At 46.9% G+C, this 534,996-nt stretch overlaps 3 protein-coding genes across 17 annotated transcripts; 1 reads left to right on the top strand and 2 right to left on the bottom strand.

Annotated features, from left to right (window-relative positions):
• Positions 1-21,325: 21,325 nt before the first annotated feature.
• Positions 21,326-46,518, bottom strand: LOC119976054 (lysosome-associated membrane glycoprotein 3-like). Of its 2 annotated transcripts, none has more exons than XM_038816173.1 (6): positions 46,350-46,518; positions 41,862-42,268; positions 39,433-39,549; positions 34,782-34,842; positions 33,343-33,516; positions 21,326-23,293 (listed from the first exon to the last, which is right to left on the bottom strand). In XM_038816173.1, the coding sequence occupies exons 1-6, from the start codon at positions 46,390-46,392 to the stop codon at positions 23,157-23,159; spliced, it is 939 nt and encodes a 312-aa protein (XP_038672101.1). In that variant the 5' UTR covers positions 46,393-46,518; the 3' UTR covers positions 21,326-23,156. The 2 variants fall into 2 exon arrangements, with proteins under 2 accessions (XP_038672101.1, XP_038672100.1); XM_038816172.1 differs by lacking the exon at positions 21,326-23,293 and adding an exon at positions 30,831-31,252.
• A 16,302-nt stretch (positions 46,519-62,820) lies between these two features.
• mcf2l2 (MCF.2 cell line derived transforming sequence-like 2) lies at positions 62,821-528,072 on the bottom strand. 11 transcript variants are annotated; one of them, XM_038816483.1, is made up of 35 exons: positions 435,405-435,541; positions 424,890-424,993; positions 376,779-376,862; positions 340,060-340,174; positions 310,053-310,143; positions 306,168-306,287; positions 297,938-298,054; positions 291,370-291,519; positions 286,801-286,925; positions 284,725-284,839; positions 275,392-275,511; positions 273,572-273,763; positions 273,290-273,481; positions 266,304-266,481; positions 251,308-251,411; positions 250,280-250,368; positions 212,310-212,376; positions 200,695-200,810; positions 186,342-186,411; positions 184,366-184,458; positions 170,146-170,238; positions 163,642-163,767; positions 162,697-162,918; positions 161,173-161,265; positions 158,164-158,242; positions 154,134-154,200; positions 146,010-146,122; positions 113,042-113,137; positions 103,384-103,452; positions 99,331-99,405; positions 96,905-96,985; positions 78,173-78,288; positions 74,779-74,891; positions 66,848-66,951; positions 62,821-65,245 (listed from the first exon to the last, which is right to left on the bottom strand). In XM_038816483.1, exons 2-35 carry the CDS (start codon positions 424,930-424,932, stop codon positions 65,145-65,147), a joined length of 3,729 nt encoding a protein of 1,242 aa, XP_038672411.1. In that variant the 5' UTR covers positions 424,933-424,993; positions 435,405-435,541; the 3' UTR covers positions 62,821-65,144. The 11 variants fall into 11 exon arrangements, with proteins under 11 accessions (XP_038672411.1, XP_038672408.1, XP_038672405.1 ...); XM_038816480.1 differs by lacking the exons at positions 424,890-424,993; positions 435,405-435,541 and adding an exon at positions 527,711-528,072; XM_038816477.1 differs by lacking the exon at positions 424,890-424,993 and having other exon boundaries at positions 435,405-435,651.
• LOC119976186 (lactosylceramide 1,3-N-acetyl-beta-D-glucosaminyltransferase-like) lies at positions 223,608-245,356 on the top strand. 4 transcript variants are annotated; one of them, XM_038816491.1, is made up of 3 exons: positions 223,851-223,903; positions 224,985-225,039; positions 240,891-245,356. In XM_038816491.1, exon 3 carries the CDS (start codon positions 241,236-241,238, stop codon positions 242,370-242,372), a length of 1,137 nt encoding a protein of 378 aa, XP_038672419.1. In that variant the 5' UTR covers positions 223,851-223,903; positions 224,985-225,039; positions 240,891-241,235; the 3' UTR covers positions 242,373-245,356. The 4 variants fall into 4 exon arrangements, with proteins under 4 accessions (XP_038672420.1, XP_038672417.1, XP_038672419.1 ...); XM_038816492.1 differs by lacking the exons at positions 223,851-223,903; positions 224,985-225,039 and adding an exon at positions 223,608-223,691; XM_038816489.1 differs by lacking the exon at positions 224,985-225,039 and having other exon boundaries at positions 223,793-223,903.
• Positions 528,073-534,996: the final 6,924 nt, after the last annotated feature.

Raw genomic sequence — 534,996 nt, 5'->3', positions numbered from 1 at the left:
AGCTTTTGTCCAAGCTGAGTGATCCAGATTCAAAACGTTAGCTCCCTTCTCTCTCCACAGATGCTATCAGACCTGCTGAGATTCTCCAGTATTTTCTGTTTTTGTTCAGATTCCAGCATCCGCAGCAATTTGCTTTTATCTTCGTGCATTTCTTTTTTTTCAATAAATTTAGAGTGCCCAATTCATTTTTTCCAATCCTCACCCGGGGGCCCTCATTGTATGACATTGCTCAAGCCACAAGACATTTGATTAATGCAATTATAAGATACAAAATAAAAACAAAGAACAAAATCAATCTTTGTGCAAGAGACCTTTCCAAGGAGCTGAGCCAACTAGTTGCTCATCCACACAGTTTGGACGCGGGGGGGTTGTTTTAGCTTCCCATCTCTTTTTTAATGTGGTCAGCCAGGTCGGTAATGTCCTCGAAACTGTCTGGGATATACGTGCAGCACTCGGTCCCAGTTAGGGAACGTGTCCCTCCTTTCTCGGCCAAGATGTAATCGAAGGCTACCCTATTCGGCAGGACTATTGTTCTTACCCGATACAAAATGCCTGGATAGCTACCATTTTGGCATTTACTTCTGAAAGGGCCTCAGTTGTATCATTGGCCATCTGTTCCAAAGCTGCGACTGTTTATAGATTCTCGAGCTGGATTCCCTGCTCCATACCAGGGAAAGGCAATGGCGAAGAACCTTTCAGAGCCATAATGGCTTGTCTGGTTATAAGGTGATGATGTGTCAGAGATTTCATATGGCATACGTAGGGGATTACATATGCTTGTTAGCATGATCCCATCCAATTGCGGGGCACCCATCGGTAGGCCTTGGGCCCACAAACAAAGTATGTGCAGTTGTAGGCCATGTATCGAGTTATTACCTCCCGATGCCAATCTCGGGTGAAGTTCTTTCCACCCGTAAGTTTCCAAAATTGCAAATAGCTCGGGTCGTGATTGTCAGTTGTAGTCACATTGAAGTTCTGGGTACACTTACTATGTCCCACCTTTTATCCTATTCTTTGGTTCCTGACGAAAGGGACCAACTCTTGCGGTCTCCCCAACCCCAAGGTGTTGGCGAGGGCTAAAAAGGGCGGTTGTTCTGGTGGTTGTGGGTGGTTCTGGGTCTGGTTCCAATCGCGCTGATACCACCCCAAAATGTTGTTTATCTCATAACCTGCTGATTTCCATTCATCCATCTCTCCCTCCGCATTAATGCGGTATCTCCCGTGGTCCTTCAGGGGAGACTCCCTATCCCTGTTTCCTGTTATTATGTCGTTCTGACTGAACACCCACTCAGATGTCTCTGACTCATGAAAGGGGAATACCTCCTGTCAAGTGCACTGGCACATGCGCACATACCCAGCAGCTGGAGACATTAGCCTCATTAGCACAGGTATAGGACATATACAAAAAGGTGTTGACGTATTCCTCCTATTTGACCCTAACGGCGCGGGCTTCGCTCTCTCATGCCAAGCATATACATAAAAAACACATGGATAAAATAATGATTTTCATTTTGCAATGTGTGGTGATCTAACCGCTGTATATATGTGTGCTTGCAGTAGGGGGATTTATGGCCGTACCTATATTACAGGTTTCTCCAGTAAGCCCCTGCCAGCTAGCTCCACCCACAGGGAGCAGTATAAATATTCGTAAGTTTCACTGAGATGCCATTCTACAGCTGCCGCCGGAGGAATAGCATCTCACTGTAATAAAGCCTCTCTTGTACTGCACTCGAGTCTTTGTGTACAATTGTTAGCGCCACAATTTATTACAGTGAGATTTTCATTACACCATGGACATCAGGATTAAACCTGACCGCCTGCAGCTGGATCCGCAGTCGCCCCACGCCAGGAAAGACGTCATTCACTGGCTTGCAGTTTTCGAGGCCTACATCTCTTCAGCAGACCCTCCACCTTCAGAGGCTCAGAAACGACAGCTTCTTTACTCAAGATTCAGCTCCAGCGTCTTTCCGCTCATTCAAGACGCGCCTAACTATGCCCGCCCATGGAACTGCTCAAAGAGAACTACGCACAGTGGGCGAACACCCTGTTTGCGAGACATCTACTCTCTACTCGCGTCCAACAACTGGGTGAGTCGAATGAGGACTTTTGGAGGGCCCTTATACCTCTAGTACGAGACTGCGACTGCTGGGCCGTTACGGCCACAGAACATTACGATTTACTCATGTGGGATGCATTTGTTACGGGTATTGCATCGGAACCCATCCGGCAACAACTGCTGGAAGGGGCCGCTCTCGATCTCGCGGCTACAACGACTCTGGCGCTATCAATGATGGCCGCCTCCCGTAATGCCGATCCTACCCCGCTAGCCACTCAGCCCACCCATCCTACCCCTCGTGGACCCCGCAACCGCCCCCCCCCCCCCCCGACAGCCACCCCCGCGCACTATGTCTGCGCTGCTCGCACCACGCACCCTGGGGGTCCCCGCTGCTACTTCTGCGGTCAGCAGAAGCACCTCCGCCAGCGCTACCCGGCCCGCACCGCGACCTGCAAAGCTTGTGGCAAGAAAGGCCACTTTGCAGCGGTGTGCCAGTCCCGAACGGTTGCCGCTATCGCGCCCAAAATCCCCCCTCGCCTCAGCCGATCGCACAATGGGCCCTGTGTCCGCTGCCCCCGCCCCACGTGCGATCAGTGGGTGCCGCCACCTTTCGTCGCCCCCGCCATGTGCGCACCATGGGCGCCGCCATCTTGCCCGCTGCCATCTTGTCCCGCCCCCACAACGTGCGCTCCATGGGCGCCGCCATCTTGTCCGCCGCCATCTTCTTCCTCACAGGTATTCCAGACGCCGCCATTTTGTCCTCCCTCGGGAAGGGACCACGGGACCCGGGTCGCTGCCGCTACTCGTCGGACTCGTCAGACTTGTTGGCCGATCGCCCGCTACTCGCCCCCGTGATCCGGATGGTCACCTGGAATGCGAGAAGTTTGAATGGGCCGGTGAAGCAGTCGAGGGTACTTGCTCATCTGAAGGCACTAAAGGCAGATGTGGCAATGCTTCAGGAGACCCACCTGAAGGTGGCGGACCAGGTCCACCTGAGGAAGGGATGGGTGGGGCAGGTTTTCCACTCTGGGTTGGATGTGAAGAACCGGGGAGTGGCGATTCTGGTGGGGAAAAATGTGTTGTTTGAGGCATCGGAGGTGGTGGCGGATAAGGGGGGTAGGTATGTTATGGTTAGGGGCAGGCTACAAGGAGAGAAGGTGGTACTTGCTAGTGTGTATGCCCCAAATTGGGACGATGCGGGCTTTATGAGGCGTATGTTGGGACGGGTCCCGGATCTGGAGGCGGGAGGTCTGATCATTTGGGGGGAGGGGGGGGGGGGGGGAGACTTCAATACGGTGTTGGATCCGTCACTGGATCGGTCCAGCTCTAGGACGGGTAGGAGGCCGGCGGCGGCCAAGGTACTGAGAGGGTTTATGGACCAGATGGGTGGGGTGAATCCATGGACGTTTGTGAGGCCGAGGGCACGCAAGTACTCTTTCTTCTCCCACGTACATAGGGTCTACTCTCGGATAGACTTCTTCGTGGTGAGTAGGGGACTGATTCCGAGACTGGAGGAGGCCGAGTATTCGGCCATTGCAATCTACGACCACGCTCCGCATTGGATAGAGTTGGAGATGGGGGAGGTGCGGGACCACCGCCCGTTGTGGCGGTTGGATGTGGGGTTGTTGGCGGAGGAGGAGGTGTGTAGGAGGGTCCGGGCAAGTATTGAGAGGTACCTCGAGGTGAATGATACGGGGGAGGTTCAGGTGGGGATGGTCTGGGAAGCCCTGAAGGCAGTGATTCGTGGGGAGCTGATATCCATCCAGGCACACAGGGAGAGGAGCGAGAGGAGTGAGAGGGATAGACTGGTGGGAAAGATGCTGGAGGTAGACAGGAGGTATGCACTTAGGAACTTGTACTGGGCTCCACCCTTGGTTCCGCCCACGACTCCTCCCCCTAGTGCAGCTGTATTAGTATCCGTGTCCAGAGTCAGCCTGGGTCACTTCGAGTTCATCAACAGGTAACAGGCTGGCTCTGAAGTAAGTCGATTAAAGCCTAGATTCACATCGGAAACACGTGTCTGGTGAATTGATGGTTCCATCAATTTAATCGACTTAAGAACAGTAAGATCGATTATGGAATCGGCCCTCAAGCCTGGACGCCTGGAACTCAACCCGCAGGATGCAGAGGCTAAAGAAATCTTCTCCCATTGGATCCAGTGTTTCAAGGCCTACCTGGCCGAAGCAAGCACAGCCGAAACTACAGAAGATCAGAAGCTGAGTCTACTGCATGCGAGGGTGAGCCATAGAATCTCAACGCAACTAAACTCGGTCAGTTCATATACTGCGGCGCTAGCAGTTCTCTAAAAAATGTATGTACGGCCAATTAATGAAGTTTACGCTCGCCATGTGTTTACAACTCACCGTCAGCGGCCTACGGAATCACTCGCCGAATTCCTAAGAGAACTTAACAATTTGTCCAATGACTGTAATTACCAAGCGGTTACTGCGGCTGAACACAGGGAATTGGCGGTACATGATGTTTTTGTAGCGGGCCTCAGGTCCAACTACGTGCGCCAACGACTGCTGGAAAAGGGGGCCCAGGACTTAGAAACGACTGTGGAATCTGCAACCACGATGGAGGTCTCCTTCCACACCCTTAACACGTTCCCCGCGGACCCCGCGACCCCATCATGGGCCCCGGTCCAGCGACTCCCCCAGGCCTGTGCTACGCGGCCGCCCAGCCACCATGCTGCTCCAGCCAGCCACTATGCTGCTCCAGCCAGCCACTATGCTGCTCAAGCCTCCCATTTCTGCAGCCAGAACCAGCACCCGCGGTAGCACTGCCCGGCCCGCAACGCGACCTGCAGCAGCTGCGGGCGAAAAGGGCATTACGCTAGAGTGTGCCTCGCAAAAAGGGCCCCAGCTTCCAACTCCCCAGCGACTCGCAGTAACTGCTCCCCGCACTCTCAGCCCCGTGGAGCCCGAAACGCTGCAGCCTATGCCCTGACTCCGCCCCCTCCAGCCACGTGCGATTCATGGGGGCCGCCATCTTGGAAAACCTCCACCACGCGGCCGGCCACGTGCGACTCATGGGGGCCGCCATCTTGGACGCCATCTTCCTTGCCACCCGCCACATGCGATCCACGGGCCCGATCAGCATCTCCGCGCTCAGACAACTCAGCGGAGGAATTCGAACAAGACTACGAACTCAGAGGGCAGTCATCACAGGGCCACTCCAGCACAGCTGATCGAGCCGCTGACTACCCGCAACTCAGCGCGGTCACCTTAGACCAATCCCGACCGAAGAACCTATGAAACTCGATGGCAGAGGTCCATATCAACGGGTACAAAATGCCATGCCTCTTCGACTCTAGGAGCACAGAAAGCTTCATACACCCAGATCTGGTAAAACGCTGTTCGCTCTCCGTTTTCCCCGCGCAGCAATCTATCGCGCTCGCTTCAGGCTCCCACTCGGTCCAGATCCAGGGGCGCACCGCCGCGACACTCACAATCTGAGGCACTAATTACTCGAAGTTTAAACTCTACGTTTTGCCCGAACTCTGCATGCCACTCTTATTAGGACTAGATTTCCAGTGTAACCTCAAGAGCCTCACCCTCAGCTTCGGAGGGCCCCTGCCCCCACTCACTATCTGCAGCCTCGCTACGCTGCGAATCCCCCCCGCCCTCCTCTCTTTGCCAATCTCACTAAGGACTGTAAACCCGTAGCCACTCGTAGCAGGCGGTATAGCCTGCAGGATAGGGTATTTATCAGAACAGGGATCCGAAGGCTACTCAGTGAGGGGGTTATAGAGGCCAGCAATAACCCCTGGAGAGCTCAAGTGGTGGTCGTTAAGACCGGGGACAAATTCCGTATGGTGGTCGACTACAGTCAGACTGTAAATAGATTTACGATCCTCGACGCGTATCCCCTCCCCAGGATTGCAGACATGGTAAATCAGATCGCTCAGGATCGGCTCTTCTCCACGGTGGATCTGAAGTCTGCATACCACCAGCTCCCAATCCGCCCGGAGGACCGCCACTACACGGCATTCGAGGCAGACGGCCGCCTCTTCCATTTCCTCCGAGTCCCCTTCGGCGTCACTAATGGGGTCTCGGTGTTCCAACGAGCAATGGACCGAATGGTGGACCAGTACGGGCTGCGGGCCACGTTTCCGTACTTGGAGAATGTCACCATCTGCGGCTATGACCAGCAGGACCATGACGCCAGCCTCCACCGTTTTCTCCAGACGGCACAGAAACTCAACCTGACGTACAACAAGGAGAAATGCATTTTCCGCACATCCAGACTAGTCATCCTCGGCTATGTCGTGGAAAACGGAGTCCTGGGGCCCGACCCGGACCGTATGCGCCCCCTCTTAGAACTCCCTCCCCCTCATTGTCCCAAGATCCTCAAACGGTGCTTGGGATTTTTTTCTTACTACGCCCAGTGGGTCCCTCAATATGCGGACAAAGCCCGCCCACTCTTTAGGATCACACGATTTCCCCTGTCAGCCGAGGCACGCCAGGCCTTCGACGGCATCAAGGAGGACTTCGCCAAAGCGGCCATGCGGGCGGTGGATGAATCCACCCCATTCCAGGTAGAGAGCGACGCCTCAGAGGTAGCTCTTGCAGCCACGTTAAACCAGGCAGGGAGACCCGTTGCATTTTTCTCCCGTACCCTCTCCGCTTCAGAACTCCGACACTCCTCAGTCGAGAAAGAAGCACAAGCCATTGTGGAGGCTATCCGTCACTGGAGGCACTACCTCGCAGGTAGGATGTTCACCCTCATCACCGACCAAAGATCGGTTGCCTTCATGTTCGACAACTCGCAAAGGGGCAAAATAAAAAACGATAAAATTCTGAGCTGGAGGATCGAACTCTCCACCTACAATTACGATATCAAATATCGACCCGGGTAGCTCAACGAGCCTCCGGATGCCCTATCCCACGGGACATGCGCCAGCGCGCAGATCGACCGATTAAAAAGTATCCACAATGGCCTCTGCCACCCGGGGGTCACCCCCGGCTCACCCACTACATCAGGGCCCGAAACCTGCCTTTCTCCAACGAGGAGGTAAAAGCGGTCACCAGGGACTGCCCGATCTGTGCGGAGTGCAAACCGCACTTCTATACACCAGACAGGGCCCACCTGGTCAAGGCTTCTAGGCCCTTTGAACGCCTCGCGATTGATTTCAAAGGGCCACTCCCCTCAACTAACAAGAACACCTACTTCTTAAACGTAGTAGACGAGTTCTCCTGCTTTCCATTCGCTATCCCGTGCCCCGAGATGACCTCCCACATTGTCATTAGGGCCCTGCATAGCATCTTCACCCTGTTTGGTTTCCCCAGCTACGTGCACAGCGACCGGGGTTCGTCCTTCATGAGCGACGAGCTGCGTCAGTACCTGCTCGAAAAGGGCATTGCCTCGAGCAGGACTACCAGCTACAACCCCAGGGGGAACGGGCAGATGGAAAGGGAGAACGCAACGGTCTGGAAGACCGTCCTACTGACCCTCCGGTCTAGAAAGCTCCAAGTCTCCCAGTGGCAGCAAGTCCTGCCAGACGCGCTCCACGCTATTAGGTCCCTCTTGTGTACGGCAACCAACCAGACCCCTCACGAGAGGCTCTTCATTTTTTCCAGGGGCACTACCACGGGGGTCTCACTTCCGGCATGGCTGAGGACGCCGGGCCCCGTACTCCTGAGGAAACACATCAGGGGGCACAAAACTGACCCCTTGTTGAGAAGGTGCGCCTGCTCCACTCCAACCCCCAGTACGCATTCGTCGAGTTCCCTGACAGCCGTCAGGACACTGTATCCCTCCGGGATCTGGCACCCGCCAGATCCAGCGCCCCCTCTACCCCCACAGAAGGACCTCTCACTCTACACCCCATGCTGCTGCCCCCTTGCGCTCCCGAGCCCACGAGCTCGCTCCACCAGTCCCGCGCACCCGCACCGACCTGCCCCCAGCGCCCCCAGTCCCCGGTCGAACCAGGAGAGTATGAAGTTCGAATACAACCCTCCCTGGAGTCCGCCATCGTACCCCAACACACTACACCCGTCCAGCCACCGCAAGAGGCTGCAACCCCGGTGCTCCGCAGGTCTCAGCGGACAATCCGACCGCCGGACAGACTGATGTTATAGACTGGACCACCATCCCTGCCGGACTTGATTTTTGCAGGGGGTGAATGTGGTGAATGTAATATATGAATGTATATATACTAATTCACACTGTTATTGTAAGCGCAGTAGCGCCATCCTACCACTATGGGGAGTAGTGCTGGGAGCACTTAGGAACTTGTACTGGGCTCCACCCTTGGTTCCGCCCACGACTCCTCCCCCTAGCGCAGCTGTATAAGTATCCGTGTCCAGAGTCAGCCTGGGTCACTTCGAGTTCATCAACAGGTAACAGGCTGGCTCTGAAGTAAGTCGATTACAGCCTAGATTCACATCGGAAACACGTGTCTGGTGAATTGATGGTTCCATCACAAGTGCACCAGCTCCACGCCTTGCATGAGAGCCTTTGCCATTCGGGGGTCACTCGGTTGTATCACCCAGTCAAAGCCCGCAATCTGCCCTACTCCATTGAGGAAGTACGGACAGTCACCAGAGACTGTCATGTCTGTGCGTAGTGCAAGCCGCACTTCTACAGGCCAGATCGCGCGCGCCTGGTGAAAGCGTCCCGCCCCTTTGAACGCCTCAGCGTGGATTTCAAACGGCCTCTCCCCTCCACCAACCGCAACATCTACATTCTTTTTTTTAATTTAATTTTTTTTTTTTAATTTTTAAATTTTTTTTTAATAAATGTTTTTTATTCAGTTTTCATGTTTTACATTGAACAAATTACAAATTGTTAGGGAGAGAAAAAAAAGAACACAGAAAAATATTAACATATATATTTACAGGTAAGCTTCTTCGTAATAATAACTGTGGCCGCCCCCCTTTAGCCGGCATACATATTTTACATTCCCCAATATGGCCGAGGCACATGTTTATAGGCATTTATTTACAGTTTGGTTTTGGGCCTTAGCTAGCCATCAAGCCCCCATAACGAACATATAGCCCGCCCCCGGCAACCTTCCCCCGAATCCCATCCATTTTCCCCCTGATTCTTGGCCACCCGACTATTCTTCAACATCTACATTCTTAGTGTGGTTGGTGAATTCTCTCGGTTCCCCTTCGCCATCCCATGCCCGGATATGACGTCTGCCACCGTCATCAAGACCCTTGATTCCATTATCGCTCTGTTCGGTTTCCCCGACTATATCCACAGTGACAGGGGTTCCTCATTCATGAGCGATGAGCTGCGTCAGTTCCTGCTCAGCAGGGGTATCGCCTCCAGCAGGATGACCAGCTACAACCCCCGGGGAAACGGGCAGGTAGAGAGGGAGAACGGGACGGTATGGAGGGCCGTCCAGGTGGCCCTACAGTCCAGGAACCTCCCAGCCGCTCGCTGGCAGCAGGTCCTCCCTGATGCGCTCCATTCCATTCGGTCACTGCTGTGCACCGCAACTAACCACACACCCCATAAACATGTTTTTGCCTTCTCTAGGAAGTCTACATCCGGGGTGTCGCTCCCGACCTGGCTCACGGCTCAAGGCCCAGTCTTTCTTCGTAGGCATGTCAGGCACCACAAGGCGGAATCCCTGGTGGACAAGGTACGCCTACTCCACGCAAACCCCCAGTATTCCTACGTGGAGTTCCCCGACGGCCGCCAGGACACAGTCTCGCTCTGGGACCTGGCTCCCTCGGGTGCCGATCCCATGCCCACGCCCCCACCCCCCCCCCACGCCACCCTCCTTTTCCCCGGCGCCCCCGTATTCGTCCCCACCAGGTCCATCCCTCGTTCCCCTGCCCACGTTGGAGGACATGGAGGATTTTGGCTCACTCCCAGAGTCATCCCGCCACTGGCCAGCACCAACACCGCCAGCACCTGCACCGTCGTCACCAACGCCGCCTGTGCAGACATCGCCACCACAGCTACGTCGCTCGCAACGGAACGTTCGACCGCTGATCCGACTCAACCTGTGACCGGATTGCCTAATGGACTCTTGGCTTTCTTTTGTTTTGCCCTTTTGTAAATAAATCACTTCATGTATTATAGTTCCACGTCACCCCCGCTGGACTCATTTTTTACAGGGGGTGAATGTGGTGATTTATGGCCGTACCTGTATTACAGGTTTCTCCGGTAAGCCCCTGCCGGCTAGCTCCGCCCACAGGGAGCAATATAAATATTCGTAAGTTTCACTGAGATGCCATTCTACAGCTGCCGCCGGAGGAATAGCATCTCACTGTAATAAAGCCTCTCTTGTACTGCACTCGAGTCTTTGTGTACAATTGTTAGCGCCACCCAATATTCTATTTTTCTGCTGATTCAGAGTTCTGTTTTCTGCCGAAGGCAGGAGTATGGTAGCAGGGTTAACTGGGCTAGCACGGACATTGTGGAGGTTGGGTGCCTCCAGGATTGCTGTCCACCGGGTCCACCTGGCTGCTGTTACCCGAGACACCCTGTTCATGGACAACAGTGTGTGCATCGCATGAGGGCACTTGGTAATCAATTTTTGATCAAGGACCAGGTCTGCGGTGGCCATTACAGCGCAGCGTGTGACCTCCATGGCTCTGAGATAACTACCCCAAATGAAGATCACTGCATCTAGCCTTGCCAAGTAGTACCTGATACGCCTCTGTCTGCCCCCATGTTCCTGTGTTAATACGGCCGTCATATACCCGCCTCTTTCGTGGACAAACAGGGTAAATGGCTTTCCATTGTCCGGGATTGCAAACATTGGGCTCTTTTAAGTTCTTTAGATGCTCGCTTCTCCTTTAAGAGATTGTTCAATGGCAGAGCCAGTTGCTTGAAGGAGTCTACCCAGTTTCGATTAAAATTACACAGGCCCAAGAAGGATCTGAGTCCCTGAATAGAGGTGGGCTGTTTGGCAACCCGGATGGCTGCAGTCCTGTCCTGGGTAAGTTCTCTTTTTCTCTTTGAAATTCTCTGTCCAAGGTATACCACCTCTACCTGCGCTAGCTGTGCTTTGTCAATGCTAGCCTTATAACCCTTCAGGTTAAGATGATCCAGGAAGGTGTGTAAGTCCTGTTCATGCTGTTCCTCTGTGTGGTAGGCCAGCAGAATGACATCAAAATGCTGGACGTCAGCAGAGACCATGGTGGGTAACTCACATAAGTGGTTTTGAAGGACCATATAAAAGATCGTGGGGCTATTGTGGAAGCCCTGCGGCAACCAAATCCAGGTATATTGTTGTTGTCGGACTGTAAAGGTGATCCAGAACTTTAGGTGCGAGGGGTACGGACCAGAATCTGTAAGCTATGTCAATAACAGAGAAGTACCGGTGTTCCGGAGTCAGCGAACTAAAGATGGTTGAAGGGTCGGCCACTAACAGGGACTTTTGATCGACACACTGGTTAGCTTTTCGGTAGTCAGCCATTAGTCGCCATGTCTTGTTAGGTTTCTGCACCGGTCAGACTGGGATATTCGATGAACTATGTGTTTTACCAATTCCCATCTTTCCTCCAGTTTCTGGATGATGGGAATGCCCATGATAGAGGCGGGACTATAGGGTACGGTTTGGTGCACGTTGGCAGGGTCCCGGTGAAGGATGTGGGTTTCATTCGCAGAAGGCCACAATCATTCTAGTTGCGTGCCCATTATGGGGTGGTCTCGCAGGTCTTCCTTTTATAGCGATCTGATAGATCAGGTGGTCTGGCCATTGTTAAAGTGTAACGATGAGTCCAGTTACACTAGGACTTCCATTCCTAATAGGGCTTGGTCGACTGGCCATACCCAGACTACCATCATCAGCTCACGGAGACCGGGTCCTATGAGTATGGGTTGGGTTTGTTTAATTACCATTCCGTATCCTCCGGCTCCATGGGCAGTCTGTATCTTGCCATCCAGAGGCAATAGGTTCTCATAACATAAAGGTAAACAGGTTAATTCTGTTCCAGTATCCAATAGACAGTCTATATTTTGATTGCCCACCCTCATGGTGATGTATAATCTATCATCTTTTTGCTGGATTAATGCCAGTGGGGGCGCTGTGGGGGCGAGGACGAGCTCCCCTAGCTTTTTGCAGATTTAAGGAATCCCTCTTGCTGTTTGGTTGACAGCATTTTAAATTGGTCTATCAAACTGTCTCCCCCTGAGCCATCGCTGTAGTTGGGGCTTTGCCATCCCTATCTCCTGCAGTGGCCACCTGCCTATTTGGCTCTGCATGTCTTCACCCAGTGTCCCTCTTTTCCACAGTGGTGGCACAGCTTCAGGTCTCCTATCTAATGCCCTGTCTGAATTTTGTGACTTTCACCCTCCATGTAGGGCTCGGATCTTCGCCCCCTGTCTTAGTCCCAGTCTACTTGACTTAATTTCCGGACCAGAGCTGAAAACGGGACCGACTCCTTCTCCTACTCCGGCATTATTAATTTAACCGATTTACTGAGTTCAGGTTTTAATCCATCCATAAAGGCAGGATTGAGACGCCTCTTACTTCCTCATCGAGATCATCAGAGTCCCGGGGATTGAGACCTGTGTTCCAGCCGAACTGTTTGGAATCTGTCCTCATATTCTGGGACCACCTCTGTCGCCCTCTGCTGGCAGGCTGCGACCTTTGACCAATATGTCTTGGCTGGTACCATTTGCACTGGGCAGAGCCGAGTTCCCTCACTGGCTTCGGTCAGGAGAAATTGAGTTACCGTCCCTGTGCCGTGCAAAAATATCGTGTTCACGACCCACAGCAGTTTACGGGATGCACTGCACGGTTACCATCATAGTCAGAATTTGGGCGTCGTCTTGGGAGTGCAGCAGGTAGCACAGTGGCTAGCACAGTTGCCTCACAGCTCCAGGGTCCCAGGTTCGTCTTGGGTCACTGTGCGGAGTTTGCACGTTCTCTCCGTGTCTGCGTGGGTTTCCTCCGGGTGCTCTGGTTTCCTCCCACAGTCCAAAGGTAGGTGGATTGGCCGTGATAAATTGCCCATAGTGTCCAAAAAAGGTTACTGGGTTATGGGTACAGAGTGGAGGCATGGGCTTAATTAAGTAGTGTGCTCTTTCCAAGGGCTGGTGCAGACTTCATAGGCTGAATGGCCTCCTTCTGCACTGTAAATTCTATGATTCTATCGATATGTTGGAGTCGACTCAACACTTCCCGGGCTCTGAGATCCTCCTTGGGATGTGGTAGGAGTTTGGCCCATTTATCGATTTTATGGGGGATCTGCGGGGACGTGCACTCTGTGATCGGCGTGCACAAGTCTCCTAGTTGTTACCCCACTGGCTGTGTCTATTCTTTGTTCCATTTTGACCGTAACACTTTTCCTTTGTAATGGGGCCAACAGGGGACCACAGTCATCGTCCTTGCTCAACGTTTCACTGGAATTCTCATCCTCCTCACCTGTTCTTCCCGTTGTATGTTGCGATGTCGTAATCGTACATACACCCGGGTATGGGGGAAGCAGATATGTTGGGCGTGGCGGATTGAGATAATCGGACGGTGCGGTTAGTCTCAGTAGGGTTGAGGCGGTAATTGAGACTGCTTCTTCTCATTTGTCGATCCTTTTCTTAAATTTAGCGATTACTGCATCTTTTCTGTCTATCTCACTCTTTTTCTTATTCAATTGTTCAGCCATCACTGATGCACCATCAATTACAAGACGAGAGTAGAGGGTAATTGAGACTTTATTAAGCAGAGATGGGTGGCGTCCTGCAGCTGCTACCAGAATGGAAGCAGCTCGGTGTGTATACACATTTATACTCCGCCTACTGGGCGGAGCCAGCAGGCAGGGATCTACCCCCGTACTATAGTACAGGAGCCTTACCGTATTACCTCTATTATACAATCAGTGGTGACTACCATGTTCACCCCCTGTTAAAAAAAGAGTCCAGCTGGGGTGGTGGAAAAAAATTTACAGGTTTGTGAAAATTTAAAGTTTACAGTCTGGTGAAAATTTACAAACTCAGCCGGTCGGGTGCCTTGATCTTCCGCTGTGAGCGCCTCGGTCCTGGTGGTGATGCAGGATCCGACTTGGCCACCTGTGATTCCAGGAGTGTGCTGTCCTCATCTTCATCCCTGGGTGGAACCAGTGGGAGGACGGATCGTCCTGGGGCGGGTGCTACAGTGAGGTGCGCTAGGGGGGAGGGTGGGTGGCGCCGGGGCAACCAGGTTGGGGGAGGTGTCGGGTGGTGGGCCAGCTGGGATGGGATGGGCTGGGGTGCCAGGTCCCTGAGGAGGACTGTGTCCTGGCGCTCGTCAGGGTACGCAACATAGGCGTACCGTGGGTTTGCGTGCAGTAGTTGTACCCTTTCGACCAACGGGTCCGTCTTGTGGGTCCACACGTGTTTGCGGAGGACAGGTCCAGGAGCTGCCAGCCACGTTGGGAGCGAAACCCAAGAGGTGGACTTCCTAGGGAAGGGAAGGAGACGTTCATGGGGGTTTTCATTAGTCGCAGTTCAGAGTAGCGATCCGATGGAGTGGAGCGCGTTGGGGAGGATCTCCTGCCAGCGGGAGACCAGGAGAATTTTTGGACCGCAGGGCCAGCAGGGCAGCCTTCCAGACCGTCCCATTCTCCCTCTCCACCTGCCCGTTTCCCTGGGGGTTGTACTTGTCGTCCTGCTCGAGGCAACGCCCTTGCTGAGCAGGAACTGACGCAGCTCATCACTCATAAAGGAGGATCCCCGGTCGCTGTGAACGTAAGCGGGGAAACCGAACAGGACGAAGATGCTGTTGAGTGCTTTAATATCCGTGGCAGACGTCATAGCGGGGCATGGGATGGCGAAGGGGAATCGGGAGTATTCATCGACCACGTTCAGGAAGTACGTGTTTTGGTTGGTGGAGGGAAGGGGCCCTTTGAAGTCCATACTGAGGCGTTCAAAGGCGTGGGAGGCCTTCACCAAGTGCGCTCAGTCTGGCCGGTAGAAGTGCCGCATACGGTGAGGGGTGGTAGGGGTCCGCCGAATTTTAGAGTTAGACTTTGGAGGTTGCACTGGAAGTCCAGGCCGAGTAACAGGGTAGCGCAGAGGTTGGGGAGGACGTAGAGGCAGAAGTTGCTGAACTTTACGCCCTGGACGGTGAGGGTGATGATGCAGTACCCCCGGATTTCCATGGAATGGGATCCGGAGGCCAGTGAGATTCTCTGGGTAACGGGGTGTACCGCGAGGGAGCAGTGCCTTACCATATCGGGGTGGATGAAGCTTTCTGTGCTCCTGGAGTCAAGCAGGCAGGATGTCTTGTGCCCATCGACTTTCACCGTCGTCGTCGCGGTTGCGAGATTGTGTGGCCGGGACTGGTCGAGGATGATGGAGGCGAGCTGCGGCTGGTGTTGATAGGCCCCGGGCTGGTCAGCGGCGGTGACAGGCGATGAACGGCCAGATGATGTCCCCGACGAGCAGGGGACCTGAGGCGCCGTCCAAAATGGCGCCGAAGATGGCAGCACCCATGCGGCGCACATGGTGGGTGACGTTAAAGATGGCGGCACCCACGGGCCGCATCTGGTCTGTTGGGAGGAAGATGGTGGCATGTTCAACGGCCGAAACTGCCTGGCAATCGCAGTTCCTCGCCAGGATGTGCAGGGCCTCGTGGACAGGAGGTGCCTGGCATAGAGTTTGTTGATCGGCCGGATATAGTGTCCTTTCAGAAGCTCCATAGCTTCAGGGTAAGTGGGCGCATCCCGGATAAGGGGAAAAACCTTGGAGCTCACCCGTGAGTACAGAATATGGAGCTTCTGTATGTCCAGTGTCGCTGATCCGAGGTAGCTTTCGAAGCAAGCTAGCCAGTGGGCATAGGCCGATGTGGCGTTGGCTGTTTGAGGGTGCAGCTGCAGGCGATCTGGCTTGATGCATAGTTCTATCGCTGTAATAACTCTGCTTAATAAACTGATGCACTATCAATTATGACAAGATGAGAGTAGAGAGTAATCAAGGCTTTATTACACAGAGATGTATGGCCTCCTGCAGCTGCTACCAGAATGGGAGCAGCTCGGTGTGCACACACATTTATACTCCGCCTACTGGGCGGAGCCAGCAGGCAGGGATCGACCTCCATACCTGTACTACAGGGGCCTTACCATATTACTTCTATTATAGGTGGTGACTAGATTGTGGTGACTACCACAATCACACTTAATTATTCCTTGGTTTTCGTATTTTCATTATCATCATGCGTTTGCTTATGGGTCTGTTGTCTGTCGGATTTGTCCCGTCACAATCAACGACCATTTTAATCTGTCCAGGGGCCTTTAAGCGTGTTGATTTTCCTCCGACTCTCTTAATATCGTCCAGCGTCCATGGACCACTGGAGGTCCCCTATTTCTGTCTTCTTACTGAACCCATTTTAGCCAATTCTTGATTTTGATCATGCGCCGGAGGGCCGGGGGGGGGGGGGGGGGGCCAGTGGCCATTCCCCGGGTGATGCTGACTTCCAAGGATCAGGTGCTGGCAGAGGCCAACCACAAGGAAATGCTCCCTGACTTCCCGACTGAGGATCGTGTGCCAGCGGAAAAGGTCAGGCTCACCATTGCCCTAACAAAGATGGCTGTCGCTAACCGCGCATGCAGGCACAGGCAGAGGAGGTCAGAGGAGACCAGTGTCTCCAACAAAGGTGGCTAACTGCGCATACTCCATCAGAAGTCCTGCTGCAACTGTACAGGGCATTGCTGAGAGTGCCACCTGGAATACAGTTCCGGCCTCCTTACTTCAGGAGGTATATGCTTGCATTAGCAGTTCAGAGAAGACTGATTCCTGTGATGAAGAGGTTGTCTTATGAAAGGTTGAATTGTATGGGCCTATACTCACTGAAGTTTAGAACAATGAGAGGTGACCTTTTTGAAAAAGTTTCTGAGGGAACTAGACAGGGTAGATACCGAGAGGATGTTTCCTTTTGTGGTAGGAATCTAGAACTGGGATACACTGTTTACACATAAGGAATCTCAAGACACCCCTCTTCACAGGGTCAACTGGATGTCCTTTTGTGCTCGGCTTAGTCTGATCTAGTTCAGAGTGGTGCACAGGGCTCATCTGACCAAGGTGAGGGTGAGCGTTATTTTTCTCGGGCGTGGAGGACAGGTGTGGGCGTTGTTCTCTGGGGTCTCCTGCTTCAGGACCATGTCAGAGATACTTAATGTCAATCTGGAGCAATGTTTGCTGGTGGCCATTTTCAGGGTATCAGATTCGTCGGTGCTGCGGACGGGGATCGAGGCGGATGTCCTCACCTTTGCCTCATTAATAGCCTGGAGACAAGTTCTGCTTGGGTGAAGATCTCCTACTCCGCCCAGAATCTTGGCCTGGTTGGGTGACCCCATGTCGCTTTTTCACTTGGAGAAGCTCAAGAACACCATTAGGGGGTCGGTAGGAAGGTTCTACCTAAGATGGCAGCCATTCATTTCCTTTCTTAAAGAGCTGGTCACCGTCAGTTGTTAAGGGGTTTAATGTAGATGGGGGGGGGGGGGTAAGTTAACTTGTGCTTTTGATGGTTGGTCGTGTTCTTTGTCCTGGTAATTTAAAGTAATTATTTTATATTTTTTTAATAATGAAATATTTTCAGTAAACATATTTTAAAATAAGATGTTCCACCGCAACTCAGAAAGGCTGCTTCAAAATCACCTCCCAAACCCGAGACTTCTAACATCTAGAAGGACAAGGGCAGTGCACTGGAACATCACCTCCAAGTTCCTCTCAAAGTCACGTAACATTCTTAGCTGGACATCACCACTTGGAACTCCCTTAATGGTTCGGTGGCAGTATCCCCGCCACGTAGGTTTCAGCCATTATAGAAGGCAGCTCACTATCATACACTCAGCGGCAACTAGGAATTGGCAATAAATGCTGGTCTCGCCAGGAATGCCCCCATCCCAAGAAAGAATACAAGTCATGGGACTAAATAAGAGCAAGATGAGCGATTTACCTTTGTCTACAGTGAAAGGCCACCAGATCCCTAAATCACAACTGATTAGCAAGTGAGTTCAGCAACCAGGGTTCTCAACATGGTGGGTCCTTGTCAGGATTGCTGTTAAGAAAGCGGCTAAATGGATCATCCCAAATTGTTATTGCATTTCTCCAAGTGTTCAATTTCTGCCATTATGGACATATATTGAGCAAAACAAAAGAATAATTGTTAATGTTAGACATGACATGTGCATCTTGAGTGAGGGACAATAATCTATTTTAATTAGTTTGAAAATGTAATTTTACTGGGGTATTAAAACTGATTCAATATTGTTTTGCTAAGTAGCCACTCGATACTGCAAAGGCTATGGGCCCTGACAATATCTCAGCAATAGATATGCTCCAGAACTTGCCATACCCCTAGCCAAGCTGTTCCTGTACAGCTACAACACTGGCATCCACCCGGCAATGTTGGAAGTTGCCCAGGTGTGCCCTGTGCACAAGAAGCAGGACAAATCCAACCCAGCCAATTACCACCCTATCAGTCTACTCTCCATCATCAGCAAAGTGATGGAAGGAGTCATCAACAGTGCTATCAAGCAGCACTTACTCAGCAATAATCTGCTCATGGACGTTCAGTTTGGGTTCCGCCAGGGTCACTCAGCTCCTCACCTCATTGCAGTCTTAGTTCAAACATGAACAAAGGAGCTGAATGCCAGAAGTGAAGGGCGAATGACTGCCCTTGACATCAAGGTAGCATTTGACAGAGTCTGGCATCACAGAGCCCAAGCTAAACTGGAGTCAATGGGAATCAAGGGGAAAACTCTCCGCTGGTTGGAGTCATACCTGCACTAAGGAAGATGGTTTATAGTGGTTGATATCAATCATCTCGGCTTCAGGACATCACTGCAGGTGTTCCTCAGGGTAGTGTCCTATGCCCAACCATCTTCCATCATAAGGTCAGAAGTGGTGATCTTTGTGGATGACTGCACAAATGTTGAGCACCATACACGACTCCTCAGATAATGAAGCAGTCCAAGTCCAAATGCAGCAAGACCTTGATATTGTCCAGGCTTGGGCTGACAAGTGGCAAGTTATATTCGTGCCACACAAGTGCCAGGCAATGACGATCTCCTACAAGAGAGAATCTAACCACCACCCCTTGACATTCAATGGCATTACCATCGCTGAATCCCCCACAACAATATCTTGGGCGTTACCATTGATCAGAAGCTGAACTGGACTAGCCACATTAATACTGTGGCTACCAGGGCAGGTAAAAGGCTAGGAATCTTAAGGCGAGTAACTCACTCCTGATCCCTCCCAAAGTCTGTCCACCATCCACAAGGCATAAGTCAGGAGTGTAATGGAATACTCTCCACTTGCCTGGATGAGTGCGGCTCCAACAACACTCAAGAGGCTCAACAGCATCCAGGTAAAGCAACCCGGTTGATTGCTCCCCCTTCCACAAACATTCAATTCCTCCACCACTGACAAACAGTGGCAGCCATGTGTATCATTTACAAGATGCACTGCAGTAACTCACCAAGGTTCCTTTGATAACACCTTCCAAACCCACCACCTCTACCATCTAGAAGGACAAGCGCAGCAGATACCTGGGAACCCCACCACCTGGAGGTTCCCCTCCAAGTCACTCACCATCTTGACTTGGAAATATATCGCCGTTCCTTCACTGTCGCTGGGTCAACATCCTGGAACTTCCTCCCCAACAGCACAGTGGGTGTACCTACACCTCCAGGACTGCAGCGGTTCAAGAAGGCAACTCACCACCACCTTCTGAAGGGCAATGAGGGATGGGCAATAATGCTGGTCTAACCAGCAATGCCCACGTCCCATAAATGAATTAAAAAACTAATGACCTGAATCTCTGCAAACATGCATCCGCTCAAATAAAACAAGTCATCTTGTATCGCTAGTGCATATTTCTTTTGTTCTTCAAGTGACATTTTTGGTAGCTCTGGTTCGATGGACATGATAATAGCATGAATATTTAATTCTGCACACCTGAACTACAGGACATCAAACTCTGATGGGTAGGTTAAATACAGGGTGTCAACCAAATTTAACAACTCGAGGAATCATCTCAGCATTTATTTCTTGTGACATAGTTTGAATATTGCCAATTATATTTTAATGATCACTGATGCCAGAATAATGAAGAAATCAAACACACTTGGAGCCACCAAACGTTTACTTGAGGCACTGCAGTTTAACATCAGAAATACCTGTAACTGTGATGATTGAGGCATTCCCATTTACGCAACACTACAATGTACACAGAATCATGCTGTGTTCACATATTTATGCATTCGCAGTTTGAATCGGCAAGTAGGCTTTTGATATCTGGGAACTAGGCCACAGGAGAGGAATTCTTTTATTTTTAATAATCCTGGAAATTCTTTCTTTTTTAAATATAAATTTTGAGTACCCAATTCATTTTTTCATTAAGGGGCAATTTAGTGTGGCCAATCCACCTAGCCTGCACATTTTTGGGTTGTGGGGGCGAAACCCACTACACGGATAAAATGTGCAAACTCCGCACAGACAGTGACCCAGAGCCGGAATCGAACCTGGGACCTCGGCGCTGTGAGGCAACAAGGCTAACCCATAATTCTTTAGTGTTAATTTAAACCTATCAGTTGTACTGTTTTGCATTTATAACTTTTGCAAGCCTGTTCTGAAAAATAAAACCTACTTTGCACTGCTCCTCAAGAAGCTCAACTACTTAAATTACATCTACTGAGAGTAAAACAAAGCAGAGAAAGGTGGGGTCGAGAACATATGTGATAGGCATGGAGTTGAAAGATAACGGGGTAAATTTTCCGATTCTGCCTGCTGAGGGAATTATTGTAGGTGGGACGGACAGACAATTTGACAGGTCGTTTAAAGAGCACCATTGACCTCGGGCGGAAATCTCCAGTCTCAGGCCAGGGTCAACTGGAAAATCCTGCCCAAAGATACAAGCATAAATGAGGTGTCAAAGAGAGAATTTTATTTTCATAAATGTCAATCAAACCTATTCACAAGACAACACAGGTGGCTACTATTAGCAAATGAATTGTGGCATTCTAATTATTTAATTAAACCAGTCAAACCGATGATATGAGGTGATTATAGTTTGAAGTTTACGTAATAAAAATACAAATCTGTAAGACTCACAGACACTGCAACTAAATGTCAATAATTCAATATTATTGCAGAATGCAAAATTTGGACCGACCTTTTTTCCCCCTTTTATTTATAGGTGGAGTGGAGTGATCAGACTGTCTACATTTTTCAGAAAATGGCAGGTTTACAGTCTACAGAAAGCTGGCATGGACTTGAGGCCAAATGGCCTCCTTCTGCACCATAGCGACAAGCAAAATAAATGAACGTGAAGTTAAAAGAGCAACATAGTGTAACCATGAATAATAACTGCACCCAGTATAATGTTGCCAGTGTGACGGCAGGCCTTTATTTTTTTTTTAAATCTGAAAGAATACAATATGTTTAAAGGATATCAAATCTTTGTAATATACATCAATTACAATTATTTACAACTTACAGATATGAAAATGTATTGCTCCTTACAGCCCCATAATTATTCAAGCAAAGTAGTAGTTTGATGCAACTATGAAGTAATCACAGACAAAATCAGAGCAGCAAAAATCAATTCGAACCTACTTTTGTCAAAAGCATTTCTAAACCTAGAATAAATTGAGTTTAAATCAATGTTGCTTGTAGAGCTGGGAAGCAAACTTGTCTTTGCAGTTATAACAATTTTCTCTACACAGTAGATGCACTTGCCCACACAGCCTGATCAACTTTCTACAATCGCTGGTAACCACCACATAAAAAGTAGTCAATGACATAATGTCTCAGTGACAAGGAGTCCTGAAATGTGACACCTACAGGGTAGGCTGTACATAGAACATAGAACACAGAACAGTACAGCACAGAACAGGCCCTTCGGCCCTCGATGTTGTGCCGAACAATGATCAGGCCCAGTACAAGTCACATTTGAGGGGTGATGGCAGAAAGGAAACGGCTTTGATTCACTTTCACCAGGCTGGTTAAAACACAGGTTGGAGTGCACTTGCGCAGAAAATAAGGGTTCAAGAAAGATAAAGCACAATTCTTTTCTCGTCGCGAACAGAAAACCTTTCTTGGTCGATTGCAACTCTTCGACCAACAATGAATAAGTGGCATTCTATCATTTTGCCCTAATTATCCAATCAGTTTGTTTCCTTGAGCAGCAACCCACATTTCAGCTGACAGAAGCAAACCAGAAGCTATACAAATTTCTTAATTATTTTTTTCATTCTTCAGTAGTCACCAAGTATCTTTACATTTTGAAAATGTGTCTTCACAATAATCCTGTGATATTTTAAAAGGCATACTTGTTTGAAATTGCAACCCATACATGCGGTATTGTAATACATTTACATTCAGAAATTGCAGCTCAGCTAATAATGATAATAATCACTTATTGTCACAAGTCGGCTTCAATTAAGTTACTGTGAAAAGCCCCTCGTCGCCACATTCCGGCGCCTGTTCGGGGAGGCCGGTATGGGACTTGAACCCGCGCTGCTAGCCTTGTTCTGCATTATAAGCCAGATGTTTAGCCCACTGTGCTAAACCAGCCCCTATTCAATTTCTAAAAATTCTGGGCAATTAAAAATGACCAAATTTACGATTTTATTGGTTTCTGATGCCACTTCTAATTACTGAAAGTAATGATGGTGCATGATATTCCTTTATTTCTAATGTAAAAGAAAGAATTTCACGAAACAAGCTGAAACTAATCATTTTAAAAGACTTCAAAAATACAGTAAGCTGAGCTATCTCAAGATAGTGAAATAATCATTGGTGTTTTCCACAATGTTGACAAATTGTTATTCAATGTTCATACAATATTTTAGAAACCAAATTTAATCTGATGTACAGAACCGAATCCGTGCACATTTATTCAGTCCGGACCAGAAAAATGCTATACTGCTCCAAAATGCATTAAAAAAATATGGTTTTAGTTCTCAATAATTCTTGAAGGAATAAACGAACACACACAAAAAAAAATCACATACTGAAGTATGATGACTGAACATCTCAGCTTGAAATAAGAATCTAATCCTCCATCAATACCTCAGATACGCACATTTAAACCAAAGCCAATTTCTGTGGGAGTCGAATGAAGGGAAAATCAGTTTAGTTCAGCCCCAGATGCACATTTTCAACAACAACCAGAAGTTTCTTCCGCCGACAACCTGGTCCTCTTTCCTCAGATTCGCTGATAGCCCACAAATCTTCGCCGCCGGCAAATTAAGTACACAACGATTACAGCGACGATCAATATAAAAACAGATATTCCGAATAGGATGGGCACAATAAATTTAGAATCCAAGGCACATTTCTGCACTGTAAAAAGAAATAATACGAGTAAAGCTCAATTCATATACTTTTTTTTAAAAAATTACCATCAAATATGGCAGACAATATGATCTGGCACAAGTTCAATACTAGATAGAATGCCTGGAAAATGGAATAAATTAAAATCAACTACCGAAATGCCCCTTAATGTTACTATTTTTTCCCAATTGATCAAACTTCATAACATTACCAACAGGCTAAATTAGTAATTTGTAGTTTGTTAAAAAGTGAATAGATGGGGCGGCATGTGGCGCAGTGATCAGCACTGGGACTGCAGCACTGAGGACCCGGGTTCAAATACCGGCCCTGGGTCACTGTCAGTGTGGAATTTGCACATTCTCCCCGTGTCTGCGTGGGTTTCATCCCCACAACCCAAAGATGTGCAGGTTAGGTGGATTGGCCACGCTAAATTGCCCCTTAATTGAAGAAAAAAATAATTGGCTACTCTAAATTTATTTTAAAAAAGAATGGATTTTCACAATGTCAAAGCACAATCTCACAGAAAGCATAACTTCACGTGATGGTGTTAGGTGAATGTTTCAAAACAGGAGTAAACCACCTGGAAATATCAACCTGCTTTTTTTTTCTCTAAAATACCAACGCAAGTTCTACCTTTTTCATTCTAATTGCTTATATTTTCCATACATACACCTTGATACACAGAAACATACTTGAAAACAGAAGGAGAAGGCCATTCAGCCCTTCGAGCCTGCTCTTCCATTCATTCTGATCATAGCTGATCATCAAGTTCAATTCCCCGATCCTGCCTTCCACCATATTCCTTGATCCCTTTAGCCCCCCCAGCTATATTCATTCTCTTTGAAATTACATAACAATACTTCTATATTACATTCAAACCCGTTACTTGATCTAACATCTATAGTCAATTACGGTAATATGCTCCAGATTCACTTGGTCAGTTTAACATAAGATTATGGCCACGATTTAATAGGGGAAAAAAGAAGTATTTTGGACGCTTTTCGCAGGGTAATTCTTGGTGCCTGCAGCACCGAGAAGAATCCAGAGATCAAATGGGGCTCTTTTTTTCTGGCTTTGGCGAGGAATGCTCCGGCGAGGCCGCACGCCTTCATTTCCTGCACTGACGAGCTCAGCTCTTACAGGAAGAGATCAGGGCACCATTTTAAAATGCAGTCCCAATCTCTCAATCACTCACCGTAATGTCTAGAACCAATGCCCCAAAGTACTTGGTAGGGGGTCCTTTTTTAAAAATAAATTTAGTGTACCCAATTAATATTTTCAATTAAGGGACAATTTAGCGTGGCCAATCCACCTACCCTGCACATCTTTGGGTTGTGTGGGTGAAGCCCACGCAAACATGGGGAGAACGTGCAAACTCCACACAGTGACCCAGAGCCGGGATCGAACCTGGGACCTCGGTGCCGTGAGGCTGCAGGGCTAACCCACTGCGCCACCGTGCTGCCCTTGGTAGGGGGTCCTTGAGCCCCCCCCCACCTCAAAAGGGCAAGGCACCCCCAGGACCAATCCCCAACATGGGAAACCTGGCACTTACACTGCCAGCCTGGTACCATGACAGTGCTCTTGGCACCCTGGCAATACCCCAGGGCAACCCTGGCTGTGCCAAAGAGCCAGTCTGACAGTACCAAGATGCCTGGGTGGCAGGAGTGCCAGCCCACAGCTCTGCCCAGAACATGGCAAGCCAGGATCCTCCAATGGCCTGGCAGACCCCACTAGGTGCCATTACACCTGATCCATGTTTGTGTGGACCAATGCTAAACAGCGCCATGGTAAAGTTGCCCAGGCAAAGGTGTCCGATCCCAGGCCTTGCAAGACTCCGACGCAAAAATATTTAAAAGTGAGGCTAACTGCTCACTGAAATATGCAGATCTGCATCCCGCTAAATGAAGGGCAAATCCAGATTGTGATGTCTCAGACAATCTCGTTAGATCTCATGAGGCGTCCCGAGTGTTGCAAATCTCATCCCATCCTGAGTCAGGGGTGGCGGGGTCTTACAATCACGCCCTATGTCTACTTGATTTGGATGTTCCAAGAAGAAACATTCAATTTCTTTCACTATTTCAATCAGATTACCTTTGACCCTCTCGGCAACATATGCCTTTAAAAAAAATTATATTATAACTGGTAAGGGGAGGGGAGCACGGTGGCGCAGTGGTTAGCATTGCTGCCTCACGGCACCGAGGTCCCAGGTTCGATCCCTGCGCTGGGTCACTGTCCGTGTGGAGTTTGCACATTCTCCCTGTGTTTGCGTGGGTTTCACCCCCACAACCCAAAGATGTGCAGGGTAGGTGAATTGGCCACGCTAAATTGCCTCTTAATTGGAAAAAATGAATTGGGTATTCTAAATTTATAAAAATAAAAAATTAAAATAACTGGTAAGGGATAGATATATCAATGGGTCTGATTATGGACTGATAGAATTCTGATATCAGCTTGAAAAAAAATCCCATAAAATAACAAGTATATTTTACTTTGTGTTAAAGAGTGGCCTCACTGCCAGGGGATTCATACATGTGTACATGTGACCGTTTTGCTCATAATCAGGTATGGTAGTATAATTGTTTGGTTATTGGTCTAATAATTACAGGTCTGGACTAATAATCCCTAAAGTTTCGGGTCGCAACCTGCGGGTGGATCCTGGGCAGGTTTTAGGAGGGTCGCGGTTGATCCTGATTGTGGGAGAAGCGTTCAACAGCCGCTGCTAAATGTAACACCGAGAATGGCAGCCGTCGCCACTTTTTAAATGAAAATAAATAAGGCTGTGTGGAACCTTCCAGAAGAAGCGGCAGCAAAGAGGTCATGCGCCCTGTATACACTTGACGTCAAGCACCTTCCATATACCTGCTTTTGGCATCAAATCATGGAGCAGTGTTAGAACATAGAACAGTGCAGAAGGTGGCCATTTGGCCCATCAAGTCTACAACGACCCACTTAAGCCCTCACTTCCACCCTATCCCCGTAATCCAATAACCCCTCCTAACCTTTTCGGTCACTAAGGGCAATTTATCATCGCCAAACCACCTAACGTGCTTGTTTTCAGACTGTGGGAGGAAAGCAGAGCACCTGGAGGACACCCACACAGACACGGGGGAACATGCAGACTCCGCACAGACTGACCCAGTGGGGAAATCGAACCTGGGATCCTGCCGCTGTTAAGTCACAGTGCTATCCACTTGTGCTACCGTGCTGCCCACATTTTCAACAGTGTTGCTTCCATTTTCCAGCTGCTGGCAAGAAGACTGTGAAAATGGACAATTTTCAAGTAAGGGCTGGCCGGATACTCAAATAGGCGGTATAACAACTGGACAGGATCTCAACAGAATCTGCTGGAGAGAGCTGCTCAAGACAGTCGAAGGCAGGACCGAGCAGTGCTAGCTCTGTACAGAACTCGTGGGCCTCTGGTTAACAACCGACAAAGAAGAAACTTAGCTCAGGACAAAGCAGCATAAAGATGATTTAAGGTACGGTTTTGTAACCTGTGCCAATGTAAATAAGGATGTAAAGCCAGTGTGTGTTATATGCAGGAACGTACTGGAAAATGAGAAAAGTTTCAGATTTTGAAAGCGAATTGGGAGGTGAAAGTTTTCTTGCGGTCAAGACCCCAGAGTAAGTTGTTAACTTACAGCGGATGCCAAACTAAAAGACTGCGGCTGTAACTGATCTGTGACACCACATTAAAAACACACCAAATGTCCATGAAGCTGTCAGCATTCTGGAATACCATCTCCTAGGAGTAACTAGTAAAAGCTGAGTAAAACAAGCATTTTGTTGCTACTGCCCTTCACACTGACCAACATATGCTATGTTGCATTTTATATTTTCATAAAGCTGACTGCACTAAGGAATTAGCCGCAATCTGCACTGGATATGCACATTGCCCTCTTCCTCTGAGCCTGCGTCCTCTGAACTTAATTCAAGTGAAATCGCAAGGACCAAGTAGGCCTGCCTTTTGAATGAAGGTAAGCGAACATGGCATGGGTCACAACGTGGGTCTCACAGGTCAGCCGGGTGGCAAAAGTGGGTCCCGGAAAAAAAGTTTGAAAAACACTTGTATTTATAGAACTGTTGCAGTAATGTTTTTATAAATCCTGGGTTAACATACAAGCAGGTGGTGTGACTGCAAAAGATGCAATGAAGATGTTGCAAAAGCAATGGTGTATCATAAATAATTAAATGGTTACCTATTATAGGGCGAACGGACTTTTGTTCACACAAGTAGGTACCCTGGGGCTGTGTTTCACCTTAGAAAGATAGTCATAAAGACAGCTAATGGGATAGAGATTATGTAGTTAAAAGGAAGGAGCCAGGTTTGTAGCAAGTAGTTTAGCTTGCAGTCGGCTAAGGTAGCTTTTGACTTGTTAATAGGCTTGGCGTAATTGGAGATATTTCCTTTGAATGTTAAAAATTGTTTAACTTATTTGAAATTGTAAGCTATTTTCTGTGATGTTAATGTAGTTGGTCCTGTGTTAAGAATAAAGTTTGTTTTAAACTAAAAGATAGCGGGCAGGCGGGAGGGCTCCCGTTCGGGAACGGCATTGTTGGGGATTAACGCATGGTTTTAGGGGCAGCAAAGGCAGTAGAAAAAAAGTCAGGAGAAAACACAGGGAAGGGAAATGTCGAGGATCAGTAAAAAAAAACGAGCGTGAAAAAAGCAGCTGAAAGTCCGTCGGGGAATGGAAAGGTCACTGCGGGGTTGGTAAGGAAAACGAAGGCTGGAGCACCAGGGGAGGCCACATTACTTACAGCTGAAGATGGCCATGGAATTCGAAAGGCAGTTCACAAAACACATGGAGGCAATGAGGAAGGAGATGGGGGTGGTTTTGAAAGTGCTGGTGGAGGAGGCGATTACCCCAGTGAGGGCAGTGGTGGCGAGCACAGTGGCGGAGGTGCAGGAGCAAGGGGAGGCGCTGAAGGAAGTGGAAGAGACATTATGCAGCACAGTGATCAACTTAACCTTGACGGGGAAGGAGATGCAGAAGGTGATAGAGATCAACAAGAATCTGCGAGGCAAAATGGAAGGCCTGGAAAACAGATTCAGGCGACAGAATTTGAGGATTGTGGGGCTGCCCGAAGGAGTGGAAGGACAGAGGCCAACTGGGCATTTTGCCACGATGTTGGCAAAACTATTGGGGGGGGGATCCCTCCACATATGAACTGGATCGGGCTCATCGGTCGTGGAGGCCTGTACCAAAGGCGAGTGAGCCGCCAAGAATAGTGACTCTGTGCTTCCGTAGGTACAGTGTAAAGGAGAAGGTCCTGTACTGGGCTAAGCAGAAGCAGGTGGTGCAGTGGGCTGGAGCTGCTATATGCGTATACCAGGACTTTACACTGGAGCTGGCAAGCAGGCGGGCTGCCTTCAACTGGGTGAAGAGGGCACTGTACATTAGCAAGGTGCAGTGAGACATTGTATATCCAATGAAGGCGAGGGTGACCTACAAGTTCAAGGACTTTTATTTTGGGACAGTGGAAGCAGCAGAGGAGTTTGCAAAGGCAGAAGGACTGTGGCAGAATTGAGAAATGGTCATGTACCGATGTAGCCTCATTACTGTATTTCTTTGTTTCATTGTGTAGTGTATGGGCTACAGGAGCCAACGTTGTGTATATTTGTACAAGGGAAGAAATGGGACTTTCAGTCGTAATGAGGGTTCTTTGGGGTGTGGGTATGCGGTGTTTTTGTGCTAAAGGGGATTTCTGGGTTTTCCTGGGGCCGGGCAAGGGAGAAAATAGACCCGGGCAGAAGCCTCCATGCTGGCAGGTTTAAGCCGGCAAGTGAACGGGGGTGATGGGGCTGCGACCATCAGAGCCTGGCAGAACAAGGTCCGATGAGTCTAGCCAGGATGGAAGGAACCAAGGTTTTGGGGGGGGGGGGGGGGGGGAATTTTACAAGAGGAAGTGGAGGAGGAGTTTTGGGGGGGGGGGGGGGGGGGGTTGTTTACAACTCTTGGGTGTCATTTGCAGTACTCTTTCGGAGGCTGGATGGCATGGAGTGTCGGGGGGACGGACGACACAAACACACACCTATAGGTTAATAGTGACCATGGGCGATTCCAGACTCCTTCCTCTCCTTTTTTATTCCACCGTGGGAGGGTTTGTTTTATTTGATGCAGATATCATCAGGTGGGCCGTTGATTAGGGTGGTGGGAGGACAGGATCATTGTTGATGTTAAGGGTATTGACTTTGTATTTGTTACTGTTTACTGCTTGTTTTGGGGGGGGGGGTGTAAATTTTTGAAAGTGTGAAAATGGAGAATAAAATTTTTTAAAAATAAAAGATACCCATTACTCAGTGGAATTACATCTGGGGGTTACCACTGTGCCACCACAAATTTTACACATTCCTACCATGTTGTCTGATATTTGCAACTTTTGATCAGACTCGGAACATCATGGCCTGCCAAGTGCTGGTGCAAGAATAGAGATCATGGTTCACAATCTGCTGATCAAGATCAGCCCAGCAATAGCTAAATTGGGAAATTTGCAGATGACACAAATAGTTGTGAATCAGTGGTTTGGTTGAGTGGGCAGAGAAGTGGCAAATGGAATTCAAGCCAGAAGTGAGAGGTAATTTGATGGCAAACAAAACAAAGGGACTGGGGGAAATATTGAAAGGGGTTGAGGAAGAGAGAGCGCACGAGTGCATTTTCACAGGTCCTTAATACCAAGAAGTAATAAGGATAATAAATTGCCCCTTAAATTGAAGAGAATTGTGTACTCGTAAATTAAAAAAAATTTGTGACATTAGTTTAAAATAAAGAATCTAGTTTTTATGGTATGGATTATATTGGTCAATTATAATAACTGAAATCAAAGTGCATTACTTAAATCTGTTTCATGACTGGTCCCAAATGCAAGGTTATATTAGCCCATGCCTAATCAATTTTATTGAGTTCCATGATCCTTGCTTCTGTATTCAATACCTTGACCAGGAAAACATTCCATGTGCTTTCTTGACAACCTTGTCCCTATCCTGCCACCTCAACTTCACTGCCTCGCCCATCTCTCGCTACTAAAATCTAAGAACCTATTTGGAACAATTGGGTGTAATATTGGTCTAATTTTATTGCTGCCGTGAAGCACTTGGTGCCCTATCCATGTAAAGCTATTGCTGTATTTGGAAAAGGAGTTTACAGCTCTAGATGCACTGGTGAAAGAGGGCTGAAATGCCCCCCCCTCCCCCCCCGCCATACAGGGGGTCAATGGCAATGCTCCCTTCTACTACCATCACCAGAATAAAATAGTGAAATTGTGTAGTTGCAACTTTTAACTTGCAACTGCAAACTGGAGTAAAGTCACACCCAGGTTGAACGATCAGTACCTAAATCCTGCTTTCCTATTGGCAAATGTTGCTTGACCTTTTCAGCATTTTTTTGCTTTTGTTTAAAATTTCCATAGTCGAGATATAAAAGATCACAGGCACAAATCATGCTTCAAAAAGTGACCACATGGATGAATGTCACTTCCTGTGGTTTAATAATGATACATGCAATGACCATAAACCGATCCTACTTGCAAGAAAATTCTACAAATAGACAGTTATAAAAAATGCTTTATTTTAAGTGAATTTGCAGGGGGTATGCAGAACAATTTAACATAGCAGCACAGAAGTTCGGTTCTACAACTAGTTTCAACCAATGTTTCTAGCTCTTGGTCACTATTAAATTTTCAGACAGCTTCTCTTCCCTAAAAATACTTTGTAAAAAAGGTTCTGTACTGTTTTTAAACCAATCCTGGTGAAACTATAGGAATGAAGCACAATTAGCGAATTGTGACTGTTCAACAGTCTCTGATCTTGGCTGATAATTCAGTAGTCTTTAACAGCTTCATAGCCTTCCGATGTCCGTCTTCTATCAATTGTATACATAGTGACCACGGTGAGGACCAATCCCGTCAAAGCAATTCCCACTAACACTGGAATTACTTTACTCTCAGCATCCGCTTCACATTTTTCCTCTACAATTAGGAGTCAGAAGTCATTTTTTAGGAAATTTAACCATTTTGGTCAGGTATGCAAAATAGGAAAGAACTGATGCAAAATTAAATTAGAAATACATGAAACAAACTGACATGGAACAGAATAAAATTCAGTTGCTTCTGGGTTGGCATTTTCTGCCTCTCCAGCTCCCCCAGAAACAAAAGAGTGGTCATGCACAGTCGAAACACAATGGTCAATTGGAAAAAAAAAGATCAACTTTCAAAACATGTCAAGTTTAGTCTAATCACGTGCAAGTAACAGCTTTTGCTGATTGACAAGAGAATGTAAACGTTTTAAAACACAAATAATGTAGTCTAGAGTCAAATGATTCTAAATTGACCATATCATGTTGAACCTGAACAGATGGTCTGTTAGCCATGTGGGACTTGCATAGCAAATTACAATCAACCAACCAATGTGTTTATTTTTTTTTAAAAGATCAGAACCGTTCATAGTTATCCAAGACCTGCATGAACAGAGCAAACAAGTATCACAAATATTGCAACTGAACCAGGATGTCAGAGCAGAGAATTCAATGTCATTGGTAACAATCTATAGAATCCACAGTGCAAGAGGCTATTTGGCCCATCTAGTCTGCACTAACTGTTGACCACTCTACCTAGGCCCACTCTCCCATGACCCCATGCATTGGTCATAGCCAACCCAATTCAACGTGCGCATCTTTGGATAGTCAACACCCAGGAGGAAACCCATGCAGACACTCCACACAGGGACAGTCACCCAAGGCTGGAATCAAACTTGGGTCCCTGGCACGGAGGCAGCAGTGTTAACCACTGTGCCATCCAACAGAACATGCAAGAAAACAATTCATCAATCTTAAGGAATTGAATATCACTTTGGCCTAGCTCTCAAGTTGTACAACACCATTTACCCAATTCTGGCCTTTTCAGCACCTTTATTTTGTTCCATCATTGATGGGTGTGCCTGCAGCTGCCTCAGCCTAAAACTTTTCCCCACTTTTTCCTTCTAATTGTTAAGAAAGCTTTTGGTCATCTGCTGAAGCTTGACTCATTTCCCAACATCACAAAAACACCAAGAGGTGCTTTATAAACAAAAATGTAACACAAATTCAGTGCTGGACAGAGATTATTTGACTTGCTGTATTAAAAAAAAGGCTCACCCATATCCAATATTTGAAAGGGGAGGGGCAGTCAGTGATTTTTCACAGCTTGGGAGGAGTAGGGCATCGTGAACAGCAATGGAGATGTTTAACTGCTCACTTGTTTGCTATGATTGGACAGCAAAGAATTCAAATACCCAAAAGCACCATTGATTATTTAGGTGAGAAGTGTGTGGTAACAATTTTAAATGTACATCTCAAGTGACTAAACCCATAGACTACCTTTAGCACCACTGCAATTTCCCACTCCCAGGGCCTTCAGGAAGGTATTTCAACAGGCATTTATAAAGCTTTGGGAAACAGATCAGACCCCCCCCCCCCCCCCTTTGAGAGCGAGAGCGGCTAACCACTGTGCTGTCATGTACAACATTACAGTACTAGATAGAGTTTCGCCCTTTTTAATTTGATTTAAATTTGTTACTAGCAAGGACTAGACTAAAAACTTCACCAAGTTAACCACTCAAATACAGGAAAGCTTAAGCCAAAGAAAAATTGCCTTATGTACTAATTGGAAAGTGGAGAAAGTTGTCAGTCAATCCAGGCACACATTGCATTCGGAATCTTGACCAAATACTTCAATTTCTTTCAGGCAAGGCAGTTGACAGCAAAGTTATCCAGTGCAAATTCTAGGTATTATTTGAACTTGAGAACTCTGTTCATTTGGTGAAGTAACTCAGTAAATCTTTATACCAGGCAGGCCAGCACACTATCGCTGTCCAGCTTAGGCTTGGGCACAGGTGGAGTGTTCTCTCCCCATAGCCTCGGCTTTCCTTTGGGCACTACAAATGAACTCAGTTTCAAACTTTATTCACAACTTCGCACTCTAATTGGCCTAAATGAGGCAAGGCTAATCATCAATAAAAACATCAATGTCCCTACACAAAAGTGAACAAAGAAAAGAAAAAAAAACTTTGGAGATAATCTTACCTGGACCAAACTTTCCACCTGGAACACCAAAAGCCTGAAGTTGAGTATTAACAATCAGAATATGCAATGAATCAGTCGAAAAAGACACAATCTGCTCGCTATTGCACTTGTAGGAATACCCAAGTGTCGTCCTGAACAGCTTCATATGATTTACAGTGCCACGATAGGAGGTTCCTGAAGAAAAAAGACACAAGAACTATGAACTGACCTAACATAGCTGCCCATTATGTAGGTCTACCATCAGTGGACCAACCAGGCCAGGTTTTATTTTCCTCCATTATAATGTTTGGACAGAAAAATATTTAGCTGCACAAATCAGATTTTCTCCCTAGAAAATTGGTTGTATAATAACGAAACTGATCAGACTAGAAAATAAAAAGAGCGCCATCATTGGAATGAGCACGGTTGAAAGTATTGCTAATTGAGGACAATGCTTCAGAAGCTACAATTACAAGTATATGGCATTGATGCAAAGCAGATATTAACAAAAAAAGAGGGAGAGGGAGACAGATAATGCGAGTAAGAGATCATATACATCATATCAGCATAAAGATTAGTTGTAGATGATTGATTTAAATATTAATAAGCAACTGTGTATTCTTTAGGATTGTGTAGTAGCACGGTAGCATTGTTGATAGCCCAATCGCTTCACAGCTCCAGGGTCCCAGGTTCGATTCCAGCTTGGGTCACTGGAGTCTGCACATCCTCCCCGTGTGTGCATGGGTTTCCTCCGGGTGCTCCGGTTTCCTCCCACAGTCCAAAGATGTGCAGGTTAGGTGGATTGGCCGTGATAAATTGCCCTTAGTGTTGGGTGGGGTTACTGGGTTATGGGGATAGGGTGGAGGTGTTAACCTTGGGTAGGGTGCTCTTTCCGGGAGCCAGTGCAGACTTGATGGGCCGAATGGCCTCCTTCTGCACTGTAAAATCTATGTGTCAAATCCAAATTAGTATTAATAAGTTTATAGCTTTGTTCATGCTCAAGCTCTTTTGTGGTCTTTGTGAACCCACCAACCATCCTGAATTTAGCAACCAAAGACACCATAAACAGTTGCCAATATTTTACAATTGTCCAAGGTGGAGATTTTTTTACATCACCATCCTACCAAAGTGGTGTTCACCAGGGATCTGTAATTGGGCCTTTAAATAGACAATTCTCTATTCAAGTTGGCAGACAAATTAGAGGGAATACCCACATTATGTAGATGAATTAGTAATGTAGTAATGTAGATAAATTAATAAGAAAATGCAAGTAAACAAGGTCTCAATATAGTCACATTACACTGCACCATTTAGATGCCTGCACTCCTGCTGGAGGAATTGACACAGGATGTCACACACGCAAACATTGAATGAGGGAAAGCTCATTTATCCCCAAACTAAAAGCAAGCAAAATGCTAAAGCTATGTTTCACATTTCCACAAGTTGATTATAAAACTCACCCAAGTTATTCATGGCATTCAGAGCAACACTCATCTCACTGACATAATATTGTTTTCCATCCTGCAAGTAAAAAAGGTATTGTGTCACAATAATTACTTAAAGTTAAAAAAAACAGAACTGGAGTTAGAGATAGTTATTCAGGAATGTGGAGGGGGAAAAGTTACAATCACTGGATGATTCTGAAGCATGTCCTACTGTGTCAAAATCAAATGAAATTCAGAGGTGTTATTTCTGTTTTCAATACCAACATTTTTCACTGAAAAGTTAATAAAATAAAAAAATGCTGGATAAACGCAGGTCTGGCAACATCTATCGAGTGAGAAATAGGGAGTTAACAAAGTCTAAATAACCCTTCTACAAACCTCTCTCCACAGATGTTGCCAGACTTGCATATCCAGTGTTCTTTTATTTCAGTTTTCTTTCACAAGAAACAAATGGTACAAAATTAAAGCTAACAAAAACTGGTGTCAGACAGGCTGTGAATTATGGGGCGGGATTTACCAGCTGTTCACACTGTTGGGAAATTCCAATCCCACACCGGCACATGGATTTCCCGATGGCGAGGGGTTCTGTCAATGGGAAATCCCATTGACAGCAGCAGGGCGGGCCGCCTCCGCCACTGAAAAACATAAGCAGCAGGTGCAATTTATCTTTCATGCCTGTTGTGTAGAATAGTTCAAGGGCTCCCTGCAGTCATGGGTTTAGTGGATTAGTGTATTAAACCTGGGAAGTTAGAGATTAACAGTGAATTGGAGATGAAAATAAAAGAGACAAGTGTGCAGGCATCTAGAGGAATGAGATGAGATTCTTCCAGTAGCCATAAGCAGAATTCGGTCACATCAGCCCATTGTGTCTGCTCTGCCATTCAATCATGGGTGATGCTTCTTATCCCCATTCTCTTGCCTTCTTCCCATAACACCCCTGAACAAACAAAAACTATTTCTGTCTTAAAGACAGGGATTTGGCTGCCACAGCCTTCTGCAGCAAAGAGTTCCACAGATTCAACACCCACATACTGAAGAAATTCCTTCACATCTCAAATTTTAAAGGATCGTCCCTTCAGTCGGAGGCTGTGGCCTCAGGTTCTAGTTTTTCATACTAGTGGAAAATCCTCTCCACGTCCACTATCTGGGCCTATCCATATCCTGACAAGTGTCAATAAGATCCCCTCCTCCTACATCACAATGAAACCCATAGTCCTCAACCACTCCTACTACAACATGCTCTTCATTCCAAAAAGAATTCTTATAAACCTCCTCTGGACCCTTCCTATGGCCAACATATCCTTCTTTAGATACAGGGCCCAAAATTGCTCACAATACTCCAAATGGGGCTTGATCAGAGCCTTAGATAGCCTCAGAAGTACATCCCTTGTATTCGAGCCCCCCTGCTCTTATTTGTGCTTCTGATTTACTAAGCTTTGTCAACCCATCCCCATTTAGAAAATAGTCAATGTCTCCATTCTTCCTACCAAAGTCCATAACCTCACACGTTTTCCACATTGTGTTCCATCTGCCACTTCTTTGCCTGCTCACTCTCCTTCAGCAACCAGCCCCTCTCCTGTCCAAGTCCTTCAGCAGCCAGCCCCTCTCCTTCCTCAATACTACCCAGCCCTCTGCATATCTTTGCATCATCTGCTTAGCAACTGTGCCCTCAGTTCCTTCTTCTAAATCATTAAATGTATATTGTGAAAAGTTGAGGTCCCAACACAGAACCCTGAGGCACACCACTAGCCACTGCTGCCATTCTGAAAGAAAACCCTTTATCCCCACTCAGCCTTCTGCCAGTCAGCCAATCCTCTCTCCACGCTAGGATCTTACCCATCATCATGGGCTCTTACTTATTCAAATTATAGCCTCCTTCCTACATGACACCTTAAAGGCTTTCTGGAAATCTAAATAGATTATATCCACTGGTTCACCTTTGTCCAACTTCCTGGTCACCTCCTCAAAAGAATTCTAACAGATTTGTCAGACATGACCTCCCCTTGACAAAGTAACAAGATGAGTAGGTGTCTAGAGACAGGTGTAAATGGCTCTCAGAAAAATGTTTACCGGAGATCGGTGGGGCTATACAAAGCAAGGAATTGGAGGCGCAATGGGTAGACAGCAGAACCCAGAGGTGAATATCGAAGAGACTGATGTACAACTGCTAGCACTCCCATTGGGGAAGGAGTCTAGTTCTTCATCCACAGCAAGACAGGCCAGTTCCATCTATAATCAGAGCTAGAGAGGCTGTTTGATCTAACATTTAGAAGCACAACAGATTGCAGATAAATCTCCTCAGTACAGTTTTGCACCTTTTCACTGAAACCAGAAAGATGAAAGTTTTCCCAGACTTGGTCACCTAAGCAATTTGTGATAACGATTAAATGGATTTGACTTAAGTGTTACTAAAATTGGATGTTGCTTGGGAAAAGGAGTACCTACGAGTTCAGGGAATCATAGAATTTACAGTGTAGAAGGAGGCCATTCAGCCCATCAAGTTTGCACTGGCCCTTGGACATAGCACCTCACTTGAGCCCACATCCGTAACCCAGTACCCCCGCCTAATCCTTTTGGACACCAGAGGGGCAATTTATCATGGCCAATCCATCTAAGATGCACATCTTTGGACTGTGGGAAGAAACCGGAGCACCTGGAGGAAACCCATGCACACACGGGGAGAACGTGCAGACACCGCACAGACAGTGACCCAAGCCGGGAATTGAACATCGGACCCTGGAGCTACGAAGCAACTGTGCTCCAGTGCTCCATACTGTGGATACATTTTGGCAAGGAGGTAATTGGTGTGTTTAGTTAATATACTTTCCTTTGGCATGTGCTTTTCTTCTTTTTACTTTAGTATGCATGTTTACACACTGGGTTGCATATTGCTCCTCATTAATTCCAAACAAATATACACCAAGAACTGGTGTTTCAAGTTATCCTTCAGGGTTTGAGGCTCGCAGGCAACATCAGTAGGGCTCCTAACAGTGTTATCTGAAGAAATGTATTAATTTGTAGGTTCTCACCGATTTGAAGTATTGTGGTACTATTGCTGTTGGGACTGGAGGCAAGAAAAAGTGATTTAAAATAATTATTTCTGCAAGAATCTCAAATGTAAAAGCAGGTTATTGTTTAAAATGATCTATTATACTCCATTGGTCTGAATCTCTACACTGCAGAAGGCTACCATTTGGTCCATTGAAATCTGCCCCAAAAAAGAGCACTCCTCTCCCCCGCCCTATCCCCATTACCCCAGCCCACCTTTGGATGCATTGTTGATCCACCCAGCCTGCACATCTTTGAACTGTGGGAGGAAGCACACACAGATATAGGGAGAACAGACACAGTTACCCAAGTCCCTGGTGTGGTGACATACCTATAGGCAATATCAGATGGATGGTGCATAACCTCCAGCCAGTAGGTGGTGGTGCAGACACGATGCGGTCTCAAGACTGGACATGTGACCAAGGACTCCCATTTCAGTGAGACATCTGGCCATCAGGAGATGGTGGTAGGAACGGTAGCAAGACATACAGATGAAGAGTCGTGCGAGGTGGAATTCCAAAGAGTACAAAGTGTGGCCAAACGGCTACCCAAGATGGCATCCTGTATAGGATGCTGGGAGAATTGGCCAAGTTTAAGGACAAACAGGCCCATATGAACACCGATGAATAAACTGTAGCCCAGACTCATAGGAAAAAAGACCATCTCCAAGAACAATAGAACTATCCTGTCAATCACACTTTACCAGACACAGCGGCACCTAAACTCTTCTGGAAGGGCCTACCTGCCCCCAATACTTGCAGGATGGCCACTGGATGCCCACCCAGAAATCGATGTGGCAGCCCCCAATTGGACTTGATCAAGCCCTGATCAATTGATTGACAATGACCAGAGACCGCCCAAAAGGGCACAAAATCCAAGAAGGTTAAGAGGTGCTGCACCGCCTTAAATCTCTCTGCAGCGGCAACGGAACCCTTCACCAGCCAACACGAGGAAGGCCATCACCCTACCAACTGAAGGAAGACCAGAGCCAGGAACATACCAGACAGAGGACTACAGGATTCAGCACACAAAGGCCAATATGTGTCTGGAACTTGCTAGTCACTCTGGTTAAGTCAAAGTCTCGTATGAATTTGTCATGTAACCACATGTTTATGGTGTGATGTAATTGTGTAACTAGAACATTGAATGAACGTGAATAAATATTGTTTTATTTAAACAAGTAGACTTGCAGTCATTTGTCTCCTGTATATGGGTTAAGACACACTGTGGTAGCAACAAAATAAACTGCATGATATAACAGATTGCTATCTTACCACATGTGATTCACTAAAGATCCAGTTTGGACAAGTCAAGGTGTTTGGTAGATTCCTTTGTAAGGCATAGAAGACCAAACAACACCCATTGCTTTGATGAACCAGAGCTAACCACTGTGCCACAATTAATCATTGATTAATCAATTCCATACAATCCAAATGTTCACCATAATGTACACTTTCAAACGAATCTTGCTACTTTAAAAACACCACAAGGGGCAATATTGCACAGATCCAAATTTGGGAGGGATCCCTTTTCACCATAAATTCATCATGGTCCAGATATTTCCATTAAGTCAACTGCAGCTGTGTTTTATCTGTACTTCATGATTTATGTAACTCACCTTCACAAAAGTGAAGTTTACAAATCCAGAGTTGAATTTGAAGATAATCCAGGATGCACCATCCCCACATTTCCCTGAAACTCTAGTCTCATCTGGTGGAATATTGAAGTACAGATCCTGTGAAGAGAGTACATGTTAATGCATTGAAGAGATATAAAAGTAACTTAAAACCAAACAGATCAAAAAGAATGCAACGGAGCACCATTCAGGAAATCCAAAAAAAATACTTTGAATTGGAGGTTGGAGGGGATAGTCGAGGTGGACAGTAGATATGCGGAGGCCCCTACTAAAGGGTGCAGGAGGAGGAAGAGATTGCAGAAGCAGTTTGATAAGTTAACAGGTTGACGACAAGAAGGGCGGTGGAACAGTTAAGAGGGCAGGGGAGGTGCTGTATGAATATGAAGAGAAGGCGAGCCTTCTGCTGGCCGACCAGCTAAAGAGACGATCAAGGTGCGCTTACCTGTATAGGATGGAGCAGAAGGCGTATGGGACAGTTCCTGGATGGATTGGAGTTTCCAAGGTTGGAAGAGAGGAGGCAGGCATTGGAGGAGCTGCTGGGGCTGAGGGTGATTGACAGCATTAAGAGGATGAAGTCAGGGAAGGCTCCAGGGCTGGATGGCTTGCTGGCAGAGTTTTAGAAGGCATTTACAAGGCACTGCATTTGTTGTGGGTTTGAGAGACGTTGGAGAAAGAGGAGTTGCCAGGGACACTGATGCAGCCGACGATCACACTAATCCTGAAGAAAGATCCGTTGGGATAATGGGTCGTATAAGCCCATATTGTTGACGAACACAAGATATAAAGTGCTGGCTAAGTTGGTGGCAGGAAGGATGGTGTGCCAGGGGTGGTCACTGTGGAGCAAACAGGTTTTGTAAAGAGTAGGCAGCTGTCCAGTATAAGGACACTGTTGAATGCAGCCAAGACTCAGGCTGTGGGGCAGATGCCAGAGGTCATTATCTGTATATGGATGCAGAGAAGGCTTTTGATTATATGCAGATGACCTGTTCTTGTTGTTCACGTTGGACCCATTAAAGAGCATGGGTAGAATCATGGGAATATTGGAGATTGAGGGCCTTCTCTCGGTACAAGTTAAATGTCGGGAAGAGCAAGGGTTTCTGGTGAAGGCAGCAGGGTTGTGGACAACTTGGCGATTGTCATTTAAGGTAGCGAGGGAAAGGTTTAGGTACTTGAGGATTCAGGTGACAAGGGGGGTAGAATTTGACAATGTTGGTGAAGTAGATCAGGAGAGCTTAAGAGATTGGATACATTACACTCGTGGGCAAGTTTAAAGGGAGCTGGTTGGTACAGTCAACGATCAGGATGCGGCTGCAGAGACACAAGTTGAAGGAGATGTTGGTGTTGACACCACTGTGCAGGAAGCACATGTTTAAGTCGGGGGGGGGGGGGGGGGGGGGGGGGTGGAGACTGAAAGCGATGTTGTTTGCAGGAGAGACTGGATATTTCCCAGGTTGCCAGGATATACCCTATTGAACAATTGCTGATCCCAGATGGGTCAGGAGAACAGGAAGTGGGTTCTTTCAAGGGCGGCCGATAAGTGCAAGACGTGTGGGCGAGGGCTGCGAATCATGCATACATGTACTGGGGTTGCAAGAAGCTGGAGAGTTACTGGAAAGCAGTGTATGGAGACATTATCTAAAATAGTGGGGGTGCCGATGTTGTGGCCTCTAATTGCCCTGTGAAAGCTTGCTGAATTGGAGGTTGGATATGCCGCCGGGGGTGGCGGCCTGGCTGGGGGACTTGTATGACTTTCTTCAGTTGGAAAATATCAAATTTGATGGGGGGTGGGGGGCGGAAAGAGAGTCGGCAGAGGGCTTTGAGACACAGTTGGGATGTTAATGACAATGGGGGGAGGGGGGTGGGGACCAAAGAGGGTTGGGGTTTAAAAAAAGGGGGGAAAAATTGGCCTACATTATTGGTGTTATTCTGAACCACACAAGACCATAAGACAAAGGAGCAGAATTAGGCCACTCGGCCCATCGAGTCTGCTCCGCCATTCAGTCATGGCTTATATTTTCTCATCCCCGTTCTCCTGCCTTCTCCCCATAACCCCTGATCCCCTTGCCACATGCTGTCCATCTAGCTAATTAGCAGGGTTCCAGCAGGAAGATAATGCTGCATTATTGATCTTTGATATTAAAAAAGTTAATTTTACTTTTGCAGAGTCTTGGATATGCAAAAATGTTTATAATTTCCCCCGGATTGGCTAACAGATCCAAGTAAAGGGCATTGCATAGGTTTGGATGTGCTCTGGACTGGTGGTAAAGCATATGGCAAGTTCATAAGGGCAAATTTAAGTGCAATAAACATCTAATGCTGTTCAGTCAGTGCAAAAATCAGATTAGTTGCACTACAATTGCTTCATACTTTGATGACAAAATGGAAGTATAGATGGAATTAAAAAACTTTACCTTTGCCTTTTGCTTGACAGAAAGCTGTACTCCAATTGTTACCTTGATGCAAGTAACATTTTTGAGAGAAACGTTGTACTGTCCAGTATTTGGCAGTGAAAAATGTGGCGTCAAAGTAGGAAGCACAGTTGTTGTTGCATGTGCAGTCGTGGTGTTCTGTGCAGTTGTGGTGTTGGTCACATGCACAGTTGTCGCATTGGTCACATGTGCAGTTGTCACGTGCTTTGTTGTGTTGGTCACATGTGCAGTCGTGGTAGGATGAGGGGTAGTGGTCGTGGTAGGATGAGGGGTAGTGGTCGTGGTAGGATGAGGGGTAGTGGTCGTGGGCTTAGCAGACACGGCCACTAGATTTGGCACATCTGACGATGCAGCACCTTCTGTTAAAACAGCAGAACTTAAATGGAAGCCTGTAAAACAAGAACAATTAACGATAGATCACTGAGCAAATTGAAGACCCACTCTTTCCTCCTCCTCACCTTGGGTCAGGAAAACAGTTAAGGGATTTGTGTTTATATTGTTGAAGATTAGAAATAAGGAAGATTAGAAAGGAAGGAAGGAATAGATTTAAATGGGTTTAGTGGCTCTGTCGTTGGACTCTGCTAGACAAAAGGCATTGTATGTGTGTGGGGATTTTATTCAGCTCAAACTTATTTCTATTGTGCTCGGAGAGATTTATGGCCTGAAAATCAGACATGAGGTTGGAGAAATAAGGAATTGTTGCTTAGCATCCAGGATCACCACAAGGCTAGAGTGTTTTTAAAAATCGGATTTTATTCTAGTTGGTATAGGCAGCAGCTGGAGGGACCATTTTGTCAGCTTGCTAGAAGAAACGCCATAAAATAGAGTAATGTTAAGAAAACAAAAAAAAAGTGAGTTAAATGAAGAAGTTTCCAAGATGTCTGAAGTTAAGAACAGAGGGAACTAGAACAGGATACTGTTCAGTAAAGCCAAAGATAAAGCTGAAAAAAGTTGGCACACGAGGCCAGAAAAAAAAAAATATCTGAAGTAATTCTAAAGTTTGAGATTTTAGCGGATTGAGACATTAGCCTGGAAGGAGGTGGAAAATCTGGAGCTGGATTCCTTGTTAAAACAGTGGAACAGACAGGTGGTTAAAATTGTTACCACAATTACTGTTTATGTTTCAATGCCTGCCGATTTTCCTGCCAAAGGCGTTGTTCACGGAGATTGAAGGAAAGATTACCTTGTTCATACGGGGAGGGAAGTGGCCAGAGTTAGAACAGTGCTGCTACAGAGGGGAAGGCAGGCAGGGGGTTTGGGTCTTCCAAATCTGATGTATTATTATTGGGTGACAAATGGGGAGAAGGTGTGGAGCTGGGTCAGAGGGGTTGATTGCCAGTGGGTCAGAATGGAGGAGAGAGGGAGGGGGTAGGGATTGAAGGTGCTAGCAACAGCACTGCTCCCAGTGCAATACTGGAGTCTGGTAATAATAGCCTCATTGAGAATTTGGAGGCAAGCTTCGCCAACACTTCCAGGTTGGGGGCAGGGTCAAGGAAATTGCCGATTCAGGGGAACCACAGATTCGAGCCAGGGAAGTGGGATGGAAATTCAGAAATGGGAGGAGATGGGGATTAAGACACAAAAGATTGGTTTCTTGGGGGCCAGTTTGCAGATTGAAGGAGCTGGGAGCAAAGTATGGGCTAGAGTGGGGGAAATGTTCAGATACATGCAGGTTCGAGACTTTGCCAGAAAGGAGATAGAGCTTCCCAGTGGAGCCGCCACATTGCTGGAGGAGATGCTGATGACAGGGGGACTGGAGAAGGGGGTAGTGTTGGCAGTTTACAGGGCTATTTTGGAGGGAGAGGGGGCACCACTGGAAGGGATCAAAACAAAGTGGGAGGAAGAGCTGGGAGAGGATATGGAGGAGGGGTTCTGGTGTGAGGTGCTTCAGAGTGTGAACGCCTCCACCTCATGCGTGAGGTTGGGGCTGATAAAGCTGAAGGTGGTATATAGAGCACACCTTACAGGGGCGAGTATGAGAAGGTTAAGTTTGAACTGAGGGGAAGGATGGAGGGGTTCTACAATTCATGGGAGTTATTCATTATGCACTTTCAAGTAGTGGACAGCATTGACCATTATAATAATATCGCTTATTGTCACAAGTAGGCTTCAATGAAGATTTATTGTGAAAAGCCCCTAGTCACATTCTGGAACCTGTTCGGGGAGACCGGTATGGAAATTGAACCCGCACTGCTGGTGTTGTTCTGCATTACAAGCCAGCTGTTTATCCCTCTGTGCTAAACCAGTGGGGGGGGGGGGGGGAGAATCTGTATGTGTTAATGGTGACTATGGGAGAGCCCTGATTCCTTATTGTTATTTCGTTATGTTAACATGCGGGCAGTTGGGACTGACATTATATTAGTTATTGTTTATTGTTGGTGGGTGCAAATTTGGGAGAAACTGAAAAAGGAGAATAAAAATATATATTTTTTTAAAAAGTGGAGCAGAAGCTTGTTCGACAGGATAGTTGGAAAACCTGGAGTGGATTATTAATGCAAATAGCTGATGCAAAAGCATGTTTGAAAGAGATTTAAAGCATGTATTTGAGAGAGTGGTGCTTGGAAACTTGGTGACAATCATCATAAGATTGGTTCATTATATCGGCTATTTGGTTTCAGTGGAATGTTATCTTTGAAAACTAGAAGAGAAATGTTTGTTGTTAAAAGCTAACGTGTAGCCCTGTGACTGTTCCTCCACATTTGGTTACAATCTTTTAAGTCAGGGCTCTATTCTGGAATGTTCCCATCCAGTACCAACACCAGCTGATATCATAATACTTCCCACCCTCCCAATATCCTCACCACTTGTAGGCTTGGTTATATTTAAAACAAATTAACATTGTACAGCAGAGAAATATTTGGAAAGCAAGATGTTAGTTTGCTAATTCAGTCACTCAGACTAAAAGTTGGCCCACTGTTTCAGTGAATCAATGATTTATTAAAAAAAAAGGTCAAAAGAAAACGTTTTTCATACACACATCAGCTAAACATCCATTTAAATAGTTATTTATCCTTATCGTCCCAAATGAAGACAAAAATAATTATAATCCTAGCCAAAATTTAGTTTTACTGTTGTTTTGCCATTTTCTTACTATGAAGGTCTCCAGAAAAGGGCTACATCAAGAGATACATGCTGAGCCAGCAACTGAAGCTATTACTAAGAATGGGTTTTATTGAAGCTTACAAGTCTGACCTTCAGGAAGTCATGAGCTGTAGACAAGAAGCTGACTGACAAAGAATTGAAGCATGTAGAAAAGCAGGATTTTTTTGTAGGCAAGAAGCATCAACTTTAGCAGCAGTGGAAGCTGTACTTAATATGTACAGAGATAAAGCGGAGAAGTCAAATTGTAAACAAAGGCCAAAGTGAAAGATTTTAGTTGATTTGCATTTATATTTATAAGACCATTTGTATAGCAGATGTGCATTATGAAGGTTGCTTGCAAAGGCCCTGCAACATGAAGAATTGAATTAAAGTGTAAACATGGGAGGATGAATGGAAGGGACTTCGCCAGTAATACAAGGAAGAGCAATCATTAAGCTTTTGGCTGTCTCTTCCACTCTGGCATCTCTCAGTACAAGGAACATTTGCCAAAAAGCTGCACAGTATTCAGAGAAATTCTGGCTCTTTAAACAACAATATTTCAAGACAGAACAAGATATTTTAAAGCAAATACACTTTGCTTGATAAATAAAAACTGATCCAAAATGGCAACACAATAGTCACAGATACATAGATATGCAGAAACTGAATTACCAGGCAGCTACCTACATTCATGCAGGGGTCATTAAAATGCCACTGAGTTAGCCAAATAAAACAGACATGACTTTGGGATTCTCATTTTACTCCGTGCAGTCAGTCTTTAAAAAGGCATCTGAAGAACAAGCAGAGCGTCCCCAGCTGCCTTGAAAACAAGTATCCCTCAACTGAGACCGGGATCTTGTTGTACAGGTGGGAGGATAGTTTGGTAGAAGAGTTCAAGAGTCAATACTCCCCTCCCCCCACCCACATGATGATGATTTCTGTGACAACCCGAGAACGTTCCAAGGCCATCTTGAAATTAAAGTTCACTCTGACACTTTCCGAAATAAAAGTTTTAATAAGTAAAAAAAATGAATGCTGCAATCCAGGACAATGTTCTTCTGTAGGTCAGAGCGATTTGCTGCCCACCTCATGCATTTTCCACATTTTGCTCGGATCAAAATATTACTCAAAACCAAAGGTCGAACTTACTACAGTGCTACTGTGTAGGATCCTCTGAGTAAGAACCAGTAGCTTTCACTTACTATTTAGTAATTTAAAAAAAAGTCACTTAGCAACTCCAAAAAAATATACAACTTCTTCAAGTTATTACTGACGGAAGTATTTGTCATCACGAAGATGTTCCCAGCTTCTCAGGAACCAACCAGCGAAAGGTACACCTTTTAAAGAAAGGATAACTAAAAACTTTTTTTAAAGCCAAAATCGACTTACCGCAAAACACAAAAGCAGAAGCAAGCAACACCAAAATACTCATTTTTTTTTCTCTCCCTTCACCTGCAAAGCAGCTTCTTTTTGAACTGGTTCAGTTCCAACCTACTCCCGGTCAACAACTTGCGCAGTAATAATAAAAGCTTAAGTCACGGGACGGTGGCGGGGTGGGGACAGGTAGGAAGTGAGATCAAAAATTGGGCAGCCAATTCTCACGAGTTAAAGCTGCGAAAATGTAGCAAAACTGGATGGGATTGAATGGTAGAGACAATTTACCCCAGCTCGTGCAATCTTTCTTTAACTGCCTTTAAAATAACCCTCACCTTGCCAGTTCGCTCTCCTTTAAAAAGTTTGTTTTCTTTCAATATCAATCTTTTTAGGCAGCTGCATTTTATAGTACTGAGGGGAAAAATCAATTCGAATGAGAATGGTATGATTGTTCAGTTGAAAACATTAAGGACACTGACCTTGACGCTTTTGAAACCTGATTTCCAATCTCAGTGTGAATTGATAGCATGCAGGTCTTTCGATAGAACCATACACCAACAGTTTGATGCAGCGCGGATCCAAAATCTAAAGATACACCTAATTTGACATTAATCTGACCACCTGATTTCGGGTGGAATAGAAATATTGCTGCGTAAGATTTTTTTTTTAAATCTGAGATTATAATAATCTTCACTGTCACAAGTAGGCTTACATTAACACTGCAATGAAGTTACTGTGTAAAACCCCGAGTCACCACACTCCAGCGCCTGTTCGGGTACGCAGAAGGAGAATTCAGAATGTCCAATTCACATAACAGCACCCCTTTCGGCACTTGTGGGAGGAAACCAGAGCACCCGGAGGAAATCCACAGAGAAACAGGGAGAACATGCAGACTCCACACAGACAGTGACGCAAGCCAGGAATCAAACCTGGGACGCTAGAGTGGTGAAGCAACAATGCTACCCACTATGCTACCGTGCGATTAGGGTTGAAGTACATGGTTCAGATAGTGAGCCAACATTATAAGCGAAAAAGGACACTAAATCAGGTTAGGTGGAAAATGAAAATCACTTATTGTCACGAGTAGGCTTCAATGAAGTTACTGTGAAAAGCCCCTAGTCGCCACATTCCAGCACCTGTTCAGGGAGGCTGGTACAGGAATTGAACCGTGCTGCTGGCCTGCCTTGGTCTGCTTTAAAAGCCAGTGATTTAGCCCAGTGTGCTAAACCAGGCCCTGGCAATGGATAGGCCATTGCCACTTCGTGTCCAAAGATGTGCAGGTTAGATGGGGTTACAAGGATGGGGCGTGGGAGTGGGCCTAGGTAGGGTGCTCTTTCGGAGGGTTGGTACAGACTCGATGGACCAAATGGCCTCCTTTTGCGCTGTATGGGATTCTATGGAAAGTGTGACCAATCCATGGTACATGCAAATTGGTTTGAATGCACTGTCTATCAAAAGATGTGATGTATTAGCCCAACAAAGGTTGTATGAAATTAATACTGTAACCTATGTAAGATAAACCTTGACCTTTGATTGGATTGAGTTTACAGCACCGTCTCCCCACCAAGTTCCCAATCTATTTCCATCCATTTTCTCTTTCCATAAACACTGCCTGACCTGGGCAGCAAGGTGGCCTCATGGTTAGCACAACCGCCTCACGGCGCTGAGGTCCCAGGTTCGATCCCGGCCCTGGGTCACTGTCCGTGTGGAGTTTGCACATTCTCCCCGTGTCTGCGTGGGTTTCACCCCCACAACCCAAAAATGTGCAGAGTAGGTGGATTGGCCACGCTAAATTGCCCCTTAATTGGAAAAAATAATTGGGTAATCTAAATTTATAAAAAAAACACTGCCTGACCTGATGAGCAATTCAGCATTTTCTGTTGCACTTTTCCAGCCCATATTAATGAGTCCCAAAAGCTTACACTTTAACATAAAAACAAACTTTAAAAAATTCAAGGCAAAATACTCCAAGAGCCTTATCACTGTTCTTCTGAACAAATTTCACATTCAGGGAGAGTGACCCTTCACTTGCGACGCTGGTGGATGGAATGATTCATCTGATGTGAAACATGCAGTCCCTCCACAGATGGGTAAGGGTTCTGGTGGGCAACCTGGACAGCAGCTGGGGGATAGTCTTTATCCCCCTTGGCCAGAGCACCTGAGATGATGATTGGCATCATTGGTTTAGGATTGTTGCTTTCCCAGTCTTTGTTCTCTTTATCTTCCTCCACAGCAGAAGCCTGGTCACGGGGTTTATTAATGCGCAGGAAATGAGGTGTTAGAGCTAACTATGTTATTTGCATGCTATTTGTCATGCTGAGAAATCCTTGAGGGCAGACACTTATCATTGACATGCAGCAACATCATAAAGGGGACTGAAAGATTGACGGGCAAACCAAAATGAAGCAGTTTACATCAGCATAAGAAAAATTTAAAGAGCCTACTCAGCAATGAGTTTTCAGGCTCGACACCCTCAAGGAACAAAGAACAAAGAACAAAGAAAAGTACAGCACAGGAACAGGCTCTTCGGCCCTCCAAACCCGTGCCGACCATGCTGCCTGTCTAAAATCTTCTACACTTCCTTGGTCCGTATCCCTCTATTCCCATCCTATTCATGTATTTGTCAAGATGCCCCTTAAATGTCACTATCGTCCCTGCTTTCACCACCTCCACCGGCAGCGAGTTCCAGGCACCCACTACCCTGTGTAAAAAACTTGCCCTTCGCACCTTAAACCTATGCCCTCTAGTAATTGAACCCTCTACCCTGGGGAAAAGCCTCTGACTATCCACTCTGTCTATGCCCCTCATAATTTTGTAGATCTCTATCCCTCTATCACGTCGCCCCTCAACCTCCGTCGTTCCAGTGAGAACAAACCGAGTTTATTCTGCTCCTCATAGCTAATGTCCTTCATACCAGGCAACATCCTGGTAAATCTCTTCTGCACCCTTTCTAAAGTCTCCACATCCTTCTGGTAGTGTGGCGACCAGAATTGAACGTGATACTCCAAGTGTGGCCTAACTAAGGTTCTATACAGCTGCAACATGACTTGCCAATTTTTATACTCAATGCCCGGCCAATGAGGGCAAGCATGCCGTATGCCTTCTTGACTACCTTCTCCACCTGTGTTGCCCCTTTCAGTGACCTGTGGACCTGTACACCTAGATCTCTCTGACTTTCAATACTCTTGAGGGTTCTACCATTCACTGTATATTCCCTACCTGCATTAGACCTTCCAAAATGCTTTACCTCACAATTGTCTGGATTAAACTCCATCTGCCATCTCTCCGCCCAAGTCTCCAAAACACCTAAATCCTGCTGTATCATCTGACAATCCTCATCGCTATCTGCAATTCCACCAACCTTTGTGTTGTCTGCAAACTTACTAATCAGACCAGTTACATTTTCCTCCAAATCATTTATATATACTACGAACAGTGAAGGTCCCAGCACTGATCCCTGCTGAACACCACTAGTCACAGCCCTCCAATTAGAAAAGCACCCTTCCATTGCTACTCTCTGCCTTCTATGACCTAGCCAGTTCTGTATCCACCTTGCTAGCTCACCCCTGATCCCGTGTGACTTCACCTTTTGTACCAGTCTACCATGAGGGACCTTGTCAAAGGCCTTACTGAAGTCCATATAGACAACATCCACTGCCCTACCTGCATCAATCATCTTTCTGACCTCTTCGAAGAACTCTACCAAGTTAGTGAGATACGACCTCCCCTTCACAAAACCATGCTGCCTCTCACTAATACGTCCATTTGCTTCCAAATGGGAGTAGATCCTGTCTCGAAGAATTCTCTCCAGTAATTTCCCTACCACTGATGTAAGGCTCACCGGCCTGTAGTTCCCTGGATTATCCTTGCTACCCTTCTTAAACAAAGGAACAACACTGGCAATTCTCCAGTCCTCCGGGACATCACCTGAAGACAGTGAGGATCCAAAGATTTCTGTCAAGGCCTCAGCAATTTCCTCTCTAGCCTCCTTCAGTATTCTGGGGTAGATCCCATCAGGCCCTGGGGACTTATCTACCGTAATATTTTTCAAGACGCCCAACACCTCGTCTTTTTGGATCTCAATTTGGCCCAGGCTATCTACTGTTCTGTATCCACCTTCTGTATCTTTAGACTCAACATCCACCAATTCCTTCTCTTTGGTGAATACTGATGCAAAGTATTCATTTAGTACAAGTCCCAATTCCACTGGCTCCACATATAGATTCCCTTGCCTATCCTTCAGTGGGCCAACCCTTTCCCTGGCTACCCTCTTGCTTTTTATGTACGTGTAAAAAGCCTTGGTATTTTCCTTAACCCTATTTGCCAATGACTTTTTGTGACCCCTTTTAGCCCTCCTGACTCCTTGCTTAAGTTCCTTCCTACTTTCCTTATATTCCACACAGGCTTCTTCTGTTCCCAGTCTTCTAGCCCTGATAAATACCTCCTTTTTCTTTTTGAAGAGGCCTACAATATCTCTCGTTATCCAAGATTCCTGAAATTTGCTGTATTTATCCTTCTTCCGCACAGGAACATGCCAGTCCCGAATTCCTTTCAACTGACATTTGAAAGCCTCCTACATGTCAGATGTTGATTTACCCTCAAACATCCGCCCCCAATCTAGGTTCTTCAATTCCCGCCTAATATTGTTATAATTAGCCTTCCCCCAATTTATCACATTCACCCTAGGACCACTCTTATCCTTGTCCGCCAGCATTTTAAAACTTACTGAATTGTGGTCACTGTTCCCGAAATGCTCCCCTACTCAAACTTCTACCAACTCGCTGGGCTCATTCCCCAATACCAGGTCTAGTACAGCCCCTTCCCTAGTTGGACTGTCTGCATATTGTTTTAAGAAACCCTCCTGGATGCTCCCTACAAACTCTACCCTGTCTAAACCCCTAGCACTAAGGAGTACCAGTCAATATTGGGGAAGTTGAAGTCTCCCATCACAACAACCCTGTTGTTTTTACTCGTTTCCAAAATCTGTCTACTTATCTGCTCCTCTATCTCCCGCTGGCTGTTGGGAGGCCTGTAGTAAACCTCCAACATTGTGACTGCACCCTTCTTATTCCTGATCTCTACCCATATAGCCTCTCTGCCCTCTCAGGTGTCCTCCCCTAGTACAGCTGTGATACTCTCCCTAACCAGTAGCACAACTCCACCACCCCTTTTACATCCCCCTCTATCCTGCCTGAAACATCTAAATCCTGGAACGTTCAGCTGCTAATCCTGTCCTTCCCTCAACCGGGTCTCTGTAATGGCAACAACATCATAGTTCCAAGTACTAATCCAAGCTCTAAGTCCATCTGCCTTACCCGTAATACTTCTTGCATTAAAACATATGCACTTCAGGCCACCAGACCCTCTGTTTTCAGCAACATCTCCCTGTCTGCTCTTCCTCAGAGCCATACTGGACCTATTCCCTAGTTCCCCCTCAATGCTTTCACCTTCTGACCTATTGCTCGGGGACCCACCCCCCGCCATACTAGTTTAAACCCTCCCGTGTGACACTAGCAAACCTCGCGGCCAGGATATTTATGCCTCTCCAGTTTAGATACAACCCATCCTTCTTATACAGGTCACACCTGCCCTGAAAGAGCTCCCAGTGGTCCAGATAACAGAAACCCTCCCTCCTATACCAGCTGTTTAGCCATGTGTTTAGCTGCTCTATCTTCCTATTTGACTGTCAGACATGCTTTCAAGTTTTCCTTATTTGAACGGACAATCCATTTGCGAGACACTGACATGGAACTGTACTACCCAATCTGCATTGACTTGAATTTTGCCAAGGGTCCTTGGTGTTGCATCAGGTCAAATGTAGCCTTGATGTCAAGGGTAGTCACTTTCATTTCCTTGAGTTTACGGACCAAGGTTGCAATAAGGCCAGGATCCCTGAGCATCCCTGAGCAGGTTATATCTACACAAGTGCTACTTCTTAGAAAATGCCTCTTGATAGAAAGCTGTCAATGACATCATTGCTGACGATTGAAAAGTGGCTGACGGGGTGGTCATTGGTCAGATTGCTTTCTATGAACAGGACATGCCCAGGCAATTTTCTACATTGGTAGATTCCAATGTTGTAGCTCTATTGGAACAGTTTGGCTAGGAGTATTGATTTTTCTGAAGCAAGTGCCTTCAGTACTAGTGCCAGGAGTTGTTAAGGCCGCTAATCCTTTCAATATCTAATGCCTTTAGCTATTTCTTGATATCTTGTGGAGTCTCCAGCCATCAATTGAGTGGAGATGGGCATGTTTGATGCTGGGGACATCAGGAGGTGGCCAAGATGAATCATCCACTCACCACTTACAGCTGAAGAAGGATGAAAATGTTTCAGTCTTGTCTTTTGCATTGATTTGTTGGGCTCCCCCATCCTTGGGAATGGGGATATCTGTTGGGCCTCCTCCTCCGGGTAGGTTTTTAGTTGGCCATCATCATTCACGACTGCATGTGGCTGGTTGGCAGAGCTTAGATCTGATCCAGTGGTTAGGGATCACTTACCTCAGTCTACCTCATGATGCTTCTGCTGTAAACATGCAAGTTGTCCTGTGTTGCAGCCTTACCTGGTTGCCACCTCATTTTTATGTTCGCCTGTGCTGATGCTGGTCCTGCTCCGAGCCCTCCTACAGTCTTCATTGAACCAGGATTTATCAATCCCCTGACAGGATGGTAATGGTAGAGTTAGTGATTTGCTTGACCAACTGCTGCAGGTCCAGACTGGCAAATATGGTCTTCAGGATTTGGTTAGCTTGGTGAGCAGACCATCTTACCGTGCTGACTTTGTCTGCATTGGAGTGCTGCATTGGGCTGCAGTAGAGTGCTTATGTTGGAGTATGGTGACTGACTGAGATCGGTGAGGAGGGACTGAGGTGCTCCTTTCTTTTTCTACCCTTTCCCAGAAAGGCGAGCGGTGGCCTTGGTAAGTTAGACCTGGAAGTTGTGGAGTTGATTGGGATAAAAGAGGGTAAGGAGAGCAGCTGAGACATAGGATAAAAGAGCAGGAGTAGAATTAAAACAGCGGGAAAGAGAGAGCAGCTTCAAATTGATTTTCTGTCTCCCTTCCTTTTTGAATAACATTTGCTATTTTCCAATCTAATGGCTCCTCCCTGATTCTAGGGAGTTTTGTAAAATTATAACCGGCGCATCAACTATCTCACCAGGCACTCCTTTCAATACACTAGAATGAATTTCATTTGATCTGAGGATTTGACAGCCTGCAGCTCCAACAATTTGTGAAGTATCACTTCCCGGCGATTGGAAATTTTCCTGAGTTCCTCTTTCCCTTCAAATTCCTGATTTACAGCCATAATGGGAACATTAGTACATTAGGGCACTGCAATAGACGTGAGGTGGAATCTAACTAGCACTCCAAGCCCGAAGCGGGGAGCAACGCAGCCGGTAAATCTCACGATGCACCTCTTGGTAATATCCTGTCATGGGATGTTGGTGGGGAGTGGGGTCTGGGTGTTGCGTTGGGGGGTCTCAAATGGCACCCCAATCTCTTCCTGCACTGGCGAACAGAACTCCTCTGTGCAGGAAATGGGATTAAGTGTGGTGTCGGCAGGCTGTTCCCCGCTGAGGCCCCAAAATGAAACCCATTAGATAACAGGGTCTTCCTCGGTGCTGTGAGTGCAGGGAAACACCCCGCTAAGCATGCTTAACACGGGACCCTGTTTCATTTCTGTTAAATCGTGCCCAGAGTCTCTGTACCTTCTGAAAGTCTTTGCTAAAGCACCGCAGAAGAGGTTACTCCACAATATAGAATCTTATGTTATTAATGTAATATCCTGTCGTGGATTAAGAATTGGCTGAATGCCCAGAGAGTATGGCGGAGATAGTAACCGAGCATCAGTCTTTACTCTTGAATGTGATGATTAGCTAACAGTAATACATTTACTGCAACAAATATTAAAATACTTGAAGTTACTGTCTTAGATAGAGGAAGGAATAGACCAAGCTGCCAGCTTAGATGACATTAATCGGTGTCTGTAAAGAAATGGAATAGTGCTCCTAACCTTCTCTCCCATACATTTATAGTTTATTAGAGTTGGAACTATTCCCTTAATCTGGAATAATGCGAATATAGCTTCATCTTTGAACAAAGCTGAGAAAGCAGAACTAGAAAGTAACTACCGGCCCATTAATTTTATTTCAGTAATAGGTGATATTCAAAGTTATCATATCATAGGAGCCTTATACGAACACTGAGATAGAGAAAGCAACCTCAGGGATACTCATTGCAGCTCTGAAAAAGGAGGTCATGTTTTACTCATTTGATCAGATTATTTGAGAAGCTTGCTGATTCATTACTGTTGGGTAATGCAGTAGACATCTCGACCTCTGAAAGTCTTTGATAAGGCAAGTGATGGATTAAGAATTGTCTGAATGCCCTTCGGCAGAAAGTTGTTGCCAGAGTGGCACAGTAGCACAGTGGTTAGCACTGTTGCTTCACAGCGCCAGGGTCCCAGGTTCGATTCCCAGCTTGGGTCGCTGTCTGTGCGGAGTCTGCACATTCTCCCCGTGTCTGCGTGGGTTTCCTCCGGGTGCTCCGGTTTCCTCCCACAAGTACCGACAAACGTGCTTGTTAGGTGAATTGGACATTCTGAATTCTCAAAACAAAAGAAAGCTGTTGTCAATACATTTAGATACGGTCGGAGGCTAGTTATCAGTGGTGTCTCCACAAGGATCGATGTTAAAATCTTTGCTGTTTGCTATCTCTCTTCCTGCATGACATGCTCTGCATGTTTTCAGGCAATAAGAAGCGATATGCAGAGTTAGGACTGTAGAAGATGTTAAACTATTGTAGGACAATCTTGATATATTCACAGCATAGTCTGTGTTTGGGAAATTGTCTTTACCTTAGGATCACTGAGGGCATCAGGGGAGGGGGGTAGTGGGGGGGGGGTAGGTAGAGGGTGGTGGGGGGGGCGGTTGGAGGTAGGGGGCAGCACCATCGGGTGTGCGGTATTGTATAGCACATTAAAATCCTTTTTGAGCAACCTTTATGACGCCTGTCACTTCCGCCCTGGGAGGGCTGACCTCTGGATCTTTTGTCCATCTCTCCAGGCATCCCCCCCTCCCCTGTGGCACTCACCCACCCTCCGGCCATGGACATGTCCCCGGAGCTGTGTGCCATCCACTGGGTGTTCAGATGTTGTGTGAGTGGTGTTGCCTCCGGAGTGCTCAAGCACAGTGCCCAGCCATCAGGGTGTGATTGGGATGCTAGGCAATGACTCCCACTTGTTACATGGCCCGCCCACATATGAGACTCCACTTGACATCTGTGAAGTGCTCACTTAACCACGATTGCCAATTTCCCATCAGCAATAGCCTTCAGCCGTGCAGCCAGAGGCCTCGGCAGTCGATGGGGGTTATGGGTGGTCGGCGGGACAGGCGGGAAGGGACAAGTGTTGCCCCAGGAATGGGTACAAACGATCCAGGGTTTGGCGTGGTGGTGCTGTCAAACCCAGCGCTCCCAATCTCTTTGCCTGTGAGCAAAGATGGCTACTCACGTCCTCGGCTCCCCACAGATGCCCTTCTGCCAGGTTCATGTACTAATCAATGCCAGCATGACCACTTGCTGGGGAAGCTGCTGAATGATGAGAGGTTGTTGGCTAGGGGATCGTTCTCTTTAATTGAATGGAAATAGAGCCTAAGTGGTGATAATTGGTCACTCGCCACGCTACAGCGAGATCCCCATTTGGCTTATGCGAATGGACCTTTTGCATCACAAACTAGTTGCGGCCCGGCATGGATTTTGATTTTTACCTCCCCTGCTATTCACTGGCCTTTTTTAAAAATTTAGTGTACCGAATTCATTTTTTCCAATTAAGGGGCAATTGAACATGGCCAATCCACCTAGCCTGCACATCTTTGGGTTGTGGGGGCAAAACAGACACAGACATGGGGAGAATGTGCAAACTCCGCACGGACAGTGACCCAGAGCTGGCATCGAACCTGGGACCTCGGCACCGTGAGGCAGCAGAGCTAACCACTGCGCCACCGCACTGCCGGCCTTGTTACTCTTGAGTGAGAGTACAGCGAGGCCGGAGAATCATGGCCTAAACCAATGAATGCTTGTAACAAAGAAGTAAGTTATTCAGCTCAATGGGGGACAAGGTGGAGCAATCATGTTCCTCCCAACTTCACATAAGGGTGTCTTGTTATGCTCTTGGCGTAGCATAAGCTGCTTCCTTGATGTTCACTCTGACAAAGGAAGGTTCAGACGTGGAGATAACTTCAACATGTTTATTAAACTATTTACAATTCTCCTACTCGGATTTGCCTCTACTGTTAATCCTTCTATAGCTACTCAGACTGACGAACCAGCCTGCTACAATCCACGTGGTGGGTGTGATGTTGAATCAACCTTGTGTCTGTACTCACTGAGTATCTCCACTGGAAAGAGGAAAATCATGTGTGCTGTGTCTTTTATATATGGGTTGGTGTAATGCCCCCCTGTGGTAGTGTCATCTCTGTGTGTATCGTGAATGCCCATTGGTCGTGTCCTATCTTACTGACCTATTGGTTGAGTGTCTGTGCATCATGTCTCTGGTGCTCCCTCTAGTGTCTAGCTAGTCTACGTGTACTTACATTAACCCCTTGTGGTATCTACAGTGATGCATATCACCACAAAGGGAGCCTGCAGATTGTTGCTCCTGGCTCTCTGATTTAGCTAAATAGCAGAATGTTTCTGTCACGAACATCCATGATCCTCAGATCCCCAATTTCCCTCCCCAGGCCCAAACTCTGACCTTGTGGCGTGCTGCATAATGACTTCCTCTCCCCACCGAATCTAATGATTCACACACCTCCACCCCCACCTTGAGGACTGCATTACATACTTAGGCGAGTAGTCACACCTGTTTCCCCAGCCCTGAAGTTAGCAATCCACCCCCGAAGCCATCACTGTGGTATTAGCAGCAGCCAATCTGCATGCAGACCTCATTAAGTTCCTCCCTCATTCATCTTGAAGAGTTCTGAGGCCCAGTTTCCAGGCATCACACAAATCTTCAATCAAATGCAGAATATATAAAAATGCCCACCACTTAATTCCATAGCGTATTGTCGATTCAAGGCTTCTTCAAAGATTGCCTTTTGAATTGAAAGCAAATATGGTGGAGTGGATGGCACCATCTTTATGCTAGTTTGTTGTGTAGTAACGACATAGCAGCAAAAGAGTCCTCTCATGCTGAAATGTTATAAATGTGGTTGGACATTGGGCAGCATGGGCAGAACCTGTCTACCAGTTACTGGTAGGGAAAATTTAGCTTCTCTCAAGAAATTTACAATACTCTTATGGTAAATAGATCTGAAACTCTCCTTTGATCTAAATTGGGGAAAGGGAATATTTGAAATGCTCCCGCAAGATTTAGACCTTTTCCTGGGTTTTGCCTGTCATTATTATTGATTGCTTCTGGAGACATTTTCTGGGGATCTATAAAGGCCAGGCTAGGTAGGGTTCATCAGATAGGCTCTCCTACAGTTTGAGATTTGGGATTGATCAGATCCCAGCCTGTTATTCTCTGGAGTTAGATTGTTCAACTGCGTGTAAAACTCAAAAGGCTGAAATTCGTTCGTTCATGTTTGGGTGTCTGAGATGAATTCATGCCTAACCACACAAAACCCGCACATGTCATGAATATTTGCACTGGAATGATGATTGTTAACTCCTGAACAAGTACAAAAGTGATCGGTGTACATTCATTTTTTCTTGTGTTTCCCAGCCTAGAGTGAGATGGATAGGCTGTTCCATTTGTCTAGGTTAGACTTAAAGCCTGACTAATATTTCCAAGAAGCAGTCAGTAAAAAATACATTCTAAAACATGGCTTTAATGCCAATAGATCGATTCCAGTCTTATTATGTTTAAGTATTGTGCAGTATTCTTCTGTGCTCTTCTGTTTATGTCAACCATGTTACTTGGAAGTAAATCTGATCAACTCACTTCAGGATGTAGTGGATATGATCTCCAGTCACTGTATACTGCAACCAGGGAGTAAATGTTAATCTTGGACGTGTTAGAATGTACCCGTTATACGAGGAAAGTTTGAGGACTCTGGGTCTGTACTCGTTGGGAGTTTAGAAGGATGAGGGGGGATCTTATTGAAACTTACAGGATACTGCGAGGCCTGGATCGAGTGGACGCGGAGAGGATGTTTCCACTTGTAGGAAAAACAGGACGCAGAGGACACAATCTCAGACTAAAGGGACGATCCTTTAAAACTGAGATGAGGAGGAATTTCTTCAGCCAGAGGGCGGTGAATCTGTGGAACTTTTTGCCGCAGAAGGTTGTGGAGGCCAAATCACTGAGTGTCTTTAAGACAGAGATAGGTAGGTTCTTGATTAATAAGGGGATCAGGGTTATGGGGAGAAGGCAGGTGAACGGGGATGAGAAAAATATTAGCTATGATTGAATGGCGGAGCAGACTCGATGGGCTACTTCTGCTCCTATGTCTTATGGTCTTACATAACACATAAGGATTCAGATTTTAGACCTTAAGTGTTGCTCAGCCTACTTATTGAAACATCCTTTCATCACAGACCCAAGGCAGAAGTGCGACGCAAAAATATGAACTGTAACACCTTATATTGAAAGTTAGAAATCTGCATACCAGCGCTGCCTTTTATAATGAATTGCAGGAATTACTAGAAGTATGCTTAAAAACAGAAAGAAAAACGAGATCAAAGATGACTGTACAATATGCATGAATCGTATGAATCAGTGTTAGTGTTATACACTTGTGCTCTTTGTATTTAATATTTACCAAGACATTAGGCCAGGGAGAAAGTCAAGAGAAGAACCATTGCAGCAATACCTAGTTCTGGGGCTCTTAGCTATCAGTGCAGCTCAGTGAACTATCTGCTATTTTCATTGAAGAAGTATAGACTTCAATGTAATCTAATTGAGGTTTTAAAATGAGGAGCGAGTTGATTCTGTTTGGGTGTGTTGGAGGCCATTTTGTGATACTGGACTATGATATAAATTATAGGTGGCTCTATAACTACATTTGTGCTCCTATATTACTTTTGAATAGTTCTGATGAAACAAAAGGTACTCATTGGCTTAGATACTTGTTTAGAAGAGGCAATTTGTAGAAATAGATAGTGTATACACAATGCTGTTAATATCAGAAAAGACACAAAATGGCTGTTAGCTATTTTGTGATATTAAAGACACAAAATGGCTGAACAAGCCGCATTCCCTGTAAACTATCTCTTGAAAACCAACCGTGGGTATATATAGGGAGTATTCCAACAGCCGCTGATAACAGCTTCACAGAACAAAACATGCAATGTATCCTTGATAAAGCTCAAGGTCTACAGCTGTAGACAGGACACATCATTATGTTAGTTTTGAATGACTTCTGTATGAAGTTAGGGGCGGGTAAGACAACACCCACTTTAACCATATATGTGATAACTGGGATGCTAGGAAAATTGATTGACTGCATGTAATAAGTGTGACGCAAATATAGTTGATTGATTGCATGTAAATGAGAATACAACTAATTCCGCCCCTTGAATCTTTATATTAACACGTGTGAGCCTTAGCTCAAGTGAGAAAAGGTGCTGTCAAAGGCTGCGGAGTCTCAGGCCTTTTCTCCAAGAATTCTGATATAATAAACTGCTTTTTTTTAACTTATACTCAGGCCTTCGTGTGAATATTTTCACCTCTGCAGGGTGGATAGTTTAGTTTTGGTTGAATTTTGTTATGTATTCAAGTAATATTATTGGCTGACGAAATATCAGCAGTGACATCAGTGGAGCGTTTCGCAGGCTTTTGGGGAGTTCACCATCTCACCCTGTAGAAGCAACATCTCTCAGGGACTTAAAGTGTGGCACCGCTACTTCTTTTTCTCTTTGTGGTAATAAATATATGTGTATGACTAGGGGTATTAGGGTACCTGGGAGTGTGAGCTGCCATTGGTGCAGAAGGCTCGCTGCCCATTGGCCCAAGTGTTGTCTTCTCATTGGTCGAGAGGAAGGTAGCTCCACCTACGAGGTGGGTTATAAGAACCCGTGTCTCCCAGCAGCCAGGTCATTTCTGTACTCCTGCTGTTGGGCACACTTCTTGTAGATTAAAGCCTTCGATTCGGACTACTCCTTCGTTTCCGTGTCCATTGATTGCGCATCAATATATTTAAAGAATATAAATGGGAAAATTAATTATCCCAGCCCTGCGTCACTGTCCATGTGGAGTTTACACATTCTCCCCAAAGATGTGCAGGTTAGGTGGATTGGCCATTCTAAATTGCTCCTTAATTGGAAAGAAAAAATAATTGGGTACTCTAAATGTAAAAAAGGAAGAAAAAGGAAAGGTAGATGTACTTATTGAGTTGCTGCAGCCACGTGAGGCCTGCTTGATTGCCGTTGAGGGGTGGAAAGGGATGTAATAGGCCTGAAATTTACATTTGGGCCTGCCCAAAGTCAGCACAAGGAGGAGCCGATTTGAAATCCGCTCTCAACTCAGATCACATTGTTCACAAGATATCATGCCGGATGGCCAATTAACAACCATCCGGTGTGAAAACGTGGTGTGTGAAAAGTTGAGCATCGCTGGGGAAGGCAGGCAGGCACTGAGAAAAGGGAATGTGTGAGGTGGCGTTTCCAATGTGCAGGGGTACAGCCACTGCAGAGCTGTCTGTGGGAGCTGCTAAACCTTAAAACATAAATTACAGTGGAAAAACTATGGTCACGATCTACCGTCCAGATTGCACTCGAACGAGAGTGTGGTGCAGCCAGGAGACCCCGGGAAAAGCCTCCCGTGGGCTTCCCGGCAGCCTTCACGCCTGGTGGGAAATCCCATGTCCCGCGAGGCGTCGCGATCAGAATCCCACCCAAAAGAGGCGTGACTAAACAATGCGCGCCAAAGTAGGGTTTAAACCTACTTCAGCGAGCATACTGGGGATCTACCAGCTTCCCGGGATCCACCAGCCTCCCCAGCGAGGCTGCACCGGGCTTATGTGCTGGTCCACACAAACATGGACGAGGCAGAATGGCACCCAGGGCGAGTGTCTCATGGGCCATCAGTGGCCCCTGAGTGGCCAGGGATAGGGCAGGGTAGCTCCCTGGCCTTCCCCCTGAACGCGGGCACCTGCAACACGGTAGCACAATGGCTAGCACTTAGTTTCTCAGCTCCAGGGTCCCATGTTTGATTCCCGGCTTGGGTTACTCTCTGTGTGGAGTCTGCACATTCTCCCCCTATCTTCTTGGGTTGTAATGATATGCAGACATGTAACCAATGGGTAATCAGAACAAGACACAACCAATGGGTAATCAGAACACCCAGCGGTGGCATCACCAGAAGAGGGCATCATTGACCATGAAAAAGACAAGACACACAGGCCCTCTACCCCTTCCACTGGCAGAAACCTAGAGAGCAAGATGTGTGCAGTAAGCACCACTACATGTACTCTAGAGCACGCTCATATGGTTAGAAGAGTGTACTGTGTTACTAGAGTCAGAACAGTAGATTGTAGAACTCATTTAGGAGCTTTATTAATTGCTCAATAAATATGTTCAACTTACCTCGAGGTCTGGAATATTCTTCAACAGCGCCTACACCAAGCAACGGTAATATAACAACACATGGGTTTCCTCCGGGCGCTCTGGTTTCCTCCTACAAGTCCCGAAAGACATGGGGCGTGATTCTCCGCTCCCCACGCCAGGTGGGACAATCGAAAGAGGGCTGGGTGACTCACGACTCGCCCCCCTTCCCCCCCATTCCCGCGATTCTCCCAGCCCCCCCTCGGAAGAATCGGCGCTCGTCATTTTTCACGGCGGGGCGCCAAAGGCCATTCGCACCGGCCGGCGGAGCGGGAGCCACTCTAGCGCGGGCCTAGCCCCTAAAGGTGAGGAGAATTCCACACCTTTGGGGAGGCCCAACGCCGGAGTGGTTCACGCCACTCCGTCCCACTGGGACCCCCTGCCCCGCCAGGTAGGGGAGAATCCCGGCCCTGGTCTTAGATTTTTTTCTGAAGTTTGCTGAAGTGTTTTTTTTCTGCCTTCTGCAGGAAATCATATGGCTGGGAAAGAATTTTACAAATTTATATAATGCCTTTCATGACCCCAGGACATTGCAAAACACTTTACAGGTAATGATGCTCCTTTGAAATGCAGATATTATTGCAATGTAGGAAGGGAGGTTCGACAGGGCGTGCAGATTGCACTGTGTCAACATGTGACGGACTTGATGGACCAGTTCGCCAATTTACATTATTTTTTTGTATATCCCGATTATATAACTGTGTTTGATTTTGTATTTGATTATTTAAACAGGTACTTAGCAACAACCTTTATTTAAACTTGTGCCTTATAATTAATTTTGGAAAAATCTACAGATGAAAACAGCGCGTCACTAAAGTACTGGAACTCTCATTACATTTTAAACAGTGTCTTTTCTCATTATGTAGTTAGATTTCTCAAATGTTTGTTTTCATAGTTGCTGTCAATTGGCCTTGCCTTAAACAAATTCACAAGCAAATTAAATAATCAGAATTCGTTTTACTGCTAATGTTACAATATTCAACTTAAAAATGTACACTGATAGGGTATTTAACAATGGTTTTGTTTTTTGGTGCCAAAAGGGATTAGATGTACAAAATACAGCTTGTTCCACTTGAAGATTCCAAAGTCAGCCTTGAGCTTTTTCAACGATGAATCAAAGCAACTCTTTCCACAGCAGGATTCCAGGCTTCTGAATTATTACATAAATACCAGCACATAACAACATGTGTAACAACATATACAGATACTCCAACTTACGTGTAGAACTGATAGGTAAAATGTCCGCCTTACACTTGCATCAAGTCAATGCTGAAGCTGGATTGCACGTACATTGAATGCGCAACTATACATAAAAAATAAACATAAATCTTTTTGAAAAATGATTGATCTCTAATATATATAATAAATTTGTTTTGACACAATATAATCTTTGTTCACATTATACATTAATATCTGACAGACAACACAAAAACTGTTGCATTACAACAGAAAGGTTAAGATAACAGAGGGGTCTGAGTCTGGCAGACAATTTGCGCCAAAGAAATCAAAAATGACACAGTGCAATAACAAAATCTTGTATGAATCACAGTAAATGATTTCATTTGAATTGTTTTACAATACAATTACTGTACAATTAAAATAGACAATGGTAAGTATTTTCAATGACATTCATCTCCTGCCAGATAGTGCCACAAGCCTGTAGTAGCAAGCAAAATGCCAGAGAAACATCTTGCACTTCAACACCGTTGTGCAAATGAGAGTACTTTGGTCAATGCCTGCTGGTTTTCGTTGATTTGTTTGGGGGCGATGGGTGACAATAGGATAGAATGTAACTGCCAGGTATCTAAAATTTCTCGGTTAGGTTTAGGCTTGTAATTTAATTGTAGTCTAATGATTGCAGGTTGGCACACGTGCATTCTTAGTGTACATGACATGATTGTCACATTATGAAATGTGTTTTCTTGGAACTTTTCGCCAAAATCTATATTAAATTAAAATATTTATATTTCATGGAGGTTAAGAAAACAACTTGCCTTTGTGAAAAATCAATTTGAGGCTCTGAATTTTCATTAAACACTGACATTAAAGCTGACATTCTGATCACCAGAGAGAAGTATTCTCTCCACATCTACTTCACCTTAAAAAGATCATGTAACACATTTTTTGCACGGTTTGTTTAAACTTTACGCAGAAAACATTGATGTTTTGCCTTTTAGTCACTGGTCATCATGAGTTAACTGATAAATTCCCCCTCTTTTTAACTCAACCATTATTGTATAAATAAAACACACTTCTGACACAAATTGATACCTGCCTCTCTTCAAGAGACATAAAACATTTCACATCAATCAGTTTTATACTTCAGAAGGTCCACTATGCTTTTGAAGATTATTAAAACATTCTTTTGAAAGTATAACTATCTTGTAGTCCAAATAGCAATAAAATACAATATAGCATGCAACCTGTTCTGCCTACAGCTTTCATACAGCACTTCAAACTGACGTATAAGCAACAGTCTGCTACTCCTTTTAATAGCCATATTTGTATGCCTATGATCCATGCCAATTGTCATACGTTTTGTCCCACAGTAGTTGTCTCAAGGATGCAGCTAAAGGCCACTGCTAATAGAGCAGAGGTTGATAAAATGAAAACGCAATCATTTTACTGGAGTAAAAGATGGCGGTTTTTCCCTGCAGATCAGAAACCATTTCCTGAGAAAATTATCTTTTCAAATGGCATTAGCAATCTCTCTTCTCAGTGCACCAATCAGTGAATGTGTACAGGCATCTTTATGCATGCTCGCGTCTTGTTTGTGGGCAATTTCCACAGGCAGCTAGGGTTTAGATGTCATATAATGAATCAGGCTGCTTGTGTGCTTGGAAGCATAGGAATAGAGCTTATAGCATGAAATACTGGTTTGGCTAGTCAAAACATGCCAGGAGTTTGAACTCAGTTTTTATTAATGCCGCCTGAACTGTATTTAATGTGTTTTGTTCCAACAAACAATGTTGGTAACCGGAGAGTCAAAATGTTACAATCTGCAGAAAATGAAATTGGATAGGGTTCAAAAACTTGGCCCTTGCTAATGCTCATTCTATTAAACCATTAAAGAGCATTTGTTATGAACAAATCAACTCATTACAAACAAGAAAACTCAATTCTTTACACACAGCTACATGATTCTTCAGCAGTGGAGTCTTTATTCCCACTTCGTGTGGCCAGCTACTGAAGTGTCCTCAGAATGCTGACTGTTGTAGGCCTGATTGAAGCCTAAGGTTTAAGGGATGATAGAGGAACTAACAAGATCAGCTTTCAGTTCTGGTTCCTGAAGTATAGCTTCCCATGTCTGAACTCTCCTTGTCTTCACTATCAGCAAATGCTGCTGTGCACATATCACTGTAAAAATCTGTAAAAGCAGATACGAGATTAAAAATTTCATTTGAAAGCGTATTTGTCACATAGCATAAACTGTAGAGAATTAGTAATATGGACACAGATTTGGATGCGAGGTTCCTACAGTTTCAGTTTCCTCCCTCTTACACCAAAGGCACTGACTCTTATTGAAGTGCAATTCTTCAGTGGAATGAAACTGAGCCCAATTCTAATCACACCCAATGTTTACAACAAGAGTTACTTGAGAACAGACAGATGCAAGAATCCTGACAGATGTACTCCTCTGTTGAATCAGGCTACAAAACTAGCTCAAGCTCCCACTTCTCCAGAAAGGATTAGGAAATTTAGCCCAGACCAGGCCCAGGGATTTAACCTAGGACTTCTTAATTGCATAACTCACTAGGTGGTGCCCATTGGGATGGTTTTGGTCATAGAACATGTCTGTTAAAGAAGTCTTTGTAGTCTTCTGTGTGTTGACAGCAAGTCTTTATTAACTACTTGAAACGATACACATATATTCAGTAAAATGTGCAGGCAAGGAGCTACCTTCTTGCCTAGGTCGTAACATGTCTCGCTCTACTCAATACCACATTCACCCTCAGTCTGGGTCATGTGCCTTCTTACATCATTATGTGGGCGGTACTGTAATCAGTCCACATTAACCCTGTATATGCCAGATCCTTATACGCCAAGTGCCTTTATTCAGCAGCCATTGGAAGAACTCATGCTAAATCCTTTGGCATTGATATTCCATTTCATTGTAATGCTGGAGGAAGTGCAATGGATGGAGCTGCCATACCCCAAACTCAGAAAATTTCCAAGGTTACTTAACTAATGCCAGCAGGCTCACCATCTTTCAGGTGCAAGCTTGTATCAAAGTTTGCAGAGAATGTCATGTAGTTTGGCCTTGGGGTTGTGCTTTTCGTGCTTATGTAATTGATTATGTTGCAATCAATTAAATAGGCTTCCCAAGCCCTGTCATTTTTTAATTCTTCCCCACGCAACAATCATAGGACCTTTGAAAGACAAGGACACGCCAAAATTCCTTCACCTTGCTGCTAAGGTGTAAATAACAAGAAAAAAAATCCTGGTATGTATTTGTGTCTAATTATACATCCGATTCCACATCTGGGGTGAGTTGGCAGCTGAAGGTGTGGCTCCCAAGGATTGGCTGACCCATTCCATTCAAGCTACACCCAAAAGTCCATAAAACGTAAGCGGAAAAATCTAGTTCCAAGAATGTCCTTGGAGCTGCCCCTGTACATGACCAGATTGTGGTGAAGGACTAATGTTGGTTTCATAGCATCTCTGTGGAAACTTCTAGCCTAAAGCATTATCCAGGTATAAATAATTCAGTGCGCAGGGGCAACCCATTTTATACTGGAAAATTGTTCCTTACAAGAATATTGGAAGTAATTGTTATGTAACTAACTATTTAAGGAATACAGTTTCCACACAGCTTTTCCTGCCAGTGGAACCTTCTGATGGAAAATCCTGGCTATATTTGCTTGTGAAAATATAATTACTTATTACTCTAAATTCTTTTAACTGCATTCTGAAAGGATATCTGTCAGATTTAGTGCACCAATTTTTAAGTTAAACAAAGAGCTCTGACCTGAATTATTATCAGTCTGATCAGGCTTAAGTTCTGAACCAACTGGTTGGAGAAGAGTGGAAGGAATCCATCCTGTTTTATAAGTTACCAAACTTCTCACTTTCCTGAAACACAGACAATGCAGGAATAATTACACACATATGGTAAATATGTGGAGGCTGACATTCAATGCAGGACGGGTGGTCACACATTGGGCGCGATTCAATGGAAAAAAACGGATCAATGTAAAAGTACAATTTTGTGCGCGTTTGGTCGGGGGTTTTGCAACGGCCATGTTGGTGAGGTCGCAGTCTGTATTCAACGGCAGTTAGTGCCACAAATGAGCTCCCACGAGATTCTCGACATTACTGGCAACCTCGCCATCTGATTCGCCTGACTCATGCCTAAGCAGCTCGCCGCTAACAAGGGGGAGCTGCTTTGAAAGGTTCCCTCATCACTCACTCCCAGTTAACACACAAGCCTGGCAGCGCGCAGACCTGCTCCTCGCTTTGGGAATACCAACATCACAAGGCTTCTCAACATTGTGGATGGGAGGAGGTCCACCATGTTCCCCCGAGGGGGTCAGAGGACCAGCAGCAGGGTCACCACTTCTGCCTGGGTGGCAGCGGCAGCGGCTGTCAGTGCGGGTAACATGGCAAGAAGGACTGCTGTCCAATGCAGGAAGAAGACAAACGACCTCCACTGAGCTGAAAGGGTAAGTTACCACTTCTCTCCTGGCATCAGTTCCACCTAACATTGTCAAACTCCCAACCCTCCCAATCACTGACTGACACCTTGCACCTTCACCACATCTGACCTGTAGGCTTGTTCCTCAGAATCCGCTGGCAGCCACCAGCACAACCCCATCATGTCCGGGTGAAGTGCCCACACATGCCACCTGCTATAGACCCGTCTGACTCACAAAGCATGTAGCTCACAATACCCTCTCTTTGTTCCTGCAGGAGAAGATGGAATTCCTACAGAGCAGGAGGAGGCCATTCGACCCATCGTGTCTGTACTGATCCTCTTGATACAGCACCCTACCCACCCCACCCTGTCTTGCCCTATCCCTGTAACCCATAACACTACCTAACCTGTGCATCTTTAGAGACTAAGGGGCAATTTATCATGGCCAATCCATCTAAACTGCACTTCTATGGACCGTGGGAGGAAACCGGAGCATCCGGAGGAAACCCACGCAGACACAGGGAGAAAGTACAAACTCCAAGCAGACAGTCAGCCAAGGCAGGAATTGAACCCAGGTCCCTTGTGCTGAGAGGCAACAGTGCTAACCGCCGTGCCACCCTAGCACATAAACGGAATGGACCAAGACAGGGGGCGGAGTCCCAGAGATTTGAATCCTCACCCCCTGTGACGAACGGGCCATGGAAATCGTGAGGTTGCCCGAGGAGAGAGCAGTCACCAACAGTGAGGTTGCCCGAGGAGAGAGCTGTCACCAACAGTGAGGTTGCCCGAGGAGAGAGCTGTCACCAACAGTGAGGTTGCCCGAGGAGAGAGCTGTCACCAACAGTGAGGTTGACCTGCACCAGAGAATTGAGGATCCACTGCCCCATCACCCAGAAGACCTCTCTCGAGGGCGTAGTTCATGTCAGACAAAATGATCCTCCCCTCTCACTGACCATATGCCCATTGACTCGCAGGATCTCCATCCGATGAGGCCGGGCGATCCGGAGTGGACCCCCCCCCCCCTACCACACAAGAGAACACCTTGGAGGAGAGCTCCAAGGAGGCTACCATCGAGCTATCAACACCACCTTCCACCAGCACAGAGACACACATTTCCTCCTCAGACGAGGCCGCATGTCCCTCTTCCTTCTCCTCCAGCCTGTTGCCACACTGCTATGCCAGATTGTGATGGGCACAGCAGACCACCACAAAGTAGGAGACCCTCTGGGGGGTGTACAGCAGGTACCACCAGAGCGGTCAAGGCATCGGAACTGCATTTTCAGCAGGCCAATGTACTGCTTGATAACAGCACGGAAGGCAGCATGGGACTCATTATAATGGGTCTCCAACTCGGTCTTAGGCCTCCGGACCAGCGTTGTCAGCCATGACCTGAGCCGGTATCCCTTGCCCCCCAAAGAGCCAACCTGTCATCCTGGAGTGATCGTCGAAGACACCAGGGATATCCAAGTCCCCAGGACGTAGCAGTCATGTACGCTTCCTGGGTAGTGCGCGCACACGTGCATGACTCTGAGGTGGTGGATGCACACGATCTGAATATTCAGGGAGTGGAACAACTTGCTGTTAATATAGGGCGCTCCCTGATGCCCCAGTTGTCGCAGGCAGACATACGTGCCATCGGTCGCCCCCTGAACCTGGGCAATGGCAGAAAATGCTGCAGCCCGGGCACCTTGGTGGGCCTGGTCCAGCTGGAATATATGCCCTGGCGTACAGAACTTCCCGGATGCATCTGTGGGCGGAAGATTGCGTCATGCCTCACCGGTCCTTGCTCGAGCCCTGGGATGACCTTGCGACATAAGGGTTGAGGGCTGCAGTGACCCTCATGGCTACCGGAAGTGGGTGTCCTCCTCCATGGGGTGCCAAGTCCATGATGATGTGGCACATGTTCTGCACTCTCTCCATGCTGAGGTGGAGTCTTCTGAGGCACATGGTGTCCGTTAGCTCATTGAATGACCAATGACGCCTGTACACCTTGGGCCGTCGCTGGCCTTCCCTTAGGAGTCTCTCCTCAGTCTGATGGGTGGCAGGGTTGTCAGGGTATGCAGTGGTCCCCTGCACATAGGGTGCTGCCTCCAACCTGTTTTGGCTTTGCTGCCATCTCCGGCATTGCCCACCTCGGCTGCCACAACTAACACGAGGGCAGCCACGGCGGGATTGATTACAGCAGACATCATTATATCTGTAAGGGATTGGAGAAGGAGAGAGACCCACAATCATTTAGGGCTTCCATGCTGGGACCCTCAAATCCTCTAAGTCCCCCGACCTTTACCTGTACCAGTGAGTGTACAGGGAAGCATGTGTGTGAACGTCAGTGCGTGCATATCGGTGACTGAGCACGTGCATAAAGAGTATAGGTGTGAATGACTGCACGTGTATGCCAGTCAGAGTGCACGTGCATGACAGCGAGCAGTACAGACCACCAGAAAAGGTCACACCAACACAGGGCACAGCGGAAGGAGAGAAAACACCCCACCTTTTCTCTCGTACATGTAATTTGCCCACAGCCCCTACATCAGTGGACCTGCATCAGTGAAAAGCCATTTGGTGAACCAACCACCAAAAGGTCTCACTTACCTGGAGCATAGCGGAGGAGGGAGAGAAAGCAAAAACCATCTCCCCCTCTCCAGCACTGGCAGCGTCTTTCAGCAACTCCCAGGCCACAGAGGCTGGAGAGGCTGCAACTGGCAAAAAGATATTCCAGTGACATGGTATCCATGATACAATTCCGACCCCCCCATCGACAAATACACAACAAACACAGTGTAAAAGGAAACCAAGGAACACCAGTGACCCACACGGCTCCCATAACGGGAGCAGCAAATGGCTACTGATCATAAAAATCGCTGGTAGTCCAAGAAAGTATCCCGGTGCAATCTCCAGGCTGTGCAGTTGAGCCGGGCCACCGCCCCTCCTCTCCTGCAGTATTGGTGTCTGATCTTCCATCGCTACCCTGTCTGAGGACTGGGCCACAGGAACACAGGGGGCATTAATGGGTGACCCACAGGTTCAGAACAGAACACACGGTCAACAAACCAAACAGGCCTTTAAAAACATCCAGATTGCTCGAGCAAGCCTTGCTGCATCCTCAGCCCGGTAGTAGGCCCACCAAAATCCTCCCCTCGTCGCACTCCAGATAAAAGAGACAGAAAAGCAACTATCTTCTTTCCTCCTTCCCTTCATCTAGAAAGCAGCAGGTAAGCCCAAGGGGAAGAGGCAGCAGGCAAGCAGAGAAGGCAGCAGCAAGCAGCAAACTCTCAGCTACAGCAGCCTCCAGGAATTTGCAACCACCAGCAGGAGCAAACAACAAAGACAACCTGCTGCTATGAAGTCCTATCACAGCTATCCAAGCTAATTCCCCATTTGAAATAGCCTTCAGCTGTGCAGTTAGAAGCTGCTCACATTTAAAGGGGTGAAATTGAATTTCAGGATCGAAGCCGGATCAGGGGTCTGTACTGGAAGAGTCTTGTAGGGCAAACATGCTGCAGCTGTGGTCGTCCCTGTTATGGGTCTCCACAATATTTTTAAAAATGATTTGAAGGCCACACAGATGCAAAGCCCTTCACTCCCTTGGCCCAGGGGCAAAACCCGACCTGAATGCTCCATCTCCTTAACCAAGCCCAAACCGTCCCCCCAGACCACCACCGCCCCCCAGCCCCGCCCCAGCACTGGGGCAGCAGCTGCGTGCCGGAAAATGGAAATGGCTACTCATCTCCTCACTTCCCCTCAGAAGCCATTGTGCCAGCTTCCCGGTTTTGAAAAAGAGCACTAAAGGACGCCCAGGTGACGTTGCGCTGGTGAGTTGAGCAATTTCACGGAGGCCGCTGCATTCTACTTCAACCTCGTTAATGAGATTTGAAATGAATGCAAATGAGGGTTAATGATATTCTCACCATTTTTGGGCATGATCTGGAACTCACCATCAGCAGGGGGTTGGGTGAATCGCAAAATGGGTTGCGCTCACCATAAATCTTGATTTTGGTCTTTCCCGCTATTCAACCAATTCTTCCAGATCCACTCTGGGCGCAATGCAGTGGTTAAATCGTGACCATTGCAAGAATCATGGAAAATTCATTTTTTTTGGATAAACCATTTATTTTCATCAAGGGCTAGGCAAGTTAGCATTTTGTAATTGAACACTTCTACTTGGGTGCTCAGTGTTAAAGTACTCGCAGAGGTAAGCACAGAATGGTCACATGCCTAATGAAACTTGCTGGGACCGAGAATCAATCCTTGGTCTACGTGGTGTATTTCAGACGTAACAATGGCGGAAGTGCAATAGAAAGGCTTCAAATTAGTCTGGAACTTGGTCAGGTTGTAAATATTACTTCAGTTCTTTTTCAAACTCTGAATATAGAATGGGATGTAGAAAAGGAGCTAAATGAAAAATAATAAGGTAACCTCTTTGCTTTTTAAATCAATGGAAAGTATATTTAATTTTTATTCTTGGCTCTAACTTTATCTGCTTATCCATTCAGTTATCATCTTGAAAACAATTTCCGGTTTGCATTAACTGACATGCAGTTTTTAATTTAACCATTGTAATTTGACAATGATTACAGTTACTCATAGAATGCTTTACAGTTAACTCATAGCATGAATACAATATGGGTAGCAGAAATATTCATTAACGTTGTAACCATCCATGTTTATAATACCATAACCTTTATTAAGGAGTCTTTATGCCTCTTATTTCTGTTAATCATTCTTGTCTTCCCTTGGATTTCTTTAATGCTTCAATTTTGTTTATTCCACCTCCTATTTCATATTGTCTAAATCAATTTAACTTTGAAGTATCTTATAATAACAAGAATAATATAATAATAATCTTTATTATTGTCACAAGTAGGCTTGCATTAATACTGCAATGAAGTTACTGTCAAAATCCCCTAGTCGCCACATTCCAGTGCCTGTTCGGGTACAATGTCCAATTCACCTAACAAGCATGTCTTTCAGGACTTGTGGGAGGAAACCGGAGCATCCGGAGGAAACCCACGTAGACACGGGGAGAACGTGCAGACTCCGTACAGTCACCCAAGCTGGAATCGATCCGGGGACCCTGGTGCTGTGAAGCAACAGTGCTAACTACTGTGCTACGATGCTGCTTGGAAGCTAAACTGACAGGTACTGTTGCCATTGACTATTTTCTTTCCCTTCAATTACTCATCTGTTAGGATACCGGATGAAAACCCCCAAATATTTCTTCAGTTTGTAAAACTGTGAGGAAACGAAACTTCCGCTCAGGAGTGATGACTCTGACCAATAGATATCCTTTACAAACTTTAATTTAAACACAGAATTAACCACATTAAATCAAATAAATGTCAATTGTAAGTTAAACAGTTCTTAAATGAAAGGGAAATATTTAACTTACTATCTACACCTGCGACTATATTGCAATTAACCAACCCAATAAAATTCAAAGTTAACAATCGGTATTGCTTGCAATTAAGTCTATGCAGACCTTTGGAGAGAAAGACCCTTTCATGAACAACCTGACAATCCTTCTGTCTTGTCAGTTTCAAATCCAATTCAAAACTGTTGTTCAACTTAAAATCTTCGAGCAGGTTGCAAAACTGCAGACCGACCTGGCTCCTCCCTTAAAATTACATCATCTGTATCCCACTAAGTTGTCTATGATCTGCGTAGGAAGGACTATACACCACTCCCTTATAAATTCTCTACACCCCAGGGAATCTCCAGCAATCAAAACAATATCCCATTAGCCATCTATATGTAAACAAGTAAATGGTTAGTGTTGGATTCAACAATTATAGAGGGGTTCCTTTAAGAGAATTAGTTAAAATACACTGTAAAATAAAATTATTCTTAAATTATTGAATTTGTAGAAATATGATCATGTTATACAAATTGGGGTAGTACGGTGGTGCAGTGGGTTAGCCCTGCAGCTTCATGGCGCCGAGGTCCCAGGTTCGATTCCGGCTCTGGGTCACTGTCCATGTGGCGTTTGCATATTCTCCCCGTGTTTGCATGGGTTTTGCCCCCACAATCCAAAGATGTGCAGGCTAAATGGATTGGCCACGCAAAATTGCCCCTTAATTGGAACAAAATTAATTGGGTACACTAAATTTTAAAAAGAAAGTCATAAAAATCGGCTAAACTCTTGAATCCTGACCATGACTGTCAATAGATACTGACAAATGTTGCAAAAGATGTACTGTATAGAATCGATATGAGAGTACATTCAATGAATTTGCAACAATCTCATAACTGAGACCTAGGAATTTGACCATGGGACAGGAAGCATGAGAAGGATAATTAATTTAGAGTAATTGATTAATGTCCAATTAGCCAATTACCTATTAAGTCATTTTCACTTTCCTGAACGAATCAAGGGGGGGGGGGTGGGTCTCAGCTGAGAATTAGAAGCAATGAAAGTAAATAAGGGGCTAAACCATCGATAAGGATTCCCATAAGAATTTGTTCCGTATGACTGATCGGTAGAAGAATTTTAGCCTTCCGAGATTCTTCAACCATTCATGATTACTTTTTTAAAAAGCCTTTTGTTGAAATGATTTTTATTTTGTAATTCTGGAGTTACTTTTATCTTGAACCTTTTTGCTTCACTCTTCAGTATCTCAAGGATTTTTCAACGTACTCTCAAAAGTGTTTTGATTTAATTTTGTGCAAATGTACCAAATGAATTATTGAAAATAAAGAGTGCTTGGACACTTCAAACCGTACTGGGTGCCTTATCCTGAGTACGAGATAAAAGGTGATAATGGTTACCTCACTTCTACGACTTCTTACTTACAGCTTTAGCAGACACACTGCCTGTATATATTTTAATAATATTGCAGCAACAATTATAAAATATAATTAGGGGCAGCAGGGTAGCATGGTGGTTAGCATACATGCTTCACAGCTCCAGGGTCCCAGGTTCGATTCCCGGCTGGGTCACTGTCTGTGTGGAGTCTGCACGTCCTCCCCCTGTGTGCGTGGGTTTCCTCCGGGTGCTCCGGTTTCCTCCCTCAGTCCAAAGATGTGCGGGTTAGGTGGATTGGCCATGCTAAATTGCCCGTAGTGTCCTAATAAAAATGTAAGGTTAAGGGAGGGGGGGGGGGGGGGTTGTTGGGTTACGGGTATAGGGTGGATATGTGGGTTTGAGTAGGGTGATCATGGCTCGGCACAACATCGAGGGCCGAAGGGCCTGTTCTGTGCTGTACTGTTCTATGTTCTATGTTCTATAACATATAACAATTTTGGCATTAATCACAGATTGAACTCACCACTGTCCTTCTTCTCCCTCTTGCAGTACCTCAACCACTTCACCATTCTGCACTGCAAGCTCCTCACTTGACTTAGTTTCATAATTGCCCTCTACTCGGAACAGACTTTGAGCCTGAAATGAAGAAATGTACGAAATGTAGACACATGATAAGAATCAAAATGCAGTACGTAGCTTATCGAAAGTAATGTACAATATTAATATTGACTGCAGTTCTGAAACAATTGTGGTGCTATGTCAGGAAAAATGGTCATTTACCAACCAATTAATTGAAAAGTGACAAAGAGATTGCCTTAAGAATGGAAATGAGGCAGCACGGTGGCCTAGTGGTTAGCACAACCGTCTCACGGCGCTGAGGTCCCAGGTTCGATCCTGGCTCTGGGTCACTGTCAGTGTGGAGTTTGCACATTCTCCCCGTGTCTGCGTGGGTTTCGCCCCCACAACCCAAAAATGTGCAGAGTAGGTGAATTGGCCACGCTAAATTGGCCCTTAATTGGAAAAAATAATTGGGTAATCTAAATTTATTAAAAAAAAGAATGGAAATGAAACTAATTATTTGATGGGGTCACATTTATCAATTATATAGTGCGCGATCGAACAGTCTTTTTGTGCCCGAATCGGCGACGCAACAAGGCCTATAAATCTTGTGAGAAGGGCAGCACGGTGGCACAGATATTAGCACTGCTGCCTCACGGCACCGAGGTCCCAGGTTCAATCCTGGGTCACTGTCCGTGTGGAGTTTGCACATTCTCCCTGTGTTTGCGTAGGTTTTGTCCCCACAATCCAAAGATGTGCAGGCTAGGTGGACTGGCCACGCTAAATTGCCTCTTATTTGGAAAAAAGTATTTGGGCACTCTAAAATTTAAAAAAAATCTCGTGAGAGACCTCTCGTGAGATTTGCGACACTTGGAACGCTGGGTGTGATTCAGATTTACATATTTAAGTGAGCAGTTAGGCTCATTTAAATATGTCGGCACCCGATGCTTCTGAGGCCGGGGAACGAACGCCCCCCCCCAACCTGGGAAACCTCGCCATGGTGCCATTTAGCACTAGTCCACGCAAACGTAGACCAGATGCAATTGCACCTGGAGGGTATCCTAGGTCTTTGGAGGCTCCCCCCGGTGGTCGGGCTCTGGGCAGGGTCGTACCCTGGCCCTTCCGTTGCCAGCCGGGAACCTTGGCACTGCCAGCCTGGCACTTGGGGGTAGTGATTCAGGCACCCTGGCAGTACAGCTCTGGCGCTGCCAGGCTGGCAGGGGCATTGCCAGGGTGCCAAGCTGGCCATGCCAAGGTGCCCAGATGCCAGATTGGCCATGCCAAGGATCGGGCCTCGGGGTGCCCTGTTCTTATGAGGTGGTGAGGGGGAGATCAAGGATCCTCTAACAGGTAGCCGAGCCAGTGACTCCATGTCCCAAAAATAATCCTATGAAGTATGTGTGGTAGTATGACTAGGGGTATTACGGTACCTGGGTGTTTGAGCTGCCATTGGCCCAGGTATCGTGTGCCTCTTAGCCCGATTGGCTAAGAGGAAGGTAGCTCCGCCTATGAGGCAGGGTATAAGAACCCGTGTGCCCCGGCAGCCAGCCATTCTCCTGTACGTCTGCTGCTGGGTTCACTTCTTGCTAATTAAAGCCTTTCGTTCGGACTTCATCTATGTTTCGTGTCCATTGATTGTGCATCAGTGTGGGTAAAATAATTGAGTTGTTTCATGCAATGTCACATGCTCAATGGACATGGAATAAAGTTCATAAAGGATGTTTCAACTGAAGAAAATTGCAATAAATATTAATGTGATTGGCAAGCATTTGCACAAAGAATTTTTGCAATTGAAATATTTGAGGAGAGATGAATAAATTGCATTCATTTAAGAATGCAGCACAATTGCATGTTGCAAACTATTGTGAATTGAGACTGTATCCTACATAAGGTCTATTCAAAAACACGCAGCTCACCAAAGTCATTCAAAATAGTGAAGTAAAACAGGAAGGAGCTGGCAATGTTGTTTTTAAGTGTTAATGCCTTAAAAAAGTAGTTTGCATGTTAACGCCATGTATATGCTGTCAGAAGCATTTTGCACACATGTTCTAATAAAGTATACAGTGTTTTCCGTAAAAGCAAAATGACACGCATTTGATGAGAATACATGTGGACAGGTGAAGGCTCTAACCAAACTAGGGAGCTTACCGCCTTTGACGTGGCCACAGTGAAAATCATCGAGAGCCACACAGAAGGCAAGGGATTGATAAAGCAGAAAGAGGAATCAGAAGTTAAAGTTATAACTATAAAGCCAATATATATACTGTCTGTGAGGAGTCTGCACATTCTCCCCGTGTCTGCGTGGGTTTCCTCCGGGTGTTCCGGTTTCCTCCCACAATCCAAAAATGTGCAGATTAGGTGGATTGGCTATGCTACATTGTCCTTAGGGTCCAAAAAGGTTGGGTTAGGTGGGTTTACAGGGAGAGGGTGAACGTGAGGGGACAGGGTGAGGATGTGGGCTTAGGTAGGGTGTTCTTTGGGCAGCATGGTGGCACAGTGGGTTAGCCCTGCTGCCTCACGGCGCTGAGGTCCCAGGTTCGATCCCGGCTCTGGATCACTATCTGTGTGGAGTTTGCACATTCCCCCCCGTGTTTGCGTGGGTTTTGCCCCCACAACCCAAAAGATGTGCAGGCTAGATGGATTGGCCATGCTAAATTGTCTCTTAATTAGAAAAAATGAATTGGGTACTCTAAATTTATTTTTTAAAAAGGTGGGGTGCTCTTTCCGAGGGCCGGTGCAGACTCGATGGGCAGAATGGCCTCCTTCTGCACTGTAAATTCCATGTGCAGTTAGGCAAACAAGTTTAAAGGGGCCAGGCACTCAAATAAATCGCTTTCACACTCCAAACAAAAGTAGAAAGTACTTTGTTGTAGAAGGTACTTTGGTGGAAGTAGGCTGTCTTGGCGATAGGGAGAATACAGGATTAGAAGCTCAGCTCAGCATCGAATAGGATGTTGAGGTTGTAAATAATCTTGTTCAGTCTCAGAGATCCCACCGTTTTATTCAGCTTCTTGCCAAAGTTACTGTAAAACCCAGGAGAATCCCTGTGGCATTTCAAGGCCCATACATTAAATAAAGGCTAAGTATTAATTGTACTCAAAATACACACAAACACATGGCATGGCATCCAATCAGATTTCAGCTTGAACATTGTCCTTATGCAGCACTCTTGCCAAATAACTGAACAACTTTACCAACAATGAGTGTCAATCAAGAACATCCATAGAATTCCTACAGTGCAGAAGGAGACCAACATCTTAACTGAGGTCACAATAATATGACATTTATTTAACATCTATTTTAAAAGTGAGGTTGGTTGATCAATCTTCTGTTTTCCTTTGTAATAAAAATGCACTTACAGATTTAATAGATACTTCTTCATCCATATCGGAATTGGAAAGTTCATCCATACTTGAAGGAATAGTTTCAAAATCTTCTGAAGTGTCTAATGACGGGATTGGTTTGCATGACCAACCTGCAATTACAAATTAATACATTTTGTTAATTTATATCTGCTAAGAACAATTGCTATTTACAACTTAAATGTAGAAAAACTTCCCTCTGAGAGTTCTGATATCCTCCATTCCTGGTCCATTATGATTCCTCAATTTTCTTTGCTTTACTAATAATGGTTACGTCTCTAACTTTTTAGGGCTTAAGGACTGGAATCCCCACCCCAAACTTCTCTCTCCTTTTGGATGTTCCTTTTGCCCCTATGGCCAAACATCTGGGGCTGGATTCTCCGTTTGGAAGACTGAGGCGTGAAAACGGTGGTGTTTTACGCCAGGAAAACGGGCGCAAAACGGCCACCGATTCGCTGTTTTGCTGAGGGCTAGCAGGGAGGCAGCGTGGAGCTCCCAGTTCTAGCTGCCGATACGGCCCTGAGCATTTCGGGTCTGTGGCCGTGCATGCGCATGGCAGCGGCCAGTAGCGGCTGCACTGTGCTCCATGGCAGACTCAGGCTGCGGACCCGACCACAAAAATAGTACCCCCTTCGGCCGCTCGCACGCCCCGGACAGCCTGCCCACAGTGCTCCAGCCCCGAGTAGAGCCCTCCTCCGATGTGGCAGCGGCGGACTGAGTCCGCAGCCACCATGCTAAATTCACGACGGGTGAGACCATGAAAATCCCACGCCATTGGGAATCCGGCCGGTTTGGGACGGAGCATCACAAGGCGGGTCTCAGGCAATGGCTTGTGGCTATGCATATGTGGCGCGGCATACTCCTAGAGTACGCTGCTTTTCAGGGTGCGGAGAGTCATGAAAGTGGCGCCGCCCACGATATTGGCGTCATCGGGGATTCTCCGCCCCTCGCCGAATGCGATTTCGGCATCGGGGAACAGAGAATCAAGCCCAAGATATTAGTGGATTAGCAGAATGAGAGGATTTCTGCAGTCATGAAGCCATTCCGCTTGAGGAAAGACAAGTTAAGCTGTGATGATGGCATCATCCCATGGGGAGCGAGAGTAAATGTCCAAGTGCAGGGGTGGGAATTGGTCCTTGCTGGGCAATGCCAGTATTGAGAGATTAGTGAAGCACTACAGTCAGTACCAGTTACAGCAGACGTTACTTGCTGCATTCGTTTTTTTTAATAAATTTAGAGTACCCAATTCATTTTTTCCAATTAAGGGGTAATTTCATGTGGCCAATCCACCTAACTGTTTAGGTTATTAAAGGGAAGCTTCAGGTATCTAGGCATCCAAGTGGCGTGGGAATGGGACCGGCCACATAAGTTAAATTTGGCCCGGCTGGTGGACCAAATGAAGGACGATTTTCAGAGATGGGACTCGCTGCCGTTGTCTCTGGCTGGGAGGGTGCAAACGGTGAAGGTGACGGTCCTCCCGAGATTCCTATTTGTATTTCAGTATCTCCCCATCTTTATTCCGTGGTCCTTTTTTAAGCGGGTCAACAGAGTGATCACGGGCTTCGCCTCAGCGGGCAAGACCCCGCAAGTAAGGATGGTAATGCTCGAGCTGAGTCGGGAAGAGGGCGGGCTGGCGCTGCCAAATTTGAGCAACTATTACTTAGCGGCTAATATAGCCATGATCAGGAAGTGGGTGGTGGGGGAGGGGTCGGCATATGGAAGTGGCTCCATGTAAGGGCATCAGTTTGAGGGCGTTGGTAACTGCACCTCTGCCGTTCCCGCCGGCACGGTACTCCACCAGTCCAGTGGTGGTGGTGACCCTGAGAGTTTGGGGCCAGTGGAGGCGGTATGTGGGAGCATCGGCCTGAGCCCCAATCTGTGATAATCACCGGTTCGCCCCGGGGAGTTTAGACGGGGGTTCCGGTTATGGCGGAGAGTGGGGATTGAGGGGATGAGGAATATGTTCATAGAGGGGAGCTTTCCGAGTATGAGGGCATTGGTGGAAAAGTTTGGGTTGGTGACTTCCTTCGTAAACAGGTGTCAACCTTCCCGCTCCTACCACTAAGGGAGATTCAGGATAGGGTAGTTTCCAGAGGGTGGGTAGGAGAAGAGAGCGACTCGGACATTTATAAGGAGCTTATGGGGTCGGAGGAGATGCAGACCGAGGAGCTGAAGCGCAATTGGGAGCTGGGAGGTGAGATAGAGGATGGTCTATGGGCGGACGCGTTGAGTAGAGTCAACCCGTCCGCAACATGTGCCAGGCTCAGCCTGATACAATATAAGGTCGTTCATCGGGCTCACATGACAGTGGCCCAGATGAGCAGATTCTTTGGGGTGGAGGACAGGTGCGCAAAAAGTGCAGGAGGACCAGCGAACCATTTCCACATGTTCTGGGCATGTCCGAAGCTTTGGGGAGTTTGCAGATGTCATGTCCACGGTGTTAAAAACAAGGGTGGCGCTGAGTCCAGAGGTGACGATTTTCAGGGTGTCGGAAGACCTGGGAATCCAGGAGGAGAAAGAGGGAGACGTTCTGGCCTTTGCTAACCTGGTAGCCTGGAGACGGATACTATTAGCTTGGAGGGACCCAAAGCCACCGAAGTCGGAAACCTGGCTATCGGACAAGGCTAGCTTTCTCTGTTTGGAGAAAATCAAGTTCGCCTTCAGAGGGTCACTGTTAGGGTTCACCCAGTTCAACCGTTCGTCGACTATTTTGTAGGAAATTAATCATCAGCAGACAGTGAGGGGGGGGGGGGGGGGGGGGGGGGGGAGTAGTTTAGATTAGAGTAGGGGGGTCAATAAGGGAGGGATCTGTACGAGAGGCTTTTGCACTATGTTTATGATTTCAGATTTCATGTATATTGTATATTTTGTTGTTGTTACTATACCAAAAATACCTCAATTAAATGTTTATTAAAAAAAAAATGTTTTTTGCTCCACGGATGCTGCCATTTTCTGTTTATATTTCAGGTCCTGCACTTGTTTTGCTGTGATGTGATTTTGGAAACAAAGGTTAATTGACATCCAATTAAGGGAGGCAGTGGAGGGGAGAAGATGTGATCTTTACACAGCAGGCCATATGTAACAGACAGCTTGTTATTATTGTGGTGACTATTTCAACCAACGGAGAACAGCAGGGCAGCCCCATGGTTCTTCAGTGCCTCCCTTGAGTTTATCCTGGAGAAAGCTGGAGCGAGGAGAAGTCTTCTGTGCCAGGACGACGCCAGCCAGCAAAAGAGGCAGGGATGGCTGGAGGTGACTCATGCTGTGAGTAGTTGCAGCATTGTGAGGAAGATGTGCAGTCAATGCAGCAAGCGTTTACTAGTTTAACCAGGGGCTGTATTTCATGTTCCCCTGTGGGATGTTTTTGGTGGGGAGGGCACATGAAATAGAGTGAGTGCCCACCCAATCACCTTCCCGCCCAACTCTGAGCTCACCCCCGAAACTGCCAGCCCATCCACCTTATTAATATAAATAATCAAGGTTCAAATGAGCTTGTTGACAAGCCAAGTGACCCCAGTGATACACTGCTCATGCCATAGAATGATTTGTTGAATTAAACGTCTAACAATATGATGCACGATCAATTGTACAAAGACTAAGGTTGGATACAACAGTGGCTTTCTTGCAGTAAGATGTGTGGCCTCCCACAGCAGGTGGCGAAATGGCTGCTGAATAGAGGACACGCTCCTCCTACTGGGCGGAGCCAGCAGGCAGGGGCTACCGGCGAACCTGTAGTACAGGTCCTACCTTACATCACCTAATACAGGTGTAGCAGTGGTTTATCACATTCACCCCCCTGTTAAAAATGAGTCGGGCGGGGGTGGTGGAGAACTATATAAAGTAGTGAATTTATGTACAGCGTACAAAGAAAAACAATGTCCTTTGAAAGTCCGGTGCCAGTTAGAGATTCAACAGGTCTGGTGCCTTGACGTTCCGCTGGGAGCGACGTAGCAGTGGCGGCGATGTCGGTGCTGGCGATGTCGATGCTGGCCTGATGTTGGATGACTCCAGGAGTGTGTCGTAATCCTCTTCATCCTCTGGCGTGGGCAGGGGAAGGAGGGATGGTCCTGGTGGGGTAATGTTGGGAGCGCCGGGGGAGGTGAGGATGCCGCCGGGCCGGAGAAGTGTGTATGGGTGGAACCTGCTGGTGCCAGGTCCCTGAGGGAGACAGTATCTTGGCGGCCATTGGGGTACGCCACATAGGCATACTGGGGGTTGGCATGGAGCAAGTGCACCCTATCCACCAACAGGTCCGCCTTGTGGAGTCGGACGTGCCTACGGAGCAGGACTGGTCCTGGAGCTACGAGCCAAGACGGGAGCGACACCCCGGATGTGGACTTCCTGGGGAAGGCAAAAAGACGTTCATGGTGTATGTTATTCGTAGCAGTGCACAGTAGTGACCGGATGGCCAGCGAGAGGCGGAGAGGTTCCTAGACCGTAGGGCCAGCTGGACGGCCCTCCAAACTGTCCCACTCTCCCTCTCTACCTGCCCGTTTCCCCGGGCATTATAGCTGGTCGCCCTGCTGGAGGCGATACCCCTGCTGAGCAGGAACTGACGCAGCTCATCACTCATGAATGAGGATCCCCTGTCACTGTGGATGTAGGCGGGGAAACCGAACAGAGCGAAGATTGTGTTTAGGGCTTTGATGACGGTGGCAGACGTCATATCGGGGCATGGGATGGCGATGGGGAATCTGGAAGACTCATCGACCACACTGAGAATATAGGTGTTTCGGTCGGTGGAGGGGAGGGGCCCTTTGAAATCCACGCTGAGGCGCTCACAGGGTCGGGAGGCCTTCACCAGGTGCACACGGTCCGGCCGGTAGAAGTGCGGCTTGCACTCCGCACAGACCTGGCAGTCCCTGGTGATTGTCCGTACTTCCTCGACGGAGTAGGGCAGATTGCGAGCCTTGACAAGATGGTACAACCATGTGGCCCCTGGGCGACAAAGGCTGTCGTGTAGGGCCCGGAGTCGGTCTACTTGTGCGCTGGCACCTGTACCTCGGGATAGGGCATCTGGGGGCTCGTTGAGTTTGCCGGGGCGATACAAAATCTCGTAATTATAGGTGGAGAGCTTGATCCTCCACTGCAAGATTTTACCGTTTTTGATCTTTTTGATCTTGCCCCGCTGCGTGTTGTTAAACATGAAGGCTACCGACCATTGGTCAGTGAGGAGAGTGAATCTCCTGCCGTCCAGGTAATGCCTACAATGCCGCTCAGCTTCAACGATAGCTTGGGCCTCTTTTTCGACGGCTGAGTGCAGAATTTCTGAGGCATAAAGGGTGCGGGAAAAGAATGCCACGGGTCTGCCTGCCTGATTGAGGGTGGCGGCTAGTGCGATATCTGATGCGTCGCTTTCTACTTGGAAGGGCAGTGTCCCGTCTACTGCGTGCATCCCAGCCTTGGCTATATCAGCTCTGATACAGGCGAAGGCCTGTTGTGCCTCGGCCGTAAGGGGAAAGTGGATGGACTGAATGAGTGGGCGGGCCTTGTCCGCAAAGTTTGGGACTCACTGGGCATAGTAGGAGAAGAACCCCAGGCAGCGTTTGAGGGTCTTGGGGAAGTGGGGGTGGGGAAGCTCCACGAGGGGGCGCATGCAGTCGGGATCGGGATCGGGCCCCAGAACTCCGTTCTGGACCACATAGCAGAGGATGGCTAAGCGGGTTGTGCTGAACACGCACTTCTCCTTGTTGTAGGTGAGGTTGAGGAGAGTGGCGGTGTGGAGGAATTTGGCAAGATTGGTGTCGTTGTCCTCCTGATCGTGGCCGCAGATGGTGACATTGTCAAGGTATGGGAAGGTGGCCCGCAAACCGTACTGGTTGACCATTCGGTTCATCTCCATTTGGAAGACCGAGACCCCGTTAGTGAGGCCAAAGGGAACCCTGAGGAAGTGATAGAGACGACCGTCCGCCTCGAAGGCAGTGTATGGATGGTCCGATTTCCGAATGGGGAGCTGGTGGTAGGCGGATTTGAGGTCTATCGTTGAGAAGATCCGGTACTGCGCAATCTGATTGACCATATCAGATATGCGTGGGAGGGGGTACGCGTCGAGCTGCGTGTACCGATTGATGGTCTGCCTGTAGTCCACGACCATTCTGTGTTTCTCCCCAGTTTTAACGACTACCACTTGGGCTCTCCAGGGGCTGTTGCTGGGCTCGATGATGCCTTCCCGAAACAATCGCTGGACCTTGGACCTGATGAAGGTCTTGTCCTGGGTGCTGTACCGTCTGTTCCTGGTGGCAACGGGTTTAAAATCCGGAGTTAGATTGGCAAAGAGGGAGGGTGGGTCGACCTATAGGGTCGCGAGGCCGTACACAGTGAGGGTGGTAGGGGCCCGCCGAATTTGAGGGTAAGGCTCTGGAGATTGCACTGGAAGTCCAGGCCTAGTAGTAGTGCAGCGCAGAGATTAGGAAGGACGTAGAGGCGGAAGCCGCTGAATTCTACGCCCTGGACCGTGAGAGTGACTGTGCAGAACTCCCGGATCACGACGGAATGGGATCCGGAGGCCAGGGAGATTCTTTGATTGGCGGGGTGGACCACGGGGGAGCAGCGCATTACCGTATCTGGGTGGACGAAGCTTTCGGTGCTCCCGGAGTCCAGCAGGCAAGAGGTCACGTGACCGTTGATTCTCACACTGGTCGGAGCGGTGGCCAGGTTGTGCGGATGTGACTGGTCGATTGTCACTGAGGCGAGCTGCAGTCGGTCGTTGCTGGCGTCAGAAGATGGAGAGCGTGGGGGGCCCAGGTCGTGGAATGCTGTCGGCGTCCATGCCCCGTGGGGAAGACAGGATGGCGGCGCCCATGGGCCGCAAGTTGCGGGGGCTGGACAGGATGGCGCCACCCATGGGCCGCACGTGGACTGAGGGGGTGGAAGATGGTGGCGCACACTGGCTGCTCGCGGCCCCACGAGGTGAAGATGGCGGCACCCACTGGCTGCGCGTGGTCCGGGGAGGTGAAGATGGTGGCGCCCACTGGCTGCGTGTGGTCCGGGACGAAGATGGCCCATTGTGTGTAGGTCAGGGGGGAGGGGGCGATAATGGCGACTGCATGGGCATGGCACGCTGCGGCGAAGTGCCCCTTTTTGCCGCAAGCCTTGCAAATGGCAGTGGGGGCCGGGCAGCTTTGGCGGGTGTGCTTCTGCTGGCTGCAGAAGTAACATCGGGGACCCCCGGGGTGCGCGGGTTGGCGTGTGGCGCAGGAGTATTGGCTGGGTTAAGCCCCGGCTGGGGCGGCCGTCTGTTGGATCCATGAGGGATAGCAGGGTTGGGCCGCGCGGCCGGAGGGGTAGGCTTGAGCATTACGTGAGGCGACGGTCATGGAGAGTGCTAGCTTTTTAGTCTCAGCTAGGTCGAGCGTGACCCCTTCTAGTAGTCTTTGGCGTATGAGCTCCGACCCAATCTGCGTTACAAACGCATCGCGCATAAGAAGGATGGAATGTTCGGTGGCCGTAATGCCCTGATAGTCACAGTCCCGGACGAGTGGGATTAGGGCCCGCCAGAAGTCTTCTATGGACTCACCAGGGAGTTGAGAGCGAGTGGCGAGTACGTGCCTGGCGCAGAGTGTGTTCGTTTTCTGTGCATAGTTTTCTTTGAGGAGCGCCATGGCGTCTGCGTAATTCGGGGCATCCTGGATAAATGGAAACACGTTGGAGCTCAACCTTGAGTACAGGATCTGTATCTTCTGAGCCTCCGTCGGAGGGGTGGTCGCTGAGTTGATATATGCCTCGAAGCAAGCTAGCCAGTGATTAAAGTCCTTTTTGGCGTCGCTTGATTGCGGATCCTGCTGCAGGCGATGTGGTTTGATTCGGAGGTCCATCTTTTAGAAAATCTTACTGCAATAAATTGATGCACTATCAATTGTACAAAGACTAAGGTTGGATACAACTGTGGCTTTCTTGCAGTATGATGTGTGGCCTCCCACAGCAGCTGGCGAAATGGCTGCTGAATAGAGGACACGCTCCTCCTACTGGGCGGAGCCAGCAGGCAGGGGCTACCGGCGAACCTGTAGTACAGGTCCTACCTTACATCACCTAATACAGATTGTAATTGAAAATACAGAAAAATGTGTCATTTGAAACATGGAAGTCTGGCAATATCTGGTCTGAGAGAAATCTGAGAGGATACAGGGAAAGATCCCACAAAAGGTTAATAGCAGCTGCAAAGAGCAGGATTATAAAATGCAGATTCTTTCTCACAAGCAGTGAATCACTGTTCACCATTTAGATTGTCAGCCCTTTTTGGTATAGGGGGAATTCTAAGAATAGTGGTGAGTTTTCAAAAACAAGGTGTAATAGTGGTTTACCACACAATAACCATGAAACCATTGTCAATATTCATAAAGATCCATCTGGTTCACTGATGCCCTGTAGGGAAGGAAATCTGCCATCCTTACCCGGTCTGGCTTACATGTGACTCCAGATCCAAAGCAATGTGGTTGACTTTTAAATGCCCTCCAAAGGTTTAAGGGCAAATATTAACCCACATCCCATGAATGAAGAAAAAAAAAATCAACTGCATTTGCTTTTGGAGGCAAGTTCCCATGACCACATTCTTATTTCAATCCTTATCTTGGGCATAATTTTACGAACAAACAGCAAAGTGTCGTTATTGGTGGAAACATTGGGTGAATCACGTTGGCACAGGCAGCGCGATCCGGATCGCAATCTTCAGGCACTTTGTGAATTTCTTTTTTCCCACATGATAAACATTGCCTGTGGCACGGGGCATCTGATTCACCCACCTGGGTGCCATCTGTGGCACTTCAATCATTTAAATGGCTCCACAGCACTCACTTTCATTCAAGGCAGGGTGATGGCTGCTTGAAGATCAGCTCCCATATTCTCAGAGGGAGCACTCGCTCGATTGCTGGACGCCGTGGAGGAGAGGCGGGCCACAATTTACCCATGAGTTGGCAAGCAGCCTCCAGGAAGTTAATCAATCCATCTGGGCGATGGTGACAGCACTGGTCAGTGTCCGCAGCCTCACCACGAGGACGGGGATCTAATGTAGAAAACTAATGAATGACCAACTGAGATCTGCAAGGGTAAGTGCCCTGTCTTCTCCACTTGGCACTCCAACCTTTCGTCAACCCCCAGAATGTCACGTGAACCCACATGCCATCACCTTGCAGGTCCTCAGCACTCAACCTCCCAGAATTCTCCTCAAAGCCCCCTGTTCAGGACTCCTCCCTGCTTAAGCACAGTTCCCACACATGCAGTTTGACTTGACCTCTGACCCACCAGGCAGCTGGCTCACATTATCCTCTTTTGTGTCCCTGCAAGGGAAAATTGCTCATAACCGGAGAGAGAGAAAGGAGGGGTGGAGGTATGTCCGAACTATAGGTCATGACTCCTTTTGGAGAGAGAGTCATTGAACCAAGAGGGAGGACCAGAAGCGGACCGACACAGAGAGCGAGGTTGGCCTGCACCAGAAAAGTGAAGAGCCACTGCACCTTCATCTAGATAACTAGTGTCATGTGAGGTGTTTGTTGTCCAAACACTTTTTATTTTAAATTTAGAGTACCCAATTAATTTTTCCAATTAAGGGGCAATTTAGCGTGGCCAATCCACCTAGCCAGCACATTTTTGGGTTGTGAGGGCGAAACCCACGCAAACACAGGGAGAATGTGCAAACTCCACACGGACAGTGACCCAGAGCCGGGATCGAACCTGGACTCGGCGCCGTGAGGCAACACGGCTAAGTTGTTCAAACACTTGACCAGGCCATGTATTAGAACCATGTCCCTTGCCTTGCAAGAAATGGAGGCTAGTTGGGTGTCTATTCATCACGTGAGTTCCACCATGCCTCAGGCTATTGAGTGCATGAGCTTCTCCATTGAGAGAATGGCCAACCTTGTGGAGAGTGATAAGTTGCATCACTGAGTGGGTGCAGCAATAGTGTGCTGAAATGCACAGAACATATGACACTTTCTGGAGCATTAAGTGGTCAGTGGCACTGTTGGCATAACGATGCATGGAGAGGATGCCAATTGCGTCCCAGTTAGCGGTTCCCTCCAATGACCCTGTGAGTGCTATCAAAGGACTATTGCTGTCACAGATGATGATGAGGGTGGGCACACTTCATGGGGTGCCATCATCATCTGTATCCTTGCCCTTCTGAGTGAGGGACTATCTATGCAGCAAAACCCAGTGATGGAGATTACTCCCCGTGCATTAACACTGATGCAGCAACCAATGGAGGGATCTGCATTGGCACCTCTACAATGAGGAGGATTGGCACTGGCATCTCAATCTGCATGGAGAAGATTGCCCCCATGGGCACTACCCTGTATGAGCAGCGTTGTTAATTGCACTTTCTGGGTCACTAGAATGTCATTTTCTGTGATTGCTTTCAGTAGTTTATTCAATAAACACGTCGTTGCTTATACCCAAACTTGTTTGTTTCAATTATGTGATGGCAGTAAACCCAATAAGGGATGATCCCTTGAAACAGAGATGAAGATGAATTTCTTCAGCCAGAGGGTGGTGAATCTGTGGAACTCATTGCCGCAGAAGACTGTGGAGGCCAAGTCATTGAGCATCTTTAAGACAGAGATAGATAGGCTCTTGATTATTAAGGGGATCAAGGGCTATGGGGAGCAGGCAGGAGAATGGGGATGAGAAACATATCAGTCATGATTGAATGGTGCAGCAGACGCAATGGGCCGAATGGCCTAATCCTGCTCCTATGTCTTATGGTCTTCTGAACTGTCACGGCTTCCTGGAGTGCCCTGTTTTGCCCTGATGATCTCTTCAGGCTTACAATCCCTCGCCAAGAGTCCCAGCATTCGCAGCCCAGGAATCTCTGCTCATGCAAAGACAACTGTGTGCCAATGCAGGAGTGCCTCTCTTTGCTTCATTCTGCAGCTATAACTGGCTCCCCGCTACCTTGATGCCATCTTCTCCTCATTCAGACCTATCATGGTTCCTGTATATCCTTTCAAAAGAATTGGCCCCTAACAAGATGAGACATGATTTGCTTACATCAATAATGCTGGTCCTGGTGTCACAACCTCACCATGGTTAATGGTAGCATTCATCAATCAATTATGATGGTCAGGAGACAGAATTTCTAGAATTATAGGCAAACGCCGAAAACAACATTCAAGTTGGATAGGAACAGAGATATATAAATTGGCAGCTTAATTGGCTGCACCCTAATTCATAAATGTAGTTACATTTTTCTCCGTTGATATCCAAATGAGCAAAGTACTGGTATCAGCCAATATATGAGCACTTTCATATGTCGGCTGATTCCATTAATCACTCTTAGCTGCTAAATAAGACAGCTATGTACAGATAATTTTGGACAATACTTAGGTCGGCAAACAACCTCAATGTTATAGTGCGGCACTGTTAGCACTGTTGCTTCACATTGCCAGGCACCCGGGTTCAATTCCCGGCTGAGTCACTGTCTGTGTGGAGTCTGCGCGTTCTCCCCGTCTGCATTCCGAATTCTCCCTCAGTGTACCCGGCGGCTAATAAAGATTATTATTATTAACGTGACAGGATGCTTTTTCCCCTTTCCTAACCTACAAATTCTGCGGTCTGTTTTGGTGCCTCAAATACTATGCTCAGCTCAGTATAGATGGCAGAGGCAGCCATCTGTCATATTCAGCCAGGTAGCTGGGTCCCGCTTCCTGATCTCGCCACCAAAATATTTGCACATTGACAATGCATTATTATGCAGCGGTGCTGATCGGTGGTGTGAAATTGTGAGCCTGCCTGGCTCCACTCAATGTCCTACTATCCTTTTAAAATTCTGCCCCTACTGTCCATCGGGTTACCTGATTCCTCAGTGAATGGGAACAGAATCCAGAATTCAGGGAAATAGCAAAATACTGCAGATGCTGGAATCTGAAACAAAATCAGAAAATCCTGGGACAATTCAGCAGGTCTAGCAGCATCAGTAAGGACTCCATCCTCTTTCTAAAAATCTCAGCCAGGATTTTCCGTTTGGGAGAGTAAGTGTTCCCGCTGGGACTGAATAGCTTGCGATTCGCATTTGAATGAAATGAAAATGAAATGAAATGAAACTGAAAATCGCTTATTGTCACGAGTAGGCTTCAATGAAGTTACTGTGAAAAGCCCCTAGTCGCCACATTCCGGCGCCTGTCCGGGGAGGCTGGTACGGGAAACGAACCGTGCTGCTGGCCTGCTTGGTCTGCTTTAAAAGCCAGCGATTTAGCCCAGTGAGCTAAACCAGCCCCTGGTTCCGTGATTCAGGACTTGCTGGCGAGAATTGGAAGCAATCCATGCCCCAGCAGGCAGTATAGGGCAGCACGGTAGCACAGTGGCTTCACAGCGCCAGAGCCCCAGGTTCGATTCCTGCTTGGGTCACTGTCTGTGCGGAGTCTGCACATTCTCCCCATGTCTGCGTGGGTTTCCTCCGGGTGCTCCGGCTTCCTCGCACAAATCCCGAAAGGTAATTTGGACATTCTGAATTCTCCCTCTGTGTACCCGGACAGGTGCCGGAATGTGTCAACTAGGGGCTTTTCACGGTAACTTCATTGCAATGTAAGCCTACTTGTGACAAAAAGATGATTCATTAAAAATTAATGCCTGGAGCTGCAATTACCGCTAAAGTGCTAGAGAACGGGAGCTGTTTTTAAGCACTCCACTCACCACACACTCACTGCAGCCATGACGATGACTCAGAGAAGTCCTGCTCCCAGATTTTGGGGGTCCAATGCCAATGCCTATGAGGAGGGACACTCCCTTTTACCCAGGGATTCAAGCCTGCCCTCTTGAACAGCACCTGGGAGGTGGTGGCAGAGGCAGTCAGTACTGCTGGTCTCACCAGGAGGTCACTTACAGGACAGTGTGCAGTCAGCAGTTTGAACAGCCAGGAGCCTGTAAGCAGCAGCAAAGGGGTGGGTTTAACTCCACATACTGCAGCAATGGAGCTGAGCCAAGCCACCCTGATCCTGAGCCCACGGACATGGCGCCAAGTTGTTGTCCGTTACTGCCCATCCCCAGCAACCCTGACAATTTAAAATGTTTTTTTTTTAGCCTCCCGCTCACCCTCAACAGTCATGGCGCCCTAACCGCACTTGTAAATACTTGCACCAATTCGTGCCCGTGTGAGACTTCTGCCTTAGAGGGGCGGAGCATTGTGGAGGGGCGGAGCATTGTGGAGGGGCGGAGCATTGTGGAGGGGCGGAGCATGAAGTGTCCGACCCCTAATGACATTTAAAGCCATACAAATGATGGCTTTGCATGAACCCGCCACTGAGAGACCAGAGCATGGTGATGGAATGGGTACCAGGCACAAATTATGTTTTTCTCATTGCGCCCAATCGCAATTCTCGCTGCCGATGGCGGGAAGTGGGGAATTCACGCCCTCAACTTTATCCTGTCTCTAAAAAACAGCTGGGGGTACTAGAACTCAGGGATTATGTGTTTTGAAGGAGCAATGTAAGGTTTTGGCAGCCAAATACGCTGTTAAACAGACGAGTGCTGCAGTGTTTCACTGTTTATTGTTGTACACTAGTAAGAAGCACAGTCCACTTTGGAGAATGTTTAGTAATTTCAGAACAAACTGCAGCGGTTTTCCTAATGACGTTGGACTGGATTCTCCGATATTGAGGCTATGTCCGGAGCATGTGTCCAGTCTTACGACTAAAAAGTCCACCCAGTAGGGGGCTAGCAGCCGCGCCACATAAACCCTTACCTGCAGATACGGACGGAGAATTACCGGGTCCGTGGGCGCGCATGCGCACGGTGGTGACCTGCAGCAGTCGTCCTGTACAACATGCCTCCAGCTGCGTGTGGACCCGGCCTGCCGGATGGTGCACCCCTTTAGACTCCTTCGCCACCCCCGGACTACCCCCCACCAGTGCCCCCATCCCCCACTGAAGCCCACCCCGGCCAGCGGAATGGCTCCCCCCTCCCCTCCACCCGACTGTGGTGGCGCTGGACACAGTCCACAGCTGCCATGCGAGGTCCCCCAAAACTGTGAGCACGCGCACCCCTCTCTGTCGGGATGTCTGCCCATTAGGGACGGAGCATCGGGAGAGGGTTTCAGGTGACGTCCTGGGGCCATCTGAACGGCGTGCTGCCTACTCAGCGCTTACGCTGTCTTTAAGGGGGCGGAGCATTTAAAAAGAGCACCGCTCCTGATTTCGCCGTCAAAACGGATTCTCCGGCCAATCGCCAACTGCGATTGCGGCGCCGGCAATCGGAGAATGCAACCCGTTGTCTTTAATCCAGCAGCAGCAACATCCCCAAAATGACATGCTCCCAATGATTGGCACTCAATAAACTAGGCTGACTTTAGAAACCGAAGTCAAGTAGGTTGAAAACCAGGAATTCTTTGTTTATCATATGCCAGTTGGTTACCAGTAGATGGCGCAGGCACACTTCCGAAAGTATTTTCTTTAGCCAGTAGTGTATAGTGTTTGGAAACTGGTCTGTCTCAGTACTTAAAGCAGAGTGAATTACTTTTTCTATTTCCCCCCAGTGGGATACAATAAACTGTATTTGTGATGCATATGAGCTGCATTATAAACCTTATCAACTTTGCTGCTGTTGCCAAAATATTGCTCATGTATAAGAAGGATGGATTTCCAAACTGTATTATATTTGGGCAATTAAAATGTCCTTATGCATTGCCAACTAACTGTGCTGTAATTTGGTGCACTAAGGTAATGCCTGAGAACTAAGACTATTTAATTGGCCGTTTATCTCATTGCTGTGAGAGCTTGCTGTGCAGAAATTGGCTCCCACATTTCTTGCATTGCAACAGTGGTCACACTTCTAATATACGTAATTAGCTGAAAAATGCTTTGGGATGGTCTGGGCCGTCATAATGTTCTAAATGTAAGTTTCTTTCCCCTTTCTCTGTTTGTTGTCAATGCAAAGTGGAGTTTCTTTTCAGCATTTCTGTGCCGGACACATTCATCATTTGCCAAAGGTATCAAACAGATTAGTGCCAGTCACAAAAGGAAATCCTTGACCCCTCTAAGCGGTCGATCTTTTTGTCAATACACATTTGCTGAGTGAAGATTTTGTACTCAGGCTGGATTAATTGATCAGAAAGGCAAATTGCGCAGCGATGGATTTCACGGTGTCAGAGGTACTATAGGTTAGGAGGGCAGCAATATTTACATGAACTCGGTTTATCTCTTCACACTTGCTGCCGGAACTACTGAATGTCTGCCGTATTTTCTGTTTCATATTTCCAGCATTTTGCTTTTGTTGTAAGAACATTTAAAGGGCTGTGATAAGCATTGACACCAATGTCACAAAGCCTGCTGTTACAAACCATTCTTTTTATTTTTAAATTTATATTCCTCTATCCAATGATTGAATATTGAGCTCTGTGGCTTTGCCATTTTAGCCACCTTATCCATTCAAGGCAAATATCCATGGAATTTCCTTTGGGGATTGTGCTCATTCCATATTACTTTTTGCAGGAAGAGGGCGAAGGAGAGAGAAACAAAGTAATGCAGGAGGTGAACAGTACCCACCTCACTTCAGAATATACACGCACCTCAATTCAGAATATACCTTCCATAATAGGATCATATATGATCCTGAGGGGATTTGACAGGGTGGGTGTGGAGGGGATGTTTCCTCTTGGAGAATCCTGAACTAGGGATCACTGTTCAGATATAAAGGATAGCCCATTTGAAACGGAAATGAGGTGAAACTCTTTCACTCAGAGGGTTGTGAGTCTTTGGAACTCTTCCTGAAAAGGCGATGGAAGCAGTTATTGGCATACTTTTAAGGTAGAGGTGGATAGATTGTTGGTAAGCAAGGCAGTGATTGGACCATTTGTGACCAATAGCTCCATATTATGCAAATTCTTCTGAGGAATAGTCTAGGACTTGAAGTGTTAATTCTGTATCTCTCCGAATAGATGCTGGCAGATCAGCTCAGTTTTATCAACGTTCTCCGTTCTTGTTCAATATTACACATTTCATTTCCTTTATGCTGCCACAATCCCTTCAATATTAGATAAGAAGATAGACAAGTGTCTTGATCAGGGGTGGGCAAACTACGGCCCGCGGGCCGCATGCGGCCCGCCCAAGGTCTTTATGCGGCCCACCAAGTCATTTAAAAAAAAAATTTAAAAATTTTTATTTTTTTATTTTTTATTTTTTATTTTTTTTTAAGGTTAATGGCGGGGGGGGTGGCTGTTGGGTTACTTACTGGTATAGGGTGGATACGTTGACTTGAGTAGGGTGATCATAGCTCGGCACAACGTCGAGGGCCGAAGGGCCTGTTCTGTGCTGTACAGTTCTATGTTCTATATGAGGCGCCCAGAATCATAACCGGGTGAAGTAATTATTTTACTTAATATACTATGCGGCCCTTTAAAATTGTGAATTTCTGAATGTGGCCCTTGCACGGAAAAGTTTGCCCACCCCTGGTCTTGATGGACCAAAAGAAATCAAAAATACAGTGCACTTTCACAAAACACTAATTTTTATTTTTTTTAAAATAAATTTAGAGTACCCAATTCATTTTTCCAATTAAGGGGCAATGTAGCGTGGCCAATTCACCTAGACTAGCCTGCACATCTTTTGGGTTGTGGGGGCGAAACCCATTCAAACACGGGGAGAATGTGCAAACTCCACACGGACAGTGACCCAGAGCCGGGATCGAACCTGGGACCTCAGCGCCATGAGGCTGCAGTGCTACTACTGTGCCACCGTGCTGCCCTCGCAAAACACTAATTAACCACCATGGTCCCAAAGTCCACACTGTCATCAGTCTTCACAGAGTGGACTATTGGAATTTGAAAGACATGGGGCGGGATTCTCCAGTAATGGGGTTATGCCCCCACTCCAGCATGGAAACGTGGGCGAATCACTCTGGACTTTCCTGAAGAAAGTCCAGAGTGATTCTCCTACCTGAAGGGGGCTAGCAGAGCCCCGGAGTAGGCCTCACAGCTGCGGCTGCCGATATGGGGCCCTGCCCTTCTGATCGGGGGTTCGCGCATGTGCATGGCAGTGGCCTGGGTCAGGCACCCCGTGCGACATGGTGGACCCACACCGTGGACAGGCACCAAAACTATAGCCCCCTCCCCTCCCCGAGATCGTGTGCGCCTGCAGATTGGTGGCGCCTGATCGATAGCCTGGCCGTCTGTAAGGCCCCCCCCCCGGTGAAGGATCTCCCCACCCCCCACCAGGGCGGCCGCAGACTGGGTACATGAGTGTGGGACCATGAGAGACACATGCCGTCAGGAACTCGGCCTGTTGTCGTCAGAGAATCGCCGCGGGGGGCCTCTGCCAACGGCCCTCTATCCACGCCGCGTAGATCGTGCGAGCGCGATTCGCGCCGATTCTCCGGGGAGAACAGGCAATGGAATGTGGCGTCTAGGGGCTTTTCACAGTAACTTCATTGAAGCCTACTTGTGACAATAAGCGATTATTATTATTATTACATGGGCAAACGAGCTGAACTCCAGTGGTGAGGTGAGAGTGACTGCCCTTGACATCAAGGCAACATTCGATCAAATGTGACATCAGGGAGCCCTAGCTAAACTGAGGTCAATGAGAATTAGAGGAAAACGTTCTACTGGTTGGAGTCATAACTCGCATAAAAGAAGACGATTATGGTTGGTGGAGGTCAAAAGTCTCAGTTACAGGGCGGCATGTGGCGCAGTGGATAGCACTGGGACTGCGGCGCTGAGGACCCGGGTTCGAATCCCGACATTGGGTCACTGTCCATGTGGCGTTTGCACATTCTCCCCATGTCTACATGGGTTTCACCCCCACAACCCAAAGATGTGCAAGTTAGGTGGATTGGCCACGCTAAATTCCCCCAAATTGGAAAAAAAACAATTGGGTACTCAAAATGTTAAAAAAAAGTCTCAGTTACACTAAATCAGTGCAGGTGTTCCTCAGGGTAGTGTCCTAGGCCCAACGATCTTCAGCTGCTGAAGCAATGACCCTTCCAAAATAAGGACAGATGTGGCGATTTTCACTGATGATTGCACAATATTCAGTGCCATTCATCAGAAACTGAAGCAGCCTATGTACAAATAAAGCAAACTCTGGATAATATCCAGGCTTGGGCTGAGAAGTGGAAAGTAACATTCGTGCCACACAAATACCAGGCAATGAACACCTCTGACAAGAGAGAATCTAACCAGTGTGTCTTGACATTCAATGGCATTACCATCACTGAATCTCCCACAATCAACATCGGGGGATTACCACTGACCAAATCTGAACAAAAGGCAATTAAGTTAATGGAAACAATGAATGAAGCACTGGAGTTCTGCAGAAGCCAGCACTGCAGGGGACCATTTAGAGCTGCCCATGTCAACCAGATTGTGAGGTATACAGGGCAGCACCTTCAAAGGTCTAGAGTCTAGACTCTAGACGGAGGAAATTCAGTTAACTCTCTCCTGGGGGTTTAAGAATCTTTCCACCAGTATCAATGAAGAGGCTGCTTTACTTCACAACAACATTACTGAGAGGCAATCTGTACCTCCATGCAGAAGCCTTCAAATTTTAAAAAGTTGCCTTGTTTCGTGCCATCCTGGAGCTTAGCACCTTGTGAAGATTGCCACCTTCATTCCAAGGGGATAACACAAGCTTGGCACAACAATACAAAATCTCACGCTATAGGTGCTCAGGAGGAGAGACGTGTTCAAATAGGCAAAGAATGCCTATTAATAACCTCTGGATATTTTGAATATGCAAAATGCAACATTCCTTTCAAATCAACAGTTTCACTATTAAGCAAAGTAAATAAATGCTCCTCATCCTGCTTTACCTGTCTGGGAAATTGATCGTTTTACATAACTGGTGGTGCTGTTACGCTTGCTTGCAATCATGAAAGGATCTGGAAGCGAATCTGCAAGAAATTATTATTTTCATTAGTATACAGGTAACGTTTATCAAGGACTGCTGGAAAGAAAATGAAAATAATGAACTTCAAGTCTGGCACAAACAAGCACATCCTTGCGAAATATGGACTCTGTGGTACAAATCCTTCATGTTATACATGCTAATTTATGTCACCTTGTTACTGATAAATAAAACATTTAAAATAAAATGGCCATATGTGTTGATTTATTTAAATATTTTACATTTCACATAGTCCATGCTTTAACTTTTACATATGAAAAAAGTGCTCCTTAAGTTTCAAAAGCTGGTTTCCAATTTTACTATGTAAAAGAGAAATGACAGCTTCTTTCGCAAACACTGACTGTATTGGTAATCAGTAATAGCTTATTACTTAATACAGTCCTGCAATTCAGGAGACCATTGCTATTCAGAAATTAATAATCCCACTTTGTAATATTTGGTAAGTGAAATACGTTTAAAATTGCAATCAGATATCATAAAGGATTAGTGACTATGGTGACTTTTAAAGCTTGTTTATATTTTTTTGTTTTGTTTTTATAAATTTAGAGTATCCCATTTATTTTTTCCAATTAAGGGGCAACTTACCTTGGCCAATCCACCTACACTGAACATCTTTTGGGTTGTGGGGGCAAAACCTACGCAAACACGGGGAGAATGTGGAAACTCCACACGGATAGTGACCCAGAGCCGGGATCGAACCTGGGACCTTGGCACCGTGAGGCAACTGTGCTAACCACTTGTGCCACTGTGCTGCCCTGCTTCTTTATATTTCTGATTGATTTACTAATCCCTCAACCACTACAATACAATAATAATTAGTAGAATTTATGAACTGGTTCTGGATGTATTTTGTCTCATGTAAAAGGACTGGCTCAAAGAAGCTCATGAAGAACGATTAATTGACATAATAAAGCTGCCAAAATACATAATTTATGTAGAAAATATTGAATAAAGGGATGGCAAAGCGATGGGCTCTTGCACATATTAGGAAAATGTCCTTTTAAAATTTCTGATATTGACAGAAAATGCAGGTTGCGTAGTAAGTAACATTGACACTATACAGTATTAACATAGTTAATGTGCTAGTAAATAAAACATAGGTACAAAATACATGTCTTTCTGCAAACATTTCTGTTATTATAAAGACTAAAAGTACATACAAAGGTTGGACCTCCGGTCACATGACTTACAATTCCATTGCATTATTCCAGTAGACCATCACTTAAAGAAGTAAATAAAGTGAAATAATATCAGTGATTACTAATCACTGATCTCTCCACTTGATCACAGTTAGCATTTTTCACTAATGTTCTTACTTATTCATATTTAATTAGTTTTCTGTGCATATTTTGATAAATAGTTCTGGCTTCGCTTTTCCATTTTATTTATCAACCCCTTTCCCGCACCAGTCCCTCCACCTCAGGTTGAAAAACAAACAAGAAAGAAACATGTTCCCGGATATTTGATGAGGCAGTCTCTAGTAAGTGAGCAAGAGCCACCCAAGGTAATTAACCCACCAGATTTTATTTCTGGCAGATTGCAAATGAAAATGTACAGTGACAGCCAAGGGGCTAAAAATTAACGCGAACATTTAAAGCCTACATTTGGGGCTGATTTTGTGTCTCGGTGTGGAAAACGCGTTTTGGTGCGCCGCCAGACTGTTATTGTTTACAGGGAAATCGATTTTCACAGGTGGGTCAGGCGTGCAGTTTATGAGCTGTGAAAGCGTGCAGGTCAGGTCTTCCTGAGCCCCAGTTATTAAAGAACATGCAAAAAATGTAATGATTCTATCAACTTTGGGAAAGGTTCTTCCTCCAGTTTAACTGCTGGCTTTCACTGCTGTTGTGGCGCTTACTCCTTCAGCTCTTGAGGCGGAACTGTGAAGTTCAAACTGGCTACAGTCATCAGCAATGCAGCTCCAAGGTTATTCAACAGGACATGCACAGAAACTTTCACTTGAGCTTGGTCTGTAAATACAGTATGGGGGAGGGGCGGGAAGTGGATTGGGCTCCAATATTCTCCTGCAATTCTGAATTCAGTTTAACGGCCCGACTGCATGTTGCATTGTGAATGAGGGACTATAAACAGCCTAACTATTTCAAAAATGTAGGCTGAAACAGTAACACAAACATCAAATGCACAGTCACAAATACCCGACACACAGTCACAAACACCTGAAGCACAATCACAGCCATGCTACAGTCAACTCCTATGACATAGTTACGGCACACAATGAAATGACGAGCTTCTCCTGAAATAAGAATAGACACACTCTTCGGTTTTGCAAACCACATTGCAGCATGCACTTCCCCACATCAAATGCAGCTGTACCTTCAAACCCCAGTGGAGTTGGGTCACTCTTTATTTCATATCTCTTAGCTTTAACATCTGGCCCAGACAGTGATCCTGTTGCAGAGGCAGGAAAACATATTAAGAACAGCCAAAGATAATATCTCCAGGTTCAGTTCATATAAATAGCAGCATTGTCAGATATACAACCTGGAATTCAGAAAGTATTTAAACAAAATACAGTGCATTGATATTAATGTTTACTCCTTAGAGAAGTTTTAGCTAAGGTATTGATTAGTGGTAGAATGCTTATTGGTAAAAAAAAAGCTGAAAAAGCAAATACTTCAATGCAAGCCACATCAGCAGAAGCATATGAATTGTTGTGAACAAGAATTCTCTTTTGAATTCATGCACTGCAATGGCCCATATTATCATTGAACTGTTACTGCTTAAAAGGGACACCTTAGTGAAGAAAAGATTCGAAGTACCCCATCAGAAAATATATTTTATCCTCAAATTCTGAAAACCCTCACCGATGAAAGTCATAATTTTTTCTTCCTATTTTTCATTTGGAATTTTAGTTTATTTATGGTTTTATCGATCACTACTTTTCTTAATTAATGACAAACGGACCAAACCAAATGAATTGCGGACTTCTGGCACAACTTCTGATGCCGCATAGATCGGGAAATTTGTTTTTGCAGAAAACCTGGCATAAAGAGGATGGCACTTGCAAGGTACAGCTAGAGGTGAAGGCCAGAGGCTCATTGGTAAATGGACTTTGGGCATCATCTACATAATACTAGGGAGTTGCAATGTTAGTCCACAGGTAACTCCTTGGAGGAGTTTGGGCGATGAGTGAGAAATGGATGCTCGGAAGACAGGGTATTGCTGTAGAGGCAGGAGGAGCATTCCTGCTCAAATTAGCTGGCAGTAAGGGAAGTTTAAAAACAATGAAATTACCTATTCTTCAGTTTCTTCCAGTGGTCTTTTTAGGACTGCTGGCTAGGCTGCTGTAAACCCACAAAAACTGATACAAATTTAGCATCAGGATCCTAAAGCAGACAATGAATCTCTGCTGACAATATTCAAGATGCCCAATGCATGTTTTGGGTTGGGTGCTCTTGGATATTAGAGAAAGGGATCAGGTGCGAGGAATCATGCTTGGAAATTAGTCCACCCAACTCCTATTTTTTAGCCAGAAATAGGGAATAACGAGGTTCAGTTTTTTCCTCATAGATTGACTGGAAGGAAGTGGAAAATTGTGTGGGGGTGATTTTATTTTGCCCTCTGCTTTGCTATCATTCTTGCGATGCTTATTGTGTCTTCTACTGTAAAGGCAGATATAAAATACTTGTTCAAGATCTTGGCTATTTCCTTGTTTACCATGATTAATTCCCTAGTCTCATTAAGAGACCAACTTTCACTTTAGCTGTATTTTTCCATTTAAATAAATGTAGAGGCTTTTCCTGTCTCTTTTTATACTTCGTGCTAGTTTTCTCTCATTGTTTGAATTCTCCCCCTTTTTTTGTCATCCATTGTGGGTTTACAAAAAACATTTTCTCAATTTTCTGGTCTACCACTAATCTTTGCAGCATTGCACATCTTTTCATTCAATATGATACCATCCTTAACTTCCTTATAGTTAGCCACAAGTGGTGCATCCTTCTCATAGACTTTCTTTCTCAAGTAAGTTTCTTGGAGTTATGAATTACCTCCTTAACTGTTTGTCATGTCTTCATCTTATCTTTTAAACTATTTCCCATTTCACTTCAGCCGTCTTTGTCTCCAGACCCCGGTTATTGCCTTTATTTAAATTCAACATATTCGTTTCAGACGCAAATTTCTCACCCTCAAACTGAATGTGAAATTTTATCATGTTATGATCACTCTTATCTAGAGGATCTTTTACTACAAAATCATGAATTAATACTCTCATTATATGTCACCAGGTTGAAAATTGTCTGTTCCCTGGTTGCAGACATTGTTCTAAGAAACTCTCCCAGATACAATCTATGAATCCATTTGCCATGCTTCCTTTACCAATTCAATTTGTACGATCTATATGAAAATTAAAATCTCCCATGATTATTGCAGGCTGTTTCTTAAAAGCCCTCATTATTTCTTGATTTACATTCCATCCTTTTTTTTCTTTTTTTTTAAAATTTAAAGTTCCCAATTCTTTTTTTTTCCAATTAAGGGGCAATTTAGTGTGGCCAATCCACCTAGACTGCACATCTTTGGGTTGTGGGGGCAAAGCCCATGCACACATGGGGAGAATGTGCAAACTCCGCATAGACAGTGACCCAGAGCCAGGATCGAGCCTGGGACCTCGGCGCCGTGAGGCAGCAGCGCTAACCCTCTGCGCCACCGTGCTGCCCTTCCATCCTAATGTGTACCTACTATCACTCTGATCATTGATTTTTTTTTCCTTTTTCTATTTCTTGTCTTTTATTTCTTGTGTTTTACCTGTGAGACATGACCAGAGTTGTGCGCTGTAGTTTGTGTAGAGATCTGTGTGGCTATGTTGACTATCTAGCAACTCAGTTTAGATGAAATAAAATGTCTAACCACATACCAGCAGATTGCGTGTCAAACTTTGTATACCACGTAATCATATAGTTGGGGGATATATCTATATTCTAACAGCACTGTGGATAAACCTCACCACAAGGACTGCAGCAGTTCAAGAAGGCAGTTCACCACTACCTTATCAGGGGCAATTAGGGATGATCAATAAATGCTGGCTTAGCCAGCGATTCGCACATTCTTGTGAAAGAATTTTTAATAAGTGCCCCAAATTTCTGGTAAATGTGTCACTGAAATAGTAACCACCACATTTAGTTATGATGTAAATTCACTTTACACATACCTTTCAGTATGCAGTCATTGCACTAATGTCACAATATAGAATGAAATAAGCTGATTATAAGTGAATTATATAAGTGAACAAATGAGGAATCAGTTAGTTACAAAGAGAATCACTGATAATACAACATTTAAGCACAGTTTATACTGAGAATACTAACATGAATTCAAGTTAATAGGTGATTCAGATTTGAAGATCCAAATGTAAAGATTGTACCAAGGTAGCTTATCTAAGCCAAGTGAAAAGTTGGAGTGCTACAATTAGTTTCAGGGGAGAGTGGAATGTGGCTGACAGTGTTTGTTCAGGCTCACACAGAAGAATGGCCTACTTGGGTTGCATACCAGAAGGCTTCTAGTATCTATGGAACTGTACCTGCGCATTTTTAGGATAGCAGGCAAGAGGGGGGGGGGGGACAGGAAAGCACAAGTAAATTTTAAAGACTGTAGGCTGCAATTTAATTAATAACGCAACCTGAGTCATGCTGGATTCATTCCAAATGACCTCTAGAGTAATCTGATTAATGCCATGATAATTCTTCCTTTTCTCCCCAAAATACCCCTATATTGTGATACATATACCTAATTTCAATTCGTGAAACAGAAATTACAGCAATTTTTGTGAAATATTCAGAAAATATATAATTGTATTTTCATATCTATTTTCATTCTTTTCTCTTCTAAGTATATCACTGTACACTTGGCTCCAATTTAAAAGAAGGCCCATTCATAGAATTCTCACAACACAAAAGGAGGCTATTTGGCCTGTCTAACGTGTGGTGGCTAATGTTCTAGACCCTGGACGAGGAATAGCATATCTGACAGCATTTTTATGTCACCAACAAATGAGAAGTCAAACTGGGTTGGAAGGAAATGTATGATAGTGATTTTCTTCACAATACAGATGTCTTATGGTTATCTACTGCTCATCCACCATCCCAGTTGACAATCAGTGACATTGCTAATTGTGTCAGACTGGACTGGAACAGCAGAGACAAGAATACGATCCTCAAACCTCTGAGCTGCTCAAGGTGATGGCTTACGATAGGGATTTATTATGGCAGCTTTCTCCCATGTAAATATGATTGCAAATCAAGATCGAGGAGTTCTGACGTTTTCTTCTGTGAAATATGCAGGGTTTTGGAAGGATAACATCGAATTTGCTATCATCGAATTTAGTCAAAGCTGGGAATAGAGTAGAATGGAATGGTAGTTATAATGTGCGTTTACCTCGCGAAGCACTGATAGAGGAAGCTAAGGAAATGCGACGAATTACAGTTGGCTCCTTAGACTGTGATTCTGGGAATACAGAAAATCAATGCATGTAAAGGTTAGAAAAGAGACCACAAAGAGCAGCAGGAAAGTAATGGTCAAACACTGCTCAGATACAGTACATAAAAGAAGAATGCTCTGCTTGTACTTCTTTCTACAATTGATTTACAAAATACAATCTTTCCTTCAAAACATTTTTATTTTCTCAAGCATATGCCCTTATTCTTAAACGCCATATGTTACGGCTTTTTCTTTCTGCCACTTGAAACCTACTTCACGCAGGTACAGACAGGTGTTGTGCTCTACATTATTTTTCTTTCACGGAGGTGAATTCAGTTGAACTGTATTTACATAGCAAAATAATGAATAATGTTGGAACTGAGTTTTGCAAGCTTTAGACTCTCCACATCAGCTGCACTGAATTGTCAGAATTGTTCTCCATTTAATAAAGAAAACAAAAGATGGAGCGATTAAATATGATGGCAAACATTAAGTAGAAAACACACAACAAAGAGCAATAGACTAAATTGGGCTTTCACATCTCTCTAATCTGTATTCTGTTTACATGGCATGAATGAAGATAATTAAATCAATATGCTTGCATATAAGCCTATTTGCATATATCTATTTACTTTGTATTGTGTGTCAATAAAGTGTAATTTAATTATCAGCAAGCCTTTTCTCATTTTGTTCCAGAGATTAGAGAAAGCTGTCTTTAAAACACTGTTCTTGATTTCACTTCCAAATATTACTAGGACATTGTGGATATGACAGAAACACATGAGAAACTCTTATTTCGTCTTTGCTGTGTTGAGAGGCTACAGTTGCGGATATAGCAGGTTTCAGTGATGAGCTCCTCAGTGAAGTAGAGATGTGAAGTTGAGAGTGTTTCAGAGGGCAATGGATCGTGATTAAATTGCCCTGGATGAACAGGGGTATCCTGTTTATTCCCATTCACGGGTTTGGGTCTGGATGGGACAATAGAACTCAGGCCAGGTGTGGGTGTATACCTATGACTCAATACTAGTACACCGATACAAAGGAAGGAACATTGGAACAGATCTTCAGTGATAACCTGGGAGTCCCGAAGGCACAACCATCGCAAGATGAAGGGACTCTAGGTTTCAAAGTCCAGTGAAGATATCCATATCGAGTGATCGTAGCCTGCCCAGCCTCCTTCACTAAGTGCGGGTAAAATCTAAAGCACAGCTATGAGTCGGAGTCATATTTTGTGTGAATGAGAGAACTGTGAATAAAATTGTGTTAAACCATGAACCTGTTTTGTCCTTTGTTCATCTCTCAAAAAAGAGCACCTGGGTAAAATGTTTGAATAATAAACTGGTCAATGTGTCTGAGATGTTACTGACACAACAAACCTTTCCTGAGCTTTAGGCCCCTTTAACTAATTTACGGTTCTCATCATTAACCTGCACTCCTACCTTCTCCTTTCGCTTTGATTTCTAATTTTCCATACAACTGAACCTCTCCCCCTCCCCTCCCCACTCTTTAGTTTAAAGCCCTATCTACAGCCCGAGCTATGCGATTCGCCAGGACTCTGGTCCCAGCATGATTTAGATGAAGACCGTCCCATCGGAACAGGTCCCCACTTCTCCAGTACTCATGCCAATGTCCCATGAATTCAAACCCATTTCTCCCACACCAATCTTTGAGCCACACATTTACCTCTTTAACCTTATTGATCGTGTGCCAATCAGCTCGTGGCTCAGTAGTAATCCGGAAATTATTGCCTTTATAGTTCTGCTTTTTAATTGAGCATTTTAATTTAAACCTTAAAAAAAAATGGTTAAATTGAAATTGTTCTTCTGCCAGTTTAAGAAAGAGAGTTCACAAATGGTCTAAAACATAAACTTGTCTAACCGCTAATGGGTTTGTCCATCTTTGCAGTCACCTGCAAAGCACTTCCTGATCCTTGCCTGCAGATTACATTCAATTCTGGAAAATCACTTTCCTGTGTAAATACATGAGTACTTTTCACATACTTATCGGGAAAAGACCAAAGGACTGTTATTACCTGCAAAACAGAAAGCTCATAAGAGCCACACATCATGATAATGGTTCTGAAAAATGGGTAATGTATGACTTTTCCTCAGAGCAGTGCTTTGAGGGACGTACTCTCATGCCTACACTGGCCCTGAAGTACTTCCCTAGCTTAAAGCTGCTGAAGGGATTCCTGCCGTTAGGACAGAAGCTAGAAGGTCAATGAGAAAATGCTGGGGCTGCTGCTCCAGAAAATCTGCCATGATCCAAAGATTGGAATGAGGCCAAGACCAAGGTTTTCAGCTGCTGTCTCTTGGATTTTGGGCAGCTATGAGGCCATCTTTTTCCATTGGGTATTTACTGTCACTCCTTGGCGTTCATTCCCAATTTCTATATTGCCTCAGGGAATGGTAGTAAGTGCGGAAGAAAGCATGCAATCTGCCGTGGCTCCAGACCTCCCTAATCCTGCCTCCGCTACCATACAGCATGCCAGGAGAGGAATGAGCAGTGGCAGTCCCGGTGGGGTAGTTGGTGGGAGGAATACACTTGTCTGCCGAGTGCCGCAACAAACTATATTTTCCATTGTTTTTACTGTGATGCCAACTGATGTTGAAAAATCCCTCTATAAAGAAGAAAATTAAGCCCAGAAGGAGGTCGTTCAGCCCATATCACTGCTGCCAAAAATGAGCTATTCAGCCTAATTCCACTTTCAAGCCCTTGGCCTATTATCCTGTAGGTTAGGTGGCGCCGATGCTACGTCCGAGCAAGACTCACCTCTGGGACATCCATAAGAGAAAGTGCTGGTAACCGGGCAAGTGAAGAGAGTTCCTTTTGCACAAGGGTCCATACCTGCAAATACCCAAAAACATTCACTCCCAGGAGTTGTAACTTCTCCACCAGCTCCTCCAGCCCAGAAAACCTACCATCCATTAACAATCCCTGAACCTTTTGACCCCCTCTCTTTCCCAGATCCTATACGACAAACCCATCCCAGCCAGTATAAACCTATGGTTCCTACAGATTTGCGCCAGTAGTGACATCAAGTGCTGGATGAATTGGTTCCATATTCTCAGAGAAGCTGTTACCATGGCTCGCAGGGTACCTGGCTGGGGTGAATGAAATAGGAGCAGTAACACACGCCCTCAAATGCAAACCCATACAAGGAGCCTCCTCCATTTGCCCCCAAACCATCCCCAAATCCTCAATCCAGCTCCGCACTTTCTCAGTGTTTGCTGCTCAGTAATAATACATCAAATTAGGTAATGCCAACCCCCCTGACTGTCTGTCCCTCTGCAGGATCGTCCTCCGAACTCGAGGGATCTTACCCGCCCAAACAAAAGTCAAAATTAACTGTTGACCCCACTAAAAAAAGATTTAGGACGAAAAACTGGGCGAAATTGAAACACGAATAAGAACCTTGGAAGGATGTTCATCTTGACCATCTGAGTCCTCCCCACCAAGGATAACGTGAGGTCATCCGATCTCTTCAAGTCCACCTTTACCCCCTCTACCAGATTGGCCAGGTTCAACTTATGTAGCGAGGCCCAGTCATGAGCCACCTGTATTCCCAGGTACCTAAAACTAGCTCTGGCTAGCCAAAACGGTAGCCTCTCCAGATCAACTCCCTTCCCCAGAGGGTTCACTGGAAAAATCTCACTCTTGCCCACATTCAACCTATATCATGAGAAGGAGCCAAACTTTCTTAGCTTTAGCATTATCTTTCTCACACTAGAGAGAGGATCTGTGACATACAACAATAAGTCATCCGCGTACAGGGACACCCTATCCTCCCTACCTCCCCTCTCTATACTCTCCACCCAGCCAATGACCTAAGTGCAGTGGCCAGCAGCTCAATGACCAAAGCAAAAGTAGCAGGGAAAGTGGACATCCCTGCGTTGTACCTCTATACAACTGAAAGTACCCCGAACCTAACCCATTGGTACAGACGCAGTGGGGGCCGGTACAAAAGGCTAACCCATTAAATGAATTTAGGCCCAAAGCAAAACTGCCCCAGTACCTCAAAAAGGTACCTCCAATCCACCCGGTCAAACTTTTTTTCCGGGTCCATGGAGATGAGTACCTCCGGATCGACCCTTGATGAGGGCGACAGCACCACATTCAGAAATCTCCTAATGTTGGATGACAATTGCTGACCCTTAGCAAAACCGGTCTGATCCTCAAAAATTACCCCCGGCAGGCACCCCTCCAAACGACTTGCCAACACCTTTGTCAACATCTTTGCATCAACATTCGACAGAGAAATGGGCTAATCTGACCCACACTCCATGGGACCTTTATCCTTTTTCAAGATGAAAGAGATTGATGCCTGTGCTAGTATGGCCGGTAACACACACCCGGGACAGAGAATCATGAAACATGTCCAACAGGTGTGATCCCAGCACAATTGCGAACTGTTTATAAAATTCCACAGGGAATCCGTCCCTGCTTCCCAGAACGTGGAAGGTGGGAACGCCTCATTCTTACTGAACTGCACATAGATTCCAATAGCAGAAGCTATCCTCTCACAAAACCCCTTGCCTGCGAGCAACGGCATAACCAACCTCCATGGGAGTTGCTGAGCGCAGTCCGTCTCCAAACATAGTGTGGAACGTGGTCAGATATCACAATCACCGGTGAGTACCCGTCCCCACAGCCTTGGGGAATAGCAACTTAACAACTATAAAGAAATCAATACGGGGGTAGACTGGATGCCCACGTGAAAAGAAGGAAAGCCCCTTCTCCCTCCCCTATCTAAATCTCCCCGGGTCCACCCCACACCGAGAGCATTTGTGCCAATGGATTAAGTTTGGGGTACTTTTGGTTGTATAGGGGTTCAAGACAGGGTATCCACTTTCCTCGCTAGTATTCGCTTTGGTGATTGAGCTGCTGGCTCCATAAACACCAGCAGCTCATTTGTCACCCCCGATGTCATAAAGGACTTGGAGCACGATCTATCTAGTCTGGAATCAAGCGCACAATTAAAGTCCCTCCCATGATTAACTAATGTGAGTCATGGTCAGGGTTGGATGCCAGCACCCTTTTGATAATGTCTGTATCGTCCCTGTTCTGCGTGTATGCACTCACCAAGATCAACAGAGCGCCTGCCAACACCCCACTCGCTATCACATATCTCTCCCCTGAATCGGCCAAACTATTAGCCACTGAAAGGACCACCCTCCTATTGATCAGCACCATGATCCCCCTCGTCCTCGCATCAAAGCTCGAATGGAACACTTGCCCCACCCACCCATTCCTCAGCATTGTCTGATCTCGAACCCTCAGATGTGTCTCTGACAAGAAAACCACATTGACCTTCAAACTCTTTCGATGGGCAAACATCCAGGATCATAACTGGCACATTTAACCCCCTCACATTCCATGTAACCAGCCTGATTGGGGGCTTCTGGGTCTCCCTGTACTATGATCAGCCATATCCTCCCCGTAAGGAAGTCCGACAGGGCCCCACCTCTCACCGACTCCAGGCCCACCCAAGATGGACGCTACCACCCTCCTCAAACCAGCACATCAAAAATAAATCTTCAACACCAGAAATCTGTCCCTCCCCCTCTTCCTGACTCCTCCCCCAACCCCCTTATTCACCAAATAAACACCTCACCCCACTCCCACCAAACCCACCCATTCCTCCAAATCCCAAACAAAGAAAATCTAACCACCCCGAGCTCATTACGTTAACAAAAAAAGAAACAACCCCTCCACGTGCCCCCCCCACCAAGTTAACCAGCTCTCTCCTTCACTTCGTTCCCAATAACTAGCATATCTGCTAGCAGGGTGACTCCCACCTGGGGGAAAAACACAAGTCACACACACAATAAATCAACAAACAGTCCCCCTACCTGAGCTCATGTTTAATGTGGAAAATTCTACAAATCCATCCCCATATCGACTCCTTCACCCCCCAATATATCCAACAGTTTCCAACAAACTGGACAAAAGACAAAGAAATAACAGACATGTGAAAAACAGAGAAAGCGAATATAGCCCCCCAACACTAAAGTGTAACCAACAATTTCATTCAGTCTTTCCCCTAATCTATGGTTCTTTAAAAGTCATTTGCCTTTTCCGGTGAAGTAGTGGTCCCAGTCTCTGAATGTGACCCGCATGTGAGCCGGGAACACCACTCTACACCGCACGTTGCTCTTGTACAGAGCTGCCTTGGCCTTATTGAACCCCACACGCCTTTTTGCCAGTTCTGCCCCAATGTCCTGATAAATTCTGACGGGATTGCCCTCCCAGCTGCATTCTTGAGTGTTCTTCGCCCACCTCAGGATCATTTCTTTATCCAAATACCTTGGAGTCAGACTATGATGGCTTGTGGAGGCTGCCCAGATCTGGACTTCTGTCGCAATGACCGGTAGACCCGGTCCACTTCGGAAGGGTTTGTGAAAATCCCCTCCCCCACCAACTTCCTGTACATCTTTGCCACATAGTCCATGGTATTTGCACTTTTTATGCCCTCCGGCAGCCCAACGATCCTCAAATTGTGACCTCAAGGTCCTGACCTCAGCCTTCAATGCCTTCTGCCCCTCCGCCAACATCGCCACCTCTGCCTCCCAGGAGGCAAACCGGTCACCACGGTCTATGACTCCACCTCCACCTTTCGAAACGTCGAGCCTTGAAACTCCAGCCGTTGTTCCACCATGTCCAGAGCTGCACAATTGGGCTCAATCACCTTTGCTGAATTGTCTGTGACCACCTGCCTCTGTATCCTTAATCTATCCACCAAGAATTTCACCAGCCTCTCAGTAGCCCACTGAGAGGGCAACGACGACACAGAGGCCTCCACCATTTTCTCCATTCCTGCTATACGGGGGCCTTCTAAGTCAGATGAGGACCCCTTACTTGGCTTGTTCCCTGTGTTATAACCTCCAGACATCCCAGGCCAGAGGAGGAACCCAAACTTTCCAACTGCACTACGTTTCCGCCTGAACAGCACGCGTTAAATGGGAAAAAGGGCCAAAAACCGATTCCCCAAGCAGGAGCCACCTTATGTGCGACCGTTCAACTCATGGCCACCACCAGAAGTCCGACTTTTACTTTCCTGACCAGTTTACCATATGGGATCTTGTCAAAAGCCTTGCTAAAGTCCACGTAGACTACATCAAACACACTACCCTCATCAATCCACCTTGATACTTCCCCCCCAAAAATCAATCAATTTAGACAACTCTGACCTTCCCATTTAACAAATCCATGCTTTCTGAGCTTGAATAATCAGTGACTTGCTAAATAATGATTAATACTACCCTTCAGAATTTTTTCCAATAATTTGCACCTCACAGTGGTACTGGGAAAGATATTACATTTCCCAGACCAGACCCCAACAGTGGCTATGACATTGGATTAAAACCCAAATGTTTTTGTTTACTTGTGCAGAAAGAATGATTCACTCCAGGATAGATTACATGAAGAAATAGGGATTATGTTTTTAAAACAAAACTTTATTATAACTACAATATTAAACTTTTTAACTTCACACCTGAAAAGAACATCTTTCAATTACACCTTAAACACGGCGACTCAATTTCCCGTTAAACAAAAAGAAAAGAACCATACAACTCTCAATCTATCTTACTACCGGGGAATTGTGGGCTCAGCATCAGACAGATCAGAATTCAACTCCTCTCTCTAAAACTTTCTCCAAAAACACACCTCCCTCCGCAGCTTTCTCCAAAAACTCTGCTTCTTTAAAGCTTTTCAAAATGTCTCTCTGCATTCCCTGGCTCCACCCAGAAATGACCTGGCTCCACCCATCTTCCCAAGCTGAAAAACAAATTATTTCTGCAAAGCAATTTAACTCCCCATGTGCTTCCCCAGTCAAACCATAATCCATTAGCCTAGGATGAAAAACACATTCTTTTATCAATTTCACCTTCTGGCTGCTAAAAACATGAGGTCCTGCAAAACAGAAATATTTTTTAAAACAATGTCCATTGCAGTCAAACACACTCTAACCCCAGGCTTTTAACCTTTGAATTACCCAATAATTAGAATCCAATATTCCTAAAGTCTTCCAGTCATCACAGATAGGCTGACAGAAGGAAAAAGACCTAGGTCAAAAATTGAATTACCAAATAGGGCTCTGGCCAGAATCGATATTAACTGTCTGCTAGACCACTCGGGTCAGAACAGAAACTGATTATCGTGAAACAAAACTTTATGATTAGCCAGTTACATTATTTATCATGCTAACTCAAAAGGACAAAAGACCATGCTATGAATATGTAACTACCTTTGAGGCAGTAAAGATCAATTTGCAACAGAAGGATGATAAACAAAGAGGTAATCGGACGCCATAATTGGCTAGTAGCTGGTCAGACAAGAGTGTTTCAGAGGACAATCGATCTTGATTAAGTCACCCTGGCCAAACATGAGAACATGAGTTTATTTATATGAATGCGTTTAAGTCTTGATGAGTCAATAGAACTTCGGCCAGGTCTGTGTGTGTATCATGACTCAGCGCTAGCAGAACTTGGATAAAAGATGAGACATTGGAGCACATCGTCAGCAACACCCCGGGAAACCCAGGGAGCAACCATCATAGAATAGGAGCCCTGAGCTTGGAGCTCAGAGAAGAAGATATTCGCACCGAGTGATTACAGCCAGTCTCCTTCACTAGTGTGGGCAATAACTAGAGTTCAACTGTGAGTCTGAATCATATAATGTATGATTGATTTTGAAGATTGTACTACCCAAATAAAAATAGAGTTACAGTGGACAGTGTGTGTTTTTTTGTGTCTGTCTAAGCCGATTGAGCAGGGTCTCAGTCAACACCACCCATGTTTGACTGACTAGCCCGTACTCACTTGGTCTATTCCTTCCTCCATTTGGTTAAAAAAAAAATTTAGAGTACCCAATTCATTTTTTCCAATTAAGGGGCAATTTAGCATGGCCAATCCACCTACTCTGCACATTTTTGGGTTGTGGGGGCGAAACCCACGCAAACACAGGGAGAATGTGCAAACTCCACACGAACAGTGACCCAGAGCCGGGATCAAATCTGGGACCTCGGTGCCGTGAAGCAACAGCACTAACCACTGCGCCATCGTGCTGCCTCCTTCCTCCATTTGTAATCAATGGAACAATGTTAGCAATCTTCCTGTCCACTGGTACCATACCCGTAGCCAGAGAGGATTGGAAAATAATTGTTAGAGCCTCTGCTATTTCCTCCTTTGCAACTCTTTCTTGGAATATGTTTTATCAAGGCCATTTATCAACATAAAAAGTTTATTATGACGTTGCTCCTGCAAACTTTTGTTTTACCTGCTTTGATATGAAAAAGTATGAAATACTATGAGTTGTATACTACACAAATTAACTGGCAATTATTTAACTTTCAGGATTTGTGATCCAATAACATCAGGATTCACATTTGTCAACATTATGGGATTTTACAAAATAACTGACAGAAGAAGTACAATGAAAATCAGATAACAAAATTAGACAACACAAGTTATACATAAAACATGAGTAAATATACCTTACAGATTATGCATGGATAAAGAATGTAATAGTGACAAGGTAGTTGTTTGGAAAGGTGACCAGCCATGCGGTATAGGACGGACACTGAAGTTACACCAGTTGCACTTAGTTGTTTTACCTTTCTGCTGTGGTCTGCGATTGGAAAGACCCTGCAATGTAAATCGCTTTTTAGCAAGGGATGAACGATCAAGGTTATGACTGGAAGGGACATCAGCTAGGAAAGAGGAAGAGGAAGAGGTAAGAAGGAAAACTGAAATATCCTTAAGTGCACATAGATTTTCTTTGCACCAAAACACTTTTTTTTTCAGTTGGGCATCTCTTAGACATATTTAGCCATATTTTCTGACTAAATATTGCAGCAGTGGCAGAAAAGCAAGGAAACTGTCCTTTGGTCAGTTTGGAAAGTTTAATCCAGCATAATTCTCATTGTCTATTTTTGGATTATTTTACCTCATTAATTGACTGAAAAACAGGGGCAATACATACCTCTTTCAGGTATGAATGAATGAGATATGAGCCAGATAAAGAAGCAGAATGCATCAGCACAGTAAAGGAGGATTCCCTGGCAAAATAGATGTCAAGGCTGCTTGACAGAGATGGTTACCAGAACAATTGTAGTGATACACCCTGAGGATGTGGAACAGATGAGAAGATAATGGCTGGGATTGTCCATTGCAAGTCCGCCTGCTACCGCCGCTAGCAAAGATTGTGGGCGCGATTCTCTGCTCTCACGCCGGTTCGGAGAATAGCGGGCCGTGCAGATTTTCACGGCGACGCTGGTCCGACGCCCTCCCGCTATTCTCCAAACCCCGCACAAACTACACGTCGGCATTCCCGGCAAAGGCCTCGAAAGACCGACACGACTAGAATCCCGACTTTTTGGCCCCCCGCTATTCTCCGGCCCGCATGGGCCGAAGTCCCGACGTCATCACGCCATGTTTTCACGCCGGCCAACACACCTGCTTTTGAAGTTTGTCAACAGTCGTGCTGGCTGACGAGAGCTTCGAGGAGGTGAGCGCACCGCTCAGCGCACAGCTCAGCGCACTGCTGGAGCCTGGCCACAACGGGGAAGGCATCCCCGAGAACGGGAGGGGGGTCCAGAGCGGAGGGGAGTGGGGGAGACGGAGGGGGGAGTGGGGGAGACTGAGGAGGGAGTGGGGGAGACTGAGGGGGGAGTGGGGGAGACGGAAGGGGGAGTGGGGGAGACGGAGGGGGGAGTGGGGGAGACGGAGGGGGGAGTGGGGGACGGAGGGGGGAGTGGGGGAGACGGAGGGGGGAGTGGGGGAGACGGAGGGGGGAGTGGAGGAGACTGAGGGGGGAGTGGGGGAGACTGAGGGGGGAGTGGGGGAGACTGAGGGGGGAATGGGGGAGACTGAGGGGGGAGTGGGGGAGACTGAGGCGGGAGTGGGGGAGACTGAGGGGGAGTGGGGGAGATTGAGGGGGAGTGGGGGAGACTGAGGGGGGAGTGGGGAGACTGAGGGGGGAGTGGGGAGTGGGGGAGACTGAGGGGGGAGTGGGGAGATGGAGGGGGAGTGGGGGAGACGGAGGGGGGAGTGGGGGAGATGGAGGGGGGAGTGGGGGAGACGGAGGGGGAGTGGGGAGTGGGGGAGATGGAGGGGGGAGTGGGGGAGACGGAGGGGGAGTGGGGAGTGGGGGAGACGGAGGGGGGTGTGGGGGAGACGAGGGGGGAGTGGGAGTGGGGGGGGGTAGAGAGAGAGTGAGCGAGTGACTCGTCCAACCCCGGTTACAAAATGTCTGCCACTATGCCATGGCGTGCCGGTCACAAGGACACGGCCACTGGTTGTCCTGTGGCTTACAGCCACAGGCCACTGACGCACCGGTGAAGAGGACGTAGTTAACTGCCCGTTGGATGCAGAAAGTGACCAGGGGTTAGGCTGCCCGCGTGTCAGCAGCGCGACCAGGCCACAGGGACACACAGGTATCCCGTGGCAGGCAGCTGCCGAGGTGTCGACTAACCTCCGTCTAACATGTCCCGTTTCTCTGCCCCCACCACCCTTCTGTAGGTTAGCACAATGTCTGTGAACAGAACGGCTATGTTCTGCGCAGTGGTTGGGGCCGCTGCACTGCATTTGGAGATGGAGCAGCATCCACACCCACGACCCGCAGTGGATGCAGGGCCAGCTGCAGCAGCAGAGGGAAGGGCCGAGGAGTTGCCAGTCGTTGAGCAGCATTTTGGGGAGGATGAGGAGGGGGAGGAGGAGAGAGTGAGGGTGCAGCCACGGCACCAGAGGCGACGACCAAGGCCGAGGGTGTACCGTGTCCGGATCTCTTTCCTAACAATGACGGACATCACCTGCAGGAGGAGACTCCGGCTGAGTAGGCGGACGGTGATACATATCTGTCACCTCGTGGCGCACCTCGCCCCACGTGGAACGGGGGGAGGACACGCGATCCCGGTTGCCATCAAGGTGACGGTCTCTCTTAATTTCTATGTGACCGGCTCCTTCCAGTCTCCGAGCGGGGACCTCTCCGGGATCTCCCAGTCATCGGTCCACAGGTGCATCCGGGATGTGACCGACGCCCTCTATGCCATCGCGGACCGCTACATCACCTTTCCCGAGGACTGAGCAACTCAAGACTCACGAGCTTGTGGATTTGCCAGCGTGGCCGGGATACCGATGGTGCAGGGGGCAATCGATTGTGTTCACGTCCCCATGCGCCTACCTGCAGGGGACAGGGAGGTGTTCACAAAAAAGAGGGGGACATACTCCATGAATATCCAGGTGGTATGCGACCCCCACATGATGTTCATGAACGTCTGTGCAAGGTTCCCAGGGAGTGTGCATGACTCCTACTTATTGGCGCAGTCGTACATCCCTGCGATGTTTGAGGGATGTCCCCCCCGGCTGAGGGGCTGGTTGCTAGGCGACAGGGGTTATCCGCTGAGGTCTTGGCTGATGACGCCTATACGGAGGCCTCAGACCAATGCGGAAACACGATACAACGAGGCCCATGCAGCAACCAGGGGTGTGGTGGAGCGCTGCCTTGGCCTCCTGAAGATGAGATTCAGGTGCCTGGACCGCTCCGGAGGGGCCCTGAAGTACCAGCCCGACAGGGTCGCTCGCATTGTTGTGGTCTGCTGTGCGCTGCACAATATCGCGATGCAGAGGGGAGATGACCTGCTGCAGGAGGCGGAGGGAGAAGCCAGTGGCAGTGGTGCCAGCACAGAGGAGGAGGAGGAGGAGGAGGAGGAGAGGGAGGAAGAGGAGGAGGAGGAGGCTGGCGGAGTGGCGGGGGCAGCACGCAGACACGACCCAGGTGCTGGTGATGTCCAGGAGGTGGCACGACGGACCCGGCGAGGATGGCGGGCACGCGACGCCTTGGTGGCAGCACGGTTCACGCATCGCATGCGACGTCCCCGCTGAACACCAAACCACCACCTGCATCGCTAGTCGTGCAGAGGGTCAACACACAACTGCCACCACCACAGACCCCCCCCCCACCCCCTCTCAGTGTACACTGCTCCACTTCGACATCACCCTTACCACTGGGTCCAGACAGTATGGCACAACATTGATGGCTGTGTCAGCGGGTGTGATCAGTGCCATGTGGAATGATGACTCGTAAGAGAGAGTCTGACCCATGGCAATAGCTGAAACATCCACCTTGGTGGCCGCTGAGTTCGTCACGGACACTCCATCACGTGCCCGCGTGGGGTAGCTGTGGGAGGGGGTGGGAGGAGGGGCAGAGACTGCACACCCGGCACCGAAGTTTCACCGCTCGTCAACCCCAGCGACACTCTGTTACCATCACGATTCCTGTGGCTGTGGAACAATCACACGGTATTACAAGTAACGTGGAACAGTGCGTTTAATGTTAATGATAATTTACAGGTGCCCTAGCCCCTACAACTAAAGTGTGCCCTTCACCCGTGCCAATTTACTCAGTGTCTCTCTTTGTTGCCTTACGGGCCCTACCACTACGTCTAAGTGATTCCCCAGATGATACAGCAGGAGTGGAGGAGGACTGCTGCGAATCGCCCCCTTCGACTAGTTTCTCCTTCGGCAAGCGTTTCCTGGGGCGACCCGGCCTTGATGGGCCAGGCTGCTCTGCGGGCGTCTCGGGTGACGTTGTTCCACCCTGCTCTGCCTGCTGCCCACCCGATGCACCAGGGATGGGACGGGGGGACGTCCCGTGATGGAGTTAATGGGACGGGCCCCGAAACCTCCTCCTCCCTCGGGGAGCCCGGTGGCCCCCGGGCCTCACTTTGAGATAGAGGTGCGAGCGGGGAGGTGCCCCGTCGCGCCACCGACACCTGGCGCTGCCAGTCCTGGAGGCCTGCAATGGTATCCACCAGGATCCGAAGGTTTGCAGACATGGAGTCCAGGGAGTTAGACATTCCCGCCAGGGAATGTGCGATCTCAACCTGTGAGTGCACAACGCCATCCAACGACACCGCCATGTCAGGCGGTTGATGCTCTCCGCGACTGACTGCTGGGACTGTGCCATCGACTGCTGTGACTGTGCCATGGCGTGCTGCGACTGGGCCATGACCTGCTGGGACTTGGCCAAGGCCCGCAGCGCGTCGGCAATGTCGTGTTGGCTCTGGCGCATTGCTGCCTTTGAGAGGGCAACCCTGTCCAGGGCCGAGGATGACGCGTGCACATTAAGCCCAACGCCTTGCATAACCTGACTCATTGCCTTCACCGCGGATGCCACCCGTGCGGTGTCGGCCTGGGTTGCTGCCATGAGCGGCACCACTCCCTGCTCGTGGACGCGGTTCGACTCCTCTAACAGCGTCTGCAGAGTCTGGAAGACGGCCCTCATCCCGTCATTGTGTCCCTGGGTTTCTTGATGCATCGGCTGTGCGGGTGGGTTGAGAAACTCCAGGAACTTGGAAAACGTCTGGGAGCCAACTGCATGCTGGGCCTGGCCTGGCACTCGGCTGCTCCGACCTCCACCTGCTGTACCTGCTCAGCTGTGATGTGCGACCCAGACTGTGACCCAGGAGCCTCATCACTAAATAGGCCAGCCGGGGTGTGTGTCTCTGGGATGGTGGATGGTGTGGGAGATAGCTGTGCCGCAAGCTCGAGGTCGTCTTGGGTGCACGCCTCCTCTATGTCATCGGCCCGCTGAGAGGCCGCAGGGCGTTCGCGGGCCATTTCTCTCTCTTCCTCTCTTGCCGCCCTCTGGGTGTCCTGCTCCACAGATTCTGTTGGGGAGGATGGGACTCCCCGCTGATCAGGCACCCTCTGTCGTGCGGCCCTGGGTGAGGTGGGGGCAGATGCCTGTGTCTGCCTGGAGGCAGACGGCACTGGTCGTTCAGCATCACGTCCTAGGGAAGAGAATGAAACGGGTTATTTAGAGACGCTCGGCCGGGCACTGGACGGTCCCAGTGGGCAGGGTGTGAAGGGACAGAGGATGGGGGAGGTGTCCAAGTGGGCAGGGTGTGTGAAGGGACAGAGGATGGGGGAGGTGTCCAAGTGGGCAGGGTGTGTGAAGGGACAGAGGATGGGGGAGGTGTCCCAGTGGGCAGGGTGTGAAGGGACAGAGGATGGGGGAGGTGTCCCAGTGGGCAGGGTGTGAAGGGACAGAGGATGGAGGAGGGGGGGTGTTTGTCATGCAGGGTTATCTCACTTGTTGCAGCTCCGCCAACCTCGCATTGCTCGCATTGCGCGATCTCCCGGGTGGCAGATCCCCCAACAAGGTCCAGTGCCCTGCTCAAACGTGGTGAGGGGGTGCAGGATGGGCGAACCCCCTCCAGCCTTGTTCTGCTCACGAGTGTTGTGAGCGGTCTTGTCCTGTTGGGGGAGGGGCATAGGTAGATCATTACAATACGGCAGGTATCAGCAGTCCGTTCAGATACTGGCACAGTTGGGGGTCAAGTTGTACTAAGACCATTGCATCTCTCCACGGGGGTCAGAGCGCTGGGTCTGTGACTACTTTGTGAACCACCCTCAACTCACTCTGCCACAATCCCCCTCCACCCCCCGTGCCGGGGGGGCGGGGGGGGGGGGTGATTAAGTAAAGGGGGGAGGGATGGTTGTGACCCGGGGGCACCCTCTTGGCACTTACCCTGGCAGCCCTGGTGAGGTCGTGCATCTTCTTCCGACATTGCTCTGCAGAGCGAGGGGTCTGCCCCACAGCACTGACGGCAGCAGCCACCTCACGCCAGGCCTGGCGCACCGCGCTGGCAGGGTGGCGATGCCCTCTACGCGGGCAGATGATGCCCCTCCTCTGCTCAATGTAATCGAGCAGCGTCTCAACGTCAGCCTCCAAGAATCGCGGGGCTGCTCTCCTTTGCTCCGACATCCTGGCCTACAGTTTCTGTGCTCGCCCGCGCCTTTTTACGGTGTCGGGCGGCCTCACATGGGCGTATTCGTGTTGCCGTCGCGTTCCGGCGTCATCACGCACGTGAATACGTCGGGAACGGGGCCGTGTCGGGCCATCGCAAAAGTCGCCCGTTTTCACGGCCGACTTCGCGATTTTCCGCGGGTGCGGAGAATCGCGCCCTGTGAATTTGGCACGCCTGTTGCGAGCGGCAGGATTCTCTACTCCTGCCGCTTGTCAATGGGATTTTCCATTAAAACCACTCCACGCCGCTGGGAAACCTGTGGGCAGTGGTGTACTGTCGGCAGGACCAGAGAATCCCCCAGTCAGTGAATGGCCAGAGAATCCTGCCCAATATGTGCAGCCTCTGGATGTCTTTCACGTCAGGGGTAACCACAATTAATTTGGTGGGCAACTGTTATTTGAAGTTAATAGTTTCTTCTCACACTATTGTTTCTGGTTTAGGACTTTAAGCTATGTTTTCAAAGGCAGCAGTAAAGAGATGCATGCCTTTACCAATGTGGCGTTAGAGAACCAGGTCCCAAAGGAGTGTTTTTATTTCCATGACCATTTGTGAGTGACTCTGTAGCAAGCTCCAGTTTGAGTCCTGTAGATGTTGCAAACTGCCTTGCTTGCAAAACCTCGTCATGCAAAGGCCTGGGTTTGGACTTATCGTGGGGGATGTTCCTATTTGTTTTGACGTACAGTAGGACTGCAAAGGGCACCAGAGTACAAGTGACCGGTGATACTTTCCCATCTATTTAGCAGAGTCTGAAACAAATTTGCAGTGAATTGCCTATTTCGAGTCGACTGCCACCTGTAGTCGAACCCTTCAATCCAGTACCTGTCCAAAAACAGGACAGAACTTCATACCTCTTTGTCCAACATGATCGTCTTCTTCCTAGGCTGTCCCTGGCATTGAGAATGACATGTTTCCATTTCGGTTTGATGGGTTCTGAGATGGTTGATCAATCCAATGGGTTTTCTACATACTCTGCCACACGCTGGCGGTGGAGGTTCAGGTGGATGAGTTGTTTGAAATTTCATGCCACGCTTTCCGACACCTTGACTTTGCCTCTGTAGGTTCCTAACAAAGTCTTTCAATTTATCCGGTGCTTACTGAATGCACCTTCTCCGTTTTCATTTGTCACAAGCCGGAACTCCCAACTCCCATGAGCCAGTGGGGATTTTTGTTCTCTTCAGAGAAGCTTTGAGAGCATCCCTAAAGCGTACCACTGGCCTCTAGGAGTCTCCTGCCTTGACCAAGTTTACAGTAGAATAGTTGCTTCAGGAGTCTGGTGTTAGGCATAGGAATGACACGTCCTACCCAGCGGAGCCAGTTTATGCACCCCACGAAAGCCTTTAATCTGTTTACTGTGAAAGTTGTCTTCAGAAATGTGTTACCGTCCTCCACCTACTTCACTATGACATCCAAACAGTGATCCTCACCAATGGAACTACCACAGACCCTAATTCAGTGAAGACTGGGGTCAAACATGTCTGTATCGTTGGACTAACTCTCTTCTTCAATTTCCTCTCTACACTTCATCTCCACATAATTACCCATTGACGTGAAGATAATTTACAGAACAGATGGAAAACGCTTCAATCCAAAACCAAAATCACTCCAACTTCAGTCATTGAGCTCCAGTATGTAGATGATGCTTGTGTATGCGCTCATTCAGAAAGTAAGCTCCAGGTCATTGTCAATTCCTTATTCAAAGTGTGTGAGAAAATGGGCTTTACTAAACACCTGGAAACCAAGATCCTCTTCTAATCAGCTGCCACAGCACTGTCGACTAAGATCAATTATGAGATTGTGTAAAATGTGAACCCTTTCCATGTCCTGGGAGCCTCCTCCAGACAAAAGCAGACATAGATAACAAAATTCATCATCACCTCCAAAATGTTAGCTCAGCCTTCATCTCATTGAGGAATAGAGTATTTGAGGACCAATATCTCAAACCAGAGACTGAGGTCATCGTTAACTGTACAGCAGTGATCCCCGCACTCTAGATGCATACGGGACCTGGACAACCTACAGAAGGAACTTCAAAGCACTGAACAAGAACCACCAAGATCCTCCAAATCCAGTGGCAACGAAGTTGGTTCAATAGCAGTATCCTCTCCCAAGCCAACATTGAGGTACTAATCACTCCAAACCAGCACCTACATACCAATAACATTGTCAGTGTTTCCCCTGGATACAAGATGGGGACTGGTATTGTAACAGCTGGTTGGCTGCTTTTCTGCTACAAAAGAGCTATGGGATTGTGGCAGACTTCATTTTTCAGTTTTCACTTCCCCAAGAGATATCTAAATGCACCCCTGGAGCTTGTTCACTGGCAGTCAGGTGTCACCTCTTATGCACCACTGGTACCATGCACAGGAGGCAGTCCAGGGGCCTGGTGCCACTGACCTAACAGGTGTCAGCATCAATCAAGCCATCCACTATTCCACTGAGGTTTGGATCTCCGTCTCCACTGATCAGCAGGCCAGCTGGTCTGATGTCAGCTATTAAGATTTGGAAAGACCTGACACACCAAAATGCAGCCTGGTTACCAGAGCAAGGAAGCCAAGATGCAGGGTACTGTTCGTTGTATCTTCTATTGCCAACAGAGCTGCATTTCAATGGGGCTGGAAACACCTATTGGTCCTCGGGTGCTTTTAGGTGTAGGTCTCTTGCAGATTCCAAGTACATAAAGTGTATATTCCACTGATATCGGCAACAAAGAGAGAGCTCTAACATCGACTATGAATACTGTAGATAAAAAAGCCACACAGCTGTCAGCTGCTACACAAGCTGAGAGTCTGACTTTGAAGGATGCATATAATTCTAATGCTCCTTGAATATCCTCCTGTTCAATAGGCACCATGAATTCTGGGACCCACCACTTTGAAACCATCCTCAGCCTCCACTGGGAAACTGACACATTTGTAAGTCCTCCAGCTCCAGCATGCTCTCTGAATCACCAACTGCAGCATTCACATGAACAGGTAAAATTATCTCAGCAGGTGTCTGGGGGTATAGATGAGATGCTACAGTCAAATCAAGGATCGTGTGACACAGCACCTGGGAACAGGATGCAAGTGCAGGAACAGGGATTTCACTTTGACTTTCTTTCCTCCTTCACCATCCTTCTCAATTTTGTAATCCTTATAATCCACTAGGAAAATTTCTGTCTCTACAACTCCTCCTCCTCCTACTCAACATCCTCTATATCCTCCAGAGCTTCCCACTCTCCACCCTCCCTTGCTCGGTGATCTTGTTGAGGACCTCACAGGTCAAAGGAATAAGCTAAGAATTTAAAAAAAAATAATTTTTACAGGATGTGCGTTTCGCTAGCTAGGCCAGCATTTGTTGCCCATCCCTAATTGCCCTTGGGAAGTTGGCGGTGAGCTGCCTTCTTGGACCACTGCAGTCCATGTAGGTACACTCACTGCGCTATTAGGAAGGGAGTTCCAGGATTTTGACCCAGCGACAGTGAAGAAACAGTGAGATATTTCCAAGCAGGATGGTGAGTGACTTGGAGGGAACTTCCAGGTGGTGGTGTTCTGATGTATCTACTGCCCTCGTCTTTCTTGATGGTCATCGTTGGAAGGTCCTGCCTAAGAAATCTTGGTGAGTTCCTGCAGTGTATCTTGTACATGGGATTACACTGTCGCTACTGTGCATTGGTGGTGGAGGGAATGAATTTTTGTGGAAGGGGTGCCAATCAAGTGGGCTGCTTTGTCCTGGATAGTGTCGAGCTTCTTGAGTGTTGTTGGAGCTACACTAATCCAGGTAAGTGGAGAGTATTCCATTACACTCCAGGCTTGGGCCCTGTAGATGGTGGACAGGCTTTGGGGAGTCAGGAGTTGAATTACTCACCGCAGGAAGCTTAGCTTCTGACCTGCTCTTAGAGCCACAGTATTAATATGGTTATTCCGGTTCAGTTTCTGGTCAATGTTAACCCCCAGGAAGTTGATTGCGGGGTATTCAGTAATGGTAATGCCATTGAATGCCAAGGGGCGATGGCTTGATTCTCTCTTATTGGAGATGGCCATTGCCTGGCAGCTGTGTGGCACAAATGTTACTTGCCATTTGTCAGCTCAACCTTGGACATTGTCCAGGTCTTGCTGCATTTGCACGTGGACACAATGGGTAGGAATTGCTGCCTTAAAGATCCTGGGAATGGAGTGATTATGAATTGCTTTACAAGGATACTACAGTGAGTGTGTAGATGTGCATTCATTAATCTGTCACCAAACACCATGACCTCAGACCCACTTTACAACAAGCAGAGTGCTTCCCCATTGGCACTAAGGCCTCTTTAATGTCAGGAATGTTAGGTGGGATGTTCCGTCTCTCAATGGCATTTGGTAGCATGACTAGGGGTATTACGGTACCTGGAAGTGTGCTGCTATTGGTGCAGAGGACTCGCTGCCCATTGGCCTGGGCAAGTCATGTGCCTCTCAGCTGATTGGCTGAGAGTTGGTAGCTCCGCCTACAAAGCGGGTTATAAGAACCCGTGCTTCCCGGCAGTCGGCCTTTCTTCTGTATGTCTGCTGCCAGGCACACTTTTTGTGCATTAAAGCCTATCGTTCGGACTTCATCTATGTTACGTGTCCATTGATGGTGCATCAATTTAATGCACAAGATTTTAAAGGATGGAGCTTTGTATCAAGCAGGAGTGTCTTCGACTCAGCCCGCACGCAGCAAATGCAACAGCAGCATTTAAATACTGGCTGGCGTGTTTCAATAGTTACTTGAGCACAGCCGAAAACATCCCGACGAGGGAACAGAAATTGCACATCCTCCACTCGTGCGTCGGCACCGCCGTGTACACGCTCATAGAGGACACGACAGACTACAACGCGGCCATGAACTTGCTTAAAGGACATTTCATCCGGCCGGTGAACCAGGTCTACGCTCGGCACTTACTGGCCACGAGGCAGCAATTCCCTGGTGAGTCTTTAGACAAATTTTACCAGGCCCTCCTTGTTCTGGGGAGGAACTGCGGCTGCCCACAAGTTTCTGCGGCCGAACACACCTAACCTTTAATCAGAGACGCTTTCGTTGCGGGTATGCAATCTTCGCAGATCCGCCAAAGACTTTTAGAGAAAGAGACTTTAAGCCTCACCGAGGCACGGGCCTTCGCCTCCTCCCTAGACGTTGCCAATCATAACGCCGGGCGTACGCTCCCGACTGGGCGGCGGCCCCCTGGGCGGCATGGAATGCGACCCCCCTCACCTTTGCAGACTCAGACCCCCTCAGGCCTGTGCCGCAGGGTGCCACGATAAACCCACGGGGCCCCGCTGTTACTTTTGCGGCCAGGCAAAGCACCCCCGCCAGCGCTGCCCGGCCTGCACCGCAACCTGTAAAGGCTGCGGCAAGAAGGGCCACTTTGCGGCCGTCTGTCAGTCTAAAGCGGTCGCTGCGGTCCCGAGCAGCGACTGCGGGTCCCCCCCCCCGCTCTCCTCAGGGGCCTGTGGTTCTCGCTGCCCCCACCCTCCACCGCCGTCAGTGATCCCCGGGCGCTGCCATTTTGGGCCCCCGACGTCACATGCGACCACCAAGTGCCGCCATTTTGGGCCCTCAACTCCACGTGCGGCCGACGGGCGCCGCTATCTTGGATCGGTACTGAGGACCCCGCAGGCGACTGCCCTCTGCCAGATGACTACTCGGAGTTCCTGTCACGACTCACCTCAGTCACATTGGACCAGTCGTGGCCCCGCACGCTGTCCACGGCAACCACGAAGATCCTCCTCAACGGCCACGAGACAAGCTGCCTGCTGGACTCCGGGAGCACAGAGAGTTTCATCCACCCCGCCACGGTAAGACGCTGCGCACTTCCCGCTTACCCGGTAAAACAAAACTTCACTCTGGCCTCCGGTTCGCACTCGGTCCAGATCACGGGGTGCTGCATAGTGGACCTCACGGTCCAGGGGAGGGAGTTAAAAAACTACAAGCTCTTCCTCCTTCCCCACCTCTGCGCGGCAGCACTTTCGGGGTTAGATTTCCAGTGCAACCTCCAGAGCTTAACGTTCAAATCCGGCGGCCCTATGCACCCCCTTACTGTCTGCAGCCTCGCGTCCCTCAAGGTCGATCCCCCATCCTTAGGGCACCCTTAGGGCACCCTTAGGGCAGCAGGGTAGCATGGTGGTTAGCATAAATGCTTCACAGCTCCAGGGTCCCAGGTTCGATTCCCGGCTGGGTCACTGTCTGTGTGGAGTCTGCACGTCCTCCCCCTGTGTGCGTGGGTTTCCTCCGGGTGCTCCGGTTTCCTCCCACAGTCCAAAGATGTGCGGGTTAGGTGAATTGGCCATGCTAAATTGCCCGTAGTGTCCTAATAAAAGTAAGGTTAAGGGGGGGTTGTTGGGTTACGGGTATAGGGTGGATACGTGGGTTTGAGTAGGGTGATCATGGTTCGGCACAACATTGAGGGCCGAAGGGCCTGTTCTGTGCTGTACTGTTCTATGTTCTATGTTCTATCCTTGTTTGCAAACCTCACCCCGGATTGCAAACCCGTCGCCACCAGGAGCAGACGGTACAGTGCCCAGGACTGGACCTTCATCAGATCCGAAGTCCAATGGCTTCTGAAGGAAGGGGTTATCGAGGCTAGCAACAGCCCCTAGCGAGCACAAGTGCTGGTGATTAAGACCGGGGAGAAAAATAGGATGGACATAGACTACAGTCAGACCATCAACAGGTTTACGGAGCTGGACGCGTATCCTCTCCCACGCATCTCCGACCTGGTCAACTGGATCGCGCAGTACAAGGTCTTCTCCACGGTGGACCTCAAGTCCGCCTGCCACCAGCTCCCCATCCGTGGGAGTGACCGAAAGTACACTGCGTTCAAAGCGGATGGGCGACTCTACCACTTTCTAAGGGTTCCTTTCGGTGTCACAAACGGGGTCTCGGTCTTCCAAAGGGAGATGGACCGAATTGTCGACCAGTACGGTTTATGGGCAACCTTCCCGTATCTCGATAATGTCACCATCTGCGGCCACGACCAGCAGGGCCACGACACCAACCTCCGAAAATTCCTCCGTACCACAAAACTCCTTAACCTGACTTATAACAAGGATAAATGTGTGTTTAGCACCGACCGTCTCGCCATCCTCTGCTACGTAGTGCGTAACGGAGTGATAGGCCCCGACCCTGAACGCGTGCGCCCCCTGATGGAGCTCCCTCTCCCCCACTCCCTCAAAGCCCTCAAGCGCTGTTTGGGCTTCTTTTCATATTACGCCCAGTGGGTCCCCAATTACGCCGACAAAGCCCGTCCACTCATCCAGTCCACCACCTTTCCCCTGTCGATGGAGGCCCGCCAGGCCTTTAGCCGCATCAAAGCAGACATTGCAAAGGCCACGATGCGCGCTATTGACGAGTCCCTCCCCATCCAAGTCGAGAGCGACGCGTTTGAGGTAGCTCTGACGGCCACCCTCAACCAAGCGGGCAGACCCGTGGCCTTCTTCTCCCGTATCCTCCACTCTTCCGAAATCCGCCACTCCTCGGTCGAGAAGGAAGCACAGGCCATAGTAGAAGCTGTGCGACATTGGAGGCATTACCTGGCCGGCAGGAGATTCACCCTCCTCACAGACCAACGGTCATTTTCAATAATGCACAGAAGGGCAAGATAAAGAACGACAAGCTCTTGCGGTGGAGGATTGAATTGTCCACCTACAACTACGACATCTTGTATCATCCTGGGAAGCTAAACGAGCCCCCTGATGCCCTGTCCCGCGGCACCTGTGCCAACGCACAAGTGGACCACATCCGAACCCTCCACGCGGACCTCTGCCACCCAGGGGTCACCCGCTTTTTCCACTTCATAAAGACCCGCAACCTGCCCTACTCCATCGAGGCGGTCAGGACAGTGACCAGGGACTGCCACATCTGCGCGGAGTGCAAACTGCACTTCTACTGCCCTGAACAAGCGCATCTGATAAAGGCTTCCCGCCCCTTTGAACGCCTCAGCATGGACTTCAAAGGTCCCCTCCAACAACCGCAACACGTACTTCCTCAACGTGATTGACGAGTACTCCCGCTTCCCCTTCGCCATCCCCTGCCCCAACATGACCATGACCACCATTATTAAAGCCCTACACACCATCTTCTCCCTGTTCGGTTACCCCGCTTACATCCATAGCGATCGGGGGTCCTCATTTATGAGTGACGAGCTGTATCAATTCCTGCTTAGCAGGGGCATGATCTCCAGCAGGACGACCAGTTACAACCCCCGGGGTAATGGACAGGTCGAGAGGGAGAACGGTACGGTCTGGAAGACCGTCCTGTTGGCCCTACGGTCCAGAAATCTCCCAGTCTCCCACTGGCAGGAGGTCCTCCCAGACGCCCTCCATTCTATCTGGTCACTCCTCTGTACCTCCACTAACCAAACGCCTCACGAACGCCTTCTTGTTTTTTTCCAGGAAGTCTTCCTCAGGGACCCCGCTCCCAACCTGGCTGGCTACCCCCGGGCCCAACCTGCTCCGGAAGCACGTGCAGGTGCACAAGTCGGACCCGTTGGTTGAAAGAGTCCAGCTACTCCACGCAAACCCGCAATACGAGTTTTGTATACGACTGATTGAATCAATGTGACCTACTGGTGGACTCTTGCCTGCGGATGGACTCTTGTTTTCCTTGTCTGTTCTCCATTTTCTTCCCCCCCCAAAATTTTATACACTGTACATAGTTGTTGTATTTTGCACATAATTGCAGGCCAGTGGGCAGCCATCAATGCAATGGTATGACCTAAACATCTCTAGTCATACTACCAGTCTCTCATGTACTCACGGGACACGCCCCCCCCCATGTCCGCGTTTCCCGTACCATCCCCCACAACACCCCCCCCCCCCCCCCCCCCGGTTCTTTTCAACAATGGGTGAATGTGGTAGTATGACTAGGGGTATTACGGTACCTGGAAGTGAGCTGCTATCGGTGCAGAGGACTCACTGCCTAAGTCACGTGCCTCACAGCCGATTGGCTGAGAGTTGGTAGCTCCGTCTACGATGCGGGATATAAGAACCCGTGCCTCGCGGCAGTCGGCCTTTCTTCTGTACGTCTGCTGCCGGGCACACGTCTTGTGCATTAAAGCCTATCGTTCGGACTTCATCTACGTTTCGTGTCCATTGATTGTGCATCAATTTAGGGCAAATTTATTCCTTCAACAAAACTGAGTGAATTAACTAAAAACTAACAATTGAGATCCATCTTCAAGGTGAACAGCTGATGTATGTGATTGACTGGTATCACATTCAAATGGAGAACTTAGTTTTAGTTCCACCCGGACGTAATTCCTGTTTGAAGAGAAGGTGACACATACTGGAAGGACCTTTTTAACCAAAGTGCAGAGTGGCGGGTTAGCTACGGAGCTATTCACATTAGAAAGTGAAGACTGTGTTGGTGTTCAGGCCAATAGTCATCATTCTACATTGCCTTTCCTTATCAGATTAATGAATCTTTTATTCACTGATTTGCCATTCTGATGGTGGGAGAGTTGTTGCACAAATCAGTGTCACTTCCCTCCACATGACACACGGCACATTTGTCTGCGGTTTCCTCTGACGAACGCTCAGCATTCTGTCTCACCTTTGCCTAATCTTACCCTGGAAGGTGCTATGTTCTGTCCCACTCCATTCTCCAGGTCCTCCATTGGCCGATTGTGCCAAATCCTACGATGGGAAACAGTTTGGAAAACTGGGATAAAAAGGCACCTGAACCTTCCAGTGTGGCTAACTAATAATGAGCTGGGTGATACAAATATTTTGCTACTTTCTGTTTCAGTCCCAGCCTGCTACCGCAATCTTTTGGCAGATCTGTCTTTTTAAAGGCTTTATTACAATTTCTAAACTACGCATGCAACTTAATCTAATTTTAAACGGAAATCTGTGCTAATGGATCGTCCATCTGATATGTGAATGAACTAATGTATGAAACTTTGGTGGATTTTATTTGGTGGAGTTTTAGCAGGTGCATTTCATGATTCATCGGCACAGACCTGGCGCAACTCCCTATGTGGAATTATGGGCCAATAAGTTTCCCATTGAATGTTGACCTTATGTCAGCCAGGAATCTGCGTGGCTCGCTGCTGATGTTATACAGCTGATACCAGCACATATCCTAAACCGCCAAGAATCACAGATAACTGCATTTATGCTAATACGCATCGCTTTGTAATAGATACATTAAAATGGAACTCTCAGCTACATTCAGCAAGAGCTTCTGAGGGTAGCATTTACACTTGCGAAATGCACTATAAATTATCGCCAGTCTCAGAATAATTGATGAAATTTGGAGCGAGGTATATTTTTGTGTTACTGATTATTTTGCTGCTTAGATTGAGATATTTTGAGAACCCAGTTTTCTTTTGTAGTTAGGTTCGTCGTTGGAGAGAATATTGCCAAAGATGACTGTGTCCTCCCAAAAGGTACAACTCGATACCTCAGAAATTAAAAAGGAATTTAGAACATTAAATCAAAAATAAAAAGTCCAAAGCAAAGGATGCTGATGTATGCGTAATGACTGACTGGCAGTAAATCCAGTGTTGTATGCAAACAAAGCTTCCCTAATACTGTCGGCACTAAATATATTGCCATCAGCATTCTCTCTATGCAATTGCACTGGAGCATATTTAATGAATATTACAGACTGTAAATAGAAGGAAGTTGATCTGATCGCAGCAAAATCAGCATTTGGATAAGGCACATATTCCAATTTAAAATAAATTTTATCTGAAACCACAGTATACAGCTGAACTCTATAGTGTTTGGAATCTCATTCGTCGTGCTAGATTTTGCAATCCCCCAGCAGCATGTTTGAAGGCGGGGGGCTCATAAAATAATAATAATAGTCATAATTGCTTATTATCACCAGTAGGCTTCAATTAAGTTACTGTGAAAAGCCCCTAGTCGCCAGATTCTGGCGCCTGTTCGGGGAGACCGGTATGGGAATTGAACCCGTGCTACTGGCATTGTTCTGCATTACAAGCCAGCTGTTTAGCCCACTGTGCTAAACCAGCCAAATGCAGCACATGGTCTGCCCACTGCTTATCCTCCTGCCCCTGATCTATCTATCATTTTACGGGGGGGAGGGTGGGGGTGGAAGTCCCAATTAATGACCACCTAAGTCCTTCAACCCACCCACCACTATTTTAGCTCTCCCACAGTACAGGGAGGCCCCATCAGGTGTGGGGCCCAGCAGCTTTACTAACTGCTGTTGAGCATGGCTGGAGACCACAATTGGGGGGCCCTTGTGCCCATCGGAGACATTCCTCCACAAGGTGCACTTTACCCTCTCCTCCGGCCTCTGAAACCCAGACACCCCGCTCTAAACCCCATCCCCTCCCTGGGGCCTGCCAGCCCGGCCCTGGCAACACCTCAGACCACCCTTCATTGGCTCCCCTGCTTCCGGATTGCCTGCAGTCCCAGCAATGGCACCACTCGAACTTGGCGCTGCTGGAGCTACAGATCTGGGGACAACCCAATTGGTTAGCAGCTCTCTAAGGCCCAGATGGGGTGGAATTCCTGCCCTGATCCAATTAATAACCCCACAGAATTTGAAATGGCTGCAGGGCAGCCCACCTTTTCATGGGTGGCCGCCTGACTGACTTTTCAGCTGGGAGGATGGTGGTGGAGGTGGGGAGGAGGGAAGAGCATGGTGAACCATGCCCTATAAAATCCAGGCTATTATAGGGTTACTGCATAACTGTCATATCCACATTGGCTCTCTGGAAAAGCAACTCAGTTAGTTCCATCTACCCTGTCCTTTTCCTGTAGACCTGCAATTTCTTCTTCTTCAGATAATTATCTAATTCTCTGCCTCCACCACAATTTCCAGGCAGCACACTCCACTTGCTGCATAAAAAGGTGATTCCTCATTATACCTTTCACTTTAAATAAATGCCCATTGATTCTCAACTCTTCCACCAATGGGATCAGATTCTCTCTGTCAACTCTGGCCAGACCTCTCATCATTTTGAACACATCTATCAAATCTCTTTACAACCTATTCTTCTCCAGGGAGAACAGACCCAGCTTGTCCAAATTATCTGTGCAACTGAAATCTATTTCTGTAAATTATTTTGCCACCCTCTCCAGTGCTTTCTTGTCCTTCTCAAGTGGACACTTGAGTGGACAAATGAGGTTGAATCAGTGTTTCATAAAGTTTCACAATAACTTCCTTGCTTTTGTACTCGACACCGTTATTTATATAGGCTGTATTTATAAAGCCTAGGATCCTGTAGGCCTTATTAACCACTTACCTTAGGTATGGAAAAAATGGCAATGTGATTTTGGTGGTTGGCAAAGAATTATGTATACTGCAACAGAGATTAATTCTATACATTGCATAGAAATGTAGATTATAGACCTGCTTCTCACAATCGACTGAGGTGATTAAGTGGCATGGCATAGACATAGACATAGAACAGTACAGCACAGAACAGGCCCTTCGGCCCTCGATGTTGTGCCGAGCAATGATCACCCTACTCAAACCCACGTATCCACCCTATACCCGTAACCCAACAACCCCCCCCTTAACCTCACTTTTTTAGGACACTACGGGCAATTTAGCATGGCCAATCCACCTAACCCGCACATCTTTGGACTGTGGGAGGAAACCGGAGCACCCGGAGGAAACCCACGCACACACGGGGAGGACGTGCAGACTCCGCACAGACAGTGACCCAGCCGGGAATCGAACCTGGGACCCTGGAGCTGTGAAGCATTTATGCTAACCACCATGCTACCGTGCTGCCCACTTTTTCTAGAAAACAAAGCACATTGTCACATATTCTCTGTCTTTTCCTGTTGTGTTAACAGTCTTGAATGTCTCTTGTCAAACATTGAAGAAGTTACTCAATATTGCTTGAGCATTGCAACCATGATCATACATCACATGCCCCTTTGCCAAACTATGTCTCCCCACCCACACCACATAGCCCTTCATACCCTCCATGCTAACATATGTTACTTACATGCCAATTCACCCAGTATACGCTCTATACAGAACATCTGAATCTGATAGTAACAATAGCATGTGCGATAAAACTTTAGTTTAGAAAGTAATTCATTTATAAACATTTATTTGACTACAGCCCTCTGAGGTGTCAATCATCATGTATCAGTCGCATAAACTGCAAACACTTGAAATCTCTTTATCTTGTGTAAATGAACGTTGGGAAATTAACAGAATATATCAGAGAGAACCTGGGGAAAGGATGTTGAGGACGACAGACAGCTTGTGCAACCATTTTTGTGAGGACAGGAAGCAGCTGAATATATGCAATAACCTGAACTAAAATGAAATGTTTTGTGAAGTCTACATTGTAAGCTGCTCTCATGCATAATTAATTATTTCTAATTCTCTTCAGAACTCTCTATGGTTCTTAGGTACATAATATCTTGAAGTTCCATGTCTGCATTGATATTTGATATACATGACTGCAAATTACACACCATTTATGATAGTCACCAATGATGGGGTTGTACAAGATAGAAAATATTGGTGTGATATACAGTTATTAAGGTTTTTCCTACCCTCAAAATATTATCATTCATGGGCTGGATTCTTCCACCCCGCCCACTGCAGGAACGCCACGGATGAGGCCGACAATGGAAAAACCCATTGACCTCGGGCGGGATTCTCCAGTCGCTGGGTGTACACGGCCGGAGAATCCCGCGCCATGTCTTTTAGCAAGCATGAATATATCCTTGTTAAAACTGTGCATTGCATCTCTCAAACTTAGATTGATTTGCGCAAGCTTTAGATGTTGAAATGATAGAAGAGGTGGTAATTTTGTTACACTGATCTTAATACCCAAGTTATGAGTCTGTGTTGGTTAATCACCTGAGGGAGTTGATGAAAAAGCAAACACTTACCTTTCCACAGGCTTTTCTTTGCAGCCGCAGTGAGGTGAGAGAGATTGTTCTTGATGTCAAGGAAACATTTGTATACTTCAAGGAGCCCTGGCAAAACTGGAGTCAATGCGAATCAGGGGAAATCTCTCCACTGTTTGGAATCATACTTAGCACAAAGGAAGATGCTTCTTGTTGTAGGTGGGGTTCTTAGTCCCAGGACATCGGTATGGAGCTCTTCTGGATAGTTTCCTAGGCCCAAACCATCTTCAACTGATTCATCAGTGGTTATCTCTCCATCATAGGGTCAGAAGGGGAATATTCGTTGATGATTGCACAACATTCAGCACCATTTTTGACTACTCGGGTACTACAGCGGTCTATGTTCATGTTCATCACGACCAGGATAACATTCAGGCTTGGACTGACAAGTGGCAAGTTACATTCATGCCACCTAATGAACATCTCCAACAAGAGAGGATCCAACCATCTCCCCTTGACATTCAATGGCATTACCCTGTTGACTTCCCTAAATCAACATCCTGGAGGTTACCATTGACAAGAAACTGAACTGGGCCAACTATATAAACACTGTACGTTGTTACAAGAACAGGTGAGCCGCTGGGAATTATGCAGCCTGCCTACCATCTACAAGGCACAAGTCATGGATGTGATGGAATTCTCTCCATTGGCCTGGATGAATGCAGCTCAAACAACACTCAAGATGTTTGACACCATCCAGGACAATGTAGACTGTTTGACTGGCACCCCATCCACCATCACAAACAAATACCCCCTCCACCACTGTGGCAGCAGTGTGTACCATATACAACATGCCCTGCAATAACTCACCAAGGAACCTTCAACAGCACCTTCCAAGCCTGCGACCTCTACCACCCAGAAAGACAGGGGCAGTGGATGCATGCAAACACCACCACTTGGAACTACATCTTTTTTCCTTCATTGTTGCTGGGTCTAAATCCTGGAACTCCCTCCCTAACAGCACCGTGGCTGTATCTGCACCAAATGAGCTGCAGCGTTTCAAGAAGGTAGCTCAACAGTACAGTACCTTCTCAAGGGCAATTAGGGATGGGCAATATCCAGACCCCACAAATAAATACAAAATAAGCAATTGGACCTGATAGAACAGAACATTAGGCCACGAACTTCAATAGGAAAAAAAAGAGGCCTCACAGTTCTCAGAAATCAGTCCAAGCTCCATAGCAGCTATTGCTACCTCAGAGCCCGCAACCACAACATCTCATCTTGTGACCCCACTGGAGGTTGAGACACACATTTTGGATAACCATGCTTTAGAGCCTCATCGAAGCAATCATCCCTCCTGTGTGAGACCAAATAATATACAGAGGAGATTTGTAAAAATACATTGAGATAATGATATTAGAACATTCCAGGTAAGCAACAAATCAGCAGAAGCTTATGGTTAGTCATATCAAATCATAAACTACTTTTGTATTTTACAGATTTATTTGTTAAGGATAAATAGATGATGCTGTCTGAAACCATCAGGTAGGTAGAATCATAGAATTTACAGTGCAGAAGGAGGCCAATTGGCCCATCGAGTCTGCACCGGCCCTTGGAAAGAGCACCCTACCTAAGCCCACCCCTCCACCCTGTCCCCACAACCCAGTAACCCCACCTAATCTTTTTGGACATTAAGGGCAATTTAGCATGGCCAATCCACCTAACCTGCACATCTTTGGACTGTGGGAGGAAACCGGAGCACCCGGAGGAAACCCACGCACACACGGGGAGGATGTGCAGACTCCACACAGACAGTGACCCAAGCCGGAATCGAACCTGGGGCCCTGGAGCTGTGAAGCAACAGTGCTAACCACTGTGCTACCCTAAATGTTTCAGAATTTATGTTATCTAATGTTTTGATAAATTTCATAAATGCTTTCAGTGTATAATACTTCATAATTTGTTAAAATTGAAATATGCCTGAAAACAACCAGGCAGGTTGTTGGTCGTAGTAAAAATGAACAGTGGAGGCTTCGCCAAGCTGAAGAAGGACAGGCTGGACCCGATTAAGGCTCTGATTGATCAAGTGGTCCAGAATCAGGAAACCCATGGGAGAGCGATCCAGGAGATCGAACAAAAGTTGTCCGAGCACGAGGAATATATAACCGTGCTGGAAAGCAAGGTGGGGATGATGAACAACCGCCAGAAAATAATGCAGGAGAAGCTGGAGGACGTGGAGAATAGGTCCAGGAGGCAAAATCTCAGAATTGTTGGGCTCCCTGACGGCAGTGAGGGATCGGATGCGAGGGCCTATGTGACGGACATGTTGGATAAGTTGATGGGGGCTGGTGCGTTCCCTCGGCCCCTGGAATTGGACAGAGTGCGCAGAGCTCTCGCGAGGAAGCCCAGAGCGAACGAGCCGCCGAGGGCTATGGTGGTACGTTTTCACCGTTTCATGGGCAAGGAACACGTTTTGCGGTGGGCCAAGAAAAAACGGAGCAGCAAGTGGGAGAACTGTGAGTTGCGAATCTATCAGGACCTGGGAGCGGATTTGACCAAGTGGCGAGTTGGGTTCAATCGTGCAAATATGACCCTCTTTAAGAAGGGGGTGAAGTTCGGGATGCCGTACCCAGCCCGCCTGTGGGTCACACATGAGGAACGGGACTTCTACTTTGAAACGCCAGACGAAGTATGGACCTTTATTAAAAAAATGAAGCTGGAGGCAAATTAAAAGACACTTAAGGCTTGGAGAAGTACTGTGACAGCGATTTGTGGTGCTGGATTGTGTAAATTTGAGTAGCTCTATGTGAAATAATGGGCTGCGTGAATGGTTAACGGTTGATTTGTCTTGCAGGGACCTTGTTAGAAGGGGGGATGGGATTTAAATTTAGTTCTGCTTTTTGGGTGACCATTTTTCTAAAGTGACTGTCTCTTCACTGTTTTTTTCTGTTGTCTAATTCCTGGGGAATGTGATGCTTTTAAAATGTTTATTCATGTGTGGGGGGGGGGGGGGGGGGTGAGAGGAGAGTGCAATAGGGAGACAGACTGCTTGGTGCCGGGGCGGGAGCTATTGAGTGAGTGAGCATGGGTCAGCTGACTCTCGGAAGCACAATGGGGGATGAGCAGGTGTTTAGCTGGAGCTTGACTTGGGGGATTGGGTTTCTAGTGTTGTTGCTGGGGGGGGGGGGGGGGCGAGCTGCTTTGCTGACAGGGGACGAACTATTACTAGGGGACAAATGGGAGGTTGGGAATGGAGACAGCCCGGGTGGGGACTCGAGGAAGCGGAGGGCGCGAGCTCGAGGCTGGCCTAAAAAAGGGTGATGGTTAGTCGGGGGAGGGGGGGGGGGGGGGGAGGTTGGTTGGAAGCCCCCCGTCCAGGCTGATCACTTAGAACATGAGAGGACTGAATGGGCCGGTCAAGAGGGCTCACGTGTTCATGCATTTGAGGGAACTGAAGGCAGACGTGGCAATGCTATAAGATACACACCTAAAGGTTACAGACCAGATGAGATTGAGGAAGGGGTGGGTTAGCCAAGTGTTCCACTCAGGACTGGGCTCAAAGACCAGGAGGGTAGCAATCTTGATCAACAAACGAATGGCATTTGAGGCAGGGAAAATCATGTCAGACAAGGGAGGTAGGTACATAATGGTGAGTGGGAAGCTGGAGGGGCTGCGAGTGGTACTTGTGAACGTATATGCTCCAAATTAGGACGACATGGAATGTATGAGACGGGTGTTAGGTAAGGTCCCAGACTTAGAGTCACATATCCTGATCATGGGAGGGGATTTCAACACAGTCATTGATCCGGAATTGGACTAGTCAAAATCCAGGACAAGGAGGAGGCCGGCTGTGGCAATGGAATTGAAGGGTTTTATGGAACAGATGGGGGAAGTAGACTCATGGAGGTTTGCAGGGCCGAGGACGAAGGCGTTTTCCTTTTTTTCACATGTCCACAAGGTATACTCTCGCATCGACGTTTTTGTTCTGGGCAGGGCGCTAATATCAAAGGTGGTGGATACTGAGTATTCGGCAATTGCAATTCCGGAGCATTCCCCGCACTGGGTGGGTCTACGGGTTAGTGTGGAGAGAGGGCAACGCCCGCTGTGGAGACTGGATGTGGGGTTGCTCGCGGACTAAGTGATCTGTGGGCGGGTTAACAAGTCCATCCACAACTACTTGGAAACAAATGATATGGGGGAGGTCTCTGCAGCAGTGGTTTGGGAAGCTTTGAAGGCAGTAGTCAGAGGGGAATTAATCTCAATACGGGCCCACAGAGAAAAGGTGAAACGGGCTAAGAGGGATAGATTAGTGGAGGAGATACTCCAGGTGGACAGGAGATACTCGGAGGCCCCGGACGCGGGGCTACTGAGGTAGCGGCGGAGGTTACAGGTGGAGTTTGGGCTGTTGCCCACAGAGAAAGCAGTGGAACAGTTGAGGAAGGCAAGGGGGGGGGGGGGGGATTGAGATTGAGATTGAGATTGAGGAAATAATCAAGGGGCTGGAGGGCATGCAGTCGGGCAAAGCCCTGGGGCCTGACGGCTACCCGGTGGAATTTTACATACATAGAATTTTACATCGAATTTACAGTGCAGAAGGAGGTCATCCGGCCCATCGAGTCTGCACCGGCTCTTGGAAAGAGCACCCTACCCAAGGTCAATACCTCCACCCTATCCCCATAACCCAGCAACCCCACCCAACACTAAGGGCAATTTTGGACACTAAGGGCAATTTATCATGGCCAATCCACCTAACCTGCACATCTTTGGACTGTGGGAGGAAACCGGAGCACCCGGAGGAATCCCATGCACACACGGGGAGGATGGGCAGACTCCGCACAGACAGTGACCCAAGCCGGAATCGAACCTGGGAGCCTGTGAAGCGATTGTGCTATACGCAATGCTACCGTGAATTCTATAAGAAGTTTTCAGAGATATTGAGCCCACTGCTGGTGAGGACATTTAACAAAGCAAGAGAGAAGGGAGTCCTGCCCCCAACAATGTCGCAGGCCTCAATTTCATTGATCCTGAAACGGGAGAAGGATCCGGAGCAATGCGGGTCATACAGGCCGATTTCTCTACTGAATATGGATGCCAAACTACTGGCTATGATACTGGCCACAAGCATAGAGGACTGTGTCCTGGGGATGACAGGGGAAGACCAGACGGGATTTGTTAAAGGCAGGCAACTTAAGGCCAATGTTCAAAGGCTTCTAAATGTTATTATGATGCCCTCAGAAGGAGAGGAGGCAGAGGTGGTGGTAGCGATGGATGCGGAGAAGGCTTTTGATCAGGTGGAGTGGAATTACCTGTGGGAGGCGCTGAGGTTTGGGTTTGGTAAGGGCTTTATTGACTGGGTGCGGTTGCTCTATCAGGCACCATTAGCGAGTGTGCGTATGAACCGGCTGTGGTAGGGGTATTTTGAACTACACCGAGGGACAATCAAGGATGCCCCCTCTCCCGTTACTGTTTGCTCTGGCCATAAAGCCATTGGCCATGACTTTAAGAGCCCAACTAGAAAGGGCTGGTTCATTGTGTGTGTGTGTGTGTGTGTGTGTGTGTGTGGGGGGGGGGGGGGGGGGGGGGGGGTTGTTGGAGCACCGGATCTCGCTCCAAGCAGATAACATCCTCTTGTACATTTTGGACCCGTTGGAGGGGGTGGGGGAAGTAATGAGAATCTTGGGGAAATTTGCAATTTTTCAGGGTATAAATTGAACATGAGGAAAAGTGAGATGTTTGCGATCCAGGCAAGAGGACAGGAGAAGAGACTGGGAGAGCTGCTGCTTAGAAAGGTAGGGAAGAGCTGGGAATCCTGGTGGCCCGGAAATGAGGGGAAAGCTTTGGAGAAATAAATGTAAATTGACAACAGGGAATGGTTTTAGGTATTTGCAGGTGCAAAACTTCCTGAGAAAACAGGTGCTGGCCTTTCCGCTGCTGCCTCCATGAGGGATACAGGATAGAGTAGTCTCCAGTACCTGGTGGGAGAGGAGAAGGTATTGGATATTTACCAGGAGCTTTCGGAGGCGGAGGAAACTCCGGTGGAGGAGCTTAAGGGCAAGTGGGAGGACGAGCTAGGAGGAGAGATAGAGGCGGGTCTATGGGTGGACGCCCTCAGCAGGGTTAATACCTCCTCATCATGTGCCAGGCTTAGCCTGATACAATTTAAGGTAGTCCACCGGGCGCACTTGACAGCGGCTAGGATGAGTACGTTTTTCGGGGTTGAGGATAGGTGTGCGAGGTGCGTGGGAAGCCCAGCAAATCATGTCCACATGTTTTGGGCCTGCCCGAAGCTTAGAGGGTTTCGGCAGGATTTTGCGAAGGCAATGTCCACGGTACTAAAAACATGGGTGGTGCCGAGTCCGGAGGTAGCGATCTTTGAAGTGTTGGAAGATCCGGGAGTTCAGGGGGCGAAAGAGGCCGACATCTTGGCCTTTGCCTCCCTGGTAGCCCGGAGATGGATCGTGTTAATATGGAGGGACTCAAAGCCCCTGAGTGTAGAGACCTGGGTTAGTGACATGGCTGGGTTTCTCAGTCTCGAGAAGATAAAGTTTGCCTTAAGAGGGTCAATGTTGGGATTCTCCCGGAGGTGGCAGCCGTTCGTCGACTTTCTCGGGGAAAATTAAAATGTCAGCAGATGCAGTATTTCAAAGGTGGGGGTGATGCAGGCAGATTGTTGTTGTATGGTTGAGGTGCGTGAAGATTGGACTGGGGGGGGGGGGGGAATGTTTATTTTACCATGTTGATGTCATTGTTTATCTTACTGTTTTAAAAATTTTCAAATACCTTAATAAAATATTATTTTTTAAAAACTTGAACTGTGGAAATATTGTTTGATGTTCTGGATCCTGTTTTTAACATTAGAAAGAATGAAAGTTATATCTCAGATAAGAGTTCTTTATACCACTGAGGTAGAGACTTCAGTCTCTGTATGAGCAGATGATGCCTCACCCATAAATTATGGTGCAAGTTAAGTGAGTTTAGAATTGCCATCTATTTGTTATTTTTATAACTATAAGAAGTGCAGGTTGAGCACTTTACTCTCAGTGAATCTTGCTAAATTGGTTTTTCAACACTACCTGGTTGCTAATAAACCTGACTTAAAGAGACTTGTGTCTATTAATTCTGGTCACACCATTTGACAGACTAAGGGCGATTATCTTCAGTGTCTGGGCTAAAATGTGTCAGGGCAGGCTGCCTATTTACCCTTTAGAGAATGGATCTGATGTTTGTTCCATTGCAATTAGTGGAAGAAAAATTAGGTTCTATAAAGGGCATGTGATCCATCTTGTCTGATTATTGTTCAGGAGATGAAAACAACAATGTTGCCAATTGTTTTTACTTGCACTCTCCAAAGACTAAGCGAATCCTGAGACATGTACTCCCGCATAAAGCTATTATAGTGACAAAGGTGTTCTTTTCAATCCCTGGCAGTAAACATGTGTATAAAGTGACATTCAGGGTTGGTAGGAGGTACAGATTGCTTCCAGGAATCATCAAATACTTGAGTAAAAATTTAACATGGGGACTTTAAAACTCTGATTCAATTAAGTCGCTATCAGAAATGTTTTGAAATACTTCCGGTGGCGGCGATGCGGAGCTAAGCCGCACGTTCGGCAGCTCCCGCTTTTATTGGACGAGGCAGGGGTGCCCCTTGTCTCCCCTGCTCTTCGCATTAGCGATTGAGCCCCTGACTATGGCACTGAGGGACTCGAAGAGTTGGAGGGGGATTGTGCTGGGGGGGGGGGGGGGGGGGGGGTAGGAGCACAGGTTGTCGCTGTACGCAGATGATCTGCTGTTGTATGTCGCGGATCCGGCTGAGGGGATGCCAGAGGTGCTGAAGATACTTGAGGAGTTTGGGGACTTTTCGGGCTATAAGATCAATGTGGGGAAAAGTGAGCTGTTTGTCCTGCACCCGGGGGATCAGGAGAGGGAGATAGGTGAACTCCCGTTAAAGAGGGCTGAAGGTGCTTTAGGTATCTTGGGGTCCAGGTGGCTAGGACCTGGGAGGCCATGCATAGGCTTAACTTTTCGAGGCTGGTGGGGCAGATGGAGGAGGAGTTTAGGAGGTGGGATGCGCTACAGCTTTCGTTGGCGGGCAGGGTCCAGTCGATTAAGATGACGGTGCTCCCGAGGTTTTTGTTTCTTTTCCAGTGCCTCCCCATATTGATCCCAAAGGCTTTTTTCAGAAGGGTGAATAAGTCGATTCTGGGGTTCGTGTGGGCGTGGAAGGCCCCGAGAGTAAGGAGGGTATTTGTGGAGCGAAGAAGGGAGGTAGGGGGCCTGGTGCTGCCCAACCTGTGTGGATATTATTGGGCGGCGAACGTGGCGATGATTCGCAGGTGGGTGATGGAAGGGGAGGGTGACGCATGGAAGAGATTGGAGGTGGCGTCCTGTGCGAGTACGAGTCTGGAGGCTTTGGTGACGGCCCCACTTCCACTCCCCCCGGCAAAGTACTCTACGAGTCCAGTGGTGGTTGTGTCCCTTAAAATCTGGGGGCAGTGGAGGCGGCACAGGGGGGAAGTGAAGGCCTCAGTTTGGGCCCCGATATGGGGCCATCACCGTTTTGCGCCGGGGAGAACGGATGGGGGATTTGGGAGTTGGCACAGGGCAGGCATCAGACAGTTTGGGGACCTCTTCCTGGATGGGAAGTTCGCGACTCTGGAGGAGCTGGTGGAACCTACCCCCTGGGATATATGCAGGTCAGGGCATTTGTTAAGCGGCAGGTGGCGGAGTTTCCGCGGCTGCCGCCAAGGGGGGGGTGCAGGATAGGGTGCTTTCGGGGACGTGGGTCGGTGAAGGAAAGATCTCGGCTATTTACCAGCTGATGCAGGAGGAGGAGGAGGCCTCAGTAGAAGAGCTCAAAGCAAAGTGGGAGGAAGAGCTAGGGGAAGAGATTGAAGATGGAACGTGGTTGGACGCCCTGGAGAGGGTGAATTCCTCCTCCATTTGCGCACGGCTCAGCCTAATTCACCTCAAGGTGCTGCATAGGGCTCACATGACAGGGGCAAGGATGAGCCGGTTCTTCGGAGGGGAAGACAGGTGCGGGAGGTGTTCGGGAGGCCCGGCGACCCACACCCATATGTTCTGGGCTTGTCCGGCCTTGGAGACGTTTTAGAAGGGGGTGGCGGGGACTTTGTCGGAAGTGGTCGGGTCTAGGGTCAAGCCGGGCTGGGGGCTCGCGATCTTTGGGGCAGCTTCGCAGCCGGGAGTGCAGGAGGAGAGAGAGGCCGGCATTCTGGCCTTTGCGTCTCTAGTAGCCCGGCGCAGGATTCTGTTACAGTGGAGGGATACGCGGCCCCCGAGTTCGGAGGCCTGGATCAACGACATGGCTGGGTTCATCAAGTTGGAGAGGATGAAGTTTACCCTGAGGGGGTCGGTACAGGGGTTCTTTCAGCGGTGGCAGCCCTTTCTCGACTTCCTGGCGAAGGGGTAGAGAGTGGTCGGTCTCAGCAGCAACTTGGGGGGGGGGTGGGTTTGAGGATGGGTAGGGGGTTTGTTTGTGCGGCGGTTGGTTTGCTATGTTGTTATTTTCTTCTTTCTTGTATTGCTGTTGGTTTTTTGTTATTATTTATTTTGGGGGGGTGAGTTCTTTTCTTGTGTTGGTGTGGAAACACGCCTTGTTTGTTTTAAATTGTGGGGAGAAAATTTATTATTGAAAAACTTGAATAAAAATTATTTAAAAAAAAAGAAACGTTTTGAAATTGCTGCTTAAGGAAGGAAATAATTCAGGGGCAGCACGGTGGCACAGTGCTTAGCACTGCTGCCTCACAGCGCCGAAGTCCCAGGTTCGATCCCGGCTCTGGGTCACTATCCGTGTAGAATTTGCACATTCTTCCCATGTTTGCGTGGGTTTGCCCCCAAAAGGTGTGCAAGGTAGGTGGAGTGGCCACGCTAAATTGCCCTTAATTGGAAAAAATGAAATGGGTACTCTAACTTTCTAAACAAAAAGGAAAGAATTCACAATAATTAAACGAGGAAGAAAATGTAGGGAAATTCTTCCAGGTAAAAATACAGCCCAATGCCTATAGATGAATTACTTACAAATGATGATGGAGGTAAGAATGTAGGTGTACCAGAGGAAGATAAGGAATACTTATTGGAGATACTTGTAGAAATAAAATTGGTTATGAAACCCTGCCCACAGAACTCAAATTGGCTAAATCACTGGCCCCTAATAGCATACATCCGAGGCTGTTAAAGGAAATCAGAGAGAGGTTAGTAAGTGATCAAGCCACGTGTTTCAATGCTCCTTAGAAATGAAAGTTGTGTCAACTGGAGTGTCGTTGTTGTAACACATCTGTTTAAGAAAGGAAAGAAGCATAAAATAGAAGTAACTAAAGCCCAGTTAGTCAAACGTCAGTTATGAGCAAACACTTATTAGTTTGGGGTTAAATTAGTGAACATGTATGGAATAATCAAGAACAGCCAGCATGCTGAGTTTGATAGTTTTAAAGAACTGGGAATTTCCTAAGAGTAGCTCATGCTCTTACATCCAGCGTTTCTTTGTAAGAAATGCAGTGGAAATTCTGTTTGTGTAAAATAAACGCCGGCGGGATGGCATTAGTTCTAAGGAATTTTCTGGACATGAGGTTTTATTAAAATAACACAATCTCTATTGATATTCAGAATGTGTTTGACAGGGTGTCTCATTGAAGGCTTGTTACAGATATTCAAGTATGATATAAACACAACTCCAGCAGCATGCTAAATGTATTAGCATGGATAGAGGATCGATTAACTAACAGAAAACAGAGTGGGGATAAATGGATGTTTTTCTAGTTGGTGATCAGTAGCTAGTGGTGTGCCTCAGGGATCAGTTTTGGGACCGCAATTGTTTACAATTTACATAGAAGATTTGGAGTGGGGTCCAAGTGTAATGTGTCAAAGTTCGCAGATTAAACTAAGATGATTGGTCGAGTAAAGTGTGCAGAGGACACTGAAAGTCTGCAGAGGGATATAGATAGTTTAAGTGAGTGGGCAAGGATCTGGAAGATGGAGTTCAATGTTGATAAACATGAGGTCATCAATTTTGGTAGGAATAACAGCTAAATGGACTATTATTTAAATGGTAAAAAATTGCAACATGCTGCTGTGCAGAGGGACCTGGGTGTCCTTGTGTATGAATCACAAAAAGTTAGTTTGCAGGTGCAGCAGGTAATTAAGAAGGCAAATGGAATTTTGTCTTTCATTGCTAGAGGGAAGGAATTTACAAACAGGGAGGTTATGTTGCAGCTGTATCGGATGCTGGTGAGGCCACACCTGGAATACTGTGTACAGTTCTGGTCTCCTTACTTGAGAAAGGATGTACTGGCATTGGAGGAGGTGCAGAGAAGATTCAGTAGGTTGATTCCAAAGTTGAGAAGATTGGCTTATGAGGAGAAACTGAGTAGACGGGGGCTATACTCATTGGAATTTAGAAGAATGGGGGGGGGGGGGGGGATCTGTTAGAAACATAAAATTATGAAGGGAATAATTAAGATAGAAGCAGGGAGGTTGTTTCCACTGCTGGGTGAAACTAGAACTAGGGGCATAGCCTCAAACTAAGGGGGAGCAGATTTAGGACTGGGTTGAGGAGGAACTTCTTCACCCAAAGGGTTGTGAATATGTGGAATTCCCTGCCCTGTGAAGCAGTTGAGGCTACCTCGTTGGATGTTTTTTTTTGTTTTTTTTTAAATAAATTTAGATTATCCAATTATTTTTTTCCAATTAAGGGGGCAATTTAGCATGGCCAATCCACCTACTCTGCATATTTTTGGGTTGTGGGGGCGAAACCCACGCAGACACGGGGAGAATGTGCAAACTCCACACGGACAGTGACCCAGAGCCGGGATCGAACCTGGGACCTCAGCGCCGTGAGGCAGCTGTGCTAACCACTAGGCCACCGTACTGCCCTTCGTTGGATGTTTTTAAGGCAAAGATAGATAGATTCTTGAACAGTAAAGGAATTAAGGTGTATGGTGAGCAGATGGGCAAATGGAACTGAGTCCATAAAAAGATCAGCCATGATCACATTGAATGGCGGAGCAGTCTAGATGGGCCAGATGGCACACTCCTGCTCCTAGTTCTTACGTTCATTAAAAGTTGGTTGAGGGACCAGAAACAGAGAGCTGTTATCCCTACCAAAATGGATGACCTCATGTTTATCAACATTGAACTCCATCTTCCAGATCCTTGCCCACTCACTTAAAGTATCTATAATCCCGCTGCAGAGAACATTAATGTGTTTCGCTTGGATTGAGAAAGGTTAAAAATTCTGCACCCCAGAATTGCGTCCAGGCCAACAAGGATAATTGTTCACTACTTGACTGTTGCAAATAGCAAAATTAAGGCGAGTTAAGCAGTCTAAGCTTGTATTATTCATCAGAGCACAAAATTCTTCATTGGTTAGCACACCATTTCACTGAGAAAAGATGAATACTGAGATGATTGGAAATGTTATACTTATGATGTGAAGGCACATTGTTGGAGAAGAGTAAATGGAACTTGATTCTGCACCTGGCCTTGATAACAGTTAACATTTTAATGCTGATTTCACCGGTGGTGCATAATGAACTGTATTTCACGCAAACTGAAGCAGAAAGATTCAAAAATGGACACAGCAGTCAATGTTCTGATTGTAGCTATTATGGATAACACACTTTTACATTGGTTTACACTTACCCGTACAAATTTGTGATAACAGATGTCAACAGCAAAGGGATGAAAATAATATCTGGAACAGAATAGACGGTGGGCACTCGGAATTTACAGTTATGTGTTTAACCGGAGTATTCGTCCGCATGCAACGCAGGAATCACACTCAATGGAAGATTTACAATCTGCAAAATGTGGGCACCCTTACAACAAATCATTTGAACTTTCAAGTTTTCCATTGAAAGCTGGTTCAATATTTATGTGCATCACTAAATTTCTAAGTTAATCACTGTTATCTGTGAATATTTTTTATACATGTTAGCACAATAGAACAATATTGTTACCTCTCCTTTGCCTGTTATTGAAGCTGGAGTTCTCATGTTGCCTTTCGACTGTGTCAGAACTTAATGAATCACACTTGTTGTCTTGTTTCTGCAAAGATGATTTCCTAATGTATCTGTGCAAGAGAAGTTGTACTTTATTGGAAATATGCTATATGAAGTGAATAATATACTTTAATAATTACAGATAATAGTTCAGTTTGCGTGCTTGACTGGTGCTCAGTCATCCCAACATTTTTCATGTCATCCTGGTATTTAAGTCGCTGATCCTGCTGAACTGATGCAGCTGCTCACTGACAGGGTGCTGTTCACCCTGCTCTTGCTATGGGGGGTTTATCGTTTTATGTGAATTCCTCAAGTAAAATGCAGTCTTAGCAATCAATCCGTCCACAGTTCTATCTGTGAAGGTTGATGGCTGCCAATTAATTTTGTTGGTAACAATCTTTCTCTGAGTTTCAATGGTATTCAAGTTAATACTGTTGGGTATCATAATGTTCGTGAAATATGCAGAAGCCTCACATGACATTTGACTGGGTGGGCAACTGAAAAACAAGAAAGATTTGTAGTCATGTATATTAGACTATTTTCATTTGTCCTCTCAGGGATGGATAGTAACAGGAACCACGAACATTCGCCTCAGAAATACATGAATACAGTTCTCCTCATAAGGCTACTGAAGTCTTATCTTCCTACTCCATGCTTTCCTTGGCAAACTAGATGCTGCACGCACCTATTGGTCTCCAGTGATGCTATGTTGTACCAAAGGATTTTGACATACTTGGGTCTTATTTTGGATTCCAATAAAAGATGGGAATCTGATAGATAGGAAAATCCATCATTTTTCAAATATATGAAGTTTTTGTATTTTGAATACCTACCTTACAAGATGTGGCTGGTCACTTTAAATGTTGTTTACTGCAACAAGGAGTTGAGCTAAAATCTATCTGTTGCCACCAGATGATGCCTCCCCCCAACTACGCAATGACAAGCAGGAGCATCCACCCCCCCCCCCCCCCCCCCAACCATGGAAATTGCTGCATCACCCCCACTATGGATATTGTTGGATGAACCCCCCTTGCCCATAACCCACCACCGGACCCCCACCAGAGACCCCAACAAACCCCCACCAGAGATCCCCACCAAAGACCACCATTAAAGGGGCCCACCAGACACCTCCATCAGCCCCCCCCACCAGTAACCTCCATCAGAAACTCTCCCACCAGAGACCATCAGAGATTCCCCACCAGTGACCCCATCAGGCCCCCCCCACCAGAGCCCCCCCCCCAATCAGAGGCACCCAGCAGAGGCAGCCATCAGAAGCACCCATCAGAGACCCGCATATCAAAGACGCGTGTACCAAGCTATGATTGACAACTCTTGACCACATTAAAAACAGTTAAATGCTTTCTGCTGAGGAAATGAGGAAGTGAAAGCACTTAACTCCTAGATGTTTATAAACATTATGGCTAGGTTCAAAGCACGGTGCTTGAGAGGCATTCAAGCATGAAGGGAAATAAAAATAAACAATCCAGACACATTGCTGTTTGGAAGCAATTACCCTGTCAATTAAAGCCTAATAAAAGCTAGTACTCTTTGAAAGTGAATTGAAGCCTTGCAGATCAAAGGATTGGAGGCATTTAAAGCGCTGTGATGTGTTTTGGCTTTCTATGAAGTAACAGCTTTTGAGACATCTGACTGAGGCAGCAGGTGTAAGGGACAGGTAAGTGAAAAAAGGGATTTTTCATGGTTTCTGCCTATCTTTAGCTTCCAGATAGGAGTGATTTATGGGGGTAGGGTGCTATGTGATGAGGTATCTCCGATATATGGGGGGGAGGAGTTCTCTGATATGGATCATCTCTGATATTAGGGGTCTTTGATATGGAGGTCTGGGGAGGGGGGGGTCGGCTGGTGTCTCTGGAAGGGGGGTGTCTGATGAATGTCTCCAATGGGGAGCCTGCTGTGGTGGATCTGATGGGGGGGGGGGGTCTCTGAGGTGGGTCTCTGAGGGGGTCTCTGATGGGCAGGTCTGATGAGTGGGACATAGGCATTCGAGGTGGGGAAAATAGAAGCGGACCCGGGGGGTAGATCAGTGTTCTTCAAAGTCGGAGGCGCAACCCTGTTGGGAGGGTCGCGGAGCCATTGTCCATGGTGCTCCCGATCGCGCAAATCCCTGTGCAGCAGCCAGCTTTTAATAACGCCGGCTGCAAGGGGCCGCCAACATGGTAAACAAAAGTCGGCCGCATTGCGCTTGCGCGCATGATCATCGTGCGTGCATGCGCATCCTGCGAACATGTTAAAAAAATTCATCTGCATTGCGCATGCACGCACCATGATCGACGCGAATGCGCATTCTGCGAACATGTTAAAAAAGATTCGGCCTCATTGCGCATGCGCGTCGATAATCGGGCACGCATAGGCAGTGCGGCCGCTATTTTTTTAAACGGTTGCAACTTTTTGGTTTACAAGTTCTGTAGTGGTTTTTATTCATTTATTTTATTCATTTTTTTTTTTTTTACAAGTTCGGGGGGGGGTTTATTCATTTTCATTTATTTTATTCATTTTATTTCTTTGTTTTTTTTTACAAGTTCGGAGGTTTGTTTGATAAAAATTTATAGGAAAAAAATGCAGAATTTTGGACAGATGGAGACTCCATAATTTCCGTCACAGGAAGGCTTCACCTTCATCCAACAGGTTCCATTGGAGGAGCGTGTACCAGGGCCAAAGGGACCCAAAACCATTTCCGCCATTTTGTCAGCAGCAAACAACGTAAGAGAAAATGGTAGGTCGCAAATTTCGGCCGGCGTGGGTCGCGAAGGTCGGCCAGGTTGGGTCCCGAAGGTTGGCTGGCTGGTAAAAATGGGTCCCCGGAAAAAAAGTTTGAAGAACACCGGGGTAGATTCATCATGGTTAGTGGGAAGCTGGAGGGAATGGCCATGGTATTGGTGAACATATATGGCCCAAACTGGGATGATGTCGAGGACTTTAGGAGGGTGCTAGGGAAGACCCCGGACCTGGATTCACCGACCGATTATGGGTGGAGACTTTAACACGGTCCTGGATCCGAGACTGGACCAGTCGAGTCCCATGTCCGGAAAGGTGGCAGCTATGGCAAAAGAGATACTGGGGTTTATGGAACGCATGGGAGGGGTGGAACCATGGAGATATGGGAGGCCCAGGAGTAAGGAGTTTTCATTATACTCCCATGTGCATCAGGTGTACTCCCGGATAGATTTCTTTGCGCTGGACAAAACGCTGCTGGCTGAGGTGGTGGATACTGAATATTGCGCAATTGTGGTGTCAGATCACACCCCACACTGGGTAGACCTGCAAGTGAGCAAAGGAAAGGTCCAGCGGCTGCAATGGAGGTTAGATGTAGGGTTGCTAGCGGAGGACGAGTGTGTGAGCGGGTGAGGGAGGCCATTTGGGGATACATAAGGGTCAATGATATGGGTGGGATCTCGGCAGGGGTGGTGTGGGAGGTACTGAAGGCGGTTATTAGGGGGGAACTCATTTTGATTCGGGCCCATAAGGAGAAGGCTGAACGGGTGGAGTTGGACAGGCTGGTAGGCTAACCTTTACAGGTGGACAGGAGGGGCTTCTGAAGGAGCGTCAGAAACTGCAAGGAATTTGAGCTCCTGTCCACAGGGGGCGGCCCATGAACATGGGGGAAATGCCAGCAGGATGTTGGTGCATCAGCTGAGGAAGCAGGAGGCGGCGAGAGAAATTGGGAAAGTAAAGGATACAGGGGGAAGGTAGTGGTGGATCCGGCGGGGGGGGGGGGGGGGGGGGGGGGGGTGGTGAATGATGTGTTTCGGGAATTTGATGGTAGACTATACAAATCGTAACCCCCAGCCAGGGAGGAGGGTGTGAAGCGATTCATGGCGGGGCTGGAGTTCACAAGGATAGATGAGGAGTTGGTGGAAGGCTTGGGAGGCCCAATCGGGCTTGGGGAGATTATAGACTGTTTAAAGGCGATGAAATCGGGTAAGGCTCCGGGAGCTGATGGATACCCGGTCGAGTTCTACAAACCGTTTTCCGAGCTGCTGGGGCCACTCCTGGTAAAGGCTTTTAATGAGTCCAAGGAGCTGGGAGTGCTCCCCCCAACATTATCACAGGCATCGATTTCCCTTATTATGAAGCAGGATAAGGATCCAGAGAACTGTGGATCATACAGGCCGATCTCTCTTTTAAATGTGGATGCAAAATTGTTGGCAAAGATCTTGGCCATGTGCATAGACGATTGTGTCCCAGAGGTGATAGGGGAGGACCAGACGGGTTTGTGAAGGGATGACACCATACGTCTAATAATATTGCATGGCTCTTATATGTGATAATGATGCCAGCGGAGGCGCACAAGGTCGAGGTGGTGGTAGCCATGAATGGAGAAAAGGCCTTTGATCGGGTAGAGTGGAAGAACCTATGCGATATCCTGGGAAGGTTTGGGTTCGGGCAAGGATTCGTTGACTGGGTCCGGCTGTTATATCAGGCACCAGTGGCGAATGTAAGGACCAACCGGGTCCGGTCAGAATATTTTAGTTTGTGTTGGGGGACAGGACAGGGATGTCCACTCTCCCCACTACTGTTTGCCCTGGCCATAGAACACTTGGCAATGGCGCTTAGGTCATCGAACATCTGGCAGGGATAGTGAGAGGGGGGGGCGGAGCATAGGGTTTCACTCTACACGGACAACTTGCTCCTCTACATAATAGACCTGTTGAGGGTATGGCTGGGATCATGGAGATATTGGAGGAATTTGGTCGGTTCTCGGGCTACAAATCAAACATGTGTAAGAGTGAGGTGTTCGCGATCCAGACTCGGGGGCAGGAGAGGAGACTGAGGGAGTTACTGTTTAAAATGGTGTGAAGGAGTTTTAGGTACCTGAGGATTCAGGTGGCAAGGGACTGGGGTCAGCTCCATAAGTTAAATTTGGACAGGGAGGTTGAGCAAATGAAAGGGGACTTCCGCAGGTGGGACATGTTCCCGCTGTCATTGGCGGGGAGGGTACAGACTGGGAAGGTGACAGTCCTCCCGAGATTGCTATTTGTGTTTCAATGTCTTCCAATTTTTATCTCTAAGGCATTTTTCAGGAAGATGAAAGCGGTGATCTCGGGTTTTGTATGGGCTGGTAAGACCCTGAGGGTGAGGAAGATCCTTTTGGAACGGGGCTCGGGATGGGGGGCTTGGGCCTTCCAAATTTCATTAATTATTACTGGACGCGAATATATTGATGGTTAGGAAGTGAGTAGTGGGGGAGGGGTCGGTGTGGGAGTGAGTCAAGGCGGCATCCTGTAAGCATACGAGTTTGGAGGCTTTGTTAACGGCACCTCTGCAGTTCTCGCCAGCTTGGCACTCCACAAGTTCAGTGGTAGTGATGGCATATGAGACTGGAGGGGGCGTCGGTGTGGTCACCGATCTGTGACAACAACCATTTTGTTCCGGGAGGACTGGACGGGGGGCTTAAGGAGGAGGCAGCGGGCTGGGATTGAGAGATTTGGGCATCTCTTCATTGAAGAGGGTTTTCGAGCCTGAAGAGATTAGAGAAGGAGTTTGAATGGATGGGTGGGAATGGATTTTGGTACCTACAGGTAAGGGACTTGGTCCGGAGGCAGGTTCCAAGCTTCCCTTGCCTCCCTCTAAGGGAATTGCAGGATAAGGTGATGTCAAAAACATGGGTTGGTGAAGGGAGGGTCTCGGAAATGTATAAGGAATTGATGGAGTGGGAAGGGGTCCCAATAGAGGAGGTGAAGAGGAAGTGGGAGGAAGAGTTGGGAGGAGAGTTGGAAGTCGGACTATGGGAAAAGGCCTTGAGGAGAGTCAGTTCATCCTCGCCGTGTGCCAGGCTCAGCTTGATCCAGTTCAAGGTGGTCCACAGGGCTCATATTACTATGGCCCGGATGAGTAGGTTTTTTGAGGAGGTGGAGGGCAGGTGTGGGCAGTATGGGGAAGCCTGGCGAATCACGTACACGTGTTTTGGGCGTGTCCGAAGCTGAGGGGATTCTGGCAAGGATTTGCGGATGTCATATCAGAAGTCCTGGAAGGGAGGGTGACTCTGAGTCCAGAGATGGCAATATTTGGGGTGTTGGAGGATCCGGGGGCCCAAGAGGGGAGAGAGGCTGATGTTTTGGCCTTTGCCTCCCTGGTACCCCAGAGATGGATTTTGCTGGGATGGAGGTACTTGGAGCCTCCAAAGTCAGGGGTGTGGGTCAGTGACATGGCAGGGTTTCTCAGGCTGGAGAAGATTATGTTCTCCTTAAGAGGTTCAATTCAGGGTTGCGCTCGGAGGTGACAGCCGTTCATCGACTTCTTTAGGGAAATCTGACCATCAGCAGAAAGGGGGGGGGGCATGGCATTGTAGAATAAGGATAGGGAATCCAATATATGGGCAGTCAGGAGGTAGGGCGGGGGTAAGTTGGGTATGTTATTGTGATGTTGTTGCGTGTGTCAGTACGTACTGCTGTTTAGAATGTTTAAATGTTAAAATTATAAATGCTTCAATAAAATGTTTTCTAAAATAAAAGAATGCAGAGAGCAAAATTTTCCCATATTTGTTTCAGTGTCAGTCCTGGCGTAAAAACCGGGAGAATCCCATCGGTGCCGATGGTGGGAAAACTCACCGCATATTCAGCCTATCTTCATAGTATTTTGTTCCACATGTTTCACACCTTACTTGTGGTGGCTTGCCCCTGCTTCACTCGCCCTGGAAAACTTAGGGCAGGAATCTCCGCTCCCCACGCCGGGTGGGAGAATTGCGGGAGGGCCGCTCTGGCACCCCCCGTGATTCTCCCACCCCTGCTTGGAGAATCGCCACTCGCCGCTTTTCCCGGCGACCGACAATTCTCCGGCCCGGATGGGCCGAGCGGCCTGACGACCCCGACAGGTTCACGCCGGCGGCAACCACACCTGGTCGCTGCCGGCGTGAACATAGCGCAAAAGGTGAGTTTGGGGCCTGTGGGGGATGGAGAGATGATTGAGCACCACGGCCGTGCCATGGAGGGGACTGGCCCGCGATCGGTGCCCACTGATCGTCGGGCCGGCATCTCCAGGAGACGCACTCTTTCCCCTCCGCCGCCCCGCAAGATCAAGCCGCCACATCTTGCGGGGCAGCGGAGGGGAAGATGGCAACCGCGCATGCGCGGCTGACGTCATTAGGCGCCGCCGGCCGCGTCATTCTCGGCACGTCGCCTTGACGCCAGCGTCTTGGCCCGGCGGCCGAGTTGCACGAAACGCCACTCCTAGCCCCCCGGGAGGGAGAATAGGGGGCGAGGAGCGGCCTCCGACGCCGTCGTGAAACACTCTGGGTTTCACAATGGCGTCGGCCGTTGCGGAGAATTCCACCCCCAATCTCTGTAATCAATGGGCACCCTTTTCAACCAACTCCCCAGCAGTTGTCCCAAATCCAGTCTGTGGATGGCTATGATCCAGGAAGAGAGCGCCATGTTTCACGGAGCGAACCCTCACCAAACTTCTGGATGTGTCGAGTAGCATTCGTACCCGCGACCGGCCAAGTGTCCAACAAGCAAGGTCACCAAGCCTGCCTGGGAGGCTGTGGCCGCGATAGTGAGTGCCAACTTGCTCCATAAGAGGATGGGTCTACAATGTCGGAAGTAGATGAACGGCCTTCTTTGTGCAACCAGGAATCTACTCCATGATTCAGCTTATGACCTTCATTCCCCAATCAGGAATTTTATATACATTATCAGTAAATACTTTTTGTGTTATTGTGGATAATATTAACCAAGTTTTGTATTGTTCCTTCCTCATGTCTCATGAGTGCCCTCCTTAACACACCCGTCACACCTCCATGGTGATCTCTCTCCCAGTCACCTCAGAGGTTCCCAATACTTGTCATGGTGACCTCTTTGCCGCCGCCCCCCCCCCCCCCCCCCACCCCGCCTCCACCGCTCTCACTCCCCATAGTTCCCCCAGTAGATAATCTGCTCCTCACATCCTGCGCTGTTCAATCCAGGTTTAGGTTCTTTTGAAAGAAAATTGGTGAAGGATTTCTGAGGAACGCCTCTTTGAATAATTAATGAATGGCATTGTTTGGATTATTGGGAATATCTCAAGATTGAGTTAAGAAAGATGCTGCAATGGTTAGTGACCAGAAATGAACAGATATTACACTACCTGTTGGGTGTATTCAGTGGAGCTTGGAAAACATGTTCCTGTATCCTTTGGTTTAGTTGACTTGCTTCTGTCATACAAAGGAAAAATAAAGCAATTATTATTCAGAGTTTGTATTCTTGGGTAATTCTTCTCGGAATCTGTAAATTATCCATTTTTGGATTTGCGGGTAGATTTTCCTGTTCCTGCACTTGGCACTCTTGGGTGCAATAAATCAGGCAGGAACTCGCTTCTGTCAGGGAGCACATCTGATTTTCTGTGCATTTAAATTAATGGTTATCAGAACTGGGTGGATTTGTCAGGGATGTGTACGTCACCCTGTATTGCTGAAAAATAAAGGAACCATTATCAAAGTTTTTTTTGTCTTCCTGTAATCAGGGCAGAATCACAAATACCAAATTTCAAACAATGACAACAATTTATACTGCATGAAAAGGCTTCTGATTTATTGGCAGTCTGATTGGTAGAGAAGTTGTCATGGAGAATGCACCAGGGAAGTTATCCCCACAAGTGGAACGGGCCCCTAATTAAAGCAGTTAATGCCAGTATCAATTCACACATTTAAAATTAAATGAATGAATACAAGGAATTTGGTGAATGGTGTGTGGGGGGGGGGGGGGGGGGGGGCTGCAACTTGTTGGACCAGTTTGGTAAGGTTCATTGAGTCTAGAGAAATTGTTTGGGAGGGGGAGGGGTTAGTTAAGGCAGCAGGCAGTCTGCCAGCTTGGGAGGGCTGTGGGGACAGTGGATTTTCTTTGTCTAACCTGTTGGGTGGTGCAAGCGGCTATCTAAGGTGAGCCTGGGGCCTAGGAACTTGTGGTGAAGGTATGGTGCTTCACAGTGATAATGGCTGTCTCAAGGGTGAGGCCCCCAACAAGATCAGTCACCTGGAACGTACAAGGCCTGGGGAGACTACTAAAGAGGGCAAAAGTGTTTTCTCGCTTATAGGATTTGGGAGCCAATGTAGTGTTTTTACAAGAAACTCACGTGCGGGAAAGGGGACAGACTAGGCTCTGGAAAGCCTGGGTGTTTCACTTGGGCTTTGATAGTAGGGCTCGGGGGGGGGGGGGGGGGGGGGGGGGGGGGTGATCCTTATTAATAAAAGGGTTCAGTTCTGGGTGGGGAATATTATAGCAGATTAGGGTGGATGATATGTGATGGTAGTGGGGACATTAGAGGGAACGCAGGTAGCTCTAGTGAATGTGTATGTCCCGCCTTGGGTTGATGTATCATTTGTGGAATGGTTGCTGACTATGGTGCTGGGTCTCGACACCCACCAATTGATTTTGGGGGTGATATGAACTGTGTGTTGGACCCAAAGGTGGATCACTCTAGGTCATAATTGTTGGTCCTAGCTGGGATGGCGAAGGTATTGTCTGCATTTATGGAGGAGATGGGAGCGGCAGATCCATGGCAGTTTGTGCACCCCGGGGGCTGGGAAGTTCTCGTCCTTTTCTGCATTACACAACGTGTATTCGAGGATTGATTATTTTGATGAGTCGGACTCTTCTCGCTGGGGTGAGGAAGGTTGAGTACTCGGCGGTGGTTATTTCCGACCATGCCCCGTTTGGGTGTACTTGGTGTTGGAGGTCAGTTGGGAGCGGCGTTGGGGCTGGCGGTTAGACGCAGGGCTGCTATTGGACTTGGCGTTTTGTGTGAGGAGTTTCAGGGCCCTACGGGAGTATGCGGGAAATAATGATAATGGGGACGTTTCACCCTCGATTTTGTGGGAGGCATTGAAGGTAGTAATCAGGGGAGAGATCGTAGCATTTAAAGTACACGTGGATCTGAAGGATGAGCAACAGAAATTGATGGATGAGATTTTAGGGGTAGATCGTAGATATGCGAGGGACCTGACCCCGGAGCTTTGGCATGCAGGAAAAAACTGCAAACACAGTTTGACTTACTGTCCACGGTAGGGCGGTGCAGCAATTGAGGGGGTGGGGCGAGAGGGGCGGTGTATGAGTATGGGAGAAGGCCAGTTGTTTCTTGGCTCACCAATTAAGGTGGCAGGAGGCAGCCAGGGAGATTGTTCAGGTTAGGTGTTTGGAGAGTAGGATGTCTCATCCCCGGAGAAGGTAAATGGAGTGTTCAGGGCCTTCTATGAGAGTTTGTATAGGTCATAGTAGGCAGAGGACGTACAAGCGATGGCAGAGTTTCTGGGGGGTTTGGAGTTTCCCAAGGTGGGGGAGGATTTGCAGGAGGAGTTGGAGGTGCTATTGAGTCTGGAGGAGATTCAGATAGCGTTGAAGCATATGCGGGCAGGGACAGCATTGGGACCGGATGGGCTCTTTGGGGATTTTATAAGAAGTTTTCGGATCAGTTGGGTTCATTGTTGTTGGACATGTTTAGACTAGTTTGCGCTTGATGCCCTTCCACTGAGGCAAGAGGTTGAATTATACAAGCCTGGTGGGTAGAGTTAAGGTGAACTTGCAAAGGTGGGATAGTCTCCCGTTATTGTTGGCGGGCCGAGTCCAATCGGTTAAGATGAACATCTTGCCAAGATTTCAATTTGTATTACAGTGTCTCCCGGTGTTCCTGCCCAAGTTGTTTTTCTGAAAGGTCAAGCGGCTTATTTCCGTTTTTTTTTGGGCGGTCAGGCCCCGAGAATTCAGAGAGGGGTGCTTCAGAGGGAGAGACAGGCAGGGAGTTTAGCGTTGCTAATAATAGCTGTACTATTATTAGGTGGATACGTGGAGAAGGTATTGGGGTGGTGCGAGGACCCGGGGGCTCTCTGGGTTCAGATGGAGTCGGGGTCATGTCGGGGGCCAGGTTTGGTGCCAGCAAAGTAATGAACCCAATGTGGTGGCCATGCTAAACATATGTAGGCAACTCCACCAGCATTTTAAATTGGGTGCAGCTTCAAGGCTGCCTCCCATTTGTGCTGGCCATCTGTTTGAACCTAGATTTTGTGCACAGGGAGAGAGGGCTGGAGAGAGTGGGGGATTCATTTTTGGAGGGGCAGTTTGCCAGCTGGAGGAGACGAAGGAGAAATTTTGGGTGTCAGTCTCGGACATGTTCAGTTACCTCCAGATGTCGAGCTTTGTTACGAGGTTTTTATCGGCTTTCCCAATGGTGCCGCCATCATCCTTATTGGAGCGGATTCTCTCCTGATCGGGGTCAGAGGAGGGCAGTACATCCGGCATATATGTACGGATTGCAGAGGAAGAGTTGGGTTTGGTGGAAGGGGTGAAAGTGAAATGGGTGGAAGGGTTGGGGCCAATACTGGAGGAGGGGGTGTGGAGTGAGGCTCTGCGGAGGGTGAAGGCCACGCTGTCGTGTGTGTGACCATGCGTTATCCAGCTGAAGGTAATGTTTCAAGCGCACCTCACTAAGGTGAGGATGAGTCGTTTTTTTGCGTGGTGGAGCACTGCTGGAGGGGCCCGCACACCACACACACACACACATGTTTTGGTCCTGTTCTAAGCTGGTGGGTTTCAGGAGGTCCTTTTTTCAACATGGTGATCCTAAATATTGAGTTAGAGCTCTGCTCCCTGGTGGCTAGTTTTGGGTGTTTGGACGTGCTTGCACTCTGGACGGGCGCGGGGGGCGGATGTCCTTGCATTCACCTCATTGGTGGCGCAGAAGCGCATCGTGCTGGGTTGGAGATTGGCGATACTGCTGAGTATCTCAGTGTGACTAAGGGATTTGATGGAGTTTATGCACCTCAAGAAGGTCAAATACACCTTGCGGGGGTCAATTGAAGGGTTCTATCAGAGATGGCGGCCGTGTATATTGTATTTCAGAAAATTGCTAACTGTTAGCGGTTAAAGTGGGGGAGGGGTTATTTTCTTTTCTTTTCAGTTTTCGTTGCTTTACAAGGTTGTGGCGGGGGGGGGGGGATTTATATGGGGTTGGTGTTTTGTGAAAGGTATTTGGTTTGTATGTTTTGTAATTTTGTATAAAGTGTTAAAAATGTAATTAAAACATTTCTAAAGAAAAAAGAATTGGAGTTTGGTGTTGTAAAGAAAAGTACAGATGGAAAAGTATCGAATAGTTATACATTCAAACCTGAATTTGCACTTTTATTTACCTCGGTAAGCTTGCAGCTGTCCTGTCAGAACTTTCCGGATTTCAGACACCCAAAGGTTCTTCAGTTCTACTGATGATGCCTGTAATTAGGTGTTCATTTTCAAATTAAATTAAAAGGGACAACGTTGCCGGAGAACAAATGATTTAAAAATGGTAGGCAAGGCTTTCCACCTGTGTTCAGCCAGTTTTGGGTCGGAACTCCAGTAGACAGGGCAGATAGGGAGCCACTCTCCTGCCTATTGCTTGCACCCTCCCCCAGCCACTTCCATCAAAGGTAATGAGGACATGCTGCCTAATATAGGCAGACATTTTCACATTAGATAATACATTTCCCAGCTTTTGGATCCGAGCAATATTGAGTATTATTAGACTCCAGTGTGTTCCTAACATCCAGATAGGGTGGTAATAACTAACAATGCCACTTCTGTATGTTATTTATGAACGTCTAGCATGGAAGTGCACTGGAGCCCCTCTGTGATTAGGACAATAAATGGAAAATTCAGGAAATATTGAAGAGATCAGGAAGCATCTGCTGTGAGAGAAACAAACTTCTCAGGCAGGATTTTTCAGATGGCAGTGTTTCCCCATCCTCACCACTAGTATTTCCAAATGTGATTAAATGCATTCCTGGAGTTTTCACCGCATGCCTTGCACCTACATTCCAGTCAACACATCCATGCATGTAATCCGTTGCCTTTCTACGCCAACTGGAAAGCAAAAAGGCTCATTGCCCAATTTGACGACGCTTGACTGTCAATTAAATAGCCTGCTTTAAATTTTTTTAAAACAGTTTTATACCTGAGAAATGTTCAAAGAAAATTAGAAAGAAAATAGTCTTTTTTAATGTCCCAATGATATTTCTCCAGGATCGTACATTGCATCAGCATCCTGGAGATTGGTCTTCAATTCCTGGAGACTCCAGACCAATTCTGGAGGGTTGGCAAGCCTACCCGCCCTTGATAAAAACATATATAAAAATGGTATTGTTGAGGGGGAAATTCCCCTGAAATAATTACTTAGGCTGCACATGAGGCTGTTTTTCTTGCCTTCTCTTTGAATGAAAATTACTTTCCCTCCCCAGCAACCCGTCGTCTGCTTCTGGGAGTATACCTATGGCCTCCCCACCTGATTGGGGCTCAATCCACCGATGACAAAATGCTGGTAAAATGGCCCTTAATAAGGCATTTAGATATTTGAAGTTGAATCCTACCCCCTTATGGCAGGATTCAACTTCAGGAAACATGGTGGGACATGGCTGAGCAGCCGATCTGGTAAGCTTAATTTTACCGGCCGTCTCCCCAAGTCCCCTGCCATGGTTCTGTCTTGTGTGTGCCTGCAAAATTCTCCCCAACATTTGAGACCTATGAGTATTTTGACTTTCGCCCTGATTAGGATACTTGTTCAAACTTTTATGGCACTAAAAACTCAACTGACTACCAGCAAAATGAAATGAAACTGATTCATTAACAGATCATGTGCGGTTACCATGGTGTACCCAATGCATTTTCATTCACTATTAGGCAGTTATCCCTACCCTTGTGATGTTTCCAAACAGTTGCATCAAGAGTAAGAGACAGCAGTGATGCTGAATTGCAAAGGTCAGAAACAAAGTGGATATCTTCAATAATCTTTATTGTCACAAGTAGGCTTACATTAACACTGCAATGAAGTTACTGTGAAAAGCCCCGAGTCGCCACATTCCGGTGTCTGTTCGGGTACGCAGAGGGAGAATTCAGAATGTCCAATTCACCTAACAGCACGTCTTTTGGGACTTGTGGGAGGAAACCGGAGCACCCGGAGGAAACCCACGCAGACACAGGGAGACCGTGCAGACTCCACACAGACAGTGACCCAAGCCGGGAATCGAACCTGGGACCCTGGAGCTGTGAAGCAACAGTGCTACCCACTGTGCTACCGTGCTGCCCTGCTGTGTTACCATGCTGCCTCTGATATGTTACAGTAAGAAGTCTTATAACACCAGTTTAAAGTCCAACTGGTTTGTTGTTGATATGTTACATAGACAATGGGTAGGTGGGAAATGAGCTGAGGGTCATGGCAATTGCTATTTTAAAAACAGAGAGGCAGATAGATATGCCCCAAGTAGTGAACTAAAAGGTCTTTAGCTCATGTTCAGAGGGCAGGCAAGCTATCTAGTCCTCACTCACTGTCTCTCTCATTGCCTCTGAGTATATGGTACATATGTCTAAGATCTAAAACTTGCTTCTCGCTTGCAACACTGCATTCTCCCACGCTAATTGCCTGGCTAATAGCTCTAATCTCCAACCAGAAACAGGAGGACCCATTATAGCCCTACCTATCCAGCACTAGGCGGAGTAGTTGAAATGCTTGCCGTAATTTACCCCCACTAATTGTGCTCCCATTGATTGCAATGTTAATCTTCATGCGAGAGGGACACCCACTGGAAGGCAGTATGGTCCCTTAAATATGCAGATCAGCATTTGATGATATAATTGAGGGTTGACTGCAATTTTAATCTGCACAGGGAAGCAATCATGCCTTCAACACCATGTTAAACTCTAGCAAGAGGAACCGGAGTCTGAAAAGTGACCAGTCTTTAAACAATTCCTGCTGCAGGTAGAATATGAGTGCTTCTCTGAACCCACAATTTTATCTGGGGCTCAGGTAGAGTATGAATGCTTCTCTGAACCTATAATTATATCTTGGACCCTCCCTCACCCTTAGCCCCAATGCCCTCATCCACCACTTCCACGTCGCCAGCCATTAGAGTTAGAGTCCATTCCACCCGGTCCCTAACAGTGCTCTCTTGACACCTGAGATCCCGCTGTCGCCTGTCTGTCAGCTAACACTTCCCACCAGATTTGGTAAGCAGACCAATAAGTACATTCAAAAAAATGCCTTGGATCATATGTTGGACTTCAGTTGTGGAGGCCCCCAGTCCCACCTATACAACTCTCACCGGGAGTTAAAATCAGCTGTAAAGTTTAGACTTTCAGTAATAAAACTATGAGCAGTTTTCAGGATCATTTACCTGAATAATGTACACTTCCTCTCTGCCATTGTACCAGATTTCAAACTTCTTAATGTCTCCCTTTACATTTTCTGTGATACCAACAGCACTCATCTGAAAGCACAACATGTACATTGTTAGTTACAGAGCTGGTCAATGCAGCCAAGTCCATGCTTGTGGTACAAGAAATCTGCTGTGGAATTCTCCATCGGAGGGATCCTCCGTTCCACCAGCAGCGCACCCACACCCGCGGGTTTCCCGGTGGTGTGGGGTGGCCATAATGGGAAATCCCATTGGCTGCTGGAATGGAGGATGCTGGCGAGGGTGCACCCGCGCAGGAACACGCGGCTGGTAGACCGGAGAATCCCACCCTTGTTTTTTTTGTAATAACTTGCACATAAAACTTTTAGTAATGGACAAGATGTTGAACTGAGGTTCCATCTGCTCTTTCACATAGAGAGAAAAAAATCGGGGTAATGGTATTTCAATGAAGAGCAGGGGATTTATCCTGTACAATATTTACTCCTGATTCAACTCTTTTTACAAATATATTTGTTCATGGGATTTGTTGCTGGCCAAATGAACATTCATTACCCTTTCCTAATTGCTTTTGAGAGGTGGCGGGAGCCACCGTCTTGAACCGCTGCAGTCCATGTGCTAGGTAACCTACAGTGCTGTTCGGGAAGGTATTTCAGATTTTGACCCAACGGCAGTGAAGGAACAATGAGATAGTTCCAAGTCAGGATGATGTGTGGAGGGGAAATGGCATGTGGTGGCGCTCCTATGCATCTGTTGCCCTTTTCCTTCTGGTTGGTAGAGATCGTGGGTTTGGAGCTGCTGTCGAAGGAGACTTATTGAGTTGCTGCAGTGCATTTTGGAAATGGTGTACACTGCTGCTGCTGTTTGTTGGTGGTGGAAGGAGTCAATGTTTAAGGTCGTGGATGGGGTGCCAATCAAGCAGCTGTTGTGTCCTGGATAGCGTTGAGCTTCTTCAGTGTTGTTGGAGCTGCACTCATCCAGGTAAGTGGAGGATATTCCATCACACTCCTTGTAGATGGTGGACCGGCTTGTGGGAGTCAAAAGGTGAATTCCCAGACCTGCTGACCTACCCTTGTAGCCACAGTATTTCTATGGCTGGTCCAGTTCAGTTTCTTGTCAATGGTAATCCCCAAGATGTTGATGTTGGGGGTTTTAGCCTTGGTAATGTAATTGAATGTCAAGGGGAGATAGTTGGATTCTCTCTTGTTGGAGATGGTCATTGCCTGCCGCTTATTGCGGACGTTACCACTGATCAGCACAAGCCTGAATATTGTCCAGGTCTTGCTGCATGTGGACACTGACTGCTTCATCGTTAAACAGATTATCTAAGCATTATCTCATTGGTGGGATCTTGCCGTACACAAATTGATTGCTGCATTTCCTTCATTACAACAGCAGCTTCTCCTCAAAAAGTACTTTACTGGTTGTGACACACTTTGAGATGAGCTGCTGTTTTGAAAGCAGCTGAACATGCAAGACTTCCATTTTGCTGATGGTGTTCAGTACCTTCAATGAATGTTTAAAGCTGTACGAGGGAGATTTCTCATGTCCATCTGCGTTTTCCTCTCGTTTCTTACAGAATAGCAGCAATTTTGTGTAAAGGAAAAGGTGCCTTTGCATTGGCTTGAATCGTGCCAAGTCTTTCACCTTGCTGTGAACCTTCTTGTGGTCTGTCCACACATTGAATGATCCTTGCATCAAGAGCTTCCCAAGGTCATTTAGGTTTCCCTGTAAAAGCAATACATTTCCAAACTTGAAGCAAAATTAATTTTGCAAAATAATCCTACATATCCTCTTTTATTAGGGTCAAGGTAAAATCAGAATTGTAACAGTTTCTGGTAAGGCTGCTGATCTGGCTCCTTGTCTGATTGGTAGCACAAACAGATAGGACCTTTACTAATGAATTTAAAAACAGAAAATGCTGGAAATACTTAGGGTGCCTGACCACATCTGTAGACCTGCTGAATATTTCCAGTATAATCAGTTTCTTTTTCATATTCTCAGCATCTGTAGTGGTTTGGTCATTTACCAATCAAGCTGTACAATGTTAACTTCTCAGCTTCATATGAACCGAAACAATATAACTACTGTAGTGCAATAAGTCATCACTAGCCGCAGAAACAGAGTAGGTTATACATCACGGCATAGTGATTGACACTGCTGCCTTGCAGCATCAGGGACCCGAGTTTAATTCCTTGCTTGATTAATTGTGTGAAGATTGCATGTTTTCCCCGTGTCTGCGTGGGTTTCTACCGGGTCCTCCGGTTTCCTCCACAGTCCACAGGTATGCAAGTTAGGTGGACTGGCTATGATCAATGCGAGGACTTACGGGGATAGTACAGGGGAGAGGGCATAGCTAGAGTGCTCTTTCGGAGGGCCAGTGCAGACTCGATGGGCTGAATGGCCTCCTTCTGCACTATGGGGATTCTACGGATCACATTGTGCTCTTACCTCAAACCCAGTGATGGCAATTTGATGCATGGAGTCGTTCACTGATTTAATTATACTAATCATTGTCTCCAGTGCTTCCTCCAGCTCTGCAGTGCCTTCTGAGTTTTTACTGCATTTTAGCATCTCCTAGTAGAAATAATTATTTAATGTCAATGGGCAGTCATAACATATGGTTTACGTAAAAATTAATTTGCTTTATTAATATTTTATGGGCACAATTTCCGTTTTCATGCGATAAGTGGATGAGCAGTGAGCAGGATGTGTGTGGTAGCAACCTTAAACATTTCATGCGTAATCCAGATCATTATGCAGTTGGTGAGGTGCCAACACAAAATACATTCTGAATATAGAACTTGTCAAAGCAACGGTGGAAAATCGGGTGTTTTGGCCATTGGTCAAAGACTTGCCAATTTCAATGCTTGTGCATGTTTTGTTGCAACAGAAGGAAGTAAAACCACAGAACCACATGGAATGTGAATGCAGAATCTACAGCAGAAACGATAAGTGTTCATGTGTTAAAGTTAAAAACCCACAAGCAACTGACGGAAAAACGGCTTCAAAATTTCTTTCTTGTTTTACCTGACAATAGCTGAGGATTAGTTTAGTTATCGGTGCAAATAACCGCTTCCCAACTTGCACTAGCCATGGTTGGTGGAATGGTTCAGGAACTAACAGTAGGCAGAGATGAATATGACATCAGAAATACAAAGTGCCTTGATCCTTATTTGCACAGATGAATGACACTCACACCTTTCTTTGATAGCAACACTACTGCTGTATGAAATCTCAAAGCTCTACGGCTGTTCCATTTTCATTGAACTACCACCTAACAGGGTTGGAGAGTGATAAAAGAATTCCATTGTGCCTTTTCAAATGAATTTGTTCAGTGATTTTTTCTCTCTCATGTGTTCACCTATAATTCAATCCATTCAGAAAGTAATCTCTTACCCACTCTTCCAATCACCAGCATTAACTTTTGTCCAGGGGATCAAATAACATAATAGGTTTGAAACAGCGTTACGTAAAACAGACAGTTGCTGCTGCTTGGGTGGGTGAATGATTGCAGCAACATTGTGGGCTTGAAGGAAACCTGGCTGAGGGATGTTGATATCTTCCCTTCTAACGGAACCCTTCCTGCTTAGCTATATCTGTCATCATTTGTCTTCACCAAACAGTCACAGTGGTGGTGTGACTCTTATAACCAGATCACACCTTTGTCTGTCTCCTTAGTGCTCTGGTATTTTCTCCTACTTTAGACATCTCACCTCATTCCACCCTCCTACCTCTCATTTAATACCTTTGTTCTCTACTGTCCACCCTAGTGAGATGTCAGCCTGTCATTGGAGTCCATTATAAAAGGTTTAATAACACTTGGAAATCAGTGGCAGAATCGGACAGAGTCAGCACAGATTTACGAAAACGAAATCAAGCTCGACAAATCTACTGGAATTCTTCGAGGAGGTAATTAGTGAAGTTGATGAGGGGGAACCAGTTGATGTATTTTTTTTTAACTTCCCCAAAGGATTTTGATCAAGTCCCACAAAAGAGTTTGTCGTGTAAATTTAAAGTTCATGGGATTGAGGGTAGTTTATTGAGATGGATAGAAAACTGATTGGCAGACAGGAAACAAAGAATAAAGGAATAAACGGGTCTTTTTCTAAATGGCAGGAAGTGACTTGTGGGGTACTGCAGAGATCTGCAGAGTTCTCCAACCACTGACCCTATCCTATTGCCTGACAATTTTCATTCTGGTTTTCAAATTCCTCCTGTGCCTTGCCCCTCTCTATCTATGCGATGCCCTCCTCCACCCTCACGGCAGCACGGTAGCATTGTGGATAACATAATTGCTTCACAGCTCCAGGGTCCCAGGTTCGATTCCGGCTTGGGTCACTGTCTGTGCGGAGTCTGCACATCCTCCCCGTGTGTGCGTGGGTTTCCTCCGGGTGCTCCGGTTTCCTCCCACAGTCCAAAGATGTGCAGGTTAGGTGGATTGGCCATGATAAATTGCCCTTAGTGTCCAAAATTTCCCTTAGTGTTGGGTGCGGTTACTGGGTTATGGGGATAGGGTGGAGGTGTTGACCTTGGGTAGGGTGCTCTTTCCAAGAGCCGGTGCAGACTCGATGGGCCGAATGGCCTCCTTCTGCCCTGTAAATTCTATGATAATCTCACATCAGATGAGGTTTTCAGGAGCAAATGATCCAAGGCAAGAATTGAACAGTATGATGTGACAGAGGTAGAAATAGGCAACTTTAGCATTGGAAATATTTGTGGTCAGAAGCTCATTTCATGGTTAAAATAACAAACATCTGATGTGATTGTTCGAACAGAATTCCTGGTTAGCCTCCCATGTTTTACTCTCTATAAACTTCATATGATCCAAAACTCTGCTGCCTGTGTACCTACTTGCAACAAATCCTGATCTTTCTTCACCTCTGTGCTTGCTGGTCCACTTTGGTGCCTGATTCGGTAACACCTCAATTTTATTTTCAAATTTCTGATTGGCCTTGCCCCTCTCTATCTATGCGATGTCCTCCAACCTCACAATCGTTTGAATTATATCTGCTCCTCTAATTCTGGCCTGTTAATCATTCCAATTATAATTGCACCATCTAAGACCTAAATTCTGGAATTTCCACCCCAAACTTCTCTGCCATTCTAATTCGCTTTCTTCCTTTATAAGCCCATTAAACCTACCTTTTTGACCAAGTTTTTGGTCACCTGGCCTGGTATTTCCTTATGTGGCCTGGTGTAATATTTAGTTTTATAAATTCCCTATGAAATACCTTGAGCTGTTTATTATGTAATTATTGTACCAGAGGAGCTCCGCTCATCAGTGCAGAACGGATCGTGGCACCAAACGCCCCAACTTATCGATTAGGGGGTCCTCGAGCCTCACCTTACCCCCCTCATAAGGGCAGTGCATCCCCGGGCCCAATCCCCAGCATGGGCAAGGTGCCAGCAGGGCACCTTGGCACTGCCTGCCTGGTACCCTGGCAGTGCCCCTACCAGCCTGGAGTTGTCACTCTGCCACCCTGTCAGTTCCAGGGTGGCACTTGGGTGGCAGTGTCAGGGTTCCACGCTGGCAGTGCCAAGGTACCTGGGTGGCATCAGCAGTGCCGGGGTGCCACCCTGCCCAGAGAAATAGCCTGGGTGACCCCACCCCCCAAGTGCCATTCTGATTGGTCCACATTTGTGGAGACCAGTACTGAACGACACCCTGCTGGTGTCTCGGAGGTGAGGAGGTTCGATCCCGGGCGCGGGGTAGATCCGGCGTAAACATATTCAAGTGCAGCTAATTACTCACTTGAATATGCAAATCTGGGTCCTGTCCATTGTGGGCGTGACCTGGTTTGCAACATCTGGCGAGGTCCCATTAGACCTCACGAGGCGTAATGAGTCGGGTTTACCTGTCCTGTCGTGTGCCGAGCAGGGCACAGCCAGATGAAACCGCGCCACCTGGTGTACCCAAGCGGCAGCCAGGCCCATCCAGGTGCGGTCCCTCAGAAGACGCCCGCCAAAGGGGACCCAGGCCGCAAGGCGGGAATCACAGCAGGCCAGCTCCACTCCTGATGTACAGTCTGGGGATCCACCTAGTCGTAGCATTAGGGCCCATGAGGCCAGAAAAGTAGACATCAATTAAATTGGCACGGGTGCAGGGCACAGTTTAGTGATAGTAGATAGGGCACGTAGCTGTATATATGCGTTCACATTAAACACCTGTGCGCAATGTTACCATCTGCCTCGGTGTTCTGTCAGAAAGGTGTGAGGGGTGGGCTGTCTGGGTTGGCCGCTGGAGTGGGCGGGATGGGGGTAGGGGGGGGGGGTTAATAGTTGGACGTTGGGTGTGGTTCATCCAGCGCACACGGCTCTGGTACACCACCCTCCCACACAACGTTCCCACCTCCACCATCCCAGGGACTCGATGGCACCATGTGATGGGGTCTGGGGGTGGGATGCGGTGTCCGTGCCCCCCCCACCGAGTCGGTGAACCTGGGGGTGATCCGGGAGTCCCATGCACATTGGCCTGGGCCCCATGTCCTGTCCATCCTCGCCCTGCCCCATATTCTCCTCGTTGGACAGTGCCTGCCGTTCATCCTCCTCCTCTAGCACCCCGAATGGCAACGTCACAATAGACCCTACAGGGGGGTGCGGAGTACTGCTGGTATGGGTAGCACCAGCTGACAGTATCTGTGGCAGCAGGGATGAGCGCCAGGGCCAGTGGCGCCACCGTGCCGAGCACCGACATGGCCAGGGTGCAGGGATAGGGGGCAGAGTCCGCAGTGCCGCAGGGGTATGCACCATACTAACATTCACTCCCTGGAGACAATAGATATTGGAATTCAACCAGCAATGGCAGCCTTCCTCCTAGTTGTTGCAGCCCTGGGAGATGGCCCCTCTGCTGTGCGACGGAGGATGCAGCAGGCCGCCATGCTGAGGGAGACCCTGAAACCGCATCTTCAGGATGCCGAAGCACCACTCGAACACACTCCTGGTCATTATGTAGGGGTCATTGTAGCTGGTCGCCCGGTCAGTCTGTGGTCTCCAGATAGATGTCTTCAGCCACAATTGCAGTGGATAACCCCTGTCTCCCGAAAGCCAACCCCTCACCTGGGGGTGCGCCACGAAGCGGCAAGGATTCGAAGAGTGTACCAGGATGAAGGTGTCGTGCACTCCGCCTGGGTGTTGGGCATAGACGTCTATGACGCGCAGCTGATGGTTACATACCAACTGCACATTCATCGAGTTGAACACCTTTCGGTTTGTGTAGAGCGGCCTGTCACCTGCATCCCATCGGTCACTCCCTAGACCTGGGGCATCCCGGCAATGGAGGCAAATCCCACTGTCTGGGCATCCTGGTGGGTTAGGTCCACATTGAGATGAATATATTGTGCCAACTGGGCGATAGGGCCTTCGTGACGATGTGGATGCACCTGTGCACCAAGGTCTGTGAGATCCCAGACAAGTCCCCACTCCTGTGCCTGTAAGCACCCGCTGCATAAACATTCAGGGCGACCATCATCTTGGTGTCCTCCCCATTCCCCCACCATGCCAGGTGCACTATGATCTGGCAGCTATGTCGCACTCCCCCTGCTCAGCTGGAGTCTTCGATGGCATGCCTGGTCCAGCGGAGCCTCCTTTGTACCTCCTCCTCCTCCTCATCGACCTGTTGTGCGGCTCGCTCTCCATCCTCAGCAGCTACCTCCTGTTCCTTTGGGGCATGCTCTGTTGCTGCAGCTTCCTCTTCCTCGAGCAGTTCCAACTTCTACAGTGCAGTGCAGCCCCACGGCAGCAACTAGGAGGAAAGCCACCATTGCTGGCTGAATTCCAATATCCATTGTCTGCAGGGGGTGAAAGGTCGTCATGTTAATATGGTGCATACCCCCGTGCCCAACAAAGTTCAAAGGGCTACTTGGTGGCCAAAGTTGGCACTGTGAACCCTGTCCTCAGATGTCTTCCCTCTCTCATCCCTGCATTTCTGGCCCCTTCGGTGCCAAGCACCATGGGAGCCTCTAGCCTTGGCGCTGTTCCCTGCTGCCAGGGGTACCGTTGATTGGCACTGCCCATGCCAGCAGTACACTCTACAGCCCCTGTCCGGCACCCCCTGCGGGAACTATTGTGGCACTGACCTTGGGTGCACCCTGTGATGCCCTGCCGGCAGGTGGCGGCCGGTTTGGGGGGGGGGGGTGGTATGGCGGAGGGTGGGGTACAGGGGTTGTAGGGTGTGGGCTGGGGTGTGGGTGTGGGAGCACCCATGCAGCATGTGTCACTCTGCAGAACCAAGACCAAGGTGGTTGATTAGTGGGGTGCGCAGCAAAATGGATGCCTTGGAAACCACGGCAATGGCGGTCTGAGCCTGGACACCGCATCTCCCTATCCTACCTCCTCTCTGTCTCTCATCAGCCACAACGCCTTTTTCTCAATTTTTAAAAGCATAAGTGAACCTCGCAGTCGGGAATTCCCTCAATTGGGGCCAGAGAATCGCGGAGGCCCCGGAGAATACTGGGTCAGGCCTGTTAATGATATGCAAATGGCGTTTACTGTACGTGCGGAGTGGAACGCATTGACGCCACGGTTTGGCGAGAACCCGGCACCCACCATAGTCGCAAAGTCAGAACCGATTATCCGCCCAATCACGTTTCCCAAAGCTGGTGTCAGCCAAGGGAGAACCCCGTCCCTATTTTAAACTGTGTCCAATATTCTAGCCTCCCTAACAAGAGGAAACATTCTCTCTGGTAGTAATCCTCTGTGAAGTCCCTTCACGATAATATATAAGATCAATTCATATTTATTCTTCTAAAATCCTGTGGATATAGGCCCAACCTGTTTGAGGTTTTGTCATAAATTAAACCCATCATCCCAGGAATGAATCAGGTGAAATACCATTGTTATCACATTTCTATCAAAATTATAGGCTTGTAATATTAAACACTCCTAAAACGTAGAGCAACGTCTTTGTCGCTGTTAATCTTCGAATGACAGACCTTTGTCAAGAGTCTTTATTACCTTTAGGAGGAGTTGATACTTTGTAATCCTTTGGACAGGTTTCAACAGGTAGGCATCCAATGAAAGCTTATGATCCAGTTTTCGTTGGCACTCCTGAAAAATCAAACACAAAATAAATAAATGTTTGGAACTTAGCAACCATTAAGGATGTCCTGTTGTATTAAGTACTGTTCCAATTCTTTCACATGCACAGAGGTGGCAAGTAACAAATGATATGGAGTGAGAGCCAGATGACAATATTAACATCATTTAAAGAACAGAAGGAATGGAAAGGGGTATAAAAGCAAGTTACCGAGGGATCAGCAATAATCAGATGTTGGTGTGAGACTTAGGACACGATCTAACCAAAAAAACAGAGTCTGTTCTGGCACGACTCGAGGGGACATTGCCACCGCCCGTAGCACCGAGAACGACCCCGCTATCTATTGGCACTCTGTTTTTCTTTCTGTCCTCGCCAAGTCCCCACTCAGTCGCATTTCCTGCACTGAGGAACTCCACTCGCCTAAATGCCTCAGTGCAGGAGGAGATCGGGACATCATTTTGAAATGGCGCCCTGATCTCTCGAATACCTGATGTGACCCCCGGACTACCCCAACTCACCTGTAACGGGGAGCTCGGACCACCCCGCACCCCACTTCACACAGGCACGTCATCCCCAGACCTGATCCCTGGAATGGGCAAAATGCCAGCCTGGCAGTGTCACCTGGGCACCCTGGCAGTCAGGTTGGCAACCACATGGCACTGCCAAGGTGCTAGGCTGGTAGTGCCAAGTGCTCACATGGCAGTGCCAGGGTGCCACCCTGCCCAGAGGCCAACAACCGGAGGGTCTCCGATCCCAAGGGAGACCCCTGTACTGAGGACCTCCACTCACCTAAACGCTTCAGTGCAGGTGGGGACTGGTCCCTGTTTGTGGGGACCAGTACTGAATGGGGCTCACCTAAGCGAGACAAAGCGGTTAGATCCCAAGGGTGAGATGAGCTGTTCACTAATATGCAGATTTGCCAAATACTTATCCCACTTGCTACATCTCGCGAGATCCTGTTAGGTTTCATGAGGCATGGCAAGCCGTGTAAATCCCGGAAGAGGCTTCTCCCGGCATCTACCAGCCACATCGTGCCCCGGTTCGGGCAGGATGTGGCTGGTAGATCGTGCGCATAGTACTTGAGATGATGGTGAAACGTATGGGGAGGTTATGTATAATAGACAGTTGCTGGTGGAAGAAGGGACTCTGGAATTATCCTTGTCTTGTGAGAAAGGAATGGTATATTGTTACTGGGCTGGTAATCCAAAGGTCCGGACTAATAATCCTGAGGCATGAGTTCAAATCCCACTATGGCAGCTGCAGGATTTAAATGTAGTTAGTTAACATAGAACAGTACAGCACAGAACAGGCCCTTTGGCCCTCGATGTTGTGCCGAGCAATGATCACCCTACTCAAACCCACGTATCCACCCTATACCCGTAACCCAACAACCCCCCCCCCCCCCAACCTTACTTTTTAGGACACTACGGGCAATTTAGCATGGCCAATCCACCTAACCCGCACATCTTTGGACTGTGGGAGGAAACCGGAGCACCCGGAGGAAACCCACGCACACACGGGGAGGACATGCAGACTCCGCACAGACAGTGACCCAGCCGGGATTCACACCTGGGACCCTGGAGCTGTGAAGCATTTATGCTAACTACCATGCTGCCATGCTGCCAAATATTGAATAAAAAACAATTATCAGTAATGGTGGCTGTGTAACCACGAGATTGCCCTAAAAACCTGTCATCCTTACCTGGATGTGATGAATTGAGAGGAAGAAGTGGTGGATTTAACAGTCAGGTTGCAAGGATCCTGGAAGAGAAGTGTGGGTGTTGCCACGTAAAATAAGTAGAATTTCAGAAGAATGGGGTGTTGTTATTGGTAAAGAAAATGGGGGCTGTGGGGGGAGAAACATATGAATTATCCAGCAGAGAGTGGAATGCAAGCTATTGAGTTCATCAGGAAATAGATGATGAAATCTTCGATATTTTTCAAACAGTCGATTTCAACGAGAAAACGGGAAAGAATCCCGCTGGTGAGAAAAATCGGCATATCTTCAGGCACTCTCAGAAGTTTTTTTTGAGAGTTTCACACCACACTCGTGGTGGCCGGCCTCCGATCCACATCACTTGATCTCAGCAATTGGGGTGGGGGAAACGCACCTTTTAAAAACCTCCTCAGCACTTGCTCCACTCCAATTGGGGTGATTGCAGCCTGGAAGATATCCCCACAATTCCCAGAGCGAAGATGTTGGATGGGGTGGGGCAGAGGCTTGACATCCTCTACCCTCGCATGTGCAGATGGCCTGCCACCAAGGTCACCAACCTCACCTGGGAGGTGTTGGCAGCGACTGTGAGTGCCAGCTCGCTACATAAATTGACGGGATTACAGAGCAGGAAGAAGGTTATGACCTTCTTCGTGCAGCCAGGATAAGTCACTCTATTCATGAGCCCACCCACAGCCATTAATACGCCCATCACACATGCATGGTGATCTCACTCACAATTACCTCATGCATCCCCAACACTTACCCTGCCGCCTCTCTTTCCTGCCCTTCTTCCCCATGCCAGCTGGGATGGGGTACTGTCAGGGTGCCATGTTGGCACTGCCAACGTGCCAAGCTGGCATTCTTTGCACAAAATCGGGCCGGAGTGCCCTGCAAGGCTGTTGCTGGTGGGAGGGGAACTCTCCCATAGTGCATTCGGGCTGAGGGGGTTGGAGGTCGCTTCGGGGGCCATTTTCAAATGGCGTCTCTATCTCTCACTACACTGGGGAGTTCCAGTATGAGAGCTCCTCAGTGTACAAAACGGGGATATGTGCGACCTCGACCACGCATTCCCTGCTGAGGCCCCTATACTACCCGAGTCGCAATATTTAGCTGTGTGTTTCTCGGCACTGCGAGCACCGGGAAACACGCGGCTAAACGTGCTCGCTTTGGGACTTTGTTCTCATTAGTTGAATCGAGCCCAGTATTTATAAAGCTAGTCCAGTTCAGTTTCTGGTCAATGGTTACCCCCAGGATGTGGATAGTCGGGGATTCAATGATGGTAGTACTATTGAATGTGAAGGGGCGATGGATTAATTCTCTGTTATTGGGGATGGTCATAGCCTGGCATTTTTGTGGGTGAATGTTGCGTGTCATTTGTCAGCGTAAGCCTCAATATTGTCCAGGTCTTCTTGCTTTTGCACATGGACCGCTGCAGTATCTGTGTCGCGAATGGTGCTCAACATTGTGCAATCATCAGCGAACATCCCCACATTGGACCTTGGAATGAAGGTCATTGATGATGCAGCTGAAATGGTTGTGTCTAGGACACAACCCTGAGGAACTCTTTTAGTGTTGTCCCGTGACTGAGATGACCGACTTCCAACAACAATTCTACTGCTACAGTCATGGACAGATGCATCTGTGGCAGGTAGGTTGGTGAGAATGAAGTCTGGTATGTTTTTCCCTCTTGTTGGTTCCTTCGCCACCTGTCACAAACCCAGTCCAGCAGCTATGTCTTTTAGGACTTGGCCAGCTCGGTCAGTAGAGGTGCTACTGAGCCACTCTTGGTTGATGTCCTCTCTCCTGTTCTGCTGCAGTCAGAAGAACAGACAGGTCCACTGGCTCCAAGAACTGAATGGGAGGAAACAGATATGTGAGCAATGACAAATCCTGTCAATGCCCTGACCCATTGCCCTTTCAAGACATGGGCCATCCACCATGGCTCTGTGAGCACCTTTCCAATGAGCTTCACTCCCTTATTCTCACAATGGCCATGTCCCTACATTAGCCTCTCCCATCTCTGTGTGACAGATAGGCATCTATGGTGGATAGTCTTAGTGACCCACAAACCCCCATTGGGCTTAGGACTGAGGGCACTTGTGTACATTGACTTGGCATGCGGGGTGCGGGGTGCGGGGTGCGGGGGGGGGGGGGGGGGGGGGGGGTGTTGCTGACGGTGAAATTCTGCCACAACACCTCTTGGTTCAGGGCTGCCTGTTGAGCTCTGTTAACTTTGCCCCTTGTATTGAGGGCTAAACCTTTGACTCTCTTTAATTGAGAGGTGTGTGCAAGCCATAGAGTACGCGCCAATCAGTGGCGAAATCATGCCTTACAATACTAACTTAATGGGCATAATTGGTTAGTAAAGGAAAGATCAGGGATGTTATTCAAGAAGTGGCTTCCTCCTGTGGCAGATGAGGTTCAATGGATTTATTTCAAGCCTCAACATTACACCCAACTTGATCATTAACTTTAGCCTGCAATCCCCCAGCTCTCATGGGTAGCGAATAATATGAGCCTCCATCTTGTACACCCAGCCACACATGATAACATCCCTGATGGTCTGACCTTTGTGACCACACCCATTGCCCATCCACACTGCTGAGGGCCTGCTGTTGCCCTTTGCAGCCTGAGGGTGGGGGATAAATGTGACTAGCCTTGTCGTCCTCTTCTGTCAGGGTCCTATTGCCCTCATGGAGCTAATCAGCACCCCACGTCATTGTCCTCCACATTGCCCATCCGATCTGAAGTGTCACCGAACCACACTCTGTGACACGGTGGATATTTCTGCTTCCACTCACTTCCAGCTGTCACCCCAGAAAGGCAATCCCTCCTGGAAACCATCACTTAAATCGCAGCAAGGTGACCTGAGATGTGAAAAATCCACACCTAAGGCCCCCACCAAGCATAGACCCATTGGAGACCAAGAGCACCACAATAATGGAGGGCTGCAAAGGCCTACAAGCGGCAATCCCTCCCCAGACCCCAAACCCCTCCCAAATAGCCATGACTACGAGAATGATTTAGCTGGTTTCCTCATGTCCCCACCAGTACCCCATCCTCCCCCTTCCTGGGCAGGAACCTCATTATGTCGTGGAAAAGGGGCGTGGAAAATCAGTAAATGGGATCGCGCCGACGAGAATCTCGTTTCCCGACTCTTGTGAAATTTTGTGCCCGCGTTGCCATTTATGCTGACAGCTAATGTGGGATCAAAATTCCGGCCACATAAGGAAATTAAAGGAACTTGGGAGCGGGAGCAGGCCAGGCAGCCCTGCTGCCCTATATTCAATAACTAATTATTTTATTTGTTTCAGAATCTAAAAGGAATTCGATTAAGCTATGGTCAGTATATAATCATCTTAACATTTCATTTTTGAAACTATTGGAACCACTATGGGTCGGAATTTCCAGTCCCGCTCCCCCGAGATGGGAAATTCACACCTGAGGCCAATGGATCTTTCAATGATCCGTCAAACATTCTGTCCTATCCGCAACAATTCCCGTGGCAGGCGAGACAGGAAAATTTACCCCTGTGATCTGATTTAACAGATTTGACTCACCCATTTCTTCCAGGATCCTCTGATCCCAGTGGATACAGAACTGGGCAGTGAAGCATCTCCTGCCTAAGTCCAGAGAGTGGTATCAGGGGAAGGGGAGGACATCCCCACCCACCTTTTTACAGCACCTGCTGCCATATTCAGGTAAGTTTTTGGAGGTCCAAATCTTCTCATTGTGTGGCTTCGTGAATGGATGAATGAATGAATGGTTAGGTAGGTGGGTGGGGTTGGTAGGGGGGATATGTGGTGAGATAGGTGAGGGGTTGATAAGTAGGTTAGTCAGTGGGTAAGGTAGGTGGGTGGGTGAGATGTGTCGGTGAATGAGATAGGGAGATGGGTGAGTGGGTAATCAAGCGGGGGTGGTCAGGTTGGGTCGGGTGGGTAGCCAGGTGGTTGGGTGGATACTCAGTCTGGGCCAATGGGCGTTGGATGTTCGGGTAATGGTTGGGTGAGTAATTATGGCGTCGGGTAGTCAATGGAGTTGGGAGGGGATGTTGATTGCAGATTTACAAGCTGTTGGACCAGGTTTTAAACTGTAAAACATTCCCAGGCTAAGTACACAGTGATTCCTGCCTGTCTGGCCAAGTCTCTGCTCTAGACTCAGTGCTAGAGACATCTAAAGAGGGTCCTGGGCAACAGGGAATCAGCCCATCAAAAGTTTAATTGCAGTGCAATTCCTATGTCTGTCCATGCGTCCGGCCTACTACAGGACCCTGATATACATCTTCCGACGCAAGTCACATCTCCAATGATCTGGAGATAGAAATATTCGGATCCATCACTGAATCTTCCATTCAGGATCAGAACCCCTATTTCTGACCCCGAAGAGGCAACTAAATACAAGCTACCGTCCTCTGATATTTAGGGCAGTTTTCTTTTTTTTTAAACGCATTTTATTCAAATTGGTATCAAAGTAGGTTACAGCAAATAAACACCCCGGGAAACATTCTTCCCAACAATCAACTACACAGTTTGTACAGAGTTTTCTCCTTTTCCACCCAACCACGCCCCCCCCCCCCCCCCCCCCCCCACACCCCCCCCCCCCCCCCCCCTGCGACGAACAGCTCCTCAAACACGGTCACAAACATCCCCCACCTTCTCTCAAACTCCCCCACTGAGCCCCTTAATTCATACTTTATCTTCTCCGTAGCCACCTGGGGTGGCCACGTCCCGATTACAAAATGGACTCTTTGCAAAGAATGAAGGAAAAAATGGACAATGCTGAGAAAGCAAGCAGGTGCAAGGTTTGTCTGTTGATTGGAGTTTGCAGCTCCCAGACAAAACCGATACTGCAAATCCATTACCATACTAATGAGCCATCTCCGGAGACAAAAGAGTAACATTTAGGTAAACGATACCAAAGCAGACACCCCGGCGCCAGAGGAGACTAAAACAAAGCAGGCCAACAGCCACCTAGGGCCTGCTCAGCAATCAGGGCAGCCACCCCTTTATTGGGGGAAATCGATACCAATGATCAGGATATGGTCCAATTAATTGGGACCAAGTTCAAGGACCGCCCAGAAGCGCACAAAGCCCCCTTTAGATATAAGAAGAAGCCCTCAAGAGAGAATCATTCTTCTTGGCCTTGGCTCTCAGCGACGAGAGGCCTGCCTAGCAACTGCACCAGAACATGTAAGTCCAAAGTCAACGCACGCTACGAGATAGTCGCTCCTAGCTACTGTTCCGTACCAGTTCGACCCGAGCAGCCTCAGAACCGGACAACGGCCATTGTTCCTCTGACTGAGTGGGCGCCCGAAGCTAAGTGTAGGCTTTAGTAGTAGTGATAGTTTAGTTTTTTTAAATAATTTTTATTGAAATTTTTCGATACAAACATTTACCCCTACTACATTTTAAATTATAACACAACAAATCCCCCCTGGAAAATCCTCCCCACGCCCTCCCCCGCGCGCACCCCCCCACCCCCCCCCCCGCGCTACCAGTCTAGCAACCAAACCGTTTTTCCCTTTCTGCCGATGGCCTCGGGCAGTCATTGCCCGCGACCCCCCGCTGACGTGCTCCCTTCGTTGCTATCCCCCCCCCCCTCCCTTCCCCCCCCCCCCCCTTTCTCCCCGGGTTGCTGCTGTTTCGGCCTCCAGTTCCTATCTCTGATCCAGAAAGTCAAGGAAGGGCTGCCACCGCCGGAAGAACCCCTGTACCGACCCTCTCAGGGCGAATTTGATTCTTTCCAATTGGATGAAGCTTGCCATGTCGTTTAACCAGGTGTTAACACTTGGTGGCCTTGTGTCCCTCCACTGAATCAAGATCCTTCTCCGAGCTACCAAGGACGCAAAGGCCAATATTCCGACCTCCCTTGCCTCCTGTACTCCTGGCTCCACCCCAACCCCAAAAATCGCTAGCCCCCACCCTGGTTTGACCCTGGTTCCCACCACTCTCGATACCGTCCCCGCCACCCCCTCCCAGAACTCTTCCAGTGCCGGACACATCCAGAACATATGTACATGGTTCGCAGGGCTTCCCGAACACCTAACACACCTGTCCTCACCCCCGAAGAACCGACTCATCCTAGTCCCCGTCATATGGGCTCTGTGCAGCACCTTAAATTGGATGAGGCCCAACCTTGCGCACGACGACGACGAATTGACCCTCTCTAGGGCATCCGCCCATGTCCCATCTTCTATCTGCTCTCCCAGCTCCGCCTCCCACTTGTCTTTCAGCTCCTCTATCGGTACCTCCTCCACCTCCTGCATTATTTTGTAGATGTCCGAGACCTTCCCTTCTCCGACCCAGACCCCTGACAGCACCCTATCACTCGCCCCTCTATCGGGAAGCAAGGGAAATCCTTCCACCTGTCGTCTGGCAAATGCCTTCACCTGCAGGTATCTAAACGTGTTCCCCGGGGGGAGCTCAAATTTCTCCTCCAGCTCTCCCAGGCTCGCAAACCTCCCCTCTATGAACATGTCCCTCAGTTGCCTGATGCCCGCCCTGTGCCAGCTCTGGAATCCCCCGCCAGTGTTCCCCGGGACAAATCTGTGGTTCCCTCTCAGCGGCGCCGCCATCAGACCCCCCACTTCCCCCCTGTGTCGCCTCCACTGCCCCCAGATTTTAAGGGTGGCCGCCACTACCGGACTCGTGGTATACCTTGTGGGGGGGAGCGGCCATGGTGCCGTTACTAGCGCCCCCAGGCTTGTATTGCCGCAGGACGCCCTCTCCATACGTTTCCAAGCTGCCCCCTCCCCCTCCATCACCCACTTGCGCACCATCGATGCGTTCGCCGCCCAGTAGTATCCGGAAAGATTGGGTAGCGCTAATCCTCCACTGTCCCTACTCCGTTCCAAGAAAATCCTTCTCACTCTAGGGGTGCCATGTGCCCACACATAGCCCATAATGCTGCTAGTTACCTTCTTGAAGAAGGCCCTGGGGAGAAAGATGGGCAAGCACTGGAACAGAAACAAGAACCTCGGGAGGACCGTCATTTTGACTGACTGCACCCTCCCTGCTAGCGACAGCGGTACCATGTCCCACCTCTTGAACTCCTCCTCCATCTGCTCCACCAGCCTTGAAAAGTTCAGCTTGTGGAGGGTCCCCCAGTTCCTTGCCACCTGCACCCCCAAGTACCTGAAGCTCTTTACTGCTCTCTTAAAGGGGAGCCGCCCAATTCCCTCCCCCTGATCTCCCGGGTGTATCACAAAGACCTCACTTTTACCCACATTTAATTTATATCCCGAAAAGTCCCCAAACTCCGCTAGTATTTCTATTACCTCCGGCATTCCCCCTTCCGGGTCCGCCACATATAACAACAAATCATCCTCATAGAGTGATACCCGATGTTCCTCCCCTCCCCTTGTCAGTCCTCTCCACCCCCCTGAACCCCTCAGTGCCATCGCCAACGGTTCGATCGCTAATGCAAATAGTAAGGGGGATAGGGGGCATCCCTGCCTGGTACCTCGATGGAGCCCAAAATACTCCGACCTCCTCCCGTTTGTAACCACACTCGCCATCGGGGCCGAATACAGCAGCTTCACCCACTTGATAAATCCCTCCCCAAACCCAAACCGTTCCAGCGTCTCCCACAGGTATTCCCACTCCACCCTATCGAATGCCTTCTCCGCATCCAGTGCTACCACTATCTCAGCCTCCCCCTCCACTGCTGGCATCATAATCACATTCAACAGTCTCCGGACATTTGTATTAAGTTGTCGTCCCTTTACGAACCCCGTCTGGTCCTCATGGATTACCCCTGGCACACAATCCTCTATTCTGGTTGCCAGGACCTTTGCCAACCGTTTGGCATCTACATTCAAGAGGGAGATAGGCCTGTAGGACCCGCACTGTACAGGGTCTTTGTCCCGCTTCAGGATCAAGGAGATCAGGGCCTGTGACATTGTCGGGGGCAGAACCCCCCCCTCTCGCGCCTCATTGAAGGCTCGCACCAGCACTGGACCCACCAAGTCCACATACTTCTTATAAAATTCCACCGGGAACCCATCCGGCCCCGGCGCCTTCCCCGCCTGCATCTGGCCTATCCCTTTAACTAGCTCCTGCAGCTCTATCGGCGCCCCCAGCCCCTCCACCCGTTCCTCCTGGACCTTTGGGAACCTCAATCTATCGAGGAAGTTCTCCATTCCCCCCCTCCTCCTGGGCGGCTCAGACCGGTACAATTCCCTGTAGAAATCCCTGAAGACCCCGTTCACCTCTTGCCCCTTCTGCACTACGTTCCCTCCCTTCTCTCTCACTCCCCCAATCTCTCTGGCTGCATCTCGCTTGCGCAGCTGGTGTGCTAGCATCCTGCTCGCCTTTTCCCCGTACTCATAGACCGCGCCCTGTGCCCTTCTCCATTGCGTCTCCGCCTTCCTAGTGGTCAGTAGGTCAAACTGGGCCTGTAAACTGCGCCGCTCCCTCAACAGCCCCTCCTCTGGTGTCTCCGCATATCTCCTGTCCACTTCTATAAGTTCCCCCACCAGTCTCTCCCTCTCCTGCCTCTCCTTCCTTTCTCTGTGTGCCCTTATGGAGATCAGCTCTCCTCTGATCACTGCTTTCAGGGCCTCCCAGACTACCCCCACCTTCACCTCGCCCGTGTCGTTCGTGCCCAGATATCCCTCAATGCCCTTCCGGACCCTTCCGCACACCTCATCGTCCGCCAGCAGCCCCACATCCAGGCGCCACAACGGGCGCTGGTCCCGTGCTTCCCCCAGTTCTACCTCTACCCAGTGTGGTGCATGGTCCGAAATCGCAATGGCCGAGTACTCCGTGTCCTGCACTCTCGAAATCAGCCCCCTGCTCAATACAAAAAAGTCTATTCTGGAGTACACCCTGTGGACGTGGGAGAAAAAAGAATACTCCCTCGCACTTGGCCTGCCAAATCTCCAAGGGTCTACCCCCCCCATCTGCTCCATGAACCCCCTTAGCACCTCTGCCGCTGCCGGCCTCCTATTCGTCCTGGAACTCGATCTGTCCAGCCCAGGGTCGAGCACTGTATTGAAGTCCCCCCCCATGATCAGGCCCCCTGCCTCCAGACCCGGAATGAGGCCCAACAGGCGCCTCATAAAACCCGCGTCATCCCAATTCGGGGCATACACATTCACCAGCACCACATTCTCTCCCTGCAGCCTACCCTTCACCATCACGTACCTACCCTCCTTGTCTGCTACCACCTGCGCCGCCACGAACGACACCCTCTTTCCCACCAAAATCGCCACCCCCCGGTTCTTTGCGTCCAAGCCTGAGTGGAACACCTGTCCCACCCACCCCCTTCTCAGGCGTACCTGGTCTACTACTCTCAAGTGAGTCTCCTGCAACATTGCCACATCCGCCTGCAGTCCCTTTAGGTGTGAAAAAACCCTTGCTCTCTTGACCGGCCCATTCAGCCCCCTCACGTTCCAAGTAATCAACCGGGTCGCGGAGCGACCCGTCCCTTTCCCCTGTCTATTAGCCATGTCCTGTCCCCTGTTCGCCCCGGGTCGACCCTCCCCTTCTGACCCGTTCCCCATGGCGATGGCCCCCCCCCCCCTCTCTCCTCCCGTTCTTCCCTTCCCGTCCTCGGCCTTTCCAGCAGCAACCCGGTATCCCCCCCTAACTCCCCTTCCCCCCCCCCCCCCCCCCCCTGGCTAGGACCCCTCCTAGCCGCGGTGTATCCACCATCGTACTCCCGAGAGTCAGCTGGTTTTCGCTGACCCGGCTGCCCCTGCCACACTCCGACTCCTCCCGATGTGGGGGGGAGGGGCCTCCCCCCCCCCTTGCCATCCCTCTCTGACCCCGCTTCAGCGCGGGAAAAGCCGCCATTGCTGGCCACACCCCACTCTTCTCTCCTCCCCCCTCCTCCGTCCCGCGCGCGGGAAACAGGGGAAAGCCCGCGCTTTCGCCCGGCCACACCCTACCCCGCCCTCTTCAATTCCACCCCCGTCCCCATTCAAGCCCATAAAAAAGCCCCCCTAAAACGAGAGGAAGAAAAAAGAGAAAAAGAAAACACGCATAACCAACTTGCACCCCCCCCGTCCCGCCTCCCCAACTTAACAATATAACAATATAAATAACAAATCTCAAATAAATACATAAATACATAACTATGCCTGCATAACTAAATAACTACCCAATAATAACGTATTTAACCATCACCCTCCATCGAACAGAACAGAAACCATAACCCTTAAAGAACAGATCAAAAAACAGTAAAAAAGCCCCCCCTACAACAACAATAATCAAGGGAAGTTGGCAACGGGAAGAGACACACAGTGATAGTTTAGTTGGTAGAGTTTGTGCATGAGTATATTTGACTGTGTGTGTAAATAAATGAGCATTGATTTCGAACTTACTAACTGGTGTATCGAGTCTTTGATCAGTATTCGGTTTTGAACCTTGTGGCGGTATCAGAAAGATACCTGGCGACTCTTGAGCAAACGTAATTAGAATTAAGGATGGTGACCATATTAACCGCCATAAACGAGCCAATTAAAGAGAGAACATGAACAACATCTCTAAACACATGAAGTTATACATCTTCAAATTATACATTATACAAGTCTGCACATCCTACCCGTGTGTGCGTGGGTTTCCTCCGGGTGCTCCGGTTTCCTCCCACAGTCCAAAGATGTGCGGGTTAGGTAGATTGGCCAGGCTAAATTGCCCGTAGTGTCCTAAACAGTAAGGTTAGGGGGGGGGGGGCTGTTGGGTGACGGGAATAGGGTGGATACGTGGGTTTGAGTAGGGTGATCATTGCTCGGCACAACATCGAGGGCCGAAGGGCCTGTTCTGTGCTGTACTGTTCTATGTTCTATGTTCTATGTATACAGGTCACCCAGCCATGCTGCTACCCCCGGTGGCTATTCCGCCCGCCACTCCAGCAAAATTCGTCGCCGTGCAATCAGAGAGGCGAAGGCCATGACATCGGCCTTCCTCCTCTCCATGAGCTCTGGCTTCTCTGAAACATGAAATATCGCCACCAAAGGGTTTGGGTCCACTCCCTCCTCCACTATCCTGGCTAAGACCGCGAACACTCCTGCCCAGAATCTTCCCAATTTTTCACAACCCCAAAACATGTGCGCGCGATTCGCTGGTCCCTGCCCACACCTCTCACACACATCTGCTACCCCCTGAAAGAACCCACTCATTCTCTTCCGAGTCATATGCACCCTGTGCACCAACTTGAACTGTATCAGGCTCATCCTTGCAGAAGAGGAGGTCCCGTTTACCCTTCGCAGTGATTCACTCCATACTCCCCATTTGATCTCCATTCCCAACTCCGCTTCCCATTTCTCCTTGATCTTCACCACCCGCTCGCCTCCCCGCTCCATCGCCACTCATAAATATCCCCAATTCTTCCCTCCCCTTCTACATCCGGAAGCAGCAGTCACTCCAGCAGGGTGTATCCCGGCAATCTAGGGAACCCCTTCCAGACATTTTGTGCAAAGTCCCTAACCTGTAGATACCTGAACTCACTCCCCCTCGGCAGCTCTACCCTCTCCATTAGCTACTCCAGACTGGCGAACCTTTCCTCCAAATAAAAATCCCTCACCTTGACCAGCCCCTCTTCCCTCCACCTCCTGCTCCTGTATACACAATCCATCCCCCCCCCAGCTCAAACCCATGATTCTCACACAGCGGTGTCAGCATCGATATCCTTCCACCCTAAAATGCCTCTTCAGCTGATTCCATATCTTCACCATGGACTGCACCACTGGGCTCCCTGAATACCTACTCGGAGCCATTGGCGATGCTGCCATCACCACAGCCCTCAAACTAGACCCTTTACAAGATTCCTCCTCCATCCTAACTCACTCTACCCCTTCTGCTTCCCACCACCGCCACACCTTGTCCACATTTGGCGCCCAATAATAATGATGCAAGCTTGGCAATGCCAAACGCCCCCCCCCCCCCCCCCCCCCCCCCACCACCACCACTGCCTCTGCCTCTGTAGCAGGGTGCTCCCCACCCTCGGCACCTTCCCCACCCATACAAAGTCAGAGATGATTGTGTCCACTTTCCGAAAAAAGGCCTTTGGTATAAAGACCAGGAGAGCTTCTGGGCAGTTTTCTGATCAAGGCTCACACAGAACTGACTTAGTGCAGGAAACCTCAGAGAAAGCAACAGGGGGAATCCATGCAGGAACCTCACCCACTTTGTATGGCGAGAGAGTAAGGTGGGTAATGGGGTAGGGTGGGCGAGGTTTGGGAAAGCGCAAGAGACCAGAAGTGTTCAGCAAGTATCAGAGAACTGGTAAATTTAAAGAGAGTTGATGCAGCAATCTCTGAGAGATACGATGTGGAAACAGTGGACAACATTGCAAAGCCAGCAGAATGGCTGCCAAGTTATTTTTGCTGGAGTTGCTGTTGTGCATGTTGTTGTGCTATGTGCTACATGGAGCCTGCTGCAACACTATTCCCAGAATGATACTAACATAAAATTTGTACCTGAAAGAATTGGCAGTCTCCACATTGTCTCCAGAGAGCTTCTGAACGTGGTTTGTTTTGACAATACTTTTCATAAATCTGTAAATCCTCTTTCTGCAGGAAAAAAGTTAGAAACCTTCTTGATAATAAAAATGGAACCAGCTGGCTGGAATATGCTGGAATACGGGTAGAATTGACAAGTAAATTAATTAGATTAACTCGAATAATTAGTGATGTGCAATGATCTACGTAATAAGGGTGGGATTTTCTGGCCCTTCCTACCAATGGGACCTTCCGGTCCTGCTGAAGGTGAACCCTCCCCCCACTCCCCCCCACGACGGGTTCCCCAGGGGTGGGGTGGGCTCGCAGTAGACTTCAGTGGGACTGGATAATCCTAGCAGTGGCCAATGGTGAACAGCCTCCTCCATTAGAAAACCTGTCATAGGGAGGCCAGAAAGTCCCAGCCTAAGAGTAGAATAGATACATTTATTTATTGCCGATGCTGGACTTTTAAACATATATAAACAAACGAACAAGGAGTAGAGTAGGCTATTCAGCCCCTCGAGCCTGCTTTGTCATTTTATAAGATCATGGCTGACCTGATAGTAAGCTCAGATCTGCATCCTTTCTACCCCTATAACCCTTGCTTGGCAAGAATCTATTCACCTCTACCTTAAAAGATATTCAAAGACTCTCGTTCCACCACCTTTTTAGGAAGGGAGTTTCAAAGATTCACAACCATCTGAGGGAAAAAAATTCCCCTCATCCGTTTCAAATGGGGACCCCTTAATTTAAACAGTGACCCCCTAATTCCAGATTCTCCCACAAGGGCAAATATCATCTCCACATTCACCCTGCCAAGACCCCTTTTGTATGTTTCAATCAAGACACTTACTCTTCTAAACTCCAGCAGATACAAATCAAACCTATCCAACCTTTCCTTGTAAGAAAACTCACCCATTTCAGGTATTAGTTTAATTGATTCCTGAATGTGGATCTGACTTCCTCTGATCCAGAACGTATTTTTGTATTCTCCCTTTGCAGAGTTGTGTACCGGACTAACAATATCCAGTTTATGGTTATCTGCGTACTAGATTTAAAGAAGACCTGTGCAGTCCTACCAAATTTGCTTCAATATGTTTGATATTACCATAAAGACCAGTGCCTAGAAATTTGTTTGCTCTGACCAATATTGAGCCCTGGGCTGCATTGATATCAGTAAACAACTCTGGGTATGATTGGCGCTGGGGGGAGTTTCTCCAGCCAGTCAGAAGAGTGAGAAGGGAGGCACAAAGTCAGAGTTGGTGAGGCCCAACGACTTCCCAGGACCCAGAGGAATACGCCTGTTCCTCTTGCCACTGCTGCAAACCAGAGGGTTTCAGTGGCGCCAGTGGTTACCACGGTCGGCGTCTCCGGATTCTGCTGGAAACCGGCAGGGAGGAGGCAAACAAACCCCAGGATCCTGAGGAAATATGTAAGAAAAAGGTGATACATGTCTTTTCAAGCCTCCTATTGCATTTTTGTCTACCCCTCTCAGATCATGTAATGTGGAGGATTGTGTCACCACCTCCTGCATCATTTAAACAGTCTAGTTTTTTCTTCACCTGTTGCAGGTGCTACCCCTACACTGCCACTCATGGAGAGCCTCGGAATCCCAGAATGATATAATGGTGTGGAGACCAAGCATTTTGAGAATTTATCTCTATCCCCTAACCTTTGCACCTGGGGTGCAAATTGTCCCATTGCAAATTTCCAAATGGAGATGTACTATTAAATCATAGTATACAGAATAATACGCTCTAAAGGGAGCTTGAGATTGTGAGGTTATTTTTCCACCTTAGTGAATCCAAAAAACTGGCAGTAATCAATGGAAAGGCTTCTTGGTCAGGTAAATTTGCTACAGTTAGTTTTCCATACCCTCCGAAATTGAAAATTATCTTCATTAGTTTTCTCAAAAAATATCTGCTGGAAATTGGCAACAGAAGTGATTTACTTACCCTTTTTAAAAAGCATTTTCCTACAAGTTCAGGGTTTTCCATACAATTTTCAAGCTCTTTAAGGAATATCCTTAAAAGAAAGAGCACATGTCATTTAATAAAGGCATAGAGTTATTGGCACAATATTTCTTGCAATATGTTCTATCTAGAGAAATGTAATGATTCACCTGAACTGGCCCAGAACTTTTCTCTTACAAACTTGCCCTGAGATTAGGGAGAAACTTAATCGAATAGATTTTCTTGGAAGTTTTACCTTTGGTTATTCACTTTCCTTCAGATTGAAAAATTGGGTCGGGGGAATAGGGAAGAAGGTTTCCTTCACTACCTGGGAGGTAATGTTACAGAGTGGATTGCATTCTCTTTGTTGAATCTGCCTGATTTTAATTCTTTTGAAGTTTCTTGGGTTCCTTAAAGAGAAGGAGGTTCTCTTTGCCTCTTACACAACAGTATTACAGCAGTACTAACAGTGTAAGTTCTGAGTTTTATGGACTTATAATCTTTCCTTATTTTATACTTCTGTAAAATTGCTTGACTCATTGAAACCTGACTGGATATGTTCAAACCTGGAATTATGGAAAAGATGGTCGTAGATAACATGGCCAAGGGTTCTGAAGGATAAAGGGTAGTGATTAGCAAGGACAAAGGGATTGAGGATAGGTTTTTGAGGAGGGGTTTTGCTGATTTGAAAGGAAGGAGCAGTGCTCAAGGAGTGGAAACCATTTTCAATATGAATTAGAATGGGGGCTAGGATAGAAAGTTGGATGGTCAGCAGCTTAGTGGGGATAGGGTCAAGGGTGCATGAGGTGGGTCTTGTGAACAGAATCAAAAGAGGCGGATTAAAGGTTCAGGGTTAAAACAAGGGTTAGTTCTGGGGAAGGGAGAGATTTGGCTTACAATACAAAAGGAGGAAGCAGCAGAGTCAGTTACAGATAGTGGCAATCAGAGCGATGAAGAAATCCCTGAACTTCTTGTTGGAAGTGAAAATGCTAGGGGCAGGAGAAACTGGGTAAGCGTGTTAGTCAGGGTGAAAATAAGGCAAGTGTAATCCTTGTTTTGCAGGATGGTCCTGGATTAGTGGGATGTTTTGGCTGATGTTTAATTTATTCTTTCATGGGATTGTGTGTCATTAACAAAATCAGTGTTTGTTACCCGTCATGATTTGCCTCATGAAACACCATTTTGAACTGTCTCAGTGGTGTAAGTACATCCACAGTGCAGTTAGGGAGAGAGTCCCAGGATTTTGTGTTATTAATGTTAAAGGAATGGTGATACAGTTCCAAATCAGGACTGGAAGGGAACTTGCAGGTAATGGTGTTCCCATGCGTCTGCCACCAAGGTCCTTCTAGGCGATAGTCGTGAGTTTGGAAGGTACTATTGAAAAGGCTTGATGAGTTGGTCAAAGTCATCATTTCTGCATGGTTTTACTTGGGCAAAGGAAGTCAAAGGTGAAGGTGATGAATACTGTAGCTGAGTAGATCAACAGTTAAAGAAGTATTGTGGTGACCGGAGAACTGAAGGCTAGATGGTTGGGAGCTTGCTGTTGTAAGTGACTTGGCAGAAGTTTTTTCAGGATCAAAGAAAGAAAGGCTTGAATTTAATAACACTTTTCACATACACCAGATATCCCAAAGCATTTTATAGCCAATGAAGTACTTTTGATTTGTAGCCATCTTTGTAATGTAGGAAACACAAGAAAACAAACAGAAGATGTGAAAAGGACTAAAAAAATCTGTTTTGGTGATGTTGATTGAGGGCTAAATATTGATCAGGACACCAGGGACAGTCCCCCCTCCCTTCTTTGAAATTCAGTAGTGCCATGAGATTGTTTGCATTCGTCTGAGAGGGAAAAGGAGCCTTTGGTTTAATATTTGATCAGAAGTGTGTTTAGAAGGTGGCTGAGGTATGCCAGTGGTGGAGGGGCACAACAAAGTGGTGGGAGATGACGTTGTTCATGATCAGGACCATGGGGGTGGAGAGGCCATAGGTTATGGAAGATGATTAGGTCGAGTGGTGGCTGTGAATAAGGGTATAAGAGGTTTTACTGTGGCAAATCAGAGTTTATATTGTGGATCAGTGAAGTCAGAAGAAAGAGGGCAAAGTAAGTTCCGATTGAATCATGGTAGTTGTAGTGTTTGGGAATTTTAATTCAGTTTAGAAATAAGTGACCGTGAAGCAGATGGATTGTCATTAACACGGTAGTACGGCAGCATGGTAGCACAAGTGGATAGCACTGTGGCTTCACAGCGCCAGGGTCCCAGGTTCGATTTCCCGCTGGGTCACTGTCTGTGCGGAGTCTGCGTGGGTTCCTCCGGGTGCTCCAGTTTCCTCCCACAGTCCAAAGATGTGCAAGTTAGGTGGATTGGCCATGATAAATTGCCCTTAGTGACCAAAAAAAGGTTAGAAGGGGTTATTGGGTTACGGGATAGGGTGGAAGTGAGGGCTTAAGTAGGTCGGTGCAGACTCGATGGGACGAATGGCCTCCTTCTGCACTGTATGTTCTATGTTCGATGTAAATGCCCTTCAGAGAAGGAACCAACCATTCTTACACAATCTCTTCTATATGTGATTCAGTTCCACAGCCACAGTTGGCTTTTAATTTCCCTCTGGTGTCATAGAGTCATAGAATGATACTGCACAGAAGTCGGCCACTTGGCCCATCATGCCTGTTTGTGACTATCTAATCAGTACACCATGATTGCTCTTCTCTAAAACTCTGTAAATGTTTCCTTTAAAAACATTTATCACATTCTGTTTTGAGCCTTGCCACTTGTTGAAGTTTATCATCCCGTATTAATAAATCTCTTCTGCATTTGCTCTCAAGCCTTCCAAAAATGCTTCACGTAGTTCGTAGAATTTGCCACAGTGCTGCAGCAGGGTCTGAACAAGTGCTTCGTAAAGGTGGAGCAGTGCTTCCTTGCTATTGGGCTCTCTGCCTCTATTTATAAAGCCGTGTATGCCTTTTCAACAGCCTTTTCAAATCTTCCTGTCACCTTCAAAGCTGTACACCCACGGGACTCTGTATTCCCTCTACAATTGAACCTTTTGGTTAATATTGCCTCTCCTCATTCTTCCTACCAAAGTTAATCACTTAATCCATCTCTGCATTAAATTTCACCAGTCTAAATATGTCTTCCTGAAGACTGAGTGCTTCGTTGTAGGCAGATGGTGGACATTAACTGGGAATTCACTTGTGTCCCTATAAACCAGTTTGCTTACCATTTACATAACTGATTTGGACTCAGGAATTTCATATACAATTTCAAAATTTGAGGACAAAAACAATTAGTGGCTGTATTTAATACTGAAAAGAATTGTGATAAAATACAAGAAATGAGAAATTGGCAAATGATTTTCAATATAGATAAGTGTGAGGTGGTGCAATTTGGTAGGAAGAAGAAGGACACGACAGACTCCTTGAACAATAAGAGTCCACAAGAGGTGAGAATGGCTCAGGGACATAGGAACACTGGTACACAAATTACTGAAAGTAGGGAAGCCGGTTAATAAGACCATTAAAATAAAACAAAGCTCTGGAATTCAGTTTTAGAGGGTTAGATTTGAAAAGTAGCGTAATGATTTTAAACTTTAGAAAACCTTGATTAGAACACACTTGGAGTACTGAGCAGTATTGGTCTCAATGTATATGGAACATAAAGGTAGTGAGGAACGTGCAAAAAAGATTTTCAATGATGATACCAGAACTGAGGGTTTATTAACATCAGACAAGACAGAACAACTGGGACTCCTTACTCCAAATTGAGAAAGCGCTGGGGTGATCTGATAGAAATGTTTAAGATTGTGACAGGGTAGGTTCAGGTAAATGTCTGCCCCACTTAGGGAGACAAGAACTAGATCCATAAATATATGATAGTCACCAATTATGCAAAATAAGAATTTAGGAGGAACATCTTTACTCATAGAGAGGCAAGAATGGGAAACTCACGACCAAAAGAAGTACTTGAGCTGAATCACATTGATGCATTTAAGGGTGAATTGGGTAAACATTTGATGGAGAAAGGAATACAAAGTTACACTAATACGTTCGATGTACAGGAGTGGGGAGAGTTTTATGTGAAGTATAAAAACCAGCTTGGCAAAATGGCCCGTTTTAGTGCTGGACATTCAATGGAACATGTATACAATGTAGCTTGCAAGACCGATTGGCTGGCTATCCAATTTCGATGTCCTGCAACGCAAGAACACCTTGTTCCAATATACTGCCACCCTCTATCTTGTCTGAAATATTTGGAATATAATTGGCACAGACTGTCGCATTATTACTTGACAGCACAACAATCTCGTACAAACATTATTTCACTATAATACAGAAAGCCCCCTGCACTCTAACCTATCCCAGATCTTCCCCTTTGTTCTAGCTTCTCATTCCTCATTTCAACAACACAAAAACCATCACATTTCCACTTCCCTTCAGTTCTGAAGAGCCATATTCGAGTTGAAAAGTTAACTCTAGCCTAGCTTTCTGTTGTAGCAAGATTTCCAGAAATGGTTGGCAATTCTAAGTACTGCCCCCAAACATGGTTTTCCTATTTTTGTGGGATGGGACTGGAGTCGGGCCGGGGTTCAAGTATGTGCACTTTACAAAGGTAGCGGGTTATTTAAATCACCAGCTGCCTCCACTTAAATGGGATTTTGGTAGGGCAGGAGTGTGAAATTCAAAATGTGCAGATTAAAGGAGGTTTGAACTTGATGGATTCATTTGGATAGCTAGGGTACCCCTTTGCATATGGTCCTGAAACATCTTTGGGAAAGGCACTGTTAAAAGTAAACATGATTGTGTGTATAAACTCATTAGAACTGTCAAAGCTGTCAAATGACTGTCAAGCTCTCAAGGAACTGTCAAGGAATTGTAAAAGCTATCAAAGAATTGTCAAGTTGTCAAAGAACACTAGTTGAATTGCTATGGAGGGGGTAAGGCTAAAGGAGGTGGGCATAGGTTGATATAAGTTGTCATTAAATTTGCATATGTTTATGAAGGGCCATAGGGATGTGGTTGGTAAAAAGGCATATGAATGGCCACGGGAATCAATAGAGGGGCATGGGTTGGCATAGGGGAATATGAGGTTGTATAGGTTGGAATGGACGGAGCATGGGGAATGTGTAGTGGGTGTGGGTGGCAGGTGAGAGCTGGAAGGTTTTAATTTTAAATTTAAAAAAAATAATTTAAATAAAGTGCGTGATCTCAGAGGCAGCCCGCCTCCCCCTGCGGCCCAACTTCCAATCTAGCTCACCCCCTAGAATCCCAAATAAAGGGAGACATTTTTTTAATAGGCCAGGTTAACAGAGTCAGGAATTCTCCTTTCACTGCACACCCAATCCCAGAACAAACCTCTGGCCCTCTCTTTATCTAACAATAGATGCAGCCTGACCTGCCGAGCCTTTCCAGCTCTTTCTGTTTTTATTTCAGATTCCCAAAATCTGCAGTATTTTGCTTTTATATTATTGTACTATTGTACCAATTGCTCAGCACTGTAACACATTGATAATATGTGAATGTACATTGTTAACCACGCACTAAACATGAAGGGAACATATGGCAAGGCAGCAATGTAACTTGTCTTAGATTCATGTTCTCTTCAATTAACACAAAATTAATTTCCATTGATTTCTGTTCTGTTTATGCGGCACTGCATCAGAATTCCAAAGCGCATTCAGACAAAAATAAATCTAACAATTGCCTGCAACACTAAAAACAAATTAGAGATAATACATGAGAAAAAAATTCTGATAATTGACCCAGTTGCTCCTTTGCGGAATACTGCTGAAGAGTAATGGCATAGCAAATGGAAAGTGGAGAATACATTCATTTTTATTGCAACAGTACACAATTACATAAATGACATGAATAAAACATTGATCTAATTGAGCATTATTATTCAAGGCAAATGTTACCCATTTGTTTCCAATTTAAATGATTTTCTATGTAGAAATCACATTATTTTATTATTATTTTTTTAAATTTAGATTACCCAATTATTTTTTCTATTAAGGGGCAATTTTAGCGTGGCCAATCCACCTACTCTGCACATTTTACGGTTGTGGGGGCGAGACCCACGCAGACACGGGGAGAATGTGCAAACTCCACATGGCCAGTGACCCAGAGCCGGGATCGAACCTGGGACCTCAGCGCCGTGAGGCGGTTGTGCTAACCACTAGGCCACCGTGCTGCCTGTACAAATCACATTATGCAACAATAACTATAACTATAAGCTTTAACTTAAAAACATATAATTGTCTCTTTATGCACAAAGTCTTATACCAGAAACAAATGTTGCAGGTTACTCCTGGAAAATGGGAAAGCAAAGAGAGTCACAACCTTAAAGGAAATAACTTGGACAATATTTGGGATTGCCGATCTAAAGTGGAAATACACCCTTGGACAGTGTAGCGCTAACAATTATACTCAAAGCCAAGAGACTGGTTCAATAGAGGCTTTATTGTTGTATGATGTTGTTCCTCCATCTGCAACTGTAGACTAAGGGTCTGAGCAGCTCTCATACATTTATACATAAGCTCCCTGTGGGCGGAGCTAGCCGGCAGGGGCTTACCGGAGGAACCTGTATTACAGGTACAGGCATACATCCCCCTACTGCAGTACACATAACTACAGTGGTTATCTCACCACATTCACCCCCTGTAAAAAATGAGTCCGGCGGGGGTGACATGTAACTCTAATACAAAGGATGCTATTTACAAGAGGGTCCAACAAGGAAAATCAAGAGTCCATCCGGTTAGCAGATTACAGGTTGAGCCGAATCGGTGGTCGAACGTTCTGCTGTGATCGGCGTAGCTGTGGTGGTGACGTCGGCACAGGCGGTGATGGCAACGATGGTGCAGGTATTGGCGGTGTTGGTGCTGGCTGCTGGCGGGATGACTCCGAGAGCAAGCCGAAATCTTCCGTGTCCTCCAGGGTGGGCAGGGGGATGAGGGATGGACCTGATGGGGATGAATAGGGGGCGCTGGGGTTGGCGCGGGAAGGGGTGTAGGCATGGGATCGGCACCTGAGGGAGCCAGGTCCCGGAGCGAGACTGTGTCCTGGCGGCCATCGGGGAACTCCACGTAGGCATACTGAGGGTTGGCGTGGAGAAGGCGTACTTTGTCCACCAGGGGTTCCGCCTTGTGGTGCCGTACATGCCTACGGAGAAGGACTGGGCCCGGAGTCGTGAGGCAAGTCGGGAGCGACACCCCGGATGTGGACTTCCTAGGGAAGGCACAAACACGTTCATGGGGTGTACTGTTAGTTGCGGTACAAAGTAGCGACCGAATGGAATGGAGCGCGTCAGGGAGGACCTGCTGCCAGCGAGCGGCTGGGAGGCTCCTGGACCATAGGGCCAGCTGGACGGCCCTCCATACCGTCCCGTTCTCCCTCTCTACCTGCCCGTTTCCCCGGGGGTTGTAGCTGGTCGTCCTGCTGGAGGCGATACCCCTGCTGAGCAGGAATTGATGCAGCTCATCGCTCATGAATAAGGATCCCCTGTCACTGTGGATATAGAACATAGAACAGTACAGCACAGAACAGGCCCTTCGGCCCTCGATGTTGTGCCGAGCAATGATCACCCTACTTAAACCCACGTAACCCGTATACCCGTAACCCAACAATCCCCCCATTAACCTTACACTACGGGCAATTTAGCATGGCCAATCCACCTAACCCGCACATCTTTGGACTGTGGGAGGAAACCGAAGCACCCGGAGGAAACCCACGCACACACGGGGAGGACGTGCAGACTCCACACAGCCAGTGACCCAGCCGGGAATCGAACCTGGGACCCTGGAGCTGTGAAGCATTGATGCTAACCACCATGCTACCGTGAGGCATATAGTCGGGGAAACCGAACAGGGCGAAAATGGAATCCAGGGCCTTGATGACGGTGGCAGACGTCATATCCGGGCATGGGATGGCGAATGGGAACCTAGAAAATTCATCGACCACACTAAGGATGTAGGTGTTGCGGTCGGTGGAGGGAAGGGGCCCTTTGAAGTCCACGCTGAGGCGTTCAAAGGGGCGGGATGCTTTCACCAGGCGCATGCGATCTGGCCGGTAGAAGTGCGGCTTGCACTCCGCACAGATCTGGCAGTCTCTTGTGACTGTCTGTACTTCCTCGACGGAGTAGGGCAGATTGCGGGCTTTGATCAGATGGTACAAGCGAGTGACCCCCGGATGGCAAAGGCTCTCGTGCAAGGCACGGAGCTGGTTCACTTGTGCACTGGCACATGTACCTCGGGAGAGGGCGTCTGGGGGCTCGTTGAGCTTGCCAGGGCGATACAAGATCTCGTAGTTAAAGGTGGAGAGCTTGATTCTCCACCGCAAGATTTTGTCATTCTTGATCTTGCCCCGCTGCGTGTTATTGAACATGAAGGCTACCGACCGTTGGTCAGTGAGGAGAGTGAATCTCCTGCCGGCCAGGTAATGCCTCCAGTGCCGCACCGCTTCAACGATTGCCTGGGCTTCCTTTTCAACAGAGGAATGCCGAATTTTGGAGGCGTGGAGGGTGCGTGAAAAGAATGCCACGGGTCTGCCTGCCTGGTTTAGAGTGGCAGCAAGGGCGACATCTGAAGCGTCGCTCTCTACTTGGAAAGGCAGAGTCTCGTCTACGGCGTGCATCCCCGCCCTGGCTATGTCAGATCGAATGCGGGCGAAGGCCTGTTGTGCCTCGGCCGAGAGGGGAAAATGTGTGGACTGGATAAGTGGCCGGGCCTTGTCTGCGTATTGCGGGACCCACTGGGCGTAATAAGAAAAAAACCCAAGGCAGCGTTTGAGGGCCTTGGGGCAGTGGGGGATTGGGAGCTCCATGAGGGGGCGCATGCGGTCGGGATCGGGCCCCAGTAGTCCGTTTTGGACTACGTAGCCAAGGATGGCTAAGCGGTCTGTGCGGAACACGCATTTCTCCTTGTTGTACGTGAGATTAAGGAGAGATGCGGTGTGGAGGAATTTATACAGGTTGGCATCATGGTCCTGCTGGTCATAGCCGCAGATGGTGACATTGTCGAGGTACGGGAAGGTGGCCTGCAGTCCGTACCGGTCAACCATTCTGTCCATTTCTCGCTGAAAGACCGAGACCCCATTCGTGACGCCGAAGGGAACCCTCAGAAATTGGTACAGACGACCGTCTGCCTCGAAGGCAGTGTAGGGACGGTCCGATTTACGGATGGGGAGCTGGTGGTAGGCGGATTTCAGGTCAATAGTAGAGAAGACCCGGTACTGTGCAATCTGATTGACCATATCAGAAATGCGGGGGAGGGGGTACGCGTCGAGCTGCGTGTACCGGTTGATGGTCTGGCTGTAGTCCACGACCATCCTGTGCTTCTCCCCGGTCTTAACCACTACCACCTGGGCTCTCCAAGGGCTGTTGCTGGCCTCGATGATACCCTCCCGAAGCAGCCGCTGGACTTCGGACCTGATGAAGGCCTTTTCCTGGGTGCTGTACCGTCTGCTCCTGGTGGCGACGGGCTTGCAATCCACAGTCAGATTGGCAAAGAGGGAGGGAGGCTCGACCTTGAGGGTCGCGAGGCCGCAAACGGTGGGGGGAGGTAGGGGTCCGCCGAATTTGAGGGTGAGGCTCTGGAGATTGCACTGGAAATCCAGGCCTAGTAAGAGTGAAGTGCAGAGGTCGGGGAGAATGTACAGACGGAAACGGTCGAATTCCACGCCCTGTACAGTAAGTTTAACCAGGCAGAAACCCCGGATCGGGACAGAGTGGGAACCGGAGGCAAGGGAGATCTGCCGGTCGGCGGGATGGACCGCAAGGGAATAGCGCCTTACCGTGTCCGGGTGGACGAAGCTCTCGGTGCTCCCGGAGTCGATGAGTTGACCAGCACCGATGTGGAAGAGGATGCCAGGTTGCGAGGACGGGACTGGTCGAGCGTAACGGAGGCGAGCAGTGGTTGATCGGCGGTTGAGTCAGATGAGTCCGACGAGGAGCGGTAGCGACCCGTGTCCCGTGATGGCGGCCCCTGGAGACGAGATGGCGGCATCCGCAGTACCTGTGGGTAAAATGGCGGCGTCCATGGAGCGCACGTTGTGGGGTCGGAACAAAATGGCGGCGCCCATGGAACGCACATGGCTGTGGTGGATGAAGATGGCGGCGCCCATGGGGCGCACGTGGCGGGGGGCGGCAAAAGATGGCGGCGCCCACTGATCACACGTGGGGTCGGGGGAAGCAGACGGCGGGGCCCATTGAGGGAGCGGCTGAGGCGTGGGGACCGGCGGCGCGATAGCGGCGACCGTCCGGGATTGACACACCGCTGCAAAATGGCCTTTCTTGCCACAAGCTTTGCAGGTCGCTGTGCGGGCCGGCAGCGTTGGCGAGGGTGCTTCTGCTGGCCGCAGAAGTAACAGTGGGGACCCCCAGGGGGTGCGGTGCGGCGCGGCGGGCAGCGCAGGCATAGTGCGCGAGGGCGGCTGCTGGGGGGTCCGTTTGCGGGGTCCACGAGGGGTAGGACGGATGGGCCTGGGGAGCCGTTTGCGGGATCCACGAGGGGTAGGATGGGTGGGCCGAGTGGCTAGCGGAGTAAGTTTGCGCACTACGGGAGGCGGCCATCATGGAAAGCGCCAGGGCCTTTGCGGCCGCGAGGTCGGGGGCGACCCCTTCCAGCAGTCGTTGCCGGATGGGGTCCGATGCAATGCCTGTAACGAAGGCATCGCGCATGAGTAAATCGGAATGTTCCGTGGCTGTGAGGGCCCGGCAGTCGCAGTCTCGTACCAGAGGCATAAGGGCCCTCCAGAAGTCCTCAATCGACTCACCCGGCTGCTGGACGCGAGTAGAAAGTTGATGCCTCGCAAACAGGGTGTTCGCCGATGGTGCATAGTTCTCCTTGAGCAGTTCCATAGCTGCGGTGTAGTCGGTCGCATCTCGAATGAGCGGAAAGACGCTGGAGCTAAGTCTGGAGTACAGGAGTTGCTTTTTCTGAGCCTCCGTCGGGGGAGGGTCCGCTGAAGAGATGTAGGCCTTGAAGACTGCGAGCCAGTGAACAAAGTCTTTTCTGGCGTGAGGCGAATGCGGATCCAGCTGCAGACGGTCAGGCTTGATTCTGATGTCCATGGTGAATGGGAAATCGTACAACAATAAATTGTAGTGCTAACAATTATACTCAAAGCCGAGAGACTGGTTCAATAGAGGCTTTATTGTTGTACGATGTTGTCCCTCCATCTGCAACTGTAGACTAAGGGTCTGAGCAGCTCTCATACATTTATACATAAGCTCCCTGTGGGCGGAGCTAGCCGGCAGGGGCTTACCGGAGGAACCTGTATTACAGGTACAGGCATACATCCCCCTACTGCAGTACACATAACTACAGTGGTTATCTCACCACAGACAGGTCATATTACATTTTATTACTATTATTATTATTATTGCTGTTGTTCTCGTTATCATATATCAAACTTTTATGATTATTATGTTAATATTGACATAAATCAGGCGTGCTTTCCATAACTGTACTGATAGGTAGTGTGTGATAGAATTAGCGGAGAAAAAGAAGTGAACAAAAAGCAAGGGTCGTGGACCCAAAGTCTATAAATAGGAAAAGGATATTTGCACCACCTTGTGGAAGGTGGCCAGTGACAAAAGGCTCCTTGAGGGATCCTTTGTGTCCAAGAGAAGAGGGGGATATGAGTTTAAGATGACGTCAGTGTGGAAATACGAGTTTTGGAAGAAGTCAATGTGTCACTGAGTTAACCCTCTGTGGTCTGATTTTGTTTGTCATTTCAAGGTTGCTTGTTTAATGTATGTATGTAGTTATATTTTGAATTAGATTGAGAAGCAGGAAAAGCTGTAAAGTAATCATCTGAGCAGGAGAGTGGTGATTCTGGGGCAATGGAAAAGCCCCCTGTGGCTGCAGAAGAGTTTAAACTTATTCTCGTTACCATACATCAAGCTTTTACAATGATTATGTTAAAAGATGGGAAATAGTAAATGGAAGATTGATTAAATGTGGAATTGGTTTAGGAATTGGTTTTTAAATATGTAATTGTATAAACTTTGAATATTGTAAGGAGAGTTTGTATCTCTGACTCACTCTGAAATAGGGGGCGGGACTCTTCGGTCGCCGACACCAAAATTGTATTCGACGATTGGCCGACGAAATTGGGGGCGGTGCCGCTTTCGCAATGCTCCACCCCATCCAAAGCGGCCCACTCTAGGAGTACGCTGCCTGCCGTATCGACGGCCTCAGGACATTGCCTGAGGACCTACACCCGATGCTCCGCCCCTGACCAGCCGAATTCCCGACGGCGTCGGTCGCGTGTGCTATCATTTGTTGGGAATCGGCGTGGCGGCTGCGGACTCAGTCCAACGCCGCCACAGTCAGGGGAGGGCCGGTCCGCGTGCAGGTGGGACTTTGGCAGGAGCTGGGGGCACTGTTGGAGAATGATCAGAGGTCTCAAGCCAACCAAAGGGGTGCACTATTTTGCAGGCCGCTTCCATGCGCATTCGCGGTCACGGAAATGGCAATTCTCCGGCCATATCGGCAGCTAGAGCCGGATGCTCTACACTGGGTGCCTGCTAGGCCCCACCAGACAGGGGGATCGGTGGCTGTTTTGCACCATTTTTTCGGTCATAAAAGGCCACCGTTCCCACGCCAGCGTCAGCATTTAGTCTCAGAATCAGAGAATCCAGCCCAGGGTTCCCCAAACTAGTGACCCCATGCGTTTACACTTATGGGATCACAGGAGGGAATGTGGTACTGTGAACAGGCTGACAAGACACATAGGCCAAGAACAGAAACTGCCACTTGAGGCCCTGGCTGAACTGGCCGTCTGCAAGAGCACTCAATTCAACAAATAAACTCGTTATTGTTACATGGACTTTGTAATTTCCCACTCACGTTTACACAAAAGAATACGGCCTTGCTATAAATATGTACTGAACCTCCAGACACAGGAGATCAGCTTTGCAGCAGGATGAAGGACAGACAAAAGAAGCCATCAGACTCCATAATGAACTGATGGCTGGTCAGACGAGGGCGTTTCAGAGGACAATGGGTCTTGGTTGAATTACTTTGGATAAACAAGAGTATCCTGTCTTTCCCAATAACGAGTGGGGTCTGAATGGGACAACGGCCTGTTGTGGGTGTATACCTATGACTCAATGCAAGCGGACCAGTATAAAGGAAGGAATATTTGGATCAGGTCTTTAGCGATAACCTCGAAGCCCAAGCACAACCATCGCAAGAAGAAGGGACCCGGGGCTTTAAAGCCCAGACAAGACATCCACATTGAGTGCTCTTAGCCTCGCCAACCTCCTTCACTAAGTGTTTGTAAAACCTAGAGCTCAGCTGTGAGTCCGAGTCATACTTTGTTGAGTGAGAAAATTGTGAATAAAATAGTGTTAAACCGTGAACCTGTTTTGTCCTTTGTTCATCTCATACATAAGGACACCAGGAAACCTTTGATAAGGACCCCAGGAAACCTTTGATCAATACACTTGTCAAAGTATCAGAGATTTTACAGATACAACATGGGGCTTTATTGCACCTGAAGAAATAAGGTTTCATTACAAATATTTGTCCCTTATGTTTTATTATAAGACAAAATATTCAAGATAGCTGTGCTCTACCAGTGATTTAGAAACAGCCATTGAATAGGCAAGCAGCTTTCACCTTTACCAGTATAGTTTCATTGTAAATTAATACTATATTTCATTACAAACTCTCTTCTCGCTCTCAGAGGGAAAATATTTAGCCTCCACACCTTGAATGTAGCCTCCCTGAAAAGTCTGATCAAGAGCAGTAATTTAGCAGTTGGAAAATAAAGATGCAAATTTTTCATCTCAGAAATCCAGATCAAGTTTAATTTTTTTTTAATGTGTTCATGGAATATGGGTGTTGCTGGCTGGGCAAGCATTTATTACCCATCCCTGAGGGCATTTAAGAGTCAACCACATTGCTGTGGATGTGGAGTCAGATGTGTGCCAGGCCAGGTAAGGATGGCAGATTTCCTTCCCTAAATGACATTAGTGAACCAGGTGGGGTTTTTACAACAGTCGACAATGGTTTCATGGTCATCTTTAGACTTTTAATTCCAGATTTTATTTTTATTAATGAATTCAAATTTCATCATCTGCCATGATGGGATTTGAACCTGGGTCCCCAGAGCAAGACTCTGGGTCTTTAGATTACCAGTGCACAACACCACTACCTCCCAAATAAAATACAACCAAATCAGAAATCATTTCTCCTGATAGATTTACAATATTCCACAGACAACAATCAATTTTACGTTTCTCATTTCCAAAATTGACTGGTATACCTTTGACATTACCACAATGTAAAATAAATAAGATCAAATGTTATCATTAATTTAAGTTATTTATATGTAATTGAAAAGTATTATCACCTATTGTGAAAATCATAGATTTCTGAAAGATTTCCAAACAAGACTTCTTTCTTGTTCTTAAGGGCAACTGGGATCAGAGGAGTCAGTTCTTGATTATCCATTTCAGTAGCATAACCCTGTACGTAAAAGAAACAATGAAATGAACTATTCAGCAAGAAACATTTGACAGTTTGTAATGTGTATCATGACTTGTGATATTCGATTATCTCAAGCAGTGTCTTTCAAATTTCTTTTACTGGGACTCGTGCCGGCCGACCTTCACGACCCACGCCTACCGACCTTCATGGCACACGTCTGCTGACCTTTGCGACATACCATTATCGCTTACCTTTAATGTGACAGGTGAGACTGCTTGGTCATCATGATCTCACTTGCTTTCTCATTCAATGTTACCTTCCTGCTAAGGGCTTCAGCTGACGATTTAAGTTCCCGCTGCATCCTTTGAAAAAAATCAAGCAGCTTGTCCTTGAACTCGCCATGCTTAGCCTTCGAATGCCTTTGAAGTTTTTAAACTTTAATTTGCAAGTACTTCTCTGCATATAACACACAGGGCCCTGGACATCTGGATACAGCCCACATCCGCACTGATTTGTCCTGCTGTGGACTCTCTTAAGACACTCTCTCCATTAGATTCTCTCGTTTGTGTCTCTCGCACTCTCCCTGATTACAAAATGATCCATCTTTAGTTCTTCATACAGTCCTGTTGCTTGCATGCTGGCAGCTACAAAATGGAGGAATATCTCCATTTAGGCCCAAAGCATGGACCTACAGGACATGTAATGTCAGTGTACGTGCCGGGCGCATGACCTGCTCTGTGCCACCACTTCTGGCAGGAAGACTCCAGCGTTCGCAGGCCGATCATGTGCGGCATTCTGAAAAGCTGGTTGCGGATGTTAAGCACTTCTCCCAAGGGAATGCCACACCCAATTGCTCCCTACGCCCGCCTCTGACCCACCCGCGGGTTGCCAGCCTGAGTTTGAAAAACCCTGATCTAGAGGTTCTGAGTTCAAATCACATCTTGGAAATTTATGACATTTTATTTAATAAATAAGGTAATTTGTGGGTTAGCCCGAGATCGAGGACTATAAAGAAAGATTCTAAAGAGAGGATTTGCCTTCCTTGGTTGACTAAAGAAGTTAAATAAAGCATCAAACCTAAGGAAAACGCATGTAACAGCACAAAGGTGAGTTGCAAGTCAGATGATTGGTCACGGACAATGCTCGGCACAACATCGAGAGCCGAAGGGCCTGTTCTGTGCTGTACTGTTCTATGTTCAAATATAAAAAATGGCAGAGAATGACTAAAAGATTAATCAAGACAAAGAAATTAAAGCACAAGAAGAAGTGAGCTAGGAATATAAAAAACAGATAATAGGAGTTTATACAGCTATTTCTTTGAATATAAATTTGGAGTGCCCAATTCACTTTTTCCAATTAAGGGGCAATTTAGTGTGGCCAATCCACCTACCCTGCACATCTTTGGGCTGTGGGGGTGAAACCCACATAAACATGGGGGAATATGTAAACTCCACACGGACACTGACCCAGAGCCGGGATTGAACCTGGAACCATGGTGCCGTGAGGCAGCAATGCCACTGTGCCACCGTGCTGCCCCAGAGTTTATACAGGTATATAGACAGGAAAAGCATAAGTATAGTGTGTTGCTCCTCTATTGAGTGAGAATGAGGAGTTAATAGTAGATAATAAGGAAATGGCGCATGAAATGCACAAATGTTTTGCATATGTCTTCACTCTAGAGCAGGAGTTCTCAACCTTTTTTAACCCATGGACCCCTTTTCCTCTTAATTTTTTTTGTGGACCCCCATAGCCATTCCACAGAAAAAAAAGCTTCTTATATGCGTGGTAAACTAATCCTTATATTCTGTCCGATGACTAAAGTCCATCTACCTTACCGTGAGGGTTGGAAACGGATTAGCAGTATTTTCGTACGTTGCCAAACTTATTCTAATATGAAATGTAATGAAAACAACTTTTTACTAAATTGAATTAAATTACTCTAAAAATAACCAATTCATATCAAATATACACAATTTCTAGTGATTACTGTGTTAAATCATACATTAAACTTGTCAAGGAGAAACGATGGGTGATTTTCCCATCAGAAAATGTGAACGGAAATGGGCACGGTAGCATGGTGGTTAGCATAAATGCTTCACAGCTCCAGGGTCCCAGGTTCGATTCCCGGCTAGGTCACTGTCTGTGCGGAGTCTGCACGTCCTCCCCGTGTGTGCGTGGGTTTCCTCCGGGTGCTCCGGTTTCCTCCCACAGTCCAAAGATGTATGGGTTAGGTGGATTGGCTATGCTAAATTGCCCGTAGTGTCCTAAAAAAAAAGTAAGGTTAAGGAGGGGGTTGTTGGGTTACGGGTATAGGGTGGATACGTGGGTTTGAGTAGGGTGATCATTGCTCGGCACAACATCGAGGGCCGAAGGGCCTGTTCTGTGCTGTACTGTTCTATGTTCTATGTTCTATGTTTGTTCTAGGTAACTTTAAATTTACGACATTGTCAAATGTAAAGTTTTTTTCTTCTACTTGATTGCCATAAACAATTCATAGTTACATGAATATTTCTACTTTTAGTATTTTAATATGGCGTAGATTACTGCAAAAATTTAATTCTCAGTAATAACAATTGTTCTGAAGTAGAATTGCGCTATGGACCACTAAAATATCACCGTGGACCCCCAATTCGGTATTTTTTTTGTGTGGACCCCCAGTAATGTTACATGGACCCCCACATGGATCCCCACATGGACCTCCATGTGGACCCCGGTTGAGAACCACTGCTCTAGAGGATACAAAAAACATTCCAGTAATAGCTGTAAATCAGGAGCAGGAATGGAGAGGAGAACTTGGTGAAATTGCAATCACTAGGTAAGTGGTACTGAGCAAACTGATGGAGCTGCGGGATGACAAAACTTCGGGTTCAGATGGACTTAATCTAGGGTCTTAAAAGTGGGAGCAAGTGAGGTAGCAGATGCGATGGTGCTAATGTTCTAAAATTCCCTAGATTCTGAAAAGGTTCCGTCAGATTGGAAAGTAGAAAATTTGACCCCTCTTATTCAAGAAGGGAGTGTGGCAGAAAACAGGAAAATAAACTGCAGGCCAGTTAGCTTGACTTTGGGAGGGGTTGTGTTGATCATAAAGGAAGTTATAGCTGTTCACTTAGAAAAACTCAAGGTAATCAGGCAGAGACAGCATGGTTTTGGGAAAGGGAAATCATGTTGCACTAATTTACTAGATCAATTTAAAGGAGTAACATGTGGTGTGGATAAAGGGGAGCCTGTAGATGTACTGTACTTGGATTTCCAGAGGCTTTTGATAAGGCTATTGCAGAAAATATAAACTGATGGTGTAGGGGTAACATATTAACCTGGATAGAAGACTGGCTGGCTGGCAGAAAAAAAGAGTGTATTCATAATGGATCCTTCACTGATTGGCAGGATGTGTCGAGTGGATTCCCATAGAGGCTGTTCTCGAGCCTCAACATTTTACAATTTACATCAATGACTTATATGAGGGGAGTGAAGGCATGGTAGCTAAATTTGCAGACAACGTCAAGCTATTGTGAAGAAGACACCAGGGAGATGACTCTCCTTTGCCCGCCGCCGGTATTGGGGACCCGATACAGCAGAGAATTACAAAATCGGGATCGATGCCAGGCGTCGGCGTGTACCGATCCGAACGTGAAGCTTCGACCCCCTGCTGCCGCTGGAATCGAGGTGCACGTACATGCGCCAGCGGGAGGATGTAAATGGGTCTTGATGACTATCAGGCATGGCGCCCTATTCTCTGGCACTCCGTGACTCTCTGGTCCCCAGGGTCAGAAATCACGTGGGCGGGGATTACAGATTGTTTCAGCAAACATGAACCTGACATGTTGGACCTCGCGGTGGGCCAAGGCGTAACTCCTTAAGGAGTTGCCCCCAAAGTCCATCGAAGGGTCCTCTGCACCCAAAATGCACTTTAAAAAAATAATCTTTATTAGTGTCACAAGTAGGTTTACATTAACACCGCGATGAAGTTACTGTGAAAATCCCTCAGTTGCCACGTTCAGGCGCCTGTTCGGGTACACAGAGGGAGAATTCAGAATGTCGATTCACCTCACAACAGATCTTTCGGGACTTGTGGGAGGAAACTGGAGCACCCGGTTCAAACCCATGCAGACACAGGGAGAACGTGCAGACTCCACACAGACAGAGACCCAAGCCGGAATCAAACCTTGGACCCTGGCCCTGTGAAGCAACAGTGCTAACCACTGTGCTATCGGGTCAGCTACATATGTCCTGGTGCCCGCTCCCTTGATGCCTTCAGGAATCCCCACGATTCGCAAATTCTGTCTCCTGGAGCGATTCTCCAGGTCCTCCACCTTCAATACTTTTGGGTCTACCTCATCACACCTATCTTGGCCACCAATGAGGCGAGATGCGTCTCGTGCTCCCCCACCGCCTCCTCCACGTTCCGAATCACCTGGCCCTGGGACTCCTGCCTCTGTTCCATGTGGTCACTTCCTGCTTTTAGCAGCTCCATTGCCCTGGCAAGGTCCTCCTGGGCTTACCTCTGTTGTTGGCAGAACTTCTCATTCAAGAGGTTCACCAGTTGCTCCATCGACCACTAGACTGGCAGGACAGGCCCTTTACCCTCTGCCATCTTTACCTGTGGCGCACAAAGATTTTCCTGCTCCAAATGCTCCCTATCTTTTCGCTCCACTTCTGGTCCATGGATCCATCCACCAGGCACACCAGTGGAGTTTCACCTTCTCCAATCACTCCTGCACCTTTCTTCATCAAGATGTCCACCCTACACATGGGGAAAAGGTCCGGAAAATCTGCCTCAAGCGGGAGCTGCCAAATGTATGACCACTCACTCCATGGCCTCCTCCGGTATTCTCATCCCTGCCAATCCTGTTGACCTGTGATGTTTTTCCGTTCGCTCTTGGGGTCGTGTTGGCCCATGAAATGGACAATGGTTCTTAACGTTCCTTCGCCTCAAGAACATTGGCCGACACAGAGAAGTAGTATCCCCAGATCGAGAAGGAGGGTTTGGTTGTTGTATTCGGGGTCAAGACATTCCATCAATATGTCTACGACCATCGTTTCACCGTTCTCACGTACCACAAGCCCCTTCTAGAGCTCTTCAAGGAGAATCGGGCAATTCTCTCCCCATTGCTTCCGCCCACATCCAGTGATGGGCATTGTTGCTCGCGGCGTATGACTATGCGTTGGAGCACCGCTCCGGGACCAAGATTCCCCATGCCGCCTGCCCTGCTGACCAGGCCACCTACATCAGCGATAGTCAGCGAGGTCATTGCCGCCCTCCATTTTATGGACTCGCTACCAGTCACGCCATCCTGCGTTCGCAGGTGGACCCAGACTCTCAGCGATACCCCGTCCGTCACACGGTGCAGTATGGGCTCGGCACAGGGCTATGCCGCAGGACCAAAAGGCCTACGCTAGCGCCTTCAATCCCGAACCCCTATACAATCTCTCCTCCATTCTGATCCATTGGGAGTCAACCCCTCTGACCCAGCTCCGTACCTTCCCCACATTTGTCGCCCACATCAGGTTCGGAAGACCCAAACCTCCTGCCTGCCTTCCTCTCTGTAGTAGCACCTTTTTAATTCTGGCCACCTTTCTTCCCCATATGAACGAGGTAATCACCCCTTCAATCTCTCTAAAAAATGCCTTTGGCAGGAAAATCGGCAAGCATTGAAAAATAAACAGGAATCGCGGCAGCACATTAAGTTTAACCGTCTGTACCCGACATGCCAGTGACAGAGGGAGACCATCCCACCTTGCCAGATCAGCTTTCACTCTCTCCACCAAACTAGAAATGTTGTATATATGGAGCCCCACCCAATCTCGGGCAACCTGCACCCCCAGGTATCTAAAGTGAGTCCCTGCCTTACGGAATGGCAGCCCCCCCCCCCCCCCCCCCCCCAACCCCTGCCCCCACCCCTGGCCGAGACACCACAAAATATTCACTCTTGTCTAGATTTAATTTGTACCCTGAGAAAGAGCAGCTGATATGTTGATGGGTTGCCGCCTCCGCAGCGGTTAGAGTCTCGTTCTTCCGGATATTGGTGGAGTGGTCCGCCCCGCTAAGGTGCAAACCGAGGCAGACACAGGTCGCCACAGGCCACTGCACAAGTTCGCACCGGGAGACCAAAACACGTCCGGAACTTCGGCGGAGGGGCTGCTTGGATCCCGGGCGTCGCATTGGCAAAAATAAGTCCAGTTTCTTACCAAATACGGGCACAGTGCCGCGAGTCTAACACCACATGGACCATCTCCAAAGCTGCGTGCCAGATACTCACGCTGTACCAGCCGTTGATTCCGATGTCTCATCTTCACCGTTGACCCAGCCACCCCTGTTAGCACCAACGTCTTCGGCTCTGCCGGTTGCCGAGGATTCAGCGGTGATTTTTGAAGACACTGAGATGCCGAACAAAGCATCGCCTAGCTCCGAGTCGGAAACCGAGATGGACATTCTGCCACCGCTGGAGGTGCCCGTGTTGGCTCCTGCGGCCATGCCAGCATTACCACCGCCCAGACGCTCGTCACATAAACACCACTCCCCAGTCCAATATACGCCTCCCGGCGCTGCAAGGTTAGTGCCTGCACGCCATCCACAGGCGAGATGGTCGAACGGCCCAGCGCACTTACCCATGGATGTGGACCTTGCTCCGGACACGGGCGGGTCTGCGCATTCTGCCTGCTGCAGATTCAACACTCTCAATTTAGCTTCTTCCTTGTATTTTTATTAGTGCCTTGTGTTGCTGCTTTTTATTCTCTGATCAGTCACATCATTCGGTTACGCTTTCTGCCAAAATGTCTCACAACACGAGGGTTTCCTCTTTATCTGCTTTTTGAATTGCAGTTTTCTTTTCAGCTGATGCAGACTTAGCTTAACATTTCTTTCTCGTCATTCCGCCATTCATATTGTTGCATAGCTACAAATTAATTTACTGTTTTTCAGCAGCCTGCTTGAGAGGGCATGTGATAAGATTTCACTGCCACAAAGGAAAGCTCACAGGATCTTCTCCAATTCAAGATATTGTGACATTTCATTTCAGCACACCCTCCACCAAGCAAATCCACTCACATCATTGGACTTTGTTGCACATGTAGAATAAGTGACACAATCTGTGAAGTACTGCATGGGCATGCAGGAGGAAGTAACAGGGGGACTGACAATTAATGGTCCTTCCCCACAGAGAAGTGCCAAAAGTCCAGCAAAGTTCAGTTTATGCAAACAGTGAACAAAGCAACTTGTTGCCCTGGAGATGATGGTGGTGAGCTGCCTTCTTGAACCACTGCAGTACCTGCGGTGTAGATATATTCACAGTGCTGTTAGGGAGGGAATGTCAGGATTTTGACTCTGCAACTAACAGAACAGTGATATATTTCCAAATCAGGATGGCGAGTGACTTGGAGAGCAACCTCCAGGTGGTAGTGCTCCCAGGTATCTGCTGGTCTTGTCCTTCTAGAAGGTAGTGGCGTAGTTTTGGAAGGTACTGCCTAAGGAACTTTAGTGAGTTCCTGCAGTGCATCTTGTAGATGGTACACATTGCGACCATTGTTCATCGGTGGTGGAGGGATTGGATGTTTGTGGAAGGGGGAACAATCAGGCGGGCTGCTTTGTCCTGGATGGTATTGACATTCTTGAGTGTTGTTGGAGCTGAATTCATCAGACAAGTGTAGATTATTCCATTGCACTCCTGGCATGTGTCTTGTAAGTGTTTCGGGGCCGGTTTAGCTCAGTTGGCTAGACAGCTGGTGCGTGATGCAAAGCGAGGCCAGCAGCACGGGTTCAATTCCCGTACTGGCTGAGGTTACTTTTGAAGGCCCCGCCTTCTGAACTTGCCCCTCCCTCATCTGAGGTGCGGTGATCCTCAGGTTAAATCACCACCAGTCAGCTCTCCCCCTCAAATGGGAAATCAGCCTATGGTCACCTGGGACTATGCTGACTTTAAGGTACCTTAGATGGTAGACAGGTTTGAGAGTCAAGAGGTGAGTTACTCACCGCGGGATTCCTATCGTTTGACCTACTGTGTTTGTTAGGTGAATTGGACATTCTGAATTCTCCCTGTGTACACGAAGAGGCGCAGGAGTGTGGTGACTAGGGAGTTTTCACATTAACTTCATTGAAGTGTTAATATAAGCCTACTTGTGACAATACTAAAGATTATTATTATCTTGTAGCTACAGTATTTATATTGATAGTACAGTTCAATTTCTGGTCAATGATAATCACCATGATGTTGATTGTGGGGGATTCAGCGATGGTAATGTCATTGAATGTCAAGGGGCGATCCTCTCTTGTTGGAGATGGTCATTACCTGGCACTTGTGTGGTGTGAATCTAACTTGCCACTTCTCAGCCCAAGCCTGGACATTATCCAGGTCTTGCTGAATTTGGACATGAACTATGTTGGCATATTAATACTGTATGGAAATGCAAAAATAAAAAGCCATCTGCCAGAAGCCAGGCACACTGAAACCTGTAGCAATTTTGATGCTAAGCTTGAAATTTACAGCCAACACAATGTCCCTGAAAAAACTGTGGTGTTTTGGGCTATTCTAACTATAAGGACTTCTGACTGTCACTGAATTATATGACTGACTCTGAGAAACCAAAATGAATGTGGAATAGTGGAACTTAAATCCCACATTACATAAGAGGTTGGGGGCTGAATTGTTTCTATACTATTTAATAGATGCAACAATATAAGGCGACAGGAGATTCCTTGAAGCATAGCAGGTATGTGCATGTTGGCTCCTCCAGCTGTTGTCAGAATGTTCAAGTGCAGTGAATTCTTACCAAAATATCAGTCAACTGGTGGTAGCTTCTGCAGGACTCAAGAGAAATGGTGGCACATGAGGTGAATCCACAATTTCTCAGGTGGTGCCCACAAATCCTCTATTTGAGGAGTGTCCTCCTAGTAGGCGTACAGGGTCAGAAGCCCCATGAGTCAATTAGAATTATGGACTGTCATCAACCTGAAATATTGCCCCTGGTTCTCCCTGCATAGATGCTGTCTGACCTGCTGAGTATTTCTAACATTTTTATGTTTTATTTCAGATTTACAGCCTCTAAATACAGATTATTTTGTTTTTATGTCACCCGCTAAATCAGTCAGCTGTCAATATTGAGGGGAGTGGCAGAAAGCTATAAAGAGCCACCTATCTGACCTCCTGATCAAGAGAACAGCGCTACCCTCTGTTCAACTCTTCCTGCATTTCATCTAGCTAGTTATTTGATGATAAATTACAGTTGTTTGGAATTGGGGAAAATTAAGATTTAAAAAAACCCAAAGTAAAACAGGGAGCTGAAAGAGGCCCCCATGGCCATTCTCCGAGCCGAATTCCCGCCGGGTTCCGGCGAGTCCCGTCGGTGTGGTTCTAACCTGGTACCACCCGGCGGGAGCTCGGACCCGCAGCCACGGTGGCCATCCTGGCGGGGGGGGCGGGGGGATAAGACTCCGGGGGAGGCCTCCACGGCATCCAGGCCCGCAATTGGCCGCCTACCTCCTCCTGCGTGGGCCCGCTTGGGTCTCCGCCATGTTGATCGGCGCTGGAGCGGAGACGGCCACCACGCGCATGCTGCTCCGGCGCCGGCAGCGCAGGGCCGCCTTTCGGCGCCGGAGCAGCATGCTGGCCCCCTGAGGACCGCCTAACTGCTGGGCCAGGAGGTCCATTGATGCCGGCGTACACCACTCCGGTGTTTATGGCAGAGTCAGCACTTGGCCGGGAGAATCCCGGCCTTAGTCTCCAAAAGAAATACCCATTTTCCACCTTCGCTGAACCTGAAGACTATTTCCCAGACGTGGCCACCTTAACCTGGTTGTGGAAATTATTTGCTGGATTTAGCTCAAAGTTACTTAAAATTAGATGTTGTTTGGGAAAAGGGTTGTCTCAGACTTCCGGTAAATTAGGTATTTGGGGACCAAAGAATAGTTTCCTGTAAAATTGTGCGTACAGTCATCAATATGCGTATGTGTAATTCTGTTTTATAGTCCTTCTTGTCATGTGTGTTTTGTTTTTCTTCTAAATTGATTATTAATTCTTTATTAATTATTCGCCCAACGACTCACTGGATTGTACATCATTCCTCACATTGTACCAAGAAAAACACATACGCCACTAAGAACCAGTGTCCCAAGTTATCTTCTGGGTTTTGGGATACTCTCGCATTTAACATCAGTGTGGTTTGCAATACATTGAAAAAGGTAAATATCCATTTGATGCTCTCTGATGAATACTTCTTGTATGGTTTACAAAGGTTGATTTTTGTCCAGAATAACACAGCAAAAGAGTGAAACTGAGAAGTCTGCAGTGCACTAAAATATAGAATTGAAGTTCCCACTGTACCCTCAGATAAAACAACTTTCCAAATTCCCAGTAATGATTTATGGCTTCCAAGTGGACTACTGTAATATCAAAGAGAAAAACCATTATGATTTATCTTTTTAATTTCACATACATATAGGTGAAAGAAGCCATGACTAATTATTAATGATAATAAACATACTGGGTTGGCTTTATTGCTGGCAAAAGGGGTCCTGACCACTGGTTGGAGAACCAGTGGGAACACTGCATCGCTTCCATAGGGGAGGGCTGACTAAATTGAGTGCCTGTCAGGCATTTAAATGGCCAGTGTCAGACATTCCCCAGGATGTGGAACGCAGTGTGTGGAAATTCCATCCTCCGAGAGGTGCCAGCCTATCAGACATGGTAGCTCTCCATGGCTGGTTGTGCCCCTGGGAGTAAAATGCCCTGTGGACTTCACTGGGGAACATCACTAGATCCATGGACGCAGGTGAATGAGGGAAGGATGGCAGCCATGGGTAAGCTACTTGGTTCACACAAGTGGGGCAGGGAGGTCAAGGCAAGGAGGTTTCAGAAGTCTCCTCCTCCCCTTCCTAATGCCAGGTCCCTCAAAGAGGCATTGTTTGCCTGACAGGGACAACACCCCACACCCAGTAGGCCACTGCTAAACCTGACAGGATTTGCTGGGAGGTCTTCAGGAGTGGAGGAAAACGAAAGTCCATCTCATCCCAAAATCACCACTAGATTCCAGTGGGCTCAGGGATAATTGCTGTCTATTGAATCACTAAGAGACTAATTGGCATACCGCCACGAGGTATTTTTCTCACCTTTCCTACCTCTGACTTAATTGTGGGAGGTTTTCCCTCCACTGGCAGACTAATGAATGGTTCTCCCCATGCTTAAATGGGACTGGCTGCTATGCTTCCCGCTGTGAAGGTCTGGATTAAATTCTACACGCTGTTTTTTAAAAAAAAATAGTTGCATGGAGGACACCTATCTCCATGCCTGAGGGCTTACAATTCAGAAATTCTAAATATCATACTGACCGTAGTGACTGTTCAGAGAAATTTCTATTTGTAACAGGGAATGACCCCTATTTTAGTCAACATTTATTTCATCCAACTGATAGGGAAAGCCATGTCAAATACTGCTCCAATAAGCTGCATCACAATGGTATACCTTTTCCGGATGAAACAACGCGATAACCAAAGCTCTTAAAGATACATGATCAGATTTTTCAGAACTTTGAATTACACAATTTCCCTACCTCAATGATGCTCAGAAGTTCTTCGACATACACCCGTTCTGTTTCAATCAGTTCATTCATGATGTGCCTGGGACGTAGATGAATGGCATTAATTTTCTGTTATATTTTACACATGGTTAATAAATTACATATGAAGGCAACAAACTGAAATTGTAGTCAGTGCCGATTTGCTTTTCATAAAAGGAATTTAATTAACAATGTAAGACAATGGTAAGAAGGAAACACTGTCATACCAATTCAAAAGTATGATTTAGGCAATGTGTGTAATATTACTGCCCGGTTCACAAAAGTCTGCTGATCAGATTGATTGAAAAATTGAATTAAATACTTTCAAAGACCAACTAGTGAACAGTTTATAGCAGCTCCTTTCTGGGAACCAGCTTCAAATTTAAACCTAGTATTGGCTTTCACTCAGATAATTCTCTTGGGTTTGATACCAATCTCAGTAAGTCGCTGTTCATGGCAAACCAAAATATAACTTCAAGTGAGGATTGAACAGAAATCCTTATTATTGCAATTAACTTCAGAGATTGGCACAAGCCTTCAGTGTATTCTTTCATGCACGAATAAACACTTTATCAGATCATGTGACTTAGGCTATAAAATAAGAATAAGATTTTATTAAAAGTAAAACTAAAAGCATTAAGCCAACACGATAAATCTTAATTGTTTACAGAATTTTTAGTTTGTACCTCAGAGAGAAAACAAAGATATGACATTCTGATAACTCGCAGTAATACTAAACTTGGGCCAGTGTTTGCAGCATGAAGTTTATGTGTGAGCTTATGGCTGTCCCATGGACTTTGGATAGTTGTCTTTGTCTCGGAGAACCCAGAGAACTGATGAACTCGGTTGTTTTTCGATTTTAGTTGGTCATTTCCAACTGCTGAGCTGTCCAACAAATGTCTAAGGGCCCTATCTTTCAGAAACTTGTCTCCAGCCAACCTAGATGATCAGCTGATATTAGTCAGATTCATTAGACTGCTAACTCTGCAGATAGTTATCAGTGGGTGCCTCTGGTGAAAGAAAACTGATGACTTTGTAACATGAAAGATCTTTATAAATCAAGACCAAGGCATGTCATGGTAGCCATGTTAGAATTGCTTCATCTGTGGACCCAATTTGTCTACAAAACCATCCGAACACACCTATAGAATGCAGGTTCTAACTCACCTGCTGACATCAAGCCTGAAGCAGCAGAAAATTAAAAGTGAGGGCTGACCAGTCAAGAAATATATGCATTACTATATTAACTTTTTTGTGAATTGAATTGTGCCAGAAGTAATGTTCCTCACCATAAACATCTATTTTCATTGGAATAACGGTCACTGTGCATAAATGTGCATCCTCTCTGTTTTAATGCGACTACAGGGGTAGGAGGAGGGGAAGATGGAGTTGGAGAGGTAGAGAAAAAGGAGGGAAATGAGTAAGTGGGAAGGTGGTTTGCGGCAAGGAGAAGGAGAAAGGTTAGGGGAATGAAGGCAGGGGGAAGAAACAAAAGCGTACCAGGAATAGAAGCGGCAAAGGCAGGGGAATAACTTCAGTAAGGTGTGGATGTCAAGAAGAGGACACAGGTTCATGCAAGACTAGCACCGCTTAAAATGGACCAGCATACTTAAAGGCAGATTGCGTGTCTTGAAGGAGAGGTGCATGTTAGGCTGCACTAGGGAAACCAAACTGAGGTATTAGATACTCCTTTATTTGATCTAATCCGTGACGTGTAACCTCTGCAGACAGTACTCCTGGTGTAGTGCAGATAGGAAAGTTCTCTGTGAAGACCCTGGGCGAAATTCTCCCCCCCCCACGACAGGTGGGAGAATAGGGGGAGGGCCTTCCCGACTTTTTTGACGCCCTCCCGCTATTCTCCCCCCCCCCCCCCCGCCGAAATCCCGACAAGAATCGCTGCCGCCGTTTTTTTTACGGCCGGCAGCGATTCTCAGCTGTTAGAAGGGCCGAAGTCCCAGCCCTTTACGACCTTTTTACGAACGGCAAACACACCTGGTCCTGCCGTTCGTAAAAACTTCGTGACAAACTCGCAAAAAATAACCATGGCACCGATTGGCACGGCAGTACCACGGCCGTGCCAAGGGTGCCATGGGCCCGCGATCGGTGGGCACCGATCGCGGGCAGCGGGCCCGATGCCCGCGCACTATTTGTCCTTCCGCCGCCCCGCAGTATCAATACGCGGGGCGGCTGAGGGGCAACCCGGCCCGCGCATGCGCGGGTTTCGCGCAAAAACGCGATGATGTCACCCGCGCATGCGCGGGTGGAGTCTTCCCACCTGCGCATGCGCGGCTGACGTCATATGACGCGTCAGCCGGCGCTAACTCCGGCAAGCGGGCTTAACGATTTTCGTTAAGCCCGACTTGTCGGAGCCTCCGACGTCGGGCTGCTAGCCCCGACGGAGGACCAGAATCGGTCCCCCGTCGGGAAGGGGCGCGCTGCCGTAAAACCCGCCCGGGTTTTACGGCAGTTTTACGATTTCTCCCGTTTCGGGAGAATTTCGCCCCCTATGTGGGGAGGTCCTCCAGCTCAGTTCTGTCCTCCCTCAGCTTGTCTTATTTGCTGCCTCTGTTCAATTGCCCTCTTGATGCTGAAGCCCAAGAGGAACTGCAAATATAGCTCCCTTGACTGAGAATAAATGGCGTGCGTTTGGGCCTTTCAGCAACACACAACACCTACCCAATGTCTAGCATTCCCTCCTAAAGACTTAACCAACTTTTCACAACTCTTACAACAATCCAATCCTTCTACAGACTCTGCATGAGAACTTAGATAGTTAAAAGAAGCAGTTCTGCTTAGTTGGATGGTGATGTCTTTAAAAAGTATTAGAGGAGGGACCCACATTGTTGATGGTATGTTTTAGAGAAGGTATTAACTAGATTGGCATTGTTCAAAATGCCAGATTAAACTCCAAATCAGTGTTAGATGCTGACTGACATCACGGTCTGCCTGCTTGGCATACTTCATGCCCACACAAACAATTCTGGATATGGTTAGGAGAGGCACTAATACCAATTTTCACAATGGAGCTATTAAAATTGGGTGGCCAGAATTAGATGAGTGCAGACATCTCTAAGAGCTGTGGAACTTTTGAGAGGTACAGATATAGGGAGAGAAGAAGGATTTGAAAACAACGATCAGAATTTTAAAATCAAGGATGTGCTTGACCAGGAATCAGTGTAAGTCAGAGAGCACAGGTGTGATGGTGGGCTGGACTTGTTTTGAGTTAAAACATGGGAAAAGTGTGAAGCCATCCTACCCATGATAAAGTGGCAAAAGCTTATTTACTCAGGTCCCGAACTTTTATGTGTATATGAAAATGATCATCATGCAAATCATAACTTGTACATGCAATTTTAATAACACTCTCCACAATTTACCATAACCTTGCACCATAAAGAATCTGCTGCATTGCTTTTATAAACGATCATCTTCTCAATATCTCATGGGGCTTCAATTTGATATGCTTCAATGATATTGCTGTCTTAAATACCTGTGCAACTTTGGGACTTCCTCTCAAGAGGTTTGCAGAATCAAACAAAGCACCTACAAAGGTGTTTCCTAGTCACAATTTTCATGGCAATGAGGATTAGAGGAATGCCCAGCGCTAATTCCCTTCCCTATATCATGCTTCTCTCTAGCTAACAACTCCATCCTGGCATCAGGCAGAGACCAAAACAGTCTATTTGCAATCTTGGTGCCATATTAGACTCTGAGATGAGCTTCGGGCCACATATTCATGCCATCACTAAGATTGGTGTTATAGTGCCCAACCTTTCCCCTGTCTCAGCTTACTGCTGTAGAAACTTTCAGTGATGCCTTTGTTGTTGCAAGGCCTGACTATTCCAACGAAATGTCAGCTGGTCATTCACATTCTACCCTCCATAAACGTGAGGTCATCTGGAACGCTTTTCCCATGTCTCAAAACAAGTCCAGTCCACCATCACACCTGTGCTCACTGACTTACACTGATTCCTGGTCAAGCACATCCTTGATTTTAAAATTCTCATTTCAAATCTTTCTTCTCTCACTATATCTGTACCTCTCAAAGTTGCACAGCTCTTAGAGATATCTGCACTCATCTAATTCTGGCCACCCAATTTTAATAGCTCCATCACTGATGACCGTGACGAGTTTCCTTCGCCCTTGTCTCTGGATTTTGTTTCTCTACAACTCTTTGCCTCTCTACTTCTCTTTCCTCCTTTAACACACTCCTTCAGACCTACCTCCCTGACCAAGCTTTCGGTCTTTTGTTTCGTACATTTCTGTGAAGCGCCCAGGGACGTTTCATTACATTTAGGCTGTTATAAAAACATTTGTAGTTCTAACTGGGGCCAGTTAGTGTGGAGAAAGGGAAAATGTCCTCAGTTCTTTTTTAAAAGATCAGTTTATTTTCTGATTCTAGCTCCCATTTATTTCTCAAATTATTTTCCTAGTTCCAAATTCCTTCACTTCTGCATTATTAGTTTTGCCTTTGTTTTATTTACAAGGTGAATTCAATTGTGCAACAACAATTTGAACCCAAATGCTAATCTAGTTGCTGATTACCAGACAGTTGTAGTAACTGCTGGAAACTGAATCTAATGCATATAAAATTTCAGATATAGAAACAGCTGACAGTTAAACAGAATATATATATATTTTTAAATATTTAAATCCTTTTTCGCATTTTCTCCAAAGTTTACACCCACCAACAATAAACAATAATCAGTAACAAGTATGTCAATCCCCATATCAATAACAACAATCCCATCCTCCCACCAAACCCAAAACATTCGCCCACATGTTCACATAAACAACTGAAAAAAAGGAATCAGGAATCCCACATAGCCCCATTAACAACCATCACCCCCCCTCCCCCCAGCCCTCTCATGTTCGATGTTATCCAGTTCTTGAAAGTGCATAATGAATAATGCCCATGAATTGTAGGACCCCTCTATCCTTCCCCTCAGTTCAAACTTAACCTTCTCAAGAGTCAAGAATTCCAACAGGTCCACCTGCCACATCAGGACACAGGGTGGAGAGGCTGGTCTTCAACCCAGCAGGATCCGTCTTCGGGCGATCAACGAGGCGAAGGCTACAATATCTGCCTCTGCACCCATTTCCAACCCTGGCCTGTTCAACATCCCCAATATGGCCTTCCCAGGGTCCTGGGTCCAGTTTCACGTGCACCACTTTAGAAATTACCCTAATAACCTCCTACCAATAATCCTCTAGCTTTGGACAGGACCAAAACACATGAACGTGATTAGCCCCCCCCCCCCGCAATGCTCACACACATCTCTAATCCTTCAACGAATCGGCTCATCCTTGCCCTCGTGAGGTGTGCTCCGTATACCACCTTCAGCTGTATCAGCCCCAACCTCGCGCACGAGGTGGAGGCATTCACTCTCCAGAGCACCTCACACCAAAACCCCTCCTCCATATCTTCTCCCAATTCTTCCTCCTACTTTGCTTTGATCCCCTCCAGTAGTGCCTTCTCCTCTTCCAAAATAGCTCCGTACACTGCTGACATTACCCCCTTCTCCAGTCCCCTGTCATCAGCACCTCCTCCAGCAATGTGGAGGCCGGCTCCTCCGGGAATTTCTGTATCTCCTTTCTGGCAAAATCTTGAACCTGCATGTATCTAAACATTTCCCCCTATTCCAGCCCATACTTCGCTTCCAGCTCCTTCAAACCGACCTCTAAGAAACCAATGTTTTAATGTCTGAATCCCCTTCTCCTCCCATTTCCGAAAATTTCCATCCCACCTCCCTGGCTTAAATCTGTGGTTCCCCCGAATCAGCATTTCCCTTGACCCTGCTCCCAACCCGAAGTGTTGGCGAAACTGCCTCCAAATTCTCAATGAAGCTATTATTACCGGACTCCCTGAGTACTTCCCCGGGGCTATCGGGTGCGGCGCTGTTTCTAGTACTTTCAATCCTGACCCTCTGCACAAACTCTCCTCCATTCTGACACACTGGGAATCAACCCCTCTTCCCCAGCTCCACACCTTCTCCATATTCGCTGCCCAGTAGTAGTACATCAGGTTCAGAAGATCCAAATCCCGTGCCTGCCTTCCCCTCTGTAGTAGCACCTTTCTAACTCTGGCCACCTTCCCTCCCCATATGAACAACGTAACCCTTCCCTATGAATGATGTAATACTCCCTAGAATATATTAATTGATTTCCAATTCAATCAATAAGCCATGATATACATCTGTTGTGCTTTTGGACCGAGATATCATATATCTTCCTCAGGTTCAGTGGCAAAGATCACTTCCATAAATGAATGGCAGGTTGCCTTCACTTACACAAAATAGCTACAGGCAAACAGAAGCTTTTTGCTATTATATGTTAGTTTGCTGGATTTAGAAGGTGAAATAATATTTACCCAACCATAGCTTAGACAATAGACAACCAGACTGATTGATGAAAAGCTAGTACAAGTGAGGACAATGAGTAGATTTACAGTAATTTCCATCTTTACTATTGTGGCTAGGTATGTAATTACAATCTTTAATACTTTCCCTTAGAATGAAGTAAAGTATGATCAGTTACTTCTCCTTTGCTAACATCCCATGAACTTACCCATATGCAATGATTCACTGATAACCTTCGGTGGGAGCTTCCTTCCATTTACCTTGACTTAAGAAGGAGTGCTGTTGAATCAAAGCAAGGCAGCTTTGTACTTTCAAAATGCATTAAAAATTGACTTTAGAAAGGAAAAACAAAAGTGAATCTCCTAAACTCAACAAAATGCTTGCTTAAAAAGCCCCCAAGTTGCTTTTGCTTTGAATAGATTGGCCCCTACCTGGGAGCCATCTTTCTCACTTTAGATGAATTATACGTCATTTCCTCACCCAGGAATAATATCTACTAATTAAGAATAATCACACTTTGAAACTATTAAAAAAAAACAGATAAACTGCTTGCAATGTTGTCATTTACTTATATAGGGTTTCCCTGGTGTACTTGTAAGTAATGCATCAGGGCCAATTTTCTCTGCTTAGTCCACAGTTAAGGCAACTCACCACCACCTTCTGAAGGACAACTCGGGATGGGCACTAAATCCTGACCTAACCAGAGATGCCCACATCCCGTAAATGAATAAAATAATTTTTTAAATGTCCTCATGAATTTCCGGGAATCCCTCTATAGGTAGCAGCAGAGTTCTTTTGTTTAGAACAGGTGGAGCCATGCAACAGTTTGTGAAAAATATTCATATGGGCATATTAGCAAGGCTAGCATTTTAGCAAGGCCACCTTTTGGAGCTGCTGCAGTAATGCAATGCCAAGAGCACCAACACACTTCCCAACTCATTCACCTTCCCCTTCCACCTCATGTTAGACACTGTCCATTGAAAATCAGCCTTTGAAACCAATTTCAAAAAGAGACATATTGGCCAGGATTCTCCGAGCCGGCGTCGGGTCGGAGAAACACTGCCAATCACTGGAGGCCCGTTTACAGCGGCATCGCTTGCGCCGGTTTTGACGTAGACTCCCGCCACACCTCTCAGATGCCAGGGTGTTGATTCTCCGGCGATCGGAGAATCGGCACCAATCGCGCTGGCGCGGTCTCTGCTGTGCCCTGCAGTGATTCTGCGCGCTCGACGGGCCAAGTGCCCGCCGAGTACCACCGGCGTAGTTTGCGTATGGCCCTACCTAGCGGGACCTTGGCGTTCTGGTTGTGGGGGGGGGGGGGGGGGGAACCGACTCTGGAGGGCCTCCACGGTGACCAGGCCAGCGATCGAGGGCCCCTGTTGGGCTCTGCCATGTTCCCCGCGGGCTGTCGTGGAGACGGCCGTCGCACGCATGCACGGACCCGTGCCGGCCGTAGAGGGCTGGCTTTCAGCGGCGGAGCAGCGCACAGCACTCCGGCGCCATTCTAGTCCCCAAGGACCAGGAGAATGACTGGGCCTGGAGGCCCGTTTACAGTGGCATCGCTTGCGCCGGTTTTGACGTCGGCGTCAACACTTGTCCAGGATTTCAGAGAACCCCAGCCATTATGTCATGTTGTTATTACGGATAACATATTTACATTTGCACTGCAACCTCAGTCTTTCACTCTATGACCACCATTAGCCCAAGTACTATTCCTTGCCATTTCGTCTTGTTTTGAGAACCAAACTACATGCAAATACCCCTACACTGGCTTACCCTTATCAGACCTCTACTTACCCTTTCTCAGGCTCTATATTTCCATCCCTCTACTTACTCTCTCACAAGTCCCAACCACCTGATCAGTCATGACCCTTTGGCCCAGAACTCAGTAGCTTCTTTCTGCTCACTATGAGCCCAGTACCATGCCTTCTCCCAGTATTATCTGCACCTGTTGCAGGAGTTAAATGAGATATGGCATTTACTGCTTGTTTAAACAGCTTAGTGTTGCAAGCCCTTTGGGAGTTGCCCAGGTCCAGATCAGGATTGTTCTTCTCACACTTAAATTTTTCAACTTTGGAGGAATATATTAGAAACGTATCAAGCAGTGAGTTGGTCACAAGATTTGAAGATGTCAGCTGGAATGGAAATGAAAGCAATCGCCTGATCTACAATTTGACTGAGTTTTTAAAATGGCGTTTGAATATTTCTAAAGAGAGTTTTGTGTAGTTTTGGGAAGAAATAGTAAGATCTAGCAAGATGCTGTCAAAACATGGATTTGTTTATTCTTCTTCTCGACTCCCTCTGCTGGTACATGTGTTATGGAGAGATGTTATGGCAGTATGATAATGTCATCGGACTGGCAATCCATCTTCTGGGGAGATGGGTTCAAATCCCACCACAGCAGCTGGTGGAATTTGAGTTCAGTTAATAAATCAAGAATATAAAGCTACTCTTAGTGATGATGACCATGCCAACTATCATCAGTTGTAGTTAAACCCTATCTGGTTCACTAATTAATGTCCTTCAAAGAAAATCTCCATCCTTAGCTAGTCTGACCTAAATGTGCATCCAAACCCATAGCAAAGTGGTTGACTGTTAATACACTCTGAAACGTCCCATTATGATGTTTCAAGAACAAATAAGGGACAGCTAATAAATGCAGGTCACATCAGCGATGCCCACATCCCAGGAATAAAGAAAAATGCCTTGAGTGTACAAAATGCTCAATGCAATTTTAAATACATGACACATTTAGGAATTATTCTGCTAAGAAATGAGGTGTGGCTTCCTGTCAACTTTATTTTGGTGATACTATGATGTGGAGATGCCGGCGTTGGACTGGAGTGAGCAGAGTAAGAAGTCTTACAACACCCGGTCAAAGTCCAACAGGTTTATTTCGAATCACTAGCTTTTGTAGCACAGCTCCTTCCTCAGATGAGGAATTTAAATCCCACATTCGCCCGAGGAAGGAGCAGTCCTCCGAAAGCTAGTGATTCGGAACAAACCTGTTGGACTTTAACCTGGTGTTGTAAGACTTCTTACCATTGGTGACACTAGTCATCTCTGAGCCAGTAAGGCTTCCAATCTGCACTCCTGAGACTTGAGCACAATATCCAGACTGACATGAAAGATTGTTGTGCTGTAGAGTTGCCATAATTCGGATGAGATTTTAACCACCGGACTATTCCAACTAACTCTCTCCTGGTTGCTCCCCTAGATCCCATCCGGCATATACTTTGGTTCATCCAAAATTCTGTACCTACCGTATATACTCACGTATCATGCGACTTTTGAAAACCTAAATTGTAACCTAAATTTGGGGGGTTGCATGATACGCGAGATACTAAATTTGTGGGTGTGAAGTGCTGGCCAAGATTAGGCTGTTAGGCTGTTAAGCAGACCGTATCCATTTACGGTAAGTCAAATAGTACCCAGTAGTTAATGAAACTATTATATTTATTTTTGGACATAATGAAATATAAAACAGGAATACATATGTAGGTTAATTAACATTTAATAAAATAAAAACACTATTAAAACAAACTATTACAGGTAAACTAAAATCCTTCAAATTCGCTTTCATTGTTATCAGTGTCATCATCAAATAAAGCTTGGAATTCTTCTTCATCGAGGCAGTCGTCATACTGATCATCTTCCAGGTCTTCAATATTTTCATCCTCTTCTCCTGCATCTTCGAATAAAGCATCATCTTCACTTCCATCCAAAGCATTTGCTATTCCACCATCCGGGACTTGCAGTAAACACACGAATGCCCATTTTTCTTGCTTCTCGTAAAGCATAAAGTCTTATTTTAGATCGTGTTATAATATAACCATTTTCTCGATTTTCGGACACCCACTTTGATACTTTATCTTCTAACTGCGGCCAATGACATTTCGACCCGCGATTTGCTCATTTATAGGAAGGAGTTTCCTTCAATTTTTCTTTTTGTTTTCTCCAGTTTCGGACACAGCTTTCTCCGACACCAAACAGCTTTGCAGCTTTAACGTTGTTGCTTTGTTCCACTTCGGCAACAACTTGCAGCTTCAATTTGGCAGTATATTTCTTCGCAGATCTTTTCTCCATAGTGGCTAAGGGTAGAATGTATTCGATCGTTGTTATGTGTTACGGTACTTGTTACGTGTTAGGTAACTGTTTATTATCGTGATTAGAAACAGCAAAACAGCTGTTTCTCATTCGGTTGTTTACGGCGGAAAGCCTAGCCTAGTGTCATCTGGTATCTCAAAAAAGGGACTCGCATGATACATAAGATATATGATAAAATCATGTTTTGGGGACGAAAATTTAGGGGTCGCATGACACGCGAGATTGCAGGATACGCGAGTATATACGGTATATCATAATCTGTACTATTTCCCTCACCCAGCTTACCTGTGCTTGCTGACCTACGTTGCTGACCTACGTCCCCCCAAATCTCCAATTTAAATCATTGCCCTTGAATTCAAATTCCTTCAAAGTTTCACCATTTTAATCTCGGAAACACCCCACTCAAACTTCTGTGTTCTCCAACTCCAGCTTTCTGCGCACCGTCACTTCCTTAGCCACGTTTTCGGCTGTCTAGGCTTTAAGATCTCGAACCACCTTCAATAAACATCTCTTCTGAATTTGAATGGGCAATTTAGGAAGAATAAAAGCACACAAATAATTTGTTTCCCCATGCAAATTCGCACATTCACATAAATGTGCGCACCGCCCTCCCCAAACTCAATTTTGAACTCAAGTTTTCTCTTGGTGCTCAATCAGCGATTAAGGGCTTTTCACAGTAACTTCATTGACACTCGTGACAATAAGCGATTTTCATTTCATTTCAAGTACCAAGTGGTTCGGAGGTAAACCTGGTGTAATTGACCTCAGCAGCGAAACGTGTGTGCAACTCTTAAAAATGTGAGGGGCGGGAGTGACTCCAAAGACTGTTTTAAACTGACGAGAGGCGTGGTGAGCAATCACATCTGCCCCTTTCCGAGGAAAAATGCAAGTGGAAGAAATGCGGAGTTAGGTGAGCGTATCCTGGTAGGGGTCATTTACATAGAATTGGACAGCAGCTGCCTGAGACTTGTTGCGGCTGCAGTTTGACAGGCGGGATTGGCAGCCGGCGCGCACGCTCTGTGGGCAGCTGCCGGCCGGGGCGGACATCTTTATTTGAGGCGGTGCCTCCCCTCCAGCTCCACACACACACACACAACGGGACAGGAGCCGGGAGGACTGCGGGTAAGCACTGGCCTCCCCTCCCCCCACCATTTAAAAATCTGCTTCCGTCTCCTCGAGTTGGCTGTTTTCATTTTTGCGTGTGTGGACCAAACGGTTTATTTCCCCCGCCCCCGGGCTGACCAAACTGTGCTGGCTGGAGTTTTCCAGGCGAACTTCCGCTGAGACGAGGCCGGCGGTGGGAAGGAGCCTGTGCAAACGGTAACCAAGCCAGTGTGTTCACTTCACAGAGGCTGGGCGTGTCTCTGAGGCTTGTGTATCCTGTTAAACAGCGACAGGACCTTTGGTGGGGGGTTATCCGCTGAGTTGTTCAGGGCTCAAAACCGACCTCCCAACAACAACTGCATGTCAAACTTGGGAAGCGCACCGCTTACGGTAGCTTCACAACTCCCTGGAGTGTCGTCTAAACTGGCGGGACCCAGCCCTCCACACTCGAGAGTACTTTTTTTTTCTCTCTGCCCCCTTTTTCGCAAGCTCTGGGTGTTGCTGTCACTTACCCGCACTTAATTGCCCCCCTCCCCCTTTTTTTAAACCGAGTGGAGCTGAAGTGGGTGTGGTGGAGCCACTTCAAAGATCAAATTAGTTGGGATGGGGGTTCAGAGTGACGGGCTTCCTTCCCGTAAGGATATCAGCAAATAAGCCGGTTCGGGAAACTCAAAAGTCAGGCTCCCAACAGCGTTTTATTCCCGGTATTTTAAACCGAATTAGAATAGTCAAACTGAAATGTTATCTCTGATTTCGGGATTATGGGCAGCACGATGGTGCAGTGGGTTAGCCCTGTTGCGCTCAGGGTCACTGTCTGTGTGGAGTTTGCACATTCTCCCCGTGTTTGCGTGTGTTTCACCCCCACAACCCGAAGATGGGCAGGCTAGGTGGATTGGCCACGCTAAATTGTCCCTGAATTGGTACTGTAAATTTTTTTTTTTTAAAAATGAGTTTGGGACTATCACTCTGGATTATAGATCTCGGACACTTGCACTACCAAATCCATTTCGTCACCTGCTTTATTTTCTTTTATCGAGCTAACTCGAATCTTTTTTAAATATGCAAACATTAATTGGTCATTTTGTTTTAAATCCTTTAGATATATAGCGTGACCGTTTTTATTGGTTTCTGAGATGGTTCCTGCAGACTGGAAGGTTGGAAATGTCACGTCAGCATTTAAGAAATGTGGGGGGGGGGGGGGGGAAGGAAAGAGAAGGAGACAAAACGGGGGACTATAGACCTGTTAGCTTTGCATTAATCGCAGGGAGAATGTTAGAATCTATTGTGAACACTTGGATAATCTGATTGTGCGCAATCAACATGAATTTATGAATGGGAAATCATGGGGAACGGGAATTGATAAAGGGGAGTCGGTGGATGTTCAGAGGGCTTTTGATAAATTCCCCCAGAGGATGTTAATGGCCAAAATGAAAGCACAAGGTAATAAACTGGCATGGAATAAATATTGGTTAACAGTAGGAATAAATGGGTCATTCTTGTGTGTTGGCAGGTAGGGCACGGCACCACTAGGTGCTGTGGAGTGGGGGTGGGTGGGTGGGTGGGTGGGGGGGGGGGGCAGCTGTTCACCATATATAGCAATGATGTGGGAATCAAATGTAATATTTCCAGGTTTGCAGATGACTGTTGTGAGGAAGATGAAGGATTGGACAGACTTGACGAGTGGGCAAGAACATGGCAAATGGGGTCTAATGTGGAAACATTTATCCACTTTAGTAGTAGGAACAATTAAATGGTAAGAGATTAGAAAATGCAAATGTACAAAAGAGCCTGGGTGTCCTCATTTAATAAGTCACTGAAGGCTAACATGCAGATGTAGCAGGCAATTAAGAAGGCTATTTTTTAAATTCATTATTGGAATGTGGGTGTAGCTGGCTGGGCCAGCATTTATTGCCCATTCCCCAGGGCACTAAGAGTCAACCACATTGCTGTGGATGTGGAGTCACATGTAGCCCAGACCAGATAAGGGCGACAGATTTCCTTCCCTAAAGGACATGATGGAATTTTACGACAATCACTGGCTTCATCGTCACCTTTTTCTTTTAGACTTTTAATTCCAGATTTTTATTGAATTAAAATTTCACCATCCGATTCGAACTCTGATCCCCAGAGTATGGCTTTAGGTCTCTGGATTACTTGTCCAGTGATAATACCACTATGCCACTGCCTCCTGAATAGTCTGTTGGCCTTTGTCCCAAGAGGATTTGAGAATTTGAGTGCAGGAGTAGTGAAGTCTCGCATCAATTGTCTAGACCTCACCTGGCATACTGTATAATTCCTTTACCTTGGGAAGGATGTTATTGTCGAGGGAGTGCAGCAGAAGGAGTGCAGCAAAGGTTCATGAGACTTGTTCCCAGAATGACAGGGCTGCCCTCCCCTCCTAATGAAGGAGAGATTGGGGAACTGGGCCTGCATTCTCTAGAGAACAAGAGGTGATCTCATTGAAATCAACAAAATATTTAAAGGGTAAACTGGTAAATGCAGGTACTGTAGATGTGTCTCCTGGTGAGGGAGTCTAGATCCAATTTCAGAATAAGGGGAAAGCCGCTTGGGGCTGAGATAAAGAGAAATGTGTTTTTCTCTGGAATTCTTTACCCCAGAGGGTGTGGTTGGTTAGTTAACTATGTTTAAAAGCAGAGATTGACCGCTTTCTAAATACAAACGACTTAAAGGGATGTAGGAACAGGGAAGCCATTGAAGTGGATGATAAAGCAAGTTGGATGGGCTGAATGGAGCATAGCAGGAGTCAGCCAAATTTAGGGTGGAGAAGCTCCAGTTTATTCTTCTAATAACATTGTCCTGAAGTGTTGATGCCATGTGAAAGGAACTGGGTTTAAGACGAAATGGGGTGCAGATAAACTTTTACTTTTGGATAGGGTTGATATTTTGGAGACTTTGTGATTGATTTTTCTCTTTTGGCAATGGAAGAATTAGTTTTTTTGGGGGGGGGGGGTGTTATCAAAAAAGCTACTTTAATTAAAATTAAGCCAGTTTGCTCCATTTTAAGAATCATAGTGTGATGCATATGAAGGAGTTGTCCAATTGGCTCCATACCCTGGCTCTTTTCCTGTAAATCCATTCCCCTTCAAATATTCATGCAGTTCCCTTTTTAATTAACATTGAGCCTATTTTTATCAGCCTTTTTGGCAGCTGCCACCTCTCCCCAGGCTTTCTTGGTGAAGTGGGGTGACCTCTTCCTTCCACCTCATGGCATGAGGGTGTACCACATGCTTCTCACTGCCTCCACAAGGTCATGCAGACACCCATCAGAAAAACAGCAAATTGGCAGCCATGGAATTTCATTAGATTGCTCCATGATTATGCTTGGTAAAGTGCTGCCATGGTTTGCCACTGCCTTCTGCAGTAGGGCTGACCAGGAAACACTTCACTCTTACTGCCAGCTGTCAGATGCATGGAAGGATTTACAGGCTGATAACCAACATATTTCATATAAGTTATGATATTTCATATAAGTTATGAATGTATCTTCCATGGCCGCCAAGTCCTGAAGTGGCACTTGAATCTGTAGATTCTGACCCAGAGATGGGAATGCTACCATTGCGCTATAAGACCTCCCTGGATACCCTTGCCTGATAAAATCTATCTATCTTTGCCATCAATATTTCAGTTGATTTTGGATGGTTGGAGAGGGGAGGAGGAGGTGGCCAAAATGTGGGGTTTACAGAGTAAGCAAATCCAGTTTGACGAGGACAGCATCACTGGGTTAGATTAATGGATTTTGGTTTCAGAAGGTGACTCAGAAAAATAATTATTCTGAATAAATGAAATCAAACTACGGTGGGTTGACCTCATTTAAAATGTTTATTTTGTTAAAATAAGGGAATGGTAGAAGAGAAAAATGTATTGTAACATTTGTAGTGATTAGTGATCAGAAATGTATAAAAATAGGTGGGGGAGTGGACTCAGAGTGCTCTTTCGGAGGGTTGGTGCAGACTCAATGGGCCAAATTGCCTCCTGCACTGTAGGGATTCTGATTCTATATTTGAATTTGTGAAACAATGGTGTTTGCAGGGTTATTATGGATTAAAGGCTATACTGATGCATCATACTAATGTACTAGTTAGAGGCTACCTCCTCTGGATAGCAAGGAGATGAAGTAAAGAAGCACTGGGAATTACATTTGTTAGTTAAGTCAATTCACATGTTTTGCCTTTTTACCATAATGGTCAGGTCGATTGAAAGCAATATCAAAAATACTTTGGTATTTTACACCCATGGGGTCCTGAGAAGCCTGTTAGGAAACTTCCTCAGAAGATTCATGTGAATCTGCATTTACTGATCGTAATGTTCTTCTCGTGGGATGATTTTAAAAAAAAAAAGTCATTTTATGGGATGTGGGCATTGCTGGTTAGGCCAGAAATTATTGCCCTTCAGAAGGTGGTGGTGAGTTGCCTTGAACTGCTGCAGTACTTGAGGTGTAGGCATAGAACATAGAACGATACAGCGCAGTACAGGCCCTTCGGCCCTCAATGTTGCACCGACATGGAAAAAAAACTAAAGGCCATCTAACATACACTATGCCCTTATCATCCATATGCTTATCCAATAAACTTTTAAATGCCCTCAATGTTGGTGAGTTCACTACTGTTGCAGGTAGGGCATTCCACGGCCTCACCACTCTTTGCGTAAAAAACCCACCTCTGACCTCTGTCCTATATCTATTACCCCTCAATTTAAGGCTATGTCCCCTCGTGCTAGCCACCTCCATCCGCAGGAGAAGGCTCTCGCTGTCCACCCTATCTAACCCTCTGATCATTTTGTATGCCTCTATTAGGTCACCTCTTAACCTTCTTCTCTCTAACGAAAACAACCTCAAGTCCATCAGCCTTTCCTCATAAGATTTTCCCTCCATACCAGGCAACATCCTGGTAAATCTCCTCTGCACCCGTTCCAAAGCTTCCACGTCCTTCCTATAATGAGGCGACCAGAACTGTACGCAATACTCCAAATGCGGCCGTACTAGAGTTTTGTACAACTGCAACATGACCTCATGGCTCCGGAACTCAATCCCTCTACCAATAAAGGCCATCACACCATAGGCCTTCTTCACAACCCTATCAACCGGGGTGGCAACTTTCAGGGATCTATGTACATGGACACCGAGATCCCTCTGCTCATCCACACTACCAAGAATTTTCCCATTAGCCAAATATTCCGCATTCCTGTTATTCTTTCCAAAGTGAATCACCTCACACTTCTCCACATTAAACTCCATTTGCCACCTCTCAGCCCAGCTCTGCAGCTTATCTATGTCCCTCTGTAACCTGCAACATCCTTCCGCACTGTCTACAACTCCACCGACTTTAGTGTCGTCTGCAAATTTACTCACCCATCCTTCTGCGCCCTCCTCTAGGTCATTTATAAAAATGACAAACAGCAACGGCCCCAGAACAGATCCTTGTGGTACGCCACTCGTAACTGAACTCCATTCTGAACATTTCCCATCAACCACCACTCTCTGTCTTCTTTCAACTAGCCAATTTCTGATCCACATCCATATTTTATTGTTCTTGTGTTGCGCTTACTTCACAGCACCATATTTGCATTCAATAATAGATCCAAGAGGTGATTTGTTTTCCTTCTATTATTTCCTTCTAATGTGTTTCTATCTGGCCTTCTTGTACTACTTTTTATACAGTTCAGGTCAGTTGAGGGCCTTGTGTAATGTGCAATAAATGACTGAACTTTGCTTATGCCGGCGGCAAGATAGATTTTCTAAAGCACTGTATTAGCTTAGCGCACAACCAAATATAGAAGCAACTTTAGTACACCCCAAACTGCTTTCCTTTCTATAATCTTTATTAGTGTCACAAGTACACTAAGGGAGAATTCAGAATGTCCAATTCAATCGTACTGCTGCCTCACGGCGGTGAGGACCTGGGTTCGATCCTGGCCCCAGGTTACTGTCCGTGTGGAGTTTGCACATTCTCCCATGTCTGCGTGGGTCTCATTCGCACAATCCAAAAAACATGTGCAGTGTGTGGGGATTGGGCACGCTAAATTGCCCCTTTAATTTGGGGGGGGAAGAATTGGGTACTCACAATTTAAAAAAAAAAAAAATGTCCAGTTCCCCGAACAGCATGTCTTTTGTTACTTGTGGGAGGAAATCAGAGTGTCTGGAGGATATCCACGCAGAGACTGGGAGAATGTGCTGACTCCGCACAGACAGTGACCTAAACCGGGAATGGAACCTGGGTCCCTAGTGCTGTGAAGCAACTGTGCTAACCACTGCTACCGTGCCAGCCTCCATAAGCAAGTATATTGCAATTCTTTTCCCAGTCTGTTATTGGTATGGTGCTGATCTCTTGCCTCCATAAACCCTTCAATTTTAAATCCCAATGGCATGGCATCATCCTACCATCCCTTTAACCTGTCTGTACAAGCATGTCAGATTCACAACTTAACATAAACAATAGTCTGTGTAGAATCTTCTTGAACAGACTAAAAATGGACAATTATGGACTGCAAAGATGCTGCATAGGATCACTTCTCAGTCTGAGTCCAAAAACTACTGCTACATTGTCTTGAAAGGGCATTCCAGCCAAGAAGTAGCACTATCCATCTTCTGAAACCATCCAAAAAGATAGTTCCTGACTTGAATGAATTGTTCTGATACCAAGGCAGTGATTGTTTTAAACTCCCCTAGGTTCTGCAAACACCATATTTGGAAGTGAGCTGTGGATAAGCCTGTCACGCAGGTCCTTTGTATTTAAATCATTAAATGCTGTCCACGCAAAACAGCATGAAAGGGACTCCAAACCTGTGCTTTAAGTCCCCAAATGCAGCAAACAGACCTGGTAACAAAGGCTACGGGTAACAAAACTACAAGTAACTAACTTTAACCTGCAGAAAGTCCACCTCTTCAAGATAATTCTGCAACAAATCCTACTTTAGCTATTAAATTCACACTTTAGGAGTGAAAAACATCTTCATCAGGCCTAAACTGAGCTTTCCAAAACAGACCAATCAGGTGAATGATAAACTATTCCCTTGTTTCTAACTTAAAACTGCACTATTCTCTCTTAACTGTATTTTCCTGAAGTATGTGGGTGACGTAGCGTTAGATTTTCTTGGTGAATATATGAATAAAACATAATCTCATGAATAATTGTCCATATACTTAATGATTATGGACAGTAAGGAAAGGAGTTTCAGTTCTCTCTCTCTCTCATCCCTGTCTGTAAACTCTCCAAAACACTGGCCTCTTCTATATTCCCCACTTTCAGCCCATGTCATTGGCCTGCAATGCAATAAGATCTCGAACTCTCCTTGTTCTACTCCTTTTAAACACTGTTCTTGCACGTTCCATCAAGTTTTCTTACCTTTTGGTATTGGTTTCGGCTTGGCATTAAGTTCTGTCTGATTATGCTTCTGTCGAATGTGGGATGCTATGAAGACCTGGGATATTTTCTACATTAAAAAATTGATGTCATTTGTTCCACCAGTGTTTGTATTGCATTACTTTTGTTTAGTGCATGTAATTTCACTATTGCTTGCGCAGTTGTAATTAGATACAAGTTGAGTTTTAAAGCCTGGGGGCCTTGATGCCCCTTTCTGACCCTCATTTGGAAAATATTATTTCATGCACTATTTCTCCATCAGGGATCAATAAGGACACACTCTTCTTAGCTTTTGTATTAGTTAAAAGTGTGGATGCTTCCTCCAGTGCACGTTGTACTCTCCATAAATGGACATAAATGAAATATTAGGTTGGTGAATGTGAAAGCAGTAAACTAGGAGTAAGATTAGTTGCGTTGGTTGGTATTTTGTCTGAATTAACTGCAAGAAACCCACCCCTGAGGTGGGGTCACTTTATATTGATGTTTGTTTCAAACCCAGTTTATGCGGTTTACAGCTAGTTTGACATTTCCCAGGTTTCATGGTTGTAAAAACTCCTATCAATCTTTCATTAAGACTCCATTAGCACTGTGATTTCTAGACTAAGTGGCACAGCTGCTTCAGAAGTTTGTTTCATGAATTATGAATCAACAGTGAGTACACTCTGAATTAAGGAAATACAAGTTCTATTTTTGGTGATTAATCTCTGGGCACATGTCTCACTGGGATTTCAATTTTTTTTTTCTTTGGTATTGCTGAAGTCCGCATCACCACTGTGCCTAGTAGGCCGTTTCAGAGGGCCATTGAGTCAACTATGTAGGAAAGAGAGTGAGAAACCTTTGTACATTAACGGCCACTGAAAAGTAGAAATAGGATAGGAGGGCTATCTGATAAGGTCAAAAAGATCTACAAGAACAATGGGCTATGGTAATGATTGGGTTATTTAAACGATCTGAAGATTAGGATAAATGTTATTGCATGTGGTCCAAATAGGGAAACCTCTTTAAGAATTAACTGAAGACTGCTTTTTGAATAATAATTCTGGTCTATCAAGGAAATAAGCCTTTGGCTATTGTTTTTCTACCACCAACCTAATCAGCGAAGAGTATGTAAGTGCGGCGTGGTTAGCACAGTTGCTTCACAGCGCCATGTTCCTGGTTCGATTCCTGGCTTGGGTCACTGTCTGTGCGGATTCTGCCCACGTCTTCCCCTTGCCTGCGTGGGTTTCCTCCCGGGTGCTCCGGTTCTCCTCCTCCTCTCTTTCCCCCCCCCCCCCCACAAGTCCCGAGAAGATGTGCTATTAGGTAATTTAGACATTCTGAATTCTCTCTCTGTGTACCTGAACAGATGCTGGAATAGGAGCTTTTCACAGTAACATTATTGCAGTGTTTAATGTAAGCTTACTTGTGACAATAAATGTTAATAAGTGTGGAAAGAGCTGACTTCAGTGGAGCTGGGCTGGATAGACTGGAACAAAAGATGAGTGGGGACAAACTAACTGAACAATGGGCTGTCTTCAAGGGCACAGTCAAGGTATATTTTTTCAAAAGATAGAAGGTAGGGCAAAGAAATCCAGTGCTCCCTGGATGAAAAAGATAGAAATGAAGAAAAATGTGCTTTATGATGGGTGTTGTATACAAAATACAGAACCAAGAGTAATACAGAAGGTCCAGAGAAGAGATGAAAAAGCATTAGGGACCTCACGGTAGCATGGTGGTTAGCATCAATGCTTCACAGCTTCAGGGTCCCAGGTTCGATTCCCGGCTGGGTCACTGTCTGTGTGGAGTCTGCATGTCCTCCCCGTGTGTGCGTGGGTTTCCTCCGGGTGCTCCGGTTTCCTCCCACAGTCCAAAGATGTGCGGGTTAGGTGGATTGGCCATGCTAAATTGCCCGTAGTGTAAGGTTAATGGGGGGATTGTTGGGTTACGGGTATATGGGTTACGTGGGTTTAAGTAGGGTGATCATTGCTCGGCACAACATCGAGGGCCGAAGGGCCTGTTCTGTGCTGTACTGTTCTATGTTCTATTGAGAAGCAAATGGGGATTGACAGCCAACATAAAAGTCTTCTGTCAGCATATAAATAGTAAAAGGATAAGTGCCAATTTACGGACCTAAAAGGGAATTTACACATGGGCGGCAGGGGGATATGGCTGAGGTATTAAATGAACACTTTGCATCTATCTTTACCAAGAAGGTAGATGCTATCCAGGCCATGTGACACTGTCACTAGAAGGGTTCAAATTGAGAAGTAGGAAGTGTTGAATAGACTGACTCGATTGGATGAGATGCATCATAGGATATTAAAGGCTGATTGGAAATCACAAGGACACTGGCTGTAATTTTTCAGTCTGGAGTCTGGGGAGGTGCCAAAGGAGTGGACAACTTCAGACATTGTTGTTCAAAAAAGGATGCAAAGATAAGTCTGGTAATAAGGCCAGACCAGTCTGTTTAATTTCAGTGGTGGGGAAGCTTCAGGATAGAATTTGCAGTCGTGTGGAAAATCCGGGATGATATGAAGAGCCAGCATGTATTTCTAAAGTCAAACTATATTTAACTACCTTGGAGGAGATTTTTGAAGAGGTAACAAAAGGGCCGACGAGGGTAATGTTAATGTGATGTGCGTGGGACAGACTCGTAAAAAGCATTTGATACCGTGCAGCAGAACAGACCTGAGTTATCCGGACTCTAAACGTTGGTTCCCTTTTCTCTCCACAGATATTGAGATTGTGCAGTATTTTCTGTGTTTGATCCAGTATCCTGGGTTTTATTAATGGGGGGGGGGATAACGTACAAGAGCAAGGAGGTTACACTTGTAGGGATAAACTGTTCCTGCTAGTAGAAGGGATGAGAGTACACCGATTTAGTGATTTGCAAAAGAAACCATGTGATGTGAGAACTTTTTTTTTCAAACAACGAATGGCTTTGGTTTGGAATACACCTCCTGGAAAAATGGTTGAGGATGTGCATTAGATGATTATTTGTGCAAGGGTACATGGAAAAGGCAGGAGCATGGCACTTGGAGTCACACTACTCATTCGGAGAGCTGGTGTAGACGCAATGGGCTAAATAGCTTGCCTCTACCGTAACAGTTCTGTGATTCTTTCCTGATTTTTGTTCTGGGAAATGTGTAAAATGATTTTTAAAGCAGTTATTCAGATAATAACATAAATCGAATGAATTAACTAAAATAGTCAAATAAATATACTGCTTTTTAAAATAGTACTAGAAGGGATCTGGTATAGATTAACTGGACATAAGTTAGCAAGTCAGATCCGTGATCTGAAAATTTTTTGAATACAGTATCACATTTTGCATTCCCAGGAGGGTATACATTGGAATATCAAACCGTTTTGATTCCATAAAGTGGAAAGCAGGGGGAACATAAACGAGCAGGAGTTGTATGGATAAAGGGGATTTCAGGTTTAAAATCGAGCCAAACGATACTTGGGAATAAAAGCAAAATGCTGGGAAAACGCAGCAGGTCTCTGGAAAGAGAAACAGTTCACATCTTGGGTCTGTATGATTCATCCCCTAATTTGGGGGAAATGAGTAATATGGTGGGTATGTAAAAAGGGGAAGCTAAAACGTAATATTAAAGGAAATGGGGGCATTTCTAAGTTTTTCAGGAGGGTAGGACAGCTCGAGAATGAAATAATTTGACTGATGCAAAATATTTCCATCTATCTATGTGAAATCAATAACTATTTTAGTTCATTCACCTTGCATAATCTCAAAAACATCCAGAGTACTTTCCAGCCACAAGTCACATTTCAAAAGTGTAATCACTAATTTTTTTTAGTAAATGTCTCCATTTGCACAATGCAAGGTCCTACAAATTGCTGGGAGACAGATGACTAGTTAATCTGTTTGAACAGTATTGTTTGAGTGCGAATATTGTTGGGCAGGGCATCAGGAAAATCTGCTTTTTGAAAAGCCACAAAGTGGACTTTGAAGTCTGTCTTTTGATTCCAACCAGAACTACCACAGTCAATTGTTGCTTACTCTTCATCCAATGAATCACTCATTTGTTAAATACAGCTTGCTTTTAATAAAACATGCTGTCTGAACTTGATTAACACACCTTTAATGTTTACTCATTTCACAGAATTGTCACGGTGCAGAAGATGGCCATTTGGCCCATTGTGACTGCACTGACTTTCCAAATGAGCATCATGACTTAGTGTTATTCTAGCTGTTTCCCTGTACCCTTGCATGATATTTCTACTGAAATTAAGCATCTAATTAATGACCTCTTCAATGCCTTGATTGAACCGGCCTCCACCCACGTCAAGTGCTTTCCAGACCCAAACTACTTGTGTAAAAATTTCTCTGATCATATTTGCTTCTTTTGCAAGTCACTTTAAATCTGTGCCCTCTCATTCTTGATTCTTGTATGAGCAGGAACAGTTTCTCTGTATCTACTTTGTCCAGCCCCCTCATGATTTTGAACATCTATCAAATTTTTCATCTTGAACTATGCATTCTAAGAGTCTGCCCACAGCTGATATGAGACTATGATCTATATAGTTCATTTTCTCCTTTTTGTATTTGTGGTAACTAGAAGAATAATTGGTTTTGGAAGTGGAACTGGTGTACAAGTAGGAAGTGTTATTGAAGAAATGAGGTGATAAGAGGCTCTTGATGCAATTTTTCACTCTTATGGGGAATTGACATCGCTTGGAGTTACTGGGAGTCTTCTTACTGGATGAGGACCAAGGAGACTTTATATTGCGATTTTAAAATAAAAGGCTGTTTTTCTGGCTGTGAAATCATTGACATTTAGGAGAATTTTTAATGCAGGCTGGTGTTAAGGGCATGGAATGCTTTGCTATGGAAAGTTGTTGAGACCACGGCACTGTATTTAAGGGAAAATTGCATAGATATTTGAAGTAGCTGGGGTTATGAGGCTGTGAAATTAAGAAATAAATCGAGACAGGGAGTTAAATTTTGGATTGTTCTAGCAATTCGCTGGCATCTGCACAATTTATTTTATTACTTTTCAGTGATGTAAACCATGGCACTATTTAATTGTATTGCAACCAATATGAAAACGAAGCACTCTTCTTTAAAGAGGTCTTACATACCTTTTTTAAATTCTTGGTTTTATCATTGGCCAATTGGTGATGTTTAGGTTCACAATCCAATTTATGTCTCCAACTGCATTGTTTGTTAAATCTACGTCCACCCTATCGTATAGCTTGAACTGAGTTACTGTAGTTGCCACACTCCGGCGCCTGTTCAGGTACACAAGGGAGAATTCAGAATGTTCAAATTACCTAACAGCATGTCTTTATGCCTCCAGGATGTTGACAGTGGAGCATTTGGCTTTGATAAGGCCATTCCTTGTCAGAGTTGATCTTTACCTCAAATTTATCTCAAATGTTCCTTTTCATTTCAGTCCAAACCTGTTCTTAATGCTTGTGGGAATAAATAGCACCGTTCACCTGCATTGAAATTCTTATCAAAAGCAATCATTAGCAAATGCTTAATGGTTGTCCAAACTTTAGAGCTATAATCAGCATTTCTTCACACTGGAATCAGATTTGTGGAACTCCCTTACTACTGGAAGGACAGTTGGTGATGGAAAGTAAATGATGGTTCACATCTCATCAGCAGATAAAAGAAAACTAATAAGGGGTCATTGCAGTTAAAGATGATTGGCCTTGAACGTTCACAATCATCTTTTGTGCTAGTTATATTTCCAGTCTTTCTCCCTGATTGCTGTTGATGTCTATTTTTTTTAACTGTGGCTTTATGGCATCACATTTTGTTGACTGTTGTCTTATTATCAAGGGCAGTTTGCATTTGCGTTCAGTTTACTCAACTCTTCCTTTAATATCGAGTGGTGTAAATTAATTGGCTGGAAACTACATTTGTAATGGTGGGGCTTCAGTGGGATTGGGGGTGCCGGGGGGGGGGGGGGGGGGGAGGTTGAGGTGGACAGTAGTGGAAAGAGACCATGAATGATCTTTCACTCGACACTTCTGGCTGAAGCTAATTGCAAATCTCTTCAAACTTGTAGCCTTGTCTTTGCATGCTCGTGGGGTCGCTCATCTTTCAGCATTGGAATATTTATGGAACCTCCTTTCCTTTCTATTAGCTGCTAACTCATTCACAGCTGCTCATGACTGGATGCTGCAGGACTGTAGTGTTTTGCTGTCACAAGTTATAGAATTGCCTTGCTCTGTCCAAAGTTCCATGCACACTGTTTCAATTATATCTTGCACTGCTACTGACATGCTCTTGTACATTAAACCTGGATTGTTGACCTGATTTGATGGAATGAGATGCTAGGACATGACTGTTGTATTTTGGTGGAATGCAATTCTGATTATGATGACTCATGGGTGACCAACTTTGAGCTATTATCTGTCTTGCTTAGCACAGTATTAGTTTAAAGATGGGACTTGATCTTCAAAAACTGCATGCTGTTCATTCCTTCCTACCAACACTGTCAGGTACAGATGGATTTATGAATAGTGAAGAGGTCAAGTAGGTTATTCCTTCAATATTTTGGCTCTTTCACCATCTACCATTGTTAATTGGATTTAATTTGGTGTTAACTGTAAAAAGAATACGGAGGCCTAGATAGAGTGGGCGGGGAAAGGATGTTTCTACTGTTAGGAGAAACTAGAACCCGAGGGCACAGCCTCAGATTGAAGGGACGATCCTTTAAAATGGTGATTAGAAGGAATTTCTTCAGCCAGAGGATGGTGAATCTGTGGAACTCATTGCTGTGGAGACCAAGTCACTGTCTTTAAGATAGATAGAAAGGTTCTTAATTAATATGGGGATCAGGGGTTATGGAGAGAAAACCAGAGAATGGGGATGAGGCCATGATTGAATGGCGGAGCAGACCTGATGGGCTGAATGACCTAATTCTGCTCTTGTATCTTGTGGTCTTGTGTATTCAGATGGAGGGTATTAATTGGGAACTCACCCCAGCTCTCGCATAGAGGCAGGATCATCTCTTGCTGCCACCCCTATGGTATTTAAATTTTATGACCGTTCTTTTTGTCCGTGTTCCATCAAGGGGCTATCATAAGTTAATCGGATAAACAAATTCGCAAGAGTATAGAGGAGCAGGCTGAAAAAGTAACGTGGCTGTTGGAGATGCATGTTATTTGCAGGAGGCACACGATATAAAAACTGATCAGTTGTTAGGTGGTGCAGAAATAAATGTGCTGTCAAAGCTATTCATCTTGCATTCATTTGGTTTTCTTACAGTTTGTGATTAGTGATTAAAGCTTTGATTTCAGTGTTCTACCCTTTGCCACGTGGTTGAGGTTTTGTTTTTAAATGAGTGTCCAATTAGTTTTTTCCAATGAAGGGGCAATTTAGCATGGCCAATCCACATACCCTGCACATGTTTTGTGTTGTGGGGGCAAAACCCACGCAAACACAGGACTGTGCAAACTCTACACAGACGTGACCAAGTCGGGATCAAACCTGGGACCTTGGCGTCGTGACGCAGCAATGCTAACCACTGCGCCACCATGCTGCCCATGCGTGGTTGAGTTTTTGACAACTAAGTTCCATTCTCTACCAATTCTGTCTACTCCTTGGTGATGCACATTCAGGCTCTGGCCAAGAGTGTATTCAGCACCCTGCTTTACCCCCCCCCCCCTCCCCATGATTTCTTGTGTTTAAAAATGGAGTACTGATTCATTGGCAAAGCTAAGGTGAACGATGTTAATCGAGTGCTTTTCTGGTCCACATTTGACCCAAGCCATGCAACTTTATGAGCTCTGGAGGTGCTGTTGAGGACTCCCATGGCCACTGCCCCTATGAATGTATAACACTGTGCCATCACCTCTGGGTCTGTCCTGATGGTGGGACTGAAATACCCTGGGAAGGTGATGGAGGGGGTCCGGAAATTTGGCTGATTTTCAGTGTAATTCTCTGAATTAATTGTAATTCCGCTGAAGCTTTAGTTGCTATTTTGTCTCCCAGTGTTGGCATGGTGTTGCCAGACAATGGAAACTACAGCTTGTTTCCAAAACACTAGCTCAGCAATTCAAAGTTGTTCTATGAGTTACCAGCTGTTTGTACTTTCCCTTTCTAAGACGTGGCCAAAACTGAAAGTCCTTGTTCATTTGTAGATGCAGATATACTTTTGAGTTTGTTCTTGTAATAATTCAACAACTTGCACATCAAAACCAAACAGGCTGCAAACAGTTCTTGCATATAATTAAAAACTTGGATTTGTTAAAGCAGTTGTACAGTAAATGGAAATCAGGAGCTCCTGCTTTGGGAAATATGAACATTTTGTAGGTATTTTTAGTTTAAATTACTTGGCAATTTTAAAATTGTACTGTTGAGAGATTAACCAAAAATATTTTTTTCATCTTTTCCTAACTAATCTGGAAGTCTTTGGAAATCAGTTTTTAAATCGTGCTTCTACGTTTGCTTGCCTGGTTGCTGCAGTTCACATTATATAAATGTGGATACATTCTGCTCTTAATTGAGTAGTCTGAGGAAATTAGAACGTGAAATTATCTTTCTAAGACATTGTCAAAACTTAAAATGCTAGTTTGGAAAGCTACTCATTTATTCACCAGTACCCAAACATAATGACTGATTACAACTGATGATCCAAATCACTTATCAGTGTCCCTCATAACTGCTTCTGTACTTGTACTTTGAATTAATAATTGAGGTAAACATTTTTACAAGGGTTCCTGGACTGAATCGAAGCCCATGTGTGGACAATTAGCATTGCCTATCCAAATTTTAAAGTTTGCACTGAAACAGTTGACTCACTGATTTCATTAAGTTGACAGTGATGAGCCTATAATGCATGAATTACATTTTGCTTCTGGATGGACATTTGGAACAGTGGCAGCTTGAGTGAAGGTGGAGGGAGGTGAAAGGGGTGACTCTAGCTCTTGCTAGTTTTGATTCTGACGAATTCTACAGAGTAGACTGAAATTTGAGGAATTCCACAAAGCCATTGAGGTTTTTGATAAAGGTATTGATTTGTAGTTGAGACTGAAGACTTTGGTCTTCCCCGTTGTTTAGCAAGTGGAAATCGCATTGTATACAAGACTGTTATACAAGCCTTGTGAAAAAACATTGATGGCAGGGAGTGCTGGGTGACTTGTAATTGCACAAAAGTAGGCAATTTCTCCGACTCTGTCCCTGTAGCCATGAAGTTTATTTACCCGTGTGCAATTCACTTGTGCCAAAAGTGGAATACGAGTGCATAATTGTCTCGTGGGACAAAAAGTTTCATGTATACACAAGTCCACTTTATTGTTTTAACCTATTGTTGGCAATGGTAGCTTTGAGCTACTGGCATAACAACGGACCTTCAAATTGAATGGATATTTGTTGCCTCGTAGCCTATTTTTCTCCTGGCTCAATTAAATAATTTAAAAAGAAAAGATGTGTTTTTTGAAAGGTAATACTAAACATGTAGATTACAGGTTTGAATTATTTTGATGAATGAGCATGCTTTGGTTTGGATCTAATAAATATAATTGCAGACGCAGGCAATGTTTTCAAGAGCTGCAGCCTAGTCTGTTTATAGTGGATTAAACTTATGACCGTTTTTCAATTTTGTGATAAAACTTCTGTAAATTATTCATCTTTAACTTAATTTCAATTAATGTTGTTTACTTGGCAGGTTCTGTGATGTTGGAATGATTCCGAAGCAAAATGGGATGATCAAAATTTGCAACGAGTGAAGATGACTGCTGATGTGGACTTTGTCCTTTGATTTTTCACCTGGCCTTATTTCTGCCCCTGGTTGAGGGAACTGGAATGCAGCATCTACAAGTACCTCCAGAAACAGCAGGAGGTGATTGCCTGGCTTATACAATTAAATTTACATAAGGATTTGTCTGATTAGTTAGATATTCTACTTCAGACATATTTGATTGTAATAGCTATGCGAGATATCAAGGTCCCAGGAAGAAATGCACATAAACATCTGGAATTCTTTGTGGCTGTCAAAAATTAAATTTGCAGAATGATCACTGTACATAGGAAAGGAAGAAAACGTCAGTTTCTGCAATTAATTTTTACTTGTTTTTTCTTCTCCCTTGTCCTAATTTATTGGGAGCAACTGGATGCGAATGTTCTTAGTCATGTGAAGTCTTATTCATACAGATATCTCATTAATAGATACAGTTTTTTGAATGATACCCTAACTCTGGACAAGGAGACAGCAGCAAACCTCCACAGTTATCCGTACCTGATAACCCATGCTAACAAATGCCAAGATCAGGATGTGTTGCTCCTTCTGTTTGTGAAGACTGCTCCCGAGAATCGTCAGCGGCGGGATGCTATTCGTCAGACGTGGGGCAATGAACACTTTCTAAAGTCAGAGTTAAAAGCCACTATAAAAGTGATTTTTGTTTTGGGTGTACATAAAGATCTCTCCCAGAGAGATCTTGTACAGAGTAGGATACTGATGGAAGATCAACAACATTCTGACCTTATCCAGCAGGATTTCAATGATGACTTTCACAATCTTACGTTGAAACTAATCTTCCAGTTCAAGTGGGCAAATACTTTCTGCCAAAATGCTAAATTTGTCATGTCCTCTGATGATGATGTTTTTGTGCACACTCCAAATCTAGTGAACTACCTGCTACAGCTGGATAAAGGGATAAGTAATTTCTGGATTGGTCGAGTACACAGAGGTGCACCCCCTATAAGGAACAAAGAAAGCAAATACTATGTTTCCTATGAAATGTATCAGTGGCCTGCTTATCCTGATTATACTGCAGGTGCTGCATATGTTGTTTCCCAGGATGTGGCAGTGAAGGTTAATGAGGCCTTAATGACCCTGAACAGCAGTCTTTATATCGATGACGTTTTTATGGGTCTATGTGCCAAGAAAATGGGAGTAGCACCACAGCCACATATTTATTTTGCTGGTGAAGGGAAAGCCCCGTATCATCCTTGTATTTATAATGAAATGATGACCTCTCATGGCCATGTGAAAGATATCTACCATTTGTGGCGGGAGGCTACACATGCAAAAGTGACTTCTCTCGCCTCTGGATTTTGGGGGCAACTTTACTGTCGTGTTGTCAAAGTATTTCTTCTCTGCAAACCATACTTTGTGGACACCTATCCTTGTATTGCTGCATTTTCCTAGTGCCGTAACTATATGAAAAAGTAACAGAACTGAGATTTATTGGGGTGGGGGCGGTGTTGGAGCTGGCAATTAAAAGACCTCGAAAGGAGCAGCTGGCATTTTACACAAAGTTGACCTGTAATTACTCTTAGCAGCGTTTTTGTCTATCCATACCTTTTTATGAAAATTTTCAAGGGTAAATTGCAAAGTAAAGACCAGTGATGTTACCAACGAGTGAGTGCTGGTTGTAGTTTTTCCAGGCGTTGCACCTGAAACATCTAGTGGGGGGGGGGAGAATGATGAGCAACGAACAAATGTAGAGAAATTTGATGACATTATCTGACCATCCCTGATTATTCAGCTATGAAGCATTTCCCCCAACTAGCCTGTAAATTCTAAATTCTACATGGTACCTTTTTTCCTCCATGAACAGAATTTAATTCTCCAGCACCACAGCACAAAATTTGGGCTGAATAAAAAAAAAAAAAATGTCTAGCAATTAACTAACCAGTAACTATTGTATTAACTTAATGCTAATATTAAGTCACTCCTTTTCAAGCATGACTGCAAAGTTTTTTTTTTTGTTTGGAGGATAAAATGCAAACTATTTTCTCTTGGCCTGTTGGTGCAATAACACTGGATATTAAACTTTTGCCTAAATGTATTGAATAATTGGTACACAGGCCTGTATACTTCGATTAAATCTTTAACTAATACTTTATATTGGCTAAGTACTATGTTTAAACCAGTTACATGATATGTACAGTCTGATTCATGAGGAATATTGAGATGCAAGTTCTAAATGTTGTATATGGTTGTTGCTTTGATTTCCGCATGCAGTAAAATTGCTAATTAGAAAGCAATTGAAACAATTGGCTTAAAGTGCTTTCCATGAAGACTATGACAGAAGAGTAATGCAGCTTTGTTGATGGCATTTTCTCGTTATGAAGAGCTGGGCAGTCTGGGTCACTAACTACTTGATTGTCAGCATGGCAGGCTGCATTTGGTGTTTCAAGTAATGAACATCCAAGATGTATAAATTTGTAAACTGAGAGAGTAGAGATGTAATTGTCACTTGCATGATATTGAGATTTTAAAATCTTTTTCTTCATTTAAAAAAAACTCTCTCAAAAAAAGCTCACACTTTGTACACAATCTTCTATATCTGCGTGCCTTACATGTGTAGATGATTTCCTAGTAGTAACCTGATTAAACAGATTATTTTTAAATCGTCACACTAATCATCTGGTGTGTTGGTACCTGCCTAATTTACATCAAATGTTTGTACACAAACGGCAGTTCTAGTAAGCAATCTGTGCCCTAAAAATTGAGTAGAATAACATTATAACACCTTCAGTAAATACTAATCTCCGTTCTAAACCACTACCAAGCTTGTTTAATATCCTAGGTTATTTGGTAAATTAAAGTGGCTCCAATTAGCAAAACATATAAATTCTCTCTCCCTTATGTAGGTCATCCTAGTCTCGAGTAAATACTTGTTAGCACTTTTTTCTCCCTTGAATTTGAATCAGTAGTTCAGTGCAATGGAATGGAATCCCCATGGAAATGTAAACTCTATGCAGTTTGCCTATCAGCACAACTATATAGTCTTCCAAGTTTTAAAGTTAAATGGAATGCAGTGCCTTGGCACTCAATAGAAATTCCTGGATTTTCTGCCCTCCACCCCACAAGGCTTTTAATTCTGTCTAACATTTTTGCCATCTCTAACAAACCTTGCTTGCTTTTACATTAGAAGTCACAATGCATTACCTCCCATTTCCCTGCACATATTTAAGTTAGATTGAAGTTTATTCTCAAAATTGCAAAATATACATTAGTCAGTGAGGTGTGAAAAAGCGAATCCATACCCACTTGATGTGAAGAAGCTGATCCATACCTGTTCAATGAATGTTTAATGCTATCAGAGGTGGAAAATGTTTATTTTTGCATTACTGGTATCTTTTCCATACAAAATAATTAACTTCTATTTCTTTTTTAATGGGTTTAGAAAAAAATTGATCTATTTTCAAAAGTATATGAATGTTAGTGAGAAAAGTATTCAATTTGGCAAAACAATGCAGTCCTTTTTTATCAAATGGTCAATGTAAGTAAAATTGCCTTGAAATAAGGCAGATTTCAACTTTTTTCCGTATTTGCACATTGACTTGTGCCACAGTATGGTAGGAACAGGATACCATGTGAAATGGCTTTGCTCCTTTCTTGTGCAAAAGGGCCCTTGGGTAATTTAAAATGGAACATATCAGTCAAGATCAAAATTAGTACTTCAAACAGTTTTTAAAGAAAATTCCCCATACCTAATAAATTCTGATTATCTGTACCTACTGAGTTTTTAAAAAAAAAACAGGCTAGAACAAGAACCATTTAAATTTAACAAGGGGCAATTTTAGCACTTCCTAAAATATTCCCACAACCTTTTAAACTAAGCTATTTAACTTCTGCTCCAAAAAAGACTTAGATTTTATTACCTTTAAATTTGCTAGCTGTATGTGTATCCCTTAAGGTCTGTTACTTGCAATGGATTTGGGCTATTTGTACTGTGAACAATTTATCACTTAACTTGGGAGGAATAAAGGGCCGCACTCAACATGGGAGAATTTCTTTCACCTCTTTTATTTTTATATTTGTGACCTACCTCGCACAAGCTTTGTTTCAGGGATAGTTTAGACTAAATTGAAGTTTTTTTTGAAGCCAAGTAGTTTTTATAGTAGCGCAAAAGTGTTCTGAAATGCAGTGACACCATAGAGACTTGTCTAGCTCTATTGTAAAATGTGTATACTTTACCAGAATTTCTACTCTATTGTAGACCCACTTTGATGTATTTAAAATTAAATGGTTTGATGTTTTGTTTCAAGGCTCATGCCAGTTTATCACCTGTTTATTTTCTAGCTTAGAAAATTTATTTTTGTATGTTGAAATTTTCAAATGTTCCTTCTGGTTATTTTGTCTGGGTTTTAAAAATAAAATAAAAGTGTGTGTATATAGTATTAAATGTTGTCTTTCTGGAAGTCTTAAGTTTTGATCTAACTTCTGCATTGTGACATGTTTTATTTTTTCACATTTTTCTTTGATTTCCAAACTGTCAACATGGAGGGGCCTTTGCAATCTCTTCGCTGCAGTTCTTTGTACTACTGTGGACAGGTCTATCATAGAATTAAAGCAAAATGCTGAGACGTCTCTGATCTGGTGGCATCTGTGGAGAGAAACTGTGCTAATTGCCAGAATTTTCCAGCCTCCCATGGCACGTGGCTTGCCGTTATCCAATGGCAATTTGCATGGCTCATCCATCCTGTGGTGCAGGTTAACTTTGGTAGGACCGGACTTGCGGTGACTACTGAGGTGAGAAGTCGCACATTAGGTGTCTTCTGCCTGGCAATTTGGTTTTTGACCCATTTAATGGGGGTTTTGTACGAAGAGAGTGGTGCTGGGTGACAGAATTTGATCCCCTCTGAGTGAAGTCAAGGGTTACAAGCTAGGGATAAATTGGGCAAGGGGCGGGGGGGAGGGGGGGGGAGAGCAGTAGCGAGTGAGGGGAACAGAAGAGCAGCAGTCGGGATGGGGGGGGTGGCACCACATTAGTGGGTAGGCTAGGCTACCATGAGGAAGTACGAGCATCTCCTGTTGGGGCGAAGGTGCTTGTCGGCCTGGTAGGTGGGAGAGCACTACAAGGTAAGCTAACATGAGGAAGTATGAGCAAGGAAGTGCGGGGGGTGGGGGTTGCCTGATGGTGGGGAAGGGAGAACACTACAGATTTGGGGGGGGGGGGGGGGGGGGGGGGGGGGAAGAGAAGAAAGGTAGGTGGGGCCCAGTGGGATCATGGAGGGAACTGTGTACAAGGGCGGGGGGGGGGGGGGGGGGGGGAGAAATTTGAACTGCGAACAGGACCCACAGTCAAACGTATCAAACCCAAAACTTGAGGGTGGGAGAATCAAAATGACAAATGGAACCTGAGTAGTGGGTGCCTGGAACTCGCTGGAGAAGATGGTGGAAGCAGGGACGATAGTGACGTTTTAAGGGGCATCTTGACAAATACATGAACAGGATGGGAATAGAGGGATACGGACCCAGGAAGTGTAGAAGATTTTTGTTTAGACGGACAGCATGGTCGGCGCAGGCTTGGAGGGCCGAAGGGCATGTTCCTGTGCTGTATTTTTCTTTGTTCTTTGTTCTTAGTCCGGTGGAAGAAGTCAAAAGGGAACTGCAGACGTGGGATGTATTTCCACTCTCGCTAGTGGAATTCGGGTGGTCAAAATGAACGTACTGCCCAGGTTCTTCCTCCTTACTCAGATCCCTTCTAATCTTAAGTCCCCAAGGCCTTCTTCAACATGGTTGACAAGCTAATCATGACGTGTGCGTGTCCTGAGGAAAAGGGTTCCACAAAGGAGAAGCATGGGAGGCCTGACCCCCTCCCACCTGCAGTTTTACCTCTCTGCAGCCACAGCAGCGTGGTTGGGGTGAAGGAACCGGGAGCAGAATGGGTGAGGATGGAAGACCGTTCCTGCATTAGGACATTCTCCAAACCCTAATCGCAACCTGACCCCAATCTACCTTGAAAAGGGGACACTGCTGGTTAGTGATGTGTTCAGAGACGACAGAATAGCGACCCTGGAAGAACTTGTGTGAGAGGTTCCAACTACTAAATCAATAGATCAGATCTAAAACTTTGGTAGTAAATTGTAGTCTCAGACAGCTTTTATAAGGCAAATTTACAGGCCCTGGCTGCAGGGGCCTTCATCCACAAGCAGGGGTGCTCTTGTTCCATGGGGAGATCAATCAAGGTGCCCCCCTCCGTGCTCCCTGTGCTGAAGTGGTCCATATGTTTTTGCACAGTCCACTTTGAGTCTGAGTCTCAGTGTATGAAATCAGTCCCATTCTCTCCACAACCTGGGGCCCACTGGGCAAAGTCCCTGAAATTCCGAGGGTGAATGGCATCCCCTGGTTTAAAACATCTGTTCTGTGTTTGGTGATGTTGCCTCTTCTGGAGATCCTGCTTCCTTTGCACCTTCCCGCCAAGGCGTGGGAACGTTCAACTCAGGAGGGTCCTGAGGCATCGACCCATCAGCAATTCTGCCCTGGCACAACCCCGGTTGCGATATGCGTCGTTCGGTAACTGAATAAAAACAGTGCCATCTTCGTTTCAATGGATCCTGCAGTTTGTCTCTTGCCCTTGCATGGCTGGCCAAGTGAGCTGCCCGTACTGTTTGAGGGTGGTTGGTATCGGGCAGTTGGGTGATGTTTCACTCCATTGACACCAATGTCTGAAATTCCTTGCTGGTAAAGAGGGTAGCATTGTCTGCAACAAGCACCTCTGGATCCCACGGGTGCTGAAGGAGTGGCTGAACTTTTCCACTGTGATTCTCGGGTGGTAGACATTCGGTGCATGTCAATCCACTTCTTAGTTTACGTCTATAAGGAACACAAACATTGAACCCACGAAGGGCCTGGCGCAGTTGGCATGCAAGTGCACCCAGGGGTGTCTTGACCACTCCCAAGGGTGGAGCAAGGCTGACGGAAAAAGTTTCCTGTGTTCCTGGCAAGCCACATGTTGCCTCACTTTGCTCAATGTTGCCGTTGAGCCCTGGCCACAACGTAACTTGTGAGCATCTTCACCTTGAGAACACTCAGGTGTCAGCTATGCAAATCTTGTAAGATTGTGCACTGACCTGGCCGTAGGATGACCAGGCAGGCTCCACACAGGAGGATGCCATCCTCCACACAGCTCCTGCTGTTTTGCCAGGTAGGCCCGCAGTTCCTCTGGGGGTTTTCCTTGTACCCGTTGTGTAGAATGACATGGCACAATTCTGCCTTTTGTATCCATGTGCAAATTTGTGCGGATGTCATGTAGATGTCCAATGTCAATACGACATGTTTGCTACTGGTGGAGATGGTGGGCTTACAGGTACCAGGAGTAGGCAGAGGGCACCCGCACTTGCGATCTATGCTCCTGGACGATGCTCGAAGGTTTACTCGTACGCTGCCAACAGCAGTGTCCATCATTGGATTCTGGCCAAAGCTATGGGTGGTGTCATCTTGTCTTCCTCAAAGAGGCCAAATAAGGGCTTATGGTCACTCTGAACTGATGCCCATAGATGTACTGGGGAAATTTCCTCTCTGCCAAATCACAGCCAAACCTTCCTTCTCAATTTGCGCAGAACAGCTCTGTATGTTCCAGGGTTCTGGGCTATCAGCTATTCGTCCTGCCGGTGGAGCAACACTGCCCCAATACCACATGGAGAGGTGTCACATGTGAGGACGAGTGGCTTCGGCGGATCGTAGTGCACTCACAGTTCGGATGATCACAATTACGGCTTCTTCACTATGGGTGAATGCCTCCACATGTACCCATTTCTGGTTCTCCTTTAAAAGCGTGTGAGCACCAAGGTCGTCTGCTTTGGGATAAACCTCCCTTAATAACAAACTAGCCCTAAAAACAACCTCAGTACGTTCTCGGGTTTCAGGACTCCTTTTAGCTACTTTTGAAAGCCTGATTTGTTCCTCCACTGGGTTAAATACATCCTTATCAACGTGGTATCCAAAGTATGTGACTGCTTTCACCTGGAAGACATACTTGCCTCTCTACAGATGGATGCACATGTCAGAGAACCGTTGGAGGACCTCATCCAGGTATATCTTCTCAGTGGCTCCTGTAATGAGCACGTCATCCAGGGAGCCGGCCACCCTGGGAAGCCCTTGGAGGATGTTTTCCATTACCCGCTGGAAAATCGCACATGCCGACAACACCCTGAATAGAAGCTGGGTGTACTTGTGCAACACCTTGATGAGTATTGATGGTGTGGCCATGCCTAACTCCCAACTGGAGGTACAAATGATTCATGTCAAGCTTGGTGAATGAATGACCCGTGGCCAACTTTGTGTACACATTATGCCTAATCCTGCAGCTGTAGGATGTGATTTCAGTTCTCTTGCCATTCACTGGGTTTTCCAGTTCAATGCCATCCTGGGGTCTTTCCCACAGCAGGAGGAATATCCCAATTCTGAAATTTGTTTCTATGACATTTCGAACAAAGTGACATGGATACTGTAGGACAGAGTGCCAAGGAGACCCCAGCTAAATTAGTGGAGCATTAAAGGTCGTGCCCTCTGAGAACACTCTTGAGACTTTTTCCCTTCTGCGCTGCCGCTGATAATGTTGACATGCTGAGTGGTAAAAAGTGGGGCTGTTAGCCGCTTAACTGAACCTAACATCCCAGTGGAAATGAACGGCCAATTCTGGAGCTATTCTGAATTTACATCACCTCGTGTGTGGGAAGAGCCAAAGGCTACCTGTGAACCATTTTCTCCATTTCTTTCTTGCTGCCTGGCCCTGGATCCCGAGTCTACCTCACTGCCAGCCCTTGGCCTTCAGAATGTCAGAGTCATTATTCCCGACTTCTCCCCAACTGGCACCTCGTTTTTTGTGGAATAGAGACTGTCAATTTCATGTGTGTCTTGCACCTTGCACGTTATTTGGGACTGTCAAAGTGAATATACAGTTTCTCTATATACTGCTGGGCAGAGGTTTCTGGAGCGGCAGGTTTTCCCGCTGCAGAGGTGACTTGCCATTGGCCTACTGCAAGATCTTCAGCTCCCACTGAAGTTTGCGCCACTTTGCATAGCTAGCTCGCCGGCCCTGTACCAGGGTACCTAGGGCACTTAGGGCAGGGAGTAGACTTTGGCAGGACTGAAGATCCCGCCCAAAGGAAGGTCTGCAAAACGGCAGTGAAATATCTGTTCAGCCCTTTCCTTTCTCCTGTTTAAAGCCATAACCAGCAATTATTCTGTGGTATTAAACCCCTCAAGAATGTTTGCCCTACAATATAGCTTCAGAACGCAAAGTATAATTGTGTGCAGTGCACACTGACCCAGTGACTTCCTGCACAGACCTGAAGAAATTTGGATAGTTTTCTTACCTTCTCCTTGTTGACAAGTTCTCTTCGCTTTCGGCTGTTACTTGTACATGACTGGATCCCCCCTGGCTGGCTTCGTGCATCACTTCAATCTGAAAGGGACAGGGGTAGGAGAGGGAAGCCATGTAATTGCACAGCACATTCTTACATTGGACACCGCAGCACTTTTTTTACATCGCTGAAGCAGCAAAGGACTTGACTCTGGCTGAATACAATAAATGTATAACTCTCATGCATAAACTAAACCTCATTCTGTTTCTGCCTTAACTGACCCATGTTCGTCCAGGCAGACAAATCTCCAGCCAGATTGCACTTCTGTACAATTCGGTTTTTCTTTCTTGACAACCACTTACTTTTGAAGACTACAATCTTTCACCTTGCTATTCTGAATATTGGTTCGTACTTGTATATTGTGAGTTAAGGTCTATTTCCAGCTACCCTCCTAACCCAAATTATTTTAGTTGAAACTGTGCCTCTGCATCAAAAATAAATTTGGTTAAAAAGGAAGTGATGGAATGAAGACCTTGCATTTAGTCGGCATAAAAATAGAAAGTGCTGGATAAAGTCAGCAGCTTCAAGAGCATCTGGAGACGGAAACCAAGTTAACATTGAAACATTAACTAGGTGTGCCTCTCCACCTGCTGCCAGACCTGCTGAGTTTATCCAGTATTTTCAGTTTATATTTCAGATGTTTGTCTCCATTTCCTCCCTTTTAGCTCTGTTCCCCTTTAGCACAACACTTAATTTGCTGTGGTTTTGCTGCTCCATCTTCAAAGGTTAAATTAAAGAAAGTGTTGGGCAATAAGGTCTGGCATTGTATTTTTTTAAATTAATTGTTAGTAGCCCTGATCAGTTGTCAGACTGTGGTTTCCTCTCAGCAGTGAAACTTATCCTAAAGAAATATGTTTAAACAAATATTTGAATCTACATGCTTTGCTTGAAACTGTTCATTTTAGACATCCTCTTGTGTAAATGTGTGTGTTTTAACGTTGGCGCTACACCATTGCAAACGCCAACAGGTATGTCCTTACCTTTAAGTTTCCTTTGGGTTTCTTCATGTTTCTTTTCCTTGCTAATTCTGTTTCTGTAAGTGGCTTTAAATTGCTAATGTTATCTAAACTCCTTCTGCTGGGAGCTGTGGGAATAATAAAGAAAAGCTAATTGTTAGCAAAGGGGAATAATGCACCCTATTGCAAAAATGTTAGCACTTGATTGCATAATGTAATTTAGGAAAGACCCTTGAACTGGCCAGCTGTATAAAATCTGATTTTGTCAAGATTTATACACATGTGAACAACATAGACTAATAATTTGCACATTGTTCCATAACATAGTGTGTAGCGACCAGAACCCACAAAACCTCTGAAATGATCTGGTACATTGGGTTTCAGCAGATTTGTCATTAGCCTTCGGTAGTTCAGTTAAAGGGCAACACGGTAGCATAGTGGTTAGCACAGTTGCTTGACAGCTCCAGGGTCCCAGGTTCGATTCCTGGCTTGGGTCACTGTCTGTGTGGAGTCTGCACGTTCTCCCCATGTCTGCGTGGGTTTCCTCCGGTTTCCTCCCACAGTCCAAAGATGTGCAGGTTGGGTAGATTGGCCATGATAAATTGTCCAAATGGGGTTACAGGGATAGGGTGGATGCGTGGACTTAAATGGGGTGCTCTTTTCTAAGGGCCGGTGCAGACTCTATGGGCCAAATGGCCTCCTTCTGCACTGTAAATTCTATGATTCTAAAGGTAATAGCATAAATAGTAACTATTTCAAGCCAGAGATGATTGGTCCACCCAGCCCATGCCATGTTTCCCTTGGTACGTATGTTGTAATGCTGAATCCCATATGTTGGAGAGCTCCCAGCTTAGTTTTTATGTGAAGTTAATAAGACTTCTTATTTCAGTCCTATGACAATAATGGACTCGATCTTGAGGTCAGTTGTGAAGAGAGTGCTTGTTGCTGACTTTGAAGAAAGCTCTTGGTGAGCTCTGAGCATGGATTGTGCCTTTTCCAACGTGATGTTAACTCTGGTGCTAGCTTTAGGAGATCCCAGAGCTGAAATATAAAACATTAAGTGCTAGAAAAATATGGACAGTAGAGCCACAGCATGTATTTATGGCCCCATTAACTTCTTGTCACAAGGGGCTTCACAAAACCATTCTAAAACGCCATATGGCACTAAGCCACTCGAGTTCAGGGCAGAGAACCAAAACGTTAGTCAAATTGGTCTAAAGCAAGGTAGCTGAAGGCTACAACTATCTTAGCGACAGCATAGATACGTGGATAAAGGCGCAAAGCATCTCACAAATATAAAATTTGATTTTAGAACCCGAGGTTGTTCAATAATGTTGTTAAAAACACAATTTGACTAGTGTTTTTTTTCTCCCAGGTACATCGGGTATATTTTGGGATCCAATTCTTTGTGGTACATAGATCCGTGCTGCCGGGAGTGGTGAGGCAGGATATTTGGCAATAGTGATCACTGATCATGTTCCATATGGATTTGGTGGTGGGTCGGGCCCTGCTCAGCACCTTCCCCTGTGAAGGTTGGCGACATTGATGTTGGTGGATAAGGGATTCTGAGAGAGGGATTCCTCTGCCATTGAGGAGCATCTGGTGTTTAACAGAAGTGAGGCGATCTCATCTTCCAAGTTTTTGGAGGTTTTGCAGGTGGTTATTAGAGTATAGATCATTTCTTATAAGGCACATAAGGAAAAGAGTGAAAGGGTGGAGAGATAGAAGTTGGAGGCTGCCATCTTGGAGGTGGATCACCAATACTCGGTTAGTCAGACACTGGAACTGCAGGGAAGCATTAAGAAGTTACAGTTGGATTTTGGGCTGCTTTCAACAGACAGAACTGTGTGCCCACTACAACGTTCGAGGGGGGCTTTTTATGAGCATGAGGAGAAGGTCTGTCGCCAGTTAGAGCTTCAACTGAGGCAATGGGCCACTTCTCGGGAAATAGTGAAAGGTTGGCCTCTGCTCCAGCCAAGGTTAATGCGACTTTCGAAATTTTCTTTACCGTAACCTTTACAAGTCAGAACCACCTCCCCCCCCCCCCCCCCCCCCCCCCTCAAAGGAAGGGTCATCAATGTTTGATTTCTTGGCTGGTTTGTCTATCCCAATGGTGGAGCAGGAAAGAAGAGGAACTGGAGTCCCTGCTGACCTTGGAGGAGGTGATGAAGTGCATGGCTCTGATGCAACTGTAAGGCGTCAGGCCATCAGATTCCCGATCAAACTTTATAAGAGGACAGGACAGTTTTGCAGGGCAGTTGGCCCTGTTACTGTTAGAAGTGTTTCAGGATTCAATGTCTCTGGGAGGTTACCGGCTACATTGGTGCACTCATTGATCTCCTTGATTGTAAAGAAAGATAAGGATTCAGCAGAGTGTGGACCCTATCGTCCTATTTCATTACTGAATGCAGAATTGTTGTGAAGGTCCTGGCCATGTGCCTACAGTCCTACCTCCCAATGGCTATATCTGAGGAGCAGATGGGATTTGTTAAGGGTTGGCAATTGTTGGCCAACGTTGGAGACTGCTTAATGTTATTTTGCCCCCCCCAGCCCCCGAGTTAGATGCAGAAAAGGCATTTGATAGGGTGGGGTAGGGTTATTTGTTTGAAATCGTAGAATCCCTACAGTGCAGAAGGTCTGCACCAACCCTCCAGAAGAGCATTCTACCCAAGCTCAATCCCTTGCCCCATCCATGTATCTCCACCTAACCGTTGGACATTGTGGACATTTTAGTACAACTAAACCATCTAACCATTGGACTGTGGGAGGAAATCGGAGCACCCAGGGAAAATGCACACAGGTGAAATGTGCAAACTCCACAGAGTCACCCGAGGTTGGAATTGAACCTGGGTCCCTGGTGCTGTGAGGTAGCTGTGCTAACCATTATGCTCTATGCTCTGCTCCCCCTCTATTCCCCTCCACTCTGTTTGCCCTCTCTTTCCCCCTCTCCTTCAGAGATGACCTCAAGTCGAATGATGGGAAGTTTGGCTTTGGGTTTAGATTTATAGCTTGAATCCAGCTCTTGTATAAGGCCCTCAATGTGTGCTTTCATACAAATGCTTTTGAGTTCCATGTATTTCCATCTGATAAGTACAAGGCGGGTGTCCACTATACCCACTATTGTTTGCCTTGGCAATTGAGCCTCTGGCCATAGCGTTGAGGTCATCTCTGAAGGGGAGAGGTCATCTCTGAAGGGGAGGGGGAATAGAGAGGGGGAGTAGAGTATAATGAATGCGGATTATTTTTATTGTATGCAACAGACCCTCTTGCCAGTGTAGGGGAGGTAATAAAACTGCCCGGGAGGTTTGGCTCCTTCTCTGGGTATAAATTGAACTTGGGCAAAAACAAATGGTTTCTGGCGGATCTCCCAGGGTGGGGAGCTGACCTGGAAATGTTGCCCTTTCACCTGGCCAGGTCCATTATCTGTGAATCCAGGTGGCCCACTATTGGGCCTCACTCCATAAACTGAATTTTGGCAGTGAAGGCTGACCTGGGGAGGTGGGAAAACCTCCCGCTGACCTTAGTGGGTCGGTTCAGTCGGTTAAAAATGAAAATTCTCCGAAGGTTTTTATTTTTGTTTCAGTGCCTTTATCATCTATTATTTGGGTGGGTAAGATCCCATGGACTGGCGGGATGTTTTTGCAAAGGGATAGGCAGTCCGGGAGGGGGGTGGTAGTCTGCCTTTGCCCTATCTATTTTATTATTGTTTTTTGGGTGGGGGGTTTGAAGTATTGTAATTGTTGATTGAATATGTTTGTGATGGTGTTATATTAGAAAATATTTTCTAAAAAATATTTTAAAACACTTTGACTTCATTAAACAAGGCGTAACTTTTTCCCTGGGGTTTTTGCTGGTTTTCAATACGTATGTGGAAACTTCAGATCCTGTGAAGAGGAGCAGTGGGATTTCCGTGTTTAACTGCACAGGCTGGAGTATACACTTAGGGTAGAGTTGTGGTAGACAATCAGCAATGATCTTGTTCAATGGCGGGGAAGATTTGAGGTCAAGATTGGCTATACTTGAACTTACTACTTGCGTGATATTTTCTCCTCAATAACTGAACCTGAGTTCACTGAGCTCTGAGACAACTTACAGATATTCAATAATTTGAGCTGATTTCTCCTGGGAAATACATTGAATAACGGTTGCCATATTTATTTAAAAAAAAAAAAAAAAACTTCTTTGGACTACATTCACGTTACTCATCTCCAATTTTGGCATTCCCTGTGCAAGTGTTCTTGAAAGCACTAGAGATGAAGGATGCATTGGTAGTAATCTTCCAAGAATCCGTAAAAGTCCCAGACGATTGGAAAACTCAACTTTATTCAAAAAGGAGGGGGACAAAAAACAGGTAACTATAGGCTGGTTAGCTTAACATGTGATTGGGAAATGTTAGAGTCTATTATAAAGAATGTAATAGCAGAGCATTTAGAAATACATAATATAATCAAGCAAAGTCAGCATGGCTTCAATAAGGGAAAACTATGCCTGACCAATTTATTAGAATTGTTTGAGGTGGTAACTAGCAGGATAGATGAGGGGGGAAACCAGTAAATGTAATATACTTGAATTTCCAAAAAGCGTTCAATAAGGTACCAGACAAAAGCCTACTTAAGATACGATTTGGGGGTAGCATATTAGCGTGGATAGATGATTGGCTAACTGAAAGAAGACAGTTGGGATAAGAGAGGCATTCTCAGGCTGGCAACTTGTAACTAGTGAAGTGCCACAGGGATCTGTGCTGGGATCACAATGATTTATAATATATATTAATGACTTGGACAAGGGAAGTGAATGCACTCTTGCCACATTTGTGTATGGCAGAAAAATTGGTGGGAAGGCAAATGCTGAGGATGACAAGAGTCCACAGAAGGACAGGTTAGCTGAGTGGGCAGCAACTTGACAGATGGAATATAATGTAGGAAAATGTGAAGTTCTGCACTTTGGTGGGAAGAATAAAAGAGCTGAAAATTATAACACAGAGGGATGTGGTGGTCCTCGTCCGTAAATCACAAAAAGCTGGCATGCAATTTTGGCAGGTAATTGGGAAGGCAAATGGAATGTTGGCCATTTCAAAGGGGATGGAGTATAAAAATAGGGAAGTCCTGAGGCATTTGTTAGACCACACCTGGAATACTGTGACAGTTTTGATGCCATTATCTGAGGAAAGATACACTGGCATTGAGGCAATATAGAGGTTCACGAGGTTGATCCTGGGTATGGATGGATTTTCTTATGAGGAGAGTTTAATTAGTTGGACCTGTGCTCATTGGAGTTTAGAGGACTGAAAGATGACCTTAATGAAACATATAAAATTCTCAGGGAGCTTAACGGGGTAGATGCTGACATTTCCTCTCGTGGGAGAGTCCAGGACCAGCGAGCATAATCTCCAAGTAAGGGGTCGCCCTTTTCAAAGACACTTGGAATCATGTGCCATGGGCCTTTTGGCTTTGTAATTAATAATGTTGCCAGGCTGTGCCGAAAAAAAATCTGCCATTTTACGATCTAACTATCAACAACACAGAAAACGAACTCCGCCCAGGTTGATCGCTTGGCCACATCTACACTGTTTCTGCTGGAACCTTTGTACTATTGTTTACCAGGCTGATTCCTCTCTGCCTTCCTTTCTCAGTTTGAAGGCAACTGGGCGGCAGAAAATTTAAATATACCGCATTGGTTTTCAACCTGCCAACCTCCATGAAGGTATACCTCATTGGGCATTGTTTCTGGACTCTGAAATCCAAGTGAAACATCAGTTCTTTTCTCTGTGACTGCACTCTAAATGTTTCTTTTCTCTATCCCTACCTTACTGTACGAATGCAAAGGGGCTATATTGTGCCTGCTCTCCTGTGTTTTGAGTGTGTGCAAATAAACCAACACTTTGCCGTGCGATTATTAATAGTGATTGGATCACGCCAAAACTGGACGGTTGGGAAATATGTCACCACTTGTAAAGAAGGAAGCAAATAAAACAATTTTGTTTCCAGAAACTAGTGAGAGCAGACATCAATGTGGTTTAAATTAATCCCACTCCTGTCCGTAACACCGCTCTTATCGGTTTTTTGCATTTCTCTATATGCTACATAAAGAACGCACAGCGTAGAAATAGGCCATTCGGCCCAACAGGTACATACTTGTGTTTAATCATCCACACAAACTTCCTTCCACTCTTTGTCATCTAAGGATATCACATAACAACCCCACACCACCATCCTGGGCTTTCAAGAACACTTTATTTCAATCTGCTGGTTTTCACAAATTTATCAGTATACCAAACATAAGAAATGCAGCATGGTGGCCCAGTGGTTGGCACTGCTACCCTAAAGTGCCAGGGACCCAGGTTCAATTCCAGCCTTGGATGACTGATTGTGTGGAGTTTACACGTTCACCCACACGTCTGTGTGGGTTTTCTCCAGGTGCTCCAGTTTCCTCCCATAGTCCAAAGATGTGCAGGTTAGGTGGATTGGCCATGATAAATTGCCCCTTAAGTGACCAAAGATGTGCAGGTTAGGTGAGGTTCCGGGGATGGACTGGGGCTGAGGGTCGGTGGTGACTCGATGGGCCGAATGGCCTCCTTTTCCACTGTAGAAATTTTAAATGGGAGTCAGAGTAGACAATGCAGTCATGCAAGCCTGCTGCACCATTCAATATTATCATGGTTGATCTTCTGCCTCACTCCACTTTCCCACCTGCTCCCAAGGTCAGGGAGACTAATCAGGGGCCCTGGTGATCCTCCTGTTTCCAGGCTTCTCTCCCCCCCCCCCCCCCCCCCCCCCACACCCCCAATCCCCCTCCAATTTTAACTCTCCTTAAACAACTTCCCTTAAGCACCTTGGTGATGTGCTTTAGGTCGGTATAGAATAGTGCAGCACAGAGGGTGAGGCCATTCAGCCCATCAAATCTGCACCAGTTCCTTTGAAGATAAATCTAGTCAGTTCTACCACACTCCCTGACCTCCCCAACCCCCTCCTGCTCTTTCACTATAATTGTTTTTTGCCAGTATTTATCCAATTTCCTTTTGAATATTAATTTGAACCCGTATCCACCACTCTGTATTGCCCACACCATTGGGGAGAGGCTTTTCCTCATAATGCCTCTGTTTTTTTTTGTCCCTCGACTTAAATTAATTTGAATCGGGGTCATCTGATTAGCAATTCTTCAAGTCAATAGAAATATTTTCTATTTATTTAATCTAAATCCTTCATCATTTCATAGACCTCTACCAAATCCTTCTTGTCTCCAAAGAGAAAAACCCTAATCCCTCATCCCTGGAATTTTTCCAGCAAATTTCCTCTGAATCCTTTACAAAGCCTTCATAGCCTTTGGGTGTCCAGAATTGGGGAGCAGAGTCACGGTGGGGGTGAACCGCATTGTATAGGTTCAGCAAAGTTCATGGCTTTTGCACTCCATGACTTTATTGATTAAGGTAAAGTTGCCATAGATGACCATAGGCTGCTCCCCCTTGAGGGGGGAGAGCTGACTGGTGGTGATTTAACCTGAGTATCACCACCCCTCGGGCGAGGGGCAAGGTTGAGAAGGCAATGCCTTTATAAAGGCCATCTAAAGCACAGCTTTCAGTATTACACACTTTACACAACAGCTTTGTCAGACGATTACAGACAAGCCGCTATGTTTCATCCCTATGTAATATCTGGCAGCAACATCCAAAAACCTGAACTTCACAAGCCTTGCAAATCACAGGAGACCATGCAATTTTCATATACCCATTTCATCTTCAGCATTGTAGTGTTGGCCCAAGGAAGTTCCAGCACTGCATCCTCTTTGTCTGAGCTGCATGTGAGCTCTGCACATCAGCCTATACCAGCCTTAAATGTATTCAACAATGGAGCATCCACAACCCTCTGGGGTAGTAAATTCCAAGGATTCACAACCTTTTACATTCCTGAACCTCTCGGTCTTAAATGTCAGTCCCTTATCCTGAGATTACGCCCACATGTTTAAGTTTCCCCAGCCCGGGAAACGACCTCTGTGTCTATGCTGTCAAGCTCATTCAGAATCTTGTATGTTTCAGTGAGATCGCCTCTCATGCTTTTAAACTCCAAAGAGCAGAGGCCCAATTTACTCTGTGCTTCATCATAGGACAACCGTTTTATCCCAGGAACCAATCTAGTGAACCTTTGCTGTACCTTCAAGGCAAGTATATCCTTCCGTAGGTATGGAGATCAAAACTGTACACAATATTCCAGATGTAGTACCAAGTATTACAATTGCAGCAAGACTTGCTTATTCCTCTACCCCAATCCCCTTGTAATAAAGGCCAACATGCCTTCCAAGTTGTAACTTCATGTACCAGCCATTATACCAATATGCTACTTTTTGTGTTCCTGTCGGGTAGAGATCTGTGGTGGTGGCCAATTGGGGTGCCATGTCGAGGAGCTCTGTCAAATTAAGGGCTCTAATTTAAGGGCCCTCAGCCCTTACTTGACATCAAAGTTTACAAGTTGGCTTTTTTCTTATGACCAAAGTGAATAACTTCACATTCCCCCACATTAGTTTCCATCTTCCAAGTGCCCACTCATTTAAACTGTCCATAATGATTTACCGCCTCTTTATATCTTCCTCATAGCTTGTGTTCCAACCGAGCTCTGTACAATCAGCATCCAAGTCACTAATACAAATTGTAAATAGTTGAGGCCCTTGTGACACACCATTACCGTGGGTGACACAATAGCATTGTGGTTAGCACTGTTGCTTCACAGCACCAGGGTCCCAGGTTTGATTCCCGGCTTGGGTCACTGTCTGTGTGGAATCTGCACGTTCTCCCAATGTCTGCGTGGGCTTCCTCAGGTTGCAAAGATGTGCTTTTAGGTAATTTGGACATTCTGAATCCTCCCACTGTGTACCCGAACAGGCGCTGGAATGTGGTGACTAGGGGCTTATCACAGTAACTTCATTGCAGTGTTAATGTCAGCCTACTTGTGACAATAAAGATTATTATTATAAAGGTTGCCTGCCAATTTGAATAAATTTGAACCTTTTGTTTCCAGTGTGTTAACCAATCATCCACCTTTGCTAATCATAGGATCCCTACAGTGCAGGAGGCCATTCGGCCCATCAAATCTGCACCATCCCTTGCTCTGATAGAGTACCCTACAATCCCCCACTCCTACCCTGTAACCCCACCTAACCTTTGGGCAATTTAGCATAGCCAATTCTCCTAACTGGGGTGGCATGGTAGCACAGTGGTTAGCCTAGTTGCACTGTTGCTTCACAGCACCAGGGTCCCATGTTCGATTCCCGGCTTGGGTCTCTGTCTGTGCGGAGTCTGCACGTTCTCCCCGTGTCTGCGGGAGTTTCCTCCGGGTGCTCCGGCTTCCTCCCAGTCCAAAGACGTGCAAGTTAGGTGGATTGGTTATGATCAATTGCCCTTAGGTTAGGTGGGGTTGCTGGGTTACGGGATGGGGTCGAGGTGTAGGCTTAGATGGGGTGCTCTTTCCAAGAGCTGGTGCAGATTCAATGGGCTGAATGGCCTCCTTCTGCGCTGTAGATTCTAGGAAACTGCACATCTTTGGACTGTGGGCGGAAACTGGAGCACCTGGAGGAAACCCACAGAGACATGGGGAGAAAATGCAAACTCCACACAGACAGTATATCATCATTAACTCTAACTATCATTATCTTGCATATTAACCTTTTATAATGCACCTTACTGAGTCAGGGAGAGAGCAAGGCCTGGAGCGGGGGATATAAACAGTGCAAAGGCAGCAAGGGTTCAGCAAAAAGTGCCTCCTTCTACACTGTAGGGATGGTGAGCAGCTGTCTACAGCCACCATCAAGACCCAGTCACAGCCCACATTGAGAAAGTCAAATCCAGGTGACACCCCACAGGCAATCAGGTGCGTGGTTGGCTGGTCAGTATTTCCCATTCACTTTATCTAAACTAGGGAATGAACTGGTGAGTCTCATTTTTCTTTTATAAAAAAATAAATAATCGCTTATTGTCACAAGTAGGCTTCAAATGAAGTTACTGTGAAAAGCCCCTAGTCGTCACATTCCGGCGCCTGTTCGGGAAGGCTGGTACGGGAATCGAACCCACGCTGCTGTCCTTATTCTGCATTACAAGCCAGCTGTTTAGCCCACTGTGCTAATCCAGCCACTAAAGTAAGGCTTATTACTGCCAGTAAAGTGTATTCGGTATTAATAAAATTTACTTATTTCTGTGGTTTATTAACAGTAGTAAGGTTATTAGCACTGATAAAGGTTTATTTGCAGTAGTGATAGTTAATAACATTACTACTTTTAATAACTAACAGGGAAATTTCAGGTCTCGAGAGTGCACATCTTAGTGCGATGTAAGAACTCCAGGATGCTTCTCATGTCCTGGATAGCCATTCGTGCAGGAAATGTTGTCATTCGCATCAGCGTAAGCTCCTGGTTTCAGAACTCGAGTAACAGCTGGCTTCTCTGTGGTACATCTGAGAGGTTGAGATTTTCAAGGATAGCACTTTACAGATGTGGTTACCCCATGCTCTAGTGTGCTGGGAGAGAGGAAATGAGGGAGTTACCATCACTCAAAAATAAATAGGCAGGTAGCGTTGGAGCCCCCTGAGTGCATCCCACTCTGCAACCAGTATGAATACTGATGAGGGCAATCGTTCATCTGGGGACTGCAGACAGGGCTAAGTCCATGACATCACAGGTGGCTCAGCTGTACAGGGGTGCACAAGGAAGATTAGGAGAGCAATAGTTTTTTTTTTATAAATTTAGAGTACCCAATTAATTTTTTCCAATTAAGGGGCAATTTAGCATGGCCAATCCACCTACCCTGCACATCTTTGGGTTGTGGGGACGAAACCCACGCAAACACGGGGAGAATGTGCAAACTCCACACAGACAGTGACCCAGAGCCGGGATCGAACCTGGGACCTCGGCGCCGTGAAGGAGAGCAATAGTGATGGGTGATTCAATAGTTCTGGGAATAGATGGCATTCCCTTGGTCACGATGGAATGCTGCCATGCTGGGTCCTGGCTGAAGAATCTTACTGAATGGGTGAAGAGCATCTAGATGGGGGAGGTAGCCAACTTGGGCAGAAAGAGTGGTGTAGTCCTGAAGTCAGAATTTAAGGAAATAAAGAAAATTCGCAAGCATTACCTCAAAAAATAGTCATCCCTGAAATGCTTGCGGCACCACATGCAAATGAGTATAGAAGAGGAGGATAAAACAGAAGAATGTGTGGCTGGAAAGATGATGCTGAAGGGAGGACTTTAAATTCTGGGAACGTTGGACCTGAGTCGGGGGTGATGGGACCTGTACAGGCTGGATGGGTTGCACCTGATTACAGCAGGGACTGAGTTCCCGGTGGGGCGTTTTGTTCGTGTTATTGGGGAGGGTGTGGGAACCAGGAGATAATGTAGAAAAATATTAAGGTGCACAGAATGCTGGGAGAGAGAGATACTAATAGAATATTGAATGGTAATTAATAAGTGGGGTTAGAGTAAGAGAGAAAGTAGTAACATTTAAATCGGGGTTACTCTGCATGTTTGTGAATTTACAGTGTGGTAAAGAGATTGGTGAGTTACAGGTGTAGATTGCTGTGTTGAAATACAATGTTGTGGCCATAACGGACCTGTTGAAAGCGGAGGCCACAAATGAGTGGGAAATTACAGAGCAGTGCAAAGGAAAAGTAATTACAATGGGGGACTTTAATTATCCAAATATAAACTGTGAAATCAGCAGTGTAAAGGGCAGAGAGGGGCAAGAGTTCCTAGAAAGCGGTGGTGTGCGGGGGGGGGGGGGGGGGGGGGGGGGCGACGGTGCGTTGGCCCCGGGCATCCATTGGATGGGGGAAGTGGCGTGCAGAAAATGGATCGCGCCTGCGCACCGCGGTCGGCCGGAGTGCGCCTGCACACCGCGGTCGCCGCTGTGAAGATGCGGCTTTCCATTCAGCGGCTCGAGCGGGAACAGAAAGGGCGCGAATTCTCCCGAATAGACGGCAATGCCACCATGGGTGCGTTTTCTTTATTCTTTATCTTTATCTTTTGATCCATTTTAAAACTCTTCTCTGCACCCTCTCTATAGCTGTCAACTTACTAAACTGTCGTGCCCAGAATTTGACATTTGGGCCAGGGGCACCCATTTGGGACAGAACCAGTATTTTATAAAGATTCATCATGGCCTCTTAACTTTTGCCCTCTTACCCTTTATACTTAAAGCCCAGGGTCCTATAAATGGGAGATTCTCAGAGACTTGACTGCAAGCTGCTGGAGCTCGGATCTTGAACAGAGCTTTTATATCTGGATTTGGGGACCCTTTATGCACTGGCATAGTGCAAAAACAGGCCCCACATGACCAGGGTTTTGTGAAGAAGAAGGGATCTGGAAATGTGTCGACTGTGAAAATTATATTTGTGGAAATTGGGTGAAGTAATGCCGGTGTTTGATGAGACTTGGTGCTAAAGCTTTAGAGAAATGAAGATGGAATTTGATTTGAAGAAGTTCAACGTTTTGAAGGATATTGTGGCTGAAATGAATGCGATACGTGCTGAATGGGCTGACTGAGAAATGTGTGAGATATGTCTTTGTATCTGCTGTGTGTAATTTATCGGTCATATTATTGCAATTTTCCTGTTAATTCATGCTTAATTTACGTTGACTTTGGTGTGATTGCTAATATAAAAGTGAAGTCTTGTATATTGGTCTTAGTTGGGTTGTTTGTAGTTTGTTTCCACAAGGGTCATAACAGTATTTTCATGATGTTGCTGCTCTTATCCTTCTCCATGGGGGTTGCAGAGGAGGGAGGCACAACTTCCGAGATATAACATCTCACCCATTGCTGCAAAGCAAAATGACTGAAGAAGAGAACAATATCCCTAGAATCCAAGCGCTAAGGGGAAATTGACTAACTCTTACAGCGCAATTTAACCTCTTATCCAGATCCAGACTGGACCAGGCAGCCGTCCTATACCTTAGAGATGACAAAGATGTCAGTGAATAGCTCTAGAACGGGTGCACCTACGTTTGTTATAGGTTTTTTGGTTATATTTAATGAAATATTTACGTGGGATGTAGTAAGAGTGAAGCCTGGATGATCAGAGGACTGCTATGGCATTTAATCTCTGAATAGGAGACACTTATTCCTTAACATGCTAATATTCGAATACAGATACCACTAATTTGCAAGTCTATGATAAAAATTGCACAAAATTATGAAATGAAAATTGCTTATTGTCACGAGTAGGCTTTAATGAAGTTACTGTGAAAAGCCCCTAGTCGCCACATTCCGGCGCCTGTCCGGGGAGGCTGGTACGGGAATTATCAGTGGAGATGAACAAGAAAGAGAGAAATTAAAAAAGGAATGTTCAGACTTTGCAAATTATTATGACAATGATGTGGTTGCAATTCAGTTATATGACGAAATTATTGATTTTGTGATGCTCCTTCGAGATGGAGGGAATAGAGTTTCCCCCGATCCTAAAGATGCTCTGGAGTCTTTACTGCAGTATGGGAGGGATGTCTTTCCGACGCTGTGTGTTTCATACAGATTACTGCTTACAATCGCATTTTCAGTCGCAAGCTGTGAAAGGTCATTTTCAAAACTGAAATTAATAAAAACATATCTGAGGTCTTCTATGTCACAGGAGCGACTGACCAACCTGGCTTTAATAAGCATTGAAAAAGAATTTCTCACAGCTGATGTAAAAAGTGAAGTAGTTCAGGTGTTTTGTGACAGGAAGTATCATTTGGGGAAAAGAACTTAATAAATTTGATTGATTTATATTAAAATCGAATAAAGCGTTTATTTCATGTTTCATCTTATTTATATATTCAAAATGTTTTCCTTTCTCATAATATTTCTCAGTATATTAGGCCTTATACTTGAGTCTTTGGGGCATACAATCAAGATTTGCCCCGGGCATCACCAGACCTCTGCACGCCACTGTGGCTCAGCAAGTGAAGAAATGGACGATTCAGTGACTTGCAATAATAACCTTTACCGTTTGTTTACGAGTGAATGGTTGTATGTTTTATACAGATGATGGGTTGAATAATACAGGCGGCCAGACGGCATGCCCCAAGAAACCATACAGGCATTAAGCTGACTGACAATATGTTGAGTAGCCCCACAGCAATAAACAGTGCAGAAGGAGAACATTCAGCCTTTTGTGTCTGCACCAACCCACTTAAGCCCACACTTCCACCCTATCCCCATAACCCAATAACCCCTCCTAACCTTTTTGGTCACGAAGGGCAATTTCTCATGACCAATCCACCTAATCCACTAATAAAGTGTTGTGGAACTCATTAACAAGGGCTGAGTAGCTAAGTCTTCTCCTCTGGAGCTGCCAACCCCATCAGTCCCAGCAGTGCAAGGAGGGCATCACTGGAAGTGGGGGGAGTGGTAGGTTTAAGAGGGAGTGATTAGGAGGGAAGATGATATTCAGTCTAAGGGGTACCACTCCATGATTGGCAAAGGACAGGCTCCGATGAGTGAATTCCCCCCCCCCTCCCTCCCCCGCAACCATTTGAGGTTTAAAATGTGGCTTCTTGCTCCTGCCCTGCTGCCCAAATGTATTATGGTGTGTGCAGCATAATATTAATGTCAATGGGCTTGATGCCAAGCCTAATTGATGCTTAAATTATCATTTTAATATGCCGGGCAGGCAGTTAACCGGTGCCTGCCCATCCCTCTCATTATGGGCATGAGCTCGGGGATTGGCAGAAAGGTGATGGAATGGATGCACGTGCCAGTTTGTGCTCCCTGCAGGAAACATGCCTGCTGGATCTTTAAAATTCAGCCCAACATGATAAAAAGTAAGGTGGCTTGAAATAAAAACAATTACTGTGCATTTACCAGAGAATAATTGTGTGTTTTTACAGAATGTATGATGTCTATAGGATATCAGAGAAATCAGTTACTTGAATTTTGCTTCTCTGCTGGGTTGTAACAATCCGATGTCAAAATCTATAAAGCTGATTAAAATCACTCAGTTCATCCTATATTGCACAACAGTCATTTTGCAAGATGTTCTGAGCAATGGAGGAGATTTTCTGCCACTTACTGAGGACAGGTGCTCTGACTGGTTTTGGTGAAGAGCGCTTTGGAGATGATTCCGGGCGTGGGGCTACAGGTTGAACTGGTCGTGTTTGTTTGGCTGCTAACTTCTTCAAACTAGCTTGACGTTTTTCAAACATTTCTTGGACATTTTCAAGCTTCTGAAGGATTGTCTGTATGTTGGCCTGAAACAGAAATGAAAGCAGTATTAAAGCTTTTGTTTTTTGCTTTACATCACCAATTTTCTGCTCTCTACACCTTGGCTCCCTTTATTTCCATTTTTAGATTCCAACGTCCACCTCCAGGTGGCCTGTGTGGGGGACCAGGGACCCTCCCATAGTGCGATCGGGCTGGGGGGGGGGGGGGGGGAAGAGAGATCGGGGGTCACTTCGGGGGCCTCCGAGATTGGGAGGTCATTTAAAAACGGTATCCGATCTCTCGCTACACTGGGGATTTCCGGCGAGCAGAGCTCCCTGCTGTAGAAAACTTGAAATTCAACTTACACAACGCGCTTCTCATTGAATAGCCATGTGCTTCTCAGCTCTGTGAGCACCAGGAAACACGTGGCTAAACATGCTTGCTATGGGACTTTGTTCCCATTTGGGTGAATCGTACCCTATATAAATGCAGGTTGTTCTTTTACTCCTTGATCGAGGATGCAATGGATCTTGAGCAACCTTCAGTGCTACATCTGAGTTTCATGTGTGACTGTTAACAGCCGATGTCAGCTTGAAATTCAACTTTGGTCCCAAGATACAGCTACAAGAGGCAATACTAGTTCTGATTCCATGGTCATTATGGCTTGGATTCTCACTGAATTAATTGATTGATTGGTCAGCTGTAGTTTTGAAATCGAGATAATTGAAATAAAAGGCACAGTTCAGCAAATGGAGTTCAATGTGTGGAAGTACGATGTAATCAACCTTGAATGAAGAAAATATATTGGAATATTTCCATAATGATGACTAGGAGTTGCAGTGAAGCAAAGGTATGTGTGCTTCTGTATGCATTGATATCTAAATGTTAGTGTAGATATTTACAAAAACATTGGTGGATTTTTTTTATCTCAAAGGCGTTGCAATACAAAAGGGAGTAAATAATGCTTCAGTTGCACAGAACCTTGTAACTCTCTACTGAACTCAGTCCAATCTGCTTTCTGTAATTGAGACCAAAATTGAGCACAGTACTCCACATGAACCAAGTTTTATTTTGACTGAGAAAACCGAACCTGTTGCTATTTACCCTAATATCTTTTAACATTTTCTGGACAGCTTGGGAACACTGGCCCCAAATGAACGAACAAAACAACTGTTTCTCCTCTTCTAGTTTCCTAGGGCGTGATTCTCCAGTCATGTTGCACTCTTGCTCGAGGGAAACGAGGCCGGTGAATAGCGGGAGAGGCCAAAAATGAGAACAGCGCCAGTTCGCGATGCAACCGGCCTGCTCCCATTGGCAAAAATCCTGCCGTAACGTAGCGAGGAACCAATTATCTCCACTTAAGCCCTATTTCCGTACAATTAACGGGAGCCACCCCTTAACCAACATTCTCCCGTGATTCAGCACCCTCCCCAGAAAGTGGTCACTCAGGTGCTGATTAGCACTCCTTTTCGAAAACATGAAATTGACGGAAGGGCTTCTGTGGGGAGCCAAGGAGGTGAGTAGCCATCTTTGCTCACAGGGAAAGACCCGGGGGCGTGCCAACCCCATCCCCATGCTTGGTGGGGGTAGGGCACCCTTGGCTAGGGGGAGAGCGGCACACCTTCCTCGGGGATGGGCCACCATGGGAAAGAGCGGGGGGCAACCGCATGAGAGTTCACCATGACAACCCCTGAATCGTGTTCACCCATTCCAAGAGCAACCATTGCCCTTGCCTATCTGCCCCACCGATCATCGCTAACCTGCACTGACTGCCGAGGCCTCTGGCGAAGTGGCTGAAGGCTATTGCTTATAGAGAATTGACAGTCAGGGCAAAATGAGCACTTCAGCCAACCCAAGTGGATTCCCATGGGTGGGCGGGCCATGTAGCATGTGGGAGTCATTGCCCAGCACCCCAATCAGACCATGGTACACGGACACTGTGCTTGAACGCTGCGGGAGGCAACACCACACACGCAGCTGCCAACATTCGAACACCCAGGGGATGGGGCACAGCTCGGCAGACATGTCCATGGCTGGAGGAGGTGAGTGCCTCGCGGAGGGGAACCAACATCCGGTCCAGGTGAGGCTATGTGCAACTGTCTGGGGTACAAGGTCTAGGGTCCATTGAGGGGCACCTGCTGCGGCCAGCAGTGCGTGGGCTGGGCATTCCAAGCATGGGGGAAAGGAGGAAATCAATGGGGGAATGGAGGGTCACGGGTGGGAGCCATTGCTGTTTGTCAGTCTAACACCGTCTCCCAATTCCTTACAGATATTGAACAGTATGGATGGTATTTTGTACCCCGCAGAACAGGCCCTAGTGGTGCTGCTGGTAGGCCAGGCGACCAGATGCTGGAGATGATGGGAGCAGAAGCATCTGCAGATGCTCCTGCTTCCCCCTGAATTTCATCAACAGCTGTGTGGTGCTCACCAGATTGTGCCACAGAATCCTGACCACTAACATTTGCCGAGCTGTGCGTATCTGTGCTGATGGAGGGTGGGGGTGACAGCTGTGGCGAGTCAATCGTGGCATCATCAGAGTTGACTGGCAGAAGGCAGAGAGTGGGGATATAGGGGTCTTTTTCAGGATGGCAGCCGGTGACTAGTGGTGGGCCACAGGGGGCTGTGCTGGGGCCACAACTTTTCACAATATCCATAAATGATCTGGAAGAAGGAACTGAAGGCACTGTTGCTAAGTTTGCAGATGCTACAAAGGTCTGTAGAGGGACAGGTAGTACTGAGGAAGCAAGGGGGCTGCAGAAAGATTTGGACAAGATAGGAGAGTGGGCAATGAAGTGGCAAATGAAATACAATATGGAAAAGGGTGAGGTTATGCACTTTGGAAGGAGGAATTTAGGCATAGACTAAGTTCTAAATGGGGAAATGCTTAGGAAATCAGAAGCACAAAAGGAGTCCTTGTTCACGATTCTCTTAAGGTTATTGTGCAGGTTCAGTCGGCAGTTAAGAAGGCAAATGCAATGTTAGAATTCATTTCAAAGAGGGCTAGAATCCAAGACCAGAGATGTACTTCAAAGGCTGTATAAGGCTCTGGTCAGACCCCATTTGGAGTATTGTGAGCAGTTTTGGGCTTCGTATCTAAGGAAGGATGTGCTGGCCTTGGAAAGCGTCTAGAGGTTCACAAGAATGATCCCTGGAATGAAGAACTTGTCATATGAGGAATGGTTGAGGGCTCTGGGCCTGTACTCATTGGACTTTAGAAGGATGAGGGGGGATCTTATTGAAGCTTGCAGGATACTGTGAGGCCTGGATAGAGTGGATGTGGAGAGGATGTTTCCACTTGTAGGAAAAACTAGAACCAGAGGATACCATCTCAGACTAAAGGGACGATCCTTTAAAACAGAGATGAAGGAGGAATTTCTTCAGCCAAAGGGTGGTGAGTCTGTAGAACTCTTTACCATAGAAAGCTATAGAGGCCAAATCACTGTCTTTAAGACCGAGATAGATAGGTTCTTGATTAATAAGGGGATCAGGGGTTATGGGGGAGAAGGCAGGAGAATAGGGATGGCGGAGCAGACTCGATAGGTTGAGTGGCCTAATTCTGCTCCTATGTCTTATGGAATTCTCCTCCGAGATGGTCTCGTGGGGGGGACCACCCTGGATTGGTCGGTGCTGGCGGCTGGAAGACCTGCGGGAGAATGGACATGTGGTCAGTGTGTATGACATTAACAACTCACATTTGACAGGTCCTCCGGGTGGGTACCGATGGATCCTCACCTCTGCGGCGTGCGCCAACCTCCGTACCTCCATCACCCCCATGGTCCGTTCCTCGAATGTCATGAGGATTGTTATGTCTGGCACCCCTCCATCAGTTTGGGCCCTCTCCCGACAATTATGGGAGAGCCTCAGAGGATATTATTAGCCGCACATATGGTTTACGGTGGTGAGGATGGTGGTGAAGGGAGGGTTGAAGGGGGTTGAAAGGAGAAGGGGGGGTGAAGGGAGGGGGATGGGGACTGTATGTGTTAATGGTGACTATGGGTGATTCCTGATTTCCTTTTTGTTATTTGTTTATGTTAACATGCGGGATGCTTTTTGGGGGTTTGGTGGGAGGATGGGTTTGTTGTTATTGATATGGGGATTGACATTGCATTCGTTACAAATTATTGTTGGGTGTAAATTTGGAGAAAATGCGAAAAATGAGAATAAAAATATTTTTTAAGAAAAGGGAGGGTTGGGGGCGTGGATGCTCATGTGGAGACGGAGGGATGGGAGTGGGGCAGTGCGGGGCGGGTTGGCATTGGTGTCAACTTACCTGTGTTGTTGTATAGACCTTGACCTTCTTGCAACACTGGAGTCCATTCCTCCTGGTCATGATTCCCAAGAAGACGGCCACTGCCACTTCTTCCCAGACAGCACTGGCTGCCCTGGCTCACCCTCTGGGTCCCTTGGAGAAACAGGGGGTTGGATCCTCCGTTTGGGAGTCTAAGTCCCCACGCCAGAGTGGCGCAAACGGCCACCAATTCCTTGCTCCGGGGGGTACAAGCAGCCAAGCAGCATTAGAGCTCCCAGCTGTAGCTGCCGATACGGCCCGGGTCCGTGCCTGCGCATGCGCACGGTGGATGCCTGCAGCGGCCGCGCCGTGCTTCATGGTGGCCTCAGCCTGCTGACCCGGGCTGCAAAAATACCAACCCCTTTTGGCTCGTCGCGCGCTCCTGACTCCCCCCCCCCCTCCCCACACACACAATACCCCCAGCCCTGAATGAAGCCCCCCCAGCCCGCAGTTCGGCTCTCTCCCGACTGTAGCCGTGCCAGACTGAGTCTGCAGCTGCCATGCTGAGTTTACCACGGGTAACACGTGTGTTCCACACCGTCGGGAACTTGGCCGGTCGGGGACGGAGCATCGAAGGCCGGCCTCGGGCAACGGCCTGAGGCTGTGGAGTACCCCGCTTTTCAGGGGGTGGAACATCGTAAAACTGACCCCCCCCCCCCCCCCCCCACGCCCCTCGCCCCTGATTTGGGCATTATCAGGGATTCTCTGTCCCTTCGCTGAACACTATTTTGGCGTCGGGAATCAGAGAATCCAGCCCAGGACATCCCTCCTGGCCTCCACCGCATCCAGGAGCCTCCCCAGGTCTGCATCTCTGAATCTTGGGGCCAGTCTTCTTGGCGCCATGGCTGCCAGCTGAGTGGGGTTGGCTGAGCTCGACCCTGTTAGCGGGGGGGCTGGTAAGCGCAGTCCCGGCAAATCGGCTGGCGTGAAGACTGTGAGGCCTTGTTAAGTGGACCAATTAACATTACCATACATAGTAATCTTTCTGGAGAATCGGGCTCCTACATTTTCCTCTTACTCCCCTCAATCCAGCTCAACAACATGCAAAAGAAAATGTGTGGCTTGAGAATTGTGGAGGATATTTTTAAATTGCTGCACCACTGAGATTTGAGAACATAAACTTTGTTTACAATTACATAAGGCGTGGTCAGGGATAAAATCAGATAACCATTTCCACTTGGGAGACTGATTAAAAATCATTTGTGACTGCTGCTTTTGAGTGATCATGGTGAACTTTTACTTCCTGTGCCATAGGTTATTGGATCACATGGGCACATTGCATATATGAAAATTGATGAGGAAGGTATACAAACACCAAAGGGGCCTACCTGATTTTCCATCCACTCATTTAAGTTCTGTGACTACAGAAATGGCCACCAGCAAATTGAAGGAAACATATCACCTGCTTGACTCCTAAGTGTCTTTTAACCTCCAATTGGAGATGGGCTGAGTAAAAGGCTTGAGATGCACATCTTCTGAACACCTCTCTCAATGAAGGACCACGCAGTTGGCAGCAATGGAAGAAGAAAATGAGATAGAAAGGCCAACAACAGCCCATCCACACCCATCTCATTAATTCAGTTCCCTTAAGCTCTTAACCTGCATGTTAAGGGGGCAAGGGTCAGAAGAAGAATGTAATATTCACGGAGAAGGGGACATTTCCAGCAATATTCTTGGACAGCAGAGACCCTATTTCAGTTTTACTCTTCTATTCACAACTTGTTTCTGGAATAAAGTGCCTCTGCAATATGAGCAAACCTCTTGAATGCAATTCTATTTCCCTCCACACCCTCCCCTTTAGCTAGTTCTTCACATTTCCTTTGTAAGCATTTTTCCTCTCAAAAGTCTGCTTCAAATGTCCACTAAACTGCAGACATCCCCTTATTCCAAGAAAGAAAGAGTAATTACTACTCATTAATTAGTAATAAATCCAATACTTCCCTCCCAATTATGGAAATGACTTACTGTACTACTTAATAAAGACAAGAACTTAATGAATCCCAAATTGTATGCAGATTGTTCAATCGCATGTCAAAGTCTATTGTGGGAGATTATTATCACCCATGATTAAAATTGAGCCTTAGATTGACAATTTTTTAAAATGACCACCCACAGCAGAACTTCCAACCGCCTTTTAATTTTGTAGCCAATAATATCTCCACGCTACCACTGCAGTTTTTCCCTTTCAGACTTCCAGATCAATCCACAAAATTTCAATACAATCCTTTCCTATCATCCCCCTCAAAGTGTCTGGCTCACTTCTCCAAACTACATCTGCCAGTTGTATAACTGCAGTCGCTCTTCAAACTACTAAAAGAAAACCTGGATGTTAAGGCAACTCTTCAACTGTTCAACTTTACAGTTCTAATGATGATGGTTACTTATGAAGGGAACTATATATAATTTATATCCATTTGTAATGTTAATTTTACACAAAAATATATTTTAAAATCCCTATAGGTTTGGACTGTGTTGAACTTAATATCCTCAAGAATATATAACATGAAATAACCCAGATTAATTTAACATCATAATATTGAGTTAGTCAACTGATGTTTCTAATTTACCTTAACTTCTGAAGTAAGAAACAGGTCAAATTGTTGAAAAAACTCTTTTGGATTGGTAACTTTGTAATCTTTGGCAGTTTCGAGGAATTTCTCAATATCTTGGAGTGCCGCTTCAGCTCCTTCCTGCGATTGACACTTGTCCACTGCTTGAGATGCCAGGAGATAGATCCCTGTTTCACACCATTCCTTGGCCTTAAAGAACAAAGTAAAATAATTAAAAATAGGATTTTAATAACGTTATTTCTTTTGTGATTACTGGCTAAAGGCTAATGGATTAATTACACTGTCCAGTTGCTTGTGGACTTCAAGAGATTTTCCAAGCACGCCATGTTTTTTCTTCATTTCGTTGATAAAATCATCACATATACGCCTGAGTTCATTACACTTCGGTCGGATGGAGTCAATAGCATAGTGGTTGCTTTGGATAAGTTGGTCTCCACGCACAGCTAATAACTGTGCCTTTTCTAATGATCCCTATGAATAAAGAGGGAAAGATATCTGACAATGAAATAACCAAGCAACAACACACTAGCTGGACAATCATATTTGTTTGAACAGATCATCAGTAAAACAAGCTACACATTATAAACATAGAAATGCTGTTGCCAATATCAGAGGACAAAAGATTAATTTATTTGTGAGACAATACTGTACATGGTATTTTACCATTAGAAACTTCAAGAATAGTGCCAAATAAAACAAATGTTGCATATGCCAAAAAAAATCCACAACTATGTTCATCACCAGTGAGTGATTTCTGAATTGTCAGTTTAATTCTTTTGCCAAGGAGCGACAGAATTTTACAGCTCAGAAACTGGCCAATTGGCCAATCAGAGTGTTTGCCCTAAAAAATTATAAGTTATCTTGATACAGTGGGGATTCCTCCTAATCTATTTGGTTTCCTTGCCAATACAGTCTGAATTTACAGTCTGAATGGGCAGCACGGGAGCACAGTGGTTCGCACTGTTGCTTCACAGTGCCAGGGTTCGAGGTTCGATTCCTGGCTTGAGTCACTGTCTGTGCGGAGTCTGCACATTCTCCCTGTGTCTGCGTGGATTTTCTCCGGGTGCTCCAGTTTCCTCCCACCAGTCCCAAAAGACGTACTGTTAGGTGAATCGGACATTCCGAATTCTCCTTCTGTTTACCCGAACAGGCGCCGGAGTGTGGCGACTGGAGGATTTTCACAGTAACTTCATTGCAGTGTTAATGTAAGCCTACTTGTGACAATAAAGATTATTAAAAAAAAATGTTTTCTAAATTTCACAATGGTAAAATCACTCTTTAGAATGTCACATTGAATGCATTGGATATTTGTTGTGACCACGGTCATTTAACTTAATTTGCAAATATGATTTTCACAATTACTGAAAATAAGTATCCATATACAATATATCCATGTTTGTTGCACTGAAATTAAAAACATATTGAGCATCATTTTCCAAAATGCACTGGCAGCGAGTGAGGTTTCCCCTTCCCCCGACCAGGTATAATTAGAAAATTGACTCCTTCAATTGTATATGTCACCTTCCAATCTGCTTCTACTTTATAAATTTTCAGATTTAGATATTTGAATGTAATGGTGAGGGCTGAATTGGTGCCTCGTCAGTGGCACTTCTAGCTATGCATCCCAAAGCAATATTTGCAAAACTCTAATGATAGTTAATCAGTGCTCAAATATCTGTCCTAATGCCATGTTGTCGAGACTTTTGTTCCCTAATGTGAAAGAAATTGCAGATCATGGGGAACTATACTAAAGATACATGAGAACATTACTGGTCTTTGATATATAGCATCACAAAGTGACATTGTTTGTAATGAATGTTTGAACCATCTTGGTAAAACCATGGAATCACAGGAGATTAGGTTAATTAAGCCCATTTATGGAATTCTGGACTACATACTGGAGGCAGTAAGCGATTGAAACACAAGTTAATAATATCTACAACCTAGAACAGATGGACTGAAGAATCATTCAGTGATTTAACTGGGGAATTTTAAATGACTTGCTCCAATTTGTTCTGGGATTACAGGACTTTACAAGAGTAAACATGGAGCGGAGAGTCCATTTGTGGAGATCTGGATGTATTTTTATCCATTTTCACCTGTGCTTTCTCTTCCTGCAGTTGTAGTTCTTTTAGAAGACGTTCCACACAAGCTACACTGTCTCCAATGTCAGTGAACGCAGCCTCTGTTTCGATTAGACAATCCAGAATAACTTTCACCTGCAAATCAATAACAAGTAGTAACTATTTTTCAGCCCTTCTTTTCAATTTTATCATCGCATCTAGAAATTCACATTGAATATTTGCTTGAACATCACGGCCTTGCGGCATGAGTTTGGATCTCCAAATTGATCTCTGGTCAGTTCTTATTTGACTCTGACGTGTGGTTAATGTTCAAGTGAGATTATAGGGTTAGTTAAGATAAGCACACAAGTTTCAGTGTAACATAACTTAAGAGGTAGCACCAAAGGCCAGGGGGGAAAAGCAAAATCTACAGATTAAAGGTTGGAATTTTACAGATCTGAATGTGCCATTGCAACCAGAACACCAGGACACATATGGGGTTGGAGAATATTCAATGCATTTAACTTCATAAATTTTTCCAATGTTGGATTTATATTTCAAGCTATTGGATCTTCTTATCGTTGCTCATGATATAAAGCAGTGGACTTCCGGTGGTGGCCATGAAGTGAGTGGTCACCTTTGTGGTAGCTCCCGCTTGTGGTAGTCTTTTTGTGGCCTTTGCCAACGTTTGTAGCAGGAATTTTGAGGAAGAAGGTGTGGAAGTGTGAACAGAAGAGATTGACCCCCTAGTTTATGGAGCAGCGGACCAGAAGTGCCCGGAAAAAAGCAAACCAGTTGGCTGAGACAGGCGAGCTGCTGGCAAAGCATGCGGGAGATGGCAGCTGGGATTTGGGCTCTTGTCCACGGATAAGATGGTGGGGTTTGGTACGTTTCGGCGTGGCCAGTTCGGCGTGGCCAGTTCGGTGTAGCCGATTCGACGGAGGAATTTTTCGGCGGAGGGACGTTTCGGCGTCAAATTAGTTATAGTCGCAAAATGTTTGTGCAGCCCATTTCTTGTATCTTTTCCTTCCAGCCGCCTCAGATATCGTGTTTGTGCACCAAACCGGGTCTCTTAAAGAAAGGCACCAACATTAAACTCTTAAAGAAAGCCGGTGTTACTGAAAGTATTGAAGCAGCTGCCCAGTGATCTACACTGCTGTCTGACTTAACACATTGTGTAAAGTCACAATATCTTCAGTAACACCGGCTGTATAAAGTCAGACCCGGTTTGGTGCTCCGCGGGGGAGCTTATGGACCCCAACTGTCAGTTGTGTCAATTTCAGCGGCAGGCTCACTTTGATCCGGAGAGGGAAGCTGCTCTCTCACTGAAGCAATCAGCGGCCACTGAAATTGACACTGCCGGCTGCTCTCTCTCTCCAATCAGAAACATTAAAACTTAAAAGTTGGATTGGAGAGAGAGAGCAGCGGGCAGTGTCAATTTCAGCGGCCGCTGATTGCTTCAGTGAGAGAGCAGCTTCCCTCTCCGGATCAAAGTGAGCCAGCCGCTGAAATTGACACTGCCGGCTGCTCTCTCTCTCCAATCAGAAACATTAAAACTTAAAAGTTGGATTGGAGAGAGAGAGCAGCGGGCAGTGTCAATTTCAGCGGCCGCTGATTGCTTCAGTGAGAGAGCAGCTTCCCTCTCCGGCCGCTGAAATTGACACTGTTTTAATTAGATCCACGATGGGGGTTTAAAATTTATTTAAAAATCTATGCTAGCGCTTCCCATTGAGAGTCTACGGGGGTCTGACCTCTCCCCCCGCCCCCCAGTAGACTCTCAATGGGAAGCGCATGCATAGATTTTAAAATAAATTTAAAACCCCCATCGTGGATATCCGCGGCTCGGATGCAACGCGGGTGGCTGTCTTGGACCCCAACACCCGCGTTATAAAGGGGGACTACTGTATAACTAATTTGACGTCCCTCCGCCGAAAAACTCCTCCGCCGAACTGGCCCCGCCGAATCGGCCACGCCGAACTGGCCACGCCGAAACGTCCCATCCCCAAGATGGTGGGACAGATGAGGAGGGTATGGAGGGGGCAGTTTATGAATATGGGGAGAAAGCTAGTAGGATGCTGGCACATCAGCTAAGGAAACAGGAGGGGGACAGGGAAAGAGAGGGACACAGGTGGGGAAGGTGGTTCTGGACCTGTCAGGGGTGAATGATGTATTTCAGGAGTTTTACAATAAATTGTATAAATCGGAACACCCAGCCGGGAAGGAGGGCATGAAACGATTTGGGAGGGCGGGGGTGGGGGGAAGTGGGGCGGGTGGGGGGGGGGGGAGGGGGGAGTGGGGGGGGGAGGAGTGGGGGGGGAGTGGGAGTGTGGGGGGGGAGTGTGGGGGGGGAGTGGGGGGAGTGGGTGGGGGGGGTGGGGGGAGTGGGTGGGGGGGTGGGGGTGGGGGGGGGGGGGTGGGGCGGAGTGGGGGAGTGGGTGGGGGGGTGGGGGGAGTGGGTGGGGGGGGTGGTGGTGGTGGTGGCTAGAGTTCCTGAGGATAAACGAGGAGTTAGTGGAGGATCTGGGTGCCCCAATTGGGCTCGGGGAGGTTATAGAGGGGTTGGGGGCGATGCAATCGGGCAAGGCCCGGGGACCAGATGATTCCCGGTTGAATTTTATAAGAAGTTTTCCAGGTTGCTGGGGCCACTTTTGGTAAAGCCTTTAATGAGTCAAAGGATTTGGGAGTGCTCCCCCTGACATTATCGCAGGCATCAATTTCCCATATCTTGAACTGGGATAAAGATCCGGAAAGTTGTGGGTCGTTATAGGCTCCTTAACATAATAATGATGCGTGTGGAGGTGCGCGAGGTCGAAGTTTTCTCACAATAGGCAAGGGAGGGAAAGAAAATTGTCTAGTTTTCCTGTTGGTAACCACAATGCAGTAGCTCTAGATGCATTGAATTTATGCCAGGATTGAGTGATGACAGGATGAAGCATGCACAGCTGTGATTGATGTCTTCCTGTCTATGGAAATTCACTGTCCAGGGCCACACATGAGAGATGCAGGAGGTATTCCATTTTAATGAATCATTAATCCTTGATGGAAGGGAATTTTGAATATGATCAATGAATGATCTATTTTCACTGGGTGCGCTCTATCTTGGGTACGAAGTGATTACATTGTCTCTTGTAAAATCTAGGAATAAAAGTAACAGACAACGATTCCCACGAAGCAGAGGAGCAGCCACAGCTTCTTGCTCCATTGAGGATTTGGCCGCCTTGCTGCGCCTCCTACTCGGGGGCAACAACCTCGACCAGTCCCATCAACTCCTACGCCCATCAGGGCCCCGTTACTGCACCCCCCACCCTCCACCTCCTCCCTGGGACTCAAACTGGAGCACAAGAACATTCATCTTTTCAAAATGAAAATCCGGTCACCAGCGAGCTACACCGATATTCCTTTCCACAGACCAGTCTAGGTTTTGCAATGTTCCAATTTTGACAAAGCAGCTGAACATCCACACTCCTGCATGTGGAAAACATTCTGTCCAATACAAACCGCCAGCTGCATCATGTTTATCAATACATGGGGAACTTGCACATAGGGTTTGCGCCATCCCCTCATGCCATGACCAGTGTATATTGCCCGTTGGAATTGCCTTTCCAATTCTATAGATTAGAACAAAGCTCGTTCGAAGCACCGTAAAGGAAACATGCTGTGGAAATGTTATTTTATTCCAATCTGTTGCAAGTGAAGCATGTTAAAAAAGAATTGCCCATGACGGAATAAGTTGCTCACTGCTAGAAGAGCCCTTGACCGGTGATCGAGTGAAAAATCAAGTGGATCCACTGACTGTCTGTTGAATTTGATATTTGGTCCCAATATCTGTCCCAGTTGCAAGTACAAGGAAATGAAAGATCTTCCTACTGGCTCTCAATCAAAGATTCCTTTGTGCTTACAAAAAAATGCTAACATCGAGGGATTGTTGCTATTCTAGCTGGCGGGAGGGGTGGTGGGGGGGGGGGGGGGGTTGTGCTGTTGGGAAGTAATCGGACTTTGAACGCAGCATTCATGTGGCATCTACAGCTGGAGCCGGGCAGTCACTGAGAGAAACGTTTGGAGCTGTCGGGTAGCTTGAAGCAAGGGCGCATGCGGGTGCTGCCGGCTGTGACACATCGGTACCCTTCAGTGCCATTACCTCTGAGCTTCATATTGAGTTAGTGGCTTGTTAAATTCTTATTCTTATGGGTCAACGACTTCTCTCTATGAAATACAGAATTGTTACCGGCTGTTGGCTCCGCAACCATTCTGTCACCAGCCCAAGACCCACCCGCGGGGTCGTGGACCCAGACTTTGAAATATCCTGATATAAAGAACGAGATGGAACTACATGGAAACATTTAGCACCACATCCTAAAGGGATACACAGGGTAAAGAGGTGTGAATTGTATCAAGCCAGGACAGTTGGTAGGATTTTGTATGTCCTGGCTTGAGGCAATTTACACCTCTTTAACCTGGGGTTACCCGTATCTCTGTATTTGTAAAGACTTAATTACCTGCTAATGCTGGCATTCTAAGCATTGTCTGGCATCTTTGAATTTGTCTATGTATATGTTTCTGGAACATACCTCTCCATTCACCTGAGGAAGGACCAGTGCTCCGAAAGCTAGTGTTTGAAACAAACCTGTTGGACTTTAACCTGGTGTTGTAAGATTTCTTACTGGACTTAAAGTAAGTGGATGTGACAGACTCGATGGACGATGAAATATGCAAAGAGTTTGTAGACTATCCAAACATGCTCGTTAGAGGGATGTGGTAGTCGGTATTAGGGGTATTACGGTACCCAGTTGATGCTGTAAGACCATTGGTGTGGGAGGTACCTGAGACAGCAATATCATTGGTGAAGCCTGCCTGCTGGTTCCGCCCAGTAAGGCGGAGTATAAGAGCCTGTGTCTCCCTAGCAGCTGCATTCTGTACCTGCACTGCTGGGGGAAACATCGAGTCCAATAAAGCCTTCAATTGTCGTTCAATAGTTGGAAAGCACTATTTTGAATAATTATGCCTGAACCAACATTGCCTGAACCATTTGCTATCATCACATTCTTGTTGGTGGGAATCTTTCCTGTATTATACCAGTGCCTGCACTTCAAAAATGCTTATTCCCAGTAAAGTACTTTGGGACACCATGAGGTCATGCTATATTAATGCAAGTCGCTCTTTTTTCCCCCGGAATACGTTGGTTGTATCAAAACAAAGTGGTGTGATCAGGTGTCTGCAACAATATCAGCCAAAAGATTTCAATCACTGTGCAAAATGTAAAAACTCACTGCTTGTTTATTTCTCTAAACTGATATATTATATATATGTGTGTGTGTCTCGTCTCTCTCTGGTCTGTGTTTAAAATATGCAGCAAGAATGCCCTTTGTCTTCCTACTTCTCAACTCTATTCACAGCCCCAGAACATTTTTATGCTCTAGCACTATTATATGAATGATCTCAAACACCCATTTTCTGTACCTACCCCACGTTTCCAGAAAATGATCACAAAACAAAGTATTTTAACATTTCAGTTGCGCTTTCTCACAACAAACTCTAATATTTGCTGTGGGCTTTCAATTTCCTTCTCTTACTAACTGCTCTGACTGTTCTCATTCCTGAGCAGGAAGTTTTTACAGAATTGCTTTACAGCCTCTGTATGTGAAAGGGGAAAATACAAATTGGTCCCTTGCACAAAAGAAATGGGAGGAGGGGAATGTGATAAGAGCATTCAAGGAGGGAACTAGATGAAAGTTCCAGGAAATGTCTCAGTTGCTGATTACAGACCCTTCCCCACAGCTTCTTCCCTGTTCAGTCTTAAGTTTTGCAAAAAAATTCCTTTTTACAGATTTTTCTCTGCATGATGGCACAGAAGTTAGCGTTGCTGCCTCGCAGAGCCAGGGACCCTATTTCGATTCAGGCCTTGGGTGACTGTGTGGAGTTTGCATGCTCTCCTTTGTCTGCATGGATTTCTTCCGGGTGCTCCAGTTTCCTCCCATAGTTTAAAGATGCACCGGTGAGGTGGATTGGTCATGATCAATGTGTGGGGTTACTGGGATGGGGTGGGGTGTGGGCCTAGGCTGAGCGCTCTTTTGGCGGGTCGATGGGCTGAATGGCCTCCTTCTGCACTGTATGGATTCTATGCTTCTGAACTAGCTACTGCTACTAGCTATCGACGATCTTATATTTAAATTTTTAATTTCTTCCTCCCTTGCCTTGCCTCTTTTCCTATCTGATTCAACTTATTTTCTCCCTCCTGTAACTCATCCGCATTATAAATAACCAACACTCCCCCTGTTCCCCTAATACTACCTCCTTCTCCCATCCTGTCTTCCCCATTTTAACCCGCTTCCCCCCCCCCCCCCCCGCTGATCCCTCAAACTTCCTTAAAAAAAATCAATAAAGGGCTTCCACCTCCGAGTGAACCCATCTGTCGACCCGTCAAGATGAACTTGACCTTCTCCAGCCTCAGGAATTCCTCCAGATCACTCACCCACACCCGTCACTTCCGACAGCTCCGAGTCTGGCCACCTGAGCAAAATCCATCTCTGGGCTATCAGGGAGGCAAAGGCCGAAACATCAGCCTCTCTCACCCCCTGAGGTGGGTGCCTTTACAATGACCTACTTGATGCAGCATGCCTTCTTGGGCACCCACCTGCAATTGGACAATCCACTTACCTTTCCAATCTTGCCCTGACTCCACAAGCCCTCCGCCCTCCCCCAGAACGTCCCATACCGGCTGCAGCTCTCTGATTCTCCTCCTCAACCCCAGGGCCACTGGTCTAATTGCCACAAAGTCTCTGACCTCTCTGGCATCTCTGCACCCAAAGACCTCCAGCCTAACATAGACCTACCCGACATCCCCAAGGTCAGTGATTAAACTCCACTCCCATTCACCACACATGCTCCGAGGTCTCCAATCTATCTCTCTTAGGCAGTCCCTCGGATTTGAAGGTGAGCTGCTTCCATACTAACAATCAGTGCTCAGGTCACTGAGGAGTTCAAGGTGCGACCTCCAGTCTCTCTCATAGGTGGGGCAGACAGTGGTTTGAGGAGTGGTTGGATGGGTTGCCCTGTTTGACTTCAGCTTGCTCTCGGCGATGAAACTCGAGGTGTTCAGCTCCTTCCCAGATGCTTTTCTTCCGCTTCGGGTGGTCTTGGGCCAGGGATTCCCTGGTGTCAGTGCGATGTTGTACTTTTTCAAGGAGGCCTCAAGGGTGTCCTTGAAGTGTTTCCTCTGACCTTCTCTGCCGTATTGAAGCTCAGAGCACCTGTTTTGGGTGCTCCCGTGTAAGATGAAGTGGCCCACCCACTGGAGCTGATCAAGGGTGGTCAATGCTTCAATGCTGGATATGTTGGCCTGATAGAAAACACTGAAGTCTCTTTCTTTGTGATCCATTCTCTTTGCTGAGGTCTCTCTCTCTTTATACAACACCCTCTTCGCTGAAGTCTCACTCTTTATACCTTGTTCTCACTGAAGACTCGCTCTTTATACCCTGATGTCATCTCTGAATTCTCTCTCTTTAGACCCTGCTCTCCTTGTTGAAGTCTCACTCTTTACACCCTGCTCTCTCTGATGTCTCGCTCTTCATACACCACTGTCCTTGCTGAAGTCTTGCCTTTTATACCCAGATCTCCTCGCTGAAGTCTCTCTCTTTATACACACCATCCTCACTGAAGTCTCTCTTTATACACACCCTCCTCGCTGAAGTCTCTCTCTTTATACACACCATCCTCGCTGAAGTCTCTCTCTTTATACACACCATCCTCACTGAAGTCTCTCTTTATACACACCCTCCTCGCTGAAGTCTCTCTCTTTATACACACCATCCTCACTGAAGTCTCTCTTTATACACACCCTCTCACTGAAGCCTCTCTCTTTATACATCACTCTCCTCACTGAAGTCTCTCTTTATACACACCCTCTCACTGAAGCCTCTCTCTTTATACACACCCTCCTCGCTGAAGTCTCTCTCTTTATACATCACTCTCCTCACTGAAGTCTCTCTCTTTATACACACCCTCCTCACCGAAGTCTCTCTCTTTATACACTACCCTCGTCACTGAAGCCTCTCTCTTTATACACACCCTCCTCGCTGAAGTCTCTCTCTTTATACACACCCTCCTCACCGAAGTCTCTCTCTTTATACACCACTCTCCTCGCTGAAGTCTCTCTCTTTATACACACCCTGCTCGCTGAAGTCGCTCTCTTTATACACACCCTGCTCGCTGAAGTCTCTCTCTTTATACACACCCTACTTGCTGAAGTCTCTCTCTTTATACACCACTCTCCTCGCTGAAGTCTCTCTCTTTATACACACCCTGCTCGCTGAAGTCGCTCTCTTTATACACACCCTGCTCGCTGAAGTCGCTCTCTTTATACACACCCTGCTCGCTGAAGTCTCTCTCTTTATACACACCCTGCTCGCTGAAGTCTCTCTCTTTATACACACCCTGCTCGCTGAAGTCGCTCTCTTTATACACACCCTGCTCGCTGAAGTCTCTCTCTTTATACACACCCTACTTGCTGAAGTCTCTCTCTTTATACACCACTCTCCTCGCTGAAGTCTTGCACTTTATACTCTGGTCTCCTGCTGAAGTCTCGCTCTTTACACACTGCTCTCCTCACTATTGTCTCGCACTTTACATGCTTACTCACTGTGCTCACTGCAATCCCTCCCACGTATCTGACAGTTCCCAAGCCTATGATAACCACTATTGAACTCCCAGCACCACTATGAGGCCTTCAAACTCTCATGCTCACAGGCAACCTGAGATCCATCTCTTTGCAACCCCCCCCAGCCAGGATCAACCCCCACCCGATTGAGCCCCTCTCATTCCAGCACCCCCCCCCCCCCCCCCCCCCCCCCCCCAGCCCCCCGTCTCCGATGCCACCCAACCCCAGATTGGCTCACACCACCAACATATGGTGAGTGGTGTGGTGAGATAACCACTGTAGTTATGTGTACTGCAGTAGGGGGATGTATGCCTGTACCTGTAATACAGGTTCCTCCGGTCAGCCCCTGCTGGCTAGCTCCGCCCACAGGGAGCTTATGTATAAATGTATGAGAGCTGCTCAGACCCTTAGTCTACTGTTGCAGATGGAGGGACAACATCGTCCAGCAATAAAGCCTCTATTGTACTAGTCTCTCGGCTTTGAGTATAATCGTTAGCGCCACAAGTGGACTATGAGCTGCTCCCGACCCAACTGCAAGCCATACCTGACAAATGCTCTTATTTTAATTAGGAAGAAACTGACTTTATCTCAATCTGAAATAGGTTTGATGTTTCAATTAAAATAATACAAGTAATTTAACATGTGAAATTTATGAAAATACACCAATACCATTTCACAACAAAGAAATCACATTCTGTAGAAAAAGTGATAAATACCTCCCGGAAATCCTGTTCAAAATGTCGTAGCTGCAGGCATTGATCAAGTTTGAGGTGGTGTTTTGACCAAAACTGGTCGAAGGCATTTTCAGTTTCATCCAATTGTATCAGTAATCTATCACAAACAGAATTTTGGGATACAAAAGAATTAGACTATGCCTCAGTAGATATTGAAGAATAATATATTAAATATTTACATAATTAATCCTTTTTCAACAGAATTTTAAATATAAAATTAAGACAAATAGAACAAAAACCGTTGTCCTGTTCACCTCTTCCTCTCTCCTGCTTGACAGGCATTCCCTTAAAATATCCTACTGGTTGTATATTGCAGGGGCTTGATTAGTTCATGTGTCATGGAATAGAATTCCTACAGTGCAGAAAGAAGTCATTCGGCCCATCAAGTCTGCACTGACCCTCCGAAAGAGCACCCTACATAGGCCCACTCTCCCACCCCATTGCTCCAACTCCATCTGACCTACACATCTTTGGACACTAAGGGGTAATTTTGCATGGCCAATCCACCTAACCTGCACATCTTTCCACTGTGGGAGGAAATGGAGCACCCGGAGGAAACCCACGCAGACAGTGGGAGAATGTGAAAATTTTATACAGTCACCCAAGGCCGGAATTTAACCCAGATGGCTGGTGCTGTGAGGCAGCAGTGCTAATCACTGTGCTGCCCCATTTCAGCTGTATGCTGCAGTTATTGTTTCAGAACAGGTAATTGAATTTTGATGTCCCATTTCAGAAACATTTGCAAAGTCTCAGTCAGGAGATGGGGGCTGGAATTATCCGACCATTCGCTGGCGGGGGGAATCTCTGGTCCCATCAGTAACGGACCCCGCCTTGCAAGTTTCCCAGCGGCATGGGCTGGCTTCAATGGAAATTCCCATTCACAATGTAACTCGCCGGCAGCGACTGGCGGCCACTTCCCGCTGCCATGAAACGCAGGTCTGGCACATCCTTGTGATGATATCCAACCTCTACTTCAAACTCTATCTGCCAAGTGCTTCCCCACACTCAATGCACCGATTGTCTACCCTCCAATCTACTCTACAATACTGTTCTTTTGTAAACTGTAATCCAGAGGCCCTGGGGATATGGGTGTATATCCCACAACAGAAGCTAGTGGAATTTAAATTCAATCAATGAATACTCTCAATTAATTTAAAAAGCTAAAACTAAACTCAACTTGTTAGAATTTCTTCATCGCTATTGACTGGCTACCAGCTCGTACAAAAATTACTGACATACATCAAGAGTGCAAAAGCAAGTTAGCTCAATTTCTGATTCAGCAAATGATGGAGTGAGTTACACAGGATTATGTAGGTTATACAGCAAAGAAACAGGCCAGTTGGCCCAAGCAGTCCACACCAGTGTTTATGCCCCACTCAAGTCTCCTCCCATTTTTTATCATCCATTATAACCATCTATTCCCTTCTCCCTCATTTGCCTGTGTAGTTTCCGCTGAAATGGGTTTATACTGTTTGCTTCAATGGTAGTGAGACAACATTTCTACTGAATTCCATATTGGATTTCTTGGTGACCATCTTATATTGATGGCCTCCAGGTATGCTTTTCACTACGTGAGGAAACATTCTCTCTGTATCCACTCTATCGAAATCTTTCATAATCTTGAAGATCTTTGTTAGATCACCCCTCAGCATTCTTTTTTCAAGAGAGAAGAGCCGGTCTGCCAATCCTGTTGGATAGTTGTCCAGCTTTTTGGATGGGATAATTATCCTTTTCTCAACTTAGAACCTCATGAAATTTCTAGCAACATTTGCGGCAGTTATTGACTGAATTGTAATTAATGCACAGATTTGTGTGGTGAATGAATGCAAGATGGACCAAACATAATAAAGTACGGCTTTTATCTTTTAATAAAAATGAATGTTGAGTTTCATGTATTGAATCTGAAGACATCAAAGAAACATTCAAAGATAATTTTAATTGTTAACCTACATTACTCTGATTTCTAGAGTTGATAACTAAAACATTTTTGCCACATGTTTTAAATAACAGTTGTACAGTAAAGAAAATATTCTAATGTTTAAAGATTCACTCACTAACCTTTCGACGGTCGCATTATTTTCCAGTTCATCAGAGTTCAGGATGTAATTGGGATTTTTAGTAAGTGGTTCTTTAATACATACTAGTAAAGTGTTGCCTTCTTTTACTGCCAGTTTCAATTTTTCCTGAGAAGCAAAAATAAAAACTTAGTAATCATCATTTTGAAATGACAATTGGAAATCTTCATTGTACTCCTTTGCAATAGTAACAATAGACAGCAGTTTACATTAATTAACTAAATGTGTGCATTTTCTGAATGAATGTACAATGTGATTTTTGTAATATTTTATTCATTCAAGGGATGTGGGCGTTGCTGGCTGGACCAGCATTTATTGACCATCCCTAATTGCTCTTAAACTGAGTAGATCAGTGGTTCACTAGGTCATTTGAGAGGGCACATTGCTGTGGGCCTGGAGTCACATGTAGACCAGACCAGGTAAGGACGGCAGATTTCCTTCCCTAAAGGAGATTAGTGAACCAGATGGGTTTTTACAACAATCGACAACGGTTTCAAGTTCATCATTAGACTTTTCATTCCAGATTTTTATTGAATTCACATTTCATGATCTGCCATGGTGGGATTCGAACGCCTGAAAGCATTACCCTGGAGTACTAGTCAAGTGACAACACCACTACGCCACCACCTCCCTGCTTTGCTATCTTCTGTGAATGACTGATTCTAATTGGTGTGACACTGATGTTATGGTTGGGGTTGAGAGAGAACTGAAACACCTTTTCCTTTCCCTTATTTTCTGTAATCAGTACATGTTTTGAGAAGGAAGAGTTCTGTATTTCTTAACCCCCCGAGTGTGTGCACAATTTGAATAATCAGCTGCAAAATTTTCGGAGGTTTAAATAAAGAATATTTATTCATGTGTTTACCCTGAATATCCAATGCTACGTTACCCTCTCAAATCCACAGTCACACAACCTCTCCCCCCCCCCCCCCCCCACCCTCACCACCACTACCACACACACAAGGAAAAGACTGTAAAACAAAAGATTAGTGCACTTTTAAAGGTTTAAAGGAATACTTCATAATTCACATGATTGGCCCATCTTGGAAAATACAAGTTCAGGCCTGGTGAGTTTTTTTTCCTGAAGTTTAGTTAGATGAATTAATTAGCTGAAGTTGAATATCCAGCGCTGTCAACTAGCATGGACTTTCCAATACTCATACGGAAAATCTGCTTGAATATGTCAATACGATTTCTCGCGTTGAAATACGTAATCCACTGCAGCACTCGGTCAAATCCAACACACCACACGGAAGGAGAGTAATTTAAACGAGAGGAGTTTTTTGGGGAGGAAGGAAGAAAAAAATATTAAGAGGAAGCTCCCTGTAAAGGGCTGGCTGGCTTTGTGGGGTGGTGGTAGTTGGGGGTGGGAGGTGTGGGGGGGGGGGGGGGGGGGGGGAGGACTGATTGACAAGCGAATGCAATCCTCCCGGAACGTTTCGATATTCAATACTCGCTGTAATGACTGGTTTCCTTGGCAACGGTTGCTGGAAGACAGTGCCCCGTGCAGAGGCCTTGCCCCCTCACAACCCCCCACCACATGCCCTGCACACGAGGGTCAACTACACAATCTCACGTATAGATCATCTACATCATCGAAGGCCTGTACAGCACTGGAAATTGTACAGAGTGATGTGATGCAATTTAAAAATGTTTGGTAATTACCTTTGGTTCTATTGTGCTCTGTGGGAATCAAGATTCCATCCTTAATCATTTAAAAACACATAGATCGGTAATTTAAACCCTGCTGCATTGTTCTCTGTGCAGTATTATAGAATAAGTTTTCTAGTGCCTTCCATTATCTACCATTTCCAGCTGTTTCTGTTTTGACTTAGTCAAGTGAGGAGGAAGCTAGCCACAGCAGGGCTGTTTGTATATGAGTTACCAGTTGGACTCAGTTCAAGCATGTTAGTCTCTTGTACTGACGGCATAGTCAAGTTGGAAGAAAAACCAATGGGAATGTTGAATAAGTAGCGATCATGACTTTGTTATCTGCTGCTAAATCTAGAAAACAGATTTTCAAGAAGGACTACACATCAAGATGGTCCTTTATTGTACAATTGAGAAAGGATGAATACACTGCGCAATGTAACATCTGCTCATCGGACTTCAGCATTGCTCACGGAGGAGCAAAGGACATACAGGCACGTATGCGATCTAAGAAACATCACGCACAAATTTCGGAAAGCACCCACGATATTAAATCTTTCATGTAACAAAGAGCAGAAACTTTGATGACACATTTCCAGATTGAGCACAATGTGGCGCTTTCTGCTGCTGATCATTTTACTGATCTTGTGAAAGTGATGTTTCCAGCCAACTCGATTGCTTATAAGTTTGCTTCATGCTGGACCAAGATAACAGCAATTGCCAAGTCTCTAGGCCAAGAGACGAAAGGTGACAGATCTTTGTGATCTTGTGAAAGTGATGTTTCCAGCCAACTCGATTGCTTATAAGTTTGCTTCACGCTGGACCAAGATAACAGCAATTGCCAAGTCTCTAGGCCAAGAGACGAAAGGTGACATCCTTGGGAAAACCAGAGAAATCCCGTTCTCCATCTCAACCGATGGGAGTTCTGACTGTGGTGTGGAGGAACAACCCCATCCTATCATTGTTCGGTTCTTTAACACAGATGTGAACAGGGTGATCAGTGTGCTACTTGAAATAGTGACAATGAAAGAGAGATCAAGCGGCAAAAATATTTTCCAACTTCTGGACGATATTCTTAAGGAAAAAAACATTCCTTGGAAAAACATGATATGCTTTTCTGCAGACAATGCAGCAGTGATGATGGGAGTCCACAATGGTGTTGCTTTCTTTGTGAAGAAAGGAAACCCAGATATTTTCATTCTTGGATCTCCATGCCACCTTCTTCATCTGGCTGCAGAGAAAGGGGCAAGTCATTTGCCATTCCCTCCAGTGGACCTGCTTGTACCCAGTCTATTACTACCTTGAGCAGTCTAGCAAGCGCCACAAAGAATTTAAGGAAATACAAACATCGTGCAATCTAGAAAATCACAGAATACTCAAACATGTCTGCACGAGATCTCTTCGCTGGGTTGTCCCTGTGCCCCGCCAATGACCTAATGGGATTTTTTACATTCATGGGATGTGAGCGTCGCAGTCACATTTATTGCCCATCCCTCATTGTACTTGAGGGGTAGCAAAGAGTCAACCATGTTGCTGTGGATCTGGAGTCACATTCAGGCCAGACGAGGTAAGGACGGCATATTTCCTCCCATAAAGGACATTAGTGAACCAGAGAGGTTTTTCCGACAATTAACAATGGTTCAACAATTCAACAATTCCCACCACACAATGTTGGGAACTCCATTACCGTACATTTTAATAAAATTAACAGGTTTCCCTGTTCTATTACCGCCCCCCCCCCCCCACCCCCCCATGTTAGAATCCCACAACACCCAGTTTTGTAAAACGAGAACCTGGCAAACGGTCACCACTGGGGAACACAGGTACGTACTGCTCCCGGAGGTAAAGAAGGTCATGTCCAGGCAGTACCCTGTCAATGATAGGATGGTAGTTCCAGGCAGTGCAAGGGGATAATGCTGGGGGGAGTGGGCTTCCATTGGGGAAGTTCAGAGTGGGGCTCCCCATCGGGGAATCCTTTTAATATATATATTTTTTTACATCGGGCACCCTGATTTCTTGAAAGCCGAAATTGCTGGCAGCGTGACATTGTGGGACCCTCCTTCAGCATTTTTTTCCCCAAAACTGTTTAAAATTTGGCGGGAAAAGCTGTCAGTGCAGTTGGCGGGCTACATATCCCTTTGCCTGCCTGAGACAAGACTTTGGAAAAAAAAAAGGAAAATTGCCCTCACTGTTTCTGTTGATCGGGGTGTCTAAAACACAGACACCAGTCTCAGGAAAAGGGACCGATGATTGAGGGGTGAGATGAATCGAAATTACTTCACTCAAAGGTTTGTGAATCTTTGGAATTCTCTACCCCAGAGGTTAATGGATTCTCCATCATTGAATATATTTAAGGCCAGGATAGACAGGTGTTTAGTCTTTCAGGGATGTAAGAAATATGGGGAGCAGGTGGGAAAATGGAGTTGAAGTCAAAGATCAGCCATGATTGTACCGAATGGCAGAGCAGATCTGTCAGGCCATATAATCTAATAATCTTTATTAGTGTCACAGGTAGGCTTACATTAACACTGCAATGACGTTACTGTGAAAATCCCCTAATCACCACGTTCCGGCGCCTGTTTGGGTACGCTGAGGGAGAATTCAGAATGTCCAATTCACGTAACAAGCACATTACACTTGCGCATATTTCTTGTGTTCTTGTAATCTTTTGTCAGCTATTTTACAGTAGATATATATTTTTGAATGGGGTAATACAAAAATAGCCAAAGTACGTCCTCCAAATGTGTCTGCTAATATTGCTAACAGCAATTTCTAGGCTTAAGTATTATATTGAGAGCATTTGTCAGAAAGCAATAAAAAAAACTTACTGGTTTTCATTGCTCCTCATTCTTATCATGATATTGAAAAGTAATAGCAAGCATGCCACCATTACATCTAGTACCTTTAGATCATTGCGTTTTTCTGTGTGAGTTGTGAGCAGTACTTTTGTGGACTGGACATCATTGGGCAATTCAGTCTCTGCAAGTTCAGTGCCAAATGACTGTAATAGTTGCGCTGTTGTTTTCACTGTCATTGCAAAGTTTTCTATGGCCTGAAAAGGAATATTTGAAATTTCAGTAAAACCAAGACAACCAAGGCATAAGTTGTTTTCTCTCAATTTCATAGTAAATTGTTTTACTTGCTGGAGAATTGTTTTGAAAGCCAGTGATACAGTTAAATATTAATATAATTTGTCTTTATTAATATAGCCTAACTAACTGCATAAAGGTTTCAGTTAACGGAAGAATACAAGATTGGCAATTGATGATGTTTGCTGCAAATTAGGAACTAAATTGGCAAGAATTTTGATCAGATTACTTGCAGCTGATATGGTTAATAGGGATAAGGGAGCAATGAGTTGACAGTATCTGATGTACCGAGGAAACGTAAAGTGATGCCAACAGGCAGTTAAATTGAAAGATCCCAGAGAATGATGGTTGAACCCACATATCGGAAAGAAGAAAAATAGTGTTTTCAGGCATAAACTGTAAACAAAATAGCATGAAATATCTATGTGACTTTCAAACTTGCATTCAATGGGAAGAAATTGCAGTTTTTGCCCTTTTCAAGGCAAAGGCATTAAAAGTTATTGTCCAGGATTTCAAGGGAGCACCACTGTCAGCATTTGTAGGCAGTTTTATTGGAATATGGTTTTGTTTTTGTTTTTTAATAATTTTTATTGAGATTTTCTAAAACATATCAAAAACAGAAATTAACAACAGGAAAACAGTATTAACAACAAAAAGAAAAATACACTAACCCCCCAAAACCTACCCCCCCCACCCCAGTAACTATAAAAAGCTGCATATTCAATAAACACATATACACATTTCTCCCTTCCCCGAAACAAATCCCCCCTCCCTCTCCCACCCCACCCCCCTCCCCCCCCCCCCCCCCCCCCCCCCCCCCCCCCCCCGGGTTGCTGCTGCAGCCGGCCTATTTTCCTACCGTTCTGCCAGGAAGTCCAGGAAAGGTGGCCACCGCCTAAAGAACCCCTGTACTGATCCTCTCAGGGCAAATTTCACCCTCTCCAATTTGATGAACCCCGCCATATCATTGACCAAGGCCTCCACGCTTGGGGGCCTCGCATCCTTCCATTGAAGCAAGATCCTCCGCCGGTCTACTAGGGACGCAAAGGCCAGAACACCGGCCTCTTTCGCCTCCTGCACTCCCGGCTCCACTGCAACCCCAAAAACTGCGGTTCCCCAGCCTGGCTTGACCCTGGATCCTACCACCCTCAACACCGTCCTTGCTACCCCCTTCTAGAACTCCCCCAGCACTGGGCATGCCCAAAACATATGGGCGTGGTTCGCTGGGCTCCCCGAGCACCTAGCACACCTGTCTTCGCCCCCGAAAAACCTACTCATCCTCGTCCCAGTCATGTGGGCCCTGTGCAGGACATTGAACTGTATGAGGCTAAGGCTTGCACAGGAAGAGGAGGAATTCACTCTTTCCAGGGAATCCGCCCACGTCCCCTCCTCAATCTCCTCACCCAGCTCCTCCTCCCATTTACCCTTCAGCTCCTCCACCGAGGCCTCATCCACCTCCTGCATGACGTGGTACACGTCCAAAGTCCTCCCCCCCTCAAACCCACACCCCCGAGAGCACCCTGTCCCGTACCCCACGTGGGGGCAGCTGAGGGAACCCCTCCACCTGCCGCCTGGCAAACGCCCTAACCTGCATGCACCTAAACATGTTCCCCGGGGGGAGCCCAAACTTCCCCTCTAACTCACCCAGGCTCTCAAACCTCCCATCCACAAACAGGTCCCTCAACCTCCTAATACCTACCCTGTGCCAGCCCAGCAACCCGCCATCGATGCTCCCTGGAACAAACCGGTGGTTCCCCCGTATTGGGGACTCCATTGAGCCCCCCACCTCCCCCCTATGCCGTCTCCATTGCCCCCAAAGTTTGAGGGTAGCCACCACCACCGGGCTCGTGGTATACCTCATTGGAGGGAGCGGCAACGGCGCTGTTACCAGCGCCTCCTGGCTCGTGTCCACGCAGGACGCCATCTCCATCCTCTTCCATGCTGCCCCTGCCCCGTCCATTACCCACTTATGCACCATCGCTGCGTTGGCAGCCTAATAGTACCCACAGAGGTTGGGCAACGCCAGCCCCCCCTATCCCTGCCCCGCTCCAAAAACACCGTTCTCACCCTCGGAGTCCCATGCGCCCATACAAATCCCGTAATACTCCTGTTGACCCTCCTAAAAAAGACCTTCGGGATAAGGATGGGGAGGCACTGGAACAGGAACAAAAACCTTGGGAACACCGTCATCTTGACGGACTGCACCCTGCCCGCCAGTGACAGCGGAAACATGTCCCATCTTTTGAACTCCTCCTCCATTTGCTCCACCAGCCTAGTGAGGTTAAGCTTGTGAAGGGCCCCCCAGCTCCTAGCCACCTGGACTCCCAGGTACCGAAAGCTCTTCCCCGCCCTTTTCAGCGGGAGCCTACCAATCCCCTCCTCTTGATCCCCCGGGTGCACGACGAACAGCTCACTCTTACCCAGGTTGAGCTTGTACCCAGAAAAGCCCCCAAATTCCCTAAGGATCTGCATCACCTCCGGCATTCCCCCCACTGGGTCCGCCACATAAAGCAACAAGTCATCTGCGTATAATGACACTCGGTGCTCCTCCCCACCCCGCACCAGACCCCTCCAATTCCTCGACTCTTTCAACGCCATAGCCAGGGGCTCAATTGCCAACGCAAAGAGCAACGAGGACAGGCGACACCCCTGCCTCGTCCCCTGGTACAACAGAAAGTACTCCGATCTCCTCCTATTCGTGGCTACGTTCACCATCGGGGCCTCATATAACAGCCTCACCCAACTAACAAACCCCTCCCTGAACCCAAACCTTTCCAGCACCTCCCACAAGTACCCCCACTCAACCCTATCAAAGGCCTTCTCCGTGTCTAATGCTACCACTATCTCCGCCTCCCCTTCTACCTCTGGCATCATTATAACATTCAGAAGCCTACGTATATTGGTATTCAGCTGCCTTCCCTTCACAAACCCTGTCTGGTCCTCATGAATGACCCCCGGCACACAGTCCTCTATCCATGTGGCCAAGATCTTCGCCAACAGCTTGGCATCCACATTTAACAACGAGATCGGCCTATATGATCTACACTGTAGGGGGTCCTCGTCCCGTTTAAGGATCAAGGAAATCAGCGCCCGTGACATAGTCGGGGAAAAAGCCACCCCCTCCCTTGCCTCGTTAAAGGTCCTAACCAAAAGGGAGCCCAACAGGTCTGCATACATTTTGTAAAATTCGACTGTAAACCCATCCAGCCCCGGCGCCTTCCCCGACTGCATGCTGCCTATCCCTTTGCCCAGCTCCTCCAGCTCAATCGGCGCCCCCAGCCCCTCCACCTGTCCCTCCTCCACCTTCGGAAAGCTCAGCCTATCCAAAAAGCGCCCCATTCCCTCCCCCCTCCACCGGGGGCTCGGACCGGTACAATTCCCCATAAAAGTCCCTGAAGACCCCATTAATGTCCACCCCCCTTCGCACCACATTGCCTCCCCTATCCGTCACTCCACCAATCTCCCTGGCCGCGTCTCGCTTACGTAGGTGATGCGCCAGCATCCTACTCGCCTTCTTCCCATATTCGTCCACCGCTCCCTGTACCTTCCTCCACTGAGCTTCCGCCTTTCCGGTGGTCAGCAAGTCGAACTTGGCCTGAAGGTTACGTCACTCCCCCAACAGTCCCTCCTCCGGAGCCTCCGCGTATCTCCTGTCCACCCTCATCATCTCCCCCACAAACCTCTACCTCTCTCTTTGCTCTCCCCTCTCCCTATGGGCTCGGATGGAAATCAACTCCCCTCTAATCACCGCCTTCGATGCCTCCCAAACCGTCCCCACCCGGACCTCTCCATTATCATTGGCCTCTAAGTACCTCTTGATACACCCCCGAACCCGCCAGCCCACCTCCTCATCCGCCAGCAGCCCCACCTCCAGGCTCCTGAGCGGGCGCTGGTCCCTCTCCTCCCCCAGCTCAAGGTCCACCAAGTGCGGGGCATGATCCGAAATGACTATGGCCGAATACTTAGCATCCTTCACCCTCGAAATCAGCCCGCTGCTCTGGACAAAATAATCGATCCGGGAATAGGCCTTATGCACGAGGGAGAAAAATGAATACTCCCTGGCCCTCGGCCTCACGAACCTCCAAGGATCCAGCCCTCCCATCTGGTCCATAAACCCCTTCAACACCTTAGCCACCGCGTGCCTCCTGCCCGTCCTGGACATGGATCGATCCAATGGGGGATCCAGCACTGTGTTAAAGTCCCCCCCCAGTATCAGGCCCCCCAGTCTCTAGATCCGGAATGCGGCCCAGCATGCGCCGCATAAAACCCGCATCGTCCCAATTTGGGGCATAGACATTCACCAGCACCACCCGCTCCCCCTGCAACTTGCCATCACATACCTCCTTCCACTGTCAGCCACCACCTTTGACGCCTCAAACAACACTCTTTTTCCCACCAGAATCGCCACCCCCCGATTTTTTGCATCCAGCCCCGAATGAAACACTTGGCCTACCCAGCCCTTCCTCAATCTAACCTGGTCTGCCTTCAGGTGCGTCTCCTGGAGCATGGCCACGTCCGCCTTCAGCCCCTTCAGGTGCGTAAACACCCGGGCCCATTTGACCGGCCCATTCAGCCCCCTCACATTCCAGGTTATCAGCCGGATCAGAGGGCTCCATGCCCCCCTCCCCTGCCGACTAGCCATAACCCGTCCCCTGTCTGCCCCAGGCCAGCGCCTCCCGCTCGGCCCGTTCCCCACGGCGGCAAACCCCCACCCCGGCCCCCCTGCATACTCCAGCTCCTTCCTGGCCATTTCAGCAGCAACCCCGTTCCCCCCCCCCCCCAGGCTAGGACCCCTACCAGCCGCGTTACTCCCTCTGCAGCACTCCCGTGAGCCAGCTAACTTCTGCTGACCCCGGCGACTCCCGCCACACCTCCGACCCGCCTCCGAACGTGGGGCTACTCCTCCTTCCCCAGACCCATCAGCAGACCCTCCTCCTCCCCCTCCCGCTCTCGCGCGGGAAAAAAGCCCGCGCTTCTCAGCTCCGGCGCTTCTCAGCTCCGACCCCGCCCCCATCCACCATCTGCGCGGGAAACAGAAGAAAAGCCCGCGCTTTCCCTCTGCCCGACCCCGCCCACGCAAAAAAGACAGCACCCCACCCGCCCAAGAACCAACACACAACCAGCTTAAAACAGCATAAAACAGCATAAAACAGAGACCCTTCCCACCAAAAGTTAACACAGTTATTTACAAACCCCCGACCCTCAGTCAGAGTCCAACTTCGCGGCCTGCACAAAGGCCCACGCCTCCTCCAGGGACTCAAAATAAAAGTGCCGGTTCTTGAAAGTGACCCACAGACGCGCCGACTGTAACATGCCAAACTTCACACTCTTTCTGTGGAGCACCGCCTTCGTCCGGTTGTACCCAGCCCTCCGCTTAACCACCTCCGCACTCCAGTCCTGGTAGATCCGCACTACCGTGTTCTCCCACTTGCTACTCCGCTCCTTCTTGGCCCACCTAAGCACGCACTCTCGGTCAACGAACCGGTGGAACCGCACCAGCACCGCCCGTGGCGACTCATTCGGCTTGGGCCTCCTGGCCAGTATTCTGTGGGCCCCCTCCAGCTCCAGGGGCCCCTGGAAGGACCCAGCCCCCATCAGCGAGTTCAACAAAACGACAAAAAGGCCCCCAGGTCTGACCCCTCCAGCCCCTCCGTGAGGCCCAGGATCCGCAAATTTTTCCACCTCGACCGGTTCTCCATCTCCTCGAACCACTGCTGCCACTTCTTATGGAGCGCCTCATGCATCTCCACCTTTACCGCGAGGGACGCGGCCTCATCCTCTCTTTCGGAGGCTTGTTGTCGGAGCTCCCGGATCTCCACTTCCTGGGCTGCCGGCATCGCCAGCAGCTTGTCTGCATTCACCTTCAGCGAGTCTAGCAGCTCCACTTTGAGCTCCCGAAAACATCGCTGAAGAGTCTCCTGCTGCACCTGCGCCCACTGCCTCCATTCCTCGAGGCCTCCGCCGGCCGCCATCTTGATTCTCTTCCCCCGCTTTTTCTTAGGCGCTGCCACTGCTATTCTGCTGGCCCCGCTCCTGGTCAAGACCATAGACCACTGGGGATCCGCTGCAGACACCTTCCCACGTCGGGAACCGTCGAGCAAGTACCGCTGGGGGCCCTTAAAAGAGCCCAAAAGTCCGTTCCTGGCGGGAGCTGCCGAACGTGCGGCTTAGCTCCGCATAGCCGCAACCGGAAGTCGGAATATGGTTTTGTTGAAGGTCGTTATATGTTTAGGGGAAAAGGTGGTCCCAAAAATGGCTATTAACAATTTAATTTAAAAAAACAACACTGTAGTTGGGTAAGTCGCAAAGTGGAAAAATAAAACAAAGGTGAATGAAGACTACAAAGAAAATAAAGGGCAACATTTATATTTTTGCACTCACAGTTCGATGGTGAATCCACTGACTGTTACAATATTCCAAAGTGCCTCCTAAGTCTCTTGTCAACTGACTTTTTTCAATATATTTGTGCAGATCTGTTATAGTATTTAACATGATGATCTGGAACAGAAGCAATAAGAAGTGGCTTTTTGAGCCATCAAACCATTCTTCACTTTTCACAAAGCAGCAAAACTAGTTTAAATATCTGAAAAGTGCACCATTACATCCAGTGCAAATAAGCCGTGCATACATAGAATGATGGACTGCTGATAATAACTTAGTCATGATGCAATATGTCAACATCTTGTAAACCCTGGACCATATCTAGAAATGTACCTCAAGCAAATCAAATTTGTTCCAAGACATGTCAGAAGTTTACAGAAAAACAGTTATTTAGACATATAGAAAATGCAATCCACAGCCATTTTTATTGAAATATAAATTTATACAGCAGATGAATGGGTAGCACAGTGGTTAGCACAGTTGATTTACAGGTCCAGGGTCCCTCCAGTGGCTTGGGTCACTGTGCAGAGTCTGCACGTTCTCCCCATGTGTGTGTGGGTTTCCTCCGGGTGCTCCGGTTTCCTCCCACAGTCCAAAGATGTGCGGGTTAGGTGGATTGGCCATGAAAAATTGCCCTGAGTGACCAGAAAGGTTAGGTGGGGTTACTGGGTACGGGGATAGGGTGGAGGCATGGGTTTAAGTAGGGTGCTCTTTCCAAGGGCTGGCGCAGACTCGATGGGCTGAATGGCTTCCGTCTGCACTGTAAATTCTATGATTCCATGATAAATCCAATATTTTCACCATACATTTTACCTTGATATTATTGTAAGAGCTTGTGCATTAAAGATAAGTTCATGTCCCTTTTTTTTACATCAGACTGTGGTAAATGTCCAATATTCCTTGGATGGGTTAACATTGAATATGCTCACTCTTATTGTTCAGTTTAGATTCTCTCCACAGGCTGTGGTCAGCTGAGACCACTATGTGCAAAATCCAAGAACATCTCGATACGATGAGAAAGAAAAGATAGAAATCAATGGACGCATTGGTGGACTACAGAAAGCGCAGGATGGAGTTTAAGAAAGCAACTAGGAGAGCAAAGAGGGGATATGAGAAAGCTCTGGCTGGTAAAAGTACGGAAAATCCTAAGATATTCTATAAATATATCAACGGGAAGAGGATAAACAGGGAAAGAGCAGGGCCCATAAGGGTCCAAGGGGCCCTTATGTGGGTGGAGCCAGAGGATATTGATAGGGCACTGAATGAATATTTCATATCTGTCTTCACCAAGAGGTAGATACAGAACTCGGGGAGAGAGACAGCGAGTTTCCTGAGAAAATTGTCATAGGGAGTGACAAGGTATTGGAGAATTTGGCAGGGTTAAAAGTGGACAATTCTCTAGGTCCGGATGAATTGTGTCCCAGGATGCTGTGGGAAGAGAGGGAGGAAATTGCAGGGGGCTGACCCAAATTTTTAATTCCTCTCTGGCCTCAGGGGAGGTGCCAGAGGACTTCAGAACAGCTAATATGGTCTCACTATTTAAAATAGGTTGTAGAGATAAGCCAGGGAACTACAGACCAGAGTGACTCATGCCAGTGGTGGGGAAACTTGCTGACTATTCCTGATCTAACCTTGCCTCTCCAAGTGGAAATCGATTTTCTCCTTCAGAAATTTCTCCAGTCAGCGTGGCTTTGTCAGAGCGACGTCATGCCTAACAAATGTGTTTGATTTTCTGAGCATGTGACCAGGTGTGTAGATGAGGGTAGTGCAGTTGATGTAGTTTACATGGATTTCAGCAAAGCCTTTGACAAGGTCATGGGCGGTGTGGCATAGAGTACCAGGGATCCAAGTCCTCACCTACAAGGACGGGCCCTGGGGTTGACTGAAGAGAGAGCAGTCACCGACAGCAAGGTTGACATGTGTAACAGAGGTGAGGATCCACTGCCCCTTCACCCAGATGACCTGCGTCAAGTGAGTTGTTCATGTTAGGCAAAATGATCCTTCCCTCTCACTGACCACGGGCGAAATTCTCCGACCCCCAGCAGGGTCGGAGATCACCTGGGGCCGCCGAAAATCCGGCCCCCGCCGTGGCAAAGATTCTCCGCCACCTGGGAAGTGGCAGCGGCAGGAATCTCGTCACTCCAATCGGCGAGGCCCCTGCGGTGATTCTCCGGCCCGGATGGGCCGATGTCCCGCCGCTGGGAGGCCTCTCCCGCCTCCAAGGTTTGAACCACCTCTGTAACGGCGGGATCAGCGGCGTGAGCGGGCCCCCGGGATCCTTGGGGGGGGGGGGGCGGGCGGGGGGGGGGCGATCGGACCTCGGGGGGTGCCCCCACAGTGGCCTGGCCCGCGATCGGGGCCCCCCGCTCAGACTCCGGGCCAGAGCCCTGGGTGCACTATTTCTCTTCCGCGGCCGCCACGGCCTCCGCCATGGCGGAAGCGGAAGAGAAACCCACATCGCGCATGCGCCGACCGGCGAAAGCCTTTCGGCCAGCCCCGCTGCCGGGGGCGCCGGCTTTTTGCGCCAGTCTTCTGGTGCCAACTGCTCCGGCGCGGGGCTGGCCCCCAAAGGTGGGGAGAATTCCCCACCTTTGGGGAGACCCGACCCCTGAGTGGTTGGCGCCACTCCCCTACGCCGGGACCCTCCGTCACGCCGGGTAGGGGAGAATCCAGCCCCACATGTCTATTGTCTCACAGGATCTCCATCTGTTGAGGTCTGGCTATCCAGAGTCGCTCCACCATCGTGCAGACAATGTGGAGCTGCCAGTGCTGGCAAAGCCAGATTACTCAGAGGCCTCTGGAGCTCACTCCAACTGCCCGTCTGTTCCATGGAGAAATCCAGGGCACCGTCAAGGAAGAGGAAGCACTAGAGTCTGACCCGGGGCTTGCCACCAGGGAGACAGTGGTGGTCTCCAATTCTCCCTAATTCCCCCTCCTTTATCTGTAACTAGGGGGGAATGGACATGTCAATAGTTGACTACTAAAGTCATCTAATACATGTGAAGCCTTTGTCACGTTAATCTTCACAGCAGGCATGCCTGCACCCCCACCCCTATTGCCCACCAATCCCCCACCTCGCACTCTCTGGGCACAGTGGTCCAAGATAAAAAACCCCCGATGTAGACTCCATTCAGAGGGTGGGTGTGAACGCGTTGCCAGAAGAAAGCCAGGAGTCAGACTTTGGCAGAAACTGAGGGCACCTCCCTGATCGTCCAGTTGTCCGGACCCTTGCCGCTTCTGTCCTCCACCCTCCGGCACCTCCTGTGGCTGCTCCCTGGTTTGTCGTCCAGCCCCTCCTGGCCCAGCATCTCCTCCTCCTCAGATGAGGCCCTATATCCCTCCTCTTCATCCTCCAGTAAATCGCCCCGCTGCTGTGCCAGGTTGTGGAGGGCAGACCATTACGAAGCAGGAGGCCTTCTGGGGGGGTGTGGGGATGGGGGGGGGGGGGGGGGGGGGGGGGGGGGTGTACTGCAGGGCACAACCAGAGTGGCACAGGCACTGGAGCCGCATTTTTAGCAGTCTGATGCATCATTCAGTGACAGCACGGGTGGCAGCGTGGACTTCATTATATCGGGTCGCCGCCTCGGTCTCAGGCCTTCGCACCGGCGTCCTCAGCCATTACCTCAGCGGGTACTCCTTACCTCCCACGAGCCAACCTGTCAACCTGAGGTGGTCCTTGACAATGCCGGGGATCTATGGGACCCCAGGATTTAGCTATCATCCACGCTCCCGGGTAATGAGCACACATATGCATGATACGGAGGTGTTGGTTGCACACAATTTGAGCATTCAAAGAGTGGAACCTCTTCGTGTTAATGAAGGGCACTCCCTGAAGGCCCCATGCATGCAAGGCGACATGCATGGCATCTATTGCCCCCTGGACCTGGGGAATATCTGCAGAGAATCCTACTGTTCGGGCTTCTTGGCGGATCTGGTCCAGATGAAAGGTGATTTAGTTGGATGCCACAGCAGCTGTGACCTCCCGGATGCACCTGTGCGCTGTAGATTGAGAAATGCTGCACAGGACCCCGCTCGAGCCCTGGAATAATCCGGCTGCACTGAATTTCAGGGCTGCAGTAACCTTCACGGCCACTAGGATGAGGAATCTTCCTCCTGCATGGGGTGACATGTCTGCGAGGACGTGCCACAGGTGCCGCACTATCTCTTTGTTGAGACGGAGTCTCCTTTGGCACATGATGTTTGTCATCTCACTGAAATCCAATGATGCTTGCACACCTTGGATGGTGGCTAGCCACCCCTCTGGGTTCTTCCTCAGCCTGATCCGCGGCCAGGTCTTCAGTATGTGTGGCGGCACCCTGCACATGGGATAACGTCTCCAGCCTGTGTGACCAGACCAAACAGGTGGACGAGGGTAAATAGTTGATGTGGTGTATATGGATTTCAGTAAAGCATTTGATAAGGTTCCCCACGGTAGGCTATTGCAGAAAATACGGAGGCATGGAATTCAGGGTGATTTGAAATTAAATGAAAATCGCTTATTGTCACGAGTAGTCTTCAATGAAGTTACTGTGAAAAGCCCCTAGTCGCCACATTCCGGCACGGCTGGTACGGGAATCGAACCGTGCTGCTGGCCTGCTTGGTCTGCTTTAAAAGCCAGCGATTTAGCTCAGTGAGCTAAACCAGCCCCTCCAGATTTAGCAGTTTGGATCAGAAATTGGCTCGCTGTAAGAATACCTAGGGTGGTGGTTGATGGGAAATGTTCAGCCTGGAGTTCAGTTACTAGTGGTGTACCACAAGGATCTGTTTTGGGGCCACTGCTGTTTGTCATTTTTATAAATGACCTGGAGGAGGGCGTAGAAGGATGGGTGAGTAAATTTGCAGATGACACTAAAGTCGGTGGAGTTGTGGACAGTGCGGAAGGATGTTGCAGGTTACAGAGGGACATAGATAATGTGTAGAGCTGGGCTGACATGTGGCAAATGGAGTTTAATGTAGAGAAGTGTGAGGTGATTCATTTTGGAAGGAGTAACAGGAAGACAGAGTACTGGGCTAATGGTATGATTCTTGTTAGTGTGGATGAGCAGAGAGATCTCGGTGTCCATGGACATAGATCCCTGAAAGTTGCCACCCAGGTTGAGAGGGTTGTTAAGAAGGCGTACGGTGTGTTAGCTTTCATTGGCAGAGGGATTGAGTTTCAGAGCCATGAGGTTATGTTGCAGCTGTACAACACTCTGGTGCGGCCGCATTTGGAGTATTACGTGCAGTTTTGGTCGCCGCATTATAGGAAGGATGTGGAAGCATTGGAAAGGGTGCAGAGGAGATTTACCAGGATGTTGCCTGGTATGGAGGGAAGATCTTATGAGGAAAGACTGAGGGACTTACGGCTGTTTTCTTTAGAGAGAAGAAGGTTAAGAGGTGACTTAATTGAGGCATACAAGATGATCAGAGGATTAGATAGGGTGGACAGTGAGAGCCTTTTTCCTCGGATGGTGATGGCTAGCACGAGGGGCCATAGCTTTAAATTGAGGGGAGATAGATATAGGACAGATGTCAGAGGTAGGTTCTTTACTCAGAGAGTAGTAAGGGCGTGGAATAACCTGCCTGCAACAGTAGTGGACTCGCCAACATTAAGGGCATTTAAATGGTCATTGAATAAACATATGGATGATAAGGGAATAGTGTGATGGGCTTTAGAGTGGTTTCAAAGGTTGGCACAACATTGAGAGCCGAAGGGCCTGTACTGCGCTGTAATGTTCTATGTTCTATCACCACCCTCTGGGTAAAAAGGTTTTTCCTCACATTCCCCTCAAAATCGCTTCCTCCTCACCTTGAACTTGTGTCTCCTTGTGATTGACACTTCAACTAAGGTGAACAGCTGCTCACTATCCACCATGTCCATTTCCATTCCCCTCATAATCTTGTGCACCTCAATCAGGTTGTCCCTCAGTCTTCCCTGCTCCAATGAAGACAACCAAAGCCTATCCAACCTCTCTTCATAACTTAAACGTTCCATCCCAGGAAACATCCTGGTGAATCTCCTCTGCACCCCCTCCAGTGCAATTGCATCCATCATTTGGTGACCAGAATTGCAAACAGCTCTCCAGTTATGGCCTCACCAAAGTTCCAAACAACTCCAACATGGCCTCCCTGCTTTTGTAATTGATGCCACGATTGATAAAGGCAAGTGTACCGTTTGCCTTTTTCTCCACCCTATTAACCAGACCTTCTGCCTTCAGAGATCTATGGAGTATGGGTCTCCACAATCTTTAAAGATGGCTGGAAGGCCTCACAGAAACAAACATGGGTGGCCTCCAACCTGGAACACTTCAGCCCCACCACCAGTGGCCTTGATCTGCACACTGGAAAATGGAAATGGGTCCTCACGTCCTCACTTCCCCTCAGTTGCCATCGTGCCAGCTTCATGTTTTTAAAAAGGAGTTTTAAACAACGCCCCTGTGATTTCTCGCTGGGGATCCAGTTAATTCCCAGGAGGCCGCTGCATTCGACTTCAATCTCACTAATTGAGATTGAAATGATTGCAAATGAGGGTTAATGACATGCTCACCATTTTTGAAACTTCCCATCGGGGGGTGGGCCGGGTGAATTGCAATCTGGTTCGTGCCTGGCGCGAATCTCGATTTTTGCCCTTTCCCGCTATTTATCCAGCAGACCCAGATCCACGCTGTGCGCACTGTGGTGGTTGAATTGTGTTCTACATATATACATGTAACCAAGACAGAACGTGGAAATAAAATCTTACAATGTATACCCCACTGGCATCCTAATTATGACCTGCCTATTATAAACAGTGAGTAGGAAGAAATGGGTCTTTTTCAGAGGGACTAATGGGGTACCGCAGGGCTCAGTAAATTAGCTCCAGCTATTCACAATATTTATGATGTGGTTGAGGGAACCAAATGTAATTTATCGAAGGTTGCTGACGATGCAAAATTAGGTCAGAATGTGAGAGGCGAGGGGGGTGGAAAAGAGATGATTTAGACAAGTTGAGTGAGTGGGCAAATACATGCCGGATGCAGCATAATGTGGATAAGTGTGAAGTTATTCACTTGGTTCGGGAACAGAATGGCACAGTATTATTTAAATGGGAATAGATTGGAGAATGTTGCTGAAGAAAGGGACCTAGATGTTCTTCTACACCGGTCACTGAAAGCAAGCATGCAGGTGCAGCAGTTAGGAAGGTAAATGTTATGTTGGCCTTCATTGCAAGAGGATTTGAGTAGATGAGGAAGGATGTCTCACTGCCGCTGTATCAGGCCTTGTTGAGACCACACCTGGAGTATTGTGTGAAGTCTCCTTACCTAAGAAAGGATATACTTACCTTAGAGGGAGTGCAGCGAAGGTTCACCACAATGAATCCTGGGATGGAAGGATTGTCGTATAAGGAGAGATTGGGCCAACTGGGCCTGTATTCACTGGAACTTAGAGGAATGAGAGGGAGTCTCATTCATATAAAGCTCTGACAGGGATGGACAGACGGAATGCAGACTTGATGTTTCCTCTGGCTGAGATGTCTTGTAAAGGGGTCACGGTCTCAGGATATAGGATAGTCCATTTAGAACTGAGATGAAGAGAAATTTCTTCACTCAGAGAGTGGTGAACCTGTAGAATTCTCTGCCATGAAAGGCTGTGGAGGCAAGTCACTGAATATATTTAAGAAGAAAATAGATCGATTTCTCGACGCCAAGGGGAATGGGGAGAGCGAAGGAGTGTGGCATTGAGATCGAGGACCAACTATGATAATATTGAATTGCAGGGCAGACTTTAAGGGCAGAATGAACTATTCCTGCTCTTATTTTCTATGTTTCTATAAGACATCTTGTCTGGACACATTTATTTGTTTCTCCTTTCATTGATTGATTCATCAAATGTAAATCAAGGACAGAATAAATCCATAATGTCTGTACCGGGAATCAATAATTATCGTTTCCTTTCTTTTAAAAGTGACTGAAGTTTACAGCAGTAAATTTTTTTTAACAATTTATATCAATTAGAACAGTTAATCTTTGAGTCCTTATAATCATATTGACCATTACACCTCTCAGCATCAATCATTGTCAAACTTGTAAACAGAAATAATAAAATAGTCAACAAAAGAGTTTTTTAAGAGGTAGCTATTTAATTATTTGAGGGAGAAAGGAAAGGAAATATTTGCAGATAGACTCCAATAAAGTATATGGAAGGGGGCTCATGTGGAGGATATACATAACTTGAATGCATATTGGAATCCAAGATCAAAGCATATGCTTACCGGTACCTTCATTTTAAAATCATTCCGTTGAAGCCTGATGCCAATGTCAGCAATGGTCCTCTGGATGAAACGGGAGGGTCGCAGGATAAAAACTAGCTGCAGGTTCCCTGGGAATGCCTCCTGAAAGAAAATAAGTAAAAGGCTTTGAAGTGGTTTTGGAGCCTCATACATAGCTGCTGTCAGCATAAGACCTTCACAACCTTGGCCCTCTTTGGCTGCAAGTAGGATTGCGTCTCTCCATCTTCCCCCAACACAATTTCTCATCTGTAATATAAAGAGTTAGCAGTTGAAAGGTGAAGGGCACAGTCCTCTCTCGCTCAGCTTCTGTGATTACCTAAGACAGTAGAAATTGGTGGCAATGAAGTTGGATGGAAGTGAGCAATGGAGGGGGAAGAATTAGTTGTTCATGAAGGGACGAGGAAAAGGAATGAAAGTAAAGGGAAGAAGGAAGGGTTAGAAGCTGGGAACAGTGCCTTCAGAATGGCAGAGAAATGGAAGTGCCAACATTAATTGTTGTGGTGGGAGAGGGTTGGAGGTGAAAATAAGAATCAGCATAAATGACGATAGTTGGTGTGAACAAAATAACTCTGGAAACTTTGCGTGAGGTTGTAACGTCTCTGCCCCACAGAGCTTTGTTACTCAGTCATGTGATGTTACATCATCATCACATAAGAATCAGATGCTTCTGACAACTATTTATTCATTATCTCCCCCAAGTCTTTATCCTTATCAAATGTACATCTTTCTACTTCTCCCAAAGTCTGAGACTTCATTGGGTTAGTCTGTGAGGTGCATTGACCAATCTCCATGATCTTATTCTGATCTCTTTCTAAGGTTGTGGATATTTCATACTCTCCCTTCTGTCAGTGTGAGTGATAGTCTCCTGGATGGCTGCAGAACTTTGTCTTACTTCTTCGTTCCCAATATCACATTTCTATTGGTTCTCTTTCCACTTTAGCTTCTTCTCTTTAGCTTCTTCTTAAGGTACTCTGATTTGTCTCAATCCTGTGTGATCTTGGTTGAGGACTTCTTTTGATAATTGTGCCTTCTTCTGTTGGTCTTGGACCCATTCTCTCTGCCTGGGCTTCAGCACCGATAACTCCAATGCTCTGTCTAAAAGTTCTAAAGCGTCATTCTCTGTTCTTCTTCTTGTGGGTATTCAGGTGATATTGTGTTTAGATTTCTGTGTCAGAGATGGAAGTTGTGTTCTCAATCTCCTTCCCATCAATAACTCAGATGGTGAGATCTATTTTGTAGTGACGAGGTTTGCTAACTCAGAAGAGCTAGATTAAGGCCCTCAATCTTCCTCAGCAAACCTTTAGTGGCCCTTACACCTTTCTCAGATTTTCTAATTGCTTGAGGATAACAAGGTGAACTGATTGTGTGTGTTACTTGCAAAATTTGGGAATAACTCATTAGTTCTCCCCGTGACTACATGGGTTTCCTCCCACAAGACCCGAATTAAGTGCTTGTTAGGTGAATTGGACATTCTAAATTCTCCCTCTGTGTACCCGAACAGGTGCCAGAGTGTGGTGACTAGGGGCTTTTCACAATAACTTCATTGCAGTGTTAATGTAAGCCTACTTGTAACCATAATAAAGATTATTAGCATTAATTTGCCCTCCGCATAAGAGGGACAGAGCATCACGGGGAGGGTTGAGCATGAAGTGTCCAAGCTGTTAATGATATTAAAATCCATACAAATCTGTATGCCATGTAAGAAACCATTCCTCACTTGCATTACAGAGCTAGAAAAAACCCACTGTATTTATAATAGGAAAATGAAGCACACTAGTTAGCAAAGCCCAAAAAACATTAAAATTTTTAACCCTTCAGAGAGTTTTTCCATTGATAATTTAATTTTAAGTTAATCAATTATGATTAACATTCCTTATAATTTGTTATTTTTTTAGCAGCAATACTAATAACATCATGGGAGGAAGAGTAAATAAGCTTAACTGTGTGAGGAAATTGAATTAAAATTCACAGAGAAACAAACTGGCTTAATGTTTTGTCACCATTAGTTCCCTAAAGCTCATTAGTGGGTGCTCCACATTTATTTCATTAATAAATATGATGCCAAAAATGGTTTAATTTTGCAACTCTTTGTTAATACTGGGACTGAAACACTGATTCTTTTTCTTTGTAAGTTTGGTTCCCATTCAGAATATAATTGATAAAGGATTTACATACAAAAATATACATCTTTGTTTATTTTTACTTTCCTTTACAGGAAGGATTCATGAGTTAAAAGCTTACACGGAGTATAATCCTTACATAACTAATATTTCCAGGACCACAGCAGTATTCTTAGGCTGGGATTTTATCGGCCCACAATGAGTCTCGAAGCTGGGACGAAATGTGGGTCCCAAGTTGCCGCATACAAAATGCCAGAGCCGGGACCCCAATTTTACCAGCAGTGAACAATTAGGAGGCTGCTACCAGGCTCACGTTCCCATTAAATGCAGCAGTCGGCCTCAGTGAGCTGCTGGCCCAGTCAGAGGCCAGTGAAATCATGACATGTTGAAGTCCATTTAAGGACCAGGATTTTATGTCCCATCCATGCCAATCAAGAGTTATGAGAAGGCAGGAGAATGGGCTCGAGAAACACATCAGCCACAATTGAAGTACAGACACGATGGTACAAATGGCCCAATCCTATATCTTATGATACCACCCCCACCCCCAACAGATTCAGCAGACCAGGACTGTAATATCCCGCCGGTCGGGAAGGGCTGTGAAATCCTGACCATGGATTTGTGCCTTCTGCACGATTAACAATTTTCCAAAAAAAGTTCCCAAAATACTGTACTCTTTAAACAAAACTCCATTGATAAGCATTAATATCCAAAATAAAATTCACCGCTGGCGTATTGGTTGGTATTTAAAATAGATCAGCATTTCAGCCGCAGGAATTGTATATTAGCTGCAGGAATTTACCACAATATGCAATGACATATTCTTACCTGTCAGAAAAATAAGCAAGAATAGCAGATCTATTCACATGAAAAAACAATAGATTTCACATTTTACATTGTTTCAAGTTTGTGAATTTTGTACGTTATAATTATATTATCACAATCAGTACATTGATTTAGAAGTAAAGATTAATTATTAATGAATAATAGCGTGAATTTAAAAATTGAGCTTTACTAAAATGTTCATTAATATTGCCATTCTATTTCTTCTTCGCTTTATTCTCTAAAGTCAATATTGATTCAGTTGACAGGATGGATAATTAGCATTTTATACACACTTTAATTATTTAACAGAAATTGTGTGCTCTTGATACCAGTTACGCCACAACGTGAATCTTAGAAAAAGAAATTAAGTCCAAATGTTTGTGTCATACCTCACCATTCCCATCTTACTTGTTGTATAAGCTAGTTGATTAATATTTGTTTGGTAACACAGAACGTGAGAATTTCCCAGGGCAATGCCTTGACCAATCAAAGTCAACCTGCCCAGCTGGAATTTGAACTGTTCCATGCTGCATTCTCCATGACAATGCTTTCACCAATCAGAGTTCACATGCCAACCAATCAGCACTCTCTTCTCATGCAGTATAAATTATTGTTCCACCATTACTGTTGGTGATTTCCTGCAAGCTATCTGATGAGTGCAAGATGAAAAGCTTTGATAACACATTTCTTTTGCAGCAACGCTAGTTGATTAACTGAATTATACTATTTAGATACCTTACACCACACTGTAGTATACATGAAGTATTTTAGCTTTGAATTTCTCACAATAAAATAAACCATTTTCAGTTTTAGATACCGGTAATTGCTTTACAGAAGACATCTTATTTCTAGAAAGCGGCACATGAGACGGATCCACACATTTCAGAATAAATATAAATAAAATAAGTGTAATTCTACTCACTGCTATGCGCATTAAAGACGCTTTGACTGAACTCCATTTGTCTCGCCTTCTGTCAATAATTATGATAAATCCAATACTGGCAGCATCCAGACTGTAATAAAATAGAAACACATAATCTGTGACATAACAGATCTTTCAAATTATAGCAAAGTGTATTTTTAATATCTTTGAAATATATCTTTTGCATTACATTGAAATAATTAGCATCTAATAGAATATGCAGGGATAATATATGTGTGAAAAATAAGCAATATTATGCAGTCAACAGAATCCTAAATTCTGGCATGAAACTTGCTGCCTGATCATTACTGCCTCTCATGTCCTTTTCTCTTCAGTTCAAATAATATGTCAGTAAGGCAGAGGAATAAAATAGGAGAGTCAGTCTATAGGATTTGGGCTGTCAACTCTGTTTTCTTTTCCTTGCTTTTCCTTTCTTTTCCTCTCGCACACTTTCTTCACTTCCCTGAAGGTATGAGAATCTTCCTGGGCTCTGCTTCTGTCAATGTTCTGGTCACTCAGTCCAGCAGCCACCACTCATGAAATGACAGAGAGTAACTACGGAAACGATGGAATGCCCCACCTGAATCACACAGTGTCATGGGTGTGGCAACTTGGGCCATTTTAAAGCGATCTGCCATTCAAGGATATCTGTATTTAGGCAGAAGGAGGAATCTGTTAAAGGAACCTCCATTCGAGAAACTAATATTAATTCAAAATGCTGTGAATTAGTCTTCATAGAAACTCCATCCCTATGACCACAGGAGGACGTTGCAGATCTTTCATTTCCCATCAAGGTGAGGTTAGATGCAATAGGATTCAGGTGCACCAAGTATGAAGGTGACCAACTCCTGCAATATGGCAGTCTTAATTTGCTCTTTTGGGAATACCCATCTTGTTATCATGTCTGCTCTTTCTCTCCCTGCAGAGAATAAATTTCAGAGTACAACCTGGCAGCAGCTGCCATTGAGTATGCATAGAGGCTGGAGGCACAGGGCCTCCTCGGGGAGGACCCTACACAAGAGGAGCCTGCCCCAGAAAAGCAGGGGCCAGCAGGTTAGGCTGGATAGACAGCCATCCAACAGGCCGGGAAGGAGATGCGAAGGAGGCATCGTGTCAGGCCATGTTTATACCATGTTTATGGCATCGCATCAGGCCATGTTTATACCATGTTTATGGCGTCGCATCAGGCCATGTTTATACCATGTTTATGGCATCGCATCAGGCCATGTTTATACCATGTTTATGGCATCGCATCAGGCCATGTTTATACCATGTTTATGGCATCGCATCAGGCCATGTTTATACCATGTTTATGGCATTGCATCAGGCCATGTTTATACCATGTTTATGGCATCGCATCAGGCCATGTTTATGGCGCCTGATCTTCGAGGATCTGCTGGACCGCGTGCGCCACTAAAGACTCCAGCTAACCAGGAGACCGTGCACCATCTGTTTTTTTTTCACAAACAATTTTATTGAAGTATTTTAGGCATATAGAAAAAGTGACATTGTACAGTACAAAAAAAAAGAAGTCAAGACACAAATTAAACATAGTGCAAACCACGGCTCTGTTCACGCACGGACCTGCCTCAATATTCCCCTACTCTACTCTACTCTACCCTAGCCCCCCCCCCCCCCCTGCTGACGCTTACTCCTCTGCGAAGAAGTCAATAAATGGCTGCCACCTTCGGGCGAACCCTAATAGCGAACCTCTCAAGGCGAACTTGACTTTCTCCAGGCCAAGAAAGCTCGCCATGTCCGATAGCCATACCTCAGCTGTCGGGGGCTTTGAGTTCCTCCATGCTAATAGTATTCATCGCCAGGCTACCAGGGAAGCAAAGGCCAGAACGTCAGCCTCTCTCTCTTCCTGGACTCCCGCATCCTCCTAAACCCCAAAGATTGCCACCTCCGGGCTCATTACCACCCCAGTTTTCAATACCCGGGACATGACATCTGCGAATCCCTGCCAATACCCCCTGAGTTTAGGGCACGACCAGAACATGTGGACATGGTTAGCCGGCTCTCCGGCGCCTCTAGCACACTTGTCCTCCAGCCCGAAGAATCTGCTCATCCGGGCCACCGTCATGTGGGCCCGATGCACGACCTTAAACTGGATCAGGTTGAGCCTGGCGCATGTTGCGGTCGTGTTCACTCTGCTCAAGGCTTCTGCCCAGATACCGTCCTCCATCTCCTCCCCCCCCAAGCTCCTCTTCCCACTTAAGCTTCAGGTCCTCGGTCTGCGTATCCTCAGCTCCCATTAGTTCCTTGTAGACGTCTAAGACTCTACCCTCTCCCACCTCTCCCCTAGAAACTACACTGTCCTGCCTCCCCTTCAGCGGGAGACGTGGGAAGGACGGCACCAGTCTGCGTACAAAATCCCGCACCTGTAAGTATCTAAAGTCGTTCCCTCTCGCCAGCCCAAACTTCTCCTCCAGAAGCTCGGAAAGCTCCCTTCCAGGAACAGATCCCCATCCTCACAATCTCCGCCCTCCTCCACAGTCAATACCCCCCGTCCATGTTCCCCGGGGCAAGTCGGTGGTTGCCGCAGATTGGGGTCCACACCGATGCTCTTACCTCCCCTACATGCCTCCTCCACTGGCCCCAGATCTGAAGAGCCGCCACCACTATCGGGCTGGTGGAGTACCATGCCGGCGGAAGCGGCAGAGGTGCCGTGACCAGGGCTGCTAAGCTAGTGCCCCTGCACGAAGCAGCCTCCATCCGCTCCCAAACCGACCCTGCACCCACCATCCATTTCCTTATCATCGCTATGTTGGCCGCCCAGTAATAGTTGCTGAAGTTCGGCAATGCCAGCCCCCCTTCTCCTCTGCTCCTTTCAAGCATCACCCTCTTCACCCACGGGGACTTTCCTGCCCATACAAATCCCAGAATAATTTTATTCAACCTCTTAAAGAAGGACCGCGGGATAAAGATGGAGAGACACTGAAAACCAAACAGGAACCGCGGGAGAATCGTCATCTTAACATTCTGCACCTTCCCCGCCAATGACAGCGGGAGCGCATCCCACCTCCGGACCTTCTCCCTCACTCGTTCCATCAGTCGGGACAGGTTGAACTAATGCAACCTGCCCCAGTCCCGTGCCACCTGAATCGCCAAATATCAGAAACTCTCCCCCACCAGCCTGAACGGCAACCCCTTCAGCCTACTCTCCTGCCCCCTCGCCCGAATTACAAACAACTCGCTCTAAGCCATGTTCAATTTATATCCTGAGAACCGGCCAAATTCCCTCAGGATTTTCATAATACCGTCCATCCCCACCATTGGGTTTGGTATATATAACATCAGATCATCTGCGTATAACAAAACTCTATGTTCCATTCCCCCTCCCCGGACCAGCACTTTCCAGCCCCTAGAAGCTCTTAGTGCAATTGCCAGCAGCTCTATGGCCAGCGCAAACAGCAGAGGAGTGAGAGGGCAGCCTTGTCATGTCCCACGGTGCAGTCTAAAGTAGTCCTGTTCGTCCTTTCACTCGCCTCTGGGGCCTGATATAATAGCCTAACCCAGTCGATGAGCCCCGCCCCGAATCCAAACCATCCTAGTGCCTCCCACAGATAATCACACTCGACCCGGTCAAAAGCCTTATCAGCATCCATGGCTACCACTATCTCTACCTCCCTATTCTCCGGGGGCATCATAATCACGTTGAGCAGCCTTCTTAGGTCGGCTACCAACTGCCTCCCCTTTACAAACCCGGTTTGGTCCTCCACAATTACATCCGGTACACAGCCAAAATCTTGGCCAGTAAATTGTGCACCATCTGTGCCAGATGACAGCGCACCTGGCACCGTGGGGGTTTGGAGGAGGACACCAGCTCCTGGTGATCGTCAACGTGACGGTGGCTCTGAATTTTTATGCTGCTGGATCTTTCCTGGGGCTGACCAGGGACCTGTGATGGATGCCAATTTGCCCAGGTTGCAAAATATATAACCTTCAATCTAGACCAAGCACACCATCTTCTTGGCTAGAATGAAAGCATATACCTTCTGGAGTGCTTATAAACAGCTCCAGCTTGTCAATCTCTCCAGCGCCAATTCTGGCCCCAACAAATCCCATGCCGGTGGGAATGAGAATTGCTCTAGATTCATGTGGGCATAGTGCTGACCCATTAGCATGTCCTGAATTGTTCCACAAATAGTGCCCCCAACAGGAACACGAACCGCAATTCAGTCCCAGCGTCAACACTTGGTCTCTCTTAGTCTCAAACAGTGAATCTCGCCCATGTTTTTTTCTGGAATATTCTTTATCCTTCTCTTCATCCGTCGGAATTGTTCATGGACAAGCCATTACATAATGCTGTATTCCTTGTAGCGATAGACATCTGCAGACCCTCTACAGCTATACAAACCTTCACAGGAGCTGAATGGGCTTCCTCCTTTCACGCAAGAGCAGCCAAGAGTCCAAGATTTTCACAAAGTATCAAAAAGATAGGAAAGAAGAAAAAGAGAAAAAAAAGAAATTCTCTATTCATCAACGTTATATTGTGGACCAGAAGCAGAAATCTCTGTCTGAGGATGCCAGGGCCTTCAATGGAGATGATTTTGAAGAGCATACGTCCTCAAAGAGAACTGAGAATGCAGTCGGAGATTGATACCACCAGGGTAAGAGACTGTGAGCGGCAGATGGGGATGAAGGAGAACATGTGTGTAATAGTATGGGGATCAAGGAGAATATGTGTATAATACTATGGGGATAAAGGAGAATATGTGTGTAATAGTATGGGGATAAAGGAGAATATGTGTGTAATAGTATGGGGGATAAAGGAGAATATGTGTGTAATAGTATGGGGATAAAGGAGAATATGTGTATAATAGTATGGGGATAAAGGCGAACATGTGTATAATAGTATGGGGATCAAGGAGAATATGTGTATAATAGTATGGGGATAAAGGAGAATATGTGTGTAATAGTATGGGGATAAAGGAGAATATGTGTGCAATAGTCTGGGGATAAAGGAGAATATGTGTGTAATAGTATGGGGATAAAGGAGAATATGTGTATAGTATCGGGATAAAGGAGAATATGTGTATAATAGTATGGGGATAAAGACGAACATGTGTATAATAGTATGGGGATAAAGGAGAACATGTGTATAATAGTATGGGGATAAAGGCGAACATGTGTATAATAGTATGGGGATAAAGGAGAATATGTGTGTAATAGTATGGGCATAAAGGAAAACATTTATATAATAGTTTGGGGATAAAGGCTAAAATGTGTATAATAGTATGGGGATGAAGGAGAATATGTGTATAATAGTATGGGGATAAAGGCGAACATGTGTATAATAGTATGGGGATGAAGGAGAATATGTGTATAATAATATGGGGATAAAGACAAACATGTGTATAATAGTATGGGGATAAAGGAGAATATGTGTATAATAGTATGGGGATAAAGGAGAATATGTGTATAATAGTATGGGGATAAAGGAGAACATGTGTTTAATAGTTTGGGGATAAAGGCGAATATATGCGTATAATAGTATGGGGATAAAGGAGAATATGTGTATAATAGTATGGGGATAAAGGAGAATATGTGTATAATAGTATGGGGATAAAGGAGAATATGTGTGTAATAGTATGGGGATAAAGGAGAATATGTGTATAATAGTATGGGGATAAAGACGAACATGTGTATAATAGTATGGGGATAAAGGAGAACATGTGTATAATAGTATGGGGATAAAGGCGAACATGTGTATAATAGTATGGGGATAAAGGAGAATATGTGTGTAATAGTATGGGCATAAAGGAAAACATTTATATAATAGTTTGGGGATAAAGGCTAAAATGTGTATAATAGTATGGGGATGAAGGAGAACATGTGTATAATAGTATGGGGATAAAGGAGAATATGTGTATAATAGTATGGGGATAAAGGAGAATATGTGTATAAAAGTATGGGGATAAAGGAGAATATGTGTATAATAGTATGGGGATAAAGACGACAGCACGGTAGCATTGGGGTTAGCATAAATGCTTCACAGCTCCAGGGTCCCAGGTTCGGTTCCCGGCTGGGTCACTGTCTGTGTGGAGTCTGCACATCCTCCCCGTGTGTGTGTCGGTTTCCTCCGGGTGCTCCGGTTTCCTCCCACAGTCCAAAGATGTGCGAGTTAGGTGGATTGGCCATGCTAAATTGCCCGTAGTGTCCTAAAAAGTAAGGTTAATGGGTGGGGGGTTGTTGGGTTACGGGTATAGGGTGGATACGTGGGTTTGAGTAGGGTGATCATGGCTCGGCACAACATCGAGGGCCGAAGGGCCTGTTCTGTGCTGTACTGTTCCATGTTCTAATAGTATGGGGATAAAGGAGAATATGTGTATAATAGTATGGGGATAAAGAAGAACATGTGTATAATAGTATGGGGATAAAGGAGAACATGTGTATAATAGTATGGGGCTAAAGGAGAATATGTGTATAATAGTATGGGGATAAAGGAGAATATGTGTATAATAGTATGGGGATAAAGGAGAACATGGGTATAATAGTATGGGGATAAAGACGAACATGTGTATAATAGTATGGGGATAAAGGAGAACATGTGTATAATAGTATGGGGATAAAGGAGAATATGTGTATAATAGTATGGGGATAAAGGAGAACATGTGTATAATAGTATGGGGATAAAGGCGAACATGTGTATAATAATATGGGGATAAAGGAGAATATGTGTACAATAGTTTGGGGATAAAGGCGAAAATGTGTATAATAGTATGGGGATAAAGACGGCAGCACGGTAGCATGGTGGTTAGCATAAATGCTTCACAGCTCCAGGGTCCCAGGTTCGGTACCCGGCTGGGTCACTGTCTGTGTGGAGTCTGCACATCCTCCCGGTGTGTGTGTCGGTTTCCTCCGGGTGCTCCGGTTTCCTCCCACAGTCCAAAGATGTACGGGTTAGGTGGATTGGCCATGCTAAATTGCCCGTAGTGTCCTAAAAAGTAAGGTTAAGGGGTGGGGGGTTGTTGGGTTACGGGTATAGGGTGGATACGTGGGTTTGAGTAGGGTGATCTTGGCTCGGCACAACATCGAGGGCCGAAGGGCCTGTTCTGTGCTGTAGTGTTCCATGTTCTAATAGTATGGGGATAAAGGAGAATATGTGTATAATAGTATGGTGATAAAAGAGAATATGTGTATAATAGCATGGGGATAAAGAAGAACATGTGTATAATAGTATGGGGATAAAGGAGAACATGTGTATAATAGTATGGGGATAAAGGAGAACATGTGTATAATATTATGGGGATAAAGGAGAATATGTGTGTAATAGTATGGGGATAAAGAAGAACATGTGTATAATAGTATGGGGATAAAGGAGAACATGTGTATAATAGTATGGGGATAAAGGAGAATATGTGTATAATAGTATGGGGATAAAGGAGAACATGTGTATAATAGTATGGGGATAAAGGAGAACATGTGTATAATAATATGGGGATAAAGGCGAACATGTGTATAATAATATGGGGATAAAGGAGAATATGTGTACAATAGTTTGGGGATAAAGGCGAAAATGTGTATATAGTATGGGGGATAAAGGAGAACATGTGTATAATAGTATGGGGATAAAGGAGAATATGTGTATAATAGTATGGGGATAAAGGAGAACATGTGTATAATAGTATGGGGATAAAGGAGAACATGTGTATAATATTATGGGGATAAAGGAGAATATGTGTGTAATAGTATGGGGATAAAGAAGAACATGTGTATAATAGTATGGGGATAAAGGAGAACATGTGTATAATAGTATGGGGATAAAGGAGAATATGTGTATAATAGTATGGGGATAAAGGAGAACATGTGTATAATAGTATGGGGATAAAGGAGAACATGTGTATAATAATATGGGGATAAAGGCGAACATGTGTATAATAATATGGGGATAAAGGAGAATATGTGTACAATAGTTTGGGGATAAAGGCGAAAATGTGTATAATAGTATGGGGATGAAGGAGAACATGTGTATAATAGTATGGGGATAAAGGAGAATATGTGTATAATAGTATGGGGATAAAGGAGAATATGTGTATAATAGTATGGGGATAAAGGAGAATATGTGTATAATAGTATGGGGATAAAGACGGCAGCACGGTAGCATGGTGGTTAGCATAAATGCTTCACAGCTCCAGGGTCCCAGGTTCGGTTCCCGGCTGGGTCACTGTCTGTGTGGAGTCTGCACATCCTCCCCGTGTGTGTGTCGGTTTCCTCCGGGTGCTCCGGTTTCCACCAACAGTCCAAAGATGTACGGGTTAGGTGGATTGGCAATGCTAAATTGCCCGTAGTGTCCTAAAAAGTAAGGTTAAGGGGTGGGGGGTTGTTGGGTTACGGGTATAGGGTGGATACGTGGGTTTGAGTAGGGTGATCTTGGCTCGGCACAACATCGAGGGCCGAAGGGCCTGTTCTGTGCTGTACTCTTCCATGTTCTAATAGTATGGGGATAAAGGAGAATATGTGTATAATAGTATGGGGATAAAGGAGAATATGTGTATAATAGTATGGGGATAAAGGAGAACAGGTGTATAATAGTATGGGGATAAAGGAGAACATGTGTATAATAGTATGGGGATAAAGGAGAACATGTGTATAATAGTATGGGGATAAAGAAGAACATGTGTATAATAGTATGGGGATAAAGGAGAACATGTGTATAATAGTATGGGGATAAAGGAGAATATGTGTATAATAGTATGGGGATAAAGGAGAATATGTGTATAATAGTATGGGGATAAAGGAGAATATGTGTATAATAGTATGGGGATAAAGGAGAACATGTGTATAATAGTATGGGGATAAAGGAGAACATGTGTATAATATTATGGGGATAAAGGAGAACATGTGTATAATAGTATGGGGATAAAGAAGAACATGTGTATAATAGTATGGGGATAAAGGAGAACATGTGTATAATAGCATGGGGATAAAGGAGAACATGTGTATAATAGTATGGGGATAAAGGAGAATATGTGTATAATAGTATGGGGATAAAGGAGAATATGTGTATAATAGTATGGGGATAAAGGAGAATATGTGTATAATAGTATGGGGATGAAGGAGAACATGTGTATAATAGTATGGGGATAAAGGAGAATATGTGTATAATAGTATGGGGATAAAGGAGAACATGTGTATAATAGTATGGGGATAAAGGAGAACATGTGTATAATATTATGGGGATAAAGGAGAATATGTGTGTAATAGTATGGGGATAAAGAAGAACATGTGTATAATAGTATGGGGATAAAGGAGAACATGTGTATAATAGTATGGGGATAAAGGAGAATATGTGTATAATAATATGGGGATAAAGGCGAACATGTGTATAATAATATGGGGATAAAGGAGAATATGTGTACAATAGTTTGGGGATAAAGGCGAAAATGTGTATAATAGTATGGGGATGAAGGAGAACATGTGTATAATAGAATGGGGATAAAGGAGAATATGTGTATAATAGTATGGGGATAAAGGAGAATATGTGTATAATAGTATGGGGATAAAGGAGAATATGTGTATAATAGTATGGGGATAAAGACGGCAGCACGGTAGCATGGTGGTTAGCATAAATGCTTCACAGCTCCAGGGTCCCAGGTTCGGTTCCCGGCTGGGTCACTGTCTGTGTGGAGTCTGCACATCCTCCCCGTGTGTGTGTCGGTTTCCTCCGGGTGCTCCGGTTTCCTCCCACAGTCCAAAGATGTACGGGTTAGGTGGATTGGCCATGCTAAATTGCCCGTAGTGTCCTAAAAAGTAAGGTTAATGGGTGGGGGGTTGTTGGGTTACGGGTATAGGGTGGATACGTGGGTTTGAGTAGGGTGATCATGGCTCGGCACAACATCGAGGGCCGAAGGGCCTGTTCTGTGCTGTACTCTTCCATGTTCTAATAGTATGGGGATAAAGGAGAATATGTGTATAATAGTATGGGGATAAAGGAGAATATGTGTATAATGGTATGGGGATAAAGGAGAACATGTGTATAATATGTTCTGGAAAATACAGAATGTGTCATTTGAAACATAGAGGTCTGCCAACATCTGATCGGGGAGAGTGCAGGGAAAGATCCCACAAGAGGTTGGTAGCAGCTGAAGGGCACAGAAACTGTGGGCAGCAATTTCAGTCTATCAAAATGGTTATTACAACCTGCAGCAGGAGAAAGGCAGAAGAAAAAAGTTTTTAAAAATCTCTTTGTGTTGTTGGAAAATTGCGATGGACTGCCCCTTTAAGACCCGAAGTCCGATCCTTATCGGAGGTCCCGATCTCGCGCCAGAGATCAGCCAGCGCGGGCTTCAAGAACAGCTGGGAGAAAGAAACCAGCGCGGGCTTCAGACTCCTCCCCTTTTCTCCCCACGAGGCAAGAAGCAAGAAAAAAGACACCAGCAGCAGAACACCAGCGGCACCCGAAGAAGGAAGAAGGACAGCAGGAGCAGCAGCAGGAGCGGAGCGGCCCAGCCCAGGAACGGGAAGGCCCAGGAGAGAAGCGGCCCAGCAGCCAATGAAGGAAGAAGAGGAGAAAAAGAGAAAACTGCACCAGGAGAGATGACCAGGAGACTTGAAAGTGAAAGAGAGAGAGAGAGAGTCTGAAGGCCTCACCAACCAACCAGACAACATCAAAAAGTAAATAATGTTTTTAATTTAATGAGATAAAAAAGAGTATGTTAATAATAAAATAATTTAACCTGAAAAAGTGGTTATTAGCTTACTTCACTTCCTTAAGAACGCAGGACCCGGGACATCAATGCTATTAAGGGGTAAGTAAGTAAAATTCTTCAGTGAAGGTATGAGTTATACCGGGGGATAACTTGAAAGGAGAGTTTGACCCGAATAGCACTCACAGAGGCCTGTACTGGAGTCAGGGAGGGAGTTCCCTGTTCGCCGTTTTAGAATATTGGCCCTTAAGGTCGTTGGTATAAGGGGAATTCTAAAACATATAGGTGAAATTAGAAAAACATGGCGCCCAGCGTGGAGGCCTAGAATATTAGAAGTTTCTAGGTAAAGCGAGGCTAGAATATTAGAAGTTTCTAGTTAAGCAGAGTAGGGGCTAGAATATTAGAAGTTTCTAGTTCCCAAGAAAAGCCTAGAATATTAGAAGTTTCTAGGTAAAGCGAGGCTAGAATATTAGAAGTTTCTAGTTAAGCAGAGTAGGGGCTAGAATATTAGAAGTTTCTAGTTCCCAAGAAACGGGTGGAATATTAGAAGTTTCTAACCGGCAAAAAGGCTAGAATATTAGAAGTTTCTAGTCTATGTGTGAGTCAAACTTTACCTGCCGAGTTTAGTTTGGAAAGTCAGGTGTGATTGGCTTTTGTAAGGATATTCTGTGGATCGAGGGGACTGAAGCTCAGGTTGGGTGTGAAAATCAGTAGACTAGAAGATACTGACCCTGAGAAAAAGTCTGCAAGACATTTTGGTGATAGCACTAAAATCTTGCATCCATTACTGGTAAAAGGGGCTAAAGAATAAATCATCCTCAGAGTAAGGCAGATTGTGCGGACATTTTCTGGAAAATAGGGACGCTTATATTCAGAAACCAATAATCAATCGACCCTTAACTAAAGCAGGAAGATAGTGCCTTGGTCAGCCTTGGATAGGGCCCAGAAAGGGTACTTATCCTTAATTTCAGAGTGCACCTGAAAGGGACAACCAGGAACAGAACTAAAAATCCGAAAATGGCAATTAGGGTAATTCTCATGCCCTGGGATAGGGTCAAGAGAAATGTAGAAATGAAAAGGGAATGGAAGAAATTAAAAGAGCAAAAGAAATCCTGGACAAGCGATATGTATCCAGACGGAGATATCTCCCTCTTTGTTAGAGTGCCAAAAGCCCTGCAATATACAGATTCAGTCAGGGTCCTTAAAGCACTTTGTCAGTTTGCATTTGAAAAGCGAGCTGAATCACTAATCGTATTTGGACACAGACAGAAGCATGCAGCTGCTCAAGTGGGCAAAGTGTGTTCCAAACTGATTAAAATCATTGACGGAGTAAACAGGACAGAAATAATACAGATCCCTAGTAAACCCAAAAGTAACTCTGAAGTGGTAGGCAAATATATAAAACAACTGCAGAAAAATGAACCATTAGAAATGGAAAGTGACGAGGAATCAGGCCCAGAATCAGATAGCCGAGAGAATTCGGACCCCTGTGAAAATTTCCCAACGGGATACAATTTTCCATACCCAGAGCCAAGTCTGTTTCAGGAAGAAAATTGGCCTCAGCAATCTGCCACACATAAGAAAGAAGCGTTTATCGATCATTTCGTTGAACCACAAGAAAGTGAAGAGGAACAAGGCATAGTTGGGATTATGGCGCCTCCTGTGATGGGACAGGAAGAATTATCATCCTCATCCGAGAATGAGGAAATAGTCAAACCAAAGAGAGGAATAGGGAATAGAAAAAATTCTAAACCATTAGAAATAGGGGATTATAGCGATCACTGGAAACACCCACAACCTTCCACTTATCAACCAGTAAATAAGGATGTACCGTATTATATTTATAATCCAGAAGCAGAAATGGTACACCATAGAGATCAGGAAGGATGGGAAAGAGAGGTTACAGCTAGGGGACTTAAAATAGGAGAAATATTAGGCGGAAGTCAACAAATTGATTCTACGAAATTACTAGAATTACCAAACGTTACCACCAAAGCTAAAATTTGGCAAATGAGCAAAGGGTATGACAGTTTCGGAAGAGCCATGAGTAGGGTAAGGAACAGCACAGAAACACAAGGCCAGATAATAGCAGCACTAAGACCACAGGAAAGGATACAGAATCGTCCAAGACCCCAAAAAACTGCTCCTACTCCAATGGATAGGGCAAGTTATGCTCCACGAGATAGCCAGGTACCAAGTGCAAGGTTTGAAGAATATATAGAATCGGTGGAAGAGTTTGCACAACATAGTACCCCCTATTTTGAGGAAGAACCGGTACGACGACGGATACATTTCTCCGAATATAGGGACCCAGATAGAGGTGCCCCTTTGAGAACACCATGCCCCAGAAGTGAGAAAATAGTTCAGTCATTTACACCAGGTCCAGAGGAAGGACAGGGAGGCATGGTACCGTATAAAATAGTAGCAGCCGTAATGAAGACAGCAGGCCCAAAGAAACATGGGGAGAGTAGAATTGAGTATTCACAGAGGTTAAAACAGTTAGCGAAGAAAATGGGGGCATCAGGAGAATCCACCAAATTGATTGATTTACATACAGTGGGAGAAATAGTTACAGGCGAAGTCTCAGATTTAATAAGTGAGTTAGATTTGGGAAATGAGAGAGCTAATTTAATGAAAGAGATGACAGAGGCAGCATATGCAGGGGAACACCTCACACCATATATCGACCGAATATATGAGGTTAATAAGGAAGAGGGGGTCGATGTAGTCAGATTCCTGAGGGAATTAGGACCCAAGATTCCAGGAGGAAAAAGCCTCTCAATAATACTGTTAACGACCTCTAGAAGAGAAATAGGAAGAGAACTGGTTAAATTTGATTTGGCAGGCAAAGCATTTAAGGATAAACACACAAAAGGGGAACAAAAAAGAGCAGCTGCCCAAAATAATGTTTCAACACAAAATGCTCAGATTAGACCACCAAACCGACAGATACCTGACAAATCGGAACAAAATCCAGCACAACCAGCAATGCCACAACATGGGTATAATTTGCGGTCACAAGGGCCACCTCCACCACAAAATCTAGATTATTTACCAAGGGGACAATTCCTAGCCCTCAGTCGGGAGGAAAGAGACAGATTCATTGAGGATAGGAGAAGAAGAGCAGCTGGTCAGGGGAGGATTGAGCAAGGTAGATATCAACCACCAGAAGGGTATCCGGGACGCTCGCGAGGGGGATTCCGAGGAGGAGGCAGAGGAGGCCCCGGTATATATGGACAGGATTCGGCTTCTCCCCTTAAACAGGCTATACAAAATCTAACAACAGAAACAGACAAAGGAGAATTAGTAGTAGTATACAAGGGGGAAAGATGTATAGTGGACACAGGGGCTGAGATATCAATGATAAGGGAAGAAGCTGGAAATCCGACAGGAAAGAAATACATAGTAGAAGGAGCATTAGGGAATAAGGATATTAGACCAGAAGTTAGATTGGGAGAATTACTGGCAATATCAGGAACTGATAATCTGATGGCAGGGAAAGATTTAATAAAAATAGATACTGGAAAAATAAGGATATTAAAACCAATTGATAACATGGAGGAAATAAGGAAACAGAAAGAGAAAAGTATTTTAAATGACGAAGCTTGGAAGAAGATGGAAGAAGTACTGATGGGAGCAAACCTAGCGATAGGTAAGAATGACACAGGTTTGCTTAGCCAGCAATTTCAACACACAATTCACGGGGGACAACACAGACCTCAAAAACAGTATCCTTTGCCTAGAGGAGCTAAGAGCGAGCTGGAGATAATAATCAAGGAATTGGAGCAGCAGGGGATTATTCAAGGGGTCACATATGCCTCAACAAATAGTCCACTTCAGGTAGTAAGAAAACCAGATGGTACATTTAGAATGGTAACAAATTACAAAGCTTTAAATAAAGTCACAAAGAAGGACAAGAGATATTTAATAAATCCACAAGCTACCTTAGAGCAAGTCGCGGGAAAAACTTACTTAACTAGTATAGATTTGGCGAATGGATTCTGGAGTGTTCCATTAGACCCAGACAGCAGGGAGAAAACAGCATTCACCTTTGGAACTAAGCATTATGTATATTGTAGACTTCCACAGGGATATGTTAATTCTCCAAATCACTTTCAGGCAATAATCAGGGAGCTGATTAAAGATGATTTGGCTTTAGTATATATCAATGATATATTAATTGGAGATGACGATCAGGACAAACATGTGGAAAGAGTGGCCAGGATCATTAAGACACTTAGTGAAGCAGGCTTTAAAATAGGGCTAAAGAAATGTCAAATTGGGAGAAGCAAAGTCAACTATTTGGGTTATTCAGTATCGAAGGAAGGTAGAGAGGCCAGTATTGAAATGAGGAAGAAGATAGCTGAAATTACTGCGCCGGTTTCGAAAAAAGGGGTTCAAAAAATAATGGGAATGTTGGGATATCTAAGGCCAGTAGTGAAGGACTTCAGTCTCTATGCTAAAGCCATTTATCAAACCTTGAAAGGGGATTTTATTTGGACCAGCGAGGCCCAGAGAGGGTTAGATCAGTTAAAAACAGCAATTGCGATATCGGGGTCATTAGTTGGGAGACAAGAAGAGGATGACTTAAGCATTAAATTAGACATATATAAAAATGGATATGGTATGGTACTTGCTAATCTTAGCAATCAGACACCTATCAAACATCTGACAGGAAACTGGTCGAGAGCTGAACAAAAGTTTTCAAACATCGAGAAATGTCTAGCAGCTATAACAAAGAGAATAGCAGAGATAGAAAACTTGTCGGGTGGTAAGAAAATTTATGTCACAACTGAGTTTTTGGAGTTAAAGGAGCTAACCAAGAGACAGATTTGCCAGCAAGGCGCGAATACAGCTCGATGGGAAAGATGGGAAACCATTCTTCTAAACCCTGACTTAATGTTTGTTCATAACATTCAAAAGGGACAGAAACTTGATGAGCCAGTTAGTAAAACGGAGTTGGTGAATGCTTGGGTATTATATACTGATGGTAGTAAGGTCAAGAAGGACGAAGAACAAGCCAGATGGGCATTCATTTTTAAAAATTCAGGAAACATAGTAGTGGAGGAACAGGGAGTAATCATTGGATCAGCTCAGACAGCTGAGGTAGAGGGAGTATTGCAAGGGTTAAAGGAGTGTCACCAGCGAAAGCTGCAGGAAGTTACCGTTGTAACCGATAGCTTTTTCGTGCAGCAAGGATTGGAGAAAGATTTGGAGTTTTGGAAACTAAACGGTTGGACTAACGGTAGAAATAAACTACTGGAACAGAAAGAACAGTGGGAAGAGATAGATAAAATTTTAGCCGATATGGAGATCCAGACAATTCATCAAAAAGCACACACAAAAGGAATTGGGGAACTGTGTAAGGGGAATCAGGAAGTGGATGAATTAGCCAGACTTAGGACAATAATCTTGGGGACTCTTGGGAACTCAGCAGCCGACCATCAAATGATAATTAAGCAAGTACATGAAGCCACAGGACATGGGGGTCATGTTGTAGTCGCAAGGGAGTTGAAGAAGTTGGGACTTAAAATAGCCTATTGGAGACAACATTTAACTGCAGTAAGGAGAAAATGTGAGAGATGTATGGCCTGTGGAGGACAGAGAGGAAATAAAACATATGGGAGCATAAAAACTGAGAAACCGATGCAGGAATGGTCATTAGATTATGCAGGACCACTTTTTCCCAGAAGCAGCAAAGGTAATTTGTATTTTTTAGTCAAAGCTGATAGCTGCACGGGAGAAATTGACCTTAGAGCAACCAGCAAAGCAAATGGAGCCACAACCAAAAGGGTATTGGCAGAAATGATGACCTCCAGAGGTAGACCAGAATCGATCCGAATGGACAACGCGCCACACTTTAGAAACAATACTGTTATTAACTTTTGTGCTGACAGAGGAATAAAAATCAATTGGGCCGTGAAATATGCACCTGAGAGTAATGGAATGGCTGAGAGGTCTGTAAGAAAAGTAAAGGATTGGATCATAAAGAATCAGAATAATAAAGGCTGGGATAAAGACATTGAAAGAATAGTATTTGATCTTAATAGCAATCTTGGAACCTCTGTCCCCCAGGGACAAGGAGACCCAAGTGAATCTGGGAATTATCAAGTAGGAGACGAAGTTTGGGTGAAGTTACCAACTAAGACTGCGGGGAAAATCATTCGTGAGACTGTAAAATGTAAAGACAAGATTGTTCAGATTCTGGGTACACATACAATTGAATTAGAGAAGCATGGTGTCTGGAGCAAAAGAAATTGTGTCACGCTTGAAACACACGACCCAGTGAGCATCAGAGGAGTTTGAGATTCTTCGAATCTCACTCAGGGGTGCAATGACAGAAGGAGGCTTGACTACATCAAGGATATGGAATATAAACCAGTTCAAAAAGAAATGATGGCAAAAGGAATCCGGAAGTCCTGGAGAGGGCACTTCTGGGATAATCCGAATTAAAGAATAGGGCCCTCTCCACCCTTGATCTGTTCATTTGCTTTTTCAGGTGGAAAAAATTAATAACAAACCAGGTCGCAAGAAGGAAGAGAACTACACTCCAATAACAAACCAGTTCGCAAGAAGGAAGAGAACTACACTCCAGAGAAGAATCTGTTCGACAGGATTGGGGGGAAACTAATGATATAATTGGCTACAAATTTGAGGGAATTAAATGACAGAACCCGGGTTAGAAACAAATTAGAATATCAAATTATAACTGGACAGTGAAACCCCCGGTCAGACATCTCTAACTGGACATTAGTTGATGGATGATCTGTGGTCTCCATGGGGTATGTACTACGCAGTGGAATCATTAAGGTCTCGGCAGCAGATAGCAGCGACTGATGAGGAACCCCAATATGATAAATGATAATAGGTTAAGAATTTTAGTAGCTTGATACTACGGCGGGAAAATTGTTACCAATGCAACAAAACAATATTGCATTGAAGAGCTATAATCGTTGATAAGAAATTTTTTTTTATTTTTATGTAAATTGATAGGGACTGTTGTATATATATGATAAGGGGGGTATGTGTGTCGTTAAATAACTTGATCCGCATTTCTAAACTGTGAATGTTTTAATAGAGGGTTAGTTTAGTATGTAATAATTATTGTTCCAAAAGCCAAGAAGCGATGTTTCTATATTGATATTAAATTGTTAACAGTTGAAAATATGTAAAGTGTAACACACAGTCTATTGGTTAGGTAATGAATAAGGTGTTAAGATAAGATAAAAATTTTACTATGTATAGAACAATAGGGAGAATTTGTTTGGGAAGAAAGAAAAAAAAGAGACGGTTCAATGCGGTTTTGTAAATGCTGAAATGAAAAATATACACGTTGTCAGAAAGATGTTCTCTCATGTAAACCAGGGGTTGGCAGACTTACATGATTCACGACAATATTAGACATTAATGGGGAAGTTAGGAATACAAGCAGGATCAATTGAACATTTTAAATTAATAAGACAAGGGGATCAGTGGGGGGTACAAGATATCACAATTACCACATTCCAATCAGAAATGGAAAACAAGTTGGACTGGAACGGAAAACAAGGCTCGTATTGACACTGGTCTGTGATATGCATACAAATGGCAATGATCAGGGATGTAGGTTAGTACAATTGGATGGGGGGACAATAAACCAAATTATAGGAATGTTTCAAATGTCAAGACGGGGTGTTCTGGAAAATACAGAATGTGTCATTTGAAACATAGAGGTCTGCCAACATCTGATCGGGGAGAGTGCAGGGAAAGATCCCACAAGAGGTTGGTGGCAGCTGAAGGGCACAGAAACTGTGGGCAGCAATTTCAGTCTATCAAAATGGTTATTACAACCTGCAGCAGGAGAAAGGCAGAAGAAAAAAGTTTTTAAAAATCTCTTTGTGTTGTTGGAAAATTGCGATGGACTGCCCCTTTAAGACCCGAAGTCCGATCCTTATCGGAGGTCCCGATCTCGCGCCAGAGATCAGCCAGCGCGGGCTTCCAGAACAGCTGGGAGAAAGAAACCAGCGCGGGCTTCAGACTCCTCCCCTTTTCTCCCCACGAGGCAAGAAGCAAGAAAAAAGACACCAGCAGCAGAACACCAGCGGCACCCGAAGAAGGAAGAAGGACAGCAGGAGCAGCAGCAGGAGCGGAGCGGCCCAGCCCAGGAACGGGAAGGCCCAGGAGAGAAGCGGCCCAGCAGCCAATGAAGGAAGAAGAGGAGAAAAAGAGAAAACTGCACCAGGAGAGATGACCAGGAGACTTGAAAGTGAAAGAGAGAGAGAGAGAGTCTGAAGGCCTCACCAACCAACCAGACAACATCAAAAAGTAAATAATGTTTTTAATTTAATGAGATAAAAAAGAGTATGTTAATAATAAAATAATTTAACCTGAAAAAGTGGTTATTAGCTTACTTCACTTCCTTAAGAACGCAGGACCCGGGACATCAATGCTATTAAGGGGTAAGTAAGTAAAATTCTTCAGTGAAGGTATGAGTTATACCGGGGGATAACTTGAAAGGAGAGTTTGACCCGAATAGCACTCACAGAGGCCTGTACTGGAGTCAGGGAGGGAGTTCCCTGTTCGCCGTTTTAGAATATTGGCCCTTAAGGTCGTTGGTATAAGGGGAATTCTAAAACATATAGGTGAAATTAGAAAAACAAATAGTATGGGGATAAAGGAGAATATGTGTATAATAGTATGGGGATAAAGGAGAACATGTGTATAATAGTATGGGGATAAAGGAGAACATGTGTATAATAATATGGGGATAAAGGCGAACATGTGTATAATAATATGGGGATAAAGGAGAATATGTGTACAATAGTTTGGGGATAAAGGCGAAAATGTGTATAATAGTATGGGGATGAAGGAGAACATGTGTATAATAGTATGGGGATAAAGGAGAATATGTGTATAATAGTATGGGGATAAAGGAGAACATGTGTATAATAGTATGGAGATAAAGGAGAACATGTGTATAATATTATGGGGATAAAGGAGAATATGTGTGTAATAGTATGGGGATAAAGAAGAACATGTGTATAATAGTATGGGGATAAAGGAGAACATGTGTATAATAGTATGGGGATAAAGGAGAATATGTGTATAATAGTATGGGGATAAAGGAGAACATGTGTATAATAGTATGGGGATAAAGGAGAACATGTGTATAATAATATGGGGATAAAGGCGAACATGTGTATAATAATATGGGGATAAAGGAGAATATGTGTACAATAGTTTGGGGATAAAGGCGAAAATGTGTATAATAGTATGGGGATGAAGGAGAACATGTGTATAATAGTATGGGGATAAAGGAGAATATGTGTATAATAGTATGGGGATAAAGGAGAATATGTGTATAATAGTATGGGGATAAATGAGAATATGTGTATAATAGTATGGGGATAAAGACGGCAGCACGGTAGCATGGTGGTTAGCATAAATGCTTCACAGCTCCAGGGTCCCAGGTTCGGTTCCCGGCTGGGTCACTGTCTGTGTGGAGTCTGCACATCCTCCCCGTGTGTGTGTCGGTTTCCTCCGGGTGCTCCGGTTTCCTCCCACAGTCCAAAGATGTACGGGTTAGGTGGATTGGCCATGCTAAATTGCCCGTAGTGTCCTAAAAAGTAAGGTTAATGGGTGGGGGGTTGTTGGGTTACGGGTATAGGGTGGATACGTGGGTTTGAGTAGGGTGATCATGGCTCGGCACAACATCGAGGGCCGAAGGGCCTGTTCTGTGCTGTACTCTTCCATGTTCTAATAGTATGGGGATAAAGGAGAATATGTGTATAATAGTATGGGGATAAAGGAGAATATGTGTATAATAGTATGGGGATAAAGAAGAACATGTGTATAATAGTATGGGGATAAAGGAGAACATGTGTATAATAGTATGGGGATAAAGGAGAACATGTGTATAATAGTATGGGGATAAAGAAGAACATGTGTATAATAGTATGGGGATAAAGGAGAACATGTGTATAATAGTATGGGGATAAAGGAGAATATGTGTATAATAGTATGGGGATAAAGGAGAATATGTGTATAATAGTATGGGGATAAAGGAGAACATGTGTATAATAGTATGGGGATAAAGGAGAACATGTGTATAATAGTATGGGGATAAAGGAGAACATGTGTATAATAGTATGGGGATAAAGGAGAATATGTGTATAATAGTATGGGGATAAAGAAGAACATGTGTATAATAGTATGGGGATAAAGGAGAACATGTGTATAATAGTATGGGTATAAAGGCGAACATGTGTACAGTATAATAGTATGGGGATAAAGGAGAATATGTGTGTAATAGTATGGGGAGAAAGGTGAACATGTGTATAGTAAGGGGATAAAGGAGAACATGTGTATAATAGTATGGGGATAAAGGAGAACATGTGTATAATAGTATGGGGATAAAGGAGAACATGTGTATAATAGTATGGGGATAAAGGAGAACATGTGTGTAATAGTATGGCGATAAAGGAGAATATGTGTATAATAGTATGGGGATAAAGGAGAATATGTGTATAATAGTATGGGGATAAAGGAGAACATGTGTATAATAGTATAGGGATTAAGGCGAACATGTATATAATAGTATGGGGATAAAGGAGAATATGTGTATAATAGTATGGGGATAAAGACGAACATGTGCATAATAGTATGGGGATAAAGGAGAATATGTGTGTAATAGTATGGGGATGAAGGAGAACATGTGTATAATAGTATGGGGATAAAGGAGAATATGTGTATAATAGTATGGGGATGAAGGAGAACATGTGTATAATAGTATGGGGATAAAGGAGAATATGTGTATAATAGTATGGGGATAAAGGAGAATATGTGTGTAATAGTATGGGGATGAAGGAGAACATGTGTATAATAGTATGGGGATAAAGGAGAATATGTGTATAATAGTATGGGGATGAAGGAGAACATGTGTATAATAGTATGGGGATAAAGGAGAATATGTGTATAATAGTATGGGGATAAAGGAGAACATGTGTATAATAGTATGGGGATAAAGGAGAACATGTGTATAATAATATGGGGATAAAGGCGAACATGTGTATAATAATATGGGGATAAAGGAGAATATGTGTACAATAGTTTGGGGATAAAGGCGAAAATGTGTATAATAGTATGGGGATGAAGGAGAACATGTGTATAATAGTATGGGGATAAAGGAGAATATGTGTATAATAGTATGGGGATAAAGGAGAACATGTGTATAATAGTATGGGGATAAAGGAGAACATGTGTATAATATTATGGGGATAAAGGAGAATATGTGTGTAATAGTATGGGGATAAAGAAGAACATGTGTATAATAGTATGGGGATAAAGGAGAACATGTGTATAATAGTATGGGGATAAAGGAGAATATGTGTATAATAGTATGGGGATAAAGGAGAACATGTGTATAATAGTATGGGGATAAAGGAGAACATGTGTATAATAATATGGGGATAAAGGCGAACATGTGTATAATAATATGGGGATAAAGGAGAATATGTGTACAATAGTTTGGGGATAAAGGCGAAAATGTGTATAATAGTATGGGGATGAAGGAGAACATGTGTATAATAGTATGGGGATAAAGGAGAATATGTGTATAATAGTATGGGGATAAAGGAGAATATGTGTATAATAGTATGGGGATAAATGAGAATATGTGTATAATAGTATGGGGATAAAGACGGCAGCACGGTAGCATGGTGGTTAGCATAAATGCTTCACAGCTCCAGGGTCCCAGGTTCGGTTCCCGGCTGGGTCACTGTCTGTGTGGAGTCTGCACATCCTCCCCGTGTGTGTGTCGGTTTCCTCCGGGTGCTCCGGTTTCCTCCCACAGTCCAAAGATGTACGGGTTAGGTGGATTGGCCATGCTAAATTGCCCGTAGTGTCCTAAAAAGTAAGGTTAATGGGTGGGGGGTTGTTGGGTTACGGGTATAGGGTGGATACGTGGGTTTGAGTAGGGTGATCATGGCTCGGCACAACATCGAGGGCCGAAGGGCCTGTTCTGTGCTGTACTCTTCCATGTTCTAATAGTATGGGGATAAAGGAGAATATGTGTATAATAGTATGGGGATAAAGGAGAATATGTGTATAATAGTATGGGGATAAAGAAGAACATGTGTATAATAGTATGGGGATAAAGGAGAACATGTGTATAATAGTATGGGGATAAAGGAGAACATGTGTATAATAGTATGGGGATAAAGAAGAACATGTGTATAATAGTATGGGGATAAAGGAGAACATGTGTATAATAGTATGGGGATAAAGGAGAATATGTGTATAATAGTATGGGGATAAAGGAGAATATGTGTATAATAGTATGGGGATAAAGGAGAACATGTGTATAATAGTATGGGGATAAAGGAGAACATGTGTATAATAGTATGGGGATAAAGGAGAACATGTGTATAATAGTATGGGGATAAAGGAGAATATGTGTATAATAGTATGGGGATAAAGAAGAACATGTGTATAATAGTATGGGGATAAAGGAGAACATGTGTATAATAGTATGGGTATAAAGGCGAACATGTGTACAGTATAATAGTATGGGGATAAAGGAGAATATGTGTGTAATAGTATGGGGAGAAAGGTGAACATGTGTATAGTAAGGGGATAAAGGAGAACATGTGTATAATAGTATGGGGATAAAGGAGAACATGTGTATAATAGTATGGGGATAAAGGAGAACATGTGTATAATAGTATGGGGATAAAGGAGAACATGTGTGTAATAGTATGGGGATAAAGGAGAATATGTGTATAATAGTATGGGGATAAAGGAGAATATGTGTATAATAGTATGGGGATAAAGGAGAACATGTGTATAATAGTATAGGGATTAAGGCGAACATGTATATAATAGTATGGGGATAAAGGAGAATATGTGTATAATAGTATGGGGATAAAGACGAACATGTGCATAATAGTATGGGGATAAAGGAGAATATGTGTGTAATAGTATGGGGATGAAGGAGAACATGTGTATAATAGTATGGGGATAAAGGAGAATATGTGTATAATAGTATGGGGATAAAGGAGAATATGTGTGTAATAGTATGGGGATAAAGGAGAATATGTGTATAATAGTATGGGGATAAAGGAGAATATGTGTATAATAGTATGGGGATGAAGGAGAACATGTGTATAATAGTATGGGGATAAAGGAGAATATGTGTATAATAGTATGGGGATGAAGGAGAACATGTGTATAATAGTATGGGGATAAAGGAGAATATGTGTATAATAGTATGGGGATAAAGGAGAACATGTGTATAATAGTATGGGGATAAAGGAGAACATGTGTATAATAATATGGGGATAAAGGCGAACATGTGTATAATAATATGGGGATAAAGGAGAATATGTGTACAATAGTTTGGGGATAAAGGCGAAAATGTGTATAATAGTATGGGGATGAAGGAGAACATGTGTATAATAGTATAGGGATAAAGGAGAATATGTGTATAATAGTATGGGGATAAAGGAGAATATGTGTATAATAGTATGGGGATAAAGGAGAACATGTGTATAATAGGACAGGGATAAAGGAGAATATGTGTATAATAGTATGGGGATAAAGGAGAATATGTGTATAATAGTATGGGGATAAAGGAGAATATGTGTATAATAGTACGGGGATAAAGGAGAATATGTGTGTAATAGTACGGGGATAAAGGAGAATATGTGTGTAATAGTATGGGGTTAAAGGAGAATATGTGTGTAATAGTATGGGGATAAAGGAGAATATGTGTGTAATAGTACGGGGATAAAGGAGAATATGTGTGTAATAGTACGGGGATAAAGGAGAATATGTGTGTAATAGTATGGGGTTAAAGGAGAATATGTGCATAATAGTATGGGGATAAAGGAGGATATATGTGTATAATAGTATTGGGATAAAGGAGGATATATGTGTATAATAGTATGGGGATAAAGGAGAACATGTGTATATTATGGGGATAAAGGAGAATATGTGTAATACTGCGGTGATAAGGAGTCAGGGGAGATGTAGAGTAAAAGGGTAACTCTAATGATAACTACTGAGCATGTGAATAAGGAGCTACGTCATAGTGATGACGCTCAGTGAGAGAAGACGAGAATCTCAAAGGTCATCTCCAGCTATGTCTTGATCTTATTTAACTTTTGTAAATAGATAGCATGTAAATACATGGGGTGGGATTCTCCATCGGCAGGATAATCCACTTCAACGGCAGCACACTCACACCCGCGGTTTTCCCGACGGCGTGGGGGTGGCCACGATGGGAAACCCCATTGGCCGGCTGCCGGGAAGGAGGAACCCGATGTGTCGGAAAACGGGTCTGGTGGGGCGGAGGATCCCATCCATGGTTTGAACAAAAGACAATGGGCTGGATTCTCCGTTTCTCATGCTAAGTGCCGGCGCCAGCAGAGCGTCAGTGGTGTTTCATGACAGGAAAATTGGTACCAAGCCCTCATGGATTCCGGTACCGGTGAGGGTTTAGCACCGGTGCCGTGTGAAACACCAATGGAATGTGAGGAAAACAGCTGAACAATCGGCAAGTCCCGGGCTGCACATGCGTACGGGAAGATAAGCTGCAGCCGCGTATGGCAATACCACCCCCCCGACACACACACATACGCCGGTCAGGCCGGAAAACATGGTGCCGGCCGTGCTGGATTGCATATCCGTGCACCCTGAGTGCACAGCCCATCTCCTGGCCACCGCCCACCACTCCCCCCAGCCCTAGCAGAAGCCCCCGGCCAGCGGCACGGATTTCGGCCGTGTGTGGTGGCGCTGGACACTGTCCACAGCCAGCACGCCAGACCCCCGACCGCCCCAATTTTGGCATCAGGAGACGTTCTATGCCCGATCGCCATTTCGATCACACCATCGGGCTACGGAGAATCCCTCCACGCGCCTCCAGCTAGATCTCTTCACGAGTAAGAATCTAACGATTCCGGAAATAAACGTACAATGAGAGTCCAACCATTGTAACCAGAAGAGTCTCAGATGGAAGCATCCATGAAGTATATGAATTGGTTTGTTGTGGGTCATGTAACTGACTAAATTTAAGTTTAATATGACCATTAAACATTTTGAAAGTGGGGAGAGGAGTCTCTGTTATTAAGGCATTGTCTCTGCAAGGCTTCAATATTTGATTTTATTAAGTTCTGTTCTAAAAGCAGCTGATTTATTAGAATCTTAATGTATTGTCAAATTCAAGATCTCCACTCCAGTGATATCATTTCCTGGCAGAAAATGTAATTTAAATGAATAATTAAATGAGGAAAAATTAAACAAGGAAATTAAATTACCGCGGTAATGGTTCAGTTCAAATATTAGTTGAGTTAGCGGTTGTATTGTTGTGAATTGTAATGCCATACAAATTATATTTTTGGCCGGTTTGGTGGCGCAGTAGTTAAGGTCAATTCACCTACATTGCTCAGCTTGGAGTTGTGGGGGTGAGACCCACGCAGGCATGAGGAGAATGTGCAAACTCCACAAGGACAGTGACCCGGGGCCCGATCAAACCCGGGTCCTTAGCGCCGTGAGACAGCAGTGATAACCACTCTGCCACCGTGCCACACACCTCCCCCCCCCCCCCCCCCCCCCCCACCCCCACCCCCCCGCCTTACAAAGGGGCTTAATCACCCTTCAGTTTTCAGTTCTGAGGAAAGATCTGAAACCTAAATGTCAGCTCCCTTTTTCTCTTTCCAGGCGCTGATTCATCTATTGTGGTTTTTTTTCTATATTTGAAACAGCAGCATGAGGAGAAATATCCAGTTGGGCGGCAAATGTTAATGCGAGGGCGAAGCTTCCAGAATAGAAAAGATAGTCAGCTGTTTCCTATCAATGGAAATTAAGCTGACAGTGCATTGGGCTGCTGGAATTTATTTTAATACCTTAAAACCAAAAGGTTACGTGTGCATCAGTGCTCTAACATGGGATCATTCCCTTCAAGCACACGCAGTTAATTGCATCTTTTATAACACATGTGTGGTGTTGATGCAGTGCAAAAGATTACACTGCACTAATTCCAAACGTGTAATACAACTATTTTGTATTTACCCTAGCGTGTGATGCCATTTATACAGCACTGCTTGCTCCACTGACAGACCTGGTGACGAATTGCAGTCATCTGGATGTTTCTCCTGTCCATTGAATGTTTCTTTCCAATTTAAACATGCCAAGTTTCTGTAAAAATTCATGGCAATAGGTTTCACAGTGACATGAGGGAAAACCTATACACGCAGCGAGTGGTTAGGGTCTGGAAAGCTGTGCCCGAGACTATGGTAGAGGCAGGTTCAACTGAGGCATTATTATCTGAACAGGAGGACCGGGCAGGGTTATAGGGAGAAGCAGGAGATTAGGAAGAGGTGAGTTGCTCATTCGGAGAGCCAATATAGACAAAATGGGCCAAATGGCCTCCTTCTGCATCATACCAAGGCTGTGATTCTTAGAAGTTACTGTACGGAACAGGCCTTTCAGTTCAAACCTGTTTGTGCTGGTGTTTATCCTCCATGAGAGCAAATATATCAAATCACATCTAGCCATTATGGCCATATAAGCCCTGCATTTGTAGGTAGCCTTTGAGGAGATCCAGTAAAAGGATATCTACAGTCCATGGGACTCACTGATGTGTAATCTAACATTAAGGAGAATCAGCATCTAAACCTTATTGTAGTCACATTGTGGTCACTTCTCCCACGGCACAATACCGCATCATTTATGGTCACTTCGCCCATGACACAGTGGTTAGCATTGCTGCCTCCTAGTGGCAGGGACCCAGGTTCAATTCCAGCCTCTGTGTGGAGTTTGCACTTTCTCCCCGTGTGTGCGTGGGTTTCCTCCGGGTGCTCAGATTTCCTCCCACAGTCCAAAGATGTACAGGTTCGGTGGACTGGCCATGCCAAATTGCCCTATAGTGTCCAGAAGGTTAGGTGGGGTTACTGGGTTATGGGGATATGGGGTTTTGGGAAGTGTACTCTTTCAGAGGGCCTGTGCAGACCGGTTGGCCAAATGGTGTCCTACTGCATTGTAGGGATTCTATGATTCTATGAAGTGTAGTCCACTTACTCAATTAATCATAGTCAGATATAGCAACACCTTTACCCTTACTATTTATACTTACTATTGGCAATAACCTGGTCTCAGTAATAAAATTCTGATGTTTGGAACATTGAGGAGTATTCTTTCTCTTCAAAAGAACAAATTATTCTATAAGTATCCATTGGTATGTATAAAGGTAATACGCAAGTGGATCATATTAATTCCATTATAAAAATAATATTTTTAAGCTATTGAAGTTAACTGAAACAAATCAAAAAGATGAGGACTTGTTTTCAACATACAAGGGTGTATAGTCAAGCTACGAATATTTTCATATTAATAATGAGCAATGTGACGACAGCACGAAAATCAAATATTAATATTTTCATATTGATTGTTTCCAGTAATATCATTCCAAGAGATGTTAATAGATTTTCAATCCATGCTATATTATCACAAAACATCTGACTTTCCGGAGATATTATTGTGAAAACCAAAAACATGACTAGGATAAGCCCTTTTCATGGGATGCCCTGCCTTTATGTCTCTCTCTCTCTCTCTCTCTCTCTCTTTATACAAAAGAACAGAGTTACACCATTCTATTAATGACAAAATAGGCTAATCAGACTCTTTGATGGGCTGTGGCTGGTCAAACAAGCTTGTCCAGAATGACAATGGACCTGGAGTGGAGCATCCTGGCTGAACTGGAGCATTCTGTGTATTCCCACTAATGAGGTTAAGCCTGAATGGGACAAGGTAACTCAGGCTGTGGCTGTATCCCTCTGACTCTGCTGCTAGCAATCTTTTTATCCCCTAAATTGACTGTAACATCTTGGACCCAATTTCTGGACCCAACTTCCGAATGCCTTCCTATCATGACATCCAAAACTGGGTTATAAAATTTAAAGAAATAGAGAGAGCTATAATCTGATAAAAGATTACATTATCGGGCAATACATTAAAATCCAAGGTCCGTGTGCTGATCTTGGGCGGGGTTCTCCGACCCCCCCCCCCTCCGCCGGGTGGGAGAATTGCCGGGGGTTGGCGTGAATCCCGCCCCCGCCGTCCTCCCAATTCTCCCGCCCCCTAAAAAACGGCCCGGCGTGGGTCGCGCCGCCGCCTCGGAGAATGGCAGGGTCTGGCACGACTCAATGGGCCCCCGGGCTGTCCGGATTCTCCGGCCCGCGATGGGTTGAAGTCCCGCCCGTTCTATGTCAGTCTCGCCGGCGTAAATTAGAGTTGGTCCCTTACTGGCGGGACCTGGCGGCGCGGGCGGGCTCCGGAGTTCTTGGGGGGTCGCCGGGGTATCTGGCCCCGGGAGTTGCCCCCACGGTGGCCTGGCCCACGGTTGGGGCCCACCGATCTGCGGGCGGGCCTATTCCATGGGGGCACTCTATTCCTTCCGCACCGGAGGCCGTGGTCATCCGCCATTCCCGGTGCGGAAGTGAATCTCTCTGCGCATGCACGGGGATGATGTCAGAACGCTCTGGCGCTCCCATGCATGCGCCGACTTGCGCTGGCCGGCGGAGGCCTTTTGGTGCCAGTTGGCGTGGTGCCAATCCCCTTTACCGCCGGGCAGCGGGGCGCCAACCACTTCGGGGCGGGCCTCGCCCCTGAAGGTGCATAGGATTCTGCAACTTTGGGGCGGCCCAATGCCAGAGTGGTTCACGCCACTCCGTCCCACCGGGATCCCAGCCCTGCCGGGTAGGGGAGAATCCCGCCCCTTATCTCCAAAGGCTTGGCAACTTTTTCTCATATATTTGCATCAGCTATTTCCGGTAGAACTTCCTACACCTATATATATAATGACACACAAAACTCTACCGATGTCTCAGACTATAATTACATCCTCCTGCCAGCAGAGGCTTTGCAGTGCCTCAGATGTATGTCTCTCGACAAAAAAGAAATTGTTATGCTCGAACTATGTCCATTTTGCAACTGCAAAATTGCTGAAGTTGTAGCTTTTAAATAATGAGATAAGAAGATGAGAAACACCAGTGTAAACAGGATGAAATTGGAATACTTTCCATTGAGTTCAATGTCTTGGCTGTGGAATTGCTGTCACGAAAGATGCGGAAATGACAAGTACAAATATTACTCTCAATATTGCTCAGTGAGCATTCTACCCATGGGGACTTTCTCATCCTGCTTTGGTACAAACTTACAAAACAGAAAGTTGTGAACTTGTGTAACCAAGTACCACAACCATAAATTAAATGCACTGGAAGTTTAATGAGGAATGTATTAATAATGCACTATGATTGAAATGGGTATAAAATACAAAATTTGGAGGTATAATTGACAGTAGCAAAAACACAGCTCACCTTGGAATACTTGTCAAATATGTTACAACACTCAGAAAATCTTCATCAGAAAGATCTCCAAAGGCAGTTTGTTCTGGAAAAGTGATGATTGGTGCACCATCTATGCTTCGTCCCCCTGTGTTAAAAATATTTATTGTAGAAGATTATTGAAGAAAAGAAATCTGCAATGATTTATAGTAACAACATTTACAAATAGTAAAACAATTATTACCACACCCCCACTGGCGCTGGTACATACACAGCACATCACTGAAGTACGCAGATCAGATGCAAAAGCAAAATACTGTTGTGCTGGAAATCTGAGAATACGTACTGCTCGAATTGCTGACTCTACCCAGCATTTTCGCTTTAATTTCAAATGTCCAGTGTACACAGTATTTTGCTTCAGATAAGGAGCATTCAAGGTCTGGCCTATAGTAGGATCACATTAGATATTCTCAGCAGGACCCTCAGTGGATCACTACTATTGGCCTGAGCCTCCCTGAACTATATGAGGAATTTGCCAAGGTTCCTGCTCAAATTGTATATTGTTGCTGCTCGCTGGGTATGCAAGATTTTATTCAACTAATATATCCCCCAGGGTTGAACATCCTGGGGCCAGGGCAGCACGGTGGCACAGTGGTTAGCATTGCTGCCTACAACGCCGAGGACCAGGGTTCGAATCCCGGCCCTGGGTCACTATCCATGTGGAATTTGCACATTCTCTCCGTGTCTGCGTGGGTTTCACCCCCACAACCCAAAGATGTGCAACCTAGGTGGATTGGTCATGCTAAATTGCCCCTTAATTGGGAAAACAAAATAATAATTGGGTACTCTAAATTTAAAAAAAAAGAACATCCTGGTGCCATTCACCCTTCAGGTTCACCCGTGAAGAATATCAACTGGATGGAATACTAGTGACAGTGGGCAACTATAAACCAGTGTTCACCATCTATAATAAGATGCACTGGAGGAATTCACCAAGGCTCCTGAGACAGCACCTTCCAAACCCATGACCACTACCATCAAGAAGGACAAGGGCAGCAGATACATGGGAACCCCACCACCCGGAGGTTGGCTTCCAAATCACTCACCATCCTGACTTGGAAATATACCACTGCTCCTTCACTGCCGCTGGTCAAAATCCTGGAACTTGCTCCCAAACAGCACTGTGGGTGTTTCTGCACCACATGGTCTGCAGTGGTTCAAGAACACAGCTCACCCCCACCCTCTCGAGGGCAGTTAGAGATGGGCAATAAATGCTGGCCTAGCTGGCGACACCAACATCACGAAAAAATTAAAAGAAATATCACACCACACGTGAGCCTTGAGCACATGCAGGAAGACAAGCAGACGTCTGCAGTGTGGGAGGAAGCCATTCAACCTATCATGTCAGCACCTTGTCAGATCAATCAAAAAATGGAGGGATGAGTCTCACAACGATGGTATAAAATTGAAAGTTTTATCTTAATGTTTTCACGCAATTAAAAATATTAGCCTAGTTTTTGAACTTTGTGTACACCAGTTCAAATTTTGCCTGTTTTTAAAAAATTTTGCTCGAGTGGTAACTGATTTCAAGATCTTCCCAACACAATATGGCAAAATATGCTTTACCTGGTGGCTGCTGTTACCAGCAAACTGTGGAGTTTGCACATTCTCTCTTTGATTGCGTGGGTTTCACCCCCACAACCCAAAGATGTGCACGGTAGGTGGATTGGCCACTCTAAATTGCCCCTTAATTGGAAAAAATGAATTGGGTACTATAAATTCATATTAAAAAAAACTGTTTGGAAAAATGTAAAAATGTGACAGTAACCTGGGGTGCAATTCTCCCCCCCCCCCCCACGCCGGGTGTGAGAATCGCAGGGGCGCCGGGCGAGTCCCGCCACGCCGCCCCGGCACCTGCACGCGATTCCCCCCCCCCCCCAAACCGGCGCACCGAGATTTACGGCTGGCCGCTCGGAGAATCGCCGCTCGTCGTTTGTAACGGGCGAGCGGCGATCCTCCGGTCCAGATGGGCCGAGCGGCCTGCCCAATACGACGTGTTCCCGCCGGCGCCGACAACACCTGGTCGCTGCCGGCGTGAACAGCGCGGGAACGCTGCGGGGCGGCCTGTAAGGGGGGGGGGGGGGGAGGGTGGATCGAGCACCGGCGGGGCACTCAAAAGGGGTCTGGCCCGCGATCGGTGCCCACCAATCGGCGGACCGGCCTCTCTGAAGGACGCACTCCTTTCCTCTGGCACCCCACAAGATCATTCCGACATTTCTTGCGGGGCGAGCGCGGGGAGGACGGCAACCTGCGCGTGCGTGGCGCCAAGGCCCGGCGCGCATAAATGAAGCGGCGCCGCTCCTAGCCCCCCGTGGATGGGAGAATAGGGGGCGAGGAGCGGCCTCCGTGCTGGAGTGAAACACTTTGGTTTTCACTCTGCTGTCGGCACTTAGGGCGGTATTCTCCGCTAAGGCCAAAAATCGCAGAGGCCATCGTGAACTCGGCCGTGGTTCACGACGGCCTCGGGGCCCGCTCCCCGCACCTAATTCACCCCCACCTGGGGGGCTAGGAGCGGGCCCCCGTCGTTCCCGGCCGCGACCTCGGCCGCCAGAAATGACGTGCGAAAGGAGCTTTTCATGATGTCATCCGCGCATGCGCGGGTTGCCGGTTCCAACCCGTGCATGCGCGGAAGACATCACCGCGCAGACGGCACGAACCCGCGCATGCGTGGTGCCGTCTTTCTCCACCGTCGTCCGGCATTATGTGGCGGCTTGAACTTGCTGGGCGGCGGAGGGGAAAGAGTGCGTCCATTTTGGACGCTGGCCCAACGATCGGTGGGCACCGATCGCGGGCCTGTCCCCTCCCGAGCACAGTCGTGGTGCTCCCGTGCCAATCGGGCCCCTAGATGCCCCAAACGGGCATCTGGTGCCCGTTTCACGAATGCAGCGACCAGGTGTGGTTGCTGCCGTGGTAAAACGGGCGTGAAGGGCCGGCCGCTCAGCCGATTGGGCTCGGAGAATCGCCGTTTGCCGTGAAAGACGGCGAGCGGCGATTTGTCCGAGAGGAGGGGAGAATTGCGGGGGCACCAGGGGGGGCGTAAAAAATGTCGGGAGGCCCTCCCACGATTCTCCCAGGCCACGTGGGGAGCGGAGAATTCTGCCCTCAGTCTTCCGTTGGGAGAATCCCGCCGCAGATCAGCCAGGATGTACATAACCTGTCATCAACTGTACCACAATAAAATGCATTTTTGTTGTTATCCTGAACCTGACTCTCAGGACTTCAGTTCCTGCTGGATACGTGCATGTGAGATGTGGACAGGATTGAAATAAAAAATAGGAATTGGCGTCAATACTCAGCAGGTCTGTCAGGTGGGGAGAAAAAGTCAACATTTCAGGTCAATGAAACAGAAAGAAATTTGAGGTTTGTTGGTTGAAATGAGAAGTTGTTTTAGTTCTCCAAATAAAAGGTGTTGCTATGGAAATCCATGTGGATTATAATTATGCATACCTTTACTTGGAGTATGTGGAACGTTCTTTGTTCCAGTCTTTTGTGTTATGTTGACTATATCAGTGCCATTTCCTGATTTGGCATGAATAAATTAGTCCACTTCAGGCCTGCTATGGTGCATTTTAAATTCCCTCTCATGTTCCAAGAGCCAGCGCAGACTCGATGGGCCGAATGACCTCCTTCTGCACTGTAAATTCTATGATTCTATGCAACCCTGCTGTTCATGCCGCTAGCCATTTCCAGAATCATCCGAGTGATGAATTTGTTGTGGGAGGTAATCTCAGATGCATCTTGTCATGATGGAGCTTCCTGGAGTGAACTGGCAAATGTGCTTCAAGGGTGGATAAACAGGTTCAGTGGCAGACATTTAAAGGGATATTTCAGAATACACAGAATAGATACTTTCCAATGAGAAAGAGAAATTCAGAGGGGAGTTCCTGCCATTTGTAGTTAACTAAACAAATTAAAGACAGTATTAAACTTAAAGAAAAAGAGTGGATAGAATTCTCCGTTAGCCGACGCCAAAATCTGGAAATGTGATTTGCGGAGAATAGCTTCCGACGCCAAAATCACAGCAGGCACCGATTTGGCGTCAAATCGCGAATCTCCGTTTCCTCGAAAATGGAGTCAATGCGTTTCACTACGCACGTAGTGTGGCACTGTTTACAAATCGTTAGCGGGCCTGACCCGGTATTCTCCGGGGCCTCCACGATTCTCCACCTCCGATGGGCCGAGTTCCCAACGGCGTGGTTCACTTCCGCTTTTAAAAATCGTGAAAACGGCATGGAGGCTGCTGAGGGAGCAACATGGTGTCCAATATGGCCATAGTGCGCTGACAATTGTGCTGCTGGCTGCCGGGCTTCTGACAGGGCTGGGGGGAATAGTGGGGGGTGGTCAGCTGCCCACTTTGATCCTGGTGCCACAGGTCGTATAGGTGTCCCCCCCCCAGGGCACCCCCCCTGGTGCCCTCTAGCTGCAGCCGGCCCATCAGTTGTATGGGCGCGCTCCAGCACAACCAGTGCCACCTTTTTGGCTGAGATAATTGTGTGTGGGGATTGTAATGTGTATGTGTGTCCGCAGCTTGTCAGCCTGCCGAATGTTGATCATGGATTTGGCATATCCCGCACCTTTTTTCAGTGGAATCAGGTGTGTTCCACGCGGCACCGGTGCTAGCCCCTCAATGGTAGTGGAATCAGTCCAGGTGCGGCGCCAGTTTTTCTGTCGTAAAAGTCCACGGATTCTCCATGGGTGTCAATACTTAGTCTCAGAAACCAGCCCCTTATATTTGCGCAAAGACAGGTGGCAGGTCAGACGATTGGAAAGAACATAAAAACCTTCAAAGAATGACAAAAAGATTGAAAAGGAGGGAAAAGCTAGAGTGTGAGAAAGGTAGCTAGTATTATGAAAATGGATAGTAAGAGTTTCTATAGATATTTAAATAAGAAACGACTTAACAAAGTGAGCATTGATCCTGTGAAAAATGTGTCTGTGGAATTAATGATGGAAAGAAGGCCTATGGCAGATTAATTAAACAGGTATTTTGCATCAGTCTTTACTATGGAGGACAAATGTAACACCCCTGAAATAGCTGTAAATCAGGAAATGGAAGGGGAGAAGGATCTGTGCGGAGTCTGCACATCCTCCCCGTGTGTGCGTGGGTTTCCTCCGGGTGCTCCGGTTTCCTCCCACAGTCCAAAGATGTGCAGGTTAGGTGGATTGGCCAGGCTAAATTGCCCTTAGTGTCCAAAATTGCCCTTAGTGTTGGGTGGGGTTATGGGGATAGGGTGGAGGTGTGGACCTTGGTAGGGGTAGGGTGCTCTTTCCAAGAGCCGGTGCAGACTCGATGGGCAGAATGGCCTCCTTCTGCACTGTAAATTCGATGTAATCTATGTAATTTCAGGAAAATTATAATCTCCAGGAAGTGGTATTGAGCAAATTGTTGGGACTGTGGGCTGACAAATCCCCTGGGCCGGATGGACTTCACACTAAGGTCTTGAAAGAAATGGATAATGAGATAGTTGATCCATTGATTATAATTTTCCAAAATTCCCTAGATTCAGATTAGATTGGAAGATCTCCTTTATTCAAAAAGGTGAGGGATACAGAAAGCAGGAAACTGCAGGCCAGTTAGCCTAACTTCTATCATAGGGAAAATATTAGAAACCATTCGCAATGGTCATTCACCACACTGACTTGAAAATATATTGGCCTTCTCTCACTGTCGCTGGGTCAAACTCCTGGAATTCCCCCCCCCTAACAGCACTGTGGGTGTACCTACACCTCAGAGACTGCAGCGGTTCAAGAAGGCAGTTCACCACCACCTTCTGAACGACAACGAGAGATGGGAAATACATACTGCCTTAGCCAGCGACGGCCACATTCAGTGAATTAATTTTTCTTAAATGTTACTCCGGGCCACTTGAAAAAATTCAAGGTAATCAGTCAGAGTCAACTGGTGCCGATTTAACGAAAAAATACGAGTCTTGTTTTGGGCATGTTTAGTGGGTGTTTCTAGGCGCCTGTAGCACCGAAAGCGACCCCGCTATTAAATGGGATTCTGATTTTTTTTCGGTCCTCAGCGAGGAATGACCTACCGAGACCCCCACTTAGCTTAATTTCCTCGCGAGATTTACCCCCTCATTGGGTCACCGCGTCGGGTGCAATGAGGCCGCACGATTGCGCCCAACATAGTTTTGTGAGAGGGAAATCATGTTTTTTTTTATAAATGTTTTTTATTCAGTTTTCATGTTTTATATTGAACAAATTACAAATTGTTAGAGAGTGAAAAAAAAACACACAAAAATTAACATATATATTTACAGGTGAGCATCTTCGTAGTAATAACTGTGGCCTCCCCCTCTTTGCCGGCATACATATTTTACATTCCCCAACATGTTTATTGGCATTTATTTAGTTTGGTTTTGGGCCTTAGCTAGCCATCAAACCCCCGTAACGAGCCCGTAGCCCCCCCCCCCTCCCCGCCGGCTACCTTCCCCCGACTATTCTTCCTCTTGTACGTTGGCCACAAACAGGTCCCGGAACAATTGCATGAATGGCTCCCACGTTCTGTGGAAGCCGTCGTCCGACCCTCGGATGGCGAATTTGATTTTCTCCATTTGGAGAGAATCCGAGAGGTCGGACAGCCAGTCTGCAGCTCTGGGCGGTGCTGCTGACCGCCAGCCAAACAGGATTCTACGGCGGGCGATCAGGGAGGCAAAGGCAAGGGCGTCCGCCCTCCTCCCCAGGAATAGATCTGGCTGGTCTGAAACCCCGAAGACCGCCACTATCGGGCATGGCTCCACCCTCACCCCCACCACTTTGGACATAGCCTCGAAGAAGGCTGTCCAGTACTCCACAAGTCTGGGGCAAGACCAGAACATGTGGGCATGGTTGGCCGGGCCTCTTTGGCACCGCTCACATCTGTCCTCCACCTCCGGGAAGAACCTACTCATACGGTTTCTCGTTAAGTGGGCTCTATGTACCACTTTTAGTTGCGTCAGGCTGAGCCTTGCGCACGTGGAGGTGGAGTTGACCCTATGCAGTGCTTCGCTCCAGAGTCCCCACCCTATCTCCATCCCCAGGTCGTCCTCCCATTTCCTTCTTGTTGCGTCCAGTACGGTGGAAATCATGTTTAACCAATTATTGTGCTGTGGATAAACGGGAACAAGTGGATGTATTGTACTTAAATTTCCTGAAGGCATTTGATAAGGTGCCCTTGGTTATTGCAGAAAATAAAAGCTCATGGTGTAGGAGGTAATATACTGGCATGGGTTGAAGTTTGGCTAGCTAACAGGAAACAGGGAGTTGGCATAAGTTGGTCTTTCTGGTTGTGACAAGTGGTGTGTCACAGGGATCAGTGCTAGGACTCAACTTTTTGCAATTTATATAAATGACTTGGATGAAGGGACTGAAGATGTAGGGCGGGATTCTCCCGTGCCGGCGGGATGGAGTGGCGTGAACCAATCCGGCGTTGGCCCGCCCCAAAGGTATGGAATCCTCCGCACCTTCAGGGCCTAGGCTGGCGCCGGAGTGGTTTGCGTTCCGCCGGCTTGCGTGGAAGGCCTTTGGCGCCATGCCAGCCGGGGCCGAAGGGACTCTGGCAGCCGGCGTGAGTCAGCGCATGCGTGGGAGCATCAGCGGCTGCTGACATCATCCCCGCGCATGCGCAGGGGGGGTTCACCTACACGTTGGACATCGTGGAGGCTGACACAGCCGATGCGTCGGAAAAGAGTGCCCCGATCGCGGGCCAGGCCACCGTGGGGGAACCCCCTGGGGCCAGATCGCCCTGCAGCCCCCCAGGACCCTGGAGCCCGCCCGCGCCGCCAGGTTCCGCCGGTAATGGACCTAGTCTAATGTACGCCAGCAGGACTGGCAAAGAACCAGCGGGACTTCGGCCCATCGTGGGTCGGAGAATCGCCGGCGGGAGCAGCTGCGAGTGGCCGCCGATCGGCGCGGCACGATTCCCGCCCTCGCCGAATCTCCGGTACCGAAGAATTCGGCGGCGGCAGGGACGGAATTCACTCCGCCCCCCCCGGCGATTCGCCGACCCGGCGGGGGCTCGGAGAATCCTGTCCATTGTTGCTAAATTTGTTGATGAGATAAAGATAAGCAGGTAAGTGAATTGTGAAGGTGTAAGAAATATAAAATGAAACAGAAGTGGGTTAAGTGAGTGAGCATATATCTGACAAATGGAATACAATGTTGGTAAAAGAAAAATTAGCCACTTTGGCAGGAAGAATAAAAAAATCTTATTATTTAAACAAGGAGATATTTCAGAGCTCGGAGGTACAGAGGGATCTGGGTGTTCTAGTACATGAATCACAAAAGGCTGGTATACAGGTACAGCAAGTAATTAGGAAAACTTTGGAATGTTATTGTTTATTGTGAGGGGGATTGATTACAAAAGTTGATAGGTTATGCTTCAGTTGTATAGGGTGAGACCACATCTGGAGTATTGTATACAGCACTGATCTCCCTGTCTAAGGAAATATGTAAGCGTGTTAAAAAAAAGTTCAGAAGTTTACTAGACTAATACCAGGAATGATTGGGTTGTTTTACGGGGAAAGGCTGGAAAGGTTAGGTCTGTATCCACTAGAGTTTAGAACAGTAAGAGGAAACTTGATCAAAACCTTTAAGATTCTGAGGAGTATTGACAGGGTGGATGTTTCCTTATGTCGGAGAATCTAGAACTAGGGGTCACTATTTTTAAAAAAGGGATTGCTCATTTAAAATTGGGATGAGGAGAATTTTTTTTCTTTCAGAGGGTGGTGAGTGTCTGCAACTCTCTTCCTCAAAAGACAGTGGAAGCAGAAGTGGATAGCCAGATATGTGAAGTTACAATCAAATAAGCTCTGATCATGGTGGCACAGTCGCACTGCTGCCTCACAGCGCCAGGGCTTCAATTCTGCCTTGGGTCGCTGTGTGGCGTTTGCCTGTTTCCCCGTGACTACATGGGTTTCCTCTGTGTGCTCCGATTTCCGTTGTCTTGTGAGTGTCCTTTTAAGAAAGGTTTAGTCTCTTGCCATGTGACTTGTAGCACATTGGGCTGTGGCTGTGAGGTGAGAGCAGTTTTTAGTTTCAGTTTGACTGCTATGGACTGCAGAAAGAGAAAATAAGTATTTTCTGTCTTTCTCTGTTTTCATTTTAAAGGCTGTTCCAGAAAGAGGCACATTGGGTGTGGCTGACTACCTTGGTGGCTTTGGAGATGTAGTTGATTTCCGGAAGGAGTTTGTAACTGCTGGTTGAAACTGGATCAGAGTCTCGGGGAGTGGACCCCTCCCATTCAAGTGAAATTACAGTGTGCTGGGCCATGCCCTTGAAAAGAGGTTTTGGTTTAATTGGATTTTGTTATTGAATTGGAACAGCTAAGGGGGACTTCATTAAGTGTTATACATAGATTACTGTAGCTGTGGTGGCTTTATGTTTGTAATTGATAAAAAAAATTGCTGTGTTTATTTATATATATATATATATATATGTTAACTACATTCTTAGAATAAACCTTGTTTGGATTAAAGCGTCGCAGAAGTCTGATGAATCACACCTGCAGCAAAGGCATTTGTGCTCATCCTAGCCAAATTCAACATAATGACTGTAGGTCAGGGGAATTTCATAATACACTTTGGAGTTTGTAAGCCCTGGCCCATAACACCTTCCAAAGTCCAAAGGTGAGCATATTAGGTAGATTGGCCATGATAAATTGCCCCTTAGTGTCTAGGGATGTGCAGGTTAGGTTATGGGGTATGGGGGGAGTAGAGAATGGTTGGTGCAAACTCGATGGGCCGAATGGCCTCCTTCTGCACAAATGGGATTCTAGGATTCTATTGAAGGGAGGAGCAGGCTTGAGGGGCTGAGTGGCCTACTCACGTTTCTAATTCTTATGTTTGAATGTTAGCATTAGTAATTCAAAAACTTTCTAGTCAGGCAAGACTAGTTAAAGCTAAATATGCAATACAAACCGGTGAGGCTAAGCACTTACATTTCAGCCCAATAGAAGATGACATGAGTATTTACTAAGACGTTGAGGTTGTGCGTGACTCAAGAATAAACTGGTTTACAGCAGTTAACATAAGATAAGGACAGAGATGGGTAGTATTATAAAGGAAATAAATGCTCTTGGTAATGTATAAAATATGAGTTTAAACCTGAGTTCAGAATCAGGGTATCATTGGCATTGTCTAATTAAGCAACCTTGCAGCAGTGGATAGAAATGGGGACATAGCTATGGGCTTTTAGACAAAAGTTTACTGAAGTGTGTTTCATCTTCCAGTACTAAGTTCAGGAACATTCTAAGTTCAGGAATATTCTATGGAGTTTACAAGAACGAAAGGTGGGGCGGGATTCTTTGACCTCGAGATCAATGGACCTTTCCATGATCCTCGTCCCATCCATGGCGATCTTGCGATGGGCGCAGCCAAAGAATCCAGCCATGATCTCATTGAAGCACACAAGGTGCTGAAGGGGCTTGACAGGGACAGTCGCGGCATAAGGCTCCGATTATTTGGAGCTAAGGTGAGGAGAAACACATGGAGAAACACATGGATAGGATGAGTAGAGAGGGATACAGCACAAGGAAGTACTGAAGGTTTTGCCAAAGGTTGGTGTCTTGTTATGCTCTTGGCGTAGAATAAGCTGCTTCCTTGATGTTCACTCTGACAAAGGAAGATTCAGACATGGACATAACTTTAACACGTTTATTGAACTATTTACAATTCTCCTACTCGGGTTCGCCACTACTGTTAATCCTTCTATAGCTACTCAGACTGACAAACCAGTCTGCTACAATCCACGTGGTGGGTGTAATATTGAATCAACCCTGTGTCTGTACTCACATGAGTGTCTCCACTGGAAAGAGAAAGAGCATGTGTGCTGTGTCCTTTATATATGGGTTGGTGTAATGCCCCCACTGTGGTAGTGTCACCTCTGTGTGTATTGTGAATGCCCATAGGTCGTGTCCTATCTTACTGACCTATTGGTTGAGTGTCTGTGTGCCATGTCTGTGGTGCTCCCTCTAGTGTCTAGCTAGTCTACATGTACTTACATTAACCCCTTGTGTATCTCCAGTGATGCATATTACCACAATTGGTATCATGTCTGGTACTGGCTTGGCGGGCCGAAGGGCCTGTTCCTGCTGTATTGTTCTTTGTAAAGTACAGAATATCGGCCATGATATCAAATCACAAACATCGCGGCGATTAAAATGTGAACTAAATGAAATTTCAGCAAATAATTCAAATATTTACTGCTGCAGGTTTTGTTCAACTGGTGGCAACATGCGTCTTAAATTATTTAAAATGTATTTTTGTTCATCTGTTTTTTAAAAAGCACAAATAAGTTGCAGTGTTTGAAGCACACCGGTTGATACTGCATTGTGACATGCCTTCTGGGTTAGGGAGATCCTTGTACCTCATCCTTTGGCTTTTAAACTCAGATTTCTATTTTTACCATCCTGAGCCGTGCAACTTCTGTCGGTCAAGGTAAACCTCCCAAAGCTAGGACTCATTTCCAACATACATCCAGACGGCTAAAGAAATTCCTACATGCAGGCCTCCCTTTGTTATGAGGTAACAGTATAGGTGCTGCAGTAGCTGACAATTCAGGAAAGATGCTCGAACTGCAAGCAACACACAAAAATCATTCCAATCTCTGACGCCACTTTCAAACTATTTTATATGACACAAATTAAAATAAGCCTGATGTAAACAGTTTATTTCAAACCTGCTGTCTGTTCTCACTGAAATGTAACAGCTGCCACTAATACATGCAGTAATCTGATTATACCTGTCTTGGTTCACAGTATATAAATAGCCAGGAGGTCAAATTGATTTTGGATGAACATAAACGAAGCTAGACGTGATGATTAGCATCAACAGGAAGTCTTGTGGTATAGTGCATCGCATTCCTCACTCTGTGCCAGGAACTCTGGATTCAAGTCCCACTCCAGGGCCAGGAATTTACAGCCCCTTCCGCCTGGCAGGATATTACGGTCCTGCCGAAGTAAATAACAATTTGAATGTCCCAGGAGGCTTGCTGTGGCAGGGCTGTAAAATCCTGGCCCAGGACCAGAACAAAGTGAAGTACAGCACAGGAACAGGCCATTCTGCCCTTCAAACCTGTGCCGTACATGATGCCCGAGCTAAAAAACAAAGCTTCTGCCCTTACTCGGTCTGTATTCCTCTATTTCCTCCCTATTCCTATCCATCCAGATGCCTCTTAAATGTTACTAATGTGTCTGCTTCCACCACATCCTTTGGCAGCACGTTCCAGGCACCCACCACTCTCAGCATAAAAAACCTGCCTTGCACATCTCCCTTAAACTTTTCCCCTCTCACCTTGAACCTATGCCCCCTTGTAATTGACTTCCACCCTTGGAAAAAGCCTTTGACTGTCCACCCTGTCCATGCCTCTCATAATTTTGGAGATCTTTATCAGGTCTCCCCTCAGCCCCGTCTTTCCAGTGAAAACAACCCTAGTTTATTCAATCTCTCCTCATAGCCAACACCCCCGAGAGCAGGCAATATCCTGATGAATCTTCTTTGCACTCTCTCCAAGGCTTCTGATAATGTGGTGACCAGAACTGCACACAATACTCCACATGCGGCCTAACCAAGGTTTTATACAGCTACAACATGATTTACCAACCCCTGTACTCAATGCTCTGGCTGATGAATGCAAGCATGCCTTCACAAAAGGTGCCATCATAACTTGTAAATCCTCCCAATATATCAATGGCAGGCATTAAGGGCAGCAGAATTTCCTGGTCAGCCAGAACCAGGTGGCAGCTGCAGAACAACAGCCTCCCCATGTTAAAGGACAACATGCACAAGCTCTTGCCAGCAAGGAGGACACCAGCAATACCCCAGGCCAAGCATTCTCCTCATTTCAAAGGACTTCGAGAGAGAGAGACAGAGACAGAGACTGTTAGCAAATCATGGAATGGAGTAAGGAGATCGCTGTTGGGGGGAGTGGGGGGTCGGCGCTGCTGGACTTTCGCAACTACTACTGGGCGGCCAATATAGCTATGATTAGGAAGTGGGCGATGGGGGGCGGCGTCATGTAAAGATACTAGTCTGGGAGCTTTGATAACGGCCCCTTTGCCATTCTCGTCGACCCGTTGGTGGTGGCGACACTGCGGATCCAGGGACAGTGGAGGAGGTACAAGAAGGTGGAGGGAGCGTCGGTCTGGACCCCGATATGTAACAACCACAGGTTTGTTCCAGGTAGGATGGATGGTGGGTTCCAGAGCTGGCAGAGGGCAAGCATCAGAAGGATGGGAGATCTGTTCATAGACGGAAGCTTTCCCAGTTTGAAGGCGCTAGAGGACAAATTTTTTTTTTTTTTTTTATAAATTTAGATTACCCAATTATTTTTTCCAATTAAGGGGCAATTTAGCGTGGCCAATCCACCTACTCTGCACATTTTTGGGTTGTGGGGGCGAAACCCACGCAGACACGGGGAGAATGTGCAAACTCCACACAGACAGTGACCCAGAGCCGGGATCGAACCTGGGACTTCAGCGCCGTGAGGCGGTTGTGCTAACCACTAGGCCACCGTGCTGCCCCTTAGAGGACAAATTTAATCTGCCGCGAGGAAACGCCTTTAAATATCTGCAAGTACGAGCCTTGCTGAAAAAACAGGTAGTGGCCTTTCCGACGCTGCCGCCACTGAGGATACAGGACAGGGTGGTCTCCGGCACCTGGGTGGGGGTGGGGAGGGTGTCTGATATCTACCAGGAACTACAGGAGGCGGAGGAAACCCCGGTGGAGGAGCTCAAGGGCAAGTGGGAGGAGGAGCTAGGTGAGGAGTTGGAAGCGGGTCTGTGGGCAGAGGTCCTGGGCAGGGTTAATTCCTCCTCATCATGTGCCAGGTTCAGTCTGATTCAATTTAAGGTGGTCCACCAGGCACACATGACGGCAGCGAGAATGAGCAATTTTTTGGGGGTAGAAGACAGTTGTATGAGGTGCAAGGGCAGCCCTGCAAACCATGCCCACATATTTTGGGCATGCCCGGAGCTTAGGGAGTTCTGGCAAGGGTTCGCGAGGGCAATGCCCAAGGTGCTTAACACACGGGTGGTGCCAAGTCCAGAGATAGCGATCTTTGGAGTGTCAGAAGCTCCAACAGCGATCTCCTTACTCCATTCTATGATTTGCTAACAGTCTCTGTCTCTGTCTCTCTTTCTCTCTCTCTCTCGAAGTCCTTTGAAATGAGAAGTTCTGAAATGAGGAGTTCAAGGGACGAAAGAGGCAGATGTCTTGTGCCTTTGCCTCCCTAGTAGCCCGGAGACGGATTTTATTAATGTGGAGGGACTCGAAACCCCCGAGTGTAGAGACCTGGGTTAACAACATAGCTGGGTTTCTCAGCCTTGAGAAAATAAAGTTTGCCTTAAGAGGGTCTATGCTAGGGTTCTCTCGCAGGTGGCAGCCGTTCATCGACTTTCTCGGGGAAAATTAAAGTGTCAGCAGCAGCAGAAATCTGTGGGCGGGGGGGGGGGGGGGGGGGGGGGTGAGTGCTTCATTGGGATGGTGTGGGAAGACTGGGTCGCATGGGGTAATGTCCATTAAATTGCTATTGTATATTCTCTTTTTTCACTATGTTAATGTTCACACTAGTTTGTTTTGTTATTATGGTTACTACTGTTTTCTTATGAAACATTCTGCAAAACCTTAATAAAATTACTTTTTAAAAAAAGCAACTCATGGAATGGAGCTTTAACGTGTCTCTTCTGGTAGAGAAGCCACCAATGTTAACTTACAGCACACCCTCACAAAATATAGCATTGGCCTGACAAGGGCCAAGTTTGATATTGCTACATTTATCCAATGACTGTCTCCAGAAAGGAAAAAGCCCAACATTCTCCCTCTCACCTTCAACTCTGCTTTATCTTCAACGCCATTGGCTAATTGCAAATATCAACACAATAGTTATAAAGGCAAGACATAGCATCTCTGTGACAATTGGCTCATAACAAAGAACAAAGAAAATCACAGCACAGGAACAGGCCCTTCGGCCCTCCAAGCCTGTGCCAACCATGCTGCCCATCTGAACTAAAATCTTCTACACATCCGGGGTCCGTATCCCTCTATTCCCATCCTATTCATGTATTTGTCAAGATGCCCCATAAACGTCACTATCGTCCCTGCTTCCACCACCTCCTCCGACAGCGAGTTCCAGGCACCCACTACCCTCTGTGTAAAAAACTTGCCTCATAGATCTCCTCTAAATCTTGCCTCTCACACCTTAAACCTATTCCCCCCAGTAATGACCGCTCTACCCTGGTCGCCCCTCAACCTCCTTCGTTCCAGTGAGAACCAAACAAGTTTATTCAACCTCTCCTCAGAGCTAATGCCCTCCATACCAGGCAACATCCTGGTAAATCTCTCTGCACCCTCTCTAAAGCCTCCACATCCTTCTTGTAGTGTGGCGACCAGTATTGCACATTATACTCCAAGTGTGGCCTAACTGAGGTTCTATACATCGGCAACATGACTTGTCAATTTCTATATTCAATGCCCCGGCCAATGAAGGCAAGCATGCCATATGCCTTCTTGACTACCTTCTCTACCTGTGTTGCCCCTTTCAGTGACCTGTGGACCTGTACACCTAGATCTCTCTGACTGTCAATACTCTTGAGGGTTCTACCATTCACTGTATATTCCCTACCTGTATTAAATATTCCAAATTACCTCACATTTGTCTGGATTAAACTCCATCTGCCATCTCTCCGCCCAAGTTTCCAAACAATCTAAATCCTGCTGTATCTTCTGACAGTCCTCATCGCTATGCATAATTCTACCAACCTTTGTGTCGTGCGCAAACATACTAATCAAACCAGTTACATTTTTCTCAAAATCATATACATATACTACGAACAGAAACGATCCCAGCACTGAACCCTGCGGAACACCACTAGTCACAGCCCTCCAATCAGAAAAGCACCCTTCCATTGCTACTCTCTGCCTTCTATGACCTAGCCAATTCTGTATCCATCTTGCCAGCTCACCACTGATCCCGTGTGACTTCATCTTTTGTAGCAGTCTGCCATGAGGGACCTAGTCAAAGGCCTTACTGAAGTCCATATATACAACATCCACTGCTCTACCTGCATCAATCATCTTTGTGACCTCCTCAAAAAACTCCATCAAATTAGTGAGACACAACTTGCCCTTCATGCTGCCTCTCGCTAATACGTCCACTTGCTTTCAAATGGGAGTAGATCCTGTCTCAAAGAATTCTCTCCAGTAATTTCCCTACCACTGACGTAAGGCTCACCGGCCTGTAGTTCCCTGGATTATCCTTGCTACCCTTCTTAAACAAGGGAACAACATTGGCTATTCTCCAGTCCTCCGGGACATCACCTGAAGACAGTGAGGATCCAAAGATTTCTGTCAAGACCTCAGCAATTTCCTCTCTTGCCTCCTTCAGTATTCTGGGGGAGAGCCCATCAGACCCTCAGGACTTATCCACCTTAATATTTTTCAAGACGCCCTACACCTCGTCTTTTTGGATCTCAATGTGACCCAGGTTATCTACACACCCTTCTCCAGACTCAACATCCACTAATTCCTTACCTTTGGTGAATACTGATGCAAAGTATTCATTTAGTTCCTTGCTGGCTCCACACATAGATTCCCTCCCCTGTCCTTCAGAGGGCCAACCCTTTCCCTGGCTCCCCTCATCCACCTGAGCCTCTTCATAGCCTCTTCACCATCTACAAATCACAAGTCAGGAATGTGATGGAATACTCATCTGGATGGGTGCATTAGCAACTATATTCTTGCCATTACCTACATTGTCCAAGACAGAGCAGTCCACTCGACCAGTGTTCCTGCCACTGGACTGGGTACCGAACACCACCACCACAAGTGAACTATGGCTGCAGAAACTACTATCTACAAGAAGCAGTGAGGCCGCACACCAACCTTATTTTGGTAGCAACTACAATCTCATGTTTCTCATTGAGAAGGCCAAGAGTACCAACGTAATGTGAACACACCAACAGCAACAGCATTGTGACAGTGACAAAGGTGAACTCTCATCTCGATCTGTCATCGGCCTTTGATATGGTTGACCACATCATCCTCCTCCAAGGTCTCTCTGCCATTGTCCAGCTAGGAGGGCCTGTACTCACCTGGTTCCATTCTTATCTATAGAATCATAGAATTTTACAGTGCAGAAGGAGGCCATTTGGCCCATCGAGTCTGCACCGGCTCTTGGAAAGAGCACCCCACCCAAGGTCCACACCTCCACCTTATCCCCATAACCCAGTAACCCCCACCCAACACTAAGGGCAATTTTGGACACTAAGGGCAATTTAGCATGGCCAATCCACCTAACCTGCACATCTTTGGACTGTGGGAGGAAACCGGAGCATCCGGAGGAAACCCACGCACACACGGGGAGAATGTGCAAACTCCACACAGACAGTGACCCAAGCCTGGATTCGAACCTGGGACCCTGGAGCTGTGAAGTAATTGCGCTAACCACAATGCTACCGTGCATTACTAGTTGCATTACTTAAATGGTGATATATTGAGAAGTGTAGATGTGCAAAGGGATCTGGGTGTCCTTGTACACCAGCCAATGAAAGTGGAGGGGCAGGTGCAGCAAGTAATTAGGAAGGCAAATGGTATGTTGGCCTTCATTGCCAGAGGATTTGAGTTCAGAAGTAGAGATGTCTTACTGCAGTTATACAGGGCCCTGGTGAGACCACACCTGGAATATTGCATACAGTTCTGGTCTCCCGACCTAGGAAAGGATATGTCTGCCCTGGAGGGAGTGCAGCAGCAGTTCAGTAGACTGCTGCAGGGGTTTGCGGAATTGTCCTATGAGGAGAGGTTGATTCGACTGAGCCTGTATTCACTGGAATTTAGACGGGTGAGAGGAGATCTGGCTGAACATATAAAATTCTAACAGGGCTAGGCGGATTAGATGCAGAGAAAATGTTTTCCCTGGGTGGGGAATCTAGAACCAGGGGACAGAGACTCAGGATACAGGGAAGAGCATTTAGGGCTGAGGTGATGAAAGATTTCTTCACTCAAAGGGTAGTGAACCTGCGGCATTCTCTGTTCCAGAGGCTGAAGAGGCCAAGTCACTGAATGTATTTAAGAAAGAGACAGGTAATTATTTCGCATCAAGGGTATGGGGAGAAAGTGGGAATATGTCATTGACATAAAGGATCAGTGCTGATCATATTGACTGGTGGGGCAGGCTCGAAGAACTGAATGGCCTACTCCTGCTCTATGGGCTGGATTATCCAAATGGCAACGCCAAAATCGCGTGTGCCGATCGGCCAGAGAATCCCCGTTTACGCCGGGATCGGGGGGGCGGTGCTGTTTTTGCAATGCTCCGCCCCCTCAAAAATGGCGTACACCCACGCGGCACGCCATCGGGATGGCTTCAGGATGTCACCTGAGGCCCTCCGCCGATGCTCCGCCCCCGATAGGCAGAGTCCCCGACGGCATGGGGCGCGTGTGCTCACACCGTTCGGGGACCTCGCATGGCGGCTGTGAACTGAGTCCAGCTTCGCCACAGTCGGGGGTGCTGTTCCGCTGGCAGGAGGGGCTTTGGTGGGGCTGGGGCACTGGTGGGGGTTGGTCCGCAGGTGGCGAGGCTGGTTATAGGGGGGCATTTATGGCTGTCCAGGTCCGCGCGCGGCTGGCACCATGTTGGACGGTGCGGCCATAGACGCAGCCTGATAGGGCCGTATCCGCAGGTAAAGCTGGGAGTTTTACACTGCGTGGCTGTTAGCCCCCCACCGGGCGGAGGATCGGTGCGGGGGCGCCGCCAACTTTCTGGTCATAAGATTCAGACGGATCCTACGGACATAGCCGCAGGATCGGAGAATCCAGCTCTATGTTTCTGTATTACCTGCAATGGTTTCCCTTCCCTCTCCCACACCATCACCTCTGCTGTTCCGGAATGGTTTATCCTTGGTTCCCTTCTATTTCTCCTTCATAATCTGCCCTTGACAACATCATCTGAAAAGACAGGGTTAGTTTTCATACGTTTGCTGACAACACCCAACTCTCCCTCACCATTACCACTCCTGACTCCTCTACTTTTGCTAAATTATCAGACTGCTTTTCTAATATCTAATACCGGATGAGCTGTAACGTCCTCAAATTAAATCCATTGGGCGGGATACTCCGTCCAGCGACGCTGGAATCGGGAAGCACGATTGGGCGGAGAATCGAGTGTCAGCTGAAAATCAAGGCCAGCGCCGGGGCCTGTACGGAATGCCATGCTCTGGTGCCTCAACAGCTGCGTGAATGTGTTCTCCCCCTATCTCGGTAATCTCCTCCTCCCCACAACCCTCCTTTGGCGCACATCGATATCTGGCCTTGCAACATCACCAATTTTAATCATTCCGCCATTGATGGCTGTGCCTTGATCTGCATAGTCTTTAAACTCTGGAATTCCCTTTGTAAACCTCTGCCACCTCTCTTTCTTTCTTTAGAATGCTTCTTAAAACCATTGACCTGACCAAGATTATGGCCATCTGACCTAATGCTGCCTTACGTGGCTTGTTGTCAATGTTTGCTTTATGATGTTCCTTTGAAACACTCTGGGTGGTTGTATTAAAGTAATGATGCTTTATAAGTGCAAGTTGTTGTTGTATATCATTGAGGATGCAACAAGCAACAGCAGAACCTGTACTAAATGTCACATTGTAACTACATTGCTGCCACCACCTCACAGAACATCCTTTTGCTGGCTTTATTTTTTTCCAGTTTGAGGTTCACTCTGGTACTCCATACAGGTTCACCCACATCAAAGCTCGCGATTTTCTTACCGCGTTGCGCCTAGCGCCAATCCCGTTGTGCCAGGAACATCACAGGAGAGGCGCAGAAGGGCTTTGTGCCGGGTGCAAAACCGCGAGTGCATCACCCAGCCCGCAGCACACAGCACAATGTGGATCACGCCCTCGCTAGCTGTGATCCAGATTAACATATTTAAATGACCCATTAGGGTGACCATTAATACTGGTCTCCCACAGGCTTAGACCAGGCATGATGGTCACTCCAGGATTTTCGAAGGCCAATGAAATCCCCCCCCCCCCCCGGGTAATCGGGGACAGTGGGGGAAGGGGGCCCTTAGCGACCACATAATGGGGTGTGCTCAGTTGGAGGGGGTAATGCTCATGTTTGCGGGGGTTTGCATTGTCCCTCAGTGGGCATGTAGGGGAACCTTTCAAAGGGTTTCCCGATCTCGGAGGAGCTGGTCTAGCCGGCAAGTTTAGTTTCCCAGTGCAGAAAAACATTTCTAAATGCGGGCTTGACAGGTGAAAAACTCCCCAAGGCCCAAGGTGTGGTGGAATACAGTTCTGAATCTCACCCTACAGGAAGCACCCTGCCAGATCGCCCATTAGTCATTTTTGGGAGAAAATCGTGCCAGATAACGTAGAAACGGTTCAGGATTGTTTCAATCATCGAGAATCATTGTCCAGTGGATGCAATATAAGGAATGATGTATCACTATGGCTCTATAAGTGATGGAAAACGGCTTATCAATGTACTGATTAAATCCTAATTATGTCACATTGCTTATGTTGAAATAAATTTCTTGGGAGTGTGGGAGATTGCTGCCCCCTTGTGTTCTTATTTTTCAATTTTCAATTTTGTTTTTCAAATTTAGTGTACCTAATCAAATTTTTCCAATTAAGGGGCAATTTAGCGTGGCCAATCCACCTACCCTGCACGTCTTTGGGTTAAGGGGGCGAAACTCACGCAAACATGGGGAGAATGTGCAAAGTCCACACGGACAGTGACCCAGAGCCGGGATCAAACCTGGGACCTCGGCGCCATGAGGCAGCAATGCTAACCACTGCGCCACCGTGCTGCCCACCCCCTTGTGGTCTTATGTAGCAGAAAGCTTTTTCACCAATCTTAACAATTTAATGTTCTGATGATATTAATACATTTTCTTATTATTCCTTTTCCTCTATCGTAAAATACATTTGCCATTTTGCCATCTTGATTGTTACTCTTCTAAAGGCAACTTAAATATTATCATGCTACTGCATTTAACTTTGCTGTCTACTAACAGCGCTCACCACTTTCTATGTGAAAATCAAACATCAGCATTTAAAAACTGCTTGCCAACTTAAACATTGGAACTTTCTGCCTGAGATACTCTGTTCTTTCAAAGGCAACAGGTACGTCCTGCACAAATCCAACCTGGCCAATTACTGCCTCTTCAATCCACTCTTGATCATGAAATGAAATGAAATGAGCAAAATGATGGAAGGGATCATCAAGGGTTATTAAGCAGCACTCATTCAGCAATATTTACCAGCCCACTAATGGTCAGTTTGTGTTCTGTCAGTGTCACTCAGCTCCTGACCTCATTGCAGCCTTGGTTCAGACATGAAAAAAGGAGCTGAATGCCAGAGGTGAGGTGATGGTGACTGCCCTTGACATCAAGGCAGCATTTGACTGAGTATGGCATCACAGAGCCGAGCAAAACTGGAGTCATTGGGAATCAGGGGGAAAACCCTCCGCTGGTTGGAGTCATAGCTGGCACAAAGGAAGATGGCTGTGGTGTTGGAGGTCAATCATCTCAACTCCAGGACATCACTGCAGGGGCTCCTCAGGGTAGTGTCCTAGGTTCAACCATCTTCAACTGCTTCATCAAAGACCTTCCTGTTATCATGAGTGTGGTATTATCATAACTTTCAGTACTGCAAGGGTTAATGAAGTATTGAGAGTAGCGACTAGAGCAGGGGTGGGCAAACTTTTCCGTGCAAGGGCCACATTCAAAAATTCACAATTCACAAAGGGCCGCATAGTATATTAAGTAAAATAATTACTTCACCCGGTTATGATTCTGGGCGCCTCATATAGAACATAGAACAGTACAGCACAGAACAGGCCCTTCGGCCCTCGACGTTGTGCCGAGCAATGATCACCCTACTCAAGTCAATGTATCCACCCTATACCAGTAAGTAACCCAACAGCCCGCCTCCATTAACCTTAAAAAAAATTTAAAAAAAAAAAAAAAAATTAAAAAAAATTTTTTTTTTTTTTTTTAATGACTTGGCGGGCTGCAGAAATACCTTTGGCGGGCCGCATGCGGCCCGCGGGCCGTAGTTTGCCCACCCCTGGACTAGAGGGAGCGACAGTTACAACTATGTAAGGCAGGGTGCTAAGCCTTGTGGGAAAGTATGCACAGGAATTAGCTAGTGAGAGTCAGAAGTACAGATAGTGTAAGTGAGTACAGATCATAGTTTAAACCAGTAGTGAGATTAGCTGTAGATGAATTTAGTTTAGATGTTATTATTCAACTGTGTATTCTTTAGGAGCACGTATCGAATCCAATTTAGTAGTGTTAATAAATTTTATTTTTAAAAAAAATATTTTTATTCTCCTCCTTTTTCACAATTTTTCTCCCGAATTTACACCCAACAACAATCAATAACCAACAACAAATATCTCAAACCCCATAACAGTAACAACGATCCCATCCTCCCACCATGCCCAGACATCAGCCCGCATGTTAACATAAACAAATGACAAAGAAAAATCAGGGATTACCCATAGCCATCTTCAACATACATAGCCCCCCTCCCCCCCAACCCACCCACCCATCCCCCCCAACTAATGTTCGATGTTATCCAGTTCTTGAAAGTGCATAATAAATAGTGCCCATGACTTGTAGAACCCCTCCGAGCTTCCCCTCAGTTCGAACTTAACCTTCTCAAGGTTATTCCAACAGGTCCCCTCCCCACACCAGGGCACAGAGTGGAGAGGCTTCTCTCCATCCCAGCAGGATCCGCCTTCGGGCGATCAATGAGGCAAAGGCTATGTTATCTGCCTCCGCACCCGTTTCCAACCCTGGCTGATCCGACACCCCGAATATGGCCTCCTGGGGACCCGGGTCCAGCTTCACATGCACCACCTTGGAAATGGCCCTAAAAACCTCCTTCCAGTACCCCCCAAGCTTTGGACAGGACCAAAAGATATGAACGTGATTAGCGCCCCCCGCCCCCCCCCCCCCCCCCCCTCCCCACAACGCTCACACACATCTTCTACCCCCTCAAAGAATTGGCTCATCCTCGCCCTCGTGAGGTGTGCACCTTCAGCTGTATCAGCCCCAACCTCGCACATGAGGTAGAGGCATTCACTCTCCGGGGCACCTCACACCAGACCCCCTCCTCTACAACCTCTCCCAGCTCTTCCTCCCACTTCACTTTGATCCCCTCCAGTGGTGCCTTATCCTTTTCCAACATAGCTCCGTATACCGCTTTCCCCTTCTCCAGTCCCCTTGCCGCCAGCACCTCCTCCAACAACGTGGAGGCCGGTTCCTCCGGGAAACTCTGTATCTCCTTCCTGGCAAGTCACGAACCTGCATATACCTAAACACTTCTCCCTGCTCCAGCCCATACTTCGCTTCCAGCTCCCTGAATCCTGCAAATCGATCCCAAAGAAACAAATATTTTAGAGTCTTAATCCCCTTCTCTTCCCATTTCTGAAAGCTTCCGTCCCACCTCCCTGGCTCAAATTTGTGGTTCTTCCGGATCGGCATTTCCCTCGACCCTGCCCCCAACCTGAAGTGTTGACGAAACTGCCTCCAGATTTTCAATGAAGCTATTACTACCGGACTCCCTGAGTATTTCCCTGGAGCTATCGGGAGTGGGGCCATTGCTAGTGCCTTCAGCCCCGACCCCCTGCACGAACTCTCCTCCATTCTGACCCACTGGGAATCAACCCCTCTGACCCAGCTCCGCACCTTCTTCACATTCGCCGCCCAGTAGTAGTACATCAGGTTCGGGAGACCCAAACCCCCTGCCTGCCTTCCCCTCTGTAGCAGCAGCTTCCTCACTCTGGCCACCTTCCCTCCCCATATAAACGAGGTAATCCTCCCCTCAATCTCCCTGAAAAAGGACTTTGGCAGGAAAATCGGTTGGCATTGAACAATAAACAGAAATCGCGGCAACACATTAATTTTAACCGCCTGCACCTGACCTGCCAGTGACAGAGGGAGACCGTCCCACCTCGCCAGGTTGGCTTTCACTCTCCCCACCAAACTAGTGATGTTGTATCTGAGAAGCCTTCCCCACTCCCGGGCAACCTGCACCCCCAAATACCTAAAGTGAGTCCCTGTCCTATGGAATGGCAGCCCCACCACCCCTGCCCCCACCCCTGGCCGAGACACCACAAAATACTCACTCTTGTCCAGGTTTAGCTTGTACCCTGAGAACGACCCAAATACCTGCAGCAACTCCAACATTCCTCCTATCGACTCACTCGGCTCCGACACATACAGCAGCAAGTCGTCGGCATACAAGGACACCCTATGCTCTATCCCCCCCCCCCCCGGCACTATTCCTTTCCATGCTCCCGAACTTCTTAATGCGATGGCCAACGGCTCAATCGCAAGCGCAAACAGCAGGGGGGACATAGGACATCCCTGCCTCGTCCCACGGTGGAGAGAAAAGTATCTCGAGCTGATATTGTTCGTGCGGACACTTGCCTTCGGCTCCTTATATAATAGCTTTGCCCAGTTCACAAATCTTGGTCCAATCCCAAACCGTTCCAGCACTGCCATCAGGTACCCCCATTCCACCCGATCAAACGCCTTCTCGGCTTCCAGTGCCACCACCACCTCTGTTTCCTTCCCTTCCGCCGGTGCCATAATGAAGTTCAAAACCCTCCTAATATTCGAAAACAGCTGCCTCCCTTTTACGAACCCTGTCTGATCCTCACCTATCATCTTCGGGAGGCACCCTTCCAGCCTACCTGCCAGTACCTTCGCCAATACCTTTGCGTCCACATTAAGAAGTGATATCGGCCCATACGACCCAAACTCCGTCGGATCCTTATCCTTTTTAAGCAACAGTAAAATCGATGCCTGCCCCAAGGTTAGCGGCAGCACTCCCTTCCCTATCGCCTCTTCAAACATCCCTACCATCAGGGGTGCCAACTTATCCTTAAATTTTTTATAATATTCCACCGGAAACCCATCCGGCCCTGCCACCTTCCCCGACTACATCCTCCCAATCGCGTCTTTTATCTCCTGCTCCAGTATTGCTCCTTCTAATGTAGCCTTGTCTCCCTCCCCTAGCCTCGGGTACTCCAACCCATCTAGAAATTCCTGCATCTCACGGTCTCCCCCGGGTGGCTCTGGCCTGTACAACCTCTCATAGAATTCCTCAAAAACCTTGTTAATCAGCTCCGGAGCCACCACCAACTTCCCGGCTCTATCCCTTACCTGAAGAATTTCCCTTGCTGCTGCCTCCCTCCGGAGCTGACCCGCTAACATATTGTCTCCATGCTCATAAACTGCACCCCTCGCTCGCCTCAGTTGGCGCACCGCCTTCCTGGTGGATAGTCGGTCGAAGCTTGCCTGTAGTTCCTTCCTCTTTCCCAGCCTCGCTGGGTCCCCATCCTCCGCATAACTCCTATCTGCCTCCAACATCTCATCTATTAGCCTCTGCCGCTCCAACCTCTCCTCTTTGTCCACCCTGGCCTTAAAATGAAATTACCTCACCCCTCACTACCGCTTTTAGAGCCTCCGAGACGACTGCCATTGACACCTCACCCATACAGTTGAATCTTACATATTCCTTAATTACCTTTTCAATTTTTTCACAGAATACTTGGTTCCCCAAAAGCTCCACATCCAGTTTCCACCCCGGCCTCTGCACTACCCCTTCTTCAGTACCATATCCACCCAATGTGGCGCATGATCTGACACAGCAATTGCAGAGTATTCCGACCCCTTGACTCCAGCCAGCAAAGCCTTTCCCACCACAAAGAAGTCAATCCGCGAGTATACCCTATAGAAAAATGAGTACTCCCGTTCCCCTGGGTGCAGGAACCACCAAAGGGTCCACCCCTCCCATTTCCACCATTATCCCAGCCAGGGCCTTTGCCCCCCCCCCCCCCCCCCCCCCCCCCACCCCCCGATGGGACCAGCGAGCGCGGCCATGATCTGTCCTTGGCTCCTGCACCAGGTTCCAGTCCCCCCCCCCCCACAATCAGCTCGTGTGTGTCCAAGTCAGGAATGGCTCCAAACACCTTCCTCGCAAATCCCGCATCGTCCCAGTTGGGACCGTATACATTTACCAGCGCCACTAATCTCCCGTCCAGCACCCCGGCCACAATCACATATCTACCCCCCTGATCTGCCACTACCTTCTCCATCTGGAAGCGTACCCTTTTGCTGACCAACACTGCTACCTCTCGAGCCCTTCCATCAAATCCAGAGTGAAACACTTGGCTAACCCAGCCCTTTTTAAGTCTCACCTGGTCCTTCACCCTCAAGTGAGTCTCCTGCAGCATTGCCACATCGGTTTTCAGACGTTTAAGATGCGCAAGCACCCTTGACCTCTTGACCGGACCTCCTAGCCCCCTCACGTTCCACGTAACTATCCTTACTGGGGGTCTCTCACCTCTCCCCCCCCCCCCCCCCCCCCCCCCCCCCCACCCACCTTTCTTATCCATCATCATCATACAGCCGGGCCCTGCCCCATAAGCCTGACCCTCCCCTGTCCATTGTTAACATCGAAACCCTTCCCCCCCTTCCGAAAACCCCCCCTTTCCCCCTGAAACAACATTCCCCAACATCCAACCCTTCCCCTTCCATCTCGCTCACCTCGTAGGCCCATTGACGCCTGCTACCCAGGCTCCAATGTCCGCAGCCCTCCTCTCCTCTCACCTCCGTTCACTAGCTGACTTTAGCTAGCTAGTGCGGGTGGCTCCCCCCTGCCAAGACATATCATCCCCTTCCACCCAGTCCCAGAGAAAAACAAAAACCAAACCCAACAATCCAACGCATACAATTCACTAACATAACATTTAACCGTCGCAACACAGAGCGCCCATCAACCCACCATTAACTTAAACACTATAACAATGCAAAGAGAAGTAGATTACAATACAAATCCGTAAAAAGAAAGTTATAACATTTATACATTTTCCGGCTGTTCAAACACAGTCCACAGTCTCTCTTCCAGTTCCGCTCATGTCCGCCCCAAGCCTTCTGCCTTCACGAACGCCTCAGCCGCATCCGCTGTCTCAACATAAAAGTCTTTGCCGTTATACGTTACCCTCAACCTCGCTGGGTACACCATGCCAAATCGTACCCCCTTCTTGTACAACGTCGCCTTCACTCGCCCAAACACCGCTCGTCTTTTTGCCAACTCCACGTCAAGTCCTGGTAGATCCGGACCGTAGTACCATCCCATAGTACCTCCCGCTTCTGCTTCGCCCAGTTTAACATCTTGTCCTTCATGAAAAACTTATGGAAGCAGATAATTACTGCCCTTGGCGGCTCGTTCACCTTGGGCTTCGGCCTTAATGACCAATGGCTCGGTCTAGCTCGTACTGGGAGGAGCTCTCACCCTCCACCATCAGCTCCACCAAATTCTTAGCAAAGTATTGTGTTGGCCTTGGGCCCTCTGTCCCTTCGGGCAAGCCCACAATTCTCAAATTATGCCGCCTTGAGCGATTTTCCAAGTCTTCCAGCTTTGCTGGAGACCTCTATTAATCTCCACAGCCCTCCACAACTCATCTCCCATCGAGGTGACCTGGTCGCTGTGTCGTGACATGGCTTCCTCCACTTCTTTCACCTTCTCGCCCTGCTCTCTCACCCCGGCCAATGCCTTTGCCACCGCCACCTTCATCGGGGCGATTATCGGGACGATTGCCTCCTCCACCAGTAACTACAATGCGGCCGCTGTCTCCTTTTTCCAGGCCTCCATGTGTCTCGCAAACTGTTTTTCCAGCTCCACCGCCATCACCTCGGTGATCTTCTCCACAGTAAATAGTGCGGCCCTGCTTTGCAGTTCAGCTTCCGCCATCCTATCACCACTTTTATTCGTCTTCTCCTTCAGCGGCGACTCTGTGCTTTCTCCATTCTTCGACGCTGCTTTTCGCATCCTTAGAGGCTTATTGTTTTTTACTTTCTTTCTCTTCTCCTCTCTTTCCCTCCACCCATCTGTCTTTCATCAATCTGAATTATTCTTTTTTTCAAAAAGAAAAGGGGAAGAAAAAAAAACTTCACCAAACTTCTATAAATTTCTTTAAATCTTCCAGCTTTCTTTCTTTCTCCTCTGTACTCATCCAGAACTCCCCTGGGACCAGGTTTCAGCCTTCTTTCTTCCCTCTTAGGTGGGAGCCATCTGATGTGGGTCACCCCACTTACATGGTGCCCTGGACTTGGGCCTGCCTCCTCGGCCTCCTCGTAGCTCCGCCCCCGCTGCTCTGGCCCCGACGCCGCGCTGGGCCCAGGACCTCAGCCCCCGCCGCCCCAACACCCGCGCGGGGTTCTTCACCGGTTTTTAAACCGGCCCCGCTGGCTGCTCCTGACCCCAAAGGCCGTCTTTAGTCGGGGGGGGGGGGGGTGCGGTAAAGTTCGGTGAAATCCCCGAAAATGCCACGACGCGTGGCCACCGGCGGGAGCTCTTCATAGTGTGAATAAATTTATAGCTTTGTTTAAGTTCAAGCCATTATGTGGTCTTTGTGAACACTATGCCAACAATCCTAAAACAAGCAACACAAAGAACACCACAATGAGGTCAGAAGTGGGGATGTTCACAAATGACTGCACAATGTACAGCACCATTCGCGATTCCACAGACACTAAAACAGTCCATGAACAAATCAGCAAGATCTGCACAATGTCCAGGCTTGGGCTGACAAGTGGCAGGTAACTTTCACGTGGCTCAAGTGCCAAGCAATTACCATCTCATACAACAGAGGATCGAACCACTGCCCCATGATTTTTAATGGCATTACAATTGCTGAATCACAATCAACAAGCTGGAGTTACCATTGATCAGAAACTGAACTGGACTAACCATATAAACACTGTGACTACCAGGGGAGGTCAAAGGCTAGGAATTCTGCAGCGAGTAATTCACCTCCTGACCCCCGAGGTCTGTGCATCATCTGCAAGGCACAAGTTCGGAGAGTGATGGAATACTTCCCACTTGCCTGGATGCTTTCTGATTTGACATTGAACCCAACATTTCAACAGGCGCTCCCTGGTTCCGACTCTGCACCATTCATTAATGGTTCTCCAATGATGGGGATTCTCATTTGCTTGCCAAGTCCATACAGATCCTAGCTTCCCGATAGTGTGCCAGAATGCCTCTGTAATTTGGTGCAAATTCCCACATAAAGTCTGTGAGCAAGTGAGAGAGTGATGGTAGACCTGCATTGTTCGCCTGCCACTCAGTACAAAGTCCAGGCCAATGACTAATTGCTTTTTAAACAGTCGAACTAACAAAAGATGATTATTGGAAAGTGACTGGTGGGCTTCTAAAAGAGAGAAAATGTAGCCAACTCCATTTTAAGTTTTATTAGAACATAAGAACATAAGAACTAGGAGCAGGAGTAGGCCATCTGGCCCCTCGAGCCTGCTCCACCATTCAACGATCTTTTGTGGACTCAGCTCTACTTTCATACCCGAACACCATAACCCTTAATCCCTTTATTCTTCAAAAAACTATCTATCTTTACCTTAAAAACATTTAATGAAGGAGACTCAACTGCTTCACTGGGCAAGGAATTCATAGATTCACAACCCTTTGGGTGAAGAAGTTCTTCCTAAACTCAGTCCTAAATCTACTTCCCCTTATTTTGAGGCTATGCCCCCTAGTTCTGCTTTCACCCGCCAGTGGAAACAACCTGCCCGCATCTATCCTATCTATTCCCTTCATAATTTTATATGTTTCTATAAGATCCTCCCTCATCCTTCTAAATTCCAACGAGTACAGTCACAGTCTATTCAACCTCTCCTCATAATCCAACCCCTTCAGCTCTGGGATTAACCTAGTGAATCTCCTCTGCACACCTTCCAGTGCCAGTATGTCCTTTCTCAAGCAAGGAGACCAAAACTGAACACAATACTCCAGGTGTGGCCTCACTAACACCTTATACAATTGCAGCATAACCTCCCTAGTCTTAAACTCCATCCCTCTAGCAATGAAGGACAAATTTCCATTTTCCTTCTTAATCACCTGTTGCACCTGTAAACCAACTTTCTGTGACTCATGCACTTGCACACCCAGGTCTCTCTGCACAGCAGCATGCTTTAATATTTTATCGTTTAAATAATAATTCCGTTTGCTGTTATTCCTACCAAAATGGATAACCTCACATTTGTCAACATTGTATTCCATCTGCCAGACCCTAGGCCATTCACTTAACCTGTCCAAATCCCTCTGCAGACTTCCAGTATCCTCTGCACTTTTCGCTTTACCACTCATCTTAGTGTCATCTGCAAACTTGGACACATTGCCCTTTGTCCCCAACTCCAAATCATCTATGTAAATTGTGAACAATTGTGGGCCCAACACGGATCCCTGAGGGACACCACTAGCTACTGATTGCCAACCAGAGAAACACACATTAATCCCCACTCTTTGCTTTCTATTAATTAACCAATCCTCTATCCATGCTACTACTTTACCCTGAATGCCATGCATCTTTATCTTATGCAGAAACCTTTTGTGTGGCACCTCGTCAAAGGCTTTCTGGAAATCCAAATATACCACATCCATTGGCTCCCACTTATCTACTGCACTGGTAATGTCCTCAAAACATTCCACTAAATTAGTTAGGCACGACCTGCCCTTGATGAACCCATGCTGCGTCTGCCCAATGGGACAATTTCTATCCAGGTGCCTCGTTATTTCTTCCTTGATGATAGATTCCAGCATCTTCCCTACTACCGAAGTTAAGCTCACTGGCCTATAATTTCCCGCTCTCTGCCTACCTCCTTTTTTAAACAGTGGTGTCACATTTGCTAATTTCCAAACCTACCGGGACCACCCAGAGTCTAGTGAATTTTGGTAAATCATCACTAGTGCATCTGCAATTTCCCTAGCCATCTCTTTTTGCAGTCTGGGATGCATTCCATCAGGGCCAGGAGACATGTCTACCTTTAGCCCCATTAGCTTGCCCATCACTACCTCCTTAGTGATAACAATCCTCTCAAGGTCCTCACCTGTCATAGCCTCATTTCTATCAGTCACTGGCATGTTATTTGTGTCTTCCACTGTGAAGACTGACCCAAAAAACCTGTTCAGTTCCTCAGCCATTTCCTCATCTCCCATTATTAAAACTCCTTTCTCATCCTCTAAAGGACCAATATTTACCTTAGCCGCTCTTTTTTGTTTTATATATTTGTAAAAACTTTTACTGTCTGTTTTTATATTCTGACCAACTTTACTCTCAATCTATCTTACTCTTTATAGCTTTTTTAGTAGCTTTCTGTTGCCCCCTAAAGATTTCCCAGTCCGCTTGTCTCCCACCAATCTTTGCCACTTTGTATGCTTTTTCCTTCAATTTGATACTCTCTCCTTATTTCCTTAGATATCCACGGTCAATCTTCCCTCTTTCTACCGTCCATCCTTTTTGTTGGTATAAACCTTTGCTGAGCACTGTGAAAAATCGCTTGGAAGGTTCTCCACTGTTCCTCAACTGTTCCACCATAAAGTCTTTGCTCCCAGTCTACCTTAGCTAGTTCTTCTCTCATCCCATTGTAATCTCCTTTGTTTAAACACAAAACACTAGTATTTGATTTTACGTTCTCACCCTCCATCAGTATTTTAAATTCCACCATATTGTGATCGCTCCTTCCGAGAGGATCCCGAACTATGAGATCATGAATCAATCCTGTCTCATTACACAGGACAAGATCTAGGACCGCTTGTTCCCTCGTAGGTTCAATTACATACTGTTCTAGGAAACTATCGCGGATACATTCTATAAACAACTCCTCAAGGTTGCCTTGACCGACCTGGTTAAACCAATCGACTTGTAGATTAAAATCCCACATGATAACTGCTGTACCATTTCTACATGCATCAGTTATTTCTTTGTTTATTGCCTGCCCTGCCATAACGTTACTATTTGGTGGCCGATAGACTACTCCTATCAGTGACTTTTTCGCCTTACTATTCCTGATTTCCACCCAAATGGATGCAACCTCACAAGAGGTGATCGTCTCCCTGGACGCAGAAAAGGCCTTCGACAGAGTCGAATGGAAATACCTCATAGAGGTACTGGAGCGGTTCGGGCTTGGAACAGGGTTCACCGCGTGGGTAAAACTCCTATACAACGCCCCCATGGCGAGTGTACGGACCAACAATACCAACTCCCAATACTTCCAGCTGCACAGGGGCACCAGACAAGGATGCCCACTGTCCCCACTGCTGTTCGCGCTAGCAATCGAACCGCAAGCAATTGCGCTCAGGGCAGCAAAAAATTGGAGGGGGATCCGAAGGGGAGGCAGAGAGCACAGAGTCTCACTCTATGCAGACGATCTGCTCCTCTACATCTCGGACCCACAAAGCAGCATGGACGGAATCATCGCGCTCCTGAAAGAGTTTGGAGCCTTCTCGGGCTACAAACTCAACATGAGCAAAAGCGAGATCTTCCCAGTACACCAGCAAGGGGGGGGGGGGGGGGGGCAGCACTAAAGGGGCTGCCGTTCAAACAAGCCCGACATAAATTCCGCTACCTGGGGATCCAAATAGCCCATGACTGGAAAGGGATCCACAAATGGAACCTCACCAGCCCGGCGGAGGAAGTAAAAAAGGACCTGCAAAGATGGAACACACTCCCGCTCTCCCTCGCGGGGAGAGTCCAGACGATCAAAATGAACGTATTGCCCAGGTTCCTCTTCCTGTTTAGATCCATTCCGATCTACATCCCCAAGGCCTTCTTCATAGCGCTGGACAAACTTATCATGGCGTTCGTATGGGGGGGTAAAAATGCTAGGATCCCAAAGAAGGTCCTACAGAAAACAAAATCCAGGGGGGGGCTAGCCCTCCCGAATCTACAATTCTACCACTGGGCGGCAACAGCCGAGCGAGTAAGGGGATGGATCCAGGAGCCAGAAGCCGAGTGGGTGCGTGCGGAGGAGGCCTCCTGCATGGGGACCTCCCTCCGGGCCCTCGTCACGGCAGCACTCCCATCCCTACCCAAAAAACACTCCAGCAGCCCAGTGGTGACAGCCACCCTCCAATCCTGGAACCAACTGCGGCAGCAATTTGGCCTGAACAAAATGTCGGACAAGGCTCCCATCTGCAACAACCATAGGTTCAAACCAGCACTGACTGACGCCACCTTCAAAAGGTGGAGACAGGACAGGGGGACACTGACAGTCAGGGACATATACACGGACGACAGGATCGCAACACTGGACGAACTGACAGAGAAATTTCAGCTAGCTGGGGGGAACGAGCTACGGTACCTGCAGCTCAAAAACTTCCTACGAAAGGAGACAAGGACGTACCCACAACCGCCACGACAGACACTACTGGAAGACCTACTGGACGCAAGTATCCTAGAGAAAGGGAACTGTAGTGACATGTATGGCCGACTGGTAGATAGGGACGACACCGTACTGGACGCAACAAGAAAGAAATGGGAGGACGACCTGGGGATGGAGATAGGGTGGGGACTCTGGAGCGAAGCACTGCATAGGGTCAACTCTACCTCCACGTGCGCAAGGCTCAGCCTGACGCAACTAAAAGTGGTACATAGAGCCCACTTAACGAGAAACCGTATGAGTAGGTTCTTCCCGGAGGTGGAGGACAGATGTGAGCGGTGCCAAAGAGGCCCGGCCAACCACGCCCACATGTTCTGGTCTTGCCCCAGACTTGTGGAGTACTGGACAGCCTTCTTCGAGGCTATGTCCAAAGTGGTGGGGGTGAGGGTGGAGCTATGCCCGATAGTGGCGGTCTTCGGGGTTTCAGACCAGCCAGATCTATTCCTGGGGAGGAGGGCGGACGCCCTTGCTTTGCCTCCCTGATCGCCCGCCGTAGAATCCTGTTTGGCTGGCGGTCAACAGCACCGCCCAGAGCTGCAGACTGGCTGTCCGACCTCTCGGATTCTCTCCAAATGGAGAAAATCAAATTCGCCATCCGAGGGTCGGACGACGGCTTCCACAGAACGTGGGAGCCATTCATGCAATTGTTCCGGGACCTGTTTGTGGCCAACGTACAAGAGGAAGAATAGTCGGGGCAAGGTAGCCGGCGGGGAGGGGGGGGGGCTACGGGCTCGTTACGGGGGTTTGATGGCTAGCTAAGGCCCAAAACCAAACTAAATAAATGCCAATAAACATGTTGGGGAATGTAAAATATGTATGCCGGCGAAGAGGGGGAGGCCACAGTTATTACTACGAAGATGCTCACCTGTAAATATATATGTTAATTTTTGCGTGTTTTTTTTTTCTCTCTCTAACAATTTGTAATTTGTTCAATATAAAACATGAAAACTGAATAAAAAACATTTATTAATTAAAAAAATGGATGCAACCTTATCCTCCATAGCACCGATGTCATCCCTTACTATTGCCCGGATGTCATCCTTAAATAACCGAGCTACACCACCTCCCTTACCATCCACTCTGTCCTTCCGAATAGTTTGATACCCTCGGATATTTAACTCCCAGTCATAACCATCCTTTAACCATGTTTCAGTAATGGTCACTAAATCATACTCATTTACGCCATCAACTCATTTACTTTATTCCGAATACTACGATCATTCAAGTAAAGTACACTTATGTTGGTTTTTTTTACCTCTGTTTTGAATCTTAACATCTCCAGTATTATTACTTTTAGTATTACTAGGCCTATTCACTGAGCTCCCCTCAGTCACTGTACCTTGTACTGTCGCCCTTTTTGATTTTTGACTATGTCTTCTCTGCCTTACACTTTTCCCCTTACTTCCTTTTGCTTCTGTCCCTGTTTTACTACCTTCCAACTTCCTGCATCGGTTCCCATCCCCCTGCCACATTAGTTTAAATCCTCCCCAACAAAGGGATCACACAAGTTTATGAATTGGGACCAACAGCAACATTAGATATTATTTGAGAAGGCCCATGGTGTAACTGATGCCACTGAGCATTTTGTCTACCACAACTTAATGGTTATTCGTTCACATTTATCAGCAGGAATAATTTCACCCAAAGTGACTGCGACTGTTTGGATTAGACGCAGAGCTCTCGGCAACACATATATCAGAAACAGGCCATCAGTCAAACGTCAAGAAGGGGAAAGTTATTATTTTTGAAGCAATTCACATTGCAGACTGCCTAGTCCTGATTTTTTCCCCATTACTAACAACATGAAGGTCTTAAAAATTGCTCGCTCTGGGGGTATTTCCAAATTCATGAACAATCCCATCTGTAGAGATGCCGAGTTACTGTGAAATAACATGACATTCAAAACTTCAAGAAAAAGTTGCAACATTTATGAATGTTGCTTTTAAAGGCTCCCCATACATTTATTAAAACGCATAAGTGCCAAAATAATAATAAGAATCTTTAGTAATGTCACAAATAGGCTTACATTAACACTGCAATGAAGTTACTGTGAAAATCCCCTAGTCGCCATATTCCGGCATAATCCACGCATGATGGTTGAAATATTTTCTGTACATTTTGACAAGAATAAAAAGTGGTTCTGAAGCAAAGGGATCACACAAGTTTATGACTAATAAATTTAGGGACTAATAAATCAAAAGACAAAAATTCATTTCATGCATTATTATTTATTTTGCGTTGAAATAGTCTCAAAACTATTCTCTCCTCTCGCCCCTTGTCAAGGCTGCTGCCTTGCTCTGCATTACAAGCCAGCTGTTTAGCCCAGTGTGCTAAACCAGCCCCTCAAAATAATCGCTTATTGTCCCAAGTAGGCTTCAATGAAGTTACTCTGAAAAGCCCCTCATCGCCACATTCCGGCCCCTGTTCGGGGAGGCCGGTACGAGAATTGAACCCGCGCTGCCGGCCTTGTTCTGCTTTGCAAACCAGCTATTTAGCCCACTGTGTTCTCCTATTGCTGTTTGTGGGCCAGCAAATTATCTCTTTTTTTAATTCTTTTGTGAGTTGTAGGCAACTGTGGCAAGGTCAGTATTTATTGCCCATCTCTAATTGCCGTTCAGGAGGTGGTGGTGAGTCACCTTCTTAAACCGCCACAGACCAACTGGTATAGGTACAACCACAGTGCTGGCAGAAAGGGAATTCCAGGTTTTTGACCCACCCACTGTGAAGAAACAACGATACCATTCCAAGCCAGGATGGTGTGCAGTTTGGAAGGAACTTGCAGTTGGTGGTGTTCCCATGCTCCAAGTGACCGTGTCCTTCTAGACAGTAGAGATTGCGAGTTTGGAAAATGTTGTTGAAGGATGCTCAGTGGGTTCCTGCAGTGCATTTTGCGGAACGTACACACAGCTGCCACAGTCCATCAATGGAGGTTTGAGTGAATCTTTAAACTGGATTATGGGCTGGATTTTCCCCTCCCCCAGCTGCTTGTTTCTTGGCCGACGCGCCATTCTTTGGCGGCAGGATTCTCTCCTCTCGCCCCTTGTCAATGGGATTTCCCATTGAAGCCGCCCCACATTGCCGGAAAACCCGTGGGCAAGAACAGGGAATCTCAACATCTGCCGAATTCCGGCCTATATAAAAAGAAACCTTTTCGTCTTTCTTTTAACATATAGTTAAGAATTAACTGAGCTTGAACCATAAAATGGGGAAACTGGAGGAGATTGCAAAATTGTCGGGATTCTCTATCAAGTGCAAAACATTCAGGGTATTTCAAGCAAATGCAACATAACTATATTATTCTGCAAGGATTGATCATTAGACATGAGGCCAAGCAGATCATGAGTTTAGCTGTCTGCCTGTAGCACTGCACAGCATGAACTAAGAAATGAAATACTGAACTAAGAGACTTGTCTATCGTGTTCCCGACAACACCAAAGAAGAAAACACTGCTAATTTCTCACCTGATAGGATAGCAAATTGTTTCTGTAACTGTTCGATGATATCAACCGCAAGCAGGGGTCTTATTTCTTGTTGCATGATTTCATCTGTGGAGAAAGTAAGTGTAATCCAGTGAGTTAAGCTCAGGACCAAGTTACATTGTCAAGCAAGAGAAATGTTCAGGAATTAAAAACGACAATGATTTCCCAAGACACTGCTCAGGTTTCAGGCATAAGACTATCTGATTACTCAAATGTGTTATGATATTTTGGGAAAAAAAAATCTCACTGCCTTCAGTCCATCTACTTCATAGGTATTCAGTGTTGATGCAAACTTGAAGAATGAAAGCAGTAAATAAATGAATTGAGCACGGGGTTGCTGTTCTCTGATCAAAAATATACATTAAATTTTCCCTCAGTCAGGTTGTAATAGATATTTTGTTTTCAGACAAAGCATCTTTTCATAACATGTCTACCAGAATCTATTGCTCCCTCTTCCAATGGCTTCTGCCGCCGGTAACTTAAAGGTCATTCTTTTGTCATGAATATTTCCTCTTTGTAGCCATTCTTTTCCCCGACCAAGCAGCTCATTTTGTGGAAGGAAAGTACGAGAAAAAGGAAATGCAACCTAGAATAACTTGATTAGACCTTATTAAACATAAATATAGATTGTGTCCATCCATGTAACAGAATAAATACAGCAATTACATGTTCCTCTTATCAGTAATTATACACACGACAACCAGATACTGCTTCTGTTAAAATTGCATTTGTTCACATAGGACTTCAAACTGTGCTAGGAATCTAAATAAATGCCCTAATGGCTACTGTTAAAACACAGTGGATGATTAAATGGAGAGCAACACAACCACTAGGATCTAGAACTGTGTGATTTAAAGTGCAGCAACATAGGATATTAAATTAGTGAATGCTGCAGCATAATCAGGTAACCTCTACAACGTGACATAACGTGACCTTGCAAATCATAGAATTTACAGTGCAGAAGGAGGCCATTCGGCCCATCGAGTTTGCACGGCTCTTTGAAAAAGCACCCTATCCAAGCCCACACCTCCACCCTTTCCCCATAACCCAATAACCCCACCCAACACTAAGGGCAATTTTGGACCCTAAGGGCAATTTTGCATGGTCAGTCCACCTAACCTGCACATCTTTGGACTGTGGGAGAAAACCGGAGCACCCGGAGGAAACCCACGCAGACACAGGGAGAACGTACAGACTCCGCACAGACAGTGACCCAAGCCGGGAGTCGAACCTGGGACCCTGGAGCTGTGAAGCAGTTGTGCTAACCACCATGCTACTGTGCTGCCCAAAGCTGCAAGGCTGCATGTTACTCAAAATGACAAACAAATAAAGTGCTGAGGAAATAGGCACGTGGTTATCCAAGATAATTTAAATCAGGTTTATAGAAAGTGAAAGCGGTGTATAGAAGCGATTCAGCGGGACTCAAGTTAAAGGCGTCTGCAGCACTGAGAAAAATCCCGCTATCCCGTACCAGCCTCCCCAGACATATGCGACTAGGGGCTTTTCACAGTAACTTCATTGAAGCCTACTCGTGACAATAAGCGATTTTCATTTTCATTTTCATCCAACGGCATATTGCTGGGTATTTGTGGCCTCGGGGAATTTCTCCCCACCAATGCCACACTTGGGGGGATTTCCTCCCCCCCCACCCTTTACAGGCCTCCCATTCTGTTATGACCCCCCTCACCCCTAACCTTGGGGAGGCCCCCTAGGTCTGACCCCTGGCAGCACCAACCTGGCACCCTGTCACTGCCATGGTACCTGGGTGCATTGCCAGGGTGCCAGGCTGGCAGTGCCAATGTGTCCAGGTGCCAGACAGAGTGTCAGGGTGCCGCCCTACCCTGTCCCCATCCACCCTGAGGTCTCCAATGGTCTGGGAGACCCCCCCAGGTGCCGTTACAACTGGTCCATGTTTGTGTGGACCAGCACTAAACGGCGCTCTGTTGAGGTCTCCCAGGCGCGGATGGCGCGGATCCGACATCTAGATAGTTAAATGAGCCACTCTGGTCTGGGTCTTGCCCAGCGAGCCGGGGGGGGGGGGGGGGGGGGGGGGGGGGGGGGGCGGGGTGAGTTGGGTGATTCGCGCAAGGTTTTACTCCCGACGCAGATCCCGATTTGGACCCGCACGGGATTCTCCTGTTGCACCCAGATTTGCACTGGGTGCAACCGGGTTGTTGCATCATGCCCATTGGGAGGTTGTCTGAAATAAAAATGTTTGAGCCACTGGTTATGTCTGGAATCTCTCACCAGTCAGTGCCACACAATCAGTGAAAATTGCTCTGCTTCACTGTTGTGTGAATACCATGGGGCACTTTATCTCCTACATGTTACATTCATAGATTAACAAGAGAAAGGTAATTTCATTTGCTGGAGCTGGATCTTTTTCATTGAAATAATGAATAATAAAAGCTTTGAACAGAGTGAAACTATGCCTGTTTATAATTCCACATCTGTCTTTTTCTGAGTGCAGAGCCCCAGACTGAATCTTCCATTCAGGATCTCACTTGTGATTTACAGAATGTCAATACCAATTTTGGATTTATATTTTTGGACCTCATTATATACCCAAAGAATGGGTGTAACACATCAATACTCACTCAACCAGCCCTTGCACTCTGCACCAAGACAACCTTTTATCTCTCTTTTATTAGTGAGGATAGTTAATATTGATTCAAGGCTGGACCTGCCCACACTCAGCTTTACTTTAGTTAATCTAAAGTAAATAACACTAGAAAAAAGTAATGAATATTTTTATTTGGAGTTATAATTTGTAAAATTCTCAATTCACTTAATATGCTTATCATGTCTGAAGCTGTGAATGTTTTAAAACTCCCTCTGACAATTTTGTGGTCAACCCTACAGAGCCAAACACAACTGGGCTGATGTGGATAGCTGTTCATAGCTGAGATAGTGGGAGGGACACTGCAATTAATCTTCAAGGTAGCGAGAGAATTCAGGCAGGGCCCCTTCTGAAAATACCTCATCGAAGCACCTTGAGGCATTTACTATGTTAAAAATGCTACATAAATGCAAGTTGAGGCAGCGCGGTGGCACAGTGGTTAACAATGCTGCCTCGTGGCGCTAAGGACCCATGTTAAAACACCAAAGCAGGAGCCAATGCAGATCTACGCAGTTCCTCAGCCTGGGAAGCAGAGTGAAGTTTACTCATACCACATCCAACTGTGAACGGTTATGGAAAATCAGACGATCAGAAAATCAGAAGGAAGACACCACGAAGATTATTATCCTCCCTTCGCTCAGAGTGAGTGTTGGTGAGAAGAGGTGGAGTTTAGTGTCCCCGAGGCAAGTTCAGAGCTGGGGAGGGTCTTCTGATCGGGCAGGAGGGTGTGGGGTGGGGATCCTGCCACCTTTCCGCCTCCCTCCAATCATGACTGGGGAGAGAAGCCTTGCCATCCAGACACCAATAAAAGCCATTAAGGACCACTTAAGGGCCTCATCCAATCATCTTGGGTATTCAACCAATGGCAGGCAGGAGACTCGGCATCTGGGATGGTCACTCATCAAATCCTGTCAGATTTTCTAGTAGCCGACAGGAAGGTTCCTCACTCCTGGGAACTCTGTGTTTAACTGAGGGATCCAGCATTCGAAAGGCACCCTCCTCCCTGCTCTTCCCTCCATTACTCCTCCTCCCCACTTCACCAACAAACTCCTCTCAAGGCCCCATCACACCAACATTCACTTCTCTCTAGGGATCCATTGGCAATCCCTGATGAAGGCTCCATGGTAGTACCACCAGTGGCAATCACTCCCAGTGACTCTACCAGTACTGGAGAGCTGTCAGCCTTTGACTGGCCATGCACCCACCAGGTTGGGATTTCCAGCCTACTTCAGGTTTAATCAGGCAGTAGACCCAAGGCTGTCAGCTGACTGCCAGTTTGGAATGTAATAGTGTCAGGCCTGCTGGGGAAAAGTGATGCAGGCTTTCCATCAGTTCTTGGTTGATGGGTGAGCCCCCGTCACTCACATTTAATAGTAACCAATGTTTGGACTGAGAGTAGTGGAAATTATTCACTTCTGTCGGGTCCCCAGTACATGAAATGAAATCAAGAACTTTATTCTCATCATCGCCTGAAAATAAATTCCTTGATTAACCAAAAGATGCTTGCCATAAATCGAATGACCACAGGGTTAGCCCTTTGTTCTGGGAACTACCACCAAGGGTCACAAGAATAAAGGAGTTGTTTCTCAGCCAGTGGAATCTCATTGTAAAAACCCTTGTAATCCTCAAACCAGGAGATCGCACATTGGAACACGTCATGACTGCAAGAGCTGCTAACAGACTCATCTCAGACCTGGAGCTGTCCAGATTCATTTTAAAAAGGGACCAATGGACCTCATCTGTACCTAATAAGCTGATCTTCCGAGCAGTCAGAGTCATTGCCAAGGCAATGCCTTCCTGACGCCAGACCCTGAATATGGATGGTAACTATTTCAACAGATAATGACTGGGACATTTTTTTAAAGTCATTTATGGGATGCGGACATCGTTGGCTAGGCCAGCATTTGTTGCCCATCACTGTTTGCCCTTGACAAGATGGTGGTGAGCTGCCTCCTTGAACCGCTCCATGTTGTGTAAATACACCCACTCTGCTTTAAGGAGGGAGGTTTCATGATTTTGATCCAGCAACAGTGAAAGAGCGGCGATAAATTTCAGGGTGGTAAATGACTTAAGAGGGGAACTTCTAGGTGGTGGGGTTCCCATGTATTTGGTGCCCTTGTCCTTCTAGATGGCCACGGTCATGGGTTTGGAAGGTGTTGCATACTACTGCATTACAGTACTAAAATCAAAGCCAGTTTCAGACGTTGGATAAACATGCTTTCAGAAGTCATCATGGACCATTTTGAAATCACCATATGTATTTGAGGACTGAGAAATTCTCAGCCTATTGTTTTATCAACTGGAAAGGACTCCAGCTGCTTGGCTGAGCAAATAGTCTGTTACTATCTCTTAGCTCCTCCAAGCCTGGCTCTGCTGGAGAATTTCCTCCCATCACCTGCAGAACCGACCCAGACTCTGTATCCCTACTTCACCTGCGATATCCTCATCATCTGCCCAGTGAACCCGACAACTACTGTCCTCAGAAAGCTGAATTCAAACATCTTAGTAATCAAAATCCTCACTGGGCTCAGACACTGGAAATCACATTGTGGTGAATGTAACTCCGTAATTCACACTGTATTGTACATACATGAGACTATGCATTTGTAAGTGCAGTTGCAGTGCCCGACCACTAGGGGGAGTAGCTCTGAGAATGCTTAGGAGTTTGTACAGGGCTCCACCCTTGGCTCCGCCCACAACTCCTCCCCCTGGACTGCTGTATAAATACCAATGCTCAGAGCCAGTCGTTCAGTTCATCGAGAGTTCAACGCGGAACAGGCTGATTCTGTTGTAAGTAGATTAAAACCACTGTTCATATCTTAAAGCACGTGTCTAGTGAATTGATGGTTCCATCACACATGACCTAATATTCATTTGTGTGGTTCTTGCACTGCAAAACTGCGGAGGTTTTGTGGCGCAGTGGTAGCCCCCTTGCTGCTGGACCCGAAGCTTCAGGTTCGAGTCCAACGTCAGGACCTGTTGGCCACGGAAGGAGCAGTCAATGAAGTTCAACGGACTGATAATCAGCTTGGAAATCTTTCCACCAGTTCCCTCACTATTCCCCTAAAGGTAAAAAAAAGTGGGCAAAATTCTCCGTCCATAATCGAGGTCCGCTCCCGGCGCTGATTGGGACGCCACGCTCCGATCCCTCGCTAGTGATGATAACCAGGTTCGCGTCCCGCGCTGGTGTCAGCATGCAAACCGGCATTTGCATGCAATTAAATATGATTAGCGAGTTGGGCACAGTTTATTCCAACCTGCCTCAATGCTCCACTCCTCTCAGACAGAAGTCTTGCAGGCGTGAATTACTATATTTACAAATGTGGACTGGGCACCGTGGCTGCAGAGGGAGAACAGGAGGCTAAAATAACACTGAAAAACCACTGAAAACTGTCGGTCTTGCTGGTCAATGGGTGTCCGGGCCAGGACAGTAGCGGGTAATGACTTGGTGGCAGGTCCGTGGACTCGGGGTGCTCCTCTCGGGATGGGGATGGCCTGGTTCAGACTGTCATTGCAGCAGTCTGTCTTTTAAACCCACCCCTTTGGCAATACTTACAGGCTTCTGGTTGCTCACACTGATGCGTGCTGCCTGTGTCCTTTAAATATTCAGAAGGCGTCTGGCCATCTAGGAGCCCACCCATGCTGCTCCTCTGTACACCCCTGTCCCAGCTGCATGCATCAAGGGCCAAGTTCACCAGGTGTTGGCTCCTCAGAAGTGTTGCCTATGTGCAGAAGAAGGAGGGGATCAGCAGATCTCACCCCAACCAGAGAACACCTGTACCGCAGCCCTTGGAACCCTCCCTGGGTCTCTGCCCCTCTGAGGGCAGAGGACTCACCAGTGACTTCCATCCCTCCGGATCACCGGCTGGCTCCTCCTGGTGTGACGGGCAGTACTGACTGCCTCTCCCACCACCTCCCACACAGTATTCAGGAGGGCAGGGTTTAGTCTGCAGCCCACATGGGGGCACAGGGGGCGGGATTCTCCCATCTGACGGCAGAGTGTTGACGCCGGCGTAAACACTGGACGGCATAATCGGACCGCTAGGTGTAGCGATCCTCTGCCCTAGAGGAGACCAGCACGGCACTGGAGCGACTCACGCCACTCCAGCTGCCGATACTGGCATAAAATGGGTGGCGCAGGTCTGCAAATGTGCAGTGCGACCGGCGCGAGTGCGTGCATGCGCGGTTGCTTCCTTCTCCACGCCTGCCCCGACACAACTGCATGTCAACCATCCAAGCCATTCATTCATCATTACTGGATTAATGGTCGGGATTCTCCGACACTCCGTGCCGGGGGCGGAGAATGGGGCACCGGACCCGCAATCGGGTCCGATGCCGGGACGTGAACCTCCGGCGACCGGAGAATTGGTGGCAGTCAGCCGTGCGTGGTCGACACAGCGGCAGTCGAGGGCCGTTGAAAGATTCTCCGTGGTCGACCGGCCGAGTTCTCGGCGGCGTAGTTCATGTATGGTTCCACCCGGCGTGTGCTCGGCGTCGCGGCTGCGATGGCCATCGTGGTGGGGGATGGGGGGGGGGGGGTCAGTCTCTGGGGAGGGCCTCCATGATGGCCAGGCCCGCGATCGGGGGCCACCAATCAGCGGGTGTGCGCGATCTGGGGGGTGGCCTACCTTCTTCCGCGCCGGCCCACTGTGTGGGTCCGCCATGTCGCACGCGCAGGAGCGGCTACCGCACAGACGGCAGTGCAGGGCTGCATACGGCAGCTGGAGCAGCGCGGAGCACTCCGGCGGTGTGCTGGTCCCCTGTGGGCCACTGAATCACTGGGCCAAGAGGCCCGTTGACCCCGGCATGAAACACTCCAGTGTTTAAGCCGGCGTCAACACTTAACCGCCGTTTTGAAGAATCCCGGCCAATATCTTTGAATTAACCACCAAACATTATATGATGAAGGCTCGCAAACTACCTTCTGAGTGCAACTAGGCATTGGTAATAAAAATGACCTTGTCAGTGTTGCTCACATCTTCATGCCACATTTTGAAAAATAGCCTGTTAACATTCAGTGCCAAGTGAAGAATATTCCCCTAAACAAGGTGCTGGAAGATTGCTAGCCTTCATGAGACCCTACAGCTATGTTAACAGTAAATCCATGGAATTCACCATCAATCAGAAAGTGCATTGAACCCAAAATAAATATGACACAATGTAGGTTCTTTGTAATCAGTTTGAAACAGTGTTTGGATTCACTTCTTCGCCAATTTTCCCACGGGCTAGAAAAGATGCCATTCCTGTCAGAGTTTGAGCTTTCAACAAAGAGATTAACCAGTCCAGTCACAACTAATCAGTATAATGCTGATCTTCTTCATGACAGGGTTGTGTACGTCTAATTCTAATTAGTTTGAATGATCATGGACATGTCTCTTAAGACTAGTTTGTAGTAGAATAATTATGTTCCTGTGTTTTACATCAAATTTAACATTATTGTCAAGAAAAGATACATGATGCATCCTACAGAAAACTTTAACTGCTGTTTGGCAACTTCAACTATTACTTGTCGAAGAAATAGCATGGGAGCAGGGTAGCATGGTGGTTAGCATCAATGCTTCACAGCTCCAGGGTCCCAGGTTCGATTCCCTGCTGGGTCACTGTCTGTGTGGAGTCTGCACATCCTCCCCGTGTGTGCGTGGGTTTCCTCCGGGTGCTCCGCTTTCCTCCCACAGTCCAAAGATGTGTGGGTTAGGTGGATTGGCCATGCTAAATTGCCCGTAGTGTCCCAAAAAAAGTAAGGTTAAGGGGGGGTTGTTGGGTTACGGGTATAGGATGGATACGTGGGTTTGAGTAGGGTGATCATTGCTCGGCACAACATCGAGGGCCGAAGGGCCTGTTCTGTGCTGTACTGTTCTATGTTCTAAAAGGCCATACCAAAAGAATAATGTGCAGTTTAGCTGGCATGATCATGCCTCTAACTATAAAATGTGAACTTGCCATTCCTTGTGGGACGTAGGCATGACATATTTAACTTTTCCAGATCAAGTAGACGCAATGTCATTGGGCGGGATTTTCCAGCGGTTCCTGCCAGTGGGATCGTGCGGTTCTGCCGATGGCACCACGGGTTCCCCAGCAACAGAAAACTCCGTTGATAGCGGTGGGACCCAGAAATCCCACTTCTGACCAATGGCAACCTCTGCCACTGCTTAACGTGGCGCGGGGAGCACGGGCAATCCCATCCATTGTGTTTTTAGGCAGTACAAGCTGGTGTCCAACATTTATTAGTCTACAGCTCTTTTTTTTAAACGACGCTTCAGGCTGAATTTTCACAGTTTCCAAATCCCAAACCTGTCTCCAGGGGAGGGACAGTCACTGACCTGGGATTTACATGAGTCCACCCCCTTAACTGGCTTGGAGATAGTTTCCCTGTCCAATTAAAAGTGACAGGTGGGCTCTTTAACCTGGAGCGTCAATCCGAGGCCTTCCAGCTTGGGAGAAGCAACAGTCTGCGTTAGTGGGTAAGTAACAGGGAAATTACAGAGAGATGCAATCAATGTAGAGTAGTTTTAATGGGGGACTTTATTTACACAAATGTAAACTGGGGGACTGATAGTGCAAAGGCTTGAGAGGGGCAAAATATTATGTTCAGAAAATTTTCTACAGTAGCGTGTTCAGTCCAACAAGAAAGGATTCACTGTTGATCTGGTCCTTGAAAATCAGGGGGGTCAAGTAGATCAAATGTCTGAGGGGGAGCATTAAGGAGACAGTGATCATAATATTGTAAGATTTAGGATAATGATGGAAAAAGAAAATAGTCAATCCAGAGTAAAAATAATTAACTGGGGGAGAGCTGACTTCAATGGGGCAAGAATGAAGCTGGGCCGGTTAGACTAAAAGTTGCCGGGAAAATCTGTAGCTGAACATTGGACTATCTTCAAAACAAAAGTGGTCCAAACATGGTCACGGGAAAGGTAGGGCAAACAAATCCAGAGCTCCCTGGATGAAAAGGAGATGGAAATTAAGGTAAGGAAGAAAAACTGTACTTGCAACAGGTGTCAGGTAGGCAGTGCATTTGAGATCCAAGAGGAATACAGAAGGTTCAGAGGGGAGGTGATAAAGTTCGTTAGAGAAGAGAGATTTTGAGAAAAGACTGCCAGCCAACATCAAGGGGAATGCCAATGTCTTCTGCAGACATATGAATAGTAAAAGGGTGGTAAAATGTGGAATAGGGCCAATTAGGGACCTCAAAGGGAATTTACATATGGAGGTCGGGGTGTGGCTCAGGTATCAAATGAATACTTTGCATTCATCTTACAAAGGAGTTAGATGCTGCACAGGACATGGTGACAGATGAGGAAAATTATGTTCCTAGTATTGTGGGCCAGGGTTTAGAGAGCACCAAAGTCTACCAAGGAGTTCACATGACCAACAACTTTTAATATATTTTGGTGATGGGGAGCACAAGGGCCCACTTTCCAAGTGTTATGCAACAGAGAACTAAAAGTATTTTTTAACAAAAACAATGTTTATTCAATGAATCCAGTTAACATTTTATAAACACACAGTAAACAGTTTATCAACTACCAACCCCGACCAACCCCCAAAAGATACAGCACTCTATAGATAACCCTTAATAACTTCCCAAACAACATCCATAAGTTAAAACCTTTTAAAACAAAGACAGCAGGTTTAAATTCTCTACAGAAACAGGTATTGCTTTGAAATCATCAATGAGTTGAAGACATTCTTTAGCTTGTAGAGAGAGAGAGAGATCATTACACAGCTGCTTGCTTTGAATGCAGATCTCCAACTCTGAAAACGAAACCAAAAACACACTGCAGCTCTCAGCTCAAAACGAAAGTGAAAGACAGACAGCCCAGCTCCACCCACACACTGACATCACTGCAGCTATTTGATAAGCACCCATTTCTTAAAGGTACATCCACCTGACACTAGATTGGTCCAAAATTGATAAGGAGGAGGTGTTGAATAGACTGTTGATACTGAAAATTGACGATGCATCGAGGCTGGAGGAGATACATCCAAGGATATTGAAGGAAGTGAGAATGATAATTGAAGGGCGCTAGCCATAATCATCCAGTCTTACCTTGACTCTGGGAAGGTTCCAGAGGACTGGTGAAATGCAAATGTTACACCTTGTTCTAAAGGGAAAATTCTGTTTATCTAACTTGCTGGACTTTTTTGAAGATTTAACAGAAAGGCTCAATGATAGGTAATGCTGTTAATGTGGTGTACTTGGACTTTCAGAAGGCAGTCAATGCAGTGCCACACAACAGACTTGGGAGAAAGGTTATAGCTCATAGAATAAAAGGGACAGAAGAAACATTGATAAAAAAAATTGGCTGAATAATAGGAAGCAGAGAGAATTGGTCAATGAATATTTTTCAGGCTGCAGGAAGGTTTGGAATTGTGTTCACTAGGGGTTGGTACTGGGACCCTTGCTTTTCCTGGATGAATTATCTAGATCTTGGTGTGCAAGGGACAGTTTCAAAGTTTGCAGATGATACAAAACTTAGGAATATTGTAAAATGTGAAGAGGACAGTGTAGAACTTCAAAAGGACAGAGATGAGAAGACATTTATTCAGCCAGAGCGTAGTGAATCTGTGGAACTCTTTGCCACAGAAGGCTGTGGAGGCCAAATCATTGACTGTCTTTAAGTCAGAGATAGACAGGTTCTTGATTAATAAGGGGATCAGGTGTTATGGGGAGAAGGCAGGAGAATGGGGATGAGAAAGATATCAACCATGATTGAATGGCGGAGCAGACTCGATGGGCCGAGCGGCCTAATTCTGCTTCTATGTCTTATGGTCTTATGGACATAGCCACATTGGTGGAGTGGGCAGATAAGTGGCAGATGAAGTTCAATGCAAAGAAGTGTGAGGCGATGCATTTTGGTAGGAAGAACATGAAGAGACATAATAAACTAAGTGGTAAAATTCTAAAAGGTGTGTTTATGTACATAGATTATTGAAGATGGCAGGATAAATCGAGAGAGCTGTTAATAAAGCATATAGTATTCTGATCTTTATTAATAGGGGCATAGAGTACAAGAGCAAGGATGTTATACTGAACCTATACAAGACACTAGTTAGACCTCAACTGGAATATTGTGTACAGTTCTGGGCACCACACCAAAGGTATGATGTGAATGTATTGGAGAAAGCGCAGAAGAGGTTTACAAGAATGGTTCCAGTGATGAGACACTTCAGTTCTGAGGATAGATTGGAGTGGTTGGGACTGTTCTCCTTGGAGAGAAGAAGGCCTAAGAGGAGATTTGATGGAGATGTTCAAAAGCATGAGGGGGCTGGACAGAATAGATAGGGAGAAAGCGTTCCCGCTTCTAAATGGATCAAGAATGAGAGGGCACAGATTAAAGGCAATTTGCAAAAAAAGCGAATGTGATGTGAGAAAAGACTGAGAAAAGAATGGTTTGAGTCTGGAATGCCCTGCATGGAAGTGTGGTGGAGAGTTTCCATCGAGGCATTGAAGATAGCATTAGATCATTACTTGAAGAGAAAGAATGTGCGCGGGTACAGGTGAATGGCATTAAGTCACAATGCTCGTTTGGGGAGCCGGTACAGACACGATGGGCCAAATGGCCTCCTTCTGCTCCTTTTGCACCATAACAATTCTGTGATTCTGTGAACTGAGAAGGCACTTCAATATGAAGATGCCTTGTCACCAACATTTTAATAATTTAAATAGAAGCAGAAAAAAGCAGCCAGGCCTTTGCCTGAACCCCTACTCAGGCAGGCAGGGAGGGCCTGTATACCTGCTTGGAGGACTGGTCCTCCAGCCTGTCAGTGGGTGTCTGCCTCCAGGCAGCCACTGTGTGGTAAAAATGGAAGCCAACTGGAAAAATCACTGTTGATTCCTTTAAGTGCCCTGAACAAGAATCATGATCAGAAAAATTGTCTACCAGCCTTGTGGGGATGAGGAGCTTTGCCAGGCCCTGCACCTACCTTGGCCAAAAGGGTGGTTACTGGGGTCCAGAAACTGGCAGTATGGCCTGCGCTAGTATTTGTAGGCCCTTTCCACCTCCATCCCCGACTTCAGCAGAGCCAGAGTCTGAATATATTACCCCTGCTGTGATTGTCATTCTCTCAGGCTACCTGAATATGAGTCTCGTATTGATCACAGTCTTTGTACTTTGAAATCCAGTTTTGACTGTGCTGAGGAAGAGTGGAACTGAAAGGGCTGTAATCGAGGGTGATGGATATACTAGTCTGTTGTAGGAGGAATCCTCTTATTTAAAAACTGCATAAATTAAAAGAAAATTATTATGCTAAGTCAAGCTTGACTAATGGAAGTGATGTGACTAGCACTGTGCTGCCTCCTCTGGTCGAAATGCAGCAAAGCTGCACTAATGCCAACTTTATTGACACGGATGAATTTTCTGGTGTTAGCCTTATTTAGATGTATTCAGCTGCCTCCCAGGAACGTTCCTGCCCCTGATTTGGAAAGAGGTAACAATAGATGGGATGGGTGAAGAGAATGGCTGGAACGTTTAGCAGTTTAAAGGACCAGACAGCCTCCCAGAATGTGAAGGCCCCTGAATAATTTGAAACGCATTATGGAACGCTGAATACCTGTTACGTACGGATGGATACAACATCCAGCATTGGCAGGATAACACTGATGGAACACGTGATGTGTGGGTTGGAATTTTACCAACTTAGTCGTTGGCACAATGACAGAACCTTTCTTGGATTTGGAACCTGACTCCCTGCTTGGCAGACCCAACGAGTTGCTCTTTAACAATTAACAGTCCGCCTCTAGGTTCCCTGACCAATTAAGGAGGGTCGATGGGATGACACATCCATTCTGCAAAAGGAAGGACTTCTGTTTAAAACGATGGAGGCATGTTTCAGAAAAGATCATCAGCACTTGGATTTTTTGATGCTGCCACAATCTCATGAATAGACATGAGGCCTGAGAAGGCTGCCCCCAGCATTCTCCCCCATGCTTGCCTAAGACCAATATACCTTGACACTCTCTCTCTATGGGCACCTCAAGTCCCCATCTGCGCAAAAAAGAAAACCACTTGCATCCATACAGCACCTTTCACGATCATCAAACATTTACAACCAATACAGGAAACATGGCAGCCAATTTTCACACAAGAAACTCCCTCAAACAGCAATGTGATAATGAGCAGATAAAACAGCTCCAAGAGAGTTCCCCGCTTGCCATCAAATCCACCCAGGTAAAACATGGAAGAGGGCAGAATGATTCTGGCCCAACACCACTTTTAGGGGATTTAACTCCCTGCATACATCCAAACCCGCCTCCTTCCCCTTCCAAAATTTCCTTCTTGGAGCAGAGAATGATTTAAGTAATCAATTTATTATAATCTGCACATTAACTCGAATCCTGCTTTACACAGATTTTCACCTCTGCCTTAAACAGGCTAAGGGTTAACGTCACCCTCTCATACAATACCAATGTAGCTGCTAGGTGTGGAAGATAGAAGTAGAGGACACTAGATCACTTCAAATTTAGGACTTTTATAAGGTCATCATTTTCAAAATCTCTTTTCACAGATAAATATGAGAGGTGCTTTTTCCTTCCTTGAAAATGCGATACTATACTCGACAAAATTCTCAACCACGTAGGATGCGATTATATCAAGAGATAGAATGTTGTAATAATTAATTTAAAGTTTCTAAAGCAATGGTTCGAGATCAAATCCAGATTGCTCCCTTGGTCCACCGTGAGGTCCACTGCACCAGGGCCACGATTGCAGTGGCCACACGTGAACCTTGCCCACGGGATTCCCGGTCACTGGGACTGGAGAATCACGGCAGCGTGGAGCATAGGGCGCCTTGCCCGCTGAATAGACGTAAATGGGTCATTACAATCTACTTGCATTTATTTCCATCCTCCTGCTGGTGCGAGGCGTGGGACTGATTCACGCCGCCAGCGAGGGATCGGAGCATGGCATTGGCGGCAATCCCAATTTTGCCCGGACACCCGATTCTCCGGTCCATCGGGGAATGCATTCAGGGCATCCTGGGGATGGAAAATCACCCCAAGTTATTTCAATTATTTGGCACCACAATGGCACAAATGATATGATCTAATAAAAGGTGCTCATACATTTTTGCTTGGGAGAGGTGAAAGAGATATTTTTAGTCCGCTAAAATAATTGCAGCCAATGTGACAGCAACAGGAAATATACCCAAATAGAATTATGCAATCCCCCAAAGGCGGACAGACACATGTGAAACCCCTTCAGCGATGACGGGAAGAACTACTTTCAGGTTGAACTGAGAAAATATTCCAGAGAATGGAGCCACCTAACTGCATGAGCATTTGTTATTATAGCAAGTTATTATCGCAAATAGAAACTTTTCTGATATATCTTGCTTATGCATAAACTGAAATGAGCTTTGTGCATTAAAGATAATCTCTAATGATGACATCATATGAATCACAATGTTGCACCTTCTTTCTGAGGCAATGCATCTCCCACAAAGCTTTATCAGTGTGATTATTAAATTGAGAACTTAAAGATAGGCAATCTTTAATTTTTACACTGCAGGAACAGTAGAATTTGATTCAGGTTCTCGTTACAATTGGTTCTCAGTATATCAAATTACAGGAGAGTACAAAGGTAAACTGGCACTACTACAACTGTCTAATGTTTAGTCACAACATGATTCAATTTGAAACCCTGATGTACATTATTCTGAACTTTTGAGAACAATGATGGAGGGGTGTGAAATAGCTGATCGAAAGATATTGCAGATTCCAAAGAACACATATCCTATTCAACTTGGCAATTAAAATTTGATATCCTCTAAAACCCAATTGATCTCAGCCCATTGGCTTCCAGTTCCCTACGGACAACAAAGTTGAAACCTCACAAGTGCTTCCATCACTATCGCTAGCTCTCAGTTCTATAGCCAGAGTGTTACAAGCCAGGCAGATAGTGCACCTGAGTCAGAAGGTGAGTTGCCTTGAACTGTGCAATAGGAGCTCTGCCTCCTTAGTTATGCAGGTTATTGGAAGCTTGCTGGGGAAGGTCGCTCATTGTATGAGGAATGCAAAGCCCCACCAGTCAACAGCTTGCTAGAAGTGGCAGGAAATAGAGTAGCTGTTCACAATAGCACAGCTGAGTCGCTATGTTGGGGTTCTATTGTTAATATGGCTATTTTCACTGCCTAGTATTGCCTGTTTTTAATCTGTAAATGCTGCACTGCTCGGCTTTGCAACTTTAGATATTTGTTAATATATTTAAACAATGATATTTCCAAAATGAATTAGAATGTGTTATTTTATTTAAAGTACTAGTGCTGTATATTTTGTAAGAGTATCTGAGGCGTGAGTGGATATCTGCAGCCGCCCATGTTTGCATGTGTGTAATCTCTTGTTCTTTTGTGCGCAGCAAATCTATTTATTGTGCGCAATATTCATTTATTTAAAAAGATATAATTATAGTTAAAATCACAAAGTAAAGCCTTTTCAAGAATAAACGCTTAAGATCAAGAGACTCTGGGCGGGATTCTCCGACCCCCCCGCCGGGTCGGAGATTCATCCGGGGCCGGCATCAATCCCGCCCCCGCCGTGTCCTGAATTCTCCGCCACCCGGGATTTGGCGGGGGCAGGAATCGCGCCGCGCCGGTCGGTGGGCCCCCCGCGGCGATTCTCCGGCCCGCAATGGGCCGAAGTCCCGCCGCTGACTAGCCTCTCCCACCGGTGTGGATTAAACCACCTACCTTACCAGCGGGATTGGTGGTGCGGGTAGGCGCCATGGTCCTGGGGGTGGCACGGGCGATCTGACCCCGGGGGGTGCCCCCACGGTGGCCTGGCCCGCGATTGGGGCCCACCGATCGGCGGGCGGGCCTGTGCCATGGGGGCATCTTTTTCTTCCGCCTTCGCCATGGTCTTCACCATGGCGGAGGTGGAAGAGACCCCCTCCCCTGCGCATGTACAGGTATGACGTCAGCAACCGCTGACGCTCCAGGTCATGTGCGGACTTACGTCGGCCGGCAAAGTCCTTTCGGCCCCGGCTGGTGTGGCGCCAAAGGCCGTTCACGCCAGCCGGCGGGACGGGAACCACTCCGGCGCGGGCCTAGCCCCTCAATGTGAGGGCTTGGCCCCTAAAGGTGCGGAGACTTCCGCACCTTTGGGGCGGCCCGATGCCGGAGTGGTTCACGCCACTCCAACACGTCGGGACCCCCTGCCCCGCTGGGTAGGGGAGAAACACGGCTTCTATTGTGTAAATGTTAAGGTTTCCATGTCACTAACGTAGGTGCCCTAATCACGAACAGCACTCTAACTATGACTGAACAAACATTTATTTTATAAATTCTTGATTGTATGTAAAAATGACTAGGTACACAAAGCATCTTACATTCATTATAATACTGACTGTAGCTCATTTGCTAACTATCATTCAAAATATTGTGTCAAATACATTTCCTTGTTTGATATTTTGATGAAAACTAGATGCACTGTGCCAGTGAAAGAACTGAAGCATTTTTAAAATTACGTTTCATGGGCGAGATTCTCCGCAAATGTGGAGAATCGTAAAGGCTGCCGTGGGACAGGCCGTGGCCCACAGCAGCCTTCACGCCCACTTCCGGGGCCGATTCTCCCCCCCGGGCGGGGCTAGGAGCGCGGCCCCGTGCGTCACGGCGGCGCGGCCTTGATGACGGTCGTCAAGGCCGCACGTCAAGCGTCACGCCGGCTGACGCAGCCAATGACGTTAGCCACGCATGCACAGGTTGGACAACGCCAACCCGCGCATGCACAGTTGCCGTCCTTTCCCTCAGCCACCCCGCAAGATGTGGTGGCTTGATCTTGCGGGGTGGCGGTAGGAAAGGAGTGCGTCTGTTACGGATGAACGGCCCACGATCGGTGGGCACCGATCGTGGGCCTATGCCCCCTTGGCACGGCCGTGGTACTGCCATGCCAATCGGGCCCCCAGATGCCCCAAACGGGCATCTGCCGCCCGTTTCACGACGGCAGCGAGCAGGTGTGTTTGCTGCCGTGTTGAAACGGGCGTGAAGGCCCGGCCGCTCGGCCCATCGGCCTCGGAGAATCGCTGCTCGCCGTAAAAAACGGCGAGCGGCGATTCGTGGCGTGGGTCGGGCGTGGGGGGGGGGGGGGGGAGAATAGCGGGAGGGCATGAAAAATGTTGGGAGACCATCCCGCTATTCTCCCACCCGGGGTTGAGGGGGGGGGGGAGTTTCAGGAGAGGTCAATAGTTTTGTGCAGTGTCACATCAAAGCTGCACAATTGTGTTCATGTTAGAACCTGATATATATTTTGTGCGAGTATGTTATGTACTTTTAAGTAGAGACTCTCCAAAACCTATGGATACAATATTCCTCTTAACATACCGACAGCCCTTAGAGAAGCGATTCATAATTTTGCGCAGATGCAGGAATAATCAACTTTACTCTGTATATTTTTGAAAACTTCGGTGGTTTAGTTGTGTGTTTTATTTAACATAGTTGAAATGGCAAATCCAAAGGCACCTTTAGATTGCTATTTAGACAGCGAAGCACTGAGTCAGCTACTAGAAAGGATACAATTTCTAGAGAAAATGAATGGATGCAGAGACAAGGATTTGCAAAGAACTGCAGTTCAGTCAATGAGGTTAGGACTCGTGGTAATAACTCTGCATTGTACATGGCAACAAATCATTTATATTCAAAGAACTAAATGAGGGGTTGGATTGATCAATCTCCCGAATGGAACCAACAACAAACTCTATGGGTTAAAAAACAAATGAGTAAAGGCCCAAAGTGGATCTCATTGTACAGAAAACATTTCATAGTGTGACAACTGTGTATTAATAAAATTCTTACAATTTTACTTCTTTATAAATACAACAGCTTTTTTAAAATAGCTGCTACCGACCTTTAATAGTGAACTCAAGCAAAGCTACCAAATGCTTTGGTGGCGGGGGGGGGGGGGGGGGGGGGGGGGGGGGGTGGGGGGAACGCTCAGCAAAATATTAATGCGATAGTTTATGCTTGCATAACTAGAGATAAAAGAGAAATAAATATAGAAAAGATTGGAAATGCTCGCTGAACTTTTAGCCAACATCTGCCAACATCTGTGAAGAGAGAAACAGAGTTAATGGGCACGATCCAATGGAAATAAAACAGTCGCTCGTCGAGCGCTGTTTCCCGGCCCTTACAACAAGGAGAAAGATCCCGCTACCTAATGACACTCTGTTTTATTTTGGGGGCCTCAGCGAGGAACACCCCACTGAGGCAGCACTTAGTCTAATTTCCTGCACTGAGGGGCTCTGCTCGCCAGAGACCCCCAAAGTGACCCCCGGCCCCTTCAGTGCCCCAACTCGCCTATAAGACGGCCATTGAGCCTCCCATGCCCCACCTAATAAGTAAGAAGTCTTACAACACCAGGTTAAAGTCCAACAGGTTTGTTTCAAACACGAGCTCAAACATTTCTGGAACAAGCCTCTCCATTCACCTGAAGAAGGAGCCGTGCTCCGAAAGCTCGTGTTTGAAACAAACCTGTTGGACTTTAACCTGGTGTTGTAAGACTTCTTACTGTGCTCACCCCAGTCCAACGCCGGCATCTCCACATCATGGCCACCTAATAAGGGCAGGGCACCCCCTGGGCCTGATCACCGGTGTGACAAAATGTCACCTGGGGACCTTGACACTGCCAGCCTGGCAGTGCCACATGCATAGCCTAGCAGTGCCAGGGTGACAACCAGGTGGCATTGCCAGGGTGCCCACATGGAACTGCCAATGTACCCAGATGGCATCGGGGGTGCCACCCTGCCCAAAGCCCAGCCATTCAGGGAACCCTCAATCCTCTGGGAGACCCCCTCCTAGTGACATTCCACCTGGTCCTGACTTGTGGGGACCATTGCTAAACAACGCTGGCCTGGAGTCTCTGAGGTGAAGCGATTAGATCCCAATGCCTTTGGTAGATCTGGCGAGTGCATATTAAAGTGAGACTAACTGCTCAATTTAATAAGTAAATTTGCCAAATACGGACGGGATCCAGATTGCTGCATTAGATCTGGCGATGTGTGGAGAGCCAGGTAAATTTCGCTTGGCCTTTCGCCATTTTCATTTGTTGTTCTGCCAGTAATGCATGTGATCCTTTCAATGGAAGACAGGAGAAAATAAAACACGGTCCATTGCTTTACAGCACTGGAAATCCCTCCCACCAACAGACACAATAAACAGCTAACATTATTGAGGATACAATATTGGCAGCTATTCCTGCAGTGAGCCTCTTTGAACATATGAGCTCTCCGCAGCAACTGCTAAAGGCCACAGCTTTGCATTCCTTGCATTCGGGCCTCTCACGACATTTACAGGCCACATTGTGCCTTTAGGTCGCATCCAACATCTCGAGTTGAGTGTGACTCTTCTTCAGAACTTCAAAATGAAATTATTTCCAGCACTTTATTTTTCAAAACTTTTTCTAGCATCTACAGTATTTTATTTTTAATTTAGTGATAAAGGAGAGGATCTGGTTATTCAGAATTCTAACCCTGCACCCTCCCAAAAAACCACACATGTTGTTATTCTGTATGTAACCAACAAATAACATGAATAAATGGTGCTCTCTTTGGAGAGTGGCTGTGCTACATTAGTTGACTGAAGTAAGGCTTCACAAGCCCTAAGATCCCCTTAATTGCTACTGACAGCATAGGGATCATGTGTTGTCCCTGAATCTAAGTGTGACATAGCTAATGGTTTTACCACAATACAGAATCCCCGTGATCCAGCCGTAAGATATTGCTGCAATTTATGCTTTGGAATAACATAACAAGGTTTGTGTGAAAACTACTGTCACACATGGTGTAGTTATGCCATTTTTATTGGTTGTTCTGCCAGTAATGCATGTGATCCTTGTTACTATTGGTGAGAAGATCCTAGGGCGGAATTCTCCCGTTGGGAGACAAACAGCCGACGCCGGAGTGAAACCCGGAGTGTTTCACTCCGGCGTCGGAGGCCGCTCCTCGCCCCCTATTCTCCCCCCTGGGGGGACTAGGAGCAGCGGCACGTGAATTCCGCGCACCGGGCCTTGACGCTTGTGTCAAAGCGGCGTGCTGGAATGACGCGGCCGGCGGCGCCGAAGTGACATCCGGCGCGCATGCGCAGGTCGGTCGGCGCCAACCCGCGCATGCGCGGTTGCCGTCTTCCCCTCCGCTGCCCCGCAAGACATGGCGACTTGATCTTGCGGGGCGGCGGAGGGAAAAGAGGGCGTCTTTTAGAGACGCCGGCCCGACAATCGGTGGGCACCGATCACGGGCCAGACATCTGCTGAGCACGCCCGTGGTGCTCGATCCTCCCTCCGCCCCCCACAGGCCCCACACTCACCGGTCGTGCGCTGTTCACGCCGGCAGTGACCAGGTGTAGTTGGCGCCGGCGTGAACCGGTCAGGTTCAGCAGGCCGCTCTGCCCATCCGGGCCGGAGAATCGCCGGTCGCCGTGAGAAACGGCGAGCGGTGATTCTCCGAGCGGCCTGTCGCATAACACGACACGCCATTTTGGGGGGGGGGTGGGAGAATCGCAGGGGGTGCCAGGGCGGCATGGCATGATTTGCCCAGCCCTCCCGTGATTCTCCCCCCCGGCGTGGGGTGCGGAGAATCGTGCCCCTAATGTCCAAATGTCTGACCAACACAAGAATTGTTGCTGGGCATGTGTTGCTAGTAGGAAATGTGAGGTAAAGACTCAAGCATATAGACACAGTGAGAAAATAGAGCAAGTGGAACCAGTCCCCATCACAGCCGTGGCACTAAATTATGCAACTTGTTCGAGCAAGGTCTAAATTAGATGCCCCGTTAGAATATTTTTCTGCATGAAGTAGACCAGAGAATCTTTCTGGATAAATGTGCTGTTAGCAGGAAAGAAAGCATAATCAGGCACTTTTATAAAATGGCTGAACGGTGCATTGCTCTTCTTGTATGGTAGTGAAGTTTCTACCATGGGCAGTTTAATAGTTTTTGTTTGTTTGATGTTTTCTGATATTTGCTTCTATAAAGTACGTTTCTGTTGAAAATCCATGAAACTCAGTTCACTTACACTTCTGGATGATTCAATTTTTCCACAGAATAAGACTATCAGTTTAGGTAAATAGACAGCATTTGACAGCAGCGAGTGATTTTCAATCAAATCACCCTCAAAGACTAATATGAAGATTTAATAGTGACTTAAACATCTGCACAGATCCAGCAATGGTGCTACTTAAAACTATTCCGAAGGAAATGCCAGTTTATACAGGACGACACAGACAACAAAAGACCACAGATGAATACAGTAAGAACCATTATGCCATTTCATAAGGGCTTGTTTGGGGCTATAAAAAGAATTCAAACAAATGCTTATTCCAAGTGGCACATTACCCAACCCAGAAATCATCTGCTATATTATCATGGATAAAGGACATCATGACGTTATGAAGAAAAAGGGCAGAATTGTAAACTTTAATCTTGGGTTTAGCCAACAAAATATGCAAGTCATTGTTCCACTGATTTGAGAGGTCTTTGTTCCAAATCGACACCACTTGTTTATCCATAAAAGTACCCAGTCAAGACCATTTCCTTATTCTTTCCTAAACCTTGAATATTTGTCTGCAGGTCTTTTCCAAAGCCATTCTTAAATGTCACAGTTGGGTTTTATTAGCCACTTGTGGTTAAGTATTTCATGTTCCAATAGAACGTTACATGAAAATCCTTTACAAGGAATTACTGACCCCAGCTTTATTCAAAAATCATTTCACCCATGTAAAGGGTCGGTCTATAATATTATGTATTAATTTCAGCATCTGCTCCCACATTGTATACAATTAGTATTTTCTTTCTAAATTTAGAGTGCCCAATTATTTTTTTCCAATTAGGGGGCAATTTAGTGTGGCCAATCCAGCTAACCTGCACATCTTTGGGTTGTGGGGGTGAAACCCACACGGACACGGGGAGAAAGTGCCCACACAATTGGTATTTTGAGCAATGTCTTGGACATTTAAAAATTTTAACCCACAATATTTAATCTATTCTAGAAAGCACCTCAAACCAGAGGAACAATGACTATTTAGTTATATAAAGAAAAATGACATAATTGTCAGTCAGATCGCCCATATGCACATTTTTTTCCAAAGCAGTGTTCTGTTACTGGATGTTCCACACTATTAGACAAAAATTTCCATCTTGAATTTTTTAGTTTTCTTTAAATTAATTTGAAAAACAATTTAACGCGAGTTGAAAAAAAATTCATTGCTTTCTACGATGGAGAATTAGGAACAGTAATTTTTTAAATATTGAATGAAAGTGTGTTAACAGAACTATTATAGATTTGGGGGCCGGTTCAACTCAGTTGGTTGGACATTTGGTTCATGATGCAGAGCGTGGCCAGCAGCTCAAGTTCAATTCTCAACCTTGCACCTCATTTGAGGTGTGGTGATCCTCAGGTTAAATCACCACCAGTGAGCTCTCCCCCTCAAAGGGGAAAGCTGCCTGTGGTCATCTGGGACTATGGCAACTACTTACTTATTAGATTAGGTTAACGATATGTAAACTCGGCATGTAGAAATGTACCCTGCAGTTTAGACATTTGCTGGGAAATAATCTGCACTTCGGCTATGCTTAGCCAAGAGAAAGGTTTTAAGAGCCATACTTTTGTATTGGTGACAAATAATCTCTACACATATGTTTTTAAAGTTTATAAATTTCTAAGGCAAGCACATTTAACACTACATTAAATTTATCACACTTGTTTCTTGACTAACTTTTCTATTACAGACATTGTTAGAACTACAAAATGAAAATAGTGAAACAGAGTACTTACCAGTTATGTGAAATCGACATAGAAAAATTTATTTCACGTGAACTCAAAAATGAACAGCAGACTTGATTTTCCTTTTTTACTTCACAAGTTGGAAGCGGAAATGTAATTTTAAATTTCCTTCCTCCACTCCAGCTTTTGTGAACCTTGGCAAGAACTTTGTCTGTATACAGTGGCAGGAAAATGCTGCTGTAAATGTTGCCATCGAACAGTGCTCGTTGCTCTTGTTGCAGCGGCATCATTCCAGCCCTCCCCTCAAACATGCTCAGAAGACAGTGACTGAAAAGTTAATCACATATGTAGAATGCCCGGTATGGAATGCTGCATGTTTATAATTACACTGCATTGTAAACTGCTCCACAGTCATTTTATATTGTAGCTCTAAAGTACTGCCAGGAAAACCATCAAATAAAATTCATGCAAGTCACACGCAGACCATGATCTCAATCAGTGCAGTACAAAAAGCAGGAGATGCCAATAGTTTGTAAAATAAAAACAAACAGCTTTTAATGCAAACAGCTATGTACACAGTAGTGAGAACAACATTATGATGAACAGATAGGCAACAGCCATGTGGGGATTCGAAGGCTACAACTTGCAAATTACTGCATGCATTGTTTATTGTTGGGGTGGGAGCACATAGAAGTAGCATTCACATCGCCACCCATCCAAATGATAAGTTTTAAAATTAATAGGAGCTGAATCACTTGAGGAGATTTCAAATCTCTTAATGGGATTTCTCAAATAGGAGTTTTTGTTCACCATCAAGTTTAGGAGTGAGAGCTGTACTAGATCATTAGATGTTTCTTTTCCATGTCTACTTGGCTTTGAGCTCTGCCCATGGTGGATACTGAGTGAGTTGGCATAGAAGTGGCATGAGTATGATAGGGCATGGGATCTGTGGGGAGCATGAGTTGGCATATAACGACCATGTGGGCAATATTGGCGGTGAGGGCTGAGGGCCAGAGGGCCTAACACCTTCTAAAACATCTGGGACAGAGACCCAGAGGAACAAGGCAAGCCTTTTAACCAGTCCGCCTCGACACACGCCCATTATTGTGGCTGCCTATGATCTGCTTCCAGGGTCAGCAGCCTAATTCTATCCCACCTCCACCCATCCCTCAGACTGAAAATTGGTCCCTGTAAGCTAAGGCAGGTCTGCCAAAGTGGGAAAATCTCCCAATTGAGCTACCCACATTGGTAGCAGAAATCTGACCCTACTTGTCAAATATGTCATCTGAGACCTGTGAATGGGGCCAGAAATTAGTTCAGAAGGATTTAAATAGAGTGTGGTGAGTTTCCAGGGTATTGGAGTGGAGCAGACATGCAAATTGATCGCCATGACTCAATCAGTCAGGATTTGCACACGAGGGAAATCTGCGAGAAAGTGCAGATGCGTAAGTGACAGAGACCAACAGGGTTAGTTCAGCTGTAATGCCTTCCGTGGTTAAAAAGCCTGCTCCTCAAAACAACCATCTGGCAGTGCCAAGGGGGCAATGTGGGTGAGGAGGGGTGGGCTTCCAATGGGGAGATCCTTGGGGGCAGGGGAGGGGAATTCCATGCTTTGGGGGCAGGGGGCGTGTGCTTGGATTTGCTACCTGTGTCCATGCGGTGGGGGATTCCTGGGGCGGGGTGGGTGTGTACGTAGGGCGACTCCCCCTGTCCGCGGGTGGAACCTGATTCTTATTTTTATTTTATTTAGATCGTGGTGCCCTTTTCTTGAAGGTTGACGTTGCTGGCAGGCACTGCATGGGCCTGCCCCGCAAGCTTGATATCTTGGGACCTGCCTCCAGGATAAGTTTTGACCCAAGTGTCAAGAACTATGATGGGAAAAGCCAGCAGTGGAATTGACGGGTCACACACTGATTTTCCCACCTGAGCTGACACTCAAGTCAAATAAACAGAAAATTCCACCCACCCAAAGGATTGGACCTCAAACGACGTAAGCATGGGCGTCCCATCCGTGGCCTTGCCCACCGATGCTAAGAATGCCTGGCATATGTGGATGGTGACCGGGACCAGCGAGGTGATGAGGGACACGACCCACAGGGGAGATATACATCAGTTAAAATACAAAAACAATATTTAAACTTAAAGAATGCCCCAGAATGGCCTGGTGATGGCAATGGCGGTGTTTCACGTCACATCATTCGGCACTTAGTGCACGAGCTCCGCGCCGTATTGCTGGCGAGCAGCCTCTGATTCATCAACCCCGCCATCACCTCAGCATTTTAATGATCGGGCCGCCACATTTAAAAGCTGTACACAGCTTGCAGACTTGATGCTGTGAAGTCATGGCTGCGAAAGCAAAGAAGCTATTCACCAACACCTCCCTGGACCACCTGCACGATGCAGTGAAGGCCCACCGCAATGTGATATGTCCGCACTCTGGGTGAAGAGCTGTCAGCATGATCACCAATCCAGCACTGAAGGCAATGGCAGCTGTGGTCAGAGCTAACTCCTTGCCGAAGGAGACAGCCATCCAGAGTTGCAAGAAGATGAATGATTTCTTCTGATCCACCAGAGTAAGTTACTCTTCTCTTCACCCTCATCTCACATACCTGCACACTCATTATGCATCCACAGGAATCTCTCATAATGCCAGCTCAAGGGACGCCACCACTTGCTCTCCCACACACATCTTTATCTCCGCTGTGGGTCGTGTCCCTCATCATCTTGCTCGTCCCGGTCACCATCCACACATGCCAGGCATTCTTATCATCGGCCCTGGCATGTGACCTGCTTTCATTTTTTTACATCGGTTTTCATGCAGTTCAAGCTGGCACAAAACAAGAGGAAGGGATCGCAGATGGGTAGAGGATGCCAGACCTGGACGTCGAGCACAGAGCCATCCAGCTGGCTAGGGAAAATGTTGGCCATTCCTGTGCTGATGTTGAGGTCGGCTGCAATAAACCAAGTGAGGATCCAGCACTGCATCATCCCTCAGACGGCAATGCTGTGAGTCATGTCTCCTATTACTCAGGCTCCTGCCATGAATGAATAACTTCTCCTTTCTTTCGCAGGGTCATCTGGGAAGCAGCCAAGGGAGTCCGTCAGCCAGGTCCTCGACACCAACTCCTGAGAGCAGAAGAGGAGTTCACAGACCCCAACATTAGAATACACTCACCTCAATGGGTCCCAGTTCCAGAGTAGCTTCAGGGTCACAATCTGGTGAGTTCCTCACATTTTCTGATCCTCAGCAGGCAGAAGCAGGGACCTCCCAGAGTGCTGGCACTCGGAGGATTGCTGGAGGCCAGGACTCTGCTTAGTCCCAGTCAGATGACGTGCCTCTGAACTCAGTGATGCCTCAGTTGCTGGAGCTCCAAAGGCAAACTCGGGAAAAACAGGAAGGGATGTCTGGTACACTCCTTGGATTGAAAGGAGGAGTCCATCTGCTTTATGCCTGAGGCGATTGTGTCGTCAGTCCCAACGCAGCACGGTCAACATAGTCAGGGTGGCGGCAGACATGGAGGCCTTGGTACAAGACTTTTGTTGCAGGTGCAGGCACTTACTGGGATCCATCAGTGCCAATGCCAAAGGATGGCAGGGCTTCTCGAGCTTACTCCAGCTGCCCCTCTGTTCCAAGGAGGAAGCCAGGGCCCATTTGAGAACCCATATGGAGGAGGAGCTGCTGGCGTACACCAGGGCCAAACCACCCAGGTGACTGCGGGAGTGTCTCGCCCATTCGAATCCCCTCTTCCAGTGGCTGCTTAATTTCCAGCTCCACAGGCGCTGGAGGGTGGCACTGCCAGACAGGAGGATCCCAAATGCAGGACCCCTAGGTCTGGACCCTCCAGATGGCACCTGCCAAGGCCATCATACAACAGGACTTGGCAGACAGCAGGCTGCCTCCACCTCCACTTAAACTGCTGAGAATGAAGAAGATGTAGTGGCAGAGTTAGAAAGGTCAAGAAGCTCCAGTTGCCCAGTGTAGGTACGGGTGTTAATCACTTGTAAATAACATTCACCCTGTGGTGAATTATAAACCTAGTAATTCACACTGTGTTGCCTTGCGTTGTATTGTGTCCTTGTGGACTCTGGATACGAGCCATTGCACAGCTCTGCCCATAGGGGGAGATGATGAGTTTGTACTGGGCTCCACCATTGGCTCCACCCATGGCTCTGCCCATGGCTCCTCCCACTAACTGGAAGTATAAAGCTCTGCAGTCGTGAGCCTGTTGCCAGTTCATCTCGTCGCAGGCAGGCTCTGTTGTAAGACTATTAAAACCACTGTTCACTTCCAATCACATGTCTTGTGAATTGATGGTCACACCACACCCCTGTAAATGAATTCCCATTAATTGCATGCTTTCTATGGCTTCGCATTCTGATGAGTTGTGTTCCTGTAATTCTGGCCTGAAACGCTGATCCCATAGAATCATAGAATCCACAGTGAAGAAGAAGGCCATTCAGCCCATCGAATCTGCACCCTACTTAAGTCTACATCTCCACCCTATCCCCAAAACCCAGTCACCCCACCTAACCATTTTGGACACTAAGGGGCAATTTAGCACGGCCAATCCACCTAACCTGAACATCTTTGGACTGTGGGAGGAAACCGGAGCACCCGGAGGAAACCCACGCAGACACAGGGAGAACGTGCAGACTCTGCACAGACAGTCACCCAAGGCCGGAATTGAACCCGCTGTGAAGCAATAGTGCTAACCACTGTGCTACCATGTCATCCAGATCAGAAGAGGTGAAACTTTCCCCACTGCATCATCATTATACGGCCCTAGTCGTTGAGAGCAAGTGAGCTGCCATCTGTCAGACATTCACAGAAGCTCTGTGAGGATCTTTACACTGTCCCCATAGCAAACTCTCATCATCCTTCTGGAATGGGGGGGACTAGGGCCAATCTTTGCGACCCCATGACAGGAGCCTTATCAAAGAAGGTGTGTGTTGCCATCCGTCCAACACGAGAGCAATGCTCACAGAAGCAATGTGGAGATAATGGGATGTATTCACCATTCTCCATCAATCTGGCAGAAATGAACACGCCCCAAGTTCGTCTGGCTTGTTTGGAAATCACTGTTGCCATATGGCTGATGTCCCTCCATGAAGGACGCCCTCAGCTTTATCCCTTCCGACATCCTCCTCATCAGAGGAAACATATCGCTCCTCCATTTCTTGGCAGTGGGTTAGTAGTAAAGTCGCGATACTGAGACAGGCAGTGGGTTAGTAGGAAAGTCGCGATACTGAGACAGGCAGTGGGTTAGTAGGAAAGTCGCGATACTGAGACAGTCAGTGGGCTAGTAGTAAAGTCGGGATACTGAGACCGGCAGTGGGTTAATAGTAAAGTCGCGATACTGAGACAGGCAGTGGGTTAGTAATAAAGTCGCGATACAGAGACAGGCAGTGGGTTAGTAATAAAGTCGCGATACTGAGACAGGCAGTGGGTTAGTAGTAAAGTCGGGATACTGAGACCGGCAGTGGGTTAATAGTAAAGTCGCGATACTGAGACAGGCAGTGGGTTAGTAATAAAGTCGCGATACTGAGTCAGGCAGTGGGTTAGTAGTAAAGTCGCGATACTGAGACAGGCAGTGGGTTAGTAGTAAAGTCGCGATACTGAGACAGGCAGAGGGTTAGTAGTAAAGTCGCGATACTGAGACAGGCAGTGGATTAGTAGTAAAGTCGGGATACTGAGACCGGCAGTGGGTTAGTAGTAAAGTCGCGATACTGAGACAGGCAGTGGATTAGTAGTAAAGTCGCGATACTGAGACAGGCAGTGGGTTAGTAGTAAAGTCGCGATACTGAGACAGGCAGTGGATTAGTAGTAAAGTCGCGATACTGAGACAGGCAGTGGGTTACTAGTAAAGTCGCGATACTGAGTCAGGCAGTGGATTAGTAGTAAAGTCGGGATACTGAGACAGGCAGTGGGTTAGTAGTAAAGTCGCGATACTGAGACAGGCAGTGGGTTAGTAGTAAAGTCGCGATACTGAGGCAGGCAGTGGGTTAGTAGTAAAGTCGCAATACTGAGACAGGCAGTGGGTTAGTAGTAAAGTCGCGATACTGAGACAGGCAGTGGGTTAGTAGTAAAGTCGCAATACTGAGACAGGCAGTGGGTTAGTAGTAAAGTCGCGATACTGAGACAGGCAGTGGGTTAGTAGTAAAGTCGCGATACTGAGACAGGCAGTGGGTTAGTAGTAAAGTCGCGATACTGAGACAGGCAGTGGGTTAGTAGTAAAGTCGCGATACTGAGACAGGCAGTGGATTAGTAGTAAAGTCGCGATACTGAGGCAGGCAGTGGATTAGTAGTAAAGTCGCGATACTGAGAAAGGAAGTGGGTTAGTAGTAAAGTCGCGATACTGAGACAGGCAGTGGGTTAGTAGTAAAGTCGCGATACTGAGACAGGTAGTGGGATTAGTAGTAAAGTCGCGATACTGAGACAGGCAGTGGGTTAGTAGTAAAGTCGCGATACTGAGACAGGCAGTGGATTAGTAGTAAAGTCGCGATACTGAGACAGGCAGTGGGTTAGTAGTAAAGTCGCGATACTGAGACAGGCAGTGGGTTAGTAGGAAAGTTGCAATACTGAGACAGGCAGTGGGTTAGTAGGAAAGTTGCAATACTGAGACAGGCAGTGGATTAGTAGTAAAGTCGCGATACTGAGACAGGCAGTGGGTTAGTAGTAAAGTTGCAATACTGAGACAGGCAGTGGATTAGTAGTAAAGTCGCGATACTGAGACAGGCAGTGGGTTAGTAGTAAAGTCGCGATACTGAGACAGGCAGTGGATTAGTAGTAAAGTCGCGATACTGAGACAGGCAGTGGGTTAGTAGTAAAGTCGGGATACTGAGACAGGCAGTGGGTTAGTAGCAAAGTCGCGATACTGAGACAGGCAGTGGGTTAGTAGTAAAGTCGCGATACTGAGACAGGCAGTGGATTAGTAGTAAAGTCGCGATACTGAGACAGGCAGTGGGTTAGTAGTAAAGTCGCGATACTGAGACAGGCAGTGGGCTAGTAGTAAAGTCGCGATACTGAGACGGGCAGTGGGTTAGTAATAAAGTCGCGATACTGAGACAGGCAGTGGGATTAGTAGTAAAGTCGCGATACTGAGAAAGGAAGTGGGTTAGTAATAAAGTCGCGATACTGAGACAGGCAGTGGGTTAGTAGTAAAGTCGCGATACTGAGACAGGCAGTGGGTTAGTAGTAAAGTCGCGATACTGAGACAGGCAGTGGGTTAGTAGTAAAGTCGCGATACTGAAACGGCAGTGGGTTAGTAATAAAGTCGCGATACTGAGACAGGCAGTGGGTTAGTAGTAAAGTCGGGATACTGAGACAGGCAGTGGGTTAGTAGTAAAGTCGCGATACTGAGACAGGCAGTGGGTTAGTAGCAAAGTCGCGATACTGAGTCAGGCAGTGGGTTAGTAGCAAAGTCGCGATACTGAGACAGGCAGTGGGTTAGTAGTAAAGTCGCGATACTGAGACAGTCAGTGGGTTAGTAGTAAAGTCGCGATACTGAGTCAGGCAGTGGGTTAGTAGTAAAGTCGCGATACTGAGACAGGAAGTGGATTAGTAGTAAAGTCGCGATACTGAGACAGGCAGTGGGTTAGTAGTAAAGTCGCGATACTGAGACAGGCAGTGGGTTAGTAGTAAAGTCGCGATACTGAGACAGGCAGTGGGTTAGTAGTAAAGTCGCGATACTGAGACAGGCAGTGGGTTAGTAGTAAAGTCGCGATACTGAGACAGGCAGTGAGTTAGTAGTAAAGTCGCGATACTGAGACAGTCAGTGGGTTAGTAGTAAAGTCGCGATACTGAGACAGGCAGTGGGTTAGTAGTAAAGTCGCGATACTGAGACAGGCAGTGGGTTAGTAGTAAAGTCGCGATACTGAGACAGGCAGTGGGTTAGTAGCAAAGTCGCGATACTGAGTCAGGCAGTGGGTTAGTAGTAAAGTCGCGATACTGAGACAGGCAGTGGGTTAGTAGTAAAGTCGCGATACTGAGACAGGCAGGGGATTAGTAGTAAAGTCGCGATACTGAGACAGGCAGTGAGTTAGTAGTAAAGTCGCGATACTGAGTCAGGCAGTGGGTTAGTAGTAAAGTCGCGATACTGAGACAGGCAGTGGGTTAGTAGTAAAGTCGCGATACTGAGACAGGCAGTGTGTTAGTAGTAAAGTCGCGATACTGAGTCAGACAGTGGATTAGTAGTAAAGTCGCGATACTAAGACAGGCAGTGGGTTAGTAGTAAAGTCGCGATACTGAGTCAGGCAGTGGATTAGTAGTAAAGTTGCGATACTGAGACAGGCAGTGGGTTAGTAGTAAAGTCGCGATACTGAGACAGGCAGTGGGTTAGTAGTAAAGTCGCGATACTGAGTCAGACAGTGGATTAGTAGTAAAGTCGGGATACTGAGTCAGGCAGTGGATTAGTAGTAAAGTTGCGATACTGAGACAGGCAGTGGGTTAGTAGTAAAGTCGCGATACTGAGACAGGCAGTGGGTTAGTAGTAAAGTCGCGATACTGAGTCAGACAGTGGATTAGTAGTAAAGTCGGGATACTAAAACAGGCAGTGGGTTAGTAGCAAAGTCGCGATACTGAGACAGGCAGTGGATAAGTAGGAAAGACGCGATACTGAGACAGGCAGTGGGTTAGTAGTAAAGTCGCGATACTGAGACAGGCAGTGGGTTAGTAGTAAAGTCGCGATACTGAGACAGGCAGTGGGTTAGTAGTAAAGTCGCGATACTGAGACAGGCAGTGGGTTAGTAGTAAAGTCGGGATACTGAGACAGGCAGTGGGTTAGTAGTAAAGTCGCGATACTGAGACAGGCAGTGGGTTAGTACTAAAGTCGCGATACTGAGACAGGCAGTGGGTTAGTAGTAAAGTCGCGATACTGAGACAGGCAGTGGGTTAGTAGTAAAGTTGCGATACTGAGACAGGCAGTGGGTTAGTAGTAAAGTCGCGATACTGAGACAGGCAGTGGGTTAGTACTAAAGTCGCGATACTGAGACAGGCAGTGGGTTAGTAGTAAAGTCGCGATACTGAGACAGGCAGTGGGTTAGTAGTAAAGTCGGGATACTGAGACAGGCAGTGGGTTAGTAGTAAAGTCGCGATACTGAGACAGGCAGTGGGTTAGTAGTAAAGTCGCGATACTGAGACAGGCAGGGGATTAGTAGGAAAGACGCGATACTGAGACAGGCAGTGGATTAGTAGTAAAGTCGCGATACTGAGACAGGTGGTGGGTTAGTAGTAAAGTTGCGATACTGAGACAGGCAGTGGGTTAGTAGTAAAGTCGCGATACTGAGACAGGCAGAGGGTTAGTAGTAAAGTCGGGATACTGAGACGGGCAGTGGATTAGTAGTAAAGTCGCGATACTGAGTCAGGCAGTGGGCTAGTAGTAAAGTCGCGATACTGAGACAGGCAGTGGGTTAGTAGCAAAGTCGCGATACTGAGTCAGGCAGTGGGCTAGTAATAAAGTCGCGATACTGAGACAGGCAGTGGGTTAGTAGTAAAGTTGCGATACTGAGACAGGCAGTGGGTTAGTAGTAAAGTCGCGATACTGAGTCAGGCTGTGGGGTAGTAGTAAAGTCGGGATACTGAGACAGGCAGTGGGTTAGTAGCAAAGTTGCGATACTGAGACAGGCAGTGGGTCAGTAGTAAAGTCGCGATACTGAGACAGGCAGTGGATTAGTAGTAAAGTCGCGATACTGAGACAGGCAGTGGGTTAGTAGTAAAGTCGCGATACTGAGACAGGCAGTGGATTAGTAGTAAAGTCGCGATACTGAGACAGGCAGTGGATTAGTAGTAAAGCCGCGATACTGAGACAGGCAGTGGGTTAGTAGTAAAGTCGCGATACTGAGACAGGCAGTGGGTTAGTAGTAAAGTCGCGATACTGAGACAGGCAGTGGATTAGTAGTAAAGTCGCGATACTGAGACAGGCAGTGGATTAGTAGTAAAGTCGCGATACTGAGACAGGCAGTGGGTTAGTAGTAAAGTCGCGATACTGAGACAGGCAGTGGATTAGTAGTAAAGTCGCGATACTGAGACAGGCAGTGGGTTAGTAGTAAAGTCGCGATACTGAGACAGGCAGTGGGTTAGTAGTAAAGTCGCGATACTGAGACAGGCAGTGGGTTAGTAGTAAAGTCGCGATACTGAGACAGGCAGTGGATTAGTAGTAAAGTCGCGATACTGAGACAGGCAGTGGGTTAGTAGTAAAGTCGCGATACTGAGACAGGCAGTGGATTAGTAGTAAAGTCGCGATACTGAGACAGGCAGTGGGTTAGTAGTAAAGTCGGGATACTGAGACAGGCAGTGGGTTAGTAGCAAAGTCGCGATACTGAGACAGGCAGTGGGTTAGTAGTAAAGACGCGATACTGAGACAGGCAGTGGATTAGTAGTAAAGTCGCGATACTGAGACAGGCAGTGGGTTAGTAGTAAAGTCGCGATACTGAGACAGGCAGTGGGCTAGTAGTAAAGTCGCGATACTGAGACGGGCAGTGGGTTAGTAATAAAGTCGCGATACTGAGACAGGCAGTGGATTAGTAGTAAAGTCGCGATACTGAGAAAGGAAGTGGGTTAGTAATAAAGTCGCGATACTGAGACAGGCAGTGGGTTAGTAGTAAAGTCGCGATACTGAGACAGGCAGTGGGTTAGTAGTAAAGTCGCGATACTGAGACAGGCAGTGGGTTAGTAGTAAAGTCGCGATACTGAAACGGGCAGTGGGTTAGTAATAAAGTCGCGATACTGAGACAGGCAGTGGGTTAGTAGTAAAGTCGGGATACTGAGACAGGCAGTGGGTTAGTAGTAAAGTCGCGATACTGAGACAGGCAGTGGGTTAGTAGCAAAGTCGCGATACTGAGTCAGGCAGTGGGTTAGTAGCAAAGTCGCGATACTGAGACAGGCAGTGGGTTAGTAGTAAAGTCGCGATACTGAGACAGGCAGTGGGTTAGTAGTAACGTCGCGATACTGAGAAAGGAAGTGGGTTAGTAGTAAAGTCGCGATACTGAGTCAGGCAGTGGGTTAGTAGTAAAGTCGCGATACTGAGTCAGGCAGTGGGTTAGTAGTAAAGTCGCGATACTGAGACAGGCAGTGGGTTAGTAGTAAAGTCGCGATACTGAGACAGGCAGTGGGTTAGTAGTAAAGTCGCGATACTGAGACAGGCAGTGGGTTAGTAGTAAATTCGCGATACTGAAACGGGCAGTGGGTTAGTAATACAGTCGCGATACTGAGACAGGCAGTGGGTTAGTAGTAAAGTCGCGATACTGAGACAGTCAGTGGGTTAGTAGTAAAGTCGCGATACTGAGTCAGGCAGTGGGTTAGTAGTAAAGTCGCGATACTGAGACAGGCAGTGGGTTAGTAGTAAAGTCGCGATACTGAGACAGGCAGTGGGTTAGTAGTAAAGTCGCGATACTGAGACAGGCAGTGGGTTAGTAGTAAAGTCGGGATACTGAGACAGGCAGTGGGTTAGTAGTAAAGTCGCGATACTGAGACAGGCAGTGGGTTAGTAGCAAAGTCGCGATACTGAGTCAGGCAGTGGGTTAGTAGTAAAGTCGCGATACTGAGACAGGCAGTGGGTTAGTAGTAAAGTCGCGATACTGAGACAGGCAGTGGGTTAGTAGTAAAGTCGGGATACTGAGACAGGCAGGGGATTAGTAGCAAAGTCGCGATACTGAGTCAGGCAGTGGGTTAGTAGTAAAGTCGCGATACTGAGACAGGCAGTGGGTTAGTAGTAAAGTCGCGATACTGAGACAGGCAGTGAGTTAGTAGTAAAGTCGCGATACTGAGACAGGCAGAGGGTTAGTAGTAAAGTCGCGATACTGAGACAGGCAGTGGATTAGTAGTAAAGTCGCGATACTGAGTCAGGCAGTGGATTAGTAGTAAAGTTGCGATACTGAGACAGGCAGTGGGTTAGTAGTAAAGTCGCGATACTGAGACAGGCAGTGGGTTAGTAGTAAAGTCGCGATACTGAGTCAGACAGTGGATTAGTAGTAAAGTCGGGATACTGAAACAGGCAGTGGGTTAGTAGTAAAGTCGCGATACTGAGACAGGCAGTGGATTAGTAGTAAAGTCGCGATACTGAGTCAGGCAGTGGATTAGTAGTAAAGTTGCGATACTGAGACAGGCAGTGGGTTAGTAGTAAAGTCGCGATACTGAGACAGGCAGTGGGTTAGTAGTAAAGTCGCGATACTGAGTCAGACAGTGGATTAGTAGTAAAGTCGGGATACTGAAACAGGCAGTGGGTTAGTAGTAAAGTCGCGATACTGAGACAGGCAGTGGATAAGTAGGAAAGACGCGATACTGAGACAGGCAGTGGGTTAGTAGTAAAGTCGCGATACTGAGACAGGCAGTGGGTTAGTAGTAAAGTCGCGATACTGAGACAGGCAGTGGGTTAGTAGTAAAGTCGCGATACTGAGACAGGCAGTGGGTTAGTAGTAAAGTCGCGATACTGAGACAGGCAGTGGGTTAGTAGTAAAGTTGCGATACTGAGACAGGCAGTGGGTTAGTAGTAAAGTCGCGATACTGAGACAGGCAGTGGGTTAGTACTAAAGTCGCGATACTGAGACAGGCAGTGGGTTAGTAGTAAAGTCGCGATACTGAGACAGGCAGTGGGTTAGTAGTAAAGTCGGGATACTGAGACAGGCAGTGGGTTAGTAGTAAAGTCGCGATACTGAGACAGGCAGTGGGTTAGTAGTAAAGTCGCGATACTGAGACAGGCAGGGGATTAGTAGGAAAGACGCGATACTGAGACAGGCAGTGGATTAGTAGTAAAGTCGCGATACTGAGACAGGTGGTGGGTTAGTAGTAAAGTTGCGATACTGAGACAGGCAGTGGGTTAGTAGTAAAGTCGCGATACTGAGTCAGGCAGTGGGTTAGTAGTAAAGTCGGGATACTGAGACGGGCAGTGGATTAGTAGTAAAGTCGCGATACTGAGTCAGGCAGTGGGCTAGTAGTAAAGTCGCGATACTGAGACAGGCAGTGGGTTAGTAGCAAAGTCGCGATACTGAGTCAGGCAGTGGGCTAGTAATAAAGTCGCGATACTGAGACAGGCAGTGGGTTAGTAGTAAAGTTGCGATAATGAGACAGGCAGTGGGTTAGTAGTAAAGTCGCGATACTGAGTCAGGCTGTGGGGTAGTAGTAAAGTCGGGATACTGAGACAGGCAGTGGGTTAGTAGCAAAGTTGCGATACTGAGACAGGCAGTGGGTCAGTAGTAAAGTCGCGATACTGAGACAGGCAGTGGATTAGTAGTAAAGTCGCGATACTGAGACAGGCAGTGGGTTAGTAGTAAAGTCGCGATACTGAGACAGGCAGTGGATTAGTAGTAAAGCCGCGATACTGAGACAGGCAGTGGATTAATAGTAAAGTCGGGATACTGAGACAGGTAGTGGATTAGTAGTAAAGTCGCGATACTGAGACAGGCAGTGGATTAGTAGTAAAGTCGCGATACTGAGACAGGCAGTGGATTAGTAGTAAAGTCGCGATACTGAGACAGGCAGAGGGTTAGTAGTAAAGTCGCGATACTGAGACAGGCAGTGGGTTAGTAGTAAAGTCGCGATACTGAGACAGGCAGTGGATTAGTAGTAAAGTCGCGATACTGAGACAGGCAGTGGGTTAGTAGTAAAGTCGCGATACTGAGACAGGCAGTGGATTAGTAGTAAAGTCGCGATACTGAGACAGGCAGTGGGTTAGTAGTAAAGTCGCGATACTGAGACAGGCAGTGGGTTAGTAGTAAAGTCGCGATACTGAGACAGGCAGTGGGTTAGTAGTAAAGTCGCGATACTGAGACAGGCAGTGGATTAGTAGTAAAGTCGGGATACTGAGACAGGCAGTGGATTAGTAGTAAAGTCGGGATACTGAGACAGGCAGTGGATTAATAGTAAAGTCGCGATACTGAGACAGGCAGTGGGTTAGTAGTAAAGTCGCGATACTGAGACAGGCAGTGGATTAGTAGTAAAGTCGCGATACTGAGACAGGCAGTGGATTAGTAGTAAAGTCGGGATACTGAGACAGGCAGTGGATTAATAGTAAAGTCGGGATACTGAGACAGGCAGTGGATTAATAGTAAAGTCGCGATACTGAGACAGGCAGTGGGTTAGTAGTAAAGTCGCGATACTGAGACAGGCAGTGGGTTAGTAGTAAAGTCGCGATACTGAGACAGGCAGTGGATTAGTAGTAAAGTCGGGATACTGAGACAGGCAGTGGGTTAGTAGTAAAGTCGGGACACTGAGACAGGCAGTGGCTTAGTAGTAAAGTCGCGATACTGAGACAGGCAGTGTGTTAGTAGTAAAGTCGCGATACTGAGTCAGCCAGTGGATTAGTAGTAAAGTCGCGATACTGAGACAGGCATTGGGTTAGTAGTAAAGTCGCGATACTGAGACAGGCAGTGGATTAGTAGTAAAGTCGCGATACTGAGTCAGGCAGTGGATTAGTAGTAAAGTTGCGATACTGAGAGAGGCAGTGGGTTAGTAGTAAAGTCGCGATACTGAGACAGGCAGTGGGTTAGTAGTAAAGTCGCGATACTGAGTCAGACAGTGGATTAGTAGTAAAGTCGGGATACTGAAACAGGCAGTGGGTTAGTAGTAAAGTCGCGATACTGAGACAGGCAGTGGATCAGTAGGAAAGACGCGATACTGAGACAGGCAGTGGGTTAGTAGTAAAGTCGCGATACTGAGACAGGCAGTGGGTTAGTAGTAAAGTCGCGATACTGAGACAGGCAGTGGGTTAGTAGTAAAGTCGCGATATTGAGTCGGGCAGTGGGTTAGTAGTAAAGTCGCGATACTGAGACAGGCAGTGGGTTAGTAGTAAAGTCGCGATACTGAGACAGGCAGTGGGTTAGTAGTAAAGTCGCGATACTGAGACGGGCAGTGGGTTAGTAGTAAAGTCGCGATACTGAGACAGGCAGTGGGTTAGTAGTAAAGTCGCGATACTGAGACAGGCAGTGGGCTAGTAGTAAAGTCGCGATACTGAGACAGGCAGTGGGTTAGTAGTAAAGTCGCGATGCTGAGACAGGCAGTGGGTTAGTAGTAAAGTTGCGATACTGAGACAGGCAGTGGGTTAGTAGTAAAGTCGCGATACTGAGACAGGCAGTGGGTTAGTACTAAAGTCGCGATACTGAGACAAGCAGTGGGTTAGTAGTAAAGTCGCGATACTGAGACAGGCAGTGGATTAGTAGTAAAGTCGCGATACTGAGACAGGCAGTGTGTTAGTAGTAAAGTCGCGATACTGAGACAGGCAGTGTGTTAGTAGTAAAGTCGCGATACTGAGACAGGCAGTGTGTTAGTAGTAAAGTCGCGATACTGAGACAGGCAGTGGATTAGTAGTAAAGTTGCGATACTGAGACAGGCAGTGGGTTAGTAGTAAAGTCGCGATACTGAGACAGGCAGTGGGTTAGTAGTAAAGTCGCGATACTGAGTCAGACAGTGGATTAGTAGTAAAGTCGGGATACTGAAACAGGCAGTGGGTTAGTAGTAAAGTCGCGATACTGAGACAGGCAGTGGATTAGTAGTAAAGTCGCGATACTGAGTCAGGCAGTGGATTAGTAGTAAAGTTGCGATACTGAGACAGGCAGTGGGTTAGTAGTAAAGTCGCGATACTGAGACAGGCAGTGGGTTAGTAGTAAAGTCGCGATACTGAGTCAGACAGTGGATTAGTAGTAAAGTCGGGATACTGAAACAGGCAGTGGGTTAGTAGTAAAGTCGCGATACTGAGACAGGCAGTGGATAAGTAGGAAAGACGCGATACTGAGACAGGCAGTGGGTTAGTAGTAAAGTCGCGATACTGAGACAGGCAGTGGGTTAGTAGTAAAGTCGCGATACTGAGACAGGCAGTGGGTTAGTAGTAAAGTCGCGATACTGAGACAGGCAGTGGGTTAGTAGTAAAGTCGCGATACTGAGACAGGCAGTGGGTTAGTAGTAAAGTTGCGATACTGAGACAGGCAGTGGGTTAGTAGTAAAGTCGCGATACTGAGACAGGCAGTGGGTTAGTACTAAAGTCGCGATACTGAGACAGGCAGTGGGTTAGTAGTAAAGTCGCGATACTGAGACAGGCAGTGGGTTAGTAGTAAAGTCGGGATACTGAGACAGGCAGTGGGTTAGTAGTAAAGTCGCGATACTGAGACAGGCAGTGGGTTAGTAGTAAAGTCGCGATACTGAGACAGGCAGGGGATTAGTAGGAAAGACGCGATACTGAGACAGGCAGTGGATTAGTAGTAAAGTCGCGATACTGAGACAGGTGGTGGGTTAGTAGTAAAGTTGCGATACTGAGACAGGCAGTGGGTTAGTAGTAAAGTCGCGATACTGAGTCAGGCAGTGGGTTAGTAGTAAAGTCGGGATACTGAGACGGGCAGTGGATTAGTAGTAAAGTCGCGATACTGAGTCAGGCAGTGGGCTAGTAGTAAAGTCGCGATACTGAGACAGGCAGTGGGTTAGTAGCAAAGTCGCGATACTGAGTCAGGCAGTGGGCTAGTAATAAAGTCGCGATACTGAGACAGGCAGTGGGTTAGTAGTAAAGTTGCGATAATGAGACAGGCAGTGGGTTAGTAGTAAAGTCGCGATACTGAGTCAGGCTGTGGGGTAGTAGTAAAGTCGGGATACTGAGACAGGCAGTGGGTTAGTAGCAAAGTTGCGATACTGAGACAGGCAGTGGGTCAGTAGTAAAGTCGCGATACTGAGACAGGCAGTGGATTAGTAGTAAAGTCGCGATACTGAGACAGGCAGTGGGTTAGTAGTAAAGTCGCGATACTGAGACAGGCAGTGGATTAGTAGTAAAGCCGCGATACTGAGACAGGCAGTGGATTAATAGTAAAGTCGGGATACTGAGACAGGTAGTGGATTAGTAGTAAAGTCGCGATACTGAGACAGGCAGTGGATTAGTAGTAAAGTCGCGATACTGAGACAGGCAGTGGATTAGTAGTAAAGTCGCGATACTGAGACAGGCAGAGGGTTAGTAGTAAAGTCGCGATACTGAGACAGGCAGTGGGTTAGTAGTAAAGTCGCGATACTGAGACAGGCAGTGGATTAGTAGTAAAGTCGCGATACTGAGACAGGCAGTGGGTTAGTAGTAAAGTCGCGATACTGAGACAGGCAGTGGATTAGTAGTAAAGTCGCGATACTGAGACAGGCAGTGGGTTAGTAGTAAAGTCGCGATACTGAGACAGGCAGTGGGTTAGTAGTAAAGTCGCGATACTGAGACAGGCAGTGGGTTAGTAGTAAAGTCGCGATACTGAGACAGGCAGTGGATTAGTAGTAAAGTCGGGATACTGAGACAGGCAGTGGATTAGTAGTAAAGTCGGGATACTGAGACAGGCAGTGGATTAATAGTAAAGTCGCGATACTGAGACAGGCAGTGGGTTAGTAGTAAAGTCGCGATACTGAGACAGGCAGTGGATTAGTAGTAAAGTCGCGATACTGAGACAGGCAGTGGATTAGTAGTAAAGTCGGGATACTGAGACAGGCAGTGGATTAATAGTAAAGTCGGGATACTGAGACAGGCAGTGGATTAATAGTAAAGTCGCGATACTGAGACAGGCAGTGGGTTAGTAGTAAAGTCGCGATACTGAGACAGGCAGTGGGTTAGTAGTAAAGTCGCGATACTGAGACAGGCAGTGGATTAGTAGTAAAGTCGGGATACTGAGACAGGCAGTGGGTTAGTAGTAAAGTCGGGACACTGAGACAGGCAGTGGCTTAGTAGTAAAGTCGCGATACTGAGACAGGCAGTGTGTTAGTAGTAAAGTCGCGATACTGAGTCAGCCAGTGGATTAGTAGTAAAGTCGCGATACTGAGACAGGCATTGGGTTAGTAGTAAAGTCGCGATACTGAGACAGGCAGTGGATTAGTAGTAAAGTCGCGATACTGAGTCAGGCAGTGGATTAGTAGTAAAGTTGCGATACTGAGAGAGGCAGTGGGTTAGTAGTAAAGTCGCGATACTGAGACAGGCAGTGGGTTAGTAGTAAAGTCGCGATACTGAGTCAGACAGTGGATTAGTAGTAAAGTCGGGATACTGAAACAGGCAGTGGGTTAGTAGTAAAGTCGCGATACTGAGACAGGCAGTGGATCAGTAGGAAAGACGCGATACTGAGACAGGCAGTGGGTTAGTAGTAAAGTCGCGATACTGAGACAGGCAGTGGGTTAGTAGTAAAGTCGCGATACTGAGACAGGCAGTGGGTTAGTAGTAAAGTCGCGATATTGAGTCGGGCAGTGGGTTAGTAGTAAAGTCGCGATACTGAGACAGGCAGTGGGTTAGTAGTAAAGTCGCGATACTGAGACAGGCAGTGGGTTAGTAGTAAAGTCGCGATACTGAGACGGGCAGTGGGTTAGTAGTAAAGTCGCGATACTGAGACAGGCAGTGGGTTAGTAGTAAAGTCGCGATGCTGAGACAGGCAGTGGGTTAGTAGTAAAGTTGCGATACTGAGACAGGCAGTGGGTTAGTAGTAAAGTCGCGATACTGAGACAGGCAGTGGGTTAGTACTAAAGTCGCGATACTGAGACAAGCAGTGGGTTAGTAGTAAAGTCGCGATACTGAGACAGGCAGTGGATTAGTAGTAAAGTCGCGATACTGAGACAGGCAGTGTGTTAGTAGTAAAGTCGCGATACTGAGACAGGCAGTGTGTTAGTAGTAAAGTCGCGATACTGAGACAGGCAGTGTGTTAGTAGTAAAGTCGCGATACTGAGACAGGCAGTGGATTAGTAGTAAAGTCGCGATACTGAGACAGGCAGTGTGTTAGTAGTAAAGTCGCGATACTGAGACAGGCAGTGTGTTAGTAGTAAAGTCGCGATACTGAGACAGGCAGTGTGTTAGTAGTAAAGTCGCGATACTGAGACAGGCAGTGGGTTAGTAGTAAAGTCGCGATACTGAGACAGGCAGTGGGTTAGTAGTAAAGTCGGGATACTGAGACAGGCAGTGGGTTAGTAGTAAAGTCGCGATACTGAGACAGGCAGTGGGTTAGTAGTAAAGTCGCGATACTGAGACAGGCAGTGGGTTAGTAGTAAAGTCGCGATACTGAGACAGGCAGTGGGTTAGTAGTAAAGTCGCGATACTGAGACAGGCTGTGGGTTAGTAGTAAAGTCGCGATACTGAGACAGGCAGTGGGTTAGTAGTAAAGTCGGGATACTGAGACAGGCAGTGGGTTAGTAGTAAAGTCGCGATACTGAGACAGGCAGTGGGTTAGTAGTAAAGTCGCGATACTGAGACAGGCAGTGGGTTAGTAGTAAAGTCGCGATACTGAGACAGGCAGTGGGTTAGTAGTAAAGTCGCGATACTGAGACAGGCTGTGGGTTAGTAGTAAAGTCGCGATACTGAGACAGGCAGTGGATTAGTAGTAAAGTCGCGATACTGAGACAGGCAGTGGATTAATAGTAAAGTCGCGATACTGAGACAGGCAGTGGATTAGTAGTAAAGTCGCGATACTGAGACAGGCAGTGGATTAGTAGTAAAGTCGCGATACTGAGACAGGCAGTGGGTTAGTAGTAAAGTCGCGATACTGAGACAGGCAGTGGGTTAGTAGTAAAGTCGCGATACTGAGACAGGCAGAGGATTAGTAGTAAAGTCGCGATACTGAGACAGGCAGTGGGTTAGTAGTAAAGTCGCGATACTGAGACAGGCAGTGGGTTAGTAGTAAAGTCGCGATACTGAGACAGGCAGTGGGTTAGTAGTAAAGTCGCGATACTGAGACAGGCAGTGGATTAGTAGTAAAGTCGCGATACTGAGACAGGCAGTGGATTAATAGTAAAGTCGCGATACTGAGACAGGCAGTGGATTAGTAGTAAAGTCGCGATACTGAGACAGGCAGTGGATTAGTAGTCAAGTCGCGATACTGAGACAGGCAGTGGGTTAGTAGTAAAGTCGGGATACTGAGACAGGCAGTGGGTTAGTAGCAAAGTCGCGATACTGAGACAGGCAGTGGGTTAGTAGTAAAGTCGCGATACTGAGACAGGCAGTGGATTAGTAGTAAAGTCGCGATACTGAGACAGGCAGTGGGCTAGTAGTAAAGTCGCGATACTGAGACGGGCAGTTGGTTAGTAATAAAGTCGCGATACTGAGAAAGGCAGTGGATTAGTAGTAAAGTCGCGATACTGAGAAAGGAAGTGGGTTAGTAGTAAAGTCGCGATACTGAGACAGGCAGTGGGTTAGTAGTAAAGTCGCGATACTGAGACAGGCAGTGGGTTAGTAGTAAAGTCGCGATACTGAGACGGGCAGTGGGTTAGTAATAAAGTCGCAATACTGAGACAGGCAGTGGGTTAGTAGTAAAGTCGGGATACTGAGTCAGGCAGTGGATAAGTAGGAAAGACGCGATACTGAGACAGGCAGTGGATAAGTAGGAAAGACGCGATACTGAGACAGGCAGTGGGTTAGTAGTAAAGTCGAGATACTAAGACAGGCAGTGGGTTAGTAGTAAAGTCGCGATACTGAGACAGGCAGTGGATAAGTAGGAAAGACGCGATACTGAGACAGGCAGTGGGTTAGTAGTAAAGTCGAGATACTAAGACAGGCAGTGGGTTAGTAGTAAAGTCGCGATACTGAGACAGGCAGTGGATTAGTAGTAAAGTCGGGATACTGAGACAGGCAGTGGATTAGTAGTAAAGTCGGGATACTGAGAGAGGCAGTGGGTTAGTAGGAAAGTCGCGATACTGAGACAGGCAGTGGGTTAGTAGGAAAGTCGCGATACTGAGACAGGCAGTGGGTTAGTAGTAAAGTCGCGATACTGAGACAGGCAGTGGGTTAGTAGTAAAGTCGCGATACTGAGACAGGCAGTGGGTTAGTAGTAAAGCCGCGATACTGAGACAGGCAGTGGATTAGTAGTAAAGTCGCGATACTGAGACAGGCAGTGGGTTAGTAGTAAAGTCGCGATACTGAGACAGGCAGTGGATTAGTAGTAAAGTCGCGATACTGAGACAGGCAGTGGGTTAGTAGTAAAGTCGCGATACTGAGACAGGCAGTGGATTAGTAGTAAAGTCGCGATACTGAGACAGGCAGTGGATTAGTAGTAAAGTCGCGATACTGAGACAGGCAGTGGATTAGTAGTAAAGTCGCGATACTGAGACAGGCAGTGGATTAGTAATAAAGTCGCCATACTGAGACAGGCAGTGGGTTAGTAGTAAAGTCGCGATACTGAGTCAGACAGTGGATTAGTAGGAAAGTTGCGATACTGAGCCAGGCAGTGGGTTAGTAGTAAAATTGCGATACTGAGACAGGCAGTGGGTCAGTTGTAATCTCTTCTGGCTAGCGCTCAAAACGTCTGTGGGCACTGGTACACCAGGTAAACAGTGATGTTCCATCACCACTGAGTGCAAGATTTGAGCCAATTAAATTACTTACTCTGAAATGGAAATTGACATAAATATATACAATGAAAGATTTACATCTGAGTTAGACTTTTGAAAAATTATTTAACATTTGCAAAAAAATAATCCAGTTGTTATGAATTTTCAATTTTCTTCACCGAAAACAGAGTCAATAACTTGCTGAATGGCATAACCTCACACATGAAATTGAGTCAAGTATGACGCAGCAGTTTAACTGATTCAGTGTTTAAATCTCCTTTTCCTTCTGCTCAAAATTGTATTTAAATAAATACAAACCTAGATGGTTTCCAAAAGTTAAAAACTCCCGAATCTCTTCTGTAAACTGATAACATGTTTCGTTGTTCGTCTTCCCCAGATTTTCATCCAAAAAGTTCACATTTCGCTGTCTCTTTTTCAAGACGACACAGAGCAACGGTCTGTGACTAACTGAGTCTAGTTGCTTTCCAAGTAGTAATCAGCTCAGGCTAAACAAGGGAATAAAAGAACCACTTTGTGGTGGGGTGCTGAGCCATTAATGTACAGCACTTCTTAAAGGAGCGGTCATCAGACAGGCCATGCGTAATATTATAAAGAGCGCCAGTCAAGCCCCAAAATAACGAAAAATCGATTTGCTATGCCTGAGAGAAGCGAATTGACACATATGTACAAATAAAATCCCAATGTAATCTGGACATTTGTGAGGAAGAAAACTCTTGGCAATAAGTAAAAATCGAGAATTTAGCAATTTGATTATATCCAATCCCCAACAGAACTTGTTTTTTTTAATTGCTTCAAAGTTCATGATTTCAACTTTATTGCCCAATTGACTGATGACAATCTGTTTTAAAATTCCAGTCCATTACTCCTGTTGTTTGTGAGCAACTAGAATATCCCATTACATAGTTGATAGAATGCCACAGCAACAATCTTATTATTGTTGTTCTCCTCCCCCTAACTCCAACCATAACATTCTTTTTCTCAATTTCTGCCTGTCCATTCTATAGAATCACAAATCAGGGGTAGGTTTCGCCGTTTGGAAGACGATGGGCGTGACCCAATGGCTACGCTGCACCCAATAAGCAGCTCGCTGCAGTGCAGCATGGCCGCTGAACGCCGGGAGACTACGCTCCCGCGATCCCCCCAGCTCACAATGCCTCGCGGGAATCAATCCAATCCCTCGAGACGTCGCAATGTGAATCCAGTCCACAATGGGCAGGATCCCTTTTTAGCAAATCTACATATTCGAGTGAGGCAGTTAGCCTCACCCTAATGTGCAGATTCCTGAGGTACCTGGGGCTTTGGGAGCATTGGCGAGCGCCATTCAGCACTGGTCCCAACAAACGAGGACCAGACGGAACAGCACTGGTAGGGGTCTCCCAGGGGGTTGGAGTCCCCCAGGTGCATTCCCTTTAGGTACTCCTGGGGTTGCATTCAGGCTGGGGGGGAAAGTCAGGGATTATTTCAGGAACCTCGGAGATTGGGATGCCTGGGTGCACTGGGCTCGCTGCCCCTGTGCTCGGGGGGGGGGGGGGGGGGGCTGGATTCTCCATTTCGGAGACTATGGGTGCGATTCAGTGGCCTTGTTGCATTCAAGAGGGAGAGTCAGAAAATGAGAACCGCAAATGGTCACCAAACCGTTTGCAAGATAAACGGCCCACTCCGAAATGGGATCCCGCCTTAGCATGGTGAGAAACCAATAATCAACACTTAAGCCCTATTTCCATGCAATTAATGGAAGCCACCCAATATCCAACAGCCTCCCGCGATCCAGCGGCCTCTCCTGCAAGTGGTCAGGCTGCTGCCGATTAGTACTCCTGTTGAAAAATGTGAACCTGGCTGAAGGGCTGCTGCGGGGACCCCGGGAGCTGAGTACCCATCTTCCCTCACAGGCAATGAGCCTGGAGGCACTGGGCTTGCTGCCTCTGTGCTCGGAGAGGGGTTGGGGGAGGGGGTGACAGGGAAGGGTGCCCTGATTGTGGTTGTCTGCCATGGGGGCTTGAGGGTATCATGGCTGGGGGAGGGGTGGTATCGGAGCTGGTAGGGGGGGGGGGAGGCAACCATCCGCGGGTCCTCCTTGCCATTTAAAAATGGTGACCTGATCTCTTGCTACAATAGGGTGTTCCCATTGTACAAAACAGGGCTACATGCAGCCTCAGCCGTGCGTTCCCTGTTCAGGCCCCTCATGCAATGCGAGTCGCGTTGAATAGCCATGTGTTTCTCGGCACTGCGAGTGCGGGAAACAAGCGGCTAAATGCGCTCATTTGGGGACTTGGATCTCTTTTGGCACCCTGTTTTTGCAGTCAGAGCTGAATTGCCGCTGATTTGGGCTCGTGCTGGGCGCACAAATCCAGAGGTGATTCCCTAAGCCTTGCCATGCAAATTTATGCATGGCAGGGATTGTAAGGGATCTCCTTGCGAATCCTGCTATTGGGCCACCATTTTGAGCAGGCAGCCCAATAGCGAGGTCCGAGACTGGGTCCCCCTTCCGTTCGCAATGCGATTCCCCCTACCATGGGATTTTCTGGGTCCACCTCTCACACAGTATGAGAGTAATCCAACCTCCCCCACGGAGCCCCCACCAGAGACCCCCATCAGATAGACCCCCAGCAGAGACCCCCCAATAAGAGAAACTGAATGGTTTAGAAGGCTCGAGGGGCTGATTTGCCTACTCCTGCTTCCATTCCTTATGATCTTTTGGTCATGCATGACCCAGCTCAATGCTTACAGTTCTAAAATGGTTTTTGTCCTGTGATGACATAAATATTGCAACCTGGAGTCAAAAAATACTACATTTTGCGTCTTGCTTTATTCTGGGGCATGGACAAGCTTCGGGTTAATTAGTGTTCTAAAAATCCATGACATGCACATATTGTTAATTGGCATGTCAATTAGTTAAGGCAGGGAAGCGGGCAGGCTGATATTCCTGACTAGCTGCTCAAACTTCCATTTGTATATCTGTTTATTCTCTTTGAGCAAGAAGAGAGTGCAAAATGACAGAATCCTCCTTTACCAAATAAAAGTCCACAATTTTTATTCTAATGAAGGCATGGTTCCTCTACATATTACTTATAACCAAACTGGTGCAAAAATTACTGTCACTTCAATAAAGGGTTACAAATACTAAAAAGCACATTGTAGCCTCTTTCACATTAAAAAAAAGTCTATCCCAACCGTCCCACGTTGAGTGTACTCCAGTCTCTTCCAATAATGCACTGTTACTTGCAGACAATTGTGCGTTGGAGCCTCTTCCTTTGTTCGCTCTCCATTCCACATTTTCAACAAGCTAAACCAGATGTCCAATTTGGAATGTTAATCATGGATGCAAAACCACACGTTGCTACTCTTCTGGCACAGGATGGCTTTTTCAACCGTCCTTCAGCCAAGGTTTTAATGTTAACACGCACAGCACATTTTAAAAGGAAAGCTGGTATATATTTTTTATTTTAAGAAGATGATGCCCACAGGTTTGACTACTGCATTTCCAGTTGAAGTTGAATCGAAGTATCATACTTACCAACCTTCTTTGGTGATGTCTGAGATTTAAAGCTGGACTTCATTAAATGTAACCACTGCCACTTTGAATTCTTTCAATTTTAAATTACAGTCTTGAGTTTTGTCCTACCCACAGAAAACATAGTAGCCACAAATCAGAATTTTGTACAAGAAAACTGTCATAACCTGCCCTTAAACAGGTCATAGGACACGAATGAGATTGGTGGGTTGATATTCCCAACCTATGGGGAATACACCCTCCCCCCACACTGAGGGGCAGGGCGCTCCCTTCCACATCCAGTATAAAACCCAAGTGCCATGAACTGTGAGCTGGCTCCTGTAGTAGAGTGACTGCTCTGTACTCTTGTTTTGTTGCATTAAACCTTTTTCCTTTGACTCAACCTGTTTGGCTTGGTGTGGGCTCCTGTCCGGACATATAATAAAAACATTAAACTCAGAGATTACAGTTCTGGGGAACAACACATTATGGGTGAAATGTTATCATTTTTTAGGGCAGCACGGTAGCATGGTGGTTAGCATAAATGCTTCACAGCTCCAGGGTCCCAGGTTCGATTCCCGGCTGGGTCACTGTCTGTGCGGAGTCTGCACGTCCCCCCCGTGTGTGCGTGGGTTTCCTCCGGGTGCTCCAGTTTCCTCCCACAGTCCAAAGATGTGCGGGTTAGGTGGATTGCCATGCTAAATTGCCCGTAGTGTCCTAAAAAGTAAGGTTAAGGGGGGGGGGTTGTTGGGTTACGGGTATAGGGTGGATACGTGGGTTTGAGTAGGGTGATCATTGCTCGGCACAACATCGAGGGCCGAAGGGCCTGATCTGTGCTGTACTGTTCTATGTTCTATGTTCTATTTTTGCACCATGTACTGCCTCAGGCAAGAAAACAGGTGTGCAGCTCAACGGCTGCACAAATGGCATTTCTCGCCAGATAATACAGCACTTGGTACAAAAAAAGGGACGTGGTCTTCATGCTGGTGAGTCGGTGCATGAAAAAACTGGCATCGCCGGGAATCCCTTGCTCAAAAGACATCCCAATCTCCAATAACAGATAGAGACAAAGCCCCCTCTGCCACACACACACACACACACACACACACACAGACCCCTCTCACACAGCCAGCTCCCTCTCTCACATGTATACGAGCAACGGCCCACAAATGGGCAACCCCTCTCCACAGACAAACAAAACCCCTTCACCCCTGTGGAGGTCCCCAAAGTGGGCCCCTTGGCACCACCACCTGGCACTACCCTGGAATGTCCCTCTCCCCCGAGGGCTATACTTACCTGTGCGTCCTAGCCGGGTTCCCTTCACCTGGTTCCCTTACTGAAATCACATCACATTGGCAAGGGAGGGACATCCCAATGTGGGTGAACAATACAGCGGTGAAGCCCTTTAAGGATATTCTAACCTATTTAAATGAGATTTCCACCCACGGCAAATACAGGCGCATAGTCCCAGCATATATAATAAATCAATGAAAGATAATGGTTGGAAACATATTTCGTTTTGGCACAAGGCTTCAAAGTGACTAAATAATTAATATTCGTGAATTCACATTATATAGTTGCTATAACAATGCAAAGTGACTCTGCAACACTCTATATTTGTGCACATTCTCATATTTACAGTTCATCAAATTTCAGGATCTTTGACCTTGTTTCACAGAAAGCACTTGGAAATATAAATAAATCTTTTCCATAATTAATAAGCTATTTACATTGGGTCTGGTAACCCAGAGAAGGATTCTGAGTGGGAGTAAGGTGCAGAAAGGGGGAAGCGACAACAGTTGTAAATGGGTGCCGTAAGAAGTCTTACAACACCAGGTTAAAGACCAACAGGTTTGTTTCAAATCACTAGCTTTCGGAGCGCTGCTCCTTCCTCAGGTGAATGGGTGGCGAGATGACTTGAGTGAACCTACGACAGATTATGCAACTAATGAGTATAAAGAAGGAGGCACTGAAGATTTGTGCCATATCTGGGTCCCAGACGATCTGAGTTTGAAAGACTGGGGGCTGAATTTTTCCTTTGGAGACCGAGGCCCGATTCAGTGACCTCATTGCACACGAGCGGGCGAGGCCAAAAACAAGAATCGCGCCAGGTGCCAAAACATTTGCAATGCAACTGGCTCGCTCCCGTAGGCAAAATCGGGATCCTGTCGTAGCGTGATAAGAAACCAATAATCACCATTTAAGTCCTATTTCCGTAAAATTAACGGGTGCCACCCAATATCCAATGGCCTCCCATGATTCAGTGGCCTCCCCAGCAAGTGGTCACGCTGGCACCAATTACTACTCTTTTTGAAATATGTGAACCTGGTGGAAGGGACCCTAGGAAGTGAGTAGCCATCTTCGCTCACAGGCAATGAACCGGGGGCAGTAGGCTTGCTGCCCTTGTACTTGGAGGCAGCTGGAGGGGGGCGACCGGGGGGGGGGGGGGGGTAATCGGGCTGTGGTGGTCCGCCATGGGGGGTTGGGGGTATAGGGCTAGAGGCATCGGCACCGTGGGGGGAGGCTCTGCAGGGGGCAACCATGCCAACCTCTGGATTGTGTGTATACATTCCAGGGAGACCCTAGCCCCTGCCTGTCTGCCGCTCCGATGACCATAACTCCCACTGACCATGGAGGCCTCTGACTGTGCGGCTGAAGGCTATAGCTAATAGGGGATTGGCAATTGTAGTGAAGTGAGCACTTCACGGGTGGGATACTCCGAGCCTCCATGCCAAAATCACGATCGGGACAGGGGCAGAGAATGAGCGTTGACACCGAAATCCGGCGCGGTCTCCAGAAAATTGCCACGAATCGCGCACGGTCTAAGCGGAGCGGGTAGGGGGCTATTGACAGAGGCCCCCGCGGCGATTCTCCGCCGGAAAGTGGCTGTGTTCCCGACAGCGTGGTTCTAACCATGTTTTGCCTGTCAGGAATGGACAGTGGTATCTGCGGAGTCAGTCAGCGGCCGCCTTGGTGGGGGGCGGGGGGGATCCTTCACCGGGAGGGTCTCACGGCTGTTTAGTAAAGCTGCCAACCTCCTGGTTGTATCGTCACACAGCAGCTCTTGTTGAGTGTGACTTCCACAAGAGTCCTTAATCCTGGGGAATGTCCCCCACTGCCCTGTTAACTGCGATAGTAGCACTGAACTTGGCATGCCTTCCTTAATAGAGGCCATATGGGGCACCCAATGGCTCTCCATTCAGTTGCGAGACATGGGATGTAAAGTTACCCACACTTCAGAAAACAATGGCTGAAGCGAGATGAGGAGAAGGTAAGCAATCCTTATAGGCCAGGAACAACAGGGTTCCTCCCCGTCCTCCAAGTTACCTTCCATCAGAACCCTCCATGCACCCCATATAAAGACCTCCATTGTTAGGGATTGGACCATCCCACCACGCCACACAACTCCCCTCCCAGCCCTCCAACATGGTTGTGAACCTGGTATGTAAACCTATATCATCATGCGGACATCTCCCCTCCCCAACACAACTGGAAATAAAACTTGTCAATCAGGCTGACTTATGGGCTGGGAATGTATCAGGACTAAAAGACATTCTCTGTGGAGATTCAGGGAAAGCTGGACTTGTGGTTTTCTGGTCCAAAACGCAACCCCATTTCTCTCATACCTCATACCACCATCTACGTAATCTGCCCTTGTTAATATCCGGGCCTTAAACCAGCAATCAGTTTTGTACATTTTATTTTCTGTTTTTTGATAAATTTAGAGTGCTCAACTCATTTTTTCCAAAAATCTAGTGTAGCCAATCGACCTACCCTGCACATCTTTGGGTTGTGGGGCGAAACCCAAGCAAACACAGGAGAATGTGCTAACTCCACACGGACAGTGACCCAGAGCCAGGTTTGAACCTGGGACCTCGGCACTGTGAAGCAGCAATGCTAACCACAACACCACCATGCTGCCTTCAGTTTTGTACATATTGCCTGCTTAGTGGAGTGGATTAAAATTGGAAACATTTGTCTCCCAGCAGCTCCATAGCGGGGGAATAGCCTGGGTAATTTTAACTGTCCACGCACCTCGTTTTCCCCTGGTGTACAGAGTTAAGGCCTACCGCAGCACACTGTTTAAGTCGAAGTCGAGCTCTTCCCCAACACAGATATAAAACATGTTCAGACAAACAAGTGGGGATTGTCTGAGGGGCTGCAGTGCGTCACAGATCAGATATGTGACCCTGACTCAGAAATGAAAAATTGATCTCACTACAATAAAGAATATCCCTAACAGTGCCTCTCCACATTTTCCTCCAGTTCTGCAATTAACCTTAAAAGGTTCTTCTTGCTTTTCAGTTGATGTTTTAATCAGTGATTATGCTGGATCATCAGCAGAAATCAACTGTAGAAACTACTAGATCATAAAAATGTCAGGAAGCATAATGACCATTCATATTTGAATATTAAAGGTTCTTGGGTTAATTACTAATATATTAAAAATTTTACATCTCGACACATTTCTTATCAATCAGTTCCCACAATAAATTTTTACATCCACATTGCCCATGAAGGCTGCATATGCAAATTTGTCATTCTGTAGTTGTACCCTCCCTCCGGCAAAGGCACTGTAAGGGCCTCCATTTTGAACTTCCCAGCTTTTCAACTGCATTGCAGAGAAACTCTTACACAATAACCATAGCTATTTCTCTGCTCTCTGAAACTACCATAAATTTTGCTTTTTAACTGTAAATAAAATTAAAGTGTTATATGATGGCATTTTGCCTGAAGATTATATCTATGTTCTCGGGTCCTTGGTACAATTTTGATTTTTTTGTGATAATATAAAATGGATGTTATTGAATCAGCAGGCAATTTTAGATCTTTCTAATCGTTATTTCCATTCACTTCATCAAACCTTTTTTTAAAAAAAAGGTATTTCTTACAATAGCTGCCACATTGGTTAATGTTTTGCTTTTCTTTTTGTCCCTTTAGAGAAATGTTCACATACGAGAAATTTGTTCGGTTTTATTTAATTATTTAATCTTGTACTGCAGTATTATTTTGAATGATTATTCAATAATGTTCTGGTTTGATTCAATAATGTAGAACTGGCCAGAATGGAAACAGCCCAGCGTTTCAGGCAAGACATGTAGCTAAATTAAGTTAATCATCATCAGAAGTTTTGCACTGCTTTGCTACATCATATATAGACTTGGGGTTTAGTTAGTATGGCTTTAATTGTTTTGACCAGTTAAGTGATCAAGAGGGGCTGGTTTAGCACAGAGCTAAATGGCTGGCTTTGAAAGCAGACCAAGGCAGGCCAGCAGCACGGTTCAATTCCCGTACCAGCCTCCCCGAACAGGCGCCGGAATGTGGCGACTAGGGGCTTTTCACAGTAACTTCATTTGAAGCCTACTTGTGACAATAAGCGATTTTCATTTCATTTCATTTTCAAGATGGATTTTGGGAAGTTTTTAATGTGGAGAGAGATGTGGAGAGACTACAGAAAAGGGGATTCCCATGAACTAGTCCAAAGTGGTCAAAGGTTCCAATACCAATTCTGGAGTATTACATTCATAATTGAGCACTGCACGACAGGAAGAAACTATTGGCCCAGGAAGGGTTGTAGCACAGATTCACCAGAGGTATGCTGGCATTTCGAAGGTTAAATTATGAATATAGGCTGAATAAGTTTAGCTTGTATTCCCTTGAATACAGGAAATTGCGAAGTGATCTGATCAAGGTGTTTACAATGGGAAAAGGATTTGATAGGATAGATGTAGAAAAACAATACCTCTGGTATGAATAAAACTATACAATTTTCAAATTAAAACTAGGCCATTCAAGTGCAAAATCAATAATTCTTTGCACGTAAAAGGTTCACAGCATTAGGAGATGAGAGCCATTGTATGTTTACAAGGGCACAGATTGATGAATGTGTAGGTATAAAGTGGATAATGGAACAATGAAGAATGGAACCACTCCCCAGTGTTGGTTCAGCCCAATATTTTGACTGATGGTAACATTTTCTGCTGCCTATTACACGGGTGTCTGCATTTTTGGAACTCCAAAAAGGAGAATTTCTACTACGAGAAATCAACAGTATTGCTACTGGTTGGGTTGCAAGGCAAGTAGGATAAAGATGCAAACTTACCAAATGGAGTCTGGGAGAAGTTGGGCCAAACCCAGTTGTGCCTTTTTATCTACAGTGTTACCCTAACACTAGCAGCATTAATATTTAAAAGAAATGCCAACAGAACCAATCCTCATCCTTCCCTTATTGCTAATTCTCTATTTCGGTTACAGGTAAAGTATTGCACTCACTTTGTGACAATGGAAGATATTGCCATCCTCACAGTTATGGTCCATGGCATGTATTACTGATAGAGCCAAGCACAACATTTCCTCTGCATAGATTCCATTCGCCAAAGCTTGATATTCTTGATACAATTTCCATCATTGTCAAATCATACAATCACCGTCTTACAAATTGTTTTTCTGACTGGAGGGAAGTGTGCAGTGAGATTCCCCCAGGGTATTGGGGGGCATTGTTTTTTTCTTATACTTAACTGACCTTGACTTAGCATAATGAGAACAATTTTCAAGTTTGGGTTTATTACAAAACTTGGAAAAATAGCAAGTAGTGAACAGGCGAACATATTTCTGGAAGATTGTTGAAATCGTCAGAAATATGGTAGATGCAATTTAATGTGACTAATTGTTAAGTATTGCACTTTGGAATAAACAACATAGAGAGAGACTACATTTAGGGGGTGCAAGAGCAGAGGGGTTTGGGGTGCATATTCACAATTCCTTAAGTATAGAAGGTCAAGTTTAGAAGATAGTTAAGAAAGTGTATGGGATCTTTAGATTTATAAATAGGGGCATTAAAGACAAAGCAAGTCAGGTTAAACCTTTAAAAATCACTGGTTAAGTCTCAGCTGTGTAGAGTTCTGGGCACCACACTTTAAGGAAGATGTCAAGGCCTTGAGGGCATAGAGGAAGTTTACCACAATGATATCAGGGATAAGGGACTTGAGTTATATGGAGAGGTTGGAGAAGCTGGGATTGTTCGCCCTGAAGCACAAAAGATTAAGATGAAACTTAATAAAGATTTCCAAAATCATGAGGAGTTCTGGGAAAGCAAGTAGGGAAAAAATATTGGCCAGAATTCTCTGTCGTCGGGATTCACTTTTCCCACGGCTTGTCACACCCCGCCAGGGGGTTTGCCAGCATCCTGGGGTGGTTACAATGGGAAATTCCATTGACAAGCCGCGGGAAGATAGAATCCAGCCATGAGAAGCACACGGCTGGGGAAGCTGAGATTCCAGCCCATTATCTTTGTCAAGTGAGTTGTTAACCAGAGGTCATTGATTTAAAATAACTGAAAATGTACCAGAGGGGAAGTGAACAGAAATTACTTCACACAAGAGTTGTTAATACCCAAAACACATTAGCTGAAAGTGTGGTGGAATCAGATTCCATAAGAACTTTTAAAAGATAATTGGACATGTACTTAAAGAAAACTAATTTGTCAGGTTATGGGAAAAGTACTAAATTGAATAGTTATTTCAAAGAGCCAGCACAGAGACAGCTGGCCGAGTAGCCTCCTTGTGTGCCTTAAGATTTTACTGCCAGGATTTTTCATTTCCTGTTTTTGTTTCAGATTCCCAGCATCAATAGTATTTTGCTTCAGTATTAGAATGTTCAGGGCTGGATGTAATAAAAACATGGATGAGGGTTTCAGGAGCAGATGAGCTGAAGGAGAGGGTGGAGATGAGTGTTGTTGCAAAGGCGGAAGCAGTGTTGCTGCTGGAGATGATAAGAATTCAGAAAGTCTACTCAGTGTAAAATAGGAGACCAACATTGCAAACAATCAGGTACAGCCGCAAGCAGTAGTTCGGGAATCGAGGTAACCAAGTTAGTGGCAGGGAATTAAGACAATGGCTTTGTTCTTCCTAATATTTAGTTAGTGGAGTTTCTGTTTGTCCAATATTAAATGCAAGTCAAGCAGCTTGACAAATCATATACAGTGGAGAGTCAAGAGAAAGGCAAGGATCTAGAAATTAGTCTACACCACATTTTGGTATGGGAATTTGCTGCAATTTACAAAGTGCTCACGTCTAATTAACAGAAGGTAGACAGCACAGGACGTTTGGTACTACCTTCCCATTTACCTGATTGATGGGCTCCCATATTGCAAGCTGCCTCAGTGTTAGGTGCAGGGGCATGGGGTGAAGGGCTGGCAAGCAGTATGTTCTTAAAGCATGTGGTGCAGGTAGCATTGAATGATCTAAAAAGCAATCTATTCACTTAAAGAGAAGCTGCACTGAATTGAAAGAGACTGTTGCTGATCTATTGCGGCAATTGAATAGTTCTTTCAAAGACCCGGCGTAGACACAGCAGGCCGAATGGCCGCCTCCTATACCAGAAGATTTTACTGCCAGGATTTTTCGTCTTCTGTTTGTATTTCCAATTCGCAGCAGATTGACAGACACAGTATGGGAGGCCCTAGCGGTGTATCTGGTCACATTTTTATGTGAACAGATCACTAAATCTCCGACCCTTCTTGTGCGAATGCAGTAACCCTCCTTGCTAAATCCAGGAACTCACTACACACCTCCAAAGTCACCCTACTCTACTCCCAGTGACTTTGCAATAGCAGGTCATTCCAAAATACCTTACTGGCAATTTGGCCCCCTACTAGACTCCCATTGCAGCTGAAAGCTTGTTCTTTGGTGAGTGACAAGCAAATATCTACAAGGAACCTATGCCACCAAATTTTGAAAGTTGCTAGGTGCTGTGTGACTTCATGATAGCACCGGATCAGTGCTTCTGGTCCATGCAAGGGGAGCAACACGAGCAACCTTCTCACCATGCTGGGACCACACCAGGCACAATAATCCCCACAGGGAGCATAAAAGCAAATTACTGCGGATGCTGGAATCTGAAACAAAATAAGAAAATACTGGACAATCTCAGCAGGTCAAATGACAAAGAGTCATCCAGATTCGAAACGTTAGCTCCCTTTTCTCTCCACAGATGCAGTTGGACCTGCTGCGATTGTCCAGTATTTTCTGTTTTTGTTCCACTAGGAGCGTATTCGGCTTCCATGGCACTATCTCCGGTGACATTACAAATCTGGGGCTGGATTCTCCCACCCCCCACCGGGTCGGAGAACCGCCGGGGGCCGGCATGAATCCTGCCCCTGCTGTCTCCCGAAGTCTCCAGCACCGGATATTCGGCAGGAGCGGGAATCGCGGCGCACTGGTCGCCCTTCCCCCCCTCCCCCCTCCCCCACCCGCTGCTGTAATATTGGTCCCGCCGGCGTGAATCAAACCACCTCCCTCACCGGCGGGACTGGTGACGCAGGCGGGCTCCGGGGTCCTGTGGGGGTGGGGGGGGGGGGTTCTGGCCCTGGGGGGTGCCCCCACAGTGGCAGGCCCGCGATCAGGGCTCACCGATCTGCGGGCCAGCCTGTGCCGTGGGGGCACTCTTTTCCTTCCGAGTCGGCCATAGACTACGCGATGGCCGATGCGGAAGTGACCCCCTCCCCTGCACATGCGTGGGGATGACGTCAGCAGCCGCTGACGCTCCCGCGTATACGCGGACCTCCGCCAGCCGGTGAAGTCCCTTCGGCCCCGGCTGGTGTGGCGCCAAAAGCCTTCCACGCCAGCCGGCGGGACGGGAGCCACTCCGGCGCAGGCCGAGCCCCTCAAGGTGAGGGCTTAGCCCCTAAATTTCCATACCAGCCTCCCCGGACAGGCGCCGGAATGTGGCGACTAGGGGCTTTTCACAGTAACTTCATTGAAGCCTACTCGTGACAATAAGCGATTTTCATTTTCATTTCATAAAGGTGCAGAGTAATCCGCACCTTTGGGGCGGCCCGACTCCGGAATGGTTCACACCACTCCATCCCGCCAGGACCCCCTGCCCTGCCAGGTAGGGGAGAATCCAGCCCCTGGATCTCACATTCAAGGTATTAGAAGCATCAGCAATTACTTCAGTGATATGACAGAACCCAAGATCAAAGAGCTATTGGCTTCTGGTGCTATTACTATTGCGTGTATCTAAACAGATTAATCCATCATTCACCTACAGATAAAACAGAAGCTTCTTTAAATCCTGTCTGGTTCGTTATTTGTAAATACTATTGATGGGAGTTAATCTGCTTGACAACGGAAGTACAAGCTGTCACAATTCAAATCCAATTTTATGACTGCCCAAAATAATTGGGGCTAATAAGTAATTCAAAACGAAACTTAATTATCAACATTACACTACTACAACTTATACTGCAACATACTGAACAGGTTTAACGTGTATGCATTAATAATTCATTTTTCCATGCAACCTATACCTTCAAACTCTGCATAAATATAAAAATCATCCTTTAACTATTCATCTCACTTTACATTTCAAACGTACAAACACAGCATGTTATATGAACTCCAGTTTTCATCTCTACTCTTCTGCATAATGTATAATACAAGATCTTTATTGGACTATTTATTTAGCTTTAATTAATCTAAAGTATACCATAAAGAGTAAGAGTTTTCATTAAATCATAATCAATTGTTTAATACATACTTTTCTGTTTTTTGCCCTCCAAATGTCGACACATTTGTACAAAGTGGAAGTAGGACTTCATTTCTCCTTCAGAAATCCGGACAACATTAAAAGGCACAGTCCAGGATCCACAACAATCACAGTCACAATATTGGTAAGTCATTGATTGCACTCAAAGCTTATGTCCTCATTTAGTGGACCTGTTTGAGGGAAATAATTGCAATGCTCCACAGTCATGTGATTCCTCAGTACCTTACTCAAGGTCATGTATTAGCCTCATGACACCAGCCAATACGCTGAGGAAATCTTACCGGTGAAGCTTATTGGCTCGTGGCTTGAGACTAATTCTAATTAGCTGTTCTCTTGCGCAACTATCTTCTATTCTAGAAGATTAAAGGCACATTTAGTTACAAGCCAATGTTTTTGCAAGTATTTGAAATAAAGTTGTTAAAAAATTATGACCTGATTTTCAAGCTGGTTAACTATTTCCCAAGCACGTATTTCATACCATACTGTAACCATATGCTGCAGCTCATTGCAACAAATGTAATTTTGACTAGATTTTTTCTATAGCAAGTTTAAATTAATGCAAAATTATAAAGCAAGTAAAAATTTAAACAAGCTTCAACAAAGTTTTGAACTAATTTAAAGCCTCTATCTTAAATGAAGATTTACTCTTAACAAATCTTTAATTACGAGCTAAGAGCTTGTCCCTTACTAATGGTAGCTTAAAGCAATTAGATTTTTACTAATTAGATAAACACAATATTAAATATGAAGCTTTATTAATCAATTGAACTTGAGTAACTCAAGAGTGACTGGTTTTAACAGTGTAATATTCTTAGCAAATAGTCAATGCACCTGAATTATTTTTAGTTCACTTCGCTGAATTCTATCCTCCAGTGTCAATGTCCCAACAGCGATATATCAGACAACACAGATGGCCTGTTCCATGCTGTTACAGACCCCACTTTGCTGTCTCTAAATGTTGGTAGATTAAAACAGGCAGCAAGTAATATTAACACTTCTCATCCTTTCCTAATGATTTAACTGGTGTTAATTGCTTCTCAAATTATTCCTGCTTAATTTGGCCTTCCAACTTTTGAGAGTACTCATCAAAATCTATTTTCTTGCTCTTTTTATATTTGTGTGGGTATTGCTGTCAAGGCAAGCATTAATTTCCATCCTGAAATAACCTTGAGAATGTGGTTAACTGTTCAGAAGGGTTAGGTTTCTGGTCAATGGAGATTCTAGGGTGCTGATGATGGGGATTTCAGCAATGATAAAGCTGTTAATTTTTAAACAATTCATTCTTGGGATCTGAGGATCACTGGAAATGTCAATACTTATCTACCATCCCTATTTGCCCTTTTGAAGGTAGTGGTGAGCTGCTTTTTTGAATTGCTGCAGTCCCTGTGTAGGTACACCACAGTGATGTTAGGTAGGGAATTCCAGGATTATAACCCAGGAACGGTGATATATTTATACGTCAGAATGATGTATGACTTGGGACGTGCTGTTGATGGAATATTGACAAGTTGCTGCCACAGTGCATTGGTACTGGAAGAAGTGAATGGTTAAAGTGGTGGATGGGATGCTGATCAAGTGAGCTGCTTTGTCTTGGATGGTGTCATTCCCCTGGTGTGTTTTTGAAGTCATCCAGTCAAATGAAGAGCACTCCATCATACCCATGACTTGTGCCTTGTAGATGGTGGACAGGCTTTGGGGCATCAGAAGGTGAGTTATTCATTCAGCCCCTGACCTGCTCTTGCAGCCACAGTGGCCGGTCCAGTTCAGTTTCCAGTCAATAGTGATGTCCAGCATAGTGACGTCAGGAAATTCGGTGATGTTGAATGGCAAGGGTAGATGGTTCGATTCTCTCTTGTTGGAGATGCATGGCACTTTTGTAGCGTGGATACTATTGGTCATTTATCAGCCCAAGCTTGAATGTGGGTACAGACTACTTCAGTATGAAGAGTTGCAAATGATACTGAACACCATGCAACCATCGGAGAATTCCCCCACTTTTTACCTTATGATAGAAGAGAGGATGAAGCAGATGAAGCAATTGAAGGTGGTTGGGCCTAGGGCACGTCCTAGGATAACTCCCACAGTGATATCCTGAAGCTGAGATGATTTGCCTCCAACAACCACATCCATCTTCCAGGTATGAAATCAAGCAGTGGAGGGTTTCCCCCCTCTCCCAATGATTTCGACTTTGCTGGGGTTCCTTGGACTAAGTTCCATTTGATAGTACTGTCAGCAGCGCATCTCTTTTGCACTCACGTACTGGGCTTCACTATCACTGAAGATGTGGATGTTCATGGAGTTTCCTCTTCCTATTAGTTGCTTAACTTGTAGTGATATATATACATGCTGGTATATAAAGAGTTAACATAGTGTAAGACAACCACTAGATGGCAGCACTAGATTCATGTATAAATATGTGATCTGAAAGGATCTTGGTCCTCTTCGAACCAGGAGTGACTGGACAGCAGTTAGAGAGAGAGAGTTATAGCATAGTTAATACTTATAGTTAAATATAGTTAATACTTATTCTGATTTACTTTATCATCAGTGATAGTTCTGTAAGAGTGAACAAACTCATTTCATCATTAATATTTAATTTGTTATTCATTAAAACTATTTTGCTTTGAATTGAAGATTGGTAGTTTCATTGAAATCTAACCATCAGGCCATTCTGGAAGTAAAGCAAAGAGTAACGACGTATTACAAACAAGTAATATAACATGGTACCAGGTTTTGGCTTCAGTAACCTAACTAGAGTGATATAGACCGATCAGAAAAAGAAGAAAACCTTAGCAGCTATTTGACTCGAGAAGCATCACAGCAAACAAAACCTTCGAAAGCAAACGCCTCAATGGACAAAGCTCAAGCTGGTCAACACGCAATAGAAATTTACAACTCCTTTTAATATTCTGCTGGTTAGGACAAAGCTAAATTTGATGTTATTTTAAACAATTTCAACAACCACTGTAAGATCCAAACAAATGAGACATTTGAATGTTTCATCGATCATAAAAGATTGCAAAAAAATAGGGAAATCGTTCAATAGCTTTGTAACAGACTTAAGAATTCTAGCACAATCTTGTAGTTTTTCAGCACTGCATGGTTCTTTAATTCGGGACCAAATAGTGTTTGGTATCAGTGATGAGTGCCTCAGGGAAAGATTACTGAAACAAAAGGATTTAACGTTAGAAATAGCGATTGAATGAATTGGCTGAGTTTGGACTACTTTAAATTGCACCGAGGGAGTAGGCAGGGATGTCCTCTCTCCCCACTGTTGATTACCTTGGCCACAGAGTGATTGGCGATGGCTCTGAGAGCATCAAAGGACTGGAAGGCGTTAGTCCGGGGGGAGGATGGAACGCAGAGTCTCATTATATGCAGACAAGCTACTCCTATACATTTCTGACCCGTTAGGGGGGATGGGGGCGATTATGAAGATCTTAGGGGAATTTGACCGGTTCTCGGGGTACAAATTGAATATGGATAAAAGTGAGGTTTTTGTGATCCAGGCGAGGGGGAGGAGAGGAGATTGGGGTAGCTGCCATTTAAAGTGGTGGGAGGGAGCTTCCATAATTTGGGAATTCAGGTGGCACGGGGATGGGAGCAGCTATATAAATTAAATTTGACCCGGTTAGTTGAGCAAATGAAGGAGGACTTTCGCAGGTGGGACATGCTCCCACTGTCACTGGCGGGGAGGATACAAACCGTAAAAATGATGGTCCTCCCGAGGTTTCTGTTTGTTTTCCATTGCCTCCCTAATTTCATACCAAAGGCCTTCTTTAAGCGGGTGAATAGTGTGATCTCTGGTTTTATGTGGGCAGGTAAAACTCCGCGAGTAAAGAAAATGTGGGTGGAGCGAAGTCGAGGGGGGGGGGGAATGTGTGCTGGCACTGCCGAACTTTAATAATTACTACTGGCCAGCAAATATTGCCATGATCAGGAAATGGGTAGTGGTGGGGAGGGGGGGGGGAGTCGGTGTGGGAGTGAGTAGAGGCGACACCATGTAAGGGCACAAGTTTTGGGGGCATTGGTAACGACTCATTTGCCGTTCTCGCTGGCCCGGTAATCCACAAGCCCGACGGTAGTGGCTGCCCTGAGAGTCTGGGGGCAGTGGTGGAAGCATATGGGAGTGGAGGGAGCGTCAGTGTGGGCTCCAATTTGTGGTAATCACCGGTTGTCCTGGGAGGTTGGATGGAGGGTTTCGGAGCTGGCAGACAGCAGGGATTGAGAGGCTGGAGGATCTATTTATTGATGGGAGCTTTCTATGCTTAGAGGATTTAGAGGAGGAGTTTGAATTGCCAGAAGGGAATGGGTTTCGATTTCTGCAGATAAGGGATTTTGTGCGAAGGCAGGTTGCGACCTTCCAGCTTCTACCGCTATCTTGTTATGCTCTTGGCGTAGCATAAGCGGCTTCCTTGATGTTCACTCTGACAAAGGAAGGTTCAGACGTGGAGATAACTTCAACAAGTTTATTAAACTATTTACAATTCTCCTACTCGGGTTCGCCACTACTGTTAATCCTTCTATAGCTACTCAGACTGACTAAACAGTCTGCTACAATCCACGTGGTGGGTGTAATATTGAATCAACCCTGTGTCTGTACTCACTGAGTGTCTCCACTGGAAAGTGGAAGATCATGTATCCTTTATATATGGGTTGGTGTAATGCCCCCCTGTGGTAGTGTCACCTCTGTGTGTATCTTGAATGCCCATTGGTCGTGTCCTATCTTACTGACCTATTGGTTGAGTGTCTGTGTGTCATGTTTCTGGTGCTCTCTAGTGTCTAGCTAGTCTACATGTACTTACATTAACCCCTTGTGTATCTACAGTGATGCATATCACCACAACCGCCACAGGGGATACAGGACAAGGTAGTTTCTAAAATGGGGGTGCAGGAGGGGAAGGTTTCAGATATCTACAAAGAACTCATGGAGTGGGAGGAAATTCAGATAGGTGAGCTAAAGCGTAAATGGGAAGATGAGCTGGGAGGGGAAGTAGAGGCGGGTCTGTGGGAGGATATTCTGAGCAGAGTTAACAGATCCTCATCATGTGCCAGGCTCAGCCTGATTTGATTCAAGGTGGTTCACCGGGCACACATTACGGTGGCCCGGATGAGCAAGTTTTTTGGGATAGAGGACAAGTGCGTGAGGTGTGCGGGAGGGCCAGCAAATCATGTACATATGTTTTGGGCACGAACAGACTCAAAAACAGCTTCTTCCCCACTGTCACCAGACTCCTAAATGACCCTCTTATTGACTGACCTCATTAACACTACATCCTGTATGCTTCAACCGATGCCAATGCTTATGTAGTTACATTGTATATCTTGTGTTGCCCTATTATGTATTCTCATGTATTTTCTTGAATTGTTTAATTCCCTCTTCTTCCATGTACTGAATGATCTGTTGAGCTGCTTGCAGAAAACTACTTTTCACTGTACCTCGGTACACGTGACAATAAACAAATCCAATCCAATCCAACATTGCCATTTCAATAAAAAATCCTGTTAAGGAAGGATGCCAAGCCAGTGGTGCATCCACCTAGGAGAATTCCTGCTCCTCTCGAGAAAGGTTGAAGCAAGAATTAGAGCGACTTCACAACCAAGGGATAATCTCACAAGTCACGAAACCGACTGACTGGGTCAGTTCGATGGTTTGCATGAAGAAGCCATCAGATGATCTATGCATCTGATGGTCCCAAGGATCTCAATAAAAACATCAGGAGGGAACACTATCCCATTTTGAAACGAGAGGAGATCACCAGCGAGATGGCGAATGCATGCATATTCACAAAGTTAGATGTATTGCAAGGATTTTGGCAAATGCAACTTGACTCGAGCAGACAACTCTGCACATTTAAAACACACTTTGGAAGATTTTGTTTCAATCGTATGCCTTTCGGTATCATATCTGCATCTGAGATATTCCACAGGATCATGGAACAAATGACGGAAGGAATAAAAAGTGTTAGGGTATACGTTGATGACATCATTATCTGGTCAATGACACAAGAAGAGCATATTAAGTGACTAAAGCAAGTGTTTCAGCGCATCAACAAATATGGCCTCAAACTAAACCAATCCAAATGCACTTTTTGAATATCAACACTTAAGTTTTTGTGTGGTACGATATCTGAACATGGTGTACTACCAGATGTTGAGAAAATGTCAGCTATTCAAAACATGAAAGTACCTGAAGATAAAAAAGCTGTACTAAGACTTTTAGGCTTTGTCAACTTTTAAGCAAGTTCATCTTCTGTTTGTCAACAAGGACAACAGCTTTAAGACACTTAATAAAGAAGTCTACACCTTTCGAATGGACAGAGGACTATCAGAAAGAGTGGCAAGATTTGAAAGTTCAACTCATGACTGCACCAATACTAGCTTTCTTTGATCCAAAAAGAGAAAGCAAAATACCCACTGATGCAGGTCAGGATGGGATAGGCGCAGTACTCTTACAGAGATGACAGTTCATCTTGGGTTCGTGTGGCATATGCATCCAGAGCGATGACACTGACAGAATGTCGATATGCCCAAATCGAGAATTAATGTCTGGGACCGCGGACAGGAATACTCAAATTCCACGATTATGTTTATGGACTTCCCACTTTCATGGTAGAGACAGATCACAGACCATTAGTACACATTATCGACAAGGATCTCAGTGACATGACTCAACGACTCCAAAGGATTATGATGAAGATACAGTGGTGTGATTTTAATCTTATCTACACGCCAGGCAAAGATTTAATCATAGTGGATGCATTATCATGCTCTGCTATGTCTGCTAGTGAACCATTTGACTTCATAAGTGATGTCCAAGCTCAGGCACAGCTCTGTGCAGAAAACCTACCTGCATCAGATCAGAAGTTACATTTAATCAGAACTGAAACTCAGAGGGATGCCATGCTGCACCATGTCATTCACCATCTCAAGAATGGGTGGCTAAAAGGGCAGTGTTTTCAGCACAGAAACTTTCAGGCTGATCTGATAATCGTGGATGGAATACTTCTAAGATTCGACCGGATAGTAATTCCACAATGTCTTCAAGGAAATCACCAGAGAAAAGCTCCAAAGAAAGACTTGGGAGAAATTAAATTCCTCACTGCAGTAGAAGACTGCATTGAATCCCATAGAAGTCCAGCGTCATTACCCACAATGCGCAGCGTCAGCAGACCTATCAGGTATGAGCTCAAATTTAAAATTCCTGGACAAGCCCGGAAAATTTGAAATACTGCAGTGATCAAAAATAGATGTTTAAATCGTCATTCCCCAGTTGGCACCTAAAGATCTGGCGTCCGAGCTCGCTCAGAACAAAGAAAAAATTATAATTATTAAAAATGAATTGCAATTAAGTGGACAGATTAAAAAACGTAGCAAAGGCTGGAATCAACACTTCCAAGACCACAGAGGATTGCACCAAAACAGGAAAACTCTAATCAGTTGATCCAAGACCGCCATTGTTGAAAAAATGAGAAAGCCATCCAGATTGTCAGGCAGCCTAGAATCTATTTGCAGTACATATCCATATTAAAGGAAGAAAGCAAACCAATGGTACAAAGTAAACCCCACTGTCCAAATAGTGAAACAGCACTGAAACAGTGAAAATCACTTATTGTCACGAGTAGGCTTCAATGAAGTTACTGTGAAAAGCCCCTAGTCGCCACATTCCGGCGCCTGTTCAGGGAGACTGGTACGGGAATTGAACCGTGCTGCTGACCTGCCTTGGTCTGCTTTAAAAGCCAGCGATTTAGCCCAGCGTGCTAAACCAGCCCCTAACCGACCAGTAGAGCGACTGTGCAATTGCATACTTTGAGATGAATACATAAGAATGGATAGGTATGGTGCTGGGACACATATCAAGAGCAAGCATTCACTCGCATTATCGTGATGCTTCTCTCAAGGAGCTGAATTGCAACCGGTTTATGATCCTTCCAGGAATGCAAACGGGCAAGAAATTCCAGTGTTGCACGCCATACAAATTTATGCATGAGGGATTCCCAGGGAATCCGCTATTGAGCGGGCGGCCCGATAGTGAGGTCCTGGAACCGGCCAACAGCATCCCCTCTGCACCGCAGATCGGCCCCAAACCAAGTAAAGGGAGGAAAATGCAGTGAAATCACATGCTTGAGTAATTGAAATGCACTTAGTGCTTGGAATGTGCTCATCTCTCTTATGGGTCTCTGTGGGGGACTCCCTATTACAGGGTCCCTGTAGGGGGCTCCCTATTACAGGGGTCACTGTGGGGGTCTCCCTATTACAGGGTCCCTGTAGGGGGCTCCCTATTACAGGGTCCCTGTAGGGGGCTCCCTATTACAGGGGTCCCTGTGGGGGTCTCCCTATTACAGGGTCCCTGTAGGGGGCTCCCTATTACAGGGGTCCCTGTGGGGGTCTCCCTATTACAGGGGTCCCTGTGGGGGTCTCCCTATTACGGGTCTTTGTGGGCAGCCACCCAGTTACAGGGGTCCCTGTGGAGGGTTCCCCATTACACAGGTCCATGTGGGGGGGGGGGTCCCCTATTTTAGGATCCCTCTGGGGGTCCCCCTATTACAGGGATCCCTATGATGAGTCTCGCTATTACAGGGGCTCCTGTGGGGAAACCCCAATACAGAGATCCTGGGGGGGGGGGGGTCCCCATTTATAGGGGTCCATATGGGGGGAGGTGTGGTGGGGGGGGGGGTCCGGTAGTGGAGGTATGAGCAGTCGGTGCTTTGTTGGGGGAGGGGCCCTTGGATGGGCTCTACCAGCAAGGCCCTGTTGTGTTGGACCTTGCGGTGGGCCAAGGGGGCAACTGCCCAACGCAAGATCCACCATGCCAGGGCCACGCTGGTACAGACCACAAGTGATCCGCGCCCACGTAATTCCCAGCCACGGGAACTGGAGAAGCACGGAAGGCAGGAGCATAGGGTGCTGGGCCAGCTAGATAGATGCAAATGGCTCATTAAGACCCATTTGCATTTATTCATATGTTCCTAATGCCAGATTCTCCGTCCCATCCGGGAATGCAATCCAGGCGTCCCGGGAGGGAGAATCCCATCCATGAACTAAAGTCTCCTAATTAGTTAGTTGTGGTCTTTCCAAGAGAGATGAATAGACACGTCTCAGAAAGGAGTTAGCATGTAATTTCCATCTGATATATATAGTCTTTTTGGAAATTACTTTAGGAATCCTATCTATGGCGATGTATCTTGCCTCCACATCTAGAACATAGAACAGTACAGCACAGAACAGGCCCTTCGGCCCTCGATGTTGTGCCGAGCAATGATCACCCTACCTAAACCCACGTAACCCGTATACCCGTAACCCAACAATCGCCCCATTAACCTTACACTACGGGCAATTTAGCATGGCCAATCCACCTAACCTGCACATCTTTGGACTGTGGGAGGAAACCGGAGCACCCGGAGGAAACCCACGCACACACGGGGAGGACGTGCAGACTCCACACAGACAGTGACCCAGCCGGGAATCGAACCTGGGACCCTGGAGCTGTGAAGCATTGATGCTAACCACCATGCTACCGTGAGGCCCCATCTGTTGTGGCAGTCAAAGCAATAGCGTGGAATTTTCCCGCCTGATGACGCACTCGCTCCGCAGGTTTCCCGGTGGAGTGCAGTAGATTCAATAGGAAATCCAATTGATAGTGGCGGGACCAGAAGACCCCATAACCGGCCAATGGTGGATTGCCCTCAGCCACTGCAGTGGCGGGGAGGGGGCTGGTGGGGCGGGGCATGGAAAATCCTCCCCATAATCATGTTATATATCAAAAATGACAAAAATAAAATGCCACAAATTATGGTCTGATCTTTATGGAGTCAGTATACCAGACTAAAACACTTTACTCAAATGATGTAGACTAAAGGTCATGAGATGCACACCAAAGTATACAGATGGCCACCTGTTGAGTTTAACAACAGCTGTTTGTGTTTAACCTGTTTTAATTAAAGACGTTGTTGATTAAGAGCTGGTAATTTGTCAGTTATTTCTAACACTTGGATGTACTTGTTAGCAATGACTGTAACTGGCATTGAAGTTTTTCCTGATATACATCACGCAAGCTAAAATAATATAGTAAGAAGTCTTACAACACCAGGTTAAAGTCCAACAGGTTTGATTCGAACACGGGCTTTCGGAGCGCAGCTCCTTCCTCAGGTGAAGGAGCTGCGCTCCGAAAGCTCGTGTTTGAATCAAACCTGTTGGACTTTAACCTGGTGTTGTAAGACTTCTTACTGTGCTCACCCCAGTCCAACGCCGGCATCTCCACATCATAAAATAATATACACTCTAGTTACAAAAGCCATTCTGAATTGGTATCCTTCTGAAAATAACTGAGGTTTAAGGTCATAAAAGCAGTACAGAGGAATAGAGACCTCTCCCTGCTCCCAACTTGTATGTTTGTATGAAAACCTAGAAACAAATTTGAAAATGTTCCATATTTGTCACAATTGGCTTAAAATAAATTGTGAGGTTCTGATCTCAGCAGAGTTGTCAGAGAAAAATACCAATCAGGTGTAAGGCCCCAGTCTAATTCAAGGAGGAACAACGAGTGACTCAATCAAAGGCAGACGAAACAGGATGAAACAGGATAATTTACAGAAGCACGGGACAAGTTTCTTGCTGCCATGTTTTCCAGAGGATGATGGGACGTTAGAGGGGACTCAGATGTGAAAATAGGGCCCGATTTTAACTTTGTGTAAGTAAATGGATTTTGAGTGAGTTTGAATTTAGCTCAAGTTTAAATAAGGGGGGGGGGGGGGGTACTTCAGGATGCCTTGTGGTTATTTGGGGAAATACATATTTATAACACTTCCTTAATTCTTCCTATTCTCGATGCAATCTTTTCTATCAAGCAGGCGAGGTGGAGGACTGTCTCCTAGACTCTCAGAACATGAAATGAAATGAAAATGAATGAAAATCGTTTATTGTCACGAGTAGGCTTCAAATGAAGTTACTGTGAAAAGCCCCTAGTCGCCACATTCCGGCGCCTGTTCGGGGAGGCTGTTACGGGAATCGAACCATGCTGCTGGCCTGCCTTGGTCTGCTTTCAAAGCCAACGATTTAGCCCTGTGCTAAACAGCCCCTGTGACAAATCTGTGACAAATGCACAATTTTAGATATTTTGGATTATAAGCATTTGGCAATTTAAGGGTTAAAAGCCTCAGAGTATGCTCGACTGCAGTAGTCAGGTGTTTAAAGTCATCTTGTTTTGCAAGACCAGAAAGCTTTTAGGTTCCAGAAGTGAAACTGACCATTGTAAAAGACTGGGCTAATGGACTGTTATTTGACGAGGGGGAGTCCCTGGGGCGTTAATGCGTGGGATTCTCCAGTCCACCAGCTGTGCGTTTCTCAGTTGCGCACCATTTGCTGGTGGTGGAATTCTATCTTCCTGCCGATTGTCAATGGGATTCCCCATTGTAACCACCCCATGTCACCGTGAAACTGGCTGGCGGGGGTCTGCTGCTGGTGAGAAAATTAAATCGCAACGACAGGAGAGTTCAGTGTGTTATCCAAGGGTTTAACACAGTGTTGGTAATAAAGTTTTGTTCTAAAATACCAAATCACTATTTCTTCGTGCAATCACTCCTGAAGTGAAGTATCCTTTCCTCACAGTCTCACAAAATAAGCTATAATATTGGGGTTTCAGTCCAGTAACCTAGCCGCCGTTGAGGTCTGGTCTGGGATGGTCATACATTGTAATTGAATTTCTGTTCTGATCAGTAGAGTTGATGCAATTCTGGAAGCTGATTTAATTTGTAGTGCTGCATGTATGATTGATTTACCATTACTTCACCAGCACATTTTCTTAGTTCAATTTTTTGCCAATTCTATATATCATAAGACCATAAGACATAGAAGCAGAATTAAGCCACTCGGCCCATCGAGTCTGCTCCGCGTTCAATCATGGCTGATATTTTTCTCACCCCCATTCTCCTGTCTTCTCCCCATAATCCCTGATCCCCATATTAATCACCTATCTTTCCCTGTCTTAAAGACACTCAGTGAATTGGCCTCCACAGCCTTCTGCGGCAAAGAGTTCCACAGATTCACCACCCTCCAGCTGACGAAATTCCTCCTCATCTCTGTTTTAAAGGATCGTCACTTTAGTCTGAGTCTTTTTGTTTTGTGTGGGAGCCTACACCTGAAACTGGACCACTGGCTGGAATGAATGATGCACAAATTCTTTCAAAGAGCTGTTATTACACAGTTCACTAATGGGCTCCTCATGCATGAGATACCTTATTTGCATATTTGCTACAACATACACTTCCTATTTGTTACAACTGACAATCGTGTCAGTATGCATACGATTTGAGGTCTGACGTCTGTGACACTCAGCATTGTGGGCATGGTTTGATTATGAACAATTTGGTGGCATGAGCCCCTTATTTATAATTATTGGGGTTCATGTCAGAGGGCCAGGTTGCAAATGATTTATTTCCGTGTTTGCTGTAATACAATGGGGCCCATATTTATGGTGGTGAGGTTTTCAGCCATATGAAAGGCACTGAATGCCACTCATTGATGTTTGTTGTCTATTTTGTGGTGGGTGGACAGTCCCTTGAGTAATTGTAGAATCAATGTACAAGGTTCTTTAGGTGGAGGTAGCCAGGAGCTGGCTGATTGAATTTGTGGTATCGGAGGACCTTATGAGAATCTATTTTGCACAAGGATCTGTCTAGCGATGATCCCCTCTTGCACGTGGAGATGCCCCCCAGCTGATCTGCCTTTGGTGACCTCATCTTCATCCATTTCAGAATCTTCCAATTGGACAAGGGCTTCTTCCTCCTCCGAGATTGGCAATCTGCCCATGTCGTCATTATCATTGATTTTTAATCCCCCTTGTTGTACAAAGTTGTGCAGCATGCAGCATGCAGCATGTCATTATGATTCTTGACACCCTTGCTGGAGCACTATTCACAGCTCCCCTGAGTGATCTTTAAAATGTCAGTAACATGCTCTTTGGCACTCCTGATGATGACATGGCTGTTGTTGTAGTTGCACTCTGCGTCCATTTCTGGGCTCCTAAAAGGGGTCATTATTCAAGTTCTTAAGAGCCAGCCTTTGCCCCCGAGAAGTCAACCATCAATCAGCATTGGTGGCTTAAATAATTGTGGGAGTTGGGAACTCCTCAGTAGGGACTGGTTTAGCACAGTGGGCGAAGATAGCTGGCTTGTAATGCAGAACAAGACCAGCAGCGTGGGTTCAATTCCCGTTCCAGCCTCCCCGAACAGGCGCTGGAATGTGGCGACTAGGGGCTTTTTACAGTAACTTCATTGAAGCCTACGTGTGACAATAAGTGATTATTATTATTATTATTATGAAGGCATCGTGACAGCTGCCAGGGAATGTTGCATGCACATGAGTGAAACCTGGTGGCATTTTGAGTAGGGGCATTCAATAACACGCTGTACCTGAGGAAAGCCTGATAATTAGGCAAAGGCTATGTCTCATTGCATCTGAGATGCAAATTCTACAAGGGAATTAATGTGAGCAAACAGGGCATTAGTTACAGCCTTAATGCGACTATGTGCTGCAGACAGGTCTCCTGATGATTCCTGGAAAGCTCCTGAGGCATAGAAGTTGAGGGCATCGGTTACCTTCATAACCTCTGGCAGGGCCTGTGGGTTAATGGCTTTAGCTCAGTTGGCTGGACGGCTGGTTCATGATGCAGGCAAGGCCGACAGCATGGGTTCAATTCCCGTACCGACTGAGGTTATTCATGAAGGCTCCGCCTTCTCAACTTTGCCCCTCGACTGAGGTGTGGTGACCCTCAGGTTAAATCACCATCAATCAGCTCTCAAAGGGGTGAGCACCCACTGTGCTCTGGGACTGTGGTGACATTTACACAGGGCATGATTCTCCGGAAAGATTTCTAAGTGTGGTAATGAGTGGAAACTGCCATCAGCTTCCCGGCACAAGCCCCAGCGTGGCCAACAATGCTATTCAACATTAATTGGTCCACTTAACGATCTCACACATGCTTCTCACAGCAAATAAAGGATCGGCAGCCGATTCGCCAGGAGCTCGCCAGGCCCTGCTAACAAGGTCGAGCAGCATTTAAACAGCACCTGCACAGCAAGCCCCATTCAGCTCGCAGCATGGTGCTGAGAAGCCCGCCACAGGATTCGGGGATTCAGACCTGGGTTCCTCGATGAGGTTGAGGCAAGGAGGGATGTCCTGTTCCCTCAAGAGTCCCGGAGGGTGAACTCTCCCTTCGCTCCCCCCTCTCCCTTCAACCCCACCCCAACCCTTCCTTCACCTCCCCCCCCCCCCTTTCCCCTCCAACCACTGTGAACTACCCGTGTGGCTAATGATGCCCTCTCTGTCACTCCGCAGGAGAAACGCTCCCAAAATCGCCGGAAGAGGGCCCAGACTGGTGGAGGCGTGCTGGACCTACAGGAACAAGCCCTGAAGATAATGGGGTGGCCGAGGACAGAGCAGTCACCAACGTAGAGGTTGGCGGTATCCACAGAGGTGAGGATTCACCGGGCCCCACCCGGAGGACCTGTCACACATGAGTTGTTATTGCCTTACTGATCGACCCATCCCTCCCACTGCCATTCTCCTGCAGGTCCTCCAGCCGATGGTGCTGGCCCATCCGGGGTGACCCCCTCTCCTGACTCCCACAAGACTACCTCGGAGGTGAGCTCCGAGGAAGACATGATCAAGCGTCACAGCTGTCATCCCCACCCTCCATCAGTGCAAATACACGCACCGTGGTGAGAAATGCTAGTTGTCTGGCTTCTGGGGTACAATGTGGTGAGCACCACACAGCTGCTGATGCACATTAGGTGAAGGCAGGAACCCCCAGGTGAGAGAGCAGTCGGCGGGCTGCTGGATCCCAGGACACAGCTGGGTCCCAGCCTGATGCTGAGCCTGTGGAACAGGATTACACAGAGCTGATGGAGACGATAGAGAGCGGCCGGGACATTCAAAGGGAGATGTCAGCCACACTCCAGCAGGTGCATAGCCGATTGGAGGAGTTCCACAGGCTACAGGCGCAGCAGATGTCACCGGCGATGCGCGGCACCGAGGCCAACACTGCTAGTCTGGAGGCCGCAGCAGAGAGCCTGGTGCACGACTTCAGCAGCATTAGTGAATGTGTCCAAGGTGTGGTGCAGTCAGTGACGGCCAGGGCTGAGGGGCTCAGCAAATGTCCGACTCGGTGGGGGAACGTGACCCTGTACCAGGTTGACTTTGATAAGGTTCTGCGGGACATGTTCCGCTCTCAGATGGGAATAGCCGAGGCGCTGCGGAGCTTGTCCCAGTCGCAGGTGGGCATTGCCGAGGCACTACAGAGCGTGACCCAATCACTAAGAGGCATCGCAGACATCGGGGAGCCACCAGGCTGGCAGAGCCAGTTGACCCAGGGGCAGCCGGGGCTCGAACCAGCTGCCCATCAGTCCCGGGATGAACCCTGGGGCTATAAGGGCACTGACAGGAGGGTGTGCAAGATGGCAAACCCGGACAAACCCCATGGAGTGGGGATGGTGACCATCAGCTCCCCGAGTTCCACCCCTCTGATGAGGCTGCGTCTCGAGGTCAGCACATGGGACAGGGCGGCACGGCTGTGCATGTGCCGTCGGCAAGTGTGCTGTGGCCCTCTGGTCCCAGGGGACGCCTACCAGGGGCATCAAAGGCCATGGGGAGAGGTAAGCAGCCGGCTGCCTCCAGCTCAGATGTGCATCCTGGAAACATGCCTAGACCTATCGGTAGAGCTAGGGAGGTTACGCACGTTGAGGATCAAGGAAGGACATCGGGGGAGGGGGGAGAGGGTTGGGGTGTAGGTAGGGAGTGAGGGGGTGGGGTCAGGGGGTGATGGGGAGAGTGGGGCCACACCACCAGGAGTAGTGAATTATTGGATACCTGGACACCTGTGACACATTAAAAATTCTTGAGCACAAGCAGTATGATGCCTCTGTCACTTTTGCCCGCAATGTAGCCCGACCTCCGAACCCTTGCCCCATCTCTCAAGGCATGCCCTCTCCCCGTATCACTCACCCACCCTTCGGCCGTGGACATGTCCCTGGAGTTGTGTCCCATCCCCTGGGTGTTCAGATGTTGGCTCTGCATGTGTGGTGTTGCCTCCCGCCATGTTCAAGCACAGTTTCCAGTCATCAAGGTGTGATTGGGATGCTGGACGTCTACATGCTACATGGTTCATCCACCCACGGGAATTCACTTGGATTGTGTGAAGTGCTCACTTAACCACGATTGCCAATTCCATATTAGTGATGGGGGTTATGGGCGGTCATTGGGGCAGACTGGCAGGGACAAGGGTTGCCCCCGAAATGGGTACACACAATCCAGGGGTTGGCATGTTGGTGCCGCACATGCTTGTCCCCCAGCGCCTTTTCCGCTTCCTATGGCGGCTCAAGTCTTCGGAGCCGATGGTCCCCTACCCCTGCCGAGCACTGGGGTGGCAAGCCCAGGGCCCCTGGGCTCTTTGCCTGTGAGCAAAGATGGCTACTCACCTCCTTGGTTCCCCACAGAAGCCCTTCTGCCAGGTTCACGTTTTTTAAAAGGAGTACTAATCGGCACCAGCATGACCACCTGTTGGGGAGGCTGCTGATTGACAGGAAGCCATTGGATATGGGGTCTCTCTTATTAATTATATAGAAATAGGGCTTATGTGGTGATAATTGATTTCTCGCCACGGTACGGGGAGATCCTGATTTTACCTACAGGAGCGGGTCGGTTGCATTGCAAGTTGTTTGCCGCCTGGAATGGATCTCGTTTTCTGCCTCTCCCGCTATTCACTGGCCTCGTTTTCCTTGAACGAGAGCACAATGAGGCCGGAGAATCGCGCCCATATTTTATTACTTTGACTACATTTACATCTTTCAGTGTTAAAAATTTGGTTACCATTTGCCAATTTCCAAGGTCGTATGGAAATTAATTCCTGTCTGGCATTTGGAACTCTTTCCATTACGAATGTTAAGCTTTCATACCCTTTACACTTGCTATTGCAACACCATGTGAAGACCTTTGTCTCTGCAGCGCTTGATTACCTTTTAAAATGTCAATTGGTGGTTGGATGTCCAGGTTGTTCCAAATAAACAATTTCACCATGTTCTCCACTGGCATGACAATGTGAGTAGCAGTGTGCATCTTTGAGGTTTCTTATCCTATTCCAAACAAGTTAACTTGAATTTTGCAATACTCAATCACATGATGCTATTTACCTTCAGTTCCAACCTAGCATTCTGCTATCATCATGTTGCATGAATTTAGCAGCTGCAATCGTTGCAGAACCCCAATAAAGTGAATTTTAGATTGAGAAAATACATAAATGTACACATGAAATAAGTACCTGGTAGTTCAAGACAGAAATATATACTTAGGACTTTGTTGATTGAATAAGTCATAACAGTGAGTTTGAACAGTTTACTCATCTCTCTTGTTTGAATTAGAATTGTTTAACTCACCCTCCAATATATTCTTTTTTTTTTTAAATAATTTTTATTGAAAGAGTTTTTCCATACAAACATTTAATACTAATACTAATTTTTAAATTATTTACAACACAATCCCTCTAGGCAAATATCCCTCCCTCGCCCGCCCTTTCGCGCGCACCAGTCCTCCCCCCCCCCCCCCAGGCAATAACTTAACAAACAAGGCAGCCTACAGTTTCAGACATGAGCAGCGAGCAAACTTGCCCGCGTTACAGTCGTGCATGTCCCCCCACGACCCTTGCTGGCCCCCCCCTCCCCTCCCCCCCCCTCCCCTCCCTCCCCTCCCCCCCCCTCCCCTCCCTCCCCTCCCCCCCCCCTCCCCCCCGGGTTGCTGCTGCCACGACCCCGAACGTCTATCTCTGATCTAAAAAGTCAAGGAAAGGCTGCCACCGCCTGGAGAATCCCTGTACCGACCCTCTCAGGGCAAATTTGATCCTTTCTAGCTGAATATAGCTAGCCATATCGTTAATCCAAGTTTCAACGCTTGGAGGCCTCGCGTCCTTCCATTGAATTAATATCCTTCGTCGAGCCACTAGGGACGCAAAGGCCAGTATTCCGGCCTCCCTAGCCTCCTGTACCCCCGGTTCTACCCCGACCCCAAAGATCGCAAGCCCCCATCCTGGTTTGACCCTGGACCCCACCACCTTCGACACCGTCCTTGCCACCCCCTTCCAGAACCCTTCCAGCACCGGACATGCCCAGAACATATGCACATGGTTCGCTGGGCTTCCCAGACATCTGACACACCTGTCCTCACCCCCAAAGAACCGGCTCATCCTTGTCCCCGTCATGTGAGCTCTATGCAGCACCTTAAATTGAATGAGGCTCAGCCTCGCACACGAGGAGGAAGAATTGACCTTCTCCAGTGCATCCGCCCACGTCCCGTCTTCTATCTGCTCTCCCAGCTCCCCTTCCCACTTGGCTTTCAGCTCCTCCCCTGATGCTTCTTCCGCCTCCTGCATTATCTTGTAGATGTCTGATATCTTCCCCCCTCCGACCCAGACCCCCGAGAGCACTCTATCACTCGCCCCCTTACTGGGGAGCAGGGGGAACCCCTCCACCTGCCGCCTAGCAAATGCCTTCACTTGTAAATATCTGAACATGTTTCCCGGGGGGAGCTCAAACTTCTCCTCCAGCCCTCCCAGGCTCGCAAACCTCCCCTCTATAAACAGGTCCTTCAGCTGCCGTATGCCCACCCTGTACCAGCTCTGAAATCCCCCGTCGATGTTCCCCGGGATAAATCTATGGTTCCCTCTTATTGGCGCCGCCAACAGACCTCCCATTTCCCCCCTGTGTCGCCTCCACTGCCCCCATATCTTGAGGGTGGCCGCCACCACCGGGCTCGTGGTGTACCTCGTGGGGGGGAGCGGCTATGGTGCCGTTACTAGGGCCCCCAGGCTTGTGTTGCCACAGGACGCCCTCTCCATTCGTTTCCAAGCTGCCCCCTCCCCTTCCATCATCCACTTGCGCACCATTGACACATTTGCCGCCCAGTAGTACCCCGAGAGATTGGGTAGTGCCAGCCCTCCACTGTCCCTACTCCGCTCCAAAAAGACCCTCCTCACCCTTGGGGTGCCATGCGCCCACACGTAGCTCATGATGCTACTCGTCACCTTTTTGAAGAAGGCCCTAGGGAGGAAGATGGGCAAGCACTGAAATAAAAACAAGAACCTTGGGAGGACCGTCATTTTGATTGACTGCACCCTCCCCGCCAGCGACAACGGTACCATGTCCCACCTCTTAAATTCCTCCTCCATCTGTTCCACCAGCCTGGAAAAGTTCAACTTGTGGAGGGTCCCCCAGTTCCTTGCCACCTGCACCCCTAAGTACCTAAAGCTCTTTCCTGCTCGCTTGAAGGGGAGTCTCCCAATACCCTCTCCCTGGTCCCCCGGGTGTATCACAAAAACCTCGCTTTTGCCCAAATTTAGTTTGTACCCCGAAAAGTCCCCAAACTCTGCTAATAGTTCCATTATCTCCGGCATTCCCCCTTCTGGGTCTGCCACGTACAGCAGTAGATCATCCGCATACAGCGATACTCGATGTTCCTCCCCTCCCCTAGTCAGTCCTCTCCACCCCCCTGAACCCCTCAGTGCCATCGCCAACGGTTCAATCGCCAGTGCGAAAAGTAGGGGGGATAGGGGACATCCCTGCCTGGTCCCTCGGTGGAGCCCGAAATACTCCGACCTCCTCCCGTTTGTCACTACACTCGCCGTCGGGGCCGAGTAGAGCAACTTCACCCACTTAATAAACCCTTCCCCAAACCCAAACCGTTCCAACGTCTCCCACAGGTACTCCCACTCCACCCTATCGAATGCCTTCTCCGCGTCCAGCGCTACCACTATCTCAGCCTCCCCCTCCACTGCCGGCATCATAATTACATTCAGCAATCTCCGCACGTTCGTGTTGAGCTGCCGCCCCTTCACGAACCCCGTCTGGTCCTCATGGATTACCCCTGGCACACAATCCTCTATTCTAGCTGCCAGGATCTTTGCCAGCAACTTGGCATCCACGTTCAGAAGCGAGATAGGCCTGTAGGACCCGCACTGCACGGGGTCTTTATCCCGCTTCAATATCAGGGAGATCAGAGCCTGCGACATTGTCGGGGGCAGAACCCCCCCCTCTCACGCCTCATTAAAGGCTCGTACCAGTACCGGTCCCACCAAGTCCACATTTTTCTTATAGAATTCCACCGGGAACCCATCTGGCCCCGGCGCCTTCCCCGCTTGCATCTGACCTATTCCCTTGACTAGCTCCTCTAGCCCTATTGGCGCCCCCAGCCCTTCTACCAGCCCCTCCTGGACCCTTGGGAACCTCAATTTGTTTAGGAAGTCCTCCATTCCCCCTCTCCTCGTCGGCGGCTCAGACCGATACAACTCCTTGTAAAAATCCCTAAAGACCCCATTCACTTCTTGCCCCTTCTGCACTACCTTCCCGCCCCTCTCCTTCACTCCCCCAATCTCCCTAGCCGCATTTCGTTTGCGAAGCTGGTGTGCCAGCATCCTGCTCGCCTTTTCCCCATACTCATAGACCGCGCCCTGTGCCCTTCTCCACTGCGTCTCTGCCTTCCTGGTGGTCAGCAGGTCGAACTTGACCTGCAGGCTGCGCCGTTCTCCCAGCAGCCCCTCCTCTGGTGCCTCCGCATATCTCCTATCCACTTCCAATAGCTCCCCCACCAGCCTCTCCCTCTCCTGCCTCTCCTTTCTTTCTCTGTGTGCCCTTATGGAGATCAGCTCTCCCCTGATCACTGCCTTCAGGGCCTCCCAGACCATCCCCACCTGCACCTCACCCGTGTCATTCAAGTCCAGATAGCTCTCAATGCTCTTCCGGACCCTTTTACACACCTCGTCGTCCGCTAACAGCCCCACATCCAGCCGCCACAGCGGGCGCTGGTCCCGCACCTCCCCCATTTCCACATCCACCCAATGTGGTGCATGATCAGAGATCGCAATGGCCGAGTACTCAGCTTCCCGTACCCTCGGGATCAGCCCCCTGCTCAACACGAAGAAATCAATTCTGGAGTACACTCTATGGACGTGGGAGAAAAAGGAATACTCCCTCGCCCTCGGCCTACCAAACCTCCATGGGTCTACTCCTCCCATCTGCTCCATGTACCCCCTCAGCACTTCTGCCGCTGCCGGCCTCCTATTGGTCCTTGAGCTCGATCTGTCTAGCCCAGGGTCCAGCACTGTGTTAAAGTCCCCCCCCATGATCAAGCCCCCTGCCTCCAGTCCCGGAATGAGGCCCAATAGGCGCCTCATAAAACCCGCGTCATCCCAGTTCGGGGCATATACGTTGACCATCACCACTTTCTCCCCCTGCAGCTTACCCTTCACCATCACATACCTACCCTCCTTATCCGCCACCACCTCCTCCGCCACGAACGACACCCTCTTTCCCACCAGAATCGCCACCCCCCGGTTCTTTGCGTCCAATCCAGAGTGGAACACCTGTCCCACCCACCCCCTTCTCAGGCGAACCTGGTCCACTACCTTCAAATGGGTCTCCTGTAACATTGCTACATCAGCCTTCAGTCCCTTCAGGTGTGAGAATACCCTTGATCTCTTGACCGGCCCATTCAGCCCCCTCACGTTCCAAGTGATCAGCCGGGTCGCGGGACGACCCGCCCCCTTCCCCTGCCGATTAGCCATGTCCTGTTCCCTGCTCGCCCCGGGTCGACCCTCCCCTTCTGACCCGCTCCCCATGGCGATGGCCCCCTCCCCCCACCTCTCCAGTCCTCCACTTCCCGTTTCTGGTCTTTCCAGCAGCAACCCAGTGTCCCTCCCTAACCCCCATCCCCCCCCCCCCCCCCCCCCCCAGGCTAGGACCCCTCCGAGCCGCGATGTACCCTCCATCGTACTCCCGTAAGTCAGCTGGTTCACGCTGACCCGGCTGCTCCTGCCACACTCCGACTCCCCCCGGCTCGGGGGGGGGGGGGGGGCCTCCCCCCCTTGCCACTCCTCCCTGGCCCCGCTCCAACGCGGGAAAGGTCGCCATTGCTAGCCATGCCCCGCACTCCTCCCCTCCCCCCTCCTCTGCCCCGCGCGCGGGAAAACAGAGGAAAGCCCGCGCTTTCGCCCTGCCACACCCCACCCCGCCATCTTCAGTTCCACCCCCGTCCCCGTCCATGCCTGTAAAGAACCCCCTCTAGGAGCCCATAACCCCGATCTGCTCTCCCCCCGTCCCGCCTCCCCAACTTAACATTATAAATAACAGATAGATAACAAATAACAATGTACTTAACAGTCGCCCTCTACCAAACAGCATAAATAACCATAAATAACCATGAATAACCACGATAACAATAACTAAGGGAAGTTGGCAAAGGGGGGACAAAACATCAGAAGAAAAACCCAAAGCAAGAGTTCAAGATCCAAACAAAGAAAGAAGAAAAAAAAAAGGAAACCGTTCCAATAAGAGTTGCAGTTCCGACCCAGCCGAAAAAAAAAAAAAACGCTTGTTCAGCTGAAAGTACCCGAGCGGCTACGGCCGCCAAGTATCCCCTGGGTCTAATTCGAGTCCAGTTTCTCTTCCTGTACAAAGGCCCACGCCTCCTCTGGGGACTCAAAATAGTGGTGTTGGTTCCTGTAGGTGACCCACAAGCGCGCTGGCTGCAGCATTCCGAACCTGATCCGTTTTGCATGTAGCACCGCCTTCGTCCGGTTGTACTGGGCCCGCCGCTTAGCCACCTCCGCACTCCAGTCCTGGTAGACCCTCACCGTCGAATTCTCCCACTTGCTGCTCCTTTCCCTCTTGGCCCACTCCAGCACTCTCTCACGATCGCTGAGTCGCTGGAACCGCACCAGCACCGCCCTCGGGGGCTTATTTGCTCTTGGCTTCCTAGCCATGACCCTGTAGGCCTCTTCCAGCTCCAGGGGCGAAGGGACGGCCCCTGCCCCCATCAGGGAGCTCAGCATTTCTGCTACGTATCCCGGGAGGTCTGATCCCTCCAGGCCTTCTGCCAGGCCCAAGATCCTCAGGTTCTTCCGCCTCATTCGGGTATCCAGCTCCTCAAAACGGCTCTGCCATTTCAGGTGGAGTGCCTCGTGCACCTCTACCTTTCCCACGAGGACTGTGGCCTCCTCCTCCCTCACAGTCATCTCCTGCTGCAGCTCCCGAATCGACGCCTCTTGGGTCGCCTGGGCTCCCATCAGCCTGGTGGTCGTCGCATTCATTGACTCCAAGAGCTCCATTTTCAGCTCCGTAAAGAAGCGCAGGAGAGCGGCCTGCTGCTCCTCCGCCCATTTCCTCCATTCCTCGGGTGCGCCACCGGCCGCCATTTTGGTCTTCTTCCCCCGCTTTTTTTGGGGAGCTGCTGTTGCTTTCTTTACCACCCCACTCCGGGTACCGACCATAAAGTTGGTCTGGTTCTCCTCAGGGAGCCTTCCCCCACCGGGATTTGTCCTTACAGCGCCGTTGGGGCCCCCCAATCGGCCCGAAAACACCTTTGTAGCAGGAGCAGCCAAACGTGCGACTTAGCTGGTCATAGCCGCAACCGGAAGTCCCCTCCAATATATTCTATATAGAGCTGAGGAAAGCAGGTTATATTTTTATGTTTCCATTTAAATTAAACCTAAACACAGCTTAATGAATTTCCAAGCTAGATCATAGTGTCCATTTTAGTAAATTTGTGAATTTTCAATGAAAGATAAGTGATGGGTGTAGAAAATAAGCATTTGGTTAACTCATGTCGCTCTCTGGAAAGTGTCACATATAATTCACTTGTAGTTACAAGTATTTGTTTTTTTTAAATAACTTTAGTTAGAAATAATGTAGCATACTTTGGTGGAGTTCCCATAACTAATATGTGAAGCCACCAATATATACTGAGTATGGGACAGTGTGGTCAATCTATTGGGGCAGGCATTGAGACGTGTAGGAACTCATCCCATGTAAAAGTTAGCCAGGTGGTGTATCAAGGCATGGCAGCTCCAAATTAATACAAAACAGAAATCAGAAATAAAACTGCAGTAAAAAAATTTAAATGTATCAACTGAAAAAAAAAACCCTCATAATTAACAATTCTAAATATGATAGATTTCTTACAGCATTTTAATTTCTGCTTCAAAGGTAAACTATTTCTAGATTTGTGGGTCTCACTCCCACAACCCAAAGATGTGCAGGGCAGGTGGATTGCCCACGCTAAATTGCCCCTTAATTGGAAAAAAATAATTGGGTACTCTCAAGTTTCTAATGCTATTTAGAAATGCTACTATAAATATTTTGATGCTATCAAGTCAAACTGTGAAGAGGATAGTTTCATAGTAAATATAAAGTACAGTTAATGAGTGTGGTGAATGTGATTCACACTATATATAGTTGCCAATATCACTCCATGTATATATGTTCGTTAGCTACCCATTGTAAGTGAAGTTGCACTATCCGACCACCAGGGGGAGTCACTCTGGGAGTACGCGAGAGTTTGTACTGGGCTCCTCCCTTGGCTCCGCCCAGGACTCCTCCCCTGGGACCGATGTATAAAGATCAGTGCCTTAGAGCCAGCCTGCCAGTTCACCTGAAGTTCAACGACGAATAGGCTGGCTCTATTGTAAGTGTATTAAAGCCTCTGTTCAGATCCAACTACACATGTTCGCTGAATTGATGGTTCCATCACTTTAATACACTTAAGAAGCTGCCGAAGTAAAGCATGGAATCCGCTCTAAAACCAGGACGTCTAGAACTCGATCCGCAGGATGCAGAGGCGAAAGAAACCTTCTGCCACTGGCTGAAATGTTTTAAGGCCTACCTGGCTGAAATCAGCACCGCTGAAACTACGGAGGAACAAAAGCTCAGCTTACTGCATGCGAGGGTAAGCCACAGAATTTCTACACAATTAAATCCAGCCGGTTCCTACATCGCAGCGCTGGCGATTTTGGACAAACTGTATATTAGGTCCATGAACGAGGTCTTTGCCCGCCATGTGTTCACGACTCGCCGACAACGGGCTACTGAAACTTTAGCTGAATTTGCACGCGAGTTGAACAATCTCTCAAATGACTGCAATTACCAGGCCGTAACCGCGGCCGAACATAGGGAGCTTGCTGTGCGGGATGTTTTTGTAGCGGGCCTTCAATCTAGCTATGTACGCCAGAGACTATTAGAAAATGGGTCCCAGGGCTTAGAGACTACCGTAGAGGCTGCTATCACGATGGAAGTTTCCTTCCGCAGCCTAAACTCGTTTCACGCGGACCCCGCTAACCCCGCATGGGCCCCCGACCTGAGGACCCCTCCAAGCCTTTGCCGCAAGGCCCCCCCAGCTATAGCGCTGCCACAGCCGGTCCTACTTTCCCAGTCAACTACTCAAACTATCCAGCTGCTCCAGCTAATTACTCAGCCCCCCCAGCCAGCTACTCAGCTCGCCAAACCAGTTATTCAACTGCTCCAGCCTGCCACTATTCAGCTCCCCAAACCAGTTATTCAACTGCTCCAGCCTGCCACTATTCAGCTCCCCAAACCAGTTATTCAACTGCTCCAGCCTGCCACTTCTGTGGACAAAGCCAGCACCCGCGGCAGCACTGCTCAGCCCGATCCGCGACCTGCAGCAGCTGCGGGAAGAAAGGCCACTATGCTAAAGTGTGCCTCGGCAGAAGGGCCCCAGCCCGCAACACCCAACAGTCCAAAAGCATCGCCCCCAGCACCAGCAGGTCCGCGGGGCCCGAAACGCTGCGGCCTACGCTCAGGCTCCGCCCCCTCCCACCACGTGCGATCCATGGGGGTCGCCATCTTGGACGCCATCTTCATCACCACCCTCCACGTGCGATCCACGGGCCCTAGCTGCATCCCCAGGCTCAAACAGCTCATCGGAGGAGTACGACCTCCCCGGGCAGTCACCACATGGCCCGCAACTCAGCGCAGTGTTCCTGCATCAAGCTCGCCAGAACGCAGCGGCATCTACTCGACAGGACGCCCAATCAGAAGAATTCAACTCCCCCGGGCACCCACCAGGCGGCCCGCAACTCAACACGGTCACCCTCGACCAATCTCGCCCCAAGCATCTGAGAAATTCGATGACGGAGGTCCAGATCAACGGGTACAACACATCGTGCCTCTTCGACTCTGGGAGCACAGAGAGCTTCATACACCCAGAGCTGGTAAGATGCTGTTCCCTCCCTATTTATCCCGTCAACCAAACTATCGCCCTCGCTTCGGGCTCCCATTGCATCTAAATCCAAGGCCGCACTACAGCAACGCTAACGATTTGAGGCGCTAGCTATTCCAAATTTAAACTGTATGTCTTGCCCGACCTCTGCGCTCCATTCCTCTGAGGCTTGGATTTCCAATGTAATCTCAAGAGTCTCACCCTCAGCTTCGGCGGGCCCCTGCCCCCACTCACTATCTGCAGCCTCGCCACGCTGTGCATCGCCCCCCCCCCCCCCCCTCCTCTCTTCGCCAACCTCACCCCGGATTGCAAACCGGTAGCCACCCGCAGCAGGCAGTACAGCCTGCAGGATAGGGTATTTATCAGAACGGAGGTCCGAAGGCTGCTCAGTGAGGGGATCATAGAGGCCAGTAACAGTCCCCGGAGAGCTCAGGTGGTGGTCGTCAAGACCGGGGAAAAATTCCGCATGGTCGTCGATTATAGCCAGACCATCAATCGCTTTACGCTCCTAAACGCGTATCCCCTCCCCAGAATCGCAGACATGGTAAACCAGATCGCCCAATATCGGGTATTTTCCACGGTGGATCTGAAGTCTGCATACCACCAGCTCCCAATCCGCCCAGAGGACCGCACTACACGGCGTTCGAGGCCGATGGCCACCTCTTCCATTTCCTCCGGGTTCCCTTCGGCGTCACTGACGGGGTTTCGGTGTTCCAATGAGCAATGGACCGAATGGTAGACCAGTACGGGCTGCGGGCCACGTTTCCGTATCTGGATAATGTTACCATCTGCGGCCATGACCAGCAGGACCACGACGCCAACCTCCACCGTTTTCTCCCGACGGCCCAAAAATTAAACCTTACATACAAGGAGAAATGCATGTTCCGCACAAACAGACTAGCCATCCTCGACTACGTCGTGGAGAACGGAGTCCTGGGCCCAGACCCGGACCGCATGCTTTGAACTCCCCCTCCCCCATGACTCCAGGGCCCTCAAACGATGCTCTGGCTCTTTTCGTACTACGCCCAGTGGGTCCCCCACTATGCGGACAAAGCCCACCCACTCTTCAAGGCCACACTATTTCCCCTGTCTGCTGAGGCGCGCCAGGCCTTCAGCTGCATCAGGGACGACATCGCCAAAGCGGGCGGTGGATGAATCCACTCCCTTTCAGGCTGAGAGCGACGCCTCAGAGGTAGCGCTAGCAGCCATTTTAAACCAAGCAGGGCGGCCCGTTGCATTTTTCTCCCGTACCCTATCCGCTTCAGACCTCCGACACTCCTCAGTCGAGAAGGAAGCACAAGCCATCGTGGAGGTTATCCGACACTGGAGGCACTACCTCGCAGGTAGGAGGTTCACCCTCATTACCGACCAATGGTCGGTCGCCTTCATGTTCGACAACTCGCAAAGGGGCAAAATTTAAAATGACAAAATTCTTCGGTGGAGGATTGAACTCTTCACCTACAATTACGATATCAAATATCGACCGGGGAAGCTCAACGAGCCCTCAGATGCCCTATCCCGCGGGACATGCGCCTGCGCACAAATCAGCCGCCTAAAAGCCATCCACGATGACCTCTGCCACCCAGGGGTCACCTGGCTTCCACTACATCAGAGCCCGAAACCTGCCTTTCTCCAACGAGGAGGTAAAAGCGGTCACCAGGGACTGCCCGATCTGTGCGGAGTGCAAACCGCACTTCTATACACCAGACAGGGCCCACCTGGTCAAGGCTTCTAGGCCCTTTTAATGCCTTGCGATCGATTTCAAAGGGTCACTCCCCTCCACTAACAAAAACATTTACTTCCTTAACATTATTGACGAGTTCTCCCGATTCCCCTTCGCTATCCCATGCCCCGATATGACCTCCCAAACAGTCATTAGGGCCTGCATAGTGTCTTCACCCTGTTCCGTTTCCCCAGCTACGTGCACAGCGACCGGGGTGTGTCCTTTATGAGTGACGAGCTGCGTCAGTACCTGCTCGACAAGGGCATCACCTCAAGCAGGACTATCAGTTACAACCCCAGGGGGAAACGGACAGATGGAGAGGGAGAACGCGACGGTCTGGAAGACCGTCCTACTGACCCTCAGGTCCAGGAAGCTCCAAGTTTCCCAATGGCAGGATGTCCTCTCTGACGCGCTCCACGCAATTAGATCCCTCCTGTGTACAGCTACCAACCAAACCCCCCACGAGCGGCTCTTCATTTTTTCCAGGGGCACTACCACAGGGGTCTCACTTCCGGCGTGGCTGAGGACGCCAGGCCCGGTTCTCCTAAGGAAGCACGTCAGGGCGCACAAGACCGACCCCATTGTTGAAAAGGTGCGCCTGCTTCATTCCAACCCACAGTACGCATTTGTTGAGTTCCCGGACGGCCGCCAGGACACAGTATCCCTCCGGGACCTGGCACCCGCTGGATCCAGCCCCCCATCTACCCCCACCGAGGAACTCCTTTCCTCGTTCCCTATGCTGCCGCCCCCTTGTGCCCCCGGTTCTGCGAGCTCACCCCACCAGTCCCGAGCGCCAGCACCAGCCCGCCCCCCACGCCCCCAGTCTCCATTCGACCAGGAGGTGTATGAGGCTCGGACAAGACTCGCCCCGGATCCGGCAACCGTACCCCAGACCTCGATGCCCGCCTAGCCACCGCAAGAGGCTGCAACCCCGGTGCTCCGCAGATCAAAACGGACAATTCGTCCACCGGACAGACTGACTGTTTGAGCCATCACCCCCGCCGGACTTGATGTTTTTAACAGGGGGTGAATGTGATTCACACTATATATAGTTGCCAATATCACTATATGTTTGTTATCTACCCATTGTAAGTGCAGTTGCACTATCCGACCACCAGGGGGAGTCGCTCTGGGAGCACGCGAGAGTTTGTACTGGGCTCCTCCCTTGGCTCCGTCCAGGACTCCTCCCCCTGGGACCGATGTATAAAGATCAGTGCCTTAGAGCCAGCCTGCCAGTTCACCTGAAGTTCAACGACGAATAGGCTGGCTCTATTGTAAGTGTATTAAAGCCTCTGTTCAGATCCAACTACACGTGTTCGCTGAATTGATGGTTCCATCAATGGGAATGCCAATACAAGGCAAGCAAGCAGGAAGAGAGTGTAGAAACAAATGGAGAGGTGACTGCAGACATCCTACAGAGGTCTCCAATTGGCTTTGTTGTCAGTTGATTGTTGTCCCACGTTTCATCAGGCAAAATAATTTTTATCCACAGAATAATTTCTGTTATCTGAATGTGTAAATGGTCCTATAGAAGCTCGACATTACTCCAGCCATCGGGATTCTCTTTTCCCTCTGGCAGCGCACCATGGATTTCCCAGCGGCTTGGGGAGGTTTCAATTGGAAAATCCAATGACAAGCGACAGGAAGATAGAATTCTGCCACCAGTGAAGATTGTGGCCCTAAGAAACCCGATACACCGGGACAGAGTGAGAACAAGCTCTACATTCCTGTGGGCGGCGGTCGTGATTCGTCACCTGCCTGCACTTGTGGCTGTGGAAGTAGGCAGCATGTAAACTTGATGTGGTGCCTCATTTACCTGACTGCGGCGATCTTCTGAATATGGCCTACACTGCTGTCTGCCTCATTAATTTACCAAAGGCTGCTTGCGGGATATTAACATTAAACATTTGGTGTAGATAGCCTGCTCCTCTTAAGGTAATCTGCCGCTTTTAAAGGAAAGCTTCCCTGAATCATAGGAGGCTGCTGTTGAGTACTATTACTGCAAATGTAAACAAGCAAAATGATACACCAGGGTAGAGTCAGAGCTCACAGGTTCACAGGAATGATACACCAGGACAGAGTGAGGGATCACAGGTTCACAGGAATGATACACCAGGACAGAGTGAGGGATCACAGGTTCACAGGAATGATACACCAGGACAGAGCGAGGGCTCACAGGAATGATACACCAGGGTAGAGTCAGAGCTCACAGGTTCACAGGAATGATACACCAGGACAGAGTGAGGGATCACAGGAATGATACACCAGGACAGAGTGAGGGATCACAGGAATGATACACCAGGACAGAGCGAGGGCTCACAGGAATGATACACCAGGGTAGAGTCAGAGCTCACAGGTTCACAGGAATGATACACCAGGACAGAGTGAGGGATCACAGGAATGATACACCAGGACAGAGTGAGGGATCACAGGAATGATACACCAGGACAGAGTGAGGGATCACAGGAATGATACACCAGGACAGAGTGAGGGATCACAGGAATGATACACCAGGACAGAGTGAGGGCTCACAGGAATGATACACCAGGACAGAGTGAGGGATCACAGGAATGATACACCAGGACAGAGTGAGGGATCACAGGAATGATACACCAGGACAGAGTGAGGGCTCACGGGTTCACAGGAGGCTTAGTGCTTGAAAAGGACAAGGAGATGAACCCCCATAGGGGGTCAAAGATTTGTCTCGGAAAGGAAAAGGACAAAAGAGACCAGGGTGGTCAATTTCCAGGATCTGGCCGTGGTAACCTGACAGCCGAGCTACCAGATTCTAAGGATCTCGTACAGGTAGGCAAAGCCAGTGAATGCATCTGCATAGGATAATTCCTACCTACTGCTCCATCAACTAGTCTGATTGATTGAGTCCCCTTAGAGCGGGAAAACAGACTGGTCCGAATATTGAGATGAGTGCGAGGAATGAGAGGAGGGAGAGAGGCAAAAGCAGAAGATCCTCGGCTGGATTCTTCACCATCAAGATCCTCCGTTTCACCGGCAGCGCACTCGGGCCTGTGGATTGACCAGCGGTCTGGGGATGCCCACAATGGGAAACCCCATTGGCCGGCTGCCGGGACCGAGAATCCCTCTGCCGGCAGGGGCGCTGCACCAGAAAACGGGTGCAACGGGATGGAGAATCTCGTCCAGCCTGTGTTTTACTTTTGCAAAAAAAGGTGCAGCCAGCAGTTTTCTCAGCCCAAGACTAAGGCAGGCCAGCCGGTAACAGCGAGGTGAGGCGGCAGGTAAAAGCCATGAGCCAAGGTGAGCCAGCCGGCCAGGAGCCATCAAGCAGCGAAGGGAGCAGGTCAGGGGTGACTCCTCCCTGCCAGGGCTGAGGGCTGGCCAGCCAGGAACAATGATGGGCAAGGTGCCGAATCAAGCCTTACCAGCACCAGGCCATAGTGAGTGAGGCAGCAGGCTGCCTTGAAGACCCCAGGCGAATGCAGTTAGTGAGACTGTGAGAGTAGGAGATGGTATGGGGCGGGGCGAGACTGTGAAGGGAGGAGGGTGGGGAAGAGTGTGAGAGAACCAGGGGTAGGAGAATGAGTGAGTGGGTTAGCCAGGATTGCAGACCTGCAGGGAGGGAGTGAGTGTGAGGGCCGGGTTGCATTCTGGAAGAAGAGAGGGGGGAACGGGCAGGAGAGAATAGAGTGAGTGTTTGAAATCCAGAATCACAGCTTCACAGTTAAAAGATTCATCCAATTTTTACGGAGGTTGAATTAACATGGGATTGACTGTGCAAACGCCTTCTCTTTCAAAAAATTAATTGAAATCAAGATCTGTTTCTCTAGCAATGTGAAAAGACACTATCAATCTGGCAGTCAAAAGTGCAGAAAATTGAAGGTGAGGCAAGAGAATGATGTTTGGCAAAAAAAGTTTGTCATTTTACTTTTACAAGTTTGAAGTATTGAACAGTGCGCAAACTACACATTCATCCACATCCAGCAAAAGTAGGGGTGAATTCTCTGATGATTTAGATTTCCCCAATTTCCGGAGATATCACTCGCATGAAAAAGTTGAAAAAGAAGTGGACTCTGAAATAACAGTGGAAGATATTCTTCTGTTGAAGTGAGGGAAGAGACTTCGGCTGAAGACATTGTCTTATAGGCAAAATGTGTTCCACTATGGTAGAATATTTGGTACTAAATAAACCAGGAAACATAGGTAAAATGGAAAACTTGAGAAAAGAATTTGAGGTTGGAGGGTGAGAGCAGTTCAGAAGTCTTCATAAGTCCAATTTTCTGAGGGTGATGAGATATAGGATGACAGAAAAAATACAGTCTACTGTTATGTTTGCAAATTATTCCCTGACCCTAGTAAAGGGAAATCAGCATTTGTCAATGGGTACTCTAATTGGAAAAATATTGGAGGAGATATTGCTGATCATGAACCTTCCAAAGCTCATGTTAAAGCTATATGGGCGTTGGTTCGAAGATGCAAATTATATGGAAGAATTGATTCTGTGTTATTGGCTCAGTTTGAAAAGAATTGTTCTTATTGGAGTAAAGTGCTAAGACATGTTGCTCCTGTCAAACTGCTGTCTTCTCTGGGACACCCACTAAGAAGATATGATGACTCATCATTGTCAATTCAAAGACTTGAATATCTCAGTGAATTTGATGAGCTTCTCAAAGAGCATTTGAAAAGTTATCAATATTGTAGTTCAGTGAAGACCAACTTTTTGACGGACCAAACTTACGATGACCATCACTATAATGTCAGAGTGTCTGAGAAACCAATTCACTAATGAAGTAAAAGATGACAAGTACTATTCCATCATAGTTGATTCAACACCAGATTTGAGTCATGTGGGCCGATAAACATTAATTTTAAGATATGTGACCAGCGATGGTGAAGTTGTGGAGCAATTTCTTTGTTTTATTCAGCTGCAATCCCACACTTCTGAGTGTCTGGAGACAACTGGTTTAGAAATCATTGCAAATTTAGGTTTGGACATCAATAATTGTCATGGGCAGATCTTTGATAATGCCGCAAATAAGGCAGGAAAATATTCAGGCCTACAAGCAAGATTAAACAATGAAAGCCTCTGTGCATTATTCATCCTATGTTCCAGTCGCTCCTTGAATTTAAGCTGCAATACTGCAGCTTAATCTTATGAGGGAGCTGTACATTTTTTGACTTTGTTCAAAATGTGTGCGCTTTACTTGTTTTCCACACATTGGTGGAATATGCTGCAATCACGCTTGGAGCAAGCACATGGAAAACATTTGACAGTCAAAAGAACTTGTGAGATAAGGTGGTCCACTCACAGATGCTGTTTTGACTTTGAAAATGAACTTTATTGATATAAGGGAAACTTTATTAGACATAACTGCATCAAATTCAGAAAAACTGCATGAAATCTGCAGCAATATCTTTAGCAGAGAAGTTTGAAAAGTACAGTATTGCTGTTTTTATACTTTTGTGTGATCATTTACTTCAAAGAATTAATGCAGTCAGCAAATCATTACAAAATGTTGATGTAACTTTATTGAATGCTGCATAATTGTTAGCCTCAGTTAAAAGTTTTGTCATGGAAGTTCGAAATGACTGTAACTAGGCAGAAGCAGAGACATGAACAGAGACAGGGGCTGGTTTAGCACACTGGGCTAAATCGCTGACTTGTAAAGCAGAACAAGGCCAGCAGTACGGTTCAATTCCCATACCAGCCTCCCTGAACAGGCGTCGGAATAGACATAGAATTTACAGTGCTGAAGGAGGCCATTCGGCCCATCGAGTCTGCACCGGCTCTTGGAAAGAGCACCCCACCCAAGGTCCACACCTCCACCCTATCCCCATAACCCAGTAACCCCCACCCAACACTAAGGGCAATTTTGGACACTAAGGGCAATTTAGCATGGCCAATCCACCTAACCTGCACATCTTTGGACTGTGGGAGGAAACCGGAGCACCCAGAGGAAACCCACGCACACACGGGGAGGATGTGCAGACTCCGCACAGACAGTGACCCAAGGCGGAATCGAACCTGGGACCCTGGAGCTGTGAAGCAATTGGGCTATCCACAATGCTACCGTGCTGCCCACAATGCTGCAGAAAATGTGGCGACTAGGGGCTTTTCACAGTAACTTCATTGAAGCCTACTCGTGACAATAAGCAATTTTCATTTCATTTCATTTCATGAACATTTAAAAAAAAAAATCAGATCCCTCTGATGATGAGAAGTGTATAAGATGCAGGAAGTTTTTTTTGATGAAACAAGAGACAATTAAATCACTTCAAAAGGGAAAGATCATTAAGACTGTCAGTGTTATTTTTGTCACAGTAATGGTGCACTTGCAGAGTAGAAGTGAATTTCAGAAGAAAACTGTTGATTTATTTTACATGCTTTTTGAAAGACGTTTGATAAGAATGAAGAAAACCACTGCAATAATAAATTAAGTTAATTCTACCGGGAGGACATAGACACAAATATTTTTGAAGATAAAGTGAAACAATTCATTGATTTCATTGATTCTTTGAGATCACCAGCTGACTTGTACGTGATGGTTTGCAGGCAACCTTTCCAAATGTGGAACCATTCTGAAAATATTTTTCACAGTACCTGCTATAATAATCCAGGAGGGTGGCCTAGTGGTTAGCACAACCGCCTCACGGCGCTGAGGCCCCAGGTTCGATCCTGGCTCTGGGTCATTGTCCGTGTGGAGTTTGCACGTTCTCCCCGTGTCTGCGTTGGTTTCGCCCCCACAACCCAAAAATGTGCATAGTAGGTGGACTGGCCATGCTAAATTGCCCCTTAATTGGAAAAAATAATTGGCTAATCTAAATTTATAAAAAAAAAATAAAAAAAAAAAATAATAATCCAGGAGACCCAAGAAAGAAGGTTCACTCAAGTTTATTATATACTTAAAGGTTAAGTCCACTACCAGGGCATACAACTTTAGGGTCCCAATTGGGGACTAACAAGATACTTAAAGGGCTAAGTAACAAGCCCCAGCTTGGCAGAGCTCCACCCACTCACGGGGAAGCCCGTATTCTATGAGTCCCATGGGAAGATCTATCAATGTATCCTCATGGACCTCGAGAGGGTTATCAGACCTGTCATAAATGCTTCCAGTGAATCTATATTGAAAAGAGTTAAAAATTATTTGCAAAGTACAATGAGTCAAGAACATTTGACAAGTTCAGCAATATGGACAAATGAAAGTGCGTCTTTACAGGATTTCATCTACAATTAAGTAATTGATAATTTTGTGAAAAAAAGTGGAGAAAAAAAGGGATCTAAATTGCCATGCCAACAAGAATGAAAGCAAGAGAATCTTGAAAATCGATCTGACTTCCATATTCTCATGTTTAAACTCTTTTTTTCAAAATGGACTATTGCTAGTCTGATATAATCAATGCAGCTGGTCACATGCTGATAGTTCTAACCACCATTGCTCTCAAAATTGGCCTTCAGAAAGAATGGAACCCTGCAGGCAGAACCATTAATATTGGACTTGGACTCATTGGACACTCCATTTATGTGAATTTACAATAATAACTTCTTTGATTTTATGAGAGGAAGTAAGGAAGTTAACTTTTGAAACTGAATGAAACTCTGAAATATACTGAATGGCAGCGTGTGCATCTTGTTGATTGGTATATTTGCTCCTACATTGTTGCTCCTGTCAAACTGCTGCCTTCTCTGGGACACCCTCTAAGAGGACATGATGCGTCATCATCGTCAATCCATCGACTTGAATATCTCAGTGAGATATTCATTCTGTCCTGCACTGGCCTGTGCTACAGTGATTTTATCGGCTGATTTCCCCATTTCTTTGCTCATCAACAAGTTTCCTGTTTGTTCCCCTTAAGGTTCATGTCACAATAGTGACCATCTTTACTGTCATTATGACAAGAGCTAAGCCTGGATTTCAATTTAGCCATTACTCAAACAGGCATGTTTTTACAGGTTAAAAATCACTAAAGCCATGATCAAATTGTGTATTTTTGCGACCTGTGCCTTTGCATCTGTGGAGCGAAGGTGGGTGGGGATGGGAGGGGGGTGAGGTCATGGAAGTGGGCCAGAAATGAAGGTGGGCTCGGGCCCAAAATGTATAAATCGCCTTTAAGAACATAAGAACAGAAGAACTAGGAGCAGAAGTAGACCGTCCGGCCCTTCGAGCCTGCTCCGCCATTCTATAAGATCATGGCTGATCTTTTCGTGGTCTCAGAACCACTTACCCGCATTCTCGCCATATCCTGTAATTCCTTTATTTTTCAAAAAAACATCTACTCTATCTTTAAATATATTCAATGAAGTAGCGTCTACTACTCCTTTCGGTAGGGAATTCCATACTTTAACCACCCTCTGAGTGAAGAAGTTCCTCCTTGATTCAGTCCTAAATCGGCTCCCCCTAATCTTGAGGCTATGCCCTCTTGTCCTACTTTCACCTACCAGTGGAAACATCCTTTCTACTTCTACGTTATCCATTCCCTTCAAAATTTTATATGTTACTATTAGATCCCCCCTCAACCTTCTGAATTCCAGTGAATATAATCCCAATCTACTCAGCCTCTCCTCATACGATAACCCCCTCAACTCCGGAATCAGCCTAGTGAACCTCCTCTGCACCCCCTCTAGTGCTAGCACATCCTTTCTCAAGTGTGGAGACCAAAACTGCACACAGTACTCCAGGTGTGGCCTCACCAGCACCTTGTACAACTTCAACATTATATTCTTTGCATACTCAAGCCTTCTTGTGAATTGGTGCTGTATCTAGATTCTCTAGCCCTGTAGTGAGCAAGTAGTTCCTGTCAAACCTAAGGCATGGGTGGATCACCCAGACAAAAAAAAACCTGTGCTGGATTTATTTAAGTGGTAAATTTAAGCCTTGCTCCATTATTCTCATTGCTAATCAGTTTATATCTCAGATCTATGTGAGATAACACTAGATTCTCCATGTGGAGACTCTGAGCCATTACGGGCTCTGAAGGTGGATGTAATGTTGCTGCAGGAGACACATTTCAAAGTGGCGGACCAGATTAGATTACGGAAGGGCTGGGTTAGCCAGGTCTTCCATTCGGGGCTTGACGCTAAGACCAGAGGGGTCGCGATCATGATTAACAAACGGGTTAAGTTTGAGGCGGACAGCACAGTTGCTTATGGGGGGGGTAGATTTCTCATGGTCCGGGACAAGCTTGAGGGGGTGAAGGTGGTCCTAGTGAATGTTTACGCTCCAAACTGGGATGATGTAGATTTCATCAAAAGGCTGCTGGGGAAAATCCCCGACTTGGATTCGCACAAGTTGATTATGGGTGGGGACATTAATACAGTCCTCGTCCCCAACCTGGACCGGTCGTGCTCCAGAACGGGCAGGGTCCCGGCAATGGCAAGAGAACTGAGAGGGTTCATGGAACAAATGGGGGGGGGGGTAGACCCCTGGAGAATCAGCCGGCCGACGGGGTAGGAGTTCTCGTTCTATTCACATGTTCACAAGATTTATTCTCGTATTGACTTCTTTATTATGAGTAGGGACTTTTTGGAGGGGGTGAGAGATACAGAATACTCGGCGATCACTATTTCAGACCATGCTCCACATCGGGTCGACCTGCTGGTCTGCAATGAACGTTACCAGCGCCCACAATGGAGGTTAGAGGTGGGATTGTTGGCAGATGAGAGGGTGTGTGAGAGACTGGGGAAATGCATGCAGGACTACCTGCAGGTCAACGATACAGGGGAAGTCTCAGCAGCGGTGTTCTGGGAGGCGCTGAAGGTGGTGGTGAGAGGGGAACTGATCTCAATCCGAGCCCATAGGGACAGAACGGATAGGGCAGAGATGGACAGACTGGTGCAGGAGATGATACGGATGGATAGGGAATATGCAGAGTCCCCGAGAGCAGAGCTACTTAGGGAACGACGGAGACTGTAGGCGGAGCTGGGGGCGCTATCCACTGGGAAGGCCGTAGAGCAGCTCAGAAAGGCCAGGGGCGCGGTGTATGAGTATGGGGGGAAAGCCAGCAGAATGCTTGCACAGCAACTTAGTAAGAGGGAGGTGGCCAGGGAAATAGGGACAGTAGTGGACGGGGCAGGGAACCGGGTGGGAGACCCGGCAGGACTGAACAGGGTATTTGGGACTTTTACAGTAAGCTGTATACCTCGGAACCCCCCACGGGGCCGGAGGGGATGAGGCGCTTCTTAGATGGACTGACCTTCCTAAAGGTGGGCAGGGGGATGGTAGAGGGGTTGGGGGCCCCGATTAGAGCTGAAGAAGTAATGGGGGGCCTGAAGGCCATGCAGTCGGGTAAAGACCCGGGGCCGGATGGGTATCCAGTGGAGTTCGACAAAAAGTTCTCGGGGATAGTGGGGCTGGTTAGGGTGTTTAACGAGGCGAGGGACAATGGGGTGCTACCCCAGACGATATCGCAAGCCACCACCTCGCTGATGTTAAAACAGGATAAAGATCCAGAAGCTTGTGGGTCCTATAGGCCAATCTCCCTGATTAATGTAGACGCTAAACTGCTTGCCAAGATCCTGGCATCCAGAATCGAAGACTGCATATCAGACGTGATTGTGGAGGACCAAACGGGGTTTGTTAGGGGCAGGCAGATATAGCCAATCTAAGAAGGCTACTCAATGTGATTATGATGTCCCCGGAGGGCAGAGAGGTGGAGATAGTGATGGCAATGGATGCCGAAAAGGCTTTTGACCGGGTGGAGTGGGACTATTTATGGGAGATGCTGGGACAGTTTGGGTTTGGAGAGGGCTTTGTTGACTGGGTTAAACTGCTATATCAGGCCCCGGAGGCTAGTGTAAGGACAAACAGGACGACATCTGAGTATTTTAGACTACACCACGGGACAAGACAGGGATGACCCCTCTCCCCACTGCTGTTTGCATTGGCCATAGAACCGCTGGCAATTGCTCTGAGAGCGGCAAGGGGATGGAAGGGAATGATCAGGGGGGGATAGAACACAAGGTTTCACTCTACGCAGATGACCTGCTTTTGTATGTGTCAGATCCAGCGGCAGAGATGGACGGGATTATGGAAATCCGAGGGGAATTTGGCCGGTTTTTGGGCTACAAGTTGAACATGGCAAAAAGCGAGATGTTTGTGGTGCAGGCGAGGGGTCAGGAGAATAGGCTGAGGGAGCTGCCGTTTAGGCTGGTTGGGGAAAGCTTTAGGTATCTAGGGATACAAGTGGCACGTGACTGGGGCAAGATGCACAAGTTGAACTTGTCTAGGCTGGTGGAGCAAATGAGGAGCGAGTTTCGGAGGTGGGATGCACTCCCGCTGTCACTAGCAGGGAGAGTAGAGATGGTGAAGATGATGATCCTCCCGAGATTCCTGTTTATTTTTCAGTGTTTCCCTATTTTCATTCCGCGGTCCTTCTTTGAATCAATAAAATTATCCTGGGATTTGTTTGGGTGGGGAAGTCCCCGCGGATAAAGAGGGGGATGCTGGAACGGAACCGTAGCGAGGCGGGGCTGGCGTTGCCGAACCTCAGCAACTACTACTGGGCGGCTAACATAGCCATGATAAGGAAATGGATGGTGGGTACGGGGTCGGTTTGGGAGTGGGTGGAGGCTGCTTCGTGCAGGGGCACCAGCTTGGCAGCCCTGGTCACGGCTCCCCTGCCACTCCCGCCAGCCAGCTACTTCACCAGCCCTATAGTGGTGGTGGCTCTGCGGGTTTAGGGCCAATGGAGGGAGCATGCGGGGGAAGTGGGAGCGTCGGTCTGGTCCCCAATATGTGATAACCACCGATTTGGCCCGGGGAAGATGGATGGCGGGTTTCGAGCGTGGCGGAGGGTGGGGGTGGGAAGGATGGGCAACTTGTTCCTGGAAGGGAGCTTCGCAAACATGAGGGCGCTGGAGGAGATGTTTGGGCTAACGAGGGGGAATGACTTTCGGTACTTGCAGGTGCGGGATTTCGTACATAGACAGGTCCCGTCCTTTCCACGCCTTCCACCAAGGGGGATCCAGGACAGGGTAATTTCCAGGGGTGAGGTAGGAGAGGGAGAGTCTCAGATATTTCTAAGGAGCTTATGGGAGCAGAGGACACAGGGACCGAGGAACTGAAACTCAAGTGGGAGGAGGAGCTTGGTGGGGAGTTGAAGGGAGGCATATGGGCAGACGCTCTGAGGAGGGTAAATGCAACCGCAACATGTGCCAGGCTCGGCCTGATTCAGTTCAAGGTGGTTCACCGGGCCCACATGACGGTGGCCCGGATGAGCAAATTCTTTGGGCTGGAGGACAAGTGTGCTAGATGTGGGGGAGGGCCAGCGAACCATGTCCACATGTTTTGAGCGAGTCCAAAACTCAGGGGATACTGGCAGGGATTTGCGGACATCATATCCCGGGTCCTGAAAACAAGGGTGGTGATGAGTCCAGAGGTGGGGCTTTTGGGGTGTCGGAAGACCCGGGAGTCCAGAAGGGGATAGAGGCCGACGTTCTGGCCTTTGCTCCCATGATAGCCCGGCGACGAATACTGTTGGCTTGGAGGGACTCAAAGCCCCCAAGCACCGAAATATGGCTGTCGGACATGGCAAGCTTTCTCGGCTTGGAAAAAAATCAAGTTTGCCTTACGAGGGTCACTATCGGGGTTCGCCCGGAGGTGGCAACCATTCATCGACTTCTTCGCGGGTAGAATAGTGTAGAGTAGGGGGGAAGAATAGGTGGGTCTATTTTCGAGGGAGGTACTGTTATTTGCACTATGTTTTTTGTAATTGGTATCTGCACACTAATGTATATTGTTACTGTTTACAATGCCAAAAAATACCTCAATAAAATTGTCTGTTGAAAAAAAATCTATAAAGTTGTACCCTATCAGTTTCAGTGTGGTGAATTTATTAATATTTATAAATTGTATTAAAAAGATCCATCTGCTTCCCCAATTCCAATATCCCCTTCCCTGTAACCGTACTTCATCTGAATTACACAGAAATCACATGGCGATGAATTTGGAAGAAGTTGCAGGAAAAGAAAGTTTCACACGGAAAGCCACAAAGTTATGTAATGTGCAGCACATGGCTGTTCCTTTTAAGACGGTGTGCTGACTGCATTATAGAACTCATGTGAAGTTTGACTTCAATATTCTAACCCTGGTTGTAGAATGGACTTTATTACATTGGTTTTTTCTGAGAGGTGCATGGATCCATCAAGCCAACGATGTTATGCATAGCCTTTATTATTCCGAACTCTTGCCTTTCATTCTGAAAAAACATTCGCAAATGTTTCAAAATGGGTGGAGGACCTGGCACCATAGATCGGGCACCAAGCCGAATGCCAATTTCTGACCTCTCGCTGGCAACGTGAACGAGTTCCACGCTGCACACTAGCAGGAGAATGGAAATAAATGCAAATGTGTTGTAATGACCCATTTGCATCTATTTAGTGTGCCCAGGTGCCTGATGCTCCGGCCCTCTCATGATTCTCATGTCCCCGCGGCCGGGAATCATATAGGCGAGTTTCACTTGTGGTCTCTACAATCGTGAACCTGATGTGGTGGACCTCCTGGTGGATCAAAGAGGCCCCTTGGCCCATGGCGATGGCCAGCCCACCAGGAACATGATAGTAGGGACCATCCAAGGGCACCCCGCCTGCACTGCAAATTTACCCTGCCCCCCCCCATCTGCCCGCACCGCACAGCACAGCAGCCCCCAACCCTAAAATTACCTGGACACCCAAGTTTGAGAGTGACCCGACCTGCCCTCCACAGGTACCCCCTCCACAGGGACCTCCTTCGCAGACCTCCCCCCCCCCATCCCTACATACAGACCATCTGCGGCTTTGGGCCATTCATCTCCCTTCATGCTTTAGTGGCCTAAGTGGTTTGAGGCATCCCTTGCACAATGAAAATTGGTTATGGTTGTTGGAGTCAATCATCTCAGTCCCAGAACATTGCTGCAAGAGTTCTTGAGGATAGTGCCTGAGATCCAACCACCTTCAACTGCTCCATAATTGATTTTCCCTCTATTATAGGTTCAAAAGTGGGGATGTTTGCGATGATTGCACAATGTTTAGTATAATTTGCGACTTTCATGACTCCACACATACTGAAGCCACTGATCCATATGCAGCAAGACCTGAGAAATACTCCGGCTTGGGTAGATATGTAGCAAGTAACACTCACGTCCGGCAAGTGCCAGGCAACGACCATCTCCAACAAGAGAGAATCTAGCCATCAAATTTAGGAACAGAAGTAGGCCATTTGGCCAGTCAAGTCTGCTCCATCATTCAAATAGATCATGAGTGATCTGAAAATCCTCAACTCCACTTTCCCGCCTGAATAATGCCTATTTAAAAAAAAAAATTTTAGAGTACCCAATTCTTTTTTTTTCCAATTAAGGTGCAATTTAGCGTGGCCAATCCACCTATCCTGCACATCTTTTTGGGTTGTGGGGTGCGACCCGCGCAGACACGGGGAGAATGTGCAAGCTCCACACGGACAGTGACTCGAGACTGGGATCGAACCTGAGTCCTCAATGCCTGAGGCAGCAGTGCTAACCACTGCACCACTGTGCCATCCTACCGCCTTATCCCCATAACACTTTATTCCTTTACTGATTAAAAAGTCTATCCATCTCAGCCTTCAACGTACTTAACGACTCAACCTCTCCACTTTCTGGGATATAGAATTCCACAGATTCACTACCCTCCAAGAGAGGAAATTCCTCCTCATCTCTGTCATAAATGGATGACCCCTTACTTTGATCTCCCCTTAACTTTCAATGGCACTATCATCGCTGAATCTCCCACTGGCAACACCCTGGGGGTTACCATTGTTGTAGTTTTTCTCTTTTCAGAAAAATAACTGGAGGGGTCTCAGGTACAGAACAATCATTTATTGACCAAGACATTGGGAGAGCCCAGCTTCATAGATAGACCTCTAGAGCTGACTCTGCCAGCATATAGAATGTGGTGACATTTACACAGAATATGGTTTTGTAGCTAACGTATGTAAGAAGTTTGTTTACATTAGATCATGTCCGTTTTAAGTTTTATATTAAGCGAGTTATACGACCCAGACAGAGTGTTATCTACCCTTTGGTTTTCTATGGATCCCTCCCTAACCTCCCGACTTGGTCCCAGATCCGTTAAATGTGTCTGGTCCGTCAGTCGAGTTAGAAAAACATGTTTGTTAACTGTTGTTGATTGTGTCTTAGAACAAACTATTACGGTTGCTGGAACTGGAAAATGCTTGACCCTTATACTGACTTCTGTAGATTGATGCCTTATCAGCTTTTAGTTGACACCTTTATGACAATTGCTTTAGTATACACCATCGCACTACAAAATCCTTTAGAATAAGTGCTAACTCTCCTAATAGATTATTGTTAATAAATCCTAATCATTCATTTTCCCAACACCATTGACCAGAAACTGAACTCAACCAGCCACATAAATACTATAGCTACAAGATCAGGTCAGGGACTGGAAATGTCTGTGCTAGGTAACTCACCTCCCAACTCCCCAAAGCCTGCCCACCATCTACATGGCACAAGTCAGGACTGTCATGGAACACTCAAACTTGCCTGGATGAATGCAGATTCAACCACTTAAGAATCATAGAATCATAGAATTTACAGTGCAGAAGGCTATTCGGCCTATCGAGTCTGCACCAGCCATTGGAAAGAGCAACTTACTTAAGCCCACTCCTCCACCCTATCCAGGTAAACCCTGTAACGCAACCTAACCTTTTGGACACTAAGGGCAATTTAGCATGGCCAATCTACCTAACCTGCACACCTTTGGACTGTGGGAGGAAACCGGAGCACCTGGAGGAAACCCACGCAGCCACAGGGAGGATGTGCAAACTCCACACAGTCACCCAAGGCCGCAATTGAAGCCGTTCCCTGGAGCTGTCGGGAAGCAGTGCTAACCACTGTGCCACCGTGCTGTCCAAAGAAGCTTGACACCATCCCAGACAAAGCAACCCACTTGATTGGCACCTCATCCACCCCCTTCAACATTCACTCTCTCCACCACTGGTGCACAATGACAGCAGTGTGTGCGATACACAAGATGCATTGCAGTAACACACCACAGCTCTTTCAACAGCACCTTCCAAACCTGCAACCTCTACCACCTAGAAGGACAAGGGTAGCAGATACAGGGGAACACCATCACCTCCAAGCCACACAACATCCTGATTTGGAACTATATCACCGTCCCTTCACTGTCACTTGGTCAAAACCCTGGAGCTCTCGTCCCACCTGAATTTCGGGTGTACCTACACCACATGGACTTTGGTGGTTCAAGAAGATGGCTCACCATCACCATCTCAAGGGCAATTAGGGATGGGCAACAAATGCTTTCCCAGCCAGCGATGTCTATATCCCATGAAAAAATAAAAATAAAATCAATCCACATGTCGAAAATGAACCATGTATGTTACCTTTGTTTCTGCAGCCATGTCATTTATTTTCTTCCTATTTTTTGTTCATTCTTATCAGTTTTTTTCTAACACTCTTCTCCAAAGAAGTGTTTACTTCGTCCTGGAATATGGCTCATAGGTGCTTTTCCAGCATTTTGACTAATATTGCCCCCTTGCTGACCACGCCTCAGACCCCACCAAAGCCCAGTGGGATCCCAGAACAATGGACGGAAGGAAGAATGCTGTGCAATTTGTTTCCTCCATTAACCAATACATTCAGGCCAACTGTAATGCCTTAATTCGGCCTCAATTGACCTAACTCCAAGCTCTTCCAGTGGCAGCATATAGGTGGAGGTCGCATGTTGGGTGGCTCATGCCCTGCCTCAAGGTTACTTTTGGATGAGCTGGTATGGGAAGTTTTAAGTAATTGGTGGTATGTTGAAGTTCCAAAAGAATGGTCAGGGAAGGAAGGGGGCGAGCGAATGTCCGCTGGAGAGTTCTGTTGTGAGTCCAACAGGATTGAAGATGGCGGGCGCAGGCTCGTCGGGTGGGGCTGCTCCCATTACGATTGCAGCTTTGCTTTGACGGAGGTAGTGTCGGGGGAGTTTGGAAGGATGGTCGGCAAGCATATAGAGACGAATCAGAACGAGATGATGACCTCGCTTGAAGAGTAGGTCGGGGAGACCCCTGCCCCGATAAAGGTGGCTTTGGCGGAGGTTCGGGAGCAAGGGGAGAAGATGGAGGAGGTGGAAGCTAGGGAAGAAGATGAAGGGGGTGGAGGAGGCATCGTTGCTGCACAGCGAGACAAGTTTAACTCGATGGGTGAGGCACTGCGGAGGGTGGTAGAGGTCAATAAAGGGCTGAGGTCAAGCTGGAGAACCTGGAGTACGGGGCAGCATGGTAGCATAGTGGTTAGCACAATTGCTTCACAGCTCCAGGGTCCCAGGTTCGATTCCCGGCTTGAGTCACTGCCTGTCTTCACATTCTCCCTGTGTGTGCGTGGGTTTCCTCCAGGTGCTCCGGTTTCCTCCCACAGTCTAAAGATGTGCAGGTTAGGTGGATTGGCCATGCTAAATTGCCCTCTGTGTCCAAAATTGCCCTTAGTGTTGGGTCAGGGCTACTGGGTTATGGGGATAGGGTGGAGGTATGGGCTTTGGAAGGATGCTCTCTTCAAGAGCCGGTGCAGACTCGATGGGCCAAATGGCCTCCTTATGCACTGTAAATTCTATGATTTTATAACAGGTCGAGGAGACAGAACATGAGGATCATGGGCTTCCCCAAGGGGGTGGAGGGCCGGAGACTGACCGAGTATTGTGCAGACTATCCCGGCTTGGGTCACTGTCTGTGCGGAGTCTGCACGTTCTCCCTGTGTCTGCATGGATTTCCTCCGGGCACTCCGGTTTCCTCCCACAAGTCCTGAATGATGTGCTGTTAGGCGAATTGGACATTCTGAATTTTCCCTCAATGTACCCGAACAGGCGCTGGAGCATGGCAACTATGGGATTTTTACAGTAACTTCATTGCATATTTCAGTGTTAATGTAAGCCTACTTGTGACACTAATAAAGATTATTATTATTATGAGCCACCGAGAGTGGCTATAGTCTGCTTCCACAGCTACCAGGTGAAGGAGAAGGTTTTGGTTAAGCGAAGCAGAAGCATGAGGTGAAGTGGGAAGGAATGGGTATACGTATATATCCAGATCTTACAGCAGAGTTGGAGAGAAGGCTTCATGAACGCCTCCGCCTTCTCGGCTATCTCAAAGTGAAAGTACTTTGAGTTGTGAGTCACCCTCAGCTTCGTCAGGTAGGCCTTTGGTCGGGTGATGGTGGCCTTGTACAGCAGTGGTGTGCAGTTTGGAATTGTCTTCCCAATAACATTCCCCCCTCCTCGTTGTTGGAGGAGGTGCTGTCGTTGGGGGGGGGGGGGGGGGGGGGGGTTTGCTGGAGAGGGGAGTTGTTTCGGGGATTTATGGGGGGATTTTGGAGTAGGATAAGAAGTCTCCGGAGGAGATTAAGGCTAAGTGGGAGGAGGGGTTGGGGTGGCATTAGAGGAGCAATTGTGGAGCACCTGATGAATCAAGGATGTGCCGGCTCTTTGAGGGGGTTGAGAACATCTGCGAGCGATGTGGGAGGGGCCCTGCTAACCATGTACATATGTTCTGGCCTTGCCCGAAGTTGGAAGGGTTCTGGCGGTCCGTTTTTAGCACCATTTTGGTGGTTCTGTGCGTCGATGTGGAGCCCAGTCCCCTGGAAGTATGTGGTGCTGGACCAACTGGAGTTGCAGATGGGTGTGAGAGCAGATGTCTTAGCCTTTGTCTCGCTGATTGCTCACAGGGGTGGGGGTCAGCTTCTCCACCCCGCGCCTCGGCCTGGCGGGGGACCTAATGGAGTTCCTCGGCCTGGAAAAGGTGAAATTTGCCCTAAGGTGGGGGCGAGTGATGGATTCCACAGGACTTGGGATTTGTTTATTTTGCATTTTGGAGAGCTGTTAAGGGGGGAGGGGGGACGGACTTTTCTTGTGTAGGGGGGGTTAATAGGTTGGGTGTGTTCTGTGTTATTTAAAATGTAAAATGTTGAAAATTGGAATAAAAGTGCTTTTTTAAAAAATTGAGCTGCCTCCATAAAGATTGCAGGTTTAACCTGGGACATCTGTGGTTGGGATGGCTCAGTTATTCACTGGAATTCTTGAGGCACTGGAGCACTAGATAATGTTTCCTTATATAATCAAGCAAGTGAATATCACCGACATGCCATATCTTGCAAAATAAATTACACACATTAGATTTTTATTTAGTCAATTAAGCCTGCTAAGAGTCAACCTTGCAAAAGAGCATTAGGGCCTGAAATGTGAATAATAGACGATAGACAGGCTAATGAATGTCATTCTGCAGTTCTTCAGAAAATAGCTGGCATAGCACAGTTCAGCATTCTGCCTGCTATACTCAAGTAAACTGGTTTGTCAAATGTCAAATGTTATTTTCAGCTGCAGTATACAGAACTACATAATTGGGGCCTCACGGTAGCATGGTGGTTAGCATCAATGCTTCACAGCTCCAGGGTCCCAGGTTCGATTCCCGGCTGGGTCACTGTCTGTGTGGAGTCTGCACGTCCTCCCCGTGTGTGCGTGGGTTTCCTCCGGGTGCTCCAGTTTCCTCCCACAGTCCAACGATGTGCGGGTTAGGTGGATTGGCCATGCTAAATTGCCCGTAGTGTAAGGTTAATGGGGGGATTGTTGGGATACGGGTTACGTGGGTTTAAGTAGGGTGATCATTGCTCGGCACAACATCGAGGGCTGAAGGGCCTGTTCTGTGCTGTACTGTTCTATAATAGCTTAGTACTGAAATTGCAAACTTTGCAATTACCTGAGTTGTTTAATTTTATACCTCACCAACCATTTTATTTTCCCAATGAGAACAAAGGTCACAGAAGACGAGCATGCAGGTGCAGCAGATAATAAGGGCAGCATGGTAGCATAGCGGCTAGCACTGTGGCCTCATAGCTTCAGGGTCCCAGGCTCGATTCCCTGCTGCGTCACTGTGAGCAGAGTCTACACGTTCTCCCCGTGTCTGCGTGGGGTTCCTCCGGGTGCTCCGATTTCCTCCCACAGTCCAAAGACATGCAGGTTAGGTGGATTGGCCATGCTAAATTATCATTAGTGTCCAAAAAGGTTAGGAGGGGTTATTGGGTTAGGGGGATAGGATGGAAGTGAGGGCTTAAGTCGGTCGGTGCAGACTCGATGGGTCGAATGGCCTCCTTCTGCACTGTATGTTCTAAGGAGAAAAGCAAATAAATGTTGGCATTTATAGCAAAAGAAATTGAGTATAAAGGTAAGGAAGTGTTTTTCCAACTATACAGGACATTGGTAAGACCCCTTATTTGAGGAAAGATGTAGTGGCATTAGAGGCAGTTGAGAGGAGATTTGCTAGATTGATTCCAGAGATAAGGGGTTTGTCGTATGAGGAGAGATTGAACAGTTTAGGCCTAAACTCTCTAGAGTTTAAAAGAATGACGGGAGATCTAATTGAGGTACACAAGATGCTAAAAGGTATGGATAAAGTAGAGATGGAGCTAGGGGCTGTTTAGCACACTGGGCTAAATCGCTGGCTTTGAAAATAGACCAAGGCAGGCCAGCAGCATGGTTCGATTCCCGTAACAGCCTCCCCGAACAGGCGCAGGAAGGCACAGGAATGTTAGCACTGCTGCCTTACAGTAACTTAATTGAAGCCTACTCGTGACAATAAGTGATTTTATTTTTCAATGCTTCCTCGTGTGGGGCATTCTAAAACAAGAGGTTATAATCTTAGAATAAGAAGTAGCAAATTTAAAACATATTTGAGGAAAAACTACTTTTTCCAAAGAGTTGTGAATCTGTGAAATTCGCTACCCCAGAATGCAGTGGATGTAGGGACAGTGAGTAAATTTAAGGAGTTACAGATTTTTAATTGGTCATGGGCTGAAGGGTTATGAAGAATGGACAGGACGGTGGAGTTGAGACCAGGATGGGATCAGCCATGATCACATTGAGGGTGTTAGGCCCGGGAGGCTAAATTGCCTACTCCTGTTCCTAGGTCATGTGTTCTAGGGAGGAGATGCTCTGGCTGATTTCACAATCCAGCTCTTGGTCTGTTACATTGTAGGTAGCAGATGAGGGACATATCAGCCATGATAGAATGGCGGAGTAGACCGGACGGGCCGAATGGCCTAATTCTGTTCCTGTATCTCATGAACTTATGAACTTTTGCGTTGGCTTATTTCAGTTAGTTTTGGACACAGTCACCCAAGGTTGGAATCGAACCTGGGTCCCTGGCGCTGTAAGGCAGCAGTGCTAACCATTGTGCCATCGTACCATCCAGAGTGCAGAGGGATGTCAGACAGGAGTTTGGTTGCAGGACTCAGCAGCAGATGGGGCATTTCGACTGAATGTGTAGCAACCCCTACCTACTCTCAATGTTCTATCAGTTGCTGGGCACCATGCTTGTTAATCTCTTACAGGGGTGGGCTCAGTAGCTGTCATAGGCAGGCATGCCCCTAAACTCCTCATGTACCCATTAGGATGACACTCAATCTTTCTGTCTGTCTGTAGGACAAGAACACGCACTGCAAGAGGGAGTGGGCCAAGACAGGCAGCAGCATTCCGAATATTTCTAACCACCTTTGAGGAGGAGGCTGCAGAAATAGCTGGGGAGGAGCAGGATCCTGCCTGCATCAAAGCTGAGAGAGGCTTCTCCTAACAACTCAGTGAGGAATGCTCCAGTCAGCAGTCATCAAGATGAGCCATACAGTGAGCCATTGTTTAGATAAGGGAGCCTACCAAAGCATCCACTGAATTTTCTCTCCTTTATTCCCAGGTACTAGCAGGGAAAGGGAGAGGAAAATAAAGCCACACCTCCATCTCCATCCCACCTCTGAGGTTGATGACTCTCAATCCTCAGAGAATGCACCGTCATGGCATTCACCTGCATGCTCAACCAACACGGAGACATTCATCTCGATGGGTGCCTGTTCTAGAGTAGGCTCTCAGTCACAATCTGGTGAGCACCTCACAGATACCTGGCCACAGCTGATGGAGGAAGTGACAACCAACGTCTCTGACATTCAGAGGACTGCTGGAGATCAGGTCCCTCATGCAGACGATGAGCCTGTAGACTCAGCCATAAAAGACATGTTGGAGATCCAGAGACAGTTAGAGGAACATCAGACAGAGATGTCAGAGGCCATACGCAAATTGGACTAAAAGATGCATGAGTCTATCCATGATCTGTCTGTTGGCGTTGTTCTGGCATGCGACGCTTGGCTTCCTCCATATAAGGAATGGCCTTTGGAAGTCAAGTCCAACCGAACACACAGTGGCTGCCAGGTATGTACTCTGACCTGCACTCTATCGCTCTAGCCATGGGTGCTTTGGAAAAGTGGCCTCCAGGTACCCCATCTCTTCAAGGAGTCAGGGAGGTGCCATTGCGCACTGACAGGGAAGAGGAATATGTTATCCTGGACCAGATTCCCAAGTTTTTTTAAGATCTAGCTAAGAACCAATCTTTGGGTTAAAGTAGGCAAAGAGTGAGGTTCATGATACCTATTAAGCGAATAAAGTCAAAAGATTCCATGGGTTTTAAATGAACAAAAAATAAACTTGACTATACAAGGTCAAAAAGATAAAACTATTTACGATATCTGTCTTATACTCAAACATTCAGGATTAATATGATGTACAGGTGAATTAATATGCAAATTGTGGTCGAACACACCACACTGCACCATATAAAGCAGAAGCGACCAAGAGAAATTACACAGATTTCTCAACAACCCACTCAGATATCAGTAAACATTGTGAGACAACCGGTCTCATTGAAACTCTGTCTCGCTCATGAGGCATCTTCATTTCAAAAGAAAACACTGTGGAATTCTTTCCAAAAGCTAGTCCAACTCAGATGGCATCAACAACGGTCCGCTCACAGGGTTACAATCTCAAGACTTCTTTGCCCTGGATTCCAGAGTATGTACTCGAGCGCCAACTCATAAGCTCAGCTTCAGCTCTTTGATCACACTGAGCAGAATACCACCATTCCAAAGGGGTACCTAAACCCCACCACCCGCAGCAGGGTGTCGCCAATCTGCAGTTGCCTTCTTAGATATTCAAAGCTTCTCCTGAATCTTCACCACTTAGAATTTGCCAACTGCAGCCCTTTCTCCAATTGGTTCCTCTTTCTTTAATCCTCTCTTTTTTTTTAAACTTAATTTAACTGACACCTCTCTCTGTCCCCTGGCTGGGATTCCTCTTTTGGACCTCATCCCGTCCCCTCTCCCTGACCCTTGTCTGGGACTCTTCTCTGCAATGGTGCTATGCTCCCAGTCACATGACCCAGGTTTTTACACTGTTTTCCCTTTCTGTGCAGCGTCATTAGGCCAGTCCTCAGCCCAAGGAACTTAAATTGCTGCTAAATCTGGCAGTTTTAACCCTTTGCTTTTCCATGTTAGTTCTCATTACTGCAGTAAATGAATCTTTAAATTCCTTCAAAATAACTGTTTCCCTAGGAGCGTCTAACGTTTGATCTTCTTTTAATGCTCTTATCCACCTATCAAAATTATTTTATTTCATTCTTTCAAATTTTACAAACTAGTTCTTTCCTTAGATTTCCAAACGACTGCCTGTAAGCTTCTGGCACTCATTCATACGCACTTAACACAGCTTTTCCCACCTCATCATAGTCCCTAGATATCTCCTCTGATAGTGATGCTAACACTTCACTAGCTCCACCTACTAACTTTGTTTAAACCAACACTACCCACACGGTGTTTGGCCAATTCAATTCCTTATTTTCTCAAACGAGATTTTCTCAAACGAGATTTGAAAAAATAGTTTCCACATTTTTCTCGTCAAACCTTTGTAGTGCTTAAATATATTTAAACATACTCCCACTAAGATTACAACTAGGAAGTTTTAATCCTTCCTCTAGACTTTCCTCAACTTCAGTCTCAAACTCCCAACATTTTAAGTTGCTGTTTTCTATTCTTTTCCAACTCCCTATCCTACATTTCCAATCTGTGAAGTTCAAATTCTGGCTCATTTAAATATGCGCAGCACTTTTGGGACCTCAATCTCCTGGCTCCCGGTAGTTGCCAGCTGCCCTGGCCTGGCCTTATTCTGGCGTGAATTACTCGTCTCCAAACACGGACACCAGATGTGATGGTCACATTGAGATCATTAGAGCCCCTGGGTGGTCGGGGACAGGTAGGGTAGTGCCCTGGCAGTGCCAACCTGATACCCATGCAGTGCCAACCTGGCACCAGGGCAGTGCCAACATGATGTCCTGGAAATGCCAACCTAGCACCCTGTCAATGCCAACCTGACACTTCAGGGGTGCCAGGTTGGCACTGCCAGGGTGGCACTGCCAAGGGACAGGAGTTGAGGGTGCCATGCAGGAGGGGGTCATGAAGAATGGGTGAAGGGGGCCTCAGCAACCACATAGTGGGGAATGCTCACATGGGAGGTGTGGGGGCGTGGAGATGCCCCGATGCCATGAGGATGGAGGTGTGAAGTTGGGTCACTATCATGCCTGGGTGATGGTGGGGAAGGGGGTGGGGGTTGTGCAGACATTTAGTGATGGGGGAAGTTGCCGCTCCGGGGTGAGGGTGGGGGTGTTGCCCATGTCCGCAGGGAGTTGCGATGTCCATGGGTGGGGGGTTGTAGGGGACCCTCAACCTCACTTTGTGATCGGGACACCCTTTAATAATGGAGCCCCATTCAGTCTAGAGGAGCCGGTCCTGCTGGGGTCTTCCGTTCCCCACTGCAGAAAATAATTCTAAGCGTGAGATTTTCACAGTGAGAGGCTCCCCAAGTACAAAAGAAATGACTAAGTGTAGGCCAATACCAGTCTGGATCGCGCCCAAACACCGGGCGGTAATCATCCTGCCAAACCTGCCCAGAATGACACTGCAGTCATCTTTTGGGAGAATCATGCCCCTTGCTGATTGGTCAAAGGCTGCTGTGACACCACTCCTGAGATAGTAGCTTAGTTTTGAAAAATATACTTTTCAGTTCAACTAAGGAAAGTGGGTCAGTATCAGAGAATGCTGCCCATTTCAGTGCATCAGTCACACAATGCAGTGTAAGCTGAAGAAACCATCTTGATTACTCCCAGGTAGCTTTCTGCCTGGCTGCAAAATAAGGAACTGACTGCAATGCACGATGCTGGTTAGCACTCCATCTAGTGGATAAACTGTTTTTAATAGCATGGCAAATTCACACCCTGATTTTGCTACATAAGCCAGCAATCTTTCTGGTCTCCGGATCATTGGAGCCCAGGGTCACGATTCAACAGAAAACAATCAATGTCCGGTTTTGGGCGTGTTTAGAAGGGTGTTTCTCAGCGGCTGCATGTGCCGATTTTTTTGGCCTCGGCCAGCAGAGCTGTATAGGCTCCTCGCAGTTCAGGGCGTCATTTTGCCTGGCTGTCCTGATTCCCCCACCCCCTTTCAGCCCAACCTTTTCGATCTCTCCCCACCCCAACCTCGGGAGGTGCCCCGGGAACACCCTCTCAGCCCCCCTTCCCTCACCTGGTATGCCCCCCTCCCAGGCCCAATCTCTGGCAGTGCCAACTTCGCACGTCAGCACACTGGCACTGCGTTTCGAGCATCACAAATCTTGCGAGAAACAGGCTTGTTCAGACCACCAAGTTGAGCATGACAATGCCACTGAATTGGATCTACAACCTAAGATATGCGTTAGGCGCCCTCTTGATGTCCTGGCACACTGACCTTCTTGGGAATTGGCCAGAAAGTTTGAACTTCCAAAAGATAATTTCCCTGCTTCACGGAACTCTCTGCAAATTCTCCAATTCCAAGTTAGAGTCGGACACTTCAAATAGTTCTGATGTTCTTACCTGAATACTTACCCAGGGAATGTTAGACAGGAAAAGACCTACTCTAACTCAAGGGTAACTGGGTCACTCACATTGACCACCCGACTATTCCTAGGAGCAATCCCCCAACCCAACCTGACTACCCTTCAACCTACCTGACTAGCCAATGACCTGACTACCAACTTGACCAGACTACCACACAACCACCCTACTCATTCACCTACCTCACACACTTAGCCACTCGGGCAACTGCCAACCTACCGCCTGCCACCCTATCCTCTACCACCCTACCCACCTACCCATCTACTGCCCTACCCACCTACCAAGCTATTACCTTACCCACCTACCATCCTATTCAGTTAACACCGTATCCAGCTACTACCTCATCCACCTTACCTAGATATCACTCTACCAACCTGCCACCTCACCCACGTATCTACCTGCCACCTTTCCCACCTACTCACCCTACTGTCCTGTCCATCCACTCATTCATCCACTCACCCATTCACTAACATTCAGACTGGACATTTATAATAGCTGGTGCTGTAAAAAGGGGATGTGGCTTGAATTCCCCTGAGGCTGCAGTGCTACAGTAAAGCTCTTCAACAGACAGTACGCTCTGCCTTTCTGTATAAGTCGAGCTCAGAAGACTTGATTAGAAATGTGGAGCATTAGCTAGGCGCAGAAACATTTGAGTGGAGCGGCAATCCAACGATTATTACAATTCTCTGGAGATCTGGGCCAATATTGAAACAGATCATGACAAAGGGCGGGATTCTCTGGGTTGGAGAATCGCCGGCGTGAATCCCGCCCCCGCAGTCCTCCAAATTCGCCGGCCCCCCAAATATCGGCCCGGCGTGAATCGCGCCGCCGCCCTTGGAGAATGGTGGGGACCAGCGCGACCCAATGGGCCCCAGGCTGCCCGAATTCTCCGGCCCGCAATGCGCCAAAGTCCTGCCCGTTTTTTGCCAGTCCCGCCAGCGTAAATTGGTGTAGGTCCCTTACCGGCGGGACCTGGCGGCGCATGCTGCCTCCGGGGTTCTTGGGGGGGCGCAGGGGGATCTGGCCCCGGGAGGTGCCCCCACGGTAGCCTGACTCGCGATCGGGGCCCACCGATCCGCCGGTGGGCCTGTGCCGTGGGGGCACCCTATTGTTCCGCACCGGCGGCTGTGGCAGTTTGCCAGTGCGGAAACGAAGCCCTCTGCGCATGCACGGGGATGATGCCAGTACATGCTGGTGCTCCCGCGCATGCGTCAACTCGCGCCAGCCGGCGGAGGCCCTTCGGCGCCAGTTGGCATGGTGCCAAGCCCCTTTCCCCTCCGGCCGGCGGAGCGCAAACCACTCCAGGGCGGGCCTAGCCATCCTCCGCACCTTTGCGGCGGCCCGACGCCGGAGTGGTTCACGCCACTCTGTCCCGCCGGTGTTGCCCGCCCCGCCGATTAAGGCATAATCCCGCCCAATATGTCTGTCACTATCAGCTAGTTAATTTTATCAGAAGCAAGGGAATCACAGGATCTGGGGTAAGGTTGAAAGTGGGGTTGAGGCATAAGATCAGCCATAATCTTACCAAAAGGTGGGGCAGGCTCGAGGAGTCATCGAGCCTCTCCCAGCTCTTACATTCTAACCCAGAGTGTCTGCTGTAACACTGAGGCACACTTTCTTTCATTTGTGGGGAGTGGGACTAGACGAGTTGCTCTTACACAGTTCCAGCACAGAGATGATGGGATGAATATTCTTTTTCTGTACTGTGACCTTCCCACAATTTTATGATTTGAGCTATGGATGACTTGGCAAGGCCATGGTTCATCAGGTGTTGCTGCATCATTTTAAAGAATATTGAGAGCCAAGCATTTATCACGGAACTGGAGTTTAATATGTGACACACCGTATAAGAGTAGCTGCTTGAGCGAATGAGTTCGGATTTTTGCAACAATCTGGCAGGAACTGTTCTCCGATAATGGACTGGTTTTCGATCAGATTGTTAAAATCACAACCTCTGTTGTTTCCTCTGAAGTCACACCAAGGCGCTTGGGAATACTCTCAATTGGTATAATCTCACAGGAGAGGTACAGGAGGAAGGAACGCTGTCCCCAGGGTCTCCCATGTTGGCAATAACATATTTCAAACAATGATAAACCTGATTTTTCTAGCCATTGTGTTTTATATAAAAGTGGTTCAAATAAAAACTACCAAAGACTTTTCCATTCTTGGGGCCGAGCTTGTTTTTCTTTTAAGGAACTAGTTAATTGATGTCGATACAATTCTGTGATATAAAATTACTGGAAATCTCAGTGGCTCCTCATGAAATTGTACGTCCCTGATGTTGGGAAATGAACTTGAGAACCAATTTTATCCAATTGCGCCCCCAGCCGAGCTTCATCATAGAGCACATGAATTTGGATAGTTTATATATTTGCTCCTGGGATATGAAGCTCCCCGCCAGAAGTGTGATTTCATCGAGTCAGTCCGGCTGCTCTTGCTTGTGCATAACACCTTGAGGCACCGAATAATGGCCTCCTATTGCACGGTGATCAGCAGATGAACATCTCCCCTAGAGAACCTGTGCCAGTCATTTAAATGAAGCAGGTGCAAAGCAGATGGATCCTGCCGAGCCGAGACAGTCAATCCTTATGAAGCACATCCTCAAACTGGCATGGAGCTCCACGCAGTTTCTTTGCATATTCAATTATCAAGGGCTGTCATCCTGTTTTTAAACCGATTCTCACAGAAATAGTGTAAAGTTGATCTTATGGGAAATCACAAGGAGAAGATTTGCTCTGTCTTCTAGGAGTAGGGAATTCAGAAACCTGTTCTTCACTCTTCAAAGGGCACTCCATTAGTTGATTGGAGATCATCAAAGGCACCCCATAAAAGCAAGTGTTTCATTCTTTTTGATCTTTGGGATTATGATTTTGTTATATACAAGACACACAGGATACATCCTAATGATGTATTAGCTGAAAACATTGCAGCAGAGTTTACTGAAGGCTAATAATGCAGGAGTTGTGAAAATTGTGAATAACCGTAGCTCTGTGTATCGTATCATAGAATTCCTACAGTGCAGAAGGAGGTCATTCGGCCCATCGAGTCTGCACCTACCCTCCAAAAGAGCACCCTACCCAGGTCCACCCCCCCCCCCCCTTCCTTATCCCCGCAACCCCACCTAACCCCACTGGGGTCCCTGAAGAGGCCTCTCCTGGGATCTATCCATCGACTCCCATTCTGATTCAGGCGGCTGGTAAATCGTGCCCATTGTGTTTGCAGTAGTTCTTACCTCCGGGATGCACTGCCGAAACTCACCGAGCTTACTTTAATCACAACTCCCTCAAAACAAGAGTAGCAGTGTTCTTTCACAGAGATGGAGTACCCCACCAATGTCAGTGTGGGATTACTATGACTGCAAGGACTGCAGTGATTCAAGAAAAAGATCCACCACTATTATGGGCAATAAATGTACCTCGACAAAACCAGCCACAATCAGAATAAATCACAAGTTATTACACGGCACAAATAATCTCCATAGGAAAAAAGCAGATGACACAAGTCCGAGTACATACTGGTCAGACGTTCCCAGCCCATAATTCTGGAAAACCTTGTAAATTCCTACGTTTTTTGCTATGCTAAAATCCCAATTTACTTCCCATTCTTCAGGTTGCAACGAATCACCTAAATTATGTCAGAATCAAAGAAAGATTCATCCAATTAATATCCCAGGTGTAGTGAAGTTCTCTCGTAACACAACAAATTTGGTTTCACCTAAATTTATCAGAAAATATAGACAACATGGGAGAGGTGTTCAGCTACCTGCTTCTTTTCCATCGTGAAAATGTTCTCAATTTCAGTAAAAAAAACTTTTTGTTTTGCTTTCTAAAGGTCAACAAAGAAACAAATTATTGTCTCACTGCAAGATAAAATTAAGCTGTTCGTAATCAAAAATGCATAATTGCTAATATTTCAAATGAAAATGAAAATCGCTTATTGTCACGAGTAGGCTTCATTGAAGTTACTGTGAAAAGCCCCTAGTCGCCACATTCCGGCGCCTGTCCGGGGAGGCTGGTACGGGAATCGAACCGTGCTGCTGGCCTGCTTGGTCTGATGTAAAACTTATGTAAAATGTAAAACTTAACCAAAATAAAACTTTCCTGTAGTCACCTCCAGTTTACTTTGGTCCATTTGGAAGATACAGTAAAACTTACAAGTCCTCATGCAATGAGGGAATGAAGCATTCTAATTCAGCTCAGAGAAACCTGCTGGTTTATGCTGAAAATTCCTGAATACTGCAAGAAAATGGTAGGTAAGGTCTTTTCGCAGTCTGAGCAAAGTGTACCAGGGAAACCTGGAGGAAATCCTGCATTAATGAGCCATCTTGCCAGAGACATCCAGTGTGTGCCACTGCTTAAATTGCCAACTTTATTTTGATGGACATAATATTTGACAGATTGCTTGTTGGCTTTGCTGACAGTGTTCTCTCAGCGAAAATCAATGCCATCAGCATATCACCTTCATCTGACACCGATCGGTTCATAGAATCATTGAATTTAGAATGCAGAAGCAGGCCATTCGGCCCAACGAGTCTGCACCGGCCCTTGGAAAGAGCACCTCACTTAAGCCCATGCCTCCACCCTATTCCCGTAACCCCACCCAACCTTTTTTTGGACACTCAGGCCAATCCACCTAACCTGCACATATTTGGACTGTAGGAGGAAACCGGGGCACCTGGATGAAACTCAGACGCAGACATGGGGATAACGTGCAGTCTCTGCACAGACAGTGACCCAAGCTGGGAATCGAACCTGGAACTCTGGAGCTGTGAAGCAACTGTACTAACCATTGTTCTACCACACTTCCCATGGAAAGTGGAGGGGAGTAGTGAATAAAGCGGCTAAATGGGAGAGTAGCAGGAGGGAAGCGGTGAAGAGAGCAGGGGAAGTGGGAGGGAAGAGGTGAAGAGAGCAGGGGAAGTGGGAGGGAAGAGGTGAAGAGAGCAGGGGAAGTGGGAGGGAAGAGGTGAGGAGAGCGGGGATACGGGAGGGAAGAGATGAAGGGAGAGGGGATATGGGAGGGAAGTGATGAAGAGAGTGGGGATATGGGAAGGAAGTGGTGAAGAGAGGGGATATGGGAGGAAAGTGATGAAGAGAGTGGGATATGGGAGAGAAGAGATGAAGAGAGGGGATATGGGAGGGAAGAGGTGAAGAGAAAAGGGATATGGGAGGGAAGAGGTGAAGAGAGCGGGAAGCAGGAGGGACGTGGTGAAGAGAGAGGGGATTTGGGAGGAAAGTGATAGAACATAGAACAGTACAGCACAGAACAGGCCCTTCGGCCCTCGATGTTGTGCCGAGCAATGATCACCCTACTCAAACCCACGTATCCACCCTATACCCGTAACCCAACAACCCCCCTTAACCTTACTTTTTTTTAGGACACTACGGGCAATTTAGCATGGCCAATCCACCTAACCCGCACATCTTTGGACTGTGGGAGGAAACCGGTGCACCCGGAGGAAACCCACGCACACACGGGGAGGACGTGCAGACTCCGCACAGACAGTGACCCAGCCGGGAATCGAACCTGGGACCCTGGAGCTGTGAAGCATTTATGCTAACCACCATGCTACCGTGCTGCCCCTGATATGATGAAGAGAGTGGGATATGGGAGAGAAGAGGTGAAGAGAGAGGGGATATGGGAGGGAAGAGGTGAAGAGAAAAGGGATATGGGAGGGAAGAGGTGAAGAGAGCGGGAAGCAGGAGGGAAGTGGTGAAGAGAGAGGGGATATGGGAGGGAAGAGGTGAAGAGAGAGGGGAAATGGGAAGGAAGAGGTGAAGAGAGCGGGAAGCAGGAGGGAAGTGGTGAAGAGAGCGGGGATATGGGAGGGAAGAGGTGAAGATAGCGCGAAGCGAGAGAAAAGCGGTGAAGAGAACAGAGATCAGCAGGGCAGTGGTAAAGAGAGCGGGGAAGCGGGAGGGAAGGAGTAAAGAAAGTTGCAAGTATAAGGATAGCTGTACTTCTTTCGTGTGTACGCTATTAGTGCTATATTGAACTTTCTGCTCTGATGTAAATATTTTCCTTTGTTTCATTAAGGTCAGACTTGAAATGTTGAGTCTTGTTTTTGTCTCAATGCATGCTGCCAGACCTGGTGTGTGTGATGGAACCATCAATTCACTAGACACGTGCTTTAAGATATGAACAGTGGTTTTAATCTACTTACAACAGGGCCAGCCTGTTCCACGTTGAACTCTCGATGAACTGAACGACTGGCTCTGAGCATTGGTATTTATACAGCAGTCCAGGGGGAGGAGTCGTGGGCGGAGCTAAGGGTGGAGCCCTGTACAAACTCCTAAGCATTCCCAGCGCTACTCCCCCTAGTGGTCGAGCAACGCAACTGCGCTTACAAATGCATGGTCTCATGTATATATACAATACAGTGTGAATTACGGAGTTACATTCACCACAGGGTGTTTCCAACGTTTTGTGTTACTATTGGAGGCTACCATTGCCATGAACTAGAAAACACATACTCTAGCGACAGAGATGAATATGATCTTGGCACACAGAAGTAAAAATATCATGCCATAAACCTGACTCACTTAAATTAATATAGATTTTTTTTAGTATATAAAAGTTTGCACAGGAGAAAACACAAAAATATAGAGGGGAAATTATATGGCGTGTATGGGAAAACTGGTCTGAAAGGGCAGCTGTGCATGTACGTCAAAATAGATAAGAAATCAGTAATAAGGCATTGCATAGAAAATGCTGAAAGGAGTACCCCTAATCTAGACATAAATAACATGTGGATGGATCTTTTGAAAATATTTTACAGGGAAAACTGTAGGTGTAAAGCTAATTGAGATAGATCATCCACCTTTTTTAGTAGTCCCTTATACGCTATCGTGAGAAGCTGGTAATTGACAAGTTGAAAGTGGTTCACAGAATCTTGCCAAATTGGCGTATCTTATGCTAGACATCTCAGGGATAGTCATTCCTCTGTACTAGAAGGACATGCCAAGGTATAGTAATCTAAGATAGCTGCCCCAAGCAAAACATTCATGGGAAATCCTAGTGATGCCTGGCCCACTCACTTATATCATTAGAACATGAGAGGGCTTACAAAGAGGTCGAAGGTGTGGTCTAAATGCATTGTGTAGAGCGATTCAATTACATATGGAAAATAGGACATAGGTTTCAGAATACATGTAATTTTCCCATCAATTTTCTTGAAGTAATCATTAATCAGAACATTCTTCACAGAGCAACTTCACACGTTACCACAACTACAGAAATATGACTAGTTAAGCAATTTGATACTCAATCAGATACTGCATTATAATCAAGGTGGTGATTATATGTGGCCCCCTCAACCAGACAGGGCATAATTCTGATATTTATATTCCATTATAAAAATTAGTCATATGGAAGTCTAATCAAATTGTGCCTCTGTTTGCATTATATCATAATGTAGAGTGGAATTCTTATAAAATTGCACATGATAATAGACACATTTTTGCAGGTTTGGATGAAACTCTTTTAGATTCCATTGACATGCTAAGATCCTGAAGGTTTGTATTTATATTGTGGTTAGAAACATATAAGAAGCATTAGCTTCTGTTCTGCCATTCAATTAAATCGTGGCGGATTACTAGCTGACACCTTTCTTTAGCCACGTACATTCTTTCCCTCGAGGCGTAACTTTTTTTTTAAACTGAGAAAAGCATTCCTTCTATTGAAATGCTATGACAAACTAATTTTGTTTCACAGTATAAATATTAAAACCTAATATAGGTTGATACGATTCTGTGAATCAACTGAAAAAATAACCAGTAGCTTTAAATGTGGAAAAATGTTTGCAGACGAGTTCAACCTTTTTGCGTGAATTTTGAACCACATACATCTAACACTCAATCTTGCCAAAGTACTATTTATTAGTAAGTATGTTCGATCCATTTTCCTTCTTGGAAGTATCATAAGCCTATATTTACAGTAAAATTATAACCATCTCAAAAAGGGTTTCCAATCTTAGCCAAGGCACCAAACAGAGAAGGTAAATTACACAGAGAGTTAAACAAGATTGTTCACATACGTCCTGCAGAGTCAGCATTGCCAGAAATGTATGGGTGGATCACTCGGTTGCCTTTCAGCTGGGAACAGTATAAATTATATAAAGTTCAGAAGGCTAAAGTCTTACAAAGTTGAACCTAAGAGAAAAAAGGAGTTGCTTTAATTTCCACTGTTCACCATGTGATCCCATTTCATAGCAAATATGCAAAGGTTTAATTCTCCAACAAGAAGGCAAATCTGAAACCTGTGAACACAAAGCCAACATAGGAATTGTCCAATTTATAACAGTAGCTACAAGAGGATACTTAACCAGGTACAGAGTATTAAAGGAAAAATAGCGGTATTAGCGTCTAAACTTCGGAAATTTCAAACGGATACAATAGTAGTTATAGGCAACGAGCAGAATTCACCCAGTTTGCCCATGGCGAGTTTGATGGCAGGCAGACGCAGAGAATTTAGCAGGAGCAAAAAAGGTGGAAACCCACTGGCAAAATTCTCCCAATGACACTATAATACCGAGCTGGACTACTCGTGAATGTCATTTGTGTTTATTTGCATCTCATGAATGCTCATTAAAAGAGCAGCCTGCCAGAATCCCATCAGGCCTTCTAATCATGCGTCACACCAACGGGAAATCACATTGGCGTAAAAACTGATTGCTAAAGAGTGGCGTGCACAAAACGGGTCTCAGTTGGTAAGAGAGTTCAAGGTGAGTGGCACAAAGGTTTCTGCCATAGTGCTGCACTGCTCCTGATGCACATTACACCATTCTGCCGGTGCAGACCAGTTCCTGCCTCCATTTCCATGCTGAGCTGGTCTTCATGGACAGGACTGTGCTGCTGGGACCCATGGACCCTCATGTGTCACTGGGTGAGATCAGTACAGTGCCTGGGATTGGGGAGTACAGGCGTCTTCTTCCCCCTGGTACTGCACACACACATACACACACACACGTGTCTATCTGGACAGCACTGTACTGCGAGAGCCATGCAGCCACTGCAACAAAGATCTAACGTTCAACGTGCAGTATGAGGTGAGGTTTGTGGCGGGGAGCGGAGGGGGGTGGGGGGGGGGGGGGGGAATGTGGGGGGGGAGAGGGTGGAAGGGAGCCTGACGATGACAAATGTGGGCAGGAAATGTGGAATGAGGGCAGTGCAAGACGGTAGGAGAAAGGCAAAGGCTCACGATATCGCAGAGGGGCAAGGAGGTGGCTGAAGAATAGGTTGAAGGGAAGGCAGAGGGAAGACCGAGGGGAGGGAAGCTGGATCCGAACAAGCCTCCTTGAAAAGCGCATCATCAAGTGGGTCAAAGGGACACCATGGGTGGGATTTTTCACCCAACTGATGTGACCCACCATTGGTCCTATCATTGTCAATAGGGTTTCCCATTGAATAAACCCATAACGGGGCTGTGCCATTGGATGCACCAGAGGATCCACCGACGTAAACTGCCAGAAAATTCTGGTCCTCATCATTTACTGAAGGGGGATGGATGAAGACTACAGATATGAAGGTTCAAGTAGGGTATGGGTGACGAGCAGGTGATGGACATGGGGAGAAAATGCGGTTGAATCGCAGGACAGACTTCTTCTTGAGTTTACCATAATTTTTTCCATGGGTTGTTTACATTCTGCATGGTCTAGTGAAGACAGGTGGGCTTTGGAGAGTAATGTGAGTGCGCTGGGCTAGTGCTAAATATGGCGCCGGTGCCTTTAAACCCATCAGATGAGGGTGAGCGGACAAATCAGCTGCCAACCCACCTGGAATATCGGAGGGAAACTTATCTGCATAACTAATGAGGTTCACCATTCTAGTCAGTGGGAAAGGTGCTGGCGGAGCTGCCCGCCACTACACAGATGGCACGGTCTTCTCACCACGCTGAGCTGGAAAAGCAACTCGCCGTGGCGCAGCATGGCTGGTGAAAGCCGGGAGACCCCGCTCACAATGGCTCGCGAGATTCAACGCAATCATTCGAGACGTTGCAAGGGGAATCCCACCCACAATGGGCGGGATCAGTTTTTGGAAAATATGCATATTAAAGCGAGGCAGTAAGCCTCACTCTAATGTGCAGATTCCCGAGGTACCTGAGGCTTTGGGATTCAATCCTTTTATCTCGGGGACCTGGGGCGAGTGCCATTTGGTACTGGTTCCCACAAATGGTGGCCAGATGGAATGGCACTTGTGGGAGGTCTCCAAGGGAATCGGAGGCCCCCCAGCTACACATCCTTTGCCAGGGTGGTGCCCTGGCAATGTTTTTACCATCTGAATACCTTGGCAAAGCAACCCTGGCGCAAGCCTGGCACTGCCAAGGTGCCCAGGCGAGGGGACCCTTCCATGTTGCGTTCGGGCTGGGGGATATCAGGGATTTTTTGAATGGGTCTCGGAGATCATCCCGATCTCAAAGAACAAAGAACAAAGAAAAGTAAAGCACAGGAACAGGCCCTTCGGCCCACCAAGCCTGCGCCAACCATGCTGCCCATCTAATCTGAAATCTTCCACACTTCGGAGTCCGTATCCCTCTATTCCCATCCTATTCATGTATTTGTCAAGATGCCCCTTAAATGTCACTATCGTCCCTGCTTCCACCATCTCCTCCGGCAGCGGGTTCCAGGCACCCATTACCCTTTGTGTAAAAGACTTGCCTCGTACATCTCCTCTAAACCTTGCCCCTCGCACCTTAAACCTATGCCCCCTAGTAATTGACCCCTCTACCCTGGGAAAAAGTCTTTGACTATCCACTCTGTCTATGACCCTTATAATTTTGTAGACCTATATCAGGTCGCCCCGCAACCTCCTTCGCTCCAGCGAGAACAAACCAAGTTTATTCAACCTCTCCTCATAGCTTATGCCCTCCATACCAGGCAGCATCCTGGTAAATCTCTTCTGCACCCTCTCTAAAGCCTCCACATCCTTCTGGTAGTGTGGCGACCAGAATTGAACACTATACTCCAAGGTAAAGCGAAGTGCTGAGGTGACCGTCTTTGATGGAGACGAGTGTGTCCAAGAATGCAACTTATTTTGGAGAGTAGTGCATGGTGAGTCTGATGGTGGGATGGAACTTATTGATGTCATTGTGTAGTCGTTTCACCATCTGGCCTGGGCTTGCGAAATCCTACCAACTGTCCTGGCTTGAGACAATTCACACCTCTTTAACCTGGGGTTACCCCTATCTCTGGATCTGTAAAGACTTGATTACCTGCAAATGCTTGCATTCTAAGCATTGTCCAGCATCTTTGAATTTGTCTATATATATGTTTCTGGAACATACCCCTTCATTCACCTGAGGAAGGAGCAGTGCTCCGAAAGCTAGTGTTTGTAACAAACCCGTTGGACTTTAACCTGGTGTTGTAAGACTTCTTACTGTGCTCACCCCAGTCCAATGCCGGCATCTCCACTTCATTTTCTAAAACAGCATTTCAAAACAGTAAGAGTATGGTCGTATTGCTGAAAAAAATACATGCTGTTGAAGCGTCTTGTCTTGCACTCATCGGTACAGATATTAGAATACCAAACCAGGCATATTCTTTCTATTTGCAGAGGATACGGCCCTGCATACGTTCATGTGTAGCTTCTAGCAAGTGTAAATGAACATTGCGAACTTGACTGATAACCTTAAATTGGTTGTAAGTGTAATTTTTAGCACACTCAGTCAGGATTGCTCAACAAGTGCTGCCCAATCATGGAATAACATCTAATTTTGGACACTATGTTTTGAGTTTTACAAGCATGGGTTGGTTAAGCACTCAACTTGTTTCCTTTCATCCAGTCAACTAAATTGCTGTCAATGTGATTCAATGTTGTTCAAAGCCAGGGCATTAAGGTCCAGAGCTACTTAAGGTTGTTTTGTAGGGCCATGTGCTGTATGCCCCACTGAAAGTCACCAACCTTCCACAGTCATACTGCAGCCATTGGGGTAGCACTGCATAGGAGCAATACAACAGGCAACAGTGCCCACAGTGCAGTCACTAAAGGAATGCACAAGGGTCAATAATTAAAGTTATTAAGGATTATTAGAAGTGTTGTTCAATAAAGTTGTTATGAAATGGTTTATTTGTGGTGTTGTTTACTTCAGAATTTTGATCAATAGGATACGGTGATGGTCCGGGAGCAGAAAGATAGAAGGGTGGGGAATCGTGAATGAACAATGTGGGGGTGATATCTTAGAGGAGGGGAACCAGAGTACGAGCAGCCGATTAATGGATAATCCCTTCCAAAACAAAGGGATTCTGAATGTCTACTCCTCCTGAGACAGGCAGGAAGACCTGGTGGCCAGGGCGGCTCCCTGATAGCCGAAATGCTGTGGACACCGCAACAGATCACTATGAGTCTGGAAAGATGTTCTGGAAAGTACTGGAATGTTCTCCCAAAGGCCAAACCGTTGTTTCAGCTGCCACCAATCATTTGAGTCACAATGTTCCTGGGGACAGCACAGCCCTGATTGTAGTTGTGTTACTGACACATGTTCAGGAAGGGAAGAGGAGTCATAGGTCAGATAGCTCATGTAACCAAGCAGCCAGCCATTGCAGTGAACGACTGGCAAAGGTGAAAGATGTCATGAATGCCGCTGGCTTCCATAATGCCAGCACAGGCAGTGATATGGAGCCAGATTTTACAGTGTGTATGTTTAATTGTACAATTTACAAGTTACAAGTACATATTAATTTCTTTGTTTTGTTTCCTTGAGCATCCAATTTACTATAATTGCGCAGCATGATTCAACAATGTACTGGTAAACAGATATTAATGTGTTATTTCAAATTATCCACACACAAATATTGTGAAAGCCTCCCAAGGTCCTAATGCTCCAAAGTCCTTTTCAATTCTTAAAAACTGTCAAAATCAACAAATTTGAACTTTCTGATATGTTTTTGCATTTGTCTGATTTCTGGCCCATTGCCAGTAATTGTTTCATCATCAGCTTTACAGATCTTACTTCTCATCAGTTGCTGCAAAATACTCCAAAATACAATGTAAGGAGATCACTCTTTAGGGTAATTGCTATAAAGTCAGTGTTCCATCAGACAATCTATTTTGATACGTTATTTGTCATTTACCCAATAGAAAACAATCCTTTGTGAAATCAAACGAGATATTGCAACCAGGCTACAGTGATGCCAAACTGTAGATTTTTGCAAAAACCATTGTTTTAAAATAGCTAGTAACAATTTAAACCAGTCACTTTTCTAATGGAACATCAAAATGTTTTCCGCTCTCTTGTGCTAGCCAACTCTTCATAAATCACAGGTCATGTTCAAAACTGCTTCTCTCTAATTCTGGAGAATCTTTCTTTTTGCAGAAAGGAGGGTGATGGACTGCTTTTGAAGGTACATTCAAAACCTCTTTACAACTCTTTAAATAGTATTATTGCATTCTTTAATCAGAAAATTCATACTAATTGCGTAGAGTAGCAGTCTAGCAGAAGCCAGCATGGAGACTGTACCCATGCAGGGTAGACAGTACCTTGGAAATTAGTACCTTGGAGATCATTAGCGGCATGGTGGCACAGTGGTTAGAACTGCTGCCTCACAGTGCCAGAGACACCAGTTCAATTCTGGCCTCAGCCACTGTCTGTGTGGAGTTTGCACTTTCTCCCAGTGTCTATGTATTTGTTTAATCGAAGAGTATTTGTTTCAATGCCAGAAGTATAGCAGGTAAAGCAGATGAACTTAGAGCACTTACTAGTACTTGGAACTATGATGTTACACCTTTCACAGAAACGTGGTTAAAGGGATGGCAGGATTGGCAGCTGAACATTGGAGGATATAGATGCTTCAGGAGAGATAGAGGGGGATGTAAAAGAGGTGGGGGAGTAGCATTACCGGTTAAGGAGAATATTATAGCCGATTCGGGAGGACACCTCGGAGGGCTCACAATGAGACAATCTGGGTAGAGCTCAGGAACTGGAAGGGGGCAATCACAATGTTGGGGGTTTATTACAGGCCCCCCAACTGCCAGCATGAGATAGAGGAGCAGATAAGTAGAGATATTTTGGATAGGTGCAAAAGTAACTGGGTTGTTGTACTGGACCTGGTATTGGGGAATGAGCCTGGACAGGTGGCTGAGCTTTCAGTAGGGGAACATTGTGGGAGTAGTGACCACAATTCTGTAAGTTTTAGGGTACTTTTGGATACGGATGAGGGTAACTCTTGCGTTAAGGCAAATTGGCATAACTTTAGACTGGAATTAAAGAATTTGGATTGGATGCGGCTGTTGGAGGGTAAATCAACATCAGACATGTAGGAGTTTTTCAAGCGACTGTTGATTGGGATTCAGGAAAGTCATGCTCCAGAGAGTGAAGGGTAAGTATAGGAAGTTTAGGGAGCCTTGGATAACAAGGGATATTGTGAACCTCGTAAAAAAAAAAGAAAGCTTTTGTACGGTCTATAAGGGTGAGGACAGTGGAAATCCTTAAGGAGTATAAAGACAGTAGGAAGGTACTTAAACGGGAAGTTAGGAGGGCTAGGAAGGATCATAAAAAGTCCTTGGCAAGTAGGGTTAAGGTGAATCCCAAAGCCTTTTATTCATATGTAAAAAGAAAGAGGGTGGCTATAGAAAGGATTGGACTACTTAAGGTCAGTGGGGGGAATCTATATGATGAACCAGAGGAAATGGACGAGGAACTAACTGAGTACTTTCCATCAGTGTTCACCAAAGAAAAGGACTTTGTGGAAGATGATTCTTGGGTAAGGTGTGTGGGCAGTCTGGGTCATGTTGACATCGAAAAGGCGGAGGAATTGAGTCTTTTAAAAGACATTACGGTAAGGGCAGCATGGTGGCACAGTGGTCAGCACTGCTGCATCACAGCGCCGAGGTCCCAGGTTCGATCCTGGCTCTGGGTCATTGGCCGTGTGGAGTTTGCACATTCTCCCCGTGTTTGCATGGGTTTCATCCCCACAACCCAAAAGGTGGATTGGCCACGCTAAATTGCCCTTTAATTGGAAAAAATGAACTGGGTATTCTAAATTTATTTTAAAAACGACATGAAGGTAGTTAGGTCTCCTGGGCCAGGTGGGATTTACCACAGAATACTGAGGGAAGCAAGGGAGGAAATTGTTGAGGCCTTAACTGACATCTTTGTATCCTCATTGGCTACAGGTGAGATCTCAGTGGACTGGAGAATAGCTGATGTGGTACCGCTGTTTAAGAAAGGTAGCAGGGATAATCCAGGAAACTATAGGCCGGTGAGCCTCACATTGGTAGTAGGTAAATTATTGGAGAGAATTCTCAGGTACAGGATTTATACCCATTTGGAAACAAATGGACTCATTAGTGATGGATAACATAGTTTTGTGAAGGGAAGGTCATGCCTCACTAACTTAATCGAGTTTTTTGAGGAGGTGAGAGGCAAGGATGTTGTTTACATGGACTTCAGTAAAGCCTTTGACAAGTGCCTCATGACAGACTTATACAAAAGGTGAAGTCACACGGGATTAGACGTGAGGTGGTAAGATGGATTCAGAACTGGCTCGGTCACAGAAGGGTAGCAGCAGAAGGGTGTTTTTCTGAATGGAAGATTGTGACTAGTGGTGTTCCACAGAGATCTGTGCTGGGGTCTCTGTTGCTTGTAATATACATAAACAATTTAGAGGAAAATGTAGCTTCTCTGATTAGTAAGTTCGCGGATGACACCAAGGTTGGTGGAATGGCAGATAGCGTTAAGGATTGTCAGAGGATACAACAGGGCATCGACAGGTTGGAGATTTGGGCAGAGAAATGGCAAATGGAGTTTAACGCAGACAAATGTAAGGTAATGCATTTTGGTAGGTCTAACATAGAGGAGAAATATGCCATAAATAGCAAAACTCTTAGGAATATAGAGAGTCAGAGAGATATGGGCGTACAGGTCCACGGATCTTTGTCTTTGAATGTGGCAACACATATGGACAAGGTAGTCAAGAAAGCATACAGAATGCTTGCCTTCAATGGACGGGACATTGAATAAACAAGCTGGCAAGTCATGCTATAGTTGTATAGAACCTTGGTAAGGCTGCACTTGGACTATTGCGCACAATTCTGGTCACCACACTACCAGAAGGATGTGGAGGCTTTGGAGAGAGTGAAGAGGAGGTATACCAGGATGTTGCCTGGTCTGGAGGGCATTAGCTATGCGGAGAGGCTGAATAGACTCGGACTGTTTTCATTAAAACAACGAGGTTGAGGGGTGACCTGATAGAGGTCTACAAGATTATGAGGGGCATGGATAGAGTGGGTAGGCAGGCACTCTTTCCCAGGGTGGGGGGGTCAGTAACCAGGGGGCATAGCTTTAAAGCCCATGGGCAAAGTTTGGAGGAGATGTGCGATGCAGGAACGTGCTACCAGGGGAGGTTGTGGAAGCAGATACATTAACTGTGTTCAAAAGGCATCTTGACAAATACATGAATAGGATGGGTATAGAGGGATACGGCACTGGGAAGTGCTGTGGGTTTTGACCAAGATTGGTATCATGACCGGTACAGGCTTAGAGGGCTGAAGGGCCTGTTCCTGTGCTGTATTGTTCTTTGTTCTTTGTCTAAATGGGTTTCCTCCGGGTGCTCAGGTTTCCCAAGAAGTGCAAGTTAGATGGATTGGCCATGATAAATTACTTCTTGGTGTCACAAAGATGAGTAGTTTAGATGGGGTGTTGGGGGAGTGGGCCTAGATAGGGTGCCCTTTCAGAGGTTGGTGCAGACTTGATGCTGCCTGGCCCCCTTCTGCACTGTAGGAATTCTATGGTTCTATGTATAGCCCTGGACTCTGCTGATCCCCAGGCAGATGATGTGCCTCTGGTTCCGGTCAACCCAGAGCTTCTGGAACTGCAAAAGCAAAGTCACGAGCACCAGGAAGGGATGACAGCAACCCTCCTCAGACTGCAAGGCCGACTGGAGAGGTCCCATCGCATTCTGTCTGAGGAGATGGTGCCGTCACTCCAGCGAGGCCAACATTGTGAGGGTGGCATCCACAATGGAGACCTTGGTGCAGGACATGCGCCCCATGGTGGGAGATGGGCTCAGCTCATGTTCTCCATGGCTGAGGGCATGAGTTCCATGGTGCAAGCACTGGTGTTCATAGAATTCATAGAATTTACAGTGCAAAAGGAAGCCATTCGGCACATCGAATCTGCACCGGCCCTTGGACAGAGCACTCTACTTGAATCCATACCTCCACCCTATCCTAGTAACCCCACCTAACCTTTTTGGACACTAAGGGCAATTTAACATAGCCAATCCACCCAACCTGCACATCTTTCGACTGTGCGAGGAAATCGGAGAACCCGGAAGAAACCCCCACAGACACAGGAAGAAAGTGAAAACTCCACATGGACAGTCACCCAAGCCGGGAATCAAACCTGGGACCCTGGAGCCATGAAGCAACAGTGCTAACCACTGTATTTAAGTTTTTGAGGATGTAACTAATAGGTGAATAAAGGGGGGCCAGTAGATGCCGTATATTTGGATTACTAAAAGGCATTCAATAAGTTATCACACAAAAGATCAATAGACAAGATAAGGACTTATGGAGTTGGGCGTGATGTATTAACATATCTGGAGGCTTTGTTCATGAACGGGAGACAAAGAATGGGCATGAACAAGTTGGCAGACTGTGGTGAGTGGAGTATCGCAAGGATCAATACTGGTGTTTTAGGACTTAGATAAAGACAGCGAGCCAATAATGTAAAGCTAAGTGGAAAGGTAAACAGCAGGTGGGGGGACAGAAGAGAGGCTGCAGAGAGATATAGACAGATTCAGTAAGTGGGCAATAAAAAGGCAGATGGAATATGATGACTCTGAGTTCCCTGCAACCCGCTCACGCTTGAATGAATGTTATGGCTTCAGATAGAACTTCCACCCCCTCAATCAGGAGGAAGTACAGCCTTAGAGAGCGACTGATCAATCTGATTGGCCAGCAGCTCCCCAGTCCTTGCAGTGACAAGAGCTGCAGTGGACTGAAGAGGAAGTGCACAAGGCCAAGGTACTGAAAAGTCCCAGGGCAGGGAAAGATTTTCAGGGTGTGTGCCCAACTTCAGAAGGTGAATTCTGATGCAGGCGACAAGTCCCCCCCCCCCCCCCCCCCCACCCCCGAGATATAAGTCAGTTGATTTGCAGGACCTCAATTGGAGCAAGGGTGGGCTTCCCATCTGTCGCCTTGCCATCCCAGTGTAGAACTGCTGAGTGGACAGGAACCCAAGGGAAATCCCCTTCCTTCAATTTCACCCCCCCACCTAAAAGACTGCCAGCAGAGAAGTATGTAATTCCACCTAAATGTTTCTCTTTTTTAAAAATAAATTTAGAGTACCCAATTTTTTTTCCCCCAATTAATGGGCAATTTTGCGTGGCCAATTCACCTACCCTGCACATCTTTGGTTTGTGGAGGTGAGACCCACGCAGACACGGGGGTAATGTGCAAACTCCACATGGCCGGGATCAAACCCGGGTCCTCAGCGCCGTGAGGCAGCAGTGCTAACCACTGGGCCATCATGCTGCCCTTGGCCCAAATGTTTCTCAGTGCTCCTTTGAAAAGATGAAAAAGTGATAAGAGTGTGTGTGAAAGGCACAATATCCAGTTCAGAATGCAGGGGTCCTATTGTTAAACCATAGGTTCAATGACCATAAACGCCAGGGTTTATTGAGCCATGCTGCTGCAGTAATGGAAAAATGACGATGAGCATCATTGTCTCAGCCAGAAAGGGCCCAGGAAATGATGGTGTTAGTGAGTAATGCCACTGTTCTCACAATGCTATAGTTTCCTGGAACTTATGCATTACTTGACCAAAACCATTATCACATATTGATAAAGGTACACTTGCGAATCCTGTTTATTTACACTAGTTTCCTCACTACTTGGAGCAGTGCAGTTAAATAAAGTCTTGGTGACTTCTAATGATCACAATGGTTAGTCCTGGGCACAGGAAAGTTTGCTAACCATTTGTCCCATCACTTACAACTGCTGGTTATTAAAGTGTAAACGAGCAAGGGCATGGATTCACACAATCACATGAAGGATGAGATTAGGGACAACTCATTTCAATGTCACGTGGATTAACAATTCACAATTTGCTACTAATTTTTCAGATATGTACAAAATACTTCTGCATTTTTGAACACTTGTTTAAACCAGTCATTTCAGTTTATATGGGAGCTGCTGCTATCAAATCTTCAGTAGCTAAACAGTACTTAACTCTGAAAATCCTGAAATTGAACAAATATTAAAGGAGCAGCAACCTTATCATTGAGGGCAGCGCCAATTCTAAATTTCCTGATTCACCAGGACCCTCGCTCTGACCAATTCAAATTAGTTTTCTCGTAAAGTTTGAAGTAAATTAACCATTGGAGGATGAGGTGCAGAATGGTCTAACTCATAGATTTCATAGAATTTACAGTGGCGAAGGAGGCCATTCGGCCCATCGAGTCTGCACCGGCTCTTGGAATGAGCACCCTACCCAAGCCCATACCTCCATCCTATCCCCATAACCCAGTACTCCCACCTAACACTAAGGGTAATTTGGACCCTGAGGGCAATTTAGCATGGCCAATTCACCTAACCTGCACATCTTTGGACTGTGGGAGGAAACCGGAGCACCTGGAAGAAACCCACACACACACGGGGAGAACGTGCAGACTCCACACAGACAGTGACCCAAGCCGGGATTCGAACCTGGGACCCTGGAGCTGTGAAGCATTTGTGCTAACCACTATGCTACCGTGCTGCCCGGGGCAGCCCGACCCGGTCCCAACTCAGGGACTCATCATCAATTTCACCATTGCATGAAATTTCCAGCCAGTGTTAGATATTGTGCAACACAGCCGCTCAACCAACCTACAGGGTGACCAATAATACTGCATCAAAGAAAATAATTACAGCAGGGCATTACCATTGTGCACAATAACTCAAATGGTTCAATGGTAACCAACCTGAATCAATGTTTATGTAAATCTTTTTTTAGCTCTTCCAGGAATTAGTTCCTCAACTCTGATATAAAAAGAAATTGAAATTTAAATTTGATATTCGGTATTAATACTCTTCTGGTATAAAAAATGATGGGCAAAGAAAAAGCGAAATAATACCCCACAACAACCTGCTTTAATCACTGTGATTTGACGCACATTGTAAATAATTTGGACACACTGACAAACCATGTTCCTATGGTTACTACATTGTAATTTCTTAACCGAGCGCTTCTGACACTTACGTCAGAAGACTTTGTACAATTCCGCTAAGGAGCAGAATCCTTAAGACTTTAATGAACTGCTTGACTGCATCTATTAGGCATACAATATTCAGACTACTAGAAAATAAAGTTAACCCTGGAAGTTGTTGCATCATGAAATTACTTCACAAAATCACCCGGCATTATCTCAAGTGCATTTTTCATTTCAAAATCTATCAATTTGCAAAAGCTAATCAGTTCTGAATCAATCGAACCTCCCAAACACTTGAAGATTATTTTACAAAGCATATCAATTGCTTCTCTACAAACCTTACTTTTACAATTACTTGCTGAATAAATTCCTGCACATTTTGAATTAAATCCAGATGAATGCATAACATTTCTTATCAGTAAGAAGTCTTACAACACCAGGTTAAAGTCCAACAGGTTTGTTTCAATCACGAGCTTTTGGAGCACTGCTCCTTTGTCAGTTCACCTGAGGAAGGAGCAGTGCTCCGAAAGCTGGTGTTTGAAACAAACCTGTTGGACTTTAACCTGGTGTTGTGAGACTTCATACTGTGCTCACCCCAGTCCAATGCCGGCATCTCCACATCATTTCTTATCAGGTAAGGGTAAGTGTCAGCGCCCGACGGCCCCGCAAAGATACTCAGGGAGTCCGTAGTAATAGCTTTGTTGAGAATTTGAAGGCAGTTTCAATAGCACTTCGCGTTGGGGTTAAGGTCAAGAGAAATGCCGATTGGGGGGATCCATAGATTTGAGCCAGGGAAGTGGAATGGAAATTTTCAGAGATGGGAGGAGAAAGGAATTAGGACACTAAAGATTTATTTCTTGGGGGTCGTTTTGCGGGTTTGAAAGAGCTGGGAGCAAAGTATGGGCTGGAATAGGGGGAAATATTTGGATACATGCAGGTTCGAGACTTTGCCAGAAAGGAGATGCAGAGCTTCCCAGTAGAACCGGCCTCCACATTGCTGGACTGGAGAAGGGGTTAGTATCGGCGGTGTACGGAGCTATTTTGGAGGGGGAGAAGGCGCCGCTAGAAGGGATCAAGGCAAAGTGGGGGGAAGAGTTGGGAGAGGGTATGGAGGAGGGGTTCTGGTGTGATGTGGTCCGGAGGGTGAACGCTTCCAACTCATGTGGGAGATTGGGGCTGATACAGCTGAAGGTGGTATATAGAGCGCATCTTTCAAGGGTGAGAATGAGCCGGCCCTTTCCGGAGGTAGAAGATGTGTGTGAACGTTGCGGGGTGGAACCCGCAAACTACGTTCATATGTTTTGGTCCTGTCCAAAGCTGGAGGATTACTGGAAGAAGGTGTTTAGGGTAATTTCTAAAGTGCTGTACGTGTAACTGGACCCGGGCCCTCGGGAGACCATATTCGGGGTGTCAGACCAGCCAGGGTTGGAAACGGATGCGGAGGCAGATGTTGTAGCCTTCCCCTCGTTGATCGCCCGAAGACGGATCCTGTTAGGGTGGAGATCAACCTCTCCACGCTGTGCCCTGGCATGGCGGGTGAATCTGCTGGAATTCTTAACGCTTGAAAAGGTCAAATATGAACTGAGGGGAAGGATGGAGGGGTTCTACAAATCATGGGGATTATTCATTCTGCACTTTCGAGAATTGGATCACATCAACCATTAGGGGGGTTGGGGGCTGGGAGGGCTGGGGGGAGGGGGATTGTATGTGTTAATGATGACTATGGGTGATTCCTGATTCCTTTTTGTCATTTGTTTATGTTAACATGCAGGCCAAAGTCTGAAGTTTGCTGGGAGGATGGGATCGTTGTTATTGATATGGGGATTGACATTACATTCGTTACTGATTATTGTTTATTGTTGGGTGTAAATTTGGGAGAAAATATGAAAAAGGAGAATAAAATATATTTTTTCAATAAAAGGAAGGGTGGGGCAGCACGGTGGCGCAGTGGGTTAGCCCTGTTGCCTCACGGCGCCGAGGTCCCAGGTTCAATCCCGGCCCTGGGTCACTGTCTGTGTGGAGTTTGCACATTCTCCCCGTGTCTGCGTGGGTTTCGCCCCCACAACCCAAAGATGTGCAGAGTAGGTGGATTGGCCACGCTAAATTGCCCCTTAATTGGAAAAAATTAATTGGGTACTCTAAATTTATTTTAAAAAGGGGAAGGGTAAGTGTGCATGAAAAGGTAAATGTGAATTATTTCTACCACCATGTTGAATTACTATGTGATAATTCAGTATCTTTAATTTATATGCCCATTTATGTTTCTTATAAAAATGTGGTTTAATTTCTAAGTGAATAGATTTTGAATTGTTAGATCTGAGGTAAGCAGTCACTCATAAGCAGTAGTTAGAGCACAAAGCGGTTTATTACTAGTTACAGCCAAATACCACCATTCCCCGGAGGGTCTCCTTACCTGGCCTGCACCCTGATCAAGGTTTTTATACCAGGGGCCTACACCTGTTAAGGGGAAGCCCAACCCCTTTACCGGCAAAGTTTATATTCCCTGGAGGGCACGGGAAACCTGCTGGTTCCAATCCCCTGGACTCCGCTGGGGTTATAACATCCCCCTCCCCTCACTAAATCCAGATACGTGTCCATGTCTGTGGAAACCTGTCCTGGACCTCTTGTCTGTTTGGATCTGGTTAATGCTCTGGTGCAGTTTTTGTCAGCCTGGGTGGTGTACCGGACTGGAGGATGGCACTTGCGTGACCACTGCCGAGGCGGAGGAGGCGTTGCTGGCTCAGCGGCCGCTGCCTCGGCAGGGGCAGCGTGTCCAACTCGATGTTTGATTCAGAGCTGAGTAGATCCTCATTCAACATCTCGCCATCCTCACTTGGGGAGCTTTTGTCTGCAGCCACAACCAGGACGGGACTGGTGGTGACAGCAATAGCGGCAGTAGGGATAGTGACGAGCCTGGCGGAGCTGAGAATGTAGCGGGGCGGGCTGCTCGGTGGGACATCCTGCACACGACTACAAAAGTGTTCCATGTGGCGATTGGATTCTCGGTCTTGTGCCCTGGCTTTGTAGGAAACCAGCCCAGTTGCTGCCAAGGTGACATCTGGGACCCAAAGGGTCCCCTTACCGAAGTTTCAGATGTGCACGGCATCGCCGGGGGTGAACGTGCGGTCTAGCGGACGGCGACCGGCATCGATCGCGGACTGGTTCTGGTTCCAGCAGATCCTCCCACCTAAATGGGGGACCAAGCTCAGGTGGGTGTGGAGGCAACGGCCCACCAAGAGCTCCGCTGGTGTGATGCCCGTCATGGCAAGCGGTGCTGTGCAATTAAAAAAAGAAAATGAGCCAGGCGGAGTCCCAGGATCAAGCCATCAGCTTCTTCATGCCCAGCTGAAATGTTTGGACCGCTCTTTCAGCCAGTCCGTTTGAAGCTGGGTGGTAGAGAGCAGTCCTCTCGTGTCGAATCCTGGTGGCAGAGGCAAATGCCGCAAACTGTGCGGTTGTGAACGGTGAGCTGTTATTGGACACCTGTACCTCGGGGATTCTGTGTTTACCCTCGATGGTCCATTGTCGCCTACATCTGCACCAATTCCAGCCACTTAGAGTGAGCGTCTACCAGGAGGAGGAACATCGCCCCCTGGAAAGGGCCCGCAAAGTCAACAAGGACCAAAGCCTTCCAGGTCATTGCCAAGGGTGGAGTGGGACTGCCACGGGTAATCGCTGGTGTGCCTGACATTAGGGGCATCGCTGAGCTACTCGTTCAATGTCCGTGTCGATGCCGGGACACCAGGTGTAGTTCCAGGCAAGCATCTTCATTTTAGACACCTCCAGGTGTCCATTATGGAGGTCTAGTAAGAGCTCCTCACATCCATTGATGGGGACCACCATGCTGGTGCCCATACGAACATGCCGTCTTCGATGCTCAGTTCTTGCATCTTCCCCATGTAAACATTTAGGCCCTCAGACAGAGCCTGGTATTGGTCCAATACTGTACCATGTGCCTGACGCAGGAGTGCTGTGGATCGGTCTGGGTCCAACCACAAATGTTTTTTTTAAATGTTTTTTTTATTGAGTTTTCATATTTTATATATGACAAATTACAAGTTATTAGAGAGAGAGAAAAAAAAAAAGGAAAACACAAAAATTTAACATGAATATTTACAGGTAAGCATCTTCATAACAATAATTGTGGCCGCCCCCTTTAGCCAGCATACATATTTTACATTCCCCAATATGGCCGAGGCACATGTTTATAGGCATTTATTTATAGTTTGGTTTTGGGCCTTGGCTTGCCATCAAACCCCCATACCGAGCCCGTAGCCCCCCCCCCCTCCCTCCCCCCGGCTACCTTCCCCCGATTCCCGTCCATTTTCCCCTGGTTCTTGGCCACCCGACTATTCTTCCTCCTGTACGTTGGCCACAAACAGGTCCCGGAACAGTTGCATGAATGGCTCCCACGTTCTGTGGAAGCCGTCGTCCGACCCTCGGATGGCGAATTTGATTTTCTCCATTTGGAGAGATTCCGAGAGGTCGGACAGCCAGTCTGCAGCTCTGGGTGGTGCTGCTGACCGCCAGCCAAACAGGATTCTACGGCGGGCAATCAGGGAGGCAAAGGCAAGGGCGTCCGCCCTCCTCCCCAGGAATAGATCTGGCTGGTCTGAAACCCCGAAGACCGCCACTATCGGGCATGGCTCCACCCTCACCCCCACCACTTTGGACATAGCCTCGAAGAAGGCTGTCCAGTACTCCACAAGTCTGGGGCAAGACCAGAACATGTGGGCGTGGTTGGCCGGGCCTCTCTGGCACCGCTCACATTTGTCCTCCACCTCCGGGAAGAACCTACTCATACGGTTTCTCGTTAAGTGGGCTCTATGTACCACTTTTAGTTGCGTCAGGCTGAGCCTTGCGCACGTGGAGGTGGAGTTGACCCTATGCAGTGCTTCGCTCCAGAGTCCCCACCCTATCTCCATCCCCAGGTCGTCCTCCCATTTCCTTCTTGTTGCGTCCAGTACGGTGTCGTCCCTATCTACCAGTCGGTCATACATGTCACTACAGTTCCCTTTCTGTAGGATACTTGCGTCCAGTAGGTCTTCCAGTAGTGTCTGTCGTGGCGGTTGTGGGTATGTCCTTGTCTCCTTTCGTAGGAAGTTTTTGAGCTGCAGGTACTGTAGCTCGTTCCCCCCAGCTAGCTGAAATTTCTCTGTCAGTTCGTCCAGTGTTGCGATCCTGTCGTCCGTGTATAGGTCCTTGACTGTCAGTGTCCCCCCCGTCCTGCCTCCACCTTTTGAAGGTGGCGTCAGTCAGTGCTGGTGTGAACCTATGGTTGTTGCAGATGGGAGCCTTGTCCGACATTTTGTACAGGCCAAATTGCTGCCGCAGTTGGTTCCAGGATTGGAGGGTGGCCGTCACCACTGGGCTGGTGGAGTGTTTTTTGGGTGGGGATGGGAGTGCTGCCGTGGCGAGGGCCCGGAGGGAGGTTCCCATGCAGGAGGCCTCCTCCGCACGCACCCACTTGGCTTCTGGCTCCTGGATCCATCCCCTTACTCGCTCGGCTGTTGCCGCCCAGTGGTAGAATTGTAGATTCGGGAGGGCTAGCCCCCCCCTGGATTTTGTTTTTTGTATGACCTTCTTTGGGATCCTAGCATTTTTACCCCCCCATACGAACGCCATGATATGTTTGTCCAGCGCTTTGAAAAAGGCCTTGGGGATGTAGATCGGAATGGATCTAAACAGGAAAAGGAACCTGGGCAGTACGTTCATTTTGATCGTCTGAACTCTCCCCGCGAGGGAGAGCGGGAGTGTGTTCCATCTTTGCAGGTCCTTTTTTACTTCCTCCGTCAGGCTGGTGAGGTTCCATTTGTGGATCCCTTTCCAGTCATGGGCTATTTGGATCCCCAGGTAGCGGAATTTATTTCGGGCTTGTTTGAACGGCAGCCCCTTTAGTGCTGCCCCCCCCCCCCCCCCCCCCCCCCCCTTGCGGGTGTACTGGGAAGATCTCACTTTTGCTCATGTTGAGTTTGTAGCCCGAGAAGGCTCCAAACTCTTTCAGGAGCGCTATGATTCCGTCCATGCTGCTTTGTGGGTCCGAGATATAGAGGAGCAGATCATCCGCATAGAGTGAGACTCTGTGCTCTCTACCTCCCCTTCGGATCCCCCTCCAATTTTTTGCTGCCCTGAGCGCGATTGCTAGCGGTTCGATTGCTAGTGCGAACAGCAGCGGGGACAGTGGGCATCCTTGTCTGGTGCCCCTGTGCAGCTGGAAGTATTGGGAGTTGGTATTGTTGGTCCGTACACTCGCCATGGGAGCGTTGTATAGGAGCTTTACCCAAGCGGTGAACCCTGTCCAACCACAAATGTGAGATCCCGTGACCGGTAGTGAGTGCATGAAATGGAGGGCAGCTATTACCTCACTAGCCATGGTAGGAGTAGCATCCACGTGGGGTATGTGGGCCACAGGGCGGTGTTCTATAGTCGTTCGCTGCCAGCAATAACGCCCAGCACTGGATGCGGGTGGAGGGTATAAGAAGAATTGCACCGTCCTCCTTGAAGAGCCTCATTAGGCCCATGTGGTCCATCAAGATGGTGAAGTGTTGCCCGTAGGTGTACTTGTGGGACTTATTTATGCCGAATACCACGGCTAGTCCTTCTTTCTTCACGTGTGCATCCCACTTCTCCGTGCCGGCCAATGTCCTCGGCGCAAACACGATAGGACGCTCAACTTCCATTACGCGGGCTAGCCGTAAGGGGGATGCACGCAGGTCAGTAAGAGTAGCCTAGAAGGGTCAAAATGAGTAAGCAGTCTTGAAGAGGAAAGATATTGTTTTACTCTGGCAAACGCTGCCTGTTGCTCGGTGCCTCACGTCCAGAGTTGTCCTTTCTTTAGTAGTCTATGGAAGGGAGCCTATGTTGTGGCCAACCGCAGTAGGAACTTTCCATAAGAGTTGACCAGCCCCAGGAAAGTGTGAAGTTCCATTGCCCCCCGGCCACTGGGGTTTGACGGATGGCCTGGACCTTCTCCCCCATGGGGTACAGACCGAGGCGGTCCATGCGGTACCCAAGGTACTCCACCTCGACTGCTTTGAGGACATACTTCCCTCGCCGGAAGTGGATTCCAGCCACCTCAAAGCATTGTAGCACAGCTGCTGAGTTACGGAGCTGCTCCTGGTCAGACAAACCAGTTATCAATACATTGTCTAAGTAATTCACAATGCATGCAGCTCCCATATTATGTTCCCCATGATCCTTTGAAATTTTGCGCACACTGAGGATACCCTGAATGGTGGCCGGGTATAATCATAGAGCCCGGTACGTGTTCATGGTGGCAAATCTTCTTGACTCAGGGGCCAGGACCAGCTGGAGACACACATGGCTCATATCGAGCTGAATGAATGCATGTCCACCACTGAGCTTCGCATACGGATCCTCGACCCGGGTGTGGTGAATGCGATTCACACTATATATAGTTGCCAATATCACTCCATGTATATATGTTCGTTATCTACCCACTGTAAGTGCAGTTGCACTATCCAACCATCAGGGGGGAGTCGCTCTGGGAGTACGCGAGAGTTTGTACTGGGCTCCTCCCTTGGCTCCGCCCAGGACTCCTCCCCCTGGGACTGATGTATAAAGATCAGTGCCTTAGAGCCAGCCTGCCAGTTCACCTGAAGTTCAACGGCGAATAGGCTGGCTCTATTGTAAGTGTATTAAAGCCTCTGTTCAGATCCAACTACACGTGTTCGCTGAATTGACGGTTCCATCAATTTAATACACTTAAGAAGCTGCCGAAGTAAAGCATGGAATCCGCTCTAAAACCAGGACGTCTAGAACTCGATCCGCAGGATGCAGAGGTGAAAGAAACCTTCTGCCACTGGCTGAAATGTTTTAAGGCCTACCTGGCCGAAATCAGCACCGCTGAAACTACGGAGGAACAAAAGCTCAGCCTACTGCACGCAAGAGTAAGCCACAGAATTTCTACACAATTAAATCCAGCCGGTTCCTACATCGCAGCGCTGGCGATTTTGGACAAGATGTATATTAGGCCCATGAACGAGGTCTTTGCCCGCCATGTATTCACGACTCGCCGACAACAGGCTACTGAAACTTTAGCTGAATTTGCACGCGAGTTGAACAATCTCTCAAATGACTGCAATTACCAGGCCGTAACCGCGGCCGAACATAGGGAGCTTGCTGTGCAAGATGTTTTTGTAGCGGGCCTTCGATCTAGCTATTACAGAGACTATTAGAAAATGGGGCCCAGGGCTTAGAGACTATCCAGCTGTTCCAGCTAATTACTCAGCTCCCCCAGCCAGCTACTCAGCTCGCCAAACCAGTTATTCAACTGCTCCAGCCTGCCACTACTCAGCTCCCCAAACTAGTTATTCAACTTCTCCAGCCTGCCACTTCTATGGACAAAGCCAGCACCCGCAGCACACTGCTCAGCCTGATCCGGGACCTGCAGCAGCTGCGGGAAGAATGGCCACTTTGCTAAAGTGTGTCTCGGCTGAAGGGCCCCAGCCCTCAACACCCCAACAGTCCAAAAACATCACCCCCAGCACCAGCAGGCCCGCAGGGCCCGAAACGCTGCGGCCTACGCTCAGGGTTCGCCCCCTCCTGCCACGTGCGATCCATGGGAGCCGCCATCTTGGCAAACCTCCACCATGCGGCCGGCCACGTGCGATCCATGGGAGCCGCCATCTTGGCAAACCTCCACCATGCGGCCGGCCACGTGCGATTCATGGGGGCCGCCATCTTGGACGTCATCTTCATCACCACCCTCCACGTGCGATCCACGGGCCCTAGCTGCATCCCCAGACTCAAACAGCTCATCGGAGGAGTACGACCTCCCCGGGCAGTCACCACATGGCCCGCAACTCAGCGCAGTGTTCCTGCATCAAGCTCGCCAGAACGCAGCGGCATCTACTCGACAGGACGCCTGATCGGAAGAATTCGACTCCCCCGGGCACCCACCACGCGGCCCGCAACTCAACACGGTCACCCTCGACCAATCTTGCCCCAAGCATCTGAGAAATTCGATGACGGAGGTCCAGATCAACGGGTACAACACATCGTGCCTCTTCGACTCCGGGAGCACAGAGAGCTTCATTCACCCAGAGCTGGTAAGACGCTGTTCCCTCCCTATTTATCCCGTCAACCAAACTATCGCCCTCGCTTCGGGCTCCCATTCCATCCAAACCCAAAGCCGCACTACAGCATCGCTAACGATTCGAGGCGCTAGCTATTCCAAATTTAAACTGTATGTCTTGCCCGACCTCTGCGCGCCACTCCTCTGAGGCTTGGATTTCCAATGTAATCTCAAGAGTCTCACCCTCAGCTTCGGCGGGCCCCTGCCCCCACTCACTATCTGCAGCCTCGCCACACTGCGCATCTCCCCCCCCCCCCTCCTCTCTTCACCTAACTCACTGGCAAACCAGTAGCCACCCGCAGCAGGATAGGGTATTTATCAGAACGGAGGTCCGAAGGCTGCTCAGTGAGGGGATCATTGAGGCCAGTAACAGTCCCTGGAGAGCCCAGGTGGTGGTCGTCAAGACCAGGGAAAAATTCCGCATGGTCGTCAATTATAGCCAGACCATCAATCGCTTTACGCTCCTAGACGTGTATCCCCTCCCCAGAATCGCAGACATGGTAAACCAGATCGCCCAATATCAGGCATTTTCCACGGTGGATCTGAAGTCTGCATACCACCAGCTCCCAATCCGCCCGGAGGACCGCACTACACGGCGTTCGAGGCCGATGGCCGCCTCTTCCATTTCCTCCGGGTTCCCTTCGGCGTCACTGACGGGGTTTCGGTGTTCCAACGAGCAATGGACCGAATGGTAGACCAGTACGGGCTGCAGGCCACGTTTTCGTATCTGGATAATGTTACCATCTGCGGCCATGACCAGCAGGACCATGACGCCAACCTCCACTGTTTTCTCCAGACGGCCCAAAAATTAAACCTTACATATAACAAGGAGAAATGCGTGTTCCGCACAAACAGACGAGCTATCCTCGGCTACGTCATGGAGAACGGAGTCCTGGGACCAGACCCGGACCGCATGCGCCCCCTCTTAGAACTCCCCCTCCCCCATGGCCCCAAGGCCCTCAAACGGTCCTTGGGGCTCTTTTCGTACTACGCCTAGTGGGTCCCCCAATATGCGGACAAAGCCCGCCCACTCTTCAAGGCCACACTATTTCCCCTGTCAGCCGAGGCGCGCCAGGCCTTCAGCTGCATCAGGGGCGACATCGCCAAAGCAGCCGTGCGGGCGGTGGATGAATCCACTCCCTTTCAGGTTGAGAGCGACGCCTCAGAGGTAGCGCTAGCAGCCACTTTAAACCAAGCAGGGCGGCCCGTTGCATTTTTCTCCCGTACCCTATCCGCTTCAGAACTCCGACACTCCTCAGTCGAGAAGGAAGCACAAGCCATCGTGGAGGCTGTCCGACACTGGAGGCACTACCTCGCAGGTAGGAGGTTCACCCTCATTACCAACCAACGGTCGGTCGCCTTCATGTCCGACAACTCGCAAAGGGGCAAAATTAAAAATGACAAAATTCTTCGGTGGAGGATTGAACTCTCCACCTACAATTACGATATCAAATATCGACCGGGGAAGCTCAACGAGCCCTCGGATGCCCTATCCCGCAGGACATGCGCCAGCGTGCAAACCGGCCGCCTAAAAGCCATCCACGATGACCTCTGCCACCCAGGGGGTCACCCGGCTCGCCCACTACATTAGAGCCCGAAACCTTCCTTTCTCCAACGAGGAGGTAAAAGCGGTCACCAGGGACTGCCCGATCTGTGCAGAGTGCAAACCGCACTTCTATAGACCAGACAGGGCCCACCTGGTCAAGACCTCTACACCCTTTGAATGCCTTGCGATCGATTTCAAAGGGCCACTCCCCTCCATTAACAAAAACATTTACTTCCTTAATATTATTGACGAGTTCTCCCGATTCTCCTTCGACATCCCATGCCTCGATATGACCTCCCACACAATCATTAGGGCCCTGCATAGTGTCTTCACCCTGTTCGGTTTCCCCAGCTACGTGCACAGCGACCATGGTGCGTCCTTTATGAGTGACGAGCTGCGTCAGTACCTGCTCGACAAGGGCCTCGCCTCGAGCAGGACTACCAGTTACAACCCCAGGGGGAACGGACAGATGGAGAGGGAGAACGCGACGGTCTGGAAGACCATCCTACTGACCCTCGGGTCCAGGAAGCTCCAGGTTTTCCAATGGCAGGAAGTCCTCCCTGACGCGCTCCATGCAATTAGATCCCTCCTGTGTACAGCTACCAACCAAACCCCCCACGAGCGGCTCTTCATTTTTTCCAGGGGCACTACCACAGGGGTCTCACTTCCGGCGTGGCTGAGGACGCCAGGCCCGGTTCTCCTAAGGAAGCACGTCAGGGCGCACAAGACCGACCCCATTGTTGAAAAGATGCGCCTGCTTCATTCCAACCCACAGTACGCATTTGTTGAGTTCCCGGACGGTCGCCAGGACACAGTATCCCTCCAGGACCTGGCACCCGCTGGATCCAGCCCCCCATCTACCCCCACCGAGGAACTCCTTTCCCCGTTCCCTATGCGGCCGCCCCCTTGCGCCCCCGATTCTGCGAGCTCACCCCACCAGTCCCGAGCTCCAGCACCAGCCCACCCCCGCATCCCCAGTCTCCATTCGACCAGGAGGTGTCTGAGGCTCGGACAAGACTCGCCCCAGAGCCGGCAACTGTACCCCAGACCTCGACACCCGCCCAGCCACCGCAAGAGGCTGCAACCCCGGTGCTCCGCAGATCAAAATGGACAATTCATCCACCGGACAGATTGACTCTTTGAGCCATCACCCCCCGCCGGACTTGATTTTTTAACAGGGGTGAATGTGGTGAATGTGATTCACACTATATATAGTTGCCAATATCACTCCATGTATATATGTTCGTTATCTACCCATTGTAAGTGCAGTTGCACTATCCGACCACCAGGGGGAGTTGCTCTGGGAGTACGCGAGAGTTTGTACTGGGCTCCTCCCTTGGCTCCACCCAGGACTCCTCCCCCTGGGACCGATGTATAAAGATCAGTGACTTAGAGCCAGCCTGCCAATTCACCTGAAGTTCAACGACGAATAGGCTGGCTCTATTGTAAGTGTATTAAAGCCTCTGTTCAGATCCAACTACACGTGTTCGCTGAATTGATGGCTCCATCATCGGGGACCTGGATATCGGTCTAACCGTGATACCTGGTTTGCTGTCCCCCCCCCCAGAGACCCACCGATTCATCGGGCTTCATTGCTTGTCCAACCAGCACCACCCAGTCAGAAAATTGTACTGGTCTTATTATTCCCAGGTTCTTCATGTGGTCCAAATCCGCATCTATCTTTGGATGCAAGGCGTATGGAACAGGGTGGGAGCGGAAAGAGTGCAGTTGGGCCATAGGGTCCACGTTTATTCGGGTGACGGCTCCCTGAGGGGTCCCCTAACCTTCCTGGAATGCAGGCGGATATGCCTTCAGGGCCATGTGGATGCATTTGGCAAACACTCTGCCAGTCTAAGCGGAAGTGTCGGAGCCAGTCATGCCCCAATAGGCTCAGGCCGCTCCTATGTACAATGACCAGTGTTAAAATAGACTGGCGGCCATATTCATCAGGGCCGGTGCTGGTGCCCGCAACTGCGAGAGGCTCCCCTTGCGTTGGTATCCTGGAGAGCCCGCAGACAAATCCTAGATTGTACGCGGCTGAAGGTGTATCAACTAATGACAGGCAAAGCGCTGGACAAACTCATCATGGCGTTCGTATGGGGGGGTAAAAATGCTAGGATCCCAAAGAAGGTCTTACAAAAAACAAAAACCAGGGGAGGGTTAGCCCTCCCGAATCTACAACTCTACCACTGGGCAGCAACAGCCGAGCGAGTAAGGGGATGGATCCAGGAGCCAGAAGCTGAGTGGGTGCGTGCGGAGGAGGCCTCCTGCATGGGAACCTCCCTCCGGGCCCTCGCCACGGCAGCACTCCCATCCCCACCCAAAAAACACTCCAGCAGCCCAGTGGTGACAGCCACCCTCCAACCCTGGAACCAACTGCGGCAGCAACTTGGCCTGACCAAAATGTCGAACGGGGCTCCCATCTGCAACAACCATAGGTTCAAACCAGCACTGACCGACGCCACCTTCAAAAGGTGGAGGCAGGACGGGGGGACACTGACAGTCAGGGACCTGTACACGGACGACAGGATCGCAACACTGGACGAACTGACAGAGAAATTTCAGCTAGCTGGGGGGAACGAGCTACGGTACCTGCAGCTCAAAAACTTCCTACGAAAGGAGACAAGGACGTACCCACAACCGCCACGACAGACACTACTGGAAGACCTACTGGACGCAAGTATCCTAGAGAAAGGGAACTGTAGTGACATGTATGACCGACTGGTAGATAGGGACGACACCGTACTGGACGCAACAAGGAGGAAATGGGAGGACGACCTGGGGATGGAGATCGGGTGGGGACTCTGGAGCGAAGCACTGCATAGGGTCAACTCCACCTCCACGTGCGCAAGGCTCAGCCTGACGCAACTAAAAGTGGTACATAGAGCCCACTTAACAAGAACCCGTATGAGTAGGTTCTTCCCGGAGGTGGAAGACAGATGTGAACGGTGCCAAAGAGGCCCGGCCAACCACGCCCACATGTTCTGGTCCTGCCCCAGACTCGTGGAGTACTGGACAGCCTTCTTCGAGGTAATGTCCAAAGTGGTGGGAGTGAGGGTGGAGCCATGCCCGATAGTGGCGGTCTTCGGGGTTTCAGAACAGCCAGATCTATTCCTGGGGAGGAGGGCGGATGCCCTTGCCTTTGCCTCCCTGATCGCCCGCCGTAGAATCCTGTTTGGCTGGCGGTCAGCAGCACCGCCCAGAGCTGCGGACTGGCTGTCCGACCTCTCGGAATCTCTCCAAATGGAGAAAATCAAATTTGCCATCCGAGGGTCGGACGACGGCTTCCACAGAACGTGGGAGCCATTCATGCAACTGTTCCGGGACCTATTTGTGGCCAATGTACAAGAGGAAGAATAGTCGGGGGAAGGTAGCGGGAGGGGGGGGGGGGGCTACAGGTTCGTTACGGGGGTTCGATGGCTAGCTAAGGCCCAAAACCAAGCTAAATAAACATGTTGAGGGGGGGGGGGGGGGGGGGGGGCGCAGTTACTACTACGAAGATGCTTACCTGTAAATATGTGTGTTAATTTTTGCGTGTTTGTTTTTGTTTGTTTTTTTTTCTCTCTCCTAACAATTTGTAATTTGTTCAATATAAAATACGAAAACTGAATAAAAACATTTATAAAAAAAAAACTAATGACAGGCACAGCAGCCTCCGTATCATGTTCTATGTCAGTCGTGTGGCCGTTCACCTGGAGCGTGATTTCTTGGGCACAATTCTTGTGTGCAGCCACACAATGTATTTGTGGTACTGCTCGTCATCGTGCTACACGTAGTGGGCCCTGTCATGGGTGGTGGTGCGATGGGTGGGTGGCTCCTCACTGGGCCTTTTGTCTCCCGGATCCCTGCATCCCGCTGCGTCTACTGCTGGTCAGTAATTATCCTCCCGGTCCACCTGGTCAGGGGAAAAGGTTCAACGGTGTTATTCCGGCATCTCACCCTTTGCCCATAGGTGCCCAGTGCTGGGGAACGGGTTCTTTGGTCCCAGCGGGCAGTACACACACCCTAAACTGAGCACTGCCATCTGCTGGCGTTCTTGGCTTCCCTGTTCGGCACTTTCCCAGGATACCGCAATTTCCACTGCTCTTTGGAAATCCTAACGAGCTTCGGCTAGTAGATTATTTGCATGGACAAATCGCGGAACCCAACTAATAACTGATTGCGTAATGCTTCGCCCAGGGTTGGGCCAAACCGACAGGTCTCAGCTAGTTTCCTGAGACGAGCCATAAATTTGCTAATACCTTCACCTTGGGCCTGGGCGGCCAAGTGGAACCGGAAACGATGCACTCTCGGTGGCTTTGGGTCGAAATGTTCCCCTACCGAGGCTGCCAGGGTGGCGGATGAGCGGGTGCCCGGAGGGTCTGGGTGGGTAAGACTTTTTATAATGCTGTACAGGGGTCCCCACAAGCTGTCAGCAAGGTTTGCTGCTTGTAGGCAATAATCGTGTTAGTGCTGAAGAAGAACTATGTCCTCCCTATGTTCTGTCCCCAGTCATCCGTACCTTCATTAATGACTCTAACTTCCCGATATGCGGCATGGTGAAGGCTTCCACTGGGGCCTGATGAGGCCTGGACGAGGTAGATCCCGGTGTCGACAGATGCCCCTCTGAATCCTCGTCGCCTGTGTTCGATCCGAGGTAAGCAGCCACACATAAGCAGCAGTTTTGAACACAAAGAGGTTTTATTAGAAATACCACCACCCCCTGGAGGGTCTCATTCCCTGACCTGCACCCAGGTCAGGGTTTTTATATTAGACTGGCTACCCCTGTTAAAGGGAAGCTGTGCCCCATTACCGGGGAAGTTCATATACAGGGAAATCCTGGACCGGGATCCTCCACCCTGGGGACTAAGTCGTCATGCTGGTGGGAAAACTGGCGCCAACGACTCCGGCATCAACGGTTCCCCAAGATGAGGAATTCTCACCTTTCTAGGGGGCTAGGTGGACGCTGGAGGGGTTGGCACCGCTCCAGCCGGCACCAAAGGGATGGCGCGAGTTCGCACATGCGGGGAATGGCTGGAGTGATTCCGTGCATGCGCGGACTGGCCGGCATATTCTCGCGCATGCGCGGTGGGGTCGGCCCCCGGGCAATATGGCGGAGCCCTGCAAGGGCCCAGTGTGGAAGAAAGAAATGCCCCCACGGAACAAGCCCGCCCGCAGATTGGTGGCCACGATCCCGGGACAGGCCACCGTGGGCCCCCCGGGGTCGGTCCCCCCTGAGAACCAACAACACATACTCACCTGCCAGGTCCCACCAGTGCATGAGTTGAGTGATTCACGGCGGCGGGACTGGCTCAAAATGGACGTCCACTCAGCCTAGTGGGGCCCGGAGAATCGCCGGGGGGGGGGGGGGGGGGGGGGGGGGGGGGGGGGGGGGGGGGGGAGGGAGGGAAGGGGGGGGGGGGGCTGTCAACGGCCTCCGACCAGCATGGCGGGAATCCCGCCGCCGCCTGAAAAATGGCGCCATAGAATACGGCAGCCGGCATCGGGGCGGGATTCACACCTCCCACCAGGGATTCTCTGACCCAGCAGGGGGTCGAAGATTCCCGTCCCTTATGTTTCCTATCCCTTGGCCTCCACTGGCTTTACAACAGGTATAAAACAATTATTACATTCCAGCAATTTCCGAATGGATCAATTCTAAAAGTTCAAATGGGAAGATTGACCTTTTATTACACAAGATTGAGTAAGAATAAATTCAGTATTCACCTGAGGCCCAGTGTCATCGCTGGATCCCAGACCACTAGTGAATGATGGGGAAATGGTGGCCGTGATGTGAGAGAGGGAGTTAGCAAAAGAGGCAAGAGGTGGCTCTCTGGTCAGGCACCTCCTACCCCTCCCCCCATCCTCTTTTCCAATGCTGGGTCGCTCAGTCAGTGACTTAGTGTCTTTAAACAAGGGACCCACTGGAGCCTGCAAACAACCCCTCACCGGTCCCTGCATTTTGATGCCCGCTCCCATCCAATGGCCTAATACCAATGGCAGCAGGGTGAAACCCTTAAGTGCGCTTAATTGCCATTAGGTACCTCAAGGACTAGGTAGGAAGGCTGTCCATGGGTCTTCCTGACATGGATTTAATGAGGGTGGAGATGGGAAGGCGGTGGGGTGCAGACCTCCCACCCTCCCCCCCCCCCCCCCCCCCCCCCCCCCCCGCCCGTTTAAATGTCCCTCCGGTTTGAAAACCACCCCCGGGGAAGGCATTAAATTCTGATCCGCAGCTCCAACAGTGCAGTGCATCCTTGGTAGTGAACTGAAGGTTCAGCTTGGATTAGGTACTCAGTGTCTGAAATGGTACTTGAATCCACAACAATCTGACTCAGTGGTGAAGGTGCTAATACTGAGTCACGGTTGACATTGCAGAGACAATCATGGCTACCTTTTATACAGCGCTGCATCATACAATCATTTTCTATGAGGTGCAGTTATTTACCTTGCCTAGAAATATTTGAAGAATATTGATTTATTGTCTACAATAAATTTTCTACACTGAACCCAACTGTTTTGTAACTGCTGAAGTGGAACAGGAACAACAAATGTGCAACGTCAATTCCTAATATAAGAAAGCACGACACAGTATCAGTTCTTCACAATACTGAAACAGCTTCACAAAGCCAATCACACTTGATCGGGATATCAGGCCTACATATTCCTGCAGATTTATGGGCTCGATATCACTGGATGGTTTAATGTTCAGCAAACTACTGGACTCCCTTTGTAAATTCTCTGCACATTTACAGGACATAGGATTTATCAGAATATGAATAAGTGTTTAATTCCCACACAAGATCATCACACAACATTGGCACGAGCACATCGCAAGTTGCAGTTTATTTCAACGACAGGCTAAAACCCACTGGATAAGATTGTTGCAATATTGTTAACGCTTTCCTCTGGTTGGTATCGGGTACACATATTGCAAACTTCATTGACCTTTTCATCCCCATTTGCAACCAAAGAGAAATATTATCAACGTTTGTAAAGTGTAACGGATACCACTGAGTAGCCACGCACTAATCCCAACCTTCTATGAGTTATAAAGTACTCAACCACATGTCTTATGACATCATCTGAATCACTGGAGTACCTGCCTGCTGATTATTATCCACTATCCATTGTTCTCTTCTTACTGCTGATGCAAAAGTAAAGGAAACTCATAACGTGTCGACTTTGATCAAGTTAATTATTTTTGCAATAGCCTTCTGTACTGATCCTTGGCAAATAACAGCTACATAAATTGTATAATTTAACGAATAAACTCTTAAGAAATACGCAGAACAAAGTGAAAATTAGCATCACTTGAATGCCAAGCGGAATTGAGCAAGGAAACAATACATCAGATATCTACCAACATTCAACCTTTTATTTTATTTCTTTTTTTTTTGCGTTAGCACCCATTAAGGGAAAGAAAATAATATTTATCCAGAAACTTGGTATGTTTCCCTTTGGACCCAATTATATAATGAACAATCAAGTCAAACTAAGCACAGATCAGCTATCTACTCCCTCCCCGTGTACACAAACATTATGTTATAACCTCAGTCACACGCACCTGTGCGACATTTATCCTTTTTTGTTAGTCTTTTTCCATGTGACCCTTCAAAGCAGGATTGTTGAGTAAGTACACATTAGTAATGAATCAGTTTTGTTCCATTAATATCATTCACTGGCAACAGAATGAGGATTTCCCAAACTCCTCTCGCTCATTTAACAGAGGTGTACCAGTCATAATTAGAGGAGACGGCTTTAGCAATTAGCCACAAATTACTCGGCGTGGAATGTGCTTTTTTTTTGTGATGCCACAGAGGATCTTATTAAGGTTATTCTAAGCATATTTTATACCCCATTCAGCCAATATCCCCCAATCCTTTTCCTCAAATTCGACCATTTTCATGGTGTTTGTTGAAGCATGATTATGCAGCCATCATACCATTTATATCAGATCTGAGCTGAATTCTTCAAATATGCTGGTCTGCTTTGAGTGCGTATCCTTCACACAGGGCTAAATAAAATTAAATGCTTCTTACCGACATGAGTGATAACATTGACCAGTCGCTGTGTGAGCTCTTGATGTGACATCTCTTCTTCCCTTAGACAGAGGAGCATCTCACAGTCCTCAGCACCAAATCTACAGCTGCTCCTGTAGAATCTTCTCAAACACACAAAGACAAGTGCCACTCCCAGCAGCAATATTCCATTCAAGATACTGTTGGGGTTGCAGCTATTTCTGATTCTTTTTTTGGCATTTTCAGTAATATTCGACACCTCCTTTTTAAAAAAACATACGATTTTAGACCAAGGAAACTCAACATCCAGATATTTTTAGCGATGTGGGGACAAAGCCAATGCAATTCTGTATCAGACCTGCTTGCTGCTCATTTCTATTAACACTGAGTCAGGCTTAAGCAGCAAATCAGTGTGCAGCTACCTGCCTCAAGGGAGATGCTGGGTGACCGTACTTCAGACCAAAACCTGGAGTTAAGGATTATTAGGACTGGAACAGGAATAGCATAAAAAGATGACAGATCCACAGCTTTAGTTGAATTAATTTAAAACATTCTGCTTCACATTTAGACCTAAAATACTTCCTTGTTTAAAACAATAAATCTTTTAGACTCAAGTAATCACATATCAGCCTGACACATTAATTGTCTTTGGTTGTCCGTTTGGATTATCCCTTTTTATGAGTCTCCGGTTAAATAATATTTTCTATTGACATCTGCTCATTAGCTGCTTCAGTGTCTGAATATTAGCAACATGGTAACACCACCATCTGCCACAGCCCAGGCAGACAAAATATGCAAAGGCCCAAAAGCCATGGTCGCCAAGTACGATCGATGTGAAAAACCTTAGCAATGCAATCTATGAGATGCAGCTGCTACCTGCCCTAATGCCTTGAGGGATCATTTCTGAAATGACAGCTGAAATCAATGCACTCTGTAATCCCAGCATGTGTTCGAAATGAAGGAAATGCGGAGCAATCCTGTGAAGTGTGTGAAGAAATTGTAAACACAACATGTTTAGAAAGAACCTTTGCAGTCAAGAGGTTAAGAGGGCAGAAAATATTCAGTTTGAATCCCTGAACAATGATGCTGGCCCTGGGAGCCAGACCAAATCTGTGCTAAAGTGAGAATGTTTTCCTGTGTTCTTTACAATTCTTTCTTTATGAGAATCCACTGTTAAGTAGAACCTATGAAACTTTTTCTATTGGAAAATGTCTCAAAGTTCTCTGGATTATTTTTGGAGATGTTTTGATTCATTGCCATGGACACAGGGAGAATGTTCATCCATCCAGTCTTTCTCTAACGTGGCTATTCCTTTCCTGATGTTTCACCTTCCATTGTCACTAACAACAGACCCCCATCTTTACCAATGGTTAGACTTCCTCAATTCCCTCTTCTTCACATCAGCCAAAATCCCATGAGATGCTGGAACTCTGATTTTCCTGCAGACAAATTCATTGGTTATTCACTCTGTCCAGCTGATTCTAAGGACTCTCATCAGACCCACATTTCAAAAGTTGTAATCCTCTTCTCATCAATGTTATTGAGAGTCCAGCTTTTACCCTCCACAGTGCAATGGTCCATGTTAGGAATTTTGTTAGTTGCTTTTTCAGATGCAAACCAACTGACATGTTCCCTTTCGTTATCCTCCCTTTTATTGTTTCGGTATTTTTCATGTGCATTTTTTGCTTTAATTTCAATTTTATTTTCACCACTTTATTTATCCATGGCATTTCTTGGCTACTCTATTTCGATTTTTTTAATGGAACATATTTCTACTAACTCTATCAATCTCTCCTTTAATTGTTAACAATAACCTAGTACTGTCTAACTCTTTGACTGTCAATATATTTCTCCAGTTTACCTTCCTTAGCTCCATCCTGGGGACTATAAAATAGAGTCCCCAAGTTCAATTCGTCCTTCTTGGCACTTGGCTCTCAGCGAGGAGAGACCGGCCTAACAGCTTCTTGGCAGCTCTCAAAGAACTCGACCATGACTCTCAACTCGGAGAGACTTGCCTAGCAGCTGCACCAACCAAGTAAGTGTCCAGTCAACGCACGCTACGAGATAGGCGCTCCTAACCATTAGTCCATACCAGCTGGAAGCCTGCAGACTCAGGATCGAACGAGAGGCCAATTGTACCCCTGACCTCGTGGGTCCCTTTTCCAAAGCTAAGTACTGGCCTTTTAGTGTTAGTAGCGAATGACTGTGTATATAATAAATGTGTTTTGATTTGAACCTTACTAACTGGTGTATTGAGTTATTGATCAGCACTTGAACTTGAAACTCGTGGTGGTATCATAAAGATACCTGGCGACTCTAGAGCAAGGTGATTAAACAGAGCAAATTAAGTGTAAAGCACACATAGCACAATGAGCAACAGGTGGCCAATGCAAGCCGCCTAAATTGCCAGGAAGGGGGGCGGGGTACTGAAAATCCCATCCAATGTTACAATCTCGGTAGATTTTTTTAACAAAAAAGAAATCTGAAATCCCAATTATCTTCTAAAACAATGAAGCCACGAGATTCCATTGTTGAAAACAGGGAAACCTTTAAAGTCAAATAAAGCAAATACTAAATATTCCAGAACTAATAAAAGTTAAACATGAACTAACAGGTAAATTGCAGTGAATTATAAACTGGAAATTGAACATTAAATGCCAGAAGCAACTAAAATAAATCTTACAAATGGTCTCATTAATCGACAGGGTATATAGGTAATCAAACTCAGTCACGGTGAACTTCAGCTCCTCTCTAGTCCAGAGCTAGTCTGATCCCCAGCCAACAGCAGCACTCAACCAACCGGAAACCCGCGTGCATGGTCTTCACCACAAATGGGACACAGCAGCAGAACATTTTCAACTCGATCTGGAGGGCAAAGATCCACCAATCTCATCTTCAAATAACAGGAATGGCTGCAATAATCTAATCTCAGCTTTTGGATCTGGACCCTGTCATCTACAGCTTGCCCATACTGCACCGCTGGATTCATCACCTGCTTCTACCGAAAAATACAGGGCGCGATTCTCCACTGCCCAGGCCAGGTGGGAGAATCACGTGAGGGTCGCTCTGGCCCCCCTCCCACGATTCTCCCACCCCCCCCCCCAAAATGGGTGTCGCGTTTTGCGACATGCCTCTCGGAGAATCGTGGGTCGCCTTCTCCAGCCCGAATGAGCCGAGCAGCCTGCCATTCCTGACCTGTTCACGCCGGCAGCGACCACACCTGGTCGCTGCTGGTGTGAACATGGTGCCAAAGGTTCATTTGTGGCTTGTGGGGGGCCCAGAGGGGAGTGAGCATCACGGCCGTGCTCGGGAGGGGACTGGCCCGCGATCGGTGCCCACTGATCGTCTGGCCGGTGTCTCCATAGGATGCACTCTTTCCCCTCCGCCGCCCCGCAAGATCAAGCCGCCACGTCTTGCGGGGCAACGGAGGGGAAGACGGCAACCGCGCATGCGCAGCTGATGTCATTAAGCGCCGCCGGCCGTGTCATTCCCGGCGGCTGAGATTTACGGCACGCCGCTCCTAGCCCCCCCCGGGGGGGGGAGAATTGGGGGCGAGGAGCGGCCTCCGACGCTGTTGTGAAACACTCCGGGTTTCACAACGGCATCGGGCCTTGCAGAGAATTCCGCCCACAATCTTTGAAATTGCAGATTCCATCCATAAGAAATGAGGAGGTTTCTGGAAATGACAGAAGAACATGGTTTAATGGGTTAGCAGAAAAGGCAAATGAATTGGGTCAGCATGTGCTGTGAGGGGATGGGATCTTGACAGGTTTTTCAAGGGCCGGTAGAATAAATAAGATTCAAAGGAAAATAAGTTTTTTTCAAGAACGTCTCAAGAAGAAATATGAGATCACATGGAAAACATTTTAAAAGATTTTTTATTGGATTTTTGGGTTTTATAGATATTGCAACCAAACAAAAAATAAATTAGTTCTCAGTGCAAAACAGGTAGAGCATAGAACAAGAATCAGTGCAATCGTTGGAACAGATACGACAGGATGAATTTAGAACAGTATCCTCAACTTGTTCCTTCCCCACAGTTATGAGACCTATCTGTACCAACGAAGGATATAAGTCGACAACATAAAAATACATCATACCCTCGGGGCGGCACGGTGGCACAGTGGTTAGCACTGCTGCCTCACAGCCCCGAGGATCCGGGTTTGTTCCCGCCCCGGGTCACTGTCTGTGTGGAGTTTCCACATTCTCCCCATGCCTGCGTGGATCTAACCCCCACAACCCAAACATGTGCAGGGTAGGTGGATTAGCCACGCTAAATTTCCCCATAATTGGAAAAAATAGAAATGGTTACTTTAAATTTTAAAAAAAAGATAAATCATACCCAGCATTATAAAAAAAAACAGGAGAAAATCCACGAGGACCCCAGCGCTAAGGAGGAAATTACCTTTATAACCCACAGCTCAATCCAATCCACATCCAGGCCCCAAACAAAACCGGTCACTTGACCACAAAATTATGAAGAGAGGACCGGTGACAATAGGTCCATATTATTCTCAGATCCAGGGTCTTTCACAAGGCGGCAAGGTGGCACAGTGGTTAGCACTGCTGCCTCACAGCTCTAGGGACACAAGTTCAATTCCGGCCTTAGGTGATTGTGTGTGGAGTCTGAACATTCTCCTTGAGTCAGCGTGGCTTTCCTCCGGTGCTCTGGCTTCCCCCCACAGTGCAAAGATGTGCAGGGTAGGTGGATTGGCAACGCTAAATTTTCTGTCAGCGTCCAGAGATGTGCAGGTTAGGTGGGGTTGTGCGGAAAGGCCAGGGGTGTGGGCCGAGGTGGAGTGCTCTTTCGGAGGGTCGCTGCAGACCCGATGGGCTGAATGGCCTCCTTCTACAGTGTAGGGATTTTATGATAGAAAAAGAAGAAAAGAGGGCAGACCAGGGCTACCAGAACCAACCCACCAGGCTCCAGGTCCAGATTCATCACAGAACACGTGAAATGTCCGAAACCAAAAGGAAGCAGGTCACGTGATTGCCAGGCACATAACACACCCCCAGGGGAATAACAGGATAGCCAAAAAGGTCCAGACTTCGAGTCAGGATATCCTCCAGTCCCAGCCAAAGGGGACCCTCACCCCAGGGGGAATGGAGTCTTCAAGATGCCCCTCCAAAAGGAGTGCCGTGGAGCACCCAACCCCCTAGTGCCAGGGAACCCACCCCAACAACCAGGACCACCCAGAAAAAGCCTGCATCACCACAGAACGAGCACTCAAAATGGACCCACCTTCAACAGTCAAAACATCGAGACCAGCCAACGACCGCACACACTAAAGCAAAGCATCACTCCACGTAGCTTAGGGGAAAGGCAGGTGTAAAGTGAGGGACACAACAGAAGATTCACTCCCGGGGGCTCTCAGAAAACAGGAAAAAGGGAAGAGCCAGAACCATCAGAACTAACCTTTCGGATGACAAAGAACCTGCACCCTGCCCAGTCCCAAATTCTCGAGCAACTGTCCGACACACACCAACAAAGAGGAGAGCCAGCCATTCAGACAATAAGGGGGCATCATACCTACCCTTGGGAAAAGGAAGCAGGATATCTACCAGGCACAGCACTCAGCCCATCGCAAAATCTCCACACACCCCGGGGCCAAATCCAGCCTCCCGGGTTCCCCCTGCAGGTGCCCCCAATCTTCAGGGGCAACAGGAAACCGTCAATGCTCCAGGCCTACCCTAGCCAAGTGCTGTCCCCAAAAGAAGCTGAGAAGGACATGACTCCGGATCTCCCATACATCCCCAATGCCTGAACCCCTCCAAGCATACACCTATCCAATCCCAACCAGGCAAATACTCCACCTACACAAGAAAAGAAAGAATAAGCTCTCTGGCTCTAGTCAAAAGGGGACCCCAGTCCAGAGGAAAAAGAACCATCAAGGTACCAGAAAATAGGCATCTTGGGAGGGAGGGCTGATCCTCCTCCCCCAACACTAAAGAGCCTCTACCTGCCCCACCAGGACCCAGACCAACTCCATGCTCACCCAGATGATGAGGTAAGAAAAAATAGACCCCGGGGGGGGGGGGGGGGGGGGGGGGGGTGGTTTGGTGGTGGGAGAGACAGTCAAACCGGATTACGGAAATGACCACCATATAAAGGATACTCGAGGCCACCCTCATCCCCTGTCCCCAACCATGAATACCATCTCCACTATGACCTATTCCGTTAATGGACCAGACACTCTATTAATTCCAATAGTATTGAAAACAGTTAAGGAGAGAGACCAGTATTAGGAGAAAAAAACAAACTCGACCCAAAGGAAGAGTCAAACAGAACCCAGTCCTCCCCAGGATAACAAGAAGGCTGGCCGGGTCAAAGAAGGATAAAAGCACGGATTCCCAAAACCGAAACCAAAATAAAAATCAGAAATAATAACAATTTCATTATCACAAGTAGGCTTACATTAACACTGCAATGCAATTACTGTGAAAAGCCCCTAGTCGCCACATTCCAGTACACAGAGAATTCAGAATTCACAGCTGGTACAGGAATTGAACCCACGCTGCTGGCCCTTTTCCTGCATCACAAACCAGCTGTTTAGCCCACTGAGCTATAGATAGATACGATTAGCTGTAACTGGGGGAGCTATCCTCAATCACTTTTTTAAAAAGTATTTTTATTCAGGTTTTGCAGAATTTTTCATAATAAAACAGTAGTAACCATAATAACAAAACAAACTAGAGTGAACACTAACATAGTGCAAAAAGAGAATATACAGTAACAATTAAATAGACATTACCCCACGCGACCCAGCCTCCCCACACCATCCCAATGAAGCACTCACCCCCCCCCCACGGATTTCTGCTGCTGATACTTTAATTTTCCCCGAGAAAGTCGACGAACGGCTGCCAGCTCCGAGAGAACCCTAGCATAGACCCTCTTAAGGCAAACTTTATTTTCTCGAGGCTGAGAAAACCCAGCCATGTCGATAACCCAAGTCTCTACACTCGGAGGCTTCGAGTCCCTCCACATTAATAAAATCCGTCTCCGAGCTACTAAGGAGGCAAAGGCCAAGACGTCGGCCTCTTTCGCCCCCAGGACTCCTAGGTCTTCTGACACTCCAAAGATCGCTATCTCTGGACTCGGCACCACCCATGTGTTAAGAATCTTGGGCATTGCCCTCGCGAACCCTTGCCAGAACTCCCTAAGCTCCGGGCATGCCTAAAATATGTGGGCATGGTTTGCAGGGCTGCCCTTGCACCTCAAACAACTGTCTTCTACCCCAAAAAACTTGCTCATTCTCGCTGCCGTCATGTGTGCCTGGTGGACCACCTTAAATTAAATTAGACTGAGC

This window comes from Scyliorhinus canicula, chromosome 13 (genome assembly GCF_902713615.1).
Source record: "Scyliorhinus canicula chromosome 13, sScyCan1.1, whole genome shotgun sequence".
Taxonomy (NCBI): Eukaryota; Metazoa; Chordata; class Chondrichthyes; order Carcharhiniformes; family Scyliorhinidae; genus Scyliorhinus; species Scyliorhinus canicula.
This window is presented reverse-complemented; position numbering and strand designations above follow the sequence as displayed.

Coding starts and splice junctions, on each gene's coding strand:
- LOC119976054 (XM_038816172.1), bottom strand. CDS start 46,392: ATGAGTATTTTGGTGTTGCTTGCTTCTGCTTTTGTGTTTTGCG. Junction 39,550..41,861: donor CTGTCAAGCAAAAGGCAAAG/GTAAAGTTTTTT, acceptor CTCTCTTCACAG/GATCTGTACTTCAATATTCC. Junction 34,843..39,432: donor TAAACTTCACTTTTGTGAAG/GTGAGTTACATA, acceptor TTTTACTTGCAG/GATGGAAAACAATATTATGT.
- LOC119976186 (XM_038816492.1), top strand. CDS start 241,236: ATGATCACTGTACATAGGAAAGGAAGAAAACGTCAGTTTCTGCAATTA.
- mcf2l2 (XM_038816477.1), bottom strand. CDS start 435,546: ATGACTTACCAATATTGTGACTGTGATTGTTGTGGATCCTGGACTGTG. Junction 154,201..158,163: donor ACAGCTGCAAGCTTACCGAG/GTAAATAAAAGT, acceptor TTTGTATGACAG/AAGCAAGTCAACTAAACCAA. Junction 103,453..113,041: donor TCGCAGACCACAGCAGAAAG/GTAAAACAACTA, acceptor CTGTATTCCCAG/AATCACAGTCTAAGGAGCCA.